General features: G+C 40.3%; 1 protein-coding gene and 1 non-coding gene across 7 annotated transcripts; one reads left to right on the top strand and one right to left on the bottom strand.

Annotated features, from left to right (window-relative positions):
• Positions 1-78,764: 78,764 nt before the first annotated feature.
• On the bottom strand, positions 78,765-320,137 carry AIG1 (androgen induced 1). Of its 6 annotated transcripts, none has more exons than XM_042939972.1 (6): positions 319,928-320,137; positions 262,884-263,039; positions 235,492-235,593; positions 123,271-123,386; positions 84,810-84,973; positions 78,765-78,933 (listed from the first exon to the last, which is right to left on the bottom strand). In XM_042939972.1, the coding sequence occupies exons 1-6, from the start codon at positions 320,066-320,068 to the stop codon at positions 78,896-78,898; spliced, it is 717 nt and encodes a 238-aa protein (XP_042795906.1). In that variant the 5' UTR covers positions 320,069-320,137; the 3' UTR covers positions 78,765-78,895. The 6 variants fall into 6 exon arrangements, with proteins under 6 accessions (XP_042795906.1, XP_042795911.1, XP_042795909.1 ...); XM_042939977.1 differs by lacking the exon at positions 78,765-78,933 and adding an exon at positions 79,003-80,837; XM_042939975.1 differs by lacking the exons at positions 78,765-78,933; positions 84,810-84,973; positions 123,271-123,386 and adding an exon at positions 213,665-214,238.
• On the top strand, positions 183,939-184,022 carry TRNAQ-UUG. Its single transcript has one exon. It is a non-coding gene; the product is annotated as a tRNA-Gln (tRNA).
• Positions 320,138-492,328: the final 172,191 nt, after the last annotated feature.

Here is a 492,328-nt window from a genome sequence, read left to right as displayed (position 1 = left end):
CCATTTTATAAGTTTAACATTTCGTGTATTGGATTTACTTACAGTGAGGTACATCAAAACCTTATAGACACTGTCTATGGGGTATCTGAGTCGTCTTAAAGGGGACCTTTAGGTGCAGCATTTAGTTGCTCACAAGGAATAATCTAGTTGTTGGTGGGGCTGATCATAACCTCACTAACAACTACTGAGAATTCTATAAGGTAAGTTCTCTACAAATATTGTTTATTGAATATAATCATAATAGAGATAGGAATGTAGATAATCAAAAGCAATCATATAGAGTAGGTATTATTATGGCAGCCTACTTTACATATGAGTAAACTGAGATTTAGGAAGATTAGGACATCACACAACTAATAAGTAACAAGGTCAGAACTGAGCTCACATGTGGATGGTTCCAAAGCCCATGCTTTTACCGCACATTATCATTTCCTGATTTATTAAGTGCTCCCATATGTGACATTATGCTAGGCTCTCTTCACCAGCAGCCTGCACCCTTCCTTGTTGGTTCCTTTAAGTTTTTCTTTCCTTCCTTCCTTCCTTCCTTCCTTCCTTCCTTCCTTCCTTCCTTCCTTCCCTCCTTCCTTTCTTCCTCCCTCCCTCCCTCTCTCTCTCTCTTTCTCTTTCTTTCTTCCTTTCTTTCTTTCTTTCTTTCTTTCTTTCTTTCTTTCTTCTTTCTTTTTAGGAAGAGAGAGAGAATGTGAGTGGGGGTGAGGGGCAGGAAAAAAAAAGAGAGAGAGAGGGAGAGAGAGAGAGATTCCGTGCTCTGTGAGGAGCCCAATGCAAGGTTCAATCCCATGACCCTGGGATCATGACCTCAGCCGAAATCAAGTGTTGGTTGCTCAACCTACTGAGCTACCCAGGTACCTCTGTCTTTAATATATTTTTTTAAATGTTTTATTTAGTTTTGAGAGACAGAGAGGCAGAATGTGAGTGGGGGAGGGGAAGAGAGAGAGGGAGACACAGAATCCAAAGCAGGCTCCAGGCTCCGAGCTATCAGCACAGAGCCCGACGTGGGACTTGAACTCACGAACCACGAGATCATGACCTGAGCTGAAGTCGGACTCTTAACCGACTGAGCCACCCAGGCACCCCTTTAATATTTTTTAATTAAAAACGTTTAAACTTTTTATTTTAAATTAATTTTAAGCTTAAAAGTGTTGCACAAACAGTACAAAAAATTTCCTGTATATCCAGAGTCCTCAAATGTGAAAACTTACATAACCACAGCACAATGACCCAAATCAGGACATTAACATTGATACAATTCTATTACATAATCCATAGACCTTACGTGAATTTCACCAGTTTCTCCATAAATGTCCAGGATCTAACCCAGGCTGACATGCTGTATTCAGTTGTCCTGTCTCCTCGGTCTCCTTCGCGGCCAGCCCTGTACTCATAAGACCCTGAGAGGAACATCTCTTCCCATTTGGCATCCTGGCCACTTTGCTTGATTCATCCCTTCAATCTAGAACAATTCCTTAGTCTTTTTTCATCTTTCATAACCTCAACACTTTAAAATAAAGTACTAGTCAGTTATTTTTGCAGAATGTCCCTCATTTGGGTTTGTCTGATGTTTCTTCATAAGTAAATTGGGGTTGTGCATTTTTGGTAAGAATACGATGGAAGTTATATTGTGTTCTTCTCTGTGGGTCAGACCAAGAGGCACATGATTTGTCACATGACTGGTGGTATTAACTGTGATCATTTGGTTAAGGTGGTATCTGCTAGATTTCCCTACTATGAAGTAACTATTTTCCTCTTTAATTAGTAAGTATTTTCTAGGGGACTACTTTGCAACTATGTAAATATCCTGTTTCTAATAATACTTTCGCCATGAATTTTTACCACTCATCGATAATTCCTGCCGAAAACTGTCATTACTATAGTATTTTAAAATGGTGGCATTCTTTTTCCATCATTACTTATACATGTATTAGTTAGACTTTCATTGTAAAGAATAGCTTTCTCTTCTTCCCTGTTTACCCAATTATTTATTTATATAGGCATGGACTCATGGATATCTACTGTATTCTGTGGGGTGTATTCACATCATTGGTTATTTTGTTTGTTCATATTGTCCCCTATTTGGCCAAAAGAGCCCCTTCAAGTTTGGCTGCGATCCTTTTGACATGTTTCCCATCATTTGTTTTAAAACACTTACTTTCTGGCACCCCAAGATGTTCTAGGCTCATCTTGTACATTCTCTGCTCTGCCATGGCATGACCAAGCCTTGGTTCCTTTTGTTGGAGAATGGTATTCAGAGACCCAGATCTGGGCACCAGGTGCACTCATTGCTTGGAATTTGTTACTGTGAAGTCAGGTTTATTGTTTGTGTTCTTTGCCAGTTATTAATATATTGTCCCTTACCTAAATTCACCCTTTGTTACCTACGCTGCAATGATGGAGCTGGAAATTAAGCATTTCTCCTTCACAGAGAGCATGATGTTATGATTTCCCAGGTAAGGGCACTGGAGGGACATTATAGGTGAAAGGTGCTTCTCCTCCCGGCTCTACTGTGCTGCTGTTTTGTTATCTCCTCACTCCTACCACATGGCTGCCAGCAGCATGTGGAAAAATCCAGTGCTGCTCTGCCCCAGCTACTTGTCCAGACCACATAGTCACTGGGTGAGCTCACAGCCTTGGCCCCAGTCCAGTGACCACCTCACTGTGGCGCTCCCAACATGGACATCACCCTGGGCCTCATGCTGTTCTTCTGGTGAGTAGGCTTCCAGTAGCCCAACACCTTCTGTGTGCCTGTCTGTTGTCCTGGCCACATCTACCCCAGGGGAGTGCTTTTGGCTTGTCGGCCCTGGCTGCAATTCCTTCCTGCCAGCTTCGGCCTGCCTGCACCCCAGAAGGGTATTTCCTGCTTGCTTGGTGACTGTGGAGCTGTTCTGGCCCAGGCAACCCACTAATTTTTAGCATTCACTGAATGTCTCCATCTACCACACCCTCTCCAGTGAGATCTGAATCTCATTCACCCTTGGGGAGAGGCCCCTTCCAAGTTTGTTCATTCCTCAGGCTGTCTCCGCCTTAGAGCATTCTTCAGAGTTCTCTTTACACCTTTACAGTTGGAGTTTATATTAAATTTCCCTGTTCAAATCACTGCATGATTTCTACTTCCTGATTTGACCCTGACTGATACACACTCCATATTGGATTCTCTTTCCCATCCTTGCTGATTTTATTTATCTACATATCCTGAGTAAGTGAATCACTACTCTGGTCGCCAAAAGTCCAAACTATATAAAAAGACTTACTAAGAAAAGCCACTCCCCTGTCCTTACCATCCATTCTATCCTGTTCTCATTCCCCCATCCTTTCCAACTCATTCCACCTACTCCTTGTTTCTATCTCACTAGTTCTTCTCTGCACTATTGAGAAGACACCTGCATAATTTCTTATTTCCTTGTCCACAAAGGGAAGCATCCTACTGATACTCTTATATTTTGCTTTTTTTTCACTTAACAATATATCCTAGTAAGCATACCACACCAGTTCATAGGAACCTTTTCATTCTTTTTATAGCTGCATAATACTCCATGGCCTGAGTGTACTATCGTTTATACAACTGTTGTCCAGAGGATGGGTATGTAAGCTCTTTCTGCAGAATGCTGCAGTGAATAATCTGTGCATATGTATTTTTGTATTTTTGGGGATGTATCTTCAGGGTAGATTCCTAGAAGTGGGATTGCTCAGTTGAAAAGTAAGTCCATGGATTGCTTTGTTAGTCATTGCCAAGTTCCCCTTTCAAAGGGCTGTGCCAATTTGTATTCCCACCAGCCATGCATGACGGTGCCTGTTTTCCCCAGCCTTGCCAACAGGATGTGTTGTCATACTTTAAAATTGTTGCTTATCTGATAGGTGAGAAATGGTGTAGTTCTAACTTGTGTTTCTTTAATTATGAGCTATTTGAATATCTTTTCACATGTTTAAATGCCATCTATATGTGTTTAAGTGAATTTTCTGTTCCTGTCTTTTTCCCATTCTTCTGTTGATTTTGGTTATTTCCCTCCTTTCTGAGAATTCTTTAAATATTGAGGGTATAGCACTGTGTCTATGGTATAAGTTACACACATTTTTCTCAGTGTGTCGGTTGTCTTTTGACTTTGTATATATGGTGCTTTTGCCATGCAAATGTTTTTATATTTTTATGTAGTCACATGTATTGATCTATTCTTTCATTTTGTCTGGATTGTAAGTTGTGGTTAGAAAGACTTTCCTTGTACCAAGATCAAAGAGGAATTCACCCATGTTTTTTCCTCATATTTATATCATTTATTTATTCATTTATTAATGTTTTAGTTATTTATTTTGAGAGAGATTGAGAGTGTGAGCAGAGGAGAGACAGAGAGAGAGAGAGGGAGAGAGAGAGAGCCCAGACAGGCTCTGTGCTGTTGGTGCAGAGCCCAGTGTGGGGCTCCAGCTCATGAACCATGAGATCATGACCTGAGCTGAAATCAAGAGTCAGATGCTTAACCGACTGAGTCATCCAGGCGCCCTCTAGTATTTATATAATTTAAATGCTTACGTTTGGATTCCTGATCCTTTTCAAGTTTTTTCTTATGTATGATGTGAGATACAGATTTTTATCTCTTTTCACTAAGTGCCCAGTTTTCTCTCTCTTTGCTCCAGCAATTTGAGATGCCTCCTTCATCACACACTAAGCTTCCGTATGTACTTAGGTCTCTTTGGGGACTTTTTATTCTACCCCACTGGTCTGTTTGCCTAATCCTGTGCCAGTTCCAGACCGTTTTAGATAGACAGGCTGTAGAGCACCATATAGTCTGGTAGAGGTAGTTTCCCCCAGTCATGCTTCTTTTTTTTTTTTAATGTTTTACTGTTTTTGCGAGAGTGCAAGCAGGACTCTCGCTCTCTCTCTCTCTCCTCTCTCTCTCTCCCTCTCTCTCTAGGGGCAGAGGGAGGGAGACAGAGGATCCGAAGTGGGCTCTGTACTGACAGGTTGACAGGCTGACAGCAGCAAGCCCGAGGTGGGGCTCGAACTCATGAACCCTGAGATCATGACCTGAGCTGAAGTCAGATGCTCATCTGACTGAGCCACCCACATGCCCCTACAGTTGTGCTTTTTAATTGATTTCTCCGCTCTTCTTGTATGTTTATTTTTCCATACTAACATTCATAACGACTAGTCCTTGACAGTTAATATGATTCGATTATGTGATCCTAACACATTGAGGAAGCAATTTAGAGGCTCAGAGGTACATCTGCATTAACAGTTAATAATTCAGCCAATGGGAGCCTTCGGCAGTGACCTGGGCCCTGGAAGAAGATTGAGTACTAGGTATTAGACCCTAGATGGGATGAGGAATGTCATAGATGTGGGAGACAAACCCTAGGTAAGACTCTATTCTGGAAGTCACAGTTGCCTAGAGCATCAGATATGAACTCCAGAAGCAGTGGTCAGGCCCAGAAGAGGTCAGGGAATCATGACTTTTTACAGTGGTGGCAAAGAGCTAGCAGGTTTGATATGGGAGCCTATAAGTTCTGAGTCTGCAGATGAATTGAACTTACATTATCCATTTGGTAGGAAAATTCTCAACTCTCTTATTCAAACAGTCAAAAATGTGGCTTTAAAGAGTTTTGTTTAAGTGTATTTATGCCTGACATATTTCAGAAGTAAACTTTGTTTTATTTTGTTCCGGGGAAATCTAAGTCCCTTCTTTCAGAGTTCGATAATTTGAAACTAAAAGTTTTAAATGAATTTTAAACAGCCACTTTCCCTCCCCTACCCACACATTTACGAAAATAAACAGGGCCACCCTACCAGCCGCTCTCTGATTTGCATAACAGCAAGAGCTGATGCAAATCCTCACACTTGGGGCTATTTCAGAGTTTGTGGAGATGGCAAAGGGTTCCTTTCCTTAAATAGTCTTGAGTGTGGTACCTTGGATTAATATGTGCAGAGCATCGACTTTGTCCAAAGCAAAAACTGTTTAAATACCTTGTTTCTTCTACTTATCCTAGCTTCCTGTGGGCTGAGTAGTTATTTTTATTTTTTACAAGCTAGCAAATAAAAAGAAGAGATCGTTTATCCTGCCTTTGTACAAACGATTCCAAGCAACTAAGTAGTTGGTAAGGAAAGGTTTCTTTTTCTTTCTTCAAAACAATTTTTTTTGAATGGGGCATTTTTACCATCATTTTTCACTGTGTCATTAGTTGAGCCAGGATTTTCTCTTGTGGTTGTGTCCTCTCCCTAAGAAAAGAAAAGAAAAACAAAAACAAAAACACGTGAAGGCAACCTGGCCATACGCATACCTGACAACATCCCTCACAACCTTGTAACATGAAACCACTTAATCAAACTGCATGTTGGTGTGTTGCCATATATGGGAGACAAAGAAGTAAAAAATACATAAGAAACTAAGCCACGTGGCATTCGGGGCTCAGTTCTTCAGGTATGAACCCAACTGAGTGGTGCCGGCAAGAATAAAATTGCTTCTGAAAAGAAAAGCCTTGGTGTCATGACTCTGAGCAAAAGTCCTGCTATGTTCTCACCTTTGTTTGATCCAGAACCCATGCTGAATTATGGTGCCTTTTGATTTTCTCAAAGCCTAGGACAGTGTTCAGTGCATAGTAGGTACTTAAAAACCTTGTGGTTGATCGTGGACTTTCAGAGATTCAAAGCATAACCCCCAAATCATAACTTTCAAAGTTTCAGGCACTAGCAAGGATACTTTGGTAGATGAAGGGGTTTTTTTTGGTTTTACCCCTTTATCCCAATCACTGAGCTTAGCAGACTGTCTTGTCTGACCCTGAGTAAGATTTCTCTGACTTCTTTGATTCTGTTTCTTCTCTTTTCTGTGCCTTTGGCTGACCCCAAATTTAGAAAACCTCATAACATAATTTGGCCCTCTAGATTTTCTCAAAAGTAAGTCTGTCCCTAAGGACCAAGCTGACTCTACAGCTAAAATTCCAGCAAAGTCTGACCTCAAAAACACTGAGTCTGTTTTTTCCTAATTGAGAATGTCATTCACATTTCTTCTGAGGATTCTTCCCAGCACAGGAGTATACTTCGAGGGGCAGCCAAATATAAATGACCAGTGAATATATGTAAACATGCCTGACTTCACAAATCATCAGAGAAGTGCTAATTAAAATTGAGAAGCCATTTTCTTCCCCCATCCGACTGATGACCACAATTCAGAAGATCGAAAACATCCAAAGGCAGCATGGATGTGGGAGGATCTACACTTTGATGAGAGTGAATATTGATGAACATCTTTGGATGTCCAAGTAAGAACATTGGTCAAAATTTGACATGCACTTATTTACTTAGTTCACTTTTGGTAATGATTTTCTAACGATTTTTGAAATCTTTTCTTTCTTTCTGTATTGGTTGGGGTTCTCCAGAGAAACAGATCAATAAGAGATTGTACCTATATCTAGATATCTAGATCTATATGAGATTTATTACAGGAACCAACGGACCCATGGTGGCCAAGAAGTCCCACTTTCTGCCATCTGTAGGGTTGGGAGCCAGCAAAGCCAGTGGGTGATTCAGTCTGAGAGCGAAAGCCCCAAGGATCAGGGGGCCAGAGACGTAACTCCTGGTCAGTCTGAAGGCCCGAGAACCAGGAGATCTGATGTCCGAGGGCAGGAGAAGATAGATGACCCAGCTCAAGCAAAACCAGCAAATTTTTCCTTCCTCCTCCTTTTTGTTCTATACAGGCCCCCAGCAGACTGGGTGATGCCCACCCACACTGGTAAGGGTGGATCTTCCTGTCTACGTATTCAAATGCTAATCTTTCCCGGAAACACTCTCACAGACACACCCAGAAATAATGTTTTACCAGCCATCTGGGCATCTCTTAGCCCAGTCACATTGGCACATAAAATTAACCATCACACTTGCTTCCTTTTTTGTTTTTGTTTTTTTAAATTTTTTAAAAATGTCTATTTATTATTGAGAGACAGAGAGAGACAGAGCATGAGCAGGGGAGGGGTAGAGAGAGTGGGAGAGATGGAATCTGAAGTAGGCTCCAGGCTCTGAGCTGTCAGCACAGAACCTGACGTGGGGCTCGAACCCACAAACCGCGAGATCATGACCCGAGCTGAAGTCGGATGCTTAACTGACTGAGCCACCAAGGCACCCCTTTTAAAAAAAAATTTTTTTTTTAACGTCTATTTATTATTGAGAGACAGAGAGAGACAGAACATGAGCATGGGAGGGGCAAAGAGAGAGCTTCCTTTTTTGTTTTTATCTTTAGAAATCTTGCTAGTTGGAATTTGTTTCCTTAGGAGAGCATTCTTGTGATGTATGCTCTTCACCTGCTTTCCCTGTGTCCTTTTTATGCTTACTGGCCTAGAGAGAGAGAAGCATCTACAAACTGGTTATTTTTTATTTCAGGGACTTGGCTGAGAGCCACCCTCCTTCTTGGAGCCTGAAAATAAATAAGATATATTTCCAAGGAAAGGAATTAGCAGTTAGAGGGAGACCCCCTTCTCCCCCCCCCCCCCCCCCCCACCCCCAGGGCTGGAATGTCATTCTAGGAGATGGAATCAGGTTCTTCTCAGACATTCTCCCCTTTATCCATGGACTGTCGGACTCCTGGATCTTCAGTCTCTAACTGGACACAGGGCTGTCACTAGCCCACCCGGGGCCCTGTGTGAATTCCAAGAAGGCATCACTTTGGATGAGAGTAACCCCATTGGCCAGTACTTGGTGAGCAGATGTTGTCTTTGTGTGATTTTGGAAAAGAGTTGATCTCTGTTTCTGGAATAGAGTGAGAACTTGATTCCAGCTCCCTCCAGTCACCCCCTGGGCCAGGCATCCTTTCGCAGGGCACTGCCCACACAAGCTTACCCGAAGCCCTGTCGAGGATGCCGGATTTGTCTTTCGGGTCTGTCACTTGGCAAATTGGCATTTTGCCTGAGCCCTAGGGTATGGCCCTCAGCCTCCTTTGCCACCTCAGTCTGGGCTTTAGAGCTGTTTGGCAGGGGCTTCTGTAGTTTTGTTTGAAGCCTGGTCATTTCTCTGTTTCAGTGAGTTTTAAGAGAGGAGGTAAAATGAAATCCCTCCTTCCTCCACCATGTTTAACTGGAAGTTTAATTTCGGAAGCATAACATCATGACTTACTTGAAATTGTCTTTCATTGTACACTTCCTTGCGGTGATCACTCGCTCACTCACTCACTCACGCATGATTGGCTTCCGTTAGTCATAATAATCTCCACCGAGAGAGCAGGTTCTGAGATTGCTGCAGTGACACAATACTGTTCAAAAACACTTTTCCCTTGACTTTTGTGCCTCACAGTGTTTCCCAGTCGCCTTCAGTTCCTGTACTGGTTTTTTTTTTTTTTTTTTTTTTTTCAATTTTCTCAAGAACACAGCTGCTGGAAAAGCAAACTAAAGGGGTCAACACTTAGATCATGGAATAATTCACCCATTTCCAGTAAACAGCACCAAACCATGCATTACTTGTTCAGAATTCCAGTTGACTGGGATGAGCATTTTAGCTAAACTCTCGGCTGGTGGCAGGATTGGTGGAAGGGTTTCAGTTAGGTTGTGGCTGCCTGTGTGTCCATCTCGGCGAGAGGCAGGGGGAAAGAAGACACTAGTCCCTAACGAAAGGCCAATTCTGTTGAAGGCTTTTTTTTTTTCCTGCTTGTTTTACATTTTTCTTTTACTAGATTGTTCACTCTGATGGGAAAAAGACCAGTTTACATTTGGCTAGATAAGTAAAGAGTTGAATGCGGAAATCCAAATTAGTTCGTGCCATATTTTTTCTATTTTATTCTGATATCTTACAGATTGCCATCTTGGGCAACTGGTTTTGTTTGGAGACAGCCATAGTGAAGAGAGCTCTTCAACACCATTCTTCCCTGGAGGCTGTCTTCCACCTTAGAACAATTGCTGATGCGTTCTTGTTGCAAACCAGACTCCTCTTGGGCACAGAAGCTTTTCCTACACACTTAGATTTTGTGACCCAGACACCAGGGTTTGAACAACAGCCCTGCTTGTAAATAGCTACAAACAAACAAACAAACAAACAAACAAACAAAAGTACCTCAGTCTCCCCAGGGTTACATTGAGCCACTTTTTGCTGTTTTGTAACTTTGGTGGAGAGCAACGATTTCCTCAGGAGAAAGTGTTTTCTTTTAAAGAGGCTTTATTTTAAAAATAATATTCTTTTGGTGTCCAAGTTACATTTTATGAGGAGAAACCATAAAAAACATATTCATTTGTGAGGAGGAGTGGGTAAAGGGAGCCTGAGAGCGATGCATACTTTAACAAAACAGCTGTGACAATGCTTTAGCCCAACCGTATGGTCCCGGACACTGGGAAAAGAAAAAAAAAAAATCTCAGTGCCAAACAAAGCACTCTTCAGGGTGAAGGGGTTGAGAATGGTGTGTACGGAAGGTATGTGGTTTAAATGGAAACCATGCAAGGATCAGCCTGCCCATCAGGGTTTTGCTGAATGCCACAGATAGAGCCAGAGCTGTGATGAGCATTGCCTCGAACATGCTCACGGTCCAGGTCGTTTGTAAATTTCAGTGAAGTGTAATTGAGGCTGTTTTCTCAAGTTATCGACATTCCTTACTGTAAAAATAGAGGAGTCAGCACACAATCTCCTTGGCCAGCTGGGGCTGGATATTCAGGGGAGGCTAAGGAGAAGAGAATCAAGCGTCAGGAGCACCCAGCCACACGAAACCTCTGGGGATTTTACACAGCTGAGGAGCTTTGTGTGTTCACACGCTTTAAACAATATGGTCTTAACAGTTCTTGCCACATTAAATAAGAGCCTTGCCAGTCTTGCTAAGATGGGTCACACTTTGCTGTTTCCTCAAAGCATGATGAACAAAATAAAACCTTTCTTGATGTTTCAATCAGGGATAACTTTAAAAGCATTAATGGCTGCACTGAGCCGTTGGCACAATTTGTACCAGGGCCCCAGGAGGTTTGGGAGAGAGCCCAGAGATCATCCTTCTGATTAGTGTGTCTGCTTTCTTGGTGGTGTTTCAGGCTTTGCTCTCTGGGGCACCTTAGAACTACCAGGGTCTGGCCTGTGGCTCCTGGCCCATCGAAGCTTCTTTTCTCTTTATCTGCTTGCTGTTCCCAGTCTTCTGGGAGCTTGAAAAACCTTCAGACAAGCTTGTTAAAGTTATTAAACTGGAGTCCAATTCACCAACAATGGCCCATGGGGACTCACCAACATCTTTACTGTAGGCCACAAGGGGCGCTATTTTTGCCTTAGAGATGCCCTTTTGCTGACTTCCTGATCTTGAGCTGTTTCGTGTAGATGAGGGTTTTGTGTAATTTAAGATAGATTAGGAATCATCGTAATTTGAAGGAATGAGATGAATATGGCAAAGGCAATATTGTATTTGGAGTTTGTGTTCTACTCTGACCGCTAAGGGGGCATCCCTATCCTGCTTTAATGCCAAGTGGCTGAGCATTAGGACAGCTATCGCCGAGCCTGGACACTTGGGGGACTGTATAACACAGCCAGTTTGGGTAGCTTTGGGGGAATTTGGCAGAAGAAAACGTGACTTCCTATTCTGGTTCTGTTGCTACCTCGGAAAATTAACTATTCACCCTGGATGTATTTCCTTAACTGTAAATTGAAAGATTTAAAACAGAAAGTAAGATTCTTCTAGCTTAACATTTTTAGGTGTGTGTGTTTGTGTGTGTGTGTGTGTGTGTGTGTGTGTGTGTGTGTGTGTGTGTATTTCTCTTTAAAGTCCTTTAAGATGCAGGACTCATGACAGATAGCCAAATAGCAAATACCAGATCGAATGCTATCCTGAGATCAGGTATCAGGATAAGGTGACAGAGCAAACTACCTGGCCCTCTCTCCTCAACCCTGACTTGATGGAACAAGGCAGACAAGATTAGAGATGGAACCAACTTTTCTGCATAGTAACCTTTTAACCAGCATCTGTTAATCAATAGAGCATGAGGTGGTGTCTCTCTTGGGGCCCAGGACCCATCAAAATTGAATAATACGAACAGCTATGACACAGTCCTGGCCAGTTGGGCTCTGGTTGGTGTTTGCTGTGCTGTCTGAATTTTATAATCCTCTTGATCCAAAAAGGTTAAATCTCATTCTGTATGTTCCATGATAATCTATGTTTAATATTTTTTCTGCCCCTTTAGATCTTGCCATCTGCATGCCGCTGTGTGAAGGAATATCTCCTTCCTAAAATCTTGAGCAACTTTTGCTCCTAACCAAACTGCAAACTTCGTGAGTTTTAAAAGTCAGGAGGAGGACAGGGAGGCACGCTTTACTTTCAACATGTTGTCAGAGATGAGCGAGGTACAGTCTGGAGACAAAAATCCTGGTCCTGAAATGATGACTGATAACCCGTGATTCTGTCACAGTGATGAGAGCAGGCAGATTGGTTCTTCCCAAGGGTCCTGGGGGCCTCCTGACAATGGGGGCTGGTCTGGAGTGAGACCTAAGGTTTCCTTGTCTCCCTTTCAGGCTGTGTTCGCGGCATGCTCACCAGACAAGGATTAGAAGAGCCACTGACAACACTGTATGCAATACATGGAATTCATTGTATTTTAAAGTTGGATATCATTCAGGACCACACGCATGTTTAGGAAACGGAGTATACATATGTTATTTGAATACTCATGGTTCAATGTGTATAGTTGTGAAAGTTCCTCTCTGTAAGGACAGGAGTCTCCTACAAGATCCAAAAAAATCCTGTGTGGATCTGCCCATCCTAGAGATCGCAGGTACACATGTGATCCCCAGTTAGGCAACCATTCACGCATGTCCCAGGTACACGGACAGCTTCTGGGATTGCCTGCTAAGACCTAATTTGTACACTATGTTTACATGTTTAATTATAAGCCTATTCTACCTAAATCCCACCCCCCTTGCTTTCCTATTACATATAACAGTAAAGCCACATTCCTTGCTATGAATTACTGTGATCTGGCCCCTGCCACATCTCCTATCTCCTCTCCTCTCCTTCTCCTTCCCTATCACTCTCCTCCACTGGCCGCCCTGGCCTTCCTTCTGTTCCTGGCACACACCAACCTCCTTTCCTCATGGCCTTTGCGCTTTCTGTTCCCTCTGCCTGGAATGCACATCTTACTCTTCAAGGTCGGCTGCTTTTCACTCATGTCTCTGCACAAATGTCATAACTGTGGAGGGGCCTTTACTAACTGCCCTATCAAATACTACCCCGTACCCATCACTTCATCACACGAATGATTGATTTTTCTTGAGACATGTATCACTCTGAGGACTGACCTCTGTTGATTGACTTGATAGCTGCCCATCTGCCAGAGTGTGAGCAGAGCGTGAGCAGAGTGTGAGTGGAGAGTGTGAGTTCCATGGCGGCAGGAACAATGCTGGTGTTGTTCCAGGCCCTAGGCCAGCTCCTGGAAGAGGCACGGAGGAGTGGCTGGACACACACTGTGGACTCAGTGACCATACACGTGCTAGCTGCGAAGTGAGCTTTATGTCTTGAGGGTCAGAACAACAAACTAAACTACGACAAATGAGAAAAATTCTTCTGAACAGTTGTCCCTACCGTGTTGTAAATCTGCGTTTCCTGGTAGATTCATATCACTTTGCTTTTGGAGACAGGAAAAAGTAATTCTATTATCCTGTAGACATTCCCGCATCCATGGCTTCCATCCTGTCCCTTTGGAGCTCCCTTTCTGCTTGCCAGCCTCCCCGGCTCCTCTCATGCCGGATCCAGAGTGCCCCCCAGAAGGTGCTGGATCCAGAGCGCCCCCCCCTTCTCAGCAGCCTGGCCCTCCGCCTCCCTTCCCACTTCCGGATGGCATCTGTTGTGTCAAATGGCATTGGCTTATACCCTTCCCTAGAAGAGTTACTTTATTCAGCCAGGTGTGCAGCGGTGGGGAGGGGACAGGCAAGAGAACTTTGCAATCGGATTTTCAGGTATTTGAAAGGAAAGCTTTGTGCTCTTTTTTTTTCCAGAAGTTTTCTTACTCTGATGGAAGAGGCCATCTGGGCCTTCTGTTAACTGGGTCTGCTGTCATCTTGAGAAAGGTAGCTTGTTGCCTGAGAGAAACAACAAAGTCATGTTGGTCTACTGCCTAAAATTTAAAACACCCCATGAGTGCATTCGTCAGTGGTCTCATCCTTTCCAGTAATAAAAACGTGCAATTCCATGGTCCTTGACAGTGGAATATCATGCAGGACTCTGAGTCCTGTGAATCACAGGGTTGAAGGACTTTGGAGGTCTTCTCTGCCAGCCTCCCACCCAGGAGAGACCCTGAGTGAAGCCACTCAGCTGGTGTGACACAATCAGAGGATCTCAGGGTTAGTCATCTCGTCCTGTCCCCTGTCTCTGGGCAGCAACACAGCTAACCCACTGTAGTCAAGTAGAGAACTTTTACAAGATACACACACTCTCTCCGGTGTTTCCCAAGGCAGAACCCGTGGTGTGGTGACTGTGGTATGAAGTGACAACACAGGAAGTCGGTTGTGGGGCCAGACCAACGGGGGATGCTCAGTTCTCTCTCCCAGGCTCAGAGACCAACCCACATTCCTGCTGTTTCCATGGAACTGAAATGTTTGTGTGGGTTTAGTAATCTTCAGGAGAAGCTGGTCATGAGGTGACGTCCTCCTTCTCTAGTGCCAGGAGGATGAATCTGGTGACTTTATACAGCAGGCTTTTCCCCCACATCCTCAACCGAATTTCTGAACCTTAGGTTTTCTAACTCAACCAGACTCAAACTGAGGTGTTGTATCTAATTAAATGATAAGACAAGGGTACATATTTCACTGTGTTCACACTTGTGGGATTTTGAACTATAAGAGGGAGAGAAAGAGAAAGAGCAGAGGCTAGTGAACCCCTATAAATCATTTTTATTTCTCAGCACCCCTATTTCTGCAACCCAAGCGTCTCTCATTCTACCATTTTCTCCTCACTGAGACCTCACAGCTCAAGGAGAGAACAGACAAGGAAAAGAATCAATGGGCATGATCAAAGGAAAACATTCACTGGGAGAGGGAGATAGATGGGTTCACACCTCCTGTCTTTGTCCCCATGGGGCTTCACTGCTTCAGTCTGCTGGGAATACAGTGATTTCAGGCCAGCAGCACACACCCAGGCTGAGAAAAACCCTCACCTGGGATTGAAGGGTCTATGCACTCACGTGTGTGTGTGTGTGTGTGTGTGTGTGTGTGCACGCGCGTGTGCTCAGAGTGGAGGCCCATGGGATGGGGAGAATAAGAACAAGACTTAAAATTCTACCTGTAAAGAGGATGCTTTAATTCAAGAGAGTCCCCACCAAGAAACTCTAGTACAAAACTAGAGACAAATGCATGATTTTTTCAAACGGTGTTGCCAAGAAACATGTTGAATACTTGTGCTTTTCATTCAAACTTAGAGTTAAGTCACATTTAACGTGCTCATCAAGACTGCTAAATAAAGATTGCAGCCAGACTAGAATTATCTAGAGCTCTGCAAGAAATCTGCCATGTGCTGTCTGTCACTGGTTCTGCTGATGTCACCGTGTCCTGAGTGTTCTTCTGAACTTGTTATAGCCCCTGTTTACACTGCCTCTCCACCCCTCCACCCTCAGTCGTTTTATTTGACTGATTTCTCATGTGTCTCTTTCAAACAAAAAAGAGGGAGGTATCACTAGTGCCCTCTGATGGAGTGTCACAGAACCATGGCTGTGACATCTAAATAGTAGCACTCCGTGACAGAGCCAGAGTTGTTCTTGCTTTGGTAAATGACAGTTTAGGAGGGGCACAGAAAGGACTTTCTCTCAACCGCCAGCTGTTTCAAAGCATTTTCAGTCAGGTTACCCAGAATTGTTAACATTTTATAGCACATTAGAAAAGTGATTTCCAGGTCACTTTCTAAAGACTGAATTTTGTCACCAGCTCACCTGTTGACCTGGGAGAATAGAACCCTCTCTATTTTCACATTTAAGAAGAGAGGTAAATGGAATCAACCTTGAATGTGCTTTCAAAAAGACATGGTTTTTAGAGTCATTGTGAACAATTTAGAAATGAACACAATGACTTTTTCTGTCCCTCATAATAAGGGAATTGGGTTTTTGGAACTAAGATAAGGACTTCTAGAAAAATCATGAGCTCTGTGGCTCTGGATACCTCCCAGTTGACTTAACAGACGGTTCAGGTCTGGGGTGGGATCATGGCTAAGCCTGGCTTAAACAAATATGGTGGTGGTGGGTGCAGAATTCAAGAGGTGGTTAGGAGGGCAGCCTCTGAAACGGAACAGGTAAAGTTCCAATTCCAGCTGCACCACTTGTATGTGTGAACTCGGTCAACTAATTTAACATCATTCTGGATCAGAATGATAAGTAAAGCCATGATGTTATGTTCACCATATTTACAACAAACTGGGTCCATTTTTGAGTTCTTGGATTGCACTTAACTATTTTTCAAAGCTTGGGGGAAGTTCTTACTGAAAATGCCCTAGAAATTCTAGGATTACTTTACAGAAATTTCTTCCCAAACCACACCTGAAGAACCAGTTCTATAAACTGTTAGATAGAAGATAAATAAGGGGTGCGGATCTAATATATAACACCATGACTATAATTGATAACACTGTATTATGTAATTGAAATTTGCTGGGAGTAGAACTAAAACATTCTCACCAAAAAAAAAAAAAAAAAAAGGAGAAAAAAAAGGTAAATATGTGAGGTGATGGCTGTGTTAATCAATTCATTGGAGGAGAACGTTTCACAATATATATGTACGTCAAATCATCACGCCCTGCACTCTAATAATCTTACAATTTCATTTGTCAATTATATCTCTGTAAGGCGGGGGTGGGGGGAGAATAAATGGTTCTACCTCATCTGAAATGAGGAAAGATCTTTTTTGGCCAAGAGGAGAAAATTTCTTTTCCTCATCTCTCTCCCTGTCAATGCAACCCCAAATCAAAATTATTTAAATTCCCAAATTTTCTTAACAGTGATCTCCTAATGCTTATTCACCCATGACCGAGCTCCTTTCTCCTCAATTCCTTAAAAAACCAGAAATTAAGTGAGGAGCAAAGTATCTGCCTGTTAGCTGTCTCTGAGTCCAAGATGAATAGAGGGATAGAAATTTCAATGAGGCTTTCTGCTCCATGGGGCAAAGGGGGGTATGTCTCAGCAGCAGCAGTGTGTAGAAAGGAGGTCTCGAGACTAGAAAAGCCAGAGGCTGCTCCTTACAAGTTTTGTCTGACCCTGGGATCAGAGGAGTAGCCTCTGGGGCCAGGGTCTGTGGCCGCATCACCATACAGGCTCCCTGACATGGGCCTGGCCCAGGGACCTTGGCCTCTGCTGTAATGGCCCTTCCTCCAAGTCCTCCTCCTCCCTCTTCCCCTGCTCACCTGGGCTGCCTTGCATTTCCCCAGCATGTCTCCTTCTGCTCACTGGGGACCATTCTCTCTGCCCTTAATGGTTTGGCAACAAGAGCAACCCCAGGCCTGGTGGTGGGGGTGAATTCAGGACAGGCTTTGCACCATTTCTGAATTTCCTAGGTTTTGTCAATGGAAGCCAGACTCTTAATGCTATTTTAATGCAGTTGTTTTGTGTGTGAATAATATGCTCTTTTTGCCAAACCTCAAGGCCTGGAACTAAGATCTCATAAAAATGCCTAGAGTCCAAAGCTAATAGCTGTTATGGGGTAAGGCCTGAAAAGCTTCAGATTGCTATTATTCTTACCTGGGCAGCGGGTGGCATGGAGCTACCGAGGGGTAGCTGAGGCTCCAGATGCTGGAGGATTGGGAACAGATGTGTCCCATCGGGCCGCTCCAATTGCCCCACCATGTGGAGGTCTCTGGTGGAGATTTTCTTAGTTCATTCTCTCTGCAGTGCCTGGTCACAGCTTCCCCTTTGGGATCCTTAACTCAATGAAGGGCTTCACTCCCCACCCCTCACCTCCACCACCTGCCATTTTCACCATATACACCTGATCATCGCCAACATTCGTTCAACAAGAACTTTCTACTAAATCGAAGTATAGTTGCAATGGTACATTTAGGTGCACAATATAGCGATTAGACAGTATTACTCATTATACAGTGCTCACCACCACAAGTATCGTCAGATCTGTCACCACACAAAATTATTGCAATATTGACTGTCTTCTATACTGTACTTTTCATCCCCGTGACGGAGTTATTTTTATAATTGGGAGTTTGTACCTCCTTATTCCCTTCACTTATTTTGCCCAGCTGCCCTCTGGCAACCACTGCTTTGTTCTCTGTATTAGTGAGTCTGTTTTGTTTGTTCTGTTATTCTGTTTTCAGATTCCTCATATAAGTGAAATCATACAGTGGTGGTTTTTTTTTTTTAATGTCTGATTTATTTCACTTATCATAATACCCTCTAGGTCCATCCATGTTGTTGTGAAAGGGAAGATTTTATTCTTTTTTTTTTTTTTTTGGCTGAGTAATATTCCATGATATTCGTCTACCACATCTTCTTTATCCATTCATTTATTGATGGACACTTATGTTGCTTCCATATCCTGGCTATTGTAAATAATGCTGCAATAAATGTAGGGGTGTATATGTCTCATAGGGGTGCATATATCTCATTTAACACAAATTTACTGAGGGACTATTATATGTCAGGCACTTTACTGAGTGTGATGATAACATGGAAGCCTGCTTGTAAGAGAGATTAGAAAGTCATGAGTAAGAGCGTGGACTCTGAAGCCAGGGGTTACACGATGGCTCTCCCACCCATTAGCTATTAGCTTGGGGACCTTGGGCAAGACCTTCTTGTCTCCCTATGTACAACAGGGATAATAATGACACTTGCTTCACAGTTATTATTTTTTTTATTAAAAAAAATCTTTTTAACGTTTATTTATTTTAGAGACAGAGAGAGCACAAGCAGGATCGGGGCAGAGAGAAAGAGACAGAATCTAAAACAGGCTCCAGGCTCCGCGCTGTCAGCACAGAGCCTGACGTGGGGCTCGAACCCACGGACCATGAGATCATGACCTGAGCTGAAGTCAGACACTCAACCGACTGAGCCACCCAGGTGCCCCCACAGTTATTTGTTGATACATAAATGGGTTGATATGTCTAATTCAGTTCCTGGCACGTGGTAAATACCATGTAATCGTGTAAGTTGTTTGAGAAGATGGACATTTAGCATTCACACGAACATGGGAAGTGACCCCTGGGAGAAGGCAGGGGCCTGCGAGGTCTGTAAAGCCTGGCTGGGATGTGAAGGATGAGCAAGCATCATGACCCAGGGCCTCCATCTCTTGCCACTCTCATGGTCACCTCTCATCTGGACCACAGAGATGTCCCTGTAAGTGGTCTTCCTCTCTGTACCCCTCCTTTTCAGACTGCAGCCAACGGGGTTTTTCTAAATCTTAGAGTGTGATTGTGTCCTTTCCTCTATGGCATTCTTCAGTGGCTCCCAAGTACCCTCAGGTTTCTGTCCAGACTCCTCAGCAGCCTTGCAAGGCCCTGCATCATTCCCCTGCCAGCGTCATCTCTGCCTTCACTCACTTTCCTCCTCTGCATAACACTCAGGATGTACCCTCACACGCCATCCTCGAACCCCGAGGAAATTCTCTTAGTTCTCCCTGCTGGCCACGGTCTTTCTCCCCTCTGGGACTTTCCTCTTTTTGTCCTCTCCACCTGGAATATCCACAGGCTCCACTCCACCTTTTCCCTGGCCGGCTCCTGTTGTCCTTCAGGCTTCCGCCTCTACCTTGCTTCCGTGGCGCAGCGTCCCTGGGTCCCGTGGCTGGGTTTAGCGCTCCTCTGTGTTCTCCCACAGTCCCTCCTGGGGCCCTATTGCAGCATCGTTTACTGATTGCGTAGTTTTCCTTCTTACTCTTTGTAATCTCGACCAAGCTCTGGGAGGGTAGAAACTGCCTTTCGTGTTCAAGAGTGTGTCCCCAGAATTCATCACAAGGCTTGGCATGTGGTAAGCTCACAACACCTACTACGGGTTGAATTATGTCTCCCCTTAAATTCATTTGTTGAAGACTTAATCTGCAGTACCTCAGAATCTGACCTTATTTGGACATAGGGTTGTTGTAGATGTAATCAGTTAAGTTGAAGGTGAGGTCATAGTGGAGCAGAGCGGGCCCCTACTCCAATATGGCAGATATCATTATAAAAAGAAGGCCATGTGAAGAGAAAGACATACGCAGAGGGAAGATAATGTGAGGATACACAGGAGAAGGCAGTTGTCTACGATCCAAGGACAGAGGCCTAGAACAGATTCTTCCCTCTTAGCCCTGGGCAGGAACCAGCCCCACCAACCTCCCACCTTGATCTCAGACTTCTAACCTCCATAACTGTGAGGTGAGTATTTCTTTTGTTTAAGCCATCCGGTGTGTGGTTGTTTTTTTTTTGTTATGGCAGCTCTAGAAAATGAATATAACATATTTTTTCATTTCCCAGACTGGGTTTCCAGCTCTTTTAAATGTGCTCCTATAAGTAAAGACTTCGCATGTACACAAATACACCCTAAACAGCTCCATATTCCACAAATAGATGGATCCATGAGAATGGCAGGCCCAGGTGGCTGTTAGTCATCACAGCAAGCAGCCAATTTTAGCTTCGAATGACCCCCTCTCCCTGGGTATTCCAAGAACTTCACCCAAGTGGGCAGGGGAGGTGCCCCTCTCAGCAAGCCCCCACAGCAGGGGGAATGTGAGATGACGGGCAAGCAGGTGTTTGTTTTTTCTCTCCCTGCCAGGAGAAGCAGCTGAGAAGGAACCAGGGGGTGGGAGTGGGGAGTGGGGCAGAGCAAAGCGCAGGGAAGAGAAACAAGAGCAGGAGTGTGGAGCCAGAGCCGAGTCCATTTTGGACTCCAGAACCACACCACAGGATGTCAGTGCAGCCTGGTCAGAAGCCAAGGTGTCAGGGAGGAATTTCCCCCCTTCTCAAAAAAAAAAAAAAAAAAGTCTTCATTTGATTGCAGCCTCTAATAAGCAATTCTTCCAAATTTCTTCTGACTTAAGAAGTTCAGAGTATGTTGAGCTAAAGAAACACTAGGATCATAATTACGGTTATTATAGGGAGTTGTTGTCTGCCCATCACCACAGCATCTGGCTGTAATCACATGCTTAATGGAATGCAAGATGACCCACTGCTCATAATGGGTACTTTCCAAGCCAGGCAGCCACCAAGTGCCCACCCTCCCACTTGGAGGCCCAACAGGACAGATGTTTGTGGAAAGAGAAGATGCTTGTGCCTGTCTGGAGGGCCAGTGACCTCAGGACAGTGCTCAGGGAGAATCAGTTCCATAACCAGGTCTTGGTGCTTGTATGATTCTGACCAGCCAGCAAGGGCAAGATCTCCCCCAACTCTGGGTAGGAGGGGAGGAGCTGGGAGGGGGGCACCCCAATGATCAATCACACTGAGCCTCACAGATGGTGAAGTGGAGAGGTGTGGACTTATATTTGCTCCTGACAACCACAAGCTTCTGGCCCCATTCTTTAGCAACTGGGATGCTTCAACACACTGAGAATGCCAGTGGAAATCCCTCTCATCAAACAATTCCTCTGAAGGACAGTTGTCTTATCTTGTGCTGCCACGACAAAACACTAAAGGTTGGGTGGTGTAAACAACATTTATTTCTCACAGTTCTGGAAGTTGGAAAGTCCAAGATCAAAGTGCTGACAGATTTGTTTCTTGGGGAGGGCCCTCTTCCTGGCTTGTAAATGTCCACTTTTGCCTGTTCAGTGTATCCTTACATGGTAATGAGAGGAGCCTCCGGTGTCTCTTCCTCTAAGGGCACTAATCCCATCATGGGGGCTCATGATCTCATCTAAACCTAATCACTTCTGAAAGGTTCTGCCTCCTGATACAGTCATATTGGGGGCCTGGGTTTCAACATATGAATTTGGTGGTGGGGGGGGGTGCAAACATTCTGTCTATAACAATAATCAAACTTGTTGTCAAATGTGTGTGTGTGTGTGTGTGTGTGTGTGTGCATGTGAGTGTGCTACCCATTTCTTTTGTCACACCTGTTTTGAGAACTGAGAAGTCACAGATGCCTGAGCACACCTTATCCCCTACACCTACAGATAGGGCCCCTGCTATCTTTTGGCCTCATTCTGCCCCAGCCTACCAGGTACCCTGTGCTGGCCGTATCAGGTTTTGACATTAGTGGAGTCTTAGCTCATGTCTTCCATGAATTCCTTTAGATTGGTGCTGTTAGAAATCCCGAAGCTACTTGATGGTACTGTGCCATACATTTTAGGTATCTTTGTTGACCTCCCCTTCCCCAAACATAAAACCCTATAGTCATATGACCTCTCCTATATCATCATGCTCTGTCTGTATGCTTCTTCCCTTTTATTCTAGTTTTCTGCTGCTGTCTTTCTTCTGCAGTTCCAATGCAAATAAACTTCCCTATTTCCTTAACCAGTCCCATATCCCAAAATCTTCTGCAGGCCTCCAGGGACATCGCAAATTCAACATGGTTAACGATGGACCTTTAATATCCCCTTGCCCAATCTACCCCCTACAAACCTATGTCTCTGCCATTGACTAGTTCAGTTGGTAACACCACCACCAATCCAACTGAATTATCCTTTTGTTTCATTCAACATCCTATCTATCAAGTCGTCTAGGATTTACTCTCAAAATACTGCGTGTATTAGAATAGAAGGAATAAGCATTTAGAATAGAGCCCCCTGGTTTTTTCAATTAGAAGATCATCCCCTGCCAAAACTCAACCATTTTTCTTGAGGGTGGCTAATTTAATTGATACGTAGTCAAATGTCTATCTATATTTTAATTATTAGTTACACATGCATATTTAAAATAACACATAAGGGGCACCTGGGTGGCTCAGTCGGTTGAGCGTCCGACTTCGGCTCAGGTCATGATCTCGCGGTCTGTGAGTTCGAGCCCCATGTCGAGCTCTGTGCTGACAGCTCAGAGCCTGGAGCCTGCTTCGGATTCTGTGTCTCCCTCTGTCTCTGCCCCTACCCTGCTCATGCTCTGTCTCTCTCTCTGTCAAAAATAAATAAACATTAAAAAAAATTAAAAAATAACACATAAAATACCAGATATTACTTTAGAAATTAATATCCTCACACATATTTCATTAAAGTTTTATTTAAACTCTTCATGCATAATTTTAACATCAAGCTTTTTGTGGTGCTGGAGCCACTTGTGTAATTAATATGGTTTTCTAGAGCAAATCATGGTCAGTTCTGTGGTGTTGGAGACATGGCATTTTTAGAATCCAGATGTGATTCTGTCTCTGAAAACATTTCCTAAATATCACAAGAACTCATGAAACAGCTGGTTTTTTCAACTGTGTATTGTAATCCTCTCTATGTAATCACTTAATACATTTGTTTTAAAGTAACCTTTCAGCTGCTTTTTTGTAACACCATCTAACACTTGGAATTGTGAGTCACAATCCCAGGAAAAATTACTGCCTCTCTATTAATTGACTTTGCCTTTAAAATTTTTTTCAACTGAGTTAGAAGACTTCTCTAAGAACCCAGACTAGCATTGATTCAAGTCATTTCAGGCCAATGTGCCTTCTCCAAACAGAGGGCAGCTATATGCCCAGTTGGCCCGGGACAGTCCTAGTTTAACATGTTATCCCTGTGTAATTGTCAATAAAACCAGTTCAGATAATTAATCATATCATCAAGTACCAGTGTGTTGTACCAACTAAAGTAAGTGAGAGAACTCCCTTAATAAGAATTTATAAAGATTCAGATATGATGTCCCTCTGCTTTTTCTGAGGGACCTGTGTGGGTGGGGGCCACTATTTCACCTTTGGGCATAAACAGCATTTCTCATGAGTTTTCACAGTACCCTCCCAAGTGGTCTTTCTGCTTCCAACATGTCTCCCTCAGTCCAGCTTCTACTGTGCTGTCTTCTCTCCTGCTTATGACCCTATAATTGTTCCCCAGTGACCACAGGATTCTATCCAAGCTCCTTATGCGGCTTATAGTGCCCTCTTTTACTGGATCCCCTTTTGCTTCCTAAACTCATTTCCTGCCATTCCTTATGTGATAGAGTGAATCGTAGTCCCTGCCCCCCCCCCCCCCCCCGCCAAATATGTCCACGTCCCAATCCTTAGTACCTTTGAATATTACCTTATACAAAGGGACTTGGCAGATGTGATTAAATTAAGGATCTCGAGATGGGGAAATTATCCTAAAATTACCTGTGTGAGTCTCAGGTAATTACAGTGGTCCTTTCAAGAGGGAGGCAAGCAGGTCAGTGAGGAAAAAGGAAATGGGAGGGAAGTCAGAGTCACAGGAAAAGGTGATATGATGACAAAAGGAGAAATTGGAGACATTTGCTTTGAAGATGAAGGAAGGAGCCACAAGGCAAGAGATGCAGACCCACAGTAGAAGACGAAGGCAAGGAAACAGATTCTTCCCTCGGAGCCTCTGGAAGGAGCCAACACGGCTGACACCTTGACTTTAGCTCAGTAAGACTGAGTGTGGATTTCTGACCTCCAGGACTGTAAAGAAAATAGATTTATGTTGTTTTAAGCCACCATGTTTGTGGTAATATGTTACAGAAGCCATGGGAATTACTATGCCCTACTCAGTACTTTGTGCTCCAGCAATCCCTGTCTGTCTGACTCTCACCACCAGTCATGCTTTTTCGTGCTTCTGCTATTTTTCTGCCATCCCTGCTGCTTGGAATGCCCTTCTCACCATCTTCCTTTCTCCCTCCAGCCCCCATTTGCTTGGTCAAATCCTATTTGTCCATCTGACTCAGCTTGGACATTCCCACTGATCTCTACACCTACATCCACCTAGGAGGGATCAGTACCCTTCCTCTGGCTCCCATGATCCCATATACATTTCTCTAGCATTTCCTTGACAATAGTTTACCAAAATTGTCTGATTGTCATCTCCAACAGTCCAAGAAGGGACTGTGTGGAGGGACAGTGTCTTTTTTTTTTTTCTATCTCCATATTGAGTAGGCACTTGATAACTATTGAATTAAAAATTTTTTTAAATAACTTAATTAATAAATATTTCTTGAATAAGAAACATTGGGCTATTCCTTGCCCATTTCCAAGTGATTTGAGGAAGAACTGCTTATGTTCAGTATTGTATTATGTATCATCCTAGAAGAAATGGTGATTTGCTGCCAATTGGAGAGATCCTAAGAATCAAAATGGAAGAGTTCCGGGTTTCTTTCATCCCCCATTGAGATGGTTTTCTGGAATCCTGGCTCAGTGATAGATGTTTAGTGTATCAGAGGAAGCTTTCCCCTCAGACAAACTCATTCACCAGGGTCTAGGGGTCCAGACTCTAAGCTCTATTGGGTAATGCATGCTTAAGTTCAAATCTCTATGTCCCAGAAATGTCTGACCCAACACTTTAGCCTAACTGGACTGTGCTTCTCCTCAGACAGGTCTTTCTGTCCTGACACCTTTGCTCACTTCTTTTCCTCCTCCTAGGATGCTGTTCTCTCTCAATTTCCATGTTTTCAACATTCCCATCCACTGAAGTTCAGCTTCTAAAGCTATCCCAAATCCTCATTGGCCATTTCGCAGTTCAGATGAGAGGATGTGAGTAAATCAGCCCAATCCATCACTATCATAAAAGCAACTGAAGATCAAGTTCCTCCAAGATGGAGCCAACATCTTTTTCTGCAAAGGAGAGCACGTTTTCAGAGGAAAGCAAGCCCAGCTTTAGAAGCGTGGTGAAACCTGCCATATAGGCCTCTGAGCATTCTCTTGCATATATTTTGTGGCCCATTATGGTAATTTCTTTTCCTCTTTACCTTCTTTGTAACTGGGCGATTATACTGCCAATCCCTGGGCACTATAATTTGCATTGCAATATGAGGCTCCATTCGATGCTTGCAAATTATGGACCCAGGGCTGAAGCTCTGATGTGGGAGTTGCTGCCACATAAGTCAGAAAAAGTTACATATACATGAGTGCAGCTCTGGGAATAAAGGACCTCTTTTCATAATCGCAATTTAATATTTAAAAATAAAAGCTCAGTTACAGAAAAATAATAGGAGCAGGCCCACCATAAAAGGAAAAGAACCAAAATGAAGTACTCTCATAAAAGTTTCATAAAATACAACCACACACATATTATACACTTGGGAGAAATACCATAAAATTTCTACACTGGAAGAGGCAATGTTCCCTCAATCTCCTTTCGTGTTCAACAAGGATTTGTTCTGAATTCTGAAGTCCCTACTAGAGAGTGTTCACAAGCATCATGGCATTTTGGAAGAAAGAAGTTACAGTCACTGGGTTGGGAAGATGGGAAAAGAGCGATGGGCTCCATCCAGGGAAATCATAGTGTATTGGTATCAGAGGACAAGATTTTCATATAGATGTGTTCTTCCTTACTTAGGTTTTAGAAGAATGCATAGTTTCTGTTGATCATGAATTCAGAATAAAGCATGATAGGTTGAAGAAGGGCACTTTCTCTAAAGGTAAGAGGATATGAGTTCTAGTCTCATTTTGATGCCTAATTGTCTGACAACCCTTGAACAAGACCTTGGTTTCTTCATCTATTTATTATGTAAATTGAATGAGGATATCTTCAAAGTCCCTTCTGTGTTTAATATTCTAGGCCTATCATCCAGTGCTCATAGTATATGAAGACTAGTTTAATCAGGGTCACAGCCATAGCCACCCAGGCCAGATTTTTATCTGGGCAATATTATTCCAGCATTTGATGTACATAAGGGAGTTAGTGAGACACCAAATCCAGTCCGGTAGTTTCCCCATCTCTGTTATGTTGGTTTGGGCAAAATGCATTTTATTCTGTCCCTGAAATCTTCAAGTTAATTTCTCTATAGAAGACATGAATGTATATGTGAGTGTGAGTGTGAGTGTGTGTGTGTATGTGTGTGTGTGTGTGTGAGAGAGAGAGAGAGATAGAGAGACAGAGAGACAGAAGGAGAGACAGAGAGACAGAGAGACAGAAGAAGAGTGAGTGTACTCTTAGAAGTAGAGTTGAAAGACATACAATTCACAAAACCAAGGACAGAGAGGTGAAAATGAGGCAGTCTTGAGTCAGTCTGTTAGGAGAAAAATAGCAACAAAAAATTACCAATAATAATAAATAACACTCAGGTAATGCTCTGTTCTCTGCACTTTAGCTATAGTCTTTGTTTAAATAAGATTTATTTGGAGAAGAGCAATTTCAGGTCCTAAAAAATTCATTAAATGAAATTATTTATTTAAAAATTATGTACGACAAAATTCTTCTAATTTTCAATTAAGGTCTACTTATTTCAAAAAATATCTAATAAAACAAGTTATGGTAAAAATTCCAAGGCTGCTGCCCTAGGACACAGAGGTTCTCTTGACTTCTATTATGAAATTTGACCCACGTGGAATTTTACATAAAATAAACTGGTAGGAACAATCTACAATGACAATTAAATCTTATTTTCTGGTCATTTGACCTGTTTGGGGGCAGCATGGTAGAAGACGAGGGTTCAGACTTTGCGGTTAGGCAATCCTGGCCTTAATCCTGGCCTTCCTTCCTCATGGAGGAAATGCCACTAATATGAACAGATGTGAACATTACTCTCTAGCAGTCACCCCATGGTCATGGGTGACCAGGCTAAGATGGGCTCCCTCACTGCCATTCTAGCCCCACTGTCATTGTGAACATTCCCCACCCCCTACAACTTTCTGTGTTCTCATTGGAAAGTCTAATGGCCACTTCTGAAGGAAGTCCTTACCTGCATCAGGTGGGAAGCTGGGATGGAAGTGTCTAGAATCACTTCAAACAATGTACAGAATTTACAGAAAACCCATTCTGGGGGAAGTGCTAAGAAATGTACAAACACAAAAGTGCTGGCTGCTGAAAAGAGGTCCTGTCATGCCCCTCAGAATACTCCAACAATTTGTCATCATTTTGAAAACAGCAACAAACAAATAGACAAAGAGAAAGACATGACAATGCCTCAGTATGGTCTACGTGCTCAGACAGGATCTAGTCCCTGCCTATGTCTCCCACCATTCTCTCGTCACTTTTCTCTGGCTATACTGGTCTTCAGGTCCTTGCATTCCTGTTCCTTCTGCTTGCAAAACTCTTCTCTGGATCTTTGCCTGGCTCGCTCCTTCACTACATTCAAGCATCTTTTTGAAGAGGTCTTCTCAGGCCACTCTGGGTAAAAGAGCTTCTCCCACTTTTCTGCCCTTCCTCCTTTACTCCTTCCCTACCTTCCTTCCCTTCCCTCCTCCTATCTCCCTATCCCCAGTTCTCCCCTATTATTGTTATTCATTGCAGTTACCATTACTGGGAGTTTATTTATTTATTTTCCTTATTTTTCTTTAATTGTCTTTCTTGCCCACATTAAAAAAAAGTTTATTTATTTTTGAGAAAGAGAGAATCCTATGAAGGCTCTGCACTGTCAGGGCAGAGCCCAAGGCAGGGCTTGAACTCACAAACAGCGTGATCATGGCCTGAGCAGAAATCAAGAGTCAGATGCCTAACTGACTGAGCCATCCAGGTGCCTCTTGCCCACATAGTTTTTAAGTCTTACTAGAATAAAGGGTTTGTGTCTTGTTCGTAGCTATATCTTGATTGCTTGCAACATTACCTGATATGTAGTAGGCACTCACTCAATATTTGTTAGATGGATTAATAAATAAACAGAGGGGCAAGTGTTGGGGAAGTTCATCAAAAAGATGTGACTGCTGGTTGACCCATAAGCTAGACCCAGGTGATCCATGGCTCCTCATTCCCTCCCCTGTCCTTGGGATGTGGGTTCAGCCTGCCTTTTCTGCTCCCAGAGGCTGCTCCAAGGACATGACCTTGAGATAATGATGTGGTATTGAGCACACCTGCACAGGATACTTGCCTAAACCCAGCAAAGGCCTTTCTCTGTCTCTGCAAACTATTAACATTTGGAAGGTGGGTACAGGGATCCATTCGTCTTGCTATCACCCAAGACAAGCTCCATCTGTAAGTTCCCTTTGCTTAGTAAAACTACTGCTTACCAACCTGGAGTGGCCTGCCTCTTTATTTTGGTTTCTCTCTGCCTTCTGAATGTGGGCTTCAATTTCAGATTATACTGGAGAAGCTCCCAAGAGAATTGCAAACCAACAGCAAGAGAAGCAAGAGACTGGATTTTCTCTCCTACTAGGTCATAACTTTCCAAATCTAGGGTGCTAGAATTTTCCAAGTGCATTTCGGTTTGGAGTTTTAATGAATTGCTATATTCAGTTTGCAGATTTACGTTGTTTTAAGCCACCATGTTTGTGGTAATGTGTTACAGCAGCCATAGCAAATACTCTGCCCTACTCAGTACTTTATGCTGCAGCAACCCCTGTCTGACCCTCACCACCAATCATGTGCTTTCCTGCTCTTGCTATTTTGCTGCCATCCCTGCCGCCTGGAATGTCCTCTCCCTTCCTTTCTTCCTCCAGTCAGCGTGGACATTCCCACTGACCTCCACACCTACATCAGCCTAGGAGGGGTTAAGTATCTTTTCCCAAACCACCGCAGCTAGTAAATGACAAAGCCAAAATTTAAGCATAGATGTATATATTAAAGCTATCATATGTATATATTTACTTCTGTCATGTAAATTATATGATAAATCATTCTCACATTATTGTCTTTGTTTCTTCTTTCTTTCTTTCTTTCTTTCTTTCTTTCTTTCTTTCTTTCTTTCTTTCTTCTTTCTGTTTATTTATTTATTTTGAGAGGCTCCCCACTGTCAGCACAGAGCCTGACATGGGGCTCAATCTCACAAATCGTGAAGTCATGACCTGAGCCAAAATTAAGAGTCCAGTGCTTAACTGACTGAGCCACCCAGGTGCCCCATTATGTTATTTTATTTTTAAGAATGGTTTTAATTAAAATATAACCTTTTTCCTTTCCATATAAAAGACTGACTTTTGGGAGAAGAGATGACAATCGATGACAAATGTCACTTTTTAGAACTAAGAAAGAGATTTCACTTGTTATAAAATGTAAACTCAGAATACGTATTTAATAACAGTTTAATACAACTATATGAGGATGTTAGGAGAGGGAAAATGCCTATAGGTGAGGAATTGTAAGTGTGAGAGGCCTAATTCCTCATTACCATGGTAGGAAGTCAATAGAAAAAGTGGGAATATCAAGAAACAATGGTTAGAGGCACCCTCTCTCTCAAAATCGATAAATAAGCTTAACAAAAAAGAAAAAAAAAGGTTAAAACCTGTGTTAGAAACATGGAGGTAAGTATCAGAAGATACAGGGAAAGGAGCTGAAAGTAGCCATTCGTGTAGCAGGGCTTGGGGATGGGGAGGGTTGGAGGCTGACAGTACACTTGACTTTCAATATTTAATTTGAGTATTGTCCTGATGCAAAATAAAATAAAACAAATGCATGCACATTGTAGATAACTTACAAAATAAAAATTAATATAGGAAGAATGAAGATTGTATCTGAAAATTTCACCACCCAAATTTAGCTATAATTGACATTTCAATCTGTTTTCCTCCAATAAGTATTTTTGTTAAAAACTTGGGGCACCTGGGTGGCTCAGTCAGTTAAGCATCTAACTCTTGATTTCAGCTCAGGTCATGTTCTCATGGTGGTGAGAAGGAGCCCAGTGTCAGGCTCTGGGCTGGGTGCAGAGCCTGCTTAAGAGTCTCTCTATCCTTTTCCTGCTGCCCCTCTGGGTATGCTTTCTCTCTGTCTCTCTAATAAATAAATAAATGAATAAATAAATAAATAAATAAATAGATAAACAAACAAACAAACAAATACCAGAAACCCCCCCCAAAACAAAACTAAATATATTTATGTATATTCACATACCTCTCAAAAAAGATTCTTTTTAAAGGATACTTAATATAATAGGTATTATTTTATGTGATTATAACCTTTTCCTATTTTTTTTTTTTTGCTTAATATTCAGTTGTATGGATATTGTGTAATTAGCTATTTTCCTATTGTTGGCATTTAACTTTTAAAATGTATTACTTCAAAAAATGTATTACTTCATTTAGTCATTATAATAATGTTATGAGTTACTTCTCATTATCGTACTCTTTTTAATCAAAGGAACCTTGAAAAGATTACATAATGTGCTGTTATGGGCCGAGTATGTGCCCTCCCTTCATATGTTGAAGTACTAACCCCCAGCACCTCACAATGTGACTGTATTTAGAGACACAGCCTTTAACAAGGTAAGTAAGTTAAAGAGAGGTCATTAGGTGGATCCTAGCCCAGTATGACTGGTGTCTTTATAAGTAGAGGAAGTTAGGATATAGACAGGAAAACAAGGAAGACCATGTGAGGACAGAGAAAAAAAGAATGGTCATCAACAAGGCTTCCAATCCTGCCCACATTTTGATCTCTGACTTCTAGCCTCCAGAACTGTGAGAAAATCAATGTTTGTTGGTTACGCCACTGGATCTGTGGTACGTTATTTTGGCAGCCCTAGGAAACCAATGCGTGTGCTATGGTCATGTCACCATTGAGGTCTAAATCTGGGTGCAAAATACAAGTCTTTTGAATCCATGCATGTATATACATGTGGATATGCATTCAGCTTCTCTCATAGTCATGATCATTATTGTATGCAAGCTGATACTTTCATCTTTTCCCTTTGCTTTTATTTCTACTCTTCTCTCTACCTCTTCTTATAATGTTTCCAAGTTCTCCTTCTACTTCCTTACTTTGTTTTATTCTTTCCTTGGAAATGCTTGGGCACTTCTTTCCATAAACATTGGTTTTGGAATACTCACAGATCTATTCTTTGTGTCCTGACTTGCAAATCTGTAACCATCTTATGTTCTGTCTCCTCAATTTGTTCTTCAAGCCACATTATGGTTAAGAACATAATGCTACCCAAGTTCTTGGTTGCTATTTGACAGAGCAACAAACTCCACAGCATGATGTAGTCTGTAATATGAATTGAGATTTGATGTGATTAAAAAAAGAAAGACAGAAAGAAAGAAAGAAAGAAAGAAAGAAAGAAAGAAAGAAAGAAAGAAAGAAAAAGAAAATAGTCTTTGGCCTCGGACATTTTCAACTCGTAACAATCATAATTTTTACCTAGTTTCTCCTTGTTATACTCTTTGGGCATTATTTTCTTCCCTAGCAAAATCCCACCTTCTTCTCCAGGATCTTATGATCAACAAAAATAAGTAACAGTCTTTCTTTGGAGCAATTCTTACCTTTATTTAAGCAGATGCTAAATAATTATAGACACACTTAGCATTTAAAGAGTGTGTTTCCTTTTAAGTCCTTAAAGCACATGTTCACATTCATGTTTCCCATGTAAAAACAAATTTCACACAGAAGAATCAAAGAGAACAATAAAATTTGAAAAACTCAAATCCTGACTACTTCTGGTAAATAGAAATGGGACAGGTGTTTGCTTCATCCTCCTGGAGTCAATATTTTATTCTAAAGAGAATGGAAGTCATTCTGGCTTAGAATCTTTAGAAATGAGGAGGGCTCTGAACTCTTCTTTCTTAAAGTGCAGATGTGAGTTACGTGCACACACCATTGGCAGATGAGTTAACATTCAGAGATTAGTTGTGTCATGCATCTATTTTCCAGGCTCCAGATTAAGATATCTTGACAGTGACAATGAAAATTGATGATGAGGGTTGCCAGACACTGAAGATTTTTTTGGAGTTACTGTTCTTGTGTTCTGGAATCCACTTTCTTGAAAGTCTTCAAAAATTTGATGCCATCTCGTATATATTTCCCCAGCAGTTATTTATTGTTTTCAAGTTTATTTATTTAGAGAGAGAGAGAGAGCAGGCATGAGCAGGGGAGGGGCAGAGAGAGAGGGAGAGAGAATCCCAAGCAGGCTTCGCACTGCCAGTGCAGAGCACTATGCGTGGCTCTGTCTCACGAACCATGAGATCTTGATCTGAGCCAAAATCAAGAGTCTGATGCTCAAACAACTGAGCCAACCAGGTGCCCCTCCCCAGTAGTTCTTTCTAAAGGCAGAGATATGGATTTAAATGGTCTCAAGATCCCTTGAGACTCATTGAGCTGAATTCACCACCTATCTTGCAGGCCATCAGGTGGAGTTAACCATTAACCTCAGGAAGTGCCATGGTCCATGAAAATAGTAGTTAATGGAAAGCTTACCCAAAGTTGTTATAGGATCCTTTTACCTTTGTCTCAGATATTTTATTTTATTTTATTATATTTTATTTTATTTTTTATTTTTTTTCAATATATGAAATCTATTGTCAAATCGGTTTCCATACAACACCCAGTGCTCATCCCAAAAGGTGCCCTCCTCAATACCCATCACCCACCCTCCCCTCCCTCCCAGCCCCCATCAACCCTCAGTTTGTTCTCAGTTTTTTTTTTTTTTAATTTTTTTTTTCAACGTTTATTTATTTTTGGGACAGAGGGAGACAGAGCATGAACGGGGGAGGGACAGAGAGAGAGGGAGACACAGAATCGGTAACAGGCTCCAGGCACTGAGCCATCAGCCCAGAGCCTGACGCGGGGCTCGAACTCACGGACCATAAGATCGTGACCTGGCTAAAGTCGGACGCTTAACTGACTGCGCCACCCAGGCGCCCCTGTTCTCAGTTTTTTTTTTATTTTTTTATTTTTTATTTTTTTTTTTAACGTCTATTTATTTTTGAGACGAGAGAGACAGAGCACGAACGGGGGAGGGGCAGAGAGAGAGGGAGACACAGAATCGGAAGCAGGCTCCAGGCTCTGAGCCATCAGCCCAGAGCCCGACGCGGTGCTCGAACTCATGGACTCACGGACTGTCAGATCGTGACCTGAGCTGAAGTCGGCCGCTTAACCGACTAAGCCACCCAGGCGCCCCTGTTCTCAGTTTTTAAGAGTCTCTTATGCTTTGGCTCTCTCCCACTCTAACCTCTTTTTTTTTTTTTTTTTCCTTCCCCTCCTCCATGGGTTTCTGTTAAGTTTCTCAGGATCCACATAAGAGTGAAAACATATGGTATCTGTCTTCCTCTGTATGGCTTATTTCACTTAGCATCACACTCTCCAGTTCCATCCACGTTGCTACAAAGGGCCATATTTCGTTCTTTCTCATTGCCATGTAGTACTCCATTGTGTATATAAACCACAATTTCTTTATCCATTCATCAGTTGATGGACATTTAGGCTCTTTCCATAATTTGGCTATTATTGAGAGTGCTGCTATAAACATTGGGGTACAAGTGCCCCTATGCATCAGTACTCCTGTATCCCTTGGGTAAATTCCTAGCAGTGCTATTGCTGGGTCATAGGGTAGGTCTATTTTTAATTTTCTGAAGAACCTCCACACTGCTTTCCAGAGTGGCTGCACTCTCCTCAGATATTTTAAATGGGTTAGAATTAAGATGAAGGGTGTCTATAACATCTAGAGGATGGATCTGCAAAAGGACTAAAGAAGATGTCATTTCTTTCATTTTTCACTTGTATAATTTCTAAGAAAGGTAAGTCTCTGGAGATTCACTGATCTGTTCTAAAGAACTGTGATTGCAGTAATTTAAACCTCTTTAATCTGGAATTTGAGTTAAAAACCACCACCAAATTACAAGACTGCCAAATCTTCCTTCTTTTAATAGTGTGGACGAAATATAATCCCAGCAGAGTTTTTCTCAGAACTCATCGGAACGCCTGGGGAGAGTAATATGAAGAATCCAAAATGAGTATGGGTGCATAAAATAATAAGCATGTTTTTATGTGTTTCAAGTCAGTTAAACATTTTCACTCCATGAGTGTGAAAGTAAGCGTTGGCCTGGAAAATACTGCTGGATTGTATTAGGACTGTTTTTTTTTTTTTCCTGTAAAGGCATATATTTTTAAAAATTGCAATTTTATGGAGATACAGAGAATTGAAACTTGCATTGCAGTAAAATCTGAGCAATTGTATGATTAAACAGTTTCCTTCTTCCCTAGAGACATGTGAATAATAAAAATAGCCCTAGGATCATTTAATGTAACCTTTGTTCATTCAGACTTTCACTCAGCACTTTTTACTTGTGGTTGAGTTTGCTTTGTTAATGGATTATTTACGTGATCCCAATTTTACTCTCATCTTTAGATTCTGAGGATTATAATAACAATAACGCTTATGGAAGTATTTGTGAAATTTAAAGCAAACATCTCTCTCTCTTCTTAATTTTTTTGGACAGCACAAGTTTTAATATTTTTATATTTTTTCTCCTTGTTTTCTCCTTGTTTGCTGTCATTTTTATGACCTCAAGTCCATACTGTGGGTAAGATATAATTCAACATCCTCAGACATTCTCTTTATGTTCAGCTTCACATGAGTGTACCTAGTGGGGGGGATACAGATATATTTCAAGCCCTCCACTGCTTACCAGTTGGCCAAGCTTAGTTTTCTTCCATATGTTTCTGGTTTAATATTTTGAGTTTTCAGTGGGCAAAAAGTGTTGGTAATTCTCAAGGTTCTACATTTTCCTTTCTAGGCTGGTCCAATTTAGGAAATGGAATCCTCTCGTGTCATAAGGGGAGAGGCAAAGCCTTCAATTCCTCCTATGTTACTGAAATCTTGAGGTAAAATATTACATATTGGGGTCTTTTTATTTCATGGATGTTGTCTTGTCTTCCCCATAACATTTGAACTTTTGAGGTTAGAGCTGTGCCTCAGTTTATTTTGAATTCTTCTATCTGTGTCCCTAATAGGTGTTCAGTAAATACTTGCTTAAGTGAAATTAACTTTTAGTATTTGATGGGATGGCAATTACTAATGCCAAACAGTTTGGTATTTTCTTTTTTCTCCTCACACCATGAACTTTTTTTTCTTTTTAAATCTAAGTTAACATATAGTTTAATAATAATTTCAGGGATAGAATTTAGTGACTCGTCACTTACACATAACACCTGGTGCTCATCCCAACAAGTGTCCTCCTTATTGCCCATCACCCATCTAGCCTTTCCCCCACCAAACATCCCACCAGCAACCCTCAGTTTGTTCTCTGTATTTAAGAGTCTCTTATAGGTTGTCTCCCTCTCTGTTTTTTATATTATTTTTGTATATCTTACCTTATGCTCATCTGTTTTGTATCTTAAATTCCACATATGAGTGGAATCATATGATATTTGTCTTTCTCTGACTGACTTATTTAGCTTAGTACAATACACTCTAGTTCCATCCACATTGTTGCAAATGGCAAGATTTAATTCTTTTTGATTGCTGAGTAATACTCCATTGTGTGTGTATGTATATATATATATATATATATATATATATATATATATATATATACCACTTCTTTATCTGTTCATCAGTCCATGGACATTTGGGCTCTTTCCGTACTTTGGCTATTGTCAATAGTGCTGCTATAAACATTGGGGTGCATGTGCCCCTCCAAATCAGCTCTCCTGTATCCTTTGGATAAATACCTAGCAATTGCTGGGTCCTAGGGTAGTTCTATTTGTAATTTATTGAGGAGTCTCCATCCTGTTTCCCAGAGTGGCTGCACCAGTTTCCATTCCCACCAGCCATGCAAATGGGTTTCTCTTTCTCTGCATCCTTGCCAACATCTGTCGTTGCCCGAGTTATTAATTTTAGCCATTCTGAAAGGTGTGAGGTGGTATCTCATCGTGGTTTTGTTTTGAATTTCCCTGATGACAAGTGATGTTGAGCATTTTTTCATGTGTCTGTTAGCCATCTGGATGTCTTCTTTAGAAAAGTGTCTATTCATGTCTTCGGCCCATTTCTTCACTGGACTATTTGTTTTTTGGGTGTTGAGTTTGATAAGTTCTTTATAGATTTTGGATACTAACTGATGTATCATTTGCAAATATCTTCTCCCATTCTTTTGGTTGCCTTTTAGTTTTGCTGATTGTTTCCTCTGCTCTGCAGAAGTTTTTATCTTGATGAGGTCCCAATAGTTCATTTTTGCTTTTGTTTCCCTTGATTCCAGAGACATGTCAAGTAAGAAGTTGCTGTGGCTGAGCTCAAAGAGGTTTTTGCCTGCCTTTTCCACTAGGATTTTGATGGCTGCCTGTCTTACGTTGAGGTCTTTCATCCATTTTGAGTTTATTTTTGTGTCTGGTGTAAGAAAGTGATCCAGGTTCATTCTTCTGCATGTTGCTGTTCAGTTTTCCTAGCATCACTTGCTGAAGAGACTGTCTTTACACCATTGCATATTCTTTCCGGCTTTGTCAAAGATTAGTTGGCCATACGTTTGTGGGTCCATTTCTGGATTCTCTATTCTGTTCCATTGATCTATGTGTCTGTTTTTGTGCCATTACCATACTGTCTTGATGATTACAGCTTGTAATACAGCTTGAAGTTTGTAATTGTGATGCCTCCAGCTTTGGTTTTCTTTTTTAGGATTGCTTTGGCTATTCAGGGTCTTTTCTGGTTCCATAAAAATTTTAGGATTGTTTGTTCTAGCTCTGTGAAGAATGCTGGTGTTATTTTGATAGTTATTGCATTGACTATGTAGATTGCTCTGGGAAGTACTGACATTTTAACAATATTTGTTCTTCCAATCCATGAGCATGGAATGTTTTTTTGATTTTTTAATGTTTTCTTCAATTCTTTTCATAAGCTTTCTATGGGTTTCAGTGTATAGGTTTTTCACCTCTTTGGTTAAGTTTATTCCTAGGTATTTTATGGTTTTTGGTGCAATTGTAAATGGGATTGATTCCTTGATTTCTCTTTTTGCTGCTTCATTATTGGTGCATAGAAATGCAACCTATTTCTGTACATTGATTTTATATCCTACGACTTAGCTGAATTCATGTATCAGTTCTAGCAGTTTTTTGGTGGAGGCTTTTGGGTTTTCCACATAGAGTATCATATCATCTGCGAAGAGTGAAAGTTTGGCTTCCTCCTTGCTGATTCGGATGCCTTTATTTCTTTGTGTTGTCTGATTGCCGATGTGAGGACTTCCAACCCATGATGTTGAATAACAGTGATGAGAGTGGACATCCTTGTCATGTTTCTGACCTTAGGGGGAAAAGCTCTCAGTTTTTCCCCATGGAGGATGATATTAGCAGTGGGTCTTTTGTATATGGCCTTTATGATCTTGAGGTATGATTGTTGTATCCCTGCTTTTTTGAGAGTTTTTAATCAAGAAAGGATGCTGTGTTTTGTCAAATACTTTTTCAGCAGCTATTGAGAGGATCACATGGTTCTTATCCTTTCTTTTATTAACAAGCTGTTTGGTATTAAAATTAGTGTCCTTGGGTCATCTTGACAATCTGTATTTACCCAAAGCAATCCCTGAGCCTCAGTGCATTACTCCATTTGGTAAAGTAATTAATTCATTCAGTTATTCTCAAGCAATTCATTTTTAGTTTTCTTTCTTTTTTTAAGTTTATTTATTTTGAGAGAGAGAGAGCATGAGCAGTGCAGGGGCAGAGAGAGAGGGAGAGAGAGAATCCCAAGCAGACTCCACCCTGTCAGCCCACAGCCCGACTTGGGGCTCCATCTCTTGAACTGTGAGACTATGACCTGAGCCAAGACCAAGAGTTGGGAAAAACAAATGAAAAAGAGAAAAAAGAGACAAACAGAAAAGTATCGTTCTAAATAGAGAACAAAATCATGGTTACCAGAGGGGAGGTGGCTAGGGGGTTGGGTGAAATAGATAAAGGGGATTAAAAGGATTCTTATCATGATGAGCACTGAAAAATGTGTAGAATTATTGAATCATTATATTGTACACCTGAAACTAATATAACATTGTGTGTTAATTATACTTGAATAAAAAAATAATTGAAAAAAAAAAAAAAAAAAAAAGACCAAGAGTTGGGAGCTTAACTGACTGAGCCACTCAGGTGCCCTTACTTTTAGTTTTCCTAATTCCAGTAGAACTCTGTATCTGCCTTATTTTCTTCATGCTCATATTTCTTCCTAACTTCTGTATCTTTGTATACTTCTGTATCTTCCTGTACTTCTCTATTCCAAAGTTCTCTAAGTTCCCAAACAGCTGAACTTTGACCTTCAGAGGGATTTGCCATCATTTCTCCAAAACAGTTGCTGGGTATTGTGTGCTCATTTGTCCGGAGTTTTTGACCACAATGAAGCCATGCATATTTGTTCTGGTTGCTTGGCTGCCCAGACCTACATGATTATTTTATTTCTTCCCATCTGAGTATACTTCCAGGTGTGGGGGGATTACATAAGTCTTCATGTGTATTCAGAGTAATCACTCCTGAACTTAGTCTAACCAAAAAGGGGAAATTATCGGACATTCATGGGGTACCTCATGGAGGGGAAGAGGAACTGTGTAGGCCAGGAGTCTGATTGGCTGGAGGGCTGTCAGGCCCAGAACCAGGGGTTCAGTAACCATCACATTCCTCCTGTCTTCCCCTTCCCACTTCTCTTTTCTCTTCTCTTTCTCTGGATTGGTTTAATTTTCTCCTACTTCTTACAGGCTTTCTACATGTAGTAAAAACATGTAAAAATATGGCTGGTTCATATTCACATCCTTCCAGTTCTAGAAATTAAAAAGCAAGATGCTATTAAACAAACAAACAAACAAACAAAAAGTTAAGGTTTTTGCAGTAGGGGAGGTCAGTGAGGGAGCAGGAGTTGGTGGTGTAGAGAGAGATCTGATTAGAGAGAATAAATATAAAATAAAACCAGAGGCCAAAATGAGCTCTTTGGGTATCCATCCCAGTGTTCAGTGCTTGTGGGTGAACATGGAGTCTGGTTTGCTGTCGCAGTGGGAGAGCAGCTGCTGCAGAATTCCAGGTTGCCTCTCCTTCCCCCTGTGAGCATGGTCTCCATCACTTGATTCAAAAGGAAATTTAGGGTAAATGAACTCATCTTCTACATATATCCAAGTCTCTCTGTGTAGAAGTTTCTTCTGTCACCCTGTGCTTCTCTTTTGCTAAAAATTTTCACCTTTAAAAGGTACATATTCTCATTCCACTTATTAAAAAAATCTACTTACTTCTCAACTCTCTTCAGTCTGGTTTCTACCTTCATCACACCCTGAAATCATCTTGCCAACTTCACAATGATCTCTTAATGACCAATTTGTATGTTTCCTTCTCTAACTGGTCTTCCTTATCCTTTCTAAGGTTCAACACTGCTATTTACACATTTCCAAAACTCGTTCCTTCTTTGTCTTCCAGGATGCCACTTTCCTGTGGTTCTCTCTCTGTGTGTCTTTGCTGTATCCTTTTTTTTCTGTGTTTCCTATAAATGTTGGCATTGCTAAGAATCTTTTTAATTGTTTTCTTTTGGTATTCTCTAGATTCCATTTGAATGAACTCGCCTTTACTCTTCTCTTACAATGATTTCCAAATATTTACTGTGAGGATATTTCTTGATCCTGATCTTTGGATCTGTTTTTCTAACAACCATTGGACAGCTCCATTTTTACAGTCTCTAAACCCCTAAAACTCAGCATGACACACATCAAGTTCTTTCTCTTTGTCTTTACCTTTTCCTTCTTTACTCTCTATCTGGTTCAAAAGTAACATCCTCCAACAATCAGCTGGGGCAGAGATGATGTTGTCTCTCAGTATCTGTTCTCCTATCCTTCCATAGTAATGCAATTTAATGGTTGTAGCTGGATTAATGACCACTCAGAATAAAGGTTACTTCTCCAATCTCCCTGTGGCTATATTTTAGCCAAAGGAATGCAAATAGATGAGTCATATAGTGGCTTTTGAAAACCTTTAAAATATTGCTAGCATCTTTCTTTTGCCCTTATTTTCTTTGTGCCTTCCTCCATCCTGATGCCTGGAATGTGAATGTGATGACAGGCACTTGAGTAGCCATCTTGGACCACATGACTGAGAGCCACACATTGGGAACACTGAATGTGATGACAGGAGCTTGAGTGGCCATCTTGGACCACATGACTGAGAGCCACACGTTGGGAACACTGAATTATATGCGGGAAGGAGCCTGGCTCTCTGAGGGCTTCGTGGAGCAGAGCCGTTCATCCTACATTGGCAACTTCTGGATTTACACACAAGAAATTAAGCATCAATCTTCTCTAGCCTTTGCTATGTTTTGTCCTTGTTACTCATAGCCAAACCTAATTCTCACTGATGAATCAGCCAAACCCAAATCCTACAGTAATGCTAGACTATTCCCTCTCTTCCAAGACCCATATCCAATCAGTCATCAAGTTCTATTGAATCTACTACTTTGGTATCTTTCTCTCTTCTCTTAAGCCTTATGTTTCCAATCATGGCCTGCAGTTTCATCCTTATCCAATATATGCTCCACACTGCCCCTGAAATGACCTTTGCAAAAGAGACTAAATCCCTGATTAGCCTCCTGCAATGATTCCCACTGTCTACAGTTCTTAGTATGGAAAACACTTCATGATCATCACAGTTCATCTTCTTCCACTCTACCAAACTGGTGACTCTCCAAACTATGGTTCTGGACCATGCCACCCTATTACATATCGCTGTGCCTTTGCATGTGCTGATCCTATGATCTGGCATGCCCAGTCTTTTTTTCTTCCTCACCATTCATCTATATCCTTTATGGAGCATTTTCCTAATTCCCAAAGAGAGGAAGGGGACTGATAACTTCTCCCTTTGTGATAGGATGAACATTACATGTACATATGTGTTGCAGTTTTTACTCTGTCCCACAATTACCTGTTTATATGACTCTCTCTTTTAGACTATGTGCTCTTTGATGATAGAAACTGTATTTCTCTTTATTTTTAAAAAAATTTTTAATGTTTATTTATCTTTGAGAGACAGAGAGAGACACAGTGTGAGCGGGAGAAGGGCAGAGAGAGGGGGAGACACAGAATCCAAAGCAGGCTCCAGGCTCTGAGCTGTCAGCACAGAGCCCGACACGGGGCTTGAACCCATGAACTGCGAGATCATGACCTGAGCTGAAGTCGGATGCTTAACCTGACTGAGCTCTGCTTCCACCTTTGCACTCTATCTGTGTTAGTTCCTATTGCTGCTATAACAAATTAGCACAGGCTTAGTGGCTTCAAACAAAGCAAGTTTATTATCTTAGATTTCTGGAGATAAGAAGTCTTAAAATGTATTAGCTGCATTCTCTGGGGAGAATCTATTTCCTTGTCTTTTCCAGCTTCTAGAGGTTGCCCACATTTCTTGACTCCTGGCCCCCTTCCATCTTCAAAGACAGCAGTGATGGTCAAATCTTTCACACTGCATTACTCTGACTCTGACTCTCCTGCCCCACTTTTTCACTTATAAGGACCTTTGTGGTTATATTGGGCCCACCCAGAGAATTCAGGATAATATCCTTCTCTCCATCTGATTAGTGATAAATCTTAATTCTATTTGCAAACTTAATTCCCCTTTGCCACATGACAAGCATATTCAGAGGATCCAGGGATTAGGACATGGATGCTTTTCTACCTACCACACCATGTCAAGTCTATCCTTACAACATTAGCCATCAAAATGGTCAATTAGAAACATTTTCAGATAACATCACAGCTCTGCTTGAAACCTGTCAACTTCTGCTCTCAGTTAAAGTCCTTGTAATAGTATTTCTTATGCTTTACATTGTCTGACCCTCTTCATGCTCCCTGACCTCTGGCTTGCTCTACCCCAGCCAGCCGCAGACATACCAAGGGCAATCTTGTCTCACAGCCTTTTCCTCAGATAACTATATGGCTCACTCCCCGATTAGCTGCAGGAATCTGATCAATTCTCAATTTGTCAGTGACTTTCTGGACAAAATTATATAAAGTAGCAACTCTCATTGCTCTGTCAATTCTTATTGCCTTATTCTGTTTTATTTTCTCTATGGTTCTTATCCTTATATTGCCTACTGTATATTTACTGCTGTCATTTCTAATTTTCTGTCTTACCTCTGTGAGCTAGGATAACAGTTGGATTTTTTTGTTGTTGTTCACTGTTGCAGATCTAGTCCTTACAAAAGTGTCTGACACATAGGAAGATTCCAATGAATATTTACTGAATGAAATAACTGGATGCATGCATACACATATGAAGCACCATTGCTCTATCTGAAGCTGGAAGGGGTTTATGAGATAAAGGAAAATGGAAGGCCAGTGTTAAGTTGAGTGACTGGATTTATCACCATTTATTTATTTATTATTAAAAAAATTTTTTTAATGTTTATTTTTGAGACAGAAAGAGACAGAGACAGAGCATGGGTGGGGGTGGGGAGGGGCAGAGAGAGAGGGAGACACAGAATCTGACGCAGGCTCCAGGCTCCAAGCTGTCAGCACAGAGCTCCATGCCTGGCTCGAACTCATGGACCATGAGATCATGACCGAGGTCAGATGCTTGATTGACTAAAATTAATTTTTAAAAGTGTTTATTTAGAGAGAGAGAAAGAGAAGGGGAGGGGCAGAGAGAGAGAGAGCAAGAGAGAGAGAGAGAGAGAGAAAACCCAAGCAGTCTCTGCATTGTCAGCACAGAGCCTGACACAGACTTGATCCCATGTACTGTGAGATCATAACCTGGACTGAAATCAAGAGCCAGACACTTAACTGACTGAGCCACCCAGGCGCCCCAATTACAAATTTATTTTTTAATAAAAAGCATTGTCTCATCTTTACCATTCAATGAAGAAGCCCATATCAGCCTCCAACGAGAATTCGTAAGTCACTGTGGCTCGTTTTTAAAGAGTTATAATAATTTGCTTTAAATATACTTCAGGACACATAGACCAATGGAATAGAATAGAAACCCCAGAACTAGACCCACAAAAGTATGGCCAACTAATCTTTGACAAAGCAGGAAAGAATATCCAATGGAAAAAAGACAGTCTCTTTAACAAATGGTGTTGGGAGAACTGGACAGCAACATGAAGAAGGATGAAACTAGACCACTTTCTTACACCATTCACAAAAATAAACTCAAAATGGATAAAGGACCTGAATGTGAGACAGGAAACCATCAAAACCCTAGAGGAGAAAGCAGGAAAAAACCTCTCTGACCTCAGCCGCAGCAATTTCTTACTTGACACATCTCCAAAGGCAAGGGAATTAAAAGCAAAAATGAACTATTGGGACTTCATGAAGATAAATAGCTTCTGCACAGCAAAGGAAACAATCAACAAAACTAAAAGGCAACCCACAGAATGGGGAAAGATATTTGCAAATGATATATCAGACAAAGGTTTAGTATCCAGAATCTATAAAGAACTCACCAAACTCCACACCTGAAAAACAATCCAGTGAAGAAATGGGCAGAAAACATGAATAGACACTTCTCTAAAGAAGACATCCAGATGGCCAACAGGCACATGAAAAGATGCTCAACATCACTCCTCATCAGGGAAATACAAATCAAAACCACACTCAGATGTCACCTCACGCCAGTCAGAGTGGCTAAAATGAACAAATCAGGAGACTATAGATGCTGGAGAGGATGTGGAGAAACGGGAACCCTCTTGCACGGCTGGTGGGAATGCGAACTGCTGCAACCACTCTGGAAAACAGTGTGGAGGTTCCTCAAAAAAGTAAAAATAGATCTACCCTATGACCCAGCAATAGCACTGCTAGGAATTTACCCAAGGGATACAGGAGTGCTGATGCATAGAGACACTTGTACCCCAATGTTTACAGCAGCACTCTCAACAATAGCCAAATTATGGAAAGAGCCTAAATGTCCATCAAGTGACGAGTAGATAAAGAAATTGTGGTTTATATACACAATGGAATACTACATGGCAATGAGAAAGAATGAAATATGGCCTTTTGTAGCAACGTGGATGGAACTGGAGAGTGTGATGCTAAGTGAAATAAGCCATACAGAGAAAGACAGATACCATATGTTTTCACTCTTATGTGGATCCTGAGAAACTTAACAGAAACCCATGGGGGAGGGGAAGGAAAAAAAAAAAAAAGATGTTAGAGTGGGAGAGAGCCAAAGCATAAGAGACTCTTAAAAACTGAGAACAAATTGAGGGTTGATGGGGGGTGGGAGGGAGGGGAGGGTGGGTGATGGGTATTGAGGAGGGCGTCTTTTGGGATGAGCACTGGGTGTTGTATGGAAACCAATTTGACAATAAATTTCATATTAAAAAAATTTTAATAAATTAAAAACATATATACTTCAGGAGCAGGAGAGATTGCCAGTAGCACAGCAGTCCCAGGGCAGATGCCGTGAGAGGCAGCACCTGGGGAGCCTATCCTAGCATGCTCTGGGAGCCTCCAAGCCAAGACCAAAAGAGGAACACATCTTAAGATTAACATATTTTGATTAATTAATTAAATTTAAACATTTCTCATTTGAAAACATGAAAATGCTTCCTGTTCACTTTCTTTCCAATTGTTTTCTTTCTGTTTCCTGGAAATGTTGGAAATAACACCCCTTATCAGCACATATATGTTCCTGACAGAAATCCTATGTTCTGCAAATGTTTAAGTGGTAAAACTTATAAGATGAAACAGACACACACACACACACACACACACACACACACACACGAAAACAGTATATCCAGAAAATCTTAAATCGCAGAGTGAGTTTTCTGGGTACAATAGAATTCTCTAACTGTAGGCATAAGAAACCCATAAGGAACTCATAAACGCAGAGAACAAACTGAGGGTTGATGGTGCGTGGGTGGGAGAGGGGAAACTGAGTGATTGGCATTGAAGAGGGCATTTGTTGGGATGAGCACTGGATGTTATATGTAAGTGATGAATCACAGGAATCTACCCCCAAAACCAAGAGTACACTGTATACACTGTATGTTAGCTAACTGGACAATAAATTATATTTAAAAAAAAAAAAAGGAGAAGAAAGTAGCCCAAATTTCATGCAAAAAATATTCTGGTAATGATTGATGGCTCCTCCCTGAGGCAACTGAAGAACCCTGGTGCAGAAACTACCTTGTGCTTTTCTGTGCCCCAAATCATATGTCTGAACCTATTTCTTACTTCCATCCCATTCCAGAACGTTTGCCTTAGCTGTAAGATACTTTATATAGTTTTGAAATTTGAAAAAAAACCCTGAAAGAAACAAAGCCAAAAAAAAAGGCATCAGGTCCTTTTTTGGTCTGTGTTTATACCAACCAAACAAAGAAACAGCTAACGAAATTTCCTGTCCTTTAATGTTTATCCAGCATCGGTGTTTCAGGTGTATTAATTTTATATATAACTTTCAGAGTGATGGATATGCTCACTCTCTTAACTGTGTCATAGTTTATGGTATATGCATATATCAAAACATCAAAATGTGCACTTTAAACATGTGTAATTTATTTTTTTTTGCCAATTATACCTCAATAAAGGTATTTTTAGAAACTTAAAAATGCACACACACACACACACACACACAGTTCTCCTTCTAAAGCTCCAATGCCCAATAAACTCCTGCAGCTATCTACATTAATTGAAATTAAAGAAAACTAGAAATTCAGTTCCTTAGTTGCCCTAGACACAGTTCAAGTGTTCAATAGTCACATGTGGCTGGTGGCCCCCATGCTGGACAGTGCAGACATAGAACATTGCCATCATTGCAGAAAGTTCTATTGAATAGCTTTGTTGTAAATAATTCCTCATTTGCTTATTCTTATTTCCATGCCTCACCTTACTGAATGCCTCTTATCAAAGCAGAGGTCTCCTGCTTTCTGCCTCTGCATAGAAACTAGAGCAATTTTTCTAAAATGCAAATTTGCTTATCACTCTCCTGCTCAAAATCTACCTCCATCCCCCACCAGATGAAATCCAAACTCTTGCAAGTAGAAACCGTGGAAAGACCTCCCTGTCCTCCTTTCCTGCCTTCTCCCTCTCCTTTGTTCTCTGTGCACTTGTTCTCTAGAAACATTGGTTCACCTTGATGAAGTCCCTATAGTTCATGTTTGCTTTTGTTTCCCTTGCCTTTGGTGACGTGTCTAGTAAGAAGTTGCTCCAGCTGAGGTCAAAGAGGTTGCTGCCTGTGTTCTCCTCTAGGATTTTGATGGTTTCCTGTCTCATATTTAGGTTTTCATCCATTTTGAATTTATTTTTGTGTATGGTGTAAGAAACTCGTCCAGTTTCATTCTTCTGCTTGTCACCATCCAGTTTTCTCAACACGATTTGTTGAAGAGATTGTATTTTTTCCACTGGATATTCTTTCTTGCTTTGTCAAAGATTACTTGACTACATAGTTGTCAGTCCATTTCTGGGTTTTCTATTCTGTTCCATTGATCTATGTGTCTGTTTTTGTGCCAGTACCATAGTGTCTTGATGATTATAGCTTTGTAATATAGCTTGAAATCCATAATTGTGATGCCTCCAATTTTTTTTTTCTTTTTCAGGATTGTTTTGGCTATTTGGGGTATTTTGTGGTTCCACACAAATTTTAAGATTGTTTGTTCTAGTTCTGTGAAGAATGCTGGGGCTATTTTATTAGGGATTGTATTAAGTGTATACATTGCTTTGGGTAGTATAGACATTTAAACGATGTTTATTCTTCCAGTTCATGAACATGGAATGCTTTTCCATTTCTTTGTGTCCTCTTCAATATCTTCCAGAAGTCTGCTGTAGTTTTCAGAGTACAGATCTCTTTTCTTAGAGATCTTAGGTTTTCTTAGGTTTCTTTATCTCTTTTCTTAGGTTATTCCTAGATATTTTATTGTTTTTGGTGCAATGGGATTGATTCCTTGATTTCTTTTTCTGCTGCTTTGTTATTGGTGTATAGAAACACAACAAATTTCTGCACATTGGTTTTATATCCTGCCACTTTGATGAATTCATGTATTAGATAAAAGGCTTCTGCACACCAAAGGAAATGATCAACAAAACTAAAATGCAGCCTACAGAATGGGAGAAGATAAAGGGTTAGTATCCAAAATCTATAAAGAATTTATCAAAATCAACACTCAAAAAACAAACAACCCAGCTAAGAAATGGGCAGGAGACACGAATAGACAGTTTTCCAAAGAAGACATCCAGATGGCTAACAGATGTATGAAAAGATGCTCAACATGACTCATCATCAGGGAAATACAAATCAAAACCATGATGAGATATCAGCTCAAACCTGTCAGAATGGCTAAAATTAACAACACAAGAAACAACAGATGTTGGCAAGAATGTGGAGAAAGGTGAACTCTCTTGCACTGCTGGTGAGAATGCAAACTGGTGCAGCCACTCTGGAGAACAGTATGGAGGTTCCTCAAAAAACTAAAAACAGAACTGCCCTATGATCCAGCAATTATACCATTAGGTATTTACCCAAAGGATACGAAAACACTGATTTGAAGGAGTACATGGACCCCAATGTTTATAGCAGCATTATCAACAATAGCCAAACTCTGGAGAAAGCCCAAATGTCCACTGACTGATAAATGGATAAATAAGTTGTGGTATATATATATGTAATGGAATATTACTCGGCCATCAAAAAGAATGAAATCTTGCCATTTTCTTTCTTTCTTTTTTTTTTTAATTTTTAACGTTTTATTTATTTTTGAGACAGGGAGAGACAGAGCATGAACAGGGGAGGGTCAGAGAGAGGGAGACACAGAATCTGAAACAGGCTCCAGGCTCTGTGCTGTCAGCACAGAGCCCGACACGGGGCTTGAACCCACGGACTGCGAGATCATGACCTGAGCCGAAGTCGGCAGCTTAACCGACTGAGCCAGCCAGGCGCCCCGAAATCTTGCCATTTTCAATGATGTAGATGGAGCTAGAATGTATTATGCCAAGTGAAATAGTCAATCAGAGAAAGACAAATACCATATGATTTAACTCATATGTAGAATTTAGGAAACAAAACAGATGAACATATGGGAAGGAGGGAAAAATACAAGAGAGGGGAACAAAGCACAAGAGACTCTTTAAAAAAAAATTTAATGTTTATTTTGAGAGAGAGAGAGAGAAAGCAGGGAAGGGGCAGAGAGAGAGGGAGAGAGAAAATCCTAAGCAGTTTCTGTGTTGTCAGCACAGAGCCCGAAGGGGGGCTAGAACTCACGAACCGTGAGATCATGACCTGAGCTGAAATCAAAGTCAGAAGCTTAACTGACTGAGCAATCCAGGCACCTCGAAAGACTCAACATAGAGAACAAACTGAGGGTTGATGGAGGGAGGTGGGTGGGAGATGCGCTAGATGGGTGATGGGTATTAAGGAGGGCACTTGTTGTGATGAGCACTAGGTGTTGTATATAAGTGATGAATTCTACTCCTGAAACCAATATTTCACTGTATATTAACAAACTAAAATTTAAATAAAAAATGTTCATAAAACAAAATGAAACAACAACATGCAAACCCCCCAAAATATTGGTTCATTCACCTCTTTTGTCCAGAAAGCTCTCTGCTTACATCTCTACCAGGTATATCTCTACCTGCTTAGATTTTTACATTGAAAATCTGATCTTATCTGTGAATTCTTCCTACTCAGTTGGACAATTAAGTGGATACTATCTTTTGCCCCATAGCCTATTTATTTTAGAGATTTATTGAGATTTTCTTTGTGGGTTAATATATAGCCATTTCTATCAGTATCCTATGTGGACCTAAAAAAGAAGGTATAATATCTGATTATAGAGTAGGAAGTATGTATCTTTTATATCATCCTCATTGATGACATTTTGGAATACAGACTGTATTTTCTCTCTTCAGACCTAGTTTAAAATATAATATAACCATATTTTTAATGAAAGTTTTTTTAAGGCTTTAAACCTAAATTTCTTTGATTGTCGTAAGTTGTATATTTGAATCCCCTCAATTAGAGACAAAAAATTCAATATAGTTTTAGTCTCTCCTGTTCTTGACCAAGCACTTCACCATTTCTTAAACTCAGGTTTCAAGTTTCATTTCTTAAACAGTGTATTTATGTATAACACACACACACACACACACACACACACACACACACACAATAAACCTGGAATGCTGACACCTCTTTCCACCATTCCCCTTCCCTATTTGACTCCCAGAGCACTGGCAATTAGACCGTGGACTCTCTAGATCTTTAGGCATGAATTTGAAAGTGTCTTCTCAGGGTATTTGATAAATAAATAAATACCCACAGATAGTGAAATTGGACAGCATCAAACTGTCCAGATAAACAATGTGAAATGTTTGATGGACAGTCCCTCCCACTTGCTTAAAGATCCCAATTGGGTTTTTAGTCTCCCTCTTTGAAACATGAATGGAGAACCAAGAACTCTCTCACTTCTGAGAATAGTCTCTAAAATAGAGTCACCCAAATAAGCAAGCAGCAAAACCAACTGTGGTAAGCAAAAATTATACAGAAAAAAAGGATATATTAAAAATGTTATCAATGGCATCAAGAAAGAAGTGAAGAGATTGCATCCAGAAAATAAGAACAGGATAATGATGTTATAAAATGGGAATATTCAGGAAACATAAAAAGAGGTTTTGGAAATTAAAAACACATTAGCAGTTGAAAAACTCAAATGAAGGATTAGAAAAGAAAATAAGGAAATTTCTAAAAAAGCAGAGCCAAAAAGCAATACATAAAGGATTAGAGGGAAGACTGAAGAATTAAGAAGACTGGTTCGGGTTACCTAGTATCTGAATAACAGGATCTTCAGACAAAAAGAACAGAGAAAAGTGAAGGAAAGAAATTAACAATAAATAATTCAAGATATTTCCTAGGCTTGAAAGACACAGGTCTCTTAGTTAAAAGGGGTTTGAAAAGAATCTCTGTCCAACAATATAAATGAAAATGATACATTCCAATGCATATCATCATGGAATTTAGTAATGTTGGGGATGAAAAGAAGATTCTACAAACAGAGAATCTCTGATATGTATCAGACACATTCAAAATATCAGGAGTCAGAATGATTTTTGACTTCTCAAAGCAACACTGAGGCTAAATGATATAAAGCCAGAAGATAACAGGATTCTGAACTTTCTGACCCAGAATTCTATGCTGGCTCAAACTATTCACTGACCTGTGAAGATAAAATAAATTTTCTGCTTTCAGACAAACAAGATCTCAGAAAATTTCCATTTATCATTCCTTAGGATGCTACTAGGAAATATACCAACTACAGAATGAGAACAAACCAAAAACGAAGAACCATGAGATATGGTAGAACAAAAAGCAGATCCATCACTGAAGAAAGATGGGAGGAATCTTGGTACACCAGGCAAGGGGGCAGCCAGTGTGATTCAGGAGACAGGCATGTTGAATGGCCATCACCATGCCACTTCTGGCCATTGTCTATATGTTTAACCTGACAATGCCAGAGTGTCCCTGCACGAATTCTGATCTGTACTAGGCTTGTCTAAACCATGTACTGATGAGTTCCTTCTTTTCCTTCCGTCAGCTGAGGATTCTTATTCCTCTACTTTGACTTACTTCTGAGGTACAGAGATTGGCTATGATAGAAGCAGAGAATACAGAGCAACCCCAGTGTCTGTCTACACTAGATCTCTGCCAGATGCCCTGAGTATGGAGAGCCTCATTTTTCCAGAGCCACATGGTCTTGCTTGCTGAAAGCCACATAAGGGCCTCTTATAATTGCTCAAGGAAACTGACACCTATGACCTAGAATGTTGAGCTTTCTTTTTACACTGCAGTGTAATTGGCTTTTTCATTACACAGATACGTTTGTGCTTTCTGCTGCTCTTTTTTTTTCTTAATCAGATTTTTAATATGTTAACATGTTAAATTATTAACAATTAAATATTTGTTTGATGGAAAAAGATTGTTTTCATCCTTGGGTCTTGATTAGTCCTTGTGGGCAAAATGAGTGGGGGACATGGTTATATGGGAGTATCGGAAAGGTGGCCTTGACCTGTGGATGATTAGACTGAAGACCACCTAAAAAATATAGGTAATAGGAGCTGTTGTGACCAGTGGTTGACTGTCCCTGAAAGATGCCTAAGATCATGAAGCAGAGGCAACTTCATGGCCCTCTCCACAATGATCTTATTGAGAGCTTATTCCAGTGTTCCCTTTGGATAGGACAGCCGTGGCCATTAGGGCAAAGGACTAAGACTCAGGCCGACTTCAATATGTGTAGTCACAGACTGTGTCCTCCAAAATCTTGTGTAATTTCCCACCGTCTCTGGACTTTGAGGATGATGAAGATAGTATAGGAATTGCTTTTATATTAAAAAATTACTGATTTCTTTTCTTTCTAATGTTTATTTTTGAGAGAGAGAGAGAGAGATGGGAGAAAGGAGGGGCAGAAAGAGAGAGAGAGAGAGGGAGAGAGAGAATCCCAAGCAAGATCCACACTGTCAGTGCAGAACCCAACTTGGGGCTCAAACCCACGAACTGTGAGATCATGACCTGAGCTGAGGTCAGACATTTAACCAACTGAGTCACTTAGGGCCCCCAAATTACTGATTACTTAAAGTTAAATGAAAGCTCTGTGCCTTTTGTAGCATTTTGACACTCTTCCTCAGGGTTTGCAAATTTCTGGTCTCCTACAATGGCTACGGTCCATAATCACACTGACTTTTTCCTGAATTGTATTGTTATTTATCTTTTCTTTGAATTTTGTTTCTTGATTAGATTGTAAGTTCTTGAAGCGTGGCAAATATCTTCTAGTTCTAATTTGCCCTTTGGGTTACCGCATTGTATTGAAAGAGTAGTACCAGTTTCTACCTCTTATTCTTATTCTGGGCCAGGTCAAGCACTTTATAGCTGTCTCATTGCATATCTGTGGCACATCTGTGCATGCCTTGTGTCTACGAGGAAGGGGAAGTTATCATCTCCACTTTCCAGAAGAGAACACTGAGGCTTAGAGGGGTTAATGATGAGGTCTCTCAGCCAATGAAAGGCAGAGCTGGGGGTCCATGCCATGCCTGTCTGATTATGCAGCTTGACATCTTAAGCTCTATGCTATTTGAGCCTGCTATTCATTCCCTTTTTGCTTCAGACAGAATAGTTTTCTTTCAGCTTTAGGAAGGTTAACTTGGGAAGTTGTCACAGAGGCCATGAACATTGTTATTCTGTTCGATTCTGCCTTTTCTTGTTTCTGCTTTCTATCATGATTGTTCCTTTTCACCACATGAAGGGCCATGGCTGGGACAGTGACAGGAATGAGGGAATGCTGAAGGATCTTGGGGAGATCCAGAGTTTGGGGGTCTGTGGCAACAATCAATATGTTAATCTCCTAACAATCATCAAACAATTTAACAGTAATACCTCCAGTATCCTGGGACTGGTACTTTCCATTTCTATTCCCCCTATGAGGGCGGGCACAAAAGAACAGTGTTCGAGGTCAGCAGGGGGCCTGGCAGAATCCCAGCTCCACTCTGTCCCCATGCCTACACCCTTGTCTCAAGCCTCCTCGCCTGTCATTTCTCTGCATAAAAGGGATCAAGCCTCTCAGTGGTGGGGAGTGTTCACCACTCCCCGTTGAGGTTATGAAACCTACTGTTTCAAAGGAGACAGAATGAAGATTGTTGAGGGGGGTGGGGAAGGAGACAGAAATAAAGAGAAGGGGCTGAAGGCTGATACATGGGCAAAAATAATGAGTTAAGAAACCGACTTGCTAGAAAATGGCCAGAAATCTATGAAAGGGAGGAAAGGGGTTCCTGTGGAGAATAGGGGTGGGGCATGAGGAGAGGGGGCCCACGGAGAGAAGTGAATAGTGCACAGCCACTTTTAATACACGAATCCATGCCAGGGCCATCCCCCAGTTATTTTTCCTGTATTATCTTTTTATTTTTTTAATTTAAAAAAATTTATTTAAGTTTAGTGTTTTTATTTGAGAGAGAGAGAGAGAGAGAGAGAGAGAGAGAGAGAGAGAATGAGGGGGGGAGGGGCAGAGAGAGAGGGAGAGAGAAAGAATCTCAAGCAGTCTCCATGCTTAGCATGAGCCCGACGTGGTGTTCAATCCCATGACCCTGGGATCATGACCTGAGTGAAAATCAAGAGTCCTCTGATTGAGCTACCCGGGTGCCTCTGTATTGTCTTTTTAAATGTAACTTTTGATACATACAAAAGAGTATGTATATATCCCATGTTACTTTTAAGCCATTAGAATTTCATGCCTAAATAAAGCAAGAGAAAGCACACAGTAAGTAAAGCAGATTCTAGTCCTGGGTGAGAAGGCAAGAAGGAGAGGTACCTGGAATATGGATTTGATAATTTTCCCCTTTACTACTTGAAAGAGTATATTGCAGATTAAAAAACAACTACTTTTAGGGACGTGAACAGCTCTCTCCAGTTTACAGGGCTCATATCTACATCCCTATACAGCTAGCTTGGAGAGAGCCTGATGCTCAGGCCTTCCTGCGGAGAAATGCTGTTTTCTCCTGGTCATAGTCTTAACTGATGTTACAATAATAGAACACTGTGAGTCCCAAATAACTCTTTCGTTAAGAATTAGATTGTATAGGGGCGCCTGGGTGGCTCAGTCGGTTGAGCATCCGACTTCGGCTCAGGTCATGATCTCACGGTTCGTGGGTTTGAGCCCCGCGTCAGGCTCTGTGCTGACAGCTCAGAGCCTGGAGCCTGCTTCGGATTCTGTGGCTCCCTCTCTCTCTGCCCCGTCCCCACTCATGCTCTATCTCTCTCTCCCTCAAGAATAAATAAAACATTAAAAAAAAAAAAGAATTAGATTGTATAGCAAGAAATTAATTCAGGGAACATGACCTGCAAAAAATTAAACAACGCTAAAACTTTAAAGTGCATTTGGAGTCATCTACTTGAAGAGAAGCCTGACTAAGATTTGGTCCCACTGGATGGTGACACTTCATGGATGACATTCCAAGTGTTTCCAGCTTCTATTTATTGATTATCTTCCTGTGTTCTCTGGGACTCTGCCCAAGCCCAGATAACAAGGATGGAGGGGCACAGGGAGCTGAGGACAAGAATTTGATATTCTATGTGAAAGGGCAGGCCTACGCCGGCCGACTCCATCTTGTTCTGTGTCCTCCACCTTGAGTGACTATGTCCCCCACATGACCCCTTTTCCGGGAAAATCGCAGAAACCTCAGACTGCGCCTCCTCCCCTTGAGTAACCTCCCGCTCACCGTTCAAACTTCCTGATCAAAACACGCCCAGCGACCTGCGTAACAGGACTCTGACCCTTCCCCAGCCAATCGGCCGAGGCCACGACCCTTCCCCAGCCAATCGGCTGAGGCCACAGCCATTACCTCACCAACTGCCCCTAGGCCCCAATAAAACCTTTGTGCTTTTGAAACTCGCTCTCTCTCCCTGGTATCTCACCGCTGCGTCGGTGCAGGTAGGGGATTGAGCTCGAGCTAGCTCGAATAAAGGCTCTTTTGCTTTTGCATCGGACTCGGCTCCCTAGTGGTCTTTGGGGATCACGAATTCTGGGCATAACACTATGCAAAAATCCTCTGTCCAAACATGTGACAGGAACTGTTTGGGAGAGGATGTAGTTGGGCATCCCTGGTCCCTGTCACGAGCAGGTGAGGAGCCTCTAAGCTGGAGAAGAACTGAGTTAGATTCCACAGCAGGGGACCTTGCAGCCCCCTCCCCACATTGAACCAAGTCATGGGGGAAGGGGGTAGAAGAAGATGAGAGAAATATCACATAATTTGGATGTTGCTCAAGTAGAGGCCACCATGCCTTGCTTTTGGTTTGGAATTCTCTCTTACAGGAATATAATCAATATGATCAATAATGCAGTGCATAAAAATATAGACACACCATTTGTTTTCCTTTTTAATGGGAATTGGGGAAATAGAATTTATAAGGATCTCTGTGTTCATAGGGCACAGGCCATATAGACCACAGTTCATCTGTGTGTGAAGTTACATGTTTTATTCATCTTCATTAATAATAAGCTCATTTGATAATGCTAGAGGAAAAAGTAAATTATCTTTCTATTTTCTCCATTGAAGACCATGTTACAAAAACAAACAGTATGAGCTAAAAAAGGCCAAAGTAGCATAGAGTTGAGGTGGGCAGTTAATGAATAGTCGTATTTGTTACTTTTCTGGATTTTCTATTTGTGGTATTTGTCAGCTTTGTAAAATTAGTGATTTGTTGGGATTAAATGTTCATGTTTGTATCTAATTTTTCATATATATTAATTCTCTCTTTTTTTTTAAATTTATTTCCTCATTTTTAGAGAGAGTGCAAGTGGAGGAGGGGCAGAGAGAGAGGGAGAGAGAGAATCCCAAGCAGGTTCTGTGCTGTGAGCATGGGGCCTGATGCGGGACTCCATCTCATGAACCATGAGATCATGACCTAAGCTGAAAGCAAGAGCCAGACACTCAACTGGCTGAGCCACCCAGGTGCCCCTAATTTCTTTCTTTCTTTTTTTTCTTTTCTAATTTTTTTTTTAACATTTATTTATTTTTGAGACAGAGAGAGACAGAGCATGAATGGGGGAGGGTCAGAGAGAGAGGGAGGAACAGAATCTGAAACAGGCTCCAGGCTCTGAGCTATCAGCACAGAGCCCGACGTGGGCTTGAACTCACGGACCACAAGATCATGATCTGAGCCGAAGTCGGACGCTTAACTGACTGAACCATCCAGGCGCCCCCCGCTAATTCTCTTTCTTAAAGAAGGTCTTCAAAATTGTTTAATCCCATAGAACTCTATTGCTTCTGATTCCGTTATAGAAAAAAAAAAAAAAAAAGAATAGCAATGTGTGCACGTTGAATCCATGTCTTGAAAATATACTCAGGAATTAAAAATACACTCAATATACAAAACAAATATAATTTTGTTGTTAGCAAAGATTGTGATTAATTTTTGTCTTATTTTTCTCTACCAGTACTAAATGTAATTTTCCTTCAGTGAAGTTAACCATTCTTTATAGGAGACACTGTGGTGTGGGGAAAGTGATGTTGTTTAGAGACAGACAGGACAACATTTGCGTTCTAGCACTGCCACTGACCACTGGTGGGCCCTTTACAATGTCTCCAATCTTCCCTCAGCCTTCCAGGATCGGAAAGGCCCCTCGCCAGGTATCAAAGGCTTTCATGAGTAGATAGTTAAGTTTGTCAGATATTTTTCCTGCATTGATTTAGATTATTGTGTAGTTTTTCTCTTCTATCCTGCTAAAATTGTGTTTGATTTCTATAATTTTTTTCCTTTTATTTATGTATTTATTTTTGAGAGAGAGCACCAGTAGAGGAGGGGCAGAGACAGAGGGGGACAGAGGATCTGAAGCAGACTCTGTGCTGACAACATTGAGCCTGATGCCGGGCTCAAACTCACGAACTGTGAGACCACAACCTGAGCTGAAGTTGGACACTTAACCGACTGAGCCACCAGTAACCCCTAGTCACCAAATTTCTTTTGATTGGCTCATTTAGTTCATTTACTTAAAGTAACTATTGATAGGTATGTACTTATGGCCATTTTGTTAATTGTTTTCTGGTTATGTTTGTTTGCATCCTTCCCTGTTCCTTCTTTTTTTTCTGTCTTCCCTTGTGATTTGATGACTTCCATTATTGTTATTTTTGGATTCCTTTCTCTTTTGTGTGTGTGAATCTGTCATAGGTTGTCAGTGTGATTACCATAAGGTTCATCTATAACATCCCCGTATATACAGTAGTCTATATTAAGTTGATGGTTGCCTAAGTTTGAACACATTCTTTTTTTTTTTTTAATTTTTTTTAAACGTTTATTCATTTTTGAGAGACAGAGAGAGACAGAGTATGAGCGGGGAAGGGGCAGAGAGAGAAGGAGACACAGAATCTGAAGCAGGCTCCAGGTTCTGAGCTGTCAGCACAGAGCCCGATGCAGGGCTTGAACTCAGGAACTGCGTGATCATGACCTGAGCCGAAGTCGGACGCTCAACCGACTGAGCCATCCAGGCGCCGCAAGTTTGAACATATTCTAACAGCACTAGATTTCTACTCCTTCATGTTTTATGTATATGATATCATATTTGCTGCTTTCGTTTTTGCCTTTTAATTATTGTGTGGACTTCCTTAAGTTCATCATGTTTGAAGTTCTCTGTGATTTCTGGGCCTGGACGTCTTGGTCCCGAGAAGTTTGGCTATTATTTCTTCAAATAATTTTTCTACCATCTTCTCTCTCTCTCTCCTTCTGTGGCCCCAGAAGCAAATCCCTCCCGATGGCTATGTGTCAACTGCTCCATACAGCTCAGAACCTTGCTCCACACGTAGTCAAACACATAAGCAAGGACGTCCTCTTTCATGCAGTAAAATGAAGCAATGGGAGGGTACCCTAATTTCTGTTTCTCTGGAGATGCTTGTAATTTCTTTCCTTGGAACCCCTCTTCCATGTTAGTGTGGTCGAATGCTAGGTGTTCCTCTATTATTCCGTCAGAGGAGATTATACAGTCTTCTTTTTCCATAGAATACAAACTAGGGGATTTGGCAATGGAAGATGCTTTATGAGCATAAGAAGATGCAGAATGTAACTTCTTTCCCCTAATACCAAATATAGTAAAATCTCTTTCTTGAGAAAGTGTCGTCTCATGTGAAACTGAAACAACAGAAGGGGATCTAGGATACAGTCCATACCCTTCCCTTGGAGTGACTATCTGCCTACCCAGAATCCTGAGGTGAGGAAAGCTATGTGTCCATTGTTGACACTCTTCCTTTGACTCTTAGTATGCACACTCAACTTCTGCTCGTACAAGAGCTCGTCAATGGCTGTCAACATTGCCTGGACTTTTTCAGTGGCCTTTGGATCAAGTTCCATACCCCCAGGAGAAGTCTGAGTGCCTGTGTAACTTGTAACTTCAAGCAGATCTTGAATTCCCAGTGTCAGCTGATGTAAAAGATGATTTTTGTGTGATGTCAGACTCACTTTGGGAACTTGCATCTTTTTCATGACTGTCATTGGTACAAGAAATCTCATCCAGCTGCTTTGGAAGAGGATGATGATTAATAGCATGTTTTGTTATTCCTTTCAACCCCAAGCTTTGTGGCACCGCCTTCCGGATGTCACTTTCTATAATATTAAACGAAGTTTGTGTAACTGGGATAAACTCCACTTATTTGTTGTGTATTATGCTTTTTACATGTTGCTGGATTCAACTTACTGATGTTTTGCTAGGACATTTTGCGTTTATGATCTCGAGGGATACTGGTCTGCAGATTTCTATTCTGTTTGTTGTGTTTGCTTTTGACATCAGCTGCAATGTCGCTAGGGTGTGTGGGGCTGCAGACAATATTTTTGGCCAGGCCTTTGTCTATATAAACAATTTGATTACCAATGTACCATAAAGTCCATGGGACTCTGTGAGGTATAACGAAGAAATAAAAAGAGGTACTTAAGCATTTTTTTTATTGTTTAATCAGTGCTCAGGAAGTTTCTTTGCAGTGTCCACCTCTTCCTATTTAGGACCAAAACCCATTTCTTTCAGTTCTTTATCATCAAAGGTATTGCTTCTGGCTTATTTCCTATCTCCCTTCTAGAGAAAATGTAGCAATGCTATTATCACTCATAAAGCCGGAACCTGTTTCTATGGGAACAACATAGATCATCTTACCTCTGAAATTCTGTCCTGCCACTTATTTAATGTTGATTACAGCATTACTCATGATGCCACATTGTCCATCTACCACCCATGAATACTAGCTTCCAAAGAGACACGGTCAAAGTTATTACTATACTTTGTTGATGATGACCGCAAATGCAGGTCTTACCCAAATTGTGCAGGGAAACGTGAATGATATTTCATTCTCTGGTCACATTAAACTTACTGTTTGGAACTTTATAGCATAAATGTAGAAGTCTTTAGACTCTAATAGGTGCATTTCTAGAACGTGATCTTTCTCAACGTTGACCACACTTCTGCTTTCCACACACTGCCACTGGCAGGGGGCATAATGTGAAGAAAACGACAGGTAGAGCAAGAAGGGCAGTCCCATTCGTACATGAAATGTCCACCGATCATCTGGTGACCTACAGCCATCTTGTGGTAGGATGACCACACCAATTAGAGGCGAGAGAGAACATCAATCTGGAGGGCAACGGGTATTGCAGAGCAAGGATCTCAAAAGCTCCCAGAGGAGACACACAACCACTTCCGAGGACTGCTGACGTGTCTGCAGAGCCAACAGAGGGGATTGGGTGATCAACATGGCTGTGGGAAGTGCATAGGGTAGAGCATTCTCACCATTACAGGTGACAGACACCTGCTGCCTTCAGGTGCTGTGATTATGGGCAGCACTGCAGTCAGAATGGAGATGGGTAGGAGTCGAGGTAGAGGCCCCAATATGCAGCTTGAACCCAAGAGTTGGCAGTGAACTCTTAGTAGCCCAGAAACCTAAACTTGCTACATGCCTGTCATAAGTGAGAGAGGCTCAAAATCAGCATGTCAGTACCATTCTGGAGGCCCAATCTATCATGATCCCACAAAAACTGTATTGTGCCAGCAATCTGCTTGCCAGGCATCTGTCCTGGAACTAGAACCTTACAATGGGGTCCTGGGTTGAATACCCATAGGTATGAATCCCTGAGAAAATTGGGGCATATGGTTGATACTAGGTGAAGGGTAGAGGGTCAGAGAAGGGGTATTATGGGACCATGACGGAGAGGTACTAGTCTAAGATCAAGGCACCCTACCCAGATGGTATTGCTAGTTTCAACAGATCCCAGTCACCAGAGGGGGAATTAGAATATCTTGGGGAGGGCACTCTGAAGTATGGGGCTCCCTGGGGCATAAAATGCCAGAGCAAGGCCCCTGCTTGCTTGAGTCTAAAGGCAGTCAGTACTGGATATCAGGGTAATGTTGGCCTCCTAGTATATTCTTCCTTCCTCTTAGAGTGTTTGTGCAAGATTTTTTTTTTTCTCTTCCTTACAGAGTGTTGTGGTTTATTCTGGTGACCACTTAAGCTCCTGAGGATCAGTTTAATAATTTTGAAGCGTTTCAGAAAGCTTTTAAAGAGTGGGTCTTGAGTAGCCTTTACTCAAAAACTGTGACTATCCCTTGACCCTTCTGAACGCCCTGTCTATTCAATGAGGCCTCTTCACTTTGGCCAGTGGGAATATGAATGATTCCCGGTTTTATGTGAGCTCTTGGATTTATTCAGATTATAGCCGTTCAGTAATTGTTCTTTATCCCCAACTGTAAAGCTTCACCTTATTCATGTGAAGATTGATATTCAGCCGAAGACTGAGGGGACTCCGTGCCGACTTTTGGAGCTCCTTCGCTTCTTAACTCCCTTGTGTGTGTCCAGTGCTCTACTCCACAAACTCTGGTCACCTCAGTCTCCCTGAACTTTGGGCTCCTTAAGTCAGTGAGGCCACTGGGCTTTGTTTGGGCCTTCCCTCCCAGTGTGATGATCTGGAAATTGCCTCTAGGCAGAAAGCCAGGGTGATCATAGGGCACACAGAGTTTATTTCTCTTTCTTCAGGGATCATAGTCCTAAGCATTTCTGTTGACCAAAGTCTGAAAACGAGTGTTTTTATTTTACCAATCATTTCTAGTTTACAGTTGTGGAGGGAGATAATTCCAGACCCTATCTCTTCTTCATGACAGGAGGCAGAAACTCCCTAGACACAGTACCCTTTCTTTCAGTTTTGCTTATTCTGCTCTGACTACAGAATAAATGTTGAAGATTTCTATTTATTTCTATTTATTTATTACAAATGCAAATTCTATTTATTCTGGGGCTTTCTCCCCTTATCTCTTCTACGCTTAGTTCTCAGAGTTTAGCCCCGAGTTTCAACTGGGCTGTTGAAATCAATATACTGACCTCCTGAATTATAACTTAACTAGTGCCAAGATTATAGTTTCAAACTGAGCCAGGTTAAATGGAAAACTCATTTCTCAGAGGCACATCATTGGGGATCTGTTTTTGGAAAAACACTTTGTAATATAAAAAATTCCAAAATTAATGATGACTGGAATACAACATTTATATATATAGAAACAGTGTAAAGGGATGATGAGGGACATTTGTGCTTCCCTGAAACTGCCAACTAGAATCCATGTTTCAGGATAAATCTTGCCAAGTGTCTCACCTTTTAAGTTCAGAGGAATGTCTTCCGGATGCCAGTCCCACACTGTGAGATTTGCTAACAGAAGACATCCAGCAGAACCAGTTTCTTAACCCTCATTCCTTCCGTCTTTATAGAATAAAGGACACAGAGGGGGCAAGGATATTAAACCTTTGAAGGAAGGTTGTTGAAGTAGTAACAATACCTTCTCCCTCCCTTTCCTTGTTGGAGAGCCTGGGAAGCAGGGAGCAGGGAAGTTTCTATTTGTTCCACCCTCTTGTGTTGAAATCAGCGTTTCCCAAGTTTCCTCCACCCTCAGTAAGAACTGTGTGGGGGTGGGGGTAGGGTTGTGTGCCGCTGAGCTGACAGAGCATTTGGTGTTGCTGATGGAGCAGTGAGAGAGCCTGCCCCAGGGCAGCCTGTGTTCCCACCCTTGGCTTGGCAAGGGTTGATGAGTGCTTGCCATGAAAGGTAGCTGGGCCTTGCCAGAAGCAGAGACTTTTGGGTGGATTAGGTGTTGCCTTGGTAATAGGGGAGAAGAGGACAGGGAAACTGCATAAGGGTGGGCCCCGTGGAGCTGCCTGATGAGCTGACAATTTCATCCCCACTCAAATGCTTGATTCCAGCCCCTTGGTGTTGGGCTGGGAGGCAGAGGAGGGACTTGCCAGCTTTGATGTCATTTGCTGTGTAAGCATAGATCATTCCCCCCTCTTCTCCAGGCGCAAGGAAGACAGAGAGGTAGAGGGAGTTTTGACAGTTTGGATTTCAAAAATCATGGGATTAAATATTAAACCTGAATGCGATGTAGAAGTAAGAGGTCTGGCCTACGCAGGATGTAGGTTTGAGGACCCAGAACATTTAGACTTGCTTGAAAATAAATGAATTTTTCTTGGCACGTATCTATGTTGAGACTACTCTACCAGATGGATCAATATGCTTGTGCATGTATGTAAAACCAGAGATAGCATTAAAAAAAAAGCTTTTATTGTGTTTGATTTTACAGCTTGCAAATATCCCTTGAGAAAATTTTTTTTTATTAAAACAATTTTTTTTTAGTGTTTATTATTTTTGAGAGAGAGAGAGACAGAGAGCAAGAAGGGAAGGGGCAGAGAGAGAGGGACACACAGAATCCAAAGTAGGCTCCAGGCTCTGAGCTGTCAGCACAGAGCCTGATGCGGGGCTCAAACTCACAGACCATGAGATCATGACCTGAGCTGTAGTTGGCTACCCAACCGACTGAGCCACCCAGGCGCCCCATCCCTTGAGAAAATTTTACTGCAAGGATTGATTTGGCTGAGGCTTTAAAAATGTATTTCTTCAGGGCACCTGGGTGGCTCAATTGGTTAAGTGTCAACTGCCGGTTTCAGCTCAGGTCATGATCTCACAGTTCGTAGGTTCTAGCCCCGTGTCAGGCTGTGCACTGACAGTGCAGAGCCGGCTTGGGATTCTCTCTGTCCCTGTTTCTCTGTCCTCCTCTGCTTGTGCTCTCACTCTTTCATAGTAAATAAATAAACTGAAAAAAAAAATATATATATATATATTTGTGGTTTTTTTGTTTGTTTTTTCAATAAAGCTTGGCCATAAGATGCCCACCTCTCCTCCTGGCAAATCTCCCTGTGGCAAGTGTAGGCATTTGTTTTTAGTTCCAAATACTTTGAATCGTACTTGAAATTAAGGTCATCTGTCTCAAAAATTTCATTGCCCAGCTGATGAGTCGGCATGAAAGTGTCCAAATGTCTTTGAGGGTTTCCATGGGGACTTCTTCAATCATCTTCAGCTCTTCTATATCAATAAATCAGATGAGTGTGAATGACTTTGACTGGCTTGTCAGCATAGGGTAAGTGGTTTGGCTTAGTGAGATAAGTGTTGGTCACTCAATTATTGGAGAGTCACAAAAAGGAGTTTTGGATATTACTTTGTGGCTATTCCTGTGTGTGTGTGTGTGTGTGTGTGTGTGTGTGTGTGTGTGTTAGCATAATGCAAAATAGCCCATATAAATATGTAAAAGTGCTTAATGATAATATATGTATTTGTTTCCTATTGCTGTTGTTAAAAAAAAATCACCACATATTTAGTGGCACATTTATTACCAAACAGCTGTGGAGGTCAGAAGTCCTAATGTCAGGGTATCAGTAGGGTGGAATTCTCTTTGAGACTCCAGGAGAAGAATCCATTTCCTTGCCTGTTTGAGCTTCTACAATCTTTGTCCTTCTTCACTCCAACTGCTTCAACCATGGTCACATTTCTTTCTCTCAGTGGGACTTCCTGCTTCCCTCTTATAAGGGCCCTTGTAAGTATATTGGGTACACTGGATAATCCAAGGTAACCCTCACATCTCAAAACCCTTAACTTAATCACACCTTAAAGTCCCTTTTGCTGTGAAAGGTAACATATTCAAAGGCTCTGGTGATTAGGATGTGGACATCCTTTGGGGCCCTTACTACCACATTATATTAATGAAAAAAGCAAGAAATAGTATAATTTCACGTACCTCTAAAATGTTAAACTCCAACAGTTTGTTTGTTTTTTATTTATTTTCAGAGAGAGGATGCAAGAGACTGATGGGCAGAGAGAGAGGGAGAGAGAAAGAGAGAGAAAAACAAGGCTCACCTGAAGCAGGGCTCAAGCTCACCTGATGTGGGACTTGAACTTATGAACAGTGAGATCATGACCTGAGCAGAAGTCAGATGGCTTTCCAACTAAGCCACCCAGGCGCACACCAAGAGTTAGTTTCTGATCATGACTTCCTGTCTGTCTATTGCCTTCATTTCCTTGATAGATCTTTTCTCCAACTTTACGGAGATTGCCAATTTCTGGACCCTTTTATTGTGTCCCATTGTCTGTCCTACTTCTTTCCTCTTCAGTTCCTTCTAGACCCCATGATTCATCTTTCCAACCACTCTTGCCAATACCCTGACTCTCACATGCTTGTCCTTTTGTGGCACTTATACTTCTTTATTTTTATTTTTATTATTATTTTTTTATTTTTGAGAGAGAGAGTGTGAGCAGGGGAGAGGCAGAGAGAGGGGGACAGAAGATCTGAAGCAGGCTCTGTGCTGACAGCAGCAAGCCTGATGCAGGGCATGGACTCACGAAACGTGAGATCATGACTGGAGCCAAAATATGGAGTCAGACGCTCACCCAACTGAGGCACCCAGTGCCCCTGTGGCACCTATACTTTGAGCTTCTTTACTCTGCCTGGCCTCTTGAGTTTTCTTGGAGGAAATCCCACAATGGGCCTTGTTATCATCAAGGTAAATTTGTGATCTTCAACCCTCTCTTGGGCCGTCAGTGTGGGCTAGAAAACCTTCCATGTTTTCACAGTCTTTGCTGCTCTTCTCAAGGTAAATTACAAGCTCGAACCCCATCCTCTGTTCTTTCTTTCTCTCTTCAGGCAATTCTTGGAGGGGAAAATTGCAGCCACTGAAACCATCAATAAGAAGTCTGTAAACTTTGTCTTTTGTCCAGCAAACGCACTTCCGAGGACATTTGTCTCTTTCAGTTTGTTTCCTGTGACAGTGGGAGAGGTGTTCCCTCCTAAGGCTAACACAGAAGAGTCACAAACCAACAATATCCACATTGGGTTCACATTCCCCATGGAGCCTGTGTGCTACTGTGTAAGTTTTGTTTTTCAAGTAGTCATCTGTGACTGCTCTCGCTACTGCTTTACCATCCACTAATGCCAATAATTCCTCAATTCTCTGGAATCTAGATTCTGTCCCTACAATTTCATTGAAATAGCCCCTGATCTACATTGTAAAAATCCAAAGTCAAGTTCATCATCAAACCCCACCCCAGCCTGGTTCTCCTCCAGGTTTCTTATTTAAAGAAATGATGCTATCATTGTCTTGAACACACCTTAGATAGTTTTCTCTCAATAACTTCACAGGATATCAGCTGCCAGACCAGATTCAATTCCCTAATATATATTACATTTCATTTTCTCATATACATTATATATAATATTCAATTTCCTAGTATATATTTATATTTCATTTCCTCACATATATTATAGAATTGACTCTTAAACAATGTCGGGTTAGGGGTGCTGACCTCTCACACCATAGAAAATCCATGTATAACTTTTGACTCCCCTAAAACTTCACTGTTAATAGCCTACTGTTGACTGGAAGCCTTACCGAAAACATAAACAGTCAAGTAACATATTTTATATGTTGCATGTATTATATACTGTAGTCTTAAAATAAAGTAAGCTAGAGAAGAGAAAATGTTCTAAGGAAATCATAAGGAAGAGAAAATATATTTGTAGTACGGTACTGTATTTACTGAAGAAAACCCATATCTAAGTGGACCTATGCAGCTCAAACCTGGGTTGTTCAGGGTCAACTGTATATAATATTAAATTTCCTAATATATATTTATGTATAATATGTAGGTACTTTTTTCTATGTGTCTCTAATGTAGGATCTCAGATATTCATCTGTATTTTCCTTCATTTCTCATACTTTTTTCTTTTTTCTTTGTAATTTTTTTAACGTTTATTTATTTAAAATTTTTTTTAAATGTTTTTATTTATCTTTGAGGCAGAGAGAGACAGAGCATGAGCAGGGGAGGGGCAGAGATAGAGGAAGACACAGAATCTGAAGCAGGCTCCAGGCTCCGAGCTGTCAGCGCAGAGCCCGACGCGGGGCTTGAACTCATGGAATGTGAGATCATGACCTGAGCTGAAGTCGGATGCTCAACCGACTGAGCCACCCAGGCGCCCCTATTTTTTGAGAGATAGACAGAATGCGAGTCGGGGAGAGGCAGAGAGAGAGGGAGACACAGAATCTGAAGCAGGCTCCAGGATCTGAGCTGTCAGCACAGAGCCCGACGTGGGGCTCAAACTTCAGACCGCAAGATTATGACCTGAGCTGAAGTCAGACACTTAAACAACTGAGCCACCCAGGCGCCCCTCTCATACCTTTTTCTTTCTTTCTTTTATTTTTTTTAATATATGAAATTTATTGTCAAATTGGTTTCCATACAACACCCAGTGCTCATCCCAAAAGGTGCCCTCCTCAATACCCATCACCCACCCTCCCCTCCCTCCCACCCCCCATCAACCCTCAGTTTGTTCTCAGTTTTTAAGTCTCTTATGCTTTGGCTCTCTCCCACTCTAACCTCTTTTTTTTTTTTTTTCTTCCCCTCCCCCATGGGTTTCTGTTAAGTTTCTCAGGATCCACATAAGAGTGAAACCATATGGTATCTGTCTTTCTCTGTATGGCTTATTTCACTTAGCATCACACTCTCCAGTTCCATCCACGTTGCTACAAAAGGCCAGATTTCATTCTTTCTCATTGCCACGTAGTATTCCATTGTGTATATAAACCACAATTTCTTTATCCATTCATCAGTTGATGGACATTTAGGCTCTTTCCATAATTTGGCTATTGTTGAGAGTGCTGCTATAAACATTGGGGTACAAGTGCCCCTATGCATCAGTACTCCTGTATCCCTTGGGTAAATTCCTAGCAGTGCTATTGCTGGGTCATAGGGTAGGTCTATTTTTAATTTTCTGAGGAACCTCCACACTGCTTTCCAGAGCGGCTGCACCAATTTGCATTCCCACCAACAGTGCAAGAGGGTTCCCGTTTCTCCACATCCTCTCCAGCATCTATAGTCTCCTGATTTGTTCATTTTGGCCACTCTGACTGGCGTGAGGTGATATCTGAGTGTGGTTTTGATTTCATACATTTTTCTTATATTTCATCCTTTAATCTATCTGAAATTGTATGTGTGTGTGTTTTATGTGTGTGAGTTTTAAGGAAGAAATGCAGCTTTTTCGTTTTTACCAACTAGTATTCATTTTCATTCAATCATTTACTATGCTTTTACTGATTTGAAATGTCATTTTATTAATTCCTAAATATATATATGTATATATATATTTTGCTGATTTTTCTTTCCATTGTTGAGCTATACCACGTTATTTTAGTTATTATTTAATTATAATATTTTATAATATGTTTTTTAAAGTTTTTTTAAAAATTTTGTTTATTTTGAGAGAGAGAGGGAGAGAGAGAGAGAGAGCAGAGTGAGGGAGAGGCAGAGACAGAATCCCAAGCAGGCTCTGCACTGACAGCGCAGAATCCCTTGTGGGGCTCAAACATATGAACCGTGAGATCATGAGCTGAGATCAAGCTTTGGTTGGACCCTTAACCAACTAAGCCACCCAGGCTTCCCTATAACATGTTTTAGTGATGCAAGTATGCTTTAATTATGTGTTCTCAAGATTTTTCTGTTACTTTTACTGATTTATTTTTCTGTTAAGTTAAAAAAAAGTTAGCAATTTTAGAATGGAGTTATATAGTACTTATAAATTATTTGGAGGAAGGAATGGCATCTTTAAGAATAGAATTTTCTTTTTCACAATTTAGTATATCTTTCCATTTTGTCTTTTTAAGAAGTCTCTCAAGAGAAAAGTATACATTATTTGGTCATGAAAAATTGTAATTTTCTTATAGTATTAGATTTATGGTGCCAGTATTTTATCTACCATAAGTGAAATTTGGTGCTCTTTTGGCTTTATTTTGAGGGGTATATTAAGTAAAATAAGTTGAAAAGCTTTCCATTGTTCTGCTTCTTTGGTACAATTTGTCTTTTTAAAATGTTCCTCTGTTAATTTGCATTAGTTAATTATTAATTTTCTTGTTCCAAAATTGGAGCTCAAAGCACATTCCCCCCTGATATGGTGGATGGTAGATCAGTCTTCACCGACATACACAGAGAAGAGAGTAAAGCACAAGCATCCTCCTGAGAACGGGTGGGAGAAAGTGGGAGGTTGCAAGCCAAAGGGAGAAATCTCTAACTTCTTTCTCAGCACTCTGTGATTACATGGCGGGCAGTAGACTCATCGCGATGGATTCTGCTCCAGGGTAAACGGAGTTTCTGTGATGGGTCAGGGGGTACATTACCGGGGGTAGGCATGTCTCAGCGTGTTCCTTGCATCTGCAGAGACAGCCCTGGGCATCCTGTAGAAGCTTGGCCAGGGTTCAGGGGCTGGGGTTCCTAAAGCAGAAATGATCCATCTCAAGTAAACCAAACCCAACCCCAAATACGATCACATAATTGTATTTCAAACATAGCAGTGATGCATAAATCCAAGACGGTGGCAAGGTACTTAAGTCAAATTAGCTTTATATCTGAAGACCACAGGCATCAACTTCTTTGGGTGTCATTTTGGTGACTAAAGTGAAAGTGTTATCTGCTAGACCAGAGGGATAGTCACATGGTCACCAGAGGAATTGTCCCAAAGAGTCCTAAAAAATATTCCACTCCTTCAGGTTTACTCTCCTGAGAGTCATCTGGAGAAATAGTTTCCTTTTAAATGGTGGCTTTCAGGGCACCTGGGTGGCTCAGTTGGTTAAGCATTCAACTTCGGCTCAGGTCATGATCTCACAGTTCGTTGGGCCCTGCCTTGGGCTCGTTGCTGACAGCTCAGAGCCTGGAGCCTGTTTCGGATTCTGTGTCTCCCTCTCTCTCTCCGCCCCTCCCTCACTCATGCTCTGTCTCAATCTCTCAAAAACAAAATAAACACTTAAAAAAATGGTGGCTTTCCCCATTTTCTGCTTTTTCTTAAAACATTCAATTTTCTTTTCCATTAATAATATCAATTCTATAGTTACATAAAACTTTAACATAGATCTTTTTCACTCCAGGTCAAAATAGAACTTATTTGATGCCAGACGTAACATTCTCCAAGACCTCAGAAGAGTAATAGTGACAGTGTCATGGATGTCATTATCTTCTTTCCTTTTTTTAAATGTAATTTATTGTCAAGTTGGTTTCCATACAACACCCAGTGCTCATCCCAACAGGTGCCCTCCTCAATGCCCATCACCCACCTTCCCCTCTCCCCTACCACCCATCAAACCTCAGTTTGTTCTCAGTATTTAAGAGTCTCTTATGGTTTGCCTCCTTCCCTCTCTGTAACTTTTTTTTTTTCGCCTTCCTCTCCCCCCTGGTCTTCTGTTGAGTTTCTCAGGATCCACATATGAGTGAAAACATGGTATCTGTCTTTCTCTTCCTGACTTATTTCACTTAGCATAATACTCTCCAGTTCCATCCATGTTGCTACAAATGGCCAGATTTCATTCTTTCTCATTGCCAAGTAGTATTCCATTGTATATACAAACCACATCTTCCTTACCCATTCATCAGTTGATGGACATTTAGGCTCTTTCCATAAAAAAATTTGGCTATTGTTGAAAGTGTTGCTGTAAACATTGGGGTACAAGTGCCCCTATGCATCAGCACTCCTGTATCCCTTGTGTAAATTCCTAGCACTGCTATTGCTGGGTCATAGGGTAGATCCATTTTTAATTTTTTGAGGAACCTCCACACTATTTTCCAGAGTGGTTGCAGCAGTTTGCATTCCCACCAGCAGTGCAAGAGGGTTCCCGTTTCTCCACATCCTCTCCAGCATCTATAGTCTCCTGATTTGTTCATTTTAGCCACTCTGATCAGCGTGAGGTGTATCTCAGTGTGGTTTTGATTTGTATTTCCCTGATGAGGAGTGATGTTGAGCATCTTTTTAATGTGCCTGTTGGCCATCTGGATGTCTTCTTTTTTTAATTTTTTTTTTTTAACGTTTATTTACTTTTGAGACAGAGAGAGACAGAGCATGAATGGGGGAGGGGCAGAGAGAGAGGGAGACATAGAATCGGAAGCAGGCTCCAGGCTCTGAGCCATCGGCCCAGAGCCCGACGCGGGGCTCGAACTCACGGAGTGTGAGATCGTGACCTGAGCTGAAGTCGGATGCTTAACTGACTGAGCCACCCAGGCGCCCCCTGGATGTCTTCTTTAGAGAAGTGTCTACTCATGTCTTCTGCCCATTTCTTCACTGGATTATTTGTTCTTCGGGTGTGGCGTTTGGTGAGTTCTTTATAGATTTTGGATACTAGCCCTTTATCCGTTATGTCATTTACAAATATCTTTCCCCATTCTATCGGTTGCCTTTTAGTTTTGTTGTTTCTTTTGCAGTGCAGAAGCTTTTTATCTTCATGAGGTCCCAATAGTTCATTTTTGCTTTTAATTCCCTTGCCTTTGGAGATGTGTCAAGTAAGAAATTGCTGCGGCTGAGGTCAGAGAGGTTTTTTCCTGCTTTCTCCTCTAGGGTTTTGATGGTTTCCTGTCTCACATTCAGGTCCTTCATCAATTTTGAGTTTATTTTTGTGAATGGTGTAAGAAAGTGGTCTAGGGGCGCCTGGGTGGCGCAGTCGGTTAAGCGTCCGACTTCAGCCAGGTCACGATCTCGCGGTCTGTGAGTTCGAGCCCCGCGTCAGGCTCTGGGCTGATGGCTCGGAGCCTGGAGCCTGTTTCCGATTCTGTGTCTCCCTCTCTCTCTGCCCCTCCCCCGTTCATGCTCTGTCTCTCTCTGTCCCAAAAATAAATAAAAAATGTTAAAAAAAAAAAAAAAAAAAAAAAAAAAAAGAAAGTGGTCTAGTTTCATTCTTCTGCATGTTGCTGTCCAGTTCTCCCAGCACCATTTGTTAAAGAGACTGTTTTTTTTTTTCCATTGGATATTCTTTTCTGCTTTGTCAAAGATTAGTTGGCCATACATTTGTGGGTCCAATTCTGGAGTCTCTATTCTATTCCATTGGTCTATGTGTCTGTTTTTGTGCCAATACCATGCTGTCTTGATGATTACAGCTTTGTAGTAGAGGCTAAAGTCTAGGATTATGATGCTTCCCACTTTGGTTTTCTTCTTCAGTATTACTTTGGCTATTCGGGGTCTTTTGTGGTTCCATACAAATTTGAGGATTGCTTGTTCCAGCTTCGAGAAGAATGCTGGTGCAATTTTGATGGGGATTGCATTGAATGTGTAGATAGCTTTGGGTAGTATTGACATTTTAACAATATTTATTCTTGCAATCCATGAGCACGGAATGTTTTTCCACTTCTTTGTATCTTCTTCAATTTCCTTCATAAGGTTTCTATAGTTTTCAGCATACAGACCTTTTACATCTTTGGTTGGGTTTATTCCTAGGTACTTTATGATTCTTGGTGCAATTGTCAATGGGATCAGTTTCTTTATTTGTCTTTCTGTTGCTTCATTATTAGTGTATAAGAATGCAACTGATTTCTGTACATTAATTTTGTATCATACGACTGCTGAATTCATGTATCAGTTCTAGCAGACTTTTGGTGGAGTCTATTGGGTTTTCCATGTATAGTATCATGTCATCTGCAAAAAGTGAAAGCTTGACTTCATCTTTGCCAATTTCAATGCCTTTGACTTCATTTTGTTGTCTGATTGCTGATGCTAGCACTTCCAACACTATGTTAAACAACAGCGGTGAGAGTGACACCCCTGTTGTCCTCCTGATCTCAGGGGGAAAGCTCTCAGTTTTTCCCCATTGAGGATGATATTAGCTGTGGGCTTTTCATAAATGGCTTTTATGATGTTTAAGTATGTTCCTTCTATCCTGACTTTTTCGAGGGTTTTTATTAAGAAAGGATGCTGAATTTTGTCAAATCCTTTTTCTGCATCGATTGACAGGATCATATCGTTCTTATCTTTTCTTTTATTAATGTGATGTATCACATTGATTGATTTGTGAATATTGAACTAGCCCTGCAGCCCAGAATGAATCCCACTTGATCATGGTGAATAATTCTTTTTATATGCTGTTCAATTCGATTTGCTAGTATCTTGTTGAGAATTTTTGCATCCATAGTCATCAGGGATATTGGCTTGTAGTTCTCTTTTTTTGCTGGGTCGCTGTCTGGTTTGGGAATCAAAGTAATGCTGGCTTCATAGAATGAGTCTGGAAGTTTTCCTTCCCTTTCTATTTTTTGGCACAGTTTGAGAAGGATAGGTGTTATCTCTGCTTTAAATGTCTGGTAGAATTCCCCAGGGAAGCAGTCTGGTCCTGGACTCTTATTTGTTGGGAGATTTTTGATAACCGATTCAGTTTCTTCACTGGTTGTGGGTCTGTTCAAATTTTCTATTTCTTCCTGTTTGAGTTTTGGGAGTGTGTGGGTGTTTAGGAATTTGTCCATTTCTTCCAGGTTGTCCAATTTGTTGGCATATAGTTTTTCATAGTATTCCATGATAATTGCTTGTATGTATGAGGGATTGGTTGTGATAATTCCATTTTCATTCATGATTTTTTCTATTTGGGTCATCTCCCTTTTCTTTTGGAGAAGCCTGGCTAGAGGTTTATCAATTTTGTTTATTTTTTCAAAAAACCAACTCTTGGTTTCATTGATTTGCTCTACTGTTTTTTTAGATTCCATATTGTTTATTTCTTCTCTGATCTTTATTATTTCTCTTCTTCTGCTGGGTTTGGAGTGTCTTTGCTGTTCTGCTTCTGTCTCCTTTAGGTGTGCTGTTAGATTTTGTATTTGGGATTTTTCTTGTTTCTTGAGATAGGCCTGGATTGCAATGTATTTTCCTCTCAGGACTGTCTTCACTGCATCCCAAAGCATTTGGATTGTTGTATTTTAATTTTCATTTGTTTCCATATATTTTTAAATTTCTTCTCTAATTGCCTGGTTGACCCATTCATTCTTTAGTAGGATGTTCTTTAACCTCCATGCTTTTGGAGGTTTTCCAGACTTTTTCCTGTGGTTGATATCAAGTTTCATAGCATTATGATCTGAAAGTGTGCATGGTATGATCTCAATTGTTTTATACTTATTAAGGGCTGTTTTGTGACCCAGTATGTGATCTATCTTGGAGAATGTTCCATGTGCACTCGAGAACGAGGTATATTCTGTTGCTTTGGGATACAGAGTTCTAAATATATCTGTCAAGTCCATCTGATCCAATATATCATTCAGGGCCCTTGTTTCTTTATTGATTCTCTGTCTAGCTATTCTGTCCATTGTTGTAAGTGGAGTGTTAAAGTCTCCTGCAATTACCACATTCTTATCAATAAGGTTGCTTATGTTTGTGATTACTTATTTTATATATTTGGGTGCTTTTGAATTCGGTGCATAGACATTTATAATTGTTAGCTCTTCCTGATGGAAAGACCCTGTAATTATCATATAATGCCCTTCTTCATCTCTTGTTACAGCCTTTAATTTAAAGTCTAGTTTGTCTGATATAAGTATGGCTACTCCAGCTTTCTTTTGACTTCCAGTAGCATGATAGATAGTTCTCCATCCCCTCACTTTCAATCTGAAGGTGTCCTCAGGTCTAAAATGAGTCTCTTGTAGACAGCAAATAGATGGGTCTTGGTTTTTTTTTTTTTATCCATTCTGATACCCTATGTCTTTTGGTTGGAGCCTTTAGTCCATTTACATTCAGTGTTATTATTGAAAGATACGGGTTTAGAGTCATTGTGTTACCTGTAGGTTTCATGCTTGTACTGGTGTCTTTGGTACTTTGTGATCCCAGCAACATTTCACTCACAGATTCCCCCTTAGCATCTCTTGTAGGGCTGGTTTAGTGGTGATGAATTCCTTCAGTTTTTGCTTGTTTTGGAAAACCTTTATCTCTCCTTCTATCTGAATGACAGACTTGCTGGGTAAAGGATTCTCGGCTGCATAATTTTTTTCTGTTCATCACATTGAAGATTTCCTGCCATTCCTTTCTGGCCTGCCAAGTTTCAGTAGATAGGTCTGCTACTACCCTTATGTGTCTACCTTTGTACGTTAAGGCCCATTTATTTCTAGCTGCTTTCAGAATTCTCTCTTTATCCTTGCATTTTGCCAGTTTCACTATGATATGTCATGCAGAAGATCGATTCAAGTTATGTCTGAAGGGAGTTCTCTGTGCCTCTTGGATTTCAATGCCTATTTCCTTCCCCAGATCAGAGGAGTTCTCAGCTATGATTTGTTCAAGTACACCTTCAGCCCCTTTCTCTCTCTCTTCTTCTTCTGGAATTCCTATGATACAGATATTGTTCTGTTTGATTCCATCACTTAGTTCTCTAATTCTCCCCTCACACTCCTGGATTTTTTAAATCTTTTTCTCAGCTTCCTTTTTTCCCATAATGTTGTCTTCTAATTCACCTTTTCTCTCCTCTGTCTCTTCAATCTGTGTAGTGGCCACCTCCATTTATTTTGCACCTCATTTATAGCATTTTAAAATTCATCATGACTATTTTTTAGTCCCTTGATCTCTGTAGCAATAGATTCTTTGCTGTCCTCTATGCTTTTTTCAAGCCCAGCAATTAATTTTATGACTATTATTCTAAATTCTTGTTCTGTTATGTTGCTGAAATCGGTTTTGATCAATTTGTTAGCTGTCACAACTTCCTGGAATTTCTTTTGAGGAGAATTCTTCTGTTTTGTCATTTTGTCTAGTTTTCTGTCCCTTATGCATTTTAAAAGTTTGTGTGCTCCGCACCTGTGAGCACCGCTCTATTGAAAGAGGGTCATACACTGTCCAGAGCCTGGCCCTTCAGGAGGTGTTTTTTCAGAGATTGTTACTTGCTCTCTGTTGTTGTGACTTTGGTTCTTTTATTACCCTACTCATAGTGATATTTTTGACCCTCCACCAGGTGTGCTTTGATTTGTTCCTTGGAGTAGCCCTGTAAAGGAAAACAGATAGACAAACAGGAGACAAAAACACGCAAACACACGAATAACACAAACAAACAAATAAACACAAACAAAAAACTAAAGACTAGGAACGAAAAACCCAAAAACACCAACTACAAGTAAAGAGGGTGGAGGCGGTGCTGATGAATGAGCACATACAAGGAGAGAAATGCATGGAGGGGGGTAGAAAAAATAAACGTTGATTCAGGCAGAGAGACTAAAAGGCTTAATCCGGAGAGAGAGAAGGGAAATTAAAGAAGGAGGTGGGGAAAATGAAACGAAGATAAAGTTACCCAGACAGAGAAATTATTTGGCTTGATTATTCCAGAGAGAAAGGAGTGTAAAGAAGGAGGTGGAGAACATGTTATCAAGACAATGGATTAAATATATCTGTTTAGAGAGACCAATAACCAGAGTAACCAGCCTAGGGGAGAGAAGAGATAAGGAGGAGAAACGGGGAGTAGAATATATTTATATATCCAGAGTTGACCTAGAGTTAATCCAGGCAATGCTGCATCACTTGTCAGGAGTAGCTGTCCGCAGGGTCTGTTCCGATCTGGTGGCTACGCAGTTACCCAGCACAAGGGGGCGTGGTTTGGCTAATGTGGACCCACCTCCGCTATGGGCGGGGGAGTGATCCCTGAGGCCCCGCCTTGGTTGGGGCAGGGGGATGGTGATCCCTCAGTCTCTTCTCCACGGAGTCCACCCGGTGGTCTCAGTTTGAGTCGTCCTCACTCGGCGGGCCCAGACGAGGCGGTTCTTTCTTGCTCCGCCAACTCCCCTGACCCTGCGCTTGGCTAGGATTCAAAGTCCCGCTCTGCGCATTCTGGCGCTGGGGAAGCGCCTCTCAGTGTGGTGATATGTGGTCTCGGCTGGTTTTGTCTGTGTCCCCCGCACGTCGGGGAGGACCGCCTTCTCCTACTGTGGACTGAGCCGCTGCCCTCCCCGGGAGCCCCCGGGGGGCGGACGCAGGCAGGCTTTGTCTTTTCCCACGGCACTCCAGGGAAACGGCCACCTTTTCCTCCTGCAGACTGAGCCCTCGGCCCAGCCACTGCGCCCGGGGTGGCGGACGCAGGCAGGTTCTGTGCTATCGCGCAGCCCTCCAGGGAGGGCACCACTTTCTCCAGCATGCGGACTGAGCCCTGACCTACCACGGTGCCCAGGGCTGGCGCCCCTCCTCTCCAGGTGTGCGAATAGGGAGCCCGCCCCAGTCCAGAGAAAGCCCCGCAGTTAGAGATCAGATGCCTCTCAGTCTCAATCCGAGGTCTTTCTCCTGTCCAGCTACGGTCCTGCACTTCCCTACCCGCTCTTTCTCTTCCCTTTGTCTCTCCGCAGAAGGGGGTCCCTCCCCTCCATGCCCACAGGGCCTTTTTTTATGTCCCCCAGTTGGCAGTTACCCACCTATCTTTTTTCCAGCTTCCCCATTTTCTTCCTAGTGGATTCAAGTCTCTTTTCCTCCCAGGCTCTGGTGTTCAAAGTCCTTTGGCTTCTACACGTCTTTGTTTGAGAGACACGGGAAGTATGGATTCCCCCTACTTCTCCACCATATTGGCCACAACTCTCATTATCTTATTTCTGACCTTAAAAGGGAATATCTCATGATATGGCATGTTTTTATATTATTAATGTTATTATCAGAAATAACTTAAAATTTCCCAAATGGTTTGGGGCAACTATGGAGAGAATCATGTAATTTTTTTTTTCTTTTGTGCATTAGAGTGGTCCCCCACTTATCTGAGTTTTCACTATTCATCGTTGTACTTTCCATATTTCAGTTACCCACAGTCATGTGTTATTCACCTCACCTTATGCTCTCACATCCATCAGGAGAAGGGGTGAGTACAGTAAGAAGATTTCACGTAACTTGTATGTCAGTATATTGTTATAATTGTTTTATTTTATTATTATTGCTGTTAATCTCTTGTGCCTAATTTATAAATTTAAACTTTATCATAGGCATATATGTGGAGGAAAAAACATAGTATATATACAGTTTGGTACTATGTATAGCTTTGGGCACCCACTGGGGGTCCTGGAAGGTAGCCCCTGCAGATGAGGGGGGATGATTTTATTGAGAATGTTTTTGAATAAAAATCTTAGTATTAAGCCATCCTTAAATTTTAAGAGTAAATCTTATTCAGTTTTGAAAAATTATTTATATAGGACTGGATTTATGTTGCGGATACCTTAGTTAAAGCGAATGAAAATTTTTATTTTGCTACATTGGCTTTATTTTGACGATTATATTAACTTTGATAAATAATTTGGGAAGTGTTTCATCATTCTGTAATCTTGGAACAGTTTAAATAACATGAGGGTTGTTACTTGAAAGTTTTCAAGGACTTGCTCATAAAACACTTTGGACCCAACTCCTTTTTTGGAGATAGTTATTTGAACATTTAAAAAAAAGTCTCCCATGAATATCAGTCTATTACAGCTTTCCAGTTCTTATTGAATCCATTTACTTGAAAATTGCACATTTCATTGGGTTCTAAGAATTTGTTGCCATAGAGCTATAAAGTTTATTTTTATAATTAATCTGTTTCATACTGTTTATATTGCCAAGTATTTGTGTTTCTCTCTCTAGTGTGCATATTTTAATGATATTTGTATAGATGAAATACTCTATTAATCAATTTACTTATGTATCAATTCCACTGTTATTTTCCTGCTGTCTTACTTAATTTCTGCTTTTATTTTGATTAGTTTTTCCTTACATTTCTCTAAGATTTATTTTTATGTGTTCTTTACTCCATGTTCTGCATTAGTATTATTTTAAAATAATTATGGTCAAAGACTTTGTAAATTAAATTAAAAAAATTATTCTTTTTAGGTTTATCAAAAAGATACACATTTTGGGGGTACCCTGGTGTCTCAGCTGGCTAAGTGTCTGGCTTCAGCTCGGGTTGTGGATCTCATGGTTCGTGAGTTTGAGCCCCACGTCAGGCTCTGTGCTGACAGCTCAGAGCCTGGAGCCTGCTTTGGATTCTGTGTCTCCCTCTCTCTGCCCGCCCCCTTCAAAAATAAATAAATATTAAAAAAATTTTTTTTAAAAGATACACATTTTTAAAATCAGAAAATTATTAAGACCTATGTTCAGTAAACCCATTTTCAAGAGGTAATAGAAACAAAATAAGAGAGGAAACACCAATGTTCAATACACCATGCATCAGATTGGGGTTACTTGGTCTTTATTAAAGTTTGTTTGCATATATGAAAAGTTTCACAAGATTAAGTCATGAGATCCAGATACACTTAGGCTTTGACTAACTTCATGTGATTATTACTAACATTGCCTGTTTGAAGCAATGGTGACATTATTGCAATACAGACCATCCAGCATATTTCCTCCAGACTTGCCCTGGGGTCCAGGGTCCTTATCCAGCCACCTGCAGGACTCAATATGCAAATGCCTTGCTTTACATCTATCCCTTTGATTTTCACGTATTTCTCAACAAGAAACGCAACCGAGTTGTATTCTTCCTCAATTAAATGGAATCACAATTGCAAAAATTAAAATCCAATGACCAATTTTAGTTTTAAAAACTAGAAGAGGAAAAAAAAAGATGTTATTATCAGTAATGACTTTGGAAAGTCTTCTTTAAAACATAATGAGGGCAAGTTATTTTGGAAATAACTGTATCCTATTCTTATATAAGCGTCTCTATAAAGGTGCCCCCCCCCCCCCCCCCCCCCGGGGCAGGGAGGCCAAGGTGAATTCCATCCACTGCTTTCTTTGCCGCTTCCTCTCCTGTATTGCCAATGCCCAGGGGGTAAGAGTCCTCAATGGTGGCTCAATCCAGCTCTTTCATTTAGACTTAGCTCTCATTCCAATTTAGGCTTCTCTTTCTCTTCTTCCATACCTAGAAATTCAGGCAAAGTACTTTATTTTAACATCAGATTAAACTGTGAGCAGCTTCGCCAAGGCTGCTCAAAAAACCCCTCTCCTCTCCGCACATGTCTCCCCATCCACTCTGTTGTACCCACTCCCTTTCTCCTAGCTAAGAAGGAAAATCCTTTCCAACTTTCTCCTGAAACTTCTTTAGTGACCTCTGTCCCCACCCTTTACCTTGACATCAGGACACACCCAGGTCTTATGGCATCTGGGAGTGAGGGATGCAAGTCAATTCTTGACTCATTGAGTCTGTACGGAAACCCCCACCAGACCGCTTTGTAACCAGCTTCTAACATTGGAAGGTGTGCAGCTGATGAGTCTCAAACAGACCTTACTTATTTTGATTTTGGTCCTGTTTCTTCTCAAGGCAAGGACTCTGGATTTTCAAAAGTGAAGAAAAAAAATTTTTGTTTTAACTCACCGAGAGCTTGTTAGGCAGTTAGGCACAAGAACTGTTTATTTCCATACCTTTGTGTACTTAAACTCAAGTTCTCCCTCTATTCACCCCACTTCTGGGAGAACTATGTTTTACCTCCTGAGAGACTCATATGTACTGGACCAGTAAGACCTCTGCCTGTGGTCTGTAGTGAATAGTTAGTTAATGATGTTTCGTTTTCCTGGAGATGAAAATGTTGAAGTCATTGTCATGCATTCAAGTTAAACTGGTAAATGCTCCCCGCTTCTTTCTTTTGCTTCTTGCTAAATATTATTCATCTGAAACCAAATTCTCAGACTTTTTGCTCGAAACAAAAGAACTCCACATATTGCTTTGCAGCTTTTATTGGTATTCTTTTACAAGTCGTAAGCTCTCTGAAGGCAGAGCCCTTAACTGTTTTGTTTCTGATAATATCCCTAGCACCTAACACAGTGCCTGACTGACAGTAGGAGCTCATTTAATCATTATGGAATCAGTTGATAAGCAATGAATACGAGGAAGGCCTCAGAAGGCTATGCTAGTGGGAAAGCAGAATAAAATAAGGAACTTCACAATATAAAAAAATGTAAAGCCTCATCCCAGAGGGTTACTCTCACAGGGCTCACATTAGGGAGGATTCCCCTTCCCCTCAGCACCCAGCTCCCGGTATTTGTTTTGTGGGGCCAGGGCGGTGGTGGTGGGAATGTGGGTAACATGCTCTGAACAGGTGTCCTTAGACAGTCTTTCAGGTTTGGTTTTCATGACTAAGGAACTGGCACAGATCTGTAACACGTCTTCCAAAGTGCTTCTCAGAAATCATATTAAGGAAAACTTCAGATTGAGGAGTAAGGACATCTGAAGGGAGGAGGAATAGGGTTAAGGGGGAGAAGGCCAGGAGATGCCTTAGTTGTTGGTAACCAAGGCAAAGGCAGAAAAACACAACAGGGATTCCTTTCAAGCAGCACACATGACTTGGGTCCCAACTTTGTCCCATGTTCCCTCTCCTGTGGAGAAGCTCTCAGGAACTAATAACTGCTTGCTTTTCCTTAAAGTCTGTTTCCTCCTAAGTGTTCTCCTGCAGATGGGTTGACTTGGCAGCGACAGTGGAATCTTCAAAAGCGGGGGTGGAGAACAGGGGGTGTTCATTGACCCAGACAGGAAAAATGGCTCCCCACCTACTTTAGTTTGGCAGCTTTGAGGTAGAGGGAAAAAATTAGACAGCTGTAAATAATATTTGGAAGAACCAGAGGTATAATTTCCACACAAATAGCAGAAAGAAACCTGTCACAAAGCTAAGGCAGGACGTGCTTTTGGGAACCTGGAGGAAGAGCTGATTGACCCTGAGAGAGTTAGTCACATGTGATTCCCCTAGGCTGGGAGAAGGGCTCAACCAGAGGGCAGTGCTGGGACACTGCAGGCCTGGGTGGGCCTGGGTGGGCCATGAGCTGGATGGGCAGCTGCGGGAGAAAAAAAGAAAGAGGGTTTCTGTCATAAAGATCTGGCTCCAACCTCCTTTCTCTTTTGCTCGTCTCTCTCCTCACCCCAACCTTTCACTTTTGGACACTCATTTCTGGTCGTATTAAGTTTTACTTTAATAAGATTGGTCACCCCAGTTAGACACACTGGAATTGGAATAAATTCTTAGCTTAAGTACAGAAATATCTCAGCTGTTACAGGTTGAATTGTGTCCTCCCACCACCGTGCCCCCAAATTCATATGTTGAAGTCCTAACCTCAGAGCCTAACCTCAGAGAGAAGGCCAAGGGGGGTGGCAGGACGACCATTTGCTAAAGAGATGAGGGCATGCCATTCGTGGATCCAATTAACCATTTCAGCAGCAGCCAGGAGAGATTTGTGGGGGACCTTCTTGTCTGATGATGTGGACCTCTGTGGATTGCATGGGAAGCCAAAAAGGTTTTTCAGAATTTTGTGCCAGCAGGAACCCTGCCAGCCTGGACTAAAAGGGACAGAGGCAGCATGAAATGAAAGAAGAATGACTTCTAAGGTGGTTCAGGGGCTAGTCTTCTCCAGAGGGTAAGGCTTCCACCCAGGGGCAAGGGGAAGTGGCCCGAGGATGGAGTATTCAGCCAAAGACGATCATTCTCAAGCCTTTAAATCTAATAGAATTTGCCCTGTTACATTTCACACTTGGTTGGGATCTGTGACGCCCTTGCCCGCTGTGATTTCTCCTTTTTGGAAAGGGTGTGTATATTCTGTGCCTGTCTCACTATTATGTTTGGGAAGCAGATAACTTTCTGTCTGGCTTCACAGGTTCACAACTGAAAAGCAATTGTGCTTCAAGATGAATTATACCCCAAGTCTTAACCAGACCTGATTTAGATGATATTTAAGATGAGATTTTAGACCTAAGAGTTGATGCTGGAAAGACTTTTGGGGCTGTTGGGAATGTATTTTGTATGAATGAAGGGCATGAATTTTGGGGTCAGAAGGCAGAGTGTTGTGGGTGGAATTGTGTCTCCACACACCTAACCCCCAGTACCTCAGAATGTGATTGTATTTGGAGATAAGGTCTTTACCAAGTAAAAATGAAGTTATTGGGGTGGACCCTAATCAAATATGGCCATTGTCTTTATAGAAAGGGTAAATTTGGAGACAGCCTCACACACAGGGACAACTCATGTGAACATGAAGATGGTCATCTACAAGCTAAGGAGAGAGGCCTGGAAGAGATCCCTCCCTCATGGTTCTCAGAAGGAACCTTTCCTGCCAATACCTTCATTTTGGTCTTCTGGCCTCCAGAGCTGTGAGACATTGCATTTCTATTGTTTAAGTCATCCAGCTTTTGCTGGGTTTAAGCAGCCCTAGCAAACCATTACAAGAGTCACAACTCCACTTAGAGTTACTTTTCTTTAAAAACAGCAAATGCTTACATATAAATTTAGCCTATGTAAGGGCTTTTTGTTCATTGTTATTATCAAGTTGGTCTATTTTGTTATTTTATGAACTAGGTCCATGGGTCTTAGTGAGGTTTCTAGCCTCTCATGGGTCTGGATTTCCAATGGTGACAATCTGATGGCTCAGTAAAAGTAACACTGGACCGGACATTATGCAGAAGGTGTTGGCTCTGCCACCACCTATATTGGTGGGTCACCTAGAATTTCCAGGCTCAGCTGCTTCTTAGTAAAAAAGCCAGCTTTTCTGGGTTTCTAATATCCTTTTCTGTTCAATGATTCTCTAATAATGTGATTTTGTCTCGAAGTTGAAGTCAACATTGCATCACCAAGTGGAGGAAGTGAAGCCATTAAAAATCATTATGGATACAAGGAAGGGGGCTCCGTGTGATATCCCTGCTTCTTGGGGGATTTTGTTTTGGACATAGTAGATGTACTCAGGATTCTAACACTCTCCCTGACTGTATTCAGTTCATTGCAACACACACAAACACACACACACATACGGCACATACTGCTTTTAATCAGCACTTTCAAATTTAACCATGTATGGAAACAGGCAGCTAATGTAGTGGAGCAAAGTGGCCAGGTGAAAACTAGGAACACTTAAGGAGCCAGCTCTAGGGGGCAACTGATCCATTGTTGCCATAAGTGGGCTTGGTGGGCCTGGTGTTGCCAGATCTTAAAAAAGTATCTGATAAGCTGGTGAATCTGGCCTGTATGTATAATCTCCCAATTTTTAAATGTTGGTTCAAAAAGAAAAATCCCACCACGTAGGTCTAACAAAACTTTTGGCAAGTAAATTTGGGGGGAGGCCATCAGTTTGCAATCCTTCTCATAGATGAGAAAAATGTGTCCACTTGACATGAAACATCTGCCTTTGTGGAATTAACTAGATGGTCCCATGTAGATAAAATTAATCTCCATACCTAAAATGAGTTATGGAATATGAGTCAACCTTACTTAAGAGAATGGCCCAAATTAAATTGAACAGATCATTAAAAAAACCCTGAGTTTCACTATTCATTTTTAACTTCTCACTTAGAGCTGCTAAAGAGCAGTATTCTATGAATCCATACCGGATTTTTCTCTTTCCTGGTCTTCAGGCCATCTTCTCTTAGGAGTAGCAGAACAATGGCCAAATGACCATTGGAATCAAGCTAAATCAAGGGGAAAGAGTCATAAATACTTCCTGAATAACATATAGAAAGCATATTAGCCTACATTTAAATATGGCCTTTCTCCCAAGAAGCTGAGAAATGTTTACATTTTGTTCTCAAAATATTTCTGCAAGTTAGCTAAATACTTTCATAAGTTAACTAATAAAGATTACTATTCCCATTAAACAGAGAAGGAATTATTAAAAGATTAATTTCTGGTTTCCCAAGCTGTGGCCTGAACTGAATGAAACATTTTGACACTTTTTCTAATAGACCACTTATTAAAATTAAGCCAGCTGCCGAGAAAAGAAATCCTTAAATTCCTCCTGGCCACTTACCATTGGCCAATGCCTTGACACACAATCTTAGAAGGTCCACACACAAAAAAGTCCAATTTGGTAACCATGCAACGACTGTGTTTTATTTGTCTAATAAGATCCGGTTCCTGGCACAGTGTCTGGCACAATGTAGGGTGCTCAGTGTTTGTGGAACAGAGATCATTTGCGAGGGATGTCTAGAATGTTGTGATTCTATTGGCGGAGATGCCCAGAACTCTCCAAAATTCCCAAACCATTTTGCCTTTGGAAACACTTTCATGCAGGACTCAAACCACTACATACGGTGCTGTTGCTTTTTCCACCTTCCCATTTGTTATGTTATCTTACATACGCTTTGGACAGGGGTTTGCACAGCTTGGGTAAGATTACGTGCCTTGCCAAGATAGAGGCACTGCCGTAAACAGAAACAAAAGATAAATCAAGTCATAGGTTAAGAGAGTTTCTACAGCAATGAAGTATTATTACCTTTACTGCCTGTACCTCTTTGTCACCTCCAGCCCTTGAATATGACAGTCACTGGTGAATCACAGTGGCCACAGGTAGTCTGAGCTGCTTGGGGTTCTAGCAGAACAGTGGGGGAGACCTCTCTGAAGCTACTGCACCCACACAAGGGATGGTGTAAGAAGCGGAGGTCTGGGTGGCTTTTAATGAGACTATTTGGTTACATTTAATATTTTATCTATTTAATTGGGGGAGGTCCCTTTAGCTAAAGCAGTATTTTCTGATCAGAGTAAAGTTCCTAAATTTTTGTTGTTGTTGTTAACGCTACATTTCTCCCTATAAAATTTTATAGACATGCTTCTTTTCTCTGAGATTTGGATGTTTTACTAGCTAATAAGACAAAGTGAGTAATAAACCTTTCAGGTAACTGCCAGCGGCTCTTAAATTAACACTGTGTAGTTATAAAAATGAAACTCTTCATAAGTGATCCTTGGCTACAATGGAATTTTCCTTCAGTGTCGGCACACACTCTTTTAGACAGCAGTTCTCCTGCTTTATGCTCCCCTAAACAATACTTACTTCTCTGTGTATCCCAGATATAGCTGTTCAGAACTTCTCCCAGCAGGTACAAAAAGTTCATTAAGATGGTTGTAGACCCAAAGAAGATGATTCTGGCTCCTGGGCCAATGTGTTCCAGGAAAGGATACACCCACATCCCAGTTACGTGATGCACCCAGCACACCCTGCAATAGAATTGGAAAGGAGACAAAGACAGGAGTTCCTCTCATGTCAGATTTCAAACTCCTGTTATTGTGAATATGGACCCTCCACTCACACCACTCTTCGGCAATGTGTGTCACAACTTCGCTTCTGACACTCAGGAGTTACCAGGAAGTTTGTTGTTGTTTGTTTGTTTTCTTATACTTTTTATTCTAAAATAATTTTAGACTCACAGAAGAGTTGCAAATATGGTACAGAGAGTTCCAGTAAGCCCTTCACCTCAGCTTCCCTGAATGTTAACGACTTGTATAACCATGGCACAATTAACTAAGGCGAAGCCATTCGCATTTGTACAACATTTCTAACTGGACTGCAGACTTTTTTCGGAATTCCCATTTCCCCACGAATGCCCTTTTTCTGGTCCAGGGTCCCACGTGTCTCCTCTTAGTCCCATCTTAGTCTCCTCCAATCTGGCAGTTCTTTGGTTTCTCCTTGTCTTTCCTGACATTTGATGGGTTCTGGTCAGGTATTTGAAACGTGTTTCTCTCAAGACTCTTATATAATCTTCATTTCTTCCTTACATACTGAGACACTATAGCATCAGGCAGCCACACTGTAATCCAACCTAGGCGAGTATGTGCAGGTGTCTTCCATACTGCCTTCCAACCAGATACCAGTGCGTACTCAGCAGTGTTCTCAGCGCAACCTGCAGTGTGTCTATACCGACAGAGCCATCCTGTGACCTCACCGGCACTTGGCTTCCTACCACCTGGATCGTTGGCTCCTGTATTTGTTTCTTTCCTTGTTTTCCCCTAGTGCACGTAATACTTGCTTGTAATCATTCTATTTGTGTTCCGGAGATATTTTGGGTTCAGTGGGAATACAACATCATTAATCTCCACTGTTTTCAAAAGTTTAGTTAGAATTTTTACTCACCTGGTTTGGTCTCGACACAACTGTAAAAAGCAATTTTCCGAAACATTCTTGGGTTCATCACTTGATCAACTGCTGTCGATTTTGAAGACTAATTATAATATAAATAATATTATTGCAGGCGGAATAAGTATTACTTTTGATACTTATGTGTTTTGGGGTCATCTTCCTTATCACCCACGGCTTCACTCATTGTTAAGCACCTTGTGTATCTATTACCTATATATTTACCGCACTGACGCGAGAACCCTGGGGATATTTATCTTAGAGCTTGCTGTCTCAGTGAGGGTGATACCACTCCCCCTCAAAGAGGTGAAAATTGGTTCTGACAGGGTGGTGAAGAAATCTTACTGTTTTTATGTGTTAAGCACAGACACATACACACACAGAACATAAACAGGTACACAGTACATCTGTGGTGTTGACATTTCATGGGCCCAGCTAGTCCACATCGGTATAAATCCAAAAGAACTGAATTGAAAGCAGGAACATAAACAGATATTTGTACCCCAATGTTCACAGCAGCACCATTCACAATAGCCAAAAGGTGTGGAAATGGTGCAGGTGTACATCTAGGATGGATGGATACACAAGACTGGTCTAGCCATACAACGTAATATTTTTCAGCCATGAAGAAGAACGACACTATGATACATGCTACAACATGACGGACCTTGAAAACATACTAAGTGAAAGAAGCCAGACGCAAAAGAACAAATAGTGTATGATTCCACCTACATGAGATACTAGAACAGGCAAATTCAGAGACAGGAAGTATAATAGAGGGGGGAGGGCTGGGGGGAGTGGGGAATAGGGAGTTAAGGTATAAGGAGTACAGAGTTTATGTCGGAGAAAATGAACATGTTTTGGATAAAGATGGTGGTGACGGTTACGTGACATTGTGAGTGTATTTAATGACACTGAGTTGTACAATTCTAAATGGTTAAAAGGATAAATACGCTGTGTATATTTTACCACAATACAACATTTTTATGGGTTGGAGTTTGGGAACGAAAATTACCTAGAAAGGTCCCTTGGTGGGGTGTTCAATAAGGAAAGAAAGGTGGAGAAACATGGTCTTAGTGGGAAGAAATGGTCATTAGATGCATCCAGGTCAGCTTGAATAACTGTTCAAACTAAAGGCTTTTTACCAAGAGAGGAAGCCAAGCAAGTCAAGAGTTTTCTTTCTTAAAAAGGTTGAAGGATTTGTGAGAATCAGCAGATACTAAATTTTTAGAACTACCCTATGGGATTCTGATGCATCATACTGTTTGTCCATAAATTAGAGGCAGTTTTCTCTTCCTAATCTTTTCTTCACTGGTGTAAGGAATGTTGTGTGCTCATCAAGTGGCTTATTAATTTCCATTGAGATAATATGCAATATCCCCAAAATGTAATACTATAAAGCTATAATTGACTTTGCAAATCGACTTATAAAATTATAATCTGACTCACCGCGTAACTGTTTCCTTAATTAGGCAAATTAGGAGCAATTCAAATTATGAATGCTAGTTACATTTTTTCTACCTGTTCCTGGCTTTCTACTTGCTTCTGGTAGCATGAACCTTTCACTGGCAGCTTTTGGTAATGTGTCTTATGCAGGCCTCTGCTCCTCAGACACTGTTTGCAGTGTACTTTTGGTCTGAATGGAACCATCTCATACTACTGAAGAGATATAACAACCACAACCATATCCTTCTATCTGTAGATGACTCCTACATTTACATCTCTAGTCTTGACCTCCCCCTGATTTCCAGAGTTCGATACTCAGGTGCCCACCACACATCTCCATGGGAGGATGCACCTCCAACCCAACACTTCCATGATGTCCTCATCATCCCTGCATCCTAATTCCTGCATGTGTCTCCCCGCCATCTAATAGCGAACATGCGTCTTCCACATCTTTCACTTCTCACATCAGTGATTACTACATTATTGCAGCAGTAGTTTGGGGCAGAAAATGTGGAGTCATTTCTGACTTTTCTTTTTCTCACAACCCACACCCAATCCATCCTTGGATCCCATTGGCTCTATTTTCCAAATAGACCCAAGACATCTACTTCTCACCATGGCCACCACTACTATCTGGGTTCAAGCCATCGTCATCTCTCACTGGAACTACTGCGAGAGCTTCCTATGTCTTTGTTTCTACCCTTGCTATTGTCTGTTCAGTAGGCCATTCTCATTGGAGCAGCCAGACTGATCTAGATTACATGCAAATCAGGTTGTGCCACTACTTTGCTCAAAACTCTTGCTTCCCCTCTCACTTAGACTAAAAGCCAGAGACCCCAGGTCGTTCTTCAGGGAACTACCTAGGCTTGCCGGGCACTTTTCTGACTTTTCCTCTTCTTCTTGCTCACTCCACTCCGGCCACACTGACTCCCTGGCCTTCCTTAAGAACATTGAGCACATTTTATGTGTTCCTGTGATTGGTACATTACTTCTTACCCCTATCTCCCCTACAGTATGTCCAATGTTCCCTTTTGTCCTTTGGTTTTCACTCAAAGGACACCTTCTCAATTAGGTCTTCCCAGGCCACTGCATCTAAAAGTTGCAGCCTTTGTCCTCAATCTTTCTATTCTCCATCTCTTTATTTTTCTCCCCAGCCAGTTAATTTACTGTATTTATTTTTACTTATCTGTTTATCATCTGTCCTATGAGCATAAGCATTTTTATATTTTTATCTGTTAAGTTCATTGCTAGATTCTGTGGCCCTTGGAACAGTGTCTGGCACACAGGGTGCACTCAATACTTATTTATTGAATTAATAACTGAATAAAGAAATACCAACAACAACAACATAAGCCTTTACTATATGACAGGCACTTTGACAATAACTTTAAAAAAATAATTTAAAAAATCTCCCACCTCCCCCATCTCTATGCCTTTGGTCATCAGCAAAGCTTTTCTGTAGAGAACTAGATAGTAAATATTCTCAGTTTGGAGGCCATATGGTCTCTGTCACAACTCTCAATTCTGCCATTTAGTGCAAAAGTAGCTACAGACAGTATGTGAACAAAAGAGTGAGGTTGTGTTACAAAAAAAAAAAAAAAAACAAAAACAAAAACAGTGGAAATGTAAAATTCTCAGGGCAGGGGAGTGGAAAACCATTCTAAGTGTGGTGCTTTGATGTGTGTAATCTCCTTCACCTTATTCAACCACTGTATGAGGTACGATCCCCATTTTACAGGTAAAGAAGCTGAGACTGGACTAAAGAATGTGCAGGAAAAACAGCAAGCCTGGGAAAGGAATGATGCAGAACTGACTTCTTTTCTGCTTCATGGACTTGGTTCCCTAAATGAGGATTTTACTATAGTCTCCAAAATAAGTGAGGCTTTTCTTTTTAACAAACGTTGTCTTCACTGCACCTCAGACACAGAAGTTGTGTTATGTGGGTTTCACTGGATCCGTGTGAATGATGCACCTACTTGTTCTGACAAGTTGTGCTTTCGCCATTTGTTTCCTTGATAAGATCAGGGCTCAATTTCCGGCACAAAAATGACTCATGGCCTTGCTCATCTATCTGTGGAGAGTTCCCAGTTCTTGGTTGACTTTCAATTTCTATCTTGTTCTAAAGCCTTCCTGTCTTCGTGCCCAAATATTCTTTTTTTTTTTTTTTTTTTTTAACATTTATTTATTTTTGAGACAGGGAGAGACAGAGCATGAACAGGGGAGGGTCAGAGAGAGGGAGACACAGAATCTGAAACAGGCTCCAGGCTCCGAGCTGTCAGCACAGAGCCCGATGCGGGGTTCGAACCCACGGACCGCGAGATCATGACCTGAGCCGAAGTCAGCCACTTAACCGACTGAGCCACCCAGGCGCCCCCCAAATAGCTTATTCTTAAGGTAATGACACCAATTTTAATTTTAGCCTAAAAATTTGATGCATGTGTGTGTGTGTACGCACATGTGCATATGGAGATGTGCCGGTGTTCTAGTATCAGGATACTTCTGAGACTATCTATTTACTAAATATACCTCCATTTTAGTTCACTTTAATGTGCAATTAAAAAAAATGACATCTATTAATGCCTCCTATCTAAGTGCTGTGCTACACAGGTGTCTTTCGTTACAGCACAACCAAAAAGTTTCCATCAAATTCGTAAATACTGTTCTTGATCTCTTCAAAGGCAAATTTCTCCAGGGAATCTGCACTCGTTGACTCCATATCTGTACTTTGAACTCATTCCTCCCACAACAGTCTGGCTTCTTGTCTTGATACTCTACCAAAACAAAGCAGCTCATTGACATCAATTTCTCCTGGTTTTCCTCTTGTCTCTTTGGTCACTCTTCTTGGTTCTCTTTGTAAGTTCACCCTCCACTACCCAACCAGGAAATGTTGAATTTCTTTAGAGTTTGGTTTTGAAGTCTTCTTCTCATGGTGTGCATTCTCAGTTAATGAATTCATTTATGTCCACTGCTTCATGTCTATAACCCCATACGTAGATATTTCACAAAACTGTGTCCTAATCCAGACCTCTCCTTTGTTTCAGAGAAGTCTATCAAACGGTCCTTAAAACACCTTAAGCATACCTCAAAATCCATACATCTAAAGCCAAAGTCATGCTGTTCTCCCTCAAATGTGGTCTTCCTCTGGCATTCCTTCTATCTGCACACGGTACTACCACTACTTCAGTTTTGCAGCTCAAATCTGGGAGTCATCTTTGCTGCTTCTCTCTCTTTTGCATCACATATATTCAACCCATTATCTTATCCCGTCAAGGTTATCTCACACACACATCTCTCCACTGTGTTGATTTTTTTTTCCGTCTCCATCACCAGCATCTTAATTTGTGTTGTGATCATCTCTGTTTGGAGTACTGGAATAGTTTCTAGTCGTCTCCACATCTACTTTTGTCTCCTTCTGATCCATCCTCACAAGTGCCAGAGTAATCTTTTTGAGCCAGAAATCTGAATGCATTATATTCCTGCTTCAAATACATCAATGGCCTCTCACTGCTTTATGGTTAAAGACCTAAATTTTTAACGAAGTCCAGAGTGGTCATCATAGAGTGGCTTCTACCTGTCTCATACTCCCTCTCATACATGGCTCGTATTTTCATTTGGTTCCTTGATTTTACCATATTCCTTTGTGCCATGTAAATTTTTACAAGTTCTTCCTTCTGCCTATGCTGTTAGTTTCCCATCCCTTAGACATACTTCTCCTTTATATCTTAGCTTAATCAATGTAATTTATCAGTCATCACTTAGCAGAATTTTCCTCAATCTATTAGATTAGGTCAGATTAGCTCATACAGAGCACTGAATCTATTTTTAAGCTCTTCTTTTATTAGCACTACATTTGAGTGATATCTTTATTTGAATATGTCTCCCTGCCTAGAGTATTCTTTGAGGTGAGGGGCTGTGTCTATTTTTACTTATTGTATCACCAGCACTTATCATAATGTCTGTCACAGAGTGGGAGAGTGAATGAATGAATTTGTAGCATTTAAGCTGTGATAGAAAGGATGAGTGAGAGTTGAACAAAGATGGAATACGTGTCCAAAGACCTGAAAACAAGGGAAAGTTCCCAGATATTCATGAAGAAAACATTTTTGTTGAGATCAAGGGAGAGAGGGCATGAGGGGGCAGGCAGATGCCAAACTGTAGGTGGCTTTTTAAGCCCTGGCAAGAATTACAGACTGTATTCTCCTGGGGACAACAGGAAGTCTTTGAACAGTAATGACTAAGTGTGAAACATATCAGTTGACCTGGAAACCAATGATATCAGAAATGGTGGTAGCCCAGATTGGAGCGGTAGCATTAGGAATGAAAATTAGCAGGTAGATTCAAGAAATATTTAGACCAGTGTCTATCAAACTGTAGGTCGTAAGCAGTGGCACGCTGGAGATGGTCAGGAGAGCTGGTTTTTGGATTTCGGGAATGTTTGCAAGCTCTTTGGTTGGTAGCTTAGATTCATCCATGGTGGGTATATTTACACCACAGACTCAAATGCTACACATCAGGTTCCCCCTCCCTTCCCTCCAGAAGAGATGGTTGCTAAACATTTGCCAGTAACCCATTAGTTACTAGCATTTTAAAAAGCAACAAAAGAAGAAAACATAGTAGAAACGTCAGAAAACTTTGCATAAAGTGATGATAAAAATTGCTTTGTGAAACTTGTGTTCCACTTTTGTGTGTGTGTGTGTGTGCGCGCGCACAGGCTAATGCATGCTGGCTGGGTCATGATGCAAAAGATGTTTCTTTTACTCACAGTAAAATAAATGTGAAAGACAATGATTTAGAAAATAGAATTAAGAGAACTTGGTGATTGATTGGATTTAGGCAGTGAGGGAAGTGAGATGAGCTAAGGATGAATCATAGATTCCTGGCTTGATTAACTGGGTGGAGAGTGCTGCCATTTCCTGAGATAGGGAATGCCATAAGGGAGCCCGTTTGAGGGGATGATGAGTTCAGTTTGGACATGTTGAATTTGAAGTGTCTGTAAGAGATCCAAGAGGAGATTTCCTGAAGGCAGTTACATGGGTTTGGACTGTAGAGAAAGGACTGATGTGGCAATACAGAGAGAGGGTTCATTGGCCAAAAGAAGGTGGTTGGAGCTATCAGAACAAATTGAGATCACCCAGGTAGAGTATGAGGCATGAAGCATCCATGAAAGGGCCCTGGAAAAGATCAAGATCTAAGGGGTAGTTCGAGGAGAATGAAGCTAGAAAGCAGACCAAAAGGAAAAAAAAAAAAAAGGCGCTAGCGACAGGGAAAGAAGACAGAGAAGTATAATGTCTGGCAGGCAGGGGACAAGTGGGAAAAGGAAAAACTAGACAACATCTAGTAGCGCAATATATTTGAGAATTGAGACTAATTAGAAAACTGACTTTCCTCCCACAAAGTAAAAGCAAGAAACTTTCATGTTCCAAGTGGTATGTGTCTCATTCAAATCTGTTTTGGATTTTGGCCAGGTATAAATGATAAATAGTTAAGTAAAGAAAAATTGACCTTGTTAAGCTCAGTAGCTCTTATGCCACATAGAAAAATTTCATCCTACCCCCATCAGTCATGACTTGTGGTGGTCACTGGAACCCTTGAGGAGCTGTAGTGAAGAAGGCATATCACCCTCCCCTTTTCTGATTCTGTCACCCTCATTTATCCTGAAGAGACACATGTACCTATCTTACCACTGATGACCTTCCAATTCTTAAGATTAGTTTATTTTTAAAAGGATTTAAAAACCGCTTTTATTAGTCACATTTAGATAAGGAGCTAGGCTATTTGACAGCTGGGCTATTGCTCATAAGACTCACAGGACACAGACTCATGCAATAACAGCTAATGGCTAGCAACATTGAACTCTTCATGATAGACACTACATTAAATGTTTTATATGAGCAACTCTTTGGAGAGGTGTCATATTATTACCATTTTGTAGATGAGGACACCGGGGCCCCGAGAGGTTCAGTAAGTGGAGAAGCAAGGATACACATTTCAGCAGTCTGGCTCTCAGCCTGTACACCAGCCTCCTCCAGTGCTCTGAGGAATAGGAAGCAATGGATGGATGGGAACAGGGCTCTGGCCAGCTTTTAATGTGCTCAGAACCAAAAAGTGATCCAAGTATGAAATCTCTGTGTAAATTTTTTTCTTTATTCCCCACTGACTATAAAAGTTATAGAAAATCTGTGAGATATAGAAATGCTGCAAAATATAAGATAAATCAGTTTTGGTGAAGTTTTAACACAAGATTGAGTCTCTTATAAAACTCGGGGGTCAGGTTTTACAACTCCTCCCGAAGGGAGGGAAACCACTGCAGGGAGAAAGTAATAAACACTTCCTTGAGCAGAGGCACTGACTTACCTCTTAAGAAAGAGTCGCCTCATATGTGCGTTTAGTCTACTAGAATTTACTACACTGCTTGGCTGGCAGTGAGTGTGTGCTCCATGGTGGGGCAAGATCCGGGATGTGCGATGCATCAGCTTCCTGCCCAGTGGGTCTCGGTCTGTCTCAGATGGTACCTCCAACCTGATGCTTCTGAAGGACTTGTCAAGGGAAGTTGTAAGTTTTGATTCAAATGCTGGCTTTACCCCTGGCCCTCTTTTTTAGACCTAATCATCTCAATTTAGAGCAATTCTGAAGGCTGCTTGGACCATCTCCTGAGTATTGCAAGGAGCCTGGTTCTTGCTACATTTTTGAGAATCTAGAATTCTGCTGGATTTTTCTGGAGTTTGTGTGCTCATTCATTTATTCAGCAAACACTTCTCGAATCCCTTCTATGTGCCAGGTGGGGTGAGCAGCAGTAAGGACGTAAAGGTTTGCCCTTGAGGAGGTCATGTTGCAGAGGGCTGCCAGGGTTCCCACTGAAATGGCTGTAGGTTCCAGCGAATATGACAAAGGATATCTGCCTAGATGGGAACGGGGCTCTGGAAACAGGTCTCAAAACATTCTCCGTGGTGATATGTGCAGTAGTGCTAGAGAATTAATGCATCAATTCATAGGCAATTACCACCTAGAGGGATCCCATCTGAGGCAGTGTTGAAATATTCTCTAGCTCAGTTACAGAAGTAATTTTAGAAGTCACAGATATAATTATGTAACTGTTCATTTACTGTGGGTTTAAAAGAGTATTCGAGATAATCTTTTAAGGCATAATCATAATTTATCATTTATCGGCGTCTTTCCAATTTTCTCATTGGAGCTAGCCCAAATTTACCTACTTGGGAGGTATCTATACATGCGGCCAGTGGCCAACGTTACGACTGTGCACCCTGGGCGGTCACATGTGGCCCTGGGCTCAGAAGGGCCCCACATTTGGTTTAATGCTCTGCTTCCCTATCTTAAAATTTGTAATCATTGTTGAACAAGGGGCTCCATATTTTTATTTTGCACTGGGCCCCACAATTATCAGCTGGTCCTGACTACGTAGCTGTGCCTCCTATACTCTGGATCAACTTCCAGCTCATCCACATAATAGGTCACCTTGAATATTATTTCACTTTGAGAACCTCAGTTTCCCTCTGTTAAAGGTGTATAAACATTACTATCTTAGAAAGGTACTCAGCAGATAACGTAAAGTTATTAGCACAGTGAACTTAGGTTAGATTAAAAAAAACAAAACAAAACAAGCGAACAGAACAAAGCAGCAAAATCTCCCCGCTGCTTCTCCTTATGCAGAAATATATAATATTTTTTTCTGTACTTCTCACACACAAAGATATTTTCAAGGTTATAAGTCCCTCCACCCATCCTTGGGGAAAAACGCAAATTGTGCATGCCTCCCAGAATGAATTCCTGTAATGAGGTAATCAGGGAATGTGTTTTCTTCCTGATTCTAGATCACAAATATCAGAGTAATTTATCCGCACAGACAGGCCAATAAGCTACTTCAGAATATTTTCTTCCAACACATGTCCTGGCACATGTCTAAACTGGTTGCAAGTGATTGCTTCCTTTGAGTCTTGCTTTCTACATCCTACCTGGTCTTATGGTGATGTTTCCCGGAGAGAACTCAATTTGAATTTCCCTTAATAAACTTCATGACCGGTTTTGCTTAACTTTAATCATTTGGATCTTCTTAAAGTATACAGATGCCAAACATCAAGTTGACACATTGAACATTGTAGGAAACATGTGTTCTTACTAGGAGGAGGTAGGGAGTGTGGTCAGCAAGGGACTCTTACGGCCTGAGCAATCATCAGAATTGGCTGTGATAGTGAGAAGTCCATGCACTTAACCACTATAGCTCTGCAAGGGGAAGAGGAACATCCTCAATCCCACATCAGAAAATCATAATTTTCCATATTTTGCAAAAATGATCTCTAATGACTCCCTAGCACATTTTGTGCTTCTCCCTCTCATAGATTCTTATTTTTAGGACTCTAATGTTCTGGTTATCCCTGCCATGAATACAGCTTCCTTGAACCTGCTGCCTCCCTGAACTAACAATCTCTCTCTCTCCCTCTCTCTCTAATTGCCAGCTTTCTTTAATAAACAGCAAATTTCCAGACATTTCTTGAGCTCTTGCTTTGTGCCAGTGCCCAGTCTCAAATCACAGTGAGGCCAACTCTGCATTATTTGTCACACCTGTCCTCTGTGTGCTGCTTCTAGAACTGTTAAATGTTTCTTTTTCCATTCAATAAATATGGACCAGTGTCTAGAATGTGTCAGACACATAAATGGAACAGTAGGTAAGGTAAATGTGGTCCTACTCTTATGACGGGGTTCCCAATATTAACAGAAATATAGACATTAGATGACACCATGGTGTTATGCCCTTGCTACTGCAAGGCAGGGGTGGTAGAATCAATTATTATTTTTCAAGTTGAGTTGTACTGTTTGTTTTTCAACTTCATTTTGATTTTATCAGAACTAAACCATCAAAAGCTCTAGAAAGTTTATATTAAAAACAAAGTCCCTGCCATACCCAACTGGAGCCCTTAGTCTCCTTGCTATGCCTTGTCCTGATCCCCAGTGAAGGCCTTATTCAACAATGTTAGCTGTTTTTTTTTTTTTAGTGTTTATGTCTATATCTCTTTTTTAAAAAAAAATTTATTTATTTTGAGAGAGAGAGAGAGAGAGAGAGAGCAAGTCAGGGAGGTACAAAGAGAGAGGGAAGGAGAGAGAATCCCAAGCAGGCTCTGCACTGCCAGCACAGAGCCCAACACAGGGCTTGAACTCCAAAATCATGAGATCATGAGCTGAGCTGAAATCAAGAGTTGGAAGCTTAACTGACTGATCCACCCAGGCACCCTTATATCTGTGTTTCTTAACAATAGCCATATATTGCACATATTCTTGATTTGTCAACTTTAGACAGTATCTTCTGATTACTAATATGGAAGATATGGGTTCAGCCATCTTATAACTCCTTCCCTCCTTTTTTCTTATCTTTCATCCACCAAATATATTTCTATCATATTTAGGCAGGCTAAATCAGTCTTCTGTATTTAATTATTTTCCTTATGCTTTTGGTGTTGTGTCTAAAAATTCCACCAAACCCAAATTCCTTATGTTTTCTTCTGGAAGTTTACAGTATTAAGCTTGACATTTAGATTTATGATGCATTTTGAGTTTGTTTCATAAAAGGTTTAAGGTTTGTATCCAGATTGAGATTTTGTTTTCATATGAACTTCCAATTGTTCCAGTACTATTTGTTGAAAAGATATCCTTTATCTATTGAATTGCCTTTGTGTCTTTGTCAAGTATCAGTTGACTATACTTATGTGGATCTATTTTATTCAGTTATATTAACCCTTGTGTCTATTTTTTTCACTAGGGCCACATTGTGTTGATTACTGTAGCTTTATAGTAAGTCTTGATGTCAGGTAGTATCAGTTCTCCAGTTTTCTTTTTCTTCAACATTCAGTTGGCTATTTTGGGTTCTTTGTCTTTCCACATAAGCCTTAGAATTGGTTTGTCAAGATCCACAAAATAACTTGCTGGGATTTTGATTGGACCTATGTTGAATCTATAGATCAAGCTGATAAGAATTGACATCTCAATAATATTGGGTCTTCCAATTCAAGAATATAGACTCTTTCTCCATTTACTTACCTGTTATTTATTTCTCTCATCAGGGTTCTCTAATTTTTGCATATAGATCTTGTACATATTTTGTTCGACTTATATCTAAGAATTTCATTTTTTGGTGCTATTGTAAATGATACTGTTTTCAATTTGAAAGACTAACTGTTCATTGCTAGTATATAGGAAATCAATTCATTTTAGTATATGAACCTTGTATCCAGTGACTAATTAGTTCCAGGAGGCCTTCTGTTAATTATTTGGAATTTTCTGCATAGATAATCATGTGATCTGTGAACAAAGAGTTTTATTCTTTCCTCTTAATCTCTACATAACTTTCCTTTCCTTTCTTGTCTTATTGCACTGGTTATTGAAAAGAAGTGGTGAGAAGATATTCTTGCCTTATTCCCAGTCTTAAGGAGAAAGCATCCAATTTTTTGGTGTTTTTTTTTTTTTTTTTTTTTTTTTCCGTTACGTGTGATGTTAGCTATAGGTTTTTAAATAGATGGTTCTTTACCAATTTGAGGAAGTCCTCCTCAATTGATACTTTTGCTGAGTTTTTCTTTTTTTAAAAATCATGAATAGGTGTTGGGCTTTGTCACATTCTTTTTCTGCATCTATTAATATGATCATATTATTTTTCCTCTTTAGCCTATTAATGTGGCAGATTATATTAATTGATTTTTGGAATGTTGACTGGCTTTGCATACCTGGAATAAATTCCACCTGATCTTTGTGAACAATTCCTTTTATACATTGTTGGATTATATTTGCTAATATTGTTGAGGATTTTTGTATCTATGTTCATGAGAAATACGTGTCTGTAGGTTTCCTTTCTTGCAATGTTTCTAATTTTGATATTAGGATAATGCTGGCTTCATAGAATCAGTTAGAAGTTGTTCCTTCTGCTACTATATTCTGAAAAAGATTGTGGATACTTAGTATCATTTCTTCCTCTAAATGTTTGGTAGAATTCACCAGTGAAACCATCTGGGCCTGATGCTTTCTGTTTTGGAAGGTTATTAATAATTGATTCAATCTCTCTACTAGTTTAGGCATATTCATATGATCTATCTCCCCTTGAGTGAGTTTTTGTAGAATGGTTCATTTCATCTAGATTATCAAATTTGTGGGCATAGAGTTGTTTACAATTTTCCTTTATTTTTTTAATGTCATTGGGATTAGCAGTGAGACTCCTCTTCAATTTCTGTTAGTAATTTGTGTCTTCTCTGTTCTTAATTAGCCTAACTAAAGCTTAATAAATTTTACTGATCTTCACAAAGAATTACTTTTGGTTTTGTTTATTTACTGTGTTAAATTTCACTGATTTTTGCTCTGATTTTTATTATTTCCTTTCTTCTGTTTGCTTTTAACTTAAATTGCTCTTTTTTCTCTAGCCTCCTAAAGTGGAAACTTAAGATTATTGGTTTTAGACCTATTTCTTTTCTTTCTTCTTAAAAACATTTAAAAATGTTTATTTATTTTTGAAAGAGAGAGAGAGAGAGAGAGAGAGAGAAAAAAAACACATGAGTTGGGGAGGGGCAGAGAGAAAAGGAGACACAGAATCCAAAGCAGGCTCCAGGCTCTGAGCTGAAAGCTCAGAGCCTGACATGGGTCTTGAAATCATGAACTGCGAAATCATGACCTGAGCCAAAGTCAGATGCTTAACCAACCAAGCCACCCAGGTGCCCCTATCTATTTCTCTTCTAATATATGCATCCAATGTTCTAAATTAACCTCTAAGCACTGCTTTCTCTGAATCCTACACATTTTGATAACTTACATTTTCATATTTTTTTCAGTTCACAATATCTTAAATTTCTTTTGACATTTATTCTTTGGCACATGTGTTATTTATTAATGTGTTACTTAATCTCCAAATATTTTGAGATTTTCTAGCTATCTTTCTGTTATTGATTTGTAGTTTAACCCCACTGTGGACCATGAACATACTTTGTATGATTTCTATTCTTTTAAATTTGTTCAGGTGTGTTTTATGGTCCTGTGTATCTGTATGTGAGCTTCAGTAGAATGTGTACTCTGCTCTTGCTGAATATAGTATCCTATACATGTCAATTAGATTGAGCTGATAGATGGTATTGTTCAGGTCAACTATATCCTTGCAATTATTATTTTTTTTTTTTTTTGCCTGCTTAATCTATCAATTACTGAAAGAGATGTTGAAGTTCTAACTGTACTAGTGGATTTGTATATGTCTTCTTGCAGTTATATTAGTTTTACCAGTTGTTAGAGGCATACACATTAAGATTATTATGTCTTCTTGGAAAATTCATCCCTTTATCATGTAATGCTTCTCTTTGTCCATGATAATTTTGTTTGTTCTGAAGTGTGTTTTGTCTGAAATAAATACAGCTACACCATCTTTATTTTGACTGGCATTATTATGTTATGGATTCCTCTATCCCTTTATGCTAATCTATGCCTTTACATTTTAAGTAGGTTCCTTATAGGTAACACATATTTGGTACTGTTATTTTATCTATTCTGACACTCTTTGTCTTTAAATTCCTATATTTAGACCATTCGCCTTTAAAATAACTATTGATACAGTTGGATTAATAACTGCCTTGTTTGTTTTTCTATTATTTGTACTTGTTTCTTGTTTTTCTTCTCCCTCTTTTCTGTTTTTCTATGCTTTAATTAATTTTATATGCTTTCATTTACTCTTCTCTCTTAGAATGTCAATTATGCCTCTTTTTTTGCAAATTTTTTTTCTAGCGTTTCCCTAGAGCTGCAATACACATTTACAACAAATGTAAATCAACTTTCAAATATCGATTCATAGACAGTAAAAATACCTAATAATAAAGTATTCTCATTTTCTCCCTTCCATCCCTTATAACTTTATTGTTAACTCATTTCACTTATCCACATACGATAATCACCCATACAAGTTTCTGTAGATCCAAGTTTCTGACCTGATTTTCCTTCTCCTTTAAGAACATCTTAAAAAAAAAAGTTTATTTATTTTGAGAGAGACAGGGCGAGAGCAAGAGAAGGGGAGAGGCAGAGAGAGAGAGGGAGAGAGAGAATTCTAAGCAGATTCCATGCTGTCAGCACACAGTCTGATGTGGAGCTTGATCTCATGAACCGTGAAATCATGATCTGAGCTGAAATCAAGAGCTGGATGCTTGGCTGACTGACTGAGCCACTCAGATGCCCCTTAAAAACATCTTTTAACATTTCTTCTAGGGCAGGTCTGTGGGCAATGAATTCTCTCAGTTTTTTGTTGCCTCAGAAAAATCTTTATTACTCCTTCACTTTTTATTTTTTTTAAGTAAACTCTACGCCCAATGTGGGGCTTGAACTCACAACTCTGAGATCAAGAGTCACATGCTGTACTGACTCAGCCAGCCAGGCATCCCTCCTTCACTTTTAAAGAATAATTTTCTTCAGTGTAGACTTTGAGGTTTTTGTTTTCTTTCAGTGCTTTAAATATTTTACACCACTCTTTTCTTGCTTGCAGTGATTTCTGATGAGAAGTATGCTATAAATTCTATCCTCATTATTTTATAAGTAAAAGGTATCCTCCTCCACTTCTCCAACCCTGTTCCAGCTTCATTCAAAATTTTATTTTTGGTTTTTTGCAGCATGAATACAGTATTTGTAGATGCTTTTGGTACTTATCCTGCTTGGTATTCTCTGAACTTCCTGGATCTGGATCTGTGGTGTGGTGTCTGTCATTAATTTTGGGAAATTCTTGGCCATTACTACTTTAAATATTTCTTCCACTCTGTACACTCTTCACCTTCTGGATTCCAATTCTGGTATATTACACGTCTTGAAATTGTTTATCCATTAAATTTATATCTATTAAACAGAGGCAAAAATGTTGATTTTTGCCAGAATTCTATCAGTCTAGCCCTTCCTTCTGTCTGGCTCCAGAGGCTCTGCTTCCACTCCTTCCTGCTCACTTCCTGTCCCACTGTATCTCCTTTTTCTTGGGCCTGCTGACCTTGAATAGTAGTTTCTGGGCCTGCTGACCTTGAATCTATCCTTTGCCCTGATTTCATTTTTGTCAGTCCACTGGGAAAGCCCACATTCCCCCTCTTATCCACCCCACCTGAAAGGTGAATGGATGCTTCTTAACAGCTTCAAGCTGGAAACCTTCAAACTTTGATTCAGTTTAAATTTCTTCCATGTCAATCCTGGGTCCTTTCCATTTCTGCATCACTGGTCAAATTCATATCTAATTTCCTATTTAAAATTTTGTTTAATGTTTACTTATTTCTGAGAGAGAGAGAGAGAGATAGGAGAGGGGCAGAGAAAGAGAGAGAGAGAGAGAGACAAAGAATCCAAAGCAGGCTCCAGACTCCAAGCTGTCAAGACAGAGCCTGATGCAGGGCTCAAACTCATGAACTGTGAGATCATTACCTGAGCCAAAGTTGGGCACTTAACTGACTGAGCCACCCAGGCATCCCTCTAGTTTCCTATTCTTGTTCTCCATCTCACTGAAGTTTTTTTTTAAAGTATTTTAAAATGTATTTAATATATGGTAGAATTTTTACATACTTCCATGCATGTTACACCTACTTAGGGTCATTTATAATGAAGGCTACAACAACTCAGGAAAGCCATACAATGCCCTGTGGAAATCTCATAAATTAAAGTAGCTAAAACTGAAGCACTAAAATCCTACCAGTTCATAAATGTTTTCAGATCTAGCCTGGGGGAAGGAGAAAATTAAATTAAATTAAATTAGTGTTATACTTTTTACTCTCCTGAGTAAGTGGCAAAAATGATGTTTTAGCAGAGCCAAATAGAAGAACGATGCTAAGCCTTAGTAAATTCTTCTTTTTATTTGAATGAATGCACACCAGGTGACTTCTCTGGTGATCTCTGTTAGAACAAGACACGGCCGCATAATAAAGCTCCCATGTGCTGCTACGGGCTCAAATAATTGAGTCACAACCAAAGGGAAGTGACACTTACCAGAATGTATTTTTTTTAGACAAAGACAACGAGAAATCCAGGTGTTGAGTCACTAAAGAAAAATGAATATATACACAAACACAACAAAAATTCAAAGCTATTTTCATCCTTCAGTGTTATCCTTGTATCTTAAAAAAGTTGATTTCTTCCAGGTTTACATAACACTCTTATTAGTGTACAGTTGCAAACCCCTATTTTATCAGGTTCAGCACTGATGAAACGATTCTACCCATCATTACTTGTTCCTAGAGTAATAAGATGAGACCTCTGAAGGTCATTAATAGGACACAAGGTAATGAGATCAAAGGGTCACCAGTCACACTTGGTGGATGGCTGCTGTAAAGCAAACCTGAGGAGACAGCATTCCCTCCATTATTGTCACACTCAAAGACTAGCTTCCTGACTATCCTGGTATTATTAATATTCTATTTCTTTTCATTAAGCAGTGACACAGTGAGTATTTGGATACTGTCTATGTTACAAACGAGAATAACAAAAGAAGGGCTGCTACCATGGAAACCTACCTGATGGCCTTTGTGGTGAGCTCCTTGCTACTTGAATGCAAGCAAACTCCCCACAACAAAGAGCCGATCAACGTTAGGCATAAAGCTTCTATGCAAGAGCACTGATTATTAACTTTAATGAATGCCTTGAACATTGCAATCCAAGGCAGCATTATTCTTGTCCAACCTCATTATTAGATAAGCACAGGGGAACTTGCATTAAGACATACTTTGGATTGCATAGCAAGAGCCAATTTAAGGCCATCTCTCACTATTTGTCTCTTGTAAAAATAAGCTATATAACTAGTTTAAAGATGCATGCACTTAGAAATAAACTATTAAAAGCAAACTAAGAAGCTGGACTGTTGCCAGCTACATTTCAATAGATCAACTTCACTTAATTTGTATGTGTCAGATATTTCTTCCTCTACACAGTGCCTTCCTCGGAAGAAAATTCATTCAAAGTCTTGGAGCATACAGTGTTTTAAATGTAGCTATATTTTCTGTGTGGTTATTTTAAAGAAGGACTTATTTGGTCAAGTTCAGGCAATATCCCTATTAACGCAGTATGCTATTAAAAATCCAGATATTCCGTAGTTTAATGATTTTGAGGAGTATGCACAGCCAAAATTTTAATTAACAAACAGGAATAAAAAGTTAAGTTAACAAAATTGATGGTAATGGGGAAAGCATATTACTAAGTTTTCTTTCTTCTGAAAAAGCACTTTGACCCTCTTCAATGTCAATTAAGATGCTATCATTAATGCTAGATTTTATTTTAAATTCTGGCTAGGACTCTATTCTTTTCTACATGTGTCCACCTGAGAGAGTAGCCTCTTGTCACTTTCCAGTTTTGTTCTAGACATCCTCATTCAAGAATGGAACAGCAAATGTGGACAAAGAAAAACAATGGGAGAATTGATAAGCTAATATTTCTGAAAAATTTATTTTATTTTATTTTGGGGGGTTAACAGTAAATTATTTATTTATTTTTATATGAAATTTATTGTCAAATTGGTTCCATACAACACCCAGTGCTCATCCAAACAGGTGCCCTCTTCAGTGCCCATCACCCACTTTCCCCTCCCTCCCACCCCACATCAACCCTCAGTTTATTCTCAGTTTTTAAGAGTCTCTTATGGTTTGCCTCCATCCCTCTCTAACTTTTTTTTTTTTCCCCTTTCAAGCTTATAGTCCAGTGGTAGTGCAGGGGTGAGGTTTCAAAGTAGTGCTGTAAGTGCTGTGATGGAGTGATTAGGGATACCAGGGGACACTTGAAGGGGCACCTAACACCAACCAGAGTGTCAGGGATAATGTCTTGGGGGAATTGATGTCTGATCTGAGACTCCAAAGATAGATGGCAAAAGGAGGTAAATCCTGGAAGAAAATGGTCCCCACAGAGAGAAAGACGTTGCCAACACTAGAGCTGAGTGAAATAAAGTTCAAGAAACTGCAAGAAGTTTAGTAGAACTGGTGAATGCAGTTATGGGGAAGAGGCAGAGCTCACTTCAGAGGGTTTTGTGTGCCATAAAAGTATATGATAGTGCAGCATTATTTTATGGCCTCAAATTCAACCAGGCATCCTTATGGCCTGAAATATGCTTTCCTGTACGCTCTTTCTCCCTTTAACTACATGGATATTTTAATCAACTGAATGAATGGATAAACATGTGAATATATATATATATATATATATATATATATATACACATATACATTATATATATATACATTATATATATATACATATACACATATATATATATACATATACATATATATATATATATATATATATATATTCACCACACACACACACACACACACACACACACTGGAATATTACTTGGCGATCAAAAAGAATGAAATCTTGCCATATGCAGCAATGTGAATGGAACTAGAATGCATTATACTAAGCAAAATAAGTCAGTCACAGAAAGACAAATATCATATGATTTCATTCGTATGTGGAATTTAAGAAACAAAACAGATGAACATAAGAGAAGGAAAGGAAAAATAATATAAAAACAGAGAGGGAGGCGAACTGTACAAGACTCTTAAATACAGAGAACAAAATGAGGGTTGCAGCAGGGGTGTTGGATGGGGGGATGGGCTAAATGGGTGATGGGCATTAAGGAGGACACTTGTTGGAATGAGCGTTGGGTGTTATATGTGTGAATCGCTAAATTCTACTCCTGAAACCATTACTACACCATATGTTAACTAACTTGGATTTAAATAAAAGAAAAAAAGAAAAAAAATTCCATTATGGATCTGTATCTAAGTATTAAACTACTTATTGAGTAAAATAAACAGCTAAAAACCCCCCAACTATGTGGATACTTTATTCATTACCCTTCCATCTTTAGCCAAAAAGCTGGAAATAATCCAAAAATGTCCATCAACCCAAATGTTTGTCCATGAATGGATAAACAAATTGTGCTATGTCTGTGGAATATTATTTGGCTATAAAAAGAAATGCAGTGGTAATATATGCTACGACACGGATGAATCTTAAAAAAAATCATGATGAGTGAAAGATGCCAGACACAAAAGGCCACATATTGTATGGTTCCATTTATGTGAAGTATCCAGGATAGGCAAATCCATAGAGACAGAAAGTAGGGTAGTTATTTCCGGAGGCTGGAGGAGGGGAGAATGGGGAGCGACTACTTAAAGGGTAGAGGGATTCTTTTTGGGGTGACAGAAATGTTCTGGAATTAATAATAGTGATGGTTGAACAACTTCATGAATCGTCTTAAAACCACTGGATGGTATGTAAATTATATGCCTACAAAAATCCAACAATAGGTGTAGATGAAACAAGTTTGGCAACATATTGATAATTATTGCAGTTAGGTGATGGGTAGTAGGGGTTTGTTGTATCATTCCCTCTTAAAACAACAAAACAAGCAAGCCAAAAAACCCCTTCCATGTTTCTCACCTTCCTCCTTGCATTTAGGTAATGTCATGTCACAAAGAAAATAGAAGCCCAGAGATAACCACTCACTCAGCTTGTTGTCACCAAACCTTAATGTTTGCTTACAGCCTCTTCTTATTCACTCACCCCTGTGTTTGACACACGCTTTGAGCCAAACGTTTTGCTAGGAGGTGGGGATACTGCAATGAACACAAGAGGCGTAGCCCCCACACTCAGGACTTCGCCAGCTGGAGGAAAGCCAGGCAATAGATTGAGTAGTGAGGGAAGGACATGTGTGAATGTCTTGAGGCAAGAGAGAGCCCAGTGTGTCTGAGGATGGAAAGAAGTCAAGTGTGACTGAAGGATAGAGGGTGAGCAGGCAAGGGAAGCAGACGAGGTGGTGCAGGTAGGCAGGGGTGAGGTCAGACAGGGCCTTTGAGGCCACTAAAGAGTTTAAGTAATCAAAGCCTCTTCAGATGCTGTCACTTCTTCAAGAGCAGTTCTTTTAAGTTTATTTTTAGAGAGACAGAGAGAGACAGAGAGAGAGAGAGAGAGCAAGTTGGGGGAGGGGCAGAAGAGGGAGAGAGAGAATCCCAAGGAGGCTGTGCGCTGTGCTGACAGCCTGCTGATGTGGGGCTTGATCTCACAAACCATGAGATCATGACCTGAGCCGAAATCAAGAGTTGGATGCTTAACTAACTGAGCCACCCAGGTGCCCCACGGGCAGTTGTTTTTCATCTGTGTAGGCAGGAAATGAAAGTATCAAGAAGAATGGAGAAGTCACTTGTCTTTCCCTCCGCATGAGCAAAGATGTCTCTGCTAAGGATGATAATCAGTGTGCCTGGTTGCCTTCTGTTATTTATTGCCCCAAACAACAGGATGTCATGGTAGGTGTGGGGCAGAGGGAGAACATATGGATGATGAACCCAGAACAAGAGGGGTATCTGTCATCAAAGAATGCTATCGCATGTGGCTCTACTCCTACTGGGTGGGATGGGGAATCTGACACTCTGCCTTCTGCAGTGATTCCTATTGCTATTCCTACTCCCTTCTTAAGTGAAGCTCCCTTGAACCTCAAGGCCACCTGTCACGGGTCTTGTTTATAACTGTAGCCCAGCTATACATTTTGCTATTCTGACTGTGCTGTTCCAGCATGCCTCTGGTCAGACGCTGCTGGGTGTACAGACTTGGGTCAATGCCCATTCATGAAGGTTACACCTGGTCCCGTTATCTTATTTCTGAACCCAGCTTGTTGAGACTTGGAAGAATATTTCCAAAGACTGCGAGAATAAGATGTTAGAGCTTCACCCCCACAGAAGTGAAGGAAATTGTACATGACATGGAGGAGAAGTGGTGCCATCCTATTCTGGATGTCAAACAGGAGGTACCGCCGCTTAGTGTCCTCTCTGGAGAATAGAACTGAGCTCCTTGAAGTTAGCTGAGGTTCTCTGAAAATGAGAGGTTCTTAGACTGAGAAGCTCTTTGTAGCCATCCTTCTTTGGCATGAAATCATGGCATTCGTGAGAAGGCCTCTAATGCAACCATAAGATGTGAAGCTTATAGTGGTAAGGGCCTAGATGCCAACCCAATGTGCATTGCGTGGCTGGTGGTATTACCAAGGAACCCGGTGGTACTCACTTCAGGACACAGATGTCACAGCTCTGGAGCCAACTACAATGAAAATTAAGGTTACCACTCCTTTGAGTGCACTTATGGTGTCAGGCTACAACTTTAACCTTCCAGCAGGTGTGGATTAGCAGGTAGAGTGCCAGTGAGTTTGGCCGGTGTGTTTGCCATTGCAAATGCTTTTAAGTGAACTGCTGGCAGATACACAGTTTTCTGTACGAGTCCGTCCACAAGTACAGGTTTGCCCTGACAGAGGTATACATCTTCTGTTAGACTCGTCTACCTGGAGTATGTCTTTTTAAAAAGACACTTCTCCTAGTCTGACAGGAAGGCAAATAGCACTGTTCAGCACTGTCCTCATTAACTGTTTCTTTATAGTACATTTTCTGAAATTCTGTATGTACGTTGGGTTTAAAGTTTACACATTCGGTTGGGCATTCTGTGTGACATGGGGAAGCTAAGGGTAATGTGGTTACGGAAGGGACTTGGCCTGATGTGAGGCCTTTGGCTGGCTGACAATTTCATGGGAGCTATTCACTCCTCTGGGGCTTGATTAGATCTGAACAGAGTACTAATGGCAATTCCTAGATATCTCTAGAGGCTGGCAAGACTTTATGAATGAACTGCCACTTCTTTCTTGCAGTCTTCCAGCAGAGCTAGGAAACACAGCTAATCCAAGCCTTTGGACTCCATTTTATTTCTCATCCGATGTTTTTTCAGCAGAAAAGCACAGGGTTTAAACTACTCGCTATCGTGGCAAAACAATTTGTGTATTTGTACCTGTTAATTTACGCACTGTCTTAATTTATGTAAGATTTTGGTACGTATTTCTCAGCTTTTAAGGCTAACTTACACGTCTTATTTTTCTATTTCCATGTGAGAATATCACAGCCCAAGGATACGTCATGGCATAAGGAAAAATAAAAGTGCTACCAAAAAGAAAAAGAAAAAAAAAAAAAAACCCAAACAGGACAAAACAAACAAGGGTTTTAAAGTAGGAGGGTTGACATGATCAGATTTGCATTTTAAAACACTCTGGCCAAGAGGTGGAGGGTGGACGGGAGACAGCATGAGAAAGTGAGCCAAGAGGGTATGAGCATGAGTGGGACAAGACCAACAGGGCCTGCCGAGGAGAATGAGGAGGAGGGTGCCAGAGAGAGCCTGGCATCATGGGAATGGGCAGACCAACCAATCAACCAACCAACCAAAGAAACATGCGCAAAACAGGTCAAAGAAGTACGTCGTACAGAGGTGAAATTAAAGCAGTTCTGGTGGGAAGACGAAAGATAGGATTTAGCTTGTCCTGATTGGAGGAGGGCAACATGTGGCCTGCTCCAAGTGCACTGGACTTCTTTGACGATGATTTTCCCTCTCTTGCTTCCAGACCATCTCCTTTCTCTGCCTTGGGCACTTTTATCCCACTTTTACTGGACCTTCATCTGGCTAACACTTACCCTCAAGGACCAGCTTATATGTCACTTCTTTCAGAGGCCTAACCCATGACCCTGTAAGTCTGGGTTAGGGAATGTTCCTCTAAGCTTCCAGAGCCTCCTGTATTTCCACTGTTATAAACAGCCCTCATCAACTGTAGGGTAATTGCTTTTTTATTTTTCTGTATCCTTCAATAGACCGTCGGTTCCTTGAGGGTCGGGCTGAAGCTTAATATATTGTTTACCCTCTGCGCCTAGCACAATGCTGGACACATGCCAGGGACACAATAAACGCTTGTTTGAGAGAGTTAATGAACCTTGTCCTGAGTCAACATTGATGTAGACCTTTCAGATTAAGGAAGAATTAAAATATGATAATAATAGCCAGCTAGTTCTTTCTCTTTGAAAATTACTAGGGAAATGGGTCTACTTACATGTATAAGGTCAAAGTTTCTCATGGTTATTTTAGACCAAGTTTCTCTTGCCATTTCCATTAGATCTCAAACAAAAGGTCATTTTGGCTGTAAATTTCTTTTCACTCTTGCGGCATAAGCTCAAATCTAGTACAGATATCTCCTCATCTGAAGTGTTTATTTTCAATCAATTTTTATTTTGTGCCTCTGGGGAGACCAGCAATGTTGGGTGTTGTGGGAAACACATGCCTGGGAACTCTTTTTTCTCCTGGTTATTGCAGGCTGTGGAAATCGTCTGCTGAAGGTGACACTGGGCAGGGCTGAGGGTCACTGTGAGGATGTTCACATCATCCCCTCCTGCCGCCACCAGAGGATATGTTCTGAACCTTCAAAATGCTCCCATAGTCTCTTAGACACTGAGAAGGTTCACCTCCAGGAAATGAAGAGGCTATAATTTGGCTAATAAATGAATCTTTCCTCTACTTGAAATGTTTTTATTGCCTGAACTGGGTTACCTCCCATATAGGATGTCACTCTGGCAAGGAGTGCAGTCTGTGTGGTTTTTTCTACAAGTCTATCAGTGTCAGTTGGCTATTTACATGAATCAGGCTGATGGGAGAAAAGCCACGCTGAAATTCAGTATTAGATAAATCGGTGGTAGGAATATTGTAAACCACTTTATATAGCTACCACTGAGCTAAGTGTAAGGTAGGTGTGTGTGTATGTATATATATATACAATTTAAATTTTCCCTACTTTATCTGCTTGCATTTAAAACTCAGACACTGTCACAATTTCTCTTATTAAACAATCTATCTTAAGAATATTTCCTGACATTTTGATTGATGTGATGTCTGAAGGAAGTGTGTTTGTATTAACCCTGAGAAAACTGTAGACAGGGAAGCTCTCTTTATTTTCCTTAAGACAAGTTCAACTACAGATCTATCTCTTGCTCTAGATAGTGAAGGGAGGGGATCTGGGGTGCAGACTTTGAAAAAAATTAACCAAATAACCTCATAACTACAACTGTTTTTTAACTCCTTAGATGGAAATGAGCAGGGCGCTAAAGCAGTGTGTAGCATGGAGAAGCTGAACCAAGTCTTGGGAATCAGAGAAGGCTTCCCTAAGACCTAGTTGAGCAGAGACCTACAAAATGAGTAGGATTTAGGATGAATAATTGTGGGGACATGACTTGTGGGGGTTGAGTGGAGGTATGAAGAAGGTGAAAGTTTTAACTTAGAAGAAACTTAGATTGCCCTTGACTATCAATGTGGCTGGAGCTAGCAAATGAAGAGGGCAGAGGAGGAGGAAGAGGTGGGAGAGGTCAGTGGGGTCACATAATGCAGGTCCCCTAAGCCATGAAAAGGAACTTTGGATTTATTCCTAGAAGCAATGGGAAGTCATCCATACTTTCTGAACAAGGGAGTGACATGGTCATGTGTGTTTTTATTTTAATGTTTATTTATTTATTTTGAGAGAGAGAGAGAGAGAGAGAGAGAATGCCAAGCAGGCTCCACACTGTCAGTGCAGAGCCTGATGCAGGGCGTGATCTCATGAACCATGAGATCATGACCTGGGCCAAAATCAAGAGTCAGATGCTTATGGAACCAGAAAAGACCCCGAAGAACCAAAGCAATCTTGAAAAAGAAAACCAAAGCAGGAGGCATCACAATCCCGAACTTCAAGCTGTATTACAAAGCTGTAATCATCGAGACAGTATGGTACTGGCACAAGAAACAGACACTCAGATCAATGGAACAGAATAGAGAACCTAGAAATGGACCCACAAACGTATGGCCAACTAATCTTTGACAAAGCAGGAAAGAATATTCAGGGGAATAAAGACAGTCTCTTCTGCAAGTGGTGCTGGGAAAACTGGACAGTGGCATGCAGAAAAATGAACCTGGACCACTTTCTTACACCAGACACAAAAATAAACTCAAAATGGATGAAAGACCTAAATGTTAGGCAGGAAGCCATCAAAATCCTCAAAGAGAAAGCAGGAAAAAACCTCTTTGATCTTGGCCGCAGCAACTTCTTACTCAACACACCTCCAGAGGAAAGGGAAACAAAAGCAAAAATGAACTACTGGGACCTCATCAATATAAAAAGCTTCTGCACAGCGAGGGAAACAATTAGCAAAACTAAAAGGCATCCGACGGAATGGGAGAAGATATTTGCAAATGACACATCCGATAAAGGGATAATATCCAAAATCTATAAAAAACTTACCAAACTCAACACACAAAAACAAATAATCCAGTGAAAAATGAGGAAAAGAAATGAATAGACACTTCCCCAAAGAAGACATCCAGATGGCCAACCAACACATGAAAAAATGCTCAACATCACTTATCATCAGAGAAATACAAATTAAAACCACAATAAGATGCCACCTCACACCTGTCAGAATGGCTAACATTAACAACTCAGGCAACAACAGATCTTGGCGAGGATGCAGAGAAAGAGGATCTCTTTTGCACTGCTGGTGGGAATGCAAACTGGTGCAGCCACTCTGGAAAATAGTATGGAGGTTCCTCAAAAAATTGAAAATAGAACTACCCTAAGACCCAGCAATTGCACTACTAGATATTTATCCAAGGGATACAGGTATGCTGTTTCGAAGGGGCACATGCACCCCAATATTTATGGCAGCACTATTGACAATAGCCAAAGTATGGAAAGAGCCCAAATGTCCACTGATGGATGAATGGATAAAAAAAGATATGGTATATATATACAATGGAGTATTACTCAGCAATTAAAAAAATAATAAAATCTTGCCATTACAACTACTGGATGGAACTAGAGGATATTATGCTAAGTGAAATTAGAGAAAGACAAATATCATATGACTTAACTCATATGAGGACTTGAAGACACAGAACAGAATAACATAAGGGAAGGGAAGCAAAAATAAAAGCTATATTAAAGCAGGGAGGGGAACAAACCATAAGAGACCCTTAAATATGGAGAATAGAGGGTTGCTGGAGGGGTTGTGGAAGGGGGGTGGGCTAAATGGGTAAGGGGCATTAAGGAATCTACTCCTGAAATCATCATTGCACTATATGCTAATTTGGATGTAAATTTACAAAAACTTAAAAATAATTAAAAAAAAAAAAAAAAAGGTCAGATGCTTAACCAACTGAGCCACCCAGGTGCCTCGTCATGTGTGCTTTTTTTATAAAAAAAATTTTTAATGTTTATTTTTGAGAGAGAGAGAGACAGAGCACAAGTGGGAGAGGGGAAGAGAGAGAGAGAGAGAGAGAGAGAGAGAGAGAGAGAGAGAAAGACACAGAATCCAAAGCAAGCTCCAGGCTCTGAATTGTCAGCACTGAGCCTGATGCGGGTCTCAAATCCATGAACTGTGAGATCATGACCTGAGCCGAAGTCAGACGCTCAACTGACTGAGTCACCCCGGTGCCCCTCGTCATGTATGCTTTTAAAGGATCACCCAAGGATCCTGTGGGTAGACAGGGAATGCCAGTTCTGTGCAGTGGTTCAGGAGAGAGATGACGGAAGCTGGGACCATGGTATTGACAGTGGAGAGGGAGCAAAGTGCAAAGATTCTAGAAGTTTCCTGGAGGCCTAGAAGCCAGAACTTGTTGAATGACTATCTGTAAAAGACCTCAGAAGCTGGGTTGTGGGTGTCTCATAGATTTCTGGCACAAAAACTTGGGTGGAGGGCAATGCCCAAGGAACACAGGTTTGGGGTGCAGTTGGGAAAGTGAGTACTGCATGAGCTTGGTGTGGAATTGCAAGCATGAGGAGCTTATGAGTAGGTATGAGAAGAGAGTTCTGAGCTGGGGATCCTAGATGGAAGAAATCACAAACACGGAGTGGATGGGTTTACTTAGGGACAGTAGGGAGTAAGAAGAAGAGGACCTCGGTTAAGAAGGTAGATCTCAGGTTGAGTATTCTTATCACAATAAAATTTGAAAGTTAATAAATAAAAGAAGAAGACCGACCGCTGAGCTCCAAAGAACTCCAGCACTGGGGTTTGGGTGGAGCGGCGGGAGGAGCCTGCAGACGATGCTGCGAGGGATCATTTTGAGAACTGGAAGGAAAACTGGGAGACTGTTACATCATCCAAGTCTGAGAAGAGAGTAACTCAAGAAGGGACATAACTGAGTATCAGAACTGCTGAAATATCAACGGAGAAGAGGTCTATGAAGCACTCGAATAATTTAACAAAATAGAAGTCACTGGTGACGTCGACCAAGGCTTTGCTAAAGTAATGCAGCTTAACTCCCTTTGGAGTGGGTTAATAATGATAAATAAATAATAAGTGATAAGTGATAAATAATGAAAAATAAATAAAAAGCACACAATCTCCTCTAGCTTTACAGACACTAAAGATTAATGCTACTTTAATCACCACAACAGCCCTATGAGGCAGGTACTCTTATTACACCATTCTGTAGGTGAGGAAACAAAGGCACAGAGAGGTTGAGTGTCTTGCCCAAAGTCATATGGTAGAAGCAGGATCCAAGCTCAGGCAATTCAGGTCACAAATCCATTTTCTTAGTGGCTAGCCTGCCCTGGCTGTTAAGTGTGTAAAGAGGACTAGAGACTGTAGACAACTCTTCAGAGAAGCTTGGCTGTGAATAGGGAGTCCGTACAGTAGCTAGATGTAAAAGGGTGTGGTCCCAGAAGGGTAATTTATGTTTAAGATAGGACATGGATGGAGAGTGTTCCAGTATTCATTAGAAGGACCTGTCAGGGGGCGCCTGGGTGGCTCAGTGGGTTAAGTGTCCGACTTCAGCTTAAGTCACAATCTCACAGTTTGGGAGTTTGAGCCCCACGTCGGGCTCTGTGCTGACAGCTCAGAGCCTAGAGCCTGCTTCAGATTCTGTGGCTCCCTCTCTTTCTGCCCCCGCCCCCACTTGTGCTCTGTCTCTCTCACAAAAATAAACATTAAAAAAAGAAAAAAAAAAAAAAAAGGAAGGGCCTGTCAGTGGGACTGAAGTTGCAGGAGAATGAAATGAGGATGGATGAAGAGCTGGAGGGGGGAGGAGCCAGAGCACAGAGGGATGGTCACCTGTTGGAAGTTGTAGAAATTCTTCCCCTATTGTCACAGGAGGCAAGAAGAGAGTGAGTACAGTAAGGAAGTCTGAGGGAAGAAATGCCTTTCTTGCATTCAGTCTCTGTGAAAGGCAAGGTTGGGCCATTTTCTGAGAGAGGACTGGGGAATGTGAGGTGGGGTAGAGGGAGGGGGGCAGAGCTGGTAGAAGAAATGCAAAGTAAAACTGCGAAGTAATACCGAGGACACAAGAGGCATCAAACTGGTGATTCCAGAAAACTACAGGGAAAAGAAACAGTTGTGTTGGTACAGCTGCAGTGCTGGGAAGTATGGGTAGGGTCATAATCACATAGAAAATGATTTTTGGGCAGGGGGCATGGTTAACAGCATATGGGGAATTCGAGTTCTTTATGTGCTCCCAGCAAGTCTGAGAACCAGCTGTTGGGGGTAGGAGAAGACGAAACTCAGAATAATAAATACTGGGAACCGAGATGAATTATACACACAAGCCTCTTCTGTCCAGATGCAGATCTAAGAAACTGATTCACTCAACACCCAAGTGAGCACTCCGAGGGGCTGAGTGCAAGCCCTACTCTCAGTTGGCAAGGCCTCCATTGTCCAGATAGACTTCTCCTTAGAAGACGAGAGAAAAACTCCTCTCAACAACGTGTTTGTAAAAACAAGCAGACCAGAATAATGGGAAAGCAATGACATTCTCCGCTCTCAGGGGAAAAGCAGAGCTTGGGAAACAACTTATGGTACGAACCATAAGAAATGTTCAGAAAGCCCTTTAGCATTCTTAATAGGTTGTAAGGGGACACAAAACCCATGAAGCAGGACCAGACTCCATAAGAAGACCAGAGGATACAATGACAATAAAGTGTGGTGGGGAAGAGAGAGAGAAAGAAATAGGACTTTCCCATACACTCCTCAGACATTCTGGATTTTTGTGGTGGGAGGAAGGAAAGATGTGATCATTTCCCGAGGGCCCCATGTGCTTGTTGATCCCTATAGCAATTCTGTGGTGCAGGCATTACTCCCATTTTAAAGGTGGTAAAAGGAGGCTAAGAGAGGATAAGTGATTTGCCCAAAGCAAGGGAAGAGGGAAACTGAACAAAAGACGGTTTGACTTTAAGGAGCTGGACTTCCAGCTCCCAGAATGGGCACCACAGGTTAATGAGGGAAGAAACACACAGAAAGGGGCCGGGTTTAGGCTATTTTAGGTCCAAGTATTCTTTTTTTTATTATATGAAATTTATTGTCAAATTAGTTTCCATACAACACCCAGTGCTCATCCCAAAAGATGCCCTCTTCAATGCCCATCACCTACCCCGAGTATTCTTAGTGTATAAATAGAACAGCAACAATGGCTACTGTACTAAGGGCCAATTATATGGCAGGCATTTTTCTGACTCTCAGAGCAATCCTGCCTACGTATCATCACCCTCTTTTTTTTCAGATGGGGAAACTGAGGCCCATAGAGACTAAGCGATTTGCCCAGGTATGTGAGTTTTCTACTGCTGCTATAACACATTACTACAAACTTTGTAGCGAAAGCAACACATGTTTACCTTACAATTCTGTAGGTTAGCAGTCTTAACACAGGTCTCACAAGGCCATAATCAAGATGCCGGCAGGGCTGTGTCCCTTTCTGGATCCATTGCCTTGACTTCTAGCTGCTAGAGGTGGCCCACACTCTTTGGATCCTGGTCCCTTTCCTCTATCTTCAAAGCTGGTAGGATTATTTGGGTCTTTTTCCTATAATATCCATCTGACTGTTTTCCCACAGTCTTGCCCCTCTCTAAACACAGCAGGAAAACCAGATTTGGGCCCACTTGGATAATCTCCCCACCTCAAGGTCTTTAATGTAATCACATCTGCAAAATCCTTTTTTTTCACATTGAGGTGGTATATTCACAAATTCTGGAGATTAGGATGTGGACATTTCTGGGGCCATTATTCTGCACATCACATCAAGTTAAAAAAGTATTGAAGGGCTGAGCCCAGAATTTAATTTAGATTTGGTCTAAATTAAGTAGGAAATCCTACTGGCTCTATCTTCAGAATATATCCAGAATCCTCTAGTTCTCCCACTGCCATTTCTACTAACTTGGTCCAAGCCATGCCATCGCCTACTAGAGGGGATTACTTCTACAGCCTCGTAATCGTTCTCCTGCTCCATCCTTGCCCCCAGTCCATTCTTAACATAGTAGCCAAAGTGATCCTTTAAAAATGTCTCAGATCAGGGCATCTGGGTGGCTCAGTTGGTTGAGCATCCAACTTCGGCTCAGGTCATGATCTCGCGGTTCGTGAGTTCGAGCCCCGCATTGGGCTCTGTGCTGACAGCTCAGAGCCTGGAGCCTGCTTCGGATTCTCTGTCCCCCTCTCTCTCCGCCCCACCCCTGCTTGTGCTCTGTCTCTCTCTGTCTTTCAAAAATGAATGAACATAAAAACATTTTTAAAAAGCGTCTCAGATCATGTCAGTTTTCTGTTCAAAAGCTTCCAGTAACTCTTAATTTCCGTCTGAATTAAGGACACGGTCCTTACATGGCTTACGAGGCCTACATAATCCTCCCTCCAATCCAGGGGTCTCCAGTGACTCTTCCCTCACCTTGCTCCAACACACTGGCCTTTTGCCTGCACTGACACACCAGGATTATTGCCGGAGCCATAAGTGGGAAGGGGCTCTGCATTTTTGCAGAAGGGGCTCTGCCTCCTCCCCCAGTACCCTGAAGTAGAATGGGAGGGCATAGCCTGGTTCTGGGATGCTTCTTTGTTAGCTGGGGATCTGGAGGGGAAGTGGGAGGAGGATGAACATCTGCTGACTTCACTGCTCATGGCTGTGCAAGTGGTTTCCCTTTTCCCTCTGGTAATACCAACTTCCTACTCATAAATGCTGTGAGGCTGATGGTCAGATACTCACTTTTGCATGGGGTACTCATGCATGTTTGTAAGGGCTTCTCCACTGCACAAGTTCTGTATGTGGGGGATAGACTGGCTTCTATTCATGGTAGTATATTCCAGTTTCTTGCTGCTTGGAAACCCTTGTCCAGGGTCTGGCCTTCTTGGGTGGGCCCAGTGCCCTCTCTCAGTGTCAAACCAGATCCACAAGAAACTCACCCATCTTTGCCACATGCAATGATATGACCTATGAGGTCATATGCTATACAGAGACAGCTCTATAGCTGTCTCTCCCTCCACCCTGCCATATCCCTCCAATGCTCTTCCTTGCTCAGGCAGGAGACAAAGGAAAGTTAACAAGTCTGCTTTCCAAGTGAGATTCCTGTCTCACAGCTGGTATTTACCAGGGATTCTCTTAGAACCTCTTACACTTGGCTTTGGTGAGTGTGGGGAGGCACTTCTTTCCCCAGTGGCTCCTCTAGACCCCAAACTTGAGGCTGTAAAGACACCCTCCTTCTCCCAAGCCAGGTTGAGGAAGGAAGGTGGGGAAGATGAGCACAGCAAAGAATGTGGATGGCTTTGGTGATGCGTAAGGGAACAGAGTGCTTGGGCTTATGAGAGCATAAGATCCAAGAAAGGCACCTCTCTTCAGAATGCCAAGTACTTGCTACCTTATTTTTTCAGCACCTTACTCTTTCTTACTCCTCATACTCTACTGCCAGGAAATCAGGAAAACTTCCACACACTATGACCGATGTAAAAGTCATCAGGATACGCAGTTATGATGGAGCGAAAGGTTCCAGTTGAACAGAGGAAAACGTCATCTGCTAGTTAGAGAACAACTACATGTTGGCCAGATTGGCTTAATTGGTGAAGAAGCATCCAATTAAGTAGGGGAACTTTAAATTTCACTTTAGTAGGGGTCTAAAATTTCACTTTAAAATTTTAAATTAAATTTAAAATTTTTAACTATTTTTGTAGAAATTATCTTTTAAAGTTTATTTATTTATTTTGAGAGAGAGAGAATGAGAGAGAGAATGAGGGGGGGAGGGACAGAGAGAGAGAGAGAGAGAGAGAGAATGCCAAGCAGGTTCTGCACTGTCAAAGCATAGCCTAGGGTGGGGCTTAAACTCACGAACCATAAAATTTCACTCATTCATGGCTAAAAATTATTTTTAAGACTCTTATTTTTTATTAAAAAAATTTTTTAATGTTTATTTTTGAGAGAGAGGGAGAGAGACAAAACACTAGTGGGGGAGGGGCAGAGAGAGAGGGAGACACAGAATCCCAAGCAGGCTCCAGGCTCTGAGCTGTCAGCACCGAGCCCGATGTGGGGCCTGAACCCACAAACCCCAAGATCATGACCTGAGCCAAAGTCAGACGCTTAACTGAGACACCCAGACGCCCCTCCAATTTGAGTACACTCTTATTTTTAGTATTTTTTCCCTCTGTTTTAAAAAGCAATGCTTGTTGTGGTACCCGGGGGGGCTCTGTCAGTTGAGCATTCAACTCTTGATTTTGGCTCAGGTCATGATCCCAGGATCATGGGATTGAGCCCTGCATTGGATTCTATGCCAAGTTGGAGCCTGCTTAAGATGCTCTCTCTTTCTTCCTCTGTCCCTCACTCCCTCTCTAAATAAACAAACAAACAAACAAACAATAAAAAGTAAAAAACATTTGTCTCCAGCACTTAATTGAGGAAATAAAGGAAAGTTTCAATAAGAAAACAAAAAATAATCTGCAGTTGCATAGCTGAGGGATATCAGTTTGGTGGAGATAGAACTCTGATTTAGGGCAGCTTAAGATTATATCATAAAAGAAAGATTTTACTTTGTTTTGTTTTCTGTTTTGAGAACTGCACAATGGACCCATCTGGGGTAATGAGATTTGGAATATGAAATTTATCAAAAACCAGTAGAGCCCAGAGACAACAGAAATCTTTGTTCTGCTTTAAATAAGTTCACCGTAGTGATAAGAAATGTCTACCCATAAGAAGAAACTCCTAGGACTTATTTTCTCTCCTTCTGTGATGCCTCCTTGCTCCTGACTATGCCTTGAATTTAGTGTTAACATGTGTTATGCATGGGCGCTGAGATCTCATGTGGACTCTACTGAATGAGAACCACGATGGGAGGGGGGAATGGACAGGGGCTGGAAGAAGCCTTCTCAGGCCAAAGAAGACCCCTTGCTGAAACGTTGGGATATACATTTCCTAGATTTTGGGTAGTTTCCTCTTCCTATGTCCTTCAGATTTTAAAGCACAGCAGTGAGCAGCACCAGTACTCCAGGGAGACAAAGATGTGAGGTGGTATGGGGCCACAGCCAAGGAAAAGACTGGTACCAGGAGTCCTGCATCAGGTGGAGTAAGGATGTCTTCTCTTACAGAATTTGTTAACTAGAGGGTGACCACAGTCAATATTCCATGATCTTAAAGCTCTCTGTTTTACTCAGTCCCCCGTTAAGATTTCCTTATAGTCCTTCTAAACTTAAAAAGCAAAAAAAAAGATATTTTCATATATGTTAGGGCTATTTTGGTTTTTTAAAGTGAAGAGTGTATGAGTGAGCGAGAAAGAGTAAAAGGAAAAGAAAGGGCTTATAGCATTGTAACTAAAAGTCTCAAACCCTTGATAAGAAAACACTATGTGCTCTGCTACTATTTACTGTTCTCAGAATAGCAAATATAGAAATACTAATATTAACACCACCACTACTACTACTAACAATAGAAAATATAGAAATTTTTTACTGTGTACCAGGCATTGTTCCATGGCTTCTACATGTAACTCAGTCCTCACAACTGCCCCGTGAGGTCCTTAACCCTATTTTATATCTGAGTAAGTGAGAGCTCAGAAATAAAGTGAAGGGCTCAGAATTCTAACCTAGGAAGTGGCCTTAACTATTAGACATGCTGCTTCCGATATATTGCTTCGAGACAAAACCAAAACTATAACATGCACTTAATCTGTTCACCCACAGACGCACTCTTCATCCAGAAGAAGGCAGTGGAGAGCATGGTGAACTGTACAGACTGCAGCCACACTCCAGCTCTGGCAACAATAAGAGTAAGTGGCTTTTCCTTGGGCAAATCATATACTTTCTAAGCTCATATAATCTCTAAACTAAGATTAGTTTCCTTATCTGTGTAATAGGCCAGAGAATACCTATCTCAAAAGGTTATTTGAGGAACTAAATAACATAATATTTGAAAAGCACTTGGTACCGAAGTCAAAAGAATGGTAGTCATTACACTTGCTGACAATTACTGTTGCATTAGAAACCAAGAAGACTTCTGTGTTGTATTCTGCATAAGCTAATATGGGTCATCTCATTTTTTAGGGGAAATCCCCCAACTAGGGTGCAGAGAATGTGTGGGGGGATGATGATGGAGGGGAGGTGTGCAGAGAAGGAGTTAACAGCCCACCATAAGTGTATAGGGAGATGCTTGTGCCCTAGGCACCTGGGTAAGTGGAGAGAAGTATGGTGGGGGTAGAAGAAGACAGGGAAGGAGTCCAGGATGACTTCTGATGCTCAGCTTAGGAGGACTGAGGGAGGCTGGGAAATGGAGCCACTCAGGGTGGCAGCTCAGTGGGCTCCAGTCTCTGAGGGAAAGCTCCCATATCCCTTGCTTTCTCTCCTTTGGCTATCCAAATCTAGGAATAGAACAAGTTCACATGGGGGAGGGAGACGTGTGAGAATGGACAGCAAGCGAGAATCAGAGCAGAGCACGGACAGCCTGGCCAGCAGCCGCAGAGGTCCAGGTTCAGCTCTACCGTGCAGACGACTGCAGGGGAGATCTATGTGTTTTATAATTAGCACATGATAAGAGGAATGCTTTCTTCCATTTTGGCACGAGGTTCTGGAATGTACAGTCACAATCCTGGTATGCTATCAAAAGATTTTGTATCCTGAACCTTCTACTATTGTGTCACTGGTACGGCGGCTTGTGGGATAGTCTGGTAGGAAGCAAAAACCAGTACCTTTTTGATAACAGTGAAACTCCTTGGATTTATATCCTATGACATGATGTTAGGGGCATTGTTTAGCACTTGGCATAGCTCTGAATACCGAGGGCAGAAGACCAAAGGAAAAAGTCTACTTTGAAAGCTCTCTCAGAACATATCTTAGGGAATTTGCTGGTTAATGCAAATACATGTCCAAACAAGTACTGGTTTACGTAGGGAGTACACAGAGCTGGCAAGCGTCACTTGGCATGAAGAGCGTGAGTAATGCTTCATTTTAATGAGGGATCTTGGGGGTCTATAATGAAGGGTATGTGGTATTTCCCATGTGTCTCTTTGAAACGTGCACTGAATGTACCCACAGTGGAAGAAAAGCCATTGGAAAGTATATATTTCCCGAAACCTCTGGGGCTCTATAAGATTCAGATAATTAAAAAGAAACTTTGCTAACATTTATTCATTTTTGAGAGACAGAGCATGAGTGGGGGAGGGGCAGAGAGAGAGGGAGACATAGAACCTGAAGTAGGCTCCAGGTTCTGAGCTGTGAGCACAGATCCCCATGTTGGGCTGGAACCCGCAAACTGTGAGATCATGACCTGAACCAAAGTTGGACACTCAACCGACTGAGCCACCCAGGTGCTCCCAGATTCAGATAATTTAATTGCATACAAATGAATTCACAGAAATACATTCAGAGATCTCAGAATAAAAATCTTCCCTTCCCAGAGGTAAGCGTATATGAGTAAACTGTAATGAGATTATATTTGGGAAGGCTAAGGGGGTTTTTGATTCTTAATGATTTTTGATTTTTAAATGAACGTATCCTTAGAATAATTCATGCTTCCCTACATGACTCTTCTGAAAGATAAGAGTCACTTAAATATCAAGTTAATACATATAAAGTACATATATTTAGTGTTAAGACATAATTTCAGTCACACTTCACCCGTGAGCCCTGATCATCTGGACCTTTTCTGTCAGAGAAAATCAATACTTAACACTTTGGGTGGAAACAAAAGATCTAGGAAGTGACTAGGAAAACAAACATTCCCCAGTCTTTGACTAGTCAATGAAATGGCAGATGGAGTGAATGTTATTGCATGTTTGTCCTGGGGTCTGTTGTCTGGATGTCCCCTTAGATCCAGCCACCAGGTAGGACTTCCTAGAAACAAATTCCCCTTCTGGCCAGATCTGGGGCGTTATGTGGTCATTCATGCAAAGTATGTGAAGCACTGTGCTGCCCTTTATTTTGTATTTCTGAGTTGGCTGGAGCAAAGCGCTCCATGGTTGCCTGGGCCTCCCAAAGCGCTCAGGGATTTTGGAGGGATTAAGTACAGTTCTGGGGTGTTTGGGAGAACTTGTTCAGTCCTTCAGGCTTAAAGGAGAGGATGGTGACCCAGAACTCAGGAAGAGAGTCCCAAGAGGCAGAAATGCTGGCAGGAGGGACCTCTTCTGTGTACACTAATATATCAAAGAGGACTTGGAATTCTAAAGAGAAGTGAGAAATTCTCTGTCGTAAAAGGAATAATTTTGAAACATTAAAACATGATAAGAACTGAAATTAATGTGAAGTAAACTTAACAGGCAACTGTACTGTTATCAGATTAATGTGGCACCACCCACTTGGGACCTATTCGTGCCCCAGAGGCCAAGTGGAGATTTCTTGTGATTTATTTATCCCAATTTGAAAAAAAAAAAAAAACCCTTCAATGCATGCTATGTATAATCACTAATTGCAAGACAGGTTCTAAACTGACTCAGGAAAATGTCCATTTTCCCTCGTTTCCTCTGAAGTTTAAGGTCACTCCTCTAAAGAGGCCATTTCTTCTGTTCTCATTTGCATTTGCTCACCAACAACAGCAACAACAAAAAAAATCCCAAGCAAAAAGCCCTTAAGCAATAAAATCGCTGTCCAAGAAAAACATTTAGTTTGAAAAAGAGTTGAAAAATGTAGCCTTGGAAGAACCATTGCTTACATGGGATTGTTCAACAAATTCCTGTTGTGTGAGGTTTGGCATATACTTTCTAAAAATATAAGCATCTGGGGAAATGAGACAAAGCCCAGGTCCTGGACCAAATGAGGCACGCAGTGTGAATCTGTTAGTGATTATATCCATAATGAAATATGTGCCCAAATTTAGCAGTGCAAAATCTAATACAATACGAAAGCCCAGCAGGCACTGTCCTTACCATAATATATAGCCAACAGAGAAGGTACATATGGCGGCGAGTCCGCTGTTCCTGCTGGGATACGCATGGTGTGATGTCCTCATCTCGATTAATATAAAGGGCAAAACTGTTGTGTGCTGAAAAAGAACAGAGAACAGGTGACACAGATTCTTATCATCGCCCCTCAATAGTTGTTTTGTCTCTAGTAGGAGAATGGATAGTGCAAATTCCTAGCAAAAGCACCACAGCAGACAGCAGCTGGGTATGGCTCACCTAAGAGGCAGGAGGGACGGGAAAGCAAGTGGTGCATTGATCACTCCATTGGCATTTTTCTCCTGTGTTTGAATTTTTAAAATTTTATTTTATTACGATTGTTATAGGAAATTTCAATAATATTGAAGGATGTATTAGAACATAAGAAAGGAATAAAAATAACTACTTTAGTATTTTGGTAGATGTCCTTTTTTGCCCTCTCCTTGTTCATATTATTTATACATAGTTAACATTGTACTGTGCACACAATCTTGTTTTGGACTGTAGCATGAGAATTTTTGATATGCCACTTTAGAAATCCTCCTAGAATATCAACCTTGACCATAGCTGCTTAAAACTCCATTTTGTGGATATACTAAAATTTATTTGACCAATTCCTGTTCTTGGACATTAAGTAGTATAAGATCTTCAATTTTTCATTTATGAAAAATGTCATGATGAATATCTTTTGTAGAATTCTTTGTCTGAATGTCTGAATGTTAAATTATTTTCTTATGGTTAAAGTCTATGAAGATTTTAGGACTGTTGATACCTAATGCCAAATTATGTGTGTACCAGCAGCAGGTTAGGAAACGAAGCCAAATTAGCTTCCAGAAAGGATGTACTGGTTTGTAACAGCAGTACATGTATTTAGATATGATGTTTGAAGTCAGACTCCAAAGAAGCTTGGTAGGACCTTCCCATTTGTTGTTTGGATGCAGTGGCCACTCGGATGCTCAGTTTAGTGGGCCAAGATGTGGATGAAATTTGGTGACAAGAAAGGAAAATCAGCTTGTCTTGGTATTGAAATTTGATAGCCAGGTATAAGGGACAAAGATCTTAGGTAAAATTGGGTTAGGGTATAGATTTGCCTTTCAAAACGGGAGTTTCTCGAGTAAGAAGATGGCAGAACTGAGAACTGAACCACCAGTAAGTTTGAATTCTGTTTAGTACCTCCTAAGGGCCATGAAAGAATCTTTGCTCCTCTCTTGCTGTATTGTTTGCATATTCAAAGAAAATGCAGGAAATTGAATGTTATAATTTTCAAAATTTAATAAGTGTCATGGCAAAATGGAACCAGGTGGCAGGAAAAGACATGGTGGTGATATCAAAGTGAACATCTTTGAAGCAACATATTGTTTATATTTATAGAGAAAACAGAAATACAGGATTTTAATTTTTTTTTTAACGTTTATTTATTTTTGAGACAGAGAGAGACAGAGCATGAACAGGGGAGGGGCAGAGAGAGAGGGAGACACAGAATCTGAAACAGGCTCCAGGCTCTGAGCTGTCAGCACAGAGCCCGACGCGGGGCTCGAACTCACGGACCGCGAGATCGTGACCTGAGCCGAAGTCGGCCGCTTAACCGACTGAGCAGGCGCCCCAGAAATACAGGATTTTAAAAGAAATACTGATAGTAGAAATTCTTTGCTTTAAGTGTCCTCCTCTAGGTAACTGTTCTGACTGACAATATATTAGTAATTAGAGAATAGTATTCCTAGAATGTCGGGTGGGTGATTCCACAGTTGGGTAACTTTATACTTTTTTACTCTCTGCTTCTCTATTGTTGTTTTAAAACAGTATAATTAGCACTGAAGGGAACCATGCAAAATGTACATGTGTGTTGATACAGAGACAGTATGTATTTTAAAGATCTATTTTATTGTTTTTTTTTTCACTATAATCCAGTCACCTCAGATGACATTGGCCTGAAGTTTCACTGATTTGAAACACCAAAACTAGTTTTACAATGGTGCATTCATGTGTAAAATTCAAATGTATAGCTAATAACAAGGCCAAGTCTTGTCAAATCTCACACAGAAAAAAAAAAAATCCCTGCAAATCAAAGATTTACACCGAAGATATTGCTGACTCGGATGGCCTGTGTGGGTTATAGAATGGCGACAATATATTATTTTTGACTTGTGAATATTAAAAAGTGTTTAAATTCTACCTCTTCATCCATTGTTCCAAACTGAGTATAAAATCATCCACATTTCTATATTATATAAGTTCAAATAACTAATCTGAGTATTCTTACTTATCTGGTTGTCATTATTTTACCTAGCCTACTTGCTGATTATCAGATGTCACACCTGGAAGGGTTAGGCTGTACTCTGATGATGCCAGTCAGAAAATCTCTTTGAAAAGTGAAGATCTTTCTAGATCACTTCATTAATGGCATCATCACCGCTAAAAAGGAGCTACTTTTTCCATCAATGACATCATCAATAACAGAAGATCTTTTTGAGGCCAGCTGTGCCGGTGCCAATTGCGCCAGGGGCAAATCTCAGGGTAACAACTTATTCAGAATTTTCAGGCACTAAAGAATATATATCTCCCTCTCTAAAAGTCTATAATGCAAATTATATTTACTGTTAAACAGTATATATTAACAAAAGTACATATTAACAAAAGTATATATTAACAAAAACAGTATATATTAACAAAAGTAGTACAAAATATTTTTAGCAAATATAGACGTTGCTCTGCGGGTTGGTAAGGTTTTATAAACTAAAAAAATGGGAAAAATCTGTAAATGGGCTTGCTGAATCTCTAAGTAACCTTTAGCAGCCCAATTGTTACCCCAAATCTGGGGCAGCCAGAGGGATAATTATTTTAGAACTACAGGTACAAGAAATCCAGTTCTAATCCAATTCCATGCAGTACTCTGCTTGAATGACTTAAGAACTGGGAAGGAAATATTCAAATATTCAAGTCCATCCAAGACCGCTTGCTGTACAAGAATGATAATCCTATGTTTTGTTCACCACGATATTTGTAGGAAAGCGCTTGACATATAGGAGGTGCTCAATAAATATTTGTAGAGATAATTTAATCTTTGACACAACATCTTAAATGGGTATTATTAACTTCATTTTGCAGATGAGGTAACAAAGACTCAGAAAAGGTAATTCTCTTGCCCAAGATCACAGAGCTGGAGAAAGGGTTCAAGACCAGTCCTGTCTCCAAATCCTAGGCTCCATTTTCTATATTAGAATTATATTTTTAAAAGATATAGTTACGTAATCTTTGACTCAATAAACCTGTGGGAGTGCATGATTGAAGATCACTTATGTTGCAATTCAACTGGCCAGAACTCTTTTTTAGTTGAGCCCCAAAATAAAGAGGTCTTCACTGTAAGGAATATATTTTGCCAAATGTATTCTTTCCTGTGGTATATAAGCATTCTGAATAATAATAATAAAACCAGCTGGCATAAAGTCAGGAATTTTCAGTGGTGTGATGATAAAGATGGCCGGAGGCAGCTCTTTTGTCTTTTGGCCTAGAAGAGGTCAAGGTGCAACTTTCTTGGTTATCCCACTCCGGGTTGATCTGGTACCTGCTGCCTCCACCACGTCTCCGAAACTCCACCCCAATGGGATCAAAGTCACAGACCTTAAGTGCATGAGCCGGGAAGTCGATGCCACGTCTGCCCCAGCTGCCAAGACTGGACCCTGGGTCTGTCACCCAAAAAGGCAATGATGGGATGATGACATCCCAAGGCAACAGGTGACTGGAAGGGTCTAAGAATGACAGTGAAACTGACCATACTGAATAGACAGACCCAGATTAAGTAGTACCTTCTGCCTCTCCCCCCAGTGTCAAAGGCCCCCAGGAACCAGAGACAGAAGCAAAAGCCCATCAAGCACAGTGTAAGTATCACTTTGATGAGATGGCCAACATTGCCTGACAGATGCAGTACCGATCTTTATAGTCAGAGAGCTCTCTAGAGCCAGTAAAGAGAACCTGGGGACTTCTCAGTGTGTGGGATGCAGTGCTGATGGCCATCATTTTCATGACATCATAGATGATACTAACAGTGGTACAGTGGAATGCCCAGCTACTTAAGAAGTACAAAGGAAAATATTTCAATAAAGGATCATTTGACAACTGAAAAAAAAAAAAAAAGAGTATTCTCAGGAATGATCTGTTTCTATTTCTCAAGAACAAATACCTTTTAAAGTTTTCTCAGGTATAGACACACACTGGATAAACAAAGAAAGAGATAAAGTCTGGTTGCCAGCAGTGGCTCTTAAGAATTGTATTGGACTGTTTTTCTATAGTGCATTGTCAACAGAACAATTGCCCGCAGCTGAGTTGCTGAGATTTGACTCCTTCCTCCCTTCCTTCCTTCCTTTCTTCCTTTTTCTTTCTTTCTTCTTTTTCTTTCTTTCTCTTTCTTTCTTTCTTTCTTTCTTCTTTTTCTTCTTTCTTTATTCCTTTCTTTCTTTCTTTTTTTTTTTTTTTTTGCTTTTTTAAAGCACTATGTAAGATGAAGAGTTGACAGCACAAGAAATAAACCTTTGATCTGATCTATAAACTCTATCCTGGAAAGCACTGCTCTATTATGTAAGTAGTTATCCTATCCCAAGCGCAAGTTTCCATTGCTGCTAATTTTGATGAGACTGTGATCAGAAAATTGTGTCCAGAAAGGGAAGTCTAAATCTATCTTGGGTTTTTGCATCCCTTGTGTTTTTTTCAAATGGGGTTCAGATGGGTTCTCTTTATGGAACGGTGATTATCACCATGAACTGACCAGCCCCCCAAGGTAAAGGTCAGCCTGCAGAGAGGATCCTGATTGTGTCTTACCACACTATAAGACTTCAAGCAGGTTCTTGTACATTTGTGAAGCTCAGTATATGTATGTATATATTTTTTTGGGTAAAATGAGAAGGTTGCATTAAACTAGTGCACCACAAACTTCAGTCATGATGAGCTAGCATTTTAAGCTTTGCTATATCACATACGAGGGCTCACCGAGGCATTAGGCATAGTAGACACAGTGTCCAAGGCCCATGGAAGTGTTTTAATTTCTTTTACAATCAGAAGAAAAAAATGAACTTTTAGAGTTGAAGATTATATTCATTTTTATGCTAATACAGTCATAAAATGTTATATATATAATATATAAATACATATATACACATATGTACACTATATAAAACATACAATATATATTTATATGTGTAAGTGTATATATATCTGAATATGTAAGTGTATATATATCTGTATATATATCTGAATAAATGTTGGAAAGGACCCAGAAATGCAAAGTGCCTAGGGCATAAAACAGTAAAAAATCATAATGCAGCCCTGTTACATGCAACCTGATTTTTAAAAAAAATATATTTTCTTTGGGAATGCAAGCTGGTGCAGCCACTCTGGAAAACAGTATGGAGGTTCCTCAAGGAACTAAAAATAGAAGTACCCTACAACCCAGCAATTGCACTACTACGCATTTATCCACGGATACAGGTTGTGCTGTTTCAAAGGGACACATGCACCCCCATGTTTATAGCAGCACTATCAACAATAGACAAAGTATGGAAAGAGCCCAAACGTCCATCAACAGATGAATGGATAAAGAAGATGTGGTATACACACACACACACACACACACACACACACAATGGAATATGACTCAGCAATCAAAAAGAATGAAAGCTTGCCATTTGCAACTATGTGGATGGAACTGGAGGGTATTATGCTGAGTGATATTAGTCAGTCAGAGAAAGACAAAAATCATATGACTTCACTCGTATGAGGACCTTAAGAGACAAAACAGATGAACATAAGGGAAGGGAAGCAAAACTAATATAAAAACAGGAAGGGGACAAAACATAAGAGACTCTTAAATATGGAGAACAAACAGAGGGTTACTGGAGGAGTTGTGGGAGGGGCAATGGGCTAAATGGGTAAGGGGCATTAAGGAATCTACTCCTGAAATCATTATTGCACTATATGCTAACTAACTTGGAGGTAAATTAAAAAATAAATTAAATTAAAAAAATTAAAAATAATAAATTAGGAAAAAAATGGGTGATGGGCATTAAGGAGGGCACTTGTGGGATGAGTACTGGGTGTTACATGTACGTGATGAATCACTAAATTCTACTCCTGAAACCATTATTACACTATATGCTAACTAACATGGGTTTCAACAAAATTAAAAAATAAAAATAAATTAAAAAAATTTTTAAATAAAAAAATTATTTTCTTATCGAATTCACATTAAAAACTACATGTATTTAAAGGGAAACTTAAGAGACTTATAAACTCTGATGAATAGAATATCACTTTCCATACATAGAAGATAATTACAAAAACAAGTACAATGGAAATTAATTGATATTATTACATATTGGCTAGATAGGTTGGTCTGGTTGATGGCTCTTATTCTGAGGCCTGTTCTGTATGTGCTCAGTAGGGAAGTCAGTCGGCATTGGATGGGCATTAAAGACACACTAGCGTGAAACAGAGACTTCTCTAGAGGAAATCAGAGGGATTGAAAGGTAATGGAGAAGAAATTACCTTTTCACTATGCGAGTCAATATTGCTTAACACCAGGTCCCTGCACCATGTCAATTATCTATCATCAGAGCTACACTCTCGATGCACCGGAACAGATGACCTATCCGTCATAGCTGTACCCTTTTGGAGCTAACTTATTTGCTTTCTGAACAGATGTTCTTTTGCCAGAAGAATGGAGAGAAGATGAGTAGGAAGTGGAGGTACTGATGGAGGAATCTAAGGGTTTTAACAGGATTAAGGAAATGGGCTTACAATGCACAAGAAGTATCCGGACGTGCCACCAGGATAGACATTTTGAGTGTCTGTGATGGCAATCAGTAGCCTACAAACTCCAGGGAAGTCTTAGAATAAACTTTATTGTGGAATAAATAGAAGGATGTAAACTATGCTGTGTGATGGCGTGAATTCAGGCAAGCAGAATGAATGAATTAGGGAACGGCTCAGGGTTATTTTAGAGCTCTGGAATCTAGAATTGCCATCTGAGTGTACGATACAAAATACAATACAAAAAACAATAGACAAGATCTGAAGAGTATGTTCAACTGTCATATCTCTGGTCTTTCCCCTTCTCTCCAATATGCATATATATATATATATATATATATATATTTTTTTTTTTTTAATTAAAAATTTTTAATGTTTATTTTTGAGAGAGAGAGAGACAGAGACAGAGACAGAGAATGAGCGGGGGAGGGGCAGAGAGAGAGGGAGACACAGAATCCGAAGCAAGTTCCAGGCTCTGAGCTGTCAGCGCAGAGCCCGATGCAGGGCTCAAACTCATGAACCATGAGCTCATGACCTGAGCCAAAGTCAGATGCTTAACCGACTGAGCCACCCAAGCGCCCATCTCCAAAATATTTTTTAATAGGACAGTACTGCTCCCATACCATGTGAACATCAGACAAAAACTGTTTCCTCCTTGGGGGCAAAATCAGCCTTTGAATGTGAGGTACCAGACCAGTCCCTGCTCAGCTGGTAATAAGAGAGCTGGCAATCCCATGTCTGCCCGTGTGCATCTTCAGGACACAGGCAGACCTCTGGGAGTGTTCTCAAAGTAATGTGTACATCACATCACCTGGTGAGCTTGTTAGAAATGAGATTGCTGGGCCTTGCTTCCAGGGTGTCTGGTTTATTGGATGCAGAGTAGAGCTCACGGTGGTTCTCGCCTTCATGTTTGTCAGCATATCTAGAGTTTCTTATATCCCTGTGACCACTTTTGACCACAAATAAAAAGTTGAAGGATGGTTGTATGTGTGTGCACGGGTGTCATCATGCACCTGCATTATCGGGGTGATCCAGGCTGCAGGCAGGGCTAGAGAAATGACCAGACTTTCCTAGCAGGACAGGGCAAGGGAGAGTCCCTTTGGTGTCCTAACAATTTATAGGTATATCATAAATAAAACTCTTCAACTAGAAAACTGATCTAGGATACAGGAAGTTGTACACTCCATATTGTAACTTGAATATTTTTTATATGTGTTACTTATCTATTTATTGAGAGAGAGAGAGAGAGAGAGAGAGAGAGAGAGAGAATCCTAAGCAGCCTCCTCGCTGTTACTGCACACAGCCCTGCACGGGGCTCGATCTCACGAACTGTGAGATCATGACCTAGGTCGAAATCAAGAGTCGGACGCTTAACCGACTGAGCCACCCAAGGCGCCTCTGTAACTTCAGTATTTTGTTTGCTTGCTTTCCACCCCCCCCCCACACTTATATAGAATAAAAGGTGCTATTAAAAGAGAGAAATCTTATTCTTCCATAAAGCAAGAAGGGATTTCCAAGTTTGAAGTAAAGCCCACTGTATTCGCAAAATGTGATCTAAAACATAAGAAAAGGTGACATTAGGGAAGTCTGGCAAAAATCACAAAATGCTGACTGATCCGAACTTTGCAAAGCTTCTGGGCTCTCCAAATAAGTCAAATGTTTGATGAATTCAGGGAGAAGCAGAGCTGGGTGGGGACTTGCACAGAACTGGGTGGGTCTTCCCTTGGGGCGACTATAAATCCAGAATCAGCGGGGGCTGAGGGGGGGGGGGGTGGGAGGGTGAGGGTGGGGGTGGGGAGGAGGGGATGATCTGCAATGACATCCCAGGCACCATGGAAACAAAGCCGATACAGGCTCTAAAACACCTAAATTTTTAACTCGGAAAACCTGCCGAGTTTTATCCTGCCGCCAGAAATGGTCTTTGCTGATTTTACTAATGGGTCAGCTCAAAATGTGCCATCCTCCCTCACTTGCTTCACAGTAGAGATATTTCAGTGTTTGGAATGATAGGGAACTGCCCGTCTTGACCACTTCTCCACATGTCAGACCGAGCCTCCCACTCTCGAGGGCCCGGGTGCCGCATTTAGTGTGGCAATGCTTGTACAATAATGGCATAGAATTTCTCTGGAAACTGCCAGAGTGGTTTTGATGGCCCCTCTCTGCTGTGGTATCAGGTACCTGTTCCGGCTGGTCTACACAGGCATCTCAGAATCAGGTTAGAAATGGGACCCAGGGTCAGAAACTCAGATTCAGATGGAACCAGTATTTATCGAGTGCCAGTATGTTCCAGGCACTTCCAAAACTCTTCATGAGGTCAGTACTGAATGTGGGACTCACCCAGTCCTAACATTAGCCCTGACAACCGTTAGGATATGGTTTTAATAATTAGGCCAAATAAACAAAAGAGTGCCACGCGTTAAACCAAGACATGCAGATCTTTGCAATTAAGAGCAAACGGTGCATCACAGAAATAATTACAGTGGGACAGTGGCACTGTTTTACTGAGTTATTATCTCTGCATTTATAAAGCATTTTAATTTTTTATTTATTGTAATTATTTTCTTTTAGAAAGAAAGAGAGAGAGAGTGTGCAAGTGGGGAAGAGGGGCAGAAGGAGAGAGAGAGAAAATCCTAAGCAGGCTCTATACTCCGCGTGGAACCCGACCGACACAGGGCTCGATCCCATGACCCTGGAACCATGACCTGAGTCAAAATCAGGAGTCAGATGCTCAACCGACTGAGCCACCCAGGCACCCCTTAAAAAGTATTTTTAACATGACTTGAGGCCAGTTAATATCTCCTACTGAATCTTCCTAAGGAAGGCATCCACAGGGGCTAAGGGTCAGTGGCACAGTTAGGGAGTTGTACTGTGGACCCAGCAGCCAGTGGGCCACCAAAAAGAATTCTTTTTGTAAATGTGACCCCAGAGATGATCCGTGCCGTAAAAGCAACTTTAAAGGGCCCTATATTCACTTCTTCCATGAACGTTGTACAATTAGTGTTTGTGGTTCTCAGAGAACAACACCTCTCGTGACTGTCCTCAGGCAGTCAAATGATCATAATATGATGAGACACACGCAAGCGTGCAGACCTGTGATGGTACAATGGCCGGGTGATCCGATCTGCTCAGGCAGGACACGGGGAAACTCTATGCAGCGGAGACACTTGAACTGGGTCGTTAAGTGTGTCTAGGGCTTCAAGGAGGAAGTTCATTCACAAAGCTAAGAAGTGTGTAAAGGCACAGCACACATCACTGATATGTCTGTCACCACTGCAGGACATGAAGGAGAAGGAAGAAGTCAGTTTGGACAGGTTAGGTGGGCATAAACCAAATCATGGAGTGCTTTATATGGACTCTGTCCTGTAGGAAGCAGAGATACCTCCAGACGCTCCAACTCCTTCCATGGAGTTTAACATAGAAGTAGAAGAAACATACTGGGGTATTAACAGGAGACAGAGCAAGCCGGCGGCAGGGGAGAGGGCGGATTGGAGAGAGGAGAGATTCCTCTACCAACTTGCTCCCCTGCCCTTCTTTCCTTCTACCTGACTTGCCTCTTCTTGTGGAATGGACTTTATTCTCTCCCTGACTTCCTTCTAGGGTTTCCTCAGCCTCTACCTCTTTGCAGCCCCCTCGCCTATGGGCCCCCCTTCCACTCTTGTTTTCTCTTCCATTTTAGCACTAAAGTACTGTGATGCTGAAGACAACAGAGGGACAAGAACAAAAACAAAGATAGTCTTTAATTTTGGCAAATACGTATTTGACGAGTAAACACATAAACGTGATTGCTGTGTTTTATGTTGCTTCCCCCATTATTAATTTATGTGCATACATACTGAATACACAGCCACAAGAATAGCTACCATTCACTGAGCTCCTAACATATGCTCAGTTTTATGCTGGACACTGTCCACCAGTATCATATTTTAGTTCCCACAGCAACTCTAAAGCAATAGCTATTTTCATCTTCATTTTATAAGTGAGGAAATGGAAGAAGAGAAGGATTAACTTGTCAGAGGTCATGTACCTCTAGTAAATGGTGCAGCCAGCCTTAGACCTCAGACCTACCTGACTCTAAAACCCGTGCTTTTATGGAGACAGACACACTGTTTCCCATGCTTGATGTCTGTTCGTTCACTCAGCAAATACTAACGGCACTCTATGTGTCCCTCATGATTCCAGGTTCTTCAAATATATCTCAGGACAGAGCAGAGATTTTCAATCCCCGTAGGTTATCGTTCTTGGGAATGCATTTCAATTAGGCTCATACAAATTTAAAGTCTCTCACCTCAGAAAAGACCAAATTCATTAGGGTTGTATGAGGATTATATGAGATCCTATAGTAAGAGGGGCTTGCATGGTACATGCAAGAAATAATTGAAGTTATTCTGTGAGCTCTCCCACTTGAGATCTCCCATGTTGCCACATAATACTGTCTAAAATTTACTGTGTGCCAGGAATCCCACTAAGTACTTCACATGGACTAAAACTCATTTACATCTCACAATGATCCTTTGAAGCGTATATTGTTGCCAATCATTTTACAAAAACTGAGGCACAGACAAGTAAAGAAAGTTGCTCAAGGTTGCCAACCATAAGGTGGCGTGGACAGTTTGGCTTCGGCGCCACCCTTTGAACCATGGGGCCACGTTGCCTCTGGAGTATCTGGGAAGACCCGACGATAGGGAAATTGCTAGTGGAAGAACAGGTATCGGAGAAGGGTTGGTTTTATGGCTGTGCCTGAGAGAAGGAACCTGCCTCCTCTCAACCCCCATTCACTTCGGTAAGATTCCAGGGGCTGCGGGATGAATGGCTGTACGCTCAGGTTTACAAAGAAGACCATGAGGCCAGACTTTCTGTTCATGCTTGGGGGTAAATCCCATGGGTACTGAGGGCCTCAGCTTGGTAAAGGGGCAGAGGTGAGAATAGCCCCAATCCGCTGACATGGAACAACACTCTCTTTCTGGGATGCTATTCATGCTACCTTTTTTGTCTTTTCCTTGCTCTACTCTCCTTAAAAATGTTTTGAAGTTTTTTTTTAAATTTTTTAATGTTTATTTATTTCTGCGAAAGAGAGACCGAGTGTGAGCTGGGGAAGGGCAGAGAAAGAGAGGGAGACACAGAATCCAAAGTGGGCTCCAGGCTCTGAGCTGTCAGCACAGAGCCCAACATGGCGCTCGAGCCCACAAACTATGAGATCATGACCTGAGCCATAGTCAGACGGTTAACCAACTGAGCCACCCAGGTGTCCCAAAAATGTTTTGAAGTTTTGAAAAGCATTCTAGGAGGTGGGTTGAAAAATGGCAGAAGGGAGAGCCATGGGGGATATGGTACAGGTGGGAGGTGAGGGGAGAGAAAACGTAATCAGGGGTTTCCACAGCTGATACAACCTAAAGCCCTCTCAAGGATTGTGATGCACTGACAAGTTTAGGGAACAAATATAGAACACAAAACCTACTGTTAGGAGCACTCTGAAATTAACAAAGAAACTTCAAAAAGAAGAAACTAGGATTTTAATGTTATTGGTGTGCTTCTTAAAACTTATTTTGAGCTCAACAAATCCACTTATCCATATATGTCAGCATCCTCCAATGTTAGGGTATTCCTCTAAAAACACAATTCTGACCATTTGGTTTCCTTCTCTAAAGCCTTCTCATGATCTTCAGAACAAAGTCCAAATTTCTTAGCATTGCCTTCAAAGGCTCATACCATTGTTTTAACCTATGTTTCTAGATTAACCTCAGACCATTCTATACGGGCAGCTGTCACTGTTCCCCCAAAAGGCCTTATGTGTTTATGCCTTTGTTCGTGCTCTTTTCTCTGACTGCAACCCCCGGATGTTTGGGACCTTCTCTGTAGTATATACATAAGACAGGGTCATTTTCTGCTTACTAAAGAATCATTCCTCTGCACCTCCACAGTTAGGGGAGGCCACACTGCCTAGTTCTGCTCATGGCCTATTATTAAAAGAAGTTACGTGGGAGCTTCTAGGCTAATGCATTTTCAAGCTGGAGTGAATATATAGTATATTAACATAGCTCATAATGCTACAGTTAACATGAAGGACGGAGACCCCAACGCAGTGGGAACAGTTCTTTAAGGAGAAGGAACAGATCTTACTGACCATTGTAGGTTCAGCTCTCTGTACTGCACAGAAAACTTAGTAGGGTCTCAGTAAACTTTTGTTCAAAGACAGATAGTAAGACTTTCTCTTAAGTAAACCCTATTCTCTCCTTAGTTTTATTATTTTAAAACCCAGCAGTTTAAGAGGAATAAAAAATAAGTTCCTGGATGCAATATATAAGTAAATTTTAAATAATACATTCATCTTGAAAGCACGAAAACTATAATTCACTATTACAGAAGAAGGGGGCTACTTTGCCTCAAACAATATTCACATGGGACTAAGTCACCAAACTAAAGCTGCATATTCACAAAATATATAGAGTTATTAATTTTTTGAAGCGAGAGACAGTAATATGTTCCCAGTGACCTTTATAATTTCATCACACTCCTCTATCACAGTGTATGAGCAGATTTCTGTAATCCTAAAGAAACTTCCTCAACTGAGTCTCCAAATACAATGATTTCAAGTGGTTTTCATTTACCCTTGTTTACGATAAATGTTATGCTGATTGATCGGCAAATGTCTACCAGCAGCAATAAGAACAATTATGTTTGACATGAAGACATTATAAAATCTATAACCCAAACCTTTAAAGCCCGATTTGAAATGTCAAATTTGACTTATGAGAAACAGTTATAATCCTGCTTCATGCAAAAAGCATTAGGTTAATGCTGGAGCAAAGTAGTGTTGCCAAGCGTGTGCTGGCATAATTAATCAGGGATATTTCAGAAACGAATCGTCTCCAAGAGGTTATTGATTTACTGTCACGACACATTTTCCTTACGGCTGCGATGGTGCTCTGGGACTGGGATGCGCTGGCATGAATGTTTCAGTGACTAAGCCTTGATCCGTCCTCCTGGACGCCTGCCATCCTGCACTGACATCTGCAAACACTCACATTTGACAGCTTCATGCCTGAGCCTGGTGGCTTCCAAGTTGATTAGGGTTAGTTCAGAGGGGTTTTGGACTAGTCTGAGTGTAATCGAAAGCAGAGAGCTGTGAGTCTCCACACAGTGACATGCACCTAGTAAACAGTGTCATATTAATAGAGGCTGTGCATGTGCATCTACACATATACAAGTTACACCCATGCAAACACACACCCGTGCACGCACATACAAGTGCGCATGCACATGCCCATGCATACACATACAAGCATACACACACACACACAGCATACTTAAGGAATGGGGCAGATTTCACTTTTAATATCGAAGCTTGCCTCTATTATCTATTAAACTAAATTTGAGTCTTAAAGAAACATGTTGGGGTGCCTGGGTGGCTCAGTCATTTAAAGGTATGACTTCGGCTCACGTCATGATCTCACAGTTCTGTGGGTTCAAGCCCCGTGTCGGGCTCTGTGCTGACAGCTCAGAGCCTGGAGCCTGCTTCACATTCTGTGTCTGCCTCTCTCTCCGCCCCTCCCCTGCTTGAGCTCCGTCTCTTTCTGTCTCTCAAAAATAATACAGAAATGTTAAAAATTATGAAAAAGAAACATTATTTTAAACACATACAAAGTAGTCATAACTTAGCTCTTTTTTACTACAGTGATTCCATGATAGAAGGTAATTGTGTCAGAAGAAGTCCTTAGAGTAGAGTATTCTAATATTCTCCCAAAGACTATAGGGTACAGTTTCCCTGATGAACATGGATGCAAAAATTCCCAACAAGATACTAGCCAACTGGGTCCAACAATGCATTAAAAGAATTATCCACCATGATCAAGTGGGATTTATTTATGGGATGCAGGGCTGGTTCAATATCTGCAAATCAATCAATGTGATACATCACATTAATAAAAGAAAGGGCAAGAACCACATGATCCTCTCAATAGATGCAGAGAAAGCATTTGACGAAATACATCGTTTTTTTGGTAAAAACCCTCAAGAAAGTAGTGATAGAAGGATCATACCTCAAAGTCATAAAAGCCGTATACAAAAGACCCACCATTCTCCCCACTGAGGGAAAACAGAGCTTTCCCCGGTAAGGTCAGGAACATGACAGGGATGTCCACTCTCGCCACTGTTATTCAACATAGTGTTGGAAGTCCTAGCCTCAGCCATCAGACAACACAAAGAAATAAAAGGCATCCAAATCGGCAAGGAGCAAGTCAAACTTTCACTCTTCCCAAAGATTATAGGGGAAAGTCAAGGAGAAAGTGGTAATTTAGCTCACGCCTCAAAACTTTTTCTCTGCAGACTCTTAATTTGGTTTTGCAAACAGATAAGGACACACTTTCTACACAAAGTTATGTTGATGGTTATAGGAGTGTGGATGGCCCAATAGTAGTTCCTGGGTGGAAAGAGGCCTCTAGGAAATGGATAGCATCTCTGTTCTTCTGGGCATAGTATGTTAGGCTCAGTGTCCCTTCCATGTCCGTTTTCAAGCCATATTTCTGTGCACATTGTATGTCCTGCTTATTAGGCTGCCTCAATGATTGTATGGCCAGCACTAAGTACAGAAGAATGGAGACTGTAGTGTCTGCATAAGCTCTTCTCTCTGAAGGGGTGTGAAGAGAAAACAGGGCCAGCAAGCCATTCACTGTTAGCTGGCTACATGGCCTCGAGCCCTTCTGGATCCCAGGCCCCTCATCTGTAAGAGTCCGCAGCAGTGGACAGCAGGGATCCTGTTCAAGTCCTGAGAATTCATGTCTACATCCTTGATTATACATTTCTGCACCTAGTGTTTTTATCTGCCCTTCCTTCTTTCTTTATTGTGTAAACTTTCATCTTAACTGTGACACATATACAGAAAAGTGCACAAATAATAAGTGTCCAGGAGATGAATGTTCACAAAGTGAACTCACTCTAGTAACCAGCACCCACACCAAGCTACTGAGCATTATAAGTCCCCCAAAATATCCTCCTCCTACCCCTTCTTGTCACAGCTAATCCCCCCAAGGTCACCACTACTCTGAGTCTGAACACCAAAGTAATTTTGTTTCATTGCTAAGATTTATGTGAATGAAATGCAGTATGTGTTTTTTTTTTTTTCGGGGGGGGGGGGTGCCTGGCTGGTTTTGCTCAATATTCCATCTGTGAGACTCATCCATGCTGAAGTGTAGAGTTGTGGGCTTCCATTATCACAGCTGTATAGTACTCCACTGTGTGAACACAACACGACTGATTCATTTATTCTCCTGTTGGTGACACCATGGCTCTTTCCAGTTTGGTCCATCACGAAACCATGCTGCTATGAGTATTCCTGGATTTCTTCTTTTGGGGAACACGTGTTTGCATTTTTGTTGGCTATATACTGAGGAGAGGAGCTGCAGGGCACACTTCTGGGTGTTCAGCTGTAGTAGATAACTCGAAAGAGTTTTCCAGAGTGAATGTACCAATTTACACTCCCATCATTGGCATATAGAATCCCACTGGTTCCACATCTTTGTCAGCCTTGATAGTGTCTGTTTCATTTCAGTCATTCTCATGCTTGCCCTTTAAATGACAGTGTTGCATTTCTAACTTATATCACCTTGAGACCTAGGGGGCCCAGGCTGCCACAGTGTTGCAGGTCAGGTTCCCTGGGGAGCAGATTCTGAGATGGAAACCAGCATGCAGTAGGTCTCTTAGGGAGTTTCTGAGCATCAGCGCCTGTCAGGGGAGAAGAAGGATGAGCAGTGCAGCAGAGGGAGAAACCAGCCCGCAATGCGGTCTCAGCATGGCTGACCCATCAAGAGCTCTGCAGCCAGCCATGCCCTTCGGAACTGCCAGGAACCGGAGTAGGTGGGCCTGGTCTTTATGTCCTCATGGACTGGTTATGGGTTGCGGGCTGAAACAGGGAAGGAACCTGACCTTTTAGCAAGACAGTTCTCCTCAGGATAGTCCCCTGAGACGATTTACAGGACGGGCTGAAGAGGGCAGCATCCCTGGCTGCTGGGGAAGTAAGTCCTTTGTTCCAAAGGGGACCTGTGTGGCACATCACAGCGTCCACTGAACACGGATGGTCTTCGTTCAAGCTGTGTTTGCCAGCACATCCCATGTCTTGGCCGTACAATCAGCAGCGCAGCTAGCGCAAACCTCTATTTGTGAAGTTCATGGAGGGAATATCTACCATGACGAGAGCCTGACAATTCACAACTGCACTGCAAGGCTATGAATGCGCTACCATTGCCGTTTATGCGAACGTCGTGTTTTTAGGAAGCAAGAAACTGGTCAGTAAATGGCAAAATTCCTCATGACCACTTCATTTGGGGGTTATAAAGTCTGCTACTGTAATTGTATAAATGGTCTCAGGCATGACCAATAAGCCTCCGTGACGTGTAACTGGGTTCTTATTAACCAGGGCGCAGTTGGCACCTAATGCTCTTTATAACTTGCTATCAATTTGTAGCTATTCAACAATTTCTTCAGTTGAAAAAGGCATATGCTAGATTTACTCAGCTGAATCAGGCATAGGCTAGACCATCTAGTTTTGGTGATCATGGATTTGGGATTCTAGGAAACATGCCCGTCATGCAGACAATGTATTCTCTTGTGAGACAGTGCATATGGGAGAGGTTTCTGGAGGAAGAAATACGCTTCAGGCTCTAGATTTATATCTTAACAAATGACCTTTGGTTTTATTTTTCCTTATGGCCTATGCTTTGTTATTTGCACCCACAGACCAATATTTTAAACAACTTTATTTCCCAAACCATATATATCAACTCAATCCTCCCCATTTTAATATAATTAATCAAAGACACACATTTGGGCCAGATTCGGGTCAGTATGAGATCAACAGTATTACTACACAGCTCACAGAGTTCAGCCAAATCAAAGAAACCTAACATTTTCATTAGCCTCTGCAGCCTAATCAAGGGTAGAGATGCATTTTTGTAGGTTTAAACACAGCTCGTGCATTGTTCTCCACACCTATTTTTGTTGACCCCTTAGGAGTCAGGTCCCCATTGTGCAGATATCTAGGGTAAATAGAAAAAGCCCCAGTGTAAATAGTGATGAATGGAATTTGTGTCTCTTCACTGAGAGTCCTCCTCACTAGTGGCTTTTGGACCTCCAAGGGCTGTTAATCAGCTTTTGTGTTTAGGTCAACCCATTGCTCCAGCCAATGTATCTCCCTGGCTCAGTATTCCTCTTGCTCTGATAGTCATGAATCAAAGCTTTATGGGAGCCACTAAGGAAGGAAGCAGGATGAGGTCGGAGTTCACTTGAAGACCTGAGAATCTTCTGACTCTCAGAAGCAGAGAGGATGTGAGAGAAAGGATGGGAGAAAGACTATTCGATGGCATGAAATGAGGAGCATTATGGGTGTGTGAACTAGATATAGCAGCCAGTTCCAGAATGCTGGGGCTAGGACTAAAGTGAGCTAAGGGTAATAACAAAGCTATGTGCTATGCTCTACAAGGATGGGCACCTTAGGGGTTAGGGAAGTGGAAGACACCAAAAATGTAAATTGATTCAATAACTGTTTTGCTAAATTTGTGAATATGACCAATAAATAAAAGATTAGTAGGGAAAGCAAGGGTGCATAAGGAATATCTAGCATCCTACATTTAAGGAAACTCAAATAAATCCTTCTCCAATGTGGCCTCGGAAGAACCTTTCCTCCGGGCCTCACTGATTTGGGTCTGATTGTTTCAGTCCAGAAGAAACATGATGGTTTCCAGTATTTGAGCAAAGATGTTGGAATCCGGCAGATGCACGAGCAGTTGATTTTTTACAAAAGTTGATGATGTACAGGAAAGGGAAGGAGAGACAGGCAAAGGCCAGGGTTGCTTTTCTGAGTCATGTGCACACTCTCTGGGTCTGCCTAAGTTGGCCCTTGATCACATTACTGTCTTTGATCGATTCTGGACAGATCATCTCAGGTGATTTCCATTTAATACCTGCAGGGAACGGGCCACAGTCTTATCCTTAATTCCTTTTAATTCATCTTCTATGGAGCATTACAGATAAGAAGGATTCTAAGTGAGTAATGAAGAGAAATGTCACTGAATGATATCTGGTCGCTGCTGGTGTGGAAAGGGCTAGAGATTAAGCAAATGAAATGCATATCGTTAGATGCACTGACTTCACACCTTGCAGGGACAGCGAGGAAGGAACGTGCACAAAGGATCTTCAGATAGTAGGTGCTTTATACATTCTTGTGCAATGGAGGGATTGGTGAGTGTTCTGCAGAAACACTGTGGATGCTGAAGGCATGACTGGGTCCCTTTCTGTCATGTTAAGTTCACAGGGAGGATGAGCCAGTCTTTCTATAAGGGTCTCTCTCACAAAGCTCTCTCCTTCCAGTGAGGTATATTGTGTTCAGCTCTTGCCAAACTTAAATTGCATCCATGTTAAAGAGGAAAAAGGGCTTTAGCACATTCCTTAGGGGAATGGAAACAATTTATTTTGTTTGTTTCTAATGGAGAGGGTTTGCTCCAAAATCTCACTGTGAGGTCTGAGAATCTGGGCTGAGGACCGCCAGGCAGCCAGAGGGAGCGGGAGAGGGAGAGAGGGAGAGAGAAAGGGAGAACGAGGAGAGCGGTCACGGCGACCTCATCAGGTGATTGAGACAGCAAGAGCAGCCAGTTACAAAGCCAATGCATAAACTATAGTTCCTGGATTTAGGGCAGGAACACATAGTTAGCTAAATATGATATGAATTGATGTGCTTTCACAATATTTAGTTTTTCTTAGAAGTGCTTGTTTTGTTTTAAAATTAAAACCTTCCTCTGCTGCTCAGCACAACCAAACACAATATCCTTTGTGTGTGTGTGTGTGTGGGGGGGGGGGGGTTGGTTTTTGTTTGTTTGTTTTGTTTTCCTCCTTGATATTCAGAAAACGGAACGGCCAAGCGTACAGTTCACCTCGCTTCAGAGGAAAGTGGAAGGCATAAATGCAAATGACCTGGGCGATAACAAGTAACGAGCTTTTGGAAAAGACTCTCTTGACTTCTCAACATGAACTGGATGATGAGAAACATGAGCGTGATTTCTCATCTGCTGGTGTCCCCAAAAGCTTATTTTGTAATGTAATTTATTTCCATAGGGTGGGCTTAGTCTCCTAACAAGAGTGGAGCATTGTCCCTGCAAAGCTGCAAATGTCAGTATACAGCCTCAGGGTTAACATGGGCGGCGTAAATAACAAGGAAAATGCATCCTTCTCAGAGTTCCCAAGACTGTAATAAGACGGCTGGCGTTTCAGTGATATACGGTCTCTTTTTGTGTTCAGCAGAGAGCAGTATGCTTTGGGTCTTCAAGATCTTGTTTGAATGCTTTACAGAAACCAATCAATAACACACAGGTAAAGTCTTCTGCAAGACACATAAATCCTAGCATGGGGAGACCAGCTGTTGTGAGATGCTGGATGGGCGCCAGTTTCCAACTGGGGAGTCTCAAGGAAATGATCCTGAATCTGGGGCTTTGTTTGGATTTCAATGGAACATAATCGGGCGACATCTGGTCCCCCACCTTGTGCTGGCTTGGCCACACTTCCTCCGCCACGGCTCTGGGCACCTCCTGCGGGGCTTCCAGTGAGTGCCAAGCGCCAGTGCCCTGCCTGTCACCAGCTGCCAATCAGTTTTTCACAGTGGGGGACAAAAAAAGAACTTGGGGCCTTGAAGATGCCTGCTGAGAACGACTCATAAAAATGATCTTAAAATGCAATTTGGGTCCCATTGCCCCTCAAGTTACTGGATATGAGACAAAAAAGAATTTTAAAACTAACTTTGCGGTGGGGGGAGGAAAAGCTAGCAGAAGGGAATGAAGAAAAGTGCAGGAAGTTGGCAGTGTGGGGCACAAGGTAATCGAAAGGTAGACAAGGGGTGAGAGACCAAATGAGTAAGGGATAATAATCAACAAATTCACGGAACTACATGCACCCTGACTAATAAGCAGTTACATTCAAGTGAAAAACTATTTTCACATGTTAATTTAGCAAGTCTTTCTTTTAAAATAAGAATACTCAATATTGCAAGAAGGAGGTGAAAACTGCATACTCCTGAATGCTGGACAAAGAATACACGGCAACTGCTGTCTTGGAAGGAAGTTGAGCCTCTCATCAAGGGTCCTGAACCCTTTCTCAAATACTGTAATTGAACTTCTGGGTCTATGCTAAAGAAATAATAATCAGCCTAAAAAACAACCACATACAAGACAAAAACATACCCTTCCTCAGCTTAATAAACAAGGGTATTTTTCCTAACACTATTTACAACAGCAAAATAATTTAAAATTATCTTAATGATCTATAAGGAAGAAACAGTTTTTAAACTAAGATATATCCACTCAACAGAATATTACATAGCCATTAACAGATGTTAAGAAAAATATTTATATTATCATATTTAGACATCAAAGAACATCAAAGACTACTTACTCTATCATATGTAGTTTTAAAAGTCTTGTTTTTTGTTCCTAAAAAGAAGACATGAGAATGTCAACAATGATTTCCTTTGTCTAAAGGACCATGAGTGACCATCTTTCTTGTTTCTACATTTTTATATTTTTCAAATGCTCTTTAATTTGTATGTATTACTTTATTATTCAAGGTAAATTCAAGAACAATTTTATTTTTTATTTAAAAAAAAATTTTTTTTAACGTTTTATTTATTTTTGAGACAGAGAGACAGAGCATGAACGGGGGAGGGGCAGAGAGAGAGGGAGAGACAGAATTGGAAGCAGGCTCCAGGCTCTGAGCCATCAGCCCAGAGCCCGACGCAGCGCTCGAACTCACGGACCGCGAGATCGTGACCTGAGCTGAAGTCGGACGCTTAACCGACTGAGCCACCCAGGCGCCCCAAGAACAATTTTAAAGAATGCACTAAAGAAACTATTGTCTATGTATAGGAAAATACTCGAATGTCTTCAAGAAAACACAGAAATATGAAGTAACAGAGCTCAGCTTATAATGTAAGTTGAGAAGATGAGCAGAAAAAAGGGCAAATGAGTAAGTTCCAGATATGCAAATAAAATGGAGAGAGGAGGAGGGAGAAACTTAAGTCAGTGAGAGAAAAGGAAGAAAACCAGGTAAAACATCTGGATGTAGAAAATGAAAAGGAAGTGCTATCAAGTGAAAGTTGTACAGCTGAATATTGGATCACAGTAGCTTTGCTCGAGGACATTTAAAAATGCTTGGTCACCATAAGTAGTGCCAGGGCACGGCCATGTGACTTACAGACAGTAAAGTCAGAGACAGTTGGCCTGAGCGGAGGTAAGGTACTAATCTGATTTTCCTTGTCCACCATCATGTCCAGAAATCTTGGTGTTTTCGGTTTCAAGTTTTCAAGTCAGTCCTTTGGGACATAAGTACCCTAACAACACATTCCTTATGACTTTCCTCTATCAACTGGTTTACTTTCTGCTTATCTCCACTGGTAATCTTATGTATATTTCAGGTTAATCAGATTTGTTTGCGGAGAAATGCAAAGGGGAGAAAATGATAAAGGATTGCAATAGTAATACACGTTGAAAATTTCTGAAAAATCGACAAAATTTAGGCAGAAATGTGTGAACTGTATGATTTTCGTGTGGGGTCCCCTAATGATTTTCTGTCTCTGGCCCTCTGGGGAACTCTAGGGGAAAGTATAATTGTTCTATGTCTTTCTAAGATCTTCCACCTGCTAGATTATAAACCTTTTTTAAAAAAAAACAAGTCTTCAATTTTTAGTTCTGTTTGATGTATGTTGGCTGACTCCATCTTTTTCTAATCCTGTGTAAAATCCCTTCCTTCATTCTGGAAACCTTCAGAATTTCTACTTCGTAAAATCCATATATGATCAAGTAGAAAGTTAGTGGGATTTCTGGCGGCAGTTTCCTTCAGTTGAAGGCCATGGCTTCCCAGAATTTCCTTATTTTCCCTACCTCTGCTTCCCTCTTTAATTTGCAGCTTGAAATACAACGAGTTAAAATAGGGTAGTTCTTGTTTTTCAGTGGCACCATAAACATCAGGCAGACCTGTGAGTATGTTAGAGTTTTTCCCACAGTAAATAATTCTTCCTACCTCTCACTTGTGCATGGAGCCTTCAATTTCCTAGAGAAAAAGTATCTGGGCAATGATGTCACCCTGTCTTAACATGAAGTATTCAATATTTCCTATGCTACTTGGATTATATAAACCCATTTACCTTCCCCTGGTACAGTTCAAATTTGCAAGGAGATTTAATATAGAGATGTTTCTCGCTAAGCTATATTATGAAAACACTTCCTCTTGCAAATTCTCAGACTGCCTCCTGTTATTTATTTCACTGCAACATCCATGGCTGGGCTGCAGCAATTGTGCAAAGCCTCTTAGCAGCAGCGCCTTGAATGTGCCATCCAATTCTCTTCTTCGACAGTGGAATAGGTTAGATACTTTCTCTCTCTCTCTCATAACTCACATGTTTGCTGAAAGATAATCATTGAGAGAAATTGACCATAAACTAACCATTTGCTTTTCCCAGAGTCCAAGGATTACCAGGCAATTTAAATTTAATGCACTAACATCAAGGAAGGAAAAGACCTTCAAGAAGTTCCTTAAGTCATTCCAAGGTTAGAGGTGTTTGCTTAGCTCATTGCTCTCATTGGAGGTGTCCTTAACTAGATTTCTTTTCTTTTCCTGAGGCAATGATAACTCTAAGTTAATGAGGTTTCCTTTAACCTTTCATTTTTATGAACTCAAAAAAATGTAAGGTTAGTTTAGAGGTGATTCTGTTTCTCTAGGTGTGTTGAAAAACTTCAGTCTCAAGCCTTTAAAGCACTTTTATGTGGAAGCAAGGTAAGTCTTATAATTTCTATGTGTTTTTGTAATAGCTTTATATCCCTCGCCCCCATAGATTCTGACATTTAACCACAGATACGTTTCAGGGGAAACCTTCCTGCTTAGGTCAAGGCCACCAATATTCACACGCCACACACCAATCCAGCTTTGCAGGGGTTGCAAGGAACCGACATTGAAGAGCAACCAATGCTTTCCTTCTTCCTTCCCCAGTCCTCTGGAACATCAGCTGTGCATGGATTACAGTGAGGTTCCCAGGTCATCCTCAGGCTCTTTGCTTGTGTTTGAAACTCTGGGACTCTCATTTTTAAGTTTCTCCCCTTTCTCTGCAGATAAAGAGAAAGCCATGCTTATTTTGTTTGCTAATTTTAATGAGCAAAGGGAAGAATGAGGCCAACCGTGGGCTTTCTTGATGCAAAATATACTGATAATGAATAGGGAGCTTTTGCACGTGTGAGATCAGAAGCACGCTGGTTAAGGGAAGGGCTCTCGAGTTAGATTTGGGTGGAATTTTAGCTTTGTACTTACAAGCTTTGGGGAAGACAGTCAGCTGATTTAAGCCTCAGTTCGTACATCCATAAAATGGGGTTACATATAGTAACTACCTCATGGTGTACAGGAATAAATCAGACAGTGTATATAAAGCATTCATCATAGTATATGGCACAGAGTAAGTGCTCAAAAAGTGTTTGGGTTATCATCATTTTATTATTCCAGCTGCAATCTCCTTGATTCTTCCTTGTGACCACAGTACCCCAAAGGTTTTTAAGTCAACTTGGAATAGAATGACCTTAACTGGCTCATGCAGGGAAAATATGACCATGAATGAATGAACGAATGGATGAAGTCTACTGGCTTTTAAAGACAATCAGAGGATAGAAGTAAATTCCAACTATTTAATAAACACTGAGTACAACTATGTATATTGACTTGATGTAGTGAGGTGGGGAGGGATGTCTTTAAGAGTAGAAGACCCTCACTGTCTTCATTTACCCCTTTCTCCAATACAACTTTGGCCCATATACTCTACAGAAATTGTTTAGTTGGCCTCCCGGTTACTATCCAAATCTTACTGTACTGAAAGCTTTAGGTAGTTTACATGCAGTGAGTTCAAAACTAAATTCATCACCAGTCATCATTTCACGTTATTGTTCTTCTAGTATTCCCTAACCATTATCCAAACAAGTGCTCAAATAAGACATTGAAAATCATTCTGACTTCCCTTTGGATTTCTGTTTGGTAAAACTGGATAGAAAACACTGGGAACAGACCAGGGTTTGTTTGTTTGTTTGTTTGTTTGTTTGTTTGGAGGGGGCATGGGGGGGCACATTCCTGACTTTGGCTATGAGCATGTTAGACATGAAGAAGCTTTGTGATGATCAAGTACATGTAGGTCTGCAGCTTGGAAAGAATCTTCAGATACATGGTAAATGAAGCCTTGAGTGTAGATAATCTGACTTTAGGAGAAAAGTATATATTAAGATCAGAAGAGGGCTTAAGAACAAGCCTTGGAGAACTCCATGTTCTGTGCTGGATGGCAGAAAATGAGCCTGTAATGCACAGTAGAGGGAGTAGTCAGAGAGATGAAAGGATAGCCAGAAAATGTTGTATTAAGGAACCAAGAGAAGGAAGATACAAGGAGAGAACAGTCAATAACATTTAATGCTACTGAGAAGGCTGAAAAATGTCTATTGATGTTCTGGCAAATGTAGGTCAACAGAGGCCTTGGTAAAACCCACACCAGTAGTTGATGGAGACAGAAGGCAACAGCACAGTCGATCCCACTAGCCAATATTATCCAATCTAAACTCTTGGGCCTAGAATTTAAGACCTTTTCTTAATTGTTCCTCAAGTTGTTTTCAATTTAAGCTTTCATTTATAATCTCCAAAGTGGCCGTTTGCCTCAGCTATGCCATTCCTCCTACTGATTTCTTTCTCCATTCGATTCACATGTCCCTCTGATTTTCTCTGCCAATTAAATCCATGAAATACCTTCATTAGCTGGCAGAGGCTGCTGGGTAAGAAGCATGTGAGAGAAGAAAAATCTTTAAGCAAAAGTTTTCTGAGTTTTGCAAAAAGGGTGTGGGTGAGAACAGAAAATATTACTCTCTTTAATGTTAGCAACAATTAAGAAGAAATCTGCACTGGGACGACATGTAATTCAGCATTGCTGAGTCAGTGCAGACATTAATTCCGTTGATGATTTGAGTCATAACGTCAAGTTGGTTGTTCACAATTCATGAAGAGGCTGAATGAGCACAAGCTCCTTTGAATTTGTTCAGCATGTTCAATACTCTCCCATTTTATGATAGATTAAACAACATGGAAGACTTTTGTCTTTATTTCGTTGATGAGGGAAGTGCGGGCTTGCGCTCTCTAGCATTTGGATAGAAAAGGTTGTCTAGTAGGAAGCGTCTGGCCTTTGTCTTTGGAGAAACCTAGATTCAAATATTGCTTACATGAGCGATTAAGTTGGAGGACACTTATTTGGCTTTTCTGGTTCTCAGTTTCCTCATCTGTTAAATGGGGATAATAATATTTACACGGGGTTGTCATGAGGATCAAATTATATAAGCCCACAGCTGGGCATAAACAGGCATTCAACAGGTATTAGTTTCTTTTCCTTTCCATCCTTTTTAAAATTTTCAAAATCCCAAAAGAAAAAGTACCACCAGCTGCATTTGGATATGCTTCACCTTGAGGCCTGGCAGGATGTGAGGAACGGTGAGGGGAACTCAACCTCTCACCAAAGTACGTCCATTCGGAACTAAGTCTCTGTCTTCCACAGACATTATTGGACGCAAGCAAGAATTAGAGCTCGTGGGGGAGCCTGGGTGGCTCAGTTGGTTGAGCATCTGACTTTGACTCAGGTCATGATTTCGTGGCTCATGAGTTCAAGCCCCACATTGGGCTCTGCTGTCAGCACAGAGCCTGCTTCCGATCCTCTGTCCCCCCTCGTTGCCCCTCCCCCATTTGTGCTGTCTCAAAACTAAATAAACATTAAAAAAAAAAAAAGATTTAGAGCTCATGAAATGGCTATCCTGACCTGTTGGACAGATTGAGCTCATAGAGTCAAGACAGAGTGCATATGTGTGAGGAGAGGGACCATGATTTATATGTTTGTCTCCACATCCCTTAGTACAGTAGTGAGAACCTACCAGACAACCCAAGAAACATAGGATGATGTATTGGCTAGTTAACGCAACAGATTAAAAAAGCCTGGCTTGAAAGAAACAATCTCAACTTGGCTTTGACACAAACTCTGCATGACCTGGGGCAAATTACACAAAACATCGCAATTTTAGTTCTTTGCGGAGCCAGTTAGAGCCAAAATGTTGTGAGAACCAAACCAAACTAAACCAAAAACTAAAAAAGCAGGCATAACTTTTATAAAAATATAAATGCTTAACTCTAATAGTTTAACCCATACATGCATGCAGAAACTCAGTTATATGTTTCCACTGAAAACCCCAAAGACTCTCAGTAATGCATTTGTACTAATTCAGAAGTTTAATTTTGTTTTTGAAGGAGTTCCTCAATTCTTTGCAGAGGTCAGTGAATAAAGTGTTGGTTTTTTTTTTCTTTAACAAAGTTATGCTACCTGAAGATATTCTTCAAATTTTCTCCAAATAGTACACAGTTACATTTCAAACTTTATTTTAGTCACTCCAGTGCTATTGAGAAGGGGCAAAATGGCTGGGACCCCAGGATGTTGGAACACTCTGTAAAAGCTATCAGGTCTGGATCAAGGCAGTGAGCTGCCAGCTGTCTTTGGAACTGACACAGTGACCAGCAAAAATGACATGGTGGCTTTAAAATGATTCTTTCTAAAATAGCCGTTCGCCAGAAAGTCATAGGTTGTCTTAAATATTTAGGTTCTGTGACTCCAGCTGCATGCTATGGGGGCAAATGAGACCAAAGGGTTGAAAATATTTCCAAAGCCAATTAGATGATTTAAGATTTCCAGTCCCCTCCTGCCATCATTGTCCTAAAATGAGGAAAAGGAAGTGAGCATTGTCTTCATTTTCCCATCCACTACTGACATGTTAACAAGAGGCTGCAGTCAGAGGAAATAAATATTTTTAAAAAATACCTTTATCAAAAACCAAAAAAACTTGGAACATGATTTTCTTTTTCTCTTCTGATATCTCAATACATAGACAGTGCTAAACAAAGAAAGCAGTATATTCTAAGAACTACTGATAGACCTGGGAATTCCATAGAGAATATTCTTTGGATTAGGGAAATACCATATTGATAATGTTTTGTTTTGTTTTTCTCAGCAGAACGCTTTCTGACCCTATTTCAACTATAGCTTCCAGGTTTATTCACTCGACATCCATGAAAGATTTTGTCTGGATTTAATAGATCCATAACTAAAAAAAAAACCAAACATTTTGGAAATTGTTGGTCAAGAAAAATGTCTAAATATACTAAAATCAAATTTATTAATGGCCAATGAAAATCTAAAGTTTAGTTTAAAAAAGCCAAAGGCACAAATATGCAATAAAAATAGTAGCCCCAGAGAAGAGCATATAAGAGGACCCATATAAAGGTACACACCTAGAAGACATGGAGAAAGGGTAGGGGTAATTTTTCGAGTATCAGTTCCCCTCTATTGTCCATTTAAAAAATTCTAATTTCTTTAGTTTTTACCAGAGGGCCTATCTCCCCACCATTTGTTTTCAATGCATTCCTCTGTACATTATAGAGGTATAAACAACACTGCCTAAAATTGGGAAGCTCAACTAACTTTCTTTCTTTCTTTCTTTCTTTCTTCCTACAAAACTATTACTATGTCCTATTTTCATAATTGCTTTTTAGTTGCTATTCTTCTTACCTATCTCAGGCATTTATTTGATTTATAAAACTGTATCTTTCTTAATCACATAAACCACCATTTCCAAAGCAAGGGACTCTAAAACTATACGGTAATGAAAAATACAACATTATCATGTTAATCATCTTAGCAGGATAAAAAACTGTGTCTTCCAATGATTCCCTAATCTTTAGAGAGAATGGTGATTTGTAGTCAAACAAAGTATCTCAAAATGTAGAGAGGATGGATCAATGGAGTTCATAGACTCATAGTCTGTATGAAGGATTAGCATATGTCATCACACCTCGAAAAATTAGAAAACTTGGTATAAAAGTGTGTCCTCTATATTAGCATTCTTTGAAATTCGCATGAAAGGCATGAACTCTCTCTCCAGAAACACACACACACACACACACACACACATTTTCACAAATGGGTTGTGACCTCCAATCCATCCATGGGTATTGTTGGTAACCTTATGGTATGTACTGAATTGTTCTCCCCTAAATTCACATGTTGAACGTGACTATTTAAAGACAGCACCTTGAAATAAGTAGCTGAGATTAAATGAGATCATAAGGTGGGGTCCTAATCCAGTAGGACTAGTGTCTTTACAAGTAGAGGAAGAGACACCAAGGGCATGCTCACAAAGAGAAAGGCCATGTGAGGACACAGTCAGAAGATGGCCATCTGCAAGCCAAGGAGAGAGGCCTCAGGAGAAAACGACCTTGCTGACACCTTGATCTTGGACATCTAGCCTCCAGAGCTGTGAGTAATAAATTTTTGTTGTTCAAGCCACCCAGTCTGTGCTATTTTGTTATGGCAGCCCCAGAAAATTAATATACTCATGACTGAAAAAACCATTATTATATATAAAAGAAAGTGTGGTCTGATTGATGTTGCTAACTGTAGACCACTGTTGTTCTATACCTGATCAGTGGCTAATGCTTGTACCTGATAGTTTACTTGAGATCACAGAATCAGAGACTTCTAGACTGGGAAGGCCCTACTTTTAATTGCCTTATAGGTATCCTAAGTCTGTTAGCATCTTCCTTAGAAAATAAAAATATACTTCATTATAGCTAAAATTGCTACATATCTAAGTCAGTGACTTAATTTGGGGGAAAAAAAAAGCTCAACTAAATCAATCCATAACTAGTCTATGAGTCTACAAGTCAATATCTAAGAAAAAGAAAAATCCTCAGGAATTTTCAGCTTCAGGTTGTGTTTACAGATGAAACAAACACACAGGCACATCACCAGGATGGCTAGGACTTTGCCTCATGACACGGTCTAACTGTTAAGGTGCCTGGGGAAGATTCCCACTTAAATAAGCTGTTTTAAGCTTGGACTTTCCCATGTATAATGTCTCCAGGATGTCCGCCTGGTCCAAAATTTCCACCTACGGATGGGCCACTTTAGGTGTCGCTCCCTGCTTCATGTAAGTTACCGAAGCTGCCACACAACTGAGAATAAGGCAAGTTAACACCCTCTCTTCCAAGTAACATTGCAAAGTAATTTTCCTTTGATTTCCACATTTTCTCCAGATCTCTCTGTAATGACCAAGGCCTACTACTGCTGCTTGTTATTGTTGTTGTTTATTGCTGCTCACTGCAACGGACCCATGTGAGGCAGGAACCCACCACTTTCAAAAGGCAGTTTCTCCCTGCACGGAAGGGAAGAAGCCTTTGAAGAGGAAACAGGGGCAGTGGGAGCTGAGTTCAAAGCACTCCCCAATGGCTAGGAAGCAAGGGAAGACTTCAAAAAGGAAAAGGGCCTGTCTTTGATGAATCTAAAAATTCAAAAGAATTTCTTCTGCTAGCCTACCAGGGAGATTCTTCCACATTGAGCTGTAGGGAGAGGAGAGGGGGTGGCATCATTACTAACCCAGGAGATTTAGCGTAAACAAACCAGGACCAGGAACTTTTTAGCACAGGGGATTCGGTATTGCTGCAGTGGAAGTTTTGTTTAGTCTTAAGAATTTAAAAATGATTTGAAATGGTTCCTGGAATCACACATTATGAAGGATTTTGAAAATGATTTACTCTCCCTGTTGAAACATTTAGATTTTCAATGCAAATATCGAGGACTTCTTAGAATAACGACACAGTAAATGCATCTTTGTATATGTGCTGCCGAACCGAGCACAGTAAATGCATCTTTGATAAACATCAACTTGTGGATAAATATTTTGCTTGGGGATAATCTGTTCATATACTTAGTGTGAAATAGTTAATGAGCTCCTGATGGCAAAAGTCCAGAACTCGTAACTTCCCTACATGGCTTTGTTGAAGATCTGTTCACCAGAGAATTTGTCCCAGAGTCTCAACTTGACATTTGGAAAGCATATTCTCATAGAATGACAATGGGTGTTATTATAATAAATGTTGATAAATATACTTAAAGTAGATTTAATCTATTACAAAAATTTTTTATAATAAATAAGATAAATGTTGCTTAATTTGGTTAGCCTGATACCTGGGTATATTCTGGGTAAGATAGCCCTTACCCAGTGGTTTAAGTCCAGGAATCTAATTACATTATATAAGAAAATCATATTAAATTCTATATTCCAACTGAACAAGAAATAAATTTTTGGAATATGACTCATTCAAAATACTTAGAAATACATAAGAATGCCTATGGTAGTTACCAGATGTGGTAGACAATTCTAAGATGTGTTTTCCATGATCCCAGCTTCCTGGTATTCACACCTTTGTTTGAGTATAGGCTGGCCCACTGGCTTGCTTCTAACTGAAATATATGGCAAAGCTGATGAGATGTCACTTCTATGACTGGGCTTCTGTTTTGCTAGAAGCCAACTTCCCTTGCTGGCTTTGATAAGGCAAGTAGTTATATTGGGGAGGCCCACATGGCAAGAACTGAGGGGGTGTCCTCTGGCCAAGAGCCATGTAGAAACTGAAGCCCTCGGTCCAACAGCCCTGGAAGATCTAAATCCTGTCAATGGCCATGTGAACTTAGGAGGGGGTCCTTCCCCACTCAACCCTTCAAATAAGGCCCCGACCCTGGCTGACATAGTCACTGCATCCTGTAAGAGGCCCTATAGCAAAAGACCCAGCTAAGCCATGTTTGGACTCCTGACGTATAGAAACTGTGAGATGATAATTGTATGTTGTTTTAAGCTCCTAAGTTTCTGGCAACTTGTTAACAGAGCAATAGAAAAAAAAAAAAAAAAAAAAAAAAAAACTAAGAAGTCAAGTATAGATGCATCTAAACATTCTGACCTTTCCCAGACAAATTCAGACCAGCCTACTACCATTTCTACTGGGCCTTCAATGTTGTTTCAAAACAATTTTATTTACCTTATTAGCTTCCTAGCACGTTAAGGATTTTATCACAAAATTTCTCTACTCTTGTTGAAACTCGCCATTTACCCCCATTTTCTACCTATTCAGTGATCTGGTATTTGTTAGGTTCCCACACTGTCAGCTGTGCCGTAGTGCACATTTAGAGAACGATGAACTTGATGGTAGGACAGTCTTAAGTCTGGCAGAAGGGATGGTATTCACATAAAAAGCTGGTTTTCAAGAGAGAAATAAATGATACAGGAAAGGGATAAGGTGGCAGGAGAGTTCCAAAGAGGAGAAGAAAGTTCTGTCAGGAAGCAGTTTGATTAAGTTTTAGAGATGCAGAAATGGAGAATAAAAATGGAAAGAAGCTGTGATGGGGTTTATTTCAGAAACAACAGTTTGCTTAGTGTAAAGGGAACAAAAGGGAGGGCTGACTGCCTTTCTCATCCGGAGTGTGTATGTAGGTGGTGGAAGGAAGAACAGTGGAAAGAGCTGTAAAAGGCCGGGGACGGGGCCAGGATGGAGGGCGGGGGGTGGGGAGGGAGAGCAGAAAAGCTGCAGCTTTAAAGTGCAATGTGATCTGGGGCCAGAGGGGTCATTTGGGTGCATAGAACCAGACAAAAAACGATGAGGAGGAAGCCAGAGAACTCATTCATCCATTCAGCAAATAGTAGGAAGCATCGTAATGTTCAGTACAGTTTCACTCCCATGGAGCCTGCAGTGTGGCCTCCTCGGGAGAGCTTGCCACAGGGCAATCCTGAACCGGCCTCAGGCCGAAATCCACTCTAGTGTGCCCCCCCCCCCCCCCAAAAAAAAAAAAAAAGCATCAGATAGGCTGATTCTCAAGATAAGAATTTTGGAGACTTCCATGGAACATTTATGGTAATGTATGTATTAATTTCCTAGGGCTTCTATAAAGATTACCATAAATTGGGTAGTTTAAAGCAAGAAGAATTTATTCTTTCACAGTCCTGGAGGCTAGAAATCGGGAAGTAAGGCAGGCAGGGAGGCAGTCCCTCCAGAGGCTCCAGGACAGCATCCTTCCCTGCCTCTTGCAGTGTGTGGAAGCTGCCGCAGGCCTTGGCTTGGGGCTGCCTCACTCCAATCTCCATCTCTGTGGTCGCGCTCTGAGCTCTGTCTGCTCTGCGTGTCTGCCTGGTCTCCTGCTGCCTTCCCCAGACAAGGACACTGGGGATCCAAGATAAGCCCCTCCCTCCCAGATCCTTAACCAATCACAGCACAGAAGTTAATAATCATTCTTTTGCCATAATGGGTAATATTCACAGGTTCTGGAGATTAAGATGTGGACATATTTTCTGTCAAAAAATTCTTACATTTCAAGATAAAGTTACTCATGGAATGCTTTGGACATTTAGAACCTCCCCAATGTTTGACATTCTAGTTAGCCCATACTCAAACCACAGTATTTTGCAAGAAAACATTTAAAACAGAAAACCCATGAGTTATTTCAGGTGAGAGTATAGAGAGCTGCTTCCTATTCCAGAGTCCACCTTGATGGGGAAAGAAGACACAGGTGATCCCATTTATGGAAAAGAGAGGCTGAACCCCAGGTTCTGTGCACAGGGCACATGGGAGCTGGGGCAGAAAGGGGGCCAGGTCTGGGGTTCAGCTAGCAGGGGTGCCGGTATGGGGTGCTTTTTCTAGAAAGGCCATGGTGCTCTTGGAGAAGCCCCACGGTGCCTGCCATGCTCAGTTTCCTTTCTCTAAGGGCTTTTTTATGCATGGCTTGTCATGCTGTATATCCCATGACTTGACTTTCCTGGTTGAAGCCAGTTGGGTAAGGCACCAGTGCTTGATCCAAAGACAGCTTTCTGTAGGCAGGCTATGGCCCTTATGGTGATCCTCCTTGCAATACATGCCCAATGGAGCTGCATAACAAGGGATCATGACTGCTGACCCCAGTCTTTTTCTTGGAGTTTTTAAATGGCAGACACACAGACAGCATCAGCAAACAGTAGGGTGGGCTGAAGCAAAAGACACAACAAGAAGGCAGGAAGCAGAGGCCATTACATACTAGAAAGTCTGGGTAAACAGAAGCTCTGAAGTGGAAAGGTAGCCTGTCACAGCAGCAGAAACCATGAGCTGGTAGTAGGAGAGAAGGTCCTGGGTACTTGGGTGTCTCAGTCAGTTAAGCATCCCAACTCTTGATTTTGGTTCAGGTCATGATCTCATGATCGTGAGATGGAGCCCTACGTTGGGCTCTGTGCCATCAGCACAGAGCCTGCTTGGGATTCTCTCTCTTCCTCTCCCTCTCTCTCGCCCTTTCTCTCTCAGAATAAATAAACTTAAAACATATATTAAAAAAACAGAAAAGGAAGTGCAACCTGGTAGAGAAGCAGACACAGAAGAGCTGAGTATTGAACTTGGGAGGCTATCAGAGCTGCTGTCGGGTTTCCAGACCTAGTGTCAGAGGAAAGGAGCTTCTGCCCAGTCCTGGCTGTAACAATGCCCCCTGTCGCCTTCTCTGTGACGCCTGCCTGTGAGGCTGCAGCTGGTTTTCTGTCTTCCCTTACTTGGAAGGGTAGGACACCACGTGTCCTCCTACAACATCCACGTGAGCTTTAGTAACCCATCCCTTGTTTCTTCTCACGACGGAGAAGAACTTGAAACCCAGCCTACACATCTCATTGGTGTCAATAAGTACTTAGTAACTGATGATTCTGTCAGCGTGATGTAGGAAAGAGCTTCAAACCCACCATTTGTCCCCACAGAGGAAACACCGGTCCAAGGACATCTCCATCCCTGGAAGTGGCTTTATGATGTCCCTCAGTTGTGGCCGTTAACACACAGTGCAAAGACACTTCAAAACCTGCAATGTACTTTTAGATAAATGATAATTAAATTATGTTGTGGTAAATGAGCCCTAATTTTAAAAATATGCATACCATGTAATTATGTGCTTAACTTGCAATTAACGCTAACAGCCCCTCTTACAAACCAAAAATAAAAAAGTGGGGATTGGTCATTTCGTTTTCCTTCAAGGGAACGAGCTTGGCCTAGATGCTGAAAATGAATAGAGATGATAGGTTGTCCTTTCCACACATTTCATAAATTTAAGTTTTTCTTTCTTTCTTTTTTAATAACCTAGCACAGGTTTTATTTTTTATTATTTTATTTTACTTTTTTAAATGTTTATTTATTTTGAGAGAGAGAGACAGAGACAGAGAATCCCAGGCAGCACAGAGCCCGATGTGGTGCTGGAACTCACGACTGTGAGATCATGACCTGAGCCGAGATCAAGAGTTGGCCATGTAACTGACTGAGCCACCTGGGAGCCCCACAAATTTAAGTTTTTCTGTGGTGGCATAATTTCAGATCAATTATGTTCTTGACATTTGCTGTGCCTCAGAATCTCTGTGGAACTTAAAATATATATATTTATATATATAAAAAATATATATAGTTGCTTTTGCCTTATTTGGGATATTCTGAATAACGAGGAAGGGGACTGTAGGAAGTGGAGGAAAGATATGCCTATTGTTTGCCTTGATTCAAGTTCAGTTGATCAAACTCACACAGCTTGACTCCTGGCTGGGTGATGAGCTGGCCCTGGAAACCAGCATGGCTGATCTGTGGGTGGGAGATACCACCCACCCCTTTGGTTTTCATCAATGATCCTTCTCTGTTTGCAGTGGTTACTCAGAAAAGTTCTTCATGAGGTGGAGTGGGGGGGTGGTGCGGGTCTCCTGCCACTTTCCCCCTCACAGCCGTCCAGGCCTGACAAGCAACAAAGATAGGGTTTATAAAGGAACAAGCTGTAACCCGTGCCTGTAGTTACATCTTAAATTTCAGGGTACTGGAGCCAGCCTCCCAAGACATAAAACTGTGCCTTCAAAATAAGTGAGGACGCATTGCTCTTCCGCATGCTGTTGTGATGTACTGTGTGCAAACACGTGGCTCTCACACTGCTTTCATAAAGACACTTAAGGCACATACATGACCATCAATACCTTTCCTTGGCTTTACACTTACGTGCATATATTGCTAAGTCCTGGTAGCACTTTTTTTTTTTCCATGAAGAAATAATACAGAACTACCAGCTTCATAGATAACACTATTTTCAAGGCTCATAAAAACTCCATTGACTCTTAATAGTCACTTACAGGAGATCACAAAGGAACATTTTCCTTTTGAGAGACACTGATGCTCAGATGGCTAAATGTGCGAGAGGGAGAGCTCTGTGAGGGTTATTATCAACTTCACTTATTTCAGGGGTGGAAGAAGCAAGAGCTCTTTAGACAGTGGTCCGTGGGGTTCTCCTGGTTTTGCAAGGAAATGCCAGAGGAACACAGAAAGACCAAGAACTCTTGAATCAGATCCACCCTAGTTCAAATTCAGGTCCTACCACAGATGAGCAGTCTGATTTCAGGAGAGTCAATGAACATATCTGTAGACAGCAAGGAGGATGTTTATAGATCCCAGAGGAAGACAGCCTGGATCTGAACCCTGGCTCTCTTGTTTACCAGCTAGGAGTTCGGAGGCAAGTTTCTTAACCTCTCTGCATTTCAGTTATTTCATCTATAAAATGGGCTTACCAGTAGTGGAGAATTAACCTACTCAAAGATGGGGCGCCTGGGTGGTTCAGTCAGTTAAACGTCCGACTACAGCTCAGATCATGACTTCACAGTTTGTGAGTTTGAGCCCCGCATGGGGCTCTCTGCTGTCAGCGTGGGTCCTCCCTCTCTCTCTGCCTCTGCCCTGCTTGTGTGCGAGTGTGTACTCTCTCTCTCTCCTCTCAAAAATAAACATGAAAAAAAAAGAAAAAAAGAATTAACCTCCTCAAAGAGAGTTCTTGCCTTTGCTCTCAGCTATTAGGAGCTGTTCTCTATGCTTCTGGAATATTCTGCTTGACAGGAGTGTCCTTGTTTGCCTAGGAGCTTTGGCCACCAGACAGTCTAACAATGTGATTTTATGATGGGGGCTTTGGGCCACATGGTAGCAGTTTTGCCTCCACAAAACCTGGAGACTAACGGTCACACTCAGCAGAATGTGACTGAGCCTCAGTGAAAACTCTGGACACTAAAGGCTCAGGTGAACATCTGGTTAAACATACTCCATATGCAATGTCACACATCCTCACAGAGAGGAATTGGTGCCATCCATCAGTCATGGGGAGAGGACACCGGGAAACTCTACATTTGGATCCATCTGGATGCTGGTCCGTATGCCTATTCCCTTGATTTACTTTAATCTGTATTCTTTTCTTGTTAAAAAAAAAAAAAACCCACAACCACGGATATGACAATATTAAGTGAGTTTTGCGAACACTTTCAGCATGTTTTTGAACCAGAGGAGGGTTTTGAGAGCCCCCAAACTTATAAACGGTGTCAGGAGTGAGGATGGTCTTGTGTGAATACTATTCCCTCTAACAGTGGGGTTAACTCTCACTGTGGCCGAAACTCTGCCATTCTCTCATGTAGTTGTTGGGAGGATTACGAACTTTGACGTGTAAAACATGTAGAACAGTGCATGGTGTATAAGTTGCACAGTAAATGTTGGCTACTGCTTCATGAATGTCATACACAAACATGTACAAATCGTTTTTTATTTTTATTTGGTTTAAGTTTATTTATTTATTTTCGAGAGAGAGAGAGAGAGAGAGAGATGGAGAGAGTGAACGAGGGAGGGACAGACAGAGAGGGAGAGAGAGAATCCCAAGGAGGCTCCACACTGCCAGCGTGGAGCCCAATGTAGGGCTCGAACCCACAAACCACAAGATCATGACCTGAGGTGAAACCAAGAGTCAGGTGTTTAGCTGACTGAGCCACCCAGGCACCCCAAATAATTTTTTATTTTTATTTATTTTAAAATGTTTATTTATTTTGAGAGAGAGAGAAAGAGAGAGAGTGGGGGAGGGGCAGAGAAAGAGAGAGGGAGAGAGAGACTCTTAAGCAGGCTTCACACCCAGTGTGGGCTTCGATTCCATGACTGTAAGATCATGACCTGAGCCGAACGAGAGTTGGATGCTTAACTGACTGAGGCACACAGGCGCCCCTACAAATGATTTTTTAAATGAACACTGACTACATGACCATTTCTATGCTGAATGGCTCAAATGGATCATGTGAATTTCCAATAAATTCTAAGAATAAATGAGAAGAAGCTTACAGGGGTTCAATAACTTACCTACATCATCTCAGTTAGTAAACAGAAGCCAGGACCTAAACTGTGTTCTTTGTGACCTGAACACAGACCCATATTTCTTCAAAGCCTATGCTTCTAGCTGTTAAGCTAGACTGCCCCATAAAATATCTCTGTTGAAACTATTCATTGCTACACCCTTATAAAGATTACAGATGATGTTTTCAAGCACTCGTGCAAACTGATCAATAGATGGGAACGACGGTTACCAGTCCGCAGTGTTTTTCCTTGCAGGATAGAAACACCCAAACAATTCTATAAGAAAAATCTGGATAAAGAGCCCCATTTCAAAAACTGCTTCACTGGCTGATAGCAAATAGCATCCTCATTTCAAACTTGTTTATTCCTTTTCAAAGCAATTATCATTCTGTATGAGTGTAGCTTTGGGAGGGGCAATATTTATTCTTGATTGGGTTTTGTACTGGCATATGAAATGAATAAACATTTTAGTTTCTGAATTAGAGTGTATCAAATTCCATTATAGTATCAATAAAATGAAAGAAGCAGTAAATTTAGTGCAGAGCCCTTGGTAAAAATCAAATCACCATGAAACTCTACACACCTAAAATCTTCTATAGAAGCTGTGTTTTTGTTGTTGTTGTTTTTTGGGTTTATTTTTTACTACTTTTGTACAAATAGATGTCATTTTGGTACACTTTGCTGCTGCATCTATCAAAATGTTGTCTAGAAAAAGAACTGACAACAATTCCTGCAATTTCTCTCTTTTGGTGGACTGGACTAATGACGCGTCCACTAATTTACCTCTCCCTGGCAACTAGCACCTCTTTCCTTTCTCCTCCCTGGCCTTATTCATTTCAACCTCCTTCCCTTTTCTTCAGTTTCTTACAAATTTGACTTCACTCTTCATGCTTTTTGGTACATTTTGTACTTATGAACATGTGCTATTAATAGCAATGTTTCAAATTGGGATAATTCCTCAAATTGCATGCCGCCTGGTTGCCATGGGACCCGGTTTGTTATTAGGTTCGCTCGATTCATCGCTGGGGTGTCAACTCACCTTGCAAAGTATTACAGGCTTCTCATAAACCCTGTGTAATCTCTCTATGACTTAACTGGCATGGGATGGGAAAGGGCTAAAACGCTTGATTGTCCCCAAATTCTCACTGCAGATAATGATTCAATTTTCTGTTTCGTTCTGTTTGTATAGGTATTTGGTCGTGTGTTTTTGTTGTTGTTGTTGTTGTTTTCGGGTATGTGTTAAAAAAATAAATCCAGATTCAGGATAATGGCAATACTTACCACTAAAATAGGTTTAACAGTACCTTTCCATCTACACTGAATGGTTATTACGAGCACCAAATGAGATAATGTACTTGAGAGAAAGTGTTTTGCCAACTGTCCTGTACAAATATAAGAGATTGTTGTAATATTAACTCGGGTAATGAGGTGAGGACTAGCTAATGTTCAATGTTTTGAAGAATAAATCCAGAAGTGTTGCTTATTCCGGGGGCTTTGAGCGATGCTACCCCCAACTAAAAGTGAGAATGGTCGCTGATCCTTAATGATGCTACTTTAGTGATAACAGTGTTCCAGACCTTCTTCCAAGGTTGAACTATTGGTCAGATCAATGGCTGAGCATATTTCCTTTGTTGAGTATTTATTTAAATATCATGACCTCTCAGAGAAGGAACCTAAGTTCAAATACCCTGGGTTGTCAGGAAAAGGCTATGGTGGTAACACATGCCATGAGCTTGTGAACCCAAACTAAATTTATACAGTTTTCAAAAAAAGAAGTAACCTGGTTATGTAACATACGCAATGAATTATAAAAGCCCCCTGAGTAGATGTTCAGATGCCAGAACTCATCCAAACTCCCCACCTTTTCCCAGCTTGCATGGGAATTTTCACAATTAAATAAATTCTCCATCTGGTACCTTTAAGCCCATAGTGTTTTGTTTGTGGCACTTCAGGTTAAACTGTTGAGGGGGAAAGCCTTCTTTTTGCTTAACCTTCTGCTCCAAGTGCGTGGTGAGTTCTTAGCAGTGACATTATAGAAGTACACACACATGTGAGACATTTACCGTGTTATCAAGGGCTACTCAGTATGTGCTGAATTCATGAAGTCATTGTAATAATATCATGGCTCCCAAGGGGTCTTATATGCCTCAGACTGGGAATTTTTCTACCAAAAAAAAAAAAAGTCCTTAAGATCTTATCTGGCAATGAAGGAGGGGCAGCTCTTGACCTGGGTCCTGCCTCCCACCTCCACTCCTTTCATCCTTGCCATTTCCCGACTCAGAGCCTAGGCTGAGAAAGCACCTTCACAGGCATGCTATTTAGAGCTCCCGTGCCTATCCCACATCGACTGAGGAGTGAACTCTCTCCTCCTCCTAATCTCATTCATATTCATTTCCTCCAGGAAGTACTCCTTCAAGAATAGACAGCTACTCTTCCTTCTGTGTTCCCACACCACTGAATGTATAATTCTGCTATTTCATTGTGCAATATTGTAAGCCACCGTTGCTAGGTCTGCTTCCCGCAACAGTCTGAGAGCTGTTTGAGGTCAGGTGCTGTTTTATTCATCTTTGCATTATCAGTGGTGGCCAGAGAAGACAAACAGGTTTTAATTTATGTGCCAATTGTCACAGTTTGAGAGGATCTCTGGAGCACTCGGGTGAGAAGGATTTTGGTGCCAAATCCTGGTACGGCAGAAAGGAGTGCTGTGATTGATTAGCTATGTCTGTGTTGAGAGCAGAATTGGAGAGCTAAGACACGACTGTCACATGTGCATATTCCAACAGCGATGGAAGCTTGATAATGCCTGTTGTGTGCATGGAGTATACTTTCTGGTCCAAACTGAATGGACATCTAGTCACAGAGGCAAGCACACATTATAAGTGCTTGTTGCTGTTTTATCCCCCTTTAACCTCAACTCTCTCCATGAAATCTCCATCTATTTAATCCTGCTTTCTCTCCACACTACAGGTGATTTCTTTTCTTACTGCACCCTCAGAAACAGTAAGGCAGTGGTCCAGGGCAACACTTCTGAACCATAGCCAGCTGGCAATTTAGAATAATTTCTCCTCTTAAGCAAGTTACAGAAAGTTTCCTTCCTCTACTATCTTACAGCAATACTTTAAAAAAATTGTTTTAATGTTTATTTATTTTTGAGAGAGAGAGAGAGAGAGAGAGCGCGAGCATGAGTGGGGGAGGGGCAGAGAGAGAGAAGCAGATACTAGGCTCTGAGCAGTCAGCACAGAGCCCTATGCCGGGCTCGAACTCATGAACCATGAGATCATGACCTGAGCCAAAGTTGGATGCTTAACTGACTGAGCCACCCAGGTGCCTCTCTTACAGCAATACTTTAACAACACCCATGTTACCACTGTCTTACCAAATAAAATGTACATGTTCATCTCAGGTAACTAAACATCAGGTATCTGGAAAGATGAGACTTCACCTGGTCAAAAGATTCCTGGCATTTTGGAATCTAAGATACTTTATCTGGTTATTTTTAACTGGGAGGTCATTCAAAGAGAGATAAGACTAGGGTTCCAAGCAAGTATGTAATTATGGGGAAGTAACTTGCCAATTCTAAGAATGTATGGGGCTTCCTTTTCCTTTTTTTAAACTCCGACCAATGCTATTTTCACAATTTCACTTCGCATTCCAAGAGTATCGCTCTTTATGACCCATCCTGGACTTATTTGGCTTTTATTATCTTCTTGAAATGCTTTAGATAAACTGTGAATATCCTAGATAGAATTCCAATTCTGCACTCATTAAGGCTTAACATCTACATATGCAACTGCAAACATTCCCACACAATCAACTGATTGTTACCAAGAGCTGAAAAAAAAAAGCTGGACCAAAGCTTATTGTAAAAGGGCGGGCATGAATTGATACAAGCCCCGTGGAGTAATAAAAACACCCTCTGGTCTGGTCTCAGGAACCAACTCTATCTGGCAACAAACTTTATGTAGATCTAGGATGGAAATAATGTTGGCAGAACCCAATAACCCTAGTGGGTCATCCATCCAGGGCATCAGATAGGAGTCAGGCTCAGTAACATTTCATCTTCCACAGACCACATGCAACCTGGTGTAAGAGAGACAGATACCCCAGGGGTTTCAGTGAGGTCATATTCTCAGCCATTGTGTCACATATTCTTCCTGCAAGGTGCATATGACATTACCACTTACATGAAATGGAAGTGTTCTGTATCTAGTTAATGGGTAGCTAGTTTTATCTTTCATGGGTTTTCCCAATTGAAAACAACAAATAACTAGTTTAGTTTTATCTGTAGGTGCCACAATTCTGACACTTCTTGGGCACATATTGACTTGACAAACAGATTTAAGATGTTCTTAACCCGTTCCTCAATGGCACAGGGTCACTAGTTGATTGTATGGTGAGTAAGAATGGCCTGTGATTTGGAGTCAAGATGGAACTTGATAGAAATTTTGGCTCTGCCAATTAGTAGCTATAGGACTCTGAGCAAGTTATTATACCCCTTTGTATCTTTAACTTTTTCATCTGAAAAATGGGGATAATACTGTCTTTCTCTTTGGGTTGTGAAGGATTAAACAAAGGTACACATATAAGCTGCTATATAGTAGACATTCAAAAAAGTACCGGAATTTTATTATTGTTGTTACAGATATATTTATTATGTCCTTTGATGTGTTTGTTATGATGTATATGTGATTTTGGTTCTCTTTTCTCATATTACGTACCAATCCTACCACTCACTTAAATCTGTCTTCCCTTACTGTGACTCAAGTCCCCTTTTGTTATTTCTGAGATTGGATGTTTTCTCATGCCGGGAATCTTGAGAATTTCTCGGTTCTCCTCAGGCTTCTATTACTCCTGCTCATTCTAAGCCCTTCCCTTTACCTTTCCTTTTAACCCCAGAGGAGGAGATATATTGACACAGATAAAAACCCAGCTGTGTGACCTTGGGATATTGCTTAGATGCTCTGTACCTTAGTTTCTTCATCTATAAAATGAGGAGAATAATAGAACCTCTCTCATAGGGTCATCATGAGGATTAAGCGAGTTCAAATAGTACCCAATACACAATAAGCACAGTGGAAATATTTGCTAAATAAAAATAAAAGGAAACGAAATATCAAGTGGAGCTTTGATAGGAAATGTAACAGCAAGGTTGCATGGGAATAAACTCTCTTTGCCTGGCTTCTTTCATCCTGTCCTTCAATGTCTCATCCCAGATGTGGGAAGATGGTGGCAGTCCAAATCTGAGTTTGGATTTGAGGGAAAAGTTGTCAAGAAAGTTTGGTGTGAGTCAGGAATATAGGCTAAGGGGTAAAAACCTCCACATGACTCAAAAATGGATCCATCTCATTCATGAGGTCCAGGGATTCCCCTTAGGGATTTGGACTAGTTCTGTGCTAAAATAGTGTTTCTGAAGTGTGTTCTGTCTTTCAAGAGCTCCCTCAACCCTTTGTTAAAAGTGACTTTAATATCTATCTTGTGTCCAGCAAAAGATCAACTGCCAAAGCTGTGATTTTTTGTTTGCTTTTAATTTTCTTTAGAGCATTCTTCTAATGCCCTCTGACGATGGACTGAAATTCTTCAGGGCGCCTTGCAAACATCAGGTCAATGTTTGAATAGGAAAATCTATAGGAGTAGGAGTAATTTCCTTATAAGCAAAGAGCAAATAAGAATGTGTAAAATTTCTGCCTCAGGAGTGACTAACTCCTCATGAAAGTCCTTTCGATCAGATACCCAGAGTGTGGTCTGTGGACCAGTGACTGGCGGTTGGTATAGATCCATGGAAAGATAAGTACAGGAACTGAAAATAACCATGTAGAAACTTCTGCAGCAATTTGCTCATTGAACGTAATACAAGATTTGGAGTTTCAATGTTGTTTGTTTTCTGTTTCCTCTTTCTAGTAATCAATTTTTTTATTGTATTTTATAAAAATTCAGTTTTATAGTAGATTGGAAATCTAAAAAAATGCTCCTTCACCCCAGATAGTTTTAAATGTTAGGAAATTTCTACCAGCTGTTGGTCCAGAGGTGAGGAGCCATGATTGACCGATGGCTCAAATTTGTGATTCCATAATTTCATGATCCCAGGCAGAAAGAGGTGTCTGTGGTTTATGTGTTTTATGTAGAAATATCAGGTTCATTAAAGAAAAAAATCCCTATGGAAGCCTCAGCTACTAGACAGCCTTGTTAAGGTCAACAGATTGCCACTAACAGAGTAATCTGTGGTCATTCAAATTTCTTACAACAGGGGTTCAAGTGTCAGATCTGAATTTTGAATCTGATTCTGTCACTTGTTACTTACTTGATCTAGAAGATCCAGATCCTCATTTAACTTCTCTAAGCTTTAAAGTAGTTTTTATTTTCTAGGGTTGCTTTGAAGTTCAAGTAGTTAACACTTGTATAGTGTCCACTATTTGCCAGGCACGTGGTGATATGAAACAACATACATATATTCATTTACTCCTCACAACGACCCTCTGAGGTAGTTACTATTTTCATTCCTATTTTGTAGATGATAAAACTGAGGCCTAGAGGGATTAAGTGATTTGCCCAAAGTCATACAACCAGGAAGCAATGAAGCTGGGATTCAAATCCATGAGGGCGGGCCGGAGTCTATAATTTAACCCCCTATATCATGATTCTTTTCATGACCAGTTTGAATAAATGTTTGCTCCTTGCTTATTTCATCTCTTCGCCCATTTTAAGTGGGCTTAGGTGGTAGTCTGGTTCTATCTAGACCCCCATGTGTTACACTTATCTAATTATAGGGAGATCTGCTTTTACTCTCCCATCTACTGACACATTTTACAAGTTCTACTCAGGTAAAACATCCTGAGCCAGATATGGTTAATAGAGTGAAGCCAGGAGACTACTTGATAAGTTCCAATTGCCCACATGGCCAACATAAAGGTCACTTCTCACTTCATTATTCAATCATCCATTTGTTCCACGTCCATGTTTTGAACACTGATAGTGTGTCCAGTCTTGTGCAAAAGCACAGGGAAAGCAAAGATGTAATGACACACACCCCACTGTTAAGGAGGTGAAGTTTACTGGGTAAGATGGGCTCATAAATATGGACGTGGAAGTGTGAAGATGTGAGGGAAACAAGATCTTGTGGTGACAGAGGTGGGGAATTGAACACATGATATCTCCTCCATTCATTTGGGACTCCTTGCCCACTGTACCGGCCATGGAGGCTTCTCAGCTCATCAGCAAGCAGACACAGTCAAACATCCACCACCTCAACATTCTGAAGCTACAGCCGCAGTGTATCTCAACAAAGAAAAAGAGTACAGGTTTTCCAAGTAGTGGATGTAAGTGTCGTTGGTTCTTTGGGTCCTGAAAGTGTTACTATTAAATATCTGCTAAAAAACATTCAGAGGACTTTAACTTCTGTTGTCAGATTCCCTTGGACGAGACTGACAACTCTGTTTCAGTCTCCTTCGCCTATGTTTCAACTCTGAATGCCTCTTTTTTTTCCCCCTTCAGAGTACAGCTTAAATGTGATTTCCAGTCTACCTCCCCAAATCCTCATTTGTCCCATTCAAAGAATTGGCCAATCCCTTCTCAGTGGTCCATCTGTATTCTGTGCATACCTCTAGCAAAGCATTCATTGTTCTACAATTTAAATTTAAAATGCATAAAAATATAAATTTTTTGTGCTTGCGAGTGGGCTATATTTTGTTCTTTTTGTATCCTGGTACCCGGTTCGATAAAGACTTTGAGAAGGCTGAGGGTCTTTCAGGCTGCGCCACTGAATCTCAGTCTGCCTTGTTAATTACTTCAACAGTGTCCAAATTTAAGATGAAGAGAAGTTGTAGCTGGTCCTTCTCCATTCCAAATACAAGCTGGTCATGAGGAGTTCCTATCTCTCAGTAGCAATTTCGTCCCCTACCTTTGTTTTTTATGGACCATATCCTCTGGTAACAAGATCTTTTTGGACAGAAAAGCTTTTCTTTAGTATCTGTCTTCTTAGCATTAACCTCTTGAGTATTCCCAGTTGTTGCAGTTTCTTCAAATGTTCCTGGCTTTTCTAGGGCTAAATGACCACTGCTATGGTGTCTGCTTCCGCCCAACTCTCTATGACAGACACCCTTTTTTCCCTTATAAATCACTTTCTTCCTTATAAATCAACCCAGATATTGTAGCTAGTGGGGATCCCACGACTTCAGAAAAAGCAGAAGCCCCCTCTTCAAATCCAAAGGATTGATTACGATTGGTTTAGGGCTTGACATATTACCAATGTTCTAGCCAGTGAGATAAAAAGGAAAATTCAGCTGGAGACTGGCTCCTTTTCCAGAGTGAAAAGCAAAAAGCAAAAAACACACAACAGAAACAACAAAGATGCCACAGCAGGGAGAAAGGCTTTTTCTCTTAAGGCTTCTTTTTGCATTGGATATCATTACAAGAAAATAATTCTGCAAACAAAGGGAACCATCTTGTAATCACAAGGCAATAACTTTGAGGATAAAAGGCCACCATACTAAGGGTGACAGATTGGAAACCTAGAAAGTAACTAGGTCCATTGTTGAACAACTAAAATAACATCAGAAACACTTATCCTCTGACTGCTTTTTATGTGAGAAAAAAAGTTCCTAATTTTTTAAGTCACTGTTTTCTATTATTTGAAGCCAAAAGCTTTCTGCTTAATATAATTCTTGAAGTTTTTCCTGCTTTTCTTATGAATTGAGACTTACTGCTTTTCTCTTTCCCCACAGTTCTAAACCCTAACGTTCTCCAAAGTTTAGTTCAGTTAGAGTAGAAATGATTTTCCCAGAGCTGGAGGTAACCTCACATGTTCAATAAATGAAGAAACCAAATGAATGATAAGTTCAAAGATTTGGCCAGAACATACACAATGAATACTGGTGCTGGCCTCCAGCTCTTCTGATTCCCAATCCGGGAACTGTGACTCCTGAGAGTCCTGACATACTAGAAAGATTAACCGCGAATATAACACAGTTAAGGGATGGTGCTGTTTTTGACTTTATAGCCCCAGTCTCTAGCACAGTGACAGTACACTATTGCTGATAGAAGTTTGTGAGATAAATAATGCTATAAGCTCCATGAAATAAGACTTCTTCCTAACTGGCTACTCAGGTCTCCATGTGGTGCATGGCACAAAATAGGTTCTCAATAAATATTTTTTGGGGGGTGGACTAATGACTGGGAATTACCAATAGATGTGTGATGCTATTTTTGAGACCTGAGGAATTAATTAGTCAAAGGCACTGAAACTGAAAGCATTGGGCAATTAATATCAAGACGGGAGAAGGACACACAAAAAGCTAAACTCTTGCACTCAGGAATCAGGCAGTGGACTTGAGACTTTGGTTTCACCAGTGGCATGGTCATGGGTAAGTCATTTTACTCCTCTGAGTTTCAATTTCCTTATATACAATAGGAACAGTGCCTCCTGCATTGGGTTTTTGTGAGGATAACATGAAATCATGAGAGCATAAAACATATAGCACAGTGCCTGGTATGTAGAAAAAAGTTAATATATATTCATTATTATTGTCTACATTTTTGGAGAAAATAAGATTTCTTAAGGAGGTACGAGAAGGGAATGTGGTTTAGAACAGACAAAACAGTATCATTTAGGTTGACTTGATGCAAATGTGTTTTCATGGGGGGCGTGCATTTTTGGTTTAGGTGGCTCATTTTGCTTACAGTTGGAAGAGGGAAAAAGCTAAGCAGATGGCATGGTGACACAAAGGACAGCCTACTGCTGCTAGAGCTTGTAAAAATGGAACCCCATGGCTGCCAGCTTGGCTGAACTTCAAACAAGTCCCACAAAGAGCGTAACTCGCTCAAGAGGGGGCAGGAACTTGGTGTGAAGCTCTCTAATGTGCAAAGAACATTATCATTACATTCATGGCAGCTTGACTCAGTGCTGGGGCCTGGCCCAGATGGGAGGCTGGTGTCAGAAAACTGGGGTCAGACAGTGCATCTCACGGAGGGACTCCAGAGATTGAGGCCTTTGAAAAACCCTTACTCCAGAATAACGACAAATTACCAACAGATGGCGTGAGTCACAGAAGCGGGGTCCGAGCAAAGCATCTGCAAACTCACGGCAGAGGCCCTGCCCTGCTGGGCTAGCGGGCAGAAGCAGGCCCCGGCCCAGATGGCCGCGAAGGTCACCAGGAGGGGCACCAGCCGCACGCGCTTTACTCCTGAGAGCTGGCACAACCCTTAAAGCCCACAGAGGCTTCCCAGGATCAAATAAACCAAAATATCCTCATCAGGGAAAACGTCACACTTCCTTTTGGGCTACTGGTTGCAAGAAAATGAAAATGTGTTGGGGGCAGGGAGTAATATGCAGAGCCTGGGCGAGGTATTTAGCAGAAAAAGGCCACCATTCTCCATTCCAGGGGCTGATTTGATACATTTCTTTTCTCACACACAGGTTTAGCTTCAAATCAGAAAAGTACTGCCGATGATGTACGTTTCCCACATGTTTTCCCTGCCATTATTTTATAAAATAGAGCCACTTGCAAAATCTCGTGCAAAAGCATCACATGTAACACATGCAATAATGAAAAAAAAATACTAAATTCTATTAAAAAGAAAAGCCTCCCATGGAATAAAGTCCTCATAGCATTCCACTCGAGGAAAAGCCTGGCTTCTGGGGTTCTGTGGCACCTTGCACATATCCTACCCTTTCACTTTGGATGTAACCATTCCTGATCCCACTTCTGCCATGAGAATTTGAGCTCCCCTGAGTCAGCATCATAGATTATTATTTTTTGTTTAGTTATTATTTTTGAAAATTTATACCCAAGTTAATTAACATATAGTGTAATAATGATTTCAGGAATAGAATTTAGTGATTTCATCACTTACGCATTAAACACCCAGTGCTCATCCCAAGTGCCCTCTTTAATACCCATCATCCATTTAGCTCATCCCCCCCCCACAAAAAAAAACTCCTCCAGCAACCCTCAGTTTGTTCTCTGTATTTAAGAGTCTCTTATGGCTTGTCTCCCTCCCTGTTTTATATATTTTTTGCTTCCCTTCTTTTATGTATAGATCATTTATTCTTAACCCCCTGACACCATCTACCTAACATTTAGTAGGCCCTCAATTAATGACTGATGGATGAATAAATGCATGCATACAAGGCTATGGAGTACTTATTAGTTGTTTTTCTTCTTTCCAGGAAGGGAAGTGCATTTGAGCTCAGCATGGAATAATCCCTTTGCCACATTCTCAGCCAATCTGGTTTAAGTTCATCTCATCCTCATCTCCGAGTTGGTTTTTCCTCATGTTACACATCATAGAATATTTACCACCAATTGTGAAAGGCCACTTTCTAAATGAAAGTCTAAGTATTTCTGTTCCACCCTGCTATCGATGCTGTTAGATTACGTTCTTAAATCTAATTTGTATCCCTTCTTCCCTGATAAAAGGATCCTAATCAGGGCCTGTCTGTGGAATCCTCACTCACCCCCTTGCCCAAAGAACATTTGGAAATCTAGGTTAAGGAAAAGGAGGACCCAGCAAAGTGACACAGGCTGGATAGATTTTTTTTTTTCTTCCTACTTTATTTCCCCAGAAATTTTTTTTTTCCATGTAAAGACAAAGCCTACTCAGTGCTCCATCAAAATCTTCTTCTCTTTTGAGACAAAACTCCTGAAAGGCATGTGATGGTCCCAACCAGGTGGGGCAATGGCAAGGATTTTCTCTTTTCTTTGGGAAACTGCCATGGGGATAACTCATCTTCTTACTATTAATCACTTTAATCGACTTTTGAAAGAGGAAAATTGACAAAAGAAACAGGAATTGACCTCATGCAGTTTTCCAGAGCATAATTACTTTTTCTTTTTTTATGAGTGAGCACATTGTGTGTAGAGATCATGAAAGGAAATCTTTTACCTTTGAAAAGGCAAATTGCCTGGTGTTTTAATTGCACAGTGGGAAAAACTGTTAAAGTCCAGGTCTTCCTCTCCTGTCAGTGGTGTGGTCCACACTCCCTCCCCACTCGCTGGCCCCACTCCCACAAGGCTGGGCAGAGGTGTGTTTTTTTGGGGGGGATTTGGTAGTTTTCAGAACATCCTCACTGGCGCTCAAGTACCATGGACAGATGCCAGACAGGCACTGGATTTAGCCTCCCAGAAGTACCTCACTCAAAATGCAGATACTTTTTTAAAACTAGAATTTAAATAAAAATTTGAAGAAAAATAATAAACAAACAAATAAATAAACAACAGATATACTTTTTTTTAAGTAAAAAAAAATAGGCTTTCCTAATGATTTTACTAAGTTGGTAAACTACAGACATGGTAGAGAAAAAGCAGCAGTTATTCACATCTTGATGGTTCCTCAACTACATGAACAAGGTTCATTTCCCCTTTGTCTTTATTATCTCATCAAACCACCACTCATTCCTGAATTTCCTAAGGTATAATCAGAGCAAAACGAATTAACCAATGTCATGTAATCTGAGTACATGGTTTTAAAATGTAAGAAACTGTAGATTTTAGGGGTGCCTAGGTGGCTCAGTCAGTTGAGCATCCGACTTCAGCTCAGGTCATGGTCTCACAGTTCGTGGGTTCGAGCCCCACATCAGGTTCTGTGCTGACAGCTTGGAGCTTGGACCTGCTTCAAATTCTGTGTCTCCCTCTCTCTCTGTCCCTTTGCCGCTCACGCTCTTTCCCTCTCAAAAATAAATAAACATTAAAAAAATAAAAAAAAGAAACTGTAGATTTTAAAATTTAGTTTCAAACGTAAGATTTAAGAAATGGCTGCAGTGCCAGGCAGAGCCACCCCTAACGTCCATGCCCTGAGGGGATGATCATCATCAAATCACTTCATGCTTCAACCACTTGTTGGGCTTTGGGGACAAGTGGGTGGGATGGTGCCTGGAGTCGGGCCAGATGTGAGACTCCATCAATCAACACCTCCCTCTGCTCATGGCCTCCAATCTCATCGGCCTCTCCATATACACTGAAGTTACTAACAGGGGGATTAGCATAGGATGGGAGCTCCCAGAGCATAAGAAAGAGGTAGCATGAACAGCATATTACTTTGAAAGAACACCATTTTACATTTCTATGTTCATTTGCTCTATCCTAATACATAAAAATTTATCGGTATGCTGTCGTTTTGAGTAGAAACCAATGGAACCAAAAGGGAGCTGTGGAGAAAAATGGCGGAAGAGCAGATGGGAAGAAGAAGAAAGGACCCCATAAAATGGCAATCTTGAGAAAAAAATGAATCTAGGTGGCTTGTTTCCTTCCACAAAGGGAAAAGCAAAACAAAGCACTCAATTATAAGCAGGTTATAGTGATAAAATAAGTAACTGACTTAAGACTTTTGTCTTTTTAGACAAGATGCCTAGGAAAAGCACTTTTTACCTCAAAGGAAAGCTACATCCACATCATCTAGAATTTCAGGGTATGCGTGCACCTTGCCATGAAGGACAGGTGGCCTGTACACATGCATTTAACAATGGAATGATGCCTGTACAAAGTGGGTTGGTGGAGGACAAGGTCTATTTGACCAAAGAGTTCCTCACCAGGAGCTGCTCAGCCTAAGCCGAATGGTGTCCACACCCAACATTTTCTCCGTTGCAAACTGATATTCTTTGTTCCTCTCCCACCGTACCTTTAAAATTTTCATAAAGGCTCCCTGAATGATACAAACTGATAAAACGCTAAAAATTGACAACAGCTGTTCACTAATTGAGTTTATATGAAAGTTTCATTAATCGCAGAGAACCACAACAGATTGAGAAACATCGCCAATGTTCTTTGCACTGAGACTCCCCAATCAATCCTTCATACAGTTGTCAGCATAATCTTTCAAGACCTCAAATGTGATCTACATAAAATCTCTCAAAGGCGTCAAAGGCTCCTGAATGCCTTCATGATTAAACTGAGACTCCCCTAACTTGGCATCTAAGGCCTTCGTGGTCTAGTGTCTGACTACATCTCCTTAATCTCCTACCAGTCATTCACATACAGCCTATGCTACAGGCATATCAAAGAACTCAGTTTATTTAGTGTTCCAGACTTTTCCTCTGTCATTTGTGCCTGTGCTGTCAAATACACTAGCCACCAGACACAGATGGCTACTGATTGTTTAGAATACGATTAGTTCAAATTAACCCATGCTACGGGTGTAAATAAACACCAAATTTCAAAGACTTAGCACAAATATCTCACTAATAATTTAAAAATATTGGTTAACTTTTATTATTTTTTAAAATTATGAGTGAATTTTTTTAAGTTTATTTATTGATTTTGAGAGGGGGGAGGGTAGGGGCAGAGAGAGGGGAAGAAAGAAAATCCCAACCAGGCTCTGCTCAGCTCAGAGTCCAATGCAGGGCTTGAACTCATGAACTGTGAGTCCATGATCTGAGCCAAAATCAACAGTTGGATGCTTAATCGACTGAGGCACCCAGGTGCCCCATAAATACTGGTTACCTTTTAAATGATAATAGGATTTGTTGAATTAAATAAAGTATACTATTACAGTAGATTTCACCTGCTGCTTTGAATTTTTGTTTAATATGGTTCACATTTGTGGTTTACGTGATGTTTCCATCAGGCAGCACTGGTCCACGGTTATGCCCAAGCTCCCTCCGCAAGAGGTCCTTCCTCACTTAATCTACCCAGATAGCTACTCCCCATCCTATTAAGACTCAGCGCAGCATCATATCTCCTGGAGAAGCTTGCCTAGTTGAATTCATGCTCCTCATATCTCCATTATAAAAACATTCACATAACACCTATATTGTAGTCACCTTTTTAGGTATTAGTCTCCTTAGATTGACTCCTTGAAGGTGAAAATGCTTTCTCCATTATTTCCGCAGGAAGCACTGCCATCCTATGAATGCTTGATTAATTAAATAAAGGTCACTTCAAACTTGAACATCAGTGGGATTCACTCATTTATCCCCTAACACATATTTAATGAGCACTTGCAATGCACTGGGAGAGAAAGAAAGATAATATAATCCCTTCTATTTGTACAACATCGCAGTTTACAAAGTACTAGCATTTCCAGTTCCTTTTTCAAAAACCTTTATCAGGGGCAGGCCACTTATTTATATTCCTTTTTCAGATGAGGAAACTAAGGCCCAAAGAGTTTAAGTGACTTTCCCAAAGTCATGCAACATTAGAACTCAATAATGGGAGGTCTGACAGTTAACTCCATATTCAAGAAGCAACAAATAGTTCTGAGTGGCTGAAATAAAGGATGTTAAGACACAAAGCCAGAGATGTGTTGGAGTCAAATTGTGTCCAGTCGGCCAACATTCTTCAAATTTTAGCCAGTCCCTACAATCTTTATGAGCTTTGCCACATCCAAGAGCAACCCGGACTATTATTTCCTCAGTATTTTTAAAATGGAATTCCATATTGACTCACTTACTTTACTTTTCATCCAAAGTAGTAACATCAATGGTTTGATATATATATACTATTACTAAAACACAATAACATGATAGTATACTATTCTTATTAATGTGTAATATATTCCTAACATATAATAATTAAGATGGAATATGTTGTATATTATAGCTTTACTTTAATATACATTAAATTAATTAAACAAGGAGGCCATTAGATTGAGTCGGTTCTAATGCCTTATCAGCTTATAGAAGCAAACCAAAACTCAAGTCTATAAATGCCTCAAGATTAAGAAATTGAAACCTGAAGACAAGCAATCATAGACAATTAAAGAGACTTTCCCAAATAAAGCAACTCCTTGAGCTATAGCCCATCAAATAATCTCCTTGATTTGCTTCTGTGTCTTCTCTGCTAAAGTACTGCCCTTAGTTCCTGTTTGTAGAACGCTCCTAACCACTTCTGGTTTGGCGTTGCCCAGTTCAAGTTGACGTTTGCTCACAGAAATTCTTAATATTTTAATATGATTCAGTTTATCTTTCAACATACATATTTTTCTTAATAAATAGTAAAATAAATACATAAGTAGTAAGAACATTCGCCAGTATGCTCATAAAATCATTTTGTCCCCCACTAGGAATATCAATACTACCCACTGGGAAACTGCAATGGACATTAGGAATCCATTAAAGGATTTTAAACTTGGAAGTGACATAATGAGGTTGACATTTTAGACTTCTAGAAGCCAAGCTCCTAATCTGAAAGAAAGGAAGGAAGGTGATGAGATGGCAACTCCAGTCAATAGTAAGTCAAGAGAAGTTCATGTGAACTTGGAACCACATTTTTAATTACCTTTAAGTAAAAGAGACACTAAGATCATGAAGTGTCATGTGGAGTCTGGTGTAATGTCATCTCCTACCTCTGAATGAAGCAGATTGCACATGAAACAGTGCCATATAAACCAGCAAAATACTTTCTTGGCTGTGGTCAAAGATCATGTTTCTGAAAGTCCAAATACCAGAAGCGTCCGAATCATAAAATTATTATAAGAGAATCAAGAAAAAAAACAATTAAATGGCATTGGCCTGATCATTTTTTTGTGGAGGGTGGTTTGTGGAGACAGTGTTATCTGCTGAAATAAGAATGGTAAGTTGGCAATGTCACGCTGGCGAAACTCATTTGAGAGACATCATCAATAACATGCTACGATCTCCCTGTAATGCAGGAGTTGTAGTTTTAATGATCATCTATATGTTCTGGTGGATTTTAAAGCATTACATTGCAATGTGAAAATGAATATTACGTGATAAAATGTCTCTTTTCCCCCCAATTCTGAGCAAGCTACATTTATTGGTTTGTGAGAGAGCTCCAGAGACAATGGAAGAGAATTGACAACGGGGTTGTGTGAAGGCTTTGCTGGGACTCCTGACTTGGGCAATATTAGCTGTAGAATACTGCTTTCACAGAAGGAGAAGCCAGGAGGCGAAGCTAGGGGAACTCAGTTACACAATGAGCTGATGTCAGCACCACAGTTATAACGTGAGTCTCTTCAGACTAATTCCTTTTTGCAGGCAAAGGTCTTCAAATGTAAGCACAAAAAGTTTTATGTGCTTTGTTCAAATTGCAGGAAACAGAGCTGCTCTCTTCATAGCGCCTTATCACCAGGTCCAAAGGCACTCCTGGAGCCAAGCCTTCCCTCCGCTGGAGGCACAGGACCCACCGAGGGCCATACTCTGCTTCTTCTGGCTGGGAACATCACAGTTCCTCCTATTGGCCCCCAATCTGGGTTTCTACCATGGTGCTGGTGAGACCCAACACTGCCAAGCACATCTTGGCCAGGCACACATCAAAGCAATGTCTCATGTGGCCACAAAAGTAACTTTTGCCTTTTCCCAGGAATAAGGATTGAACCCTGAAATTGAAAGTGAGTTGGCGTTTTACAATTGACATCTTGAAAGTGGAAAGAACACATTTTTCAAAAGCTAGCTAGCTCCACACCTACATGAAGAGGCAGAGGAAGGTTACCTTGGTTTCCCTATTCTCCAGACCACACCCATCACTTTGGTGACAATCACTTCTTTATTGGTTTTAAGCTTCCCTCAGTCCCCTGAGTCCATGTAAGTAAAGGAGGTTCAGGTCCCCACAGAGGCTGCTTAGCTTCTCTTTGCTGCTCCTCAGCTGTTCCCTCCTTCCTGGTGGCCTATGGCTGTGTGATGCTTCTGCCTCTCCATATACTCTCTCAGTCCGGCATCCACGACATTTGCTCCCCCCCCCCCCCCCAATGCACTAGACATGGAGTAATGTGCCTCCCACACACACAGCACCTGCAGCGGTCATCACTGTACCCAGCCCCACTTAGCTCAGTGCCTAGTATACAGCAGGCAGTGAGTAAGCATTTATTGACAGGCTGACCAACTGGCTATAGGTAAGATTCTTGCCTTCTGGGACAACCTCCCTACTGCTGAGAAGTCTTTGCTCAAGAGTTGTAACTCAGTGACAGAAATTCAGACAGTTAATTATCTTTCTTTAGGCTAGGTTATTTATGGAAATAGGATGCTTGGTGGCTTGTCCTGACATCCCAAGTTCCTTGAGAACTTGTGAAATAATTGCCCTTCTGTAATTCCATTAATTTTTTAATGGTCACCTAAGTTAAGTAGTTTCTACATAATTTTCATATGCAAATTCTGAGGCCTAAGTGTTTCAAATTCAATGAAAGTTAACGGTGTATATTTTCATTTTTGAAAACTCACACTGAGATAAAAGTCTTAGGTAAAAATATTCACAGCAGTTGGCAGAATTATTTGAGCAATTATTTAATGTAAAGGAAATGATCTCCTGAATTAAAAAGTTACAGAGAACGAGCTTGAGAACTGTCATTTTAAGGCAAGATTGCACAGGTGTGACTTTTTTCACTGTCCCAGAGCACATTTGTAAGTCAAACAAGTGCATAAATACCAAAACAGAAGTCAGAAAATTATGACTGAGTTCCTCTGTTACCACCATTCCAAATGATCTCTTTGCAAACAAGGAGCTTTCTCTTAAAAACATTCTGAGCACTTTAACCACAGATGTTCTCTTAAAAGAATCTGTATGTCTCATTGACTATAAAACAGTGACACACACAAATATACCAAAAGAGATAGGAGAGCCACATTACCCTAGAATACACACAAATTGCAACTCAAATAGGGACAGAAGCAAGGAAAAAGTGAGACAAATTTGTTGCACACATTTTGGAGTTTGGAGAGAGGCAGTCAAGACAGCGGACTGTAAGTATTTTCTGGATGTCTGATTTTCACTGTAGGCATGTGTCAAATTTGCTTCTTTGACCAACAATTTTTTTTAAAAAAATTGTTAAATTATCTTGTCCTTTGGGGCAAATCAGGCTAATCGCATCAATGTGAAGATTCAGGGGAAAGTTATGTATAGTTTTAGAAATTTACTATCACTGACTTGATGGTTTAATCTCGTACTTCTGCAAAGAAGCAAAATAGATGAGAATCATTGCCATATATGTTTGGGAACTTATGGCTGATTGAGGAAGCCATAACAGTATTTAGTTATTGGCAGGGCAAGAGTGACTTTCATTCAGTCATTTATTCATTCAGTAAACACTTACTGAGCTCCTCTTATGTGCGAAGTATCTGAGGCAGAAGCATAAAGCAGGTGTATGTCCTCCTTGCGGGATGTGTGAAACATAAACCTGATTATAATACACAACAGAGAACATCCTGTGCTGTAGGATATGCAAGCAACATCATTAGTAGATTCAAGGGGCAAAGGGAGAGCTTCTCCCCGGGCAGATTGGGGAGGGCTTTGTGGAAGATGTCACATGTCAGCATGAAAGAAAAGTGGATTTCAACAGTGGAGACAGAAAAGAAGGATGCAACAGTTGAGCGAGAGCGTATAAGCAAAGGCACGAGGGAAGACATGGCAGTGAGGAAATCGTGGAGTTTGTTAAGAACTTGCTATAGATAAAGGGCAACGCTTGGAATTAAGTCTGGAAAAACAGATTGAACCCCAAAAAGAAGACTTTAAATGCCAAGCTAGAGAGTTCGAACTTTATTAAGTGGGCAATGGGAAGTCATGAAAGGGTCTTGAGGCAGAGAATGGTTTAAGAGATGTAGTTTCGGAAGATTAACTGACATGAGCCCACAGGATATATTAGAGGGGAGAAATGGAAGGCGAGGAGCTCAACCAAGAGAACATTGCTATCCTCCAAGTGACAGGGATTGAGGACAGCTTTGGGGACAGGAGGAATGAAAACAAAAGGTAGATTCAGAAAACACTGAAGGCAAACATTGGAATGGCAGGAAGAAAGGCAAAGGGAACTGGTATTTATTGAGGACATACTACCTGTTACTCAGAACACTAGATATATAGGATAAACAAATGTCCTTTTCTTGCCACAATCTGTTTATGCCTTCTTTTCTTTTCTATTGTTTTCTTTGATCATGAGATAATTATTAACAATGGCTCCTTTCATTCTCCATGTGTTCTGGTTCGGACAATGCGGTACACCATCCTGTTTTTATGTACTTTTCATCTTTGCTTCCTCCCGTTTGCCATCTTCCAGTGTGCACCTGAAGACGCTGAACATCTGAGGAGTCGCCTCATGGCGTGTGGCCAGTAGGTGGAAGAGCCTGGATTTGAATCCAGATCTATAGAGTTCCAAAACGGGTGTGATTTCTACTATATCTGCTCTCCTGTCCCCAAATTATGGCAGATGGTAGAGGGCAGAGAGGGGGACATTCATTATCAGAAAAGGAATGTCAGAGAGAATCAGGTTAGGGTACATGTTGACGGGTTCTGGTTTGCATGTGTGATCTCTTGTCAGGTCTCTAAGGTGCTGGAAAGATATAGAAGTAGCTGGAATACTGGCTGGAACCTGGGAGTGAAATCACTGTAGTTACAGGTTTGTGAGCCTTCCAAATCAACAGATGGGGGACGCTGGGGCTGAATGTCGTGGCCAAGCTTGAGACTGCAGGACAAAGGTCACAGCTCAGATGCCTGCAGTGGCTGGGCAGGTCACACACATGAGTGGGCAGGTGTGAGACATTTTGGAGTGGCATGACGAGGTGTTTGTGAGGATTATCTTCATTCCTCTCAGAAATTATTTGCGATTTTGGATAGACACAATATAGTCATTTAAATGGTAGTCTATTTCTTAATTAAAGCCGGCAACTAGAGTTATTTCCTGTATTTAAAAAAAATCACAGTTTATTGGGGCGGCTGGGTGGCTCAGTTGGTTAAATGTCCGACTCTTAATTTTGGCTCAGGTCATGATCCCAGATCATGAGATCAAACCCTGTTTCAGGCTCTGTGCTGATTGTGGAGCCTGAGTGTGATTCTCTCTCTCCCCGTCTCTCTGCTTCTCTCTCTTTCAAAAAAAAAATAAATACACTTAAAAAAATTAAAAATCACAATTTATTTATAAAAATAGTTATTTTGTTAATGATAAGACTAATTAACATAACAAAATTATAAATTCTAGGCATTCATTTTTGTCTCCTTATTTTCCCCTAAGAGAGATCTCAAGTGAAAATTTTTTAAAAGTACAACTAGTTCTGATCAGAACCACCAGCTATGTGCAAGTATGTTAAAACAAATTGCAGTGCATTTTTACTGTCCTAAACAGTGGCCAAATAACTCAGACACCATTGCCATGAGCACGTAGGTGAGGGCGGGATTAGGGGGCAGGGTAGAGGAAGCTGGGGGATGGAGGGGGACGGCATTTTGAAAAACAATATGCTCAAGTTTCAAACTTACATACCAACTTATTTATGTTAGAAAAAAAATTATTTATGAGAAAAAGCTACTAGTCTTGCCATTGTTTCACACTTTCCATTCAAAGGTAAGAAGTGCCTGTAGCCCTCATGGCCCTACACCAGTGGTTCTCAAACTTTTACCAGTGTGAGATTTACTTGGACTTCTTTACTGGAGGACTCATTACAACACAGATTGCCGGGCCACCTCTCAGGATGTTCTGATTCCATCGTTCTGGGATAGGTTGTGAGAGTTTGTATATTTAAGCAGTTCCCTAGCAATGGTGATGCTCCTGGTCCGGGGACCACACTTTGAGAACCTGTGTTCTACACACCAGTGGGCATGCTAGACAGGGGCTGGCTGGCTTCCGTCTTTTTCAGAATTACCGTGGAGCATAAACATCCACTAAGGCCCTGTTTCTCATGGCACTCTGGAAAATGATTCAACGACATGGCTTGGAAAAGAGGTCCAACTTTTTGCCTCATTGTCTGTGTTCTGAATCCAACCTAGTTTAATATTTTGGAAAATGTTACCCTTTTCTGTACCGAGCAAAGTAAATATTTTGTCAGTTGTTAAGGATGAGCTGCAGAGTAAGACCTAAAGATGTATCCAAATTCAGCAGGAAAGCTTGGAGCTGCTTTGGAACTTTTTCCAGATTGTGATTTGTAATGTATTTCAGAAGCCAGCAGAAATACCAACCACTCGATCTATTAAGAAAAGGCTGAATGAACCTTTTCACAGCACTTTTTTTTTCCACACCAACTCTCATTACGCTTGGCAAAGAAAAGAGAAAGAAGTGAAAAAAATGCTTTTCTGTCCATAGGATTTCATCAGAGCATTGTTCTCACATAAAGAACTTAGTAGCAGAGAGTTTTAGAATCGGAAGATCTTGAACAATTCCTTTGTGACAATTAAAACAACTAAGGCTCAAGGAAGGTAAGTCATTTGCCCGAGGACCAGACAGTGGCAGAGCTGGAGCTGGAGTTAAGCTCAAAAGCTCTTGGCTCCTGGGTCAGCACTTTTCTTACCATGACACGCCACCTTCCATGCAGCAGAATCCTAAGAGACCCATTTGAAAAACAAAAAAAAAAACAAAAACAAATCCTACCAGTAGTGTATTTCATGCTGTGCTTTCCCCCCTAAGCCACTCGGGTATGGTTGGCTTTGCATACCGGCGACAGTGCTGGGGAGCAGGCAGGAGAGGTCCTGGAGGGGGCTTTTCTCACCTTCCTTGCTAGGCATTTCCCGAATCATTTTCCATTATAGTGATTTGGGTTTTTAACGTGATGGGTGGGTGGAGATGGTACAGACACAAACCTCATGGTAAGAAAGATAAGCCCCACATTTTGACAAAGAAATATGTGGGGAGGACTTAGAAGGGCAAAGGGTCTTAGAGATCATTAGGTTCACATGTCTCATGTACGGATGAGGAAACTGAGGGTCTTAGGAGCCCAGGAACTTGCTGGGTGTTCAATCTATTCAGTGGCAGAGCTCATGCCTGATCACAGGTCTCTTATCCTGTAGCATGTTACCACTTGGACCTTATCATCCTGTCTACTGTACTACAGTATGTTGATTTAAGCCAGAAAAATGCATGCTCTACTGTGAGTCTAGATCCAACAATACTGAATCTATTCAGCTTTCAGAAAGAAATATGACAAGGGTGCCTGGGTGGCTCAGTTGGTTGAGCATCTGACTTTGGTTCAGGTCACGATCTCATGTTCGTGGGTTCGAGCCCCACATCAGGCTCTGTGTTGACACCTCAGAGTCGGGAGCCTGTTTCAGATTCTGTGTCTCCCTCTCTTTGCCCCTCCCCTGCTCATGCTCTGTCTCTCTTGGTCTCTCAAAAATAAATAAATAAATAAATGTTAAAAAAATTTTAAAGAAAGAAATATGGTAATAATAATAGCTAACATTTCTTTTTTTGTTTTTTTTTAAATTTTATTTTTGAGACAGAGTGCGAGTGGGGGAGGGGCAGAGAAGGAGACACAGAATCTGAAGCAGGCTCCAGGCTCTGAGCTGTCAGCACAGAGCCTGAGGCGGGGCTCAAACCCATGAACTGTGAGGTCATGACCTGAGCTGAAGTTGGATGCTTAACTGACTGGCTCACCCAGGAGCCTCAATGGCTAACATTTCGTGAGTGCTAACTCTATGCTAGGCACTGTTCTAAGCTCTTTCCATGGACTATGCATTTAATCCATCATATCACTGAGGAAGATAGAATACTGTAAGGCAGGACATGGAAATTAAAGATGAAATTAAGTAATGAATGTGAAGCACTCATGAGGCCTGTGCTATTCTCCCAGGACATGTTATTGTCTGTTAAATGTGATAATATAAGTAAAGGGTTTAAAACAGCTCTTGGCTCACAGAGCTTACTACATACTAGCTGTTATTATCACATTTTTCTCTGTTTCTTCAGGTGGAACAGACCAAAGCAACTGATCTAGATAAAAGTTATGAGCCATGTTAGATTCAAACACAGGTAATATCCTTGGGAACCAGCTGCCACCAGCGGAGACCACAGAGACCACAGTGGAACTTGGATGAAAATGCACTCAAAGGCCAAAGGCTAAAGCCAGAGACCATAAAAGAACTGAATTAAACAAGTTTTTACTGGGCCTTGGTTTCAAGGAGCTCAGAGGGTTTACCAGACTTCTTGTCGGCCTTCATCACACCCAAGTTAGAGGGGAAAGTGAATATTGTACAAAGATGGCTTTCATATGAAGGCAGTCTGCAAAAGCAAAACTGATCACTCAAAGCCAGGGGGTGAGGACCCAATTTCCTTAACAAGAATGCACGGATCTACTGGTGAAGGAAAAGAATATCACCATTAATTAAGATGAAACAACAACACTACTACTCATTAAAGTACCCAAGGCAGGTAAACTGCCTTGTAAATTGACCACTTGGGAATGTTTGGCTTACCAGGTACTTGTACACTGGCAAGAAACTCAGGAAATTCAGACAGAGTCCACCCTGCTGCTGCTCACCTCCTCTCCTATCTGGCAGCCAGAAAGGATTTGTTCTGTTTTGTTACGGAGGGATAAACTAGGATCAGTGAGTGGAAGACTCGTGAAGGTAGATTTTTGGCTCGAGAGAACACTTTTCAAAAATTAGATGACCCAATGATGAATGTGCTGCTAGCTAAGGTAATGTGTGCTCTGTAGGTGATCAAGGAGAAGCCCCAGGAACACACGTTCGGTATGCAATTATGGGTATCATAATTTTCATTATCGTTGTAATCATTATCTTATTAGCATTCCACCAGGCAGATATGGGCATTGATTAGTGTTGAAAATGGTTCCACCAAGAGAGGCCAGTTGATTTTAGGTCAAACTTGACTTTGAATGAAAGTTCTATCATTTACCAGTTATATGATTTACAGCTGGTAATTAAACCTCTCTAAGCCTCAGTTTCCTCATCTGTGCAACAGAGATTACAATAAGTACCTCTCTTGTTCATTTATTCATTCACCTGATACTTACAAGGCATCTACTGTGGGCAAGGCACTTTTCTCAGTGTTGAGGATTTGGTGATGAACAAGATGGACAACATCTTTATTCTCCATGGGGTCCCCATTTCAGAGTATGTGGAGAGAGTCAGAAACTATACAAGTAAAAATAAATATAACAAACTAATAAGCTGATTAAATACTTATGCAGGTAGTAATAAATGTTGTGAATCAAACAAGATACGATGTCCAGGATATCTTTAGTTAGGATGGCCAAAGAAGACTTCTCTTAGAATGTGACATATACATTGGAACCTAAAATAAGAGAAGGGGCCCTATGACCTGAGCTGGACTACTGTGTTTGGAGTGGGGTGGGGTGAGTAGTTTCAGATGAAGTTGATGGAGAGGATTAAAGGAGGTAATATAGGATGATCTGCCTTACAGTTCACGGTGCACAGAAAGCATTTGTGTTATTCCTACTAAAAAAATTTCATGACACATCGATGCGCTTGTGTAGACGGCAGACAGAGGCATCACTTCTCTATTCCTGGATACCCCCAAATGCCCGGGTCTCACCACCCTGCTAATACCCAATCCAATCCTAGCATGATCTGAATTTTAACCACTGGAGAGTACAGCATTTCAGAGCTAGAGGAGAACTTGGTCGTTCCAAACATGAATTAAGACATCATGATAATGGGTAATCTGAGGGTTCCTTGGAGCAGCCTCTGAAGCCCTGAGAAACAGAAGATTGGGGTGGTTAAGAGGATGGGACCCTAGGCCTCCTGCTATTACTTCAACCGGAAGAATTCTACAAGTGCCTGTTTTTTTTTTTTTTATTTTTCACTTGAAAACTGAGTTGTTTCGCTAAAGACAACCCTAAAGCTTGAAAATCCAGTTTTGTGGGTAAGGAAATTGAGCCTCAAAGAAGTTAAATGATACACTCAAGGCCATTTAGCTGATAATTGGCCAAGTGGAACTAGGACCCATCTCCTGACCTCTGATTTAATAATTTCTCCCTATGTTTTGTTAAATAAAACACATACACCCCCCGTATAGGTATGGAATTTGTTTCTGTGCAACTTTGTGTTAACCAATTACCTTTAGTACAAATGTATATCTGAGTTCTGATGCTTTGGAAGATATCACTTCTATTTAATTAATTTTGAAACGACAAATAACAGATCCTGTTTTCAGTGTCTTGCAGTTCACAGAGGTTTCCTCAGAAAGAAAAGATGTTTCAGTTAGAGTCTAGGAGTAAAATGTGAGGGAATAGGATTAAGGCAGAAATTTCTGAAAAAAAAAAAGTTTTAGAAGTTGAATTAGTCTTTCTTTCCTCCCCTAAGGGAAAACTAAAGTTAAAAATTGGTGAACTACACCAATTGGTGTATTTTGCTAGAAAAAAACAGGTGTAGTTTACTAGAATAAACTATGGAGTTGGGGGTCAGAAAGTGGCAGAGGTTTAGGAAAAGAACAAAAGATATGATTTGCACGATGCTGAGAATGAACAAGGATACCCAATTCTAGGAATCACTACCTTTGATAGTGGCAACTGTTTTTGTTCTGTTTAGACTCAATTTCTCGTGGAGAAGTGGGGGCCACATGGCTACTCCATGAGAAGCAGGTTTGGAAGAAGAGAGAAATCTGCAAATATTTGTGAAGACATATGTCAAACACCTGCTTCAGAGACAAGAAGTTGGGCAGGAGGGTTTGATCAAATGGAGGCAAATTTCCTAGTTGGAAAGGGATAGTAACAACGGGCAGCCTTTGGTACTTTATTCTGTTTTTGACCATCCAAGCACTACTGCCTTGTAGGACAAGGTAATTTCAAGTGTTTCCTGGATTAGCTGACAGCAGTTAAGAATAAGTTGTCTCCCTTTTGGTCAATTAATGCCAGCAACTAAAGCAAAGGACAGGAGCATTTTCACTAGGTTGCAAATCTTCCGAGTTCAAGGGACTCTCAGAAGAAGGCTAATAGTTTTCTCTTCAACTGAGAGTAAAGCTGTTCCAAAAACTCCTACAACTAAATGGAAAATAAAAAGACCCAAATGAGGCCAATACTTGCAGTAAGTATAAATGACTATCTTCGCTCTAGATAGACTTCATTCAAATTGCTAACGCAAAGTAAGCAAATTCACAAATGAGAAAATGCAATTAGTATATACACAAATGAGGAAACATTCACACTAAAATCACAATGAGATGCTGTACCCCCTCCTATTGCATGAGAGCTGACAAGGGGGCAGTGAGGTTGGTGACCTCATGCATTGCCGGAGAGCGGCGTAAATCGATACAGCCCTTCCAGAAAGAAAGCAATTTGGCAACACATATTGAGCTATAAACACGGTCATACCACATGACCAGTGACCCCACTTGTCAGACTCTATCTTAAATAAAAATATGTGAAAAGCTATAACCATAAAGATGTTGGAAGAATGTTTAAAATATTACAAAGTTAGAATGGGCAAGGAATTTCAATTCAATTCAGCGAATGGTAATTGAATACCCACCAGTAGCTGGGTATAATAAAGGAGAGTTCCTTTCCTCAATAATTAATAATCACAGCTTAATGCCTATACTCTTTTCAGTATTAGGCACCCTTTGGAAAGAAGGTTATGGAGACACGAAGAGATTAAAATGTGTGCAATATATTAAGTTTAAGAAGCACAAACATTATATTTATCATAATGTTCAGAGGGAAAAAAGAAAATGAAAAAGCCCTGAAGGAAATAAACCAAAAGGGTACCAATGACAGAATCATGGGTCATGTTTTCTTTATCTTAATTTTTCTCTAATGTTGGTTTTATTACCTTTAAAATAAAGAACAATAATAAAATGGAGTAGAAAAACAGAGAAAAATAAAGCGGTGATTGAATAAAAGAAGAAGATCAATGAGGAAAGTCCCAAGTACACTTAAGAATTTTTATTCATTTAAAAATTGCTTTTAATTGTATATCTGTAGTAATTGATTAGTACTAAGGACTTGTCAATTTACTAAACTGTTTTATTTTAGTAGAAAAATTGTGAGGGTTCTAAAACAGAGATTTATTGAACCTCACTCATGGAGACCTTCAGAATCTCACATAAATAAATTACTTGGAAGCAGGAATTTAGGAAATGCTGCTATCTAAAAATGATAGGCAAAAATTTACTGCAAAGGTTTGGGCTTGAAGAACAGAGAAGATTCTGGGGTCCCAAAAGTGGCTCTTCCTGGCACGGACCTTCCTGCAGGTAATGCAGCAGAATAACCTCTTCAGCAAGGAGGAGAAGCCTCATCGAAGGGCAAGGGAGGCCCTTAGCGGCAGGGATTTCTAGGTGTTCTGAGTCCCCCAGATTAACTGCTCCAATTCCCTGGGCCCTGCTCTTCCCAGGACACTGGAAGATACTGTGTGTTCAGCTAACATTATGGTTTAAAATGCCATGGGATTAAACTTTGTGGGATTTAATTTTTTACTAAAATACCTCTGTTTGGAGGCCACATACATAAAGGACTTTTTTTTTTTTTTTTTTTTTTTTACATGACCATTGAAGGTTCTTGGATTTTTCTTGTACCTTGGTCCAAGCGGGTGTGGTTTGGAGCTCCTCATTCTACATCTCACCTTAGGGGCCTCGGATCTCTCATATCTTTTCCCGTCTTCCATGGCAGTGGTAATCCAAAACCTTTCCTTCCCTCCATGAGTGGTTGATGCAAGATGAGCACAGATGCATTTAATTAAGTCATTGACCACTGGGTGCCATGAGCTGTTGGAATCACCTTCTGGATATTAAATAGGACTTTGCAATCTACCTAATCTAGGTTAGAGAATCAATTCCCAATTTCTTCGTATTTCCTGGAGAGTCTGTTTCCTGAAACCCACTCCTGGGATCAATTTCCATATCAACCCTAGTTCTTGATTGCAGGCAATTGAAACTGATCTGATGATAATTAACCTGACAACAACTCCACCCCCACCCCACCCCTAATTTTTGAAAGGGTACTGGGGGCTCATAGAACTAAACAGAGTCTGAAGGATCAGGTTCATAAAGTGCCAGGAACAGGAGCTCTGAAAGTGTTGGTTGATCTTACAAGCTGGTTCCAGTTCTGTTAGGGAGAAATTACAAAAAGTAGTAAAAGGCGTAAAAAGATCTTATTTATATATGTGTAGTATGTGTAATGAAAATATCCGCCATTGACTTAAAAAATTTTTTTTTTATGTTTATTCATTTTTGAGAGAGAGAGAGAGATAGAGTGTGAGCAGGGGAGGGGCAGAGAGAGAGGGAGACACAGAATCTGAAGCAGGCCCCAGGTTCTAAGCTGTCAGCACAGAACCGGATGCGGGGCTTGAACTCACAAACTGTGAGGTCATGACTTGAGCCGAAGTTGGATGCTTAATCAACTGAGCCACCTAGATGCCCCCTCCACCACTGACTTTTAATTGTGATTTTACCACTAGTTGTATAACCTTGCATTTTGCATTCTGAGCCTTAATAACACCCTATGTAAAAAGAACCAGTTTAGAGCCTGTTTAAACTATGGCTTCCTTCTAGCTTTCATGTTCCTTGAGTCTATACCAACAGCGAGGACCTGTCTGAGACCTCTTCTCTCCTGCGCCCCTGCCCCTGGGAAGAACACAGCTAGGGAAGCACAGACCACTTCTGTTAAAGCCCCAATGCAGCCACAGAATCCTTCTCAACACAGAGCTCCAGACAGCTACTAGCCGTCGGCTGGAATCTGCACGGAATGGGAAATCAATTTGCCATTCTCTCTCTGTACTTGTTCTGTTTTCACAGGATGAGCTAAACCAGAAGAGCCAAGACATCCAAAGAGCATCAGGAAAAGTCTTTGCTGAAAAGAATCTTCAAGACCAGCTTGTGCCCTGCTGCTAAACATCAGTTCAGCTTGTAAAATCTCCCTGGTAACACCGTACAATAAGGTGCCATCCAGTCAGCCTGGAAGTTTCATCATATAACTCAAACACGCTTCAGGGGCTCTCGGTATGGTGTCCTTCACTCCATTCTTAAAGGCCTTGTTTTTTGTCCTCCATTCTCCTTGTCCACACACCTGACGACTGTCCCATTTATATTCTGCTGGAACCCTCCAAACTAAACATAATGGAACTGAGGGAAACCTAGAAAAGCCCTGGATCCGATTCACTTGGTCTCCATAATCAAAAGAGTCTGGAAACAGAAATGTCAGGACTTTGTAAATTTCAATCAGGACAAAGTAGGGGAGAAGCAGTCTACTGAAAGAAAAACTATTTTCAAAAATGAAACAGGAGTCTTGACGATTCTCCCAACTTAGAAGGCTCATCTCACCAAATACGATGCATTGGTCAGGGTTAGTTTTGGCTACAGATACCACAGAGACTCGACGTCATGGTGTCTTGGAGCAGGGAATAACAGGTGCCAGCCCATGGACTCAATCCAGCCTGCTGCCTATTTTTGTATATTGAAATTTTATTTGAACACAGTCACTCCGTGTGTATGTGTTGTCTGTGGCTGCCTCTGTAATCCACCAGTAGAGCTGCACAGTTTTGACAGACATCTATGTGGCCTCCAGAGCCTAAAAGGTTTATTAGCTGGCTCTTTACTAAACAAGTTTGTAACTTGTTGGTTTGTAACTTGTAAGTTTGTAAGTTGTTAACTGCTGCCTTCCAGTATCAATGTAGTTCCCTCTCATAAGTAAGTCCAGAGGCCAGCAACACAGGAGTTAATAGCGTCATCAGGGAAAGGACTCCCTCTGTCTTTCTGCTTTGACATCCTAGCACATGGCTTTCCTCATCAAGATGACCCCATGGTTTCATGGTCCAGAATGGCTTCTGAGACTCTTATTACCATTTCTAAAAAGCAAGCTAGAAGAAAGAGGAAAAGCAGAAGAATAAAGGCTGGAGAGGGGGGGATTGCCTTCCTTATGAGCCCTGATTAAGTAGCTTTCCTGAAGTCCCGCAAAAACACTTCCATTTACATTTTATTTGCCAGAACTTATCCATTTGCCATATCCAGCTGCAAAGCAGACTGGGAAATAAAGATTAAAAAAAATTGGTAACCATGTGCCCCACTCAAAATAAGTGTATTACTTTGGAGAAAAGAAACAATGTATGCTGAGTTAGCAGGTAGCAGTCTTGGCTACCAAAGAGTATTTAGTGAAATCATGCACAGCAGATTTACTGATAACTGATACCTTGTTTCATTTGGGGATGGAAGTTTCTGAAGAATGAAGAATTTGTATTCTGGCATTACAAATTATACTTCTTTTGTCTTGTGTCTTAATCATTTGGTATGCGTATGTCTTATGTTTAATCACTTGGTACGTCAATTAATATCAGTGACTTAGTCCATTTGGGCTCTTTTAATACAAATATCAAAACTATCACGCACTGGGAGGCTTAAACAACAAACACTTATTTCTTACAGTTCTGGAGTCCAAGGTCAAGGTGCCAGCAGATTGATGTGTCTGTTGAGGACCCAGTTTCGGGTTTATAGGCAGCTTTCTTCTCACTGGGCCTAACATTGGTAGAAAGAGAGTGAGAGAGCTCTCTTGGATCTCTTTTTTTAAGGGCACTAAACCCATTCATGGGGGCTCCACTCTCATAACCTTATCACCTCCCAAAGATTGCACCTCTTGTCACCATTGCCTTTTGGGTTAAGATTTCAACATATGGATTTGGGGGGGGACACATTCAGTCCATCGCAGTGATTGATTGATTGACGCATACAACAAGACTTACTGAGGACCGACACTGTTCCAGGCACAGGGTGAGGCAAAGGCAAAGTGCAATGACCCCGAGTCCCCGCCCTCAAGGAGTCTGAGTCAACAGGGGAGAGAAGAAAGCACATGGACAATGGCGTTTCAGGGAGAGAAGTTTCCTGGGGAAGCAGATATCGGCACACTATGGAAAGCACACAGGAAGGTCTTGAGACTTGCGCTGAACATGCAAGAACTAGCTAGAAGTATTTTGCAGGGTGAAGGACTGGGATCAAGGGCATTCCCATATAAGGAAGGAGTGTGTGCAAAGACATGAGGAGAAGAGAGGGTGGTACATGTAGCCTGGCTGAGCACAGGGTGTGCCAGGGGGCACAGGAGATTATCTGGAGAGGTGGGCACAGATCACCCCCAGAACAGAAGGGACCTCTGCATAAAAGGCATTGAGTTTCCTCTGGACAGTGATGAGTAGGCACTGAAGGATACCACTTAGGAGAGGGACACGATCAATCTGTGTTTCATAAAGATCATTCTGGTCATAGTGAGGACAGACTGGGGTGGGGCAGGAAGTAGGAAGACAGCAGGAGCCTTCCATTTACTCCTTGTCACATATTTTGCAATTATGTTTAAGTTAAAGTATGATCTTGTATTGTTGTAAGAGAATATCCATTCAGGCAATGGCTACTTACTAAGGGAATATAATGGATAAAATTAACCTATACAGTAAAACCTTGGATTGTGAGTTCCTTCTTCTGGGAGTGTTCTGCAAGAGGACCAAACATTTCTAATAAATTTTAACTTGATAAATGAGCAATGTCTTCCAATACGAGTATTACATGACACTGAATGTCACATGATCAAAACTGAGCCAATGGTTTCTGTCTCTCTCTCTCTGTCTCTCTCTGTCTCTGTCTCTCTCTGTCTCGCTCCGGGATTGTGGGTGATCATCAATGCAATGTCACATTCCTGCAAAATCCTCAAAAGGAGGCAAAAACGAGTGTCATTGGATAGGTTCCTTGTTAAACTTGCACGAAAAGGATTCCATTAAGCCAATAGATAGCAGTGATTCCATTAGTGACAGTGAAAGTCGTCCTACACAATAACCCCCCTCTCTCTTGTCTCCCTCACACCAGCCATGAAGGTTTTCAAAGGTAGGTGCAGGTGAATTTGTTTTTCTTTATATTTTGTATTTTATTATTTTGTGTCATATTACAGTATCTTAATCATTTTTATATGAATATTTTTGGGTTGTGGAATGAATCATCTGAGTTTCCATTATTACTTATGGGGAAATTCACTTTGATACGCAAGTGCTTTGGATTACGAGCGTGTTTCAGGAATGAATTATGCTTGCAAAACAAGGCTTTCCTGTATTTCTTTTCTTTTTTCTTTCTTTTCTTTCTTTTTTTTTTTTTTTTATGAGTTCAAGCCCCATGTTGGGCATAGAGCTTACTTTATTTTTTATTTTTTTTAATTTATTTTTTTAATTTTTATTATTTTTTTTCAATATATGAAGTTTATTGTCAAATTGGTTTCCATACAACACCCAGTGCTCATCCCAAAAGGTGCCCTCCTTAATATCCATCACCCACCCTCCCCTCCTTCCCACCCCCCATCAACCCTCAGTTTGTTCTCAGTTTTTTAAGAGTCTCTTATGCTTTGGCTCTCTTCCACTCTAACCTCTTTTTTCTTCTTCCCCTCTCCCATGGCTTTCCTGTATTTCATTTAATCTTTGCAGTCATTCTGTGGAACCCCATCTTACACAGGAGGTAAGTGAGGCTGAGAAAGGTGAGGTGGCTTGCCTAAAATCTCACAGCTGACTAAACGGTAGAGTAGGGTTTGCGTTAAGGTTTTCTGATCCCAAGTCCAGTGCTCTTTAAAACTGCATGTTGAGAGCAACAAGCATTCCAGACTCAACCTGTCACCCCTACATCCAGTCCAGGCAGCACTATTTGCATATCTTGGCAGTAACATATCTTAGTGGCTTTAAATGTAGGAAAACACGGAGGCATTTCCCTTCAGTCACTTTATGAAGCAAGATATCAAGAGAATTTTATTAGGCTTTGGCAAATACTCTTAATAGGAAAAATCAGCCATATATTTTATTATTCTTTTGTTCAGTGCTGTGGCAATTATTCAAACACTCACGAAAGATCTATGTTTCTCTATAATTCCAACTTTCTATTTGATTATAGTCCACGTTTCATCATTTATGAGAGGAGTAATAAGAATAGACTTATTCAAAATGGACTTGTTTAAAGTCTCAAATCGACTAAATTAAGTAATATTTTTATTTTTTTAATTGCTCACACAGATTTTTGTCTTCTCAGAAAAAACTTTCCAGATACTTGCTCTCTTCTCATGACCTCCATGTTTGAGCGGGAGGCTGCCCCTTATTTATTATGCCATCCTATACTCTGTCAAAACATTTGAAAGCCTGCATTGTGATAGTTTCCTCATCTTTTTTTTTCTCCACCAGATAATAAGATCCTTGAAGTCAGCAACAAAGTATGTATTTGTATCTCCAGGCACACTAACCGGCATTTGATAGCCCACGATAATTGTTTCTGGATTCATTAATAAAATGCAGCAACAATATAACTAAACATACATAATTACATTTAAAATGGTACTGTAAGAATATTTAGCACATTAAAAAATCTACCTTTTCTATAATTTTACTGCAAAAAATCAAAAAGCTCTAGGAACAACTTCAGGGATGTAGAATTCAGTGGGGCTATTTAAGGCTTCATTTTGACATTTGTTAAGACTTAGGATCACGATGCTTTTTAAGAAGTTGATCCAGAGATGGCTGCTTCGTGGTTCCATTTTTTCCCCTCCATCACATCTCCCACGCAAAGCACAGGCTTTACAGATTAAGTCTGCCTTTCTTGGTTTAAAAGCAGAAAGTCTTTCTGTTTTGTTGAGTTGCTGTCTTACGAGAACAGATGCTGGCCATGCAAGCCTTTAAAATTCACTTTAATTTCTATTGTTTGACTGTTCTTCATGCTGCTACCTCACCTTTGGGACCTTCTAAGTTTTGGTCTGAATGGGAACTAACCTCAAGGGACCTCTTGTCTCAGGCACAGCCACTCAAAGCTCTCCTACACTCACACATCTTACCTTCTTTCTTCAGGAGTGCAACACCATATGGTACCACATTTACATTTCATGACTCAGTCTTAAGGCTGGGATAGGTGTAACTATAAAGTAATGAGACATTTTCCCCAGAAGATCAAACGTCATCATCTGGTAGGTCCTTTGCTCAGGATTGCCATCTTTCAGAATTGTTTATTTCCATGCCCTCAGCCAATCTATAGTGCTAGATGGTTCTTTCCACCCTGACCTTTCTTTTCTTCCTATGCAGCAGAGTGAGGTACAAAACTCAAATCGAACCCTGTGCAGAGCAGTGGGGAGCTAAGGGCTGATTTTCTTCCTTCCTGTACATGTTCCTTCCCGTCCTAAGGTAGCCAGCCTCAGATGGGTGTGTGTGTGTGTTGTGTGTTGTGTGTATGTGTGTGTTGTGTGTGTTTGTGTCTGAATTAAGAAATATAACTGCTGAGCTTCAAAGACTTCAGTGTTGCCAAGAAGAAAAGTTGGAGACATGAATGGGTTGGAAGCATTAGGCAAGGTAATTGGACTTCAGACATAGGTGGAATTTGAATTATTGGTGGCTTACCACTGCTTCTCAACCCGGGCTGATTTTGCTCTCCAGGGGACATCCAGCAATTCCTGGAGGCATTTTTGGTTGTCACACTTTGGGGTGGGGAAGGGTTATTACTAGTGGGAGGAGGCCAGCAATGTTGCTAAACATTCTACAATGGACTCCCCTCCCCCACAACAAAGAATTATCTGGCCCAAATATTCAATACTGCTGAGGATGAGAAATGCCGGACTGAGATAAAAGATAATCAGACCAGGTGTCATACTATAAGAAAGAAAAAAAAAATGTAGAAATTAACTTACTGTTGCAATTTTAAAAACTCATTCAGATGACATCTCATCAACCTCCCCTCACCTAATGTTTGCATATGAGGCATTTATATGGATACACATTTTCACATAGAAGTATTCTTTTGCTCTTGGCACAGAATAAAAGTAGGAGACCTGCAACGTGACTGGCCTCTGGTTCCCAGAACTGAATTAGTCCCACCCTGGTATTTATTCACTTTCTCAGAATCCTATGCTGTGTGTCTCCTTCATGGCACCAGTCACCATAGACATTTGTGCCATTCTCATTTCCAGTATGGCTCTCCTACAAGAGTGTGAGCCTCATGAGGCCAGGAACTGGGTCCGATCTATCCCAGGACCCAACCCAGCATCTGGTGTATGCAGGGCGTGGGGGGCAGCTAAGAGAGTGGACACTTTGTGGTGTCCACAAACTGCCTGGGCTTAACTTCACACTCTACCACTAAGTCACGGTGCAACCTCAGGCAGTCACCATAACTTTTGCAAAGGCTCAGTTTCCTCATCTATAAAAATGGTGTATATGGCACCTGCCTCATAGGTAGAATCAAACAAGTTATTATGTGCAGAGTGCTTAAGGAACATTTGATGATGAGTGAAGAGTCAAAAAGCAAAGATAGGGTTAAACATCTGCCTGCAAACCAGCAATGCAGAAAATGAACAAAGAGAAACACATAAAACACCTGGCTTTTACTTTGTGGGAGTTTCTAAATGTAATCTTTCCCTTCTTTGTGATGTAACAAATGTGGAAAGCTGCCTGTTAATATTTACAGGCACAGTGAAAGCCTTAGCAGGATACACATTTTTTCCATATTGATTTTGCTTCACAATTGATGCTCTACCCAGTTTCTCTGCTAGGTCCAGTTTCTCACTATATATTTTGCTATAGGTTAATTTCATTTTTTTATTGTCTTCCGATAAAAACTGATTTAAAGCACTATGGTAAGTCAATCTAAAAAAGGCATTTAACAGTTTTCTGTGGTTGAACACCCACTATTCTTCCTGTATCAAAGTTAACTTCTTTCTGCAGTCTTACATTCTTCTGCTTCCTAGGCTCTTTCAAACACACAGAGGGTTTAAATTTTAATTGTTCTGTAACTGATACATTCTGAAACTTTACTGTACTCTTTAGATCTACTCTCCCTGTGGGTCTCTGATCCTTTACTACCCTCCACCTTCCCTTGGTGATTTTCTATGTATATATCTTGCAGAAGCTCCAGAGAGAAGATTGATTTCTAATCATTTACTTACGCACACAATTATTCACTTGACATTCAAGAAGTAATTATTGAGCACCAGTGTATTCCAAACTCTGCTCCCAACTTCCAGGATGAGCAGTGAACACACAGGCAGGGTACCCCCCCCCCCCGCCCCCAACCGGCCCAGAGCAGGTATTCTTGTTCAAAGGGAGACCATAAGAAAATGAAGCAAATGAACAAGGTAATTTCTGACACTTGTGAAGGAAATCACACCATTGTTTTTTTTTTAACCTCCCTTCCTCCCTCCTTCCCTCCCTTCCTCCCTTCCTCCTTTCCTCCCTTCCTCCCTCCCTTCCTCCCTTCCTCCCTCCCTTCCTCCCTTCCTTCCTTCCTTCCTTCCTTCCTTCTTTGTCTTTTTAATTTATATCCAAGTTAGTCAGCATATAGGGCAATAATGATTTCAGGAGTAGAATCCAGTGATTCATCCCCTATGTATAACACCCAGTGCTCATCCCAACAAGTGTCCTCCTGGATGCCCCTCTCCCATTTAGCTCATCCCCCCACCCAACACCCCTCCAGCAACCCTCAGTTTGTTCTCTGTATTTAAGAGTCTCTTATGTTTTGTCCCCCTCCTTGTTTTAATATTTTTGCTTCCCTTCCTTTATGTTAATCTGTTTTGTATCTTAAAGTCCACATATGAGTGAAGTTATGTGATATTTGTCTTTCTCTGACTAATTTTGCTTAGTATAATACACTCTAGTTCCAACCATGTTGTTGCAAATGGCAAGATTTCATTCTTTAATTGCCGAGTAATATTGCATTGTGTAGATATAGATATAGATATAGATATAGATATAGATATAGATATAGGTATCTTCTTTATCCATTCATCCATTGATGGACATTTGGACTCTTTCCATACTTTGGCTATTGTTGATAGTGCTGCTATAAACATTGGGGTGCATGTGCCCCTTCGAAACAGCACACCTATATCCTTTGGATAAATTACTAGCAGTGCAATTGCTGGGTCATAAGGTAGTTCTATTTTTAATTTTTTGAGGAACCTCCGTACTGTTTTCCAGAGTGGCTGCACAAGTTTGCATTCCAGCAGCAAGGCAAAAGAGATCCTCTTTCTCTGCATCCTTGTCAACATCTGTTGTTGCCCGAGTTGTTAACGTTAGCGATTTCGACAGGTGTAAGGTGGTGTCTCATTATGGGTTTGATTTGTATTTCCCCGATGATGAGGGATGTTGAGAATTTTTTCACATGTTCGTTGGAGCCATCTGGATGTCTTCTTTGGAAAAGTGTCTATTCATGTCTTTTGCCCATTTTGTCACTGGATTATTTGTCTTGGGTGTTGAGTTTGGTAAGTTCTTTATAGATTTTGGATATTATCCCTTTATCAGATATGTCATTTGCAAATGTCTTCTCCCATTCCATCGGTTACCTTTTAGTTTTGCTGATTGTTTCCTTCGCTGTGCAGAAGCTTTTTATTTTGATGAGGTCCCAGTAGTTCATTTTTGCTTTTGTTTCCCTTGCCTCTGGAGACATGTTGAGTAAGAAGTTGCTGTGGCCAAGATCAAAGAGGTTTTTGCCTGCTTTCTCTTTGAGGATTTTGATGGCTTCCTGTCTTAAGTTTAGGTCTTTCACCCATTTTGAGTTTATTTTTGTGTATGGTCTAGGGAAGTGGTCCAGGTTCATTTTTCGGCATGTGGCTGTCCAGTTTTCTCAACCCCATCTGCTGAAGAAACTGCCTTTATTCCATTGGATATTCTTTCCTGGTTTGTCAAAGATTAGTTGGCCATATGTTTGTGGGTCCTTGCTATAACAAACTACCACAAACATAGGAGCTTAAAACAACACAAATTCCTTGAACAGTTTCTGGAGATCAGGTGTCTGCCATGGGTCTCACTGGGCTAAAATCATGATGTTGTCAGGTCTACAGTCCTTCCTAATACTCTAAAGAAGAATATATTTTCTTGCCTTTTCCAGAATCTACAGAAGCTGTACTCCTTGGCTCATGGCCCTTTCCTCCATCTTCAGAGCCAGCAGTGACCTGTTGAGTCTTTCTTTTCTTTTCTTTTTTTTTCAAGTTTCTTTATTTATTTTGATATAGAAAGTGTGAGCAAGGGAGGGGCAGAGAAAGAGGGAGAGAGACAGATCCCAAGCAGGCTCTGCACTGTCAGCACACAGCCTGATGCAGGGCTCAAACCTACAAATGGTGAGATCATGTCCTGAGCCAAAATCAAGAGTTGGACACTTAACAGACCGAGCCACCCAGGAGCACTCCCTATGGAGCGTTCCTTATATCTCATCGCTCTGACATTGACTCTTCTGCCTCCCTCTTCCACATTTAAAGGACCTTGTGATCACACTGGGTCTAAATGGATACACCTGGATAATCTCCTTACCTGAAGATCAGTGGATTCTCAATGTACAGTCCAGCTACATTCTTAACTCCGCCCCTCTGCTGTGTAACATAACATATTCATCAGTTTCAGGGATTAGGGTGTAGACTTCTCTGGGAGCCATCTGCCTGTCTACCACAATGATCTAAGAGGTACTATAATTTTAGCATCCTGTTCGCTACCTACATAGATGTTTAATAAATTCAATATTTAGGAAACACATCAGAATTATAACATTTACTTCTTATTAAATCATTACAGCAAGAGCTGTGTTTTCTTTACTGAAGAATCAGTGAGGGGTGGAGTGGTTTCAGCCAACCTTCCAGGTAAACACAAAGTTATCTCAATGCAGGGAGAGGCTCAGGGCCCATGCCACACGAGGCCCTGGAGGAGAAGCTCCCTGCATTTCACTGGCTTCTCCTTTGGGACTGGCTTTGGCTGGATCACTAGCGCAGGACCATGGGGGTGACCGTCCCTCCTCCTTAGCAGTGCCTCTGCCCGTGGCTTCCTGAGGGCTCCACCACCTTGATTTCTGTTGGCTGCAGCAGTCTTCTTGAATTATAAAATGGAGGGTTTTTGTTGTTGTTGTTGTTGTTTTGTTTGTTTGTTTGTTTGTTTGTTTGTTTTAGGACCCTAGAATAAAGAAACTGAATTTCAGAATAGCTGGGGGAAATATCTGAAATGGTTGAGAAGGTTTTTTGATTGGTGAATGAGAGATCAGAGTTTTATGGGGCTGCTTTCATGCAGTATGAATATGGAGAGTTTAATTTTTAATTTCTGCAGTGTTGCTCGGGTTTATGATGCCACTATTTTGCTGGATGCAACCGAAGCACACTGTTCTTCCTCCTCACTAAATTACAGCCTTCTGTTCCTCAAAATGTGTCCTAAGAACTAAGCCTTGACAGTCTAACAAGACCTTGCATCACTGGCCCTTCCGACCCCCCTATTATATAACACAGTTGGCTGCTTATGTGTCACTTTGCTTCTTCTGTCTGTATCCATCTATTTTACTCTGGATTCATGGCTGTGTTCTCCGTGCAACTGAGAGCTCTCAGCATGAAGGGGGGACGTGGCCCACAGCTCTTATTTCGCTTGTACTTCTGCACAATGGCTACAAAGTTCTGTGGCCGAGAGTTCCCGAATTTGATTATCTTCATGAAGGGTGTTGCTTGAAAAGGCTGCAGAAAAATATTAATTTTATTTCCTAGCTAGCTTTTACCCGCACAACCCAACATAGGCCAGGCCCACCAGAAAGGTTTGGGAATTCGATTTGCAGAGAAGATTGCTAATGCCAAGCCACATTTGAGCACTTGAGAAGGTCAGCCCTACTCACATGAAGGTAAAAAGCTGGGCAGTGTCTTCCTCAGCATGCTTTCTCCAGATGTCATTCTCATCTCACACTATACCGACTTAGATCTAATTAGAAATTACCATTCGCACAGGTATCTTGATTTCTTTATAGAACGGCCACTGAAATCTCTGACCTAGATGGTTAAAGCAAATCTGAAATATCTTAAATTAAAGACATGCCTCTACCAACTGCAGTTCCAAGAGGGAAGAATCTTCTGGGTAAAATAAAAACGTTACATTTATGCTTAGCAAGAGGAGCTGTGAAAAACTGGAAATTTATTTTCTGTTTCCTCTCTATTTTGTCATGAAACCCATCCTAAGGATTGAATAACAGCACGATCTCATTGATTGTATGCTCTGCTCCCTTTGGGATTTGAGAGGAGGGAAGATCCTACCTTCTACGGCTCAGAAGGTGAACTGTGTGAGTTTTTATTCTGCTGGAGAAGTCCAAAAAACCGGTCACACCTCAGCTTTACCGACAGCTCCTTGGCCAATTACACTGTGTTTATAACACAGATTGGAAGTGCTTGTATGTGTGTGTGTGTGTGTGTGTGTGTGTGTTGTAATGGTTACAGGAAATCTAAATTGAAACTTTGCTACATGTAGCTATAATGTTCACTTAGATAATTGCTTTTTTGTAAACATAGTTTCTTACAAAGTCTCAGCTTGCTGCTATGGAAGCAATGACATTAACAGAAATAACACTGGTGCCACAAATCTTCAGGGATTTTTTTTTTTTTAATGGAAAGGAAAATTCTAAAACTAAAAATATACTTTTTATTTGCAACTATGGGAATACAAACACCAGAAAAACACAAGAGGACTGCATAATTGGGACATGGGAGGTATGCTATCTGGCAGTTTTAGAGCAAGGGCAGTCATGGGATGGAATCTAAGTCTTAGGTCATTACAACTTGGTCAAAAAAGAAAAAAAAAATCTGCATTCACAAAAGGGATGATGTCTGGGAGGGAGTGACAGCTTCCCCAACTTGTTCCACCACACGCCCCTTCGTATTACCCTTATGGGGTACAGGGTGCTCACCCTAACACCTCCTGAGTTTATAGTGCTTATGACCTCATGCGCCTTGTCCCTTTAGCATACAGTTTTTAAAGTTTGTTTATTTATTTTCAGAGAGAGAGTGTGCGTGTGTGTGTGCATGAGTGGGGGGAGCGCAGAGAGAGAGAAAGAGAGGGAGAGGGAGAGAGAGAATCCCAAGCAGGCCCCATGCTGCCAGGGTAGAGCCCGACATGGGGCTCGATCTCATGAACTGGGAGATCATGACCCGAGCTGAAATCAAGAGTCTGATGCTCAACTGACTGAGCCACCCAGGTGCCCCAGCACAGAATTTTTTAACGCAGATAACCACCTACTGCAGAGATACTATCCGTTAATTCGTTAATTGTTAATCTTAATTGATATTGGTTTTGCAGAATCCATGAAAAAATGTCCAAATCTAAAAGTATTGAAATCTAAAAGAAATACCCTCTTCTTTATTTCAACTGTGACCATCAACACCAGTTGGATTTGAAGGCATCTTACTAAGATCAGGTCCAGCTCATTTAAATTGGCCTCTATTAGCAAAGACAATGGAATGGTTTTCTGCATGCTTGAACTTAGTGATCTTATGACTATAACTATAAATTACTTACATCAAAATGTTGATTCCTAAAACTGGATTATAGAAAAATTTTCTTCCCTTTAAGGAGCACTGAATTTTTATTTATTTTTTGTCTTTATATCTTTTGCTTTCTTCTGGATCTTAAAAGTTTTAGGGGGTTATAAAGAGAGATGTCACTTTCTATATTTTAAATCCACTGTAAGGCTAAGAGAAGTTTACACTTAAAAAGCAAAACTTGCCTGGGTTTCTCTTATCAAATAGATATTTGCCAACAACAATTCCCCTGGAAACTGGGGAAGAGGAGAACAGGATTCATGCCCTCTGATAGCAGGCTGAAGTCGCGTCTTCATTTACAAAGTTGGATATATTCTATCAAGATTGTTTTTATTCCATTAAATTTTACCTCGGCTAATTGATTTAGCAAAATAGGATTCCAGATTTTTGTAAGAGGGAAAATATGACAGTTAAAGATTGAAAACTACCTTGAGAAAGGGAAAAAAATAGTTGTTACTTAAAATAGGTCCAGAATGACCCTGTGCCAGACTTACATCAGCGCCGTGCTGAAGAAAGTCCTATTTACAATGGATGGTGAAGAATTCAATTTTAATTTTTGCAGCTTGAGCCATGTCACATACGTGTCTATGTCAGCTTTCCCTGAAGTCTGGATCTGACAATCTGACTGAATCAACACTGGACTGTTAAGAAACAAAAATAAAAGGCAACGTTGTGGCACAACACAGTCAGATATCTGGGTCATTGAAAAGATTCAATAAATGAAGAGATATAGACAATGACTAATGATTTACAGGAATGAAATTATAGAACAATTACAGTGTATTTCCATTGGCAAGCTTATCAAAAGTTGGTTCTTCAAGTACTTTCGCTATCCATAAATTCTCATGGTTGATGGTTTTTTTTTTTTCTTTTTTTTTGCCCTGGAATCTGTAGTTTATTAAAAACTTTAGTTTGGGGAATTTTTTTGCTGCTGGCAGAAGAATGCATGCATGCCCTGGGGTGTTATAACAGCACATTAATGCAACATTACATTAATCAATGGCACTACAGACATATACTATTTTAAAAAGAAGACAACTACAAAATCCACATGTGTGTTGTCTGGGCAAGTGAGATTCTGACTTGGCAAAACGTCACATTCCAAGTTCAGCCATCCTGAAATAAATCCAATTTGTACACTTTACGTCAACAACAGAAAACACTGATTGAGCAAAGGTAAGGTATTTATGCATCCATCATTTATCACCGGAATAGATAATGCAAAAAGAATGAGACATAGTGCCAAAGAGAAACATTCCTTTAAAGTTAATTAGTAAGCTTCTAAAGATACTTATCAAAAGGATAATCCAGGGAGACCTGCGTCGATCAAGCCAATCCAACAGCTCTGTGCATACAACAGGAGCCAAGCCACAACCACTACAGCTTTGAATACCTGCCAGAATGTCACCCTTATGTGGTTCTGTGTTTTTATCCACAAGAGGCTTGAAGGAGATTATCTGGATCATTCGTAGCAAGCGGATTTCACATCTTGCCACGCAGGCTCGGGTTCATGGCTGGTCTGCTCAATCCTTTAAGCGTGGACCAGGAATGAAGTCACACGTGAGCTCATTTTCCAAGGAGACCAATCTACCTGCCCCATGGCTCTGGAGACTAGGACACTGGTTCACGGGGCACATGAAAAGCACTGAAACTCTGAACCAAAGATCTTGCAGTGACTTCGGACTAAAGTCTGTGTGAGGCATGCCTCGCGTGAAGGCAGTGAAGATACACTGTCGGAATGAGGAAGCAACTCAGAGGTAAAATATATGGACAGTGGGTGGGCAGCCTAATTTCCATTATGTGAGGTTCTCCTTCCACTAGACAGCCTTGGATTACTTGAACTCTCTGAAAATAACGCCTTCCGCTTTCTCTTGTTTTCACCTTAAAGTCTATCTCCTCTCTCTGGAACCCTTTTTCTTTGTTCTTATCTCCAGGGCAGACATGTTTCTTCACCATTCTAAGGAATCCTTCACCCTTGCTCTCAACTTGGACTCCCCACATTGTTCAGAATCTTGTTCCATCCACTGTTTCTATGGGAGATTAAAGATGGCTATAAATTCTTTGTTGTTCCTCTTACTGAGAGATGGAAGCAAGGTCCCTTCCCCTTGAATCTGACCTTGCCTTATGGACTCGATTGACTGATAGTAGGCAGAGGGAAGTGACGCTCTGGGTTTTTGAAGCTAGGCCTTAAGAAGTCTTGCAATTTTGCCCGGACTTCCTGGAACACTTCTTTGGGAGCTATGAGTGGCCATATAAGAAGCTGGGCTACCTGAAGAGAGTGGTGAGGCCAAAAACAGGTGCTCTGGTCAACTGCTCCAGCTCAATACTACTGTCCAGCCATCCCTATTGAGGCACAAGACATGTTGGCTAAAGACCACTGAGCAGTAGAGCACTTCACTTCACAGAGTAAAGACCACTCTGTTGATACCACGTGGAAAAGTCACCCAGCTAAGCACTGCCTCAATTTCAGATCTACAAAATCCTGATACGGTACAGTTGTTGTTCTTGAAAGTCACCAAGTGTTGGGGCAGGATGTCATGCAGCAATCGATGCTGGAACAGAACTCCCTCTTTTTTAATTTTTCCTTTAAAAAAAAATCAATTCTTCATCGTCTACCTACAAAATCTGCTCAGTTCTTCCCAGTGTTAAAATCTCCCCTCAATCCCACCATGTAACACAATAAAGCTCTGCTTTCCTCAATGGTAACCATCTTCAAAAGACTAGTCTCTACCACTGCTTCCGTGTCCTCATTTCCCACTCTTTAAACACACAGCAATCTGGTGTTCACAATCTCCATTCTAAAATGGCAGGATTTCAATGTTGGAAGGGACCTGAAAGGCCGCCTCATCCAGCCATATGTTCACTCCTAAATTCCCCTCCATAAGGTTCCTTCTTGGTAGTAGGCGTCTTGACGATGCTCTAACAACTCAAGGAATGTAGCACTTGGTGCCACCCAAGGATGCTCATTCTATCTTTGGATATCTGAGATTATGAGGAAGTTCTCTCTGATTCTGCACAGAATTCTGTCTCTGTAAATTTTCTATCCATCAGTCCTAGTTTTCTTGCTCCTAATTTTATAGAAAAAGCCTAACCTCTCCAATATGGAGACACTTAAAAGCATCCAGGTAGGACATGGATTAGGTGGTGGCAGTGGACCCGGACAGAAGAGAATGTACCTGACATTTATTCAAGCTGAAGACATTTTAGTGTTACTGAAATCTGGATGCATCTTAAAATGGATGTGTGAAGTCACAGGGTGAACCTTACAGTCACCTTTTATCTTTCTACAGTGTAATTTAACTTAAGTCTTGAGCTGCCTTCTATTTAGTTAAGGGAAATGTGGAGACAGTGGAGACACAATGATAAAGCATAAATGGTGGCTTAGAGTATGGACTGTGAGGTCAGACTGGCTGCAGTATTCTCTGGCTATGTGACCTTGAGTGACTCAGCTACGAAAACTCCAGCCACTTTCGGGGAAACTCATTCATGTTCAGTTATTTCATAGTCAAACTCAGAACTCAAACAATCAAATTAGGGTTCTGCTCTTCCTTCTCTTTTTCCTGGGGTACCATCTAAATTCTAAGAAGGCCCATATGTGTCATGGCATCAGGAAAAGCCATCTAGTCTGTTAGCCCCAATTCCTGCTGACCCTCCTGGGGACCCACACCGCTTTTGCTGCCGACGTTGCTTCTGTTTCCACAGCCTCCAGCACATGGAATCCACATCACATATGCTGATGGTGTCCCTTCTGCAGGACACCAAGGCCTTTGGGCGTCCCTCCCGGGGCAGCCTCTGGGGACACAGGGAATTTTAAGATGTTTTCCACGTGCCCTGGATATCTCAACCAGTCATTGCTGCTTTTCCAACCCACCATCATGCTGCTACAAGATTTCCCTATTAGGCGTGGCTTCTACCGGAGCGACGACTGGACTCAAATCCTGGTCCTCTGGGATTTCCCCAAACGGTTCTGGGGCTTTTGTTCCTTCCCATCTCCAGGCGCCAGGGCACGCCATACCTTCTCAGGGTACTTTGGCATCTCGACTGCAGATCCTTCTCCTGCCAGAAGCTAAAATGTCCTCTCTTGGGGAACAAGATGCATCTCAGACCTCACCCTTCCTTCTCTTCAATTATATTAAATTATCAGGCTTTGGCTCTTGATAGGCAAAGCAAACTTTGAAGCCAGTTTTTAAAGTTTTATATTTTTAAAAATTCTGTCTTGTAATTAACAAAACAGAACAGAAGAAAATAAAAACCAACCGTGGCTCCAGATGAGCTATTTGGAGTCATGTGGCCCAAGTGTAGCAGTCAATAGCCAAAAATTTGCCTCTTTGCTTTCTGCAATTAGTTTGTCCCTTTAGCTAAAAACCTCAGAGATCTGAGGTAAAAAAAAATTTACCAAGACAGAGAAAACATAGCATTTTAAAAGTCAGTCCCATTATAACTACACTTGATTTGGTAGTGCTTACTTTGTTCCTGAAAGCTGTAATTAAATTAAGTCGATGGTACATCTTACATGAGTGGCACAATAGGAGTGAGGGGAGGAAGTAATTCAGAGGTAGTTTCTATGCAACTTGGTATGATGGAGTGGTGAAGAGGGCACAAGCCAGAAATGAGTAACCTAGATTTAAATCCTAGATGTCCTAGAGCAATTTACTAACTTCCTACACCTCAGCCCCTCGTCTGTTAAATACTGATAGTAATAACAATGAACTCATAGGATGTTACGAGGATCACAAGAGTTCATTCGTGGAGAACATTAAGGCGGCGTCTGGCACAAAGTAGATAATTAAGTAGCATTAGTTACTGTCCTGTGTTGGATGTGGAGAGAGGTATAGAACAGAGGGAAAGACAACTCTACTGGTCAGATTTACAACTAACTTGTTAGTCCTGAGCTGGAACTAGAAGCATGTTCCCCTTCCTCCAAATCATTACGCCTGTCCGTGGAGAGCCTAGACTCCCAAGACATGGATAAAATGCAAACCCTCTTTAATTACATCCTCTTGAAACCTAGTGGGATGGAAAGTGTCCCCGGCTCCTCACCAAAGAGGAGAAGTAAGGTTACTGGTTTTCAGCACTCCAGGCAGAGCAGAGGGTGGGGGAGAGGTCCACAGCTGATGGATTTCTATTCGGATTGAGAGAAAAGCAGCATCCGCATCTCTCAAGTGATGTGTGGGGTCCCCTCTACTTATGGAGCCTCTGGGGCTAGTCCTGACTATAACCGACTCACAAAATCCTTTATAATATATAGCTTAAAGTCAACCACATATTTAAATTTACGGTTTGCAGTGGTGCCTAAATCAAACTGCTCCATTGCAATGAAGTTATGTGGGAAAGCTTTATTTTTATGGCTAACACACTTCAGTTACTTGAGGGAACAGTCTAAGGACCAAAAGACATTTCATAATGAAGCAGTATTTGCTGGGGCTTCTTAGTGGAATTGTCCTGTGGACCTTTTGCAAATAAAATGATTCACTTTATGGGCTGGAGTAGCAAGGTGGATGGTTGTGACATTTACTGAGATGGAGAACAGGGAGGAAGGTAGGAGTAGTCCAAATTTCAGTTTTGGATGTGTTACATACAAAATACGTAGGAGAAATGTGAGTGGAGGCCTTAGGCAGGTCTAGAAGTCAAATGAGATATAAATATAGGAGTTTCGTTGACTTTTGTTAGGAGAAAGCAAAGAACAGGAAAAATGCCTCCAGGAGAGATTGTAGGAAGAAAAGAAAATCCAGTATTGGTCCCAAGACACCACAATATGTAAACATTGAGGAGAGGAGGAGCCTGCGGAGAAAATGAGAAGCAGCAGCCAGGAGAAAACCAGAGGCCAAGAAGAGAGAGTGCCAAGGAAGTACAAGTGGCTAGCTGGGTAAAATACTGCTCAGAGAGTTGAGGAAAGTGAGGAATCAAATGTGGCCATGGACTTGGTCAATGGGAGGTGAGTGCAAACCCTCATGTTGAACTGAAAGCAGTTTCAGTGGAGGGGTGAGGCAGGATTCTGATTCAGAGTAAGTTACAGAGTGAAGAAGGGTCAGGCAGTGGAGACAATCTGTATAGACAACTCTGGAGAAGCTCAGGCTGAAGGAGGAGGAGAGAGAAAGCAGAGATAAGAAGCTCTGCGATCGTACGGAGTGCCGAGAATTCAGTAGACGGGCAGGGACAGGGAGACGGATGTTGTCATATCAGGGACTCATGTCGTCTTTAACATCACCTGAAACCATCCTGCCATTTTCACACTGATGTTGTTGTCATGATCCTCTACTCTAATAAAACCGGCCTTTAAAAAGTGTTTTCTCTATTCTCCTCAGCAGTGAATTCATCATCTTATCTGCGCTTCAACTAGGAATTTATGCAGCTGACTACCCACACTGATGTCTCTGTGCTCCAACACCACATCCGGACACGGGCATCTCATGTGGCATCTCAGCAGTGTCTCAAAAACAACATGTTCCTGTAAAGAGCGGGCATTTTCTCCGCCAGGTCCTCTTTGCTCCCCTATTTCCTTTCATGGGACATCCAGACACTCACTCTCAAAACCCTATTTTCCTTTTCAGTCATCGGGAAACTGCCTCATATTCCCTGGCTTGGAGACTTTGTCTTGGTGGTCACCTGCCCAGATCACCTTCCTCACCACTTCCATCTGTCAAAAACCTACCCATCCTTTAAAGCTTATATGTGAGCCAGAAAATTCTGCCGATGCTTCCAATTTGGTGGGATCTTCCCGACAGTGAAGCCTTCTTGTGTACCTCTCTTCAATTAGATTTACTTGAGGGATTGATTGTCTTATCTGCCTGATTAGACTTTAAACTTCATGAGCAGGGGCCTTATCTTACTCATTTTTGCATTGCTTGCATCACCAGATACAACAGGCACTCAGCAAGGTTTTGCTGAACTGGCTTAAAAGTAAATTAATGAATTCTTTAGATGAAATGAGTTATTTCCAGTTGTATGCATGCGAATAAATAATACGCTGGAAACTTAAGAATGCACTCAACTGGAGGACAGAAATGAGTTCATATGAACATCAGAGCACTGCCAAAAATCGCTTTTCTTTCCTGGAACAAGTATTTATGTAACTTTTTATTATGGTATGGAATATTTCAAATATACCTAAAAGTAGAAAGAATAGCATTATGAACCCCCATGAATTATTAGCCAGTTACAAAAACTCACAATATTTTCCCAATCTAATTTTGTCTATTTATCAACCCCGTCCCATTTTTTTTTCCTGGAGTGTTTTAAAGCAAACTCCAGACATCATATCATTTCACTTACATACCCCTCAGCAAATATCTCTACCAGATGAAGTTTTGTTTTATAATTTAACCACATGTCAGACCTAATGAAATGAATTCTAATTACTTAATATGATTTAATATCTAGCTTTTTGTTCATATGTCCTCAATTTGTTGCAATCATTTTATTCAGAGAATGCTTAATTTAATACTTATAGCCCATTTTAAGGCAATTTAGTGGTAAGCATTAACTCTTGATTCTTTTAGCATATGTGCTGGAAGAGGTTAAGGAAAAAGGAGATACTCAATTTTTGAATTACTTAGTTTCCTTGATTCATTTCCTTTCCTCTTCAGCTACTGCTGCTTTGGATCTTTTTCATTCTCATGTTTACGAAAACATGAGAAGGAAAAGAAAGGGTGACAGAGGCTACTGTCTATTTGTCCCCCCATATCTTTTGTCTCCTTTCTCTAGAAGAATACAGTATCGGCACAAGGCTAAAGACGATTATTTCCTAGACCCTCTTGCAGTTAGATAGCCACAAGACCATGCGACTTTTTGAGCAAAAGTGATTGTGTGGAATTTCTGGGTCATGATTTCACTGGAAAGATGTGTGTTGTCTCCTCTCTTACACCCCCTTCGTCATGGCTTAAATGCAGATGTGGTGTGGTAAGCCATCTGCCACCCCACGGATGATGAACAACCTTAGAGGATGCAGAAGCAACCAAATGAAAGAGCCTGGGGCCCTGGTTGACCTCATCAGGAAGAGTTGGCCTGCCAACCTGCAGACCACCAGTTTTAAACTACTGTTATTTTGGTATCTGTTACAACAGCTGTTCTGATATCTTAATTACGTTAGAAGGTAAAACTCAACAATGTCCGTATTATAAATCGAACGGAAGTTTTCTAAAAATCTAATGAGAGTTTCTGTTTCCTACATCACAGTCAAATGTTCTCTGCATATGTTTCCAGTTATTACTAGCTATCATTCTGTCTTGGAGCATGATAATCAACTGACCTTAGTTAACTGATTGTATACCACGACAAGCAGCAAAGTGGAAAGACTGGCTAGATTTGGTTCCAGGCAAACTTATTTGAATCCTCCCTTGCCACTCCCTAGCTATGAAGAAGTTACTAGAACCACACGACACTTTAACCACAGACACTTTAAATACCTGTAAAATGGGAATAACAGAGCTCCTTAGAAGATTAATTAGGGAGAATAAATAAGTTTGTGTGTGTCAGAGGAGCGAACACAGTGCTTGGCACAAAGAAGTATCCAGAAAAGGTTAATTTCGTTTCCTTTGGTTCCCTGTATACATAAGTCACAAGGGTCTGATGATATTTTCTGATAAGCTACTACTGCTACAGCCGTTCAGGTCTCCGGCACTTGTCGGAACCAGCGAAATTTATTGGACACTGCGTAGGAGCCCTGGGATTTATAATGCCGGTCTCTTCTTAAAGGTTGTGAGAGAAACCGTAGAAAACACTGGCGAATGAAAACCTTCTCCCAAGGATTATATGGCTGCTTAGAAAGGATGTTGATAAGCGGTGCCTTAGCGAGGGTAACACTAGCCGATAGAGCACACTACTCTCTCATCTCAGACAACAGAGGTTCCTAGAGCATGAGGCTCTGCTCCATCCAGTTAGCCAAGGGTCCAGACTGGCAGAGTCACCGACCAGCCTGAAAACATGGGATGGGAGGATTATGTGGGCGGTGTTTACAGGCCAGGCCAGGAAGTGATTTCATAACTTCCATTCACATTCCACTGTCCACGAGTCTAATGTTGAGACCTAACTGCGAGGGATGCTGGCAAATATGGTCTGGTGAGCACCCAGGAAGGAGAGAAAGAAATGTGGGGATCGGCTAGCAGCATCTGCCAAAAGCAGTTACCCTAAAAGACTTTACTGAACTATTTTATTTAGCTTCAACTTGAGTACGGGGAGAGTAGACTTAGAATCACTGGGCCAAAACCTCTATTAGCGATGTCTCTCAAAAATCCTTGTATGATACAAGAAATGAATTTAGGGAAGATAAGTTTTTAAAGAATTGACCAGACACATATCTCCCGAATGCTCCAAAGCGACGTCAGTAAGTAGAAACAATCACTTAAAAAAATGTTTTAATGGCAGAAAACCCAAATTATTTTAGCTAGGAAAAGACTCAAGCGTTGGATCATTTTCCTCTAGGAAAAAAAAAAAAGCACTTTTGATTAGGGAAGGATCTGAACTTCTAAGGGATTCTCAAGAGTCATTAACTTCACGTTGTCTTTTCCTAAACAATGGTGTCCTAGTTCCTGGACTAACAGCACACAGGTGGCCCAGAAACCACACATTGGTCACAGCCCTGGTGAGAGTCTCTGAGACACGGGGCAAAACCTGTAAAGAGGCTGCAGACGATTGTGTTTCATTATAATGATATTTCCAGAAATAAAGGGAATTACACATTAATAAAGCAATAAAATTCTCAGGGTAACCATGACAACTGCTGCAAATTTAATAACATTTTATACACCTCAAGAGTTTTTTTCTCTTTCTCATTTTTTTTTTTTTTAATTGCCAGAAAGATTAGAGAAATTCCGAGAAGGAGCTGAGAAGCACTGTCTCATCTAGTACCCTCACACTTGCAAAGATGTCACCGCGCGCTCGGTTCATGATCATATTGACTTCGCAGCAGCCTCTGGAAACACCCCCCCCCCCCCCCCGCCCAGGTTCCCACATGCATTTATCTTGAAAGATGGTCACAGACTGGAGCCCGCAGTTCAGTGTCTTTGAATGATATCTGGTCAGAGAACTAGTTCCCCAAGTCAAGTCCAATTTCATTTGTTTTCTAAAGTAGAATTTTCGCCAGAGCAAATGGTTCTAATACATGTCTACAGAAATTTCCAAAGCTTCCTAAATATCTCAATCAGATTTTAGAACATTTTATCTATTTTCTTTTTTAAAGATTTTATTTTTAAGTAATCTCTACACCCAACACGGGGCTTGAACTCACAACCCTGAGATCACGAGTCGCACACTCTACCGACCGAGCCAGCTGGTGTCTCTTAGGACATTTTAAACAAAGACATAATCTAAATTATGCAGGCTTTCAATTAATCATGTTTTTTTGTTTTTGTTTTGCTTTTGTTGTGCTGACAAATCAGAAGTCACGAATGGGAAGGATTATTTTAAAGGTTGTCTTCCTCCTCTTTCAAGAAGTACACAGGGGCAGCTGGGTGGCTCAGTTGGTTAAGTGATTGACTTCGGCTCAGGTCATGGTCTCGCGGTTCGTGGGTTCGAGTCCCGCATCGGGCTCTGTGCTGACAGCTCAGAGCCTGGAGCCTGCTTCAGATTCTGTGGCTCCCTCTCTCTCTGCCCCTCCCCCTGCTCACACTCTGTGTGTCTCTCTCTCAAAAATAAATATTAAAAAAAATGTTTTTAAGTGCACAAACAAGTTACTTCTTTTTTTAATCCATCTTTCTGCATATTCCCCTATGATCTGCCCATATTATGTACAGATTAACGTTCAGATCAATATAGGAAACTTATTCCAGGTGACAGTACATTAAGTGGCAGAACACCAGAAGCCATTCTTGTGTAGCTGGGGAAGCTTCCGACCCTGCTAAGGGTGTATGTCAGAAATAGTGCCTCTGTCCCTGGGAAAAAATGAGGTTCACAAGGAAAATTGCCTACCCCTCAATTGCAACACTCAATCTACCCTTGTTTGTGACTCAAGGGAAAGATGAACTGGTCCATCTTCCTCCACCTCAAAACTGCCACATTCAGGAGGTTTTGTTAGTGCTTCTTGCTGTTCAGGCAGGCTCTTCTTTCCCTATGGCTTGTTGCCTTGTAGTCACTTTGCTGCTCCTTGGTACCCGTGCCAGTCCCTGTCCTTGTCTGATGGCACCAACGTGTGGCCCAGTACGTTCCTTCTTCCCAAAGTGCTTTCCTCTGGGCTCCTCCACCTGCTTTCTCCCCGGGCTAGTGTCCCACACTCATGACGTCCTTCTCAGTCTTCTCCCTGCAAGGTGGGCAGTGACCAAGCCTCCATTCCCAGCCTTCTCCTCCCTCTTAAACCCAGGCTGTCCCTGTCATTTCTTCCCCCTCAACCCCAAGGCAGGAAGCCTTCTAAAATGCTGCTCTGACCCCACTTCACCTCTGGTTAAAATCCTTCAACAACCCCCCAAAGCTAGCAGTATCGCCTTCTGTCTCCTTGGCCGGGGCACCGAGAGCTTCTGGCTTGGCCCCGAGTCATGGCCAAGTGTCACTGCCTCCAGGCACCTCTTCTGTGGTGGGGTCACACTTTATGCAAGTTTGTCAGACATATGGTGGTGTTTCCTGCCTCTGCTTCTGCTGTTCCTCCACCTGGGCTGCCTTTCCTTCCTTTTCCCGTCTCTCTAATATATAAATCGGATCCTCTTCCTCATGCAAACCTTTCCCATGCTTTATTGTTTCCGAAAGATAAAGCCTAAACTAGTTTTTGGTATGTAGGGCTCTCCAAGATCTCAGCCCCTGCTTCCTTCTCTCACTCCACCTCTAGCTATGCCCCATCTATGACTCCACTCCCAGGTAAGCCAGGTCTTTTGAGTCCCTAAACTCAGCACGAATGGAAGTTCTTCCCCAAATCCTCACATCTGCTCTAAACTTCCAATTTCAGCTCCCCAAAAGTGGTCCCTGGAGCTCTTTCCCTCTTAACCCCTTCTTGGAGCTTTAATGTCTCTCCTTTGACTGGCTGTTCTTTCTTTTTTAAAGTTTATTTATTTTTGGCAGAGAGAGAGAGAGAAAGAGAGAGAGCATGAGTCAGGGAAGGGCAGAGAGAGGGAGACACAGAATCTGAAGCAGGCTCCAGGCTCTGAGCTGTCAGCACAGAGCCCAATGCGGGGCTCGAACTCATGGACCACAGGATCATGACCTGAGCCGAAGTCGGACGCTCAACCGACTGAGCCACCCAAGCGCCCCTGACTGACTGTTCTTTCTTTAGAGGAACAACATTAGTGCCTAGAATGGTTCCAGGCACAAGAGGAATAAGCAAATATCTGTAGAACAAATACCCAGGAAAGGGTTAATCTCTTACTGTGACTCTTCCTCATTCCCTGGGGGGAGGCTGAAGAGTATGGTCACAATGGAGCCAACCTTGAAGGACAGAGAGGACCCTGTTTCTTTGTCTTTCTGCTCTGATGTGCCTAGAGAGCCTTGGGTGCTGCTCCTGGAAGCCGTATTGACTGGGAGATGCTGGGGGTCACCTGCCAAGACATAGAGGGGTCAAGCACATTTCCAACCCTCCGTGGGTCTGGGGGTTTCTGTAGAGTGGGGGCAGGGCAAGGGCGGGCCCAGAAGGATAAAGACCTTTAGGTTTCTGTCCATATATTAAACTGTATAATTGAAATTATCCAAATATTTATGTGGATTAAAGAGATTTCTAAGTGCAGCACCCCCCCCCCCCACCGCCCTCCACTAAAATTATGATGTCCAATGAAAGAATACCTAGTGTATAAAAACAGCCATTTGCATGTGACTCCTCCCTCCTGGTCAACAGAGCAGGAAGCGTAATTCCCTTATAAATCAAATGTGATTCTTCCCAGTCCTCTTCTGCATGTTACTGGTCATTCTTGAAGCAATTGATTTCTCTTACGGAATTCTTTCTCTTCCCCTACTTTGTTCTGCCATTTCTTGCCCACTTACCAAGAGAAACATTATTTCCTTGCTTTTCCCTTTACTGCTTAAATTCTCTAACCCTCAGTTTCTACTTCTGTGAGATGGGAATGATAATAGAGTTGTGAGAATTAAGTAGACAATATCTAAAAGTGCTTAGCACAGCAAGAGAGAGGAGCGTGGTGCATGTCTGCTGTGATCATGGTCCTTTATATTCCATTTAGGAGTGATAAACAGAAGAAAATGCAAGAGATAAATCCCCATTAAGGAAAAGAAAAGTGGTAAGTCTTATGGTGCAATTAACATATAAAGCCAGAACCATCAACTTCTTTGTCCTCTCTAAAATAACCAGAATGGAGGTGCCTCGGTAGCTCAGTCAGTTAAGCATCCAACTCTTGATTTCCACTCAGGTCATGATCTCACGGTTCGTGAGTTCGGGCCCTGCATTGGGCTCTGTGCTGATGTGGAGCCTGCTTGGGATTTTCTCTCTCTCCCCCTCACTCTCTGCCTCTCCCCCAACTCTCTCTCTTTCTCAAAATTAATTAATTAATTAATTAATTAATTAAATGAAGTAACCAGAACCAGTAAACTAAGTTAACCAACCATCAATCAATACTAAGACATGTGGAGAACACAAAGAGAGCTTTGAGGAATTGACACTCTAGAAGTCATATCTATTTCTTTTCTATTTCTTCTATAATGTGTATTCTAGCTATTCCTTAAAAGGACACAGCAGCTTGTAGTAAAATGCTCAGCGTAAGTGGAAATCAAGAGAAAATGAAGAATCGGACCAAAAAAGTATGGTGTTTCGAAAAGGAGAGAAAACTGTGTTGGAAGCTGCAAATGAGCTGCCTTTTTTTTTATTATTTCAACTTTATTCGGCCAATGTGCTCAATTCCAACGTTATGGTAGAAATGCCCAAAGAACCGAAGAATCGAACAGCATTCGATTCAGCTCAAGCATCCTTGGCTGTCTCTTAGCCTAGAAATGGAGGGTCCTGGTTCTGCCTGATGCAGGCCGTGGGCCACACAGGCAGTCACAGAGCATAGAGGTACCTGGCTCCAGGAGAGAGGGGAGCTGCCCAGACCTGTCCTGGGTCTTAGCTGACATCTGCCCCTCATCCAGCTGTGACAGGGTTTATGCTCTGGCAGAGACCAGAAGTCTCTGTTTAACCAAACAATTCAAGAGACACTCTGTCACAGCAACACTGGCATGCCATGAGAGTGACCACATCCAGCCTGGCTTGGTCCCTCCCCACACAGGGAACAGGAGTGTCCAGGGAGGCCTGGCCAAGTGAGAATAGATATCCTGACATCCACAAATGTCTAAAAATCCCACAGATGGAGTTTTCAAATAAGTGATAGTATAAACCTCACAGAAAGGAGACATTGCCTGCGTGAGGTTCCAAAATGTTTTACTGAGCACTCTGGAGAAAGCCACATATGAAAAAGCACATCACAATTAACAACAGAAAGATGGCCTGTGAAGATGGGCTAGCCTGGAGATGAATCCCTTTCCTAAAATTGAAAAGCAAAAAAAAAAAAAAAAAAAAAGATGGGTTTATTTTTAAGTTTTTATTCCAGTTAGTTAAAATATACTGTCTTATTTGTTTCAGGTATACAATATAGTGATGCAACACTCCCATACATCACCCTGTGCTCATCACAAGTACTTAACACAGTCCTTTTAATCCCCATCTATTTTACCAATCCCCCACCCACTTCCCCTCTGGTATTCATCAGTTTGTTCTCTATAATTAAGACTTGGCTTCTTGATTTGCCTCTCTCTCTCTTTTTTTTCCTCCTTTGCTTGTTTGTTTTGTTTCTTAAATTCCACATGAGTGAAATCATATGGCATTTGTCTTCCTCTGACTGACTTATTTTACTTAGCATTATACCCTCTAGATCCTTCCATGTCGTTGCGAATGGCAAGATTTCATTCTTTTTTATGGCTGAATAATATTCCATTGTATACATATACTACTTCTTCTTGATCTCTTCATCAATTGATGGACACTTAGGCTGCTTCCATACCCTGGCTATCGCAAATAATGCTGCTAAAACACAAGTGTGCATGTATCCCATTGGATTAGTTTTTGTATTCTTTAAATAAATACCTAGCAATGCGATTGCTGGGTCATAGGGTAGCTCTATTTTTAACTTTTTGACAAACCACCATACTGTTTTCCACAGTGGTTGCACAAGTTTGCATTCCCAGCAACAATGCGTGAGTATTTCTTTTTTTTTTTTTTTTTTTTAAATTTTTTTTTCAACGTTTTTTATTTATTTTTGGGACAGAGAGAGACAGAGCATGAACGGGGGAGGGGCAGAGAGAGAGGGAGACACAGAATCGGAAACAGGCTCCAGGCTCCGAGCCATCAGCCCAGAGCCTGACGCGGGGCTCGAACTCACGGACCGCGAGATCGTGACCTGGCTGAAGTCGGACGCTTAACCGACTGCGCCACCCAGGCGCCCCAGCGTGAGTATTTCTTATTCACCACATCCCTGTTACGTTTAGCCATTCTGACAGGTGTGAGGTGAGATCGCATTTAGTTTTGATTTGCATTTCCCTGATGGTAAGTGATGAACATCTTTTCATGTGTCTGTGGGCCATCCAGATGTCTTCTTTGGAGAAATATCTGTTCATGCCTTCTGCCCACTTTTATTGGATTATTTGTTTTTTAGGTGTTAAGTTTTGTAAATTCTTTATATAGTTTGGATGCTAACCCTTTCTTGTATATGTCATTTGCAAATATCTTCTCCCATTCCATAGGCTGTCTTTTAGGTTTTTTTTTTTATTGTTTCCTTTGCTGTGCAGAAGCTTTTTATTTGATGAAATCTCAATAGTTTATTTTTGCTTTTGTTTCCCTTGCCTCAGGAGACATACTTAGAAAAAGTTGCTAAGGCTAATGCCGAAGAGGTTACTGCCTGTGTTCTCTTCTAGGATTTTTATGGTTTTAGGTCTCACATTTAGGTCTGAAAAAGATGGGTTTAAATTTACATGTGTATTCGAATGAAGTGCTGCTTCAGAAAAATTTTCTGCAGTTCAGATTGATGCCCCCTCCTTCTGGTGAGGATCTATGTAGCGCATGGGAACATTAAACGTGGCATCAGAGAAGTGGAAACAGCTCACATTAACAAAAAGGAGCATGTCAGCATCAGGATATACAACATTGTTTCCACTCTTAAATTCTAGGAGATTACTGCATAGATACTTATAAAAAAAAATACTGAGTAAACTAATAGGAAATATCTCCAGAGTGATTTTGCAAAACAGACAGTTCAGACTGGCAGAAAGTGCCTGGAGTCCTGGAGGCTTGATTTGTACACAGGCCCTGTGCAGAGTGTTAGACCATCTTGGACACATTTTTAACTTCTGAGTCTCAGCCGCTCATGTGTGAAATAGTGGTAATAGTCCCTACCACTCAGGGTCACGCTGAAGAGAAAATGAGATAATGTAAGTAAGTGGCTGGCCATTGGCAGGTATTTAGCAAAGGTTTGCCTTCCCATCCCCATGTGTAGCTTGTACAAATCTTCATTCCTCCTCGTACAGATGTATTACTTTAATGCTCATATTATAATATTTCATAAACATGGATGAATCGTAGGTCATCTACTTGCACTATTATTCGATTACTTCGCCCACTACATCATAAGCTCCACAAAGAGATGTTCTTCCTGTGTCCTTCCAGTGTAAGTGATGAGGAGCATATCACTTATGGTACATGTGACATCTGTATTTGTTGCAGGAAAGAAAGAAGACATTTTTTCAGCGAGGACTTATTAATATGGTCTAAGCGTGTTGCTTTTTGGTGACCAGCCCGAAGCACACGTGTGGCTTCAGAGACTCTCGGAAGAGGATGGTTGGCTGGCGTTCTCGAATATCGACATTAGACGTTCTGCACGTCTGTGGGCTCTTCAGATTAAATCTGCTTTTCCCTCCAGCACCAGCATTCAAGTGAAAAGCTGTACGTGACTCAAAAATTGATGTTCTTGCTTTAATGTTCTTTTGATCTACAAATTTTCAATCGCATAGTCTATTTATCACTGTAAAGGCACAGCCATTCAGTTTCAAAACAGAATGAGGACAGATTATGAGCTAGCCTCAAAAATTAATTACCACTTATATAACAGAATTTTTGTGGTAAAATGTGTTCTCAGTTCCAAATGACTAGCTCATGAATGAACTTTAAAAACCCAAACCATTTGGACTTCAAGGTTTTGTACAACACACTGATGAACTACTATGGAAGCCTTACAATGTCATTAATTTAAAAAAATTTAGTCTAAAGTAAAATACCTTGTCTCTGTTTTTCCTTCCTTCTTTCCTCCCTCCCTGCCTCTCCCCTCCCCAAGTTTCCCAAACACACTTTAAAAAAAAATCCCCTATATTCCAAGCTGCATTGGCAGAAGAAGCTCCAAAAAAGTGTTAAGACTGTGACTCACCTCATTGTAATTCTGCTTATAGAATTTATGGAAAAGGAATGAAATCCAAGAAAATAAAATAAAACTTTAAAAATCCCACTGATAAGCAAAAATCCTTTCTGTAGGAAATAGGGTTATATAAAAAGATTTATATTTTGTTTCATATAACTCAGAGGAAACCCATATCCCCTGTTAACTGCCACCTCTAATTAGTTACAGACCATTTAACTCCATAAATATTTTCAAGGATTAATGATAATTGACACATGTGCTATGCTTTTAATCTTTTAAGAAATGTTAATATTGATTCATTTTTCCTAGAATCTTGGGATGGCGCCAGTATTTTATCCCAGTCGAAAAAGAGGCAGAGATGCCACCTTGTAACCAACGCCTTAATGGTTAAGTCAGCCTGGTTATGCACGTCTAACGAAGTCCGTCTCTTTACCATGCCCTCCATTCAGCTCAGCTCCAGGCACTGCCAGGGTGACTTCCCTCTTTGTGTTCTTCCATTAACCACTTTCACTGAATCCCAAGGAAGCTTAGAGAATAACGAATTCAAGGATTCTCAAACTTGGCTGTGCTTCAGAACACATTACAAAGAATATAGATGGCGCACGGGCCCCATCCCGAACCGAATCCTAAGAACCTCTGAGCGTGAGACTTGGGCCGACCAGCATTGACCAACTTTAGTGTAACTTTAATGGCATGGAAACAGGACAGCATTATTCAGACCTTTAACAAATGGAGTTGACATTTAAAGGAAGAGAAGAGTTTTTGATGGGGATCTGGAAAGGTCAATTTTATGTGTCAACCTGACTGGGCCACAGGGCCCTCAGGTATTTGGTTAAACATTATTCTGGATGTGTCTGTGAGGATGTTTCTGGATGAGATGAACACTTGAATCAATAGGCTGGGCAAAGCAGACTGTCCTCCCCAACGGGGGTGGGAGTCATGTAATTCACTGAAGGTCTAATTAGAATAACAGGATGAAGAAAGGAGAATTTGCTCTCTCTTCCTGACCGCCTTCAATCTAGGACATGGGTCTTCTCCTGCCTTTGGACTCAAACTTGGACTAGAACCTGGGCCATCAGCTTTCCTGCTCCTTAGGCCTTTGGACCGAAACTGTACCATTGGTTCTCCTGGGTCTCCAGCTTGTTGACTGTAGATCTTGGGACTTCTCAGGCTCTATAATCATGTGAGCCAGTTCCCCATATGTACATACACACACACACACACACACACACACACACACACACACACACACTCCTGATTCTGTCTCTTTGGAGAGCCCTGACTAATACAGGGTCATATTTCTTTCACTTATGTGTACTAGTAGAAATATATATAAGGTACACAGACGATGTTTGAGATATCTTTTACAACAATTAGACAAGGAAGCAGAGGACAACATGCCATCAGTGTTAGAATAAAGGTTGAGCAAGTCTCTACCTGGGGCTTTGGAAAGAAGGCTCCTGTTCAATCGGGAGGAGCTGCGCATGGGTGCAGAGTGAAGTTATTCATAAGAAAATACTTTATTTTTAATTTTTTGAGAGAGGGAGGGAACCAAACCATAAAAGACTCTTAAAAACTGAGAATAAACTGAGGATTGATAGGGGATGGGAGGGAGGGGAAAGTGGGTGATGGGCATTGAGGAGGGCACCTATTGGGATGAGCACTGGGTGTTGTATGGAAACCAATCTGACAATAAATTTAATATTAAAATAAGTAAATAAATGATCAAAAAAGAAAATACTTTACATTCTATTTACCTATACACAAATCATCTCGTATGATTCTAAAACATAGGATGGTGAGACTGTGAATATAGTTTAAAGGTGAAGGTATTTTCTGTATTGAATAATGATAAGCTCCCGTATTTCTTCACATCTAAAATGTTTACTGAAAAGATAAAAGAAAAAGCATTATCAGGAAGAGAAAGGCAGTGCTGAGTGCCCAAGTCAGTAGGACACAAGGACACGAGGATTCTCAGGGCATCAAAAACTCATTGCCTGGACCTTGTGTTTTTAGTCCATCTCTTGGTTCCTGTGAGCTGTGATCTACGATATTACGTACCAGAAGTCATGATGTTCTTTCTGGTTGATGTGCCCTGCTGCCTTTTCCTCTTTTTCTCACCCTTCTTTGGTCTCTCTCTCCCTCTTTCATATGTTCTTTATTTAAGCAGTTGATAAATGTTTTAGGAAATATTATAAAAATGTCATATTAATATGATGAGGCTCTAAACTAGGGATCAGGACTATTTAGGAAAATGTGTTCTCCAACAGAAACATTTAAAAGTGAAAAAAAGGTATGGAACTGAAATTTAAAGCAAATCACCCAAATACAGACAGATAAAGAAAACAGGGCAAGATAATGGCATCATTCTGAGCTAGTCCTATGCCAGAACTTTTCAAGCAAACTTACCAAACATAAGCAACCGAGAAAGAAAAAATTTCACAAGTGAATAATATAGCATATAACCCTCAGCAAAATCTAATGAAAAATCACCAAGCTGGATTTCAATATAAATTGTTGCTTACAAAACCAGTTTTGCAAATATGTTACTGGTTTTAATGTAAGTTGCTGCATAAAACGTGAACAGTTTTACAACAACTATATTCTATAATTTAGACTTTGAGCTTAGTTGCATGGCTTACTTATGTAACTCTACAAAATGATGAGTCTGGAAGGCTTGAGCTTATAAGGGAAAAATGCCTTCATTTTAGTGATTCCAGTTTAAACTTACAGAAATATCAAATTACTTATTGAAAAATCCCAGATGAAGTAAAAAGGAATGTTCTGGGAAGTTGCCATTGACAGTATGCTGCCCTGATCTTATAGATGTTTGTTTCCCAAGATTACTTAGTGAGATTTATCAGTATTTTAGAAATAAGAAGGGCCAGAGGTCTTTAGCAATCTCATCAGAGAGTTCTAGAGGGGCTAAATTTTTTTTTAAAAGAAGTATCCAATCTAATTTTGTATAAAAATCTGAGAGCTGGCTTCAGCAAACTAACGAAGAATGAAGATAATTAATTAAGAACGAATTAAGAGAATATGACTTGTTCCCCATTGTTCTTCTAACATCCCACCTGACTGCCCTGACCTTGGACTGTCTCTGCTACCCATGATTATAGAAGCGAGGTCACAGGAGGAGAACCTGAGGGGGACCTTTCCAATCATATGAATCCAGGAGCCTGATCTCTGACTTCCAAATAAGGTTAAAGCACAGCTTCATTCACAGATCCTGAAATGTCAGCCAACTTCACCAGCATGAGAAGCGCAATCAAAAAAAAAGACTCTGTGCACCAACAGAAATACATCACTCACTAAAATGGAAAGCCATATAGCAACAACTGATGTCAATGGCGATGAACATTTTTAAACAACTACCACAGACTATGCACTCTCGGCGTGCATACTGAGATGAAGGAACACTGTCCTCCTAGAACCGAAATCTGGTGAGTTGGAATCCTATCAACTGGGCAGTAAACTGCGTACAGAGAGGTACCTCTTCCTACCATCTTTACCCACGAACACCACCTTGACCCCCATTTGCAGCTTACCCTTCATTTTAAACTCCCATCTCCTTATTTACACTTGGACCCTTTGAGCATCCTCCTTTCCTCCAGCGAATGTTTGAAACAAAAACACCTTAAGAGGAACAACACTGGGATGCCAGTTTTCACCATTACCTAATTTTTCCAACCTGTAACAAAGCACAACTCATAAAACCAAGAAGGAGCATCATTCCTTGTGTATGTTAAACACTCGTGGTAAACCAATACCAAATTAAGGAGCCCAGTTTCGACAATGCTGTGAATACCCTTCTGGAAACCGCTTGTGAAATGGCACTCCTTGAAGGCCCATATTTCATTAGCTTGGCAAGACTCCCTTTCAAGGTCATTTCCAAATGCTCGTCTTGTGCAGAGCAGCATGCGTGGAGCAGTGCTAGCATGGCACCAGGTCAATCCATTAGTCATTGCTGGAGTGAGCCTTCTGTGGAGAGGCAGCCTGCTTCAAAGTCAGATGGGCTTCTGAAAAGCATGCCAGGAAAACTTTCAGATTTGAAATGTTTCAGAAAAGAAGGTCACAACATCTTCTAATTGCCTACTCTCCTTGCAGAAGGTGGCTTTTCATACTTTACGCAAATATTAATATCTGCCCAGTGTGAAAACCAGGTTAAAAAACGTGGTAAGTGAGTTTGCGCATATGTCTTCAATTGAGCAGAGCACTGAGTGCCAGACTTCAACCAGGCTGATCAGACTGCAGGTCTGTGTAAAAGCCTGAAGTAGTGGAATCTAGTTGCTATGGCTGCAAATTAAACAAATAAATGAGACACCGTGGAATGCAGCAAAATATCTGTGGTCCGATTAGTTCATATTTGCCATATGTGTGAATATCAGCAGTCAAATTCTGAGTTGAAGCAAAGTTCTTTACAAAAGGTGCAAGTGAGGGGAAATGCTTAAAAATAATAAGGGAGATGCGAATTCTACGTCCAAGGATAAATATCTGAACTTTTATATAAACTTTAAAGGAATTTCATTAACTTTTATGCTAGAAGTATATACAAATTTGGTGTTGCTAAAAATACAAGATTTCCACCGGAGCATTTTTCCTTGCAGCTTTAGACAAGGTGTGACGCTAGCTTGTAACTTTGTATATGACAGTAAGGGAGTCATTAGCTCTAGGGAAATTTTAGCTTCTCCGTAAGATTCCTATCATATCCTATTTGACGGAACTGACATCTATCCAGCCTATCAAGTGGCCGGCATTGTACTATTTGCTTCCACGCCAATCTCAGGAATTTCCACAACAGGCTGTAAGCTCCCCACTAGTGGGATTCAGTAGGGAAATTTAAAAAGACCGTTGAATAGCGAATTCTATTCTGACTAACCTCTCAAATCACTTACACTAAACCGTTTTCACAGAATGAGAATAAAACAGAAAACTCGAGAGGTCATTTGATTCAGTTCCCCTTTGTCACGTGTCTGCACCTATTAGAAGAGCTGCAGACAGAAATGGAGTGGCTTTTGGGGTTACCCCGGTCAGAGAAAGAGAATCGAACAAAAAAGACGCTCTGTGATGTGCACGGTAGCAGGGTAGACAGAGAAAAGGATGTTTACTAACTTCAACCTTTGTATCCTAACACATATAGATAGTAGCATGTGAGGAGTGGCACTTGGACATAGAAGACAATTTGATATATTCCCAGGTCACACGGATTAATGTATGTGATAAGGATGAAAGGGGCCGCCTTAAGGGAAACATTTCCACCCATCAAAGCTAATCCTTGCAACTAGGTTAAAACATATATTAATTAGATCATTAAGGGCATGCTCATTCTCTGGATATGGATATGGTAAGACAATAGGAAAAAGTCACCCTTGCTTAGATGAAAAGGAAAATAATCTAAAATGCCAGGAATATTTATCAGTGTCTTGAAGAAATATGTTTGCGAAATATAATGACATTTCACGTTGAAAGGCATCTCTTCACTAGATGTTAACAAAGCTCCACAGAGAGAGGCCCTGGATACAATAAGCATGATGGGTCAGTCAGCTCAGCATTCTCCTTCCAGCCAGGGAGCCGGCTAGCTGTGTGAGCCTGGGCAAGGTATTATACTGGACGCTTGAAGGCCAGCAGATACAGACAGTTCTTCTGTGGAAAAGGGGAAGACTGATTTCGAAAATTGTAAGCCAGTGAGCTTGACAAGGATGCGGTAAAATGGGTCACTGAAGGACTAGGGTATGAAACATAGAGAATTACATGGTGATCCTACATACTGGCCTGAGCTCACTTGGAGAAAATAATCTTATTTCCTTTTCAGAAAGTGTTACCAGTCTGGGAGAGTAAGGAAATACGATAGAAATGCACTCCCTCCATCACTGTTCATTCATTCCTTCAAAAATATTTTCTGAGACCCACTATGTGCCATGCACTGATCCAGAAGATGGGGCTATGGGAGGGAGCTAAGAGCATGTGCCTGCTCTTATTGAACATCCAGTTCCAGACTAATGTAACAATATACTACAAGTAAAGCACAATGGATGCTATAATAGAGGCACATGTGGGGTAGAGGTTCATAAAGAAGGGGTGATCAGCTCTATAAGGGAGAGTTGATGCGTGAGAGGACTTGGAGCAAAAAGAGGGTTTTGACTGGGAGATGAGGGCTGGGTGCACACTCAGTCCTGGAATGTCCTGGAGGGCAGGTTTCATTGCCATTCTGTATTGGCTACAATTTAGCAGAGGGGAACACTGGAGACTCCCTGGAGAAGCTTCACCTTGACAAGAGGTATAAATAGGCTCAGGGAAGTTACCCAGTATTTCTAAAAGACCAGGCATTTTGTGGACAAATTTGGTAGTTTAGGTTCGGATTCAAACAGAAAAAAAAAAGTTGGGTTGAACATTTTCTAGTGGGTTGTCACAGTCTTTCTTTGGTTTTCTTTGATCATTTTTCAACCTGATTTGGATAAAGAAGCATGAGATGAGATGAGGATTTGTGCTGTCTTCATGATCTGGTACCAACGTAAGGATTTCGGACAATGATTCTGGACCCTCAGGAAGGCTTCTTTTCCCACTTTACCTAAATGTGACCAACACAATGACCCCTTGGGATCTCTAGATATCTAGACTTCCCAGCCAACTTGGAAAAAATCAACACCTATCCTTCGAAGGTGAGTTTTGTCCCCAGTCTACCATCTACTTGGTGCCAATATCATCTTATAACACTTTTCCTCACCAGACCCCTTGTCTGAGCACTCTCTCTCCACTAGACGTATTCCATTAGTTTCCTGTTTCTCTATTATCCCTGGACATAGTGATAATCTTCAGTAGCCAATCTCTTCTGCCACCACATATGTAGTTTTTATCTAAGTACCTGTCTTGTCTAGAGGAATCAACCATCTTCTCCAAGCACAATTACAAGATGGTTAAAATTTATTGCTCTGAATAATCACTTATTTTGTTACTGACTTTACTCACAGCAGTAGCCTCCAAAGGAGCTTCAATTCAGTGGCATAAACTTAGGCATCTCAATTCAAAACAACGTTTTAGAAATCAATCATATTATTAAATTCCAACATATATTTAATGACCCTCAAAACCTTAGTACTGTGGCTTCCCCAGAGCTCATGCTGTATTCTAGTTGAGTTTAACAAGGTGGAATACACTACAAATACACCTAGAGGTCCTACATTTTGTCTATAAAATACCAAAATAACAACTTCAAATGTTAGCTAAACTACCCACTGGTCGGGTAAAAATGATGTGGAAGTTTCAGTGTATTGTATAATGAAACTACCAAAAAGAGTTAATGGAGCTTGGACAGCACTAATAGGCCAAGACGATGGCTAAATTGCTCTCCTGTGCTCTTGCCAAATCATATGAAACTATAAAAACGAATCTAGACAAGCTGAAGCCTAGTCAGGGGAGACTGAGCATGACAGTAAAGGACCTGTATTCCGTTTTTTCAGTAAACATTTACTGTGTGTGCAGTAATGTCAGAGAATATGCTAGGTTCTGGAGGAAAAGATGGGAGAAAAAAAAACAACAGTTGCTACCCCTTATGGCCTCATAGCCCATTAGGGGAATAAACAAGTAAATAAATACTAATCAAATAATGTGATAAGTGAAATCATAGGTGTCAGAACAGTGTTCTGAGGGCAGGGAGAAGCGACCCACTCAGATGCCTAGGAGACTCGGGACCACTTCATTCACAGGTGGTGTCTGGGAAGGGAATGTGGCAAGGAACCATCAGAACTTCTGATCTTCTAGAAAGGTTACCGAGGCAGCAGTGCGGGGAAAGTCCTGGTGAGGAGATAGCTCGGAGGCAGGAAGATAAGAGATGAGCCTATTGCCTCTGTTCAGTTGAGAGATGATGAAGCCTTGAACTAAAGCCGGGATGGTGGAGAAAAGGGGGCCGGGGCAGCTTTGGCAGCTACTTTGGACATACATCTAATAGGACGTGCCGACTAACTGTGAGGGATGTGGTAGAAAGAGGAGCTTTTAGATGCTTCAGTCATTATTCAAGTGGCAACATGGGATGAGTAACAAGACTGAGGGAAGGGGTTAAGGTAATGAGGTGAGGGGTTAACGTAGTGAATTTGTTACAGTATGTTCATCTCAAGGTCCTTGTGTCAAATGCTGAGCGTGATGCCCCTTAGAAGATGGAACAGGAAGAACCAACTTGGAATGACCAACATTTAAGAGAGACTGAAGTTATGGGGAAGAGCGAGATCCTCTTGGAAGAGAACATGAGGAAAACAATGACAACTGGTATTTGAATCCTGTGGAATGGATGAATGGACTGGGCCAATTTGGGCTGGAGGAAAGAACAGAAGGCTCAGTTCCTTATGAGAGTCTTTCCTAAGCTGAAGACTCCATGGTCTCGGTCCACTGTTGAAGTCCCATCATCGGAGATGCCCAGCAGAGACTGAAAGAGAATCTGCAAAGATACTGTTCAGGTCATTTAGGTGCCACATGGCGTATGGACCCGCTGATCTTTAGAACCACTTCCCAAGTTGAGAGATGATGCCTCTATGATAGAAAATGCAGCTTTGTGCTTCTACTTCACTTTCTTTGGCAGCTATTGCTGATGCTTGCCAAGGTTGGAGCTTCAATTAAAAGGAAACTGGAAAGGATATAGGGATGGACTTCTGCCAACGAGTTGGGTCTGTGGCTAATGAATGATCTGTTTGTGGTAATGAAGAAGGAAGCCAGTTCCTAAGACAACACCTTCGGGCCTGGCCCCTCCTCTCCCCCAGCTATGAACAACTAAGGGCAAATGAATGGGAAACATATGAATGAAGTTTACTTTGAAATATCTATGGATTTAAGGATTAAGGGTAAAAGAGCTTGAGTAAACCACACTTTGGGTTTTGCTGACCCCAAAATATCTGCATATAATTTATAGACCTTATGATGAACTCAAACGACTGCTGGGCCTGCTCATCTATTCAGTGGAGCAAGAAAAAGGGCAGAGTGTATGCCAAATGATATTAGCCTTGAATTCTACCCTTACGTGGAAAATTAGTTTTACACAGGAATTTGTGATGTCAGAAAATTGCTTTAAAAAGCCATGGTCTATTACCCTAGAGAAAAAAAACAACTAATACCCAGACAAAATAATATAGGGAAGAACTTTTCAGTAAATGTGACCCAGGATATGATTTGCCTGGTCTGTAACTCTCAGATGTTCCAGGGACCATGGTGTGTTTTTTGGACATCATTTCAGGCCTTCTCAGGCAGTAGCAGCAATATGATATGTACCAACCGACAAGACCCCCAGGGGGATAGCAAGTCATGTCTAAGATTTTGCTGCAGTGCAGCTGAGATGGGAGAGTGACGTAAAATACAAGCTAGGAAAGAAGTGAATGGTTTGAGGTTGTATTCCATCAACTACCATGAAAAGGAAAAGACCAAGAAGGGGAGAAGAGAACAAGAGAAAACATGGACATAGAATATTGATAAAATTCATTCATTTCATACAGCAAATACTCATTGTTTTCCATTATGTAGAGGCACTGTTTGAGGCGCTTGGAATAAATGAGTAACTGAAACAAAGATCCCTGCTCTTATGAAAATTATATTCCAGCAGGAGAGGACGGACAATAAGCCATAAGTACAACATAAAAGTAAAGCCATATAATATGTTAAGGATAGTAAGTGCCAGGAGGGGGACAGAGAGCAGGGACAGCGAGGGGACTCTGGGGATATGGGAGTAGTTGGCAATACCTAATAGGCTGCTCAGAGTAGGCTTTACTGAGAAGGTGAGATTGAGCCAATGAAAATTCACAAGGAGAAAGCTATGATCGGTAAAACTGGACATGAAAAAGCTTACACATGAGAACCGTATGCAATAACTGTGAAAGCATCTGCCTCACTGTGGATGGAACTCTTTCTTGTTCCTGGGTCTTTGGGGTCTTATTTGTTTTCTTTGGGAGGTCCATTGGGAGTTTTAGAAAGTGGTTCCCAAGAAATTTCTGACCTCTGCTCCAGTCTTACTTTTATTTTGAAAATTTACAAATATCTTCCAGTTACTTTAGAATATATTGGGAAAATGAGAAAGGTCAGCTTTATTCATATGAAAAAGGAGATAGTCTTCTTTTGACCAACAGCTTATTTTATGAAATATCCCATATCAGGGTGGCACAGAGTTGTGTTATTTAACAAAAGAATAACATCTAATCTGAGTTCCTGCAAAACCAATGATCATCCAAGCAGTATTCAACGCCTTCTCTTCGGAGACAGATGTACAAAAACTTTAGTAATTACCAAATGTCAAAATAATATCGAACGGAATAAATAGTTACCTAAATTAAAGTTCTCTTGAGGATCAGTGACATACAATAAGAAAAACTGACAAATCAAGCATGAAGAGAGGTGGGGTTTATTTTTGTATCTCCTTATTAATTATACGGAGAATTGAACAACTGCTGTGATTATGAGAATATCTAGGTCATGTATGCTTAAAGATCCGTGATAATAACAATAATAATACCCAAACTTCTGCAGTGCTTGGCATTCTCAAAGCATTTTATAAACATTAATTAGGTCTTCACTAAGCACAGACACTGTCTCATGGTTGGTTCTTCCTCTTATAGCATTGCTGAGAATCTGCAATCTTTCTAGAGTTTAAATATTTATTTATTTATTGCTTTTAATGTATATTTACTCCATTGACAATGCTTTAAACTTGTAATCAGCAGAAGAGAAAGGTTCAGGGATCTGTTTTTGCAACCAAGGAAGAGGCCAGAATAACAATAGTGCTTCTCCTTGTCAGAGTGAACACAGCCTCCTGGGGACCACTCTGTTGGCTGGTGGAACTGTTTCCCCACTCATCTTCCTCCACCTCAAACATGCCGTTTCTATACTTTAAAAGTGTAAATATTTTTCTCCTGTAACCACACATTACCTAGCAGGCTTCTTTGCATCTCGTGGGTTTTCAACAAATGTTTGCTAGATTGAATTAAATCAAAGCTCAGCTCCCACAGGTTGTATCCACACAGAACCCAACCTCAATTGTCAATGACTGTTCAAATTACATTTTTAAAATGGATTCATTTTGCTGAAATCACCTCTAGTTTTCTCTTGTCTGCTCATCAGTGGACTGAGGGAAAGAAAGGTGGTAGGAGGATATAAACGTAAGCATGACATTCTTCCAAGTTTCAAAAGCAAACACACAAATACCCTTTTTATCACCAATACTTAGTGAATGCCTAGTGGGCATCATGTGCTGCTCGAATTGCTGGAAATACAAAAAGAAATAGGGCTGCAAGGATAGAACAGTTTTTGATTTTGGCTACTGAAGTGACTCCAGCTAAATGTGTTATATTTTATAGATTTACATTTTTAATTGTAATAAATTAAAATTTTGTGTGTGTGCATGTGCTATTTTAATGGAGCCCTGAGATAAGCTAGTGGTTACACTAGTGAGGTTGTATTACTGTTGCAACTCATCTATTTATCCGTTTCCTCTTCTCTTCAAAAAAAAAAAAAATCTAAGATTGCTTGCTGAGAGAAAAGAAGTAGACAATAGAAAAGAAGAGACAGGATACTTTCCTTTAGTTCCAATTGTGTCAAACTTTTGGGTATTTTGGTGTAAATCAAAAGGAAAGTCCTTTGAATTTTAGATCTTGTGAGTCTGTTTTCTAACTGATTTTGTGCTGGGCAGTTGAGTGTTATAAATTCAAGGCTGACTTGGTGACGTCTTCTGAAATGGTGCCGTGACAGACTTACAAACTGGATTTCAGTTTTGCGGTTCAGGGCTCTGGATCCTAAGAGCTGATGCTGACACTCTTCAAGCAATGAGTGTGATTCTACATGTAAGAACAGGGTACACTGTCTCTTGGAATTCTTGTAGTTATAAAACTCTAGGTAGACAATACCAAAAGCCTAAAGGACCATACACCATCTGCATAAATATTTAAAAGTTATAAATTAAGCTAGCAAAATATTAAATAAAATATGTTCTATCCTTCTACATTGTTAGATATATATTTCATAAAGCAAAATAAAAATTATGTGATTGGATGAGTAGAAAAATAAAGGCTTATAGAATTATAAATTACAAACGTATGAGTGGCAAATTACAAAAATTATATTATTTAATATAATATAAATATAAATATTCTAAAATTTTCATTCCTTGCCTTCATTTCAGCAAATTCACCGAATACGTTGTTATAATGGACACTCACAAAATTTAAGCTCTATTGATATTACTAATGTAATGCATTAATTAGAAACAATGTAATTATAATCCAAGTACACACAATTTGAATGTCTTCCATCAAAATTTAAACATTCAAATGGATGTAAAAAAATTTAATTGAATTATTTTCATACTTTTAAAATAAAATATTTAAAATTATCTATTTTGAAATAAAATACACATGACAATTATTATTAAACTTTTACATAAAATTTAAATAAAGTTGAAAATGCCTATTTGAGTTTTTGGTATTTCATAAATTTTTTACACATTTTTATAAAAATTAAATTATTCATGATTCCAGCAGTTTATGTTCATATTTTAAGAGCCAATCGAAGGAATCAGTATCCTGCTTAAAGTTACATCTATACAAAGTTAGAGTAATGTCAATTAATATTGCAAAATATTCCTCAGCCCCATACAGGCAACTTCTTTGTTAGTAATTTTGAGACCATGAACTGGAACATGAAGAAAACCAGAGAAATGGTCATTCATCCCTACTAAAGTACAAAACTCACGAGGAGAGACTCTATGGAGCTCTTATTATCTTCGAGGATTTGACATGTCGATTCATTTATCTTTTCTGTTTCCGAAATATTCATATCACTCAAGTTCTCCTTGAATTTCTAAGTAGTGTTTGTCTCCAAGAGTGAGAATTCAACGCATCAAAGTGACTCAAGGGGAAATGATGAGAGTTCAGTTATACCTCTAATGACTGCATCAGTACTTTAGAACCATTCATTTGAAACATTAACTAGCACTTGGATCTGCAAGGGTTGTGATTTATTCTCTGGCCTAAAGGTAATATTGTGCATTTGAGGGGTGTAGACAATAGGCCTAATATTAGTTAAGGACTGTGCTTCTATAGCACAGGATGCAACCACTGGTTCTCAGTTAAGGCCCTCCTTGTGTCAGAAACTTTGAGCCTTGGTTTCTTCATTTCTGAAAGGGATACCAATTTCTTGTTCATAGCACCACTATGAAAATTAAATGGTATAACCACTGTAGAATACCTAGCACACGGTAGGTTCTCAAAAAAATAACAGCTATTATTACTGACTGGCGAACAATTATGGAAACTGGCTACAGTAGCCCCCCCGTACCCTTATTCACAGTTTCAGTTACCCAGGAAAACCATAGCCTGGAAACAGATGCCAGAAGATCAGTAGTAGCCTGAGGCTACATCACAATGCCTGCCTCATTTACCCCATGTCATCTCATCGTGTAGGCATTTTATCACCTCACATCTTCACAAGAAGTGTGAGTACAGTACAGTAGGATATTATGAAGAGAGAGAAATAGCATTCACAGTTTTATTACTGTATATTACTGTGTAGTTGTATGTTCTATTCTGTGATCATTGTTCATTTCTTACTGTGCCTAACTTATAAGTTAAGCTTTATCATAGGTATGTATGTATGTATAGGAAAAAACACAGTATGGTACTATCTGTGGTTTCAGGCATCCACTGGGGATCTTGGAACAGATCCCTCTTGGATAAGGGGGAGGACGACTATATACTAAATTCACTCATCAATCCAACAAACATGTCTTGATCCTACTGCACGCCAGGTGGGTGGGCAGAGTGCTTGCGGCTGGAGGCTTTACACTGGGAAGGAACACTTAGTGAGGGGGGATACAGACATGTCTAATGGAGACTTGAAGGTCCTTTGCAAATGTAACTGACAGGGGAGCTAATCTGGCCTATGGGGGTGAGGACAGGCTTCTGAGAGATGTTATAGAAGTGAGCAGGATGAGAAGGGATTCCCCAGGAAAGAATGGAAAGAGCATTTGGGGCAGAGGATTGCAAAGACATGGGGTTACGAAAGGCTTTGCACATTCAAGAAAAGTCAAAAGGTGGAGAGGCATAGAGTAACCACATCAAGTCCATTAGATGGTTACATGAAGCTGACAAGACCCAGCTTATTCGTTTGGAACTGAATCAGAGATGCCACATTAATCCTTCAATAGTGTGGCTCTAATTGGATTCAAAGAAAATGCCAGTTTTCCCAGTTGTGCCACTTGTGATGAGTTGTCTTAGGAAAGGATTAATCAAAGTCCCGCAGCAATGTTTGTTAGTACACACCACTTTTCTCAAAATATACCAAAATTGGGGGCAGAAAGGAAACTGTTATTTTGGACCTATGACGTGTGATTTCTAGCTCCTCTTTCCCCTATAATTTCTGTGATGGGTTGCCCTTTTCACCAGGAGCACCCAGTGACATATTCTATTTTTTTGCTGTAACCAAAAAAATGCAGGCTTCTTAGTTAATAACAAAACCGCTCAATTCCAGAGGCAGAACGAGAAGACAACGACAAAATTTCTCTGAAGAAAATATACCCTCAGATCTTATAAGGTGATGTGCAAACCATCCAAAAGATTTGATCTGAAACATGTGAAGACGACACCATGGCTAAAGCTTCAGAAAGAATCAGACTGAGGAGAAGGAAAAGACCCAGCAGTCCCAGGCAAACGCGCTCCAGTGGGGACAGCCTGCCATGGCAGCACCCACTGCTAAGGCCGCCTCCATGCCTGCGGCAGATCTCCCAGGGAAAATAATAGTCTTGCTGCTCCTCCTGGGGAAATTCTCCAAGGAGAATTGTTGCTTCCAACACAATTCCACTCACGTGGGGAACAATGGCCCTCGATAGTTGTATAGGTTGGAAAAGATCCTCAGGCTCCAATAGGGGATAAGTCTTTGAATGGCACAGAAATTAAATTCATCCTGGAATAAGCTAGTTGTATTATCCAACAAAACCAACAACTTATAAACTGTGGGTTCATCTTCTACATAGTTTTAATAGTGACTCAATTTCATGGAAGTTGTTTTTTATTTACATTCAGCATTCTTCTCTAATTATAATCTCTCATAATCCCCATCATTTCACTGCCATTTAGGTAGATTCTATGGAAAGCCTAAATTAGAAAATAGCTCCCTAATAGATTTTTTTTTTTAATGAAAGGAAATTATTTGTTTTAGTCCACTCACCATTCCGTGATTCAGCCACCCTGGGATAAAATTATCAAGCAACTTCGGGTAAATCATCTCTCTGTCATAGGCATAAATGATCCAGAACACCGCTACAACGAACTGGAAGGGAAAAGAAATCCTTTATTTCAAATTCACAACATACAATTTGTTGGTTATCCATTGTTCAAAGAACCCAACAGAACTGTAGTCTACAGTGAAAGGCGAATCAGTAAACCAGCTAATGACTGGAAAGAGAGATCTAACTTCATTCCATTAGTGGTGATGCGTGGGGTCCTTCTTCCTTCCTTGATCTCCCTATTGTGCTCTCTCAGGCAAAGGGATCTATTTTCGAGGGAAAGATAAATCGTGTCTGTCATCTGGAACAGCTCTCTTCTAGGGCTAATTGGGTTGGTTTGAATCCTCTCAAGAGAGTTTAAAAGTTCACTGGTGGTTTTTTGGATCCCTTTCCCCACTGTACAGAGTCAGCACACATTCAAGAAACTGTAGTGTATTTTCCTTGAACCCATCATGTGGTTTAAATTAATCTTCACATTCTCAAGTTTCCATTTCACCACTAACAGCATTAAAATCACTGCTATATAAAATGTCCCAAAGTCACATTTCCTGCAAATGTATTAATTTATATAGCCTAAGCAGGGGCTTTGGCTGCACTGAGAGCAAAGTGAATGGAACACAAGAATCCTAATTCTCTTGGAATAATTTACATGCTCATCTGGGTTCCTGAGATTTATTTTGACCCATCGGCAACATAGACATCAAAAGAGAGTAGACTACTCAATTTATTCTCTTATCTTTCTTCAAACTAATGGTGAGAGAAGTTCAGATTAAATAAAGAAATGAATGGTCCAAGGTCTTAACCTTCAACTTAGAATTTTAGAGAAAACACAAATGCTTTTGTACACAGTCAATAAATGTAGCATGGAAAAGGAAACAATCCCAGAGGGAGGGCTCAAAGTCTCTGCAGAGTTGTTACATCTCAAAGTAAATGCTACAGCATGATAAAATGCAGATAAATATTAAAAAGAAACGCTTTTTATCTCATTTCTTATAAGTCATCTCCACCCCCACATTTTATTAATAAAAGTAGTAAATATTTTAATGCCACTTTTCGTAAAACTCCCAGTGGTTATACCACAAGCTAGTCATCAGAAAGGTTCCAAAATTCTTTTCCAAGTATGTCAGTTACAACATGGGTAATAGTAGCCTTTTAAAAAAGTTCACCCTTAAAACCTAAGATGTTATGAACATTTCTTGCTTCATAAAACACATTGAAAGATAATTATAATAGGCAACCATAGATTACACACATAGTTTCAATACCAGATTGGGGTCCCTAGTTGTTTATCCTGCTTTTGGGTCAACTATTTTCACTTAGTTGATAAATGCACAAGATGGAAAAGAAAAAAACAAAACTCAAGCCATTAATGTTAACTATCATTATGATCTTTCCAAGCACAATGAGTAATTTTTAAATTATTCACAACTTTGGTTTATTCATTCCACTGTATACTCCAAATGTACTCAATATTAGTGTTACCTGCTCTCAGATCTAAGCCCCAAGATTGCTACTCAAGTAGCATTGCTACTCAAAATGTGGTCCCATGGATCAGCAGCCCCCATGTTACCCAAGAGCTTGCTAGATACATTGAATGCCAGGTCCTGTCTTAATATATTCTGATTCTGCATTTTAATAAGACCCTGGGGTCATTCATATCCACATTAAAGCCTGAGATGTCATACTTTGGACACTACTCCAGCCACCTTGAGCCTCCTCCCCCCACCATGGAACGAGGTAGTCACAGAGCCAAGTGGCTGGTCTATCTAGAGCCTCTGCTCTCCTTTTCCAGACCTGGGAAACCATGATCCTAGAATTTCCTGCCCCAGAAGACAAAAGTGTGCTTCAGGGCCTGTGTGGGCCTCCTTCCTGGGTCTGATCTGGAGGACTGACCGCACAATAAATGGGGATAGCCCCTGACCTGAGAGGTGGTTAAGACATATCTGCTTCTGAAGGGTGAGAACCAGTTTTACATTTGGTCTGGAGTCCACATATAAGCATGAAGCTATTTCAATCCTGGAAAGAGTCATATGTGGATATCCCTCACCTCTGCCATATAATGTCACCTGACGATAGGGCACATCTTCATCACAGTCACAGGTGCCCTCCCACATTCAAGGGGAGGGGATTATATACTTGCTCCACAGGCGATGCAATCTTGGGGCCAACTTAGAATTCTGCTTAGCGTATGCTTCCACTCTTCTTTTCCAAATTGTTTTGGCTATTTTCAGTCCTTTGCATTTCCATTTAAATTTCAGAATCTCAGCTTGCTAATTTCTACAAAAATATCCTCCTAGAATTCTGATTACAACTATACTGAATCAATATGTTCAATTTGGGGAGAAATGATATCCTAACAATATTGAGTCTTCTGTCCCAGGAACATAATTTACGTCCCCATTTATTTAGATCTTTGGTTTCTCAGTTTGTAGTTTTCAGTGAAAAGGATCTTGTACATATTTTTTAAAAAATCTATCACTAATCTATCACTAAATCTATCTATCACATTTCATGTGCTTTTATGTTATTGTAGATATTATTAAATTTGTTTTTACATTCTTTGTTGCTAGTATATAAAAGGTACAAATGACTTTTGTATATTGACACCATATCCTCTATCTTTGCTAAATTCACATAGTTTGAGTAGTTCTTTCACAAATCATTCTAGATTTTTATATGTACATGATCTGCAAATAAAGATAGCTTTTCTTCTTCCTTTACAATTTGGATGCCTTTTACTTCTTTTTCTTTTCTTATTGCACTATGACCTTTAGCGCAATGTTACCTAGAAGTGATGAACAGTGAACACCCTTGCTTTTTTCCCTATCTTAGGAAAGTGTTCAGCCTTTCAACATGTGCGTTTGCTATTAGCTGCATGTTTTTCTTAGATGCCTTTTATCATGTTGAGGAAAATCTCTCCCATCCTACATTTATGTATGTAATGAGCAAGTACTGATTTTTTTCAGATAATATTGCTGTAAAGCCTCAGGTGATCAGATAGCTCTTCTCCTTTATTCTGTTGATATGATGAATTATATAGATTTTTAATGTTAAACCAACCTTTAATACCTGGTCATCAGGTATTATCATTTTTATATATTGCTGGATTTCACTTAATGACATTGTGTTAAGAATTTTTCTCTTGTCTTTATTAAGTGTATCAATCTGTAATTAGGTTTATTTTCTCACAGTGTCTTTTTTTTTTAAGTTTACTTATTTATTTTTGAGAGAGAGAGAGAGAGCATGAGAAGGGGAGGGGCAGAGAGGGAGAGAGGGAATCCCAAGCAGGCTCCGCACTGTCAGCATGGAGCCGGATGCGGGGCTCCATCTCACCACCGTGAGATCGTGACCTGAGTTGAAATTGAGAGTCGGATGCTTAACCAACTGAGCCACCTGGGTGGCCCTCATAATGTCTTTTTCTAATTTTGGTGCCAGGACAACGGTGACTTCAAAACACAGAGCGGGAAAAGCTCCCTCCTCTATTTTCTGAGGGACTCTGCAAGATTAGTATTCTGTCTTCCTTACTTATTTGATATGCTTCTCTAGGGGAGCTTTCTGGACTTCTAAGTTTTCTTACGAGAAGATTTAATAATGAATTCAATTTCTTTAATACATATAGAGTTTCCAGGCTTTCTGTGTTCTCTTGAGTTACTTTTAGTCATTTTTGCCTTTTGTGGAATTTTCCCGTCTCATTGAAGGTTTTGAATTTATGAAGTGTCCTCAATATTCCGCCATGGAAATCAGCGAATGCTACAAATCACGTATTTTTTTCCCTGGAGAGCCCGTTGTTAATTACTTACTAGCACACCACTGCTGAGAGCTACTTTCTGTTCGCCACAAATGATCATTCATGGTGTCCCGACCACGGGGAAAGCATCGTGGGGTCAATACTTACCAGCGCAATCAGATCAATCCTTTAACCCCTACCATATATTAAGGGGACTGCATGGATCATTACAAGTGAAGTGACTTTCAAGAAAGTATGCGTCACCTTTCTTAGCGTCACACTAGAAGGTCAAGAGGCCCAGCTAACTGAGCGATCAGCCTTCTAAATAATTCCTGAGATAGAAACATGGCACAGATGGCAGCTTCTTGGCTCCATGCGCTGATATCCTCTTGACAGTATGGCCATCAGCAAACCCAAAATAAGTTTGAACTCTACTACCGGGGCATGAATATGAAACAAAAATAGGTTCTCTGGGACAGGCCAAGTGCTACTGAAACGTTCCACTGTTGTGGCCAGCGATTCCTCCGCGTGCACCTGCTGCTTCCCCGCTGCCAGGACCAGAATACTGTACTTGAACTGAGAGTGGAAGGAGCTCAGGCACTTTCTAGTCCTTCAAACTTCCCAGACAAAGTACTTGTGTTACAGCTGGTCGTTGAGGCCTCGCTTGAACCCCTGGAACAATTAGCAATGAATGCGAAAGAAAACTGGATCCACACTTCACCTCCTTCTATAAGGAGTCTCTTATATGGTATCAGTAGAAGCCGAAGTTAATCAGCTTTAGTCCACTTCTAAGAAGAAGCTTTACTGATCAGTGGGAAATTCTTGGGAATTCAGTAAAACCGATTAGAGCACAAAGGCTGTTGCAGAGAAATTTACCATGAAGGAGGCCAAAGAGAAAAGTCACTTATCTACGGATTGGTCTATAGAGACCATGATCTCAAACATCCACTGTTGAAGGAAGGAAGGAGGAAATACACGAATACATCTTTAAAGTCTTTAGCTTCAACAGGAAAGGATCCTATGAAAGTGTGTTTCCTTTAAAAGCTAATCTATTAGTACTCAGACTTGACCAAATACCAATTGGGAAAAAAAAAATTTAATTCTGTTTTGGGCTCTATTACTTTGCCTCCAGATTTGCTTTGTTATGATTTGCTTTCCCATCACTTCTTTCCCTGGGAATACGTGCTGCGAGGTAACATGTAGACGTATTTCCAGTTGCGATTTCTCCTTCCAAACACACAAAGCGCGAGAATAAGCTGTGTGTTCTGGGTGCTAGCTGGCTTTGTCTCTGATGGTCCCCACACAGAGAGAGACTGTCTCATTTTGACAAGGCCCCTGTCTTCCCACCCTCCAGGTCTAGGAGATCCCAAGTTCTTATGTGCTTTCCTGGCTGACCTCCCTCCGCCCACACCCTCAAATGCAGCAATGCTCAGTGAAGCACAGACCCCTCTGGAACGTTAGAGTAACTTCTGTTCCAGGGTACAGTTAGTCTCCAGTATCCATTCCTGGAACCGTGACCCAGATGCCTCTACTTGTAATTATGAGGCTATGAGCACCGTTACATTTTTCACTCTGTACATGATGCTCATATTACCTTAAAACCAGAATCTGCATTTAGAGTGTTCCTAAAACACACATCACTGCCTTGTTTCACAGCCTTCAACTATATTTACCTATCCATTTAAGGTAAATAAAAATATCCATATTTACCTACATTTAAGTCCTTAAGTATCTCTTCCGACTGAGTAAATAACGTGAGAATAAAAAAACCCAGCTCTCATGGTGCCCATGTGATTTGACGCCCGCCTTTCTCTCTGACCTCCACTTGTACCACATTCTCTCTGGCTCCCTAGGCTCCGACTGGCAATTCATCCCTAAAACTCATTAAACTCTTTCCTGCCTCAGGGTCTTTGCATTTCCTACTCTTAATGCCAGGAATTCTCTTACCCCATTTTCACCTGGCTGGATTCTCTGTCCCTTCAGGCCTTGGGGGAGACCTTGCCATTGACTCCACTGCACGTTATTTTCCATCACAGACCCTGAGAGAGAGTAAGCTGTTGTTGTTGTTCCCTTGTTCATTATCTGGCTCTTTAAGAGGAGGTGAAGTGTCAAAAAACAGGAACTTGTCTGTCTTGTTCGCAGCCTTTTCCCCACTGCCTCGCACATAGCATGTTTGGGATGAAACTTCCCGGAGTAAATGAATAAAGATGTGTTGCTGCTTCCTGTATGTCTGTCAGGCTCCACATCTCCCATAGGGGAAAGTACCCTTTCAAGCCTTCAATTTGCTTCCTAATGACCTAAAATTCCTTTTTTATGTTCGCCATGTTTTTTTGTCCTCCTGTCTCTGTGGAAGAGAAGCCCTTCTTTCCAGGGTCATTCTTCCAGCCCATCTCTTCTCAGACTTTCTACCTGCTGGCCCCTCCTTCACCTGTATTAATCTTCTATCACCCTGAAATAATCCTTCTCTGGACTTCTGGATCACGATGGAAGTAGTAAAAGCTCTCGTTCCCCAAATCAACCAAACACAAGGAGAATGAGAAACAAAGTGAAGCCAATGCAGTAGGAAACACTGATAATCCAAATATCAGTCTTTTCGACAGGTTGCTAAGAACTGGGAAAATTGAGCCGGGATGAGACAAGAATCTGATGGAAGAAACAAGATCCAAGGGTTCTCTGGTCGAGCGAGCAGAACAGAGAGATCGCTACAGGCGGCATACTCTAAGGGACACTGAATGACCCTTGCTGGGAACAGGAGGAGGTCTGAGATGCATGGGAGCACCAGGGAGACGTTCCGATCCCTGCGTGGCTTCAGGTGTCAGCAGTGGTGATGCTAAATGTGGGAACAGGCCAGCGTATCATCTCTGGAGAAGCAGGATGTGGGGATGTTAGGTAAACAAGAAAGGATCTGCGGTGGCCAGCCCACACGCTCACCTGACCAACACAAAGCTTCCCGTCACCATATAAAATGGTTGTGATCAAAACGAGTCAAGGAGAGAGAGATGAGTGTAGCCACTCTCCAGAGGAGGTGGTGGTGGAAAGTAGGCAGAAATTCAAGCTGCCCTAGCTCACTTCTGTCCTTGCACAAAGAGCTGGCTCAGAAAGAACACACCCATTTGAGGATGAGTAATCATAAGAAAAGAAATAGCATGGAATGTATTCATAAATACCACAAAAGGGAGAGAGAGAGAGAGAGAGAGAGAGAGAGAGAGAGAAGGGGACTATGACCTCCCCCGGCAAAAGGCACCTGAACAAGACAAACCGGAAAAGTTATTAATTAATGATCAAATGATTCTCCATTAAAGAAAAGAGGTCAAAGATGAAAATTTGAGATTAAATAAAGAAGACAGACAAGATAAGAGGGGAGAGTTTAAGAAATAAAGTATAAAAATATAAAGCCACATAAAACTGAAAGTCACATTATAAGCAGCAAAAGGAAAACCTGCCTTTGGTTAAGATGGTTGGGGGTCAGCTTTCTGCAGTGCTGTGGACTAGATACACCGAAAAACCCTCCCACTGGGAAACACTAGGTGCTAAATAAATTACAACAAATATACCTTCAAATGTATTGCTGAGCAGACAAGAAAGGAAGGGAAGTCACTGGGAGTTAGTCGGGGGGGAAAAAGACCCATACGGACAAGAACAGAACAGAGACAAAACCAGAACAGTAGCAAACACAGAAACTGGGGCTGCCCTGGGGGCAGATGGCCCTACTAGAATCAGAGTGCTCCCTGCATGGTGGCCACGGGCATGGATGAGCCGGGCCTCGGGCCCACGCAGATTGGTGGAGTGGGCCCTGAGGGGTCAGAGCTTCAGTGAAAGGGCAGGCTAGAGAAAGTGCCTTCATCAGGCTGGATATATTGCTTTCTAGTCCGAATTGCTAAGATTTTTTTTAAAGTCAAAAACATTTCATTTCACTGAATTTTGTGCCACTCCGAGATCGCCATTTTTCGTCCTTCATCTTTGATTCATGTAAGCTGAGTGTGGTTATTCACAACGACTGCAAAGTCAGAGAACAGCTTTTATGCCCGTATCAAGTAACTGTGGTGGATACTGTAGTGCCTCTCCCTGATCCCCTCTACAGGGTCCATGCGTCCAGCCCCCAGATGTTGGGAATATTGGTTTTTGGCCACTCTTGAGCTGCATCCCCCTCATTGGGAACCGCCTTGCGCGAAGTCAGGCCCCTTCCCCAGGGGAAGTCTGAATCCAATGACTGACTGATGCAAGGAAACAAGCTCCCAGCCCCTCTGTCTCCACTCAGGGAAACTCTAAGATCCCAGGATGCCTGTTACAACTGCAGTGTGGACCATCCTGCCCTTCTACCCGCTACTGTCTTCCTCACTTCAGAACAGGTGTTTCTCCCAAGAACCCCCTTCTGCATGTGCTCTCCAACCCTGAGCCTGTTCATAGGAAGCCCAATCTAAGACCATGCCATGCATGGATAAGCACAACAGACAGACATATTTAAGCATGAAAACATTCGTAATACATCACTATAGAGAAATGCATAAAAAGTAAAAATTATTTGTAATCTCGCCCTGTATAGACAGTCATTGTCAAAAGGATACGTAATCCCTTAAAAGGTCTTTTCCTATGCATGTAAAGTGCATTCCATTCATTATTTTAGAAAATTAGATCATACTTTGATTAGTCTCCTGAAATTTTTTTTAAGTTTATTTAGAGAGGGAAGGAAAGAGAGAGGGAGAGAGAGAATTCCAAGAAGGCCCTGTTCTGTCAGGACAGAGCCCAGTGTGGGGCTCACAAATCATGAGGCCATGACCTGAGCTGAAACCAAGAATCAGACACTTAACTGGCTGAGCCACCCTCGTGCTCCTATCTTCTGCGGTTTTTTAACTTAAGGAAGTTTTAAGGTGATATCCCAGTTTTCTTAAGCACTTCATAGTGCCACACTGTATGATTATGCACTATAATTACTCAAGCACTCACTAAGGCATATGTATATTCATTACAAATAGCACAATTTCCAATAATGCTGCAATGCTTTGTGATGTGTGTGTTTTCACGCACCCAAATCATGAGAACCTCAGAGGAATAAGTTACTAGAAGTGAAGCTCCTGGATCCGAGGTCACCATTGCCTTTTGAGCTGACTTTCACAAAGGCTCCTCTGTCATTCCCTGCTCCCAGTGCCTACTGCCTTTACCCCGGTTCCAGGCCACGCTGTCCCTGTCCTGGACTATTGCCGTAGCCCCTTGGCTAGAGCCACTGGCATCAGTTTCCTTTAAATTCTATCCATGCTTTATCTTGGCCTCAGAGTTATCTTACTAAAAACATTTAAGAACTTCTCAGTTTAAAACTTCCAATGGCTCCCCCTTGCTTGCAGAATAAAATAAAAACTCCCTTTGTGATCTGGTCCCAAATTCTCTTTCCAGTTCCCTTCCAGCTTCTTCCAGGAACCCAGTCAACAGAATATGTATAGTTTCCCAAACTTACCACATACTTCCAAGTATCCATTCCTTTCTGCTTTTTGTAATAGCAGCTTGAAATGCACTACATTTTTTTCCAAAATCCAAGCTCTATCAAATGTTAGATATCAGTTGTGCAGCTGTCCCCACCACCTAAAAAAAAACCCTACAATTTCTCGTCAAAAGTAATTACTTTTTTCCCTGACCCACTTCAGGCCTCTGCTTATAACATGAGCCCATTTAACTATCTCCTATGTGTCCTTTCGCTTGCTGGCCCCTCTAAGCTGCTGAAGGCTCCGTCTACTCTCCAGGCCCCTCATTCGCTGCCCTGTCTGCCTGGAATGCCTCCCACCACCCCTCCCCGCTCATCCTTACCATGTAGAAGGGATCAGAAATAGCATAAGCTCCAAGAAGCCTCCCCTGAGTTGTCCCTTTTTCTTGCATGTGCTCTCATAGCCCGTTATGTTTTTCCTTCATAAAGCTAGGCATAATCGTGATGAAATAAGTGACTGTGTAATTACTGGTTTCTCTTCCCAGTGGGATGTGAACTTGATGAGAGAGCAAGGACCAGTTGATTTCCTCTCTGTTGCATCCTCACATCTCCCTTGGCGCGTTCTATGTTTATTTCCTGGCTCTTTATTTTGAAATAATCAAAGACTCGCAAGAAGTTGAAAAATAATACAGAGAGTTCCTGTGTATCCTTCACCCAGCTTTCCCCAAGGATAACATCTTACACAAGTATGGTACATTTTCAAACCAGAAAACTGACATTGGCACAGTACTATTAACGAAACTATAGACCTACAGACCTATTCAGATTTCACCAGTTTTTCCAGCCACTCATTTTTTGAGGGGTGTGTTGTACCATGCAATTTTACCACATGGACACATTTCTGGAACCTCTACCGCAATCAGGATTCGGAAGAGTTCCATTACCACAAAGTCCCTAATGCTACCCCCTTAAGAGTCACACCCTTCCCCAACCTTGACCCCAGCCACCTATGGATCTGTTCTCTGTCAATATATTTTAACATTTTGAGAATATTATATATTCTGGCTTATACTTTTTTAGTTTGTACTATGTATAGGTCAGGGGCTTCACAAGCAAAATATTATTTAAGAGTTACAACTACCCTGAGGCAGCTACTGTTATTTTTATGGTTTTATGGATGAAGAAATTAGCTTCAGAGAATTTTAGTAACTTTTCCAGGGTCAAAAAGTGGCCAAGCCAGAATGTGAGGCCAGACAATGAAGACCCCAGAGACAATGCTTTTAACCTTTCTTAATACTTATTACACATAATAGCATACTCCTTTGAAGGAATTAATAGTTGAATGAATGAATGATTAAATGTCAAAGACAATTTCATTTCTAAGTCCACTAGCAAGGCCTGCATACAGCAGGAATTCAATGAATGCTTGGTCGAGTAAAATGTTTGGTTAATCATTCTAGAAAAATCAAAAGAAAAAGAAAGATGGTGACATGTGGAGAAAAATCTCCAAGCTGCTCTTCTGGATAAGCCATGACATACAAACCCATAGGACAGTAGCATGGGATGCAGAACAAATCAGGAGAAGCATTCTTGTCTTCGCTAGTAATAAATGCATTAGTGGAATCTCAAGCATCTCAACAACAATTATTTGGCCAAGTACGTCTTCCCTCTGGCAAATTCGTATTCACAGGATAGAGAAGTAGACTATTTGCTGGTCTTAACTGATATTCAGGTCTTGTCTTGCACCTTGGAGCCATGCACCCTTCTTCCTTCCTCAAAGCTTACTTAATAAGCTCCCGTCTAATTACTCTCATGTCATCTTTGGGATGTGAGTCTTCCCCCAGCATACCAGCTTATGGGGCGGGGTGCCTCTGACCTGACATCCTCAGACTCTTTCGCCCAGGGTCATGCCCTGTGTCATCCCTGTGCCTCCAGGCTGAAACCACACCAATCAGGCCACATTCTTCTGGTTCTGTCTCTTTTCAGTTCTCAGCCATCTCCGTTTGATCTGTTTCAACAATGACTGAAACATGGAAATGGAAATGATCACTTTTTCGTTCACTTCTGTTTCCCATTAACTGAACCCAAATTGCCCGGGGATGGCTTCCGGTGGTAGCAGCCTTCTTTTGAAAGTGTTTTTCATACTGCATTGAGAGTGTCCTGGCAGTGGGGGGCCTGGTTAGGAAGGTGGTATGCACTGTGAGGGGGGAGGGTGTAGGGAAGATGAGCCCCTAAGGGGGAAACTTTCTATTCTACTTTCTGGTCACCCATCAATGGATGAAATAGGGGAAAAGAACTAGTAAGGTCCAACTGATATGATAAGCATGAATCAGGAATAGCTGAGACTCAGATGGGCAACTCCAAAGATTATAGCCAACTGCACAGACGGGATGAAAAAGACAATCAAGTACTCCAGTAAAATGGATAGTAATGGAGCTGGAGCTAATAAACACATGGAAACAGTTGATGTTCTTTATCTCCACAATGGTAGCGGTTAACCCTGAGATACCTGGCACAACCACTTCTTGAAAAGAAACTTCAAGGTGAGATAACTTCTATTATTGAGACACTGATATAAAGGAGATTCAGTAGGAGCCACAGGTGAGCCCATTCTCTAGATAAGACATGTGTAAAAAGGGAATCAGAACTTACTTATATATCCAGCTGGTGGAATAAATGCTCTGAACTTACTCTCCCAATGAAAACTGCCACCATCAAAAAAAAAAAAAAAAAGCTTCATAACATATTCAGGTGACAAGGTATTGTTTCTCTTTCATCCTTTCAATGTTTCTTTCTGCAAATACCAGACAACAGGTATACATCCACACATATAAATTCCCATATGTTCATTTGTGTATGTGTGTCTCCCTTTCTTAAATATACATATCATACTATATAACCTTGATTTTGTTGTTTCATAACATACCCAGGAAGCATGAAGCACCTTTCAAAATAAACCACTATGTCACAAAAAGTAATGAAACTGTAGATGTCAAAATAAAGTGAGTGAGAATCCCAAGAGATCAGCAAGCACAGAGGCCAGCTATCCTCCAGAAGTATCTGTCAAACCACAGTGACCCTGAGCTTATCTCTTGATGCCCTGTGGAATTCAGGAGATAGGAGATAAAGACTGCCCAAGGTGGGGGACCCACTCCTCTGCCTAAAGCTGGTACCCCAGAGGGTTACTCCTTCAGTGAAAGGGTGACCCTCAACTCAGCAGAGAACAGGGTAATAAGAAAACATGCCTTGGGGCGCCTGGGTAGCTCAGTTGGTTGAGTGACCGACTTCAGCTTAGGTCAAGATCTCACAGTCTGTGAGTTTGAGCCCCGCGTCAGGCTCTGTGCTGACAGCTCAGAGTCTGGAGCCTGCCTCGGATTCTGTGTCTCCCTCTCTCTCTGCTCCTCCCACACTCATGCTCTGTCTCTCTCTACCTCAGAAATAAACATTAAAAAAAAAAAAAAAAGAAAAGAAAACATGCCTGCTAGAATCTTAGCTCTGTGTTGAGAAGAAAGAGAAAGAAAAATTACCCTGAAAATTCATAACCATAAGATAGCCATCAGAACCTTAAGATGGCAATCATGTAGGTTTGTGGACTGATATGGGCTTTCGGGAAGATGTAGCGATCTGAAACGTGTGTTCTTTTTAAGTTCATTAGGAATATCAAAATATGCCACCATTTAAACCAAAAAGCAAGTTCAAAAAATTTCAGAGTATTGGCATCTTACTGATCATAGCTTCTGGTCAAAATGCATTTGAATCTGAAATCAATAATAGAAACATAAAAATGCGTATATATTTGGAAATATGAAAACATACTTTAAAAACTTAGGGATAGAACACAAAATCAGAATGGACTGTAGCAAATATTATAGACAAACAGTAATAAAAATGGCAGATACAATTCTTGTGGGATGTAGTTAACATGTTAACTGAGGGAAATTTGGAGGCTTCTATACTTATAGGAGAAAAGAAAAATGCATAAAAATTAATGAGTGAGGTATACACCTTCAGAAGGCAGCAAAGAATAGCCAGATGATTAATGAAATAGAAAACAAACATACAAGAAAGGATCAGTGAAGCACCTTTACAGGTGCAGGGGGAAAAACCTGATAAAATGTGGCAATCATTCTTGATAAGAATTCTCAGCAAATAGTAATAAGAATACTCCTTGTTAGGGAGTATGGCACCCCAGACCATGCTCAGATTCTCCTGGGTGGAGGGGATCAATGCATCTTGGCACACCTGTATTTCATCGCAGCATCCCGTTTAGGAAGTTTGGTTTTGTTTTTTTTTTTTTTCCTGGAGAATCTCTTACACATGTGGAACAGGAGAATGTACAAGAATGTTCAGGGCAGTATTGCCCAGAACTGCTAAAAAATTGGAAACAAACTGAATATTCATTTATAATCACACAGATAACTTTATCTGGTGAAAATTTTAAGGACATGGAAGATCTTATAAGAGATCAATTTTTTCCTCTTTTGTGCAAATTTCAACCCTCTGGTTCAGTAGTTACTGATTCTCTAGTTACTGATTCTCACCAGAAAATGTGTATCCACCACCTACACAATTTCCAGGTGAACTGTGTTGGAAACTGTGGGTGAGCAGACTCATTTCTAACTTACGACATAAACCCCACCAGCAGTACATTATTTTCCCCTGAAGCCTTTTACCAATATTTGACTCTTTCCCTCTACCTTCTGCTGCCTTCATGAACCATATGAGCTCCTTCTGGGATTTTGGATGGCACCTCCAAACATACTCTTGGAATTTCAAGAACTTGTAGCCTCTAACCTTTCGAATGAGTGTTTGCGATGGGGCAGCATACTACTTTGTTAAAAGATGCTCTCATCTCACAGGACATTCTCTGTGATATGAGGCCATTTTTAGGGCAAATGCAAGGAAACTGACGCTGTTTATGTGTCATCCTGCTAGACACTGTTCTAGATACTCTGTGTCTTTCATTGTCCTTCACAATAACCCAAGTGAGTTAGGTGTTGTTGAGCCCACTCTTCATGTTAGACAACCAAGATTTTGGGAACCTACAAAATCTGCATTAGAAAGTGGTGGATCCAGAATTAAAATCCAGGCCTGTCTCCAAGGCTCATGCTCTTTTGACGACATCTGATCACCTTATACCTCACACAGGTGAGATCACCGCACAAGGTGGGTCATTTTTGCATTCTCATAACTAACCTTCCTTTTATCGATTCAAAGTTTTAAATTGATCCATTTTAAAATTCTTTTTTTAAGTTGATTTATTTATGTTGAGAGAGAGAGAGCAGAGGAGGGACACAGAGAGAAAGAGAATCCCAAGTAGGCTCCATGCTGTCAGCGCAGAGCCTGATGTGGGGTTCGAACTCATGAGCTGTGAGATCATGAGCTGAGCTGAAATCAAGAGTCGGGCACTTAAGTGACTGAGCCACCCAGGTGCCCCTAAATCTATCCATTTTAAATTGAATTCCATTCCAAATAAATTGAGCAGGAGGCCTTTCCCTTTGTCAAGTGACATCAAACGATATAGCTAAACATATCCATAAACCTCGCACAAGACTATTTTTATTATGTTAGAGAAACACTGCTAATCAATTAGCATTGATAGCAATTTCTTTTTCAAAGAACTATTTAGACCTCTTGTCATCATAAAATCATTGAATAATCAAACTCTTGCTCTCTGTATCTCTCTTGCTTTTTTAATAAAAGGGAACTGTAGTCTGTTATTAGATGCGATTACATTAAAATGAATATCCACAAGGCAGCTATAAGTACACAGGAGAGACATCCAGCTACAACTTAAAGTTACCACCTGAGAATAAAATTAAGAAAAATCTAATTTAATAGAAGTTAATTAAGTAATTAGAACATCCTTTTGTAGAAGCATCCTGTGTTAGGTGGCTATGGACCAACGACGGCTTATACTCAGCGCCTTGGGTATAGTATCACAATGGCCTGACCAGAATACTATTATAACAGTGGAATTTGAAGCCTGATTAAATGAATTACAGGCTGCCCAAGAAGTATATGTGAACAAGGGTAAAGTGATCATCATAGTGGGTTCGGTTGATGGATATAAAAGAGCAAGAATGGGTCTCCAGCTTTGTGTGGAGGACAGGCACAACTCTGGCCACCCAGGATAGCATTCCAGTCTACCCAGCAAGTCAGTCCCTCTGGTGCAAAAGGACACATCAGACTATAGTAATTTGACCAGCTGCAACTAATATCATCCAATTACTGTGTCTTGCTTTGAATTTGAGTTCACCTAGAAATCTGGCTACCCTTTGTCTTCTGCAAATTGTTCTGGTTTGGAGAGAATTTATGCAGATTCTAGTCTGACAATTTTTCTTGGTAATTATAAATTACTCGATTATCTTTCTGAGCTAAACTTTAGTCTGCAATCAATTAGTTAGCATGAATTCATTTTCTGAGAGAAGGATTACCTTAAATAGACTGACAAAATTGTGTGTCTGGGTCTTTGGTCCTGGGCTACAGTGACCTTTGAGTACAGTCCCAGCATACTGGGACACCCACAAATGGCCGCTTCACTCTCTCTGAATTGCTATGGAGATAGGAGAGGAAAATGGCTAAGGTTTCCTGTGTTTTGTTTAGTTTAGATTGTACACACAAACCAAGTAGGAAAATACGTGACATTTCTGTGCAGTTTGCAATGCAGAAAGAACTTTTAGAAAGGTTGGTGCATTTGCATTTTAGCATCAGATGAACTAGGTATCAATCTTATCTCTTCCTCTATGAACAATTTAAGTTTTAAATATGGAGCATAAACATCTGTAAATGATAATACATTTGCAAATGAGAATACATGTGAGATTTTCTTATTATGAAAGTAATAAATGTTCATTGTGGAAATCCGTGTGGACTTTTGTTTTTGCCCTTTACACTATTCTATGATGATCTATGCTGTGTAAATAAAGTGCAAGGAGTCAACAAACAAAAGTTCATCTTTGGAACCAAAATGGCTCCAAGAGGCATATATGCAGCCTGAGCGTCAGCCCTCGGTCTGACCAACAGCACATCAGGACCAACAGCACATTGTTCTGGCATTTCATCCACCTGAATTTTTTGTCGTCTGCTTAAGCCCCTCTAGAATTGCTGATCAATTATGGATTTTTACTTTTATTTTTTTGGTTGAGGACCACTTCTTGTCAATTAAGAGCCAGGAGGTTATAGTAAACTAATTACTTTGATGATCAGCCCTTCAAGAAGGTGTCAAATAGGGGAGAAACATGTGTTCTGATGCTGACCTGCAAAAGTAGCCAGGAGAACTGAAGAAAATCTACTTCCTGTGGATGATTCTTTTTCCCTAGTGCTTTCTTTCTTTTTCCTTCCTCATTACCGGTTTTTGCTGGAGACTCTTCAAGCACAAAGCATTCATCAAACATTACTGACCAGGTCCATTATGGCCGGTAGGGCTGAACAAAGCAAGAACCTACGGCCGGCCGGAGGGTGTGGCAACAATTTGCCTGCCCTCAGGGAGCCCATTCTGTGCTGGTATCACAGCCTCAGGGATGAGTAAGCTTCCTACTGCCTCTTGTTTTTGTAAGATCCCCTTTGAGAGTAAGTAAAATTGTGTGAGAGCATTTAACATAGTGACTGGTGCATGGCACTCAATAAATTTTCCAGAAAGCCTTTTGAAGATTTCTCCCTATTTTCCTAGCTTGCCTGGCTTTGCAAGATAAAATGTACAAAAAAGTTATTCTGTGTATCCTGCAACAAAATAGAGAAGACACTTATCCAAGAAGGCAAGATTATTAACAGGCGGCCTCGGCTGAACGATGCTGAGGCCCAGGAGACTGGATCACATTGATGAACTGATTTGACTTAGACCACCTCAAATCCTTGTTGAAAGCAGGTAGAGATATAAATTATAAATTTAAAAAGAAAAGCAGATTTGACTGAAAACCCTCTCTTGATAAAGCAGAACAAAACGGCTTTCAGGAATTCTTAGTAGAATATTTGCTGGGTAGGCACAGTTCATTTGTTAGGATACCCATACAGAATGTGCTGGATCATTTCTTGCCAAAAATATTGTGTAGCTACGAACTGTGCTTTCTTGGAAGCCCAGAGATGATTTACAGATGACACTGGATACATTTGGTAACCATTTCTAAAAACATAGCTAATTATGTCGATAAAACCTGACTTTCACATATTAAAAACAAGCACATTGGATAAGTGTGGTAGCTTAAATCTGTACTCAGCGGCTGAAACAAGAAGACAAGGCAGGAAAGATGTTCTTGTTTGGGCCCAAATCTGTACTTTGCAAACTGGCCTGTAAAACTATATAAAACCATTGATCCACGGTGTGAAATAATACATGAAACGGGAACAATAATACGCACAAATGAACAGCTTTTGTTCAATAGCCTCAAGGAAAATGATAAACAGTGGCTTTTGATCCAGATTCTGCATAACTCCCTTTCTTATTCTGATGCATTCTCCTAAATTAGAAATTGTGGTCAGCTCGGAGCTTATGTACATAGCTAAAAATACCTATTAGGCAAATGATGAAAAGCAAAGTTAGGTCTGGCTTGTCAAAAAGTTTAGAGCACTTGCTAAGAGCAAGCACCCCATTTGTCAGTGTTGGGATTGAAGTCCTGGTTGCACCACTGACTAACCGTGGACCTCAGGCAAGCAACTGTAAAGCGGGAAACCCCATCTGTAAAACTGTAAAACACAAGCATCTTCTGTGAAGTAGGAATGATGGTAATTTCTACCTTTGGGGGCTATGAGGATTCAATACACAATTAAAGTAAAGCCCTTAGCACTGAGTCTGTCCCCCAGTAGCATGCAGCATAAGTTGGTGCTCATTATGAGATTTCTTCCAGCCTCTTGAGTTGTTTGTGGGTTTTGCCTCTATGGGAAGGGAGATGATGAGAAGTGTCAGTAGGTGCAAATGGAACTGCTCTTTCACAGGCTGGAAACAAAAAAGAAAGGCAATAGCAAACGCCTCTGGGTATGTGTCTTCTTTAAAACTCTAAGGTAATCACAGCAGGAAGGAGGTACAGGTAGCATTTCTGAATATTCAGACAAAAATGTTACTATATTAATGAATCTAGGGGCTGTTTTTCTTTGTTCACTCCATGCTAATTTTGACAGCATCCCCACGGCATGTGCGTGCTTGTATTATTTTCCGGGCATGGGAGTGCTGAGGCTTCTTCCTGTTTAGTTATTTGTGCTTGTGTGAACTAGGTCATTCTTTTGTATTTTTTAAATTTTTTATTTTTTTAAATTTATTTTTCAGAGAGAAAGAGACAGCGCGAGCAGGGGAGGGGCAGAGAGAGAGGGAGACACAGAATCCGAGGCAGGCTCCAGGCTCTGAGCTGTCAGCACAGAGCCCGACGTGGGGCTCCAACCCACAAACTGTGAGATCGTGACCTGAGCCGAAGTCGGACCCTCAACCGACTGAGCCACCCAGGCGCCCCACCCCACCCCCCCCAATGTAGATTTTTAAGGTGAAGAGAGGGGACGGGTCCTCCTTCAGATTAAGTGGCGAGGTGATCCAAACAAATGGGCACAGCAAGCTCATCTCCGTTCATGCCATCCCACGTGGGCACGCCACCACGTATTTTCCGAATCTTCTCATTTTACACCCCTCCCCTGTCTCCCACTGGTGAATGATGAACAGAGTGGCAGGGCACCCAGAGGTGCACAAAAGCAGATTGGGAAGGAAGAACTCCTTCTTGTTCCTTCTGGGACACGCTCCCTTCATGTTCCTCCCATCCACCAAACTGGCAGTGCAGCCCAACACCCAGTGTGTGTGTGTTCCTTTGTGTGAATGGAGCACAGACGTAACCTACAGAATAAGGGACATTCTGAAGAGGGAAACCGCTTGGGAATTGCTCTTCGGAGGAGTGTGGGAGACAGTGAGTGGGGCCACAGGGCTACCTGTGAGCTATGGCTCCGCACAAGCTCTCCCCTCATTGACCCCCAGCTCCTCGTCTTCCCACCTTCCCACCTTCCCACCTGTCCCCCGACACATGCCCCGAAGTCAGAATTATGCCTCACCTCTTGTTCCTAAGAGAGCTAGAAAAAGGCATGATGAATGAAAGTCCTATCCAGGACTGGCTACTTGCGGTAAGATAAGCGAATCATTAGCATGGTCATCGCACAGGCACAACTAAAAGTTAATAAACCTTGCGTGGGTGGAAAGTCCACTAGCTCCTTCCTTGGGGGGAAATGTTCCTTCTGATGTCGGCTGATGTGACACAGCACATTTTGATCCAGCTAAAACAGGTAAGAGTTACCTCAAAACGCCCACAGGGACTGTAGTAATTTCAGAACACCCACACAGCAAATCATTGTTTCTTTTTCTACAAAGAGGGAGATGGGTTTGGGGTAGAGGGATGAGGGAGAAAGGTAAGACAGAAAGAGATCAGGAGGAAGAATGATATGTAGAGAAGGAAGAAGAAAAATGAATGGTGTCCCTTTCTCCTTTTCTTTTTAAATCAGCATCTAATATTGAAACTTGTTCCTGGTTCTCGAAACAAGGGCCTACAAAGAGTCTGATTTGCGGGGGGGTCTTATTTTTGAGAATAGGAATTGTATGCCTATTTTATACGCATCACATTATTAATGTTACCAGAGATCAAGTCTACCTTTTCTCAATCATATACTTCCAATATATTTTTTACTTATGGATATACATATGGAAAAAAGGTATTTTCATTTCCTGAGATACTTTTGTGGCCCTTTGGCCCAGAAAGAGTGGGAACTTGGTGAAATGACACCCAGTGCATGATCATTCTCTACAATTTCTACGGGACTATTAAAGGAAGATTTTACTCATTGAACCTGGTTTTCTGCATATATGGGTTGCTGGTCTGATGTAGGGCCACCTCGTACATATCTATGGACTTTCAGAAACTGAACAGAAACGATTTAGTCAATTGTGTTACATATGGGACTTTCTTTGAGAACAACTTCTTCAAATATCAGATTTTGATAGTCGTTTATAATAATACTAATGAGAATGTACAAAAAATGGCGCTGGCAGAGAATGAATGGGGAAAAAATGCTTTTCTTGACTAAGACAGAAAATGTCCATGATTAGTCTCATCAGTTTGACTGTATCTATTTTTCATAAAAACATACATAGATGAACAACAAATTACTTAAAATCCTGTTGGTTTTTACTTAGTTTACATTTCATAGTCATTCTCAATATTTGTTACTTATCATATTTCTTGAAACTCCTGGTTTTGTTTGGGCAGCAATGTGCCCGACCTATAAAGATCAATCTGAATTAGTTTAAGCCCTCATGGTAAGTGAATTCCCTTCTTCTACCTGCTTTCCCAGCCTCCCATGCCACTGGTTCCACCCATGTGACTGTTCTAACCAACAAAACCTATGGGGAGGTCTGCTGACAGGGCCTATAGGAAATATTCATTAGTCTGATGAAGAGACAAACATATGCAGAGAGCTCCCTCAAGAGCTTCTTCCACATCCTGCCTTGAACATGGCTCCGAAGGAGGTGATGTTTGGGGCTTTGCCAACCCTCTTGAGACTGTAGGTGGCAAGTCCAAGGACAAAAAGCCAACATTCTGGAGATAAAAAAGTGAACAATAAAAAATGCTTAAGTCTCAAATGATAACACTGAGCAATGCCATCCCGAAACTACCTGCTTACAGGTTTCTACTTTTGTAAGATATTAAATATCTTTATTGCTTAAGCCACAACTGGATGGATGGATGTTCACTCAATAAATACTGAATTATTTAGGCATCACTCCTGATGGTTGGGTTACAGCAGTAAATCAAACACACAACCTCCCTGGCCTCATAAGGTATGTACCAAGTCAGAGGAGACATATGCTACAGAAATGAAAGGATACACATATAACGTGCCAGGTAGTGGTAATCATTATGGAGACTATAAAGCAAGGCAAAGAGACTGAGAGTAATGGAAGGCTAATTATATTGATTATTCATGGAAGCTTTTCTGAGAGGTAATCATTTGAACAGAGACTTGAATGAATTGAAAGAGTAAGCCAGGTGGAGAGCCGTGGGTATTCCGTTACTTGCAGCTGAAAGCATCATTAACTCATACATCCAATAAGTCTGTAGTCATTCTTCAAAACAGAGCTCCGATACCATCATTTCTGGGAAGACTTCCAGGACCTCCCACTCCCTAAAATCAATCCCTTCCTCTTCTCGACTACTTCTGCACCTTAGACCCATGCACTCTTATACACACCATGCCTTCTTTTAATTTACTTGTTGATATAGCTTGTAAAGTCACCTTCTCTAGGCTGTGAGACTCTTGAAGGACAAGATCCATCCTTACTGCTATCTTGGCTCTTAGCACTATCTGCTTACCTAGTAAGCTCCATTACCCACAAATCATTATTGACTTGACTAGAACTGCTGTCCTTTGAATGTTCTGGATATAAATGTGTGGTTTCCACTGTAGTGTGATTAAAAGTGGGCACCTATAGAAAATATTGTTAAAGAGTGATTATTTTTTGTGTGGAAGAAATTTATCTTGCAAGCATTGAGAAAGCTGGCGGCTGTGAGTTGGCATGAATGCGTACAAATCAAATAGGTCGCTTAGGCAGAAAAATCTTTGGTTTCCACTGAGGAGAAAAAATATAGCTAAGATGGTTGAGAAGCAACCTGGTTCCCTCTCATACATCTGTCTAATCACATTATGTCTTTGGTCTTTGGAAAAGGCAATCCAAAACATGAGGTAAGACCACTCACCTAGGTTAGGTGATTATAGTCTCCTGAGTATTTCTCCTGGTAGGGGAGGGAAAACTTAATCTTGCTTATTGATCTTGAATGAATCCTCATCTGTGAATCTTCCCTCTTTGGAAACCCAACTCACACTCATTTCAGTGCAGGCAGAAGGCACATGATTTCCTCAACTCCAAATGAACTGGGTTTTACCATAAAATATGATCTAGCAAATATTATATTTTTAACTTCAAAGGTGAGGAGAAAGGAAAAGGGCATTTGAAGAAACTTAAAACATCAATGAAATCTTGAAAAAAAAAAAAAAACAAAACAGGAAAGAGTTTGGTTTTAGGTACCTGTGTGAAAATTTAATAAAGAGAGGATCAGCGGATATTAAGTGTATTTTTATATTAAATCCAGAGTTTGTAGAATAAAGTAAATAATGCGCTTTAAAAATTTTTTCCCTTAATATCAAAACAGAAGAAAAGGCATTGGCTTCATACAGTCTCAAATAGAATCAAATTCCCTTCCTTTATATGTTACATTAACAGATATTAATATTAGTAATTAATATTAATTGTTTGCTTTCCATGTAAGCCAATCTCTTACTTGAAAATCAGAAAGGCAAATAATGTTTTGTTTTGTTTTTTAATTTTTTTTTTTAATGTTTTATTTTATTTCTGAGACAGAGAGAGACAGAGCATGAGCAGGGAAGGGGCAGAGAGAGAGGGAGACACAGAATCCGAAGCAGGCTCCAGGCTCTGAGCTGTCAGCACAGAGCCCGATGCGGGGCTCGAACTCACGGACCGTGAGGTCATGACCTGAGCCGAAGTCGGATGCTCAACCGACTGAGCCACCCAGGCGCCCCTGTTTTTTTAAATTGTAGGGATATGATGATCTAAATTTGTATGCTTCACAAAATTTTTCTGAAGAATGGCTCAGAGTTAGCTAGTATGTCAATAAATAAAGACTCACTTTTTGAAAATAACTGCTAGATACTTTTTCTTTACGTTTGCATTTGAGATTTCAAATTATGTTTTCCATATTTCCTAAGGGAGCAGGTACCACACAGTCCCCATCACAAGCAAAAACAAGTTTTAAAGGAGTCTAGACTAGGTTGGTACATATAAAATCTTCACCAAGTCTTTACAAGAATATACTTATAACACCAGAAATGGTTACTGAACAAGTAACTGAGGCTAAACTCAGGTAAAAAGCCCAAATTCTAGAAGAACGTATCTTGGCACATGCTGGTTTGCTTGGGGATACCCTGGATGCCCATCCCTGGTTAGAACAACCCAAATTTCTAGGTCCTGCTTGGACCCACGCCCCCTCTATACAGACAGGGACATCCTCATCTTTACCCATCAGTCAGTCAAGGTCAGTTTAGTGACAGCCTACCTTCTGTCAAGTGACAGAAGGGACAAAGAGGTACTGGGGAGGTGGTGAGATTTGATTCCATGCCCCATAGAAGCTAAGAAGCTGCAAATAAATGGGATGCACGCACCTGAATGAATGGGAAATGTATGATGGTTCTTTGCCATTAAATGGGCTGCTTTGGATAGCAGTTGGAGACACACTTAGAATTTTTGAGAGAAACCATTTCATACCCATCATACTCATTTTCTTGCTCCTCTTCCTCTTTATCTTTTTGTTTGCTTGTTTGTATGTTTGTTTGTTTGTGGTTGGTTGGTTGAAAGCCTTAGCCTATCCTCTTAACTAGAAGAGTATCTGCCAGCACGAAAGTCAACAAACTCACAGGAGACAAAAGACATTCTTGGTTTGATTGCTCCTAATAAACTTCAGTGCTTCCAGACCACATAATGTCATAGAGTTATTTGTAATGCTTCTTTAAAAGGGTGACAGGGTTCAGAAATAAACTGCACATGGTAAGAAGAGCCTCCCATGGGTTATCCCTGCAAAATGAGTTGCAAGGCTTTGGGAGTGGTGGTGGTTTCCGGCCATTAGCGTTACTAATCAAGGCCAGCTTTGCATTTATGGGAATCTGCACAAATCAGGATGATACAGGCTAGGCTCACTCAAGCAACTGCCTCATTTCTTCAAGGTTATGCTCAAACAAAACTTTACGCCAACTATCTTTGATTGGAATGCTTCATTATTTTTATATATCCGAGAGAAAGAGTCCATGAAGTAGATGCATTAGGTCCATGGGTCACAAAAATCGTATTTATTGCTTCATGCCCACATCAAGCAATTACTGTCAGCTCTCAATTAACTTCGTTATTGGAGGAAGCATTAGTGGAGACAATACGAATCCTAGATAACCTACCCATGTCTTTCTTGCTGCCACAGTTGCAGTTGAGGTGAGAGAGAGAGAGAAGGAAAGAGAGATAATGGGAGCAACAGGAAAAGCTTGGGGCTAAGAGGTCTCTTCAGGAAAATCGGAGTAGAGGGTGCCACTCTGCCTCCTTATCATGCCCCTTGCCTTTCTGCCCTGCACCAGGAAGCAAAAATAACTTTACTTTCTCTGCAAACTTCTGGCTGACAAACAAAAGGTGGGGGTCCGAAGGAGCCACGAGGGAGTGGAATTCTGTGAGGCTGGCAATCACCTGGCAGCCAGAGCCTGGAGGCCTCGGGGGACCACAGGCAGGTTCTAAGCCGAGGCTGAGCACCTTGCTGCCTAGAAGCTCGAGCCATGCCCAAGGCTCTCCAGGCACAGGTGAGTGCTTGGGTGCTTTGCCCTTTAGGATTCTGTGTCAGTCAATATGGCAAAAGGTGTTTAATTACAAATGTTATCATTAATCGTTTTCACACATGATAAGCATTCTCACACTATAGATGCCTACGGGTATAAGGACATGTCCGTCAATCAGGTTCCAGGCATTAGTGCTGTTCCCATCCTTCCAATGAAATGAACCCACTGGGCTGGGCACCTCCCTCCCAGGCCAGAAGCCACAGGAAGAGTAAAAATGACACCTTTTCAAGTGATTCCTAGTGGCGCTGCTCCAGGGAGGGTTCACATTGTAACAAGGGAGAAAAGTTCAGTGATAAAACCACACTGAAATTCCAGACCCTACTGAGCAAACGGGGTATGGGAGAGACACAGAAGGGGCAAGGGAAAACCTGTGAAGCCACAGCAAAGGTAAGGGCACACTGGAAAGGAAAGCTGGGAAACAAAGTTGGGGAAAGAAAGGTGAAAAAACCATAAAATTTTGTTTTAATGAAAAAAAACCAGTTTGCATTAAAATGCAAATAAAGAGACAAATTCATGTCCTTTGTAAATATGACTTTGCTACAAAATTAGTGGAGTCTGGGAAACAGCTAGTTACCAGGGTTTGGTTTGTCTTTTTGTGTTTTTTGGTTTGTTTTTTTTCCTCAGGATGCATTTCTGTGTATTAGTTTGAGAAACCAGGAAACTGGATGCAAAAACTCAAATGATAGAGTAAGAAACAGTGGGAAACATCTGGAGATTTCTGGAGAACATTGCTCAAAACTCTTCCTAATACCAGAGAGACACAGAGAGAGAGAGAAAGGGAGGGAGAGACAGAGGGAAATATAACAGAGGGACTTCAAAAGTTCAGTTAAGAGAAAAGGCTAGTGGCTCTAAAAAGGAAAGTGACTCATATATTAACAGGGAAGATTATAAAAAATGTAAAAAATGGACTGTAAAATATCAGCAAAAAATAAGAGTTAAAAAAATAAGTGAAGCTGTTCACCTGATTCATTATTCTTCTGTGAAGCTTCCCACCTGGGAAGGTGTATACAAATGCAACGGAATGTGATATGACTTCTCAGTTTAAAAGGAGGTATGAAATTTAAGGTATTATTACTTCTCTTCCCTTTTTCAAAACACAGAGAAAACCACAAAGTTAGTGAAAACAGAGGAACACAGCAAATGTAACCAAACAAATAAGCAAGCACAAAGTCTCCCATTCTTGTCACAAACCATGAAGCATATGCGACTAACTTCAGGAAGGACACTGAAAGCTGAGAAACATCTCAAGTCCTAAGCAGGTGAAAAAAGTTTCTGGCCAAAGTAATGTCAAAAATGTCTAAAGGGCATATGCAATGTGCCTTTGATGAGAGTGGCAAGAGGCACAATTTAAGCCCCAGAAACACAGTTGGGCACCACACAACGGAGGGAGAGAGGCAGAGCTAAGAGAAAATGTTAATACTGTATTCCTATTTACTTTTGTATTGTGTTACTGTGTTCCTCTTAGCCAAGGAAGACTTCCAGAGGTAATGACATACCTAGAGAAATTCCAAGGGAACAATCCAGTAAAAAGAAACAAAAAAATTCACAGACTTGGATATTCCAGATAATTCTTTCATGCACCGAGTACAAATCTTTATACTTTGTGCCAATGGAAATTTTCTCTTAGATGACTATTCTGATAGAAAGCATTTGAATTTTCTATGTCAAGTCCAAAGAAGGAAATACTAAACAATAGGTAAGGCATCTAATTCTGTCGGGTTAAGTAACAGAATTTGAGAGATTTGTGAGATGGTTTCAATCTGAGCACCCATTTAGGTTTTCAAAGGAAAAAGATGAGGGAACGAGCAGAGGAGTGTGACCAGATTATAATAATCTCCTTGTGTTGTTGTCAAATGAAAGGTCTGAATTTGAATTAGGTAACACACTCTTCCTTATTTTCACAATTTGCGATCTGTAAGAGTTTTCTCCCTCTTTTCATGCCTCTCCACAGGTTACAATCTATAGAATCTCATGGGGCCCTGGCCTTTTAAAGAAACATGGTTTATGTATAGACAATGGACGATTAACAGACCTGTGAAGGAAGTCAAGCAGTGGAGGGTACCTAACTGAAAATAATGAAAATCAATGAAGCCAGAACAGACCCAAACATCAAGCAGCATGTACTTAAATGATATTAGCTAATGGCACAGTTGGGTGAACGAAGCAGTATGAGCTAATGTTGACTTCCTCTCTCAAGTTCAAAAACACTAGAATGGTCATAGACCCAAGGACCATACATTTCAAATTTGGGCTGCTAGAGAAGCTGTTATGGGTTGAACTGCGTCTCCCTAGAATTTATATGTTCAAGTCCTAACCCCTAGTACCTCAGAAGTGACTATATTTGGAGGAATGGCCTTTAGAGAGGCAATTAAGACCAAATGAGGTCATTGATGGGCTCTACTCTGGTCTGGCTGATGTCCTTATAGGAAGAGGAGATTAGGACATGGATACACAGGTGAGGACACAGGGAGAGGAGGCCATATACGAGCCAAGGAGAGAGGTCTCAGGAAAAAAAAAAAAGTCAACACTGTGAACACCTTGATTTCAGACTTCTAGTCTTTAGAATTGTGAGAAAATAAATTCTGTTGGTTAAGCGCCGCCCTCTCCCCCCGCCCCCCCGCCAGTCTGTGGTGCTTTGTAATGGCAGCCCTAAGCAGACTAATACAGACACCTGCTAGAGCCCTTTTTTTTTTTTCTCTTAGAAGTGAGCCCTTTTTTTTCTCTTAGAAGTCTGAAATAAGACCCTTTAAGTTTCTTTTATGGTTAAATGCATTGTACATCATACTCACAACCCCGACAGGAAAGGCCAGTACGGCTAACATCCAGTCCCGGAGCGAGATAAGCTTCTTGAGCTGCCTTTCTTGTTCTTGGTTCCCACTTCCTCTAGTCAGAAGACTGGAAAGATCAGTCAGCACGCAAATACCAAAAAAGACAGCCTGGATAACCTGGAGGGAGACAACAGCTGGTGTTAGTCCATAAGATCTAAAGAGACCCCAGCTGTAGGACAGCAAACAAGCTACAACTTTGCAACATGACACAGGATAAGAGATGATCAGAAGCATATTTACAGAGCTGGCCCTACAAATAAAAAAAGAATAAGATATTTGCAACTTGCTATCATAGGTGAGAAAATTCATCCTAAAAACACTGCTTCCGTTTTTGCTCACCTTGGGACAAATGCAAACTCTGCATGCACGTACATGTCTAAAGAGGCCCAATACGAAGCAGTGTCAAATATCAAACATCATAGCGACATGTCTATTATTTTAAAATATCACATCTGTGGGGTCATTACATTGACTAGTAGGGTTTAACAAACATCTAAGAAGTGCAAAGAAAAGAATCAAGGTAGCCTGAGTAATAAATGAGACACTTTTGTCTGAATGTAAAGAAAACTTCCAATGTTCTAATCTCCTAGATTTGGAAAGTTCTCCACCAAAGGAAGTGGTAGAAAGCTTCTAGTCCTTGAGTCACAGAGAAATCAACTGAATGCAGTAATCCAAACTGGTACAGAATGATTTTCTGTTGTCAAACCTGAACGACAGGACCTCCTTCTCAGATTTTCTGTTCTTCTAAAATAAAATCTTTCCAAAGGAATACATAGATACCCATACCATATTCCCCAAAAAAGTTTTCAGTTGTACATTCCCAAATAAATGACAAATTAAATTACTTACATCAGCTACGTGTAACTTGGACTATCTCAGGGGAGGACATTGAAATACTACAATTCAATAATCTGTGAAATTCCTAATGTGGGAGCAAAAGTATCGATGATCCAGAGCTGTGGGTGGAGGCAGGAAGCATACTGTAATATAGCTTGGCAAATGATCATTCAAATTATGGAAAGGGCAGAAAATATATTCCCTGGGCTCAAAAATCAAACCCATTTAGCACCAAGAGTAGATTCAGGGTAAGTTTTCTGGTGTCCTCTACCAGAAATAATTCACTGATGACAGATTTGCAAAAGATACAATTTTATTCACTACCTCTTTAGAAAACAGCAAAAAATTTTTGGTAAATTTCCATCTTGGCAGTGGAAAGGATCTGTGAAAACTCTGTGGATGAGTTCCTCATTGAGGCACAAAACAAAGGGAAGAAGGACCCTCAAAATTACCAGCTTCCATTTAGCATAGCGCTGACACACTTGGATTGTCAAATCACTCTGTTCAAATTCTTATCTAAGCCACTTTGAAAACTCCAAATAATGGAGATTCCATTGCTGACCTTAGTCAAATAAACAAAAACCCTGCAGTATTTTTACATATAATACAATTACCATGTTCTTCCAAGTTGACCAAATCCTGCCATTATTTGCCAATGTTAGCTAAAGTTCTATTCCTTCTCATAACTTAGCCTGCCTTTCAGCTTCAATGACTTAAGGTTTATTGTTATGCTTTCTACAACAAGAAAAAGCAGAGGAGGAGAAGCTGAGATGGCCATAACTGAGCATGTTGGCAAGAATCATGTTGTGATGACCAGAAATAATTTTAATGACTCAGGGAATAATTTCACACTTAGGAAAACTTTCCATAACATATCTTATCGCTGTAGATGTTTGATCTTTATGTCGACCCTAAGGGGTTTTGAGAAATTGGAGTGGCCAGGCTGGGGAATAATAATCTCCATGCCAATTTGGCCTGTGGACATATTAAAAGGGGCCCTACATGATCAATTACTAAGGAAACACAAATGTAGACCACAATGAGATAGCATTTTTCAACCATATAATTTTCACAATTTAATTCTGATAATACTACTGTTTATAAGGATGTAGAACAACCAGAAACCCTATGGTAGGAATGCAAACTGGAACAACCCCTTTGAAGAATACTTGTCAATGTCTAGTGATTTAAAGATGTACATTCTCTATTATCCAATGACTTCATTATCGAGGGTATTGGCTAAAGAAGCTGCCATACGTGTGTTCTAGTCATATGCATGTGAAGGTTAATTTATGCATTCATTGCTTCAAAAATTTGGATTTAATGTTTCAATTTGACTGGATAAACAAACTGTGCTATATCCATATAGTGGAGTTCTAAGTACATATCAATTTTTCATTCTCACAACAAAACATTAAACAAAAAAAAAGGAAACCAAAAAAATGCTACATTTTGACAGCATCAAAATAAATTTCAAAAAAGTGCAAAGATAATTTTAAGGATGCATGTATATGAAGTAAAATATGAAGAAATGCATGGAATTAATAGCATGGAATTCAGCTACCTCTCCAAGGAGGATAAGACTGGGGAAGGACCTCAACTGTATCAGTAATATTTTATATCTTAAGTTGATTATTTGGGTATATAGAAGTTTATTGTATTATTCTCTGTGTACTTCACTATTATGAAATATTTCCAAAGAACTTAAAAATAAAAGGTATAAAAGAGTGGTTTTCATATTTTTGGGCTGTAGCTGGTGAATCTCTTTCCGTTGTTTTCCTTCTAACTCAGTTTCCTTTCTTTTTAAAAATTGGCTTGTAATAGCAGGATTTACTAAAATCTCCAAATTAAGTGAGTTAAGTGAATTTTAAAATTCCATGATCAAGTAACTACTACCAGTGCTGCCTTCCCACCATAAACAGCTAGACATTTGGACTATATATATAAATCAGCTTTTTCATATATTGAACTTTTTCCTCTGCAATCAGCCAAAGAAAACTCTCATTTTTAAAAAATGGCTCACCTGATGAGATCAGGCCCACTTTGAATAATTGTCCTTTTGCCACATAAAGTAATGTAACTGCAGGATTGATTGTATTCACAGAATCTTCCAAAAACCCAAGGAAGGAGATTATACAATGTTGAATATCACTGAGAGTCATTTTCTCATTTTACCTGCCACAAGCTGTAGGTTAAACAATTTTTAGAGAACACTCAGAATGGAGAGGTATTCAAGTTCTGACCAGAGAGGCCTTATTGACTACAACAAGAATTCAGTAGAGACCTAAGAAGTTTATTACCTAATTAGTGATGTTAAAATAGCCTTGGAATAAAGGCTACTTTATATCCACCCACTAGTACTTAAAAACAATCATCACAGAAGAAAGCAAGCCAATATACAGTATCTTAAATACCTGCAAAAACAAAATTCTACAATTTTTAAAGGAATATAGCAAAATCTAGACATTCAGCAATATCCAACATTACACTATCAACATCCAATCAAAAGTCACTGGACTTTCCAAGAAGTAAAAAAATCCTTAATCAAGAGGAAACTAATTAGATAAAAACAGATATATGGGATGCCTCGGTGGCTCAGTTGGTTAAGCATCTGACTCTTGATTTCAGCTCAGCTCATGATCTCATGGTTTGTGAGTTCAAACCCCGCAGTAGGTTCTGCACTGACAGTGAGTAGCCTGCTTGGGATTCTTTCTCTCCCTTTCTCTCTCTCCCCCTCCCCTGCTCAAGCTTTCTCTCTCAAAATAAATAAACATAAAAAAAACAGGTATAGAAATGACATAAATATTGGAACTAGCAGACAAGAACATAAGTTCAAGAAGTTAAATGAAATAATGAGCCAAAAAAAAAAAAAAAAGACATTAAAAAAGAACCAAACCGAACATCTAAAAATTAAAGACATTGCCTGAAACTTAAAAGTCACTAGGTGGAAATAACAGCAAACTCGACACTGCAGAAGAAAAATTTAAAAATTGAGTACATAGCAATATAAACCATTCAAAATGAATCTGAGAAAGAAAAAGATTTTAAAAATCAACAGAATATCAGTGAATTGTGAGAAAATATTAAGCAGTCTAACATAAGTGTATTGGAGCTGCAAAGAAGCAGGAAAGAGAGGCATGTAGAAGAAATATTAGAAAAGAAAAGAAAAAGCATTAGAAGAAACAATGGCTGAAGTTCTTCAAAACTTCATGAAGTTTTCATGAAAACTATAAACGTGCAGATCCAAGAAATGAAACAAATGGAGTATAAACAAAGAAAACCACATCAAGGTACAGTGTAATCAAATGCTGAAAAATCTGTGGAAAAGACATCACATACAGAAAAATAAAGATAAGAAATTTCACAGGTTTCTCATGTCAAACAACACAAGCCAGAAAACAGGGACCTTAAAGTCCTACAAGGAGGAAAAACTCTCAAAGGTGAAAGACTTTTTCAGACAAACAGAAACTGAGAGAAGTTATCGTCAATAGCCTTTCACTACAAGAAATGTGAACAAAATGGGAAACGTGATACCAGATATAACTTCAAATCTATATGAAGCAATCAATGACAACTGCTAAAAATTATAAATATGTGGATAAATACAAAAGATTTATTTTTTGTTTTATTTAATCTTTTAAAAATAAATAACTAGTTAAAGCAGAAATATGAGAACAAACTGTGAGGATTTAAACATATTTAGAAATACAATTATGACATAGCACAAGGGAAAGAAGAAATGGAAGGCGTAGGTTGTTACGTTTTTAGTTATATACGAAGTGGCATATTATCTGGTGGCAGACGGTGATAAGTTAAAGATGCCTACCGTAAACCCTAGAGGAACCACTAAGACAGTGAAACGGAGACCTTCAGCTAATGCATTAGTTGTCTGTGCTACGTAACAAATTACCACAAATTTAGCAGCTTAAAACAACATCAGTTTACTTGTTCACATTCTGTAGGTCAGAAGTCCGAGTGGGTTAGTCTGGCCCTATGCCATCAAAATCAAGGTTCTGGCTAAGGAGCATTCTTATCTGGAGGCTCAAGGAAAGGAGCTTCAAGATCATTCTGGTTGTTGGTACAATCCAGTCCCTTTTGACTGTAAGACTGAGGTTCATGCCTCCTTGTTAACTGATGGCCAGGCACTCTCAGTTCCTTGGATCTGCTCTCCAACCCTTGCACCTGCTCTCACCCCGCGCCCCCACCCCCCTGCCCACCAATCTTCAAGTCCAGGAACAGAATATCAGATTCTTCTGGTGCTTCAGATCTCCCTGACTTTCCCTTCTTTTTCTCTCTTCTGTCGTCCATCTGAAAAAGCTTTTTGCCTTTAAGGGCTCATGTGGTAAGATTAAGTCCACAGGAGTAATGTCCTTTTCTTAAGGTCAACTGTGCCATACATCATAATCAGAGAAGTTCTATGTCATTTATTCACAGGTTCTCAGGGTTAGAGTGGGGCATCTTTGGGGGCCAACTTAGAAATTCTGTCCATTACAGCTAATAAGCACATATTAGAAATGAAATGGAACATTAACAGTACATTAGGGTAATCCAAAAGAAGTAAAAAATTAAGAAAAAGGAACAAAGAATAGATCAGACAGAAAAAAACAGTAAGATCTCAGACTTTAACCCAATAATACCTATAATTACATTAAATACAAATGGTTTAAACTCTCCCAATTAATACCAGAGATTGACAGACTGTATTTAAAACACAAAGAAAAAGCACTATAAGTATGTATAGATTTGTTAAAGGAAAATGGATGCAAACACTAATTGTAAGAAAGCTGGAATAGCTATATCAATACAAAAAGTAAGTTTTAGGGCACCTGGGTGGCTCAGTTGGTTATGCGTCAGACTCTTGATTTTGGCTCAGGTCATGAACTCACACTTTGTGGCAACGAGCCCCGAGTCAGGTTCCACGCTGACAGCATGGAGCCTGCTTGGAATTCTCTCTCTACCTCTCTCTGCCACTCCCCTGCTCACATGCACGCTCCTATGTCTCTATGGAGACATAGAAATGTCTCCTATGTCTGTCTCGAAATAAATAAATACACTTAAAAAAAAAGGTAGCTTTCAAGATAAAGAATGCTACCAAAAATAAAGAGAAACATTTCATAATGACAAAAGGGTCAATTCATTTAAAAAGTATAACATCTTAAAAAGCAAAAATTGATTTACTATGGGGCTAAGTTACTCAATTAATGTTCAATAATATTTTAATAACAAATAACTCATGATTCTTGGGAAACAGATGCTTTTATGAAGATATAAAAGAAAAGGTGAGGGGAAACCTTAAAAAAGCAAAAAAAAAAAAAAAAAAAAAAGGAGGGAAGAAACAGAAGCTCATGTTCTACAGGAGAAAAACAACAGCAATTCTGCAAATATAAATGTAAAAATAAAACAACAGTTTGTCAAACTCATAAGTTAGTGGTGTTATGAAGTCTTACATCCTCCTACAGTCAATTCATCTTCTTCTCCAGTGGGATCATCTAACACAGCAGTCGCCTCACTGCTGCCTGGTTGCTAGCCTGTCACTGTCTGTAGACCTTGCCAGGGGCTCTCCCCGGCTTGCGATCACACTATGCCCCCTGCCTCATCTGGGTTGCTATGGAAGACTTCTCCCAAGTGAGCCTGCGGAGGTCAGGGAAAAGAGGTACCACAAAATGCTTTTCTCCTCATTTCCATACATCAGGAGACAGACAGGAAATTGTTGGGTTTTGTCAGTTTTGTTTTGTTTTCAACTCACACTGACTAATTTTTAAAAGATAATCCCTAAAGATTATAGAACAGCTCACCGCTCCCTAGGGAGAAGCATGGCCTGACTTTTGGTTATTTGCTCATTTAAGAAGCAGTCAGACAATACTGTTAAACTAACACTTCAGATTTCTGCTACTTTATTAGAATTTGATTGGAGCTGACAGCCAACAAATCACATCAGACACATTTTGCTCTATTGCCTGTACGTATCACGTTGTCCGTTGCAACTTAAAATTCATTAAATAAACTTAAGAATGTGAAAGTTGTATGGAGATGCACAAGTGAATTTTAAGTAGGATTACGATTACCTTGAAGCGTTATTTGGCTCCAGCCATTCTGCAGGGCTGGCATTTCCAAACCATCAACTCAGCATGACACACATATACACCATCTGGCTTTGAGTTCTTAGCAGGCTGGCTGCTCTTATTATTTTGTGTCACGTGTAGAAATGAAGTGGTCAAATGTACCACATCTCTCCAAGAAATATAAATAGAGATTTATCAGAATGAAAAAAAAAAAAGCCCAGGATATTTTGAACTCACTCTAGTATTTGTTCCTCTAGAATGTTCTCTACTGTTGAATAATTCCTTCTACATCTTCTCTCCACCCCCTCAACTCTCCCTGTCAGGAAATAATAGATTATTTACTGAGTCATTTTAGGTTCAGGATTCACTTCCACAAGTATGGAAATGTACCCCAATTCCATTCACATTCTTATCTTCTTTTTTTTTTTTAATTTTTTTTTAACGTTTATTTATTTTTGAGACAGAGAGAGACAGAGCATGAACAGGGGAGAGTCAGAGAAAGAGGGAGACACAGAATCTGAAACAGGTTCCAGGCTCTGAGTGGTCAGCACAGAGCCCGACGTGGGGCTTGAACTCACGGACGGTGAGATCATGACCTGAGCCGAAGTCGGCCACTCAACCGCCTGAGCCACCCAGGCGCCCCTATTCTTATCTTTTCTTACCCATGAGTGGTATTCATTAAATGAACTTAATATTATTTTCTTTTTTTTTTCCTGGAATGCACTAAACCACTACAATTCTGTTTCTAGCATAGGGCAAACTTGTTATACTTCTGCCATTTATTCCCAAACATAGTAGATATGGTTTATCTAGAATACGTTTTATTTCATTTCATTAGATCATCTTCAAGGTCCTCAATTATATGTAATTATACCAAAGCTTTAGTCTGTATATCAAGTTATGTCATTACTATGAGTTGCTAATTTTTACAGGCCAACCTCAGGCAAAAACAAAGAATGCACCCAAGTAGGAAAAGCAGCATTTTAAGTAAGAAATGCAAATCTTTGTTTATATGAATTTTAAAAGACCACAGAACGACTGTCTTGATCATTGGGAGTAAGATTTCTAATGACATGCATGTGGCGCGTACCACGTTTTGATTGTACTATATTCTCATAAGGTTAACATAAAGAATACAATAATGTTTGAAGATTCCACTTATGTTAGGGTTAATTTAGACTTGGTCTACAGAAGAAATAAGACAACAGAACTCGGAGGGGTAGCAATGGACACTGGAGTGATGTGGATCATGGAATGAAAGAAAACTAGAAAGAACAGATGGAAAGAAGGCAGGAAGATTTAGAGGTGTCATAAGGGAGGGTCTGGAGGAGTCCCATGTATGAGGATGAGACCACTAATCAACGGGAGATTTAGATAAAAGAAGAAAGAATTCCTGTAAATATCTGTGTTCGATGAAGAGTGAATTTGTCTGGAGATATGAGATATGTGGAAAGGATATAAGGGCCATAAAATTACAGTGCTGCAAAACACAACATTCAAGGGATTCCCTCTCTATTCCACAAATATCTTACTTTTAATTTTTTTTGAGGGGGGGTGTGCGTGGGACAGGGGCAGGGAGAGTGGGAGAGAGAGAGAGAGAGAGAGAGAGAGAGATCTCAAGCAGGCTTCATGCCCAGCATGGAGCCTGGTGCTGGGGGCTCCATCCCATGACCACGAAATCACGACCTGAGCCAAAATCAAGAGTCAGACACTCAACCAACTGAACCAGCCAGGTGTCCCAATATCTTAGTTTTTAATGGTTTATAATTCCATCTTCTTGTTATTAAGATCAAGAGGGATCGCCAAGCATATTTCAGCACCATGAGACTGTGACTCACTATGAAATCAGATGAGTGAATTCTGCAAGGATCTCCTTTGCATTTGTTTCCAGTGCTTTCCTTGCCTCAGACATGTGAATATCTGTAGCAATTCTATAGCCCTGGGAGTCCATCAGCTACACGGAGGCTGCACTCAGTTACATGTTTGGATGTTCCACTGTGGAGAAATCAATGCATTTAAAACTCCCACAGGCTCTCTCTGCCTCCCTCATCCACTGAGACTGCCCACCAGATGCACTGGCTGGTGAGTTTTCCTCTACTGCCCTGAACAAACCAGCATGGCTTTCTCACTCTGGTGACTGTAAGTCTATTTGTCTAGATCTGCCATTTAAGTGATGTGCTGTAAGCCCAAGGTTTTTCAAGAAATCTTCACCACAAACATTTTTGAGGAGTCGGACTCACTGCATCATCACGCCTGTGGTTTTCTGAATGTGATTTAGAACCCATGCCCATGTACACAGACATTTACCTCATACTGCTCTATCTCATTACTGAAAATCGATGAACTAGGCCATAAGTCACCACTGGCAAGCAATCCATTCAGACAGAAAGAAAGAAAAATAAGTTTTTCAGTCAGAAATAATGCACTTAGATAAGCAGCTTCGGAAAGGAAAGCTTGTCAACAAAATGCATTACAATATCACATAATTGCTTTCAATATATAAGAAGCAGGGAGAACAGTCATCTGAAGAAGGCATTTGGATATGCTTCACAAAGTAATGGGTACAATCATACCATGTTCCAGTGACAACCCATTAAAAGTACAGCAGGGACCTTTCCAGAGACTCTATTCTAATCTGCAAATAATGACAGAAAATTCCCCTCGGGGTTCTCATTGCGCTTCACTGATCCCATGTACTACGCAAAACTTCTGTAGGCTTACAGATTTTTTAAGCTATTAATATTAGCATGAATCCCTTTTGAATCCTGAATTAAACACACCATTGATTTATTTAGCAAATATTTATTGATTAACTACTACGTACAAAGCACTTAGTGAACTACTAATGCAGAAATGCAGACTACCAAATGTACGTCTCACTTCAAATGAGAATGTGCTTAGTGTCTAACCTCTAACTTGGTGGAATCCACACTTGCTAAACACGTGATATCTAGATTTAAGCACAATAATAGCAATAAACAATTATTTAAAAATGGTGTGTCTTAACACAAATCTGTTCTGTAGTGCATTAAATTTTCTAGCATTGTAAAATGTATTTTATCCCACTAACTCATTTCAGCAGAAGATGATTTAAGTGCCACGCATAATCACTAAAGACTAGATAAGTTTGAAAGCTAAATTAGAAAGGACCTTGACCTGAATTAAGATCAAATTAGATCTTAATTGATTAGACAATACAGAATCAGATAATCATACAAAACCTGTGCATAATCTGTATATAATAAAATGAATGATTTATTTTTAGAACATATATACACACAGGTGAAGTCGTGTTAATTAAACCAATTAGAAAGACATGGTCCTGTCCTGAGAAAGACATGGCCCCTGTCCTTAGAAGTTTCTATTTTAAATATTGATTTAGCTATTGATTTTGATCTAACACTGAGTCTACATAAAGGCAATGTCTATGCAGTTGTAGATAACTACTTGGCAGGGAACTGAATGGTTAACGTAGTTATGAAGGTGGATCCCTGTTTCTAGATACTGATTTCTGCCTTCAGAAACAGATCTTCCAGACAAAAGTTTCTGAGGGGCTTTGAGAGATCTCACTCCCCAGCCAGTATTGCTCAACTTGGCCATTGTTCTACCCTATTCACTGGCTTACTATATCATTTTGAAGTTTACTGGTACAGAGCCTAATGTGTATAAGACGAACTATTCTTGGGGCGCCTGGGTGGTTCAGCCAGTTAAACGTTGGATTCTTGATATTGGCTCAGGTCACAATCTCATGGTTCATGAAATCCCGCCCTGCATCGGGCTCTGTGAAAACTGGAACTGTAAGTTTATGTTAGGTTTTAGAATTGAATTCATTCATTTCTTAAAAACTGGCAGAAGTTTAACATAAAGAATATTTGAGCTATCATAGGAGAGTAACTACAAGATGTAACAAGAACTCTAAAAGGTATGCTGTGCCTCAGAGATACTATCTAAGGAAAGAAGAACTTAGAAGAAGCCTCTTCTCCAAGGACGGGCTTCAGACCTCACTGCGGGAGGTGTGTTTGCAGCCTGCTGGATGGTGGAAAAGCTCTCTGGGTTGCCGGGGCAAGATCTGGCCACGGTCACTGGGTACGGAGGAAGCAGCCTTCCCAGGTGCAGATGAGCTGATGAGCAGGTGCACAGAAGGAGCTAAGCAACCACTGGGGGCAGGAGATCTGGAGCATGTGGTGCCCTCCTTAGGAGGGCTGCAGGGACATGGTCACCAAGGGCCTGCACATCCCTGCCTGTGGCTGGGGAGAAGCAATATTAGACGTCCTCCTACCCATGTGGCTGATCAATGGGGCAGCAGCTGGAACCAGTGAGCGAAGCCCCTTCCTCCTGCAATAACTCTTCAGCACCCGCTAATTAACATCATCCTCACTGTGAAGGAGAAATGCTTAAAAAGTTTAGTCCGTTATGGAAGAGCAGGTATTACAGGGTGAATCGGGAGCTGAGAAACAATACATATCTCATTTAATTCCCCACGACTTCATTGATATTTAATAGCACTGAGAACACTGTTTCATTTATTCTAATGAAATGCAAGAGAATCGGAAGAACATTTGCTTTTAATTATTCAGACTGGCAATGTGAGTCTTATCTCCTGGCTTGGGGCCATTTAATTGTTTTATGTCATCTTTTATAGAGAGTAAATCAGGCAAACCAACGAATATATTATCTTAACATTTCAAATATGGTAGAACATTCAAGGTGGTCTATTTTGCTACTAATTTCTGATACTTGTGTTAGACAGAGAAGGCTGAAGTGAATGGCCAAAGTGAAATTTTATATATATGTTGAAATTTAACCCAATCATTGTCATGATCTTCCTGTTCATTTCAGAATTGTTTGTAGTGACAAAAAAAGAAAAAGGAAAGAAAAGAAAGAAAGAAAAGAAAACAACCCAAATGCACATAAACTCAACCTTACATAAATAGAGGAATTAAAAGAATAATAATACAGGGCAGTGAAAATAATTTACCTAGACTTACCCTGTATCAACATAGGTGAATCGCTCAAGCATAACTTCTAACAATAAAAGTAAGCCGGAAAAGACGGAAAACGTATGTTATTACTTAAATAAAGTCCTAAAAGAACTGAATAAAAATCCACAATAGTAGCCCAGAAATGCACATGCAGTAAAGCCACAAAGAGAAGACAATGATAATAAAATGCCATCCAGAGCTGAGTTAGACCTCCCTCCCCACCTCCCAGGAAACAGCTCAGGTCACCTCTTAGCTTGGTTTCTTTACCACCTGATTCAAGTATAATGAAATCATCAATAGCGTCGCTGTTTTATGGATGCCTGACTCTGTGGTGGGCCAATGAGGGTAGGGTTTGGCTTTAATTTGATATTGCATCCCTTGAGATTGGCATGACGTGTGGGGTGTAGTATTAATACCCACTTGCCAATTACCAAATTAATGAGAGTGGTGAAGACAGCCAAACAGGGTGGCAGGGAGCCTGACCTGGAACTGGTGGAAGGATGGCTAGCAGGTGCTGAGGAAGGAGCACCTTCCTGTGAGAAAGGAGCCGGCAGAGCTCTATTGCCACTGTCGTGCACCGCCGTGTTACCTGTTTGCAATTGTGCTCAGTGCCCAGGTTACAGGGCATACAAATGGGACCTCATGGGTTTGAGGGTCTGCAAGGCAAGCTCAGCTAGACACTAGGGCAGTGAGGGCATCAGGAGATGAGTAATGAAAGACAGATCCCAGGGTGTAGACTGGCCAGAGAAAAACATGAAGTCAAGAGAGAGACAGAGAGGGTGAGTCCTTCGCTGGGTGGGGGTGGTCGCATGTCTGGTGCAAGGGAACAAAATGAAAGATGGGAGACTGTGGTTTGTGGACAGAGAGTTAGAGGTCGGTCCAGCTGTTCTTGATGACAATGAGATCCAAGGGTGGCTGTGGTGCCAAGCTCCAGGATGAACGAGACAAAAGTCAGAAGAGTTGAGGACAAGACATATTGTGTGAGGGGTGAATTTCAGGCACCAATTATGTTATTGCAAATTTATGGCACCCCGCCCCAACAACAGTTAAAAGAAACTGGAGTCAAAATACAAAGAAACAATTGATCCTAAGAAATATCAGAGACATTTCAGAAATCTATCAATGAAGTATATCAATATAAAATACATTTATGAAACAATGAATAGTAACTGAGTGTCTTACATCTTGCAATAGAAGCAATTGCATTTTCCTTTCAATTACATTAAAGTAACACATTTTCTTTTGACCTTGCCACATTTGTGTTCTCAGAAACAAAGTGTGTGTTTAAATGCTAATAAATAGGGGTGCCTGGGTGGCTCAGTCGGTTGAGCGTCCAGCTTTGGCTCAGGCCATGACCTCACAGTTTGTGGGTTTGAGCCCCGCATCAGGCTCTGCGCTGACAGCTTAGAGCCTGACAGCCTCTTTCTGTCTCCCTCTCTCCTCTGCTCCTCCCCCATTCATGCTCTGTCTCTCTCTCTCCTTTAAAAATAAAGAAAAACATAAAAAAAAATAAATGCTAATAAATAGAGGGAAACATCAATAGTCAAAACTGTACATGGATAGAACAATACAAAAATTGATGAGTATGTATCAGTTTGATAAGCAAATCTGATTTACACCCCCACAAGGGGATAAAGCTAGTCTCATCACTTTTGTTACAGATGGAAAAAAGCAGGAAAATCCAAAGCCCTCTGGAGAAGTTCCAACAGGTGTGAATAAAAATATACATTGCTTCTAAAAAGAGTATTCATCCAGAAACTGCTCCTGAGAGAAGTTAATTCAATACCACATATCAGGAAGTCAAATGAAATTAAAAAGTATAAATTCAAGAAGAAATAAAGAGCTCTAAGAACTCAGGACACAGAAAATGCATATTTTATGTTGCTTCATAAAGTACGTTAGTTTTGAAAAAGAGTGATAATTTCCTCACTAGAATAACAAATGAAAATAGTTGCATCATGAAGTACGTTAATTTTGAAAACGAGTGATAATTTCCTCGCTAGAATAACAAATGAAAATAATCAGCTGTTTCTTAGACACTGGAAAGTATAAATTTGTACTAAATTTTAAAGACAGCTAAGAAAAACAACCTTATGGAAAACTGTCTTGTTCTGGGCGTACTAAATTTAGGAAAAAACTGTTTTTAAGTTTCTAAGGGGTTCTGAATAAAGATTTTTCTGAGAAGGGCTTTTTTGTTGAAATCAGAGCCATGAACAATATTATTTGAAATAATTACCACATGGTTTTACCGGTAGAAAATCAAATGCTTACTTATGGCTCATGAGAGTTCGCACTTGTACAGAGCAGCCTTCCCCTGCTTGCCCGTGATAAAGTCTTAGTCGATAACCACAGTGAAATTGCTCCTAACAAGTGGTTTTCACAATTTCTCCAAATAGCTAACAGTGACATGTTTATGGCAATATTGCCGGTAGGTAATGACGGAAGGGGGAACGAGGGGGGTTTGGAAGGAAAAGGAGGGAGGCGGGGAAAAGGGAAAGGAAGAGGTTTGGGGAAAAGCTTTATGTAACTTTGTCTTAGTCTGTTAGGGCTGCTATGATAGAAATACCATATGCTACTTGGCTTGGAAACTACAAAAATTTATTTCTCACGGTTCTGGAGGGTGGGAAGTCCAAGATCAAGGTGCTGGTGAGAATCTCACTCCCAGATGGCCATCTTTTCACAGTAACCTCCCCTCTCTCTGCAGCCTCTTTCACAAGGGCGATTCCTCTCATCCACCCAGCCTCATGACTTAATCGCCTCCCCAAAGCCCCACCTGCTGATACCATCCATCACCCTGAGAGTCAGGATGCAACCCACGAACGGGGGAGGGTACACAAACATTCAAAATAAAGCACATATAAAGTTGTAAAATGCTCAGACACTCTGAAAAATATATATACCTCATTCTTAACATAACACAAGATGTTCACTTTAATCAATAGCTCTCTTGATCAGAATGCAGCAGTGGAATGTTGATGTTTCAAACTGGTAAATGCTAGAGAATCTGGTGGACAATTAAGAGCTAATCTATCCATCTTTCCGAGCATAACTGACACTGGACATGAGAGTTGAATTGAAAATATCACCTAAAGGTATTCAATGAATTATGTCAAATTTACAGACTGTCCGTGAAGACGCTTACACAGAGCATATGTAACATCTGCCTCAGTTACCTTTTTAAAAATCCAGTATTGATGCTGAGCCGGGGACAGAATATTTCATCAACATTACAAAAGCCCAACTTTCCTTTCGTGGCTTCAAAATATCCTGAGTGAAATCTCCCCAAATGTAGAATCAGAAAAATCTTTCTTTCAGTGGCATTATTTTTCCTGGCTATGTTGTGATTTCGATACGCACGCCCATCAGTGCACGGAATAGGGTTTGCAGGTACGGATGAATGCCTCTGTCCAAGGCTCCTTGGCCAGGCAGAAGCCCCAAATTCCAAAGGATGGATAAAGGAGGGATACGTCACTTAGATAACTAAGCCCAAAGTGTTCAGGAGCCACTGCAAACACATACCAGTTCTCTTCATCTTAGCTTACACAGTTTTGTAAGCTTGCCCTGCCCCTTGAAATACAGAAAGCCCCAGGGCTTCAGCTCCACTCCTTTCCACAGGGTGCTCTGATGGCCATCGGGACCAGCCGCCTCCGCACTTTTGGACTAGTGTTTATTACCCACTACTTGGAGATGGATTTTACTCCATTCACCCAAATATTGCCCGTTTGATGGACATCTCTCAAGAAGGCAGCAGCCTATGAAAATTGTTACATACTTTCAAATTGCTTAGCCTTTCATAACCTCTAATTTAAAGATCTGTGTTGCGAAGTTTATGATATTTGATATTTAAATTTTTTTTAACGTTTATTTATTTTTGAGACAGAGAGAGACAAAGCATGAACGGGGGAGGGTCAGAGAGAGAGGGAGACCCAGAATCTGAAACAGGCTCCAAGCTCTGAGCAGTCAGCACAGAGCCTGACGCGGGGCTTGAACTCACGAGCTGTGAGATCATGACCTGAGCTGAAGTCGGATGCTTAACCGACTGAGCCACCCAGGCGCCCCGATATTTGATATTTAAATTGAGCAGACCTGGGCAAAAAGCTAGGATCCTCTCTAGTAGCCATAGTTTTCCCAGACATGCTAGAAATTTGTTGGTAAGTGACAACCACAAAGTACTCTTTCTTTGGGACATTCTCCAGAAGCTCTGTATAGGAGTGGCTTTGGTAATGTTTTGTTTTGTTTTTTAGGTCTCTCAAATTCCTCTTTGTTGTAAAGCTCTTCATAGGATCTTAGGGGCGCCTGGGTGGCTCAGTCAGTTAAGCGTCCGACTCTTGATTTCAGTTCAGGTCATGATCTCGGGTTTCATGAGTTCAAGCCCCGCATAGAGCTTCATGCTGACAGCACAGAGCCTGCTTGGAATTCTCTCTCTCTCCCTCTCTTTCTGCTCCTTCTCCCATTATCTCTCTCAAACACACAATAAATAGTAAGCTTTAAAACAAAAAGCTCTTCATAAGATCTTACAATTCAGTTACTTATTAACGCTATCAATCATAAGGCACCATAAATGATAAGTTTTGGGATTTTGTTACTAAATTTCTCTTTAAATTCATTTTTATTTTTATCGTGGTAATAATACTTAACATGAGATGAACCCTCTTAAAATTTTTTTTTACATTTAATTATTTTTGAGAGACAGAGAGAGACAGAGCACAAGTGGGGGAGGGGCAGAGAGAGAAGGAGACACAGAATCCGAAGCAGGCTCCAGGCTCTGAGCTGTCAGCACAGAGCCCTACGTGGGGCTCGAACTCACAAACTGTGAGATCATGACCTGAGCCAAATTTGGACGCTTAACCGACAGCTACCCAGGCACCCCGAGATATACCCTCTTAACAGATTTTTTGAGTGTACCATACACTATTGTTAACTATAGGCACAAAGTTGTGCACCAGGTCCCTAGAATTTATTCATCTCGCACAAACGAAACTTTATACCCATTGATCGGCAACTCCTCATTTCGCTCTCCCCAGCCTGTGGCAACCACTCATCCACTCTGTTGCTATGAGTTTATTTTAGATACCTCACAGAAGTAAATCAAGTAGTAGTGTTTACCTTTCTGTGACTGGCTTATTTCATGTAGCATAATGTCCTCCTGATACTAAACTAATTTCTATTGGGGTGTCTGGGTGGCTCAGTCGGTTAAATGTCTGACTTCAGCTCAAGTCATGATCTCACGGTCTGTGAGTTCGAGCCCCACATCGGGCTCTGTGCTGACAGCTCAGAGCCTGAAGCCTGCTTCGGATTCTGTGTCTCCCTCTCTCTCTGCCCCTCCCCCATTCGTTCATTTTCTCTCTCTCTCTCTCTCTCTCTCTCCCTCCCTCTCTCTCTCAAAAATAAGTAAATAAACAAACAGATTTCTGTCAACTGAATGAATATAGTTGACATTTGGAAAAGCTCTCTCCACACACAAGGTGACAACGCATGTGGACACAATCGATTTTCTGGAATGTGTCTTCAATGTTGAAAACGTGGCCCATGTCTTAAATCCAACAGTACGTCTTCCCTTGATGTTGAAAGCATGCTGTAAATAATGTAACACCTCTATTTTAGTAACACTCTCATCTTTGTGCACCTAAATTCCTTTCGTGCTTTTCTGAACCAGTGTTTTTACATAGCAGGCGTAGGGCTGAGGCCACTATTGCTGCCTGCACATTATCATGAAGCATGCTGCCCGGGGCCACATGGAGCCAGCTCCAGTGGGGACCAAACACCCTTGGGCTTGAATCCATCCCTGATAGAAACGCTTTCAATCTTTCAGATCATGAGGACATCAGGGCATCGTTTCATAAAAGATAGGTTTTTGGCAATGACCACAGTGAACAAGGGAAAGGCTATTCATGAGAAATACCCCAATCAAATCTTGCACTAAAAAGCATGATAACTGCATTTTCCCAAAAGTGTCTAACAGCTGCCCAGTGATCACCTCTATGGTAGGTTATGACATGGAATGTGCTTTCACATAGGTTGTTCTGCAAGGTGGCCTTTTCTTCTTTTCCAGTGGACACTCCTTTGTCTCTTTGCTTTTTCCTTCTTATCCTCTCCACCTCCAAACTCTGGTGGACCCCAGGGCTCAGTCACTGGACCTCTTGTCTTTTCCAGCTGCAGAAATCTGAATCAGTCTCCTCACTTTGAATACCGTCTCTCTGATAATGACTCCCACACTTACATTTCTAGCTGGAACCTCTCCCTTGAACTCCAACTATCTATTTGACATCTACATTTGAATGAATGCCAAATAGGCAACTCAAACTTCACAAGTCCAAAGATGAACTCTTTATGTCCCTGGCAAGTCTGCTTTTTCTAAAGCCCTCCTCGTCTGAATCGATGGCGAATCTGACTTGATAGTTACATAGGCCCCAAGCCTGGTGAATGCACTTCATTGCAAATCCTGTCGGCTTTACCTTAAAAAAATCATCTCCAGAATTCGACACCGTGCACCGCTTCTCCTGCTGTCTCACAGTCTGAGTTACCACCAGTAACCTCAGCTTGTTGGCAAAGCCTCCCACCTGAGCACCCTGCTTTTCTGGTCTTCTCCACTCTATTCTCTACAGCAGCCAGAATGTAGAGAATGAGGCTGTTTCAAGTCTGATCATGTCACTCTGTTCAAGCCCTTTCAAAGGTTTCCTGTCTCAGGTCCAGTAGGAGCCAAGGTCCTTAACAACACGTCTCATGAAGCCCTTCACCGACTCTTGCCACTTCTCCCCCCACTCACTCTGCTCCAAGTTCCGCTGGTCTCCCGTTGGGGTCTTTGCACCTGCTGTTCCTTTAAACCACCCGCTCACTTCCTTCCTTCAAACATCAGCTGGTAGTGAGGCCTTCCCTGCAACTCTGTAAAACTGCAACCCCTCCTCACTGATGACGACACTCTCAAGCTGCCTTTACTTCTCTCTTCAGGGGGGCACTTTTTACACTCTCCCTTCCCTACTGGAACCTGAGGGCAGGGACTTGCTGTATATGCTACTAAGTGCTGAATCCCTAGCACTCAATAAATACCTGCCGAATGAATGAATGAAAAATTGAGTTTTATTTCTTTTCATTTTCTCGCCCTAAACACAGGGGCTAGCCTTGCTCAGAGTCATTCCACAAGAACGTTTTGAAGCCTAAATGTGAACCCAGGTCTTTTAAATGAAAGCCCATACTCTTTCTACCAAAGCATGCCAGTTAATGTGCATACAACATTCCTACCATCTCAGAGGCTGAGCCTGGTTTTACCATTACTTACTTCGTCTTTTTAAAAATATTTATTTTTGAGAGAGAGGCAGAGCACAAGCAGGGGAGAGGCAGAGAGAGGGAGACACAGAATCTGAAGCAGACTCCACGCTCTGAGGTGTCAGCACAGAGCCCAACGCAGGGCTCAAACTCACAAACTGTGATATGACCTGAGCCGAAGTTGGACACTTAACCGATACAGCCACCCAAGCGCCCCTATTATTGCTTATTTTCAACCCCAAATACCTATTAGGACACGGCTCAAATGAAAGGTATAAAAAATGTTCACTAAATATAAGGAGAAGAAGAATTTCACCCAGAAAACAATGGTAACCCCACTTTCTGTCTAGATTGTGAACCTATGCAGGGCAAAGTTACATTTTATTCATTCCTGTGTCACCAGACGCTTGGCTCAGTGCCGGGAACAAGGCAGAAGCCAAATGTATGTTCAGTCAAGGACCGGAACTACATCGAGCTAACCCTGACCAGGATAACCAAACATGTTGACAGTACAGCTAAAAGGTCATGGAGCTGTGCCCTCTGCTCTTTCGTGGAGCAGCCAGGACATCTAATGGGAACTCGACTACTGTATAAATTTACAGATGCAATACACTGAGGAAGATGAAATCTTGCTCTTCGACCAAAAAAATGTACTCTTGGTCAATAAACCTGTGGTCAACCCCAGGTGCTTGCCAGGTGCCAGGACCCTTGCATGTAGCTTTTTATGCACAATCTTACTTAACTGCCGCAAAAGTCTTCTAAGATACATATTTATCACCATGTTACAAATTGTGAGTGTGTGGCTGTAAGAAGTAGAGTGACTTCCTCAAGCTTATATATAATCTTCTGTCAGTCAGCACAGGAATCAGGCCTCTTGACTTCAGTGCAGTGTTTTTATTTCATCAGACAAATGCTTCTTTTAAACACGAAAAATAATAAACATCACAATATATTTGTCTTGCCGCCTATGGTATAAATAAATGCAAATATTTTGGCTCTAAAACTTACAGCCTTCTCGTACATTTCCCCACATTCTTCTGCATTTACTTAATTCTTACTTAAATGCTGTCATACAAGTGGGCACTTCAGAATGGGTAGCAACTTTCAGAGATGTAATCTGGACATACGAATCAAAAGTCTTTAATATACTTTTAGAAATGCATCTTCGTCACAAAGACTTATGGATGAGAGTTTCTTTCAGTGAGTTTATACTGTTAACAATTTGGAAATTGCTAAATTGATCAAAATGACATTACTTAAATCTTGAGGGAATAGTGGAATGTTACAAATCCACGAAACCATGTCTTTGAACAACAGTTTAACAACCTGAGAAGATGCTTAAGATAGATAATCAAATATCAAAAAAAAATAACAAAAGTAACCAGAACCACAACAGCAACAACTCATATTAGACCTGAATGCTAAGTGAGTGCCAGGCGCTGTGCTGGGTACCTTACTAACTGGTCTCATTTAATCTTTATGAGCTGGGGACTCCAATAATCCTGGTTTTACATACAAAGAAATACAGGCACAGAAAGCATTTTATGTATAGTATGATCTCAAATCTAGGTAAAGTATTTTTTTTTTAATTTTGTTATTGTTTACTTATTTTTGAGAGAGACAGAGTGCAACTGGGGGAGGGGCAGAGAGAGAGGGAGACACAGAATCTGAAACAGGTTCCAGGCTCTGAGCTGTCAGCACAGAACCCAATGTGGGGCTCGAACACAGAAACGGTGAGATCATGACCTGAGCTGAAGTCGGACGCCTAACCGACTGAGCCACCGAGGCGCCCTCAGTGCAAAGTATTTATACAAAGAAATCACGATCTAAAAATAAAGCTTAAGCCAAGATACTTTAAACGAGTTGATAATCATATAGTGGTCGAGTTACCTGTAAAGGTGACATTGAGAATTTGATTGTCGTTTCATAAACTTAACTTTAAGTGGAAAAATACACACTTAAAACCGGAATATTTTACTCAAATTATAACTCACTATGTCTAATTGTTAATGAAATAAAAATAGTGCTGGCCTCATATTTGCTCATATTCTCTCTCTCCTTGTTATCACTCCCACATTTGCACATTTTCTTTCCCACTATTGAAAGTGGAATCAGAGAAGTTTTTCCATTCATATTTCCGAGAACTTGTTGCAAATGTGTAACTAAAACAGCAAACTAAAGCATAAACTAATTATGTCAAAGGTTCTTGCAGCATTTTCCCTTAGGAATTATCTAGTGTTTTAAAATAGTTATGCTATTTTTCGGGAGGAAAAAAAAAACTCAGACATTAAATTTATTATCCTTATAAGATTTTTGAAAACAGGTATGTTTTGATAGCTTAGTTTGAAAATACATTTTTCTTCTAACTTTCCTGCTCTTCGGGGCCATGATATGGTTGAAGCAGTTACCTAAGTGTTTCGGTTCGTTGTTAGCTTTGGGATCTTGTTTGTAATCAAATTAGGTTAAGAAAATGTTTACAGTACTTCTCTGTCCTAAGAGAACTCACAGAATCAAAATTTCATTCCAGTACTTCTCGTAGTGTGAGGGGCACACCTACTCAGTCAGCTTTGGGGAAAAAAAATCTAAAATATTATTTTAAATTGTGGCTACCCGTATAGCCTGGATTAGTTTCTGGAAGGGAAGTGTAGATCATGTTAACCTACTCAGAAACACATAGGGCAGAACCTGGTTCTCCAACATATCTCTTGCAGTGCTCTGATTGATTGATTGATTGATTGATTATTTATTTATTCATTCATTCATTTGTTCCCCATTTCCAACCACTATCATTTTTTCCCAAGGAGAAGGCTAGTCCACATGCCTGGTTGTACAAATGCTTTTACCTCCTCCTGGCACACTTTTCCAATTCCAGTCCACTTGTCTCCTATTCCTCACCCTTGGAGATCCAGCTCATCTCTCCCCCTGACAGCTGAAGTGACCATATATGCCTTGGTGCTAAGATTTTATGTTGCACATTCCTCTATCTTTGCATGCACGTCAGTATATTAAGGTGTTTGTTTCTGTCTACCCTAGAAGACTGTGAACTTCATAAGGAGGAGCCAAATGTTCTATTTGTCTTTATATTCTTTACTCACTCGAGTACTCAGTTGCCCTTAGGCGAGTTCTTTTTATACTCTGAACTTCAGTTTCCTCTTGTGTAAAGTGGTCCTAAGTGTATTACTGCACAGATTTACTGTGAAGATTAAGTAAGATCCTGTATGTGGAAGCACCTGGAACGCAGCTTCTCAGTGCTAACTCACTGAATCGGAATCATCCCATGCATCCCTACAACACATATCTCAACAGTAAATAAGCACTGAGCAAAATGACTGACAGCTAAATCCTCAATAGATGACTACACAATAAGTAAATAAAATAAATATAAACTAAAGTGTGTACATCAGTGGTTCTTTGAGTTACAGGAACTTTAAGGAGATGATGAAGATCATGGTCCTTCTCCCCATAGGCACGTGCTCAATTTTGTGTAGAATTTTAGGGACTCTCCGAACTCCCTGAAGTCGAGTCCTGGTCCCTCAACTCTACAGGTATCAGTAGGAGTCCCTACTGTAAACAATCCTGTATAAAGACTAGATAACTGAGGCCACATGAATTTGGCTTCCTTCTCTGACTGCTACAGTGTCAGCTCATCCTAAAGTGCATGAGGTCATTACCCTTCAGGCCTGGTAACCTGCCTATGAAATGGCTGTCGGCCATGCGGTGTCTTCTGGGATATGACGGACAAAAACCAAAATGTAAAGATCTCACTTTGTTGGATTGATTTTGGGATTTCACATTATATCTCAAAAAAAAAAAAAAAAGTAGGTTGGGCCATTCAGGCTTTTAGGTTCTTCTATTCATCATAAATGCAAACATTTACAAAGCGAGCATGGACTTTTTTTTAATTAGGGTTAGAATTTTTGTCAGAGAGCTCCAGGCACACAAAATAAGATGCGGATTCTTTCCAGTCTCAACTAAGCTGAATGCATATGTCTCTGCAGCGAAACCACCTAATGTTTATTTACATGTTCAGGTATCACTGGCAAATATTTTAGCTCCCCTGCAGTTCTGTGCATCTGGAGATTTGAGTGAACAATCTCTGGACAGCAACTGGTAAAACTGGCTATGAATCTTCCAGGAATTTTCCTGGAGATAATCTTTACTTGGAAGGTAATTTCTCCACGTCATTTCTGCAGAGATCCCTTGTGTATATTTAAATAGAACTTTCTCAGACCCAGAATCAGGTGCTCCTTCTTCCATGTTTTAAAAATACCTGTAATGTGGCATTCATCAAATTACACAGTACTTATCTGTTCATGTTTCTGTTTCACCTTCTATACTGTGAGAGCCCCATGGGAAGAAATGATGTCTTAATTGTTGCATCCCCGGAGCCCAACAGAGTGCCCATTTATTACAGCAGCCACAGAGAGAAGATATAAACATGAAAGATGTGTTCCTTTCCCTCAAGAAGTTCAGAGTGGGTGATAAAAAAAAAAATACTTGTAATGTGATATAATATTATTCAGATTGGTGGGGAAGGATGGGAAAATGTTTCCCCTAGGGTGTCTTTTCTGAATTGAGTTTTGGAGAACGAGTAAGAGGCAGTCCCCAAAGGAGGGTGATGGATAAGCAAGACAGTGTACCTGTTCTAGGCAGAAGGAGCAGCACTTCAGAAGGGAAGGCAGAGTGATGGCAGGAATGGCAAGTAGGATGTCATGTGAAAGAGGGTAATATCAAGAGATGAGACCGGAGGAACAGAGGAACTTGGATAGGACTAGCTTTTGAAAGCCATATTAAGAAGTTTGCTTTTATGTTAAAGGAAAAATAGAACTACTGTAGCGTTGGAAGCAGAGGAATAGCACATTCTGGAGAGATCACCCCGAGAACCGATAATGGTTTGGACAGTGACAATACTGAAGGCAGAGAGGCTAGGAAGGAGGCTATTTATGTAAGCCAGGTGTGAGAACAGCCAAAAAGCAGTGGAAATAGAAAGGAAGACCTAGACTGGAGCATAGCTAGGATGTTGCCACTGGTTACGGCAGGGGGTGGTGGAGAAAGGAGAAAGAAGAGTCAACAAGCATTTCCAGGTTCCAGACCTACTTGGAAGGGTGCCATTCACCAAGATGCAGACCACGTTAAAAAGGTTCCTCCTCTGACATATTAAGTTTAAGGTGTCACAGGGGCACTTAAAGGGAGAAGTCCAATAAGCAGTGAGAATAGGTGTTTCTAGTGTAGGGTATTTCATGAATAGCCTTCAAAAACATCAGAATATTGATTTGTTGCTGAAGCCATGAGAGTGAATGAGTTCCACCAGGATGAGAGTTCACGATGAGAAAACAATGAGCCTGAAGCCAACCACCTGCAACGCCAACATTTATGGGATGAAGACAGCCTGAAAATTACTTGAGAAAGAATGTCAGAGAGGTTGCAGGAAGACCAGGAGAGGATAACGAATATCAAGGGAGCCATGGAAGAATGGTTCCATGGAGAAGGAATATTTCAGTAATCTCAGATGTTGAAAAGAAATTGGAGACGTGCAAACTTTTTCACTGGATCTGAGGAGGAGGCAGTCTTTGTCCTCACGATGAGGGCATTTCAAAGGACTTTTGGAGATATGAGCTAATGTGAAAAGTGAATTAGAGCTGAGACACCGAAGTCAGTAAGAAAGAATCTTTCCCAAAGCATGACTACAAAAAGGGAAGAAAAATAATGCGAGTACTTAGAATTCCAAGAGACTTCAACTCTGAAACAGTAGGCTTTCACTGACTCATGCATGATTTATTAAATTTTGAAGATTTTTAAAATTTAATGGGAAATACGCTCGATGGTAAGTCCAACATACGTACTCCTTACTCAGACACCTTGGTAATATTTTGATCACTAACTTCACAACTTTTAACCTCTAGTGACTGGTGAAGGTAAGTCAAAGATTTCGGAAAGTTGGTCCAGGATAAAATCTATTGGTTTGGAATGGGCATTCATTTCACATCAGTAAATGTGCTTCAGATACTTAAAGTATGCTTTGGTTTCTTCATTCAATATGCAATTACCCAAGGCAGTAAGTCAGTCTGCTTCTCAATATACTCTGTTATTCTTCCCACACACATCTGCTGCTTTTAAGGATATTCCAAAGATTCCATCTGGACAAGACATACTACCTCTCACCTACCTCAAACCAACAACAACAACAACAAAAAAACCCCACACCTCCTCCTCAAGGCACAAGGGCACTTCCTCTCTTCAGTTTCGAAATAGAGTTTCTCTGCAATATTTTGTTTAAGGGTGTGAGTCTAAAGGAAGATTTTGCTTCTACACAAACCAGAAGTAGCTTTCAACTAAAAAGAGGGTACATACCTCATAATAAAGCTAAATAAAAGATGTACAAGATTGCAGCAAAGAAGAACCACAAAACTTTACTGAGATAAGGTTAATAAAGACCTAAAGAAATGGAGAAAAATACTATGTTCTCGAAGGCACAATATTGTAAAATGTGAATTCTCCCTAAATTGATTATAGAGTCAATGTTATTCCAATTAATAACCTAAAACGTTCTGTATACAATTTGTCAAGCAGATTCGAAAATTAAATGAAAATGCAAAAGGCCAGGAAGAGTAAAAATAGTATGGAAGAACAAAATGGAGGCCTTACACTACCAGATACAAAGATTCAATTTACAGTTACGGTAATTAAAAGAGTGCGGCATCAGCGTAAGGATAGATAAATAGACCAAATGAGCAGAACAGAATCTAGACACAGACTCACAATCAGCCACTTGATTTACAGCACAGCTGCCACTGTTATCTTTTGGGCAAAAGAACGGATAGCCACGTGAGAAAAAAATGATCTTTCACTCCTACCTGACACCACACACAAAAATCACTGCCAGCTGGATCATAAAATGTGAAAGGAAAAATGACAAAACTTCTAGAATACAGCATAGGAGAACATCTTCATAACCTTGGATTATGTAAGTATTTCTTAAAAGGACAATAGAAAATAATGCAACAGATTGATAAGTTGAGCTCACTGAAAGAACTTCCATTGATCAAAAAATACCATAAAGAGTGAAGATAACCTATAGAGAAGGAAATGTGTTTGTTATATATATACACACATATATATGAAAAAGGATTCTTTTTTTTAAAGCCTCCTGCAAATCAGAAAGTAAAAGGGAGAGTACCCAACTTTTTAAAATGGCAAAAGACTTCAACAGGCACTTCATAAAAGAGGCTACTCAAGTGGCCAGTAGGCAAATTTAAAAAATTAACATTATTAGTGACCAGAGAAATACAACTTGAAACCACAAAGGAGCATTACTACATACCCCCAAATAGCTAAATTAAATTAAATAAATAAATAAATAAATAAATAAATAAATAAAACCACTGATGCTATAAAGTGTTGGTGCGGATACAGAACAACCAGAATTCTTAAACACCGCTGGCAAGAATGTATATTTTTAAAGCCATTCTGGAAAACTGTTTGGCAGTGTCCATGAAACTGAACACACGTTTATCCTAAAACCCAGCAACTCTATTTCTAGACACACATGCACATATAGTTGTCCCAAATATTTATATAAACATGTTCATAGACGCATTATCCATAATAGCTAAAAACTGGAAATAACTCACAAGTGCATCAGTAGAATGGAAAATAAATTTTAAAATATACAAATGGAATCCTACACAGCAGTGAGAAAGAACACATTACTGCTACTTGCAACCATATGTAGCAACGAGCTTCACAGACACAATACTGAACAAAAAGAAGCTATAGAAAAAAAAAAAAACAGTACACGTTGCATGATTCCATTTGTAAAGAAATCAAGAACAGGTAACACTAACCTACAGTGATAGAGGTCAGAATAATGGTTACTTCTGAGGGGATGAGAACATAGAGGGGACACAGGATGGTTTCTAGGGTGCCTGTCATATTTGATATCTTGTTCTGAGTGATGTTTACACAGATATGTTCCCTTTTGAAAAAGTTTTTCAAACTACTGTAAGACTGTGCGCTTCTCAATAGGTGTATCAAGCTTAGAAAACAAACAAACAAACAAAAAATAAATAAATAAATAAATAAATAAATAAATAAATAAATAAATAAATAAAAGATAGTAAGATAGAGTCAAGTGTATGGAATTATGGTATTCCACACTAATATACCTATAGTCCAAGGGTTTAAAAAATGTTTCTGACAATAAATACCCTAGAAAGTTCAATACCTATGTGTATGCTATATATATGCATCTTTTTGAAACTGGCAAAGGCAAGTGTTAATGTCCTCACATACAGTTAAAAGTGTAATTTTATACACCAGAGCCAGATTTTGGGCCCCATCCAGCTGAAGTTGTTAAGTGAGAATTCTCTGAGCTGCAAACTGCCCTTCTGTTCCTTATTCCTAGAAACAGAGGTTAGATCAGGGAAAAGGAAAAGCAAGGAGTTCTGTTTCTCTTGTTGCACTACCAAATAGACACCACAAACATTTGACCATCACAGTCATAAGACGTTTTCCTTCCAAGTCTTTTTGCTTGGTTTTAGGTTTCTCAAGATACTGTCTTAAATTGAGTGGACTTCTTCTTAAATGTTAATGTAGTAAGCAAAAAATCTTAAAGAAAAATTGCAGTTCACCATTTTAAGTAGAATAAATCTAGAATGTTTTAAAAACAGATTTAAGTCTGGTCCCTCTGATTAGCCCTAGCATTGTAGAAATCTTACGCAGCAAACACCATAGAGACAAGCCATTGTTCAGTCTCCACTGACCACAGAGGAGATGACCATCCCTGTACTCTGTAAATACTTTTTACTTAACTGCAGATTGAGAGATGTAATTCAGCATAAAAGCTGTGGTGTAGCCATTTTGCAAAATCTAAACATTTAAGCAAAACCTATAACTCTAGTTAAGACAACCATAATTCAAGCAAATGGGTTTTCAGATGGAAATTTTATGTAACACCATGCTGTCCTTCATCCACTTAACTGCACCAAAAACGTCATCAAAGTATTTGTTCTTCATTTCCCTCTTTAAGAAGAAACACAACCAAATGAACAGAAAGAACTACAAGAACTGAAACACAAAAGATAAATTAAGTTAAAAGTGTTTCGAGGTTATCACAGTGTAAAGGTATTCTAGTTGATCACCAAGCTTTCGAGACGGCTGAGGGGTTCCAAGAACTATTACAGAGGACACATTCCTCGTTCCGCCTCTGACCCAGAATTCCTCTCCTTTTCTCTGTGTCCTGGGTCACCTCATCCTCTCAGAGTCCCTAGAAATTTCCTTCCCCTCTGCTTTCCAACCACTTGGTACAAAAGTTAAAACTCAAGTAAACAGATGCTAGGCTTCCACATATGGCCAGTTGGCATATTTTCATTGCTTGCATTTATGGGGGAATGTCTTCCAGTTGCCTTTTAACAACCTACATTTTCACTTACAGTTCCAACCTGTCTTAGTTCATGCACATATCAATGGCAATTCTGTATAGCAGGTGTCCACAATCTAGATGGTAAATGTCTACATCTCTCGACATATTTTAGAAAAGCTATCACTTGGCTCTGTCTAAATAAATTGTCCACTTATGTTTTTTATTTACTCGGGAACACTGCTTTGCAAGAAGGAGGCATTTTTACATTAAAATGAATCCTTGATTTCATTTGTCCATCAATAAAAAAATTGCTTCTCCCTCCTCAAGGAAATCTGGGCCAAATGTTCGATACAACCTCTACAAATGTTAATGTAAATGAAGGCTTTTTTAGAACAGTGGTATTAAAAATTTCACTTATCTGTAGATACTATGAAAATTGTTATGTTTAACTTTATGAATGCAGACATGCCTCAGTGAAGGTTAGTAGAAGCATCTGGGGAGAATTAATCAAGGGAAGCCATCCTGAATCTAATCCAGCATCAAAATTAGTAAATTGGAAGACGTTTGAAAACTGAGAGAATAGAATACATGCTCCTACTTGAGAGAGATCCGAATTTGGGGGGTGGGGGGGTAGAGACCAAAAATATTTACTTATTTATTCAATAAATATTGGGGGGTAAGGTGTGCTAGACATGTTCTTTGTGACGAAGATTTGGAAATGTCCAGGGTGCAGCCTCGACCTCAATGAGTGCAGAGTGAATTGCAGGAAACAGATAAGAAACATAGATAATACAAATATTTGTTTTCTAATGCACATATTTGTTTTCCAGTACCACAGACTGAATGGCTTAAACAACAGAAATACATCATCTCACAGTTCTAGAAGCTAGAAGTCTGAGATCAAGCTGTCAAGAGATTGGTTTCTTCTGAAGGCTGTGAGGGGAAATCTGTACCATGCCTCTCCCCTAGCTTCTGCTGGTTTCCTGGCAATTATTGGTGCTCCTTGGCTTGTAGAAGCATCATTCCAATATCTGCCTTCATGTTCACATGGTGTTCTTCCTGTGTGTGTCCGTGTTAATTTCCCTTTTTGATAAGGACACCAGTCATGTTGGATTAGGGGCCCACTCTATGCCTTTATGACCCGAAACCACCCTGTTTCTAAACAAAGTTACATTCTGAGGCACCAGGAATTAGGATTTTGACATAGGAATTTGGAGGAGACACAGTTCAAGCCATAACAGCATAGGAAGAAAGACCTGCAACCTCACTGTATTCACTCACCAGACTTTTGAGGAATCCTTATAGAGAAGCCACCATACCCACAATGGCCTCCAATCCTACCACCTCTTTGCACAGCCCATTTCTAACCCTACCAACTGCCCCATTTGGAGGTTGGCTGCCCCTAGAGCCAGAATCTCAAGGAATGGGAGCTACTGCAAGTGAGCGTGCAGAGAGCTGTGTGAAGGTCCTTGCCTTCTACTTAACTTCCAAAGCAAAGCCCTACATCAGAACTCAGACCACTGAAATTCCAAGAAAAAACAAAACAAAACAAACAGCTCACTAATACATTCCCCTACAGAAAATGAACCACTTCACTGGTGTTGCCAATTCAAGGATAGAATTTTGCTTGTGGACACATTTTTTTTTTCTGGAGCTGTGGGAAAATATTGATATCGTTTGACACTTTTTTCTCACTAAAATCTACACTTCGCAGTGTTTATAGTCAACTTGAGGAAGCATTCCAGCGATCATACTCCTAGGAAAATATTTTAAACTTAAGGATGTATGTAATGTTAAAATTACAATACACGGCAGATTCCTGAACTTCCTGATTTTTTTCCCCTGAAGGTCAATGCTCTGTTTGCTCAGCCCCAGTGGGTTCATCAGTAGCCTCATTTTAAAAATTACTCACACCTCCCCCTTCTGAATGCCATGCACGGCTTTGCCTTTTCCCCTCACATGCCGCCCCGGTTCTTAGTGTTGTCTTGTATCTTCCCTCTCAGGTAAACTCCCTTTGGTTTATTGGGCTTTCTTGGCTAGAGAGCCTTCATTAACCACTATGTGACCCTAGCTCGACCACGTTCTCAGTATCCTGCTATGTTCTCACTGGCCTGGGCCATGTTGCTATGATTTCAAACAGAATTTGGTAAAAATATAGAAATGTGGCAATGAGCTGAGATGCACAGTGAGGATCTTATCTTAACTGAACTCAATTGCTAATATGCCATTTTCTGCTCAAAACAGACATCCCCATTTCTGGGGTTTAGTTCCAAGCTCAATAGTTATAGCCCTGGGACCCATTCAGGATATTCTATGACTTTTGAGGTTTCTTGGTTTCCGAACTGAAAAAGAAAAAGAAAAACAGAAGAGCTCACACGTGGGAAAGACCAAGAGGTCTTTAGTGAACCAAATGTCATCTACTCAGGGGTCTCTAGATCCACAAAGTGCCCAGTTGAGACAGAGGACCACTGTCCTTCTGCACAGATGGCATCCTCAGGATAGAAAGAGGGTTCCTCCTGAAGAAAAGAATCCCTCCACTAAAATGAGGCCAGGAGGAAGTACCACTCTCAGAATGAAAAGAAAGGCCAGAGTCCTCCCCTTACTACTGTAAAGGGATTAGAGGAATATAAGGCTAAAGCCTTAATATAACAGGGCTGTAAGCACTTCAACTTTTCAATGTTTCTATATTTTATTTCAGTACCTCGTCTGTTACTATGGAATTGAATGATAAACCATAAAACTCTTAAGGAAGGGAGGAAGGAAGGAAGGAAGGAAGGAAGGAAGGAAGGAAAGAAAAAGGAAGGAAGGAAGGAAGGAAGGAAGGAAGGAAGGAAGGAAGGAAGAAAGAAAGAAAGAAAGAAAGTCCTAAGGAGGCACTAGAAAGGTAACAAAGAGGATTCTCAGAAACCAGCATAGACCAACCCTTAGCTCTATATTTGCTTATCACATGGCTTCTGGGGAACACCTCTGGGGTTCATCAAAATAAAAACAGAAATCTCTTTCCATCATCCTCAGCATCTCTCGCAGCAGCAGCTGCAGCACATCAGAAAGACTGTCAATTCCTTCCATTTAGGGCAGAAAATAAAGGCAAAAATATTTTGATGGGCAAGTACTTTTCACTCAGATACTCGTAAGAATCCTGGCTAGTGACCAAGCCTCTTCCAAGGCCCCAGTAATTCTCCTTTAGTGAACAATTTTGGGTTAGAGCTTATCAGGAAGACGGACACTCACTAGCTCATTTTAGCAAACGTCTATATTTATCACATCTACCCTGTCAATGTTATAAATGAAACCTCCAAGAGCTAAAACAGTGAACTCCTAAATACAGCCATACACTTCACCAGGCAAAGGCAGAATGGATATATACATTCTACCAAGTGGTGCGGTTCTGTATGTGGGTGGACGTGATGTAGCTAATCAATGTTACCTTAGAATCCAGCAATGATGGTCAGGAGTAGACTTTTCAATCATTCATAAGATCTGGCATGTCTCTCTCCCTACACTTCCCCATTGTTTTCTAAGTGTTTGGACCCGACTCCTTCCTTAGATTGCAACAGTTCTGAAGGCAGGGACCGTATACCTGTATATTACTTGCCACTGTATTACCGTAATCTAGCAGAGTGGCACATCGTAGGTATTCAGAAAGTGCTGAGTAGACAAGTCAGCTAATAAAAGTGGCCATATTCATTGCCTTCATGCTGATTTTAAACGTATGATCCAGTGACACTTCCCACAAGAACACTTTCACTGGCAATGGCCCAACATATAGATGTATGTTAGATATCTGTGCCCGAAGTATACACAAATCTTCAGGAGTCTGGCATAACATAAAAAAGAAAGTAAAACAGCAATCCAATGAATGGAGTTTTATTTTTTTCATTTAGTTTGGTTTCGATGAAAAACTAAATGACTACTTTGACATGGCTACATCTGTCTTGGCTTATAACTCACCTCTGCATTTTATTAAGTCAGGTATCTGTTAACTAGAACAAAAAATAAAGCTGTATGATGGCGATGAAAAATATTATTGGCCACTATTATTTTATCTAGGACTCTAACTCTTCAGGGTTCAGAAGGCTACAATGAATGCAACAATGAGAAATTATCATAATCTCCCATTGAGGGTGCTGTGTCCACAGTCTTTAAAAAGTATCTGCAGAGTCCTGAAATAATGACATTTCCATATAACATCTCCTGGATGTTTTAAGTCATTCTTCTGACTGAAAATGTTTGCCCAGACATTAATTCAGGAGTCACAGGAGATGGTTTCTATGGTGATTACATCTGAGACACGTTTCTGGACTCTCATCTTTCCGATTTTCAGGGCCCTACCTTTCATGCTGTCCTCCAAAAGCTTCCAGCCTCTCTGCACCAGCTCCAAGCTCTATTCTAGAAGGAATTCATGCCCTCAAGCATGATCTTCCTCTCCAACCCTTCCAAGTGACTCCTCTTTCTTCTAACCAATAATTCCCAAGAAATTAGGCTAAAATGGTAGAAGGAAAACAATGTGATTACCTAATTAGAGCAATTCACACAATGGTGTGAATAATTGATATGTACCACTCTTTCAGGCTACTTGTACTTTAATTGATGGAAAGTTCTCTCCAGGATTTTTTGATCATTGGCTTTAGTGATCTCCCAGATGCCTCTGCATGTGCCGTCTCACTATCACATTTTCTCACCTTATTCCTCTAAAGTAGAAATTTAAAGAATAAAAGCCAGCAGTCTGACATCTCATTTTTATTAACTTACCTATGTCTGCTACTCAAAGCAGTTTAACAGCAGTGTAAGTAAAAAGAGTTAATAAGGAAAACCAAAGCTTCTCAAATATGCATACAAAGATGATACAAAGTAAAATTCAAACTTTTATAACAGTGAGTTTAAATCAATTATTTAAGGCCATAAACTTTAAGTATGACCATATTATTCTATTCTCCATTAGCATCTAATAAAATCTTCATGAGGGGTATGTATGTATCACTTGTCTTTTAAAACAAAGGGAATATAGATAGATCAGAATATTAAGACAGCACTTTTACAATCAGGTAGCTTTAACAAACACATTTTCATAATATGAACTCCTCTATTATTCCCTAAAGTAAATGAATGCTTTTTTTATTTTGTGGATTCAAGTTACGGCCAAATGTCCGTTTCTTCTGTTTCTGTTTCCCTTACAAAAATAATTGATAGCACTTTCTATCCAAATCACATTGAGACAAAATGCCGAAGTCAAAAGAATGATTTTAATGAAAACCAACCCCAACCATCTCTGAGACCAAAGTAAATAACCAAGGTCAATGAGTAGTACTTGGAGTTTTCTAAGAGCAAAGGGAAGGCCTCTTCATGTAAATCTTATGGTTCAGAGGATCCACTTGGCAGCTGACATCGGAAGAATAGAAGGTACTAGCACAAGCAGAGGCAAAAAATAAGCTAGTCTAGTAGTGGGTGGCACCAAGGCCCCTGAGACTGATCCATGTGTGTCGACAGTTTCAACAATGCCGATCAAAGCTATAGAAAAAGTAAATACAGTTTAAAATCAGTATTGACACCACTGGCAAACAAATACAACTGCACTTGAATGGAATTCACCTTTGGCTGAATTTTCTTAAAAAGCTGGCCACAGGTCTGCCATTAACACATATGTTTTGGTTTGGCATTGGGCCTCCCAAACAACAAAGCAGGTGAATTCCACAAATATATGCTTCCAATAAATCATTCTGTCAGTTAGATGGTAACATTTACATATCACCCTTCCAATTCCTAATTGTCTAATCAGTTGCAAGACTGAATTACATAGTACGCAAGGCAATGTCAAACACAGGCATGTAAACAATATCACAATGGTTCATTGTAGTGTCAGATTTACCCTCCTACACTTGATCTTGCCAAAAGGCCGAGAAGCAAGAAGTTTACCCTCCTTAAACATGCGATTTCTATTTGGATAAAGAAAGCTTCCATGATGATACCATTTTTATAAAGGCCCAACCAAGCAAAACTAACCAACACAATAGATGGCCTAGAAATACATACTACTTTTTTAAAAAGGGCAATGATACACACAAAATTCAGGACGGCAGCTACTGCTAGGCAGAAGGCAAAAATATAGGATGGGAAAGGAACATGATATGGAAAGGAACAGGAGTAATAAGCTCAATTTTATAATTATACTTAATAACTTATACGCCGGTCTATTATATTGCTTTATATTTATCATTTGTTCCACGACTGGCTTTGGAAAAGTTTTTGTCTTATTTAGAATACGGAGAACTCTATGTAATAGAGCATAGCAAGCCTGGATTATGCAGAGAGAGTACCCATATTTATTTAGTTAGAAGTTCCTTTGAAAGCTCTTTGATCTTTGCAACATTTCTGGCTGAAAAGCATGTGAAGTTTTCTTCAGTAGCAGCAACATATAAAAAGAGCTAATGATGTGCTTTTACTTTGATATTGAATACTTACTTTTTAAAAAAATAAGACTTTTTTTTTAAAAGCACTTTTAGGTCCACAGCAAAACCGAGGGAATGGTACAGAGATTTCACGTACACTCTTGCCCCTCGTCCACAGCCTCCCCCATCATCAACACTCCCTTGCCAGAACAGTACATTTGTTACAACTGATGAACCTACATGGACATATCATTGTCACCCAAAGTCCATAGTTTACCCCAGAGTTCACTCTTGGTGTTGTGTGTTCTATTGGTTTGAACAAATTTGTAACAGCATGTATCCATCATTACAGTATCACACAGTATTTTCACTGCCCTAAAAATCCTCTATGCTCTGCCTATTCATCCCTCCTCCCACCAACTCTTGGCAACCAATGATGCTTTTATTGTAGCTATAGTTTTACCTTTTCCAGAATGTCATATGTAGGAGTCATACTGTATGTAGCCAATTCACATTGGCTTCTTTCATTTAATAACATGCATATAAAATTCCTCCATGTCTTTTCATGGCCAGATGGTTAATTTTGTTTTTAGTGGTGAATAATATTCCACTGTCTAATGTACCACAGTTTATTCATTCACCGACTTAAAAATATCTTGGTTGTTTCCAAGTTTGGGCAATTACAAATAAAGCCACTATAAACATCCATGTGCAGGTTCTTTCATGGATATAAGTTTTCAACTACGTTGGGTAAATTACCAAAGAGCATGACTGCTGGATCATATGGTACGAGCATATTTAGTTTTGCAAGAAATAGCCAAACTTTCTTCCAACATGGCTGTACCTTTTCCAGTAATGAATGAGAGTTCCTGTTGCTTCACGTCCTTGCCAGCATTTGGTGTTGTCAATGTTCCAGATTTTAGCCATTCTAGTAGGTATGTAGTGGTAGTTCACTGTTGTCTTGATTTTTATTTCCCTGATGATATATGATATGGAGAATCTTTTCATATGTTTATTTGTCATCTGTATATTTTCTTTGCTGAGGTGTCTCTTAAGGACATTGGCTTATTTTTTAATCAGATTGTTTTCTTACTGTTGAGGTTTAGGAGTTCTCCTCCTCCTCCTTATTTAATTGTTTATTATTTATTTATTTTAAAAATTTTAAGTTTAAAAGAGAGAAAGCATGAGTAGGGGAGGGACAGAGAGAGAGGGAGAGAGGATCCCTAGCAGGCTCCATGTTGTCAGCACACAGCCTGAAGCAGGGTTCAATCTCATGAACTGTGAGATCATGACCTGAGCCAAAATCAAGAGTTAGATGCTCAACTGACTGAGCCACCCAGACACCCCAAAGTTTAAGAGTTTTTTGTACATTTTGGACAGCAGTTCTTTATTAGACATGACTTTTGCAAATATTTTCTCCCAGTCTGTGGCTTGTCTTCTCCTTTTCTCATCTTTCACAAAGCGTAAGTTTGTTATTTTAATGAAGTCCAGCTTATCAAAGATCTCTTTCCTGGATCATGCTTTTGGTGTAGTATCTAAAAAGTCATCACCATACCCAGAGTCATCTAGGTTTTCTCCTATATTAACTTCTAGGAGTTTTATAGTTTGGCATTTTACATTTAGGTCTGTGATCCATTTTGAGTTAATTTTTGTGAAGGGTGCAAGGTCTGTGTCTAGATTCATTTTTTGCATGTGGATGTCTAACTCCAGCAAAGACTATCTTTGCTTTGTTGTCAAAGATCAGTTGTCTGTATTTATATGGGTCTATTTGTAGTCTCTCCTATTTTGTTCCATTGACCTATTTTGCTGTTCTTTTTCCAATACCACACTGCCTGCAGTACGATAGCTTTCATTAAGTCTTGAAGTCAGGTAGTATCAGTCCTCCAACTTTGTTCTCCTTCAGTATTGTGTTGACTAATCTGAGTCTTTTCCCTCTCCATACAAACTTTAGAATCAGTATGTTGATACTCAACAAAATACTTGCTGGGATTCAGATTGGGATAAGATTGAATCTACAGATCAAGTGAGGAAGAACTAACATCTTGACAATATTGAGTCTTTCTATCCATAAATATAGAATATCTCTCCATTTATTCAGTTCTTCTTTGGTTCTAGCCATCAGAGTTTCGTAGTTTTCCTATATAGATTTTGTACATATTATGTTAGATTTATACCTAAGCATTTCAGTGTTGGGGGTCCTAATGTAAATGGTATTGTGTTTTTAATTTCAAATTCTATGTCTTCTTTACTAGTATATAGGAAAGTAAGTGTATCCTGCAATCTTGCTATAATCGTTAGTTCCAATAGTATTTTTTGGCCAATTCTTTCAATTTCCTACATAAAGTTACCACTTTTTTAATTAAAAACAAATATGGCCATCTTTGCAAAATAAAAAAAAATGTGTGGTTACTCCCCTAAATGCCAAATAAAAAAATTTTTTTTTAATCAAAAACCTTTTGTTAAAACCTGTCCAACATTTAAAACTGGTTGAAAGGTTTTTTTTTTTTTTTTTTTGGCATTATGTGCTTTGACCAATATTAAAGTTATTCTCTGATTTTCACAATTTCTCACACAAAGGGATATTAGTTGATCATTTTCATCATGTAATCACTATAGAAGCTGTGCAGGTAGGTTGCAAATTTCAAGAGCCAGATATGGTTGCCAAATCATTTACATTTTCAGGTCCATTTGGAATAAATGAGATATCCTTTGGGAAAATCCACAGAAAATACAAATAAAAATTCAATTAACCCATAAAAATAATGCACTCTGGATGTGTCCAACATCATAGTCCTGGATGATGGTGCTATTTACTGAGATAGAATACAATGACGTAAAATAGTTTTGGGAGGTGAAACCAAAAATTGTTTCTGAGCTTAAGTTTGAAATGCATATTAATCCTCTAAGCAGAGACAGAAAGCAGGAAGTTAGATATAGGAATATGGAACTCAGAGAGATTGGGACTCAAGATACAAATATGGAGGATCATCCTCCCATAGGAGGTATTTAAAGCCATAATGTGGGTAAGATGCCCAAAGAAGTGAATGTAGACTGTACAGTGAAGAGAGGTTAGGACTGATTTCTGGAGCATTCAACACTGAAAGGCTAAAAAAAGGAAGAGAAACCAGCAAAGGAGACTAAGAAGAAATAGCCAGAAAAGTAGGAAGAAAGTCAGGAGAGTATGTTTGCCTGAAACCAAGTTTTAAGAAAGTGTTTCAAGAAAGAAAGGTATAGGACTGGATCAAGCATTCCTGAGAGCTTCAATTAAATGAAGAGTCAGAATTGACCATTACATTTGGCAACGTGGTGGCCACTGATGACCTTAATTAGAGACTTTTCAGCAGAGCGGGATGGGTTTAAGAAAGAATGCGAAAAGAGGAAGTGGAAACTAAAAGTGTAGACAGTTCTGGGGCGCCTGGGTGGCGCAGTCGGTTAAGCGTCCGACTTCAGCCAGGTCACGATCTCGCGGTCCGTGAGTTCGAGCCCCGCATCAGGCTCTGGGCTGATGGCTCGGAGCCTGGAGCCTGTTTCCGATTCTGTGTCTCCCTCTCTCTCTGCCCCTCCCCCGTTCATGCTCTGTCTCTCTCTGTCCCAAAAATAAATAAAAAAAAACGTTGAAAAAAAAAATTAAAAAAAAAATAAATAAATAAAAGTGTAGACAGTTCTTTCAAGGAGCTTTGCTGAAAACAGAACAAGAGAAATAAGGTGGCACTAAAAGAGTCAAGACCACGATAAATTTTACTTTGTTTTGCTTATGTTGAGAGATAACACAGTATGTTTGTAGATTGATGGAAATGAAGCACTCAAAATGGAAAATGTAGGGGAGAGAGGACAGACTTCCAGAAAGGGAATGCTCAAGTAGGCAAGAGGTTGTGGAGTCCAGGTACAGGTGGAGGAGTTGCCCTGGGAAGTACTAACAGTTCATCCATTGTAACAGAAGGGGACTGGAATTCAGATTCAGATGAAGGGAGATCGGCAAATCTGATGGCGGGAGAATGTAGAAGTTTCTTCTGACTGCTTTGACTTTCATATTGAAACAAACCACAAGTTCATTACACTCTCCAGCCAGTATGAAGTCTGTTCTTGGAGTGAGAAAGAGATCTAAGAGAGAGGATCAGGGAGGGAATGACCAAGATTCCAGGACAAAGAAAATAGGCACAAGAGGCACTGTGAGAATAGGAGATTAAAATGACTAGGGAAATGTAGTACGGTGTTGGGCAGTGCTGAGGGTCCACTACGTATTTGTGGTCATAAATATCAAGCAGGATCAAACATCATGCTTCCGTGAATTTTTTTAATCATGCTCAGCTGCTCAGGCACAAGCATGAACAGGCAAGTGGTTGGGTTTAACCCGAATTACACATATTCTAGACAAATAAGACTGAAGGCAAAAAGGGATAGCATAGTTGATGATTTGTAAGGGTGTGCTTATAATATCAGACCACAGAAGTTATGCAAGAAGAAAAAAAAACGAGCGGATATAATGGCTGGGAAAGGTACTGCAGCAGAATATTTGAGAAATTCTCCCAACTACAAAATAACAGCAGGCCCCATTTCAGCAAAGAGCAAGGGTACATCTGACAGGCATTCTCCTAGGAAAAAAAATCTCTTTTCTTTTATGATTTAGATCTTCTGGTACAATGCTGCTACCTTTCCATTTGGGCCTAAGGTCACTAATGCCAATTTTTTAAATGGTAAATTAGGTCACATCATAATGGCTTTTCTGTGGCAAACAGAAATTGGCTCAGATATGTTTATTAGAGTCACATTATGACTTTAACTGGTGTTAATATATGGAAAAAGTTTAAATATTATCAGAAGAAATTCATTCTAAATTATAATGCTAGGATGCCCTCCAGTACAAGTATAAAGTAGAAACAAAGCAATTGCAATTGTATTATAGTATCTATGATACACTCCTATTTACTTCTAACTTATGTTTGATAGAGATCTATGTTTTTTTTTTAATTTTTTTTAATGTTTATTATTTTTAAGAAAGAGAGACAGAGCATGAGTAGGGGAGGGGGAAAGAGAGAGGAGACACAGAATCTGAAGCAGGCTCCAGGCTCCAGGCTCCAGGCTCTGAGCTGTCAGATCCGATACGGGGCTCGAACTCACGAGCCATGAGATCATGACCTGAGTCAAATTTAGAAGCTTAACCGACTGAGCCACCCAAGCGCCACGAGATCCATGTTTTGATTGAAAGGTATATTTATTCTTTTTTTGAAATTACTTTTTCAAAGACAGAGAAGTCACTAGGAAAATTGCTTATCAGTTACTGTCATGTAGCATTGATTGACCATATCAACATAGCAGTATGTGCACATAAACATAAGTGAAATCTTAACCCAAGGAAATTCACATTGTGAGGTATCAAGGCTACAGTGACAATAACACAAGGTTCTTCTTCTTTTTAAAAATTCTATGTTATTTGAAATTGCAATTTAAGAACAAAGAGGGGGACAGTCTGATTGGATGAGGCCTTTAAAATATCTTAGTCATTCTCATACTAGATAGGCCTGGCTGGAATTGCCCTTTAGACTGATCAATGATAAAAGCATACTAATGGTTTAGAAAAGATAATTTAGCCCTAGTTTAGGCACAACAATTTATATGCTTTCATGTAAATTGCAATGAAAGCAGCAAAAAGCAACACTGCTCAGCTTAGTACTTTCAGTTACTAATTACAAATATCTATTATGTCTATTTACTAATTATAAATATCTATTCATGTCTTCTGCCCATTCCTTAACTGGATTATTTGTTTCTTGGGTGTTGAGTTTGATAAGTTCCTTATAGATCTTAGACACTAACCCTTTATCAGATAATGTCATTTGCAAATACCTTCTCCCATTCCATAGGTTGCCTTTTAGTTTTGCTGATTGTTTCCTTCACTGTGCAGAAGCCTTTTATCTTGATGAAGTCCCAGTGGTTCAATTTTGCTTTTGTTTCCCTTGCCTCTGGAGACACGTTGAGTGAGAAGTTGCTGCAGCCGAGGTCAAAGAGGTTACTGCCTGTGTTCTCCTCTAGGATGTTGGTGGTTTCCTGTCTCACACTTAGGTCTTCAATCCATTTTGAATTTATTTTTGTGTATGGTGTAAGAAACTGGTCCAGTTTTCCCAACACCATTTGTTAAAGAGATTGTCTTTTTTTCCATTGCATATTCTTTCCTGCTTTGTCAAAGATTATTTACCATACAGTTGTTCTTATGTACTCATTGATGTTTATCTCTGCTAGGAAATATTTGGTCTTACTAGGTCTGTATAGTATTTCCTAAGCTTCCATGTAGATAACCTCTGCTCTATTGAGATGGCATTTCCCCCGACTCATAGGTTGGTTCTCTGTCACACTGAAGTAAGGGAGCACATGAAAAAGAAACTGTAAATCCCAGAGTACACTACTACCAACAGGTGTCTTCTTATTAGCAGGAACTGCCAACACTTTGTGTATAAGACATCTCCCAGAGTGCAATGCAATTAGTCTTCTTCCAACTTCCTTCCTGCCCTCTTGTTTTCTGGGTTTTATAGAAACCAGTCAGACAACACTTTGACTGCCTTCCAGATCTACCTCATGGATAAAAATGAGTCTTTCCAAATACTTTATCCCTGACAGAACCATCATCTCAGCTTTTAGAACAGCAGATACGAGGGGTTATCAATTACATATCTGAAAACAACTTTATGAGCCCTGGCTTTCATGGACTATTCTCTCAGATTCTGGAGAATAAATCTGGCTATAAATTTTAAATTTTTAAAATTATTGTGAATGTTCATCCTTTCCATATATCTATATCTATATATATGTCTATATATATACATACACACACATATATTTCTGTGATCCCTAATATTCAGATGAAGAAACTACGGCACAAAGCAGAGGTTTTACTCAAGAGTCTGTGTACTTAATCACTGAACTCTATCCTTTGTGAACACTATACTTAGAGAAGTAATCACTTTCATCTTAAAATGACCACGGTTCTCTTAAACTGTGGTTCTTGTCCCTGATTATAGGTATATATGTAACAATTATAATAATAACAGATAACACCTATTAAGTATCTGATACATGCTAGGCATTAAGCTATGCAATTACCTCATTTAATTCTCACTCCTCTCTGTGAGAGATACTATCATTATTACCATTTAGCAAATAAAAAAAAATAGGCCTTAGAGAAGATAATAAATTTACCCAGAGTCAGATCACTGGTAGATGGGAAGGCTGGGATTCAAATTCAGTCTGATTCCTGAACCTAAGTGCTCACATCTTATGCTATAAAGCCTCTATATAACAGGCATACAACATGTTGTATATAATTCTCCAATAAACTGAAAGTATATTTTACTACAAGTTACATGTTAAGCATTATCATTATCATTTTATATATTATTGAATTATAAACAAATACCTTGTGAAACATAAATGTTCTTTCATCATATACAAATAGTTGCAAAATAACCAAAGACTTCTTAATGTATTTGTAGTCAGGGATTTAAGTTCAACAATTTTTCCTATATTCACTTTGGTAGATCTTTGTGCAGTACATGAAGAGGCTTTCTTACCCTCTGACTTTTTGTAGGATTTAGTCAATGAGGAATACTGTCAGGAAATCAGACAGAGGAAGGAAAGGAAACTTGGGGTATTTGTTTTACTTACTCAGTTCCTGAAAGGTCCCTGCATGCTGCATGAGCACCAAAGTCACTGCTCAGGTCTAGCAGTGGTAACCTGCCCCCCTGTTATTAGCCTGCAGGTTTTGTATTGTATCTTATGACTTCTCTATTTACTCTGTCCACACTTGTAAACCATTCCTTCATTAAACTCACTCAAATTGCCCAATTTATGTGCCATCTTTCTTCTCTGACAGATCATAGAAGTGATCTGTTCTCACATAGAACACATGCTTTCATATTTTAGAAGGGGATATTTCCCCATTCTACATGCATTCTTTTTTTTTTTTTTAATTTTTTTTTTAACGTTTTTATTTATTTTTGAGACCGAGAGAGAGCGTGAACAGGGGAGGGGCAGAGAGAGAGGGAGACACAGAATCCGAAACAGGCTCCAGGCTCTGAGCAGTCAGCACAGAGCCTGACACGGGGCTCGAACTCATGGACCGTGAGATCATGACCCGAGCCGAAGTCGGATGCTTAACGGACCGAGCCACCCAGGCGCCCCTCTACATGCATTCTTTTTTTTTTTTTTTTTTTTTTTTTAAATTTTTTTTAAACATTTATTTATTTTTGAGACAGAGAGAGACAGAGCATGAACAGGGGAGGGTCAGAGAGAGGGAGACACAGAATCGGAAGCAGGCTCCAGGCTCTAAGCTGTCAGCACAGAGCCCGATGCGGGGCTCGAACCCACAGACCGTGAGATCATGACCTGAGCCGAAGTCAGATGCCTAACTGACTGAGCCACCCAGGCGCCCCTCTACATGCATTCTTAATGTTCATACGTCTCTTTAAAAAAATAGCAAAGACGTATCACTATAATTACAAAGAAAATGATGTGTAATGTTATAGCTAACATACCTTCTTCAGACTCTTGATGTAGCCTTTCAGATTGGCTCTAGTCAATCATTCCTGACTCAGCTAAAGTACAATTTTCATGCAAGACGAATGGAATGTACAAGAAAACCCATGATCATCGTGCACTGCAAATTATTCTTGCTCACTTTATCCATGTCAATTCTGTCCTAATTAGGATGTTGTAGGCAATTGAAGACTTATGTTTGGCTCAAATACGTATGAGCCCAAACTAAATGTGCTTAATAGCACTGGTTTTTGTAAACACAGAGTCAAAGACAGCTAATCTTTCATACTTATGAGATACGTAATGAAATATTTGCAGGGCATCTCCTGGACAGAAAATTGTTAAGTTTAAGCATCTTGAGTGATCAGTGAAAGTAGTTTTCTATTCATAGTGTCAACTAGAATATAGAGACATAAGTACTCCAAATATGTGACAGTGTGTATTTGGATTGATTTAAGATCGTCTCTTGATTGAAGATAATCTTTTGAAGACTTTATTATAATAATTCTGCCTCTAAGAATTTATCTGAAGAAAATAATCACAAATGTGTGTAAAGATTTATCTGTTCCCCACGACAATCAATATGAGCATCCATATTAAGGAATATGCAGTCATTAAAATGAGGTTATGGAAGAATGTATAATGGCAGAGGCAAATGTTTACAAAATATGCTAAGCGGGAAAAAAAAGGAATTAACATTATATGTAAGCTACTTCTGGTGCCAGCCAAGATGGAGAAAACTGACTATAGACGATCGTTCTCACTAATTACAACTAATAACCCTGAAAAAAAAAAACACAAAAATCAACTACCTGAGGATGTTGATAAGTACACATAGCAGATGGATTGGGAACTAACGTAAAAACTTGAATAAGGATGCATAAGGGGTGAGGTTGGTGGATTTTATTTTTCCTTTCTTCCCTAAATTTGACCTGAGGGTGAGCTGAGTCTTGGGATCATACAGCTAGCACTGACAGCACAAATTCTAGGAAAAATAGCCAGAAGACTGAGGAAAAGATTCCCACATTTTAGAGATCATGAGGGAGACCTTTCCCCGCCCTCTACTTTTCCCTCTTTTATTTTCCTCTCAGCTACAGAGCTACACTGGCAATAGCACAGTGGAAAACCCATCTCTCTAGCCAGAGGAATTGGGAAAAGGAAGCCCTCGTGTACAGAGAGTATTGGAGGGTTATGGGTTTTCTTCTCTTGCTGCATCCCTGTGAAGGCAGCCGCAATTGTGTAGGACTACATGACAGTATGGGAGGCTAAAATTCTGAAAGCATTCCATTTTCTGGCCAGAGGAACCAAGAAAAGGAGCATCTGAGAATTGAAAAGTATGGGAGAAATCATGGAGAGAGAAGAGCTGAAAAAGGTAACTCTCAGCAAACTAGGAAAAGAATGGAAGATACTCAAATTGATAGATTATTTGCAACACGATTTATAGCTAACATCATAATGAACTGCAAAAGAGTTTTACTCCTGAAAAAGAAATAAGGCAAGGATATCCATCCACTCTCACAACTTCTGTCCAGTATTGTACTAGAAGTCTTAACCAATGCAATAAAACATGCGAAAGAAATAAAAGCCATGAAGATTGGGGGAAAAAAAAAACTGTCTCTATTAGTAGATGACGTGACTATATATATATAAAAAAGAAAATCCCATGGAATCTATGGCAAAGTTCTTAGAATGAATAAGTGAATTTAGCATCTCTATATACTATATATTAACAATAAACAAAACAATACTATGTTTCACTGAGGAGAATATACACATGGCAAGCAAGCACATGAAAATATGTGGAATATTATTAGCCATTTGAGAAATACAAATTATAACCACAATGAGATGCCACCACACACCAATCAAATGGCTAACATGACAAATAACATCAACTAACTGGCAAGAATGAGGAGAAACTGCATTGCTCACACATTGCTGGTGGAAATGAAAAATGGTACAGCCACTCTGTTGTCCTGGGAAGTTTCTTTTAAAACAAAGTTTGCAAAATTAAAAAAAGAATTTACATAAAATGCGTAAAAATGAAAAAAAAATAAATCTAATGAAATAATAAAATAATAATAATAATAATAATAATAATAATAATAATAAACTAAGTCTGCAAATGCCACACAACCCGGCAATTGCCTTCTTAATTTTTCTGCCACAGAAAGGAAAACTTATGTTCACACGAAAACCTGTGCATGAAGGTTCATAGTAGTTTTATTCATAATAGCTCAAAACTTGGAACAATCCAGATGTCCTTTAATTGGTGACTAAACTGTGGTACATTCATACCATGAAATACTACTCAGCAATAAAAAGGAACAAACTATTGAACATATAACAACTTGGGTGAATCTCCAGAGGATTATTCTGAGTGAAAAAAGCCAATTCTAAGAAGTTATGTGTATATCAATTCATTTATATAAGATTCTTGAAATGACAAAGTCATAGAAATGGGAAATAAATTAATGGTTGCCAGGGGGCAGGGATGAGGTAGAGGAAGAAGGTGCATGCATCCATAAAAAGGTTACATGAGGGGTCCTTGTGGTAAGGGAACTGTTTCATATCTTGACTGTTTAAATGTCAATATCCTGGTTGTGATATACTAAAGTTGTACAAGACGTCACTACAGGGGGAAACTAAGTAAAGCCTACGCTGATCTCTCTGTGTTGTATCTTACAACTGACACGAATCTACAACTGTCTTAATAAAAATGTCATTTAAATATAAAAGATTTACTTGCCATTTCCAACAACATGGATGGGCCTAGAGAGTATCATGCTAAGTGAAGTAAGACAGTCAGAGAAAGACAAATACCATATGCTTTCACTCATATGTGGAATTTGAGAAACAGATGAACAAACTAAGAAAAAAAGAGACAAAAAAACATACTCTTAAATATAGAGAACTGGTAGTTTCCAGGGGGGAGGGGGGGGAGGGGGAAAACAGATAAATTGGACCAAGAGTACACTTACCGTGATGAGCACTAAGAAATGAATTGAATTGTTGAATCATTAAATGGTACACCTGAGACTAATATAACACCGTACATTAATTATACTTGAAAAAATTTGATAAAAGAATAATTTTTCAAGTACCGTTTATAATAGTACTAATAAAAATAAAACACACAGGTATAAATCTAATAAAATATGTTGTAGGAGCCATAGGCTGAGAACTACTAAACTCCGATGAAAGAAACTGAAGATCTCAATAAATGGAGAAGTATATTATGTGCATGAATTGGATGAGTAAATATTGTTGTCAATTTTCTTTAAATTGTTCTACAGATTCAATGAATCTCTCTCAAAAACTCCCAGCAGGATTATTTATAGATACTGACAAGGGTGTTCTACAAAGTAATTAGACTAGCCTCAACAAATCTTGAAAAAGAAGAAAGTTGGAAGACCCCCACTACCTGCTTTGAAGACGCATTAGAGTAAAGCTGCAGGAATGAACACAGTGTGGTTCTTGTGAACAGACAAACACGTACAGCAGTAACAGACCTACAATGTAGTTAAATTGATTTTGGACAAAAATGAAAGGACAGCCTTTTCAAGAAATGGTCCTGGAACAATTGTACACCCATATGCAAAAAAACAAGGTGGGGGTTGGGGGGGGGCGGATTCAACATTTACCTCACACCATACCCAAAAAACAAAGTCAAAATAGATCATAGGCCTAAATGTAGAATCTAAAACTATACAACTTCTAGACAGAATTAGAGGAGAAACTCTTTGTGAGCTTGGGTTGAGTAAAGAGTTCTTAAATAAACATCAAAAGTATGTTCCATAAAAGAAAAAAACGTACTTAACTGGATGTCATCAAAAGGATAAACTTCGGCTCCGCAAAAGGCACTGCTAATAAAATGCCAAGATACCCCAGGAAAAAAAGTTTACAAATCACATATTTGGCAGAGAACTGTTATTTGGCAAACACAAACGCTCTCAAATCCTAACAATAAGAAAACAATCTATTTTTTTAATGAGCAAAAGATTTGAACGGACATTTCAAAGACCATACACGTATGACAAACAATGCGCATAAAAGATGCTTAACATCATTAGGCATGAGGGAAACTCAAATTAAAACTACAATGAGATACGACGACACAGCCGCAGGAATCATTACACTAGAAGAAAGACTGACAGTGCCACACACTGATGAGGACACAGAGCAACTGGAACTCTCAAGCGTCGCTAATGGCAATGCAACATGGCGCCTGCATTCTGGAAAACAGGCTGGTGGTCTCTTATCAAGTCAAACATATATTTGCCGTATAACCAACCAATTCCACTACCCTCCAAAATGAAAACTCGTGTTCATATAAAAACTTGTATGTAAATGTTTATAGCAGCTTTTTTCATAATCACCTCAAACTAGAAAAAACTCAAACTACTCTAACTTATGAATAATCAACAAAATGATACATCAACGCCACGGAATACTACTCAGCAATAAAATGGAACAAACTATTATTGTATACAACGTGGAGGGATCTGAAATGCATTATGCTAAATGAAAAGAGCCAGACTCAAAAACTACATATGGTATGCCTTATATATTTTTCTAGAAAGGCAAAACTATAGGAATAGAGAACAAATCTGTGGTCCCAGGGAAGGATTTGACTATAAGGAGTCAGCATAAAATGATATTTTTATGTGATCATGGCTACATGACTCTATGCATCTGTCAAAAATCACTGAACTGTGCACCAAAAAGTGAAATTTGGTGTATGTTAATTTTATTTAGTTTTACATATTTAAAAAAATTTTTTAATGTTTATTTATTTTTGAGAGACAGAGAGAGACAGACAGAGCACAAGCAGGAGAGGGGCAGAGAGAGAGGGAGACACAGAAAGTGAAGCAGGTTCCAGGCTCTGAGCTGTCAGCACAGAGCCCGATACGGGGCTCGAACTCACAAACTGCGAGATCATGACCTGAGCCCAAGTCAGACACTTAACTGAGGGAGACACCCAGGCCCCCTGGTGTATGTTAATCTTAAAAATGAATGCACACAAATCATATGTATACACTGAACTTGTGTTTTAAAGACAAGTATGTATATATATATATATATATATATATATATATATATATATATATACAGCTCAAAAGGCAAATACCAAAATACTAACATTGGTATCTCTGAGTAATAAATATTGTTCTGTATAACTCAAAAACATAACTTTTTACAAAGAATGTAATTTTTTGTGAAATCTGACTCTATATGCATGTATACATGTACTTATATATCTGCAGTCTGATTCTCTATGAATGCTTCTGTGTGTGAAGTTCTGAAATACCATCTTGAAGCACTAAAATGCTAAGATGTACAGAAAATTAGGGATCATTAAGATGGAATATACTCTTTCCTGTAGCCTTCTGTATTGCACAAATTTTCGATAATTCTACATATTATTTTTTTTTAATTTTTTAATGTTTATTTGAGAGAGAGAGAGAGAAAGAGAGAGTGTATGTGAGTGGGGGAGGGGCAGAAAGAGACAAAGAATCTGAAGCAGGTTCCAGGCTCTGAGCTGCCAGCCAGAGCCCAGTTGGGGCTCAAATTCATGAACTGCGAGATCATGAGCTGAGCAGAAGTCGGATGCTTAACCGACTGAGCCAGCCAGGTGCCCGTCTACGTATTATTTTTGATATCAAAATTTTATTTTTAAAAATTTTTTTAAAGGGATATATTTTTTTTAACGTTTATTTATTTTTGAGACAGAGTGAGACAGAGCATGAACGGGGGGAGGGTCAGAGAGGGAGACACAGAATCCGAAGCAGGCTCCAGGCTCTGAGCTGTCAGCACAGAGCCCGACATGAGGCTCGAACTCATGGACCACGAGATCATGACCTGAGCCGAAGTCGGACGCTTAACCGACTGAGCCACCCAGGCGCCCCGATATCAAAATTTTAAATTATAACCCAGTCTGACAGGTCTAAGTCAATGCAAAGGGGCTAGATCATTGTCTGACTTTTTAGAATCCCAGGCTTCTAAAGCACTGTAATGAACACATTCCATTTTCTCAAGATTGAGAATGAGAGTAATTCTTGCTACTTTGCAAATTCAAACAATTTCTCTGGTTATTCTTGATTAGCATATCTTGATCAAGCTTATCAAAGCTACATTCCACTCCACAACGGACCTGATCAAGGGGCCTTTCACATTCAAAGAGAGCTCCCTGCTCACCAGACTGGGGCAGGACTACTCTGCAGGTGAGAAATGGGCCCTTTAACTGCCTAGCTACAGACTGCCAGACACAAAAGAAAGCTATGTTGTTACTGAAGCAGTAAGGTTTTTCCAAATATGCTTGGATCACAGGAACATCTGATTCAATATGGAAAATTGTACTATTGTTCACACTTCCACAGAAACATATGACATTTCAGGGCAACGCAGAGAAACAAATGAAAACCCTCAAGAGCAGCTACCAATTTTGCTAAATGTTATACCAGACATGAAGGATGGCGGGGACGGGGAAAAAAGTGACCTCAACCAGTGGTCAGATGACTTTCTGTAATTTCAATAACATTTGCAACTAAGAAAGGGGAATGGGTGATTATATCATCAACTATTTCCCCCACTCTGACAAAACCAGGCCCCTATTTTATGTCTAATCCAAAAGAAACATTTTTCAAAGAGGGTGAAGTGGATTCTGTGTGAAGCATTATACTCGCAATTCTTCCCCCAGGTTAGGAAAAAGCATGATTTCCTTAAAATTTATGGGCACATTTTAGGGTCAAGTCCAATTCTACTGAAAAAAAAAAAAAAAAAAAGTGCTGTTTCACCCTCTTTGTGTAATATCCAAACAAAACACAACAAACAAACAAACAAAACCCCACCTAATTTTGTTCACTGAGTACTCAATGAACTACTGGCCTTTACATGGCACTTTGTGGTTTTGACTGGCAAAACTAAGTACCATAGTTACATAATGATACACAGAATCTCTTCTCAAGATATTTTATTTCCTATTTAAAATCAAGCCATGAACTAGAGTCAAGAATATTTTATTGTAAGTACGTAAGTAAATATAAGACAAACTTAAATGCATTAGTATACTTATGCAATTTATTTTTAGTATTTTTTTAATGTCCAAAATTCTTAGCATGTCTAAACGCAAAAAAATGCATCCCCTAGGTATACTTGACCATTTCCTGCTCTTTGAACACCCCAAGCTTTTCAACATCTGAGCCCTTATTTATCCTGCTCCCTCTGTGGTTTTCTTAAATTCTTTTGCAATAAGGATTTAGATAACAAAAATAAATACCTAGATTATATTACTTTAAACCTCTACAAAAATGCCTTTACCCAGTCAAAATATAAGACCATGTTTTTGGCTTTCATAAAATCTTGATATAAGAAACATCAATTATAAAAATATTTCTATGTATTCTGCTAAAAATCAAAGGCATTATTCATCCACTATGCTGCCCAATGTCCTTTAAAATTTGTTGGTTTTTTTAATGTTTATTTATTTTTGAGACAGAGAGACAGACAGAGCAGGAGTGGAGGAGGGGCAGAGAGAGAGGAAGACAGAATCCGAAGCAGGCTCCAGGCTCTGAGCTGTCAGCACAGAGCCGGACATGGGCCAAATTCACGGGTCACGATATCATGACCTGAGCCAAAGTCCTTCCTTTAACAGACTGATCCACCCAGGTGCCCCATACCCAATGTCCTTTACATGACAACGGACATGACATGTCCATTACATTACAGGACAATGTCCTTTACATGAAATTGCTTGAATTTGCAAAGTAGCAAGAATTACTCTCCCTCTGAGAGAGAAATACCCTTGAAAAACCAATGCCTGGAAAGAACTATATTTTTCCTGATAAATTGCTACGCTTCTTTCATCCAATGCTAGGATCAAAACTGTATTCTTTTTTGCCTTGGTTGCCCTGAAGATCGGCTAAATTTGGTTTTCAACTGCAATAAGTAACCCATCCCTGGTGTCTGAGACATACACATTTGTCTCTTTCTTTTACTTTAAAGTTGTAATTTTTTTACATCCTGTTTTTAATTATGTCACAATAAGAGTCACCTGAAATATGTTCTGAACTATGTTTAAGTATGTTTTAAATACAGTAGGCAGAACTAATATATTGAGGCTGCATCCTATAAGCTATTCCATGTTAAACCACAAAACAAAAACAGTTTGGCCTAGAGCAGTATGTATCAAGCTAGAACACGCACAGGAGTCACGTAATGGTCTTATTAGAAGTCTGGATTATTTATATTCAGGGGTGCCTGAGAGGCTCAGTCAGTTAAGCCTCTGAACAGTTGATCTCAGCTCAGGTCTTGATATCTCAAGCCCCGCACTGGGCTCTGCGCTGGGCGTTCAGCCTACTTAAAAAAACAAAAGAAGACACAACCAAACAAAACAAACGTTGGATTCTATTCAGAAGGTTGGGAGTGGAGCCTGAAGTTCCACATTTCTAATGGGCTCCCAGGTAAGATCATTCCTGCTGGTCCTCAGACCACACTTTGGGGAGGCCGGGTCTAAACAAATGTCCTGGTAATGCATGAATGAAAAGTCAGCACAAGAGAAACAACGAATAAAATGGAACCCTAAGAAACTAGAACCCTCAAAATGGTGAACACTACAAATCAGAGCAAATGGAATAGCCTATTTCTGTGTCAGTCTTTAAAAATCAAAATGTCTCGGGCCACCTGGGTGGCTGAGTCAGTTGAGCGACCGACTTGGGCTCAGGTCATGACCTCGTGGTTCGTAAGTGTGAGCCCCAAGTCAGGTTCTGTGCTGACAGCTCAGAGCCTGGAGCCTGCTTTGGATTCTGTGTCTCCCCCTCTCTCTGCCCCTCCACCCCTTGCACTCTATCTCTCTGTGTCTCGAAAATAAACATTAAAAAAATTTTTTTAAATCAAAATGTCACATATTCAAGATCAGTATTAATTTTTTATATAACAAATGTCCAGTTCATGTTTTTCAAAGAAGTTGATTCTGACTCACGTGTTATACATTCTACCATATACATCTGAATAAAATTTTGGTTGATATGTTTCAAAAATCCCTGTTACTCTCAATGTTTTAGGGGGAAATAGGACAGGAAAACTCATTGGATATTTGGAAAGTTTCCATTTATTCAAATGTTTACGTTTACAAATGTTTATTATACTCCACCACTACTTTGAAGCCTCAACATACAATTGCCTTTTTCTTTTAATTTATTTATTCTGGTTGTATTCTAATTCTTCATTTTTACCATCTTGGGGAGCAATTCCTGTATAACTTGGAGAATTATCCTTTAATCCTCCAGTAAGTGAATGAATCTGCATCATTTCAAGAAAATTAATCAGCTGTGATGCTGGTTAAGGAAATACTTCAACATTGGTTCATTTCAATTTTCTTTCTTTCTAGCTCATTTCCAGTTCAGAGAGTGTTCGTGCTCCTGGCATGAGATGTTGCATAACGTCACAGAGAAGAAAAGACCTAGTTTTTCCAATCTTGTTCAGTTTTTATAGACTCTCATAGTGCCTGTTGTTAGTTTCATATCAGATGCAGTAGGCAAAAATCTGTATTTTGGTTGAAGCTAAAATTAACCAGTTACCTAATACACATAAAGAACTAGTTGAGTCACTGTAAGTACAATAGCATTTAAGTTTTTTTCTGGGTCAGAGGATTTAAAGCCAAGTGTACTAGTTTTCTATTGCTGCTGTAACAAATTACCATAATTTTAGTGACATGAACAGCACAAATTTATTATTTTATAGTTCTGGAGGTCAGAAGTCCAAAAGTGGGTCTCACTGGACTAAAAATCAAGGTGTCAGCAGGACTGTGTTTCTTCTCAAGGCTCTAGAGAAGAATTTATTTCCTTGCTGTCTTCAGCTTCTAGACACCTCCCACATTTCTTGGCTCTTGGCCCCTTCCTCCACCTTCCAACCCAGCAGTGTTGCGTCTCTCTGTGACTTTCTTCCACAGACACATCTTCTTCCAACTGATTCTTCCCTTCTGCCTCCTTCCATTTTAAGAACCTTTGTGATTACACTGGATCACATGGATAATCTGGGATAGCCTCCCTATTTTGATGTCGGCCAACTAGCAACCTTAATTTCCCTTTGCCGTGTACCCGAACATACCCATGGGTTCTAGGGATGAAGATGTGGACGTCACGGAGGACTCGTTAGTCTGCCTACCACACCAAGCCAGTATTCCATTTCTATTTACTGACTTGAATTTCTGAAACACTCTAGTTCTCTTATAGTTTTTCAATGCTAGGAAAAGAAGTTCTTGGGGAAGAACACTGTAGGATTACCGATAGCAGTAACTTGTGCTTGTTTTGAAGCATGAGCTCTGATTCTACTGGGATGACTCTAACACTCAAAGGAAGATAGGGCTATAGCTGGAATGGCCAATACCACATAACCGGTTATCTGCTTCCGGATACATGCAGCCTGAGAGTCCTTCCTGACTTACGTTCTAGTAAACTGATGCTGTGGAACATAGAATCAGACTGTGGCCACCAGGATAACATCCTGGCTCTGCAATCCAAGTTGGTTAGAAAAAGGGCCTTCTCGTTAAAGTTTTAGAAGCGAATCCCGCCTCCAAAATTGCTCTAATGAGTTTAGAATCATTAAAATTGTCCAAGGCCCTAAAGTAATAAAGTTTATAGTTTGTTTTAAAAAAATTTTTTTTAATGATTATTTATTTTTGGGAGACAGAGAGAGTGGGGTAGGGGCAGAGAGAGAGGGAAATAAAGAATCTGAAGCAGGCTCCAGGCTCTGAGCCATCAGCACAGAGCCCAACACGGGGCTCAAACCCACGAAGCACAGGATCGTGACCTGGGCTGAAGTCAGACGCTCAACCAACTGAGCCACCCAGGTGCCCCTATAGTTTGTTTTAAACATGCAAAAAAATGAAAAGTCAAATGGGTAAATTAGAGTAGCCTGATCTCTTCATGCCATTACTAAGGACTGACAGTTTGTCTGTTTCAACAGCATACCGTGCTTAAATTCTGAAGACACTAAGTCTCTAATAATTAAAAAAATAATACTTTGCACCAATGTTTTTATGAATATATTCTAGACATACTTCCTCACAGGAACTCTTTTTTTTTTTAATTTTTTTATCTTTATTTTTGAGAGAGAGAGAGAGAGACAGAGTGTGAGTGGGGGAGGGGCACAGAGAGAGAGGGAGACACAGAATCCAAAGCAGGCTCCAGGCTCTGCGCTGTCAGCACAGAGCCCGACGTGGGGCTCGAACTCACAAACCGTGAGGTCATGACCAGAGCTGAAGTCGGACGCTTAACCGACTGCGCCACCCAGGCGCCCCAGGAACTCTTGATTAAAGATAATTATTCTATCTCAATCAGAAGTCACAGAAAGTAAAAGTCTGAACAACTGGCTTGAAGGCACTATACAAACTGAATCTAAATATGAAACAAACAGAATCAAATTTGAATTCCTTGCCAGAATTCTAGTAGGTAAGAGTATGTTTGTGGTGATTATATATTGAAAACAGGCATGTCCAATCATCAAACGCTTAAATATAAATTGCAGGGCAGTTCAAGTACAGCCAAATTGGCTCTACTCTGGTATCATGTCACAGAAAGGTTGTGAGAGGTATACTGTTTCCTGAGAGCCTTATTTTGTAACACACGTAAGCAATGCCAACATGAGAAGTAGTCCTCTCTCACGGGCTGACACTCTCAAATTTTACCCCCCTCACCTGCTGACCCCCTTCCTTACCTCCCCAAACTGTTCTTAATGCAAAGGTACTTCTGAGAACTGTTCATAGTTTCCATGGCCCTGGTAGGGTCTCCATCAGTATTTCAACTCATCACCGCTCCTTGGCAACACACAAGTGGGCCAGCTCTTAGTGCGATCTGATTAAGGAATGCGATAAGGTAGTGATCCAAGAGGAATTTTATTCACGCAGCCCCTAAAAGAATTCCGAAAATCTATGCACATATTTTTAAATAACATCTAAACATTTTTAACGTAAGTTTAAACACTTGAAAAAGGAACATGATTTTGAATGCTCTGATACATATTTATCAGAACCTCAGGGCTGCAGATTTCACTCATTCAATCTACAGAAAATGTCTGCTCTATAACATAATTGGCATAGCCAATCCTCATTGACAAGCCAATCAACCCAATAAAACTTTCTGTCCAAACAAGTCTGACTTCGTTTTTCAATCAAATGTGAAGAGAGTCTTGGTGACAATCCATATTCAGAATGCTAAAAGGAACCAGCACAGAGCCTTGTCGTGTGCTCATCTCTTGCATGAATGAGGAGGAAGAAAGAAGAACTAGCAGACATTATCCATGCTCAGAGGCAGATCAGTTTCAAGAAAAAGATGGAAGTTGAGGATCTGAAAACTGAAACCGTTGAAACACTCTATGCCCTGAGAAGTCTTGTTGCCCAAGGGCATGTGCATAGTTTGGAAACTGCTGCGAAAAGATACTTAAATTCTTTTTGGAAAGTGAAACAAATTTAAAACGGTATTTCTAAACAAAAAGCCCTCCACTGCATTTCTTTGAGGGATCCTAAGCCTTGGAAATATCTTAGAACACGTATCACATTCTCTTCATCAAAACGGAGGGTCAACAATAAAAGATTATAATCTTGCTTGTGCAGCCAATCTCATATATAATCTTGGATGGGCAGTTCTGGCATCCTAGGAATTGCTTCTACATTTTCTCTAGTCTTTGGAACTCCTTGATTTGTTCTAACCCTCTACCCATATTTGGTCATTGTTTAGTGTAACCACACAGCCTAAATTAGTCACCTTTCACCCCTAAACTCCTAGATTTCACCCCGTGTCATTATTGGGCCTTATGCTCATGTTCTGATGCTCTGGCCTTTTCAGTGCCAGAAGTGGATAAGCTTTATTTCAAAAAAATAAAAACAACCAAAAAAAAAAACCAAAAACAAAACAACCCAAAACCAAGTGCAGCTGCCAAGGTTATGCTGTTGTGTCATCAGAACTGTTTATGCAAACCACTGCAGACTTTAGGGGGAAAGATAAGGAGTGTAAAGTCTTACTGGTAATGTATTTTGAAAGCCTCTCTCCTAATGTTTCTGGGAGAAAGGTTAGAAGTAAATTACTGACAATGGGTAAGAAAACAGATGCGAAGAAGACAACTTTATTAGGCGCTTTCTCTTCTTTATGAGGATTTTGGTTCTCTCTGAGGAAGCTCCAAGTAATTCAACAATACCCAGGTTTCCTTCTGTTGCTGCAACTTGATCCCACGGTGGGTGCTCTGGGAAGCACGCTGAGGGCGAATGGGTCTGAGGCCACTCATGACCAAGGTCGTCTGATCCATTTGTTGAGACTCTTTCCGTGTCACCTCTTAGAAGCTGGTCTGGGTTCCCCTCCAAACAGCCCCACCACCTGGCTGTGCCCACCTCCATTCGTGCCCCAGCTACCAGGTAACGGGTGGTTCAGAGGTGCTGCTGCGGGGGGCAGCCAGGCCTTTAGACGCAATCACTGGGGGAGAGGCGAGGACACGGGTGGAGGCTGGAGGCGCGCGCAGGTGCCGGCGCACCCACGCACGCACACACACACGGACTCGGGGTGCAGGGCGGACGGGGGAGGGGAGCGGAAGGCCTTACCAGATCAATGAACGTCAGGAATTTCCAGCTCCCGCCGTAGGTCTGATGCGAGGGCATTTCGATGGCCTTGTAGTTGCACAGGATAGAACAGTAGGACAGCAGGATCGCCACCCGCAGCACCTGGCACGGGACAAGCGCCATGTTCGCAAAAGGCCTGGCAGGCTGGGCGGCGACGAGGAAGGGCGGGAGCGCAGGGCGCGCGGGGGCGGGTGCCGGGGGAACCCTGGAGCGGCCGGCCGCGGGGCGGGGCGGGGCGGGGCGGAGCGGGGCGGGGTCTGCGGCGGGCGCGCCCCGCGGGACCGGCGACCGCTAGCGCCCGGCGACCTGCGCGGGCGGGGCGGCGTCGGCGGACACTAGCTGCTGCCGCGGCCGGGCGGCGTGGCGTCAGCTCCTTCGTCATCTCCGTCATTCTGCTCCCGCGTTCGAGGGGCCCCGGGAGACCCGGCCCGGGCGCCCCCTAGGCGTCCCACGGGTGGGTGGGCGGCCTCCGAGTGCGACCAGGGCTCGGGAAGCGCGCGCCGCTCTCCGGGGCCGCGGCGGGTGGCCTCTGCCGGCCGGAGAGGGAGCGTGGTCCGCAGAGAGCGGGCGGGCGGGCGGGAAACCTGCCCTGACGGAGGGGACCCCAGTGTGGACAGACGTCGCCGCCGCGGGGACTGCGCCGGAGGGGGTTCTTGCTGGCCAAGGCGGGTGCTCAGCGCGGAGGGACAGGTGGAGGCCCGGCCGTGGGGTGTGAGCCCGCGCGCCGGTGGCTCCCGAGTGACTTAGTTTTGAACCCAACTGGATTTTTAGTGATAGACCACTGTTAATCGCTGTGAGATTCCCTTATGAATTCTGTTCCAGCGGATGGCCTGCCCCGTGCTTTTTCCCAGGAGGTTTATAAATAGCGTGTCAATGTATGATACAACAGGACCGACTATGAACTTTGGACGAGAGGTTTATAAATAAAAAATAAAAAATTATAAAAATTTATAAATTTTATAAATTAAAATTGTAGAGAAAGCGGTGTCAGATATGGTTTCTGGTTCGAGATTGCTTTCAGCTTCAAAACAAATCGGTCGGAGTTGGGAAGCAAACCCCGGGTGTGTAATTCAATACTAATCTTTTGAGGGTTAAACTGGTATTGCCCTTTTACTTATTTTTTCCTACCGTACAATAGCAAGGCTTAATGGAAGGAAAATAACTATAAACTGGATTCCCTCTGCCTTCCAGTAAATGTTGTCACAGTGAAGTTGCTCAGTCTGTGGGCAGCATTCCTTTTTTTTTTTTTTTTTTTAAATCGTGATCACATTTCAGCCAACCAGATGCAGGGTCAGATTATGAAAAGACAACATAGGTATTTCCTGTGGGTCCATTTAAAACAGGTGTCCTCTCCAAATAGTCTCTGAGTCACAGAACATGGAATTGGGGGGCAGGGAAAGAAGAGTGTTAGAGATAAAGTAGCAACTCATGAATGTTTTCCTGAATTTTTCCAATCAAACTCTAAACCGAAATAGAGAAACCTGGTAGATTTTTTTTTAATTGTCCTTATGATTATGCTAACAAGAAACTGATGTCACACAAATCAAGGTAATTCCAGGAAGATTCTACCAGCATAAAACTGTTCATTAAGGACAATTTGTAGTTTTATGTCTATGTAAAAGTTGGGTCTATTTCGTTTTAGTTGTCACGTTCATAAGATGGAAAAATTAAAAAGTGGATCCACTGAAGATCTTACTAAGTCCTTTGTAAAGTTTTACAAGTTAATATGATATTCCAAAAGCTTGATATACCCTTCCTGCTGTGCATTTTAGAAAACTATGAATAAGATTCTCATCCCCATCATTACAAAATATAACATTTTCATAAAGCCATTTAAGATTTAATTCTATGGTCAGTTTCTTTTTCAGTAAGTAATGATAACACTTAAATGTTTTGAACCTATTCTAATGGGTTTGCTTTTGCTATTTTGGATTTACTAATCATCATTAAATAGTTTTTCATTTTTTTTAATGAAACATCTGCGTAAACACTCAAATATTTTATGAGAGTGTCAGTGCACAAGTTTTGGAACTTCTTATTAACTATTAGCATATTCAGGTTGTTATTTTAACTTTTTTATACCGTATTTAATAATCTTAGTTATGTTTTAAAGGTATCCTTTGTGGGGCGCCTGGGCGGCTCAATTGGTTAAGCGTCCGACTTCTGCCCAGGTCATGATCTCACGGTCCTTGAGTTTGACCTGTCTGTGCTGACAGCTCAGAGCCTGGAACCTGCTTCAGATTCTGTGTCTCCCTCTCTCTCTGCCCCTCCCCTGCTTGCACTCTGTCTCTCTGTCTCCCAAGAAATAAATAAATACAAAAAAAAAAAAAAGGTATTCTTTGTGAGGAAAATTTACTTTACACACAGATTGTGTTTTTACAGTGTAAATAATACAACGGGGTATTGCTCTTAAAAGTTCACTCAATAAAGGAAATCCCTTCTTATGAACTGTAATACCATTATTCATCGATAAGTTTTAAATGGTGATTCTGTGTTTGAATTAGAGAATACTGTTTTTCATTGTATAGAAGAAATTCCTGCATGTCACTTGTTTAGCCTTTTAATTTTACCACACAATTAGTAGTGATGAAGGAGAATAGCTTTATCCAGTTGAGTTGCAAAAAACATGTTTCCCAAGGGAACATTTCAAGACCCTGTGTTAATTTCTAGTTACCTTAGTGGTGTTCCTTGATTATTGTAATGGACTTTTAGTCTATACTGTATGGGCTGGAGATACTCTTCCTTAAGAACTTGTAAAAACTGGTACAGACTCTTCATTCTTTTTTAAAATTTTTTTGGAAGGAGAGGGGTTTGACATATTGGTGATGATAATCCTTGCTAGTCTTGGAAATGACAGGGACCCCTGCCCTGTGTCTCCATTACATTGTATTCCAAGTAGCCAACTTCACGTAGCTGTGAGTCTTTGCTTAAAACTTCAGGAGGAAGGATTGTATACATGCATATCCTTGTAATAGTCAATGTTTATGCATTTCCTTTGGTTCCGTGTTTGCATTAGATAAGCATTTCCCAACAATATCAGTATACTTGAGAAAATCCTTTTTCCCCTTTCATATTTGTCTGCACCCAAGGGTAGAAGTTGGGATGTGTTTCTTGGGCATGGGGATAAAAAACCTCCTTGGCTTTGTAGAAGAGACACCTTTGGGTTGCTTATTTTTTCCTCATTATAAGAGTAGCATAGGTATGATATTGAAAGAGGAAAATTAAAAAATAAATTACCCCTCCTCTCATCAACCAGAGAAAACACTGCAAACATTTCAGCACATAGCTGCCAATCGTTCTGCAATACATCCTTAGCTACTTGTGACATACTATGTAACAATTTGCATTGCACAGACTTTTATTTCATACGAATATTCTCTTACTATTTAAAACTCCTTGTAAAATCATGTTTAATAAGCTCGCATAGCATAACATAATAGGAACATATCAAATTTTTTAAAACTTTTGTCTGGTTTTGGATATTTACGTTGTTTCCAGTTTTTTGGGTTTTTTTGTCACTATAAATACAGTGTAACATCTGCATTTTGAATTGAGAAAGTCACTTTTTAATGATTATTTACAGCTCAAAACCACTTAAGAAACCACCCTTTTCTAATCTAATGTGTATGTTTCTTTATGCATGTTCATATGAACTGAGGTGCAAAGGAGCGTTCTTTTGCCCTAGAGGGCAGTTGGGAAAGATTAAGATCTAAGTAAAAGGAGTAAGTAAAAAATCACTCTTTTTCCAACAATTGATGCTCACTGTAGATTTTTAAAATTACCTTAGATATGAAATCCAGTGCCAATGCGTTTCGTTGGTCAGATGTTTTTGCCTTTAACCAGGAAAAGTTGTTACTTACACATTAAATGAGCAGCAGCTATTAGCGGCTGTGCTGACATTGCTGGTTGCCTCGGTTTCCAAAGATTTAAAAATGGGCTGTGTTTGCTACGGAGAACCCTACTACATTATGAGATTGAGAAACTCCAAGGATGGTGTCATTCTATTATTTTCCAAAATCATGGAAAGCTTTAGAAAAAGTAGTGTTGAGGTGACACACAAGTCACCAGCTAGATCACATACAGATCTGAAGCATCCCCCTTGCTCCCTGAAGTCTGTTCGTGCATTTGTCAGTGATGTTCATCCTGCTCGGAACGTGTCTTTGGGTGCATATATCCAGATCCAGCACACCCAGCAGGACTTGGCATGAATCCACTTTGTCCCTCCTCAGGACACAGGATGCGGTCTTCCTGCTGTAAACCATTCACATGGATGACGTACTGGTGATTCAAACTCTCCATGTACTAATTGTACCCAGTATTTCCTTCTCAAAACCTACCCCGTCTGCAGTGTTCTTATTCTCTGGACACAGCACCAGCACGCGATATCAGAAATGTCAGGATATGCCAGTCTCTTAATGGTGCTAACATATCTCTGGGGGGATGGCAAGTTGAAGGTAACTCACCACAATTCTCAGGGAGGGGACTGTGTGTTGTGAGAAGAGACATTTTCAGAAAACAACTTTGGTAGAGAGGGGAACAGGTGAGAGACACTTACGGCATTCTAGGATAACAGTGAATTATTGCTAAATTTCTTCTCCCCAGTGGGTGTCAGGGTAATTGCATAGCTTTTGGGTTGCTGAATGAACTATATGTAAGAGTTTGGGACTAGAACTCGATTGCTCTGGGTTGTAGAGGTGAGAGGGGCTTTCTTCCTCATAACCTTCAGCCTCTAGTCTAAATAAATGTTAACCAGATATTTAAAAATATCTCAGATGTCTTAAACTCAAATCTTTCAGAGTCCAGGAATGTACCATAATTAAGTAAAGCTGATTGTGAAGTCATATTTGTAATTTTGTCTATCTAAAAACTAGAGTAAATGCCTGTCTAAATGCATCGCAATTCAAAATCTTAAAAATTGTGTCAGCCGAGGGGCGCCTGGGTGGCTCAGTCAGTTAAGCGTCCAACTCTGGATTTCAGGTCAGGTCATGACCTCACCGTTTGTGAGCTTGAGCCCCGTGTCTGGCTCTGCACTGACAGCGTAGAGCCTGCCTGGGATCCTCTCTCTCTCCCTCTCTCTCTGACCCTCCCCTGCCCACTCTGTCCTTCAAAATAAAATTAAAAAATTGTGTCAGCCAAAACACACACACACACACACACACACACACACACACACACACACACCTGTGTGCTGAAGTCAGCTATAGGTAGGGACTTTTGAATTATCATTTTGAAGGAGTACCATGTTATTTAACATTTTACCCAGGGTGTCCAAAAACAAACAAACATACAAACAAAACCTCTGTCGATCATTCCTCCTCAACATCTAAGAAAGTTAAAAGACTACTTTGGCTGCACTTGACAACTCTATTCCTTGAAGCCAGATGGAGGAAACATGAAGATAGGTGAAAAGAACGCACGGACCCTGTCCCTTAAGGAAGGCTTGTAGAAGCTGCCACACAATTCTACCTTCACCTCGTCAGCCTTCCCTCTTCCACATGGCCACAGCTAGGAGAAGCAGCCTGCATTCTGGGGGGCCAGTTCCCAGCCCCGAATCAGGGCTCCATTTGTGCAGAAGAGGGATGTGATAGGTTGAGTTGTGTCCCCCAAAAAGACACGTTGAAGTCCAAATCCCCCGAACCTCAGGAAACTGTCTCATTTGGAGATCGGATCATCGCAGATGTAATCAGTCAAGATGATGTCATACTGGCATAAGGTAGATCCTTAAGCCATTACAACCAGTGTCCTTGTAATACGACAGAGTTACACAGTAAGAATGCCGTGTGAAGATGGAGGCAGAGATTAGAGTCACGACAAGCCAAGACATACCAAGGATCGCAAATTGTCCCCAGAAGCTAGACAAGGCTTGGAACAGGTTCTCCCTCACAGGCCTTAGAAGAAACCAACCTGGCTGGCAGCTCGATTTCTAGCCTCCAGAAATATGGGACGACACATTTCTGCCGTGTAAGCCATCCAGTGTGGCACAGCTCCTGGCATTGCTAGGAGTCGAATACAGGGAAGCAACCAGATATTGGGAGACCACTAAGTTTCTACCACAACATCCAACCAAAAGTGAAATTGCGGTCATGTTTGTTTTTCTGCAACATTTGTCAAATCTGAGCCCTGAGCCTTCATTTCTATTTCTATTGCCGTTCCCTTAGTGGATAAACTCTGTAACTTTTGCCTCTATCCTTGCATCTCCACACCACCCTTATCGCTGCCACTAGAATTATCTCCCTGAAACCATAAGTCAGATTATATCACTCCTTTCATCAAAAATCGTGATTTCCCCATAGCCTATAGGAGATCTACTTTCTTATAATGGTGTTCAACGTCTTTCATGGTTTATCTGGCCTTAACTCAGTGTTACAATTTATATTACTGTACCTTTTAAAATATGATATATTTGGGGAGCCTGGGTGGCTCAGTCAGTTAAGCGTCCGACTTCAGCTCAGGTCATGATCTCACAGTCCCTGAGTTTGAGCCCCGCGTCGGGCTCTGGGCTGATGGCTCAGAGCCTGGAGTCTGCTTCGGATTCTGTGTCTCCCTCTCTCTCTGCCCCTCTCCTACGCGTGCTCTGTCTCTCAAAAATAAAAAAAGCTTAAAAAAAATTTAAATATGATGTATTCTATTATCATAAGAAGACTTATTTTCCCCTAAAACTCAACATTTATTTTTACTCTTCTATGCCCCTCGGGTACCAATGATTCATATCACTTTCTCCGTCTGTCAAAATTCTAGTCGTGTCTCAAGGCCCAGCTCTGACAGAAATTTTCTAATGCACGGACTTGCAAATACTTGCCAACTGGGAAGCTCTTTAATTATACTAAATGGCAACCGTAGCATCTTTTGATGGGGCAGCCCAGGAGCATTGCTGGGACAACTACCGTCACCCTCCTGGCAAGGGATTGCCCTGAGATGCCCTTCACACTGAAGTAGACAATTCACTGGGGATGCAGTTGTCAGAGAACATTCTCTCTTTTGTAAGATGGAAAGCAGATTTCTCAATAATTTGAGATTACGTGAGGCAGCTAATTAAACTATCCCCTTGGGTCCCAGACTCTTTGTCCATAAAAGGCAAGACTTTGGGGGAACGGGTAGCCTCTGCAGTCAAGCAATACTACAGAAATGTGGAATGCATGGATGGTGGGATGGGTTGCTACTTCTTACCATATAAAGCAACTTTTCCCCAGAATTAAGGGCAGCTAAAATGTCTGCATTTATTGGCCCTTTGTGTTAGTTATCCTCAGAGCTAGTTAAAAGTCCATTTTAGAAACGAGTATGATAAACATCCAGTGCAAAAGAGGAGTTTGACAAAATTAAACCAAACACCATCATTTTGTTTTCAGAAAACTTGTGATTTGCCACGGGAGATGGTAGCATCAAGCCATCCTGCCAAGTGCCAGAAGCCAATTAAATTATGTGTGAAGCTGGCCAACCGAGAGCCGAGAGAACTCAAGAGAACTCTCACTTCCCTTGTCCTAAGGGAAACCCTTGGTAGCCAAGCAGGCCAGCTGGAGCCAAGGCCGGCTCTGACACCTCGCCCCCACAGGAGCACAGCATCCATTTTCCATTCCTCTCAAAAATTCCGGTGTCAGAATTAGCAGGTGAATCGTTCACATCACTGACCGCTGGACTCTGCCCACAGGAGAATATAGCGGACCCATAAAGACGTTTGGAAGGTTACCTGTGAGTACAATGATCTGATTAGTCCAAGCCATGATTTTAAGTAAAATTGGAAACGGCTGGAAGGACTTCTAAGAAATATTTCGCCAGCACAGCCTTTCCCTAGTCCTATTTTTCCTGTTTCACCAAGTATACGATGATTAGAGCTTTAGTAGTCATCTTGTCTGTATGAGGAAAATAACCAGAGATATTGGCCGTGACGTTCATAACCTGTTGAACCAATGCCAGCAGCATGCTCCTTTCAGACTTCCTGTGATGTGAGAAAAATAACCCCCTATTTGTTTAAAGCAATGTAGGAGGGTGATACGTTACATGCAGCCAAATCATGGCACAGAGAGGTAATTGGGTTTATTTCTTGGCATGCCTTAAAACGTGCTGAATCACAGGAGAGTAGGCTAGTCCTAAGACCAGCGTTCAAATTTATATATTTTTAATTTAATAAACACTCATATAACACTTACTGTGGGCCAGGCTCTGATCCTAGCACTTTATAAATATTAACTCATTCCATCCTCATGAAGGATAGTCACTATTATCTGCATTGTACCTAAGAGCTTATGGAGACGTAGAGAAAATTAGACAAACTTCCCAAGATCACACAGCCTGTAAATGGCAGAGCTGGGATATAAAACCAGGTTTTTGGGTTCTTAATCATTGCATCATGCTGTCTGATGAGGCCAGTCCGTGCATATCCCATCCCAGGTTCTAATTCCCTTTCTGCTACTGATGAGCCATATGATTTGGGTTGTGTTTTCTCATATTTTACAGTTCTGACACCCCCCTCACAAGCAGCTGCCTGCTGAACCCACATTGATACTGACAGAAACATATCAGTCAGACACAACATCTGTATTTCAGCATCGTGTAGCCATCATTGTCTGATTCATAAGGATGAGAAAATATGAGATAAGAGTTCCACAAGCCCACACATCACTTTATAATAACTTTCATGAAACTTCCATTATTGACAATCTTTTTTTTTTTTTTTTTTAATCATTTGACCATGTCATTTAATTTCACAGCACCGGAGGCATCTGAAGTTCTTTTAAGAACTTGAACTCTATCTTCTTTAAATGAATGCTTTGTCAATACCTACCTATGCTCCATTTCTTTGCTATTCCTTTCACATAAACTACATGTGATTACCAGATTCATCCAATAATTATATTCAGTGTAATTTATTTTCCAGAATTGTGTAATGATGTTCAAGTTTTGCTTAAATTGATGAATTATTTTCTTTCAAAATACTCTTCTCTTCAACCTTAATATTTATTGGAGGCCAGACATCTTTATGTTGATAGCCACAGAATGATAGACTCTTCTATTTGGAGGAAAACTTTAACATCAACTAATCCAGGTCCTTTATTTTATTTTTTTTTAATTTTTATTTTTTAAAATTTTTTTTTAACGTTTATTTATTTTTGAGACAGAGAGAGACAGAGCATGAACGGGGGCGGGGCAGAGAGAGAGGAAGACACAGAATCGGAAGCAGGCTCCAGGCTCTGAGCCATCAGCCCAGAGCCTGACGCGGGGCTCGAACTCACGGACCGCGAGATCGTGACCTGAGCTGAAGTCGGACGCTTAACCGACTGAGCCACCCAGGCGCCCCGGTCCTTTATTTTAGAGATGATGAAACAGGCTCAGAAAGTTAAGTGACTTGCCTAAAGTTAATTACTGGCAGAACTGGATCTAAAACTTTTCTTAGAGCATTTTTTTTATTTTGTAAAAATTAATAGATGTTATTTTTTAAAACAGTTTTAGGTGTATAGAAAAATTGAACAGAAAGTACAGAGAGTCCGTGAACACTTCCGTTCACCCTGCCACACATAGTTTCCCCTATTGTTAATATCTTGCATTAGCATGGACATTTGTTAAAATTAATCATTATTACTGATTAAAGTTTATAGTTAGGTTAGGAAAAATACAGACTAGTATCTCTTACTAATACAGATATAAAAATCTTCAACAAAATATTAGCAAATCAAATTTGATAATATATAAAAAATTATACAACATGACCATGTGGGATTTGTGCTAAGTATGTAAGTTTTGTTCAGCATTCAAAACTCAATTAATGTAATCCATCATATTGATAGGCTAAAGGACATAAATCATATCGTCATGTCAACAGATGCAAGAAAAAGCATTTGACAAAATCTAATACCCATTCATGCTAAAGAATCTTAGGAAACTAGGAATATAGGGGAATTTCCTCCATATAGTAAAGAACATTAAAAAAAACCAAACTTCAGTTAGCATTATATGTAATGGCAAGAAACTAGATGCTTTCTCCTTCAGATTGAGACCAAGACAAGGATGTTCTCTCTCTTCAATCCTATTCAACATTGTAGTAAAAGTCCTTGCTAACGCAATAAGACAAGAAAAGGAAATAAAAGTACATAGACCAGGAAAGAAGAAATGAAGCTGTCTTTGTTCACAGGTGATATGAATTGTTTATGTAGAAAATCCCAAGGAATGAATTAAAAAATTCCTGGAACTAATGAACGATTATAAAAAATTTTCAGAATGCAAGGTTAGTATGCAAAAGCTTATTATTTTTCTGTACAACAGCAATGAAGGTTGGAGTTTGAAAGTCAAAAAGAAATATCATTTACATTAGTACCAAAAATGAAATACTTAGGTATAAAACTAACAAAATATGTGCAAGATCTATATGAGAAAAATTGCAAAATTCTGATGAAAGAAATAAAAAAAATCTAAATAAATGGGTATTCCATGCTTATGTGTAGGAAGACTCAATATTGTTAAGATGTAAATTCTTCCCTATGTTATATGTCTATTCAATGCAATCCCAGTCAAATATCAGCAAGTTATTTTGGAAAGCTAATTTAAAGTGTTTATGGAAAGGCCAAAGGCCCAGAATAACCAACATAAACCAAACAAATTTGGAGGACTGATACCACCTGACTTCAAGACTTACTATGAAGCTATAGTCATCAGTGTGGTATTGGAGGAAGAATAGACATGTAGGGGCGCCTGGAGGGCTCAGTCGGTTAAGCGTCCGACTTCGGCTCAGGTCATGATCTCACAGTCTGTGGGTTCAAACCCCGCATCAGGCTGTGTGCTGACAGCTCAGAGCCTGGAGCCTGCTTCCAATTCTGTGTCTCCCTCTCTCTCTGCCCCTCCCCTGCTCATGCTCTGTCTCTCTCTGTTGCAAAAATAAATAAAAACATTAAAAAAAAAAAAAGAATAGACATGTAAAGCAATGGAGCAAAATAAACCTAAACAAATACAGTCAACTGGGGGTGACTGCATGGCTGTCAGTTAATTGGTTGATTCTTAAATTAGGCTCAGGTCATGATTTCAAGGTTCTTGAGTTAAGCCCTGCATTGGGGAAACTGCTTGCGATTCTCTCTCTCCCTTTCTCTCTGCCCCTCTCCTGCTCATTCTATTTCCCTCTCAAAATAAATAAATAAGCTTAAACACACACACACACACACACACACACACACACACACACACACAATAACAGGGATGCCTGGGTGGCTCAGTAGGTTGGGGATCTGACTTGGGTGTGGGTCATCATTTTACTGCTTGTGGATTTGAGCCCTGCATCAGGCTCTGTGCTGACAGCTTGGAGCTTGGAGCCTGCTTCGGATTCTGTCTCTGTCTCTCTGCCCCTCCCTGCTCGTGCACTGTCTCTCTCTCTCTCTCTCTCTCTCCCAAATATAAAATAAAACATAAAAAAATTAAAAAATAAACAAAATAACAAATACAGTCAACTGGTCTTGACAAAGGAGTAAAGGCAATTCAATTCAATGGAGAAAGGATAGTCTTTTCAACAACTGATGCTGGAAATCCTTGATGTCCATGTGGGGGGAAAAAAAATAAATGAACCTAGGCACAGATCTTACACCTTTCACAAAAATTAACTCAAAATAGAACATCTACCTAAATGTAAAATGCAAGACTATAAAACTTATCACTAGATACAAATAAAGTTTATCACAAAATATAAAGCATACTTAATGTTATAGTTTTTCCTACTGTCCCAAATCCTTAGAAGTTCCCTAAAAATATAAAATTAATGAGTAAATCTAGAACCTTCCTGGAAGATTTAAAAAGGGGCCTCAGTGGATCAGAAGCTATATCGAATAACTGAAAGGTGGAAAACAAAGTCAATTGAATAAGAAATATATGGTCAAAATGCATACAGAAAAGAGTTCTTCATGTCCTGTGTATGTAGATGCAGTAGTTAGAAAAGCAACAAAAGTAATGGACTGGGTGATTAGTTGGGGTAACTCAGCAAGAGCAACCAGGTGAGTCAACCCCTCTGTATGCCCCCGGTACCCCCAGAGCAGGCAGCAGCCTACAGCTGGGAGCAGCGCCCGGCTGCATGGGCCAGTGTGCTTTAGATATGGAAACCCCATTCTCAGGTACTCTGAGTATTCTGAGTACTCAGAAGAAGATGTTTATCCTTAAATGCCTGTATTAGGAAAGAAAGATTTAAAATAAACTTTCAACCTAGTAATAAAGAAAAAAAAGAAAAAGGAAAAAACAAATAGTATTGTTTGAAAAGTTTAAAAAGACTGGTAACAGTACCTACAGTCTGGCAAAATATGCTAGTATTTATTTTAAACTTTGGGTTTCCATATGCATAAGTGCGCCTGGCCTCACTTTGCATTTTCAATCCTGTGATTGTTCAAATTTAATATTAAGATTATAAAGTGAGTTGGATAGTTTTCTAACTTTTTTTTATATATTTGGTCTAAAATAAAAATTATCTATTTCTTGATGGCTTGTTAAAAACTTGCAAAACTGGGAATAGAACCTCTTGTGCAATGGGTGATCAAAGATTATTGTGACTAGACGTTCAATTTTTTAAATAATTGTTCATATTGTGTATTCCCATTTGGGTCAATTTCATGAATTACATTTCAAATACAGTTGCTCACTTAATTTCTCAAAATCATTACCATAAAGTTATTGATATATTAGCTTATGATTTATTAATTGTCTACCAAATCTGTGCTTATATATTATTTCTAATATTATGTCATTATGACTTCCTTTTTCTTCTTGATCAGCCCTACTGGAAGTTTATCTTACTTACTGATATTTTCAAAATCTAATAGTTTTTATCTATTTTTTGTATATTTACATTTATCATTTTCTTAGTTCTGCAACCTTACGTGTATTGTTTTCTTTTATAACTGTTCGAGTTGAGCATTTGCATTTACCTAATTCATTTCCAATAGTTTGTATTTTTAAATAAAATTTGCTTTGCTTTTAGCTATATCCTACATGATTTGGTATGTAGATTTCTAATTTCCATGCATGGTGGGCAGATGCCATGATTTCTGTAATGATGATTCTTATGATTTGATGCCATTTCTTTGGTGACATATGAAGTTTGGTAAATGTTCAATATATGGTTGAGAAGAATGTTTTATTCATCTAAGAGAAGGATTCTATACAAATAAATTGGATAATGCTTATTAATTGCTTTTTCCAACGTTCACATAAACCTTGAAAAAAATCAAATGCGTGTCTCTGTTTGTAAATGTGAGTAGTTCTATTTATTCTGTTACTTATACACATTGCCGCATGTATGTGATAAAAATGAATCAAGTTTTCCATTTGATTTTGTTTCCTGATAGTCCTCTTTATTTTTTGACCATTTTCAAATATGTATGTTTTATTTTTAATGTCTGAGTGTTTACATGTGAAATTTAATATACATATCTATTTTTTAATGTTTATTTATTTATTTTGGTGGGGGGGGGATGAGAAAGGGAGGGGCAGAGAGAGAGGGAGAGAGAGAATCCCAAGTAGGCTCCATGTTATCAGCACAGAGCCCACCTTGGGACTTGATCTTATGAAATGTGAGATCATGACCTGAGCTGAAATCAAGAGTTGGACACTTAACCAACTGAGCCACCTAGGCTGTGTATAGGATACATATCTATTATTTTAATTTTCTCATAAAGTATAAAATAAAGCATAAAAGTATAAAACCATTTTGGTTTTGAGAAGCTCAAGGACCTTAACAGCCTTTAGCTTCCCTTTGATCTTCCTTCCATGTTTCATGACACAATTGGCATTTTATTTCCATCTTGTTTTTAACATAAAGCTAATTCTATTATTATTTAGTGAATGATGATTTAGATTTGTTAATCTATTTTTCTGATTCTTGTATACTCTTTTATTTCTTGCATCATATTCCTTCTTTCAGTATTGATACTTTTTGCTGAATTATATTTAAAAAAAATTTTTTAACATTTATTTATTATTGAGAGACAGAGAGAGACAGAGCATGAGCATGAGAGGGGCAGAGAGAGAGGGAGACACAGAATCTGAAACAGGCTCCAGGCTCCAGGGTCGGAGCTGTTGGCACAGAGCCCAATGTGGGCTCGAACTCACAGACTGTGACATCATGACCTGAGCCAAAGTTGGACACTCAACCGACTGAGCCACCCAGGTGCCCCTTTTCTTTTTTTAAAAAAAATGTTTATTTTTGAGAGAGAGAGAGAGACAGAGCATGAGCGTGGGAGGGGCAGAAGAGAGGGAGACACAGAATCCGAAGCAGGCTCCAGGCTCCGAGCTCAGCACAGAGCCGGATGCGGGGCTGAAACTCACGGACTGCGAGATCATGACCTGAGCTGAAGTTGGACGCCTAACTGACTGAGCCACCCAGGCGCTCCTGCTGAATTATATTTTAAAATAATTCTTTAAATGAGCACAGGGTGAGAATAAACTTCATTTTTAGATGTCTCAGGGAATATGTTTTGTGACAAATCTTGAATAATATATATTGGGATTAAATTATAAACTGAAGGTAAATTTTCTTTAGTATTTTAAATGCATTTTACCATTGTCTTCTGAAATTAATTGAAGCCAATGAAAAATCTGTAGTCAGTCTGCTTTTCACTCCTTATGGGCAGCCTAGACCTTCCCTTTGGTGGCTTGCAGGATTTTTTTGGTTTTGCTTTTTTATAATTTATGTTTTGCATGAATGTATCTAGATGTAGATTGTATACTTAAATATGTGTGCATTTTCAGCACTTATTAAATTCTAAAAAATGTTCACGTACTATTTACATAACTTGTTGACTATTTCCTTCATTTTCTTTATTCTCTTCTTTAGAAGCTCCTATAGGAAAACTCCTCCATTGACCCTTCAAGCCCCCTAAATTCACTTTCATATTTTCTATCTCTTTATCCTTGTTAGCTGAATTCAGTTATCTCCTTAAATCTGTCTTTCAATTTACTTGTTTATTCTTATGTTGCATCTAATCTACTATTAACTTCTGTACTGTTTTTCTTATATCAACAACCACGTATTTTTCATTTTTAGGATTTTAATTAGGTTCTTTCCCATATTCACTTATTCTTGATTTACAGACATTTCTTTCCTTTTGTGGACCAAATACTTTCTTTACTTGAATGATTTAAACATATTAATATTCAAATCCCTTTCCAGTGGGTATAATATTTTTATTTTTTCAGAAATTAACTTTCCATTTCCTGGTCTGCAGTTTATCTTCCATGATGATTAGCTACTTAATATCTTTAAAGAGTTCATCACATACTTTTGGGCCCTAGTATTGAGCAGTTTTGTGTTGCTTCTGCCCTGGCTCTGTGGATCCAATAATTTTGAAGGAATCCGTGCTTGATTTTCTGACTCTAGGTTTCTGAAGCTATGTGAATGTATTTTGTCCTAAGCCTAAGGCAGGTATCTTGATTCATTCTCAAACTCCAGCTCAGGGGTGGAGAATTTCAGGTTCCTATTCACAGACGTATCAGGGGTTTCCTGCTCTCTGCTTTATGCAAGAAATCTAGTGCCAGGAGTCTTGATTCTATCCCTCAAGCACTTAAAATCTCCAACCCTGGAGAAGTCCCTACAGGAGGTTATGGATCCCTAGAAAATGCAGCTCCTATAGAAGACAAGCTCACATACAATACGTGTAGTAGGATACAAGTCACTAGTGATAGCATACAAATGAAGAGAAGAGAGGTTGAAGGAATATACAACAAACCAATAACTAAAGTTGCCACCAGAGATGGGACTGGAGGAAATTGCTTTACATACAGTACATGAATCTTTCACAATCATAATGTATTCCTATGCTACTTGTGTAATTTAAAAGTTTATGTATTCAAAAATTAATAATTCATATAAGAAATATGTCTTGACTCAAGGCAATAAACGTAAACCTTAACATCAAAAACAGTCAATTTTTAATATAAGGTGAAAATAAAAATACCATCTTCTAGATAACTCCTGTAACAAAGATGAAAGAAACCTGATAATATAATATTATTGTATGAGAAGTAGCTAAATTATACCTTAGAAGAAATTTTACTTAAAATCTTTTCAATACGTAACTCGGTAAAGTTAAAAAGAGTAAACCAAATCAAAAGAAAGAGGAGAATCTGAAAAGAATGATTGAAAAATGAGAAAGCCAAGGGGTGCCTGGGTGGCTCAGTAGGTTGAGCGTCTGACTTCAGCTCAGGTCACGATCTTCCAGTTCGTGAGTTCGAGCCCCACATTGGGGGCTCTGTGTTGACATCTTGGAGCCTGGAGCCTGCTTTGGATTCTGTGTCTCCCTCTCTCTCTGTCCCTCCCCCCGCTCATGCTCTGTCTTTCTCTCTGTCAAAAATAAGCATTAAATAAATAAATAAAAATAAAAAATAAATAAAAATGAGAAAGCCAAATATTAGAGTTTATTGATAAAAAAGTGAGCTATTATTTTAAAAACTGTAAAAACAAAACAAAATGGACAAAGCAAATAATCAACCCCTGTAAGTCTAGCCAAAATAAAACCGAAGAAAATACAAACATAATATTAACAAAGAGAAAAGGGATATAAAAAAGAAAATAATAATTTTAAAATAAAGTTTGTACACTTTCTTATAAATAAAAGCTTAAAATAGGTATTTTTCTTGGAAGACACAAACCACTGAATTAGACTGACTAAAATCTAGTAAGCCTAAATAGATCAATATTCATAGAAATCCTGAACATTTTATCAAAACTCCAACAAAATGGCTCTAGGCCCTATGGGTTTTCTAAAAAAAATTTAAAAAAATTTTTTTTAAGTTTATTTATTTATTTTGAGAGAGACAGAGACAACATGAGCAGGGGAGGGGTAGAGAGAGGAAGAGAGAGAGATCCCAAGCAGGCTCCACACTGTCAGCACAGAGCCCAATGCGAGGCTCGAACTCATAAAACCATGAGGTCATGACCTGAGCTGAAACCAAGAGTCAGACACTTAACCAACTGAGCCACCCAGTAGCCCCTGAACATTAATTTTAAATTTCATTTGAAAATCAATAAATAAGATCAATAAAGAAAAATATTAAAAAGATTAGTGAAGTCTAGACGTGTAATTTGTTAGAACACAATGCAAAAATAATAAATGTATGATGAGAAAATAAAGTTTATGTGGGGAACACCTTGTTAAATAGTATCATGATAGAAACCATGAAGAAAAAGATGAATAGAAGGGACAGTATAAACAGATAAAAGACAAACAACAAAAAGAGGGAGATTTAACCGTCAATGTGTTAAATTCTAAAACAAATGTGTGAGATAAAGGGAAACACCAGTACAGAAAATACACAAAAAATACTAACATAAAATTTACAAAAGAACTACAGATAATCATTAAACATGATTTTAAAAATATGCTCAATCTCACTTATAATTAAATAAAGGTAAATTTTGCTTAACACTGGTAAAGACTAAAAGGGATAAAAAATTGACAACATGATGTAGGACTGTAGGGAAATAGAGATTTTTCATACGTTCCTGGGGAAAATATAAATTGAAATAATTCTTTGTCCTAGTAATTTTTCTTCTGGGAATTTACTCTGCAGAAATATTGCCTCAAGTAATCATAGATATATGTATGATAATGTTACCTTCAGCGAAAACAAACATGATCCAAATGTCCGTGATTGAAGGACTGGTCAAATGAGTAACGATACCTTCATATAATGGAATGGCCTACTACACAGTCATTAGAGAGACTGGCATGACTGCACGCACTGATATGGAAAGATGCCAAACATTCAAGGTAAGCAAAAGAGCAGGTGCATATCACCCACACAGACACACACATGCATTGTATGATGCAGTTTTGGTAGTCTGTTTACACGCGTTTTTGCATAAACACAGCAAAAAAACTGGAAGGATAGACGCCAAATGCAATCAAATGAGGGAAAGGGTGGATCTTTTCATTATTGTATTCCCTTCTGAATGGTTTTTTCATGATGCCTATGCTATTATATTAGAAAATATAAAACAAAGAAAAATGAAAATTAAGAATATATGGTATAAATGGGAATTCAAAGTTAAACTTGTGTCTAGCTCTGATTTAAATGCCAGAAGAGAAGAAATTTTGAATAACAAGCTAGTCTTAAATATGTGGAATAGGTCTCACAGAGATTTTTGCTTTGCCTTTTCCACTGATTTCTCTAGGATTGTCTACTGCACTGACTGATGGAGAGCCCAAAGGGCTCTGCCTATGACCAGAATGCCGGAGTCACCGAGTGACAAACCAAACACTGCAGGGTAGGGTCCCCTAGTCAACAAAACCAGGAACTCATGCCTGCCAAAGCAACAGACTAATCTAGTGAGCCATCTCCAATCATCTCTAAATAGTCTTCCATTGTTTCCTGAACCATCACTGAAAGCCAAATAAGATGATAGGAGTCGCCATCAGGGAAAACGACCTGAGGCAGCTGCCACGTTGGGCAGAACAGATGCTCTAAGGATGTGAAAAGATACTTTTAACGTAGCAGGACATTGACTTACAGGGAATGGAAAGTCATTAGAAATTAACTTGGGTAGCTTTTTTGGAACACAGATCACCTGTGATAGAGGCAGAAATTCCCTTAGAGAAAATTGCAGCAAATAGACCACAGCCACAAAATAAAGAACAGTCCAGAACATACGAACGAGCATGGCTGTTCCTACAAGTAACTGTATATTCTTACAGCATCTCCTTCAAGGCTAACAAATTTCCTTTCCTTTACGGCTTTATAACTCTTCAGAGAGACGATTTTAAAAAACAACACCACTGTTTACACTATTAAAATTTTAGCGCATATACGTACTTGCAAAATGGGATTAGATGGGAGAGAAATCCATATGGTAGTAAAGTTATTTTATAAATTATTAACTAGCTGGCATTTTCATGTAAGTAAGAGAATCGTGAATTTTTCCCCAGCATCGCCTTTTAAAGAGATAATATAGTCAGGCTGTAAAAGGATTCACAACATCCTGCTGGAACAATAGATGATAAAGTTCAGGCAAATAGTTATTGGCACAAACTTGTCTTTCTTTTTATAGGAAAGGAAATTTCAAGAGTAACTCTGAAAACAAAGTAATTTTTATGGAGTGAAGGCAAGACTGCAGTAAAATGTGCATTTGGCTGAGGTAGACTACTGGATTTAGGCCCAGTGGTGCTATTTATTAACACATGGAATAGCATAGCTCATCCTGGGCAGCCTTTCCAAACCCTAAACCTCAATGTCTTTATCAAAATATGAGATCGAGCTAGATATCTACAGTTATCAAATGCAATTGCAGATTTTCAACAAAATACTATTGGATACAAATACATACTCAGATTACTTATTCACAGGGAGTTAAACGACATTGGAATGTGGAAGAATCCAAAGAAGACCTATCTAAGTAAGGACTTCAAATCTATTAAACTGTAAAATAAGGAAAATGGGAATGGTGGGAAGACAGAACAGAAGAAGGAGATGAGGGGAGAGAGAAAGGAAAGGGAGAGACGAAGAAAAGTAAAAGAAGTGAGGAAGTAACCTAAATGTAGCATGACTTCAAGTTTTAATCTGAAAGCTAATCTGTATTGTCAAGAGTAAACTGATTCTGTTTTTTTAATCATCATTGAAATTGTTTTTAAAATGTGCTTTTGCAAGTTGATAACAAGCATTTCTTTCAAACTAGTTATTGTATTTGAAGTCATAGTATGCGTTGTTCTTCCTTCTTAAAACAATACAAAGGGAGCAGTATGTAGACAAATGGGTCAGTTTTTGCGTATGATATACATAAAATATATGCAGAAATGTTATATTACTGGAAAGACATTTTGAGTTGTATAATAGCAGAAACACCCAGATCAAATGAATTAGAATTGCCGTTTTCTCATTGAACAGGGGGAAGGGTTTACAAGAAAAAGAGGATAAAGAAGAGAGAACTGGCAAGAAGTCTATTTCTTTTTAACTAAGCTTTCATTTTTTTTTCATGTTTATTCATTTTTGAGAGAGAGACAGAGAGCGTGAGTGGGTGAAAGGCAGAGAGAGAGAGGGAGACACAAAAACTACAGCAGGCTCCAGGCTCTGAGCTGTCAGCACAGAGCCCGACGTGGGGCTCATACCATGAACCAGGAGATCATGACCCAAGCCGAAATCAGATGCTCAACCGACCGAGCCACCCAGGAACCCCAAGCTTTCACTTTTGAAGTCTTAGATTTATAGAAAAGTTTCAAGGGTAGTACAGAGGATTGCCAGATACCCTATACCCTGATTTTCCTATTGTTATCATCTGACATTGTATTATACATTTGTAACAAAGAGTACACAAATGATACATTCTAATTCACTGAAGTCCATACTTTATTCAGACACCCTTAGTTTTTACCCAGTGACCTTCTTCTGACCTAGGATCCCATTCAGGGCCCCACGTTCTGGTGAGTTATCAGGGCTGCTGATTTGAGCCTCTGTACTGCCCCCTTGCCCACAGTCCGGTCCCTGCCTTAAGCTGCTCCAGTCCTACAGGCAGAAGCCTTTGACTGAGTCCTGTCTTTATTAAGTTGGGCTCATATCAAAGGGTCCTGCTAAGGCAGCAAATCTGTCCTGAGGTACAGGTTTTCTTTCCATGGTGCTCTGTTCCAAAAACAGATTTTCTGACACAAGATCCCTTTGCTTTTTATTTGATTTAGAAATAAAATATCTCCTGCTGACCTTTGATTTCTGCATTCATGCCCTAATCACAGTCTCACTTCTGTGCCATATTCTCAAAAAGTGGTCTTGTTCCCAAACCCACCCTTTGCTACATGCCTGTCATTCTAAATTTGGGCTTCTGCCTTAATCCAATTCAAGATATTTGTTAAATAACCTGCCTGGTTCTCCTCAGGAAGCTAGCAGCTTGTTATTTTCTGGGCAAATCCCTGTGATATTGGAATCTTGTCCCTGAAATCTGGCCCACTAGTTAAGGCCTTGCTTCCCCAGGGACACCTGGGACTCCCGTGGGTAGGACCCACCACCCACTGAGATGCTGACTTTGTGTCATGGGTCTCCTCTGTGACCCCAGCCCTCTGACATGTGTGCCAAGGACCCCCTAGACGACGATCATGATCGCCAGGGGCCCCCATGGTTCCTGGCACGGAGGGTGTCCTCAGTCAGTTTTCTCTGAGTAAATGCCCGTGAGCCTGAGCCCAGCTGTCAGCCTTAGGACCTGGGTCAGCTTTCCCAAGGGACAGAGACGGCCCTTCTGCCAGTCCTGGCACCTGACTCACTGCCCTGTGTCACTGTGAGTCACTGGCCAGGCTGCTAATGAAATACTCTTTTAAATAAACAACTCATCGAAAGGGGGGAAATTTGGTCTTGGAGTGACACAAAATTTAGGAACATTCACGGACGCTTTCAGGCTTTATCTAACTAGGTGGTGAATTCCACACTACATTTTGTGATTTAGCCAAAATTATAATGGCGATCGTCTTTGACAGTGATCTTTCCTTGTTTAAGGCTACAGAAGTCATGATTGGAAACGTAGTCGAGGGAAGCTACTTGCTGTAGCTTTTTTTCTTGGACATGAAATTTATTAATAAAAATTGGAAAAAGGAATAAAAAATATTTGGAAATACTAAAACCATCAGTTATGTAAATATAAAATTCTATTCATTTAGGGATCTTTTCTATCTAGCATGAATTTTGTTTTAATTTGAAAATCTGAACGTGTATTTTTTTTACCCAGTTCCCTGAATCAGATTTAGTAGCCGACATAAGCCATAATCCTTATAACAATTTTCCTAGAATAGGTTATGTTGATAAATACAACCTAGAAGGGGTTTTCCTTATATTCCATTCATTTTAACTTAGAATTAATGTTTATTATTATTTAATAAAGTTATTCTCTATTCATAATTATTGACACCTTTGTATTTAAGCACTTCTGCAGTCTAGACAGGATGCACTTATTTGTATGATAAATAATAGATAAATGATTAGTGTGCCATTTGCTGTTAATGTGATTGATAGATTCCCCATTGCATTACTTCTCTGTTCTTATTTTAGCTCTGATGCCAATGATCTCTGTCATTGTCCAATGCCTACGGTGCCTGCATAAAAAATGAACAGGGCTCTTCATATTTCTGAAATTTGTTCTTTTTGTTTCCTCATTTCACAAAAATGGTGTCAACATGGGAGGATATAAAATGGAGGTTCAAATCAGGATATATTTTACTCTGTTACAACTTTGCTATGTAAAATTTTTCAGAGGCAGAATCTTGGGGCTATTTAGTGGGAAATAAAAAGGAAGATAAACTTACAAAAAAGTACTCTTTTCATGGCCGGGTGTGCCGAAGTGATGCAAACTGATGCCGTGGGGCTTCTGGTTCCTCCTGTGCAGGTTCACAGAGCTTGTAAAGGGTGGCCGTGGCCGAGGCTGCGAATTTCAGGTAACCCCAGGAAGGGTGAAAGGTCTCTCCCCATTAAGCAAATACCCATGCATCACCTTTATTCACATTAATATTAAAAGAAACGTCATGTATGCTTGAAAACATCCTTGCTTTATTCCTATCAAGAGCAGGACACAAAGAAGAGGTTTAAATTGAAGATATCATACACAGAATATATAATTAATATATGTGTATATATATGTATATATATTAATTATATATTCTGTGTGTGTGTGTATATATATATATAGTTGCAATTAAAACTTGGGGCACCTGGGTGGCGCAGTCGGTTAAGCGTCCGACTTCAGCCAGGTCACGATCTCGCGGTCTGTGAGTTCGAGCCCCGCGTCAGGCTCTGGGCTGATGGCTCGGAGCCTGGAGCCTGTTTCCGATTCTGTGTCTCCCTCTCTCTCTGCCCCTCCCCTGTTCATGCTCTGTCTCTCTCTGTCCCAAAAATAAATAAAAAACGTTGAAAAAAAATTTTTTTTAAATAAAAAAAAAAATAAATAAATAAATTAAAAAACTAGATTAAAATTGTAGAAATTAAAAATTGTAGAAAATATGTCCATGAATACAGGGTATAAATACTAAATAAACCCAGTGTCCACATCTTGGTTTCTAATGCTATTCTCCGGTAAAAGGAACCAGACTCCATCGCCGTATGGCTGATTCCAGGACCGGGGCAAGAAATACACAAGATAAGCCTCGAGAACTTTGTAGTATCATAAAGTAAAAAAAAAAAAAAAAAGAAAAAAAGTGCTAAAAAACAAAACAAAAACCAGAGTAACAACAACAAAACCCCTCAAACACCACCATACAAAACCAAAGATGAAAGCATGCCAAAGGGACACAGGAATCAATTGAAGAGTTCTCAGTGGACAAAGCTGAAACAATTTGAACAAGAAGAAATATAACATAGTGTTGAATTATTACTCAAAGTATGTAACAAATATCCATGAGTTCATAGTGACATCAATAAATGATTGAATAAATAACTAACTCATACAGAACAATTCCAAATACTTTGTATATATACTGCCCCCTCAAGGAAAGAGAATAACTTCCGCCCTTTATGTCTGGGTTGCTCATAGTGACTTGGTTCCAAAGAGTACAATATGGAAAGAAGTGGGAAGAGTAACTTCACGAAGCAGAAACCTTCACACACTCCCTCTGCCAAGTGATCAAGCTTAACATCATCGGTGGTAGGTCATGTTGGCAGCAAATGATATTCTACCTCCCCCAAATTCATAACCTCTGTCCAGTCATGAGGAAAACATACAAGTATGAATTAAGATTTTACAAAATACTTGACCGGTATTCCTCAAAACTGTCAAGGTCATCAAAAACAACAGATGGCCGAGAAACTGCCATACTCTGCAGGTCCCTAAGGAGACATGATGATTAACTGACATCCCGGATGGGAATCTGGAGCAGAAAAAGGACAACAGGTAAAATCTAAGGATGTCTCAATAAAGTTCAGACTGTAGGGAATAATAATATATCGGTATGTACTTGTTAGTTGTGACAAATGTATGCTACTAATGTCAGGTGTTAACAATTGGAGAAATTGGGTACGGCATTTATGGGAACCTTCTGCGCTATCTTGACAACATTCCTAAAAATCCGAATCGATTCCAGAATGAAACTAGCATTGAAAAAGAGTTTTTAAAAACATTTACAAAACTTTTAAAAAGGTATTAGATCACGGCATCAACGTAGATAGAAGTCAACATTCATAGAACCCTGATAATCCAAGATGCAGACTAAAAATCAAACACAGAGCTGTTCAAAACAGAATTAATCAAGAGAGCACAAAGTTAGGGAAAATTGGGGGAAGATAAAAATAAACTGATCATATAATCATATGATATAGTATTAGGTAGCTATTTGATGTCAATTTTTAAAATGTGTAATGGCGTGGGAAAATGCATGTGAAATAATATATTGAGTGAAAAAGATAATACAAAATTGTATGTATAATGTTAACCCCAAATGTATCACAAATACCCACTTAGAACTATGAGCAAAGAATATAACTGGGCAAAAAAAAAAAAAAATAATGGTAAAGGAGGTACATTTGAAAATAGTTTTTTAATTAACACCAAAGTATAGGGCTGCCGTACACAGGGCAGCTGGCCCATGTGTTCTGGAATTATGTTTTTAAAAAACCTTCAAGTAGGGATAGCCTGTGTTGTGAGCCCTGAGGATGACTACCCCAAAGACATCCAAAGTCCTCTTCCTGCCTTTTCCTATTATAGAATCTGGAAGGGTAAAATAACCACCCTCCCAGCTCCCTGGTAATGAGAGCTGTGCTACCATCAAATATAGACCGTGAAATATGTCCCTGGGAAGGGCCTTCCCAAACAAATGATGAAGTCTCACAGGAAGAAAGTTAGGGGGCTATTCTCCTGCTTTGGACCCACAATATCAACACCGTATGGGTGAGTGCCCTGGTGATTTTGCAACACCCAGAATGTAAGCCAATTGCTGCTTGGCAAAGCTGAAAATCAGAAGACGGGCTCTCCAATGATGTTGAGCACCAGTATCAGGTTGGCTCTGACCCTTGGTTGGTTGGTTTGTTTGTGTTGTTTTGTTTTTGTGGCCTAGACAAATAGACATCTTTTTTAAATGGCTGTGATCATATTTTTTCTGTTTCCTATAAGCCAGATGCAATCCTAATGATTACAACAAAGAGACAAGAAAACGGATAGTGCTTGAAGAGTATAATGTGGGGCGAGGCAATATAGCAATATGTGATAAAATCTTTTGAATTTCATATGCATATATCTCACCTATATGTATTTATTCTAAGGAAAAAGTTATGGATGTGCATAAAGATTCAAGAATATGAATATAAATTGGACCACTTTTTAAAATCTTTCATATTTTTAAAAAAATTTTAAAGATTTTATTTATTTGTTTTGAAAGAGAAAGCATGAGTGGGGAAGGGGCAGAGAGAGGGGAGAGAGAGAGAGAGAGAGAGAGAGAGAATATCCCAAGCAGGCTCCTCACTGTCAGCACAGAGCCCGATGTGGGGCTTGAACTGCGACATCATGATGCGAGCCAAAGTTGGATGCTCAAACTGACTGAGTCACCCAGATGCCCCATGACCACTGTTAATAACATAAAAAAAAAAAGACTCCTTCATGTCCCAACAATGTGTTATTTACATAATTATTATATAATATTTACATAAATTATGACTAATCATCTAATAGAATACCTAACGGTCATTAAAACTCAGGTTGTGTAAATCCACAGGAGAAGTTTTATAATGAGTGTAAGAAGGAAGTTTTTCAAAGAAGTAGGAACCATTTAATATTTTAATGATGGATTTATTAATATAAAATGTTAATAAATATGAATAGACATATAAAATATATTGGCATAATAAATATTAATATAATAGATGTCATTATGTTATATAACAGACATAACTTATGTAATTATAAATTATAAATGTAATTATGTAATCTAAAAATATACAAGACAAGAAATAAATATTGGTAAAGATGCAGAGAAAATGGAGCGCTTGTGCACTGCTGGTGGGACTGTAAATTGGTACAGCTACTATGGAAACCAGTATAAAGGTTTCTCAAAAAATAAAGAATAGAAATACCGTATGATCCACTGATTCCACTACTGGGTATTTAACTGAAGGAAACGAAATCACTAACTTGAAAATATTTCTACACTCCATGTTCACTGCAGCATTATTTGCATTACTTACAATAGTTAGTATGGAAACAGCCTAAGTGTTCATTGGTGGATGAACACATAAAGAAGATGTGGTTTATGTATATAATGGAATATTATTCAGCCGTAAAAAAGAATGAGATCTTGCCGTTTGTGATATCATGGATGGACCTTGAGGGTATTATGCTAAATGAAATAAGTCAGACAGAGAAAGGCAAATACCATATGATCTCACTGATACGTGGAGTCTAAAAAAACCCAAAAAACCCAAAAAGCCCTATAATCAGTAAACAAAAAGCTGGACTCACATATACAGAGAACAGATTGCTGGTTGTCATGTCAGAAGCAGAGGGTGGGTGAGATGAGTGAAAGTGGTCAAAAGACACCAGCTTCTAGTTGTGAAATGTCTAAGTCACGGGAATGTAATGTACAGCATAGTAACTGCTGGAGTCAACAATATGTATTGTGTATTTAATGTTGCTAAGAGAGTAGATCCCAAAGTGCTCATCACATACGAAAATGTATAACTATGCATGGTGTTGGATGGTAACTAGACTTGACCTACTGTATTATCATTTCACAATATATACATATAATAGGTCATTGTGTTGTATATTTGAAACTAACATGTTATATGTCACTAATATCTAAATAAAAATGCAAAAAATATGTAATTATACTAATTGGAACAGAAATTTTGGAGGTTCTACTAACCCAAATTATAATCTTTAATCTTAATTTTTTATATTACACTTATATTATGTTTCACGTTTTTTGGTATTACATTTTTCTGCATTTCCAAAGAAGTTTACATTGATCCCATATTACTTTTTAAGCCAGAAAAAAATTAATATTGTTTAAAAATTTTTAAACCATGCTTAGAACTAGACTTTAATATGAATGTAAAGTCAACAGGGATAAAGTTATTTTTAAGTAGTTTGACATAGCCTTATTGTTAGTTAAATGCATTCTCCTGTGGGAAGACTTAGTCTTCCTTGTGTTTTAGAGTCTAGAAAACTGCAGTTTTGTGTAACTATAAAGTTGGGTCTTGTACATGTTAATACAACTTTCTTGCACACTCCATGGAGTAGAAAGACAGTGGTGTTTAAAAAATTTTTTTAATGTTTATTTTTGTATTTTTGAGAGAGAGAGAGAGAAAGACAGAGTGCTAGCAGGGGAGGGGCAGAGAGAAAGAGAGGAAAGAGAGAGAGAGAGAGAGAGAGAGAGAGAGAATCCAAAGCAGGCTCCAGGCTTTGAACTGTCAGCACCAGAGACCCATGTGGGGCCCGAACGAGATGTGAGATCATTACCTGAGCGAAGTCAGAGGCCCAACCGACTGAGCCACGCAGGTGCCCCAAGACAGTGGTGTTTTAAGCATAGCCCTCGGAATCCGGGCATTGGGATTTAAATCTGGATTATTTACATCGTCTATTGCGTTCCCACTAAATCTCTTGCTCTTTGGCAATTATATTTTCCCATATGTAACAGGACCCCCTGTGTTATTAAATCATGAGGCAGTCTGGCAAGATGATGTGTTCGGTGACACTACGCCCCTGGCAGAGGGTACAGCTGAAGTGCTCTTCTTTCATTTGAACACACATTACCTTGCTCACCTCCACAACTCTGTAAAAGGCAGATAAGCAACAGATGTTACCGTTACAAACAGCCGTCAGATGAAGCGGCAGAACGAAAGGGGGGAATTGGGATGAGGTAAGTGGATTTGCAGACCACGTGGGAGGAGAAGCTTTCAGAACCAAGGATGAATCCAGGGTTATAGTATCAGGTAAAAATGTGCTTGCTCAACATTCCAGAGAGGGAACTCCTCCGCTGCCTGACTTCTCAAGGCAATTCAAGGCCAACTTCTAGGGTGGGATGAAAGGCTGCAGCTCACATGACTTCTTTATAGGGTAGGAATGACATGCCACATAGAGAAAAACCCAAGAAGAGACCTGTATTAACACCTTTTTCTTCCCCTGATAGATTTCTAGGCTTTCCCACTGAAAAAGGAGTCACCATCAGCACAATTCTTGGGCCTGGTGAGTTCTTTATCCACTGCAAGTCTAACTTAACTCCAGCTAACTTTTCTTTCTTTCTTTCTTTCTTTTTTTTTTTTTAGAGAGCAAAAGAGTGTGTGCGCAGAGGGAAAGAGAGAGAATCTCAAGCAGGCTCCATGCTCCTCACAGACCCTGACACAAGGCTTGATCCTACAGTCCTGGAATCATGACCTGAGTCTAAATCGAGAGTCAGAACCTCAACCGACTGAACTACCCAGGCGCCTTTTAGCTCCAACGAATTTAACATCCAAGGCTAACTGGGATGGAAGGAGAGGAGATTCTTTCCAGTTCTGTCTCTCTCTCTCTTTTTTAAAAGTAGTTGCAGAAAAGCACAGACTAGAGAAAAGGTATAGAAATGTAGAAATGGATACAGTGTACTCCTGAAAAATGTCAGGACTGTGCATTCTCTCTGCACACCCCCACCCCCCTTAATGCCAACTTGGGTGGGAAAATGTACACACTTTCTGAGGGCTTTTTCATTTTTAAAAAAAATCCTGGCATTTTACCCAAGTAGCTTCAGGATTTGGGCACTAGGCAAGTATTATGATTCTAGTTACATGCTAATCATATCAATTTTCACACTTGTGTTGAAAAGATACAACATGATGTTTGAAGACTGATTAAAAATTCAGGAGAGTCATTCTGAGAATTGAGTTTACCAAATGAAATGGGCCAAATGATACTCATTTCTTTAAAATTGTGACTGAACTTCCTCTTTTTGCAGAAATTCCGAGGGAAAACGTCGTCTAGTTTCTCAATCCCATTTCTCAGTGCAAAAGACACTGAAGTTCCCTTCTGGATTCCCTCTCAGAGGTGGTTGAACTTCAGCCAGAGCTCACCTGGGCATTGTTATGAGCAAATCCCTCACTACCAAGTCATTTGGGGCATAAGGTGTCTCATGCATTGACTCTAACTTTCTGTGCACCGTGCTCCGAGCCCAGAATTTTATGATGACTCAAACATTAGCTCTGTGGTCCAGCTTATGACCCATGTCTGAAACTCTGTGCAGCCCAGCAAGATCCCACAGGGCAGTTTAACACCACCCCCCCCCCCCCATCATCACTTTCTGACTCCAGTAAAAGTTTAATAGTGTCTAAAATACCAAGATATGTTTCAGCTGGTAAAACTGAAAGCCAACAGCAATTTTTGTTTTAAAGCCGATCACTTGATGAAAACCCACACTTCCACATGTCTTTTCTCATCTTTCTACTACCATCTACTATTCATACCGTTTGCTAGACTAATATTTTAGGATTGACTTAAAGTGGTGGAATATGAGCTCTCATTTTCATTCACTATACATTAAACTAATCCCTAATAAAAGAAACCAGAGCTCCATAGAGACATGGTTGATTCCAAGACTGAAACCAAAAAAAAAAAAAAAAAAAAAAAAAAAAAAAAAAAAAAAAGTACACGATAGATCTGGAATATTTTGTGGTACCAGAAAATAAGGAGGTACTCAAAAATGATGGGAATATGTCAAAAGGATACTGGAGTCAATTTGAAGGAAATCCCAATGGCCAAATACGGGACAATTCATGCAATCAATCAATCAATCAATAGTATAGTCAGTAGTGGCTCGGACTAGGCATTAGCTTCCCTGCCCTGGCAGGGCAGCAGGCCCGGGTCTGGGACCTAAGACAGCTCATTGTTTGGTGGCCTGAGGGCAGGGCTGAAGTCCCCAGTTGGGTGAGGCCACTAGTTTTGATCTACAGACAAGGGAAGCCATGGGTGCTGCTCTCCGTTCAAGTGCGACTGGGTATAGGGCTGTTGGATGGGTGTCCAGCTTCCCATATGCTCTGGTTAGGTTCCCTGGTTGGACAGGTCAAAGGTCGTATTGCTGTATTCAGTGGTAAACGGGTTTACAGATTAGATTCCCTGCTCAGGTGCAGTGGGAGAAGAAGCAGCTCTAAAACCAGTAAAGCTCCATGGTTTCTTATGTTAACTCAATCCAGCCTACAATGCAAGTTTCCTGGCCAAACAGGGCCGCTAGTTTTGCTCTGTATAAACTATCGGTTCTGTCTACCCTTGTTTTGGCTGGAGGACCACTGGGCTGCACAGCTTCCAGGTGTTTACATTGGCCCTTGTGGTTAGATGGGGCTGGAAGCCTCTACAGTAGGTGGGGCTGTGTCTCAGCCCCCTTGTCTGGGCCAGAGGAGATGCTCCAGGCCACTCTCAATTTCCCAGATAGGCTTGCCCACTGGAGAGGGGTCAGGAGCTACCCTCAGCCTTGGCTATGAATTAATCTCCCGCCTGTGGGAAAGCCCATTGCTGGCTTTCTCTGGGTATGACCAAAACATTATTTATCAGAGGTCACAGATACACAATGCCTATTGTCAAACATCGAAACGCAGTTGTTTTAGGTATTTTGTCCATTGTTCCAGCTGTTTATGGTGGAAGTATAAACCCGAGTTCTGGTCTTTCATTAAGGCTATAGATTAAAGTCTCCTATATTTCTTTTGACTTGATAAATTATGTTTCACAAACTCACTGTTTCCTAAACCCATTTTTTCACCAGATTGACCTGTGTTTTATAGGCTGCACAGAGCTTTCTGCTTCCCTTTTATGATTCAATTTCTTACAGTAGGACCTAAACAAGCTTGTGAAATAAATAATGAATAAAACATTGAAGTGCTCTCAAGGTCAAAGTGGCATTAAATAAGCATAAAGATGGGCTGCATCTTTTTTTTTATTAAAAATGTTTTTAGTTTATAATTTATTTTGGGAGAGAGAGAGAGCAGGGGAGGGACAGAGAAAGAGGGAGAGAATCCCAAGCAGGCTCTGCACTGTCAGTACAGGGTCCAGTGCAGGGTTTGAACTCACAAATCGAGAGATCATGATCTGAGCCCAAATCAAGAGTCAGGTGCTTAACTGACTGAGCCACCCAGGCACCCCAAAGATGAGCTGCATCTTGATGGCCCGATAACCACACTCTTGTCCAAAAAGGGAGTTCTTTCCTCTCATGCAGAATTTTATGAGTACTCTCTAAGCATTTGGAAGGAAAGAGTTAATTAAACAAGAAATGGTTCTGGACCATTTTTGACTACTAAGACTTCTAACATCAGTAAAGTCATATCTAAGATAACAGTAGCCAAATTAAATAATCAACACACTAACATTCTGTATCAGAAAAAAGAAAATAATATATATCCTGTAGAGGTAATTATGATGTTAAGTGCGTTTATTTCAATCCATGCTTAAAAACCTTTTAAGATCCTCCCATGTCCTCAAGACGGTTGGGATATTTTAGTATCTGGCTGAATTCTATTCTCCTAGACACTACTCTTTTTTCTTTCCAAGTTTATGGAGAGATTACTGACATATACTATATGTAAGTTTAAGGTATACAATGTCATGATTTCATACCTGTATGTATTACAAAATGATTACCACAGCAAGCTTAGTTAAACCTCCATCCCCTCACATAACTACTGTTTTGTGTGTGTGTGGTGATAATGTTTAAGTTCTACTCTCTCAGCAACTTTCAAATATATAATGCACTATCGTTCATTGCAGGCACCACGCTGGGCACCGGATCCCCAAAACTCATTCATCTTATGGCTAAGGAGTTTGTACACCTTGACTACCAACTCCCCACTTCCTCCACCCACCCCAGTACATGGCAACTGCCATTTCACTCTCTATTTCTATTATTTCAGCACTTTTAGATTCCATGTGTAAGTGAGAACATACAGGTTTTGTCTTTCTCTGATTTATTTCACTTGGCCTAATGTCCTCAAGGTCCATCCATGTTGTCACAAATGACAGGATTTCCTTCTTTTTTGTTGTGGACTTATATTCCACTGTGTGTGTGTGTGTGTGTGTGTGTGTGTGTGTGTATCTCACAGCTTTTTAATCCATTCATCCATTGATACACACTTAGGTTGTTTCCATTTCTTTTTTTTTTTTTTTCCTGTTTTCCTTTATTTTTTTAAAGAGAAAGAGAGTGCATGGGGGAGGGGAGGGACAGAGAGAAAAGTGGAGTGGGGGAAAGAAAGAATCCCAAACAGGCTCGGGGCCGTCAGCTCAGAGCCCCACTTGAGGCTCAATCTCATGAACCCCTTGAGATCATGGCCAGAGCCAAAGTCAAGAGTTGGATGCTTAACCGACTGAACCACCCAGGCACCCCTTATTGACCATGTGTTCTTATGTTGAGTTTCTTGGTCATGAGTAGCAGAGAATGCAGGTATGAGGAAAAGAGAGAATTATGGTAAGAAAGGTAATCTGAAACTTGTCACATGACCTTAGGAACTTAATTAGATTAGTCAGCAAGCTAAACAGGGCCATTATTCATTCTAAGGTCGGGGCATTCAATTATAACTGCTCACAATCCATGTACGATTCAGTAGCCAGGGCTGAAATCAGTGAAATGCAGGAAGTAACATCCAAATACCAAGATCGTATTGAAGAATTCTCTGTCTGTGCTGATTTAAAATCTTTATCTGAAAGCATTCATGATAATGACTGACATGGAGTAGATACTTCATATATGTTGGCTTACGTTTGTGAAATGGGAAATATAAGACTAACAGGACCAAGAGCCAGCTTGTGTACTCTTGAGCAAATCACTTAACCTCTTTGATCTTTAATTCCTTTATGTAAAATTTATACGACGAGAGCCCTTCATGCTAAGATAGCTGCAATGCAAAGCGTTACAATTTCTATACACTGACTAGCCATTCAGTACAACTCTCAAGTGTGATTGAAAACTATCTCAACTATCTATGCCTGTATTCAACTCAACAGGCATAAAGCACTGCGTTACGTAGGGGGAGGTCCCAAGATGACTAAGACACAGCCTCTCCTCTCAAAGAAACTTCTGGAGCATAAGACCCCTATCGTTAGGCACTTCTTTTACTCCAGGCCCTGGACTACATCACTTCACTTCCTTACATGTTTACAGCAACACAGTGGTTAAGTTACTAACATGACAAGGACGCAGAAGCCATTCGGAAAAGTCAAAGAGGAGGACTATAGTCACACCTTACACAAACAGCAGGTAATGGAATAGCGACTCCAGACCCTGAGTGCCTCAGCACAGCAGCACTGCGTCCTTTCTCACGCACTGCTTTACTTCAAGGCAGAAAGGGCAAGTACTAAGAGACTCCTCTAACAAAATGCTCAAGAGTCCCTGAGAAAGAAAGAAAGACTTCATTTTTGTAAGTGGCATTTGAATTGAAATTGTAATATGAGTAAGATGATGTCAAAATAGTCCCATGTCAAAAGAGCTGGGTCAAAGTGGCTGTTCACAATATGCTATGTGTCCCCATCGTCGGTCAAGGAAGAAAACAAGATCCACTAGATGAGGACAGGCAGTCTCTGCGGGAACTGGGTTGAGTGATAGACGAGAAATTTGGGACATGATGCAAAACCTAGATGTAGTAATTGGTCCCCCCAATTACTGACAGGGAAATGGATATAAACGACACTTAGAACCATTTCGTGGAAGAGCTACTGCTGTTTGGTATTTTCCGGTTAGTCAGAACCGTACCTCTTTGCCTTTGTAAATGTTTTCACCCTGCTTAGAATATACCTCCTCTTTAGTTTTGTGTGTTAATGCTACCCACTCAATACAAATTATGCTTGCTCCATGAGGTTTTCCCTATACAGCCATCCTCTGCCCGGGTCTTTCTTACCTAAATGTCTACACTCTGTAATCAAGTTTTTAAGAAAATGATTTTAAGTTTTCAGAAAAGTCACAAAGACATTATAGAGAATGCCTGCATGCCTGTCTCTCAGTGTCCCTGAAGATTAACTCTTAAATAACGGTGGCATATTTGTCCAAACTAAGAAATTAACAAAGTTATAATACTATTCACTAAATTACAGACTTGATTCAGTTTCCACTGGTTTTTCCACTAACATCCTTTTCTGTTTCAGAATCCAACCCAGGATACTATATTGCATTTAGTAGCCACACTTTTTTTTTTTTAACGTTTGTTTATTTTTGAGACAGAGGGAGACAAAGCATGAACGGGGGAGGGGCAGAGAGAGAGGGAGACACAGAATTGGAAGCAGGCTCCAGGCTCTGAGCCATCAGCCCAGAGCCCGACGCGGGGCTCGAACTCACAGACCGCGAGATCGTGACCTGAGCCAAAGTCGGATGCTCAACCGACTGAGCCACCCAGGTGCCCCAGTAGCCACACCTTTTAAATCTTACGTTGTTAGTTGTGACTCGTTTATCGTTTTTTATCTTGCATTTGAATAATATGTAGACATTTATCCATCTACCAAACTACTGTTACCTTGAAGGTAGGAGTCCTGACAGGTCTGATTCATTTTGCTACCCTGAAGTGACTTGAACTGATTATATACTTCATAAATATTTTTAAACTTGTATATAAAATAAATTGTAGAGAAAACATATCATTTCTTTGCATTCTCTGCGATTTTCTTCACCCTCATTGGCCCTTCATCCGCTGGTTGCTGTTCAGTGCACCAGCTTCTAAATGTTGCATGCCCAGGCCTCAGACTTTGGACCACCTTTCTTTTCCTCTGATGTTGTAGGTGACAGTAGGAAGATCTCATGCAGTCTTGAGGTATTAAATACTTCCAATATATTAAAAGTTCTAAATTATACCTCTCACCCAGACCTCTTTCCTAATATCTGGACTTACGTAGCAGCTGCCTTCATGACCTCTAGGTTTGCATGTCTAATTGATGTTTTGAAAGCAACGCCTCCAAAATGCAGCCTTTCCCCCAGCAAGGCCTCCTGCTCCAGCATTTACCTCCACTCTAGTCAATAGAGCTCGATTTACTCAGGTCAAACACCTGGGAGTCTCCTTCCCACTCTTACATCCACCTCCGGCCTCTCAGGAAACATTGCTTCAGAAAGGTTTAATGTTCTGAATGATTTGCCCAAAGGTCAAAGAATGGCATGAGAATCAGACTCAAATCTAGGCTTTTTTTCTTCTTCTTCGTCTATCATCCTGTAGCTACCTTGGGCATTAGAAGCCATGGCAAGAAATTAAGTTGGTACATTTGGGTCCATCTCAGAGGATCTGGGAGAGGGAGGGCTAAAGTCAGCCCCAGGACGTGTGCCAAGTACATGAGCGAAGGTAGGAGGACTGTAAGCACCAGAAGTTGGAGCGAGATCGATGCCCAAATCTGGAGATATAGCTAAGAACTGAGTGACTTAAACTGGCAGGACATGAAAAACAGAGAATAGATATGATGCTCCAGGGGATCCTGGGTGGCTCATTCGGTGAAGCTTCTGACTCTTGGTTTCAGCTCAGGTCATGATCTCAGGTTTCCTGAGTTTGAGCCCCGCATTGGGCTCTGTGCTGATGCCATAAAGCCTGCCTGGGACTCTCTCTCTCTCTCTCTCTCTCTCTGCCCCTCCTCTGCTCATGCTTGCTTTCTCTTGGGAAAAAAAAAAAAAGATACGATGCTCCAATAACCATGGACAGAGATCTCAATCAGGGATTTTGTCTTAATATCCTCTTATTCATCGAATAGGTGCCACGCACTGTCATAAGCACAAGAAGCATAACAATGGGAAAGAGAAATGAGGTTCGTGCTTTCATGTTTTTCCCATTTTAGCAACAGAAGATAGACAATAAACAAGTAAGTAAACCAGAAAGGCAAGAGTTTTCAAATAAAGATAAGTGCTATGAAGAAAATAAAGCAGGGTGAGGCACTGGTAAGTAAAAAGGTCAGGGAAGGTCTCAAGGGAAGGTTCTCGGGGAAAGTTTCTGAGGAAATAACATTGGACCCGAGCCATGAAGATTGAATTGAGACTATTTCAGATAGAAGGAACAGCAAGTATAGAAATAAAATTTAAACATAAAAAAATAAAAAATGAAATAAAATAAAATAAAATAACTTAGAATGTTATGGGAAAACTAATAAGACCATTGTGGTTGGAGAATAGTGGGGAAGTAGAGTATGAGTTAAAACGAGTGAGATGAATCTAATGGAAAATACGTAAGGATTCCATCTTAATTTATCAACATTTTGCAACTTGAGCTGAACATCTGGTTGGGATGGGAATGGAATGGCTGAGCTAAATCTTGATGCTAACTAGCATATGTGACCAAAGTAAGTGGTAAAATATAATTAATGATAGTCCCATCTACCTTACTCCAAGACAACAGTGAGTCTCAGCAAAATCTATCTTAATCCTTATATCAGAACAAAGGGTCAGAACCTAAGAATGCCCTTCTTTAATGACACTCTTCACCACTGGTAATGAAATTGCTGTTTCAGGCTAATAACTTTGTAATTATTGGCATTAAATACCTGATACATATTTCTTAAGTGGATGTATGAAAGTAGGTAGGTAGTTTCAGGAAAAAAAAAGAAATCACATTATCTTTCTTCTCCTAAGAGCTTAGTGCATACCATGGAAGTCAGAACAGACTTAGATGTCTTCTCTGAGCTAGTGGCCCCATGCAGCAGGCTTCAATTGCTAGCTGGCTCCCCGCCCCCTCTCTTTCTCTCTCCCTCTCCCTCTTCTCCCAAACTCCCTCCCACCCCCCTCTCTTTCTCTCTCCTCTCCCTCTTCTCCCAAACTCCCTCCTCGTTAATCCTATAATGAACATTAAATCTATAAAGCTGAAGTACCAACCTGTGCTTGTCACAAATCTGAATTCTGGGAGCAAAGGAACCTAGAAGGCAAGTCTGCATCATGGAATTATTCTACTACCGCTTTAAAAATGCTGCTTCAAATTACTCAGATTTCAATCTCTCAGTTTTTCTCTTCCGTTTGTAATTACCATTAGGATTCCATCAACAACAAAATTTTAGCCAATTACACTACTGAGTGCTGGGTTAAAAAAAAACAATTACAGATGGCAATCTATTTTGCAAATCTCTTCTATAAAAATAAAATAATTCATTAGGTTGGTTTGCTGGTCAGACAAAAAAATTAAAGCCAAGGAGTTTGAGGTTTGTTTCTTATTTAGCATTGGTCAGTTGCACACAAGAAAACTGGCAGAAAAAGCTTCCATTTGTTGAAGGTTGCCAAATAAAGTCAATTTACTTCCAGAATAACCTTGAAAATGTTCTAATTTTCTGCAGATATGGTTTTGCTGAAAAGTGGTTGGCCTTTAGTTGGGGTCTTTCGTTTAAATATCTTGCCTTTTTCTTGTGTCTTATTAGAGATTACAATCTTTTTGATAAAGTGACATAAATCTCAGTTTCTATCGTAGATCAGCACATGTTACATCACTCAATTCTGTAAATGATCAGAGTCAGCAGGAAGAGGAAACCTATGACACAGTTGCCATCTAAAGTGCCCGTCGAAAACATCACCGTCCACATGCTTACAAGTTTTCTTCTGTTGAAGATTATTCTTTGAAAGATTCAAAAAGGGGAAATAGCACACACTGCATGGCCCAGCAGTATGGAGTGGGCTTGGCACATCTGGGTCATGTAGGATCGTATTGAAACAATATCTTGTTGAACGTTGTGCATGTGTGCCCACGAATGCACCCGAGCGCGCGCCTCCCCCAATTTCATGCATTTGTCAATTCGTAGCCATAAAACGGACTGGGCCTCAGTGAGACTGCTATTCGCTGTTTACCCAGTAGAATAGGATAAGCCTAATAGAATTACCCTTGAGGTAATATAATTTTCTACGGGTATTGTTTTTAAAAATCATTAATAACAGGGCATTTAGAATTTTATAGTAGTTTTCTTTAACTAAATGTATTTACCTATTACTTATGCACCGATCGACACACTGAATTTAATAATTTCAATGATCGTAGGTAATTTAAGTAATGCTCTTTGACCAATGAGCACCATACTCTCAAGTGTTGTGTCACTTATGTGACAGTAGATGCTTCCAACCCCTTATTCTGTGTCACGTGAAAGTTCCGTTTCAGATTGAGATTTCCAGTAATAGTATAAGAAAATCTTAAGTGAATGCCCAAAGCATTAGTTATCTTTAAAAAGCCAAACTGAAGTTTATGGAGGAAAAATAAGTCAGCATTTAATGGATGGAACAGAGAGTGGAAACATCTGACAGAACAGTAGGAAACTTTGTACTGTTTTGAATGCCTCACCACTACTCATACCATCTGTCATGCATTTCTCATGAAATAAACAGTTTTCAGAAGTGTTTTGTCCAGGGACGACACATTTTACATTTTATTGATTTATTTGTTCTTTGGGGACTGTGCTTAAGAAAATCACTTGTGAGGGAGATATTTTTACACTAATAGCTACTAGTTTTTTATTTGAACGTATCTATTGAGGATCTGGGGTGTGGATACATAATACAATAGATAGATGGAATGGGAAATGTGGGGGGGGGGTGGCCTCAAAAGAAAGGAAGTTTTGCCAAGAGCAAATGCTGAATTTCCTGCCGTTTTTATTCCCCCAAACCAGAGTTGCTGAGGAAAGTCTGGCGGATAGAAGGACGAGGAGGGGGGAGATAGCTCTTCTCCAGGGGGGGTCTCCTTCATACAATTCTTGTACTGTTGCCACAATCTGGCCCTATTTTTATGCCAGAGAAGACATGCCATTTGCCTCATTAGTTACAATTTTCATACTATGTCTCAGTTGATTAATACAAGACTCTTCTCACCGTTCCATCCTTGAAAATGAAGGTTTCTTAAATAGTTACCATTTCCTTAGTGGTCCAGGGGCCTTTCCCACAGCAGTCCAATAACACCCTTGACTTTGACCGTGGGTGGCTTATCATATGTTTTACCATTATATTGCCAGGATTGCTTCTATTTCATAATTCCACCTTAGTTTTTTTTTTTTTCCTTTTGTTTCTTCTATCCTACAAATGCTATTTTCTCATACTGAGAAGATGGATGTTGTGATATTTGGTTCTGAATACAGTCTCAGGTTCAGCGTAGCTCTGTGGTCTTGGAAAAATTACTTAACCTCTTGTTCCTTCAACTGTAAAGAGGCGATATGGTGATGTGTGCTCCTCAGGGCTCCGGTGAAGGTTGAATGAGATAATGTATTTAGAGCATCTGGTTCATATTAGGAAACAAACGTTTATTCCCTCCCACACTTATTTCCTCTGTTTCTTTAATCATTATTCCCATTACTATATCCGTCTTTCCTGTGATGTCTCTCATCCATCAGCTTTCCTCCTCCCCGGCATCCGTGGCACTGCCTTTGTCCTTCTTATGGGTTGACGACAGGACAGAGGTGCTGTGTGCTGAGGGTATGCACTCCCCCCGTCTATTATGCTATGTTCAAAAACAATCTCCAGGCTCCACAAGTCATACTTCATAGAGCAATGAAAGTAGCAGGAGTTCTAAAACAGCAAGAGATTCTGGCCTTTTCTCATACTTTACAAATTTGATTTATCTTTCATCTACATAGTTCTTTTTTTTTAAGCTTATTTATTTATCTTGAGAGAGGCAGAGAGGCCATGAGCAGGGGAGGGGCAGAGAGAAATGGAAACAGAGAATCCTAAGCAGGCTCTGTGCAGTACCACGCGCGAGCCCCACGTGGGGCTCGAACCCGTGAAACCACGAGATCATGACCTGAGCTGAGATCAAGAGTCAGACACTTAACCAACTGAGCCACCCAGGCACCCCACATCTCCATACTCTGAGTGTCTTCTAAGTTCCAGCCATATTTTGTTGCTCTCTTCTTTTGTTTCCCTATCCTCATATCTCTCATAGCCTCACTATTCCTTTACTTTCCTTGAATGCCTCTTTTCCCTTGGACTGTCCTCCATTTGCAATTAACAGTGATTTCTTCTGATTAAGTGCAGTGGCCTGGCATCTCTAAATTTAGTTGCCCCATTCTGGTATTAGCACTCATTACTGGTCTTGCTGTTTCATCTGTTCTGTGCTGGCACCTGTTTCTTCCCATCTCTTACGCCTCCCATCTCATACACAGTGTAGCTGTAAATTATTGTACCTCTTGATTGGAAACATCTTTCGCAAACTTTTTTTCTCCCCCTTTTTTCCTGGCACTAAAAAAGAAAAAAAAATCTGAAACTCCACCTTTTTTCCATTTGATTTGCTATAATGTTGTATTAGTCAAGGATCTCCAGAGAAACGGGACCAATAGGGTATAGAGAGATATTCAGAGGAGGAGATTTATGATGGAAACTGGCTACTGTGAATATGGAGGCCAAGAAGTCCCTCAATCTGCCATCTGCAAACTGAAGAACAGAAAATCTAGTGGTGTAATTCAGTCTGAGTCCAAAGACCTGAGAACAGGGGGTCATTGTATAAGTCCTGGAGAACCAGGAGCTTGGATGTCTGAAGGCAGGAAAAGATGAACGCCTTTTGCCATATGAGGAAACAACAAGTCTGATGCCTGGAAGAGGGCCCTCACCCTACCACGCTGACCTCGGACTCCAGTCTCCAAAACTGTGAGCAATAAATTTCTGTGGCTTATAAGCTACTCAGACTGTGGTATTTTGTAGTAATTTGTTATAACAGCCAAACAGACTAAAACAGAGGCTTTCTTCCTGGAAGCTCCCATAGAGCTTTCTGGTCTTTCCCTCCCTCGTTTACCTTATAACAGTAACTATAATTATACGTCAAAATCCCATTTTAATTCTTGCTCTCTTGTTCAGAAACTTTCCATGCTCCTCAGTTGGTTCAGTTGTTCAGCAGGTTGGTCTCCCTGCCCTCAGTCCTGCCTGACATTAATCCATCCACCCTTCACAGCGAGATGAGATTTCCCAGAGAAGAATTTGGAGTCTTTCCACCTACTGCTCCAAGACTTCAATGCTTTTCTATTCAGGATATCATGAGTGGGGACAGTCAGGGATCTGCAGTGGTCCAGCATTACACCCACAGTTCCAAGCAAAACTTACACTTTATCCTTATTGGGTCTTTTGCCTCTTTTTTCAAGAGGGTCCTTCCCCTTGAAACATTTGACTACTTTCCTCCTACACTGCTTCCCAATCTCAGTTTATTGAACCCCTATCTATCCTTGAAAAAGAATCCAGACAAAATTCCACCTTCTCCATGAAGCCGTCCCAGTATTTTATTGGTTGATCTGAAGTAGAATGTTTTGCTATCTGTGTTTTAAATGCAAGACTTTGTAAGGCTCTAGATCTACCAGCGAAGCTAGCCCTTTATCTTGCACTTAAAATTGTTCTCTCATTGAGAGACTCCATCAATTATAATCTTCTCACTTTATTTTCTGTAGCTCTTGTTTCATTCTTCCCTGAAATGTTAATCAGGCATATCTTTTGGGGGGAAAAAAAGGTTGAAGTACCATGGTACATTGGGTTCACGTTGGCCAGTTGAGAGCTGGGAGTTAGAAAGTAGGGAATGGTGGGGTGCCTAGGTGGCTCAGCTCTTGGTTTTGGTTCAAGCCATGCTCTCATGGTTCGTGGGTTCGAACCCCACGTGGGGCTCCACGCTGACCGTATGGAGCCTGCTTGAGATTCTCTCTCCCTCCCTCTGTCTCTCTCCCCCTCTCTTGCTCTCTCTCAAAAATGAATAAATAAACTTAAAAAAAAGAAAAGTAGGAAATGCTAAGTGAGCAACAGATGTTAACGGAATGGATAAATACATTAAAATGATACACTTGTGTTTTATTTCCTTTTACTCTATTCTTCACGCTGCAACCAGAGTGATCTTTCATTTGCTGATGCTGCTTCCCTGCTTAAGCCTTTAAAGTCTTGCCTTTGCTCTTAGGATGTGTAAATTCTTAAAAGTTCTTTTCATGCTCTGGGTCCAATTTACCTTTGTAGCCTCATTTGTCCACTCCACTCATCTCCTCATGTTATTTTTTGAAGAGTCTTTTTTCTCTCTGTGCCTTTCTAGATGCTATTGCCTCTGTAGGACATAATCTTTTTTTTTTAATGTTTATTTATTTTTGAGAGAGAGTGAGAATGCGAGAGGGAGAGGGGCAGCGACGGGGGAGAGAGAGAATCCCAAACAGGCTCTGTGCTGTCAGTGCAGAGCTTGATGTGGGGCTCGTACGCATGAATTGTGAGATTATTACCTGAGCCCAAATCAAGAGTTGGACGCTTAACTGACTGAGGCACCCAGACGCACCAGTAGTCCATAATCTGCCTGTTCCTCAGCCACTCTCATTTCCCAGCAAATTTCAACTCATTCTTGGATCTCAGCTTAAACATATTTTTTTCCTGGGACACTCTCTGTGACCCTTCAGGACTAGGACAGGTGCCCTCCAGAGATTCCCTTGTAGCTACCATGCTTCTCCAGCATTGATCTGTGTTATTTCCAAGTTATCAGGCGAATCCCTCACTTGATTAATTGTGGAAGTGCAGGGCTGTGCCTGGCTTGTATCCCAGTTGTATCTCTCTTTGTAATATATCAGTATGTGTGTGAATATACATATACGTGAATATGTACAAAATAAGATGACGGATAGGATGAGCAACAGGCTGGATTGTCAAAATATGTCACAGACCGAATATTTCAAAAAGCCACCTAACATATCCTGCCTTACAAATTGGATCCTTGATAAACTTTCACTTCTCATCTGCATAAAATGTCTTCCTGACTCCTTTCTTTTTTTTTTTAACGCTTATTTATTATTGAGAGACAGAGAGACACAGAGTGTGAGCAGGGGAGGGGCAGAGAGAGGGGGAGACATAGAATCTGAAGCAGGCTCCAGGCTCTGAGCTGTTGGCACAGAGCCCGACACGGGGCTCGAACTCACAAACTGTGAGATCATGACCTGAGCCGAAGTTGGTCGCTTAACCAACTGAGCCACCCAGCTGCCCCTTGCTGACTCCCTTCTGACTTCCGCCTTCAGAATTATTTTTCATACTAGTCTCCTCCTAATAGTGTTCCTCACTTTGACAGAATTAGTGTATTTTTCTTGGGACTTAAGACATCCATTTTACATACTATCCTCAGCAAATCTTGCTTTCACATTTGTTTTATGATTTCAAGTAAACTATTCTATCACACTGATATCTTTACATAATTTTTCCGCCTTCTATTCTTGTTGTTGATATTATTATTATTACCAATTTCACTCCTGCAAGCTCTCCGTAGCCTGAAGCCCTATAGGAGGGCTTGGAACTCATTTTCTTCCTCATAATTAGGAAAAGTGTGAAAACTAGACCATGGTTCCCATGGGTCATTCTTGTGTTGAGGTTCTCAGTGAGTTTGTGAAGGAAGACATTCAGTTGCCAGCAGAAATAAACTAATATAAAAATAGCAGAGTACTCCAAAATATAAATAACAATATACTTATTGGCCATTTTTGCTGATTTTCATCAATCTTCTGGCCGATTAGCCTAGAAACTTGAGGAAGTCAGATGTCTTAATACCTTATCTTTCAAAATGCTGGATGACACCTTCGATAAACTATGCGACAAGTATTCAATGTTCAGTAGAAGCATGCAAGTCTAGCCTAGCCCACATAATAAGGACGTGCTGTGACTCCAATGGCTCAACATTCTTCGTCCTACTCCCTATCCAGTTTACTCGTTCATCCTCCACCAACAAGTGTCCCATCCCTGCCCCTCCTCCACGTACTTGCATCTCTAGCTTTTTGCCTTTCACTTCATCTACAGGCTCATGGTATATCTCTCGCTTTCTGGGTTAACACACAAGAAAGGACGGCAAGGTTATTCAGTTTCTCCAACTGGACATAAGAGTTATTCTGGGGGCGCCTGGGTGGCGCAGTCGGTTAAGCGGCCGACTTCAGCCAGGTCACGATCTCGCGGTCCGTGAGTTCGAGCCCCGCGTCAGGCTCTGGGCTGATGGCTCGGAGCCTGGAGCCTGTTTCCGATTCTGTGTCTCCCTCTCTCTCTGCCCCTCCCCCGTTCATCCTCTGTCTCTCTCTGTCCCAAAAATAAATAAAAAACGTTGAAAAATTAAAAAAAAAAAAAAAAAAAGAGTTATTCTGGGTCCTGTTGCCTCCTTGGATCTGGCTCCAGAGAGACCAATGCTGGTTGTTATCCCGAACGTGTAATCCTTGTGGAAATGGGAAGGGTGAGATGCTTGAATTTTAGTCAATGTTACTATTCTACGCTTGAAAGCGTGCAGTTCCTGAACCCACCCCAGTTTTCAGGAGAGGTGTTCTTCCCTAAGATTTGTGATGCAATTGAAAAACCTCGTGCTCTTCTAGACACTGTCATGTCTTTTTGAAAAATAGTAACTGTCTGGTAATGCTACTTTTATAATTCCAAAATAAAAGTCATAAAAAAATACCACCTACATACACATAGATTCAAAAAATCAATATAATATGCAAACTAATATAAAAGATATAATAGAAAAATTATTTTAAAATGTTTTAATGTTTATTTATTTTTGAGAGAGAGAGAGAGAGAGAGAGACAGTGCAAGTGGGGGAGGGGCAGAGAGAGAGAGAGAGAGAGACACAGAATCCGAAGCAGGCTCCAGGCTCCGAGCTGTCAGCACAGAGCCCGATGCGGTGCTCGAACTCACAGGCCGTGAGATCATGACCTGAACCGAAGTCGGACACTTAACCGACTGAGCCACCCAGGCATCCCTAGAAAAATTATTTATGAGACTAGTACGGATTTCATTGTGTAAATGTTTAGTTAGGAATGAGCACTCTAGAAGACTTAATAGTCAGATGTAGTCTGATGGTTGTATCTGTGGACCAAACCAACTTGTATCTTCAGAGATACTGAAGATAACTGTAGATAACTGTCTACAAAGGCAGACAGTTAGAGGTGTGTTTTATCCGGAGACTCAAACAGCATAGAAGTGGAACTACTGTCAGAATGTAATTTTGAAGAAACAGTGATAAAGTCCAAAGAAAACAAAACACAGTCTTCTTCCTGGGAAATGTAGTGTTGCTCTATAAAATGGAATTAGCTTCTAGACTCAGGTAATATAAATAGGTTTTTAACTTATACAAATACCTTCTGGGACATTGACAAGTTATGTTAGATGCAAGATAATTATTATTGTCTGGACTGTCTCCTGTCTTGTTAGGGCATCTGGCATTCCTGGATCAGGTCAAAGCTTCTTCATCGTGGTGGTAACCCAAAAATGCAACCCCTCCCCCATTTATAAAAGGACACCGAGAAAATGGTAGAACCTCCATTGAGAACCCCTGCTCTAAACTACCCATCTGTCATGGAATGTGGACAGAGAGGAAGTTGGCAGAGATAGTGGGGGTGTGAATTGACGTGTGTTACATACTGTCTGCAATGTCTGGGAAGGAATTTTACATACTTTTTAGCTTCATCTTCAAAATCAGAGGTTAAATAAGTTACCCAAGCTTACACAGCTAGTAATGAGCTGAGTAGAGCTTGATCCCATAGTTGGTAGCATTCTTGGCTCTCTGGATGTACAGAAAACTAAGAAATGGCCAAAGTGCACCCACAGCAGGAGGGAGTCCCTTCGTGGAAATTTCAAGGGGGTTCCCGGCTGAGCCATGCCAGCTGAATAAAAGGGCAGGCCAGGAAGAGACTGCCAATCAAGCTATTTCACCAGCTCCAGCTGAGTGAGGTCCTGTCCCACCACTGTGCAGCAGAGTCTAAATCTCAGCCCAAGACCCAGCTCTCGAACGGTGCCACTCTCCGTGGGATTTTTCTTTTCTTCTTCTTCTTCTTCTTTTTAAGTCATTGTTTCCCCCTCTTATAATAGGAATAATAGGTGCTCACTATAAAATGTTCCTACAATGTACAAATGTATAAAACGGGAAGTGAATATTCGGTAATCCCATTCATCAGAGGTAATTGTTGCTAACCGATTGGTATATATTCTTGGGGATTTTTCCCCTGAGCATATAAAAATATGGAACTATCTCAGAGATACTGAAGGTTTGGTTCCAGACCACGGCAATAAAGGGAATAGCACAATAAAGTGAGTCAAATGACTTTTTTGTTTTTCCAGTGCATCTAAAAGTTGTGTTTACACTATACTGTAGTCTATGAAGTGTGTAATAGCATTATGTCTAAAAAATATATACATACCTTAATTTAAAACTACTTTATTCTTAAAAACTGCTAACCATCCCACCTTAACTTTCAGTGAGTCGTTATCACTGCTCACAGATCACCATAAGGATCATAACAATAATAAGGTTTGAAATAATGTAAAAATTACCAAAATGTGACAGACACATGGAGTAAATGCTGTCGGGAAAATGGTGCTGATAGACTTGCTTGAGGCAAGGTTGCCACGAATCGGTTTCTAAAATACAAAGCATCTGCAAAGCACAACAAAGGGAAGTGTAATAAAATGAGGTATGCCTGTAGTAATGTTAAACGAGATCACACTATACATACTGTTTGTAACCTACTATTTTTTGAAGTTTATTTATTTATTTTGAGAGAGAGAGAGCATTAGCGGGAGAGAGGCAGAGAGAGAGGGAGAGAGAGAAGCCCAAGCAGGCTCCGCACTGTCAGCGTAGAGCCCCACGCAGGCTCAAACTCAAGAACCGTAGGATCAAGACCTGAGCCGAAGTCAAGAGTCGGATGCCTAACCAATTGAGCCACACAGGTGCTCCTTAACTTAATATTGTAAAATAACAATATATTATAACTTGCTATCCTTGTCAACCTATAGGAAACGATCCCTCTCCCCTGTTTTAATGGTTGTGTAAAAAGGAGGCTTTGCCTAGAGGAAATAAACCACAGAAAGTGATTATTTTTTTCATTTCTGCCATCACAAACAATGCTATAATGGGCGTCATTGGGCATATATCTTTGCTCAAGGGTACAAATACTCCCACAGGATACATTCCTGGAAATTGAATTGTCAAATTGCCTTCTAAGAGGCTCTACCAATTTTCAATTATACCAATGGTACATGAAGCTCTCAATTGTCTACACCCCAGCAAGCTCTAGTTGTAAACATTCCTTTTTCTTTCTATTGGCTTTGGGGAAAAATGCCTGTTACTTATTTTAAAATACAGTGCAGGATATGAAAAATGCAATAATCTCTTGAAATCATAGCCTTCGAGAATTTCCACTGAAATATTTTGCTGCATTTCTGTAGGGTGGTGATCGGTGCCCCCCCCCCCCCCCCCCCCCCCCCCCCCCGCCGCTACACACACACAAGAGATATGTCCACTGGGAACCTGTGACTTATTTGGAGAAAGGTATCAGTATCAGTACTTGTATTAGTCAAGTTTCTCCAGAGAAACAGAATCAATAGGATATATTAGATATCGGTAAAAGCAGATTTATTATAGGCAGTGGCTCGTGCAATGATAGAGGCCAGGAATCCCACAATCTTCTGTCTGCAAGCTGAAGAGCTAGGGAAGCTAGTGGTATAACTTAATCTGAATCTGAAGATCTGAGAACCAGGAAAACCAGTGGTGAATCTCCCCATCTGAGAGGCCAAATGCCTGAGAACTTGGGTCTGCTGGTGTGAGTCCGGGAGTCTAAAGGCCTGAGAGCCAGGAATTTTGATGTCCTGGAAGACAGGAGAGATATGACTAATGATTTTGAGCATAGAACCACTTTTAACGCTTCAGAATATTCCCTTGTATGCATGTACCGTGATCTGTTTCATAACTTCTTTAAGCAGTTCCCTACTAAAAGGCATGCAGAGTTTTCCAAAATCTTTTTGCTCGTCTAAGCAATTTTGCAGCATATCTATTTACTTTACTCAATAAGGAAAGTTCTTCAGTGGAAAGGCCTAGGATTAGGATTGCTAGTGAAAAAGCACGCTCATTTTACATGTTGACACATATTGCCAAACAGTCCTCCTGCACAGTTATGCTTATTTTCTGGTGCTGCCCATTTCTCCCCATGCTGGTTAACAATGTTGCAACTGACTCACTTGAAACCTGGGTATGCAAGAAAGGTTCTTTCCTTATTTATTTAAAACAAATTTAGACTCAGGGGCCTATCCTGTTGATGGAGAAGAGACGATTAAATTACACCCATAATTGGGGATCTCCCCAAAATTTGTCCCCTAGGCCAAGACGCAAGGTCTTGCTAAGTCCCTGGGGCTTCTTAAAACTTACTCAACTACCCCAGGGCAGCAGAAAGCTCCAGCCTTCTGTCCATTGAGCTGCTATAGAGACACTTGATTTCCAAGGCTTCGTGGTCCCCTTGGTGTCTGATGATTCTGCTCTTTCCATGCCACACTTGGGGATCTTTAAAGAGTGGTGAACTTAGAGCTGGTGACTTGATTCGTCCGAGGTCTGCCCCAAGGGGCTCCTACCCTGCAACCCTCACCACCCTTTGAATCATTGCCATCTTTCCTTCACTCTCTCTGTCTCTCCATCTATCTCTCTGACTCTATCTCTCTTTCTGCCTCCCCCCCGTCCACTTCTCTATGAAGCCAGATGTAATCTCATCCAATAAATTCAGATGCATACAAATGTCAGGAAGAGCCAGGCAGATTTTGCCTGCCGTATCCAGAGAAATCCAGAAAATAAGAAAACAGAAACACTGGTGTGGGGTAGAGCATACTTATAGGCAGAAGAAACAAACACACATTGATCAACTGTCCAGCTTTTCTTTTTTAGTTTTTTAACTTTTTACTGAGGGTCTCAAAGACCTTTCATCCCAGAAATAGTCTCCTATATTTGTGTTAGTGTTCCCATATTTTATACTATATATTCTTTATTTGCATATTTAAATCATCTAGATTGCCTGTATGTTATGTAAGGAAAAGATATAATTTTATTTTCCCATTTTGGCTCTCAAAATGTCCCAAAACTCTTTATTGATTAATCAACCCGTAATTCACTGCTTTAAATTCTGCTTTTCCCCTATTATATTTTTTAATTATTATTGCTGATGTGTAATTAATTCTATGTATTTCCTTTTCTTCTACCCATTTTACTGAACTCTAGTGTTATTCAGTTATTTCTCTTTGCTTTCTATATATCAGAATAATAGCATCATCAAAGAGAGTTTTAGCCTTCATAGAAACTCCAGTTAAATTGTACAGTTTTCTTCATATGGGTTTTATTTATTTCTTGCTAAATTTAGTTCTTGTTACTGCTGTTGGGAATAGAGTATACATGTGAATATGGGTCTGTTTGTCTTACTGTGTAAGTAAGACATTTCGAACCATATTAAATTATAAAGACACGGGTTTCCTGTGTTTCTTCTGAGCCCCTTCCTCTCTTTTAAAAAATTTTTGGCTCCTAGTTAATGCACATTTAAGATATTTAAGGGGCTTGTCAAATTTTTTTCCAATTTGTACTCCCACAGAGTATTTGAGACTATTTCCCACACCTTTGTTGGAAATGGGGTCAGGATATATCATAATTCATCTGGGCATAAACAGATCTTTGAAATAGTAAATCAGATCACCCTAGCAATAGTCTGGTGTATTTTTCTCCTGGTCTTCCTTCCTCCTGCACCAACTCTGGGCTCAAATTCTTTGCCATGCTGTTGGCACGTCACTCAGCTTACAGCCTCTGAACTCACCTCCATCTTGGCTCTCAGCTAGCCACCCTCCCCCCTCATTTGATTTGCTTACTTGTAGGAGACGGTGCTGGCTTGGTCAGGCGGATACTGGGGATACTGGCCGAGTGGAGGAGAAGACATCAAAGGTTGGGTTCCCCAGGGAGCGGAGCTCAAACTAAGTCCAGTCCACGGGTTGAAATACAGAAGATACCCTGCGCAAACAACAGGAAGACCGTATCCAAACCTGGACCCAACCTTTAAAATGCAAACCCAGCCAGCTCTCTTCTGAGATGATTAACCCCTCTCTAACTCGCTAACCCAGTAACAAATCTTTATGCATCTTAGCTAATTTAAAAGCTTAAGTTAAATAATGTTAATGGAAGACATTGCTGTAACTATTCATATATTAGTTAGAATTATATTTGGCTGTGAGTGCTAGAACTGCTTTGTCTGAAAGAACAGCTGAAATATGGTGAAAATCTGTTTTTCTCCTGGGTAAAGTGCAGAGGTGAGTAATCTAGGGCTGGTATAGTAGCTTTGCTATACAAAGTCCTCAGGGACCCAGCCTCCTGCAGCTTTCTCTTTGACCAGGCCAAGAAAAACTTTTTTTTCCCCAAGAACCAAGATGCCACATCCATGTTCCAAGCATAGGTTGGAAAAAGGAAGGAATAAGGGGCAAAGAGTTGGTGACAACTGCCTCTATGGTTCTTGGATGTCGGCATGGGACACTTTCACTCAGATTTCATTGGTTAGAACTCAGTGACATAGCCACACTAAGGTGTAGAAAAGACTGAGAATATAGCCTTTGCTCCAGGTGGCCATGTGCTTAGCTCTTAGCTCTATTATTGCAGAAGAAGAGGAGAATGGGCATTGTTGGGTCATTAGCAATTGTTGCCACAAGGGTCTCCTAAACTAGGTAATGAACCAGGCCTTACAGTTTAACCCAGGAAGGCAAACATATGAAAAGACAAATGAAATGCATTCCTATATTATGGCTGTACTTGGGTGAAGTATGCAAGAGGAGGCTGGGGTACAAAGGAAGAGCTGATCAATTCTGCTGGGAAAAGGGGGATGAGGAGGTTTCACAGAGGAGAAAATATTACAGCTAAGTCTTGAAAGTTGAGTAGATTTTTGCCAGGTGCTCTATAATGAAGGATATTTGAGGTTGTGGGAGCAGCTTAGGCATAGAGGAATAAAATATAAAGGTACTTTTAAAACATCTGGAAGCATTTCCATTTAGATGGTAGGGACGAGGGAAGTATATAGCTCAGTGAAGAGATGAGTCTAGAGAAGTAGGCAGGGACCAGAAAATGAACAGCTATGTGTGCCCTACTCAGGAGTCTAGATCTTGATCTCTAAGCAATAGGGAAAAGATTTGAGTTATAGAATTATAAGATCTTATCTGATCATTATTTTAAAGAATAATTTGAAAGGGGTGTGACTAATGAAAGCCTTAAGGAGAAGAAAGTGTTGAGGAAGCCTCTTAGATTTTTAGCACGCTTATCTAGGTGGATGGGGTATCAGTCGGGTGCGTCTGGCATTTTTGCTGTTAGTATCTTTGCAGAAGATATCTTTGCCACAAGCATTTTCACTGCAAACATTTTGACCACATAACTAATTGGCCCTAAGGCAGTTTTGCCGTAAAAGATAAAATCGTGGGTTGACAGTTTGGTTTCATTTCTCCATTGATGAATCAACCATCTTCAGCAGACTTAATGGATTGAAGCTCGTTGTTGGTTTGGTTTTTCACTTCTCCGTTGACAAAGTTCCCATTTTTTATATGATATAAAACTTAGCAGCCTTCATAATGGCCTATACGGTGACAAGTAGACATGATGGTCTTAAAATATAGTTAACAACTAGATACATCAGCTTAATAAGAAAGTGCGGTGATGAAACTTCCTGAAAGTGTGAAATAAGTGTGTAAAGCTAGATTACACACTATACAGGAAAATGATAACATATCAACTACAGTGATAAAGCTCAGTGACAAAGACATTATGGTGTTAGTATTTCTTCCACATTCCAATGGAACTTTGGAATGTCTATCAGCGATCATGTGAAGAACATGCCAAGAACAAACAACGATGTAGAAGGGCTTTCACAGAGCAGTGCAAAGCTCAGTAACGAACATACATCCTAGTATTTGGAAAACTGATACTTTTTTTTTTTTTTTTAGTGCAGGAAGAAATTAGCAATTATTTGTATGAATTTTTCATGTTTTATGTCTTTTATTAAAAAGGGCATTAAATCCCTCTTTTATTTTTTTATGATTTTATCTTTTATGGCAGATTTGCCTTACGACCAATTTGTTTTGCAGTAAAGTGCTTGCGGCAAAGGTGTCTTTGGCAAAACTACCTAGAACCTTAGGTCAGTGCTCTCCAGCGAAACAGAAGCAGGGGGACTGTGGGTGTTGGCAAGTCTGATTTATGTAAGGCAGGCCAATAGGCTGGAAACCCTTAAGCAGGACCTGATGCTGCTGTTTTGAGGTCGAAGTTCAAGTCTCAGTTTTGCTCTGAAGGCTTTGAAATTAATCAAACGAGGCCCACTCAGATTATCAAAGATGATCTTTTTTACTTAAAGTCAATGGGTTGCAAATGCTAATCACATCTACAAAATATCTTCTTGGCAAAAGTGTTTATTTGAATAACTAGGTAATACAGCCTCAGCAGGTTGACACATAAAACTAACCATAACAGATGGTGATACTATTAACTGACGGGGAACCAGGAGAAGCAAATATGGTGGCTTACGAGAAAAAGAATGTGTTCGGTTTTGGACATTGAGAATGAAGAATCTATAGTACATCTAAGGGGCACTGAGATACTGTTTAGTGTTTACAAATGTGTCCTGGGTTCTAATTTTAAAACCAGACCGTTTAAACCATAAGAAAGGATGAAATTACATAGGGTGGGTGAGTATATGAGAAGTAGTTGCAAATGCTCACCTATGTGAATGAGTTAAAGGTGTAATTTGGGGATTTAAGGCAGTGAGGAGAAGTCAGGACTATGGCACCGGAGACCAAATGTTCAATCTCCATGGAGCAGTTTCTATTTATTTCCAACTAATTACTGGCGTGCATAAATGTTGGTCTATTATTGTCAGATTTTTCCATTGTTCAAAACTTGGAAAATCCAAATTAATAAGCAAAAAGATAGTTTGTTTCTTAAATTTTCCTGCAATACTGTTGAGCCCAAATTGTATCCATGAGTGGACTTTACTGGTTTGTGGGCTTCCACTAGGAGAACTTTGAAGAGGAGTGAGAACACAAGACAATGGATGGAACTGGGAACCCCAACATTTAAGGTTCAATGAGAGAATGTACCAACTGCATAATATAAGGAGTAAAATGAAGGCTTAAAATATGAAGGCTTAAAAATAACTAGAAGTTAACTGATGAATCAGTCTATGAATTGTTTTAGCAGTATTGTATAGGCAAAAGGTGGATTATACATGTTGAAGAAAGTTGAGGCTATTCTATTAAGGCCTGCCTCGTATTTATTTGTTTGTTTGGTTGGTTTTTTTTTTTTTTTTTTTTTTTTTTTTTTTTTTTTTTGCATAAATGGTTTGGTAAGTTCCTTCTTACTTTTCGCTCTTGAGAACCCAATGTACACGTCTTGCTATCTTCATGGTTCTATGCTCAGGCTGAGGAACACGGAGTTCCATGTGCTTAGAACACTTTGATCTTCCTGGTTCCTGGTTCAACCCCAGGAAATAGGTGCAAAAACTCAAATAAAGCATAAATGCAATTTATTTCTACCAATAAATCATATGTAGGTTTATACAGTGCAATTAACAAAAATAGTACATTGCAACAGTTTGTGAACACTGCCCTAAAAAGAATGCCTGTACATTCACATATTTGGTGAAAATGATTAAATAAATAAATAAAACTTGCACAAAGTACTCATTCTTCCCAAGATTCTCTGTGACCTCCAGAAAATAAGTTAATCAGAGGCCAAACTTGAAGTTTGTAGCATCTACTCATGTCACATTAAATTCAGGATTTAATCAAGTCCGTCATACCTGTACTTCCCTATGCTTGTAGAAAGATGAAAAAGCGACCAATGCAATGGCATTGTGTTTGCCTATGAATGAGGAAAAGGTGCTACTGTGTGAGTGTGTGTGTGAGTGTGTGTGTGCGCGCGTGCTTGCACATGAATGAAAAACTATTTCCTCGTGGGTTTATGCCGATCAGCAGGATTCTGCAAGCTGCTTTCATGCTTCATGAACAAAGCTGCATTCTTGATAATAAACTCACGATGGCAGCCAGAAGTGACTGCTAATCCCTAAGCAGTAACTCTTCTTGGGAAATAAATGCAGAGTGTCTAGAGATTGACCCTAATCAAAAGGGAAGGAAGGCTTCATGTAAGTTGAAAATGAACAGAATGAAGAGAAGTCTGTTGCCCGTAGATATCCCCACCCTGTAACTTCAATTTCATTTCAATTCCTTGGGATTCCACTAATTGTAGATGAATAGGAGTTAACATGCTTAAGATTCAACATCCCAGAAAAGAAAAAGCAGTTATTTACCCTTTAGGCTTGATTAGTTGGTTTTTCTGTTTATACCTCTTTGAGATCAGCAGGTTTGAGATGATGTGAGTTTGAAGGATGAGGAAGCTGAAGAAAAAAGGTAGTGACCATTTTGGAACTGGAGAGCCTTCAGAGAGGAAAGCTGAGCTAGGCTGCCAGCATGAGGACACCAGATTCCCGGAAGCAGGGCAGGTGCGGCTCTGGGTAAGGGTAAGGAAAGGGTTAGGAAAACGAGGATAATGAGAACCAAGAAACTGAGGTAAAATGGTGGGCAACAAAGACAAATTTTATTTACATCCTATTGCCCCTTGACTCTCCTGTGGTTAGCCGATGAAGTGCTTTTCCTGGTGACAATTTAGCTGGCAGTTCCCAGGGCTGAAGTGGGAGGTGCTGAGGGTGAGGGAGGGGAAGTTGATCCCACCCAGAGATGCTGGGCTGAAGTGAAAATAAGGAAGAATCTAATTAAAATGTCTCAAATTAATTAAGAAACCATGGTAGTTGAGAGATGAATCATCAGACTACTGCCATGGAAATAACTTCGAACGTCCTCACCTAAGGGAGAAGAATTTTTCCTCAGATCTGGTTTCTCCATGTGGCTAAACTTACATTGAAATTGTGTATATGTGTGCATGTATATGTGTATAATTATAGCAGCTGAAGCAATTGAACTCTACAGTTGGTAACTTGACTTTAATGTGTCCCAGGTTATTTTTACACATGTGATGACTGCATTTGTTTCAGTTCTTGGATTTTGAATATATTTTGAGTACATTTTGCCATAATCAGTATGTCAGGGAGGAGTTAAAAAACGGGTCCTCGATTATCTTCAATATTTTATATTCATATAGAGATTTACAGCACTATTTTTTTTTTACTGAAGTTAAGTTTAAGAGAACATTTAACATTTCAATCTCCACATATTCCCTGAAGAAGGCATTAGTATTTCTATTTTACAGATAAAGAAACTGAGGCTCTGAGAGGGTCAGTGATTAGGCTGGCTAAATGCAAGGACAGTGCTCACCTCTGAGCCAAAATTCTGGGCACCAGTGTCGGGACATCCTTCTGTTGTGCTTCAAGATTATTCTCTCAACGCTGCAGAAAGGGGAGGACAACTTCCTTCTCTACACTATTTGAGCTATTTGCTCACTTAAGTTGGTCAGAGGGCATCAGGAACAGGCAGGCAATTAGTAGATAATCTTATTAAGGTATACACCATATGGAATGCCATAGAATTTGATGAACACTAAAACTATTAATATTTAAAAGAACATGGGAATTCTGACAACTTGGCTGTCCACAGGTTTTTGTAGTATCTGTAACTGAGTCCAAGCAGATTTTGTTCTCAGTTTGTTGTGAAAGAGGAAATCCTTATCAGTACCTTATAGCTCTTTGTTTTGTTCTGACAATGAAATTAAATCAAATGAAGAAAGGAGTGAGACTAAATATGATAGATAAAAATAGAAGAAGTATGTGTCAGACAGGAAAACCTAAGAAGGCTTATGATATTCCTACATTGTTATTTCTCTTAAGCTTCCCAGAGTATGCTCAATTTTTGCAAAAAGTCAGGAGGCTTAGAAACCACATAGAGAAACATTCCTTGGAAAGAGGAACTCTTCAATGGTCTAAGATTACAGATCCTTGAATTGGAATGGTATGCAGTTGAGTTTTCCATTCTCAGTTCCAGGAAAAAAATGGGATTTTTTTCCCATTAAGAATACTGTTAGTTAGTTATTTTGAAGTATACAGTACATACATGGTTTTTTTTCCCCCCCTGAAACCACTAGATTTCAAAGGAGGCACATATGTGAGTATTTCAAACCTTCTCTGTTGATTTTAGATCAGACCTGCAGCTCAACTGCAGAACAAATTTCATTTTCAGCACGGAACAGAACAGAAGCAGAGGCATCCATCATAGGCTCCTAAAGTGCTTAAATTTACTATTTGTTTCTTGAGAATGTCTCGGCATTCATATTTATTATAATACAATCTACACAACAACTGCCAATAAATGTTGGAAAGCCTGAACTTTCTAGATACAGTGCAGTAATTATTCTATTCTGACAAGACTTTTCTTCAGTCTTCATAGAAAAGAAATAGTGTTTTAAAATGTAAAAAGAATCTTAAATAGAGTAATTAAATAAAGTATAATTAAAGGACTGCCTTTTAAGTCAGTTTTTCTTTCTGGTTTGCCCTACTAAGTTTGGGCTAAGTTATAGTGGGTTGCTTAAGCACTCTAAACCTTAGTTTGTTTTCCTATAAAACAGGGAAAATGTTAACAGCCTGACCAAGAACATAGAACTCCTTTGGCTGAAAATAAGAGATACCTAACTTAAAATAGCAAAAGGAACGAAAAAGAAAGTATTGACTCTTGTACGTAAGAAGTTCGGGAGTAGACCTTGCATCAGTGTCACTGGGTCCTGGTTCAAACAATATTGTTAGGATGTAGTCGCTGCTGTGGACTGAATGTTTGTGTTCCCCCGAAATTGCAATGTTGAAACCTAATCTCCAATGTGATGGTATTTGGAGGAGGGGGGGAGCCTTTGTGATTGGGTCATGATGGTAGAAACCTCATAAATGTAATTAGTGCCCTTATGGAAAAGGCCCCAGAGAGCACCCTCATCCCTCTGCCATGGAAGAACACAGAGAGAAAATGGCACCTATGAATTGGGAAATGGGTCCTCACCAGACACCAAATCTGCCAGCACTTTGATCATTTGCCAGTACCTTGATCTTGGACTTTGCAGCTTCCAGAGGTGAGAGAAATCAGTTTCTGTTGTTTACAAGCCACCCAGTTCATGGTATTTTGTTATAGCAGCTTGAACAGACTAAAAAAGTCCGTTTCTGTGCCTCTGCTTTGCTTTTTTCTATTAGACCCAACTCTTAGGCAGGCTATCCTCCTGGGGAAGATGGCCTCCAACAACTCCAGCCTATACCCAGTTAACTTCAAAAAAAGATCTGTTTCTCAACTGTTACAACAGTAGTCCAATCATTGACTGGCAATGACTCCCAATTAGCATGACTTGGATGTTGTGTTTATCTCTGAATCATTCCTTGAAATCAGGCAGTTGTGAAGTTTGATTGGCCTCGTTAGTCTAAATGCCCATCCCATAAATTGAAGATAGAGTTGGCTCCACTCGAATGGTAGGAATTTGAGAGTAGGTGAGCTCCCCATAGAAAATCTGGGTACTGTTATGACAAATAGAGAGAATATATAGAGTGGTTGTGATAATCAAATAAGGTAGTATGTATACATAAGATAGTACATAAAACAAAGGATTTTATTATTATGCCCAGTGTTATTTAATTAGAATATCTTAAAAAAATTTTTTTTCATTTGTGAGAGAAACAGAGATAGCACATGTGGGGGAGAGGCAGAGAGAGGGAGAGAGAGAGAATCCCAAGCAGGCTCTGCACTGTCAGCACAGAGTCCGACATGGGGCTTGAACTCATGAAACCATGTGATCATGACCAGAGCTGAAATGAAGAATTGGATGCTTACCCCACTGAGCCACCCAGGTGCCCCTAATTAGAATATCTTGAAAAAAGACTTTACTTTTTTCAGTAATGACGTTAGAGATTTTGCAACTTGGAGCATCTGTGTTATACATTTTTGGAGGTCTCCATTTTAGTTTATCAAATTCTTCACTGTAGTTATGTTAGCAAATTCCCATAGAACTGATTGCAAGAGAAAAAAAACCATGACCAAGTATTATCTTCAGCATAAGGGTGTGAATTCCTCTAAAAGAATTAAGCAAGAATTAAGCAATTAAACCTTTGACATCCAAATGGAAAATGTGTTATGTGAGTAGAAGAGAATAGTATGATCTTCTTTTGCCATTATAAAACAAATGATAAATTCTTGGAAAAGTAAGTTTGGATGGGAACACAATTTTTGACTCTTGGTAATGTATATTTGTTATGTGAATACTTATCTGAAAAATAGTTCTTTGATTTTCAAGTGTTGTAGAGACTGGCTAGATGGCCATCGAGCCTAGTTCCTGTTTCTGTGCACATGTGGGGTCTGGATTTGCCAGCTCCTTTACACTGGGTTAAGACCATGTGACTTTGCCTGCTCAATTGAATGTGGGCAGTGATGACATAAGCTGCTTCTAGGACTCGCCCTTAAAATATTTTGGGTTATCTTTTAGTCCTATTATCTAATGTGATGCCTTCAGAAATCACATCTTTAAGGATGGGGTTAGGTTAGATAATATTGGATGACATTAATATTAGAAGCTTGAATCCCTGAGCTAGCAGGAAATCTGCAAAGGGGAACCACCAAACCCACGTTGAAACGGTAGAGAAGTGAGTAAACTTTTACTGTAATGAGTCTCTGATTTTGCAATTGTTTATTATGACTGGTCGCATACAATAAGCAAGTCTAGAACAAAATAAAATTTCCCTAATAATAGCGTTGCTTCATTTCCAGACAAATCTACACAGAACTACATGGATTAATGAGAGCAGCAATTGATTCAGGCTTCCCTAGACCTCAGAGGAAGTTCTCCTTATGTTTTTCACCTTCAGGATGAAGATAGTTGAAAAAAGCAATTAGCAAGTTTGGCTCCTTTATTTATTTATTTATTTATTTATTTAATTATTTAATTTTATTTTATTTATATCATGCAAACCTCCACCTTGATTCCCTATGCCACTGAATGACATTGCAATCTACCCAACTGTCCAGGCCAGAAGCTTGAGGAACTGAATTCTTAATTCTTATGTCTCTTCTACTAGGTCGTGTGGACCTTACTGATACATATTCCTCTCCATTCTCATCATCACTGATCTAGTCCAAACCATCTTCATCTTTCACTTAGATTACTGAGATAAGTAATTACCAAAATTACTTGTTCTTATCCCAGTCTGCCCGTTATCCTAAATTTACTTTGCACCTAGATAAATCTTTTTCGAAAAGGCCAGTCTGATTGTGTTAGCCTCCTACTGAAAATCCTTCAGTATCTCTATATGACTAAGATACTCCCAACTCCTTAGTATGGCTTACAATACTCTCTGGTCTGGCTTTTGTTTCCCTCTGAGGATTAACTCTTGCCATTTCCCCCAACTCTTATAGTCCAATGAATTATTACTGTGAATAATTCTTAAGTATCTGAACTTCCAAGATGGTATTTTTGTTAAACTGACAGATTCAAGAATATTGAAAGTAAGTTATCTGCGTCTTTGGTCTCTTCATTCTATGTGTCTTCCAGGCCTATCACATTTGTGGGCCCAGAGAAAAAGGCCCATTCGCTATATGTCTAAATATCTAAAAGTTATTAATTGAACTCACAGACTGTTAAATAAAATATATTCTACCCTTCCATCTCACCAAATATATTCACACTAGCTTATATTCGGGTTTTAATTTTGAACTCTCAGTTTCATCAGCTATATTGGAGCATGACAGTAGTGTGAGGAGAGAAGGCCACAATCAATGGAATAGAACAGAGAGTCCAGAAATAGACTGGCACAAATACAGACAACTGATCTTTGACAAAGGGGCAAATGCATTTTAGTGGAGAAAGAATCATCTTTTTCATAAATATTGCTGGAACAATTGAACATCCTTATGCCAAAAAAGAAAATGAACTCGGGGCCACATCTTGCATCTTATTAAAAAATTAACTCAAAATGGATTATAGATCTAAATGTAAAACCTAAAAGAGTTACATTTCTAGAAGAACACATATGCAGAAATCCTTTGTGACTTTAGATTAGGCAAAGATTTGTTAGATATGACACCAGAAGCATTATCCATAAAAGAAAAAAATGGATATATTAGATTTCGTCTAAAGAAAATGAAAGACAGGCCATAGGCTGGGGGTAGATATTTGCAAATTAGATATCTGATAAAGAACTTCTATCAAGAGTACTTAAAGAACTCTCAAAACTCAATAATATGGAATAAACACCTCAATTTTTGAAAATGGACCAAGGTTTTCAACGAGCAGTTTACCAAAGAAGATATACAGAGCTAATAAGCATGTGAAAAGACGCTCAACATCATGAGTCATTAGAGAAATTTAAGTAAAAACCACAGTCGGATACCACTAACAACTATTACAATGGTTGAAATTTAAGGACTAATGATACCAAGGTTTGGCAAGGATATAGCGGAACAAGAATAGCCGTAAACTGCTGGTGTGAATGTAAAATGTTTGGAAGACATCTTAGCGGTTCCTTAAGAAGTTAAACATATATTGCATGCCGGCAACCAGCCGTTGTTTTATATCTCTACCCAAGAAAATTAAAAGCATATATCCATTCAGAGACCTGTGCATGAATGTTTATAGAAGCTTTATTTGCGATGGTCAAAAACTGCAAACAACTTAAAATGTCCATCTACAGGTGAATAGATAAAAAATGGAATATAATCAGCAATGACAAATAATGAAAGATTTTATGCATACAATAGCATAAAACAGTTCTTTGTCTCTGTGGAAAGTACTTTACAGCTTGCCAATATTCTACATTTCCTATTGTATGGCACCATGAACCAAATGTTTGTGTCCTCCCCAAATTCAAATGTTGAAGCTCTAATTCCCAACGTGATGGTATTAGGAGGTGGGGCCTTAGGGAAGTAATTAGGTTATGAAGGGAGAGCCCTCATGAATGGGATTAGTACTTTTAAAAGCAGAGACATAAGAGAGATGATGTCTCTCTCTCCATCATGTAAAGAGAGGGTAAAAAAGCATCCTTCTGCAAACCAGGAAGAGGATGAGCCAGGAACCAAATCAGGCAGCATGTTTTTCTTGGGCTTCCCAGCCTCCAAAACTGTGAGAATACATTTCTATAGTGTAAGCCACCCCGTCAATGGTATTTTTGTTACAGCAGTCTGAACCGACTAACATATATGGAGAGAGTCATGTCAGAATAAGGTGACTGCCATCTTGTAATGCTTATAGAAGTCTACAGCAACAGTTGGTAAACATTTTATGTAAAGGGTCAGATAGTAAATATTTTAAGCTTAGCAGCCACATGGTCTCTGTCACAAATACTCGATTCTGACCTTGTAGCACAAAAGCAGCCATAAACAATATGGCCATAGACAAAAGCAGCCATAGACAATACACAAACAAATGGGTGGGACATTGCTTCGACAAAACTCTATCTACAAAAACAGACAGTGGGTGGATTTAGTCCATAGGATGTAGTTTGCCAAACTCTGGTCTAGACTGTTAGAACTGGTGTCTGCCTTTCAACCTTCCCTCTACTTGCTATATTGGATCTGGGTCCTATTGGCCGTTTGCCGAAGCCATTGATTCCTGATCCCAGGGAGGACATCAAGGGATCTCAACCATCTCTGTGGTGCCAAGAAGCCTGGGTACTTAAAGCTATCTCGGGACTTTTCCAGTGTCAGTAAGTAGGTTCTTTTCTCTCACAAGATGCCAAAAGCCTGTAAGAAGTGTGATGGATTGAATATGACTGCAAATTTTTTGTCTCACCATGGAGCGATGGAGTTTGTTTTCTTCTCCTTGGATCTGGGCTGGTCTTGTGACTGAGTCAACCAATAGAACTCATGAAAATGATGCTGTGCCAGTTCTGCACCTGCACCTTATAAAGGTATTAGAAGCCTCTGATTTTGTACTTTTGGGAGCCCTGAACCAGTACATAAGTCATCTGCTTACTCTATGAAGAGACCCTAAAGGGAGATCATGTGGGAAATTCATGTGAAGAGCTAGAGTCCCAGAGAAGTCATGGACAGAGAGAAGTCCAGCAATACCAGCATCCAGAGCTAAGCTCAGCCTTTCAGCCATGGAGGCATCAGAGTGGACCGTCCTGAATATTCTGGACAAGTCAAGCTACAGATAACTGCAGACTCCACTAACATTAGGTGGAATAGAACAACTGCCCAGATGATCCCAGTCAACAGAGATGGTAAAGCTGTTTTAAGCTACTGAGTTTGGATAGCTCAAACAAGGAGATAAGAACATTGAATGAGACCTTTGAATGAAAGAAAGGATTAGAGTTGTGACTCTCAAAGCAGGTTCTGTAAGATGGAGATAGATGTTCATAAAATAAGAGGATCAGGGTTTTCTGTTCAGTCAAGGTTGGAAACCATTTTGTGAACCAAGATTAAATAGATTTATTTACTGAGGAGCTTCTCAGAGGTTTTAACATGTGTCTTTTATTTTTAAAAAATTTTTTTAACGTTTATTTATTTTTGAGACAGAGACAGAGCATGAACGGGGGAGGGGCAGAGAGAGAGGGAGACACAGAATCGGAAGCAGGCTCCAGGCTCTGAGCCATCAGCCCAGAGCCCGACGCGGAGCTCGAACTCACGGACCGTGAGATCGTGACCTGAGCTGAAGTCGGACGCTTAACCGACTGAGCCACCCAGGCACCCCTACATGTGTATTTTAACAGTAAGTATTATGAAACTCTAAGAGGAGGACATAACATTTGCCTGTGACTTTTTTTTTTTTTTAAAGATGTACTTATTCACCTCCCGAGGAAGGATTCCCAGAAGTGATGATGTCTAAGCTGTGTCCTGACCACGAAATAAAGTCTGGGAGATACTGAACAACATGGTCTCTAAGCTTATTTCCAGCTCTAAAATGTCATTATCTAGAATCCATTATGAGATGGTCTCTCTTAGTATTATTAGATCTCCAATACAAGAAGTGGAGGAAGCACATGGAGTCCCTGGTGGATATCCAAGCCTCTCAGACAGCCCTTCACTCAGTTCTGCTCATTATGGATAAAGGCTTCTTCTCTGAGCCACCTAAATACTTCTGACTTCCAATCCCAATCAATGCCTTGAAATGAAAATATGGTCATTAAGGGTGGTAAAAAAAAAAAATCATGATTTAATGGGGTGAGACCTCATAAAAAACTCTGTATAAACAAAGACTGTCTCATTTGGCTGTCATATTTCAAAATAATATCATCTCTCCAATGACTCTGCTCCCTCACTTTGAGAATAGACTCAGTTAACTTTTTTCTTGAATTAATAAAAATAAAAGTGAAAATAGTGTAGAGCGCACATGCGAGGGGTGGAGGGGCCAAAGGAGAGGGACAGAGAGGATCTTAAACAGGTTCCACGCCCAGCGTGGAGCCTCACACGGGGGCTTCATCTCATGACTATGAGATCATGACATGAGGCAATATGAAGAGCTGGACACTTAACTGACTAAGCCACCCAAGCGCCCCTAAGATGTCATCTTAATTGCCTACTTGACATCAAGGCACCATACTTCTTGAATTAGTTGTCCATACAGTTTGCTTTTCTTCCTTCTCTTCCCACTTATCCCATAATCTACTGCAGTTTGGTTCCCTCCTGTAACTTTTAATTATTTTTTAAGAATGGTAACTTTTCCGAGGTTATTTCATCCAATCTCAAACTTTCAACTCATACCTATATACAGTATGACCAGGAGTAAGGAATGTTCCTATATCTGTACACCTGCCCATACCATAAGCCCAGTACTCACACTCAAGGCCTATATTCCAACTGCTTATTTCCACTCGAATATCACACAGGTATTAAAAAAAAAACCTCTCCACTCCCAATGGCAACATCAAGACTATCCAAGTATTTATTCATTTATTCAACTAATATTTGTTGAGCACCTACTTTGGGCCAAGACTTTGGCAAGCCTTAGATTCTAACAGTGATCAGGACTTCACCGTTAGGGAGCTTCTGGTCTTGTGGTGAAGACAGACAAATAATCAAACATTTCTAGGACAAAACATGAGTTTCTATGGAATCACCGAGGAGAGATCCTTCATTCAGTCTTGATCGCGGTGATGAGGGGTTGAAGGAAGTTGTTTTAAAGCCCTCCCAAAATAGAAAAAAAAGTGACTATGTTGAGTCTTAAAGGATAGCGAAGGCAGATAAAGGAGAGTAGAAGAGCAGCCAGTCAGAGGAAGTACTTTGTAGGGAGACTTATAAGGGAAGAGACTAAGTCACATGCTCAGGGAACAGCAAGTCATTGTGCATGGCTGGATCAGTGAATGAAGGTGGACGAGAAGCCATAGGTGAACAGGACAGGTGGAGGAAGAGTTGCCTTTACAAAACCCAAATCCATTGGCATTTTAGTGCTGTGCCACAGTTACATGCCTTGTTTTTGTGTTTTCCTTACAGATGGAGTATTTTAAATACATATGCCACGTCTCCCATAAAGTTAAACATGCTTTTACCCTGTGACCCAGCAACCCTATTTTCAGGTATTTACCCAAGAGAAAGGAAAGCATACAATGTCCACACAAAGACTTGTACAAGAATGTTTAAAGCAGCCATGTTCATCATAGCCCCAAACTGGAAAGAACCCAAATGTCCATCAATGGGAGGATAAACAAACAAATTGTTGTATATGTGTATAATGCAACAATACTCAGTAACAAAGCAGAACAAACTACGAAGACACACTACCAATATCAACAACGTGGTTGATCCTCAAAATCATTAGGTTGAGCAAAATAAGACAGACACAGATCACACACTGTATGACCCATTTATATGAAGTCCAAGGATAGGCAAAAATGCATTACGGTAAAAGAAATCAGAAAACTGTTGCTCTGAGTGTCAGGGTGATGGGAGAAGGGCAGTATAATGATTCTAAAATATGTTTTCAAACATGTGAAAGAGAAACATAAACACAAACAAGATGTGGAAAGTTTATTCAAAAAGATGATAAAGCAAAAATACTTTATTTTAACTGCAATTTGGATAGATGCTTTAGAAATTTTAGATTAAAGATATCCTGAGAAATCAATAACTTCTGATATGGACACATATAAAGATTACTCTTTTCACACCTATGAATTAATTTATTAAAGCACTGAGACCAGGGGCCCCTGCGTGGCTCAGCTGGTTAAACCTCTGACTTTGGCTCAGGTCATGATCTCATGGTTCATGGGTTCAAGCCCCATGTCAGGCTCTGTGCTGACAGCTCAGAGCCTGGAGCCTGCTTCAGATTCTGTGTCTCCCTCTCTCTCTGCCCCTCCCTCGCTCATGTTCTGTGTCTCTTTCTCTCAAAAATAAGTAATAAAACATTTTAAAAAAAGCATCGAGGCTAAAGACAGATAAAAATTAATGGAATATGAAAGAAAATTGAGTGACAAAATCAATAGAAGTTATTTTAACATCAAGCAGTAAATTGTAATAAAAATAGTTTTCAGATAAGACAAAGAGCAATAATTCATTAAGAGGAAGAGACAAATTTTGAATAAAAGTACTGAGTACGCTATTTATTCTTTGATAATCTAATTAACAAAGAGTAAATCACAAGAACATATTGGGAAAATGTTTAAATTTCTTTCAAATTGAATATATAATACTGACACTGACAAGATGAAAATCATGTTCACAATATACCTTCACAAAGCACACCAGTGACAAACTGATTCATAAGTATCGCTAATTGAAAGACTATTTAAAATTATTCACACACAAGGAAATTTGCAATGCCCTGAAATCTCACAGCTCTTACACTTCACATATGAAAGAACTTTGATTGAGGTTTTTCTGTACTTGACAACAATCCTGAAAATTTGCTTATATAAGTATGAATGAGTTGTGAACCAGAAAGAAAATACATTTTGATCAAGCAGACAGAGGAATGACTGAATTATCATTTTATTCTTTCTACAGAGAATGATATGACAAATTCTTGCCAGGGTCACTAATATGCATCAAAAGGTAGGACAGATAAAATTACAGATGTGAACCAGGCACTTAATAAAAAAAATAGTTTTCCCCCTAGATTTTATGATGTCCCTGGAATTTGTCAGAATTTTAAAACTTATAAGTTGTTCTGATTTCTTTTCTTTCTACAATAAATGTTTACTTCTACTCTTAATTTCAAATTCGTAATTCTGTATTCTTTTTCTTACAATGCATCTCCAAAATTACATTATTGTAAAGTCCCCCACACCTGGACCCACCTGCTTGCTTCTTTTTTTAGATTCACATTCTTCAAGGTCAGAGATTGTGACCTTTTTCTCTTTGTATTACTGGCACGGTGCCTGGCAAAAAATAGGAGCTTGACAAATATATGTGCAATTAAATGGAGTGGGAGCAAATAGCTTGATAGCTTAGCATAAAGCAAAATGTCAGTGATGGAGAGAGCAGTGTGGATACACCAAATCAAAGCCTACATTCTCTCCAGAGGATAAATATTCTTTTACTGGGATACTGGTCTGACAGAGCCTAATTTTTAATAAGGTTCATGCAATCCAGCTCTCCTGTAACCTCAATCCCCAGGATACAAGTACTACTCAGTTAAAATTAAGTAGAATTATATACATTGCTTTATCTGTAACTTTCTTATAAGGAAGAACATACACTCAGTACTTTCTGGTTTTATAATATTATATCATATATAGCATACACACACACACACACACACACACACACACACACATATATATATATGCTATATATGATATAATAGGGGAGCGATTACAAATGGGTAGGTGAGGTTTGAGCCTCTGCTGTAAATTCACCTATATCCTCCGTAACTTAGTCACCTAGCTCTGCATAGCAAAACCCAATGAAAATAGTTTTACAACAAACTGAAAATGATAGGCGTCATCAGTCCCAGTTTGCTAGGTGAACTGAAGTTATCCGTCTCTTTTCACAATCGAAAATAGAAGCGGTAGCATTAGCAGGCTGTAAGCTTGCTCAAGCAGCTGTCTTGTCAGGCAGCGCCACCGTTATCCCATCCCAACAGATGTGATCCTATTTTTAAAGGCTTCTGGGAAAGGGAGATTCCCTCACCTTTCTTAGCAACCCGTTGGGATCCTAACAATTCTGTCAGGGATGCTGGGCCTCTGAGCCTGGCTACAGTACTTTTATATATTTCTGGCCTGGTGTTTTCCCTTGTTCCTGTTTCCTATTTTAACTTTTTAAAAATTATTTCAGAGAGGGAGAGTGCCAGTTGGGGAGAGGGGCAGAGGGAGAGAGAGAACCTTAAGCAGGCTTCACGCTCAGCACGACGCCCGATGAGGGGCTCCGCCTTATAACCATGAGATCATGACTTGAGCTGAAATCAGAAGTCAGACGCTCAACTGGCTGAGCCACCCAGGCACCCTTCCTGTTTCCTATTTTAGTATTAATTCTATCCTCTCACCCTTATGCCTCTTTTTCCCCATTAATTTTGCTTGTGGACATCTCATACCTACATGAGGTAGAAAGGAGTTTGAGTTTAAATTTTAAATAAACAGTACAAAGGGATTTGATAATCTGTCCCTATCTGCATCTATTAGAGATTTGTGAACTTGGGTGGGTTAAGACATACATTCTTTTTTTTTTATTTTTATTTTTTTTTAACGTTTATTTATTTTTGAGACAGAGAGAGACAGAGCATGAATGCGGGAGGGTCAGAGAGAGGGAGACACAGAATCTGAAACAGGCTCCAGGCTCTGAGCTGTCAGCACAGAGCCCAACGTGGGGCTCGAACTCACAGACGGCGAGATCATGACCTGAGCCGAAGTCGGACGCTTAACCGACTGAGACACCCAGGCGCCCCGAAGACATACATTCTTTGATTGAAAAACATATATTGTGTTATCTTTAAACATTTGAAAGTACTTATAATTTTGTTTTAATCTTTAGTCTCTTTTGAAAGCCCTCTAAATTTCCATATTTTTCCTTAAGTTGAGTTCTGAATTGGATATGATATTCTAATAGAGATCTAGGGTAGTGTTGAACATCTTGGGCAGAACACGTTTTATTTCTGCCTCATTAATTCAGTGTTTGCCTGTGAATCCATCGATACACCTATGTAGCTGATCACTAATGCTTCAATACTCAGCGGGCCATGTCTTCTATGGGAGGTGGGATCTGACAGGTGTAAGGAAAATAGTGCTGCTTTGAAATAGTTCTCATTATCAGGTACCTGACTACTTGAAATTCCGCTCTTAGTGATTCATTTCATTGGACCTATTTCCTTGTGGGCTCTTTTATTTTTAATTTTTTTTTAACGTTTATTTATTTTTGAGACAGAGAGAGACAGAGCATGAACGGGGGAGGGGCAGAGAGAGAGGGAGACACAGAATCGGAAGCAGGCTCCAGGCTCTGAGCCATCAGCCCAGAGCCCGACGCGGGGCTTGAACTCACGGACCTCGAAATCGTGACCTGAGCTGAAGTCGGACGCTTAACGGACTGAGCCACCCAGGCGCCCCCCTTGTGGGCTCTTCTAAAACAGAAGAACTTCTGACAATTATAAGATGTTAATCAATTTGCTCCAAGAAATAAGCAACCGGCTGGAAGCTTTGAGTATCTGGTAGATGGCTGGGAATGGAGACGTGTAGAGAGAGGGTGACCATACATTCCAGGTGGCTCTAGATTGTCTTGGTTCCTGCCCATTGCCCAAGTAGACTTATTTATAGCTTTGCCTTTCACTCTCAAATGTGTGATGACCTTAGTAGAGTCAACCAAAGTGGGAAATGGTTACTAAGTAGAGCTGTGAGGAGTCTCTAGAACCCTCAAGCCTGGACTTGAATCTCTGCTCTACCGCTTGCTGGCTGAGTGATTATAGGTAGATTATTTAAATTCTCTCCCTCTCAGCCTCCCCATAGACAATCAGGGACTTAATATTAAGTATCTTTTGGATAGGTCTTGTCCTGGTGCAGCCATTATTATTGGAAACTTCTGTTTTGCCTGGGTTTGGCATTTCTAAGTCATTCAAATCTAGTAAGACACAGATATTTTTCTACTCTAAATCACTCTCCATCTTGTTATTTGCATTTCATTTCTAATTGTTTTCCTAAATTTCACTCTGAAATTTTCTTTTATATGTACCATGAAAACTGATGGCACCTAAAGTCTGTGCCACTCTGTTTTGGCACTGACTTTCACCTTCATCTTTGGCATTGGCTATGGTTTTGTGTGTGTTGATTCCGTCCTTCCTACCTTGTGGTAAGTTTCTTGAAAGCCATAGGACTCACCTTGACTTTCCCCAGAACCTAGAATAATAGTGCTAAACAATTGCCAGATTCACGTGGCTTCACTGAGTTAAAACTCCAGGCTACATAGCACTCTTGGCTTCATTCTCAAATTATTTTACCTGAAGATTAAAGGTAACATTTTGTAAAGGGGACCAAATGGCTTAAAGGAGGTTCAAACATACGTTCAAAGGGTAGGAACTGCATCCTTCAGGATTCAGATCCAAAATAAGAACAACTTTGGTAGTGACGAGGTCTTTGTAGCACAAACTAAGAAAATGAGTCTGCCTTGAACCAGAGGAAACTTCTACAGAGCTCTCGCTGTATCTCCACGGTTCAGTGGGTTCTTAGCCTTCTCTCTGGGCCTGCCAATCAAGATGCTTAGGAGAGTGCTTTTTTGGCAGACAAGCCCTGACTACTTGAAATGAGGCAGACATCACCGGAGCATTTCAGAGGCCAGACACCAGATGGTAATAATACATTTCAACTATTAGAAGTTTGGATCAGAAAGCTAAAGGTGAAGGTCTTATCTCATTTGTCAAATGATGTAATTCATTATTAAATCAGGACAAACCAGTTAACATCTGAAGTATAATTCTGGTGGCTATTTATAACACACTCACCGCTTCATTTGACTCGACTGGCTTATTTAATTCTGTGCCGCATTTTATAAAAACGTAGGAAATGACCTATGCAAATCACAGTTCTGGATAAATCAAAATTTTTCTTCATGTGTCGATTAAATGTTAGCATGTTTGAGTTACTTGATGAAATTATGTCTTATTTAAAATAATTTGAAGCAGAAGACACTCCAGGTAAATTTAATGAGCTTGCCACGTGTGGGATTTGAGTGCTATACTTTTTTAAGAATGAGATCGCTCACCAAAAGTGCTCATATCCAGGCTCTCAAAGAGAGAGGGTCGCCATAAATGAGTCAGTTAATTCTTAAAACAGTAATACCAAAAGTGAAAACGAAGGTATTTGCACCCTGGGGTATCTATGCTGGGAAGTCTCTACATATTTCTTAGTGAGAAATGAATGTGTTTAATCTTTTTTTTTTTTTTTTTTTTTTTTTTAAAGCAGGTTTCATGCCCACGACCGACCCTGAGATCAAGACCTGAGCTGAAATCAAGAGCCAGGTGCTAAACCAACTGAACCACCCAGGCTCCCCTTGAATGTGTTTGGTCTTGAAGAATGTTTAGAAGATAAAATATTGGTAATTCTGGCATTGACTGGGAAAGGAGAGATAATATAATCAATCTGATACTGGATGTTTTACATCTACCCACTATTTACCAATGAAGTAATACTCATCATCTTTCTTCAGCAGTAGCATCATGGTGAAGGTGTATTAAGCACTTAGAACAGCACTGTTCTAAGAATTTCTACTGGTCTTAATTCACTGTATCCTCTCAAAAACTTTATGAAGTTAGTGCGATTATGCCCATTATAAAGATGATGAAACTGAGGTCACTCAGTAAGAATCACAGAGTATCCAAGTTTGAGGGAAACGTAGGGCTCACTTTTTTCAACTCTCAGTTTATAAATGAGTTTATAAAAGGCCCAGAGGTTCATGTCTTGCTCAGAGTTACATAAAAAGTTAGTAGCTGAGCCACAAATATTTAAACAACTAGCATACATTAAGTGCTTACTCTATGCCAATTAACCCTTACAATAACACTATGAAATAAATACTACTGTCTCAATTTTGCAACAACAACAAGAAACCCCACAAAAATAAAAAACAAACAAACAAACAAAAAAAAACATTGGCTCTTGGAGATGTTAAGGTACTTGGGCAAATCACCCTCCGGTAAATGCCGGTGCTGGGATTTGGATCCCGGCCTTCTCCCTAGAGGTCTTAGTAGTATCAATACGCTGCCTCTCCAATAGGACCACCTTTCTCTCCTCTATGCCGGCTTTCATCTGATCCGGTTGGCCTCCTACCTAGGCTATAAACAGCTGCATTTTAATCTCTGGCCTTGGTAGTTCTCACTGGGCAGGAGACAGTTCGTGGAATCCTGGAGTGATTAAGAAGTGAGAGAAAATGAATGGCACCTCCTTTGCTAAGTTCTGAAGCATCACAACTAATAATAGGAGCCTTTAAGTTTGTCCGACAGAAAATCAAATGTCAGTGATAATGGAAACCGTAACAATATATCTTTATGCTTTCAGGTCTGATGTTTAAAATCACACTTTTCTCCATTTTCACTTTCCTTTAGGTTTCTTGGGGGCATTTTGCAAACGTTGTCATTATATTTATATAAATGCAGTAAACCTAGTGATGAAATCTCTTAATGAGATCTTAAACTCAAATGTAATGGTCTTGAGTTTTTCCTTCCTCAAATTTCACACTGATCATGAAATTTAATATTTCCCATCGTGTACATCTTTTTTTTTTTAATTAACATCATAGTTTTATTTAATAAAGAGTTTTACAAAGGGGACAACTGGTGATTTTTTTTTTTTAGCATATATTTAAGTTTATATATGTTTGGATCAATAAATATTATTATGAATGTTTTTTCATGAATGCTTTTTAAAATGAGAAATACACACACTTTATTTCCTAATCAGAAGGTATATGTCTATATATCTGAGATTTTATATAACCATTAATTTTTTCTAGTTACATACTCATGAAACTGTGTGTGCTTTAAGCTGCCCAGCCAAACATCACATTTTCTGTATAAAGGGGAAAAGGCTGAAAAATTAGATTTTCAAGAGCCAAGTAAATTTGGGAGTGGCTTCATTCACATGGAGATGTGATTTGAACTTGTTAAGTATTTGCTAATAAGAGAAAGGTACCTTTTGTAGATATTCAGAAGGCTATTATTTTTACTCATCTACTCTGATAATACAATGCGAGTTCTAAGACAAGCTGGGGGTGGTAACTAAGGGCTTCATTTATCTGAAATTAGAAGTGCCCATAATGGGTTGGCAGGGCTGTGGGCCGCATTGTGTGTTTCCCAGTTCTCTCTAATTAGCCATAGAAAAATGTGAAGAATAGCACCCACATTATCCAAATTCTCTTAAGGATTTGCTACCTTAAAAACTATTTTCCTTTTGTTATGTTCAATATGTATAATTATGCTTTCAGAAAGCCCTCTGCTTTGGAATTCTTTTCTTGCTGACCTGCCACCCAGTTGCAAGCCATATCCAGCAGCCACTACTTATTTACTGAAGGTTCTTTTTGGGAAAAGTTTTTAAAATTAATTAAAGGAATATATCATATATATATATATATATATATATATATATACATACATACATATATATATATACACATACATATATATACATACATATATATACATACATATATATATATACATATATATATATACGTATATATATATATATATGGTTGTTGCTTTTTTTTTTTAAATCTCCAATGTCTATCCCCTTTTTACAAATCACCTACCCCATAAAGGAATTTTCCTCTGGCTCCTTGTGTCATCTCTTACATCATCTCTTATGACTTTCTCCCCCACACCTCACCTCCCCTGTCTAGCCACACTGGCCTTTCACTTCCTTATGGCATGAACTGCTTGTTGTCTTAGGGATTTTACACTTTCAGTTCTCTCTTCCTGGGCCACTCTTTCCCTGCTTTTCCTCAGTCAGCCCATATGTCAATGCTGCAGGTATCCCCTCAACCAGTATTATTCCACCCTACAGACTTACTCCCAACTACCTCGTTTTATCTTTAATGTTATTTTTCATGATTTCACCACAAAGTCCAGAGGCCTGATCTGTTTTGTTCACCCCTGTGTCTCTAGCGACCAAATGGTGCCCAGAACATAGGCACTTGATACACTATTTTTGGAACAAATAAAGACATAGAATTGATCAGTCAGTCGATCAATAAGTAGATAATAGACGTCTTCACTCAAAAACTAATGTATGGAGATAGAAATTATAATATTGATTACCTCAGGGGTATATTAGCTGGGAAGGGGCACAAGGGAGCATTCTGGAAGGTTAAAAATATTTTCCATCTTGATCAGAATAATGGTCATACAAACACATGCACAAACATATGCAAAAATTAATATAGTTGTACACTTATGACTTATTTTGTATACATAAATTAAAAAAGTATATAAACTCTTGTGTTAATCCATCAGGGACTAGACTATATGCATGATAGTTGGTAAGCTTGGTACCACGGGAGCCTGGGTCGGGCATCTCTAAATGTCTAGCATATCAAATTTAAATAAATGCATCAAAAAAATAAATGTCCAGAGTAAGACCTTTGATTGTTGGAAAATAATTGTCACCTTAGAGGACAGATCTAAGATCAACAACACAACAGGATGTCTTTCCAAAACCACATGTTCTTTTAATGTGGATCTGTCCTACTTATGTCATTATATAAGCCTTTTTTTAGCTAAGGGTGTCTCATGGCTTTTACACAGGGTCTAGGAAAAGATAAGAAGGCAGGAATAAAATATTAACTTTAGAACTTAGAGTCCTTGTTCACCACAATTTATCGTTGGCCCAGTCCTTGCTAGTTGAGGATTCCACAATCTAGATCAGAAGAAATGATTATAAAACAATGATGGATACAACTAGAAGATACTCAAGGACATGGAGTTTATCAGTTTGCTAGACAGAAGTTTCTATATGCAAAACCATGCAATATTCTATATACGCAAGGATGTCAATGGGAAGTGGCATACTGAATAAGCTGTTCCTTTATGGAAACTTCCTTTAAAAAGGTATAAGACACATAATTAACTTTCTAATACTGTTACACTCCATGAAAGTCAATGAGAATGGTCTTGTTTATGTACACGGATTGTTCAAGGAATTGAATCTTAACCCTCTTGAGTAAAAAGTATTTTTGAAATGATTTGAATTTTCTATTGTTGAAATCTTTCTCAAGAGTCATGAATTTCTTCCTTCTCACAAAAGGTATTCTTGCGAAACACTCCTCTCTCCGTGGTTTGGGTTCAGCATGCATGTTGATGGTTGCATGGGACTATCTCAGCAGTTAATGTGTTGTTAACCTAGTAATAACTAGATGAACTTACCCCGCTGCTTATCCATGTACTTTCAGTAGCTCTTTCCTGGGAGAGAACATTCTCCACTGGGTCTGCGATAATGTCCTCTAGTAGCATTTAATGTAATGCTTTAATTTTACTACCTTATTTTACATAAAATTTCTAGGTAAGGGCCTGAATCATTGCACAAGCTTTGTGACGACTATTGGACTTTGTTTTTGTTTGTTTGTTTTTTCTCCTCGTAACTCAAGGTTCAAAGCTACCTTAAAAACTGTTTAACCCTAAAAAAAGGGCCAAATCTACCAGAGGTCTCACCAACAGATAGAATGGAAGTAGATCAAGTCACTATTCTCAGAAATCCTAAAGGTTTAAGGGCTGAGGGACCAATCATAAACTTCAGGGGCACCTAGGTGGCACAGTCAGTTGAGCATCCGACTTCAGCTCAGGTCATGATCTCACGCACGGTTCCTGCATTTGAGCCCCGCATTGGGCTCTGTGCTGACAGCTCGGAGCCTGGAGCCTGCTTCAGATTTTGTGTCTGCCTCTCTCTCTCTCTCTGTCCCTCCCCTGCTTGTGCTCAGTCTCTCTTTCTCTCTCTCTCTCAAAAATAAATAAAACATTAAAAAAATGAAAAAACATCATTGGCTAAATTCAAGAAAAATGCATTTTCCCCCAAAATGTTTTAAAGCTGATAATGAGAAATAACTCTTCTTGTTTCTGAGCATATATTATATCAAATTTATATACTATATGGCATAAGTTTATATTATATGGCATAAGTTTAAGCCAAAATCTCTATCTCCTCATCCCTACCCATTATTTATCCACTCTCCCATATACATCAATTTCTTTGGAACTGGAAATTGATGTTTTGCCCTAAGAAACCACCACGAGAGCTTGGGAGGAATGTGAAAGTCCTCAATAAGCTCTGTGCCCTATTCTTCCCCTTTCTGCTCTCCTCTCTTCCTCTTCTTCCTTTTTTTTCTCACCCTGAGTTGTCAGCAGTTCCGATTTTAGAATCTGTGACTATAAGGGACACCCCTGGATGAGGAAGCAGAGGCCACTGCTTTGCTCTTGCCTAAGAAGCCTATGTCATCTTGGCACCCTCTCCACAGGTCCTGGGCAGAGCCTTTCTTGGTGGGCACCAAAGACCTAGCTTCCTCTTTGCCTCTCTGTCACTTCATACTCCCACACCCTTTCCCCTTCAGTCCGTGTCCTATTCCTAGACCTCTGTTGTTGCCCTACAGCACCCCTGCCCAAACTTCAGGCCTCTCTGTCTCAACCCCAACCCCACCTCCCCATTCTATGCTTTGTCGAGATAAATCAGTTTGAGTCCAAAGCTAGCTGTCACTCTGGAAAGGCAATCTAATAAATTAATCTCTCATAAGAAGTTAATGACTTAATAAGAGCTTAGGATATTAAGAGTTTGCTACTTGTATTTGGCTTGTAATGGATGATTTTTATAGATGCAAAGCCTTAAACCCAAGCGGTGACTGTTAGGTGGAAGAATTTCAACTACAGCCCATTTTGGAGTGGGGGAGGGTGATGGAAGACAGTACGATGGGGGAGGGCTAGCGTGATGCTCTTAGATTGCTAATGATGCCCCATAAGCCTACATTCCCCTATATCTAAGCAGGTAGGCACTTCAGGCGTTACTTATCCTGGACCGTCTTATTCTTGCTGCTGACTGTTTACTAATCTTTTTGTTCTCTAGTCTTCTGGTTTTCCATGACAGACCTCAGAACTCATCTTCCTTAGGATAAAGATCTGATGTGGGCAGCCCTTGAGCACTCTCTAGAAGGTAAGAAGCTAGTTTACTGGCTACTTAGACAGCTGAAATGTGCAGAACCCTTCCATAAACTGTGGGCATGGCTGGTCCTAAACTAAACCAGAAAGTCATCAAAGTTTATTTATATTCTGCTCATCCCCACCACCTCACCTCTCTCTCACCTTCTCTCCTCTGTGCATTCCAAATTCTGTGCCCAATAAACCTTCGCCCTGTCTTCACTCTTCTCATCCCCAGGGCTGGTTCATTCACTGGGGCCTTTTGGTTCCTAACATATGTTTACACAGATGAAATCTGGTTCAAGTAAGAGCCACAAGAATATCTTTGAAGAATAAAAAGGGCCAGCTTGTCATAAGGGATCACATGAAACTTGAGGAATGTGATAAAGAGGGGAGGAGGAGGTTCTCAGGCAGCCAGCTAGCCCCATTTCAATCTGAGGAGCAAAGCGTAAAGCACTTTTGCAAAGTGTAAAGCACTCTAGCTTGAATGAGAATAGGAGTCCCAGGTGGGGAGATGCTCCTTATGTACCATGGAGTTTTCCAGGCCCTGGAGTTTCCCAGAATTGTGAGGATTCTAATTTTACAAATTTAGGGGGCAGCCCAGACTTTTTAAAAAAGTATTTCAAAGAAATGTTTCTTGTGGTCTTTGGAATATACCTAGAGAAACTCTGGAGTATGGGGTGACACATGGTTGGTTGCAAGTCTGTGAGAGCTGCCTATCCTATGAGAGGCAGGAGGATGAACGCTTTATCCTTCAATCCTAACACATGTCTACTTCGGGCTCAGTAAGTATGGCTCCAGCTGATTGGCCCTTAGTTAACATCCCCACCCTCCAACCCACAAAGGAGGTTATAATGGGATAAAGAGACTGGTCTACTTTAACAATTCAACAAACAGATTTCTCCCTCAAAATTCTTTTCGTCAACTAATATTTGGAGTCCTAAGTTTTATTCTCACCACAAATCATGCAACTGCTTAATTCTTCTCCATGTACCAAGTAAAACAGGTGACTAGAAAGTAGGGGGACCATCAAAAAGGTAGTTCTAAATCATTGCACTTTACTAAGACCCAAGGCTGTATTCCACTTACTCATCAGAACTCCATAGCAGGTAACCCCTTTAGAGTCTTATTTATAGTACTATAAATTTATCTGAGGGAATGACATGCTAGTTAATTCATTTTACACAGTTTTATGGAGGGATTTACTACAGTGCCTTTTTCGAATTTACAGCCAGAAGGAATTAGGCACATCATCTTGACCAATTCCCTAACTCTAAAAATAGAGAAACCAAGGTCAGAAACTTAAGGGATATAGTGGACTCTTCCTTCCCACTAGGACCCCTCTTCTTTCTTTTGGGGACTGCTTTTTCCATGAGGACCACCCCCCACTCCAGGTCTAGGTATGACCAATCAGATCACCCTACCGCCCAAACCCAGTGATTGGTCCAAGGCAAGGACCTGACTAAGGCTGCCTTGAACTGTCTGGGAAGAAGGTCTTTTCCCACTGGGGTTGCAAAATGGGAAAAGGATAATCTGGGACTGCTACCACCATCCTGCAGAATGTTTGTCTGAAGAGCAAAATCAAGCAGAGGTAGGAAAAGCTGAGACAGGGAGAATTGACCAGGGTGAGATCATTTAAGCCCCAGGAGCAGGCTAAATTGCAATCTGGTTCTTCATTTCTAGTTGTGGGAGTCAATGAAGTCCCTTTCATTCATAAACTAGTGTGAGTTGAGGATTCAAACTTGTAACTGAGTTGTAACATGGACATGCCTGGTTCTGCAGCTTTATGTACCATGTGTCCTGATACTCCGTTCTCCTGCCTGGGTATATCAGTCTCCATGCTCTGTGGCAGGAAGGAAGGGTTGAGTTTTAGAATGCCTAAGCACAAACTGCATTATCTGCTAAAAATGCAGATTCCGAGGACCACAAAAATTCAAGTTTGGTGAGACTGGGTGGCAAAGGCCAGAAACCTGTCCCTTATCCAGGTTTTTCCTGAGTGGGAAAAGTCCTTAGAGTGACTTAGGAGGCTGTTATATTCACTGGCTGTCACCTTCTGCTCCAGTCACACTGTTTCCCTTGAGGTCAACAAACATGCCAGACTTGCTCTGCTCGTAGAGCTTTATCTTCACTGTTCCTTCTACCTGAAAAGCTCTTTACTCCAGATACAGCTACGGCAAAACCGTTCCTTTTACTTACTGGCAGAAATGTCACTTTTGAGGAGTGACCTGTCCAATTCTGATCTCCCTATTTAATACAACAACGCAACACCCCTCACCCCACCTGTATCCCTTACCCTATTTTATAATTTTCCCCTGTAACTCTTTTTACCTTCCCTAGTTCTATAGCACTTACTTCTTGTTTATTTTCTATCTCCTTCCCCCTCCATCTCCCTTCCTCCCCACTTCAGGAAAGTGGGCATCTTTCATTTGTTCACTGAGGCATCCAAAGTATCTTCGGCACACAGTTGGCAAGCAATAAATATTTTTTGAGTGAAAGTGCTTTCAGTTCAAGGTGATTTCTGACTCTCAAAAAATGCCATAGTGCCATGTGGACATTCATTATTTTACTTTCTTAATACTTCTTAATCCAGATTGCCAGGATTTCTTTTCCTTTGAAATCGAGAAGCGGTAAGAAAAATAATGAGAAGAAAGTTCCTTCCTCATTGCTGATGCTGCATATGGGTGCCCAGTCTGGGTCACCTATACGCCACCGAGGCTCACTTTCCTTAGAGCTTCGAAGGGCCAAGTACACAGTTGATCGTTGCTGATTTAGACTCTGGAGGTCTTCTGGGAAGAGAAGCTTTTCTGTTACCACATCACACTTGCTTATAAGCAACTGAACAGACACGCTGCATTAGCAGCTGGACATAGGGATGCATGTACTTAGAGACAGTGATTTTTTTTTTTGTTTGTTTTACACATATTCACATATTCTGCTTCCACTCAACTCAGGCTACCTTCTTCAGAACCTGATGATTTTGGAACAAGGTAACAAGAACCCACGTTGGACTAAACATTAGCCTTAGTGGTGGGATCAGGTCATCAAAACTGATGTATATTTGCTTTTTAAAAAAAAAAATATTTTAACTGCTCAATTAGCTGAGTACCTAATATTCACATTATGCCACTTAATCTAATGTTTTAAAGAGACATTTAAGCTTTCAACTAACATCCATTCTAGTGAAGCAAAATGCTGCCTGCTACTTTTCCTGCTCAGTTTCTGGAAGTTTGGGCAGCTGCTGCTGTGTGTGCTGAAGGGAAATTGGATTCTTAAAGAAACTGCTTAATCTTGTCTATTAAGCAATTAAATAAAATGGGCTCTCAGAGTGTGTAGCAGGCGGGTTTGGAAGTGAAAAAAACATTTCGAAAATCATGTTTTGCGTTTAAAATGGATGTTTAAAAATGCAACGGCATACATTTAAGAGAAAATGATGATTTGGGGAGTTTTTATTAAGTGCTTCAAGTCAAGAAAGTCTGAATATTAAAGAACTTATACAATGACAGGAGAAGCCGCTTTAGTGGAAGTAGGCCCTGAATTTAAATTAGATCAACCTAAAAGGACACAGTGAAATTTATTCCAAATCGTTCAGATTTTTCTCCTTTGAAAAAAATCCCCATCAAAAAGGGTATCGCCACTTTATTCTGCAGAGTTGTCCTTCAAAGCAGTGTCGCCACTGCACGGGGACCTCAGAAATACACTGATTATAGGTCGAAATGAAAAACAAAACAAACCAAAACCGAAACCAGCAGTGCTGTTGTCGAAGTCATTCAGGGGGCTGTCCTCCCTTTTAATGTATTCGTTTTTAATGAAAAGGGAAGGGAGTATTTGATATATCCTGACACTTGGTCCCTTTCCGCGAAATCTGAAACTTGAGACGCAAAACATTCCGCAGTTGTTGGTGAAATACCTGCTTTAAAAGCAGAACCACACTGAATGTCTTTGGCCCGGAATTCCAGAGACTAATTTCCACCCCTCCCACGGAGTCACCTGCTCAGGGGGAACCCCGGCCAGAAATCCGGGTCGCGCCAGGTCAAATCTTGCGCGTCTCTTGTTTACTCCGCCCGGGGCAGGGCGGCGGCGCGGCCGGGGGGGTGGGGAGGCCGCTCGGGCCCGCGGTGCCCGGGGCACTAGGCTCCGCTCAGCTCGGCGCGGGTGCTCGGGCGCCCAGGAGGGGCCGCGCGCGGTCCCGGCCGGGCGGGGGACCACCCGGAGGAGGCGCTCCCGGCGCCCGCCCGGCCCTGCCGCCACTCGCCGTGGCCTCCGGGGAACCTCCCCCGAGGGTGCACACGCGTCCACACACGCAGGGTAACGGCTCGAGGGAGCCCCGGAATCCCCCGGGTGTCGCTGGGCAGGGGAGGAAGCCCAGGGTCCCTGTCCCCACTCGCCTGGGATTCCCTCGTCCGTGGGCCCCGGTCTCCCCGCGCGGGCTGCGATTTCACTCGAGTCCCCTCTTGGGCGAGGGAAGCGCTCGGGTGGAGGCAGCGACTAGCCCCGGGTCCCAGCGCGGCCCACCGGGAAACTGGTAGCAATAACCCGCGCAGCTGCTCATGCGGGCTTGAATACCCCCGAGAGGGCGGGCCGCGTGTCCCAAGCGGGGTGCGCCTAGGGCGCCCCGGTGAGTGACCCCAGGGAAGGCATTTGGGGCATTTCGAACGCGTGAAAAGTTCGTGCTTCTGCAGGGGCGCGGAAAGTGCTAGTAAAACGCTTTGCAAAGCTCCAGAATGCAGCCGGGAGCTAGTCTGATTTTTTTTTTCTTTTCTTTTTTTTTGACTGTAACAACCGTGAGGACGGGCGAGGGCGAGGGCGAGGAAGGGGATCAGAGGTACACGGACAAAGTCATAATGACAAAACTAATTATTATATAACTTTGCGATCAAGACAGGGAACGATTAGATTAAACGAGGAAATGGGGAAGATGGGGGGGGGGGGGGGCTTCCACGTCCCTAAAGGAAATTCTCAGGCTCTTGGAGACGCCCAAGTTTTTTTTTTGCATGACAAGTAGAGACTGGTTCTCGGGGGAGTTCCCCGATCCGAGCGAGCGGGAGCGCGGCCCTGGTCTTCCCGCCCCGAGCGGCCGCAGCGGGGCCAGGCCCTGCCCTCCCGGCCGCCTCCCTCCCCCGCCGCCCCGCGCGCCGCACATCCCTCTCCAGCTTGCCGACTCCAGACTGGTTTTTCTGGTTCAGCCTCCCTCCCTGGGACGCGCTGGGGGATCCGATGACGTCGCTGGCTGAGTCTCTCCCTCTTCCTCCCTCCTTCCCTCCGCCTCTCCCCCCGCCCGCCCTCGCCGCGCACTCCTCCTAGTAACTTCTGTTCGGGGAGGCGCTGCCAGGAATAACCCGGTGCGTCCACAGCCCGGGAGGGGAGGCGGCCGCTGCGGCTCCCGCACGCAGACTGCTTGCGGCCCGGGCCTCGCGCTCCCTCGCGAGCCCCGCGGCCCCTGCCCTGGGCCCATCTCCGTATAGTGTCAGAAAAATAAATAAAGGAAAGAGGAGCCTGGGCTGGCGGTCGGGATCTCTTCCCTCCCTCCGCGCCCGCCCTCCCTCTGTCCTTAAGGAAATGCTACCAGACACCCCCCACCAGACACGCTCAGCCTTGGCGAGGAGCGGCCGCCGCGGCAGCGAGAACAAGGGCACCAGGGGGGTTTCCTCCTCCTCCTCCTCCTCCTCCTCTCCCTCCTCTTCCTCCTTCTCCTCTCCGTCCTCCTCCTCCTCCTTCTCAGCGGTGACTTTCCAGGTGAGCGGCCGCCGCTGCTGCGAGGATCCCCCTTGCCCGCTCGGGCTCGGGCCACCGCGTCGCGCCCTCCTCCCGCCCCTGTCACCCGGCGGCGGCCGGGAGCTGACAGCCGCCCGAGGGGCTCGCGGCCCGGAGGCGGGCAGCCGGCGGGAGGCGGGCTGGAGGTGAGAGGGTGGAGAGGAGGCGAGCGGGGCGCCGCCGAGCGCTGTCTCTCCCCGCCGGAGGAGGGTCTCCACAAAAACATCTTCGGGGACTGTGGCACAAGTCTTTGCCAAGTTGAGTCCTGGACCTTGAGGCTCCCCGGAGCCCGGAGCAACTTGGAGGGTCTCCTGGCTCGTTAACGATATTTCTACACGTCTCGACTTTGGGGTGCTGGGTGCAGCCTTGGGGCGCGCGGAGGGCGGACCGACCATTTGGGAGCGCAGAGCGGCGGGAATCTAGGTTCCTCGGCTCGGTAAGTGGCCTAGGCGCCGTGTTTTTCCTGCCTCCTTCAGCATTGGGAGCTTGTTTCACTTTATACTGAAATCGCCTCCGCCGGACTCGGTCGCGTCTCGCGGCGCGCGCCCCCAGCCCCTTCCCGGTGTGGCGAGGGTGAGGGTCGGAGGGGGCGGGGATGGGGGAGACCTCGTCCGGGTGGGGGGGTGGTCCGGCGCGTCGGGAAATGCGGGGAATACCCTGGCCGAGGATCTATGCAGATGAGGGGAGGCTGCTTTGCGTAATGTCCTGGGGGGAGGGGGCCGCGCGGGAGCGCTGGAGGCAGGAATGTGCCTGGTTACTAATGAGGGACGTGCACCGGCGCGCACCGCCGGGCCACCGCTGCGGCTGCCGCGGCCGCCGGCCGCCCGTCGTCAGGTAGCGGGGGAGGGGGCCGCGGGCGGGCGGCGGGCGCGCGGCGCGGGCCGGGGGCGGGCGGGCGGCGCGGGGGCCGGGCCGCCGGCCTGCGGCCGAGCGAGCGCGGCGAAGGCTGCTAGCTGTTGGCATTTCAGTGACTCCTTTCTCCTCCCGAGCGAGGAAGGAAGGAAGGAAGGAAGGAAGGAAGGAAGGAAGGAAGGAGAGAAGGAAGGAAACGAGGAAGGAGGGGACTGTCTCGATGGAAGGTTCAGGCGGAGGCGCCCTCGCCTTGCGGGTGCACCGGCCGCAGAGCGGCTCCCGGCGCGGCGGGCTGGCCGGGGGCGCGTGGAGACGGGTGGGGGCGGTTTGCATGCGTGTTCGTCTGTGCGTCTGCCCGGGGACCGGGAAGGGACATGTGTGTTTGGGTTCTGCACTGTGGGGAGCTGGGTCTGCGCCTTTATGTCTGTTCCCTGAAGTGGGTGGAACGTTGGCCCGTTCCGGGAATGTTCCATGACGTGGTGCAGCCACAGGAAGGGGGTTAACGAGGGGCTCTCTGCCGCGGCGGCTCTGCCGGCTGCTATCAAAGCAGATGTGCTGCTGCTCCTCCTCTCTCACCTCCCTTCACCCCTCCCCCGCCTTTGCATTCTGTGCGTCTGGTGTTGGTAGGGGCGAGACAGGAAAACACTGCTCAGTGTGGGGGTGTGTGTAGGGGGTGGGGGTGATGTATGTGTGGTGTCTGTCGTATTCGGTGGGGGAGACTCCAGATTAGCTCTGACACCCCAGCTGTTATCGCAGATCGGTGCGCTTTATACGCATGTGCCTCTCGCGTTCTGTCCCTCTTACATAACACATCCAGTGCAGCAGAGGACACGAGAAAATGCGACCCCCAACTCTCCGAGCCCAAATTGGGTGAGGGGGTAGAAGGTCATGAAGTGTCCCTTCGTGTTGTCCTTCAGGGACGTGGCTTCCAGTGGAAAAAGGGAGGAGGGGAAGGAGGGTTTTCTTCAAGTGGCTCCTCTCCTGACTTGAAAGCATCTAACTGGAAAAGGACGGCAGGAACTAGTCCTCTCTAATGGGAAAGCTTTTACAGGCTTCGCCGAGGGAAAGTGGGTACTTTAACCTCGGGAGTGCAGAGAAGACAGAGGGTCCTTAATAGACACTTAGAGCAGCCGAGCAATAATATGTGTGGGGTAGGGGGGCAGTGGGGATGGCTTTGAGGGGACGGGAGGACTAACCTGATAATAGGTTTCGCTGGAGGCCTTAGGACACCTGTAATGGCTTAGAATTCGCACAGGAAGCAGTGTGTGCAACTGACATTGCAAAAGCCTTATTCTCTGCACAGTTTCTTAGGCCTAAAATGAACATAAAAAGGCTTGTTTCCGGTACTTTCATTATAATGGAAAATTTGAACCGATTGTTCTCCTTCCTTTTTTGCCATTTTAAAAATAACTCAGTCTACCTCCAAATAAATATTGGTGCTCTCTCCCACCCCCAAAGGCTAGACCTTGATAATTCACAAGAGAACTGTGTTTTTCTAGCATACTCAGGGCTCTAGTCAAGGGCTATTGATTTTTCTCTTCAGTACAGTTGTTTCTTTTGTAGCGCATAATCAAGCCCAGAAATTACTTGAAATATTAATAAGATCCTTTTTAATTAAATTTGCAATGATCTGTCCTCCTGGAAAAGGCCATTTAACTTTATTAGAAACATTTCCTCCAGTGATAAAGTAATATTTGGTGATATTTGTCCTTGAGCAAACCAAGTTATTTTAAATGTTTGCATATGTATGTACAGAGATGTATGTTACACATAGTATGTATGTATTTATTACATATATATTAGAATTTGCAGATGTCTTTTTCTTTTTTACCCTGTAAAAGTGCCCAAACAAGATTTTAACCAAGTAGATTGTGTAATGAGTAGATTGGGTTTGATTTTTAGGATATAGGCCAGATGGTTTATCAAGACAGAAATACCCTCTAGGTGATAGCATTTTCATTAAGATGAAATTCCTGTGGAACACTAGGAAATCATGTTACCAGATGAGAAGTGTGCATTTTTATTTTGAGGTGAAAAGGATTTACCAACATCCACTAAATGATAGTGTGCTTTTCAAGTGTCATAATCCCTTTTGACCACTAGGTTTGAAATATGCAGTATATTTCTTATGTACAGAAAAATGTTACATGACAATGGTGAATCTTTTGAAAATTGTCTGAGTGTCTTGCTTTGAACATGGGTCAGGTATAAAACAAAATTCATTTGCTGGCATCTATATTTCTGTTACTATGATTGTGTTTTATGAGGTTGGCGTTTTTAGAGACTGCTTATATTTATGTAACGGTGTTTATGATTAAATTGATGTGAAATTGATTTGGGGACAATTTGGGGGAGTGGTAGCATATTAATGATGGTACCAATTTAAAATTTAACTGATTTTTAACATGTTAGATCCTTGTGGAGGTGTTTGGAAAAATTTCACTGAAGTAGGTAAGGCATTTCTATATTTCTATTAAACATGGGATATGAAGGTGAATTTACTCTATGTGTGTTATCACATAATGAAGTCATGTCATTTGACTTTATTGAAAGATTAGCCAGTGGAATATTTTGATTGATCGGGCTCTTTTTACACAAGATGTGTTTTCAAATGTTCTTGTTACTATGAAAACAAAACAGAGAGAACACGAATGCAGGCGTTCCCTGTGAAATAATGGTACGTGTGTCTGCTTGAGCTTTTGACACTTCGTCACTATTCAGAAAAATCAGGTTTTGTTTTTTTATGCTGATTCCATTTTAAAATGAGGATTTTTTCTTTTTTTAAGAATCTGCCTATTTTGAATTTTAAAGCAGGGTTTATTTCAACAGTAACAATGATAACATATAGTCTATTTGTGTTGGCTTTAGATTTTTCAGTTATCAGTAATTAGCTGAAGTTAATCTGAAAGCTTCAACATAGAAAAGTAGTTTTAAAGAGCTATAGAAAATGTTATTTGGCATGAGTGAAAAGCGTACTCCTTTAGAGTGTGGAAGCATTTAATTCCTGAGGTAGCGACTATTGTAATAAGGGAAAGGTGGTTAAGATCAACTGGATGGATAGTTTGGGATCCAACAGGTTGCTACTCACCTAAGTCTGTTCAAAATAAACACTGTTTTCAAATTTTGGTTCCTAGTCAGCATCAACAGGACTCTACTGGTCTGTGTAACAGTCCTGTAGGTGGAGAAATGGTTCACAATTTAAACCTTCACCTGAAAATTCCAATGCTGTGCTTCTAGTTAATGAATTTATAAATGAATTCACCATGAATCCATATTTTGGCTAAAACAGGGTATGTAAGTATTGCAGCTTTCTAAGTGATATAAAAAGGAACAGAGGAAGTCTGCTATCTCAACTCAATGGACTTCAGGTTTCATAAGGAACTTCACACTATTAGTGTGTGTAGGGTTGCTGTAACCACATAGGCAGAGACTTCATTTATCTTGAGTAAAACCTCAGTGAACATTCCAGTGAGGTTTCTCAATGCTTGAAGCTGTGAATGAAGATTGAGAGAAAATGGGAAAACCTTGTGAAAATAAGATTGTGATTATTTGAAGGAAATAATATACGTGATACAATTTTCCACTTGTTCCTGATACTTGATCACAACAACAACAAAAGCACTGCTTTCTATATGCTATTTATGGCATTGCTAACAAAAAGGAAGTTGTAAGTCAGTATTTGTAGCTGTGAGATGGCCCTAAGTAATTTGGACAAATATTTCAGCACTTCATCTATCATTGTGACATAACCAGTCTTCACGTATAAGAGGATAACACAGCATACTTGATCTGTACAATCTTTGGCTTCTGTGATGTTGATCCTGGCTACTAGCATCAAGAGAGACATAGAGCTATACTATCTTCAAGACTGAATTTAGAATAGAATCAGAACTGGTTAATAATTTGTGTCACTATTTTTCTGAGCCAAATATGTGCTAATCTTAACACATACTCATATTATTTGTCATTTGAGGTGTTAATTATGGCATTTGATCTATTCTACAAGTGTCCGTAACTGTAGATTTCCTATCTGCTTAAAATTTGAAGTCTGACTAGGTAGACATATTTGAAGACAGTGCTTTGGAGAGAAGAGATGAAAATGATGCTTGTGTGCCTGAAGACACAGGGCGGAGAGCAGGTGGGGTTTGACCTACTACTTCTGGGTCACATGGTGATTGGAGGTAAGGTCAGGAAGTACTCAGGGCTAGGCAACATTTTTGACTTGTCACTCACATATAATCTTAACTCTTTCTTCAGAGTACTATGACAAGTGACCCAGTCATCATTGATCAATACAACTTATTCATCCGTTTATTCAACAAGTATTTATTATGGATTAGGCTTTTGGTAGACACCAAGGATATAATGATGATCCAGACCAAAAAAGGAGCTTCTAATCTAGTGGGCTTGACAGATATGAGGCATGAGGTGAGCCAATATAAATAAAGCCACATTAGTTGTGAGTGCTCTCGAAGAAACAGAAAGGAGCGTATCATAAGTGTATACACCTATTAATAAGTGTATGCACCTATTAATGAGTGTATAAAAATAAGCAGTATATCACCCTTGTCTGAAGAGGTAATATTTGAGCTGAGACTGAAGAATAAACTATGGTCAAGTGGAAAGAGGTGGAGAGAAAGAGTGTATTGTACAAAGAGGGAATAATGCAAATATCTTGAGATTGGGGGATGTACAGTGCTTTGAGGAATTGAAAGCAAGCCAGTGGGGCCGAGGGTACATAACTAGAGAAATGAGGCGAGGTGTGGCCAGATTACGTGGTCAGTACCACATGAATGATTATCTAACCTGGCATAAATGGGCACTGTCTTTGGAAAATCAGACCATATGACATACTATTGGCTATGTCAGAAGTAGATCATTGGAGAAAGAATTTTGGGGGGCAGGGTCTAGAAGTTGGAGGAGCCTTATATATAACATGTGTCTCTTCACAAGTACTTCAACGTCAGTGGTCCTTGACCCCTGGAGGTTTGTTACGACTCCATGTGCTAACTTCGGTTTGAGGGGTTTAATTGTAGGTTAGCTTATTATTATTTGCAGGTAATTTTTCTAAGAATAAATAATTTAAATTAAAAAATACTTATTTGAGGATCAAGTTAACTGAATTGGTCAACACCATTGATTCACTTAATGAATAACTACCAGTTCCGAGGTCTTTCAAGGTTGTTGTTTGAAGAACCGATTCATCTTTAGAACCCTGCATAAGCTGGATCTATGTTTCTAAACAGCTAGTGAAACATTCAAGTCCCCAGATAATTTCTCTTCATGACTGCAAATACTGGAACCTTTGGGAAAATTTAGATCTTTTTTTTGTTTTTTCTTTTTTACCTTCTGTATGATTAAGGGTCAACGTAATACAAAAGAGTGGAAAAAGAGGTTAGTGAAAATAACATTCCTTTATGTAATCTTGGGCTCCTACTCCATTTTGTCAACTGTTATCACTTAATTAATTTGCTCCCTGTTTTAAAATTCATACAATATAGAAATTTCAATTTAGGTGGCAAAAACAGTCAGTTTATGGAAGTGGAGCTCCAAGCTTAGGCTCTGGAGTCAGACTGGGGGGGGGGGGGCAGAAGATGAGTAATTGAGAGGTAAAAGAATGATGATCCTTGACTTGAATTTTTACAATCTAGAGAAGACATATGGCTTGTTAAATAAACTTTACTAAAACGTACGAGCGAAAGTATAATATAAATGGAAGCATTTTTTTTTTTCCATCTGCAAAGATTAGAGGGTCTTTGTGGGAGGAAGTAAATTTTGATCGGGGGCCTTGAAAGTTGAGTAGAATTTCAGTAAATCCTACTAAGAGGGAAGGGCGGGGCACATTGAATTTGATCTGGAGTGGTGGGACATTGTTGTGCCAAGGGAGAGGAAGAGTACGGCGAACCTGGAAAGGTCCATTGGTTCCAGACCATGTGGGCCATGAAGCCCTCCTGAGAAAGCTGGATTTCACCTAAGGTTTTTCAGCAGAGGAGTGATGCTATGATGTGTGGGTGTTCAGAAAGATTATAAACATCTAGGGGATGAATAGCTTGGTGGCAGGGTGGCCATTAAATTGGTATAAGGCCCCAAAAGACGTAATGAAGGTTGACACCACTGCATGACAGTGTGAACTCTTTTGTCTTGTTCATGGACATCTTAATAATAAATAACAAAAGTGATTAAGTATTTTGATAAACATGGTCAAATACGTACAGCAGATCGTCAGTCTGAGCTGTGTCTTCAGTATACAGTACTGCATTTTTAGTTTAACCTACTCTACAACTCTTTCCTTGGAACAGTCTTTATAAATAGTAATAGTGAAAGTTGGCCACCAAACAAACGATAACTGATAAAAATGGCTATACTTAAAATGATAACGCACTTATGTTTTTAGGTGTAAATATTTAAGGAATGGATAGATGATTCGTTTTGTGGCTCGTTAGAATACCGGTTTTTAATTGATACCCAGTTGTATCTAAATCATGACAATACTGGACGGATAGTGTAGGGCAGTGTATTTGGAAGGCAGTGTTTTTTGACAAAGATTTATCTGGTGGTTTCATTTTCTCTGAAAAAGAAAGCAGGAGATCAGCAAAGCTCTTGTTATTTGCATTGTGGCAGATTCACTTGATTTCTGAAGGCCAAGAAAAAGGTGGGACTTTTCAAACTGGGCGGTGGGGAAATGTCAGACACACCCTCGTTTGTATTTGCTCAGGGGGCCTTAGGCATGCATATATGTCCAGGTATGCATGTGTGCATGCATGCACATGTATACTAATCTTAGAAAATCGTATGTATTTAGTGAGAAAGAAAAATTTGATACTTAAAATACAAGCATGAATTTTCATCCTGATAGTTGCAGAAAGAATTTCTTTTAAAATGGAGATTAGGTCTAATTCCATATAAAGAAGATTATAGCAAAGGTAATTTAAATTGTAAGTAGCTTTGTTCACTAAAATGCTAGATTCATTTGAAACAGTGTTTTATTTCTTTTGGAAGCCAGACAACTAGTTTAATAGTGTACATATGAAACACTAATTTGGCTTGTTAATTGGATGCAATTAAGCTGAGGTTATTTTATACTGCTTAATTGTCTGAAAATTACACGTGTTGCCATGCCTGTGTAATGTGAGGCAAAAACTGGGACTATCGTGGAAGTAGAGGTGGAGGGACATAAGGTCTAGAAGTGTCTTTGCAATTAGCTTTCTGTAAAAACTTGGAAACAAGTCCTTTAAACTCTCTGGACTTCATTTGGAAACGAAAGGATTGGAACAGATGGGCTTCTAAAGCCTCTTCCAACTCATCATCTATCAGTTTATAAATTCTACTTTGTAGTTATAGAGAATGCAGTGTCATTATATTCTGTAATTATGGTATTACGAGGATGAACTAAACACTTTTATAAAATCAGCACAGTGCCAATTTAGCAAATCCGTTAGAAGGAAGGGCATTTAGGCTGAAGGAGCGCTTATTCTGTGCCAGGCTGCTCACCAGGCACTCTCCAGTGACAGCCGTGAGAAGATTTGGTATTATTACCTTCATGTTTACACTTAAGGGGATTGAGACTCAGAAAGGTTAAATGGTGTTTGCAGGGACAACTCTGATAGTCAGTAAGGAAGTATGATTTGAACTCAGGGTGTTAGGCTCCAGGCACAATTGGTCTTTTCACCATTTCACGCAGCAGCATAAGCAACAGTTAAACAGCAAAATTTTTGCAAAAATTAAAAAATTAAATTGCCAACCATTTTGATCACTTCGCACAGTGTTTAATCTTAGTAGTTTAGGCATACCCGTCAGTGTGATACACACTGTATGAAGGAGGTAGCCTTGGGGCTAAGAGCTTGGATTTAAAGTCTGACAGAACAGGGTAAATTCCAGCACCACCACCAGCTCTAGGGAATTTCGGAAGGTCAGTTAACCTCCTGCAGGTTACAAAATGAGGATGATAATATCTGCTTAAGGGTCATTGTGAAGTTTTTTAATGAGAATATGTGTACCTGTCTCACTGAGCACATAGTAAAACGTTAAATATCTGGCAGCTATGATTATTATTATGAAGAAATTACACCAAGGGTGCCTGGGTGGCTCAGTCGGTTAAATGTCCGACTTTGGCTCAGGGCATGATATCGTGGTTCGTGAGTTCGAGTCCCACGTCTGGCTGTGTGCTGACAGCTCGGAGCCTGGAGCCTGTTTCATATTCTGTGTCTCCCTCTCTCTTTCCCCCTCCACACTCCTGCTCTGTCTCTCAAAAATAAATAAAAACATTTAAAAAATTTGCAAAAAAATAAAAAAAGAAATTACACCAAAAGAAAAGAAAAACACAGGAGAACCTAATTTTGCTGTGACAGTAAAATGATCACTTTCACATTTTCAAGTGGTCTATTAAACTCTTGATGGAAATGGTTTAAGAAACGATGTCAAAATGCCCATGTTTCTCAGCAGTTAACAAATGAAAATATCAATTACAGTTTGGGGTATTTTTCATTCAGCTCAGACAGTGCTACACTAGTGAGGTGAACTAAATTCTCTGGTTCTTTGTGGATCATCCTTCTGGAGTTCTGTGGCCTAAAAATAGCCTCTAGGGCCAGAAATTACCCAACTTGAACTTCTACGTAAATCGCAAGAGCTGGAGAACCAGTGTTTACTCATGAGGCCTTGGGCTTGCTTAGGAGACACAACTGGAGTGTTCCCGGGACTGCTGACTTTTAAACAAACATTTATTAATTCAACAAAAATTTATTAAGCGCCTACCTGCTCTGGGAAAGGTGCTCTTCTAGACACTGGGGATTCATCAGTGAATAAAATAGCTAAAAAAAAAAAAAAAAAAAAAAAAAAAAATCCCTGTCCTCATGGCGTTTATATTCCAGTGGACTACTTTAGAAACTTTTCATGGCAAATTTAGTCATTGTACTACTTTCCAGTGTTTTTGGAAATCTCTACTTTCATATTGTGTCTCTCAACCCAAATAACAGTTAAAGAAGCATTGCAAGTCTTACTAAATCACTCATGAAAAAATCCCATTTATTATACCCATATCTGTATCTATATTTTTCATAGTAAGGTAGTTTTTGAAGACGTACTATTTATTACTATTTTTTGCATAACTAAATATAGCACTAGTTTTTTTAAAAAAAACCCTCTTTATGATTCAGCATTATGGCCTTTCCTAACTTGTAGAATCTAGTTCTGCTTACTTTTTCACAAGGAAGAGAAGAAAATGGTTTTTAAATGACACATTTTATTGTAAACTGCATTTATCAGATTGTTAAGGTGAAGAGATTACCACGGCTTTTATTTGGAATGTATATTTTTATTCTTATTTAAATGAAGTTTTCTTTTTTTTTTTTTTACCGATTATTTTTATTGTCAAATTTCTAGTGGATTAGGATGGTTTATATTTTCACAAAAACGTGGAAACACAGGACACGGTGTATAGTAGGCAGGCAGTAGGGATTTGGTGAATGTGGAAAGTCCAAATTCTCAAGAAGCTTGTACTCTAAATGGTGAGAAAAGAGGTAAGATGGTGGTTGGGGGGGGGGGGGGGGTGGTCATCAGAACGAAAGGAGGGGTGATGTCTCCGTTAGTCTTTGCTCTGTAAGTTTTTCTTCAGCTCTATAAGGAGTCCCCTGGGAAGCACACCCAGCAATCACACTTCTCGTAGCACAGTCAGGGTCTTCTTGGTCTCTGCACTTCCCGTTTGATTTCACAACAGTTGCTCAGATCGAGCCATTTTGAGGCAATTTTTTTCCTACAGTTGGACTGGGAAGTTTATAGTTGACTGGGATTCTTCCCTATAGGACAGTTTTCTTTGGCCATATTTTGCTTACGGTGCTTTGAAAGGGAAGCTATTTGAAGGCAGTTACTGCTTGTGGGTGTGGAGTTTAAGGAAGAGTTGTTTCTTGGTCCTTCTGCTTGGATAAGTTTGGCATAAAGAGAATGTATTCCTTTACCCCATTACAGATCCTTGCCCTTGGAAACAAAGAAAAATGAAGGAGGGAAGGCTGGGGGAGAACCACTTTTCCAGTGATGAAATCTGCCTTTGCAACTCAGCAGGGCCCCGTGGGAGAGTCCTGATGGCTGGCCCCAACACTTTATGGACGAGTCATGGGGAGTTCAGCTTCTAATTATCCATGGAATAATTATCAAGCTTTATTTTTCTTTCTTCTCCTGAAGTTTACATTTTGAATAATCCCTGTTTCTCTAAGCGAGGGAAAAATCCAGGGTTATAAATATTCAATATATTTTCTTGTTACTCAATTTATTTGTCATATGTCAAAGTTTATGTTCGGAGAAATATGAGCTTTTTTGGTAAAATGAGGATTCTAAGTATCTTTGTGTCCTTGTTGTCAGGATGTGCTCATTAGAGCCTATCCCAGGGCCACAGAGGACACCAGAAAGGCTGATAGTAAACCCTGACCCCACGAGTTTATTGCTTGCCTCATTATTGATTTTCAGAATGATTCAGGCAAAGTGGCTGTACTTCTGTTATATTTCATTGTTTCTTCATCTGTAAAAATGAAGCATTGTTTATAGCACTGCCCTACCTCCTGGGAGCAGAGCAGGGTAACACAAGAGAATTGGAGTGGCTATTTTTAGGATGTGAAGCAATGCTAAGTTTTGAGAATAATTCAATTGTTGAAAAAAATCTGATACGCAGCAATACATTTGTGACAAGGGTTAGTAGAGTGTTCTTGAGATAATTGACTGCTATTGATGCAATTTATTATGGGCATATGTAATTGTTTTCAGAAAGATAATGGTTAGCAGCTCCACAGCTTGTTGTAATGTCCCCTGGAGCCTTTAAATTTTGCATAGGTCACTAATGCACATGTGGAACAAAATTTTGAGATAGCGATACCCACCTTCAAGCAGAAGAAAAGGAATCCAAAGACGTTTGTTTTTGAATTTGCAATCTGTTTACTTGTTCTGATGGCCTTAGTAATATTCGTGCTGAACTTAGTGCCCAGATTTAATCAAGTGTAGCTTTATAAATGGGCCAAGTGGCTGAGAATATTCAAAATGACCTTTTAAAATAAATCACCTGACAGTATAGGATATAGCAAATAATTGGACGCTAAGTGTGGAGATAGATTTTTTTTTTTTAATGGACAGACTCCAGATTTGTTCAGTCCTTAGTTGATTTTGGCTATGTTTGGTGAGAGTTTACTGATGGCAAACCTAATGATGTCTCAAAGGGGTTACAATGGATATCAATAGCTGATCTGGAATTTATATTGTGAGGAAATTGTCCTGACAATTTGTCTTTCTTTTTTTATATTCTTGTGGGTTGGGTAGGACCAGGGCAATGAGAAGCAAACAGAAGACACTTTGAAATTAGTAACAATAGCCTGCTGTGATTATATTAACCCTCCTCATAGCTGGAAAAGCAAACAATGTCTAATGGCATAGCTAACATTTGTGATTTCCTTTACACCAACAGGTTTTGGTTTGAATTTCATAAGAAACTTTTACAATATACTGCCCAGTTGTGTAAATCAAACTACTGCTTTTGTGTTTCACATGTTAAGTATTTCTAAGAATATGAGGCAGGGCGAAGGAGAGGGATGTAGAAATGGGATTCTGAGGGTCTTTAGAATATGCAAATGGCTAACTTCCTCATTCAGTGTCAGCTTTGCTGGTGCTTTTTTCCGGATGGGTCAGACCTTAATTTTGAGCAGGTTGCACCTTCAGTACCGGTTTAGCATTTAGTGAGAAGTTTTACTTCTTCCTGTCCCTCTGTGGTTCTGCACGTGACACCTTGTTTAGGGCATCTCTTAAAAGTGTCTGATTTAAATTATGATGGTTAATTCACACGGGAGTAGGATCTGATGTATTGATTTGTCAAATGATGACGGGACACTTTGCAACGTGAAGTCTTTCGTAGAATTTCAAGATTAGATAAGAGCACTGGAGGCATCATTTAATCCCTAACTGAGCGAGCAGAAATCACTCAGGACAGATCACCAAGGACTGCTTGCATTCAACCTCTACCTAAACACCTTTTCTTTTCTTAGGGAGGCAGATTCCTCTCCTGGACGCTTCAGTTTATCAGCAGTTTGGCCCTCTGCAGCTATCCAAGTTTCCTCATTGACTTGCAGGACATTCCTACAATTATTTAAAGATAGTGATCATGTTCCCTTTAGTATTCTTTTATCCAGGCTAAATATTCCTAGTTCGTTCACCTAGCCCTCTTATTATGTCGTTTTCATTTGTTTTATTAATTTCTTTAGGGATCAGGTCGTTCATGTCTGAAATGTACTCTGTCTAGGCTATTGCTGGTTATAAATCCTCAAAAGCAAATTGCTTATCGCCAGTTGTTCGTCAGAATATAGCCTCTTATTAACTGGGTAAAAACATTTTATGGGGCTAAACATGCTTGCTGAGACTTTTACAGCTGAAACAGGGTTGGGATGTGTAATAACGTAATACAAATCTATTTTCAGAAATAAAAGTATTGAGATTCCGGCATGTGTGAAATTCATGGGAATATAAAATACAATAGAGATAGACATAGAATATAAAATATAAAGAAGAGTTTTACTATCCTCATAGTCAGAACTTTTATAATCTATACTAAGCAAAAGGACTATGCCTGCAAAGGAAACTGTAATTAAAAGAAGCAGGTTAAAGGGCTCAGTCGGTTGAGTGCCCAACTCTTGATTTAGGCTCAGATCGTGATCCCAGGGTTGTGGTATCGAGCCCCGGCTCAGGTCCCTGGCTGAGGAGAGCTGGGAATGTTTAATGGGGGAAGAGGATGCTTTAGATAGGCCTTGATTTAGATAGGCATCAGCGTGGGAAAGTGTCAGGAGTATTTTCACAGAAGCGTCTGATTTGAGGGCAACATAAAATGCATATTAAGTGAATGTTGGTGAAAAAGTTAGAGTGCCTAAGTACATTGTCCAAGAACTTGTGCTTCAGCTTAAAGACTTTGCACCTAGTCACGATAAGTAATGGTGGGCATACGCACACTGCAACACATTGAGAGGCGGGTCACTGATTTTGGCAGTTTCATAACTAAAAACACGATGAAATGAAATGAAGCGTAAAAAAATGTGTAAACGTTTTTTTTTTTTTGCAGAAAAATCTATCTCATGTGCATTTTGAGTGAGATCTATTGGTTTTGTACTAGCATATCATTATTATTTTGTCCAAGAGGCTCAGTAATCTTCAGGGTGATGGCTTTAATCGTAAAGGTAAAGCAAGTGTATTGTTGGGGACATTTTGTTGTAGTCACACCAGTGCCAGTCATTCGTACCTTTTCTACTTCCTACTCTTTGGCCGTATAAATGACATGCCAAGCCGACAGTAAGTTCAGCTCAAATGGTTGCCATTTTATGATAAAGTAAATTAGTCTTCTCTTCAATTTATATTTTCTATTAATAAAAAACAGAGATATAGAATGTTGGGACGCACTTCTATGCAGGTGTAGGACTTGTAAGACTGTCACCTGTATAGTACCTGGTAGTAGGCAGTGAGTTTTGTTGCATCTTCATAACAATTTTGAAAAACTTTTTACTTTAGGTCTGGACTGCCTTTAATGTCTATGAGAAAATGCTCTCCTTTTAATTCGCCTACACAGACTGCTTACTAATCTACATAATGAATAGTCAAGAAGGTGATGGATCAGTGCATATTTCACGGAACAAGGGGTCCTATACACAGCAGTGGTATATATGAGACGATATATTAGATAAGAGTCATATAATTATATGTTACTAAAACAAAAGTTACCGTTTCCTGAGTGGGCACTTTGATTTTGGAACTCTTCTTTTAACCACTGTGGAAAGTAGCTTATTTTAGATTTAGCTGTAGTCCCACTGTTAGTCTCTGGAGAAGTACACAGGACTGTGTGAGGGACTAGAGAGAACACAAGAATACTGTAGTGAAATACAGTCACTTCTACAGTTCATTAAATTTTAATTACACTTTAATGCATGTGGGAACACTGGTGTTTCAATAACACACTTGATTATAGGCTGTCTGAGCACTTACTACTATTTGGACTTTATTGAGGGCCTATTCTGAAATAGTAAATACAGATGGAGGCTGAAAAAGCGGGTGTGCTCTTAAAACACGTAAGGACTATGTAACATATTTCTATTTGAAGAACACACTGACTTTTACTTCAAGCCTGAAAAGTATGAGGTGATGATGTCTCATCTGGTTATTGTCTAGAAGAGGAAATGAATAGTTCTTGAACCACCTGTAGTTCCTGGCCTTTTCCCAGGGACAGGTGCTGTGTTTTGTGTAGTTGTCCAGCCTTGAGGGGGTCAAGGCACTGATGATTTGCACTGAGGGTCACATAATAGAAAGAAGGTTGTAATTTTGGGGGGTAGTGTGTAGGAAAAATAAAATCATGGGGCTTAGAAAATACTGAAGTTTGAAAAGGTCTTATAGGAACCAAAGACTGTGGAGCATGTAGTTATGTAGCTTTTTCACGAAAGGTTCATTCATTCCTGTGAGTGTGTGTGTGTGTGTGTGTGTGTGCAATGTAGTTGTCTCCTCATTCCTGTACCTTCCTGTTCTTTCAGTGAGCTACAATTTTTGTTTCACTCTGCTTCACACATTTAATGTTGGGCTGGGCTTTGATTTGGGACGGTACTGGCTCTAGAGGAACAATGCAGTCCTACAGTGTCTAATGAAAAAAGGATGTGGAGCTGAGAAGAACATCCCAGTGATTTTGTCATTGCATTTCTTGGGAGCCAGTTTTCTGGAAACACAACAAATGATTGGTGAATGCTCATTGGAGAAGAATAATCCTCAATATTGGGTATTATGAGAGAAGAATAAAAACTTGATATGCCCTGAATATTTTTAGAGGTGCCAGTTGGTGAGACCAGTGAGCTTCTTCCAGTCAAGTGATGTCAAAGACTGTTCGGGGTCTGAGACAATGTGGAGGTTCTTGTGGCAGAGAACTTGGATCTCAGAAACACAGAGACCCAAAGAAGGACTGCAACAATTCACAATTACTCTCAAATTGTAGCCACGCATCTAAATGAAAACAATCCTGAATCAAATAATGAGTTTTAAAAGAACGAACGTGGAAAAATGCAAGTGTTAATTCTTTTCATCGAATGAAATGATACTGTATTTTGTGAGGCTGGAATTATGCACTCTTATAGTATATTTTAAAGCACAAAATTGGACCATTTTGTTTCGAAGGAGAAAATATAAAATACATTATCCTCTAAACCGTTGGCCTTACAGTTTTATGAGATAAAAGAGATGCATTTGAAAATAGCACCAGGACCTGAAGAATTCGCAGTTAATTATTTAGGTTTATACTTTCAATTATGTATTTTTTTCACAAGTTGATTTTTTTAAAGCTATCATACTGGTTTTTTTTTTATCCTCTGTCTCTACTAAATTTATGGGAATACTGATTTCATTTAGTCTGTAATTAGGATTGTAAAACAGGATAACTTTTAGTCATCTCTCTTTGTTCTTTCCAAGTGCCATCATCAGCAGTTAAGTGTTAACTAGAGAGCATGAACTTCAAATAAAATTTTCGGTGACCTTGAATGGTATTTGGGTTGTCACTTACAGCTTGTGTAGTGTTAATTATATGCTATTGACAGATGATTTGAAGGAATAAGTGAAAGTATGTTCTAATCAAAAACATGAGAATCACTGCAGAGATTTAATGGATAAAAAGGTGATTGATATGAGGGGGGAGAAAAGGCAAGTAAAAAATGTTGATGTGAGACCACCCAGGAGACAGACGACCACTGCAGTACGTCCTAGGATTGGACACATTGGAATCACTTTTTTTTTTTTTTTAATTTTTCAATGTTTATTTATTTTTTGAGAGAGAGAGAGAGAGAGAGAGAGAGTGGGGGAAGGGCTGAGAGAGAGAGAGAGAGAGAGAGAGAGACAGAAACCGAAGCAGGCTCCAGGCTCTGAGCTCCGAGCTGTCAGCACAGAGCCTGATGCGGGGCTGGAACCCACAAGGTGTGAGATCATGACCTGAGCCGAAGTCGGAGGCTCAACCGACTGAGCCACCCAGGCACCCCTGGAATCTTTTATGATCAAGAATCTTTTGGTACAGTTTGGGAAGCTCAGGGAAGTTGTTTAAATGTTACTGTATTCAAATTAAGTAGATAATATAAGGTAGAGATGAGGAGATGGTTATTTTGTGGGCTCCCCAGCACTCATGAACTGAGGCATGGGCTACCAAGCTAATCCAGAGCCTCCTATGAAGGACAGAAGGGTGGTCTGAATTTGGAGTTAGGAGTATGGAAATAGGAAGGGTTTGTGATTCCTTTTCAACAAGATTGAAAGGAGCCCATCTAAGTTCCATACACTTATGCCAGTCCTGTGTTCTTTGAGCCTATTTCTTGATAAAATGGGGATAGGAATATATGGAAATAAGTGGTAAACTCTAATAAGCGATGAAAGCTTAAAATATTGTGTGTAAAATATTTAACTGTGTTATTCAAATGTTTGGAAAATAAGACAACATAAGAAGTACTCAGGGGCTTTGGATCACTTGAAGTGGTAGCCAAGCTTACCTGTAATATTGCCCTTAGGTAGTACATGGCAGGGTAGGACAACTAACATTTTTTAAAGTGTAGTCTTTTATGCATATTTAAAATATATTAAAAAGTTAAGTGACGTTTTGAAATTGTAACTTCTTTATCAAGGAAGGGTAGAACTGGATGATGAACTCCATGAAAGCATAAAGATGATCTCTTTGCAATTAAAAAAAAATTTTTTAATGTTCATTTATTTTTGAGAGACAGAGCATGAGCCAGGGGAAGGGCAGAGAGAGAGGGAGACACAGAATCTGAAACAGGCTCCAGGCTCTGAGCTGTCAGCACAGACCCTGATGCAAGGCTCAGACCCATGAACCTCAAGATCATGCATGACCTGAGCCTAAGTCAGATGCTTAACCTACTGAGCCACCCAGGTGCCCCCTTTTTTTTTTTGTAATTCTTAAGATTCACTTACTTGTGAATCCATAGGATACAATGCAGTGTGCATTTTAAATATCATGATACTTAGCCTAAATGTAGTTTTTAGAGTTCAGGCGTCTGGGTGGCTCAGTTGATTCAGTGTCAACTTCGGCTCAGGTCATGGTCTCCTGGTTTGTGTGTTCGAGCCCGGCAACAGGCTCTGTGCTGACAGCTCGGAGCCTGGAGCCTGTTCTGTGTCTCCCTCTCTCTCTGTTCCTCCCCTGCTCACACTCTATCTCTCAAAAATAAATAAAGATTAAAAAAAAGTAGAGTTCATTTTTGGGAGCAGTTTTCGGTTCACAGCAAAATTGAGCAGAACAATGATTTCCCATATCTCCCTGCATTCTGTACCCCCTCTCATTCACAGTCTCCCCCCTACTATAAACATATAAAAATCTTGCACCAGAGTGGTACAGCTGATGGATCTAAATCATTATCACCTAAAGCCATAGTTTATACTTGGTGAAGCCCTAAATATTTTAATTCCATGTCCTGACATGAAACATGGCTTACTTCAAATGTTAGAGATGTTGGCACAATAGAACATTTGTAACATTGATTCACCATGAGAAGATGCCTTATAGTCTTCCTTTTAAACTTTATTAACATTGAGCCACTGTTTCTCTGGAATTACACGTTTATAATCTGGTTTATGTTTTCAAACCAGATGGAAGGCTGGAAATTTAGGATAAAAGAAACTTTAAAAACCATTGTTTTTATTGAGTAATTTCAATTTTAAAACATTCTGGCCCAAAGTTTTGGATGCTATTAAAGTGAAGTACAAGATTAAAAGATTTGTAAGAGACTCTGATTTTTTTTTTTTTTTTTGTATTAGGCATTTGAGATATAACAAATTAAGGACCTAATAAATAAAAGGACTTTATATGTTGTGCAGCGGGTGTTTTAACAATGAGAACACATAGAATATGCTTTTAGAAACGTCTAAGCAGTGTCTTCTTGCCTCCTTTGACCTCACTGGAGCTATGCAGCGTAGAAATGTTCTCTTTCCTCTCTTCTGACAGTTATTTAAGGAATCCGCAATTATGAGAGAGAAAAGGAAGAGAAAACATAATCTCAGCAACAACCCTGAAATGATCTTCGCTTTTGATTATTTAAAAATAATCCTAGTGGGGGGGGGAAGGGTCCCCTTTGGGGAAATTACGTTGAAAAGCTAAGAAACTTGTGCAAGGAAAGGGCGTCCTCTGAGCACCTGGAAACTACGCGTCTTCCCCGGCAGTCTGGGAAACGAACGGGAACCCGGAGGCCAGCCCGCCGTGACCTGCGCGCCGCGCCGGAGCCGCCAGGCTGGAGGCGCTCCGGGAGGAAGAGCGACTCCCCTCGCTGCGAAGGCGGGCGCTGCTCCCCGAGGCCCCGCCGCGTCCCGGCCCCTGCGCGGGGCAGGGCGGGCGCCGGGGCGCCGGGAGCCCTCCCAGGACCGGGGAGCCCCGGCCGCCTCGCCCTCGTCCGCCGTGCCCGGCCCGCCCTGGAAGGGGCTGAACTTTGGCCCCCGGTCGGCTGACACCCGAGGGAGTGTGAATGCAATGACGTCTCCGCTCGGTTCAGCTGCACAACAGGAAATGCTCTCGGCCTCCCCCCCTTCCTGCCCGGAGAAAGTGGGGCTCCTTTTTCCCGGCGGCCGCCGCTGCTCCGGCGGAGACCTACTTTAGGGGCCGCCTGCTCCCGGTCGGGGGGCGGGGGGGGGGGGCGGCGAGGACTGGCGCCGGGGACAGGGACCTCGAGGAGGAGGATGCACTTGCTTTGCAAAGGCTCACTTTACCGAGCTTGCAGGGGGACTCCACTGCAAAGACGGGGAGGTCGGGTGACCGCCGGCCCTGGGAGTCCACATCACGTGTATAGTAGAGGGAACACCCGGTCAGGTGGGCCAAAAGCCTTGGCGGGCTCCCGAAATCGGGACCGAATAGTGCTGAATAATGCAGACCACAGAGGGCCTGAGCCGGCTTCTCATCGCCTTGATAGAATGTGCAATCCTTCTTTTCAAAAAGCCCAGACAGGAAGCCTTCTGTTTAACCTCCTTCTAACTGTCACCTCTTACTTTGTTGTGGCAACAAAGGTATGAATGTTTAGTGTAAAGGACAAACATCAGGCCATTGTATACTTCAGACAGAATCATTATAAGAAAATGATCTCCGTACTCATGATTTTAATCTTTGTTATTTAGGTAGTGAATCTTGTGTAAATACACAGTAACGATTTTGTCAATTTGAGAACGGTACTATATAGCCCAGGATTCACTGTCCTTAAGTTACAGATGGATTTTTACTATTTTCCTACATTTTTGTTTTTATTTTTTGCTACACATACGCTTACAGAATTGAAGCCAAGCAAGTAAATCTAGATTAAAAGGTGTTTTAATTTGCACGAATGATCTTTCAGTTTAGAAAAGACGTTTAGTAGTAACAATCTGTAGTTTAGTAACATAGATCTTGCATGCTTCATATATTTGCCAGCATGCTAGAAAGAGTAGTATCAGCTGGGCGGTCGTCATTGTGATTACTTCTCCGGTTGACCTCATGAATAGGCTTTGTAATGGTACATTGTTCTTTTGGACACACAGCCCAAATGCCAGAGTTCACGGGGAGGTCTACTAAGGTTTCTTGTATAAAAGACTTGACAGTGAAGAGATTTAAAAGATGAAAATATCACTTAGTAGCTCATGGTAAATCTAGAAAATCATTTTACATTGAAACAGACACTGTTTACATGTTTAAGTTAAACTGAGTCATAGAGCTGATCACTGATTTTAAGCTTTTATAATTGTTGCCTAAATATTTTTCTTAAAAAATAATAAAGTTCCCATGGAATCGCTAGGTGTGCGTATAGTACAATATCATTTCCCTTGGGATGCTTTCAACTGACTTAGGCAATGGCGTTAAAGATTAGTTGAGTACATTTGGAGGAAGAGCTATAGATTTAAAAACTGTATCTTAAAAAAATGTTTTTTAATGTTTATTTATTTTTGACAGAGAGAGAGAGAGACAGAGCATGAGCGGGGGAGGGGCAGACAGAGAGGGAGACACAGAATCCAAAGCAGGCTCCAGGCTCTGACTGTCAGCACAGAGCCCAACGTGGGACTCAAACTCACGGACTGTGAGATCATGACCTGAGCCGAAGTCGGACGCTCAACCGACTGAGCCACCCAAGCGCCCCTAAAAACTGTATCTTTTTAAAGATAACTTTATCCTTATAGAATTTAACACAAAGATTTTCTCTTTTTATTACCCAAGTCTCTCAAGTTGTGATTGTTAGCACTCTTATTTTGTTATGAAACGCACAAAAATATTTATACAGATATTCTCAGTGGCCCATTAAAGCAAATAAAGTTAGAAGTTAAGAACAGAGGGGAAGTTGTGGCTCCTTGAGCTATGCCAAGGAGAGCAGAACTCCGTTATAGTACCCTCTCAATGGTTACATGGATTTAAGAGGCAGATGGGGTGGTGTGAGTGGAAAAGTTTCACAAAACTGGAAAGCACTGTGTGAGCGCAAGGTCATTGTTTTTTTTTTTTTAATTTTTAAAAATTTTGTTTTATGATTCTCTTTTCCCCTTCTCTTTCCCTATAGTAACATTATACAGAGGGTGTATCTGATGTGACCAGGAAAACTGTTAATGTAGATGTTGGTTTATATCCTTTGTGGCCAGATTATAGTTGGACCCTCTGCACCATGTTTATTTGCTCTATAATAAGATTTCACAGCTTTTAAACCCAGCTTGTCCATTTATAGTAGTGGTATTATGAAAGTATTTATTTAGCAGTATTAATCTAAGGATCAATTACTCCAACTCTGTATTAACAATAATCCTTAGTTTTTATGCATCGTCTTGTTGGAGGTACTAAGTAGCATCCTTAGGCATATTAGTTTAAATCTCATAACAACTAGGAGATTAGCAGGCTGTTTTATGAAAGTCACTGTGTGTGGGGTTCTTATAAACTGTACATAGAATCTGAATTTCCTTAACATTAACCCAAACCCAATACCTCGTCTGTAATAGTGGTCCAAATATATACAATTTGATTCACACATGAGTTAGAAATAGATCTGCTTTGGGGATATATTCTACTTTGTATGCTGTGGAAGAATTTTGTGCCTTTATAGTGACCAAAACTGTGGCTCTGACTACGGGAGGTAAAAGAATATCTTCTACTTCTCAGCTAAGAAGATTGTGTTTCTTGAAGGAGAATCCTAGAATTAATGCAGTCCTCCATTATATCTTGGAATCATAATTTGAAATGTCTTAAAAAGCATTTTTAAAAAATTGGTTGACTACTGTCTGCCTGTCCCGACGAACTACACAAGCCAGGGCAGAGTTTGTCTTGTTCCCACTGAATCCCCAGTGCCTAGAACAGTGCTCCTCCGGGAGCAGATGCCCAGTGGACAGGGGCTAAATGAAGAAATTAAGATACCACTATCTCTCATGTTTCAGAACCTATTTCATATTCCTGGGCCATAATTTCCAGAATCCTCTTTTTGCTAAGTAGTTTAAATTCAGCAATCATGGGACATTATTTGATTTTTCAGTGGAATGTAAGCATATAGAAGGTACACCATACGCATGTCATAAGTTGAAAAATACTGAAAAAAAAAAGAATGATATATAGCAATATTGCTGTCCTGGGACTTTCTTTACTATTCTAATTACTTGCAACCCTCCTTTTTCATATAAGGAGAGAAGTTTTTGAAAAAGCTTATCGACCTATTGGTTTACAAAAGAAGACATTGAACAAAGCTGAAGAATAGCTCACTTGAATTTGGGTCATTTTTACTAGCACTTAACTCAAGGGTTTAATAGCAGTTTGAGATCCAAAGAGGCTTTGAGCTCTTAAACATAATTTGTATTGGACCATTCGTTACCTAATGGGAGCTTCGATGCTGCATTTGAACCGGTCTATAAATTGGGATTGTGGATTAAAAGGCCATGGCTGTACTTCTCGTGCCTAGAATGGTGCCCCGAATAAAGTCTAGGGACTCTACATGGTCAGCTTCCTGGGTGAGCATGTGACCTGTGTGTCTTGTGAGGCCTGAGTCTGGTTTAATGCTCTATTGCCACTGTCTTGAAATTCTTAATTTTTGAACAAGGGTTCCTGGATTTTGGTTTGCACTGGGATCTGTAAATTAGGTAGCCAATGTTGGTGCTCGGTGAACATTTGTGACAAAATGAGGGACTTGACTATATGATTTAGAGACTTAGATTTTACTCCAGAAAACATTGGTTTGATCATGAGCCTTCGTTTCCCTGTCTCTCTGAGGCATAATAAGATGAAAAACAGACGGTTTGGAGTCTGTCTAATAAAGTATCTCAGCTAGACTATTATTGGAACTGAATGTGAATGGCCTTAAGAAAAAGGCCTGTGTAAGGTGTTCAGTGTAAACTTTTGGTTGGGTAAGGCTAAGAAAAAATGCTGATAGAATCTCGAAGATTTGAAGCTAACTTAATGGCAAATATAGTGAGTAGCATTAACTCCCTTCTTTATATTCTCAGTTATATTTTGGTTCATATTTGTTTAGCTATTAACTCTTATATATTTAACTATTAAATATTTCTCCCTGTTGTCAATGATATAATTATTCACTACCGATTTATTGATAATGGTGTGTTAGCTATTTGGTCGGATTTATATTAGAACGTATTTGTTTTCTGGAAAATATGAATAAATGTATAAAATAATGGGGGCAAGTATACAGTAGTGACCCCAGGAATTTGCTGGGGTCATCTGGTCTTTCCTTTGCCTCCAGAGGCAAGTCATTCTTTTAAAAATCTTTACTTAAGGCTCTCCAGGGATGTAAATTTCATAACTGTTGTTGAGAGCCAGTTCTGTTGCTTAATCAAACTTATGGCTGGAAAAGAGTCAGTATAGGGCCTGATGAGGAGTGTGGGCTTCAGAGTGGAGCTACCTGGGTTTGAGTGTTGCCTGCACTACTTTCTAGTTGCATGACTTGGGACAATTTACAACATTCCTCTTAGCCTCAGTTTTCCCCATCTGTACAATAGGGATAATTCCTAAAACAGACCTCAAAGATTGTTGTGAGGATTAAATAGGTTAATACCTGTGAAGCACTTGCTCCACAGTAAGCGGTCAATACATGCTAGGTGAGGAGGCAATTTTAAAAAGTCTACTTATTTATTTATGTTACTTATAAATTATCAAATAGTAAGGGAAAGCTTACATTGCTGTTCTCAAAGACATTATGGTGTAATGAGGGAGCTGAATTAAAATCCAAATATTAGGACCTTGTGGGTTAAGTACAAAAGTAGAAAGAAGTAGAGGGTGATAAGGCCTATAAGGAGATCTAGGCCATCCGGAAAGAGGCGTGAAATGGAATGTCTCCTCAGCTGCCCTTCCAAAAGTCAATAGGTATCCAGAATAGCTTGGTGAGGGTTTGAGAATGCATGGGGATGTTTGGGGGAATTCTGAATGTTTAGTATGGTTTATGAATAAAGAACAACTGGGAGATCATGACAAGTAGTGTAGAAATATAAGCTGAGGCCAGACAACGAAGATGTAGACCAGAGAGATAGGAGGGCAACCAGGGAAGTGATGTCTTAGAAGCCAAGACTCAAGCGTTTCTCCAAAAGAAAGAATGAGTGCCGCTACCAAGGTCTATGGAGAATTAAAGTAAGATAAGAACTGAAAAATGATTTAAGAATTAGGGGATGGCTGGCATTGATTTTTAATTGTCATTTGCTATTAAGTGTGAAGGTATGACTATTGGCATAAGGAAGACGTTTAAATTAGAAGGTTTTGATTTAAAAGAGGATTAAGTCCTTGAATTACCAAATTACCATTGTTTCCTCTTTATGCTTTCAGATTAGGATAAACCACTGGTTTGAAATTAGTCCATGGCTCTGCTAGATTGTAATCTTTAATAGGGAGAGTGCAATAGAGCCTTACTTATCATTGTAACTTTAGAATCCAGTCAAGTTTTTAGCTCATAGTGGTAGTTAAAAATAATATATATTGAGTGCTAGACACTTTTCTAGGTACTTTACATGTGTTAATTAATTTTATCCATATATCTTAGTATCTCATATCTTTAAATCTTTATCTTCTTATGAATTTCCTCATTTTATGGATGAAAAAACTGAAGGACAGAGAAGCCAACTATCTTGTTTAAGGTTACAATGCTAGTGTGTTTTGGATCTTGAGTTTAAAAAGTGGTCTGTGGTGGGGGCGGGGTGCTAGGTGGCTCAGTGAGTTAAGCATCTGACTCTTCATTTTGGCTCAGGTCATGCTCTCCCAGTTCGTGAGATTGAGCCTTGTGTTGGGCTCTGCTCTGACAGCATGGAGCCTGCTTGGGATTCTCTCTCTCTCCCCCTCTCTCTGCCCCTCCCCTGCTCATGCATGCACTCTCTCCTTCTCTCAAAATAAACAAATAAACTTAAAAAAAAATTAAAAGGCAGTCTGTATTCAAACCCCAGACTCCTTTCCATCATGAATGCACCACCATCTTCTTTACTGTAGTTCATTATACATTTGTTGGATAACTGGGTGAAGAGATGAATGAATTAGTGAAAAAGGATGGATTAATAATTACTTCATGCAGATGAATAAATCTGATTGAAATTTTTTTCCCTCCCTCTTGGTGGTAGGTTCCTTTCAGTTTTCTAAGAGAAGTTATTCTTCTGTTATTTCCGACAATAATCCAGCTTCTAAATTCTGGGAGTTTATGCTGTATTTAGGAATTTGTTTCTTGGTAGTTGGGGAATAGCCAAACGAGCTCTCCTTCTGGCCTGGGTCATGGGAGGTCTTCGTTTATTGGGGGTGATAATCCAAACCCAAATGTGTCATCTGGATGGTGCAAGAGGGAAACACCACTGGTAAAGCTGTGAACTGTTGGACCAAGGCCAGCTTGGCATTCCCTGACCTTTGGAAGCCAGGATTTCGGAGATACCAAGAGAACTAAGTGACAAGTAGCAGAATACGGTAGAAGGGGCATTATTCTTATGTTTGTGACTTTCCTTTTAGCCGAAACTCTGTGACCTTATGTGGCAGTTAAGCAAAGTCGCACCATAATTCTTAGTGATGAAATGAATGTGAAGGGATACGTTTGCGGGGCTTCCAGAAAGATTGCACTACTGTGTCTTTACAATTAACAGAATAACATTGTATGATGAAACTAACTTCCCTACTATAGAAATACTCCTAAAGAGTTTATTTATAAGATTTTATAAATAAAAAGTAAGATCAATAAGGAAACATTGGCCTCAAATGACATGTACCAGACGGACTTAACAGATATATACAGAATATTCCATCCAAAAGCAACAGAATATGCCTTCTTCTCACATGCATATGAAATATTTTCTGAGAGAGATCATATGTCAGGCTGCAAAACAAGCCTTAATAAACTTAAGAGCATCTTTTCTGACCACAGTGGCACGAAAATAAAAATTAATTACATAAAGAAAACTGGGGAGTATACAGATATGTGGAGATTAAACAACATACTACTGCACAATTAATGGGTCAAAGAAATATTCAAAAGGGAAATCAAAAAGAAGTACCTTAAGATAAATGGAAATGGAAATGTATCAAAATTTGTTGGTTGCAGCAAAAACAGTTCTAAGCTGGAAGCTCATAGAGATAAGTGCCCACAGCGAGAAAAAGAAAAGTCTCAAGTAACCCGAACTTATACCACCAGGAGCTAGAAGAGAACAAATGAAGGCCAAGTTAGTAGAAGGAAGTAAATAACAAAGATCAGAGCAAAAAGAAATGAAATAGAGACTAAAAAGACTAAAAAAGACAGTGGAGAAGATCAAGAGCTGTTTCTTTGAAAAGATAAACAAAATTGGCAAGATTTTAGATAAACTCAACAAATGAAAAAGAGAGAGGACTCAAATGAAATCATAAATGAAAAGAGGAGATGTTACAACTAAGACCACATGTCAATGAATTGGACATCCTAGAGGATATGGATAAATTCCTAAAAAACATACAGCCTACCAAGACCTAATCATGATGCAATAGAAAATCTGAACAGACTGATTACTAGTAAGGAGATTGAATGAGTAATTAAAAACCTCCCAACAAGCAAAAGTCCAGGACCAGATAGCCTCCCTGGTGAATTCTACCAAACATTCAGAGAATTAATTTCAATCCTTCTCAAACTCTTCCAAAAATTGAAAGGAAGAAACTTTTCCAGACTCATTTTATGAGGCCAGTATCATTCTGATACCAAAACAAAACAAGGATGGCACAAGAAAATAAAATTACAGTTTAATATCTCTGATGAACATAGGTGTACAAATATTCAACAAAATATTAGCAAACTGAATTCAATAATAATCAAAAGGATCATACATCATGATCAAGTGGGATTTATTCCAGTGATGCAATGATGGTTCTACATCTGCAAATCAGTCAATGACGCACCACGTTAGCAAGATGAAGGACAAAAATCATATGATCGTCTCTATAGATACAGAATTATCTTTTGACAAAATTCAACATTCATTTATGATAAAGACTTTCAACAAAGTGGGTATAGAGGGAATATATCTCAATATAATAAAGGTCATGTATGACAAGCCCACAGCTAACATCCTACTCAATGGTGAAATGCTGAAAGCCTTTCCTCTAAGATCAGAATAAGACAAATATGCCCAGTTTTACTACTTTTATTTAACATAGTATTGAAAGTCCTAACCAGAGCAATTAGGCAAGAAAATACTGAATCTAAATTGGAAAAGTAGGAGTAAAACTGTCACTATTTGCAGATGGCATGATACTATATATAGATAACTCTCAAGACTCCATCACAGAACTGTTAGAACTAATAAAGTTATTCACTAAGGTTGCAGGATATACAAAATCAATACACAAAAATCTTTCGTGTTTCTATAGATTAATAATGAATTATCAGAAAGAAAAATAAAACAATCTTATTTACAATTGCATCAAAAAGAAGAAAATACCTAGGAATAAATTTAACTAAGTAGATGAAAGACTTGCATGTTTAAAACTATAAGACATTAATGAAATTGAAGAAGACACACATAAAAATGGAAAGATGTTCTATGCTCATAGATTGGTAGAATAATTATTGTCAAAATGTCTATATTGCTCAAAGCAATCTACAGATTCAGTGCAGTCCCTATCAAAATTACAATGACATTTTAAAAATTCACAAATAATCCTAAAATTTGTCTGGAACCGCAACAAATCTCAAATAGTCAAAGTGATCTTGAGAAAGAAGAATAAAGCTAGAGGCATCCCACTTCCTGATTTCAAACTATATTATGAAGCTATAGTAAATACAACAGTATGGTGTTGGCATAAAAACAGACACATGGATCAATGGAACAGAATAGAAACCCCAGAAATAGACTCATTTGTACATGTTCAATTAGTTTATGACGAGGGAACCAAGAATATACAATGAAGAAAGGAACGTCTCTTCAATAAATGGAGTTAGGAAAACTGTGCAGCCACATGCAAATGAATAAATTCAACCACTACCTTACACTATATACAAAAATAAATTCAAAATGGATTAAAGGCTTGACTGAAAGGCCTGAAACCATAAAGTTCCTAGAAGAAAACATAGGTGGTAAGCTCTTTGACGTAGGTCTTGAATCTGACACCAAATGGAAAAACAACAAAAGCAAATATAATAAGTGAGACTACATCAAACTAAAAAGCTTCTACACAGCAGAAGAAACCATTAACAAAATGAAAAGGCAACAGAATGAGAGAAAGTATTTGCACATCATATATCTGGCAAGGGGCTAATATCCAGAATATATGAAGAACTCCTACAACTCAATAGCAAAAAACCCATGAACCAAAAAAGCAAAAAACAACCCCCCCCAACCCAGTCTGATTTAAAAAATAAACAGAAGATCTGAGTAAGCATTTCTTCAAAAAAGACACACAAATGGCCAACAGGTATGTGAAAAGATGCTCAATATCATTAATCATCAGGGAAACGCAAATCAAATCTACAATGAGATATAACCTCACAAGTGATAGAATGGTGTTATCAAAAAGACACATAAAGACAGATACCATATGTTTTCACTCTTATGTGGATCCTGAGAAATTTAACAGAAGACCGTGGCGGGGGGGGCAGGGAGGAAAAAAAAGTTAGAGAGGGAGAGAGCCAAACCATAAGAGACTCTTAAAAACTGAGAATAAACTGAGGGTTGATGGGGAGTGGGGGGGTGGGGTGGGCGATGGGCATTGAGGAGGACACCTGTTGGGATGAGCACTGGGTGTTGTATGGAAACCAATTTGACAATAAATTTCATATTAAAAAAAAGACACATAAGTGTCGGCAAGGATTTAGAGAAAAGGGACTTCTTGTACACTGTTGATGGAATTGTAAATTGGTGCAGCCACTATGGAAAACAGCATGGAGGTTCCTTGAAAAATTAAAAATAGAACTACCATATCATCTAGCAATTCCACTTTTTTGATATTTATCTAAAGAAAATGAAAACACTAACTCAAAAAGATGTAGGCATCCCCATGTTTATTACAGCATTATTTACAATAGCCAAAATATGGAAACAACCTAAGTATCCATCTATGGATGAACAAAGATGTGTTTTGTATATGTACGGAATATTATTTAGCCATAAAAACAATGAAGTCTTGCCATTTGAGACAACATGGATGGACCTTGCGGGCATTATGCTAAATGAAGTAAGTCAGACAGGCTTACAGGAGTGGGGGTTGGGAAAAAAGGTTTAAGGGGGTCAAAAGATGAAAAGAAAAGAAAAAAAAAGAAAAAAGAAAAGTAGCAGAGTAGAGCAGAGAGTCCTTGTGATTCTGTAGTTTCATACTTCTTGGCTGCAGCCCTTAGAGAAGGCCCAGTTGCCTTTAGATTCCTTATGATAACCCAGTATCCATCAAACTAACTCCTTTGTCTGCTCAAGCTGGCTTGAGTTAGTTTCTGTAACTTGCAGTTTGGAGCATTGGCTAATGCTGTGCTTTATTGAAATATGAGGCCATGTTGAGGATCAAAGAAGTTAGTTCATATTTTTCAGTAGGTGAGTTCACCACTGCAAAGGGAACATACTTCCAGTGTCAATTTCCCACAAGATGTAGGTAACTGGAATTTTGATGACAGGATCCAGGTAGGAAGGAGAGGGAGGATGGCCTCTTGTCCAGATAGTAAGAGGTTGAGATGTCCAGGGCCACACCTGCATGAAAGACCCAAGGAGGACAGGAGGACCACAAGCAAGATCTCCTTTTTTCCTATGAATGAAGTCCAAATACGTTATTTTCTCTGTGTTTGTATTTTTCATTATGTTTGAGGACATAAAAAGCATGCTTAAAAAGGCTCTCTGTGTTTACGCAGAATAAAGAATACATAAAGTGTTTTTTAAGGCCTATGGTTACATCTTGTGAATAAGTAAATTCTTTGAGACACTTTTATTTCTATTGGGGGCCAAGATTCTTTGCCATTTAACACTAGTAACCAACGTGAAGTTGGCATATGTTTGTTTACGATTTATTAATATTATTTGAGGATAGTCATGCTAAATGTGAAAGGGAAAGAATGGGAACCGTGTCAAGGTATCTTTTTTTTAATAAATATAATTATCAGTATTTAAAAATGTGCTTTATTATTCTTTCATAGATAAAGTACATTTCATTTTATTTCAATAGGTTTGAACATGGAGTTTATTTATAGAAGGCAAATAAGAGGATATTTATAAAAGTGGGTCTTTGAGGGGCACCTGGGTGGCTCAGTCGTTTAAGAGTCCGACTTCGGCTCAGATCATGATCTCATGGTCCAGGAGTTCAAACCCAGCATCAGGCTCTCTGCGGAAAGCTCAGAGCCTGGAGCCTGCTTCGGATTCTGTGTCCCTCTCTCTCTCTGACCCTCCCCGTTTGTGCTCTCTCTCTCTCTCTCTCTCTCTTTCTCTCTCTCAAAAATAAATAAACGTTAAATTTTTTTTTTTAAGTGGGTCTTTGAATAGAAGAATGATAGACCTATCCATGCTGTAAACTGCATTAGAACATGTGTTTTATGAAGAGCAATGTGTTTCTGGAAAAAAAGGCCTGTATGTGAGATTACTGTGGACCTAGATTTACTTAGGAGATATTTATAGGCAGTTCCTGATTTGAGTTGCAGCTGGGAAGGCACATTTTTGACCTCACCAATGAGAACTGAGTAGGATTCACTTTTTAATTTTTAAAGCACAATTATGAATCAAATATTGAAATATAAATCTCTGAAACCGATGAAGAAACCCACTTTCATCAGGAAGAGGGCAGAAAACATTTTATATGTGTCACACAAAAGGCATTCAATAGGACTGTGTTCTAATTTTCCTTTTTTATTTTGTTTTATTTAGATCTTGTCTCATAAAAAAAAGGGGGAGTTGAGGTGACTTACTTAAAAAGTCCTTATAATTTTTGAGAGTTTTTTTTCTTGTGTTTCTAGAAGACTTAAAATAAAGACACATTGAAAATACACTGGCATTAAGAAAACCAGTGTGAGTGAATGACAATGCCATTAAACCAGGTAGCATTATGGGATAGGTGGGTGGGTTGGAGTTAACAAGACAGTTAATACAAACCAGAAAAATGTTTTAAAAATAAAATAATCTAAATTGTATGCTTTAAAAGTGAAATAATATGTAGGGAGTTATATACTCTGAAGAAACACATGAAAGTGTTAACTACGGATGTTTACATTAAAAAAGAAAAAGCATGGTGAGAAAGATTCAATCTGCAACTTTAGGCTCTCTCAGTTAAATGGCTTTTCTGCCTTCACCACTTTCTGAATTAGTGGAACCTGTACGTGTCAGAGTTTGTTTTTACACTGCTTGGTCATGGGAAAATACATTTATGTAAGTTCAGGCTCTTTCATTCATTCATTTCACCTTGTATTTATGTAATTATATGAAAGTGTCAGTTCTCTAAAATTGAAAGAACGTATGTTTATTGGTGAATAAGAAGTCGTTATAGGGTGCTCTATTTTTACAGCTGTGCTTCAGTGTATCAGGTTCCAAAGAGGTCAGCTGGGCATGACCTCACGGGCATGGATCTTGGGGAGACAATTCTGGAACAGCCACAGGCCTGCAGAGTTGAAAGCCATTGCAGAATATCCAAATGCTGTAGTTAGGAGGCATCTAGTCTGTTAATGCTTTGATAGATTTTTCTTACTAGCATCCAAATTCAAAACTGAATCCAAAGATAAGAGGACCAGGTTGGGTGTGAGGCCCAGGTAGACATGGCTAGAAGGAAGTAGCTTTTGCACCCATGAAAACTCTCTGTGCCTACTTTGCCATTTTAACTCTGCATTTGTTTAGAAGAAAAAATAAATGGGAAAGTAGGTAATGAGAGAGTTGAAGGAAGGAGATATTAAGGGAATAGAGAGACTATGGTGGTGGTTTCATTTCATTACTAACAACTGCTCTTGTTAAAATTATGGGAAAGTCTTATGGTTTTGCGAGTGTGTTTGAAGACACGAGAAACAATTTGTTTAGCTGACGTACAGATTCGATGATTCTGGGGGTATTGCATAGCACTGTTGTCTACTTTGGACTCCTTTTTAAATCATGTCCAGGGTTGTGACAGCTTTTGTGTATACATATCATTAGAAGTTGTTTATAAGATTCTTATTTAATAAAGTAAGTTCAGAAATACATCTTCCCATCTTTTAGAAAAGATGTTACATTGTCTTTTATCATCACTTTTAATGAGAATAAAATCTGTTAATTTGGAGTTCATACACACTCATAGTTGTTGCTATCTGTAATGTGTGCAAGTTTTCATAGAAGTCATACATGTGGCTTCTGCTGTTCCTTTCTTGGCAGAGTACCAACACATGTACTCAGAAAGGTTTGGGGAAAATTTAATAGAGCTGGGGTGAGTGACTCTTTCATTTTGGTGGTGTAACATTAGTACTTTATTTTTCTATTACTAGCACATTTTATTTTTCATATCAAGTAGAATGATATGGAGAAGGAAGCATGGTGATAAAACCAACAGTGGATCACATACAAAACTGTTAACTTTCACTTACTTACCTGTGGACTATTAGAATATGAGTAGGAAAGAAGTTATCATTAATGAGATTTGAAATTTTTAGTGATATAAGTTCATACTTGGTTATGGCGGCCAACTCTTAGCAATACCATATTAGAAGAAATGTATTTAAAGCCACTTAACCTAAATTAAACTATTGCCTATTCCATTTGCTGTATGTATTGCATTTGTTGTATTGTTGTATGCTGGAGTAGAAGCTTTTGGAGATTTAAAAGTACTGCATATATCTTTCAGAAAAATAATTTGTATTACAGTATGATAGACGAGACATAGTAGCTGCTTTCAACACATATATGATGTTTGTTTACCTTTCATTAAATTATTTAACAAATATTTTTTGAGTGTCCTGTTACCTTAGAACAGCCAGACGTTGTTAGAATTTTGGTTTTTATTGTAAAATGAATGGATTGGAAAGCCATAGAAGTTGTTTAGGCATGAAGATAAAAGTATCATATTTGCCTTTGAAAGTTACTTGGTCTGCAGTATGGGGAACAAATCGAAGCATGGCAAGAGTGGGAGTCCTAGTGACTAGTCCTAGACCTAGTTAGGAGGCTATTGCAGTAATTCAGGGAGTGGTTCACTACACTGGATTAATCCACTCCAGTGGATTAAACTAGAGAAGTGGAGGCGGAGAATGGAGACAAGTGGAAAGATATAAGAAATTCAAGCGATTTCTAGGAGTAGAAACAGATGGGATTTGATCATGGATTGGATACAGGAGAGTCAAGTTCAGGAAATAGCCAAGAATGAATCCTGTGTGTCGCCTGTGTATCTGAATGGACAGAGTGCCATTCGTTGCGATCAGATTCACCGTAGAAGAGCTCAGTTTAAGGGAGGGGTGACTTTTGTTTTTGGATTTGTTGAGTTTAAAGTGGTTTTGAATGACGTAAGTGGAGATGTCAAGTAGTCAGTTGAACACAGGGATCTAGAGGAGAGGGTGGACTGGAGATAGAAATTTTGGAGTCATCAGCATATAGGTGGTCATTGAATTGTGGTACATGAGAGGGTGTAAAGAGAATATTTACTGTGAGAAGAGGAGATGACTTGGGCCTGGCCCTGGAGAAACTCCAACTTTGAAAGGCCTGAAACACAGGAATGAGCCCACCGAGAAGATGAAGAAAGTCTGGCTGGAGAAGGACAACAATAAACAACTGGTCCAGTGTCACAGCATCTAAGTGAGGAGAGATGTTAGTTTCCCAGGGCTCCTATGACAATGTACAACGTACCACAAACTAGGCGGCTGAAAACAGAACTAGGCGGCTGAAAACAGCAGAAATTTGTTTTCTCATAGTTCTGGACGTTTGAAGTCTGAAATCAAAGCATCACTGGGGTCAGTTCCTTCTCAGGGCTTTGAGGAAGAATCTCTCCCAGTATTCTGTCTGTGTCTCTGTGTCTTCTCATGGCTGTCTTTTCATAAGGACCCAAGTCATATTGGATTAGGGTCCTGCCTTACTCCAGTATAACCTCACCTTAACTAATTGTATTTGCAATAAATCTATCCCAAATAAGGTTCCATTATGAGCTACTAGAGTTAGGACTTCAACATATCTTGGGCGGGGGAGTGGGGGTGAGATACAATTCAATGCATAACAAGAGGATACAAGCAGACTGCCTTTCTGTAAGGTCTTCCAGGGGAGACGGTGACAATGAAGGCACAGTTCCTATTCTTACACTATATTTTATTTTATTTTATTTTATTTTATTTTATTTTATTTTATTTTATTTTATTTTATTATTTTTTTCAATATATGGAATTTATTCTCAAATTGGTTTCCATACAACACCCAGTGCTCATCCCAAAAGGTGCCCTCCTCAATACCCATCACCCACCCTCCCCTCCCTCCCATCCCCCATCAACCCTCAGTTTGTTCTCAGTTTTTAAGAGTCTCTTATGCTTTGGCTCTCTCCCACTCTAACCTCTTTTTTTTTTTTTTTTTCCTTCCCCTCCCCCATGGGTTTCTTTTAAGTTTCTCAGGATCCACATAAGAGTGAAAACATATGGTATCTGTCTTTCTCTGTATGGCTTATTTCACTTAGCATCACACTCTGCAGTTCCATCCATGTTGCTACATAGGGCCATATTTCGTTCTTTCTCACTGCCATGTAGTGCTCCATTTCTTACACTATATTTTAAAACAAGGTAGTATTGTTCTGTCCAATAAGGTCCAAATAAAGTCTGTATGGTAGCTGAGATCAATGTGATGGGTGGTAATAGAAAGAGGACCAAATGGAATAAGATGATATGGGAAACGTTTTCCTGAGAGGGATGGAAATTTGAATTGGGTCTTGACAGATGTGGTTCAGAATTTAAATTTGTGGAAATTTGAAGTCGAGGGGTCATTATAGGAGGAGAAAAGCTGCACAAAGTTTTGATCTGGGAACATGTTCCCAAACTTTAAAAAGTAGGAATCTGTTAAATGTGATTTAGCATTAAAGACCCATGTACCTACTGGTGTCCCTTTATGTAAAGGGATAGTAGATGTTTTATGTGTTATGGGGAGGCTTTCGACAGGAATAGGTTTGTGTGGTGTATTCAGTTGATTTAGTTAACAATTACTGATTGAGAACTTTCTATGTGCCAGGAACAGTCCTAAGGGCTGGGGATAAATTGGACTTTGATTAGGCATTTAGCCACCCCTCCACCCCAATACCTCTGCGTTAACCGTCATTTTAACACACAGTTCATGGGTAATAGTAGGAGCATTTTTTATGACTGCATCCACTTTCAGAGTCCTAAATTTAATACTAATACTTAACAATAATTGAGCACTTACTCAGGGCCCAGCGATATTCTAAATACTTACAGACTATACTAATGAAATTAATCTTCACCCAAACCCTGTGAGGTAGGTTCTACCATATTTCATAGATGCTAAGGGGCCATCGATTGTAAGATGGCCTTTGATCTTCCTCTAACAAGATCAATAAAACTTCCAATAAATTGAAAGATACCATCGATAGTAAGATAGTTGGATCTCAGAAATATGAAAAAAATGTGTATGTTTTAGAATTGGTGGACAACTTAAATTTGATGGGCAGATGTTAGAAATGGAGGCACCGAGAAGGTATATAGCCTGCCCAGGGTTGCACACGGATATGCAGCGGAGCCCAGATTCTAATTCAGGGGGCAAGTGCGGGAGCCCAGGCACCAGCTGGCGTTCCCTATGGCCTGTAGCATGACTGCAAAATCTGAGCACATCCTAAGTGCCTTGTTTCACATACTGAGAGCCTGATGATGTTTCAGGGCTCCAGGCTGACCGAGTTCGGGTACCTCGTGGTGGGAGAGGTATGTGTAGAGGTACAACTTGTTGCTGGTGCTTCGACTGACCAAGAATGCTGCAGGGGCGGTTGTTTGGCGGGCTGCTTTTTATCAATCTAAAATTTCACAAGGCAGAAAGGCCATCATGGTGAAAGGGATGGGACTGAAGGTGAAAATGGGGCAAGAGTGGGTGACTTTTCTGGTGGAAAATGATGCATTTCAAGCCCCGTTTTAGGTTTCGCTTCCTCTGAGAGCACCCTCAGCACCCCTCCCTCATTACTGTGAATGTCTCCGACCGTCATCAGCTGTGCTCACTGTTTTGCTTGGTTTCCTTTCCTGTGAAGTTACCTCTCGCTGGTTGGAGGTGGCCCCGTAGGTAGTTCTAGCTTCCACGGCTTGTGGGAAAGGGTCCAGATGCTCCGTTAAGTGTGGGAAACTTCATTCAAGTTGTGTTAGGTGGTGAATGTGTTCACTTCTCTCCTCCTTTTGCATTATTTCCATCTTCATAGACACATCCAGTGTGTCCTCATATGTGGGTTTTCCCCCTCAAACAGGTTTTTAAAAGAAATCAGATATTGTTTATATTTTGGATACGCTGAAACTATTCAAATGAGAACATGAAGGAAACTTGTGTGTGTTTGTTTGTGTTTTGAGTAGCCCAGAAGTAGTTCTCAGAGTAGAAGTTTCACTTAGACCCCCAAGGCTTGAATTCTTGAGAATGTTGTAATTGCAGAAGGAAGACTTGAACTGATACAAACTTTTTTGGAAAAACTCCTCCTAGGGGTGCCTGGGAGGTGGTTAAGCATCCGACTTTGGCCCAGGTCATGTTCTTGCGGTTCGTGAGTTCGAGTTCCATGTTGGGCTCTGTGCTGACAGCTCAGAGCCTGGAGCCTGCTTCGGATTCTGTGCCTCCCTCTCTCTCTGCCCCTCCCTAGCTGACATTCGCACTCTGTCTCTGTCAAAAATAAACTTAAAGAAAGAAAGAAAGAAAGAAAGAAAGAAAGAAAGAAAGAAAGAAAGAAAGAAAAACTCCTCCTAAGCTGTGCATTCCAACCCCTGTAGGTCACTATAAGTGCTGGCTTTGTCATCCTTCACAGTAGTGGGGGCCAAGGGACCAAGCTCTGTGTGCCGGCTGATGACTGTGTCAGAGGGTAGGTGTTAGCTAGCCCAGCACCTACCCTCTTCTGATTTGGCAGCTAACTACATTTTCAGACCCACTGCTAAAACCGATTGGGTTTTCTCCTTCTGAATGTGCAGCACAGCAGTATTTCCAGCTAAGCAGTTGCCTCTTAGGAATGATTATGAAACCGTACCATGCTTTGGACTCTTTTTTATTTCCTCCTCCCCTTTATATGTACATTTTTGTTTTCTAGATGTTCCCAGTAGTAATATAGTCTACCTAGGACTCTTTTAATTAGGAACATACCCTGTGTTTACGGAGCTCTTACTATGTTAGGTTGTGAGAGGGTGCTCCAGTGACCGTGACCCCACTGGTCTTGAGGAGCTAACTGTAGGGCAGATGGATGTACACATAGCTATCCAGCCAGCATGAAAACAACCACGAAAGAGACAAATGGTGAGCAGAAAGGATTAAGGAACTTCTGAGGAGGAAGGCTTGAATTTCTACTCCCAGGACTTGGGAAGGCTTAGTGAAAAGGACAAAAGTTTGAGCTCTGTTCTTAGCATGTGTTCAGAACTAGATGTAAATGACAATTGTCATATATGTTGGGATCTGTCATTGTATTTCCTTCCTTCCTTCCTTCCTTCCTTCCTTCCTTCCTTCCTTCCTTCCTTCCTTCCTCCTTCCCTCCCTCTCTTTCTTTCTTTCTTTCTTTCTTTCTTTCTTTTCTTTTCTTTTCTTTTAATGTCATTGTATTTTCAAAGAGAGTGACACTCTGGACCAGTGCTGTCCAACTGAGCTGTATAATGATGGAAATTCCCTGTATCTTTTTTTTTTTTTTAATGTTTATTTATTTTGAGAGAGGGAGAGAGGGAGCACACGAGTGGGGGAGGGGCAGAGAGACTCCCAAGCAGGTTCCCCATTGCCAGCGTAGAGCCCAAGCGGGCTGTATCTTGCGAACAGTGAGATCATGATCTGAGCTGAAACCAAGAGTCAGATGCCACCCAGGTGCCCCAGGAAGTGCCCTGTATCTTGTGCTGACCATATGGTAGCGTGTGATCTGCAGCACTTGAAGTGTGGGTAGTGCACCTGAGGAACTACATTCTTCACTGTATTTAATGCTGATTTTAAATTTAACTGTAAACAGCCACATGCGGTTATCACATCAGATAGTACAGCCAGAGGAAACATGTATCGCTTAACCCAGTATGGTGACTTCAGATGATCACTTAATCACAAATCAAAGAGACTTTGATGTTTACTTTTCAACATAATTTTCCATAAATGTTAGCTCTGGAGCATTCATGAGAATACTAAAATGAGATAACTCATTTATTAAGAAACGATAAGCAGTTCGTTAAATTAGTCACTGGTACCTCCTTCACACACACTCTGGCTCATACATGTATATTCATGTATGCATGTGTGCGCACACACAGGTGCCAGTTTTTTCCTGGCTTATTGAAATGGAAAGAGGGGAAAGAGGAAGGAATATGGTGTTTTTGAATGGCTTTCTGTTTTGAAGGACAAGTAGTGAATGAGTGACCCTTCTGGGGGCAGTGTCAGACTGGGCCAAGAACAGTCCCTGAAGGAAAGAAAGGACTGGGTCTGCCTTGCAATAAGAACTCTGGAAAAGGGTCTCAGATCACTCTTAGTTTCCTCATCTATAAACTGGGAATAAAATAACCCTGCTGTCTGTCTAGAAAGATAATGTATATTTGGAAAAACTTCTTTCCAGGGAGATTTTTTCCACACCGATATCTCAGCTTTTTTATAATCCTGCACTGGGGGGGGGGCACTTTCTCTCCTTCTCTGTGTTGACTGTGGTACCAAGAGATAGGATTTTACATATTTTCTCCTTGATCTTAAATGCCCTCTGGCAATCTCCGCACCTCTTCAGAGACCCACACTTGAAAAATCTCTCTTTTTAAATTCTGCCCCAAACTCTTTGGAAGCCTTCCTTTATGAATACCAACGATCTTCTGCTCAGTCTTTGACTCTGCTCCTCTCGTGTTTCTTTGCCTGCTGTACTGCGGGCTCCTGTGCACCCATTCCTCCCCCCTGAATGCTGCATGTATATATTTTAATGACTTTTTCATGTCTGTGTTTTGTCTTCCTGGTTAGAATGGAAGCTCCCTGGGCAGAGGTGGCCATTAAACTTTGTTTTGTTTTTTAATTTTTTAAACTTAATTTTATCCAGTACTTTGCAGAGAGATGCACTCAAATGTTACAGGTTGGTAGTAAAGTAGAGGGCTTGGCTCTTTAGGGCACAGACTGATATCTTCAATAAGTACTCTTTGATCATTCAGATGAGTGTTTTCCAGCCTTATCATGCTTCACAGGCTCCGAAGTGCTTTAAAAATAATTCAAGTTCTTAGGCTCTATAAACGTGATTCACTAGGCCTGAGGGTGGGGCATAGGAAACTCGAATTTTAGGAAACACATCTGATAATTCTGCTGCAGGCAAACTGAGGGCCAGTCTTTGAGAAATGCTGGTGTATATATTTCGATACCATCTCTAAGGGCTTTGCGTAAAGAAATCTTTTCTGACAGCAGGGATATTTAGTTCAAGCAGAAGTGGAGGGTTTTGGTTTGTTTCATAATTTTTTAAATAAAGAGACGGAAGAAGAGGTGGAAAATTATAATAGAAATAACACATCAGAGAGACCTGGCTAATTCCATCAAGGCACAATGCCATAAAGCACTTATTAAGCCTTCACTCAGAGCCTGTTTGTCCTTATTTTAGGCTCAATTTCTTTTAATGTTTGCTTATTTATTTATTTATTTATTTATTTAGAGAGAGTGGGGGAGGAGCAGAGAGAAGGAGAGAGAGAGAGAATCCCAAGCAGGCTCCACACTCAGTGAGGAGCCCAATGTGGGGCTTGATCCTATGAACTGTGAAATCATGAGCTGAGCTGAAAACCAAGAGCCGGATGCTTAACTGACTGAGCCACCCAGGCTCCCCTAGGTTCAGTTTTAATAGGTTTGGTGATGTGTTCTGCTAGATAAGTTTAGGAGCTGTGTACTAGATGGAAGGATAATAGAATCATTGGTGAAGGATGGCACATTATTTGCAAAAGTGATAGCTGACCGCCTGAAAGTGAAGAAGGAAATAAGTGAACTGTAAACATCATACATAATATCTTAAAAAGGAACAGAGTGTAGGGCAATGTGGAATCTGAAGAGTGAAGGGTAAGCACCTGCATGTATCTTAGTAGTTTCAGAAGGCATTCCTGAGTGACGCCAGTTTATAGTGGCTATTTGTTGATCTTTCTTCTTAGAACCTAAGTTCCACAAGGGCTGAGACCATGCCTGTCCCATGTGATACTGTATCTCCAGGGCCAATGTACTGCTTATCTCACAGGAAAAATATTCTGTAAGTATTTTTCTAGTAAATTGCTTGAATAAATAAACAAATATATAAATAAATAGGTTTGCTATGGTAATCTGTGTTCATGATATTGACCTTGAAAATTTTCTGGCGAAGAAGAAAGCCAAGTACATATGTATGTGTATATATGTGTATATATATACACACACACATACACACATACATATATATATAGTTATATATATACAAAGTGGATAGAATTTTTCAGATTATCCATGCCCATACATACAGTTATATACTACTTTTTTTAAGTTTATTTATTTTGAGAGAGACAGAGAGAGGGAGAAAGAGAGAGAGAGAGAGAGAGAGAGAGAGAGAGACTGTACATGCACACACATGCAAGCTGGGAGGGGGAGACAGAATCCTAAGCAGGCTCTGTGCCCTCAGCATGGAACCCAAAGCAGGCTCGAGCTCATGCACTGTGAGATCGTGACCTGAGCCAAAATCAAGAGTCGGATGCTTAACTGAGCCACCCAGGTGCCCCATATACTGAAATATTTTGAATCATCTACAATGTACATTACTGATGTACATATGTACAATGTACATATACTGATGACACATGAACACAGAATATTTTAAAGTCTTCAGAAATAGATTTCTGTATATAGATAGAAATCTGTGTATACTAATTTCAAGATGACTCTATCTAGTTAATGCTGAATCATATTTTATATGGTTAATTATCCTTTAATAGATCATAATGGTTTCCTTGGAGCATGATACATCTGTTAAAATAGATATTTTAGTATGCATACTAATTAAGACAATGAATATTGTATGCTAGGCAGACACATGGGCTCTGTATAGTAAAGAAAATCATATTTAGATACCTTTGAATAGTATACCTGCTCTCCAAGTGTTTCAGATTTGTGTTCTTTAAACTTGCCTCTTAGTAGAGACTTGTTAACTAAGAAAGGAAGATTTATTTTTTGGTATTACATAAAACAAGTTAAATTGTGCTTGATTACTTTGTATTTTGTTTCAAACCTGTGTTTTGTTTTTTTAATTTTTTTAACGTTTATTATTAAGAGACAGAGAGAGACAGAGCATAAGCAGGGCAGAGAGAGGAGGAGACACAGAATCCAAAGCAGGCTCCAGGCTCTGAGCTGCCAGCACAGAGCCCGATGCAGGGCTTGAACTCACAAACTGCGAGATCATGACCTGAGCTAAAGTCAGACACTTAACTGACTGAGCCACCCAGGCGCCCCTGAAACCTGTGTTTTTAATTGGTTGTATAGAATTTGGAGTTCATTTTGTCAGAGGCTTGTGTCTTACTGGAGGGAGGAAGAGGTGAAGAGAAAGTCTTCTTTTCCCGTAAGCACAGATTTGGTCTTGGGCCAGCTTTTTTTTTTTTTTTTTCTTCCTCTTTCTTTCTTTCTTTCTCTTTCTTTCTTTCTTTCTTTCTTTCCTTCTTTCTTTCTTTCTTTCTTTTTCTTTCATCCATCTTTTTTGGGGCTTAAACTCACCATCCTGAGATCAAGAGTCCCGTGCTCTACCACCTGAGTCAGCCAGGCAGATTTGGTCTTAGACAAAATTTTGAAATAAGGAAAAGTGTGTCTTTGACAGTAGCATCCTACCGCTTAGCACTCCCTCCAACCCAGTGGGCCCGAAAACACCAAATTATCAAAATTTAGTCCTATGTCTCTGATTACTATATTCCATTCCAGTCTAAAGTACTCCCTCAAACTTTTCTAGTGTCTGAGTTATCTCATTGTCTTTTCCAATCAGAAGTCCCATCCTATAGTTAAGTACTTACTCTGGTTTTGGAAATAGTCTTTGAACTGTGTAGAAAGAAAGGTGAGTCCATGGACTATACATACAATCTGATATTGGAATAAGACACACATAAATAACTCATTATGCCTGAAGACAGAATATGCCGAAAAGAGGCATAAACTAAATAAAAGTTCAGAGAGAAATATTATTAACAACTGTAGGAACCAGGAAGGGTTTTATGGAAGACATGGGCCTTGAGGAACAGTTAGCATCTTTAAGATCAGAGATGGGGTTGGGGGATGGCGTTGTAGGGGGAGAGAATGTTACGAGCGAAAGTTTGATCACCCCACATGGCTTCTCAGGAATTGACTATTGCTAAACTTTTGACAGTGCTATTCCCATAGACTGTTATATAAATGGTGCTCCCTTTAGTTGTGCAGCATAGTAGCCATGAATGAAAGCCAGGAGCCAAGAAATGTACAGGGATGTGATCAGAGAATCATAACTGGTATAGCTTGGACCATATTTTGCTGATCTTGACTATAAGAGTAACGTTGCTTTACCGCTTTCATTGGATCATTGAACTAAAGTCCTTTAAACTCTTTCAAACTCTGAGACTTCATGATTTCTCTAATTCACTTGGTAAAAAGGAGCTCAGCAAGATTTTTGAGCAATCAAGTGGCTCAAAATTTCAGAAGATAATTATGTTTGTAAGGTGAAATGGGTTGAGAAGTCACTAGACTTCATATGTGTGTAAAGTAATTCTGCTTCTTTAAGTCCATCCAAATGAAGTTGGAGTGATACATCTAACTGATGCCCTGAGGGGTCACAAGATTAGCCCCAAACCAGGCCCAGCCCACTGGCCTGTTGATGCCATCTTTAAAGTAAACTTCTAGATCACACACAGACTTCATTTCTCTGATCTCTCATTTGGTATCCTTATTAATAAGCTTTGCTACACTTGTAGCACTCACTTTCTTTCACGAGTTAGTTATGTCTTGTCTTGTCTGTCTGTAGACTGCGTACTCTCTGCCAGTACTTTTGGGAATAGATCTTTTCGGGTTGGTCTGGGCTTGGGCTGTGTCCTGTGAACTGCCAAGTGGGAAGCCTGTTGATCACAGCTGTTTCTGGGCTTCGGTTCCCGGCTTTAGCTCCAGCTTCGTGAATCAGGAGCCCAAGAAAGAGGCACGTTGTTGGGCTATTGGAATTGGATAAGGGCAGAGTAATCAGACTGGAGTCTGATTCACAGGAATGAAAAGTGGAAATTCGTTCATTCATTCATCAAATGGTTATTGAGTATTATCAAGGGTAAGCACCAGCTTGGGGTGGTTTCCCTAGCTGGTCCTGCTCTCATTGCTTCGACCCTTTCTCCCTTCAGATTCTCTGAAAGATTTTTTTTTTCACAACAGCTGAGTCTCTCTGGGAGTATCAGTAGGACCTCTGGTAGTGTTAGAAGGCGACAACCCGGGGACTGCGGCAGCTGGTTTTATTTTTGGTTTTCGTCAGTCAGGTGTTTGTAAGTTGAGAACTGCCTGTATTCAAACAACGTGATTCGGTAGTGTCATGAACTCCTGTAGAAATAATGGATGTGGTGCAGTTAAAAGGATAACAATGAAAAATCCCTAATACCACATATTAGATAGTAAACTTTTAAAGGCCTGGGCATGGATTAATGGCTCAGAGGATATGGATGTGCTGTGGATGGTTCACAGTCTCATTTCATGTGAAATTTGAGTCTTGCTTTGTGTACAGAGATCCGGCCTTGGGTGGACTTGCCTGTGGAATAGCCATTGTTTCATGGTAGGTACAGACTGATAAATTTGGGAGATTTTATTTTGGAGCCGATTAGAATACTGTAATTGGTTTGTTTGCGTCAAGTTTTGAATGTATCCCACAACCAGTATTGTATCACAAAAAAAAAAAAAAAAAAAGAAAGAAAGAAAGGACATAACTATCCAATCACCTTTTATGATGTATCAACTTGGTTTTTAACTTTTCCTTGTCCACTCTTCTGATCTTTACTCGTAGTCACACATTTGGAGTGGTTATAATCACGATATTGAGATAGCCCTTATTTTCAACGTTACGTTTTCATAAACACTTTCTCTTTTTCTAATTTCTATATTCTAATTTTAATCGTCATAGTCTTCTGAAAATTCCCTTCTGAATATTCAGTTTTTCTCCTGCAGGATTGTTTGTCGAAGGGTACAAATATTTTTATGATACATGGTCCCTATTTTCAGATGACTTTCCATTTTCATCACAGTCGTGCCAAAGAGACAGTCTCCACTGCATTGTTGTTTCGGTTTGCATTTCTCTAGTAGTTTCTGAGGTTTCTTTCTTAATTACATTTCTTTTTCTGAATTGGCTTGACATATTTTTTTCTAACTTATTTCTTAGTTATTTTTGCAAACTAAGTTTCTGTGAACCCTTTATGTATTATAAATACTAATTCTTGTTAGTTTTACTTGGTTCTAACATTTCTCAATGTAACTTAATTTTTGTTTTTTTATTTTATAAGTTTAACAATTTTAGCTTAGTCTCACTTGGTTTATCCATTTCTGATTAGTTTTGACGGATGCTTTCAAAGTTATTTAAAAGTTACAGTCATATAGGTTGTGTGGTTCTCTGCCTGTCATTATTCCTGTTGCCTCTTGGTCTACTCTCAAGTGGATTGGATTCTTACACATGTGTATATTCGAGAATCATGGCATAATCAAGCTAAAGGGGAACTATCAGTTTCTGTTAATATTTGGAGGATCTAATAAGTAATATTTATGGATAAATGTAGAATTACAATGGAGAGTTTAAAATGTAGATGAAAACTACACTTGAGGCCTTCTGAATGCAGTGAGTCTGGCTGGTAAATTAAGACTTGTTGAAACTTCAAGTTTTAATAGCAAAAAATAGTTATATCTTATATTTATAGAATACTTTAAAAACATTCTGTATTTGGAAATCAATTTTTCCATGTGTTTTTGGCATCTATGACCAGTGTCTTCATTCAAAAAATTTTTAATGTTTATTTGCTTATTTATTTATTTTGAGAGAGAGAGAGAGAGAGAGAGAGCGCGTTTGTGGAAGGGGGTGGGCAGAGAGAGAGGGAGACAGAGAATCTCAAGCAGACTCCTCACTGTCAGTGCAGTGCCTGACGCAGGGCTCAATCTCATAAACCATGAGATCATGACCTGAGCTGAGATCAAGAGTTGGATGCTCAACTGACTGAGCCATCCAGGTGCCCCTTCATTTTAATATTTAAATATAAGTTCAGAAATACAGCTTCAGATCATCGCTCACTTGCAGAAATAATTTTAGCAGCCTGTTATTGATTATCTAAATTATGCCCTATTACTGATTTTCTTCTTCTGAGGCTCAGATTCTGTTTTGTAACTGGGATATACTTTCAGAATTTATACAGTATTTCAGCATTTCCTTTTTGTTGGTTTAATTGATCTTACAATCCTTTGAAAATAACCTGACTTATCTGAGAAATATTTAGTTTGTTGGTAGATAGTTGAACAGTGTATTTCTCAACTGTGATTCAGAGACAGGAGTTCAATATGTCTTTGGCTGTTTCATGCAGGGAGAAGTTTAAAAGCTCATGGAAGATTGTTTCCTTTAAGTAATTTTAGAAGATAGATTGTTTTTCAAAAATATTATAAAATAAATGGGCAAAGTCATCAAAACAGTTATTAACACGATATAATTGTTTGTTTTCATAAATCATAGAGTAGGAGGGGCCATGCTGGTTGTGTGCTGATAACATATAAGCGTTCTATTACTCCAAATCAGTAGGTATGAAAACCATGGATTGCCAGTGTTTACTTAACTGAGCAATAATGATGTGGATTGTGAAATTGAACTGATACACAATTAGAAAGGCTAAGAATGAAGTTAAGATTGACAGGAACAAATGAATAACAAACTATTCTTATGGAATATTATAGCTTTGGATGTTACATTTAAATATTTTTAGTATTGGGGCACCTCGGTGGCTCAGGTGGTTAAGCGTCTGACTTCTGCTCAGGTCATGATCTCATGGTCCGTGAGTTCGAGCTCTGTGTCGGGCTCTGTGCTGACAGCTCAGAGCCTGGAGCCTGTTTCAGGTTCTGTGTCTCCCTCTCTGTCTGCCCCTCCCCTGCTCGCCTTCTGTCTCTCTCTCTCTCTCAAAAAAAATAAACATTAAAATAATTTTAAAAAATAAATGATTTTAATATTGGTAAAGATGTTCTTGTACGTGAGACTTTCTTTTTCTTTGGAGAGGTAAGAAAGAGCAATTTAGCTCTTCTTTGATCACATAAGTTTCACTGAGTTGCCCAATTTTCATTCAGAAAGAGAAAAGAACTAATATCCAGAGTGAGTTACTATTTAGACCCGAGTCCACTAATAGGAAATTTCTTAGTTCTGATAGTGTTTGGAATGAAATCTCTGGTTCTGCACCAACTGTATTTCCTCACAGGTTTGAGTTCGATGTCCTGTTGTTCATGCTGAACAACAGATTTACAGAAACATATCTAATATTTTATGGAAGGAAAGTAACGGTGATGCTGTGAACTTTACACCCAGCATGGCTTTCAAAATGTTAATTACTGAGTGTTCCAAGAAATGATTTTAAAGAAGGGTGCATAAAAGGGATTTCTAATCGTATTTGGGAGTAATTTGCATAACAGAAGGAAAACAAAAGCAGAAATGTCTTCAAATTCATCTATATAATTTCCTACTCCTTCATTTGGAGGGAGTTGTCAACTCTACTAATAGAAATTTAGGCAGGGAGAATTAAGCCTGAAAGTCTCAAAGTACCAGAAGTTCAAGTTTCATATTGATATAAGCTTTTATATTTATATTTACACTAAAGTGAGCGCGCTTGCTACATCGTGCTCAGTTCTTGCCTTCCTCCCCATTCCCGAACATCACGCGCCATTCATTCCATCTTTAATGTAGCTAAAGGATTGATCAGGGTTACGACACTTGCAGTGGAAGAGATCTTCAGAGGTTTGTTTAAAGTGGGAAATGGTACTGAGATGTGCTTTACTTTTGGCTTTTACTTTGTTTTGGTATAATAATCCACAAGAAGGCAAGGGAGAAGTGACATGGGAGAGAGAGGTATTGTAGATTCTAAGGAAACATTGTTGGTGGTAACACTTTCTTTAGAAACGGATCCTAAAGGAACCGCCATAGTGGTGGTTTCACCTTCTGTTTTGTTCCCTTACTTGATATCAGATATCAGAATCATGATGTGAATAAATGAGAGCCATTGGAGTATTGAGACTGCATAGGAGTCTCTGAGTCTCGATACTGTGTATAAGTCAAGTACTGTGTTTTATTTCACAATTTCTTGAATTTACTCTTGACAAGAAAACTCCTAAGCCTGTAAATTATTATTGTCATTGTTAGGAAGTGGCGTAGGGAAGAAGTTCAACTCAGCAAAGAGTCATTTAAATTATACATTCAATCAGCAGCAAAGGCAGATCTGTTGAAAGTGTTGTCTTCTCTGACCTGAAAAAATTCTATTTTCCCATCATTGCTTGATTTGTCTTCCATGAATGATCACAGGGGGCTATAGTGCTTATGGTTCCGTGGCCCCAAATCTTAAGTTCTGTGCCTGGGTGCTTTATGGTACAGTAGTAGTTCTATAAATTATTTACAAAGAAGGAGAAAACACTGGCTCTATCTGTTTACTGCTCCCAGTTTTACAACAAGGGAATCCTGTTCATGTTCCAAAGTAGCTTCAGTAGTTCAGTAGTTGAAATATTCTGCCCCCCCTGCCCCCTCCCAACATCCTGTTTCATCACAAATATTTATCATTTTATTCATCGGTTCTCCACCCGCCTTGTGGGCTGTTGTGGTTCCTGTCACTCAGCCAAGAGGCTGGGGAATGCCTATCCAGGAGCAGCATGGGGCATCTGGCTAGGGTGCTCACGAGGTCCTGTAACAGGCTAACATTGAACTGTTGTCATCGTTGTGCCGTTGAAATAGATACAGAGTGAGCCTATTTAAATAATTACCAGAATCATCAGTAACAGGCACATTGTTGCTAGTCAGGGTGAAAATATGCATACTATTTGTGGTAAGAAAAAAACTAAAGTCTACAGCATTTGGAGATGTCATTCTGATGTGTGTTGGAAGCATCAAAATTAAAAAAAAAAATAAAAAATTACTCTGTAAGCAAAATTATTACCTAAAAAGGCTGTTCTGCCTGAGTGTTTGATTAACAGTTTTGAAGAATCATCTGGTTTTCCCGCAAAGTTAATTTAGTATTAATTGGCTACTCGCTTTGAGAATATTTAATATAACACAAAATATAATTTGATATGTAATAACATAGCATATCATGACATACTCCCCCCTTTCTGGGAGGGATGGACATTTTTGAAAGGTGTAGGCCAGGAATTTTGTAGACAGATGTGTGGGTTCTGAGGAAAACTGCAGAGGTGAGGTGCCCCTCCCACTGCATTATATTTTCAAGTATGTCCTGTCCACGTAACTGATCACTGGTGGTGTTAAGCTTGATCCCTTGGTTAAGGGAGAGTCTGCCAGGTTCTTCCACTGTGAAGTTATCACTTTTCTCTTTCCATGTTCTGTTCTTTGGAAGTCGGCCCACACTTAAATGTATGTATGGATGGATGGATGCATGGATATTTATTTTATTCTTTGCATTACCGTCCAGTGCCGTCACTTTTTATTTTGTTGCTCATAAAAACATAAAAATTTTCAAGTTTCTGCATTGTATTTTGCTTAGCCTGGGTATAGCATGCTTTACCCACCTCTTTGGCCTCTCCTGTCCTCTGCGTGTTTACACTCTCATCCTTCAAGCCACAGGATTCAGTTTTGCTGCTCTGGTTAGCACTTAAGGTCATTTTTATAGTCGAATTTTAACGTATGCGCCGGAGGAGGGGAAGTTGTCATATAAAACTTCTTGTCGGCAGATTGGCGAATTTACCTGAGAAATTGAGACTCAAGGTCATGAGAATGTGCGACTGGGAGCGGGAGCGGGTTTCCAGGCAGGAAGTCAAAGTCCTTTTCTTCAGCTCCTTTGCACTTGATTTTGTCTGAGTCAAATCATCATTCCCTTACGAGAAGCAAAATCCCAAAAGGCGGGGTGGCAATAAATGTTGAGGTTGTGTTAGGAAATCACGTTGTGTTCCTTGTTTAGGTCCTTTTTAAGATTCTTTTATTTGATTTTTAAATGATGATGTAATAGCTGAGCTTTGAAATGAAACCTAAAGAGGTAGTTGCAGAAGTATGTCTATCTTTGCAAAAGTCTTACAGATATAATGTTGGTTGTTGAGGCCTACTTGAAAAAGTACTGATCGGAGTATAAGCAATGTTAAGATTTATATCAGATTGATCATGTCAGAGAAAATAGCTACTGGTTGTTTGTTCCATGGAATATTTGCTAACTATAGCTCAGTGTATGTTTTGCATTTCTCAAAGACTCCCGTAAGATGTGATCAGGTCACAGGCTCTGTTAGATGGGAGGGGCCCCAGGAGAGGAAGCTCACAGATCACACATGCGCTCGAGTTTCTGCATACTGATTTTACAAAAACAAGAATCAGTTTGCCAGCAGCTTCCATTGTGGTCATCTTACAAGGAGTGAGTTAAAAAAAAAAAAAAAAAGAGTTCGCACGAACACGAAGACCAGCAACTGAAAATCTGAAATCCAAGTGGAATTAATACTACGCAGTGATTCTTACCTCTGCTGTTGGAAGTACAAAAGCAGTGTGATCCTGCGGTCTGAACTACAGGGGTTTCAGCTCCATGGCAACATGACGAACCTATTCTGTCAGAGGGTGTGTATACACCAGTGTATTCAAAGTGCAGAGTTGGGAGTGAGTTTGGGGGGCAGTGCGGGGACCAGCCCTCCAAGTCTTGCCCACGCATTTTTATGTGTGTGTTATAATAAGGCCTTTGTGCAAGGAGGCCAGATAGGAGTTCATGTCAGCTGCCCTCTGGTCTTTTTTGCATGATCTAGCTGCCATCACCCACCTCCCTTCTCTCCAGAAAGGAAGCTGGGGAAGGCAATTAAACAATGCTTCTGTGAGGAAAGTGCTCTTCCCCCTTTCTCTTTTTGGAATGTCAACATAGTTATTGCTTTTCTGTGTGCCTCTACGGGTGTTGGCTGCTTCTTTCCACAGTCTTCTTGTAGGGAGAGCCTGAAAATTGTAGCCTTCGTGTAGAGTGGGGGCTCAGGAAAGCTGTAATCAGTTGCCTCCTCTGTGGGAAAGAGTGCTTTCTGTCGGTCATCTGGTGTCCTGCCTTTCACTTAGGGACCTGGGGTGGTGTGGAGTGATTGGAGAATTAAGTATTCCTGCCCACAATTACGTGGCCTCTGGCTAAACTCGGAAACTTCCAAGTTTCTTCTCTCATCGGTACTTCACAGCTATGCTTCTCCCCATCACTCCCACAGTCCTTTGCTTGGCGTGTTCACGTTGAAGAGAGAACCTCACCACTTGACTCTTCACTGTATATCCGTGTTCCTGTCCTGCATTTTTGAAAGATCAATCTGAAAAATGTTTTTTTTCTTTTTTCTTTTTTTTTTGGCTGTGTTCCAATTTCACTGATCCAGGGGATAAATCAAATGTTCTGCTCTATCCAGGTTAGGTCTGTGGATAATTTCTAAGAAATCTTTGAGCATTTTTGTATCACCTAAAACTTGAGGTTGACTATGGATGGTTATCTGCACTAGGTTCAGGGATTACAGATCCAAGAAATATCTTCTTCAATAGAGATCTTTACCCTTTTTCTTTTACTCCCACACATAATCCCTGCCCAGCATCATAGATGGCTCTGGTGGTGGTAGGAGGAAAATACTTGACGAGTGGCCTGAAAATCTTATGTCACTGGGGACACTTATACAACACCTAGATGTTGTTTTCAGCTTACACATTGGGCTACACTCATCATTTCTTCACACAAAGAGATGATCTACTTCCTCCATTGTTTCTGCTTGGAACAGTCTGTTCGGCTTGACTTTTGAAAATAAATGCTCTGCAACTAAGATGATATATACCCACTCATTTGAGGTTACTTCCAACATGGAGGAGAGTCCCTCACACTCAACACCCAGCAATTCTCGGTGTCCTACTGATGTCTGGGAAGCCAACTCAATTCTGACACTATTTACCTGGAGATAGCATCGGATTCCACAGAGTGAGGGTTTAATTTCTATCAGACTACCTTCCATCCCCCACTTCAGATGTCAGTCATGAGCCCAGCTTGTTACCTGTGCTTCTGACCCACTAACTACAGATCAGCGGTTCCAATGACCTTCTCCTTAGGTTCTTGTAATTTGCTAGAGTGGCTCACAAAATCAGGGAAGCACTCATTTACCTGTTTATTAAAGGCTATGATAAAGGATACAAATCAACAGCCAGATGAAGAGACATATAGGGCAAGGTCTGGGGAAAGGGCACGCCACTCTTTCCAATCTCTACGTGTTCACCAACCTGGACGCTCACCAGACCCAGTCCTTTTGGGGTTTTATAGCCGTTTCATTGCCTAGTCATGATTGACTAAGCCACTGGCCCTTGGTAATTGGTTCAACTTCCAGGCCCTCTCCCCTCCCTGGAGGACAGGGAGTGGGACAGAAAGTTCCAACCATTTAATGGCTCCATTTACAACCATCCCCCATCCTTAGCTGCTTTCCATAAGTCACCTCATTAACATAACAAAAGACACCTTTATCACTCTCAGTACTTAGGAAGTTCCAAGGGTTTTGGGGGCTGTGAGCAAGGAACTGGACTAAGACCCAATGTTTATGAGAAACATATTTTGATCATCTGAGTGACCAAATATGTATTTCTTGTAAATCACAATATCATATGCATGTACCACTGATTTCATTTATTAATTAACTTATTTGACTATTTTTGACTTACTATTTGTATGCCGGCCTGAGCATGCAAAAAAGAACAGGCATGTGCCTGTCTCTGAAGAGCTAATATCCTAGAAGTGAAGTGCAGATTGCAAAATATTGCAGTATGTTGTGAAATGGACTGTAAGAGAAGGATGCACAAAGCCTAGCTGTGACGTAAAAGGGACGCAATCATCTCTGCTTGAGGGTCTTGACAGACATAAATGCTTGAGTTGCATCTCGCAAGATGAGTAGGAGTTTGCCTGGTAGACAGCTCAAGGAAAGGCATTCCAGGAAGATAGACAGTGGCAGGCAGAAGCTTAAAGACGTGAAAATGGCAGGGTGTTTTGTGGGCAGTAAATCTTCATATGACTGGATGACAGGGTATGGGGACAGAAGGAGTGGAGGTCACAAGGGAAGGATCTGGAATACTTGGCGGGGACCAGGTCAAGGAGCATATGCCATGCTAGTATGTTGGAACTTAGGCAAGAAGGAGAGACATGTTCAGATTTGCATTTTACAAAGACTCTCACGTAGCATGGTGAGAGTGAATTAGAGGGACCCAAATTTGGATTGGGAGGTATGGCTTGCAGGCAGTTACAGTAGTCTTTAAAAGAATAAAACACAGGGATGCCTGGGTGGCTCAGTCTGTTAAGTGTCCAACTCTTGATTTCGGCTCAGGTCATGATCTTGCAGTTTGTGAGTTTGAGCCCCTTGTTGGGCTTTGCGCTGGCACTGTAGAATCTGCTTGGGTTTCTCTCTCTCCCTCTGTCTCTGCCCCTCCCACATTCTCTCTCTCTCTCTCTCTTTCTGTCTCAAAAATAAATAAATAAACTTAGGGGCACCTGGGTGGCTCAGTGGGTTAAGCAAAAGACCTGAATTTCAACTTTGCTTCTCCAATTAATCACCTGTATATTTTTAAGTAAGTTACTTAACCTCTGGGATTCTTGGTTTCTTGGTCTGTGAAGTAGGGGTAATAATTATTAGCTTGCAGGCTGTTGGTGAGCGGTAAAGGAGATAATCTGTGTAAAGCTCCTGACTCAAAGCCAGTTCTCAAAACATGGCAGATTATTATCACTGCAGTGTTCTGTAGGCAGATCTCGAGGCCTGGAGCCCAGGAGAGAGACTGAAAATGCCAACTTTAAACTCAAGAGCATATAAAAGAATTTATCAGTGGAGCTGCTCATTCAGTTGTCCAGAATTACTGGTTGAGAGCCTGTGGGTTCTAAGTTCTGTGCAAGAGCTAGAGAATGCAAGGTCTCTGGCCTGAAGGATCTTGGAATGTATAAAGGTTACACAGAGAAGGGAGTCAAGAATGTTCGAATAAGAAAAGGATCAGGAAAATCAATATACTTAAGTTTAAAAAGTTGTGTAATATAATATATATTCAGAAAAGTACCTACACAATTGAATGCACTTCCACAAAGGAAAGACTAAATCACTAAACACAACACTATCAGCATTCCAAGAGACTACTTCTGCCCTTTTCCAGTCACAGTAGACCCTGAGCATAGCTACTGTTAACACACATGGGTTTTACCTGTTCTTGTACTTTATGTGTGTGGAGTCATATGCTATATTCTCTTCTGTGTCTGACTTCTTTCACTGAATGATGTGTTAGTGAGCTTTATTCACGTTCTTGCATGTAACAATCATTCTCGTTATTGTATGGTATTTCATGGTATGAATATACTACACATTTATTCATTCTACCATTGATGGATTTGGGTTTTGCTTTCGGCGGTGACAAATAATGTTTCTATGAATACTTTAGTACATATCTGTCCAGTGTATACCTAGCGGTGGGGTTGCTGGATCCTAGGGCTTGCCTATATTTGACGTGAAGATTTAACTGCCACGCACTTCTAAGTGGATGTACCAATTTCTGTTCCCTCCTACAATGCCTGAAGGTCCCAATCGCTCCACTCTGCTGTGGTATTCTTATCTTCCTGACTTTTGCCATCCTGGTGGTTATTTAGTGGTTTAGCCTTATAGTTTTAATTTTCATTTCTCTGATGAGTAATGAAGCTGAGTCCCTTTTTATGTATTTTGGCTATTGGGTTCTCTGCCTGACTCCCTCCCTCTGTGCCCTTCCCCCACTTGTGCTCTGTCTCTCTCTGTCAAAAATAAATAAAATGTAAAAAAAAAAAAAAAAAAAAAGCTTGGCTGTGCTGAAGAGGAGTGAGATGATAAACAGATTCAGATGTGGGACCCAGAGGACATTTTTATATAGCTGTGAACCTTTTTATCTGTGCTGACAGTATAGAGGCACTGGAGAGGAAAAGGTAGCTGGTATAAAGGCAAGATGATGATTGATTGAGCAGAATCCTGGAACGGTCAAAGTGCTCTGAGCTCTAGGAAGGACGGGTTGGGGCAAAAGGAGGGTCGGGTACAGAGGTGTGCTACTGAGTTTATGGGTAGAAACTGTATGTTGAGGACATTTTCCCTTGAAACCCTGGTTATTTTATTATTTATTTTTGTGTGTGAGAAGGCCGAGTTATTTCTCTGGGAAATTTGGATAATATTGAAGAAAATGGGGGAACATTCAGAGTTGTCTCTGGAGCAAGAGCGAACTGACTAGAGCGTTAGGAGGTGAAGACGCTACCCTTCAGAGGGGTCAGCAGGAGTAGCTCTGTCTCCATGATGGATTCTCCTCAGCCGCTCTGAACAGGGGGAGGAGGGGGAAGGGGCAGTGATTTGAAGTTGTGATCCATTTTAGGGCGGGTATCGTGAAGGACAAGGTGACAAATGAGTGGAGATGCTGGCAAGAAAGGTGAAGTTGTTCCGTTGAGGAACCAGCTGTTTCTGTGAGGCTGAAAAACAATAGAATGTGAATGGGACAGGCTAGGGGATGTGACAAGATTGACCAGAGCAGCCTGTCGTATTGACCCAAATAGATCAGATTTCCCTGTGAGGTTTTGTGGAAAATGATCAAACACTTAAGCAAAGCACCTCTTAAAAGAGGTCACATTTTAAGTTTTAGCTTATCTCCTGCGTTGTTAGTTAATACATATGTCCCATGAAATGAAGACTTCTGAAGAAGTTTCATGTGAGTGTTTTTCTCCGCCGCTGTTTGTTTGTTTGTTTTTCTTATTTCCTATGCTGTACCTTTTATTTCTGGGTCGGCCATTGGTTCCTAGATGGTTCAGTAAGGTTGGTTTTAGACAATATAGGATAAATACAGAGACCCAAAGGGTCAGGTTTTACACTAAAATAAACTGCTGAAAATAAACATCTGTTACATCAGCAACCTCAGCTGACACAGATGGGGCATGTCCCTTCAAGCACTTATATTTGTGGCCCTCATTTGATCCACTTGGAGTCCTCATTTGATCCAACAGTCACTTGTCTCCTCATTGCTACACACTGAAATAAATAATAGAGTGTGCTAAAATCTTTGCTTTAAATTCAGTACATAAAATGCATATTGTGTGACACTCAGCTGAAGTCTAGAGAGTGAGCTTTACATCTTCATAAAACTGGCACATAGGTATTGCTAAAAAGAAAAGCCTCCAGTAGAAGAATGGCTTGTGGGAAACGGCAGATCGAAAATCCTGTGATTTATCCCAGCATGTATAGAGCTCACCTGGGCAACTTGCTGAGAGTAGATTTGGGGGCTCATTCCTGGAGCGAGTGATGTATGGGGTTGTTTATGGACTCAACTTGAGAAACTTCTAGCGTTGGAAGATTACTGCTGGCACCAGCCTCAGTCATTGTGACAAAGCAATAAAATAAACACAAAGGAAGGGAAAATAGAAAAGAAGAAAAGGAAAAAATAAGATGGGTAAAGTCAAGAAAAGAGATAAGACTTTAAGTTCTGAAGTAATCTCTCTACGAATCTCTGTTTTAAGGGGCAAATTTCAAAGGATGCTAGATAGAATCATAGCCATTTTAAGATTACAAATGAAAAACCGTGTGAAGTATGCAAGATTGTATGCAAAAAATATCAAAACTCCACAAAGAGGGCGCCTGGGTGGCTCAGTCGGTTAAGCTCAGACTCTTGGTTTCGGCTCAGGTCACGATCTCACGGCTTCATGGGTTCGAGCCCAGCATTGGACTCTGCAGTGGCAGCATGGAGCCTGCTTGGGATTCTTTCTCTCTCCTTTCTCTCTGCCCTCCCCACTCGTGCTGTCTCTGTCTCTCTCAAAATAAAAGAAAACAAAACAAAACCCACAACAACCCATGAAGAACTAAATTGGCTATACATTCAAACTACACATATTAAAATTAAAATGTAGCTATAAGTTGCATTTTTCCAACAACCTTCTAAACTGTGATGTGATGGGTATACTACTTGTGATACGTTTTGGTTATGGAACAGGACTGTTAATATAAACAATTAAGTTGGATAATTTTGTTTTTCTCCGGAATATCAGATGATGCGAGGGAATTATCAAGACAACCTTCAGTCTTCAAGACGATTTACTACTGCTGCCTCCGGCAGCAGTAGTAAAGATTAAGTGTTGTAAGATTAAGTGAGGTCTCAACTCTAGATGCCAGAGGGCCTGGGTTCAAATTATTGCTACGCCACTAACAGCTCTATACCCTTGGAAAAGTTAATGTGACTCAGTTTCCTCATCTGGGAAAGAGAAATAATACTAGTGCTTACCCACAGAATATTTGCCAGGAATAAACAAAATGATAAGTTAATAATTTTAAGCACTTGGAACAGTATGAGGCACACTGTAGATATTTAATTACTGTTATCCCTAATGGAATACTACTTGGCAATGAGAAAGAATGAAATCTGGCCATTTGCAGCAATGTGGATGGAACTGGAGGGTATTACGCTAAGTGAAATAAGTCAGGCAGAGAAAGACAGATACCATATGTTTTCACTCATATGTGGATCTTGAGAAACTTAACAGAAGACCATGGGGGAGGGGAAGGGGGGAAAAGGTTACAAACAGAGAGGGAGGGAGGCAAACCATAAGAGACTTGTAAATACAGAGAACAAACTGAGGGTTTATGGGGGTGGGGGAGAGGGGAAAGTGGGTGATGGGCATTGAGGAGGGCCCTTGTTGGGATGAGCACTGGGTATTGTATGGAAGCCAATCTGACAATAAATTATATTTAAAAAATAATTGCTGTTATCCCAAAACATAACTTGTATTGCCAAGTTTTTTGTTAAAAGTTCCCAAATTAAAAACAAAACATTATTCAAAATTTGGACATATATATGCTTTTATAAAGTTCTAGTACTCTTGAGCCTTATTTAATTAAATCATTGAATACCTCCCACTAAATGCAGTAAGATGCTCCAGGCTCTATAGCGACAAGTGAGACGTGACCCATCCCCCAGACACTCAAGCTTTGGGAAGTTCCCCTGGAGTTGGTTTTCTTGGGTAGATATTATGCTATATTAAGAAATAGCATAGCAGTTAATTGAAACTGTATTTCTGAGCATTAGTAGAATATAGTGCATGAAGGACAGAAAGGAATGCTAATAGGAGATCATACCTTGATATATTTCTAAGCATGACAGATCACACACGAAAAGAGGCTGGTATTTTTCTAGAGACAGATATAGCATAATGGATGGAACATAGATATGATATCAGGAAACCTGGATATTCACGTGTTGACCCTACTATTTCTTGATTATGTGACTGTAGGCAATTAGTTTAACCTGTGCCTCAGTTTCTTTACTTGAGAACCAGGCACATAGCCACCTTGCCGAGTAGGTTGATTACATGAGCTAATGTTTGTGAAAATGCTTCGTGAACTGTAAAATGTTAAGCATTTGTGTGTTTTTTTCATGATTTATATTGTATGGGGCTTATGAATTTATAAAGATTTGTGGCTCAGAAATGAACACTTAATATAGTTTTAATAGGTTTACAGAAAACTTTATTATTCTCTGTAGAATTACCTGTAGATCGACACTGGATGGGTACCTTGCTGCAGTGATAAGACCAAACAACAAAAACATTCATATCAGGAAGGGGAAACTGGTTGAGAGGTTATGTGACTGATCTGAGGAACAGGTTCTTATTCCTGAGAGTTCTTCCCTCTACTCTCCATGCTGTTCCCTGACTATTTCTCAACTGAGTGAAAGGAATACAGGCTTTGAAGTCAGAACTGAGTTAAAATCCCTGCTCTGTCACTTACTCGTTGTAACTCGGGCAAGTTACGCTACCTCTGTGAGCCTCATGTCCCTCATGTGCAAAGGGGAGTAGAATTACTTGCCTGGCAAACTTTGTGAGCACTGGAGATCATGTCTGTAAAGTACCTGCCCAACAACCAGCTGATACATTCTTTTTCTTATGATTAGACATTGCCAAATATCAAGGCAACTTGAATTACACACTTGCCGAATAGGAATACTAATACAACTAATAATAGCAACTGTTTACCTGAAGGGCTCCATGTGTAGGCAGCCTTCCACGTACAATACACGCACGATGATCTTATTTAATCTCCCAAACAGCCTGATGATGTCGGTGTTGCTGTTACTGCCACTGAGGCTCGGGAACTGTAACTGACTTGACCAAGATCACCTGGCGAATTTGCGGTGGACTAGGTTTACAAATCTGGGTGCTTGTGACTCCAAATCCCACTTTCCTAGTTACTGGATTATTCTTGTTCTTCCTGGGCCAGTTTGGGGATGTGGGGCAAGGAATGAAAGGACTAGTTGTTTCTCGAGAGTTGTTTTTGAATGGGGTGTTCGCTTTCGGAATCTTCGCCTTTCAGGTAGAAGGTGGAAGGGGCCCGCAATCAGCCATTATGTAACTTCTGAGTGAGTGATGAAGGCTCGCCGAGCTCCACTTTCTTTTTCCTACGATTATTATACTCGTAAGGGCATAGCGAGCATTGAAACAGGGTGATAACTGTCAAGGCACAGTGTCGGCAACCATCTCCCTCTCCAGTCTCTGCTCCCAGACTTGAGTGGCAGTCCAGCACTGAGGACAGAGACTTGGGGAATGTCTGCTTTCTTGTTACATTTGGAACCAATGCGGTTTTGGGTTAATCAGCATTACCATTTTTTTAAACCAATGATGTTGTATCACAGCATATTACGATTGATCCCTTTAAAATATTGCTCACATGTCTTCTCACTGATTTGTTACAGCCTTTCGACAAACAATGTTTGATTAAGATAGGTTCGTCACATTGGTCTTTTCACTGGTTGGCATTCTGTGTCCGGACGTGTGCACTTAGAACACAGTCCCTTTAAGAACCACCAGCTCTCAGCAAAAATAACCCAGAGCAGCTCAGGTTACTGCCAGGCTCCAAAGACTCTTCAGGGGGTCAGGTTGCTTATTTCTCTGGCACCTGCCTCAGCAGAGATGTAGGAAGAGCTTTATCTGTGCCAGCAGAGGGGGTCTGTGGACGTGGGTACCCGAGAGCCACCGTTAGTCAGGCCCCCTCAGCCATTACGGCTTCTGGACTTGCCTTCTGCCCATGGTAGAAAGTTTCTTGCGGGGCCACTTAAATTGCTTTAAAGTAATTGTGACCCTGTCCCCGGGCCCGGATGCTGGAACCTGTCTTCCTCTCAGCCTTGGGTTTAGTGCTGTTGCTCTGAAAAACAAAAATGAAAAAGATATTAAAGGCCAGCGAAACAAGCACCCACCTTCCATTCCCAAAGTGAAAGCGTGGCAGTGATGTGAGGGAGTCACAGGAGGACACACACTTTTTCCCGGGACCCCTTGTACCTACACACGTCTGTCTTGCTAGCCTTTTTGGTAGAGGAATGTTTTTACTGGCTGTACATAAGCCAGGCAATCAGAGAATAAGCAGGGCCTAATGCTCTCTAAAGATAAACCAACAAACAAATGGAATGAACTCCTTAATTAGGTCCAATTTGTTCAACTGTGAAAAAGCAGTGAGATATCTGAAGAGGCAGTACGATGTATGAGAGGGGACAGAGAATCAGCAAGGACTTAGACTATCTGGAACCTTGTCTCAGCAGTGTTCCTGAAGGAGCCGAGTTGCAGAATGATAGCATTTTAACAGCGAGGTTGTATCTGTGAGAGACTCACATTCTGTGAGGTCCAGAGAGGTTGGGTGACTTACCTGAAGTTACTCAGCTAGTTGGCAATACATGTGGACCCACGGCCCAAGTACCCACTTCATTGCTGTCCAGTATACTGCAGAGGCATGGTCCAGAGTCAGGGACTCTCCAAGCCCTTCTTTCCTTACCCAGAAATGAGGATCATACCACCTGATACTTACCTTCTTTGCAAGGGATTATAAGGATCTGCGAAGTGAGTGCAGGTAGAAACACTTTTTTTAAACTATTAAATTATATATTAATATTAACCAATATAAAATTATATATATACACGTAATAGTGCAAATGTAACTGCAAAAGTTATACAGATAGCATTTAAATCTCTACCTTCTATATTATTACAGTACCTAATAATAGGTACTTGTGTGATACCTAATATTTAGTTAAAATTCTTCCCGTGGGAGCACATGAACACAAATATGGATTCTTTTTTGGAAATGTGAAACACCATGAAATTGCCTGGAGATTAATGGCGAGAACTCTAGACAGAGTTACTAACCTGAGAGTTTTACCTACTAACTGTATTATTTCTTTGCCTTTCCAAATAGTGGGAGTAATAGAATTATTGACCTGTCTTGAGCTGTCCAGAGGATGAGTTTAAGAAGGTGAGAGTGCAGAGCAGAAGTGAACACTTATTACCAAATAAGGCTGCAGACCCTGTCCATGTAGCATATATGGTATAATAAAGGAGACAGGTCGTATATTCAAAAGCAGACTTCAATATTGTCTGATCTTGGTGTCCGGTCGACTATATACTATGGCTATGATTACAATGAATTAATGAATCCTTTTATTATAGTACAAGTGGAAGTGTAATCATTCTTGAAATTATTAGTCTCTCCCTATGAACATTTACCCAAATTGTCAAGACATATGTATAGTGCACCTTATATTTATAGGACAGTATGTACTGTGATAATACAGAAGGTACAGATTTAAATGTTATCTCTACAGCTTTCTCAGTTATACCATTTGCACATACTATTTGTATGTCTGACTTATCGCATTTGATTATTATAGTTATTTGTGAGTTGCAATGAATATTACCTTTATTTGACAGATAGGAGGCCAGAGGTTTTTCCCAGACCTCATGGAACATGAATGGCAGAGCTGGGATTTGGAACAAGGTCTTGGGCCTCCAGATCCTGTGCACTTGCCACTGTAATCTTCCTTGCTGTGTTGTGTTGGGGGCTCCATTCCCTGGAGCGTATCTTCATTCATTTCTTTCATTAACACAGTCATTCACTCAACTGAATACTCTGTGTGGAACTCTGCCATATGATCTTCTCATACTTCAGGACTACATCTTTTTGGATGGAGTTACTTGTTTTAGGTCTGATTTTTTTTAACAGGAGGAGAAGTATTGACCCTGACACTTGACCCTTGCAAAAAAACGGATTTGAGTGGAAGGAGAGGAGACAGCACCTAAAGGGGGAAACACTGATGTTAGAGTGGAAATAAATCTTCACTGTCCAATAAGGTGGTCCCCAGATCTCATGGGGCTATTTACATTTAAATTAATTAAGATTAAAAAATCAGCTCCTCAGTCACACCAGCCACATATGGTTACTGGCTACCCATATGGTGCTGCACAGCACAGATATATGGATGTGTATCTAGTCAATAGCACTGAAACAGATAATTTTGCTGTCTGATGCATGTGTGTATGTATAGTTGATTATTGGAAGTGAAATTATTCTGCTATACATTTCTACTTAATACATAATTATAGGTATCATTTATTGAGCACCTTCTCAATAAGCGCCAGCTGTTGTCATAGGTGCATAATGTATGTTACTCTGTTTTGGCCTGAGGCTGTTTCATAGGTTGGGAACCTAAGGTTTAAAGAGATTGTGTAATTGCCTGAGCTGGCTCTGGGTTGAACCCACTGGTCTGCCATGCTGTCTCTCTATGTGGTCTAGTTGACTACATCAGCAGTTAAAATTGTCAATGTGTTGTCCTACCATTCAGTCCACTTCAGTTCGGCAGATGTGCGGGCGGCCGCTCGGCTGGGAGCTGGAGATGAAACAGCCAGCACAGCACAGCCTCTGATCTCAAGCAGCTCCAAACCAAATAGAGTTCAGACACATAACAAATAATTATGATGGGGTAGGGTGGTCTCTGATGCAACCAGGAGTCATTGAAGGGCTTAATCTGAGGAATGCCACGGTCAGATTTATGTTTTATAAAAGTTACTCTTGGTACTGTAGAGCATTTTCTGGGATAGTTATTGTATTTACCCTAGGGGAAGGGATGTTGAAGGCTAAGACTGAAGTCATGGTGGTAAAGTTAGAGGCAGACAAGGGAGAGGGGGGTAACTTGGTAACATGGTCAGGCTTTGATGATTAGAGCTGAGGGCAAGAAGTTAAAGATGACTCTTACATGTTTGCCTTCGATGTTTGGTGAATGTTTGGCCTCATCAAAGGAGATTAAGTGTGAGGAAAATGTTGTATGTGTGTACGTGTGTGTGCGTGTGCGTGTGCTCACATGCGCTCATGGAGATGCATTGTGATGTGGGAAAGGGTGGGGACAATGACTTGACTGACCATGAGTCCATAAAATGTCCAGAAAGCAATCATATTTGCCAACTGGGAAAGGCCACTGTTAAACACTGAGACATTTTAAGTATGTGATTAAATAAATTGAAAATAAAACAGAATCCTGCCTTAATGCTGAGACTAAAAGGGAGAACTAACCTTACAGTCTGAATGTGTTGGGTGTGTCCTAGGCTGCCCAGGCTATGAACGAGGGATGTATTTTCCCATTTTTTACAGAGTCACAGCATGTAAAGAAGATTTATTATTATGGGATTCTATTAGTGACATAGAGGGTGGATATAAATATGGCTTCTAGAGAGCCTAGTGTTGAAAAAGCAGATTTTTTGCTATATTATCTTCAGTATATCCACCCCCTTCCCCAGTTCTATCCAGATAAGTAAATAATCTGGTCTTAATTTAGTGACCGGGTGATTGATTGTGTTCTTGGATATTTCAAAAAGATAAAAGTTAGGAAGTGCTCCTTCACATAGTTTTTGACATTTCTTAATCTTTTTTAAGTTTATTTATTTACTTTGGGGGGGGGGGAAGAGAGAGAGAGAAAGCACAAGCTGGGGAGGGGCAGAGATAAGTTTATGTACTTTGAGAGAGAGAGAAAGAGAGAGAGAGAGAGAGTGTGCATGTGCAAGCTGGGGAGGGGCAGAGAGAGAGAATTCCAAGTAGGCTCCACACTGTGGTCACAGAGACTGATTCGGGGCTTGAACTCATGAACCGTGAGATCATGACCTGAGCCAAAATCTAGAGTCCGACACGTAACCTATTGAGCCACCCAGGTGCCCCTGCCATTTCTTAATCTTAAGCAGTGGTTTGTTTAACTTCTTCATTGCAGCAGAAAATAATGTCACAGATTTAACTAATTATAATAATAGCATAGATTTTACTCTAGGGTAAGGGAGTTCTATTTTCTTTAAAAAATATTAGTTGTGCTGCTGATAATAAATCTTAATAGGTGTGGAATTACTGAAACCAGGAGTGCTGATGGAAATAATTTCTTATGGAACTCAATCTGTGATCTCTGGATTGATAGGTTATGTCTGTGCAATTTGAAACAGTGCCTGCTTTGGAGATTGGCTTTGTTTTGAAATTATCTGAGGATCCTCAATTCAGACTTGAGCAGCATGAATCACCATGACGGAGGGCTGTCAAATGCATCATGTGCGGTGAAACCTCATTATTTCTGGGTGCCTTGTCTAGTTTTTGAGCTATTTAAAAACATGAGCTTCTGTGAAATTCAGGAAACATTTTTGGTCTCTGAATCAGTTAAGTACATTCCCTCTTCTTCAGCAAATACAAATATGCCTCCTTATCTTGTCTTTTTGATTTTTTCCCCATTTTAAATTTTTTTCTTTATTCACTTTCAAAAGTTGAATAATGAAGCCTTATGAAAGAAAATAGACCCTAGATTGAATTTGTTTTACTATCTCACGTTTCATGTGAGTAATTAATTGCTGAACTGTTGCTGGTTAGGAACTTTGCAGTTTTTGCCAGTGGGTGATGTAGATGCACATGTGTTCCTTGAAAATTGCCTTAGCCGTGCTCAACTAGAGGGCACTAGTGAACATTTCCGATTCCTTAAACTAGGCCACATACTGTTGACACATATGCACAGGAGAGAAACGTGAATGCTTTGCGAAATCTTAGTACTAAAAATAATTTTCACTTGTATTTATAGCAGTGTTATCATACTTGAGGAAAGTGATGTAGAACCTACCAGTATAGGAAGAAAAATGTCATCTGGTTACTGTTGCCGGAAAACTACCCTCTAGAATAAAGCCCTTACATTTGTCAAAAGTTGTAGCAATGTTGCTAATAGGTGTTTGCCAATTGTGTGAGCAGGAGAGTTAATATCATTAAGCACTGAGATAAATTCTATCACAGAGAAATGTTCTGCAGCTAGTAGTTAACTGGGTAACAATGCAAATCTGTCCACTCTTAGGAAAGGAGCGGTAATTAAGGCTAACAAGTGCGGTATGCAAGGTCGAAGGCAGCATTTTGGGTTCTGTCATTGACAGTTGCCTTGATTGTTCCTTGTGTCAGCACATTTGCTTAAAGGAAATTGGGAAGGGAACATTTTTATATATTCAGATATTAAAATGTGTAAAAATCCAGTATTTTCTAATAGGGAAGCCATGTGAAAGCCCTTTCTATGTGGGGTAACTGTGCATATGTTCGAGTGGGAGGAAAAAGAGAACAGATGACTTGAAAACTATTAAAATTGTTGCACATGTAAAAAGTTAGCTTCCTCCTCATAAAATAAAAAGCCAGGATTTCAGTCTTAGTTACCATCTTACTTGTCACGCAGTTAAAATATTTGTACGTAACATTTCATTGACTGATTCATTTATTCATTCACTTACTTGGCAGACAGTAATAATGCCTACTATGTGTACGATACCGTAATAGGTGTTTCTATAAATGATCAATTCAGGAAAAATATGATTGCAAATATGGTATGCAAAACCTCAGTTTCGTTGCTGAAACTTATAATTAAGCTTAGCTCTACTTAAAAGCGTGTTTTAAAAGGATATAAATGCAGAACTGCAATTTATGTTATTTTTCTCACATTTATTTGGAAGGCAGTGGATATGATCTTTCTTTGGACCAATTAAGTATTAATGTCCGGGGAGCTTGCTTTGAAAAAGAGGAATTGTTGTATGAAGGAGAACATGAATAAAAGAGAGGGTTACGTGGCATTTTATAAGATAGTTGGTGGTGCGGTTTAATGCTTATAAAGTTGTGTTAAAATTTACTAAACAGCTTGCTATTGCAGGCGCTTATTTCAACCAGCTATTTGTGGTTATGTCTGTTGAGGAAGCTTAAAGAAAGCTTCAACTCTCCCCAGCCATTTAACTGCTGCACGTTGACTTCAGGTCTCTTGTAAGAAAGTCTAAATGTAGGCTGTTGAATAATCCCTTTGAGGGCCCTGTAACTATTTTTATGCCTGGATATGCGTCATCAGTGGGTATTTTCTCTGGTTACTTGCTTACATCAGGTCTCCTACCATACATTCTATCAGTGAGTGACTTATGATTGATGGGAACCACGGCTGTTGTTTAGTTTTATCTGTGACCTCAGCGAACGGACAACAGGAATTTCCAGGCTGTTAAATTCTCTGAATGCTTGAAGACAGGGGCTCACGGTGTTGATCCAGGCAGGTAGCAGAGTGATATTATTCACCAGCGGATGATGGGAGGAGGGACAAGGAAGAAAGGGGAGGGAGAAGGAGGGGAAGGGAGGGGGAATTCCTTTTGTGAACAGCGGCAATTCTGGCTCAGCTGGTTCCTTAGCCCTGAGAGGCTGGGTGTGGGGAAAGGTGCATTTCCGGAACCTGAGAGAGCGGACAGTCAGAACCTTGCCATGGAGACACCCAGGGACTCTGTGGGGTTGGCCGGGGAAGGCACTGAGTTCCCATTAATGAGTTGGGGTTTTGTTTTTTCAGATCAGCTAGCCAGGTTTTATCCACGGGAGCCTGGACTATTATGATCCTGTGTAGAACAGAGGCTTTGAATTGAAAGGTGTGCCGGCATTCGTAGTGATAAGCAGGAATCTGTGTTGTCTTTCATCTAGATATGTTTGGAGGTGATTCTGAAAGTTAGCCTGCGCCTCACATCCACATGCTTTGCGGAGTAGAACCGGGCATTGGCGGACACGTGTGGAAATGGATTTTCATTCCCCATGTCTTTTGTACACCTGTGAGCATGGGGCTCCTGAACTGGCTATGGAGATTGAGTAACCAGCATTTCAGCAGCTCCATTCGCTTCCGATGTGCAAATCCATCTCCTAAACTTTTTTTTTCCAAGTCCTGTCTTCTCATCTCTTCCTTTTCTTCCTCTTTTCTCTCTCTCTCTCTTTTTTTTTTTTTTTTTTTTTTTTTTTTTTTGCCTCTTCCTCTCTGTCTTCCCTTGATGTGTTGCTTTGTTTGCAGTAGTTCTTGACCTCTGGCTAAGTTAAAACAGACCAGGTTCTATGCTGATGGGCTGAGGTACACCTGTGAGTCAAACAAACTCTGCTTTGCCAGTGTTTTGCAGGCTGTCTTTTCAGTGATGATTTTGCTTTTTAAATGACAATTAGACAAAATTAAAACACTCCTATTAGAGTAAAGCAATTACATCATTTAAGCATTTAGGCAAAATTGGTTTTCTGATCTTTTAAGATTATTTCTTTATGGAAAAATAACATTTATTGATTTGGCTTTAACCAACGCCCCCTGCCCCCCTCCCAGAAGGAAGGCATAGCCCCTTGATGTAACAGATTATCAAGGTTACTTGTCACTGTAACTAATTTCTTAATGGCTTGCCTCCTAGGAACCGAATTCAAAAATATATCCCAGAGCCTAGTGCCCTGGAACAGGTGCTGTGTGGGGTAAATAAGCTCTAGTGGAGAGATTTTTATCTGTATCTTTTTTGCCTCTTACAATTCCATTGAGTGGGCGTGGGCATACATAATTACTTTTCTGGCCTCAGTTCCAACTAGCTATCTTAATGGTAAAAATCTATCCAGCTCTCCAGTCCTATTGTTTTAGTGTTAGACATTTAAAATTTAGCTGATTGAAGGAAAAAGAAAACTATAAACCTCACCTAGAAAAAAAAAAAAAAAACCTTTCAAAAACTTGCTTTTTGAATAAGCAGTATGACTCAATTTATAATATGAAATCGGTGAAAGATTAAAATTCGATTTCATGGGTTTTGAGTCATTAGTAGTTGAATGAATTAAGCCTTCATAATGCATCTAATTAGAAAGAAATCATTAAAATTTTGGTGAGATCCATTGTTTGTGCTTATTTCAGCATACTAGGAGCCATTGGTAACTTGCTTTATTTTTGTAAGAGTAACATTATATGAGAAAGATACATTTGGGGGTTCAGATGCTAGCGTTCCTTTTTTGCCCTACATTGTAGGGGATGTTATTAGAAGCTATAAAATTCTTCTCCTTCTCTTTAAAATGTATGTATGCTTTTATGTGGAGGAGTGTGAGAGCAGAACCAAACATGTAGGAGGGCTATGCATCCTTCATTAAAAATATATTTCACAAAAGATTATAGTTTGTGTGGGAGGGAAATCGCTGCTTGTCTGTTGATTGCATTGTGCTTATTCCGTACAAGAACTGTTTGAGTTTAGTCAGGATAACCTCATTTTGATAATCTGATGACTGCTTCTGCCGGGAGAAGAGAATATAATTTCAAGGCTGCATGCTGATGGGCAATGGTAATTATTCTCTTTTTGGCAGCGCTTAGCATGGAATCTGCTTTGGTATTTTTATAACTACATATGCAAATCTTTTCTTCCAAACCTTTTTTTTTTTTTTCTCCCTCTCCCTCCCCATGTGCAGAGCTTTTTGTAATCTTCAGGACTGTGACATTCCAAAGGTGTAATATCTGATGATATCAGTGTATGATGATGTGTAAACCTGAGTTAGAGCAAAATCTTGGCTTGAAGTCTTTTTGTTAAAGCAGATCCTTCACCGCGAGTGAATTCCACTGTATACTTGGTTTCTATGGAGACACTTTCATTGCTTATGGATAATCAGACTGTTCCAATGCAGTGTGAGTGATTGGTGTATGACTTTGGTCAGTGCAGCCGATAGAGTTTCCTGGTTAATATGTTATCCTTTTAACTAAGTTTCTCATTATGTTGTAGGCCTTACAAGGGTGATGCAAACACCAAATCTACCTAAAACACTCAGGTGATAATGACACTTAATTTTACCTTCTTGTATGTATGTTGCTTCAGTAGGAACATAGAAGGAGGAAAAAAGAAACCCTCAAATTCACCTACAATTAGGATAATACCTAAATGATAGTGTCAGAACAATTGAATGACCCACTTATAAAGCTCGTTTGGGGAGAATGTAAAAATATTTCATTTGGTAAATGATTCTTCCACTTCTTACCTATGTAACTGGTATATTAATAGCATTGAAGGATTCCTTAGTTTTATGAATTCTTCCCAATGAGTGTTCAAGTTTTTAAAAGTTTTATATCTTACTGTTATCACTTACAGAGGAAGATTCTGAAGCCTCATAAACCAATGAGCTTTATACTCGAAACTACACATTGTCTTTACATCATCTAAAGGGCAAGACCTCCCACTGGAGATTCTTTGTTGGGGCTGAGGAGCCGAAAGGCTCTAACCTCATATGTATGATGTTAGGAGAGTGCTTGGTGATGCTAGGCTGAGTCCTCCTGCAGCCCCGATAATGGAAACAAAACTGCTAATTAGTTAGGGCAATGTTTGCAGCTTTAAATGTGTTGTCTTAATCTTCCGGTGACAGAGGTTGGCAGCGTCCCTCAGCGACTGATGCATGGATCCACCGTGAGGTGCTCAGATTTCTACAAGATGTCATCATTCGAGTCAGCAGGGTACAAGTTCCTGTTGAGTGGTAGGAAGGGCAAAGGGAAGGGCTTTCATAGAACAGGAGACTGGGAGCTCAGTGACAGACGAAAGGCACTGTGTAGACAACAGTAGATTTAGATAAATGTATTTGTAGTGGAAATAATTTATTCTACTCTTTTCACATAGTCTGGAAGAAGATATATTTTCTATGAAAGAAAGAACCTCGTGTGGGTCTAACTATCCTGAAAGCAGGACCTTAGAGGCCATTTTATTTTAAATACAAATGATGGAACTTAAGTCCAAGAATTTTCATCAAAGGCATTTTTCTGACTTACTAAAGTTACACGATGCTATCTCATCGCCTCAAAATTAAAGGATGGGTGGGAATATCTTCCAAGCACATGTGTGGGGGAATTCTTGTGATGTGTCAGGCAGGTTGCTGGAATTATCTACACTCATCTTCTCAAATACACTGGCTGCAGAATTTTATATAAACAATTCCCCCCTTACCAAACTTTTAGATTTTTTTACTGGCCATTTAAAAATTCTTGACATGGAGATTTATAGATATTTAAATAACTAATTGCCCACAAGTGCCTCATTTTCTGTCAAATCACAACGTGACTCCTGTGTGAACTAGGTCAGATCATATTGAAAATGGTTTCCTTCTGTTATTTGGGTTAGTTTTATATGAGTTGAGAGGTATTCATAAGACCACATAGCATAGTCCAATAAATAATTTATCTTCCTCCTGAGGGAATAAGTTTAAGAAAAACCAGAAATATATATTACCAACCATGAGAAAGTATCTATGCCTTTTTTAACCATAAAGGATAAGATAAAAACACAGGAAACTTGAGTCTAGCATGGGGTGAAGATGGTCGCTGTCCCATGCTTGATCCAAACCGAGCACTAGAGGCATCAAGGATTACTGAGATTTGAGCTCCAGCGGCTCAAGGAATGAGGGTCCCAGTAACAGAGAAAAGAAAGGCAAGACCATTGGGGAAAAGACAGAGTTGATTTTATGTAACTGCTCTGTCCAGTTAGGACTCTGAGGAGCCTGCGGTTACGAATGTGGCTTTGAGTTGTGTCGGGTCAGTGATGGGTAGGAGGAATCAATATGGAGCCCAACTACAGGATGAACTTTGTCTGCACACCCAGTCAGAGTTAAAGCTGTGTAGGCTAAAGGGGCAGGTTTGGACTAGGGTCTCAGTGGCATGGGTCCATTTTCCCCATTTGTAATGAAGTGCTGAAGCAGACCTCTCTCTTTTAGGTGAAAGACTGTCTTAGAAGAAGGGCACCAAATGACTTTAAACGTGTAAAGCCCTCAGGCCTCAGAGAACCTGGACTTTTAAAGGAAAGTAATGATTCCTGAGAAAAGAGGCTTCTTTGTCATTAATGTAGGACACGTTGGTGACTGTGTCTGGTGGCAAAGGCTTGCCTGTCAATCCCATTTGAGGCTCAGTTGTCCCCACTGGGAGGGTCCAATTCCTTTCTGACCTTTGTTCCTTCTCATTGGAGTCTTTTTTTTTTTTTTTTTGGCAAAGCTTTCCCTCCTGGAGCAGAGTTCAAGTTATGGGACCCTTAGCAGGAGTGTTGAATTTGGGTCCTCGTGAAAATAATGGAAATATCTCAATGTTCTACTGCTTGTTGGTGGGAACTGGTCTCTGTTGAAGGTGAACAAAAGGGGAATGTAAGAGAGCTGAGTTTAGAACCTTGAGAAATACTTTTATTTGGGGGATAGGAAGAAAAATAGAACCTGATAAAGAGGAACAGTGAGGAGGTAGTTGGAAGCCAAGAAAAGTGAAGAAACAGAACAGATGGATTATAAGATTTCCAAATATTATCAATTTCACTCATTGAGGATGTTCTAGATGCCAGGCCCTGGGCTAGCTTCTGTGGATACAGTAGTGAACAGACATGGTCCTTGTCCTGAAAGAATTCATTGGAATTCAGGGGTTTTTGCTGGTATTGCCATGTAACCCAGGGAAACAGTGAAAGCAGCCTGTGGGGTGAGCCCTGTTTGGAAGGGGAGCATGGGAAGGACAGATGGGATGCTGTGAGGAAAGATTGTAGAAAGCTGGTGAGGGTGTTACTGAAATGTCTGACTCTGTGATCCCTGGTTGCCAAAACAGCTGAAGTTCAGATGGCTTGGGAAGGGACCTGAGATTAAGGGACCAGAAGTCACCATGAGGGCAAAGAGCCTCCTCAGCAGCTGTGAGGAAGTGAAAAACATTTTGAGAATGGGGTCTGCCATTAGCAAGTGGATGTCTGAGTTTGAGATGGAAGAGCAAGAGAAGGTCCAACAGAGCAATGGGGTTAAGTTTGGGGTGTTAGTGGAGGGCTGAAGGACTGAGTGCCTGGACTGATTCTAATGGTAGCTCATGTAACAGTCATCTGTGATAGATTTATCCCTTATGCTCAACATCCACGTTTATCCAAAAAAAAAAAAAAAAAAAAAAAATCCCCTACTGACTGTTTCAACCACCCTGGAAAGGTTCTGCTATGTCACACCTAGTCTACTACAGTCTTTTAGACAGTATTCCTGACTCAGATTTCTCTACCAGTGATCAATTAATTCCTTATTCCACTGCAAGCCTCATCTTCCTAAAATACCATTTTTAATGAGTTACTGTGAAGATCTAAAATCTCCCCTGGCTCCCCGTCGCCTGCAGTTTAAAGGATGTGCTCCCGCCTAAAATGAGAAATCTCCATTTTCGTGAGACTTGATGATTTGCCAAGAGCTTCTAAATACATAGTCTCACTGAATTCTTACAAAACCCGTAGGGTGGACAGGGCAGATACGGCTCTCTTCCTACGTTTATAAGTCATATAATAAAGCATCAGACAGACTAAATAACATGCCCGGGGCCACACAGTTTATGAATGGCACAGCCAGGAATAGAAGTCAGGTCTTTTGAGTTCAAGTTTAAGGTGCTTTGTACCGTACCATGGTTTCCCCTTGCCTGTGGAACCTCGTGTCCATCCTACCCCTCTAATTTCTGTAATTAGAATGAGGAGGTGTTGTGCCTCTAGTTCTAGCATTGCAGAGAGGCCTCTTGGTGTCCCGATAGTCACTGTCCTGTCATTGCCCAAAAGTTGTCATCTAGAGCTCTCAACTGAGACACATTTGCTGACCGATTTTCCTTTAAACAGGGAAAAGTCTGTCTCTCGCTAGGACATCTGGGGAGGTACAGACGACACTCTCGTACTTCCCTGATGTCATTCTCAGTGCCTGCTCATCTCCTACGGAACTTGGAGAGGGTTGCCACTGATCTTGCATTGGATTATGGGATGGCTTTTGACCACTGCCGGGACCATCTCTTCTTCCTTCAACTGTCCTCTCCAATAATGTGTAGCTTCTGAAGCATTCTTTGTATTTTCACCTGGAGGAACTCATGGTCTGAAAACTTGTTTACAAATGCATTCTCGGGGTGCAGAGGTGGCTCACTCAACTGAGTGTCTGACTCTTGATTTGGGCCCAGGTCATGATCTCACGGTTTGTGAGTTCGAGCCCTGCATCAGGTTCCATGCTGACAGCATAGTGCCTGCTTGGGATTCTCTCTCTCCCTCTCTCTGTCCCTCCCCTGCTCATGCTCTCTCCCTCTCTCTCCAAATAAATAAATAAAACTTAAGAAAAAGTTTTTAAATGCATCCTTTTGTTATATTAATTAAGGTATAGCTTTGTTACTATTTAGAAATGAATAGTTCTGGAAAATACTGTATATAGAAGGATGTGGAGCTGTGTTTTGAACTACATATTAAAATCTGGAAAATGTGTTAGTAATGCTGATTAATTAGTCTGTTAGCGTGAGTTTAGAGTACACTCTGTTTGCATCGTCTTCTCATTGTACTGAAGCCAATATGATTTGGGTTTGACAGAGTTTTTGGAGACAATTTACTGCATCAGAAGTTTAAGTGACATAAAAAAAATATGCTTGACAATTGTCTAGGATATCAAGAATTGCCTCCACTCCTATAAAGATTGAGGAAGGAAATATGTGCATGCATGTTAGTTAAATTACGTATTCCAAGAGTGCTGCATTGCCTTGTGGGGTGCTCTTTGACCTGCACACGCACAGAAAATCCCAGCATCTGTTTGGAAATTGTGACCCTGCATCCTTTAAATTGGATTTCCATGATTAAGGGGTGCTTCTTCCTCATGAGAAAAGCTAAGGAGGAACAGTTAAAAAAATTTTTTAAGAAAAAATAGTGTTTTATAATCCTCAATGTTTTCCATCCCCTTGTAATGGTGTGTTTCTCCTGGGGACAATCGCTTAGATCCTCACTAGGCTGGGGTCCACCTTTTTATTTTTCTAGTGCCTTTTGTGTTGGAATTAAAAGGCCAGTAAAGGTATGGGAGAGGAGTATGAAGGATCCAGCTGCCAATCTCTGGAATTTTTCCCCTTTACTTTCTTTAATTGGACCAAAGGTGTAATGATATACAATATATTGGAACGAGATACACCTTGGACATTGGCAGTAAAGCATTTTAGGGAGGGAGTAAGATATATAAATTGTAAATAATATTAAATGGAAATCTTCTGAAGTGGGATTTTAATTTTGAACTGTTAATGTGTTATTTACCTTCTACATAATTAATTACTTTTATTTATTAGAGTATTTGTTGGAAATACTGATTTATATTGTGAACTTATATTTTTCACGGGGACTAGTTACAATTAGGTGGCCAGTTAATAAAAATTGAATAATTAAAGAGACATTCTTTTTTTTTTTTTTCCCAACAAAGTTAAGTATATGGCACTTTATGTATTTTTTCTAAGATTTTGTTTAAATTCAAGTTAGTTGACATATAGTATAGTATTGGTTTCAGGAGAATTTAGTGCTTCATGACTTACATACAACACCCAATGCTCATCCCAACAAGTGCCCTCCTTAGTGCCCATCACCCATTTGGCCCATCCCCCACCCAAGTGACATTCTTGATGAAAAATAATTAGGCATATATGTACTTTATGAACTTGTTAATACACATGTTGAACTGTACTATAAGGTGAAAGATGGTTAGGAAGACTAACATATTTTATTCAAAGTATTGGCGATAATAAAAGAAGCCTACTCATAATATATGATAAAGATCAACAGAAATATGAAAGTCAATACTTTTTAATTTTTTTTTTTCAACGTTTTTTATTTATTTTTGGGACAGAAAGAGACAGAGCATGAACGGGGGAGGGGCAGAGAGAGAGGGAGACACAGAATCGGAAACAGGCTCCAGGCTCCGAGCCATCAGCCCAGAGCCTGACGCGGGGCTCGAACTCACGGACCGCGAGATCGTGACCTGGCTGAAGTCGGACGCTTAACCGACTGCGCCACCCAGGCGCCCCTGAAAGTCAATACTTTTGTAGTTATCTTTACTCCATCTTTTAAAGTGCGGATGTCATGCAACATAAGTCGTAATGGCATTTTTCCAAAGTACTTAACCATTTTGTATTTTGCCACATTATTTTCTCCCACCTTGTTAAATGACTTCTGCTATCAGTGGCACTTGGTTGAAAGTCATCGTAACTTGCTCTGGTGCTATGTGTTCTTTAGAGGTGCTCTGTGGCCCATTCATCTCCATTCTTGGCCTAGTAAATGCAGGCTCTTATCACCCTGGAGCTGTAGACCATGTATCTTCCACCTTGAATCGATCTCTACACCACTATCAGATTAAATTTATAGTAACTCTCTTTCAGCAGCCCGCCTGCCTGCTCACAATTCTTCAAGGGGTCTTTACTGTCCACAGATGAGATTAGAGTCAAAAAACAGCACAGGAAGTAGGATCCAGAGACCTGCTTTCAGATTGCTTGGCCTGGAAACATCACAGTTCATCAGCACTCCTCAAATTCATTTAATCTCTACTAATGTCTCAAGTTCCTCACCTCCCACACATCTTGCCAAAGGCTCTGGTCTTTCTGTGTCTTCATATTTTCAACTCTTAACAGCATTTGGAATAGTTGACCATCACACCTTGCTTAATGAAATGCTTGGTTCTCCCAGCTTCCATGCACACCCTTGTTGTAAGGCTTTGCTGTCACTCACTACCTCTTCTCAGTCTCCTTTGCTGGCATTCCCCTGAGTGGTATAGTCCCCTAGGGCTCTGTCCTCAATCCCTTTATCTTCTTTATCTAAACTGTCTTTCTAGAAGATAGCAATAATCACATGGTTTCAAATGTCATGCAGATGCTAATAATTTTCGTTTTATATCCATGAATGGATTCTTTTTTCCTGAGTTCCCAACTTCAATACTTCCTCAGTATGTGCACTTGTCTGTTTGATGAAGATCTCAAAGTTATGATAGTCAAAGGGGAACTGTCAGTGTCCCTCCGCTACAGCTCTGCTCTCCCTCCTAACTTTCCCCATTTCCATAAATAGAACCACCATGCTCCCCATTGGTCAGGCCAAAGTTCCAGGATCCGTCTCTTTTCTTCTGGCCACACATAACACCCAGGAAGTCCTTTGGCTCTGTCTCCAAAATAAATGCTGAGTGAGACTCCTTACTGTTTCCTCTGTCATAGCCTCAGTTCAAGCCACCAGCATCTGGCCTCATGTGCTGCAAAAGCTCTTAACTAGCTTCCCTGACCTCCTCAGAGTAGCCTAGGGAGTATAAATTATATAATATATTCTGCTGCTGAAGATTTTCTGATAAAAATTTTCATTACCCTTAGACTAACATCTAAGCTATTCACCATGGCCTGCAGCATAACCCCCTCCACACACCCCTTCCCCGTCAGGCTCCAACCATATTGGCTTTCATGCTGTTCCTTAAACTTGCTAAGTTGTTCCTGTCTTGGTCTTTGCTCTTACTGTTTTTCCTGTTTAGAATGCTCTTCTTGGGTATGGCTTCTTCTTGTCCAAGTCTCAGCCAGGCCAGCTGTGATCCAGGGTTGAGCAGTTTCTTCCCTCTATCCCCAGTTTACCTTTTATCACATTATTTTCCTCCTAGAACTTACCAGAATCTGAAATAATCAATGTAATTGTTTATGGGGGTTTTTTTTGTTTGTTTGTTTTCTTTTGTTTTTTTTTCTGTCTGTCTGTCCCCACTATGGACTCACTGAGGTCAATGACATTTTGTCACTCACCCTTGCATCTCAGTGCTTGGTAGAGTAAATAGTACTCCAAAGTATTTGTTGATACATTCACTACCTTGAGCCCAGTTTCCTTATCTGTAAAACAAAGGTGTTAGGACAGGTGGCCTCTGAACCTGTCCCACCTAGATAGCTTTAAATCTTATCAGCCTCTAGCCCTCTGATCAGTCCAGCTGACCTCCTTAATGTCCTGTGAATGGGCCATTTTTTCAGGTCTTCAGGGCTTACTTCTATTCTCTCCTGAGTGTCCTTCCTTCTCTTCCATGCTAACCAGATTCTTTAAGGATTTTTCTTCTTTTTTTATCCCACTCAGAGAGGGATGTACTTGTTTTATGTATACAGGTCTTGCCTAAACTAGGTGGTTAGCTCCTAAGCATGAGGCTATGATTTATAGTTATAAGTCTTGAATCCCTATGGCAGCTATTATGGTACAAGCATATATGGCCTACTCAGTATATCCCTTACAACTCACTAAGGGCATGGTGTCTTTAAAAAACATTGCTTTCAGAACAATAAAAATGTTTGGAGAGTTTTGCTAATTTACACGGACAAAATAGATTTTTAAAAAGCAATCAACTGGGTGTGTCTTTATGAAGCCTGAACTTTACGGGAAAAAATCGGAAAAAAAAAAGAAAGAAAAAGAAATTCAGACTCAGGATGACATGGTTTTTTTGCAAACGTTTGTAAGCAGTCTTCCTAAAATAGTTTTTTATAAAAATATATTCATAGAACTGAAAAGAGAAATAGGTGGACATTGTTTTTATTATTAACTGGGGTTAAAGCTTGAGTTGGGGTTTTAATTTGGTTCGGTTTGTTCAGGTACTTGGAATTTAGAGAAGCTCTATGAAAATATCCCACCTACACTTTGTGGATATCCTCTTCCTGCTTGTCTTCAGAACAGCTTGGTTCTTTTAATAGCAATGGCTGAGTGGAGGGGAACCATTTGTAGTGGGTAAATTTAAGTACAGTATGTCCTCCTGTTCTAAGCAAAAGTCATGCTAACTGCTCAGGGATTGGTGCAAATATGTTTTCTTTTTTTACTGTTGGTCAGATCCCTGAAAAGTCAGTGTTTTAGAAGGATGTTACTCATTCCTTACCCAAGTGGAAGAATTACTGGTCACCTTAAAAAAAATCAGGAGCTGGGGAGCACCTCATCTATTCTTGATTTATTGTCATCCTTTTAGAAGCTATTCTTAAAATGTCATGGGCTCGATCGGAAGGGCTAGTGTTGAGAACAATCACAGCCTTGTTTCTTCACGTAGTGTGTGATCCTCATGCTGTACGATCATGCTTCATTCAGTATACACAAATGGTAAATTCCTCTTAATCCAGAGTGGCTGGGACATCTGTGCCCAAAATGAAGAGTAACCGTATATTCCATTCATGGATTATCTGTTTTCAAATGATTCAATCAAATATACATACAGTATTTTTTTTTTTTTTATGTTTAACAACATTAAAGGCACATAGCAGCTCATGGTAATCATTGTGTACATCAATTATTTGTAAATAGTATTGCCATTCTAAAGAATGCCAGTGACTGGCTTAATTCTCAGTGTATCCTAGAATTTGCTGTTTTGCATGAACAGCTTTTTTCAAGACATCCATTTTTTTTTTGAAAAGTGGAAATGAGAAAAAAGTCTGCTTCTATAAATATCTTGTTTGGGGTAAAAAAAATATTTTTTTTCTTTTTTTCCCTAGTGAATAAATGCAAAGGATTTCCCAAAAGGATGGTGTAGTTTTGCATGGGAGAGCCGGGAGAGCACGTGTTGGGCACACAGCTGAGGACTGAAGGCAGGTGAATCTTGGTTCTGTGTTTCTGTGCTGTGGCCTCCTGCCATGGTCTGAACTGCACGGTGTCTGTAAAGAAGCTGTGTAATGCTATAGGATTGGCATTACAAATTCTTTCTGTTAGGGGAATATTGCCAATATGGGTGGTGGAAAAGTTGTGCCTATAGCTGCTGGTGTGACCTTATTAGATCCTGTGGAGACTTAGTATCTACAGAGGTTAGGGTTGGGGAGACTGGAAATATAGAGAAATAGTGGATTAGAGGTACCTCTGTCAAAAAAGGCTAGGAACTATAGGAACAATATGTTGAAAGACATCAAATGGGAAATTTGTGAACTTCTGAATCTATTCACATAGTATGTTCCGTAAGGTGAAATTTGTATTTTTAGGATTTTATTCATCATGTAAAAATGCACATAGAACTACTTTTATAAAGCCTCTGTTTTGTTTTGTTATCTTTCTTGGAAGAAATAAGAACCCCAGTCCCGCATGAAATCTTACTTTAACCCTCAAAACTGGCCATAAAAGGGCTCACTTCAGTTGCAGGAAAAGGGTAAACATTTAATCCAAATCTATGTGTTTTGATAAATCACAGTATTTCCTTAGTTTTGGTGAGGTAGGGTGACTTGGGGTTTTTCCTTTCATTTTCAGGTAAAGATGTGAATGCTATTTAAATGTGTTTCACCAAGTAGTACTGTGATTGTCACTAATCATTTACTGAAAAGAAAAAAGCCAGCACCAATTTATATTTTAAAATAAAGTGAGTTTGAAAGGTTTCATGAAATCACCGTCCATTCTGATTAGGTTTTGCCGGTAGCTGCCTGCACTTGGGCTTTGTTTTGGTTGGTCATAACTGTTTAGGAAAGATTACGGCGTTTTGGAAGTGGTCCCACAGACTCATTGTTCCAGACATCGGACATCCTTATGTTATTCAGGTCCTACAGTACTTGGTCTAAAACAGATTAATTACTAAACTCTCTGTGAATAATTAACCATTTGACTTGTTCCCAAGTTATATACTCACTGGGTTAGAAATGATTTCCCAAACTACTGAAGATAGGGGAAGGTTATTCCTGGTTTCACAATGTCCCCATTGTTACCGACTTGTGTGTGTGTGTGTGTGTGTGAGAGAGAGAGAGAGACATCAGCTGATACCTACGCACTGGTCCAGCTACTCAGTCAAACCACTTCCTGGGGTTTTCTCGGGTAATGGCAGTGATTCAGAAGATACCACAGTAGTTTTAGAGGACTGCTCCCTGCGTGTTACTCTGGGCCTGAATGACTGGGAGCTGGCAAATTCAAAAGGAGCATTTTTGTTGCAGTACTATTAAATCTGCAGCTTACTTTTGCTCGAAGTTGCATTTCAGCTGAGTTTAAGGTTGCTTGTCTGTGAGCTTTCAACTATATATATATATGTATATATATATATATATATATATATATGTATATGTATATATATACATATATATTTTAAATGTTTTATTCATTTTGAGAGAGAGAGAGAGAGGGAGAGAGGGAGAGAGACAGAGCACGAGTGGGGGAGGGGCAGAGAGAGAGGGAGACACAGAATCTGAAGCAGGCTCCAGGCTCTGAGCTGTCAGCACAAAGACCGACGCGGGGCTCGAACTCACAAACCTTGAGATCAGGACCTGAGCCGAAGTTGGATGCTTAACCAACTGAGCCACCCACGTGCCCCAACAATATATATTTTAAAACCACGCATTTCATAGTACTGGGCTACCAGCTTAATTTGCATTAATTAACCAATCCATGGCATGGTTGAGTTCCTATTATGTACAAAGTTCTGTGTTAGGCCTGGGGGGAGACAGGCAAAGGTAAGTCATTTGTAGCTGCCTTCAAGGGGTGGTAGTAATTGCAGAAATGGGAGATCAAAATTCAGGAGAGCAAACAGGGTGTTAATGCAAATGTATGCAATCATACTTCTATAACTACATGTTTCTATGATTTTAGCTTCCAAATCTATTCACATAGTATGTTTCCATAAGGTAAAATTCGTATTTTTAGGGTTGTATTTATCATATAAAATGCATAAAGAACCATATAAAGTTTTTGTTTTGTTTTATTACCTTTCTTAGAAGAAATAAGAATTTCAGAATTATTTTGGAATCACAACAGATGTGTTCTTCTTTGGCCCTTCAGAAGCTCCAAAACCGCATTTTTGGCCATGGAGTCAATAATTTAAATTTGGGAATTTAAGACACTCGTTCTCTCCTTGGATATTCTGACACTTGACCTGCCTTTTTCCTTCTGATATTCGCACATCTTCTCCTTTCCTCGTGGCTGGATGATCCAAATATAACGAGATAGTGTATATGGAAGCACTCAATAAGCTGGAAAGTGTTGTGAATAAGCAGAAGTGTTGTGTGTCAGTATTATTATCCTTGTCACTATCGTTTTCATGTATTGACTGTTTGGTACTATCTCACCACACCTGCCAGTAATTCACTGCTACGATGGCAGAGATGATCTCATTGGAGAAGCTACTTTCTTCTTGAGTTTAAGAAAATTTGCTCCACCCGTGGGGCCTTGTCTTAGGCAGAGAGTTGGTTTCACTCGTCCTGCCGTCTGTGTCCTGATAGAGGTTGTCAGGAAAAGGAGGTGATGGGGAGGTGTATGGGGGAAAAGATGCGGTGTGTTTATGGTGACTGTGCGTTGTTTGGCTATCTGGACGTTGGAAGGCACCCTTTACAAAAACGGATATTTCGTCTTATAAATAACTTTATTGTTAAAGTGAGAGACGGTTCTTGGTCATGGTTAAGAGTGTGGGCTCTGGAATTGTCATGCTTCTTGTTCTGGTTCCCTTACTCCTAGCTGGGTGAAAACTGGGCACGTTTTTCTCTGCATGCTTCAGTTTTGTTTTGTTTTGTTTTGTTTTGCTTTCTATATTGTAAAATAGGGGTAATTTAATTACGTGGCATGGCTGTTGTGAAATTTAAAAGAAAAATGGATCTGAAGCCATTTGCACTCTTCTAGGTTCAAAGAGGAAATCAAATTCTACGTTGAAGGGATGGAATGTACCATCTTTCACTGTTTCAGGTTTCTGTGTGAAGGGATTTGGGTGATTCTGAGGATACTTGTCTTGAGGGGAAGAGAAAGGGAGCAGTGGGAGGTGGTTGGAGAGGGCAGGAGAATGCATGCAGAAGAGGCGAGAAAGAGGGTGCTGTGCTGTGGTGATCCTTCAGACAAGCAAAGTCATGTGCTTTATGGGGCCGGGCAGTTTGCGGACTTCTTCTATATACATTTATTTGATTTAATCTTCACAAAACCCCACTGTACAGATAGAGGAATTGTGCCTCGGAGACACTCAGTGACTGGCTCACAATAAGCGGCCAGTGAGTGGTACAGTGAGGTCAGACAAGAAGACCTGAACTCAGGTGGCAACTTCCCTTCTTCCAATACTCTGGTCCTTCTCTGCTACATGAAAATGTTCATATTTATTGTTTTTTAATTTTTTAATGCTCATTTATTTTTGGGAGAGAGACAGAGCGTGAGCAGGGAGGGGCAGAGACAGAGGGAGACTCAGAATCCGAAGCAGGCTCCAGGCTCCGAGCTGTCAGCACAGAGCCCGACACGGGGCTCGAACTCACGAACTGTGAGATCACGAGCTGAGCCGAGGTCGGATGCTCAACCAACTGAGCCTGCCTCAGGCGCCTCAAAAATGTTCATATTTCTAGTCACCTTGGTGCTGAATCCCAAAGGAGCAGAGTCATGTGCTGTTGCTGATATCCCGAGGGGTGTTGTGGGGACCCGGGGACTTCCTTCTGCGGAACTGAGGGCACTGACCTGCAGCTGTTCAGGGCTGGCCCTGCCACCGTGGCTGGGAGGTTTTAAGCGTCTTCTGGCCTCTGAGTGAAGATCGTGTTTCATCTCTCTGAAGGCCTGTTTCGGGTCAATGTTCCATGGGGGAAATCGTCAGTCTTTCCTTTCTCCTAGGAAGGAAGGTAATGAACACCTGTTCAGTGATTGAATACATAAGCTACAAGATTAGTAGTATGAATATACTTTTAACCAGGACTTTTTGGATTACTGTGTTGATGAACTTGAAGTTACTAAGTAAAGCTACTCACATATGTAATCCAAACCTTTGATTTAAGTAAGTCTTCTGATTGTGATTCCAGTGTACATTTTAAAATGCTGGTTGTCTTGTAATATAGTTGTGTGTGAGTTTTGTTTGGGGGGGTGGTCCTCAGATTAAGTGCAGCTTAAAAAGCTTGATTTTTTTTTCCTTATTCTGGTTATCCTGTTTGTCATATCAAAAATCACATGATCTGAGAAAATTCAGTGTAGTGCTTCCGCATTTTAAAAATATTGAAAACAAATTTTATAATTGGAAGAATTGTTTCATGATATTAATGACTAAAGATAAATTAATTTTAGTATTATGTTTGAAGGCATGGTTTTTATGAAATCATTTTCTACTCTGAATAAGGAATTTGTATATTGTTGGTATATTTTTGGCAAATAAATACATTTGCACATTAAAATTTTGATTAGCCATAACACATTATTTATTTATTTATTTTTGTCTACGTGCACTTTATTTTTCAGAAGAAGAAGTAACAGTGACTTTTTTTTGAGGCAACATCTAGGCTAGGGTTGCTCAATGTTGGTACTGTTGACATTTGGGTCTGGACAGTTCTTTGTTGTGGGGGGTCTATTTTGTGCCTCGTAGTTTATTAAGTAGTGTTCCTGGCCGCTACCCGATAGGTACCAATACCTGTACCCAGTCGTAACAATCAAAAATGTCTCCGGACATTGCCAAATGTCCCTGAGGGAGCAAAATAATCCTGGGTTGCGAGCCACTGATCTAGGATTTTTGATACATACTCAAATCTTCTACATGACTGAAATCTGTATTATTCTATAATTTTGAATAGATGTTCAGAATCACGTCAAGAAGGAGAAAATACTATAGAGGAAATAAATTGTACTTATCAATTATGAAAAAATAAGATTTTTCAACAATATGGCTCGAAACATTTTCTGATTAGCAGTTACCATAATAGATCCAGTTAACCAGAATTCCAAACATTTGGTTGAACATTTCGTCTTCTTTTCTTTCAAAACAGATAGATCCCCCTGACTCTGAATTAATTTTCAACAATGACTTGATAGTGTTTTTTAAAAACTGCAAATAAGTGGAAATAATAGTATGCTTTGCCACGTATTAAATGCTCTCTCTGATGAGAACATTCTGTATGTTCCTTGCACACACTGAAAGGCCTAACTGCCTTTATAGAGTGGCCTCAATGAGGTCGGGTTTTAGAGGTATCTTTACGGTCTTTGTGGTAGATGCTTTAGTGTAAGGAGCCAGAGAGATACACGGGGTTATTAACTGCCATAGAGAAACAGACATTTCACTTGGCCCAGGAATTATTAAGTAACTTGCTTTCTAAAATGTGTTTTGCTAACGACAGAAGCTACTTTTATTCTGGGAACCATGGGCCGAAGCTTTAGCCAATCAGAGAAAGGAATTTACTGTATGGTAAAAGGAAGTATTTGTTCTGTTATTGTAGTACATGGCCTCTTGCCATCTTTGATAAAGGATTGAAGTGTTGTGCACCCAAAGTCTGCTACCCTCTTGACCCTTCATCAATCATCAGCTGGACTGTGAGGTTAAGTGAACTGTAGCTCAGTCGGGTAACTATTGTTTAAGCGCCGTGTCACTCTTAAAAACGGAAATTTCTGACACAGCAGTCTCGCAGTGTGATGTCTTTCTAGTTTTAAGATTATAGACATATGTTTCCTTTCTGTTGCTAATCTGTGCCAGATTAGCAGTATAAGACGATAATATACAAGGCTTGAAGTTGGGTTATTCAGATGGGTGACTCTGAGACCGTTGGGAATTTCTTTTTATTTTTAAAAATAAGAACGTATACAAAAATAAGTGACCTGTTCTAGCACAACATTTCAAGAATTTCACATGGGATCCTATTGGAATTTTTATGATCTAAAACACACTAGGCTACTTTCCAACTCCTGCATGCTACTCCTTCAGGGTTAATGTTTTAATTATTGGAAGCAGGTACCGGTCCACATGTTTTCTAAATAACTGATGGCACATGCACATTCTGTCATCACACTTTTTTTGCCCCCTGATTACTTCGGGAAAACTTTATAAGAGCTATGTCCAGTATTCGATGCTTTATGTCATCTAATCTCTGTACCAGTGCCATGTTCTTAAACAAGTAGAGTAATGTATCAGCCGCAGCTGTTGCTGACCAAAGCCGTCCCAGAAGTGGGTGGGGGAAGAATCAGGATGGTGTATTCAGGTTCTGTGTATCAAAGCGTATCTGTTGCAGTCAATCTGTGACGATAACAACTGGCTTGTAGAAGGCACTTCAAGCCAGATATTTGTTTTATCTTTGACCAAATGTACGGTAGATTGGATGCCATAGTGATAAATACCACTGGTAGCTAATAAAAATTGGTTGAATATGTACAAGTGCCTGACTTGTATAATAAATACTCATTAATGGGTACTTTTGCTGTAGCCTTTCTGTAAAGTTATACACATCAAACGTGATGACAGCGTGCAAAGTTTTAAAAAAGACAAATGAAAATACATAATAGCAAAAGAGTAAAATGTGTTTTCTTTCTGATGTAAGCAGGCAGTGATGCTTTCTAATTAAGTGTATTTTGGTTAAAATAAATATTTACACCAAAACATATATCCAGCTGCTTGTTAGAGGAAAAAACACCACATTTACCAGAGCTGGTTAGAAATACAGAATCAGTATATCCCTAAGATTTCTCATAACCCACTGGATCTCCTCATTTGCCATCTTCCATATATATGCCTCTAGTCTCCAGTTTACTGTGGGGCCAGGGAAGAGAACTAAAAATCCCCATCAAAAAATTGTAGGGGCACCTGGGAAGCTCAGTTGGTCAAGTGTCCGACTCTTGGTTTTGGTTCCGGTCATGATCTCATGGGTTCGTGAGTTTGAGCCTTGCAATGGGCTCTGTGCTGACAGCCCAGAGTCTGGTTGGGATTTTCTCTCTCTCTGTCCCTCCTCTGCTCTCTCTCTCTCTCTCTCTCTCTCAAAATAAACAAACAGACATAAAAATTGTAGCTCAATTTTTATCTTCTCTTTCACTTTTTTAAATAAAGACGGTTCAAAGGAATGAGAATCTATTTTTAGCAGTTAGAAAGAGATAATTGGCCATTTGGGCTGAGTCTCCTTGCATTTTTAACCCTCTTGGGGTAAAATGAAATCTGATTTAGTTCAATCAATTAAAGGAGAAACTTACCTTAAAGATAAAAAGAAAGTCCTTTGCACAACTTTACATATTAGTCCTCTCAGTAGTTCTCCTTAATATCATTAACATAAAAATACATACTGATTTTGGAATTGCCCACATGTTTTTTAAGTTAACTGATGGCATGTCCAAATTCATGACTGCCAGTGCCTCGCAGAAACAAGCTTCCAGACAAAATACTTGTGTTCTAGAAACTTAAAATTAAAGATAGGCACTTTGATATGGATACATATACATAGGGCAAAAACATAAAACAAGCTGTTACCTAACTCCAAAAGAAAGCTTTACTGCAGAGGTGAAATTTCAGGAACTGTTTATTACTAGAAACATCTATGTGGCTGGGGGTTGGGAAAAAAGAAATGTGTTCCAGTGGTTATGCTCAGTGATATATTAATAGCTAACATTTACTGAGTACTTGTTATGTGCCAGACAGGCATGCTCTATGTGTGTTAACTTACTTTGCTTTCCAACAAGTGTTTGAGGCAGTTACGGTTATTATCTCCATTTTCTAGATGAGAAAACTGAGGCACAAGGAAAATAAATAATGTGCTTGATTAGAGGTAGTAAGAGGCAGAAGGATGCCTCTTCAGCAGTTCACCATCCCGTCGATCTAATTTGATTTCCAGTCCAGTCCTGCCAAGGGCAGATTTTCTGCACTTTTAAACTGAAGAAATTGAAGTTCAGAGAGGTCAACTTAGTTAAAGCCACAGGTGACCAATGGCAGAGGAAGGATTTGAACTAAGGTCTGACCCTCTCAGAAGTCTGTGCTTTTTCACTGCAAGAGGAAGCCTCCTGGGGGAGGCTCAGAGAGGCAAAGCTGACAAAGAACAAAATACGGCAGTTCTAGCTCCTTCCCTGTAAAGACAGTTGAGGTTATAAAGAAGTCTATCAGTTGTTCCCAATTCGTTGTGAGGTAGCAGTTTCAGTTGTTCACTGAAGCATGTGAAACCCCTTCTGGTTCAAATCTGTCTTGCAGAAGCCGTCTGTCTCTGTCATCGTCCTGGGTTGTGCTTCATTTCGTTTGGTGTGCCCCTTTTCAATGTACTGGGCTGTTACTCCTGTTTATAAATCTTTTAAGTGTGCGCATTAAAGAAGTAATTATATTGTCATCATAATTTATAGTATGCCTGAAGTCAGTCACCTAATTAAACTACAAAAGGAGAGAGGTGATAGGTTCCTGTGCATTTATTAAGTATTACTGTATGCATTATGCAAGGGTTTTGAACCAAGTAACAGAGAAAACTAAAGGGGAACACCAGTCTTTAAAAGTTTTCCCATTTCTGCTCTTCTCAATTGAATAAGTTGAGACCCTCACTAGTTAGTAGCATAACCCCAATATCTTTTTGGTTAATTATTAATGAAATTATGATTTTTGTGTCTTTCATTCAGCATTTTCTTATAATGTTCGTGACAGCATTAATGCACGCCACCCCACATCCCAACTGAATAAACAGTTAGAAGTATAGCAGAAAAAAACATTTGAATTCATGGGTATAGCAGTCCAAACTCTATCTTGCGTTACAAGAATGGCAGCATGTTAGACACCCAGTGTCGTTCAGAGGAGATTTGGTTTCCCCAGAGCAATAGTGACTGGCAATATACTTATTTTCTTATTAGAGAATAAAAAACTACAACAATGAAAACAAAAACCAAATAGACTGTAATAAAACTCTTGCTAGAGGAAACGACTTTTGAAGAGTGTATTTTTTAATTTTAAGCTCCAGCACATGTATATATATTGATTTATTGTAGGAGGTGAGAATCGATCACTTAACGTAGATATTTCAGCCTCTTGGGAGGTAATTGCAGTTTGTAACGGAATGGGCTGAATTTGTTCTTTTGGAGTTTGGGCCTTTGAGGGAAGGAGAATACTGAGGGCCATAATCAAAGTATCATCCAGGCAAGTGACAGTGAATTTTCCCCTCCTTGGGAAGGAGAGGGGGGATTGAACTAAAATTCCAAAGAAGGCAATCTTTTTTTTTTTTTTAAATAAACTACAATAGAGAGCAGAATAAAAGCATTTAACTGAGATATGCACTAGAAATGTGTATACCTAGAAGTTACCGGGTGCTCAAAAAATTATTGAATGAACAGGTGTCACTCACGTGGAAGATTCCAGTTTCTTTATTCTTCTATGTGCATATAGGGTACCCACAACTTATAATCAGTTTTATTGGATAAGATTTATTTTTCTGTGCTAAGTCACAAAAACTGAGTTGACCTGTAAAGCGCTTGCAGTATTAGTAATAGGTAAGGAGTTATATACCTGGGTGTGTTTCTCTGGAAAAATGCGTTCTAAGTGACCAGCTGTGATATTGGAGAACACGACTCTTTCTGCTATTGTGGAGCAGTGTCTCTCCCACTCCTGATTGTTTTGGCTACTCCTAGAGTTCTTGGTTGAAGGGATCTGGGGAGGCTCCTGCTGACATTCCTGTAGGCTGGAGAGTCGGGGAGAGAGCCAGTGAAGATGGTTCTAATTCAAGGCTACAGAACAAGGGGAGAGGCCGGCAAAAGAGTGAAATCCTCAACATAGGTAGCAGAGAGAAAAGAAAAGGATCCCCCTACGATCCTCCTTCTGTTTTGACTGCTTACTGGGTGGTCTTTCCAATGAAAGAGGCAAAGGTAAATCACACATGCTTAATCTGAAAACTGCTCACACATATATATCCTTTTAATATAATCTTTGTTTATAGCAGTATAAACATCGTTCCATACTGGAACAAAAGCTACAGAAAATAATAAGGATGAGATTTAAATAAAGGTTTTGCTCATAAATGTGTTTTAGGGACACGTGGACTATAAATATTCCTTGAATCAGTCCTCAGTGGAATGTGAGCTTTTCCGTAGAAGGAAATACATCTTATTTCTTATAAGATCCTAGCACCTGCCCCCAAGTTACAAACAGTAGACCCTGAAAATGTGTACTAGGTAAAAAGCATGGTTAGAAGAAGGTAGATATGAAGTATTGTGAAAATCTTGATTTGATACTTTTGATTTACTTTAAATCTGGCATGACATTTACCACTGAATTTGACCCCTTTGGGGAAGGACTTTCCAAATTTATTTATTTTTTCCTGAAAACTCCATTAAATCTGTAGAAAGATTCATAAGTTGATATTTGCCATGCACTGTCTTTAAAAATATTTTGTCATATTATATCTGGTATGCTTTTTAATTCTTCAGAAAGCAGTATTTTAGAAATAATTTTATGCAAAGTAACTATTAATAGCCATTGCTTCTTTAGAAGTTAATTCATAATTTCCAAAAAGATTTGAGGTTTGAAAACAAAAACAGTGTGTATGTTAATGTCAGGAACATTGACAAAGCTGAGAAAAGTTTTGGCTTGTGTTTAGGATTTATATTAAACTCCAAACTACTATAATTAGGAGTTCCTTTATGCATATAGTTTTGATATTTGAGGTTTCAAATTAAATTTTGTGGTGTATTATGTTTGGAGCTGTGGGCAGAGCATTTATAAGAAATATATAACCAAACCTGTTTTTTGCCATTTTTATACATTTCATTTGCTACAACAGCAAACCCATTACACAATATATATGTATTTTAACTGTTGAAAGTAGTGAAATTGTTTCAGGAAGAACTGACACTTGTCTTTCACATCTGGAACCTAGTACAATAAATTTGCTTCATTCTTCCTTGTAATTATATTAGCTAAACCCATGTTTCATTTATGAGTGTTTCTTGTCTGCTATGGAGATTTATATAGTGGGGAAAGAGAATTAGGGCAGAGAAAAGATTCATATATAAAATATTGATAACAGAATCTTAGAGATGGCCAAGCTGATGTGCCCCCTTAACTTTATAAACCTATAATTTCCTGAAAAAGTTTTTTCAAGTAACATAATAAAAATCTAAATGCTGTTTTATTGTTGTCGGTTGTGGTTTTAATCATTACAGAAATCAATAGCTCTCAAGCTCTTTTCCCCATCTTCCTGCAGCTGCCCCGAGTACCCATCTGCTACTACAGGTGGACCAAATTCTAAATTCTAGTAAGACTGCCACACTGTCTGGTTTACTTACTTACCACATCTTTCTTAGGAGTCCACTTGGAAATGGAATCCTTTTCTTTTCTTTTTTTTTTTTTTAAATTTTTTTTTGAATGTTTATTTTTGAGGGAGAGAGACAGAGCATGAGCAGGGAAGGAGCAGAGAGAGAGGGAGACACAGAATCTGAAGCAGACTCCAGGCTCTGAGCTGTCAGCACAGAGCCCATTGTGGGGCTTGAACTCACGAACCGTGAGGTCATGACCTGAGCTGAAGTTGGACGCTTAACTGACTGAGCCACCCAGGCGCCCCGGAATCCTTTTCTAAAAAGAAGTTCCATACACTGAATTTTGTCTATTTATAATTTGAAAGTATGGAGCTGGCGACTTAGAACTTAAGACAACATTAACATTGTTCAGAGGGAGAGAGATAATTTCAAGGGCGTTTATTAATGACTTGGAAAGAAAGTCAAAAGAGATCTATGTTGCAGAATGCTATTTTCCTGCATCAGCCTGATTGCAAAATGTATATGTCTTTTATAAATTTGTGTTATTTGTATGACGCTAATCTGTCTTATCCAAGGACACCTATAAGAAACAGAATTATTTTGTTTGGCATGTGATGTTGCTCGTAGTTCATCAAATGTTATTGCATAAGATCTTTGATTTATGGACACATGGCATTTAATTTTTTTCATATATAGAAGCTGTGGTTTCTTCGTCTCAAGCCTATCATACATGTATATGCTTGAGCTCATCATTATTAGTACATTGCTTTTTATAGATCCATCGTGTTGAGTATTAATATTGGGGAAGGCCATTGTAATTGATCTGTCCATGAGTAGGGAAAGATTTTGCTCCCTAGTAACAAAATATATGACAATGATTATGTTTATTTCCAAACATACAGAAGCAAAGAGGCTTTGTTTTTCTGATCAACATTTTCCTATGTGAATGCACTTAAGCATTTGAATATGCTGTTTTATTGCCTTCATGTGTCACTGTTGTTATGTGGCTGGCTGTGTTTTACAGTCATCTGATGTGTGCATGTACTAAGTAGATTTTTAATTTCCTTGAAAATTGATCCAAGTCTTCTGTGAAATGGTGGTTGACTTAACTTCTGTTTCTCTTTTATTTTTTTCACAGTTAAATGAAGCACATAGGAATCAAAGAGGATTTGCCTTATCTTAAAAAGTCTGTTTATTACTTAGCCAAGTTGCAAAATTTGTTGGGAATAAGGCCTACTCCCAAGGCTAGTAGTATAGTAATGGATACCTTGTGGAACTTTATAATATAAGGGTGCATATAAGTAATTTTTAAAAATCTTGAAACAGATGATAAGTACTATAAATTTATTTCTGCTCATTTAAGTTCTTATCTTCTTGGTTCTTCTTAACATCGTAGGAATCACGTAAAGTCAGCGCATGTACATTTAAGTATAATTGTGGCTTAGCATTTTTCTTACCCCTTTTATAGTTCAGGAAAAATTTGGAAGGTCTGAAGGGATAGAGGAAATGAATTTCTGCCTTTCTTTTATAAGGAGAATTTATGTGAGGAAAAATATTTGCATTTTCCCTATTGTGAAGTTTAACCAAAGTGAAGATTTGACTTTGGTTAGAATCCTTCCCTGTCAGTGACTTTCAAAGGATATTACCTCAACTTCTTGCCTAGCAGGATAGCAATAAACATTTTGTTTTCAACTTCCTTTAATTTTTTTTTTCCTCTGGTCCTTGTTTTGACAAGTTTACGTGGCTCAATTCTTATTGCCTTGCCTGTGAGCTGATGCTGTTGGCTGAGGAAATACCTCGGACTTTTCTATTAGTGACCAAAAGTGAAAGTGTAGGTAAA

The sequence above is a fragment of the Panthera leo genome, chromosome B2, assembly GCF_018350215.1.
Source record: "Panthera leo isolate Ple1 chromosome B2, P.leo_Ple1_pat1.1, whole genome shotgun sequence".
Classification (NCBI taxonomy): Eukaryota; Metazoa; Chordata; class Mammalia; order Carnivora; family Felidae; genus Panthera; species Panthera leo.
Note: the sequence above shows the minus strand (reverse complement) of the source record. Positions and strands in the feature narration are given on the sequence as shown.

Coding starts and splice junctions, on each gene's coding strand:
- AIG1 (XM_042939977.1), bottom strand. CDS start 320,068: ATGGCGCTTGTCCCGTGCCAGGTGCTGCGGGTGGCGATCCTGCTGTCC. Junction 263,040..319,927: donor TCCTGACGTTCATTGATCTG/GTAAGGCCTTCC, acceptor GTCTCCCTCCAG/GTTATCCAGGCTGTCTTTTT. Junction 84,974..123,270: donor TCTGTTGGCTATATATTATG/GTAAGGACAGTG, acceptor ATTCTATTGCAG/GGTGTGCTGGGTGCATCACG.